At 45.3% G+C, this 576,716-nt stretch overlaps 1 protein-coding gene and 1 long non-coding RNA gene across 2 annotated transcripts; both read right to left on the bottom strand.

Moving 5' to 3' along the window:
- Positions 1–130,384: 130,384 nt before the first annotated feature.
- LOC146347388 (uncharacterized) lies at positions 130,385–148,218 on the bottom strand. The gene is made up of 5 exons (XR_014789870.1): positions 148,173–148,218; positions 144,661–144,739; positions 140,022–140,113; positions 137,556–137,640; positions 130,385–131,019 (listed from the first exon to the last, which is right to left on the bottom strand). It is a non-coding gene; the product is annotated as an uncharacterized LOC146347388 (long non-coding RNA).
- Positions 148,219–205,459: 57,241 nt separating this feature from the next.
- CDH12 (cadherin 12) lies at positions 205,460–515,220 on the bottom strand. The gene is made up of 11 exons (XM_084850557.1): positions 514,928–515,220; positions 422,468–422,762; positions 345,777–345,896; positions 321,084–321,251; positions 278,315–278,502; positions 257,392–257,645; positions 230,808–230,944; positions 226,009–226,130; positions 217,534–217,651; positions 210,796–211,047; positions 205,460–206,623 (listed from the first exon to the last, which is right to left on the bottom strand). The coding sequence occupies exons 1-11, from the start codon at positions 515,156–515,158 to the stop codon at positions 206,124–206,126; spliced, it is 2,385 nt and encodes a 794-aa protein (XP_084706683.1). The 5' UTR covers positions 515,159–515,220; the 3' UTR covers positions 205,460–206,123.
- Between the last annotated feature and the right edge of the window lie 61,496 nt (positions 515,221–576,716).

Here is a 576,716-nt window from a genome sequence, read left to right as displayed (position 1 = left end):
TAGGCCTGTTGTTTTATTGGTTTCCTTGAGGACTGTCATTCATGGCCTCTTGGTAGGGCTGTATGAGACATTCCTTTGAGTTCATTTTTGATCAGGACTTACCAAGTCTGCACCTCCAATCACAGACTCAAACACAATCTGTGGTTAAAATCTGTAGATTTCTGAGTGCGCAGTATGATCCATGGACCCCCAAAATACATCTGACAGCATGTGTACATTTGAAAAATGTGCATTAAAAAAATGTACTTTTGAAAAAGTGTGCACAACCATGCTTTAATCAATGGGAGAAGAATGCGCACATTTTAAAGATGTGCACAAGTGATGCACACATTTGAAAAAATGCGTGCAATTTTCATATGAAAAGAACAAAAACACAAAGATCAGAATTTGATATAGATACAAGATGGAAGAAGTGTCAAAGTGGAATCTGTGGTGCTGTCCTTAAAGATGACTCAGAAACTTCAGCTGATACAAAATGCCAGCGGCTATGTGATGACAGGCATAGTTCAGCCTGTGTGATATCTTGTACTGAAACATCTACAATGGTTCCTAATTTGTTTCTGAGCCTAATTCAATGTGATGTTTTTTGACCTTCAAACCCTAAATAGTCTAGGTCCTGGGTATCTCGGACTCAGAGAGCTATGAAGTGATGCGTTACATGACAAGCTCTTAAATTTGCAGACCACTGCATATTCCTTTTGCATACAAAAAAACAAAACAGAAGCATAAAGGGTGTTCTTATCCCAAACTGGGTTATTATGTTATGAATAATTCATTCACTTTTCCCGGGAACACTTTCTTTTTAATAGAATGCTCTTCCCTTTTCTTGTAAGACTTTTCTTGTAAGGCATTGCTATCTACCGTTCTTCAATGCCAGAAGGTTTTTTTCTACAAAAATATCTCTCTCAGACAAAATGTTAGTACAGGCATTTTATCAATCAATCTATCACCTTTGTAACCCAGCTTTCCTCCAAGGAGTTCAGGGCAGTATCCACCTGGTAGCCCATTTTATTATCCCACTGTGAGGTGGGCTAAGCTGAAAGACCATGGTTGGCCCACAATCACCCACTAAGTTTCATGGCTGAGCTGGGATTTGACCTTGTGATGGACTGGTCAGTTTTTGCCAGCCCATGTAACTTTTGCATGTGTTCATGCCTAAGTCCATTCCATCTTTTTCCCACCTCCATCTGTGTTTTTGTTTGTTTGTTTGTTTTTAACTAAAAATGGGCAAGAATACTCGCATTTCAATTTGCACAGGATACGCATATCGTATTTCCTCTTAAAGGACGCACCTTAAACACATATTTTGTGTCACAAAATTTGGAGAAGTGCAAAATCAGAAGGACAGCTATGTTCCCATCCGCACATTAGTCTGGGAGGTGCAGATCAGCTCAGGTTGTATCAGAAGTCACAGAGGTTGAATTCTTCAAGCATCCTTAATTTGAACCCAGATCACCCCTGTCTAAATCTCACATGCTAACCTCTACATCACACCGACGCTCAAGGCATTCTTAGCTATCTATCTCATGACTCCATAGCCGATGCCGGGGGGTCAGCTGGAAATGAGGGTATTGAACCTCAAGCCCTTGGGCCAAACCCAGCCTTCCTGGGGTCCCAGTCCAGACCTCTGGGGTTCCCAGATGGCCATGCCCCCCTTTCCCCCAGCCAGCAATCATTGGGTGATATCCCAGCTTTAGTCCTTGTTTCCCATTCCAGAAGGTTGAAATACCTCTCCTAAGAATTAATTGGCAGTAAGAACTTTAAGCTAAAAACGTGTTGGCATTTTTGGTATCTTTAGTCCCATCCCTTTTGCCTTTGGCCCCACCCGCCATTGGAATGTGGCCTCTGAGAACTTCTCCAAAATTGGAATTTGGCCCACAGGCCGAAAGAGATTCAGCATCCCTGGTTTAAGTGGCCCACTGATACATCACCAATATGATCTTAGCTTCCACTTTGCTTGGGATCCAGCCAGGCTGCTTCAAACCTAGTTGGCCTCATCCCAAGTGAGAGTGTATCCCAAACTCCCTTGTGCTATCACACGCTGAGGTTCACTCTCTATCCATGCAGGGATCTTCCAGATCACATGAGGTATGGGACCTTGAACCTTTGACATGGCTGGTCCCATTCAAAACATTCACCTTGTCTCTCTCTGCCAAACCTCCTGCTTAAAGAAACCTCCTCCTAGGCTAGCTTATGCATGTTTGAAACAAAAGGAGATTAAAATAAGAAAGTGGCAAGAAAGCTGGTTCTATGTTCAGGGGTTGGATCCGAGGAGAATTTGTAGGTCAAGAAGCAGGAGCTCTATCCAGAATCAGGAACAGTCAGAGATTAATAAAAGAATCCACCAGGTTCTGGCAAAATAGACGTATGGAAACCTCCCAAAGTGATTTCCACAATGGTTAGCTGAAGCTCTCTCTCTCTCATTCACCCTTTGCCCTGGATGCCTCCTCACTTGTTTCTGAACAGCAGATGAGAAGCAGGCTTGGTTTGTATAGAAGTATCTGAAGGCAAAGTGTGTGGGTTCTGTAGCTAAGAGGAAGGTCTTTGTGGTGGAGGAAGCAATTTGGATATCTCCTGTAATTGTTGTTTATTCAGTCAGTCGCTTCCAACTCTTGGTGACTTCATGGACCAGCCCACGCCAGAACTTCCTGTCAGCCATCGCTACCCCCAGCTCCCCCAAGGTCGAGTCTGTCACCTCCAGAATATCATCCATCCATCTTGCCCTTGGTCGGCCCCTCTTCCTTTTGCCTTCCACTTTCCCTAGCATCAGCATCTTCTCCAGGGTATCCTGTCTTCTCATGATGTGGCCAAAGTACTTCAGTTTTGCCTTTAATATCATTCCCTCAAGTGAGCAGTCTGGCTTTATTTCCTGGAGTATGGACTGGTTTGATCTTCTTGCAGTCCAAGGCACTCTCAGAATTTTCCTCCAGCACCACAGTTCAAAAGCATCTATCTTCCTTCACTCAGCCTTCCTTATGGTCCAGCTCTCGCAGCCATAGGTTACTATGGGGAATACTATGCAGACCTTTGTTGTCAGTGTGATGTCTCTGCTCTTCACTATTTTATCAAGATTTGTCATTGCTGTCCTCCCAAGAAGTAAACGTCTTCTGATTTCCTGGCTGCAGTCAGCATCTGCAGTAATCTTTGCGCCTAGAAAGACAAGGTCTGTCACTGCCTCCACGTTTTCTCCCTCTATTTGCCAGTTATCAATCAAGCTGGTTGCCATAATCTTGTTTTTTTTTTGAGGTTTAACTGCAACCCAGCTTTTGCACTTTCTTCTTTCACCTTCATCATGAGATTCCTCAGCTCCTCCTCGCTTTCAGCCATCGAAGTGGTATCATCTGCATATCTGAGATTGTTCATGTTTCTTCCAGTGATTTTAACTCCAGCCTTGGCTTCATCAAGCCCAGCAGGTTGCATGATGTGTTCTGCATATAAGTTGAATAGGTAGGGTGAGAGTATACAACCCTGCCATACTCCTCTCCCAATCTTAAACCACTCCATTGTTCCATGGTCTGTTCTTACCATTGCTACGTGGTCATTATACAGATTCCTCAGGAGGCAGACAAGATGACTTGGTATCCCCATCCCACCAAGAACTTGCCACAATTTGTTATGATCCACACAGTCAAAGGCTTTAGAATAGTCAATAAAACAGAAATAGATGTTTTTCTGAAACTCCCTGGCTTTCTCCATTATCCAACAGATATTGGCAATTTGGTCTCTAGTTCCTCTGCCTTTTCTAAACCCAGCTTGTACATCTGGCAATTCTCGTTCCATGAATTGCTGAAGTCTACCTTACAAGATCTTGAGCATTATCTTACTGGCATGTGAAATAAGTGCCACTGTTCGATAGTTTGAACATTCTTTGGTGCTTCCCTTTTTTGGTATGGGGATATAAGTTGATTTTTTCCAATCTGTTGGCCATTCTTGTGTTTTCCAAATTTGCTGGCATATGGCATGCATCACCTTGACAGCATCATCTTGCAAGATTTTAAACAGTTCAGCTGGGATACCGTCGTCTCCTGCTGCCTTGTTATTAGCAATGCTTCTTATGGCCCATTCCACCTCTCTCTTCAGGATGTCTGGCTCTAGCTCACTGACTACACCATCAAATCTATCCCCGATATTATTATCCTTCCGATACAGATCTTCTGTATATTCTTGCCACCTTTTCTTGATCTCTTCTGCTTCTGTTAGGTCCTTGCCATCTTTGTTTTTGATCATACCCATTTTTGCCTGGAATTTACCTCCGATGTTTCTAATTTTCTGGAAGAGGTCTCTTGTCCTTCCTATTCTCTTCTCTTCTCTTCTTCCGCTTCCGCGCATTGCTTGTTTAAAAATAATTCCTTATCTCTTCTGGCTAACCTCTGGAATTTTGCATTTAATTGGGCATATCTCCCCCTATCACTGTTGCCTTTTGCTTTCCTTCTTTCTTGGGCTGCTTCCAGCGTTGCCCTTATTTTCGCCGTAGTCTACGTAAATCTTTACGTAGACTACAGGGACCAAATAAGGAACGCAAATGGCGGCTCCCTATGGGGGCCGCCATTTGCGTACGCGCTTCCCCCCCCCCAAAGTCACCCGTGATAGGCTACGTGACGATTTACGTAGCCTATCACGGCTGACTTTGGAGATCTAGCCGTGATAGGCTACGTTAATCGTTACATAGCCTATCACGGAGGTGTTTTTTTTTTTTCCCGCGGCTGGGTAGATGGGGCGCTTCTACCCGGCCTGAATTTCACCGGTGAGGGATGGGGTGCCTCCCGCCCGGCCTGAATTTCGGCCAGGCGAGGCGGGGCGCCTCCCCCCCCTCGCATAAACTTCGGGGGGAGAAGCGAAGCGCCTCCACCCCACCGTGAAGCAAGCTTTGAGGACAGGTAAGGGACTTTCGTCCATCCCTACTTTTTCCACCTCTAAGTCTGTTCTAAGCAGTTATTTTTTACAGGAAAAAAAATCCTTGTATATATTTTTGTGTACAATTTTGAAATATACATAGTTGTTTTCTGTTTTTTGCATATCTTAAACATTTTTTTTGAAAACTGTCAAAGTTCCCCTTATGACCTGGACACCCTGAGCAACTCTTGAAGGATAGCTTGCCTCCTTAAGCATCCCACCTTCCTTCTTTTACCTTCCCCTTTCCAATAATGTGGGTTTAGGCTGTAGGCATGGGGTGATTGACACTCTAGACATAGGCAATTCTCGTTCCATGAATTGCTGAAGTCTACCTTACAAGATCTTGAGCATTATCTTACTGGCATGTGAAATAAGTGCCACTGTTCGATAGTTTGAACATTCTTTGGTGCTTCCCTTTTTTGGTATGGGGATATAAGTTGATTTTTTCCAACCTGTTGGCCATTCTTGTGTTTTCCAAATTTGCTGGCATATGGCATGCATCACCTTGACCACATCATCTTGCAAGATTTTAAACAGTTCAGCTGGGATACCGTCATCTCCTGCTGCCTTGTTATTAGCAATGCTTCTTAAGGCCCATTCAACCTCACTCTTCAGGATGTCTGGCTCTAACTCACTGACCACACCATCAAATCTATCCCTGATATTATTATCCTTCCTATACAGATCTTCCGTATATTCTTGCCACCTTTTCTTGATCTCTTCTGCTTCTGTTAGGTCCTTGTCATCTTTGTTTTTGATCATACCCATTTTTGCCTGGAATTTACCTCCGATGTTCCTAATTTTCTGGAAGAGGTCTCTTGTCCTTCCTATTCTCTTTTCTTCTTCTGCTTCCGTGCATTGCTTGTTTAAAAATAATTCCTTATCTCTTCTGGCTAACCTCTGGAATTTTGCATTTAATTGGGCATATCTCCCCTTACCACTGTTGCCTTTTGCTCTCCTTTTTTCTTGGGCTGCTTCCAGTGTCTCAGCAGACAGACATCTTGCCTTCTTGGTGTTCTTTTTCTTTGGGACGTTTTTTGTTGCCGCCTCCTGAACAATGTTGCGAACTTCTGTCCATAGTTCTTCCGGGACCCTATCTACTAAATCTAGTCCCTTAAATCTATTCTTCACCTCCACTGCATATTCATTAGGAATATTAGTGAGCTCATACCTAACTGATCTGTGGGTCTTCCCTATTCTCTTTAGTCTGATTCTAAATTGTGCAATAAGAAGTTTGTGATCTGAACTACAATCAGCTCCAGGTCTTGTTTTTACCAACTGCATAGATGTCCGCCACCTTTGGCTACAAAGGATGCAGTCAATCTGATTTCGGTGTCGACTATCTGGTGAAGTCCATGTATAAAGTCGTCTCTTAGGTTGTTGGAAGAGAGTGTTTGTTATGCCCAGTGAGTTGTCTATCAGCCTATGTCCTGCTTCATTTTGTTCTCCCAGACCATGCTTGCCTGTAATTCCAGGTGTCGTTTGACTACCCACCTTAGCATTCCAGTCTCTTGTAATCAAAGTAACATCTTTTTTTGGCGTACTATCCAGTAGGTGCTGTAGATCCTCATAGAACTGATCTACTTCTGCTTCTTCCGCATCTGTGGTTGGGGCGTATATTTGGATCACTGTGATGTTAAATGGCTTACCCTGAATTCGAATTGAGATCATTCTGTCATTTTTTGGATTGTAATTTTTGGGATTGGATTGATCTCCTGTAATAGCCATTATTTTATAGAAGATGGCTATACATCTGCTATCTCAGCCACATCCAGCACTTACTGGAAATCATAAACTTCTGTCTTGGGAACTAGATCTGTTTGTCTATAGCAGCCCTTCCCAACCTGGTGGTGCCCTTCAGATGTGTTGGGCTAATCCAATGTATCTGGAGGGCACCAGGTTGGCAAGGTCAGGCTTATAGCAATGCTGCCATCACTGGGAGATTATTGGGGCTCCAGACCTCCACCCCTCTGAACAGTGATTGGTCCCTACAATCTCTACAACAAGCACTACAACATGACTCCCTGGACCTTTGGTTGCCCAGCCTTCCCACTCTGCCTCTCTTGGGACCTGTCTTTTCACCCACAACTAACAGCCCTGATATTGTCATCTCAGCTACAGATCTGGCCTGGGAATCAAACTCTCAAAAATGGCCTTATTTTTTTGGTTTTCCATCAAGGCTAACTTTACAATTGAAGTTGGGATGGGCATCTGAAAAGAGACTATCATTGCACCTCCTTAATCACCAAGAGCCAACGGGGGGGGGGGATGGGGACACACACTGGGCTGAATCCAACATTGAACTAGGAGAAGTCCATGGCATGACAGGACTTTCCCCCTCTCTCCTCCCTTGTGCAGCCTTTGGCACCACTGTAAAAACTGCTCCAGAGCCCTCCAAAGAAGATTTTTGAGAGTGCACGGGGAGCTGCATGGGAAGGGAGAATCGTAATTCCCATGGTTTGACTGATAGAACTGCTTGTGCTGGTGGAATGACAGTGTGGGATCCCATCCACTAAGAGCACACCCAAGAGTCTCTGTGAGATGACTGTGGCTGCAAGCCAACAAAAACATGCCATTTTTTAAAACACACACACACACACCTTATAATCTTAGTGATGTTACTAAAGGTGACGTAATTGCAATTCTCCATTCTCCATACCAGGCTTGCTAGTAATAATTTACTATGTATTAATGATTTATTAAGACTATTTCTAAACCACTCTTCATCCTTACAGAGATACCAGGGTGGTGTACTCTGATGTGGAATACACACACAAAAAAATAGACAATAAAAGGCAAGAATCATAAAACAATGCCAAAAGGAGCAAATACAGCAAGGCAGACTAACCCAACTTAAAATACCCAGGCAAACAAAAAGTTTTAACTTGGCACTGGAAAGATTGTAGTGCCAGCACCAGTCAAACGTCTGTGCTATAGAGTCTATAGGGAGGCTGTTTCACAATTGGCATGCCATAGCAAAGAAGGCTCTCTCCCATATTAACAACATAATATGTGGAAGATACTTGGAAAAGAGCCTCCCGTGCAGGTATTAAGACATGGGCAGGCTGGGCTAGGGAGACACATTCCTTCAGATGCTTGGGTCTCAAGATACTTAGAGTTATAAAGGTAATCATCAGCATCTTGAATTGTGCCTAGAAGCAAAGAAGCAGTCAGTGCAGGACATTCAGAATCAGTGTAATGTGATTCCAACTGGTTGCACCAGTTAATATTCTTCTTGCAGCTACATTCTGCACTAGTTGAAGCTTTTGAGTTGTCTTCAAGGGGAGCCCAAATATAAGAGATTACAGTAATCCAATCAGCAGGTTACTGGAGCATGAAGTACTGTGACCAGACTATCCCAATCCAGGAAGAGTAATATAATTACAGAGCGTGACAGGGTCTGTTCCAGGTGTGAGCTCTGCCCTCCAACATCAGTGTCCCCTAAATGGGCTTACCAGTGGTAGGCAACTGAGCAACTTAATTCTCTGTGGCAGTCAGTTTCAAGCAACCCACCATAATTACCTATAATCCCATAGTGTTTCTCAGGGGTATATTGTGGGAAATTTTAAATAGTGGTTTCCCATCACTGCTACTAGGTAAACTGGGGGCCCAGAAGCTGCCAGAGAAGCCACATGCTGATGCCGGGCCTAACTACAATGCCATTTCAACCCTCTTCACTGGGTCCCTGAAGCTTCAAGTTCACTGAATCTTGAGCTGGTCATGTTTCGTAGACTGCTACCCCATGCCAGTGGATTATATGATTTGATGTTGGAGCAAACCAATATCCTTGTCCCACAACTGTCTAACAATAGTGGCATCATAACATCACTCAGTGTTGCTGCCTAGGTAATTCCTTCCAACAAGCTCAGCTATGCTGCTATGGCTTTGGGGTGGGTGGGCAGGAGAACAGGTGAGATGAAGATGAAGAAAGGGTGAAAAGGAGGTGGAGACCTTGAGTTGGATTCAACGTCCTTGTTGTGTCTGTGGAATGGATACCAATAGTGGAACAGGACTTCCACATCTGCTCCTCCTCCATGTAGCCACCCTGGGGAATCTTCAAACCTGCTCTGGAAGGTTGGGGGAACTTCTGGAGGAGAATTGGAGGGTGTGCAGGGGCTGCAGGGGGGAAGAGAGGACACAGAAGTCCTGTTCCACCAGCAGTATCCCTTTCTGGGATGCAATGAGGAATCTGGATCCAAACCACCAGATTTCATTGGCTACTAGAATGCATAGCTCCATTGTTTGTGCCCAATGATGCACCCCCTCCCTTTGGATTTGCTGTAATAAAAGGCAGTTTAGGGCTTCTTGTGGCACATGGAGCAGAGTTCCATGATTCCATGGATGCTGGTTTATGCCTCTTCCCACATGCCTCGGGATAGGCGAATGATCAGTGTCTGAGGTCACTAGGATTCTCTGAACATCATCTCGCAGTTCATCTCATGCCCGATCCCTTTTTGTGGGTTTCAGATCGCTGCTTGCTCTGTGAGAATAGGAATAGGATGTGCCAATCGAGCTGTGATTGAACATGAAATTTGCACAGATTTAATGAGTTGCACAACTTCCCTCCATAGAGTAAAGTCTAAAGTCTGCCGATTCAGTCTACAGGGGAAATTTGTGCAAATTAGGAAAGTTGCACAAATGAAACACGATCACATGTCCGGCAATTTATGAATATTTTCAGCAGACGCATGCTCGCACTTGCAATCATGTTCAGAGCTTTGAACAGGGCATGCCCACATCTTTTTGCAAGCAAATCCAAAATTGTCATGCATCCCTACACATCTCTGAAGAACACGATTTCCCTAATGTGCAGTTGATGACCATTAATTGATAAGGACTGCCCCCATGGGACAGTATTGTATTTCAACGTTTCATTGAAAAGTACTGCATCTGAGGTAATTTGAGGCATATACCTGTGATGGCTCATTCACACATGCAAGTCAACCCTTGATGCTGCAGCCTTCAAGTGCTCGACAAGGGTGTGTGAAACTGCGATGCAAGGAGTTTTTATTTACAACACAGTAGGTTAAACGGTGCCATAGCATCTGGCTCCCTGCGTTATCCTGACTGAATTTCTTTTCAGCTTTTTTTCACAACCTACTGCACATGGGGCAAATAGTGGCTTTTAGTGGTTAATTGTTTACAGCAGGAAAAAAAAGATTTGGGAAAATCTGTATCTTCAGTATGAAGGCATCTCTTGTAGGGAAGGAGGGGGAGAGAGAGAGAGAGGAGAGTCTTGGGGTTGGACTCGATGGTCTTATAGGCCCCCTTCCAACCCTACTATTCTATGATTCTTCAATGATTTGTTAGATTCACTACAATTGCCCTCTTGTGTCACTAGCTATTGGAAATATTTTGGAACTATTTGTTTTTAAACCTCTTCATAAGGAGGAAGCGGGGATGCTTCTGGAGCTTAATGAAAAGTAAAAAACAAAACAAAAACCCTTTTATTCTCTTTTCTTTCTCTCAATGTCAGCTCCTGCTATGGACTTGCTTGAGAGAGCTCCCTATCTGAAAGATGTCACCTGTTGCATTGACAGGCAGCTATTCAGAGGATAGCAGGCAGCCAATAAATCACTCAGTGGCCCTTCCTTGTGCTCCCTGGCATGTCTTACAAAATCTACTCTTTCTTTCTTCAAATGGCATGATTCAATGTCAAGGAGATTATGTTCTGTTTACACTGATGCATTTACTTAAGATCAAAACTGCCTCTGCAAAACAACAACAAACCACCACCACCACCACAAAATCTCTTTCTTTTATATGCATGTTCTGTGGCTAATTGATCCCCCCTCCCTACACACACACACTCTATTTTCAAAACGGGAATACAGGAATCCCAGCACACAGCTGTAAGGAGGTACAAGTGGGTGCCAATCATATGCTACCTCCTTCACTAGTTACCAGACCACCTGAGCATACAAGATTAAGGCAACATCATTCCAATGTAGGGATGTTGAGAAAATCTGCAATGGAACCAAATGAGTTCAGATTTTCATGAATCCAGCCTGTGGATTCCACAGCAGACCAGCTTTTCCCCTTTGGGGCAGATTCTGTGGAGTTATGGACCATTTTTCTAACCTTTGGGAATTTTGCACAAATTTCATCATAGAAAAATATGCATTAAAAAAACAACAGCAAAAACTATGCATTCCCCCCATATGCTAAAGCATGAAAATGCACATTTGGGGGGATTTGCACATTTTGTGGGAATTTGTACATTTCCGCACACGCCAATTTGTGCAAATTCAGAAACTAAAAAATAAAATAAAAATCCAATTCCATTGATGGATGGACGATGGAACCAAAGGCTCCTAGCAACCCATGGAACATGGACAGAACAGACTTTACACAGTCTGTACAGCCCTACTCCACTGCCTAGCAAAATAATTTTACTGAAGTATCTATACAGAGCCATTGATTAGACTTTGAGAGTATATTCCACTCATATGAATATCCATTTTGTGAAAATCCCAAGGGAGGAATCCTCAAGGGATAGAAGCAAGCAAGGGTCCACTGCTACTTTGGGCTAACATGCTTTTTTTTTTTTTTTAAGGGGAAATGGACAAGGACTGTGTGTGGTTAAAGGGTGATTTACATAGGGAAGAGTGGGGAGGCACGGGCAAGAGACAGGGAAGGTGATAACTAACAACTAAGGCTGAACAGCTTCCGCTTCAACTTTCTTGGACATTCATTCCTCACAAAGGTGGTGGGAGGGGAATAGGGATGGCAGAGAATTCCGCCACGGACTCCAATGAGGCCGGATTCTAAAGAATCCAGGCCCCCAGCGTCTGTGGCGGAACAGTACACTTACCTCTGCCTCCCCACAGGATCCTCTTCAGCCAGATCCTCCGGCTCCGGATTTCCAGCGATACGGCCACCATGCTGTATCGCTAGCTGAAAGGACTGACTGCAGATGCAAATGGCATCCAGGACACCATTTGCGGCCATAAAGGCCTTAGTTTAAGGTAAATGCAGCTGTAAATGGCTGCATTTAGCTTAAAGTAAGACCTTTACGGCTGCTAATGGTGTCCTGGACGCCATTTGTGGCCCTGTTTTATCACGCTACACAAATATTTGCTGGCCGAAGAGGATTCCGGGGGGAGGACTGGATCGCCTCCCCCCTGCGGGCGGATTCCCCATGGAGTGGAAGGTAGGGAATCGACCCATCCCTAGAGGGGAAGTCACTGGTGTGTGTGTGTGTGTGTGGGGGGGGATGTTGAGAGAAATTCACCACACTTTAGGGTGGGTGCGGAGACTTACTTTTCCTTCTATGAGGTTGTCCAAGGGGGGCCCAAAGTTTTAAGACTCTTGGAGGCCAGGGGCTGAATGTTCATTTGAGCACCCCACCCCCACTTCCCATCATTTGTTGATGCCATTTATTTCCCTCAGAAAAAAAGAAAAGTGGATATGCATATAATATGTCCAAAACATCATATCTATTTGACAAAAGAAGCAGTATGTTAAGGTTTCATGTCTCTAAATCTAAAAGATCAAAATACATACATACATACATACATACATACTATATTGGATTGATTTACAACATATAGCTTCTTCAGTCTTTCTCTATATGGAATCCTCTTTTCATTTTTCATCAACTAATATAAAAACATCCATGGAGTTACAGGGGGAAAATATTTATGTGTAATGACAAACTTTATTCAAGTTATTGTAAAAGTTATAATGTCTTGTTGTTTCTACTTTTCTTGGCAGAAAATTCAGATATGATATTATCAAAGGTAATTTCTCTCTGAAGATACTATTCATTCCATGGAGAGGAAACAGATAATGATGGTGTTCTTGGCTGCAGTGTTGTTGACAGTAATTTATTTTCGATAAAGGATTATTTGGAGACTGTTCTTTCCCCATCAAAATGTGAAATAGGAAGAGTTAGATAAAGGCAGAAAGCTATAGTAACGTTTGGAGATACTTCAACTATTTCCTTTTGTAAATTATCTTTAAAATATGATATGTAGTATCTCAGAGATCCATCACATCCTTCTGTAGTATCTAAGAAGTGAATGAAATGTTTTAGTTCAGAAGACAGAGACATTTGAAGATCTTTTTTGTGTTAGCTCTCACTAAAGCCTTTCCATCCCCTTCCAGTGTACCCTGATTTGGGCAAGGCAAGAATGATTCTTTCTGTGAAACCACACAAATCCACATCTTTTGAATAAACATAGGAGTACTTCTGCAGTTCCATTTTACTTTTATCTAAGTTACTGTAATTTAACACTCTGAAACTAAACCCACAGGCAGAGGATGGCTAAGGAGAACCCAAGCAGGATCAGAGTCAGTCAGAAGCAACTGATGCCAGAATCGATTTGGAATTTGATGTGGCCTGGCCACTTCACTCCTCCATGCTGTTGGGAATACTGCAACCTCGTCTGCAAGTTTCAGGAAGGGGGCAGTGTTGCAGTTAGTTAATGCATGGGCATAGCTAGCCTTAGGATCTCTATAGCCTACAGTGGTTTCCTGTTCCTCCCCTTCCTTACTCTCTCTCTCTCTCTCTCCCTCTCTCTGTCTTCCTGCTGGTGGGAGTATCTTGATCTCTCACTCCAGCCTGTGTAGAGGAACACAAAATGGACTGAACAAATTCCCTTTGAAACCATACACTGTACCTGCATTTTATGCACAAATACTTGTGAGTCAAGCTGTTTTCTTTCCTTCACTAAAGGAAGTGTCTGGTGTCTTTTTTTTTGCCTTTTGTGTGCATGTGGGACTGGTAAATGCTCATTCTGTTCTGCCTTTTCTTTTTCTCTGCTAACTGCCTTTTTAACAGGAGGTATCAATACCAAATAATTCCATCACAAGTAAGGGCAGAAAGTGTGTGTGTGTGTGTGGGGGGGGGGGTTGCTATTCCTGTTGATGAGTAGCTGCTCCTACTTCTAAAACATTAAGGATTCAATCCTATGCATGTTTAGACGGAACAAAAGTTCTGCAATTCCCAGCATACCCCAGGAAGCTCGTGAATACTGAGAGTTGTATGACTTTCTTCTGTCTAAACATGCATAAGGTTGTACCTTTAATTAACTAACTTAAATCTCATAATGCTACAGCAACTGTTAACTTCTGGTGAGATTATTCATTTACAATTCAATCCTATGCATAGCTACTCAGAAGGAAGCCCCACGGAGTTCAATGGGACTTGCTCCCAGGTACAGGGGTATAGGATTTCAGCTTAATTTAATTCATTCATGGCAAAAGGTCATTACCATTCCAAAGTGGAGTTTGTTTTGTGCTTATTATTCCCATTAAGCTTATGGATCTCAAGACAGTGGGGGGGGGGAATTATTCATAGTAATGTGGCAATGCTTATCTATTAACACTGACTGTCAGTGTTGATGTGGCCTCCTCTGTCTGTGAGACCCAGGCCAATTGTTCCCATTTCCTTCCCCCACCCCACGCCACCCCACCCCACCCCACCCCACCCCACCCCACCCCACTCTCCAAGCTGTCATTCCAAGTAGAATTATTTACGTCATCCTGTTAATCAAGTTTCATCCTGTTAATCAAGTTTGCTTCTCAAGAGAGGATAAAAGACACCCCTTTGGGGAAGAAAAACAACGCATGCCTTAAAATACATCCTTCTATCCTATGTGCCATGTTTCCACAGAAATGGTATTATCTTTTGACTGTAGGGTCTCAATTTCTCATTAGAACATTAATGGGATTCTTGCAGCCAACAAAATTGGCCCAGGGCATGGTCACATTTTTTTTTTTTCCCCTTTGGGAAAGATTCCTTCTACAAACACTTGTCTAACACATTCCCAACTGAGTGAGCAGCTTTCTTTCTTGTCACAGAAAACCTTCACATTAAAATTAAAATGTCATTCTTGTGAAAAGTGTAAAGACATTTGCACAACTTCTTTATAAATAAATGCACCCCGCACATCCTCTGAGGAGCTCAGAGTGGCATTGTACAGTGCAGTGCTATAGATGTCAACTCAAAAGTAAGCCCCATTGACTTCAATGGGGCTTACTCCCAAGTATGTGGACACAAGATTGCAACATTATCCACATAGAAGTCTTGTGAAGTAGGATAGACTTGTGAAGTAGACTAGACAATAGTGGTACCCATGGATGGGTGAATCAGCCATTTCTATACTGCATCACCCAAGGATGGTTGAAATACGGGATGGGTGAATCAGTCTATTTCTATACTGTATTACGTTTGCTCATGCTCACCAGTAAGTCAATTCCAGTTTCCACCTTAATCTGCAATTTAAACAAAACAAACAAACAAATAACCCCCCCCCCAAATCCAACCACATGGAAATTTCCATTTGAATACATTGAAATGTGTCTTTAAACATATTTTCTCTTATTAAAACCCCATTTCTAAATTATTTTCTTACTGGTTTGAGACAAGAACTTTGTCAGAAAATTTGGGAGGTGTGAAAGCCCATAGAAATAAGTTCCCATCTCCACACTAGGCCGACCATGTGGCCTCTTGATCCCTGTCTCTCTTGGTTTGTGAAATCAAATCAAACAGAAATGGGAATGGTAAATGCCTCATTATGGGGGTGGCATTATGCCTGTTGCCTTGAAAGATGTGACAGTGCATCCATTTTTGAAGAGGCCTTCTGGACTCAGAAGTTTTGGATTATTATTGCCCTGCCGCACATATTCCATTGATTTAGATGGGTAGTGTTAAACCAGCTGCAGATGTTCCACGATAAAGTGGGTTGTCTAGACCTATTTCAGTCTGGCTTCGGGCCTGGACACAGCACGGAAACAGCTTTAGTTGCCCTGGTTAATGACTTCCTTAAGGAGAAAGATAAGGGGAGCCCTACCTTGTTGATTCTCCTTGACTTCTTGGTGGTCTTTGATAATGTTGACCATGCATCCTCCTGGAACAGCTCAGTTGGTTGGGAGTAGGAGGTAGGTTTGGCTCCTACCTATAGGGTTGTTACCGGAAAGTAGCACTGGGGCACTTCTAGTTGGCTCCATGACCATTTTGCTGTTAGCCCTGCAAGGTTCCCAGTTCCAGAAATTAGTTAAGATTGCCTGTTTTGGCTGGGGTAGTTTTCCCCCTGATGGAACAGCTATGTAGTCTGGGAGTACTCTTTGATTCAAAACTGTCACTGGAGGCTTAGGCATGGCTGTTCCTGGACCAGGATAACCTGGCAACAGTAGTCCATGCTCTACTAACTTTTGACTGCTTAGCTATTAAAAGTCTGGTTTGAAATCTCTGTGTATTCAACTATGTTTCTGGTGCTGAATTAGGGTTGTCACCCATGGTTTTTCTTTTTCTTAAATAACAATTTTTAATATTTTTTATTTTTTTATCTTTTTATCATGTTACTTTTTAGTGTTCACCACTCTGGAATCTGCTTAGATGTGGAGCAGTATATAAATGTTATAAGTAAGTAAGTAAGTAAGATGTTCTTTATCTTAAACAGTTACATAGCCGGTAAGTAGAATATGGCCTTCTTCATAGGTGGAACAGCTGTACCTATAGAATTTGGCCAATGCAGACAGGGGAGAATTTTATTTGGTTTCTGTTGTGATAAGAGCTTACAAAATTTGAAAATATCTTAATACATGTGATGGAAAGATTTGATATTTAAAAAAAAATGAAAGCAAAACTGACAAATTTTTCCCATCCCTAGAAGAAACTAATAGCTGATTAGTAAGGATGTGCGCCACTTCGGCCTGAAGCCCAAGTTCCGAGTCAATGTGGGCACTTCAGGTCACTTCACGCTGCCTCCAAGATGAGGCAGAGCATGCATGAAGTGTTGTGAAGCAGGTCAGGTCACTCGGAAATGCTTCAGTGCACTTTGGCACAATCTGGAAGCCCAGCCATGCCACCGCCCAGCCCCCAGCTCCTTTCCTGGGTCCTCTGGATGCACACTGGCAGCCTTATAGAATCATAGAATAGTAGGGTTGGAAGGGTCCTACAAGGCCATCAAGTCCAACCCTTCTTGCTGTTCTGTGGGAGAGCCATTTTTAAAATGGCAGCTCCTTGTATTTCTGGAAATAGATCCTGTGGAGTCTGTTTCTGGAAATACAGGGAATTGCCATTTTAAAAATCCTCCCAGGAACAACAAGACAGCTGCTGGCACATGTCCAGAGGGCCCAGGAGCTGGAAGTGATGGCTCCCCCAGTGGTGGTGCCCCCCCAACAAGACATCTGGAAGCTTGTGTACAAGAGCCCAGGTAAGGAGCTGGTGGCTGGGTGGTGCATTCGGGGTGGGGGGAGCAGGATTCAGATGTCTGAATCTTGCTTTGGTTCAGGAGGCTGAAGTGGGTCACCCCTCACCCTGAATCACCCCAAAGTGAATTGGGCCCACCTCAGAAGCCCTGAAGTGTCCTCCAAAGCAGATTGTGGGTCCATGCACAGCCCTACTGATCAGGTTCTTGGTTGCAATGAAGCAATCTGGCTTCATAATTAAATTATGGCCCAGGCATGCCAGCAGCTAAAAGTAGCAGCTTCTGCATTTTCCCTCCTCATTTATCCCACTGTTATGTCTAGCCTTACCAACATGACAGGATATCACCACATTGCAACTTTCCGTGTCTTCACTGTTCATCATTGGATGTCACCTGCAGAAGCAGGGGAATTAATTTTCAATATGATAATGTCACACTATCACACATTTTTAGGACTAGGAATTATGGGTGAAAAGAGCAAAGTGTGATGCCTGGTTATCATCAGATGCAGAAAGAAGATTGGTTTTGGAGTCAGAATGGGGAAATTTCAGGAATTCTTTATTTTCTTTCATTTGACTGAAGGCATTTATTATTCCTTTGCTTTCATTTTGATTGTAGACAGTTTTCTTAAATGAACCCTCTCTTGTTCTTTTATTATTAGTTTTTATTAGCAAAACTGACACCTGAACCTTGAATTGTTTCCAATTTGGCATCAGCTCAGTTATAGAGAAGTCCACTTTTTGCTTCCTATAATCATAAGGAAGTGAAGCCGTTCTGCAGTAAAATGATATAGGAACTGAAATTTAAATGGCCTGAAATGTAAAACGACTCTCCTGTTGTTCAGACGTAGTTTACCGCTACTTAATTTCATCCTGAGTGGAATTTATCACCTTTCTCTTCTAATTGGAGGAACAAGCTATATTCCTTGGGGGGAAATACAGAGGATAAACGTCTGTAATTAGCATTGCCACCACATATCACTGTAGCTGCTCCAGACACCTGGTTGTGACACGCAGAGAGGAGGCAGAAACTTTGAAATAGCAGGGACTGTAATGAATGTTATAGTTTAAAGATATCATATGTCACCACCATGATAATCTTAGGTAGCTCATTCAGAGCAGGACTGCAGCATTTTTATTTATTTATTCTTCTAGTAACAAGAATGTTTTATTTATGGGCACTGTTCTGAAACCCCTTCATGGATCACTGCCTTGTTGTGGCGAAGGGGCTTGCATAACTCAGTGAAGCCATAAGCTATGCCGTGCAGGGCCACCGAAGATGGAGAGGCCGTGGCAGAGAATTCTGACAAAATGTGGTCCACTGGAGAAGGAAATGGCAACCCACTCCAGTATTCTTGCCAAGAAAACCCCATGGAACGTATCACAAGGCTAAAAGAGATGATGCTGGAAGATGAGCCCCTCAGGTCGGAAGGTGTCCAATACACTACTGGGGAAGAGCAGAGGGTATTTCCAAGTAGCTCCAGAAAAAGTGAAGCGGCTGGGCCAAAGCCGAAAGGACACTCAGCTGTGGATGTGTCTGGTGGTGAAAAGAAAATCCGATGCTGTAAAGAACAATATTGTTTAGGAACCTGGAATGTCAGATCAATGAATCAAGGTAAGCTGGAGTTGGTCAAACATGAGATGGCAAGATTGAACATCAACATCTTGGGAATCAGCGAACTGAAATGGACAGGCATGGGCGAATTTAATTCAGATGACCATCATATCTACTACTGTGGACAAGAATCCCTTAGAAGAAATGGAGTAGCACTCATAGTCAAAAAAAGGGTGGGAAAAGCAGTACTGGGGTACAATCTCAAAAATGATAGAATGATCTCAGTACGAATCCAAGGTAAACCATTCAACATCACAGTAATTCAAGTCTATGCCCCAACCATTGAGGCTGAAGAAGCTGAGGTTGATCGGTTCTATGAAGACCTACAACACCTTCTAGAACTCACACCAAAAAAAGATGTCCTCTTCATCATAGGGGATTGGAATGCTAAATTAGGAAGTCCAGAAATCAGGCAAGCATGGCCTTGGTGTACAAAATGAAGCAGGACAAAGGCTAATAGAGTTTTGCCAAGAGAACACGCTGCTCATAGCAAACACTCTTTTCCAACAGCACAAGAGGCGACTCTACACATGGACATCACTAGAAGGTCAATATCGAAATCAGATTGATTATGTCTTTTGCAGCCAAAGATCAGATGGAGAAGCTCCATACAGTCAGTAAAAACAAGACCTGGAGCTGACTGTGGCTCAGATCATGAGCTTCTTGTTGCAAAATTTTGGCTTAAATTGAAGAACATAGGGAAAACCACTAAACCATTCAGGTATGACCTAAATCATATCCCTTATGAATATACAGTGGAGGTGAGGAATAGATTTCAGGGATTAGACCTGATAGAGTGCCTGAGGAACTATGGACGGAGGTCCGTAACATTGTTCAGGAGGCAGCAACGAAATTCATCCCAAAGAAAAAGAAATGCAAGAAAGCAAAGTGGCTGTCTGATGAGGCTTTACAAGTAGCTGAGGAAAGATGGGAAGCGAAAAGCAAGGGAGAAAGGGGAAGATATATCCAACTGAATGCAGAGTTCCAGAGAATAGCAAGGAGAGACAAGAAGGCCTTCTTAAATGAACAATGCAAAGAAATCGAGGAAAACAACAGAATGGGAAAGACTAGAGATCTCTTCAAGAAAATTGGAGATCTCAAGGGAACGTTTTGTGCAAAGACAGGCATGATAAAGGACAAAGAAGGCAGGGACCTAACAGAAGCAGATGAGATTAAGAAGAGGTGGAAAGAATACACAGAAGAACTATACAGGAAAGATCTGAATGTCCCTGATAGCCATGATAGTGCGGTCACTGAACTTGAGCCGGACATCCTGTGTCCACAAGACTGGAAAAGGTCAGTTTACATTCCAATTCCAAAGAAGGGCAATGCCAAAGAGTGTTCAAACTACCGTACGATTGCGCTCATTTCACATGCCAGCAAGGTTATGCTCAAAATCCTACAAGCTAGGCTTCAGCAGTATGCGAACCGAGAACTACCGGAAGTACAAGCTGGGTTTCAAAGAGGCAGAGGAACTAGAGATCAAATCACCAACTTTTGCTGGATCATGGAGAAAGCAAGATAATTCCAGAAAAACATCTATTTCTGCTTCATTGACTACACTAAAGCCTTTGATTGTGTGGATCGCAACAAACTGTGGCAAATTCTTAAAGAGTTGGGAGTACCAGACCACCTTACCTGTCTCCTGAGAAACCTGTACATGGGTCAAGAAGCAACAGTAAGAACCAGACATGGAACAACTGATTGGTTCAACATTGGAAAAGCAGTATGACAAGGCTGCATATTGTCGCCCTGCTTATTTAACTTATATGCAGAGTACATCATGAGAAATGCTGGGTTGGATGAATCACAGGTCAGAATTAAGATTGCCGGGAGAATTATCAACAACCTCAGATACGCAGATGATACCACCGTAATGGCAGAAAGCGAAGAGGATCTCCAGAGCCTCTTGTTGAGGGTGAAAGAGGAGAGTGCAAAAGCTGGTTTGAATCTCAACATTAAAAAAATGAAGATCATGGCATCTGGCCCCATCACTTCCTGGCATATGGAAGGGGAAGAAATGGAAGCAGTGACAGATTTTATTTTCTTGGGTTCCAAGATCACCGCAGACGGTGACTGTAGCCATGAAATTAAAAGACGCTTGCTCCTTGGGAGGAAAGCTATGGCAAACCTAGACAGCAAAGTAAGAAGCAGAGGACGGCAGAGGATGAGATGGCTAGATAGTATCACTGATGCAATGAATATGGACTTGAGCACGCTCCGGGAGAGAGTGCAGGACAGGAAGGCATGGCGTGCTGTGGTCCATGGGGTCACGAAGAGTCGGACATGAATGAACGACTGAAAAACAACTGTTCTGAAAAGCTAAGATGAACATCCAGAATTTGACACTCAGATACATACATCCTGGTGTAATTCTTCTTCTTTAATTTCAAAGTGACATCCTTTGTTTTTTCTTCTTTATCTTATTTATAATAACAAGCAAAACATCTAAGTTCAACAAAGAAAGATATAAAAGAAAATGGAGTAAAATTTAAGGGAAGGGAAACGTAAACAGAGAGATGGAGCTATAATGGAAAGAGGAGAGAGAATAGTGGGTAAAAGGTATCTCTGATTTTAGCAGGTAGGTCTGCTAATAATAGTTATGCTTGAGAGATATCTTTCACAGACTTCCCAATAAATGATAAATACTTTTGTTGTTGTTTATTTGGTCAGTCGCTTCCGACTCATGGACCAGCCCACGCCAGAGCTTCCTGTCAGCCTTCACCACCCCCAGCTCCCCCAAGGTCAAGTCCGTCACCTCCAGAATATAATATATCTTGACCTTGGTCAGCCCCTCTTCCTTTTACCTTCCACTTTCTCTAGTATCAGCATCTTCTTCAAGATATCCTGTCTTCTCATGATGTGGCCAAAGTACTTCAGTTTTGCCTTTAATATCATTCCCTCAAGTGAGCAGTCTGGCTTTATTTCCTGGAGTATGGACTGGTTTGATCTTCTTGCAGTCCAAGGCACTCTCAGAATTTTCCTCCAGCACCACAGTTCAGAAGCATCTATCTATCTTCCAGCTCTCGCAGCCATAGGTTACTATGGGGAATACCATTGCTTTCACTATGTGGACCTTTGTTGTCAGTGTGATGTCTCTGCTCTTCACTATTTTATCAAGATTTGTCATTGCTGTCCTCCCAAGAAGTAAACGTCTTCTGATTTCCTGGCTGCAGTCAGCATCTGCAATAATCTTTGCGCCTAGAAAGACAAAGTCTGTCACTGCCTCCACGTTTTCTCCCTCTATTTGCCAATTATCAATCAAGCTGGTTGCCACTTTTTTTGAGGTTTAACTGCAACCCAGTTAAACCCAGCTTTTGCACTTTCTTCTTTCACCTTCGTCAGAAGGTTCCTCAGCTCCTCCTTGCTTTCAGCCATCAAAGTGGTATCATCTGCATATCTGAGATTGTTCATGTTTCTTCCAGTGATTTTAACTCCAGCCTTGGCTTCATCAAGCCCAGCAGGTTGCATGATGTGTTCTGCATACAAGTTGAATAAGTAGGGTGAGAGTATACAACCCTGCCATACTCCTTTCCCAATCTTAAACCACTCCATTGTTCCATGGTCTGTTCTTACCATTGCTACGTGGTCATTATACAGATTCCTCAGGAGGCAGACAAGATGACTTGGTATCCCCTCCCACCAAGAACATGCCACAATTTGTTATGATCCACACAGTCAAAGGCTTTAGAATAGTCAATAAAACAGAAATAGATGTTTTTCTGAAACTCCCTGGCTTTCTCCATTATCCAACAGATATTGGCACTTTGGTCTCTAGTTCCTCTGCCTTTTCTAAACCCAGCTTGTACATCTGGCAATTCTCGTTCCATGAATTGCTGAAGTCTACCTTACAAGATCTTGAGCATTATCTTACTGGCATGTGAAATAAGTGCCACTGTTCGATAGTTTGAACATTCTTTGGTGCTTCCCTTTTTTGGTATGGGGATATAAGTTGATTTTTTCCAATCTGTTGGCCATTCTTGTGTTTTCCAAATTTGCTGGCATATGGCATGCATCACCTTGACAGCATCATCTTGCAAGATTTTAAACAGTTCAGCTGGGATACCGTCGTCTCCTGCTGCCTTGTTATTAGCAATGCTTCTTATGGCCCATTCCACCTCTCTCTTCAGGATGTCTGGCTCTAGCTCACAGACTACACCATCAAATCTATCCCCGATATTATTATCCTTCCTATACAGATCTTCTGTATATTCTTGCCACCTTTTCTTGATCTCTTCTGCTTCTGTTAGGTCCTTGCCATCTTTGTTTTTGATCTTCCCCATTTTTGCCTGGAATGTTTCTAATTTTCTGGAAGAGGTCTCTTGTCCTTCCTATTCTCTTCTCTTCTCTTCTTCCGCTTCCACGCATTGCTTGTTTAAAAATAATTCCTTATCTCTTCTGGCTAACCTCTGGAATTTTGCATTTAATTGGGCATATCTCCCCCTATCACTGTTGCCTTTTGCTTTCCTTCTTTCTTGGGCTGCTTCCAGCGTTGCCCTTATTTTCGCCGTAGTCTACGTAAATCTTTACGTAGACTACAGGGACCAAATAAGGAACGCAAATGGCGGCTCCCTATGGGGGCCGCCATTTGCGTACGCGCTTCCCCCCCCCCAAAGTCACCCGTGATAGGCTACGTGACGATTTACGTAGCCTATCACGGCTGACTTTGGAGATCTAGCCGTGATAGGCTACGTTAATCGTTACATAGCCTATCACGGAGGTGTTTTTTTTTTTTCCCGCGGCTGGGTAGACGGGGCGCTTCTACCCGGCCTGAATTTCACCAGTGAGGGATGGGGTGCCTCCCGCCCGGCCTGAATTTCGGCCAGGCGAGGCGGGGCGCCTCCCCCCCCTCGCATAAACTTCGGGGGGAGAAGCGAAGTGCCTCCACCCCACCGTGAAGCAAGCTTTGAGGACAGGTAAGGGACTTTCGTCCATCCCTACTTTTTCCACCTCTAAGTCTGTTCTAAGCAGTTATTTTTTACAGGAAAAAAAAAATCCTTATATATATTTTTGTGTACAATTTTGAAATATACACAGTTGTTTTCTGTTTTTTGCATATCTTAAACATTTTTTTTGAAAACTGTCAAAGTTCCCCTTATGACCTGGACACCCTGAGCAACTCTTGAAGGATAGCTTGCCTCCTTAAGCGTCCCACCTTCCTTCTTTTACCTTCCCCTTTCCAATAATGTGGGTTTAGGCTGTAGGCATGGGGTGATTGACACTCTAGACATAGGGTTTAATCACAACAGTTTATTCATAAATTAAAGCAAGCAAATTACACCTGAAGATATTTGCACAATAGAGCTGAGTGATACAAAAGGCGTTAAGAGAAAATAAAAGTTGCAAAACACAAGTTCCTTTACCCTAGCTGTACTTAAGGTTGGTGGAGAATTTCTCCCCGAAACTTCGGGGGGCCGAGCGCCAACGAGTTGGGCCCCCCGAACAAGTTTTGGGGAGAAATTCTCCGCACCCCCCCACCCCTGCACCCCCCCGGGACGGAACGTACCTTTCCCGAATGTCCCTCCCGGCGGCGGGTCCCGGCGGCGGTTTGTCAGGTCTTCGTCAGGGGCAGGGGCGGCAGCCGATCTTTCGACCGGCTGCCGCCGCCGCCATTCCAATAAAACTAAAAAACAAAAACACACCCCCGTGATAGGCTACATGACGATTAACGTAGCCTATCATGGCTAGATTTGCAAAGTCAGCCATGATAGGCTACGTCAATCGTCACGTAGCCTATCACGGGTGACTTAAAAAAAAAAAAAGCGCGTACGGATAATGGGGGCCCCCATAGGGAGCCCCCATTCCCGTTCCTTATTTGGTCGCTGTAGTCTACATAAAGATTTACGTAGACTACAGCGACCAAATAAGGAACGCGAATGGCGGCTCCCTATGGGGGCCGCCATTTGCGTACGCGCTTTTTTTTTTAAGTCACCCGTGATAGGCTACGTGACAATTTACATAGCCTATCACGGCTGACTTTGCAGATCTAGCCGTGATAGGCTACTTTAATCGTCATGTAGCCTATCACGGGGGCGTTTCTTGTTTTTATTTAACTTTTAATTTTGCGGCCGGGCAAGGAGAGGCGCCTCCTCCCCAGCCTGAATTTCGGCCGGGCGAGGCGGGAAGCCTCCCCCCCCGGCCAGAACTTCGGCCGGGCGAGGCAGGAAGCCTCCCCTCCCGGCCTGAACTTCGGGGGGAGAGCAGCGAAGCGCCTACCCCCCACCACGAAAAGCTGCGAGACCAGGTAAGTGGGTTTCGTGCACCCCTAGCTGTACTTGGACTTCCCCAGGCTGCTTCTTTCTGCTCCCTCTTCAGGCTCTGGCTGTCTCTCTCTTACTGGCTCTCTCACTCTCTTTATTTAACCTCCTCCCTCAAAACTGAAAGTACTGCTTCAGACCTGAAGAAATGAAACTTAACTGGGGAAATGAAACTGAAACTTAGCTGGGGAAATGAACCTACTCCTCTCAGGGAAGGCTCCCCCCCCAAGAAAAAACTCCAGGCCTCTAAACCTGACTCCCCCCCCCGCCCTTTCCCCCTGTAGGCCTCAGACCTTCACAAACACATTCTTCTTTCTTCTGTGCATTTGTGCAATGCATTGCAACCCTGGAAATGTATGGATTTCCCACTCCAAATTGTGTCCAGGTCCATGTTAGGTTCTGGGAAGTGTAGATCAGGTAAATCTGTAAAACAAAAAAAAACCTTTGTACTTTACACAACTTTACACAACAGCCTGAGTATGTAACTAAATACAGTAAATAAGAAAAGTTGAAATGGGAGGCAAGCATCCCCAAACAATTATGTGACTTATGTTAGAGAAATTCTACAGAGCCTCAATCGGGATCTTTACTGTATGTACAAGGTAGGGATAGATAAAGCAGTCAATTTCAGTTTCTCACTGTTTCCCATGTTTTCAGTCTTAAGATGGTTTCATCCTGTTTCTGCATAAGTTTGTGATTTTTAGAAGCGCCCCACCCTTCCGGACCATGCTCACCTATGGGGGGTGGGTGGAGTTGTGGAAATGGAGGAGCAGGCACTGGCTGGTGGTATGGTTCAGTTCTGTCAAAAAGAATTGAAGGTCATCCTAACTGCTGCAATGTTTCAAAGCCAAACTAAAACTTGGGGTGGCCTATATAAGGCCTTGTCTCATGTGGCCCGGCCACATGTGGCTTGGCCTCATTCCAGCCAGGTTGGCAGTGCATCTCCCCCACCTTCCCTTGTTATGCAGGATTAGCCCAGGCATCCACTTCCATCACATTTGGGGCTGTGAAGGAAATTTGTCATGCTAACCAGATTGGCAGTGGATTAGCATGGTTTTTTGTTTTATCCTTCCCTGGGTTATTCTCTTAGAAATATGCATTTAATCTAGGAATGGGAGAGAGATTTCCTCAGTTCACATTTTAATGCAAACTTACTTAATTTTTGCACTTTTGAACCACTATGTGAATAGAAACTCAGTTAACCTTTGAAATTTGCACTGTGTGTACACTGAACTGATTAGGGATGGACAGACTCTCACACGCCAGCTTTGCTGGGTGCTTGCCAAGCCGCTGCCACTGGCCACCCCTGCTCATGGCACTGTGCAAGCTTCTAGAAGGCCTGGTGAGCCCCTGCCAAAACGGTGGGGCTGCCCGTCCTCATAGCAAGCCTCCATTGAGTGCAACAATGGTGGCTCTGGAACTTCCATATTTTTAATGTTGTGCAATTGGCAGACGTAATGGGGCCATTTATGTAACATTTAAAATATGGATGTTCTGGAGCCTTGTTGCCTGTCAACCCCTTTTTCTCCCCTCCTTTCATGGAGCAGAGAATGAGGGATTGGTGGGCAACTCCTTGCAAGGAGGGGAGAGTGTGCACTTGGCGGGCAGTGATGGGGACTCCTACAGCTGCCATTTTACCTCAAATGGAAGCATGCGAAGGGACCAGGCAGCTGCCAGACCTTCTCACCAGGCACAGGGCCACCTGGCAAGTGGGTCCTGGTGAGTGCAGAGGCTCAACGAGCAGGTCTTGGGGGCGTGAGCAGGGGGAAGTCTGCCAGGGGGTATGAGCAGGGGGAGAGTCTTCCCTGACTCTCACAACATCCCTACACCTGATAGATGTGAATTGGGGTGGGGTGGAGTGGGTGGGTGGCTGTACTGGACACCTGGGCCAGATCTACACCTCATGCCATATCGTTACTATCCCATCATGGTGATGGTATATCCCTCTTGCACATTTCTACCTTCTAGTGCACACCATGACATCTGTTGCAGTATATTGGATAATATTGAATAAAAAGAGGAAATAATGCTAGAAAAGTGGTATATGTAATGTGTAATGTGCCCCAACAGTTATCAGTGCATTTCAATACCGGGAAAAGCACTACTATCGATAGAGCCCTGGGCTCTATAAACACATTGCATTCCTTATCCTGAAGATGATGAGGCTGAGCATTACTTTTGAAGTGCATGGGCCAAGTGATGGTAAAACACACACAAGGGTTTTATGTTTTTTCTCTTAAATGGAAGGAAACAACAGATAAAAGATTGTTCACTATAAATATGCCTTATTTTTGCAGAATTGAAAGTGGAACATCACAGTGAAAGGCTCTGGGCTCAGAAATTCAAAACAAGACAAAACCCAGAGAACTTTGGCCACTGAAAATCCAGCTGACTTTTTAAAGAAATAGACTCATACAATTAGGGACGGGCAGGTGCTGTGCGCCCAGACCCAGGCTCGAGCTCCCTGCCACTTACTGAGCCTCCCACACTCACCCGGGCAGCCTCGTTGAGCTCTGCTGTTGCCATTTTTTGAAAAATAAAATGACAACCACAAAAATGTCCGTATTTGCATATGCGCTAATATGTGCATTTTCGCAAATGTGCATAATTGCAAATGGCGGTCGTGGAGCTCGACAAGGCTGCCTGGGTGAGTGTGGGTGGCTCGGTGGGCCTGGGCAGAGGGCAAGTGGCAGCAAGGGCTGGGCGAACATGGCTTGGGGGTGTGAGGGGGGGAACCCCACAGTTTCCCAGATGGAATTGGGCACCCGCACCATCCCTATGTACAATATTTCGAAGGATATGGCACATGGTGTTTCTTAATAAAAACAAATTAAGCATGAAATATGCTTTCTAAAGGTGATGGATTTGGTATCTTCTAAGAATGGCTTTGTCGGTTGTGACATCCTTTTTAATTGAGAGGAATTGGCTAATTTCTAGATCATATCCTGATTCTTTGAAGACCTTATTGAATATTGTTGCTGTGTGTGTGTATGATTAACAGTTTATTCATTTTTTAAAAAAATCCAATCCAGTACAAACAGTAAACCCTTTTTCCCTATTCCCTTCTCTTTAGATTTCCCCTTCCCTTCTTCGTATCATCCTGTATTACTGTATTATTCTTAGTTTTTTATAATAGAGGAACATAAGAAACTGCTGTAGGACAGCACAGTATTTTCTGCTCTCACTGGCAGTGGCTTTTGATCAGAGGTCTTTCACATCACCCACTACCTGACCTTTAATAGAAGATGCGAGGATTTGAACCTCAGACCTTCTGAAACCCTCTATGCCCTATCTCCAAAAATTCTGGACTCCTTGTTCTAACAGCAAGGATTCCAGTCCCAATCTAAGTCTTAATAGCCCCCACTCCCATGCCAGGGTCCCAATCCAGATCATCTCCCACTGTGCCTACTGTAGAGTAAAAAAGAAAAAAAAGAAAAGATGTACCTGCTAGACACAGATTTAAATTAAGGTCTGTTTTGAGTTTTGACCCTAATTCAGGAGGTGCTAGGTGAGTCAAATGTCCCAGTCACATGAAGGATTGCAACTGTGATCAGCCAAATGTGATGACAGCATTTCTTCAGACCTTGTGTTTCAGCCTGGGAAGGTCACCAGTGGAGAGGAGAGTCCCACTCCACATGTGTCCCCACGCTCCCCCTATGCTCACAGTTATATAATGCCTGAATAGGGTTAAAGTATTTCATTGTGTGGAACTCTAGTAAACATCCAGTAAAGCTGAGGGCATTTTAGAACCTAAAATGAGTAGGACCCTTTTCATCAGGGAATTTCTAAGATTCAGGCAAATCTGTTGCATCGTTGTGGTCAAATTTTATCATGCTATGCACCAAGGAACAGATTTTATGTTTGCCAATAGTGATAAATCTTGCTGGATGAAAACATCTCTCAGCCTAATGCAATATCAAAAAGGTTCAATATGAAGTCCGTCTCTCTTCTCTCCCAATACACACACAAATCATTTCCTCACACATGTTAAATTTGCAATAAGCAAGCAACTAACTTTATGAATAGGTGTTTTTTGAAGTCTGGAGATGTCAGTTAAAGAACCTGAGATGCTGAACTGTATTTGGCCTGTCCAACCCCACTAAAGTCAGTAAAAAGTGGCCAGATGATTTGGATGGCTTTTGAATTGTATTTCCTTGAGCTTGTTTGCTTGCTACTCTGCTCATGAAATTGCTTTCTCTGCCACACACTGAGAAAGCAGTTCCAATATTTTTTGTATGCTCAGAGTAGCAATAAGCACAACATGGTACTATCCCTATGACAAATGCCCCAGCACCTTCTGAGTACTCATGATGGAAAATCCCACCTGTTGGGAAAACACAGTCGCAGAAAAGATGACATTTTGGTAGCAACAGAGGCACATCCACACATATATATACAGCAATAGAAGACAAAGATCCTGAAAAGATGGCCTCATTTGTAGAAAACCATATAAGGACCAAAATACAAAGATATGTAAATGATTTGCAAGAACAATTCATAGCATAAATAGAACTGTTATTTTCTCCCCACACCTTGGTTCTCTCGTCCTCCCATGATAATATTTCTTAGGTCAGGAATAGGCAAGCTGGTGTCCTCCAGATGTTTTGGACTAGAATTCCCACCAGATTCAGCTAGAATGGCCAGTGGTCAGTGGTTGTGAGAGTTAGAGTCCAAAGTCATCTGGAAGGAATCTGGTCACCAACCCGCCTTAGACAATGGTAGTCTCAAACTATGAAATATTGGGTACACACCTACTGCTGTAATAGCAATGTGAGAGGTGGTTCTGAGTAGATAACACAGGTAACTAAGGACATGTTGTCAGGATTCCCCATATGACCTGGACCCCCTGAGTAACTCCTTCAGGATCTCTTACTTCCTTAAGAGTCCCACCTTCCTTCTTTTAAACATCCCCTTCCTAATAACATGGGGTTTAGGCTGTAGATGTGGAGTGATTCACACTGAAGATACAGGGTTTAGCCACAATAGTTTACTCATAAATTAAAGCAAGCAAATCACAACTGAAGGTATTTACACAATAGAGCTGAGTGTTACAAAAAACATTACGAGAAAACCAAAGTTGCAAAACACAAGTTCCTTTACCCTATCTGTCCTTAGGCTCTTCTAGGCTGCTTCTTCCTGCTCTCTCTTCAGGCTCTGGTCTCCTGACTCTGACCCTTACTGGCTCTCTCACTCTCTTTTTATACTCTCCTCCCTCAAAACCAATAGTACTGTTTCAAACCTGAAGAAATGAAAATTAACTGGGGAAATGAAAATGAAACTTAACTGGGGAAATGAAACTATTCCTCTGGGGGATACCCCTTCCCAACAAAAACTCCAGGCCTCTAAGCTGGACCTCCCCCCCTTTTTTTTGTCTATGTAGGCCTCAAACTTTCACATATGTTTGTTCTGGTCTTAAGCAGCATTAGTAGCCATTCCTTGTCTGTAAAATCTGGAAACTCTATTTATGTGAGAAGCCTGGGGATCTTTAACAGAGAAATCTCAACATCCTTTCCAAACTACAGTTCCCAAGATTCTTTGAGGAAAGTTATAAGCATTAAATGATATAACACCAATAAATGTTTGTAATGTTGAAATGCCTAAGAATTGCCACTCTGTCTGGATCGGTATTTTACCTGCCAACTGCGTTAAAACTAGGGATGTACAGATTTTCTTACATCCATTTTGGCTGTGTTTCACAGAGTGTTAGGTGTCATTAGTCCTGTCATCCGCTGATTAACAAAATGAGATTTAATTTTTTGGGATGTACAAGAGTGTAATTCCTGTTTTTGAATGCACATTTGCACGAATCCCCCCACAAAAAGAAAAAAAATGGTCTGCAAGTCTGGGGAATCCATGTAACTCAGAAAAGACCAGTCTGTTGTGAAATTTGCAGGTCGAATTCATAAAAATCTGAACTGATTTTAATAAGTTGCAGATTTCTCTGACATCTGTAAGTAAAACAGGTAGATAATAGGGATGTCAGAGAATTTCACCATGGACTCCAGTGAGGTCGGATTCTTTACAATCCAGCCCCCCGGAATCAGTGGCGGAATGGCCTCCCCCCACCACCCTGCGGAATCCCCCTGGGACGGAGCTTACCTGGCAGCAGATGCAGTGGCAGCAGCTCCGGCTGGTCTCCCAGCTGGCCACTGCCGGGCTGCTGCGGCCGCATCCTTGCAGTCAGCCGTGATAGGCTATATAAGTATGTACGTCGCCTATCATGGCAAAGAACAGGGATGCAAATGGTGGCTGCTAAGCCATTTGAACCCCTGCTCTTTGCCGTGATAGGCTACATAAGTATTTACGTAGCCTACCACGGTAAAAGCAGCCACGCAAATGGTGTAGTGGCCGCCATTTGCGTCCCTGCTCTTTGCTGTGATAGGCGACGTAAATACTTATATAGCCTATCACGGCTGACTGCAAGGACGCAAATGGTGGCCGCCACGATGGCCGCCATTTGCGGCCACAGCAGCCCGACCGTGGCTGGAACTCTGGCTGCGGCCAGCCCTGGCTGGTGGCTCCACAGAGCCGGCTGGGGAGGATTCTGGGGGGAGGGATGGAGCACCTCACCCCCCCATGGATTGCCCGGCACGGAGCCAGGTAGGGATGTACGAAAGTTCCGGCACAGATCTTGGGGAGGCCGAATGTCAGTGCATTCGGCCCCCTGAAATTGGTGGCGGAACGCCCCCACGCCCCCCCCTGGGATGGGACTTACCTAGGGCGGATCATCCTGGCGGCTGTGGCTCCGGCGGTGGCTCCGGCGGTGGTGTGGCGGCGGTGGCAGCCGGTCTTCCAACCGGCTGCCGCCGCCGCCATTTCCAGTTCAAAACAAACAAACAAACAAGCAAAGTGATAGGCTACGTAAAGATTTACGTAGCTTATCATGGCTAGATTTTAAAAAGCACCATGATAGGCTACATAAATGTTTACGTAGTCTATCACGGCTGACTTAAAAAAAAAAAAAAAGGGCATACACAAATGGCGGCGGCCATGGCCGCCGCCATTTGTGTATGTACGTGCGTTTGTTTGTTTTTTTAAATCAGCCATGATAGGCTATGTAAACATTTACGTAGCCTATCACAGCTGACTGCAGGGACGCAAATGGCAGCGGCTACGGCTGCCGCCATTTGTGTCCCTGCTAGCCAGCGGCCAGATGTCCGGCTGCTGGCGGAGCCGGCCGGCGGCTCTGCAGAATCCCTGCGGAGCGGAGCCAGCCGGCCAGGATTCTGGGGGGGGAGGAAGGGAGCGCTTCCCCCCACCGCAGAAATAGAACGGAACGGAAGGTAAGTGTTCTGTCCATCCCTAGAGCCAGGTAAAGCTTTCGTACATCCCTAATAGATAATGACAATTCACAAGAAGTTCATGAAGGTGATATCTACCTCCTGCCACCCTTAAGCATCTGGTAACGTAAGATATACTTTCTCTGAAATTAGATGCAATTTCAGCATGAGGACACTGGTAGGCTTCAAATCTTACCTGCTCTTTCACTCTTTCCCATGGCCCTGCTGATTTCACATCTGTGGAAACTATGCTTGTTCCACTCCTTGATGTCCAGGTATTTTAACAGAACCTGGCTTGACCTCTACAGTATGCTTAGCGTAATGTTTAATCCAGCCCTGACCAAAGATATAATCTAGCCTCTGCAGACAGTAACCATTTAACAAAAGTAAATTTAAGGTACTTTTGCTGTAAGAAGGAGAGAAAAATCAGTAGCACATTGAAGGGTTGTTGTTGCTGTTAAAAAACTAATATTGGTTCCCCTATAAATAGGTGTATTACTTTAATGTCTGCAGTGCAATAGTGTCTCCTGGTGGCCATGTATTAAATTACTTCATTCAAATGAGCATTCATTATGATAGGTGGTGGTAGAGATAGCCTATATTGCATTTGAAAAGACATCAGAGAAGACCAGTGGGGTTCTCTCATCTATGATTCTGAATCTGTCCCAAACTATTTCCACAGAGCTCTCCGGCGGCGGGGCGGGGGGGTATTAATTAGATGGCTGCTTAACCATCCCTCAGCTATGGGAGCCCCCTTTAAAGTGATCAAGTGTTTGAGAAACTTTATAAACAGATTCATTGGTGACACCCTCCCCCCTTTGCCATTGTTTGAGGATGAAAAAAAAAAAACACCCATGTGAGGAATTTTCATATCGGTCTATTTTTGGTCTGTGTCATTTCTCATAAGTCCATTCTGACAAGCGATGCCACCAAGACTTGAAATTAGTTGTTAGAATCTGTTATGTTCATACTGCCTAACATCGTTTGGTCCCATGGGCATTCCCTGAGGCAGCACTTCAAATATACATGAGATCTCAGAATAATGGAGAAATTTCCCCTCAGGTTGGACGAAGGAATCTATAACTTGACAAGCGAATTGCAATTTATGTTGTGATAAATTCACCAATCACTAATTCGGACCTACTGTATCTCTGCATTGTCATCATCATCATCATTAAAATTCTCACAAAAATGTGCATTTAAATGCACCTTTAAGTATGTATTTTCCCTCGAAATATGCAATGCTAAACACATTTTGATATATTGTTTGAGCCAAGGATGGTGTCACATTTGGGAAGTGCAAAAGCCAATGGATAACCAGGTTCCTATGTACACATTCACCCAGGAGCTGTGGATCAAGCCTGTTCTTATTGGAATTTGCAAAACCCTCCTCTTTCAAATGCCACCATTCCCTTTCCATTAGAAAAAATTGAACCCCTCCTTCTCCTTCAAATTCAGTTTGAATCATTCTTTACTTAATTAAATGTGTATTTAATAAACGTGTCACCAAGGATAAGATCATTATTTGCATTGTGTATCTTGTTCCAACACATTTATTGTAGGGAACATTTGCTGGGGAGGGGGGTTGCTATTTTGATACATTTCAAGTGGCACTTATTTTAAATAGTGAATGAATAAAGCACAATTTCAGTCGTATGTAAAGAATCATGTTTGTCAAGAGGCCTCTTTTTCTTTCAGCTGCTGCTTGCATGCATTTTAAGGAGGGAAGCAGCAACACACACACACACACACACAGCTCAAATACAATACACTCTGTATTTACTCTGGGATCATACTTCATGCTACTTCCCCAAGCAGATTTGTTTACCTGATGATGCCACCAAGGGCAAGTGAAGTCAAGTGAGAGTAAAGATGGGCAATGTGAAAAGGTGAACATTTTTGTGAGGAGTGGCAAACCACCATAAAAACTGGGGGAGGGATTTGTTAAAATTGCACTGCTGCCAAAAATGTTTGCAAAAAAAAAACTCTGAATGCTTTCATCTCAGACCTAGATAATCTCATCATAGATCCATTTATTTTGAATGAGAACACACTAATTCTACACTCTCTGATGGTCATGACTCTAAACTCTATATAAAAAATGTGTGGGGGGGGGAGAAACACCTATAATTGAATTTAAAATTACATTTGGTTCATATTAACCTTTAAGCAATCAATGAGTATACAATTTCAGTAGCAGTTCCTTAAAATAAGAATGATTGAAAAGCCTTATGAGTAGTGATGAACATCATAAAGCAGTATCGATCTGCTGTTCTGGGACATTGACTTAACAGTATAAACAAGTATAATGCTGGGAGAAATGTATTACTAGGATTCGGTTTCCTACATTTCCTTCTTAGGTGCTTTTAAACAAATTCACAGAGTCTGTTTAGTAACTTTTTAAACACCTATGTGGTTACTTGAAACAGAGGTGGAAAGAATGAGGCTTTATATCCCCCCACCCCAGCCCACACGGCTTCTCTTTGAGAAAACAGAGGCACAATGATAGGAATAACTGCTTTGTATCCAATGTGGTGGATTTTCCATTTTAAATGAACACAAACCAAATATCTGTGTAATTTTACATTTGAATCTCCCCCTCCAGTTTATATTGTTCCATAGAATGTTCGCTGTTGATCTTTTGAGCCACATGCAGAAAGTATGTCTAAACAGAGATAAGGACAAATAGGAAGGGATTATGTTTGGAAGTGCTGTGCAAGAGGATTTCCAAGTAATTTATGAATTAAAATATACATATTTATTTCTGGGAGGAAGTATAAATGTAAACAAAGTATGTTTCAACTCAGGATTTGCATGGCAAGCTAATGACCCAAAGGATTGAACAGAAATATATAGGGTGGTTTGTTGAGGCTGGGGTAGCTTACCCACTTTATGGAATTATAGCTTCGGAATTAACATTTCATGCACCTACAAATGATCTACAATGAAATGTTGATATGTATTCTAAACTACTAATAAAAAGTGTGCTTGCTCAGCAAAGCCAGCCCAAGACATTTTGCTGCCTGAGGCAGAATAGCAAATGACCCCCTCCCCCCGGATCAAGTCACAATGTATAAGCCAGTCAAATTACTTTGGCACTTGTAAGGATGTCAGAGGATTCCGCCACGGATCTCAGTGAGGCTGAACGCTAGGGATGGATGGAACACTTACCTTCCATTCCATTCCGTTTCCGCTGTGGGGGGGAGGTGCTCCGTCCCTCCCCCCAGAATCCTCGACGGGGGGGGATCCGGCCCTCCCCCTCGGAAGCCTGCCCGGCCAAGCTGCGGAGCCGCCGGCCAGCTCCGGCCGCCCGCAGCCGGACATCCGGCCGCTGGGCAGCCCTGCAGGGATGCAAATGGTGGCTGTTGTAGCCGCCGCCATTTGTGTCCCTGTATTTAGCCATGATAGGCTACATAAATATTTACATAGCCTATCACAGCAGGGGGGGGAAAACCCAGCGTACGCAAATGGCGGTAGCCACCACCATTTGCATACGCTGGTTCCCCCCCCCCCGTGATAGGCTATGTAAATACTTAAATGGCATCCCTACACAAATGGCATCCCTACGTTAGCTGTGATAGGCTATGTCAGTATTTACATAGCCTATCGTGACTATGAAAAGGAGGAAGCGAATGGCAGCCGCAGGACGGCCAACATTCACAAAGCAGCACAGATGGGAGCAGATAAGTGCTCCGTTTCACGTGCCTTTTGTGGGTTGGGGGGGCGGGGGCTTCTTTCCGCGATGGATTTCAGGGGGCTGAATGCACTGAATGGCATTCGGCCTCACCGAGATCCGTCGTGGAATTCTCTGACATCTCTACTGAATGCCAGTGCATTCGGCCCCCTGAAATCTGTGGTGGAATGAAGCCCCCCTACCCCATGAAAGGCGTGCGAAACGGGACACCTACCTGCTGCCATTCGTGCTGACTTGCAAATGGAGGCTGTGGCCACGGCCGCCATTCACTTCATCACTATAGCTGTCATAGGCTACGTAAATACTTACGTAGCCTATCACAGCTAACACAGGGATGCCATTTGTGTCCCTGCAGAAGCTGTGATAGGCTGCGTAAGTATTTACGTAGCCTATCACGGCAAAAAAAAGGGAATGCAAATGGCAGCAGCTATGGCGGCCACCATTTGCGTTCCCTTTTTTTTTTTTTGCCGTGATAGCCTACGTAAATATTTACATAGGCTATTACGGCAAAAGAGGGGCGCAAATGGCATGGTGGCTGCCATTTGCGTTCCCTTCCCCCCCCCCGCTGTAATAGGCTATGTAAATATTTACGTACCCTATCACAGCAAAAAAAAAAAAGGAACACAAATGGCTGCCGCCGTAGCTGCCGCCATTTGCGTTCGCTGTCTGTTTTTTGGGGTTTTTTTTTGCCATAAATGGCTACGTAAATAGTGCCTGATTATACAGAGGGATGCAAATAGCATACAGGGATGCAAATGACGGTGGCTACAGCAGCCGCCATTTGTGTCCCTGCAGGCTGCCCAGCGGCCGGATGTCTTGCTGCAGGCAGTCCCGGCCGGTGGCTCCGCGGAATCTCCGCAGAGCAGAGCTGACCAGAGAGAATTTCGGGGGGAGCGACAGAGCGTCTCCCCCCCACCGCGAATGTCACCCTTTGAAAGGTAAGTGACTTTCATACATCCCTAGGCACTTGAGGCCAGTTGATAAAACCTTATTATGCTATAATATATCTGTGAGCCTTCAAGCTGCTACAAGACACTTTGTGGCTTTTGAACACACAAGAAGAAGAGCTCTCTATGCCTCTTCACATCTGTTCACCTTTCTCTAGCAAGGGCAAACCCATGCTGTCAAAGAGTACTATGCACCTGCCAGAGCCTGGTCTCATGGATCATGCAACCAGCAGGTGAAGTCAAGAAAGATGCTTTCACAACCAAAGAGATCCAGACACACCCTAGCAAGTCAAGCTAAACCACACTACACACTCATATGTTACCTGGCCCATAGTCCAAACATTGTTGCTCACCTCCGTTTTTGCTCCACTATGACTTCTGCCCCCCTGACCCAGGTTAGGGGCTTGGGCCTGCTTAGAAGAAGCAACAGGTAAGGAAGGCCTCTGGAATGCCATGGGACATGTCAGCAGCCAGTGCACCTACCCTCCCCTTTGACAGGAGCCTCGCTGCCTACAATGGCAGTGTAGGAATTGGCTGGGCGCCCCTCTCTGTATAATCAGGCACTAGTTTACAATGGTATCATTAGGCAATTTGGGATGCTGGATGTAATAGTCTTATAGCCCCCTTTATATTGTAAGATGCATCACTTCTCTTCAAATGGCAAGTCTACCTTCCACATTGCACAGCTGCTACATTCCTGAGCCTAGAGCAATTAGATAGATAGATAGATAGATAGAGATAGATAGATAGATAGATAGATAGATAGATAGATAGATGCCACACATGTGCAGAGTTTCACCTTTTAAACTCACTTGAGGTGCAATCCTACGCATGTTAAGGAAAAAAAAGTCCTACAACTCTCAGCATGCCCCAGCCAGCCATTTATGCCTGTAACCTTGTGTATATTGGCCATTCACAGTGCCATTTTGCAGAAGAAAAAATGTGCGCATATTTGCGCTTGCCATTCCCTCCCCCCCTAAATGGCAGGTGCAGAGGTCACCGAATGGGCCCGAAGTGAGTGTGGGTGACTTGGTGAGCAGAAGGGGGATGGATCTGGGGGGGGGGCATGATTGGGGTAGAGGCTTGGTGGGCACCTGGAGAACCCAGATTGGGGGGGTTAATAATCAATCCCTATTAGGGCTCAGTCCTATTCAGATAGGTGGCTGCCTCTGAACTCGGAAGCGACTGCCTATCCAATGCAGGGCAGGAGAAACACAAAGGGGAACGTTCCCTCTGCGCTTCTCCTGACCTGCATTTGCGGCTAGACAGCCAATTGTAGATGGAAGATGGAGCAGGAAAGGAGGCTGCTGTATGACACATAGGATGTGCCATATAGGCATTTCTGCCCTCCCCGCCTCAGAACACCCCCCAGAACCCCCTTTTCAGCTGCTCCGTGCTCCTCTTTTGAGTGCAGTTCTGTACTCAAAAGAGGACTGTTCTGTTCAAAGGGGCTGTTCTGCGCTGCCTCCGAGGCAGCATGGAAGTGGGGGGAGGTCACTTCTTGAAAGCCAGATATCCTATGGCCATCTAGCTGCTGTCTAGGGGGCATTGCTCCCTTAATGGCTTAACATGATCTAAGGCCTGAGAGGATTCAGCAATATTGCTTGTTCACTCAAATGGGGAAACCGTCTGGGTCACTTTGCAGGAAATCAAAATGTTTATCAGTATGTTTAGCAATGGTTAACACACAAGATCTTGTCTTAAACAATGATTTCACATACAGAGCTTTTCTACATGAGCCATCTATCATTCACTCATCATTTCCTACTCACGGTTGTTTACAGGTTCTTTAGATGACGTCATGACCGTCCAATTCTGCTTCTGATTTTAAGCAGCACTTTGGGTCAATTGTTTGTTTGTTTGTTTGTTTGAGAGCAGGGAAAATTCAGTATTTGTGAAAAAAAAAGAAAATGCTTTCCCCCCTTGTGTAATTCTGCTATTTTGCCACACCACACTGCCACCTATAGGTTATGTAGTGGAAAAGTAGGAAAGGAGACACTTTTTGTGTAGTGTTTGGATTTCAGGGCTGTGATTAGGGATGTACGAAAGTCACCGTTTCGCGGATCTGCTTCGTGGGGGGGGGGAGGCACTATGTCCCTCCCCCCGGAGTCCTGCCCGGCTGGTTCCACTCCACAGGGATTCCACGGAGCCGCTGGCCGGCTCTGCCCGCAGCTGGACATCCAGCCGCTGGGCAGCAGGGACGCAAATGGCAGCTGCCGTAGCCAACGCCGTTTGCGTCTCTGTATTCAACAATGATAGGCTACATAAATATTTACGTAGCCTATCACGTCTGGGTTAAAAAAAAACACGCGTACGCAAATGGTGGCGGCTACAGCGGCCGCCATTTGTGTTCCTTATTTTTTGCCGTCTTAGTCTACGTAAATATTTACGTAGACTATTATGGCGAAAATAAAGGGGAATGCAAATAGCGTAGTGGGTGCTATTTGCGTTCCTTTTTGATTCACTGTTCTAGCCTATGTAAATATTTACGTAGGCTAAAACAGTGAATGAAAAAGGAACGCAAATAGTGCCCACTATGCTATTTGCATTCCCCTTTATTTTTGCAAATGGCAGCGGCGGCAGCCCGTCAGAAGACCAGCCGCTGAAGCCGCCGCTGGAGCCGCTGCCATCCGGAACATCCGCCCCAGGTAAGTCTTGTCCCGGGGGGGACCAGGGGGGGGATGGCGGGCTGTTCCGCCACAGATTTCGGGGGGCTGAATGCCAGTGTATTCGGCCTTACTGAGGTCCGTGGTGGAATTCTTTGCCATCTTTAGCTGTGATGAAGCAGAAAGTAGATACAGTGCATTAACAGTCTCATGTAGAAAAACCCAGAGAAAGCCATTATACTGGAGGAAAGTGTTTGCGAAAATGCATATATTAGAAGAAATGGGCATGAAAATACATACCCATTCTGGAACAGATCTTTTTTATTTAAACAGAAATTTATTATAACACTGCAAATATGCAAAGTAAAAAAAAAATCTTTCCAAAATAAACTCAAATGTATCATTTCATATTAATGAAAAAGGGGAGAATGGACAAAAATTACCTTGAAATTTATCATTCCAGAGTGCAACTAATGTTACCAATTTCTCAACAAACTTGCTTTCCAATAAGTGATTTTCTCTCTTACAAATATATCAGTTTCATCATTGAGGCAATACTTCCAAATTCTAAGAAAAAACAACCCACCAATCTGAGGGGGTGGGTAGGTTCTGCATTTCTTCCCGTGAGCAGTTACTGGCATTTTGTCAGCTGTAAATAAATTAATAAACATTTCTATATCACAATCTTCTATGCAATCTTTAAGGGTGCAATCCTATGTACATTTAGACAGAAAAATGTCCTACAGCTCTCAACATTCGCCTGCCAAACATGCTGGGAGTCGTAGTTTTTTTCTGTCTAAACATGCATAGGATTGTACCCTAAGGTGATTTAACAAAACTCTTAGTGCATCAACTGATATTCTATATCTCATGATTTGCTCAAGATATAGTAAAATACTATGTCTGTATGGCTTGATTTCTTCACAAGGCCAAACATTATGTAAATAATCTGATCTTAACTGTTTATACCTCCAGCACATATCATGTTCTATTTTGCTCTATATCCATTGCTATTCAGGGTGTAATCCTATGGAGATAGTCATCAACCTCTGAACCCGGGGCTGATGACTACCCAGTGCAGGTCAGCCAAAGCACAGAGGCGATCCTTGCCTCCATGCTCTGGTCGCCCTGCATTTTTGTCTAGACATGCAATTTTGCCTGTCTAGCCAGGGAGCTTCGGTGTGGGAGGGCTGAGGCCATGATGCAACACATAGGAAGCTGTGTAATGTGGCTTCCACAGTGTCCTCCCCTCCCCAGACCTGCACCCCCCCTTTCCCGTTCTCTGTCCTCTGTTTCCAGGCACGGAGATGTAGCCAAGGTAGAGAGAACTGTGCTGGCTGCGAGGGGGTGGGGGAGGGGCAGGGAGTATGGTTTCTGGCCTTCGAAGGCAGAGCCCTGGTTTCGATCTGGGATCCCAGAAACTAGGGATGTACGAAAGTCACATACCTTTTCACGGATTGTGTTCGTGGGGGGGAGGCGCTCCGTCCCTCCCCCTGCAATCCTCGATGGGGGGGGTGTGATCCGGTCCTCCCCCCTGGAATCCTGCCCGGCTGGCTCTGCTCCACAGCGGCTCCGCGGAGCAGCCGGCCAGCCAGGGCCATCCGCAGCTGGATTTCCGGCCACGGACTGGCTGGTGCGGACGCAAATAGCAGCCGCCATTTGCGTCCAGCCAGGCAGCCATGATAGGCTACGTAAGAATTTACATAGCTTATCATGGCTAACCCCGCCCAAAACACATAAAAAGGGATACGCAAATGGCGGCGGCTCCGGCGGCCGCCATTTGCGTTTCCTATTTTTCGCCATTCTAGCCTACGTAAATATTTATGTAGGCAATTACAGCAAAAAAAAAAAAGGGAACCGCAAATAGCGTAGTGGGAGCTATTTGCGTTTCTTTTTTTTTCCACTGGAAAAGCCTATGTAAATATTTATGTAGACTACAACGGCGAAAAATAGGGAATGCAAATGGCGGCTACCGTAGCCACTGCCATTTGTGTATGCTGGTTTTTTGGGGGAGGGGGGTTAGCCGTGATAGGCTACGTAAATTCTTACATAGCCTATCATGGCTGCAAAGATGCCAGTGGTGGCTGCAGCAGCCTGGCCATGGCCGGCCAGGAGACCAGCCGTCGCCGGAGCTGCCACCGCCGCCGCCAAATCTGCTGCATCCGCCCAAGGTAAGTGCTGTCCCGGGGGATTCTGCAGGGGGGGGGCAGGAGGCCATTCTGCCACAGATTCTGCTCACTGGAATCCGTGGCGGAATTCTCTGCCACCCCTACCAGAAACTGAAAAATCCTATGTCTTCCAGACACTGTCTAGGGGACATAGGATTGTCCTGTAACTGTCTTCCTGTGTTATCCTCTATCCATTGCCAAACGTCTGCTTACAAAACCATACCTAGATATTTTGCCCATTTTATATATATATACAGTCAGGGCCAGAAATATTGGAACAAGGATAACTGTTTTGGCAGTTGGCCTCCGTATACCACCACATTGAAGTTGAAAGGAAACACACACCAATGGGAGCGAAGTCAGGACTTTCAGCTGTAATGCAAGGGGGTTGACAAAAGTGGGGCACTAACCATTCAGGAAGTACAGCCAGTGGCACCCCCCCACATTATTGGAGACTCATAAGTAATGGAAAAAATCAACATCATTTCAAACTTAAGAATCACCTTTAATACCTGGAGGAAAATCCTTTGAAGTCAATGACTGCCTGAAGTCTGGAACCCATGGACATGGCCAAATGCTGAGCTTCCTCCCTCGAGATGCTTTACCAGGCCTTTACTGCAGCTGCCTTCAGCTGCTGCTTGTTTATGGGTCTTTCCGCCTTCAGTCTTGTCTTCAGGAAGTGAAAAGCATGCTCTATTGGGTGGAGATCAGGTGACTGACTTGGCCGTTGAAGAACATCCCACTTCTTTGCCTGGAGAAACTCTTGGGTAGCTTTTGCTATATGTTTTGGGTCATAATCCATCTGCCATATGAAGTGGTGTCCTATCAGTTTGGCAGCATTCGGCTGGATCTGAGCAGAAAGTATAGCCCTATACACTTCAGAATCCATCCTGCTGCTTTTATCAGCAGTCAGGTCATCAATAAGCACCAGTGACCCGGTTCCATTGGCAGCCATACATGCCCATGCCATAACACTGCCTCCACCATGTTTGACAGATGATGTGGCATGCTTTGGATCATGAGCTGTTCCTTTCCTTCTCCATACTTTTCTTTTCCCATCATTCTGGTACAAGGTAATCTTGGTTTCATCAGTCCAAAGAATCTTATTCCAGAACTGGGCAGGATATTTTAGGTGTTTTCTGGCAAAGGCTACTCTGGCCTGTCTGTTCTTGAGCATTACCGGTGGTTTGCACCTTGTTGTGAAGCCTCTGTATTTACATTCATAAAACTGGCTCTTGACTGTAGATGTTGACAATAGGGATGGGGGAGAATTTCTCCCCGAAACTTCAGGGGGCCGAGCGCCAACGCATTCGGTCCTCCGAAGGTTGTTCGGGGAGAAATTCTCCGCCACCCCCCCCGCCACCCCCAGGATGGGACTTACCTTTCACGAATGTCGCTCCCGGCGGCGGGTCCCGGCGGCGGTTCGGCAGGTCTTCGTCAGGGGCGGGGGCGGCAGCTGGTCTTTCGACCGGCTGCCACCACCGCCATTACAAGAAAAGTAAAAAAAAAACAAAAACGCCCCTGTGAAAGGCTACGTAACGATTAATGTAGCCTATCACGGCTAGATTTGCAAAGTCAGCCGTGATAGGCTACATTAATCGTCACGTAGCCTATCACGGGTGACTTTAAAAAAAAAAAAGCACGTACGCTAATGGCGGCCCCCATAGGGAGCCACCATTCGCGTTCTTTATTTGGTCCCTGTAGTCTACGTAAAGATTTATGTAGACTACGGCAAAAATAAGGGCAACGCAAGCCCCGAGGAGGAGGAAGTGTTTTGGCTGAAAATAATTAGTGCACCTCTCAGGGCAGGGAGAAAAAATACATAAATATCTACGAAAAATAGCCTTTCTTATGGAAGTTATGCAGAATTACGGCTGTCGGTACGGATTTATCTTCGTAATTTTTGGAGCAGAAAAAAAAGAGGAGAATTCAGGGGGCTTGAGAATACGGATGTACAAAAGTGACTTACCTTTCGCGGATTATGTTGATGGTGACGGGGGAGGTGTTCCGTCCCTCCCCCCGGAAGCCTGGCCGGGGGGGAGGCGCTCCGTTTCTCCCCCCGGAATCCTCGAACGGTGCTCCACGGCAGCTCCGCGGAGCAGCCAGCCAGGCCTGGCCAGGCCAGAGCCGGATTTCTGGCCACGGAGGGCTCTGGGTAAAAAACAACAACAGCCACGTACGCAAATGGCGGCGGCTATGGCCGCCGCCATTTGCGTTCCTTCTTTTTGGCCATCTTAATCTACGTAAATATTTACGTAGATTATGACGGCGAAAATCCAGGGGAACGCAAGTAGCGTAGCAGGCACTATTTGCGTCCCTTTTTCATTCACCGTTTTAGCCTACGTAAATCTTTACGTAGGCTAAAACGGCAAATCAAAAGGGGACGCAAATAGTGCCCTCTACACTATTTGCATTCCCCTTGATTTTCGCCATCATAGTCTACGTAAATATTTATGTAGATTAAGACGGTAAAAAGAAGGAACACAAATGGCGGCAGCCGTAGCCGCCGCCATTTGCGTACGCGGTTGTTGTTTTTTTTACCCACCCCCAACCATGATAGGCTATGTAAAGATTTACATAGCCTATCACGTCTTTTTTTTCTTTTTTTTAAAACCTAGCCATGATAGGCTACGTAAATCTTTACGTACCCTATCACGTCTTTTTTTTTTTTTTCACAAGCCTGGAAATGGCAGTGGCGGCAGCCGGTCGGAAGACTGGCCGCCGCCGCCAAGCTGCTGCCAAAGTCGCCACCGAAGCCACCGCTGGAGCCGCCGCCTGCAAGATCCGCCCCAGGTAAGTCTTGTCCCGGGGGGATCCGCAGGGGGGCAGGGGGTGGCAGGCCGTTCTGCCACAGATTTCAGGGGGCCGAATGCACTGGCATTAGGCCTCACCGAGATCCGTGGCGGAATTCTGTGACATCCCCACTTGCAAACGACGGTATGGAGCACTGACCGCAAACTGCGGAAGTCAAGAGGCACGGAAGGTACACAATTCGTACATTCCTAGCTACAGTGGCAAATTTCTATTTCAGACCCTAAATGAATCCACAGAATATTTTTATTGCTCAATCTAACATCGCTGCAAAGTTTTCACTAAAGCTATTTAAGCAGCCTAATAGATTGGTCTTTTACAAAACCTTAATAAATATAAAAAGCCTTGTTTGAAGGTTGACAGGGAGATATATTCCAGCTCCCAATTAAAGATAACCTCATTCATTCTAAACATACGTCTGTGTGCTTCAGTGATACTTAAGAACAAAAGAGTCCCCTGGGAGCATTGTGTCTGGAAATGTGGTGATGGTAAATCAAGGCTTGAAATGCCAAAAGCAGAGAATTTTATCTGTTCAAGGACACCTATTTTATGTTTCACCTTCAAATGAACATTTTTTTTTTTAAAAAAGGACAATAACAGATCCCTGTTGGTTTGTTTTCCAAATATGAAAACAACCTGATGCTATCCAATGATGCTATCAATATGAAAACAACCTGATGCTATCCAAAATAACAGGTCCTATCCACTTATTACTGTGTCTACAAGAGAATTTATTGGGCTTCAGACTTAATTGTATTATTATTATCATTATTATTATTGATACATTTAAGTTAATTTTGTTTTTATAGGTGGAATAAAATGTATTTTGTATAGTGGATTGTTTTTTTCTTTTCTTTTTTTATATACAAGCATCTCATAATAACCCTGTGATCCACAGCACAGTTCAGTGAAGAAATTCATTTTTTAAAAAAAAATATAGCCCACTATTGGACAATCCATTGCAATGCTCTTTCACCACTCTCAGCCACTTCAATGATGCTTGAGCAATAAAATGTTCCAGTGGGTTATGTGGCTAATCGTATGCATATTATTGCGTGTGTGTGGCTCCCACTGAAAGCAGCAGACCTGCATCTCCAGTAACGCAAGACCCATGACATGATACCATTGAACTGAAAGCTTCCTTGTGATTCAATGCATTTCATTGGCTGCCATTTTGAAGGGCCAAGAAACGTACTATGCAAAAACATTACATCACACATTTTTCATTACTAAATAGTGCTGTGGGAAAGAGAGGGGTGTGTGTAAGGCTGCTGCTTTTGGGCAGCAATCATGCACCAAAAAGAATGCAAACTTTCATTTGTGAATACTAAGTGCCCAGTGTGAAGAGAATGGTCTGAGGCCACGTGGCCCATGTCTACTGCAAAAAAACAGAAGGAGGTGAGCGTCCAAAGGAGATCATGAGGAAGAGAAATGGGTTCTCAGGATGCAAGATTGAATTTATTATAAGAAGCCCAACACATTTTGGCTCCCCCCCCACACACACACTTTTTTCTTATTATTTTATGCTTTCTTCAGGGGATAAAGAAAAAAGTCTGCAGAACTTTTCAGGAAACGATTGTCTCCTGTGTCAATCTACTGTCACTGATATATACAAGGTTACAGGCATAAATGACCCATTTAAGATAACGTTTTGGGAATTTTTTGACCAGGGTGGGGGGAGTGGGCTTACCTTATTTATTAGGAAGAGGTGGCTGAGCGTTTTTATTTATTTTCTTTCTTGAACACTTTAAAAGAAAGCCTTGTTGGCTGCTCCTTGCAGCCAGGGAGACTTTCCACTGCAGTTTCCTGCCTCAGATCAAGAAAAAGAAACTAGTGATATCCCTGACGTTCTCTATGGTAGGGATGTATGAAAGTCACTTACCGTTTTGTGGATCTGCTTCGCGGTGGGGGGGGAGGCACTCCGTCCATCCCCCCAGAATCCTCGAGGGGGGGGAGATGCTTTGTCCCTCCCCCCGGAGTCCTGCCTGGCCGGCTCTGCTCCACGGAGATTCCGCAGAGCCGCCAGCCAGCTCCACCCGCAGCTGGACATCCAGCCACTGGGCAGCAGGGATGCAAATGGCGGCAGCCGTAGCCGCCGCCGTTTGCGTCCCTGTACTTAACCGTGATAGGCTATGTAAATATTTACGTAGCCTATCACGGCAAAGTAAAAAGAAAGCGCGTATGGCAATGGCGGCGGCTACGGCGGCCGCCATTTGCGTTCACTATTTTTCGCCGTTCTAGCCTATGTAAATATTTACATAGCGAATGCAAACATTTACATAGCGAACGCATATATTTACATAGCGAATGCATGGCGAAAAATAGCAAATGCAAATGGCAGCCGCCGTAGCTGCCGCCATTTGCGTATGCTGCACCTGCCCGCAGCCGGCCAGGAGACCAGCCCCTGCTGCCGCACCTGCCGCCGCCACACCTGCCACTGCTGCACTCGCCACCTCTGCCCCACTGCTCCCGCCGCTCCCGCCCCTGCCGCCACTGCCACCGCTGCCCCTGCCGCTGCCGCCCCCTTTGCCAAATCCGCCGCCACCCCCACCGCTGCCAAATCTGCCACTGCGCCACTGGAGCTGCTGCTGCATCCACCCCAGGTAAGTGCCATCCCGGGATTCTGCGGGGGGGTGGGGGCAGGAGGCTGTTCCACCACAGATTCCAAGGGGCCAGATTCTACAGAATCCGGCCTCACTGGAATCCATGGTGGAATTCTCCACCATCCCTACTCTATGGTGTTGTATGTGAAGTTCAAACTAAATGTTTTACTAATCACACATAGCAGAGCTATGTGTAATTGTCTTACTTACCTCTATGTAAGCGTGCACAGCCCCAATTCCAATTGAGGGTGGGTAATTTGGGAGTGGGGATTTAAGCTTTCCTCTCCAATTTTGGGCCAAGATTCACCCCCCCATCGGGGGGGATTAAAAAGAGAAAAATCATCTCCATGGATTCCAGTTGTCTCCTGTTAGGGGTATTTCTGAGTGCAGGGAGTGGGATAGCAGTTCAGATTCTGAAGGAGAATCACCAGACATGGGGGAGGTGTTTTCCCAGGCTAGTCCAGATATGAGTAGGCCTGCTTCTCAGGTTACAAACATCCAGATGGCTGAGGATGAGGGTCCCTCCTCACCCCCCCCCCGTGAGAGGCAGCGAACAGGAGGAGGAAGGGTTTGGGGAGTGTGACCTAATAGATGCCAGACGCAGGTGCAGAGCAAGGAGAGAGAAGGCAGGGGCGGAACTTAGATGGTCTACCCAATTGACCTTGCATGAAAAGCTGCACTTAGAGGCCTCACAAGAACAGAGGGATTCCCCCTCTTAAGTTAGGCTAGTCAGACCCCCTCCCTCTTCAAATGGCGGGAAACTCTCATAACTTCCTTTTGATTCCCCTGAAGGCATTCCTATGTAGATGGAGAGTCACTGAGAATTTGCATCTGTATGACCTGTGAAATAATGGATTAAAAGCTGTAGACTGAAGCCTCTTGTCTATGTATGTTTGGGCTTATAACTAAAGTGAGGGCTAAAGGAATCCTGACATTGCCATTGTCACCAATAGGCCACCTTTCCCTAAGCGTGTAGGGAATGTGCATGTAGAGAATCTGGTTTAGATTGGGCCTGCAGCACATGGATAATGATGGGGTTATCATCCCTATGTGTTGCGGTCCAGATACAAATTGGGGCATTTTTACTTCAGTGTTAATTATTTAACATACAACACCACAGAGTTCTAAGTAGGGATGTACGAAAGTCACTCACCTTTTCGAAGGGTGACATTCATGGGGGGGGGAGGTGCTCCGTCCCTCCCCCTAAAATTCTCTCTGGCCGGCTCTGCTCCACGGGGATTCCACAGAGCTGCCAGCTGGGGCCGCCTGCAGCCGGACATCCGGCCGCTGGGCAGCCTGCAGGGACACAAATGGCGGCTGCCATAGCCACCGTCATTTCGTACCTGTATTTTGATGTGATACGCTACATAAATATTTAGGTAGCCTATCACGGCAAAAAAGAAAAAAAACAGCAGACGCAAATGGCGGCGGCTATGGCGGCCGCCATTTGCTTTCCCTTTTTTTTCGCCGTAATAGCCTATGTAAATATTTACATAGGCTATTATGGCAAAAAAAAAGGGAATGCAAATGGAAGCCACCGTAGCCGCCGCCATTTGCATTCCCTTAGTTAAGCCATGATAGGCTACGTAAGTATTTACATAGCCTATCAGGGCTATACGGAAGAAGCGAATGGCGGCCACAGACGTGGCCACCATGCGCAAGTTAGCGCAGACGGCAGCAGGTAAGTGCTCCATTCAAGGCCCATTTTGCAGGGTGGGGGGCTTCGTTCTGCCATGGATTTCGGGGGGCTGAATGCACTAGCATTTGGCCTCACCGAGATCCATGGTGGAATTCTTTGACATCCCTAGTTCTAAGGAAAGAAAATAAAGAAAACCCTCAGCCATCTCATCCTAATGAGTCATATAACCTAAGCATGGATGGACCCCCCGCCCCCTGTCCAGGTCCTCCAGGCACCTGCCAAGCCTGTACCCCTGCTTATGCACCCCTGGACCCACACGCCCAACCCCGCGCTTGTTGAGCTGCCCTCACCTAGCCACTCACCTCCATAAATTTAATAGTGCACACACAGCGGCCTTAAAGACCCCGTCTATGCAATATCACAGGCCTGTATGGCCCATTTACACTTGTAATATTGCATACATGGGGCCTTTACAGCCACTATGCACACAATATTAAATTTAAAGAAGTTCCTAAGTCACCTTTTTTTTTTGCACCAAATGGCAACTGCGGGGACAACAGGTGCTTGCTGACAGCTCAGGGTAGGTGAGAGTGGCTTGGCAAGTGTGTGTGTGGGAGCACAAGCAGGGGCAGCGGGTCAGTGGGTGTGGCCTGGAGGGAGAAATGGGGGGGAGTCCATCAAACTCCCAGACTGAGATGAGTGCCTGCAATATCCATAACATCAGCCCACCTACCACCATCATACTCAACACTGGGGCTTCTCACAAATGTCTCCTGCCCTTTCAAAATGTTTGCTGCCCTTTCAAAAGCCACCCCCTTGGGATGGGGTAGGCTAAAGGACCTGCGAAAACTGACTTTTGGCCCAGCACAAGGTGGGGAGTCTGGACATCCCTCAGTCCAAGAGTGTCATTGGCCATGGTGCACATACTCATTTCTCTTTACAATAGCTTATTTATGTAAGCTATTACGGCGAAAAAAAAGCGCCCACTATGCTATTTGCATTCCCCTTTTTTTTCCACCATAATAGCCTATATAAATATTTATGTAGGCTAAAACGGCGAAAAATAGGGAATGCAAATGGCAGCCTCCGTAGCCGCCGCCATTTGTGTATGCTGTATTTTTTTATTTTTTTTTGCCCTGCCATGATAGGCTACATAAATACTTACATAGCCTATCATGACAGCCTGGCTGGATGCAAATGGTGGCCACTACAGTGGCCGCCATTTGCGTCCGCAGCAGCCCGTCCGTAGCCAGAAGTCCGGCTGCAGACGACCCTGGCCGGCTGCTCCGCCAGCCAGGCAGGATTCCAGGGAGGAGGACCGAATCACCTCCCCCCCGTCGAGGATTCTGGGGGGAGGGACAGAGCACCTCCCCCCGCACCAAGAATCAATTCTGCGAAAAGCTAAGTGACTTTTGTACATCCCTAGATTTTAGGAAAGCTGATTTTAATAAACTCAGAACAATGATCAGTAAGGTCAGTAAACAATGATCAATGAACAATGATCATGACAAGCGACTGTAATGAGAAAAGGAGTCCAAGATGGGTGGGAGCTTTTAAAAAAGGAAATTCTCAAGGCACAATTACAAACAATTCCAACAAGAAGAAAAGGTGGAAGACAGCAGTGGCTTCACAAAAAGCTTAGAGATGAACTGAAAACAACAAAAAAAGGACACATACAGGAAGTGGAAAGAAGGCCAAGCAACAAAGGAAGAACCAATGTGGCTTCACAAAAAGCTTAGAGATGACCTGAAAACAACAAAAAAAGGACTCATACAGGAAGTGGAAAGAAGGCCAAGCAACAAAGGAAGAGTACAGGCAGGTAGCATAGAATTGCAGGGATGGTGTCAGGAAGGCTAAAGCTGAGAATGAGCTGAGGTTAGCGAGGGATGCTAAAAGCAACAAAAAGGCTTTCTTCAGCTACATGCATAGTAAAAGACAGAGGAAATAAATGGTGGTTCAGCTATTAAATAAGGATGGCAAAATGATAACAGATGACAAAGAAAAGGCAGAGGTGCTCAATTCCTACTTTGGCTCAGTCTTCTCCCAAAAGAGGGTCTATGCCTCTCCCCCCAGCAAAGGCGAACTACAAGCTGAAGGGGCAGGATTGCAGTTTGAGAGCGATAAACATATGGTCAAGGAACACCTAATTACTTTGAATGAGTTCAGGTCTCCAGGGCCAGATGAACTGCATCCTAGAGTACTAAAGGAACTGGCAGAAGAACTCTCAGAACCACTGTCTATTCTCTTTGAGAAATCATGGAGGACGGGGGAAGTGCCAGATGACTGGAGGAGGGATAATGTTGTCCCTATCTTCAAAAAGGGGAAAAACGAGGAACCTGGGAACTACAGACCAGTCAGTCTAACATCAATCCCTGGGAATATTCTAGAGCAGATTACAAAGCAATCCATCTGTAAGCACCTTGAAAACAATGCAGTGATTCCTCGAAGCCAACATGGATTTGTCAAGAACAAATCCTGCCAGACTAATCTGATCTCATTTTTTGATCAAATAACCTCCCTTGTGGACTGTGGGAATGGTGTAGAGATAATATACTGCAACTTCAGCAAAGCTTTTGACAAAGTGCCCCATGATATCCTGATGAGCAAACTAGCTCAAAGGAGGGATGTACGAAAGGTACTTACCTTTCCGCGGATTATGCTGATGCTGGGGGGGAGGCGTTCCGTTCCTCCCCCCCGGAATCCTGGCCGGCTGGCTCCGCTCCGCAGGGATTCTGTGGAGCCGCCAGCTGGCTCCGCCAGCGGCCGGACATCCGGTTGCTGGCTACCAGGGACACAAAACGCGGCAGCCGTAGCCGCCACCGTTTGCGTCCCTGCAGTCAGCCGTGATAGGCTACGTAAATGTTTACGTAGCCTATCACGGCTGATTTAAAAAAAAACAAATACATGCATATGCAAATGGCGGCACCCATGGGCGCCGCCATTTGCGTACACGCGCGTGTGTGGTTTTTTTTAATCAGCTGTGATAGGCTACGTAAACATTTACGTAGCCTAGCACGGTGTTTTTAAAAAAACTATCATGTTTCTTTGTTTTTTGATTTTTTTACCTGGAAATGGCGGCGGCCGGAGCCGCCGCCGAACCGCCGCCGGAGCCGCCGCTGCCAGGAAGATCCGCCTAAGGTAAGTCCCACCCTGGGAGGGCAGGGGGCGGGGGGCCATTCCGCCACTGATTTCGGGGAGCTGAATGTGCTGGCATTCGGCCTCCCCGAGATCCGTGGTGGAAATTTCGTACATCCCTAGCTCAAAGTGGGCTAGATAAAACAACAAACCAGTGGATCCACAGTTGGCTACAGAATCGGACTCAAAGAGTGCTTATCAATGTGACCTTCTCAAACTGGGGAGAGGTAATGAGCAGGGTACTGCAGGGCTCAGTCGTGGGCCCAGTGCTCTTCAACATTTTTATTAATTACTTGGATGAGGAGGGGGAGGTGCAGGGAATGCTGATCAAATTTGCAGATGACACAAAATTGGGCGGGATAGCTAATAATTTGGAAGACAGAAACAAAATTAAAAGTGATCTTGATAGACTTGAGCACTCGACAGAAAACAACAAAATGACATTTAATAGGGATAAATGCCAAGTTCTGCACCTAGGAAAAAGAAACCAAATGCACAGTTACAAGATGGGGGATATGTGGCTCAACAACACTACAAGCGAGAAGGATCTTGGAATTGTTGTAGCTCACAAGCTGAATATGAGCCAACAATGTGATGTGGCTGCAAAAAAGGCAAATGCTCTTTTGGGCTGCATGAATAGAAACATAGCTTTCAAATCCTGGGAAGTACTAGTTCCCCTCTACTCAGTATTGGTTAGTCCTCATCTGGAGTACTGTGTCCAGTTCCAGGCACCACATTTCATGAAGGATGCAGAAAAACTGGAGACGGTTCAGAGGAGGGCAACAAAGACGATCAGGGGACTGGAAACAAAGCCCTATGAAGAGAGACTGAAAGAACTGGGCATGTTTAGCCTTGAGATGAGAAGACTGAGGGGAGATTAGGGATGTACGAAAGGGACTTACCTTGTCCCGCAGCTTTTTTCGTGGTGGGGGGGATGCGCTTCGCTTCTCCCCCCGAAGTTCATGCAAGGGGGAGAGGCTTCCCGCCTCGCCCGGCCGAAATTCAGGCTGGGCGGGTGGCGCCCCATCCCTCGCCGCCGAAAGTCAGGCCGGGTAGAAGCGCCCCGTCTACCCAGCCGCAAAAAAAAAAAAAAAAACACCCCCGTGATAGGCTACGTAATGATTAACGTAGCTTATCACGGCTAGATTTGCAAATTCAGCCATGATAGGCTACGTTAATCGTCACATAGCCTATCACGGGTGACTTTGGAAAAAAAAAAAAGCGCGTACGCAAATGGCGGCCCCCATAGGGAGCCGCCATTTATGTTCCTTATTTGGTCCCTGTAGTCTACGTAAAGATTTACGTAGACTACGGCAAAAATAAGGGCAACGAAATAGCGTTCACCAAGGTTGGCCGTAGAATCCCTGTCCAAATGTCTGGAGACGGTGAGTGGCTGGATGGGGAGGAATAAGCTGAAGCTCAACCCTGACAAGACCGAGGTACTTTTGGTGGGAGACAAGAGGAGGCTGGGGGATGTTGACCTGGTGTTGAATGGGGTACGGCTACCCTTGAAAGACCAGGTCCGCAGCCTGGGGGTCATTTTGGACTCCCAGCTGTCCATGGAGGCTCAGGTGTCAGCTGTGAGCCGGACAGCGCTGTATCAACTCCATCTGATACGGCAGCTGCGCCCCTTCCTTCCCGACCATCTGCTCCCATTGGTAGTACATGCCCTGGTCTCCTCTCGTTTAGACTACTGTAATGCGCTCTACGTGGTGTTACCCTTGAAGACGGTTCGCAAGCTGCAGCTGGTACAGAACGCGGCGGCTCGCCTGATTAAAGGCAGCCGCTGGCAAGATCACATCACTCCAGTGCTGAAGGAGTTGCACTGGTTACCAGTTGTTTTCCGGGCCAAATTCAAGGTGTTGGTTTTGACCTTTAAAACCCTATATAGTTCCGGCCCAGCCTATCTTAAGGAGCGCCTCCAGCAGCACCAGAAAGGCCGCTTAACAAGATCAGCCTCGGATGGCCTTCTGTCTGTCCCATCAGCCAGGACAGCTAGACTGGTGGGGATGAGGGAGAGGGCCATTTCTGTGGTTGCCCCCACTCTGTGGAACTCCCTCCCTAGGGAACTCCACCATGCCCCCTCTTTAATGAGCTTCCGTCGTGCATTAAAAACGTGGTTGTTCAGGCAGGCATTTGGGGTGGGTTAGGGTATTTTAGGAAATGTTTTTATTGTAGAATTTTATTGTTTTAAACTGTTTTATTGTATGTTGTACATCGCCCAGAGTGGCTGGGTGACCAGCCAGATGGGCAATTAATAAATTTAATAATAAATAAATAAAATAAAATAAGGTACAGGTATGCACATATTGAAGGAGGTGTTTTCAGTCCCTGGAGACTCACGTTTTCAGTCCCAGGTCTGTACCAGCCATCTAGTTTGGCCAATAGCTATTATGCCAATAATGAAAGGAGTTTGGTCCTGAGTGAACTGCATACACTATTCCTGTATAAAGTACATGGGTTTACCTTTCACTCCTTAAAGGTTTTTAAAAGGCCACCACACCACTCATGTTCAAATGAAGTTATTTTTGCCCAGCACTACTGAACAAAAATAAGTTTCAAGTGCTAATCTTGAATAGGGATGTTGCGGGTGTCCAGCTGGGAGTCAAAGCCTGATGAGAAATCACTGGCTAAGCCCCCCAGATGCCAATCTGTGAATACCCCCAGTCACTCAGCTCTGCGCATGCTGAGCTGGGCAAGCGCGCAGCCACCCGCTTCCTCACTGAATCACCATTTTGTGGAAGAAAGGTGGCTTGTCCTTGTTCATAAATGTTCATCTGCACACATGGTGGCTGTAAAGGGGCCATTCATGCAAGATTACAGGTGTAAATGGACCATTTACACTTAATCTTATGACTATGGTCCCTTTACCACCGCCATTTGAACAGATGGATATTTATGAACAAGGATGATTCGCCATTTTTCTGCAATATGGTGACTTGGCAAGGAAGTGGCCAGCCGTGCACCATGTGCCGGTCACTTACAGACTGCCCGGCTAGGCATGTGGCGCAGTGAACAGGTGGGCAGCTGGCTGGGTTCTGGCAAGGGGTGCACAACCCAGACCCTTGTGAGTTCAACCATCCCTAATCTTGAATGGAACTAATATCATCTAATGATGTACGTAATGACTTGTGTGTAATTCAAAACAACCCCCTGGGCTGGTGCATTGTGAGACATAAGCAAATTTGATAGAAGCAGGATATTGCAGCTATAAGCAAACTGAAGTCATGACTATTGATCAAATTATTAAGCTGAAATATATTGTATTGGTGGTCCTGTTTATTGGCTTTTATTTTTAAAGTACTTTTCATTGTCTGATGATAATGACCAGGTGTAATTATGTTAAGGTCAAACAATTCATATAAATCAGTCACTGATGTGGGGAGCAGCCTAAGGAAATGAATTAAGACCTTGGTTGGTTGGTTTTTATTGGTGATTAGTCATTGTTATGCTCCCCCCCCCCCGGTATTAAACTCTCTCAAGGGCAAGCCCATAAACGTAGTTTGTTCTCACAATTTCCCTCCAAGCTGTATTTTGAATGCAGCTCAGTGTAAAAGTGATTTGACTGGCTCCATCTTCAGAATAAAATTGAAAACCATTGGGTATATGTCCCATCTTCTCATTCACCCAGTACATGTGAAACTGATATGGACTAGAAACAGACTACTCTCCTTAGTCAACACCAGCACTTTGATTTGGGCCCTGAAACAAAATTGGAAGCCAGATTGTTGTGGCGAAGGGGCTTGTGTAACTCAGTGAAGCCATAACCTATGCCGTGCAGGGCCACCCAAGGCGGACAGGTCATGGCAGAAAGTTCTGACAAAATGTGGTCCACTGGAGAAGGAAATGGCAACCCACTCCAGTATTCTTGCCAAGAAAACCCCATGGAACGTATCACAAGGCTAAAAGATATGATGCCGGAAGATGAGCCCCTCAGGTCGGAAGGTGTCCAATATGCTACTGGGGAAGAGCAGAGGGTATTTCCAAGTAGCGCCAGAAAGAGTGAAGCGGCTGGGCCAAAGCCGAAAGGACACTCAGCTGTGGATGTGTCTGGTGGTGAAAAGAAAATCCGATGCTGTAAAGAACAATCTTGTTTAGGAACCTGGAATGTCAGATCAATGAATCAAGGTAAGCTGGAGGTGGTCAAACATGAGATGGCAAGATTGAACATCGACATCTTGGGAATCAGCAAACTCAAATGGACAGGCATGGGCGAATTTAATTCAGGTGACCATCATATCTACTATTGTGGGCAAGAATCCCTTAGAAGAAATGGAGTAGCACTCATAGTCAACAAAACGGTGGGAAAAGCAGTACTGGGGTACAATCTTAAAAATGATAGAATGATCTCAGTACGAATCCAAGGCAAACCATTCAACATCACAGTAATTCAAGTCTATGCCCCAACCACTGAGGCCGAAGAAGCTGAGGTTGATCGGTTCTATGAAGACCTACAACACCTTCTAGAACTAACACCAAAAAAAGATGTCCTCTTCATTATAGGGGATTGGAATGCTAAAGTAGGAAGTCAAGAAATCACCGGGATAACAGGCAGGCATGGCCTTGGTGTACAAAATGAAGCAGGACAAAAGCTAATAGAGTTTTGCCAAGAGAACATGCTGATCATAGCAAACACTCTTTTCCAACAGCACAAGAGGCGACTCTACACATGGACGTCACCAGATGGTCAATATCGAAATCAGATTGATTATGTCCTTTGCAGCCAAAGATGGAGAAGCTCCATACAGTCAGTCAAAACAAGACCTGGAGCTGACTGTGGCTCAGATCATGAGCTGCTTCTTGCAAAATTTCGGCTTAAATTGAAGAACGTCGGGAAAACCACTAAACCGTTCAGGTATGACCTAAATCATATCCCTGATGAATATACAGTGGAGGTGAGGAATAGATTTCAGGGATTAGACCTGATAGACAGAGTGCCTGAGGAACTATGGACGGAGGTCTGTAACATTGTTCAGGAGGCAGCAACGAAATTCATCCCAAAGAAAAAGAAATGCAAGAAAGCCAAGTGGCTGTCTGATGAGGCTTTACAAGTAGCTCACGAAAGAAGGGAAGCGAAAAGCAAGGGAGAAAGGGGAAGATATATCCAACTGAATGCAGAGTTCCAGAGAATAGCAAGGAAAGACAAGAAGGCCTTCTTAAATGAACAATGCAAAGAAATCGAGGAAAACAACAGAATGGGAAAGACTAGAGATCTCTTCAAGAAAATTGGAGATCTCAAGGGAATGTTTTGTGCAAAGACGGGCATGATCAAGGACAAAGAAGGCAGGGACCTAACAGAAGCAGATGAGATTAAGAAGAGGTGGCAAGAATACACAGAAGAACTATACAGGAAAGATCTGAATGTCCCTGATAGCCATAATAGTGCGGTCACTGAACTTGAGCCGGACATCCTAGAGAGTGAAGTCAAGTGGGCCTTAGGAAGCATTAGTAACAACAAAGCTAGCGGAGATGACAGTATTCCAGCCGAGCTATTTAAAATCCTAAAAGATGATGCTGTTAAAGTGCTGCATTCAATATGCCAACAAATCTGGAACACTCAACAGTGGCCACAAGACTGGAAAAGGTCAGTTTACATTCCAATTCCAAAGAAGGGCAACGCCAAAGAGTGTTCAAACTACCACACAATTGCGCTCATTTCACATGCCAGCAAGGTGATGCTCAAAATCCTACAAGCTAGGCTTCAGCAGTATGCGAACCGAGAACTACCGGAAGTACAAGCTGGGTTTCGAAGAGGCAGAGGAACTAGAGATCAAATCACCAACATTCGCTGCATCATGGAAAAAGCAAGAGAATTCCAGAAAAACGTCTATTTCTGCTTCATTGACTACGCTAAAGCCTTTGATTGTGTGGATCACAACAAACTGTGGCAAATTCTTAAAGTGATGGGAGTACCAGACCACCTTACCTGTCTCCTGAGAAACCTGTACGAGGGTCAAGAAGCAACAGTAAGAACCAGACATGGAACAACCGATTGGTTCAAAATTGGGAAAGGAGTACGACAAGGCTGCATATTGTCACCCTGTAGGGGTGAACGAAAGTCACTTACCTTTTCTCGCAGCTTTTTCGCGGTGGGGGGGAGCGCTTCGCTGCTCCCCCCGCGAAGTTCAGGCCAGGGGGGGAGGCTTCCCTTATAGTGTTGCCCTTATTTTCGCCGTAGTCTACGTAAAGATTGACGTAGACTACAGCGACCAAATAAGGAATGAGAATGGCGGCTCCCTATGGGGGCCGCCATTCGCATACGCGCTTTTTTTTTTTTTTAAGTCACCCGTGATAGGCTACGTGACGATTCACGTAGCCTATCACGGCTGACTTTGCAAATCTAGCCGTGATAGGCTACGTGAATCGTCACGTAGCCTATCAGGGGACAGTTGTTTTTTTTTTTCTTTCATTGCAATGGCGGGGGCGGCAGCCGGTCGAAAGACTGGCTGCCGCTCCCGCCCCGCTCGAACACCGGACGAACCGCCAGCCAGACCCACCGCCGGGAGGGACATTCAGGGAAGGTAAGTCCCGTCCCGGGGGGGGGCGGGGGGCGGAGGATTTCTCCCCGAAACTTGGTCGAGGGGCCGAACACGTTGGCGCTCGGCCCCCCGAAGTTTCGGGGAGAAATTCTCCGCCATCCCTACCACCCTGCTTATTTAACTTACATGCAGAGTACATCATGAGAAATGCCGGGTTGGATGAATCAGAGGTCGGAATTAAGATTGCCGGGAGAATTATCAACAACCTCCGATATGCAGACGATACCACCCTAATGGCAGAAAGCGAAGAGGATCTCAAGAGCCTCTTGTTGAGGGTGAAAGAGGACAGTGCAAAAGCTGGTTTGAAACTCAACATTAAAAAAACGAAGATCATGGCATCTGGCCCCATCACTTCCTGGCATATAGAAGGGGAAGAAATGGAAGCAGTGACAGATTTTACTTTCTTGGGCTCCAAGATCACCACAGACGGTGACTGTAGCCATGAAATTAAAAGACGCTTGCTCCTTGGGAGGAAAACTATGGCCAACCTAGACAGGATAGTAAGATGCAGAGACATCATCTTGCCGACAAAGGTCCGTCTAATCAAAGCTATGGTTTTCCCAGTAGTAATGTATGGCTGTGAGAGCTGGACTATAAGGAAGGCTGAGCGCCGAAGAATTGATGCTTTCGAACTGTGGTGCTGGAGAAGACGCTTACGAGTCCCCTGGACTGTAAGGAGGTCAAATCAGTCCATCCTAAAGGAAATCAACCCTGAGTGCTTATTGGAAGGACAGATAATGAAGCTGAAGCTCCAATATTTTGGCCACCTAATGCGAAGAGAAAACTCCCTGGAAAAGTCCCTGATGCTGGGAAAGACTGAAGGCAAAAGGAGAAGGGGACGGCAGAGGATGAGATGGCTAGATAGCATCACGGATGCAATGAATATGAACTTGAGCACACTCCGGGAGAGAGCGCAGGACAGGAAGGCCTGGCGTGCTATGGTCCTTGGGGTCACGAAGAGTCGGACACGACTGAACGACTGAGCAACAATAACAACAGCTGCTACAACAAGGGAGTCACTTTCTCACTCCCAACAGCTGGCTTCTGTGAATTGCCTGAATGCCATTTTGGGGAGCAGCTGTTTTGTAGGCCTGCTCTGTCCCATAATATCAGTCAGTGATTGGAGCTATAGATAAATGTAGGGGTGGACGAAAGTCACTTACCTTTTCTCGCAGCTTGTTCGCGGCGGGGGGGAGCGCTTCGCTGCTCCCCCCGCGAAGTTCAGGCCGGGGGGGGAGGCTTCCCGCCTCGCCCGGCCGAAATTCAGGACGGGGGGGGAGGCTTCCCACCTCGCCCGGCCGAAATTCAGGCCGGGGAGGAGGCTTCCTGCCTCGCCCGGCCACGAACACGAAAGTAAAAAAAACAAAACAAAACGTCCCCTGATAGGCTACGTGACGATTCACGTAGCCTATCATGGCTAGATCTGCAAAGTCAGCCATGATAGGCTACGTGAATCGTCACGTAGCCTATCACGGGTGACTTAAAAAAAAAAAAAGCGCGTACGCGAATGGCGGCCCCCATAGGGAGCCGCCATTCGCGTTCCTTATTTAGCTGCTGTAGTCTATGTCAATGTTTACGTAGACTACGGCGAAAATAAGACTACGGCTTATTTTCGCCGTAGTCTATGTAAACATTGACGTAGACTACAGCGACCAAATAAGGAAGGGGAATGGCGGCTCCCTATGGGGGCCGCCATTATCCGTACACACTTTTTTTTTTTTTTAAGTCACCCGTGATAGGCTACGTGACGATTCACGTAGCCTATCACGGCTGACTTTGCAAATCTAGCCGTGATAGGCCACGTGAATCGTCACGTAGCCTATCAGGGGACGGTTTTTTTTTTTCTTTCATTGCAATGGCAGGGGCGGCAGCCGGTCGAAAAACTGGCTGCCGCTCCCGCCCCGCTCGAACACCGGACGAACCCCCAGCCGGACCCGCCACCGGGAGGGACATTCAGGGAAGGTAAGTCCCGTCCCGGGGGGGGGTGCGGGGTGCGGGGGGGGTGCGGAGGATTTCTCCCCGAAACCTGTTCGGGGGGCCGAACACGTTGGCGCTCAGCCCCCCGAAGTTTCGGGGAGAAATTCTCCGCCATCCCTAGATAAATGCTGGTGAGAATTTGCCAAGTGGTAATGTACCACAGTATGCATTTACTACTTCGTAAGTTGGCTGGCAGTATCATCCCACCAAGTCCTGATGGCAAGCTTACCGTTAGGGTTGTTGGAGAAATCCACAATGGAATCAAATGAGTCTGGATTTCTGTGAATCCAACACTCCTGGATTTAGGGATGGCAGAGAATTCCACCACAGATTCCAATGAGGCCAGATTCTTTAGAATCCGCCCCCCCCAGAATCTGTGGCAGAACGGCCTCCTGCCCCCCACCCTCGCGCGGAATCCCCCAGGATGGAACTTACCTGGGGCAAATGTGGCGGATTCGGTGGCGGTGGCGGCGGATGCAGCAGCGGCGGTGGCTGGTCTCCTGGCCAGCCGCAGCCGGGCTGCTGCAGCCGCCATTACCGTCCTTGCAGCTGTGATAGGCTACATAAGAATTTACGTAGCCTATCACAGCATGCCCCCCCCAAAAAAGGCATACGCAAATGGCGGCAGCCACCATTTGCGTTCCCTATTTTTCGCCGTTCTAGCCTACGTAAATATTTACGTAAGCAATTACGGCAAAAAAAAGGGAACCGCAAATAGCACCCACTATGCCATTTGCATATGCCATTTTGTTTTTTTGGGGGGGGCATGCCGTAATAGGCTATGTAAATTCTTACGTAGCCTATCATGGCAGCCTGGAAGGACGCAAATGGTGGCTGCTACGGCGGCCGCCATTTGCATCCACAGCAGCCCATCTGCAGCCGGAAGTCCGGCTGTGGACTGCCCTGGCCGGCTGCTCCGCGGAGCCGGCACGGAGCAGAGCCGGCTGGGCAGGATTCCAGGGGGGGGGAGGACTGGATCGCCTCCCCCCCCATTGAGGATTCCAGGGGGAGGGATGGAGCACCTCCCCCCCCAGCAAATGCCCCGACTGGAACAGGTAAGGGATTCATACATCCCTACCTGGATTCCACAGCGGACCAGCTTTTCCTGAGTTGCATGGATTCTGTAAGCTTGTGGACTGTTTTGTTTTGTTTTTTAATTTTTGGAAGTTTACAAAAATTTAGTTGAGAGACAGATACAGATATAGATATATTTTTTTTAAAAAAACCCTCCAGCTGAAAATGCATATTTTCCCGATAGGCTAAAGCATGAAAATGCACATTTACCCCATAGGCTAAAGCATGAAAATACACATTTTCCCCATAGGTAATGCATGAAAATGTGCATTTGGGGGTGATTTGTGCATTTGACGTGATCTGTGTATTTGTGGGAATTTGCACATTTTTGCAAGTGCAAATTTGCACAAATTCAGGAAATTGGAAAAAAATCTGATTCACCAATGAGCAGAGAATGAATGAAAGGCACCTGACAATTCACGAACTGCAGCTGGAATGGATTTTACAAAATCCATACATCCCTATTAGGGTTGGCGAAGAATTTCTCCCCGAAACTCCGGGGGGCCGAGTGCCAACGTGTACGGCCCCCCGAACAAGTTTCGGGGAGAAATTCTCCACCCCCCCACCCCCCGCACCCCCCCCCCCGGGACGGGACTTACCTTTCCCGAATGTCCCTCCCGGCGGCGGGTCCCGGCAGCGGTTCGTCGGGTCTTCGTCAGGGGCGGGGGCAGTAGCCGATTTTTCGACCGGCTGCCGCCGCCGCCATTCCAATAAAACTAAAAAAAAAAAAAACGCCCCTGTGATAGGCTACATGATGATTAACGTAGCCTATCACGGCTAGATTTGCAAAGTCGCTATTTGCGTTGCCCTTATTTTCGCCGTAGTCTTCGTAAACATTTACGTAGACTACAGCGACGAAATAAGGAACGCGAATGGCGGCTCCCTATGGGGGCCGCCATTTGCGTACGCGCTTTTTTTTTTCCAAAGTCACCCGTGATAGGCTATGTGACGATTAACGTAGCCTATCACGGCTGACTTTGCAGATCTAGCCATGATAGGCTACGTTAATCGTCACGTAGACTATCACGGGGGCGTTTTTTTTTTTTCCTTTTTATTTCGCGGCCGGGCGAGGCGAGGCGCCTCCTCCCCGGCCTGAATTTCGGCACTCCTAATCCCTATTTACCACTCCTCTGCTTCTCTGCACGAGCCCATAAAAATGACCAAGCTACCTCACAGTGAGCTCCCTTGGAGAAATTCACAGACCTGAGTGAGCAACGCTTGGCCAGTCCACCTTTATATGCTCTGTGTAGGCCCTCAACATCATTCTGTTCAGTTATAGCAGAGGGACACACTTTCTGTTAAATATGCTTTTTAAAAGCAGGCTTGAATAGGCTATTTTAAAGAAAAACAGTGGTGAGGAACATAATTCTCGATTGGGGCCCCACAGTTGCTTCTTCTTAAAAATAGGAGTGGCTAGATTAAACACACTTTTAAAAAAGCACATTTATCATAACAAGTAGGGATGTACAATTATATAAAATCTGTGTTTCATGGATTGTCAGGTACTTTTCATTCCATCATCCACCCATTGACAGAATCTGATTTTTTCTGTTTCTAAATGTGTGCAAATTCACATTTGCGCAAATGCACATTTACACAAAATTGCATGTGCAAAAATGTGCAAATTTTCCCCAAATGCTCATTTTCACACTTCATCTTATGGGGAAATATGCATTTTTATCCCTTTTTTAATGCGTATTTTTCTATGATGAAATTTCTGCAAATTCAGGAAACGTGGAAAACTGGTCTGCAATTTGGCAGAATATGCCCAACAGGGGAAAAGCCAGTCTGCTGTGGAATCTGTGTGTTGGATCCATGAAAATCTGAACACTTCTGGTTCCGTTGTGGATTCCCCAACATCCCCAATAACAAGTAGTTTGGCCCCAAAAGGCAGAGCTGATTTTAAGGTGGACCAATGAACTTTCTATGCCAGTCACTGGCATCAAGTCGATCCAAATGTCTAAGAAAGGGGAAAATGGCAAAGGCAGCAAACAAAACACTCCATTCTCTGGCATCAACAAAACTGAAGGCATTAGAGACACCCAAACCATTAAGATGGGGTTCAGAGCAAAGCCAGGGAGTCATTATAGAACAAATCAAGTCCATTAGTTCTATTTTTATTATTTATTTTGCTTCTGAGGCATGCAGATTTCTGCACTTGTTTGATTCACTCATAGGTGAATCATAACTGGAGTTATTAATACCCAGTTTCAGTACTGCAATGGCTGTCCTCAAATAACCCTGTCACACCAATTTGATTGAAACATTTTTAACCTTTACTGTGCTTGTTGTTCATGAACCCGACGTTACTGAGTAGCTCACCTGAAGGTCTCACACATATGCCAACCCCGCAAGTGACACTTAAAATGTACCTATTCTTTCTGTGAGCATCCCATTTGCCTTTGAAGCCTATAATTCCCTGGCTCATACCTACTTTTAAACAAAGGCCATATTTGAAATGTAGCAACAGCTGAAGGGTCAAGACCATTGACCTTTCCCACTAATTCAACACAGGCAGAGACATCAGGAAAGGGCTCTTTAATCCCCTCACCAGTGTGAACAGCAGTAGAAGCTTTTGTAGGTTTCCCTTTATTCACTTCAGGTACTGACTCCCATTGGCCCGTGTCTGGGCTCGTGCACAAGAAGGTATGAGCCAAGCTATGGTGTATGTGCACAGCTATGGTGCATAAGGGGAAGCCTCTGAGAGAACATCTGTTGCTGCTGAGGGGGGACTTAAAGAACCATCTTCCTATGTCTCCACTCTCAGGGGAGCAAATGGCTGAGATACATAATGAAGAGTCAGGAACTGTGTCTTCCTGGCCTAGAGCTGCTAAAACAGAATTCACTCACAAACACCACTCTACTGAAGGACACCAAATTATTCTGGGGGTTACACACTGGGGCCCTAGGGAATTGTCATTTTTCAACCATTTCCCACCTTTTCTTCCCAACTCAACCATTCCCCCAGTGTGGCAACTGTTAACTTATGGCAAGAGTATTCATTTACAGTGCAATTCTATGCACAGCTACTCTGAAGTAAGCCTCACAGGGTCAATGGACTTGTAAACGGTAAATGGGTAGTGCTATGATGAGCTACCTCCAGTACCAGAGGCAGTAAGCTTATGTACAGCAGTGGCTGGGGAACATGGGTGGGAGCGTGCTGTTGTGCCCATGCCCTGCTTGTGGGTTCCTGGTCAACAAGTGGTTGGCCACTGTGTGAACAGAATGCTGGACTAGATGGACCCTTGGTTTGATCCAGCATGGCTCTTCTTATGCTCTTATGTTTACACAGAAAACAAAATCCTACAGCTCCCAGCATTCCTCAGGAAGCCATGCTGGCTGGGGAATGCTGGAAGTCATAGGACTTTTTTCTATCTAACCATGCATAGGATTGTGCCCTTGCTTTTCTAACTTGAATCCGGTAAAGCCCCAGGGTTTGACTCTATAATCCCTGATTTGTTAAAATCAAACCAGCGTGGTGGACACCCTTACTAGTTTTTGCACAAAAAGTTCCATATTAGTGGAACTGAGTGCATGCCTAATATTTGGAGCAGCAAAGCTATTATGTTGTTGTTGTTGTTCAGTCGTTCAGTCGTGTCCGACTCTTCGTGACCCCATGGACCATAGCACGCCAGGCCTTCCTGTCCTGCGCTCTCTCCCGGAGCGTGCTCAAGTTCATATTCATTGCATCCGTGATGCTATCTAGCCATCTCATCCTCTGCCGTCCCCTTCTCCTTTTGCCTTCAGTCTTTCCCAGCATCAGGGTCTTTTCCAGGGAGTTTTCTCTTCGCATTAGGTGGCCAAAATATTGGAGCTTCAGCTTCATTATCTGTCCTTCCAATGAGCACTCAGGGTTGATTTCCTTTAGGATGGACTGATTTGACCTCCTTGCAGTCCAGGGCACTCGTAAGAGTCTTCTCCAGCACCACAGTTCGAAAGCATCAATTCTTCGGCGCTCAGCCTTCCTTATAGTCCAGCTCTCACAGCCATACATTACTACTGGGAAAACCATAGCTTTGATTAGACGGACCTTTGTCGGCAAGGTGATGTCTCTGCTTCTTACTATGCTGTCTAGGTTGGCCATAGCTTTCCTCCCAAGGAGCAAGCGTCTTTTAATTTCATGGCTACAGTCACCGTCTGCAGTGATCTTGGAACCCAAGAAAGTAAAATCTGTCACTGCTTCCATTTCTTCCCCTTCTATATGCCAGGAAGTGATGGGGCCAGATGCCATGATCTTAGTTTTTTTAATGTTGAGTTTCAAACCAGCTTTTGCACTCTCCTCTTTCACCCTCAACAAGAGGATCTTTAGATCCTCTTCGCTTTCTGCCATTAGGGTGGTATCGTCTGCATATTGGAGGTTGTTGATAATTCTCCCGGCAATCTTAATTCCGACTTCTGATTCATCCAACCCGGCATTTCTCATGATGTACTCTGCATATAAGTTAAATAAGCAGGGTGACAATATGCAGCCTTGTCGTACTCCTTTCCCAATTTTGAACCAATCGGTTGTTCCATGTCTGGTTCTTACTGTTGCTTCTTGACCCTCGTACAGGTTTCTCAGGAGACAGGTAAGGTGGTCTGGTACTCCCATCACTTTAAGAATTTGCCACAGTTTGTTGTGATCCACACAATCAAAGGCTTTAGCGTAGTCAATGAAGCAGAAATAGACGTTTTTCTGGAATTCTCTTGCTTTCTCCATGATGCAGCGAATGTTGGCGATTTGATCTCTAGTTCCTCTGCCTCTTCGAAACCCAGCTTGTACTTCCGGTAGTTCTCGGTTCGCATACTGCTGAAGCCTAGCTTGTAGGATTTTGAGCATCACCTTGCTGGCATGTGAAATGAGCGCAATTGTGTGGTAGTTTGAACACTCTTTGGCGTTGCCCTTCTTTGGAATTGGAATGTAAACTGACCTTTTCCAGTCTTGTGGCCACTGTTGAGTGTTCCAGATTTGTTGGCATATTGAATGCAGCACTTTAACAGCATCATCTTTTAGGATTTTAAATAGCTCGGCTGGAATACTGTCATCTCCGCTAGCTTTGTTGTTACTAATGCTTCCTAAGGCCCACTTGACTTCACTCTCTAGGATGTCCGGCTCAAGTTCAGTGACCGCACTATTATGGCTATCAGGGACATTCAGATCTTTCCTGTATAGTTCTTCTGTGTATTCTTGCCACCTCTTCTTAATCTCATCTGCTTCTGTTAGGTCCCTGCCTTCTTTGTCCTTGATCATGCCCGTCTTTGCACAAAACGTTCCCTTGAGATCTCCAATTTTCTTGAAGAGATCTCTAGTCTTTCCCATTCTGTTGTTTTCCTCGATTTCTTTGCATTGTTCATTTAAGAAGGCCTTCTTGTCTCTCCTTGCTATTCTCTGGAACTCTGCATTCAGTTGGATATATCTTCCCCTTTCTCCCTTGCTTTTCGCTTCCCTTCTTTCGTGAGCTACTTGTAAAGCCTCATCAGACAGCCACTTGGCTTTCTTGCATTTCTTTTTCTTTGGGATGAATTTCGTTGCTGCCTCCTGAACAATGTTACGGACCTCCGTCCATAGTTCCTCAGGCACTCTGTCTATCAGGTCTAATCCCTGAAATCTATTCCTCACCTCCACTGTATATTCATCAGGGATATGATTTAGGTCATACCTGAACGGTTTAGTGGTTTTCCCGACGTTCTTCAATTTAAGCCGAAATTTTGCAAGAAGCAGCTCATGATCTGAGCCACAGTCAGCTCCAGGTCTTGTTTTGACTGACTGTATGGAGCTTCTCCATCTTTGGCTGCAAAGGACATAATCAATCTGATTTCGATATTGACCATCTGGTGACGTCCATGTGTAGAGTCGCCTCTTGTGCTGTTGGAAAAGAGTGTTTGCTATGATCAGCATGTTCTCTTGGCAAAACTCTATTAGCTTTTGTCCTGCTTCATTTTGTACACCAAGGCCATGCCTGCCTGTTATCCCGGTGATTTCTTGACTTCCTACTTTAGCATTCCAATCCCCTATAATGAAGAGGACATCTTTTTTTGGTGTTAGTTCTAGAAGGTGTTGTAGGTCTTCATAGAACCGATCAACCTCAGCTTCTTTGGCCTCAGTGATTGGGGCATAGACTTGAATTACTGTGATGTTGAATGGTTTGCCTTGGATTCGTACTGAGATCATTCTATCATTTTTAAGATTGTACCCCAGTACTGCTTTTCCCACCGTTTTGTTGACTATGAGTGCTACTCCATTTCTTCTAAGGGATTCTTGCCCACAATAGTAGATACGATGGTCACCTGAATTAAATTCGCCCATGCCTGTCCATTTAAGTTCGCTGATTCCCAAGATGTCGATGTTCAATCTTGCCATCTCATGTTTGACCACCTCCAGCTTACCTTGATTCATTGATCTGACATTCCAGGTTCCTAAACAATATTGTTCTTTACAGCATCGGACTTTCTTTTAACCGCCAGACACATCCACAGCTGAGTGTCCTTTCGGGTTTGGCCCAGCCGCTTCACTCTTTCTGGCGCTACTTGGAAATACCCTCTGCTCTTCCCCAGTAGCATATTGGACACCTTCCGACCTGAGGGGCTCATCTTCCGGCGTCATCTCGTTTAGGCTTGTGATACATTCCATGGGGTTTTCTTGGCAAGAATACTGGAGTGGGTTGCCATTTCCTTCTCCAGTGGACCACATTTTGTCAGAACTCTCTGCCATGACCTGTCCGTCTTGGGTGGCCCTTCACGGCATAGCTTATGGCTTCATTGAGTTACGCAAGCCCCTTCGCCACAACAAGGCAGTGATCCATGAAGGGGAAAGCTATTATAGTCCCCAACACACTTAATTCAGCTGCTGACTTAGTCCCAGTGGAATTCCTATGTTCTAAATTAAGTAAAACCTCTATGGACAAACATTTCTTATTTCTCATTAGATGTTGTGTAACCAAATGTACAGCCAAATTTGATGTGGGTGGGAAGGCCACCTCTCATACCCACTCTTTGACGCCAGGGGGTCACTGAGTTCCACTCCCCTAAAATTGGTCTTCTATAAGAATCTCTTTATTGCTCTATGCTGATGATGCTGTGCTGTTTTCATTAGCAGGAATAGGCCTAAACCACTTACAATCTGCTTTGGGGGCCTATTGTACTAAGAATAGCTTAATAAGTCTAAGGTCCTAGTGTTTTCCAAAGACTGTAAAAGGTACAAATGGGTCTTAAATGGTAATGAAACAGAACAATTTACTCATATAAAATACTTAGGTATTCAAATGCAAAATACGGTTTTCTGGTCTGAACAACAAAAGCAGGCAATTGATTCTGCTAATTACTGTCAACAGGCTATCTCAAGGGTGTCTTTGTTTTTTGCTTTTGTATTATTTTTGCACAAGCTGGCTATTTTATACCTTTAGCTATTTAAGCTTATAAAGCCAGTTCTTTGAATCAACTTTCCTCTTATAGTTCCATATAGATTAGTGGCTTCAACTGGAAAGGGACCAGTGTTTGGGGAATGCAGCTATATATCTGGAAGTGGGCATATCCTGCTGAATGTAAAATGTGGGTAACTGTGCTAAAGCAGTGGATATGTTTTTACTTTCTCACTGTCACCTCTACTTACATTCACTCATTGCTTTCCAATTCCTTAGTCAATAAGTGGATATGGGTTATGAAAAACAAAATTCTTACACTTGAGTTTCTCCCCTGAGGAGCTGGCTAATTATGGCCTAAAGAAGGCTGCTCCCTGTTGCCCAGAGGTTAATAGACCTAGATTTACACAACTGAGAATTGCCACCAACAAGTCTTCCTCTCCACTATCCTCTTATGTAATATTTTGAATTATGGAATTGCCAGAGCCTCATATTTGCAGAGACGAACTGTTTACAAGTACAGGAGAGCATTTATGCTTGCTAACTTTGATGCGCTGCACCCTGCTTTGCTAACTGGCTGATGTATTTATATATATATATATATATATATATATACACACACACACACACAAACACACACACACACACACCACCCAATAGCTGAAGCTCTGTGGGCAGTTCACAAATTAACACATTAACAAAATTCCACTCAGTGAGTTGCTTTGACCTTGTGGCATCTTGTTAAATAGAGTCTGTTTGCTATGTTCCTTTATATTGCAATTTATATGGGGAGCCCGGGGAGGGGGAGAGATTCTCCCTTATTAAGAACCCTCCCCAGAAGACCCACTGAAACTCTGATATTTTTCTATTTAAGGGATGGTCCATATTACTGAAAAGGTAGCTAAGTTATCCCCCACCCCCAATACAAATTCTATGCTGTTCCGCTGGGCCTTAGGCTCATAAGGGATGGGCAGAGGAAGCAGACAAACACAGTCTCCCAGTCAGGTCAAGTCAGGCTAAATGAAGTCAAATTAGATCAGGCAAACACTGGTTAGGTCACGCGAAAACAGATGAAGGGGATTCTCTAACCATGACCCAGGGCAGCTCAGAGTGTGTCGTGCTGTCTGAACTCTGGAGAGACATTATCTCAACAGAATGCTGAGCCATCTGAAGCCTTATGTGGGCTGGCAAGGCCTGTAGTGTGATTGGCCCTGCCTCTTTGCAGGAGCTGACTATGCTGTCTTGAAGTCTTCCTGACTGTTAGAGCAATACAACAATGGAACCAATTACCTGGGGAGGTGGTGGGCTCTCCCACACTGGAGGCATTCAAGATGAGACTGGACAGCCATCTGTCAGGGATGCTCTGACTTGGATTCCTGCATTGAGCAGGGGGTTGGACTCTATGGCCTTGTAGGCCCCTTCCAACCCTACTATTCTATGATTCTATGATACTATGAAGTGCCCTTGTCCAAATCTGCAAACACTGGCTTCTAAGGTACAGATGGAATTGAGATATTATTGGGGGCTCATCTTCTGAGTTTGAAGAAGGTGGAAGGGTCATGTCTTCCTCATACTGAAACCAGGCGAAGGTGCTGAATGTCCTCCCCTAAATAAAGTAGCCTGTATTCCTTCCTCATCTGTATCGTCCGTAGGATAGCGTGAGGGGGTGGGTTCAGGGAACATGACATTAGGAAGAATGGACTCCTCTGTGATTTTATTTGTATTCTGATTATGTATTCACTTCATTGTATTAACTTTTATTGCTTGTATTGTATGAACATTTATTTGTCTGGGACAGTGATGAAATCTTAAGAACATAAGAAACGCCATGCAGTCTCAAACCAAGGGTCCATCTAGTCCAGCATTCTGTTCACACAGTGGCCAGCCAGTTGCTCACAGGAAATATACAAGTAGGGCATGAGCGCAACAGCAGCACCATCACACACACCCATGTTCCCTAGCAACTGGTGTACACAGGCTCACTGCCTCTGGTACTGGAGTTAGCTCATAGCCATCAAGACTAGTAGCCATTGATAGCCTTTCCCTCCATGAATTTGTCCAACCCCCTTTTAAAGCCATCCAAATTGGTGGCCATCACTGCATCCTGTGCTAGCAAATTTCATAGTTTTAACTATGTGCTGTCTGACCCTTCCTACAAGGACTTCAAGGCCCTGTACATGATTCATCCCCCACCCATTTCATCCTCACGACAACCTTGTAAAGTACATTAGGCTCACAGATATTGACTGGCCCGGGATCTAGGGATGTGGGAGAAATTCTCTCTATGGAGTTTATTTTATTTTTACAGATTTACCAAATTTGCACTTCCCAGACGTAAACAAAATTTGCAGTAGGAAATACATATATCTCCAAGTTTGCAATGCATTCCTCAAAACAAAACAAAAATGTATTCAACAACATGCATACATTTGGAAATGTGCAAACAAAAATGCTTACATTTCCCAAATGCACACAAGCATGCTTAGTCAATGGGTGCATGCATCCAAAAATGCATACAGTTAAAATGTTCACAAATGCATACATTACAAAAAATGCATATACATTTCTGTACAGATTTTTTTTTCTTAATGAATGCTCATACAGGAATGGGATGGAAAGAACATTCAAAAAAGCAACAATCTTAGTGAGATTGACAGATCTGTCCCTCCCTAGTAAATTCGTGTGTGAGAGGGAATGAGGGGTTACTAGATGTGCCACTGACATTTTCAGTGATAGATCTGTAGCATCACATATAGTTTGGACATTCTAATGATCATTTCCTAACACTGCCAAGTCATCACTACCAGCATGTTCTGAAATTCTGAAGTGCGAGAACTTGGTTCATCATATAAATTATAATTTTAGGTCTTCATTAATTTATAGGTCAAGCCAAGGCATGGCTACTTAAAAGTCCCACTAAATTCAATGAGATGCCAGGAATAGGGGCATATGGTGAAATGCACAAGCTGTCCCTACAAGAGGAGGTCACACATCTCACCACGGGAGGAGGTGGGAAAGATCCACTTCAGATACAGAGAGAAGCACAGAAACAAGAAGTTCAAGGAACATGTGTCTCCTCTCCACACACACCCCAGCCCACCCCATATCTCCCAATACCCAAATATGCTTGTAGAGAACAGGACGTACTGCAACTGCAACCCAACTCCTTGCTTTTTGTCCTAGAAAAACAATCAGCTGGTCAAGGATGAAATATGGAAGAAGATAAGGGCAGAGGCAGGCATTACACCTCTGAAAGTACAGATGAAGGATCTCATTCAATCCAATAGATAGTCCAGCCCTTTAAGTAGCAATGTTACAGTTTTGACTAACTGAAAAATGATTAGCAGAAAGACAATTTTAATTTTATTCTACATGATCTGAGCTCTGCTTTTATTAATACTGTTCCTTTGTGCATTCTGATCAAGTTCAGCAAGGTTGACAGTTTCACAGTCTTCCTACAGCAATAAAAACTCCAGGCCAAAAGCATAGATATAAATATAGCCATTGGAACATAAATGTGTTTTAGTTAAAGTTATGGCCTTATACTCAAAATAGAAAATATAGGAACTCTAAAACTGCATAAATCCATATTTCCCAAAGCTAATAAAAATGTTCAAGGACATAAAGTACTGAAAGCAACATGTATGTCTTCCTTTGTGGCTCTGATATGGCATAATGCCATTAAGATAATCAACTTGCACACATTACAAAAAGCCCTTCTTGAAACTGAAGGCAAAATGCTGTAATTTTTAAAATGTTCCATGCATTCATCATTACTGAATATGGGTCCATTTGTGTCATGATTTGAATGTCAGAAAATTTAAAAATCAAAACTGAGTGTTTCACCTGTTCATTTATTTTTCTTTAAAAAACTAACAAAAAATAGTGAATCGCTTGCATGGGAATAATATTAATTCATGGACTGCAACTAGAATGTAAGAAAGAAAAAATGGTTCATAAAGTAATGGTTTCATGAGATACGGCTCCAACACAGCCTAAGGCACACACTATATCCTTATTCAATTGGCCTCTGTGTTATTTTGATCAGTGCTACTCGTTTATTCTGTCTGTATGACCTGCAACAAATATTGTAGATTTTACCTCTTCCCCCCCCCACTTTTTTTGAGCATTGCATACATTTTTATTCCACCTAGAGCTGTCTGTGCATGTGTGGTCGCTCAAAATTCTCCAGCCTATTTGTGGGCAGAGAAATGGGGGGGTGGATTTCACCGAATTTCTCCAGGGGGAGGAGTCTCAGCAGTTTCTCACAGGTAGCACTCACCATTGAGTTGCAGCACAGCATCCTCTTTTTTTGCATACGGTTTTTGGGAAGGTTTTGTGCTGCTCCTGCAAGTGGCAATAGCATCAACTGTGATGGCAAGCTTGCCCCCATTTTGCATTCTGCCATAATCCAGGTGTAAGAGGGGCAGTGCTGTGTCTAGCTTCAGAGAAGAGGTGAAGCTCTGCTGAACCAACATCTGTCCTTCAATTTCCAGAAGCTTTTCTTCCCTCATGGAAGAGGTTGCGTTGTTCTGTTTCATTCCCAGGGTGTTCTATAATTCATTTTAGTGGTGTTTTTGAACATACCTAATCACTGCGGGGGGGGGGGGTAAGGGGGCTTTGTGTTACACATTTCTCCATTGCTCTGCAGCCTCTCAGGCTGTCTGTGCTTCCTGATCTGAAAAAAGCCCTGTGGGAGGAATTACCTCATGATGTCTTCCTCTGGACTCTAATTGAAGTGTACTAAGCCAAGGAGGCTGCAGGCTGCCAGAGAGAGATTATTGTACAATGAAGGACTGGACACTTGTACACACTCATAAGCCATCTCATAAGTAAGGTAAGCACAAGAAACCCAAAGACAACCTATGAGAATTTCTCTGAATTTTCCTCACCATTGAATTTCTTTTCAAAAGCTATTTCTTTTTTGTCAAATTGAATGAGAATGGTTGGAAGATACGTGGGAGACATTTTCAGCACTGCACTACTCCCACCATCCCTCCAAGTGACTCTTATTAAGGTTTTAGCCTCGAAATGATCCTGTGAGGTAGATTTCTGAGAGTGACTTGCTCAAGGTTTGCCACGAACAGATCGCTGAAGTCCCTATGGTGAAAGGCATACATATACTTGGACTGCAATCCTATGTCCTCTTACCTGGAGCAAGAGTCATTGAACTCAATGAGACTTGCTCCTTTATAGACATTACAGGATTGCGCTGCAAGGGTCTGAACCTGAAAGTTGATGAACTAAGGCATTGGTTCACAGGGTCTCGGCTTTGGCACTGGTACAACTTGTCCACTTGCATCGGCATTTAAGGCTCAGCATTCTGAGATGTTGGAGAATTCTGCCACGGACTCCAGTGAGGCCGGACTCTTTTGAATCCAGCCCCCTTGAGTCCATGGTGGAACAGGGCAATCCCCCCAGGACAGAGCCTACCCGGCGGCGGCGGCTCCGGTGACTCTGGGTGGTCTTCTGGCCACTGCTGGGCTGCGGCCGCTATGCCGGCCGCCATTTGCATCCCTGCCAAGCCGTGATAGGCTACGTAAGTATCTATGTAGCCTATCACGGCTAATGCAGGGACGCCATTTGCGTCCCTGTCTTTTGCCGTGATAGGCTATGTAAATACATACGTAGCCTATCACGGCTAACACAGGGATACAAATGGCAGCTGGAATGGCAGCTGCCATTGTGTCCACAGCCCAGCAGCAGATGGAGGTCCGGCTGTGGGCAGCCCTGACCGGTGGCTTCGCAGAGTCGCTGCGGAGCAGAGCTGGCTGGGGAGGATTACGGGGGGGGCGAGCGCCTCCCCCCACCGCGGATGGCCCCAGTGGAACAAGGTAAGTGTTTCGTAAACCCCTAGTGGGATGCAGGTACAACTTGGTCCTCTCTGTGAGAATAGCTGCACACATTGAATTCCATTTGTCCAGATAGGTGAGAATTTAGTTTCAGTTCACTTTGGATCGGGATTGTTCAAAATTTGTTCACATTTGGGATGGAAAAAAAAACTTGAGGACTAAAAAAATCCAAATGCACGAGAAAGTGAAACTGACAGATGCATCCCTCTCTAGCAGCTTCAACCAACTGCAGGAATCAGTGGAGGCTGGTGGCTCTGATGTTGATGGGGCCGTGTATCCATTCTTGGTTTCACTCAGCACCCACCAGAACTCGAAAGGAGCTATCCAAGGTGGGGGACCCATTTTGGGGACAGGGTTCAGCACTTTAGTCAGTCCCTTTAGAGAGTTCTGGCTGGTTCTGACTGAAACCGAGAATGGATTCACAGCCCCACTGAAATCAGAACCACCATCCTCCACTGGCAGTGGCTGCTTGTGTTTACTGTGCAGAACAGACTACTATAGTTGTCTCAGATGTAGAGACAAGTAAACAGAGAACTGTTGTAGCACGTTTTGCTAAGTGAAAGTGTGATCCAGCAAGTCTTAGCTGCGCTCTCATATAGGCTATGAAACCAGCAGGCTACCGTTTATAATATGGGGATAATGAGAGCTGGGTCCAAAAGGCCTCTCAAAATTCTCCACCCTTTTTGTGGGCAGAGAAACTGCCCATGACTTTGCTGAATTTCCCAAGGGGGACAAAAAAAATAGTTCAACAGTTTCTTACAGATAGGTTTCACTGTTGGCAGGGGCTGTAGCAAGTGGCAACAGCGTCAACTGTGTTGGAAGCCTGGGGCCCATGTTGCATCCTACACAATGTCCTACACCTAGCATTGTTCCAGGGCATGTTGGGACAGGGGAGGGAAGGCAGACGCCACCTAATATAATGCATTTTTGAACAACATTTTCATTAATATACACATTTTTGTGTGTAAGTTTCCCCAATGCACACTTTTTGGTACACACTTTTGATTGGAGAACTCTATTGCAAAGTTCAGAGAAGTGCAGGTTTTAGAAGATCACTGAGCTTTGGTTCACCCACTGGTTCCAAAGTGTGAAATGTGAACTGAATGATTTTTTTCCCTATGCCTACTTCGGGCCACCACAAATGTCTTGGAAACACATGGGGGCTACTTCTGGGTCCACAGACAGGCAGCCCTCATCCAGTGGTGCTGTGCATTCATGAATGTTGCAGGCATGATGACTATGATATCACCAGAGTTGGCCCAAGATCTTTTGCTGCCTGAGTTGGAGCAGCAAATGTTGGTCAGCCCCCCAAGTCAAGGTACATAATAATATCCAAGGCTGGTCACATTATTCTGCCATCTGAGGAAGAAAATCCCACAAGTGCTTCCCTTCCTCCCCCACATTTTTTTAAAAAGACCTACAATAATAATATATTAAATAACTAACAATTTGCTGCCCATTCATGGCACTCAGAATCAGATACCTGAGGTGCCTGCCTCACTCTGCCTAATGACAGGACCAGTCCTCATGTAAGCACTCAATGGCAGCATCCTCAGCTGGATAAGTCTCTTACTGACCTCTGGGTACTGATGAGTATTTAGTATTGGTTGTTTAATATTGCCATCAAACACTATCCTTTGTTTTGTAGCCTCATATCATGTGCAATGCCTAGGCCCCCTGCCGTACACGTTTCACCTCAGCAGACAGCCCAGCTCCACAACAGGATCAAGGCAACTGTACATAGTTTCTCAGAAGGTGTATTGGAAGCTACCTTATACTGAATTAATCCCTTGGTTCATCTAGCCCAGTATTGTTGCCACTGACTGGTAACAGCTCTTCAGGGTGTCATGCAGGAATACTTCCAGCTCTACTTAGAGATGCCAGGGAATGAACCTGAGACCATCTGCATGCAAAGCATGTGCTTTACCAGTGAACCACAGCCTCCCCTGTAAGGCATTTTATAGCTATGATATAGCACAAGCCTCTTTCTTCTTCTTCTTTGCATTGATCCACCTTGATACCTGTCTGTTAGTATCAGGCTTTTTTGCACAGCAAGAGATCAAGCAAGGTTAAGGAGAAGGATTTTGTGTTCCCAAAGTGTCTGCCCTTGTTGTGCTATTTTGGAAACTTCAGAAGTCGAATGTGCTTATCCAGACATGGTAGGTGTGTGGATTTTTCAAACAAACAAACAATAGTCCCCAATGTAGCATTATGGTTATGTGTGGTGTGTGAAATTGTTTACACAAAACTCTCCTATGGGAAGCTGGGCTATAAGTTCTGCCACCAGGACATTTTGAACTTCTCGTCTGAAGTTCATTCTTGAGAAAATGGTGATCACTTTAAATCTATCTTAACATTTCTACTCCAGTGCAGTGGACTGCATTCATTCAGGGTGCAATCCTATGTATGTATGTTCAGACAGAATTGGCAGATGTGGTGGGCATGCCATGCAGGCTTCAGGGGGAAGGAGAGGATGGAGAAGTCCCATTGCATGAGTGGAAGCAGATATCCACTTACGTGACATTTGCTTCCAGCGAGTTTCCCCACTTACTTATGTGTAGACTGACTGACTTGCAGTGCAATCCTTTACATACCTACTCTAATGGAAGCCCCATTGAGTTCAGCAAGATATACTCCCAGTAAATATGAAAAGGACTGCAGCTTTTACGAGTGAGTGGTTTCAAGAGAGGGGGAGTAGGAATTAGCCAAACTCTGCTTCAAATAATGATCATATATAATGCTCAAGATGCTTCAAATGTTAGATTACATTTAAGACACCTTAATTACACTTTTTTAAAAGCCCTGCTTATTTTTCAAGTATTTCTTTTCTTTTTTTTCCATATTCAGGACAAAATTCAGGACAAAATTGCTTCTACTTAGACAATTTAATTGAAAAGTAGAAATACAATGCAATGGAAACACAGCATTTTTGCTGTTTTTGTTTGTTTGTTTGTTTATTTATTCATTTCTATACTGCCCAATAGCTGAAGCTCTCTGGGCGGTTCACAAAAATTAAAACCAAATGGCACACAATGTTTTTTTTGTTCTTGTTGTTATATTCATATGCAATCTTTCTTCCCCTTTCTTGTTTGAAAGAGAAAGTGTGCATCTTGCCACCTCCTGTTGACCCTTTTTTATTTATCCACTTTAAAACTATCACTCTAAAAATTGAAATAATTTCCAATAATAATATTTTGCAAGCTTCACTTACTAATATAATAGAGTGCAAAAATGTTTATAAGAAATATCAAAGCCCTTGTATTTCCATAAAAGGGTTATGGCTGCAAACCTCAGCACACTTATTTTGGAGTAAGTCCCATTGAACTCAATAGGGCATTTCTGAGTAAACATGCTTAGAATTACACTATTGAGCACTTAACTGGGCAGTGGGCAAACGGCTGATGGGAAAAAAATGCTGAAATTTGTAGTGTCTCCTTATAATAGTATGCCAGCCTCCCTCAACCCAGCAACCTACAGAAGATTTGGACTTCATCTACCATCAGCCCAGTCAGTATGGCCAATGGTTGGAATGCTAGGAGTTGTAGTCCAAAGCATCTGGAGGTAGGGATGCTGGAGAAATTCGAGACAGACTAAAATGAGCTTGGATTTCTAAGAATCCAACCTGCTGAATCTGCTGCAGAGCGACTCCCCCCCCCCCCCGCTGCACAGAGTCTGTGGACTTTAGGATTTTTTTTTTAAATTTCCCAACATTAATTTATTTGTAGGAAAATATGCACATTTCTGCTGAGGAAAAGTTGAATAGCATGGGGGACAATACGCTAAATGTTACATACAGAGCTACTTATGTTAATTCATTGAAAATCTCTTATGCAATTATTTGCGCAATTTTTGCATGACAAAAAAAATGCACCTGTCTGTGAGTGGTTGATGGAACAAAAGGTGCCTGTCAATCCATGAAGCACAGATGGAGCAGATTTTACTAGGGATGTATGAAAGTCACTTACCTTTTCAAAGGGTGACATTCGCGGTGCGGGGAGGCGCTCTGTCCCTCCTCCCGAAATTCTCTCTGGCCGGCTCCACTCTGCAGTGATTCTGTGGAGCCACCAGCCGGGGCTGCCCGCAGCCGGACATCCGGCTGCTGGGCAGCCTGCAGGGACACAAATGGCGGCTGCCATAGCTGCCGCCATTTGTGTCCCTGTTTTTTGCCATGATAGGCTACGTAAATATTTATGTAGCCTATCACAGCAAAAAAAAAAACAGCGAATGCAAATGGCGGCAGCTACGGTGGCCGCCATTTGCATTCCTTTTTTTTTTTTTGGCCGTGATAGGCTATGTAAATATTTACGTAGCCTATTATGGCAAAAAGAAATGGGCGCATTTTTCAATTCAAAATGATTGAAAAAGATCTCAATCAAACTCAAACTTTGATTGAGTTTCAAACCAAAGCTGGTTTGAAACTCAACATTAAAAAAACTAAGATCATGGCATCTGGCCCCATCACTTCCTGGCATATAGAAGGGGAAGAAATGGAAGCAGTGAGAGATTTTACTTTCTTGGGCTCCAAGATCACCGCAGACGGTGACTGTAGCCATGAAATTAAAAGACGCTTGCTCCTTGGGAGGAAAGCTATGGCCAACCTAGACAGCATAGTAAGAAGCAGAGACATCACCTTGCTGACAAAGATTCATATAATCAAAGCTATGGTTTTCCCAGTAGAAACGTATGGCTGTGAGAGCTGGACTATAAGGAAGGCTGAGCGCCGAAGAATTGATGCTTTCGAACTGTGGTGCTGGAGAAGACTCTTACCCTGGACTGCAAGGAGGTCAAATCAGTCAATCCTAAAGGGAATCAACCCTGACTGCTCATTGGAAGGACAGATACTGAAACTGAAGCTCAAATATTTTGGCCACCTAATGTGAAGAGAAAACTCCCTGGAAAAGACCCTGATGCTGGAAAAGCTTGAAGGCAAAAGGAGAAGGGGACGGCAGAGGATGAGATGGCTAGATAGCATCACCGATGCAATGAATATGAACTTGAGCACACTCCGGGAGAGAGCGCAGGACAGGAAGGCCTGGCGTGCTATGGTCCATGGGGTCACGAAGAGTCGGATACGACTTATCGACTGAATAACAAATTGTTTTGGATTTTAATTGCTATTAGCTTGTTTAATCGTTTAATATGTTTTTAGCTCTTTAAATTTAAATTTATTGTTTTATACAGTTGAAATTGATTTTATCTGTACGCCACCCTGAGATCTTAATGATATAGGGTGAGATATAACTGTTTTGAATGAATGAATGAATAAATAAATCCAGAGTGCGCCAGGTTGGGGAAGACTGTCCTATGTCTATTTGCAACACCCATCTGAAAAGTATGGATAGACCTGTGCATACGTACTTGCATATGGAAGCTGAGGCCAAAACAGACATTACTTTCAATCTGTTTGCAGCAGCTACACCTCCTCCCACTTCTTTTTTTTCTTCTATAGTAGGTGCTGGGGCTCTGATCTGCACTAGGACCCTAGCATCGGGGCTAGATGATTTTAAAGATCAGGGTAGGGCAACCTGTAGCTACTCTAGAGTAAATATAAGAGTAAAAAGATGTAGAAGCTAGATACAAATTCAAGGTAATGTTTCTTTCGACCCTGAATCTATCTGCTGAGGACACAGTCCTTCATGGAAACATAGGATTATACCAGGTCAGATGATGGATCAATGCAGCTCAGTACTCTGCATCCTCTGGCTAGGATCAGTCTCTGGTGTTTCATGGAGAGGTGTTGTTGTTTTTTTCATTGGCTCCCAATGGATCTTTTTAATTGCAGATACCAAAGATGGAGCCTCAGACTTTCTAAGACAGCCATCACCAATATGGTACCCTCCAGATGTGCTTTACTTCAACTCCCATCAGCTCCAGTCAGCATGGCCAATTGTCAAGAATGCTGATCATCATAGACTGAAGCATCAAGAGGGCACAAGCAAGGTTGGGGAAGGCTGTTCTAAATTTTAGCAAAAATATTAGGGGGACAGATCCAAACTTTCCTGAAACCCTAGTGGTTAGAGCCTACATCCAAGCCTTAGGCCACTGGAAGAGTCTACTGGCAGCTAAAGCTACAGTGCAGGCACCAGTCAGCTGTGAAAAGACTCCAGTGGGTGATAGATGGATGGATGGATGGATGGATGGATGGATGAGCAGAAGTGATTGTCATCTCTTTGGGACACATGATTGCTTGTCATTGGCAGCCAAGAGGCTGAAATGGAACAGCAAAATACACTGAAGGCCCCTACAGAGCAAGCTAGTCCCTTACTTTTGGGTGACGGGAAATATACCCACCCTTCTCAAGTACAAGGAACAGCTGCTATTGCCATCACAATCACCCTGAATGGCAAGGGTGTTTGTATCTGTGGGTTAACTATTAGTATACATAGGATTAGGGATGGGAGAACAAGTGATGTTCAAGCTTGTCAAGGTTCTCCATTTTCCACCTTGTCTCACACCTCATTCTCTTTCCTGAACATGAGCATCTCCCCACCCCTGCCCCCAAACAGGAGAAGTGTGGATTTTCGAATATGAAAAATGCACAATTTTCCAACCATGCACCCCAAATGTGCACTTTCCCTCCATAGGCCTAAGCATGAAAATGTGGGTTTGGGGAGGAAGTATGCAATTCAGACATATGCATTGGCACATAAGCATTTTCGGAAGTGCACCCTTGCGCAAGCATGCATTTTTTAAGGTAAACGCATGCTCAGGAAATGGCGAAACATCCCCAAGAATGATGTTCTTGTCTGTGTTTGGGGTTGCAAACAGGACATATTTGCATAATTTGTGAACAGGAAGAAATTTCTAGTGCTTCCCTATATAGGATGCCCATATTGACTGTAGAGGCAAAAACAGAGCTACCGCTATAGCTTATAACGTTGTCTTCATTCCCCCTTCCCATATGAGAAAGTGTTATTGTTTATTTTCCCCCCCTCAGCAAAATAAAGCAAGAAAGGAAAGATACAGAAATCCCCTTGAGAAAAGCTAGTCAAGTAAACAGGAATTCAGCACTCTCAGACACACACACATCACTGCCTGTGTTTGTTTACACAGCTAGCAATCCTCTGCAAGGCCAGCAGAACTGTAATACAAGAAGGAGACAAGACAGAGAGCCCTGTGGCACCTCAAACCCCAAGGCTGCGATCCTGCACACAGCAAGGCTGCATAAATCCCATCAAACTTTCTGCGATACCAGCCACCCAACTTTGCAAAGGATTGCAGCCCATGGAGCTGAACGAATTTTTCATCTGAGAATCCTTGCCTTGGCCAACATGTGAAATCGGCAGAGCTGGTATAGTTAATGTATTAGGGATGTGCATGGACCTTCTGCTTTGACTTGGACCCCGATTTGGCCCTTTGGAAAATGGGCCACTTCTGCTCAGACCAATTCAAAGTCTGTCTAATGTGACTTGGGCTGAGGTTCAAAAAAACAAGGGTTCTTGCTTCTCATTGACTATCATGGGAAATCCCAAAATGGCAGTACCATTTTTTCTCTTGGTCAGAATTGGGTGATAGTAGGAACAGAAGCCCCTTAAGAGGGGATTATGCCTGTCCAATGTCAGAAAAATGGGTGCAGGGGTTTTGTGCTGTGCTCCTTTCTTTTCTTTTCTTTTTGATGCTTTAAAAGGGGAATTTGCAATACCTTTTCAATTTCATGGCAGATTTGGATGCAATTTGCAGGGGTAGTTGCCCCTTTTTAGCTGATCAAGGCTGCCAAGTTTCAGGCCAATAGCTGCATGGGGGTGTGTGCAAGCCCAGTGTTGACATGTTGAGGGTCTCCAAAGAACATGTGCTTACCTCCCCCCCCCCATGTTCCTTGTGGAGCAATGTTCTGCAAACAGGCAGCCTAGAGGTGTCCCTAAATAATAAGCTTGCAAAGTATCAGAAGGATAGATGCAGCAGATCATGTGGAAGGGAAATATATCAATAGGGATTGATTCACTCCCCCTGCCTATTCAGATATTGTTGGACTTCTATTCCCATCAGGTCCAGCCAGCCTGGCCAGTGATGAAGGATTGTGGGAATAGTAGTTCATCACCAACTGGAGGGTAGGTTACCATGCCCTGCTCTACAATATTTATTTGTTTAATTCATTCACTTACAACATTTATATACCGCTCCACATCTAAACACATTGAGCAATAAAAGATAAAAAGAATAAAACAGTGTATTAAAACATATAAAGAAGAAAACAACGTGCACACACACACACACACACACACACACACACTCAGAGTACCAATAAAAACCATGGCTGGTCAATCAAGGGAGGCTTATTGGAATAAATATGTCTTCAGCATGCACCAAAAACAACCCAGTGTTGGTGCCTGCCTGACCTCCAGAGGCAGGGAGTTCCATAGGAAGGGAGCCACCACACTGAAGGCTCTTTTCTGGTGGACTCCAATCAGACCATAGCTCCATGCAGAATAACCTGAGCATCCCAGCTGATAACCTCCGTGATAGGGCAATTTCCCTCTGGGGCTCTAACGCTCACCTTGTATTTGAGGTGAGCTATTTGAGCGGTAGACTTTTTTTTTTCCTTACCCAAGGAATATTAGACTCGGCACATCATTAGAACCTTCTCAGCTGATGCCAGCCCCCTGTTTTATCAGGCTCGGTGCTCTGTGATATACTCCAGTTCGGCTGCTCCTTTGAGCATCGAGTGCTGGATAAGACTTGCTTTGTGAAGAAGCCACCTAGCATCACAAAACAGCAAACACAGTTGCTGCTATACCCAAAGGTGGCAGCAGGCTCCTGGCTGCATATTCAAAGGCAAGGATCCACTTCACACAGGGCAACGGCAGCTATCTGATACACCACAGAGTTAGAAGATCACTGGGTTCAGTTTGTGCAATGTTCTGTTTGACTGCAGGCAAGCTGGTCGTTAAATCTCAAAGAAATAATTTTGACTGAGGCACAGCAGTATATTTAAAGTGATTTCTTTTACTCCAGTCATGTCACTTCACCGTAAATTATTTTTAGTGGCATTGGTTGCTGCCCATAGGTAATAGACATCCACTGTAAAATTATCTCCAGGGAGTAGAAGAGTGGTTTTGTTTGTTTGTTTGTTTGTTTTGCTGGAGGAAATGTCAAGAAACATATAAATAATGAAGTATTGATACCACAATCCCCTGTTACCTCTCTGTTGCTCACTTAATTTAAGAGTTATAGTACTGACTCCCCTCCCCCCGACCCCCATGTTTGCACATTGCCGGTAAGTATTATATCTATTGCTATTCAACATTTATTTGGGTCCACCAGTGTGGTCTACACTTCAGCCAAGTTCTTACTGCCAATGGCACCAATTGCCCAAGCCTTGTACAAGTGCTTAGACCTTGTACAAACTCAGGGATATCTCCAGGGTTTGCCAGCCCCTTGGAGTAAGAGATTTTAATTCACCCTCCAGGCTAACAGCAGCATTGTGCATAGCTACAAGGGAAAGGGCTGTAGGTCAGTGGAGGAACACCTCCTTTGCATGCAGAAAGTCCCAGGTTTGATCCCCGGCATCTCAAGGTAGGGCTGGAAAAACTCCTGCCTGAAACCCTGGAGAGCCGCTGCCAGCCAGCATCAACAATACTGGACCAGAAAGACCAATGATCCCTATGTATAGTTTTATCATGCCAGTGAGGTCCATTAGAATGATCACAGACAGTAACTTACATAATATTGCCCAGGGAGCTGCATGACCTTGATTTCAAAAGACTATCATATTCTGCACATTTGTACCCTCTGGATCATCTGCATACTGTTGACTGTAGTTTTGCTACAGGAATGTGATGAATGTTAAGGGAAAAAAGAGGTGACCCTGGAGGGATAGTGGGAGTTCTACATGTCCTAAGGAAAATGGGGATACTATCGATCTCCCAGTTCTCCCAATTTCTCCCATTTTTCCCCCTGAGCATTCAATTTGACAGAACAGAAATTGCTTTTGAAAAGAAATTCAGTGGTGAAGAAATTTTGGAGAAATTCTCATGGCTTCAGTTTGGGTTTCTTGCGCTGATCTTAGTTAGGAGGTGTCTGAGGAGTAAGCACACATGTCCTGTTTTTCACTGTACGATCATCTCTCTGGCAGCCTACCCTCCTCAGCTTCCTACACTTCAATTAAAGCCCAGTTTAAGGCAACATGAGGTAATTCCTCCCATAGGGCTTTTCCAGATCAGGAAGTGCAGACAGCCCAGGAGGCTAGCTATGACTAGGGAAGCTCAAAAACACCACAAAAATAAATGATAAAACTTCCTGAATAAGGCGGAACAATGCAAGCCTCTTTCATGGGGGTGGTGGGTGGGGGAGAAAACTTTCAGGAAATTGGAGGACAGATTTTGGCAGAGCACGAACTCCTCCTCATCCCTGGAAGCAGACACAACACTGCCCCCCACCCCCAGTCATACTTGCATTGTGGTGGATGCAAATTGAGGGCCAGACTACCAAGACAATGATGCTGTTGCAGCATGAAAACCCCCAAAACCCTTACCAAAAAAGAAAGAAACTGTGCTACAGGTCTGCTGATGGGGAGCCCTACCTGTGAGAAACTGTTAAGAATTTCTCCACCCGCTGGAGAAATTCAGTGAAATTGTCTCCCAAATTTATCTGCCCACAAATCAGGTGGAGAATTTCAAAAGACCACTTGTGCACAGCTCGAACCAAAACCCAGAATGGAATCACCACCACCCCCAGAACTGGAGTTACCAGCCGCCACTGATTGGAACAGATTCTTCCTTTTCCCTGTTCAGCCTCATGTGACTCCCCTCAAAATCTGCTCCAGAGGGTTAGGGACCCTACAAAGTAGGTTTGCGGGTGGCTGTATTGGTGAGGAGAGCAGGGGAAAGTTCTATTGCATGAGCAGAAGTTCACTCATGCAATGTTGGATGTAACCCTCTAGCAGCCATATCGGGGGTCAGACTAAGTAGTCTCATGCTTCATGTTCTTGCTGAGCTCTTGCTCTCTAAAATATATGTTTGTAAGCTGACAAGACACAGGAATTTCTTATCTTGTCAACAAAGGCTAAGGTCATAGAATTGTATATCATGTTCTCTGCTGTTCTCTGCTGTTCTCTGCTTATCATGGATACCCTATAACCCATTTCTTGTATTATAAACAATGGTGCTAGGAGAAGAAATGTTGAGGACTGCAACCCCACACGGGAGGGAGAGGAGGAGCCATTTCCTATGTGTCACAATGTCTATAAAAACAATTTGCTGATGTAAATCTGGGCTTTTGGCTCTTTGGAAATGATTCCAGCCTTAAGCCCACACGTTAAATAAAAACTCTTTTTCCTTCACTCCGTGGTCTCTCTGACTCTGAGTTCTGCAACAACCCTATGTTCCTATATTTTCCTCAAATAATATTCTCTTTAGTAGCTGCATCTCTTGCTAACCTCCATTTTTTTCCTTCAAACTATTTTGATATGCTTTCACATTTTGATACTTTTTAAATCCTGTAATAATCCAATGGTTACCTTTGCAACTGTGACATTTCATTGGTTTTGAATTAATCGAGCACCACCAGACTGCTTTAACATCCTTCTACCTGCAAAACAGAGAGATAAAAAGTGATCAGATTCTTGTAATAAGCAAAATAAACCAAGGAAAATCAATTCTGGCTTGTATGTGAAATACTTTGTCACTGTTAATCAGAATCGATCCATCAAACTACGTATTCGGAGTGCGCAGAAAATAAAGTTTTGATGATCAACAGCTTAAGGCAGTTTATTTTAAATTGGAAAACAGATAACATCATATACAAAACTTCAAAGTACGCTACATGTGAGCCCAAACATTCTCATCAAGTTTATTGTGTATGTTTTCATCTTCTGCTTTCTCTAGTCTTTACATTTCCCATGTCCCCTGGTAGGAGAACCATAGGAACACTTTTGATGAAATTCAAGCTCACTTGACATTTGCCCCACCTTTCCTGAGACATTGCAAAATTTGTAGCTCAAGAGGGTGTCTTTTTTTGGGGGGGGGGTCACCATTAAAGGTGGTGGCAGCTGAATTGATGGGACTAAAATTCTGGCTGAGTCTCGGCCATAATCTCTGTGAGACTGGTGGAGAAGAGGCAAATTGTTGTTGTTGTTATTGTTCAGTCGTTCAGTCGTGTCCGACCCTCCGTGACCCCATGGACCACAGCACGCCAGGCCCCCCTGTCCTGCACTCTCTCCCGGAGCGTGCTCAAGTTCATATTCATTGCATCGTTGATGCTATCTAGCCATCGCATCCTCTGCCGTCCCCTTCCCCTTTTGCCTTCAGTCTTTCGCAGCATCAGGGTCTTTTCCAGAGAGTTTTCTCTTCGCATTAGGTGGCCAAAATATTTCAGCTTCAGCTTCAGTATCTGTCCTTCCAATGAGCACTCAGGGTTGATTTCCTTTAGGATGGACTGATTTGACCTCCTTGCAGTCCAGGGGACTCATAAGAGTCTTGGCAAATTGTTACTGCACCTCAAATAATATTAAAAACATTTATTATCAGAACCAGAGCTGCATGTGTAGAAAAGGGGTCCCAACAGGGAGTCTATTCAGGCAGGGCTGGCATCAAGGGTAGGCATGGTTGGGCATCTGCTGAGGGCTCACACCCCAGCAGGGGCCCAGTGACAAGAGCCCCCTGGACTTGGTCCTCCTCTTCACCACTGCAACCTGCTTATTCACTCTGTCCCAGACAATGGCGGTGGTGGTAAGGAGGAGCAGTAGAAAGGGGTAGCACAGGTGCCCGACTGGATCTGGTAATCCAGCTGACACCCCCCCTTGCTACACCAAGCCAGGCCCGCCCAACCCCCCTGCCCTGCCTGACTCCCTCCCCCCTCTTGCCGAGCCATCCACCCTCACCCTTGGCCCATCCGACGATCTCTGTGCTTTCCATTTTGCGGGGGGGGGGGAAATGGTTGGTGTGGATATGCATACATTTGCTCTTACACAAAAGGCGCTGTGAATGGCCAATATCTGCAAGGTTATGGGTGTAAATGGGCCATACTTTGCGTATGTCGGCCATTCATAGCACCATTTTGTGGAAGAGCAAATGTGCGCATATCCGCTCCCTCCATTTGGGGGCGAGGGTGGTGGGTATAGAGATCACCAGATAGGCCCAGAGTGAGTGCAGGTGGCCCAGCAAGCACGGAGGGTGGTTTAAGTGCAGGTCCAGGGGTGTGCAAGCAGGGCCAGGGGCTTGGCAGGTGCCCGGAGAACCCGGATGGAGGGGGCATCCATCTATCCCTAGCAGTAGAAACCATGGCATACTTGCTCACTAGCTCTCCGCCTGCCAAGTGACCAAGTGGTAGCAATTATGAGAAAGAGGAGGAAGAACAATTTCAGCTGGTGACAATGGTGGTGAGAAGATAGATGCACTGAGGGAGGGGGGCCATTGAGCATGTCTTGCCCAAGGCCTCTCAAAAAACTGGAGCTGGCACTGCATTGACACCTTCCCCCCTCTTGCTCTCCAGTTGTCAGCTATGTGCTGGAGGCCTGAAGAGGATCAGGACCACTGGCTAACTCCACATGAGGCATAGAAAGGTCTTGTGTTCATGCATGGTAATGATCAGGGTGATTCCAGTGCATCTCACCGAAGGGTGGTGGGGATGGAAAAGCTCTTCCTATTGGATCCTTCAGGGCTAGGTCTAGATCAACAGGCATCCCAGGAAAGGAGCCATTTTGGTGCTTCCCTCCATTTGTCCAACAGTTGAACATCTTATATTTTATTGCATTTCTAGCCCATCTCATGGTCATATTGCATGTATTCAGTGTGGGTACATGAATCTGAGCATAATCATTCATAGGCACACTGTTTGTGGAATGGGCCTAGAAATGCATTTTCCCACAAATCGGTTGTGTGTGGAAAGACAACATTAATACATTATTACTGGCCATGCAGGCAGTGGTGTAGTGAAGGATGAACCTTGGGGCCAAAATCCAAGACCTCACATTGGGGGGGGGGGAGGGCAGGCAGCAGGAGGCAAATGACCACCCAGAAAGTGGCAGGCATCAGGGTAGCTGTCAGGGTTCCCTTTATGACCTGGAGCCCCTGAGCAACTACTTAGGGTTCTCTTGCCTCCTTAAGGGTCCCAGCTTCCTTCTTTTAAACTTCCCCTTCCCAGTATCATAGGGTTTAGGCTGTAGACATGGGGTGATTGGCACATTATACACTTTGGTTTTAACCACAACAGTTTAATGGTAAATTAAAGCAAGCACATCACAACTAAAGGTATTTTCTCAAGAGAGTGTTACAAAAGGCATTAAGGGAAAAATAAAAGTTGAAAAAATGCAAGTTCCTTTACCCTAGCTGCACTTAGACTTCTCCAAGCTGCTTCTTCCTGCTTTCTCTTCCTGCTCTGGTCTTCCTGTGTCTCTTGCCTGGCTCTCTCCCTTTTTATCCCTCAGACCAAAACTACTGTTTCAAATCTGAAGAAATGAAACTTAACATAGGAAAATGAAACTTAACTGGGGAAATCAAACTACTCTTCTCAGGGATACCCCCTCTCACCACAAACAAACAAGCAGGCCTCTAGGCCTGACCTATTTTTCTTTTCCTTGCCTCTGTAGGATTCAAACCTTCACAGCAGTAGACGCAAACTCCATATTCCATTTTGGTGCTCTTATTTATGTGAGCTTAAAATGCACATGCTCAGAAGATTTCTTTTATCAGTGATGGCTAACATTCAGGCATATAAGGAATGCAGAAGCATGGAATGGTAAATGGTGGGGAGAGAAATGTTAGTTATATGTTTCACAACTGAAGTGATGCATAACGCCATCTAAAGGGTAGTCCATAAGATTATGTACTTATCTTAAGTACATAAGAACATAAGAAAAGCCATGCTGCATCAGCTCAAGGCTCCATCTAGTCCAGAATTCTGTTCACACAGTAGCCAACCAGCTGTCAGCCAGAAACCACAAGCAGAACATGAGTGCAACACCACCATCCTGCCCATGCTCCCTAGAAACTGGAGTACATAGATATACCACCTCAGGTGCTGAGGGTAGCACATAGCCATCAAGGCTAGTAGCCATTGATAGACTTCTCCAGGAATTTGTCCCACCCCCTTTTAAAGACATCCAAGTTGGTGGCCACCACTACATCTTGTGGTAGCAAATTCCATCATATAACCATGTGCTGTATGAAGAAGTACTTCCTTCGATCTGTCCTGAATCTCCCACCAATCACCTTCATGGGATGACCTCAGTATTATGTGAGAGGGAGAAAATAAGTGTCCCTATGCACATTCTCCACACCATGCATAATTTTGTACACATCTATCATGTCTCCCCTTAACCTCATTTTTTTCCAAGCTAAACAACCCCAGGTGTTGTAACCCTTCCTCGCTGGGGAGATGCTCCAGACCCTTGACCATTTTAGTTGCCCTTTTAGTTGCACTTTTTCCAGCTCTATGAGATCTTTTTTTAGGTGTGGTGACCAGAACTGTACACAGTATTCCAAGTGTGGTCACACCATAGATTTGTATAAGGGCAGTATGATACTGACAATTTTATTCTCATTTCCTTTTCTAATTATGTCTAACATGGAGTTCGTCTTTTTTACAGTTTCGTACACTGGATTGACATGTTCATTGAGCTGTTCACCACAACCACAAGATCTCTTTCTTGGTCAGTCACCACTAGCTCAGATCCCATCAGGTTATACTTGAAGTTGGGATTTTTTACTCCAGCGTGCTTCGTTTTCCACTTGCTTACATTGAGCCACATTTGCCATTTGGATGCCCATTCTCCCGGTTTGGAGAGCTCCTTTTGGAGCTCTTCAGAATCCATTTTTATTTTAACCACCCTAACTAATTTGGTGTCATTGGCAAACTTGGCCACTTCACTGCTCACTCCTAATTCCAAATCATTTATGAACAAGATGAAAAGCATTGGTCTCAATACAGATCCCTGTGAGACACTACTTTAAGACCTTTAAGTCCAAGGTATAAAATTACCTAGCTCCATCAGTGCAGGCTGGTCAGTGTTGCCAGTTTTATAAATGAAGATGAACAGTTTGGTTTGCTAGCTTAAGCCAGGGGTGGGCAACTTCAGGGTAGCCCAGGGCCAATTTTCATCCCTCAACTCCACCCCCAGGGGCTGCAGTCCTGCTCTTGTCAGCATGGAGGCAGTAAAATAATTGATGGTTTGCAAACAGCAAGGGAGGCTCAAAGGGCCATTTGGCTTGAAAACAAGCTAAGGTTTTAAGTCTCTGTAACGGTTTGCTGCCGAATTTCAGCAGCAAACCACTGTCTTTTGACACAGCAGCAGCCTGTGTCAAATTCCAGCGGCACAGGGGCAGAAGTTGGGGGTGGCGAGGGCTGCACTTCAAGCCAAAATGTTGCCCACCCCTGGCTTAAGCCACTGAGTGCCCTCTAAGCCTGGTGCCCCAGGTAATCACCCAGGTCGTCTATTTCAAAAGCCAACCCTGGGATCCTCTTCTGATGCATTCAACTCTGCATGTACTGTGCTTGTGGGAGGGATGGGGTGGATTGTGTTCCAAGCTCCTTATTAGCCATTGTTATATCCCAACCTTCCTCCCAAGAAGCTCAAGGAGGCATATACTATCATCTCACTACAATTTTCCCCTGGGGAAAAAATACTTCAGGATCATCCTTAGAGAGCGCCGTCTCGCCTGCGTCCCAGTCCGCCACCTAAGGTCCTCTGAGGGGTCTCTGCTGCCACTGCCTAATGTGAGACTGGCAGCCCCACGCAAGAGGACCTTTTCCTTTGCCACCCCTCAGTTGTGGAATGACTTGCTGGTTGAAATGTGCCTGCTGACCTCTTTGAAGGTCTTTAAGCCGGAATTGAAGACTATTATTCCAGCAGGCCTTCCCTTTTTAGAACTCTTCTTCCTTTTGCTGACTTTTATACCCATTTTTAAAGCTCTGTTGTTTTTAAGCTGTGTTGTTTTTATTGTTGGACTTTTTCGTTAAACTGTTTTTAGCTCAAAGTTGTTTTTAGTTATATGTTGTTTGTGTATATTGTCTGTGTGCTTTTATGTAAATAGATTTTAAACTTTGTATGTTTTATTTTAATGTTTTTTAACTTTTGTAAACCACCCAGAGAGCTTCGGCTATGGGGAGGTAGAGAAATGTAATAAATAAATTAAAATCTGGCACTTCATATCTGAGCTGTACAATAAAAAATCTATCATGGTAGGAACAAATACTAAACCAGCAGTGAACCTCTAGTGAAAACAGTTTTTGATGATTATTTAGGAATTGCTGAACATAGAGAACCACTTTCTAAAGCTTTAGTCTCTTATCTTTGCTAAGTGATGGACATGGTTCAGTTTAGCAAACAATGCACTTTACTTCCAAGATTTTGTATTGTGATTAATCCAATTATCTACCCTTCTATAGGAAAAAAAAAGTGATTATACTGGATGGTTTTGTTTCCTCCAGAAAAGTAATTTTCTGCATGACCAACAATAATGTAACAAGGGAAATTTTTATAAGTGGCAATTATATTTAGAATTAAACTTTTATGCAGGACAGATTCTAATAACATGGCAGAGGTGCACCAGAAATGACAAGCCTGCTTTCGAAACTTCTGTTAAGCCTGCAAAGCATTCCTGGATAAATCAGAGCAGTATGTTTAACTTCAGAAGAACTGCCTTGGTTGGCTTCACAATGGCAGTATGGAAATACCACAAATAAATAAATAAATAAAATGGCTGTGCAGTACATATAGGGATGTAAAATCCATTCCAGCTGTGTTTCACGGATGGTCAGGCACCTTTCATTCCATCATCCACCCATTGACGGAATTGGATTTTTTTGGATTCCAAATTTGCAAAAATCCACATACACAAAAATGTGCATTTCTGCAATTTCTTACATGTGAAAACTCCCTGAAATGTGCGTTGTCACGTTTTAGCCTATGGGGGCAATGCACTTTTTTGGACTTTTTTTTTTAAAAAATGTGTATTTTTCTATGATGAAATTTTGCAGAAAATTCAGGAAAACTAGAAATCGGTCTGCAAGTGTGCGGCATCAGCCCAACAGCAGGGAAGCCAGTCTGCTATGGAATCTAGCAGTTGGATCCATTTGGTTCAGTTGTGGATTTCTCTGAAATCCCTAAGCAAGATTGCCTGATATTAAATCCAAGAGAGTCTTGTTTTTTAAAAGAGAGGTCTAATAAAATATAGCTGTGTCAATCGTAGTACAATCAGTATTATATCTGGGAGAGCGTGAAGCCCTTTATAGATTAAGAGACATCAACTGCACACTGTAGATCCACTGCTGACTTGGAAAACTGATAGCCCACTAAAGCAATGATATTGAACCTCGGGCCTAGGGGCCAAATTTGGCCCTCATGGGGTTCTCCAGATGGCTACACCCTCTTCCCCACATCACTAGGTAGCACGTTTTCCTACATCCGCTGATCAATTGGTAGTTTTTAAGCTTTTGCGTGGCTTTTCCTCCATTCTAAAAGATTGAAGTATCTCTGCTGGGGCTTCGTTACTAGCAGGAAGAACTTCTAGCTAAAATATGCTGGTATACTTGGTATTTTGGTCCTGTGCCTTTTGACTTTGACCCCACCCACTCCACTGGAATAATTACCCTGAGGGTGAAATGTGGTAAATGTAAGCAAGTGTAAAGTAATGCATGTTGGGGCAAAAAATCCCAACTTCAAGTATAAACTAGCGGTGATCGACCAGGAAAGAGATCCTGGGGTTGTGGTGGACAGCTCAATGAACATGTCAACCCAGTGTGTGGCCACTGTAAAAAAGGCAAACTCCATATTAGGAATAATTAGAAAAGGAATTGAAAATAAAACTGCCAATATCATACAGCTCCTATACAAATCTATGGTGTGACCACACTTGGAATACTGTGTACAGTTCTGGTCACCACACCTAAAAAGAAGATCTTGTAGAGCTGGAAAAAGTGCAGAAAAGGGCAACTAAAATAATCAAGGGACTGGAGCATCTCCCCTATAAGAGAAGGTTACAACAGCTGGGATTGTTTAGCATGGGAAAAAAGAGGCTAAGGGGAAACATGATGGAGGTATACAAAATTATGCATGGAGTAGAGAATGTGGATAGGGAGATATTTTTATTCTGCTCTCCAAATACTAGAACCCAGGGTCATCCTATGAAACTGATTGGTGGGAGATTCAGGACAGATAAAAGGAAGCAGTTCTTCATACAGCAGATAGTTAAACTATGGAATTCGCTACCACAGGATTTAGTGATGGCCACCAATTTGGATGGCTTTAAAAGGGGGTGGGACAAATTCATGGAGGAAAAATCTATCAATGGCTACTAGCCTTGATGGCTATGTGCTACCTCCAGTAGCAGAGGCAGTGAACCTATGTACACTATTTGCTTGGGAACATGGGTGAGAGGGTGCTGTTGCATTCATGCCCTGCTTGTGGGTTCCTGGTCAGCAGCTGGTTGGCCACTGTGTGAACAGAATGCTGGACTAGATGGACCATTGGTCTAATCCAGCATGGCTCTTCTTATGTTCTTATATTCTTCTCTGAAGTTGAGTTCAGACCTCGGGCTGAAAGAGGTGTGGTTCCTGCAGTAAAGGAACCATTATTGGCACACTAGTCCATCACACTCATCTTCCTGCTTCTAGTAGCCCTTCATATCCCATGCAGACTTTTGCGAATTACAATTTGAATTGAGCTGGTCCACACTTTCCAGAAGTACGTGTTGATAGGAATGAGCAGAGGAATCCTAGGTCAGTAGAAAATGAGATCTGATGCAGAGCAGACCCACTATTGCAACTAGAGACCTACTGGCACACAAGAGGCTAGGGTGGGAGGTGGGGAGGATGTTTTGTACTGGTTTTTCTACTGGTAGTTCTCATTTTGTAAATTGTTATCTTCCCTCCCATTGAAATCAAGATACCTTTGCCTGCCTGATGCTGGTGTACGGAAGTGGCCCAATTCTGGAATGTCATGAGGGAAGCTGGGGGAGATTTGGATCCAGTGGATCCTAAGCCATCTCCACACCTGGAATGGCCCATTTCAGGGCCTACAGTCAATAGTATATTTACATCTGTGGACCTTTCTGTGGGTACAACTGGTTCCTCCAGAGTGGACATCCCCCTGCCACAAACTCCCAGTGGAGCTCTTCTCCACCTGCAGAGGGCTACCTCTATCCCTGTCTTAACCCCCTCTACCCAGCAGTTCTGGGAGTTAGGGCTGTATTCTTAGCTACCCACTGGATTCCAGCCTTTTCTGAATGTTGCAATGCACTTCTCATCTCAAATAATATCAAAATGCTTTTTAGAATGCATACTCTGAAATAAAATAGGTTTGGACTTGGGAAATTTGTATTTTGATGGGGAACCCCTTAAAATATGTATTTAGATGCAAATTTTTGTGCAGGGATTTTTTTAAACAGTAACAGATTAATGCTGAAGCAGGACAGAGCAGAATTATGAGTGAACACAAGTGACATTGACACAGACCAGAAATAAACAGATCTGCCCAGCACTAGGAAAAAGAGACCCTTCTTGACTCAATGAGCCATAACTTACTGCAAAAAGTACAAAATATAGCACATAAAATTAAGCACCTTTAAGTTCCACTGCTTTGAATAGAAGAGTTCCCAAGCTTTTCAGGAGAAAGGTTTCAATAAGATGAGAATTTTTCTTGAGGATGGTGGTGGTTCTGCAGAATAACCCATAATTGTCAGTTATTACATCCTTTGATATCTCAAAAACTAACAACAAGAATTACAACAAAAAACTCTACTGTGTTTTCAGTAATATTCAAAGTTGTTCAAATTTACTCAACTAATCAGTTAAACTTAAAAGAAAGATAATTAAGCCACAAAAAATGCCTTAATTTGTTGACAGCCCTCAGTATTATATATCACTCTAACGAGTTTATCCCAATTAATCTATAGAAATAGAAACAATTCTAATCAAAATAATGCCCTCAAGTAAAGATGCCTACACTAATATTAATTGACTGATTTGGGTCTAAGATTACCTGATAATTTATTAGGGGTGAATAATTAGACTAGCACTATATTTCTGTAGACTGGCATCATTTGCTTCACTTTTATATGTTATCTACCTAAATACTTCATCGATAAGCCCATTTCAAAGCATAATGGAAGTGTTACTCCTAAGTGATAACTTGTGATGGCAGTACACAGACACAAAATGCAGAAATCACTTAATAAGTGTCAAAATATAATTTGTTCCTTCCCTTGTGCATATTTTATCAACTCCACTGATCTTATGTACCACACAGAACAATGTTCAGGTTGGTAGTAGATTAATGAGATATTTGCCACAAAATAAATGAGTATCCTAGCTGATTTGCATTACTGTAAGGCACAAGATGGATTAATATAATTTCCCACTTCTACCATAAATTCAATTCATCAGTGTTTACAGAAGAAAATATATTATCGGGATCATGCTTCAGTGGGACTTTGTATTATGTTCACATTAGGACCATTAGGTCTGGATAACTGGAGGCATTTGTTACCGTGGGCTTTCATGCAATGCAGGCTAAACTGAATGCCATTTAGGACTGGGTTATTTGGGCAGTGCAAAGACTTTGGATCAGTACTGGTCACATCAGAGAATACGAGGTTGGCTGGGGCGCACTGGGAGATGTAGGACTTCTTTCTGTCTAAATGTGCATAGGATTGCACTCCAAGTATGTTTATTTACAAAAGCAGTGATACAATTATTCTAATTTCAAAAAGATTATTGTGAAACAATGACTCAGAGTAGTAGTAGTAGTAGTATTACAATGTATGAGTCACCATATAGATGAAGGGTGGCATACAAAATAAAAGCAAAAAACAATGCAACCAATGCTATTATAACAATTGAAAGCTATACAACTCTAACTTCTAATAATGTTTGGTTAGTATAAATATGAATCAGATCCAAGGCAGTTCTTCTTTGCATGAAAAAAGTCCCAGCATCATCCCTGGCATCTCCAGGTAGGGCTGAGAAAGACCTGTGTCTGAGACTTTACAGAGCCTCTGTCAGTTGCATAGACAATGCTAACTGACAGAGCATTGCTGAGGTAGATGGACCAATGGCCTAACTTGGTATAAGGCAGTTTCCTCTGGCCCTGTGTCTGGGATTTTACCCTGGAACTCCAGGATCACTTACAGAATTAGGCCACAGTTCAGGCCCCTGCAGACAGAGATCAGCATAGGGCCCAATGGAGCCCTTATCCATTCCCCCCACCCCACCCACACCCCTCCCTGGCTGACTCTTGGGGCATGCACAGATGTGTGCATGTTCTGAACAGTGCAACAGTGGAATCTGGTGCCCCTTGAAGCTGGTGGGGTAGAGGGCAGCTAATGGTAAGCAGAGCAAAGGGGTTGCAAAGAGGTCACAAAGAGCCAACTAAATTCATGCCTTTTCTCACCATTCCTCCTCCCTTGCAAAGACCCTAAGGACACTTAAGCAAGGCATTACAATGACACAGCATCCTACTAAACTGAAGAATTGTGTCTTATAACCATGCCCCTACTGGAGGAATCCTCCTCAGAGGAGGAGCTAGAGTTTCCAGAGATGAAGAGCACCCCAGAACAGCCCATAGCAGAAGACCAGATGGAGCCTGGGCTCTTGGGGAAGGTTGCCACAGGTCTATCCCCGCAAGTGGCAGGGGACTCCACCTCTGAGGCAGAGACCAAGCAACCTCCTGGTAGGGATGGATGGAAAACTTACCTTCCATTCCATTCTGTTTCCACTGGGGGGGGGAGGCACTCCGTCCCTCCTCCCGGAATCCTCGATGGGGGGGAAGGCAATCCGGTCCTCCCCCCCCGGAATTCTGCCAGCTTCGGCCACCCACAGCCAGACATCCAGCCACTGGGCAGCCCTGCAGGGACACAAATGGCAGCTGTCGTAGCCACCACCATTTGTGTCCCTGTATTTAGCCGTGATAGGCTACGTAAATATTTATGTAGCCTGTCACAGCAGGGGGAAAAATACCCAGCATACGCAAATGGCAGTAGCAGCCGCCATTTGCATACACTGGGTTTTTTTCCCCCTGCCGTGATAGGCTACATAAATACTTGCGTAGCCTATCACGGCTTCCGCAGGGATGCAAATGGTGTCCCTGCATTAGCCATAATAGGCTACTTAAGTATTTACGTAGCCTATCACGGCTATGAAGAGGAAGTGAGTGGTGGCCGCAGGACGGCCGCCATTTGCAAAGCAGTGCAGATGGGAGCAGGTAAGTGCTCTGTTTCGCGCGCCTTTCATGGGTTGGGGGGGCGGGGGCTTCATTCCGCCACAGATTTCAGGGGGCCAAATGCACTGGCATTCGGCCTCACCGAGATCCGTCGCAGTATTCTCTGACATCCCTACCTCCTGGCCCCAAGACCATTGTTGCCTCAAGACACAAGCCAGTAGGGCTTCTTTGAGAAGGAGTGCTTAATTACAAAGGAGGACTCCTCAAGAAGAAATGACTCCTCATGAGCAGGACTTTTGCCAGAAGGCTTTAACAAACTGCAGTTGAGCCCTGGCTGAGGCTCAGGAAGCTCTGACTCTGTAAGCCTTCAGTTTCAGCCTAGCCAGTGCTAGAATAACATTGTTCTACCAGCCCCAGTACATTGTGTCCCGGACCTTGCCTCATGGTTGAACCTCCATGCTACTGACCCTTGGACTCCTGCTTGATTCTGCTTCTTGGACTGCATATTGTATCTGATTGCTTATCTGTGTTTTGACCTTGGCTGTGCCTCAGACCTCTCTTCTGGAAACCACCTACTTCCCTGGTAAAATTGTGCTTTACCGTTTACCTACTTAACTGATTAGCCTATTGGATTTGTCCTGATATTTGCCTAGCTTAGAGACTTACCCAGCCAGAGCAGGACATCTTGGTTCAGAATAGTAGGGTGATACCACATTTGGTTCTGTGCTAGGAAAAATGGTGTGTGGTCTCCACCACCCATTAGAGGCACCCTGATATTCCAGGTGGCCACACTACTCCCAGAGCTTTTAGAAGTGTACCTTGTCTGGTATTTGAAATGGACATACACTGTCTTCTGTTCATCCCCAGAAACATAATTCTTGTCCCAGTTGTGTGTATGTGTGTTTAAAAATAAAGAAATAAAGATTCTGCCTCACTTCCTGAAGATACTCAGGTTTTGTTTGACCTCTGGCTGTATATGCTGTAATGCTTTTCAAAGCATCCACTGTGCAGACCTCTTAATATGAATCTGGTCAGAAATGACCTATCAATAGTATCACTAAAGGGTCAGTTTTAGCTTGATCATGGCTACAGTGATCATGGAGGCAAGGAGGAAGACGTTCTAAAAGTCAAAGTTAACATTACTTTTGATGTATATTATGCTGATATGTCTGTTCTATTTCCTTAGGCATGAGGGATATGATCTGGATCATGACCTTAGCCTTGGGGCTAGGGAGCATTAACCCTTTCCAAGCTGTGGTCCAGATTGTGGGTCCTGCACTTGCAATTTGCATAAGAAAAAGCCCCCATTTTGCTTGAATTGCATAACATCATCTAGCAACATCATGTATGCATTCTGTAGGGTTGGGGGCAAAATAGAGCTTGGTGGAATATCCTCAGGAAAGGAGCACTAGAAAATATGAGCAACCATCAGTAACAATAAAGATATTCTAATCTTGATGAACAGCAACCACATGATAAAACTGTTCCAGAGCTTTAACACTTTAAAATGCGGGAGGGAATGTTCATCTAACAATAAAATATTGCCATCCATAAATCCTAGGTGTTGGAGAGGAGAGTGAATTAGGGGATGAACTTCCATTTCCAATGTCCTGCTGACTTGCTCTGGCCAGGGTAGGAGGTGGATAGCATTTTTTTCCTTTCCTTTCCTTTTCTTTTCATGTTCTTGTTTTTATTGTTGCAAGATTTTATTGTTTTAATGTGTTGTATACCACCTTGATGGCTTTTTAGCAGGTAAGGTGGTGTATAAACATAAATTAAAAATACATAAATAAATAAGTGCTTTGGCAGGATTTTAAATTCCTGCATGGGTTTCAATGGGAGGGAAATTCACTATGCCAGCTCCCGGCTACCATACTTAACAGACCCAATCATGGGGGCTCTCAGGAGAGCAAGGGGACTTGCTGAATCTGCCCTTGAAATGCCCCATTTTGGGGCCAGTCACCAGCAGAAGCATCACCAGTAGTACTCTTATGACTGCAGAGCTTCCCGAGGGCATACAGTAGACCTCTGACATCCTGCCCCACTCCTCTCTGTAACTAGAGGGGCATTTCCACCACATCCTAAGCTGCCTTTGAGAGCCATCTGAGAGAGTTAGGATTGTTCTGCCCCATATAAAGGATAAGGATAAGGACACTTTTTTCCCCATTTCCTATTTTTGTATATGGAGGGATGTTTCTTTTAATAAGGGGGGACATTCACTTATGGACTTGAGCACGCTCCGGGAGAGAGCAGAGGACAGGAAGGCCTGGCGTGCTATGGTCCATGGGGTCACGAAGAGTCGGACATGACTGAACGACTGAACAACAACAACATTCACTTACGATCTGTAAAGGCACCATCCAGGAACAGTATCTCCTCGCAAGCGGAGATGGGTTAGAGAAGACGCAGACAACAAGCTTGGGTTGAAAATTTGGCCACATTTATTGAAATACCTGCAAAGGGGTAACTAGGATGGGCATCTAACTGTGTCAGCAGCTAGCTGGCACTTTTTGGGTGAAAACACACCCAGCCTGAAGGGTGGCAGTGATCTCGTCATCCCTCCGGACTGCCCCTTCTGGGGGAGGTAGACCTTCCCGTGTCACCCCCAACCCGGGTCCACACAACACCTGGGTGAGTGAGGAGGGTTGGTCTCTCAGGCAACCCTTATCCCCACGCCGAGCTGCACAACCTGTTCAGGGGGCCTCAAGCATCACCTGTCACCATAAGGTGCCTCTGCATGCACACCATCCCTAATCTCTTTCAGATTTTGCCCGTCCTAGCCGCCAGCTGGAATGTGACCAATGATATAGACCGTATTCACTTACAGGACACACTCAACCCCAATAACAGTGTGACGTAGGCAAAAAGACTCACAGTAATAGGCCAATTGAACTGTGAGCCAAAAATTCCTACATGGCTCCCAAAGGGGCAACCGGCAAGAAACCCACACTGCTTAGGGGAGTGTGGGAGGGAGCTGCGTTGAGCCAGAGAGCTGAGATTGGGAGGGGGGCTGAGTTTAAGGCAACTCAGCCTACCCCTCCTTGCATGGTGGTGCCACTAGGGTGCACCAATCAGAGGCCCCTGCATCGTCTCACCCCACCTGTCCGCAATGGCTCCCCCCCTTTCAGCCAGACAAGTTGGCTCTGGGGTTAGGGCACATGCAAGCAGAGATGGGTTAAAGAAGACACAGACAACAAGCTTGGGTTGAAAATTGGGCCACATTTATTGAAATACTTGCAAAGGGGTAACTAGGATGGACATCTAACTGTGTCAGTGGCTAGCTGGCACTTCTTGGGTGAAAACACACCCAGCCTGAGGGGTGGCGGTGATCTCGCCATCCCTCCAGACTGCCCCTTCTGGGGGAGGTAGACCTTCCTGTGTTACCCCCAACTCAATGCCGCACAACACCTGGGTGAGTGAGGAGGGTTGGTCTCCTAGGCAACCCTTATCTAGGGATGGCGGAGAATTCTGCCACGGATTTCAGTGAGGCTGAATGCACTGGCATTCGGCCCCCTGAAATCCGTGGCAGAACAGCCTGCCCCCCCCTGCCCCCCCCGTGGATTCCTCCCAGGACGAAGCTTACCTGGGGCGGATGTTCCAGACGGCAGCGGCTGCGGTGGCAGGTCCAGCGGCAGCGGCTGGTCTTTCGACCAGCTGCCGCGGCCGCCATTGCCATCTGCCATTGCCATCTGCCCTTTGTAAGTATTTACGTAGCCTATCACAGCAAGCCAAGAAAAAAAAAACCCGCATACACAAATGGCAGGGGCTACGGTGGCCACCATTTGCATTCCCTTTTTTTCGCAGTTTTAGCCTACGTAAATATTTACATAAGCTATTACGGCGAAAAAAAGGGCAACACAAATAGCATACTGAGTGCTATTTGCATTACTTTCCCCCCCCACCACCATAATAGCTTACGTAAATATTTACGTAGGCTAGAATGGTGAAAAATAGCAAACGCAAATGGCGGCCACCATAGTCGCTGCCATTTGCATATGCGTCTTTTTTTTTTACTTTGCCGTGATAGGCTACGTAAATATTTACGTAGCCTATCACAGTTAAGTACAGGGACGCAAGCGGTGGCGGCTATGGCCACTGCCATTTGCATCCCTGCTGCCCAGCAGCCGGATGTCTGGCTGTGTGTGGAGCCGGCCGGCAGCTCCGCGGAATCCCCACGGAGCGGATCCGGTCGGGCAGGACTCCGGGGGGAGGGACGGAGCGCCTCCCCCCCCACCGCGAAGCAGATCCGTGAAACAGTAAGTAACTTTCATACATCCCTAAACAAGTGGTCCACAGGTAAGGGCCAAGAGTCCTGTAACTGAAGTCCGCTCCTGAAGGCACAAAACTCCCTACCTGCTCTCTCATAGGCAGCTCTAGTGCTGGGGTCTATAGAATTCAGGATAGCGTGTTCGACTTGAGAACGCCAATCTCCCATAATCCGGCTGGCATGGGGTCTGGTAGCGGACGTGCCCACGGGGCTAATACACAGAACCTGTTGATCTGGTTTTGTGACAAAGCATCGGCAATTGGGTTCCCCAGACCCGGTATGTGGCGGGCGCAGAACCAGATGTTGTGGCATAGGCATTGGAGGGTAAATGCTCTAACTAAAACCATGACCCTCGGGCTTCTGGAGGACAATGTATTAATGACATGCACAACGGCCATGTTGTCGCCCCAAAAGAGGGCAACAGAATTGGCCATCAGGTCCACCCAAATATGCACTGCCACGTAAATGGGGAAGAATTCCAGGAAGGTGAGGTCCTGACAAATACCGGCGGCAGCCCAGCTTTCTGGTCATTGGCCAAGGCACCACCGCTCCTGCCATATTAGACCAAAACCGAAGGTGCAGGCAGCATCCGAATGAATCTGCAGGTCGGCTCGAAGAAGCCACTCACGCCTCCAGAAGGAGACGCCATTAAATTCCTTCAGGAATTTAAGCCATACCTGCAGGTCCATGTGCATGGCGGAGGTGACTCTGGTGCGATGATGCGGGAGTTGAAGACTCCTCATTGCCCGGCAGAGCCATCACAGAAAGGCGCGGCCGGGGGCCACCACCCTACAAGCGAAGTTCAAATGCCCCACTACTTCTTGCAGAACTCTGAGGGAGACTTTACGAAGTTGCATGATGGTCTGGAGCTTACCCCTAAGGACCAGCAGTTTATCATGAGGGAGGCGAGAACACTGTGTGAGGGTATCGAGTTCGATCCCTAAGAATGTCAAAGTAACAGATGGGCCCTCTGTCTTCTTGTGTGCCAAAGGGATGCCTAAGTCCGAGGAAAGGGATACGAATGCACTGATTAAGTCAGAACATTGACTGCCACCTCCAGGTCCTGCAAACAGGAAGTCATCTAAATAATGAATCACATTTCTGGAGCCCATCCTATCCCTTATGGCCCATTCCAGAAAGGTACTGAATATCTCAAACATGGCGCAAGAGATGGAGCATCCCATGGGGAGGGCACGGTTGATGTAAAATTTGTCCTGGAAGCAGAATCCCAACAAATCAAAGTCCACGGGATTGATAGGCAAAATGCGAAAGGTGGATTTGATATCACACTTGCCCATCAATGCCCCACGGCCAAGGTCCCGTATCATGGCCACCGCCTTACCAAAGGAGGTGTAACGCACAGAACATAGATAATCCGGGATCTCATCATTAACAGACCGGCCCTTGGGGAAGGAGAGGTTGTGAATCAACCTGAACACTCTGGAGGATTTCATGGGGACTATTCCCAAAGGGGAAATCTGAAGGTTGGGTATTGGGGGTGTGGAAAAGGGGCCGATTACTCATCCCGCAAGAACTTCCTTGTTGATTTTATCTTGAACCAAGCGCTGCATGATAAGGACAGACTGGTAATAACCAATCAGACACGGCCTACGCAGACCCTTGAAGGGGATCCTAAAACCCAGTGTGAAGCTGCGTTCCAAGTAGATCGCATCCCTCCGGTTCGGGTAATGCCCTAAAAGTTGAAGGAGTGGAAGGATCTTAACTGGGCTGGGGCCTTTTGGGAGGGGGATGATGCCCACTGCCATGTTTTCTGCAACCATGGCTTTCCTTTGGGGGACCCCTCCAACCTCTGGCCCTTGGGCAGGAGGCGCAGGAGTGATGACTGCCGCAAAGGGAGCATTTGTGATGGAAGTGGCATGGGTTTCAGGAGCAGGAACCCTTGGAGCTGAACTCCCAGCACAGCCAGCGGTGTTGAACCCCTGGACCCGCAATAGGCTTGGAGGCCATTGCGGGTGACAGCTTGGCGAGAATGTGGCCACTGTAGGATCTGTCGCTGAAGCCTGGCCTGGAAGGGCTCATAAATTGGAGCCAAAGGTCCTGGTCCTTCAGATCCCAGTGCATGGAAGGATCAATGGTGGCCCTCTGGCGGAAGGCCTCATCATAGGCCATCCATGCGCTCCCTTCATATTCAGTGTAAGCCCTGTATATTTAGGGATGTTAGAATCCCTTACCTGTTCCAGTCGGGGCATCCGCTGGGGGGGAGGAGGCGATCCGTCCCTCCCCCCCAGAATCCTTGACGGGGGGGAGGCGATCCGGTCCTCCCCCCTGGAATCAATCCTGCCCGGCCGGCTCTGCTCCGCGGCAGCTCTGCGGAGCAGCCGGACAGGGCCGTCTGCAACAGAACTTCTGGCTGCGGACAGGCTACTGTGGATGCAAATGGCGGCCGCCATAGCGGCTACTATTTGTGTCCTTCCAGGCTGCCGTGATAGGCTACGTAAGAATTTACATAGCCTATCACGGCTACCCCCCCAAAAAATGGCTTACGCAAATGGCGGTGGCTACGGCGGCCGCCATTTGCGTTCCTTATTTTTCGCTGTTCTAGCCTACATACATATTTACGTAGACAATTACGGCAAAAAAAAGGGAACACAAATGGCCACTGTCATAGCCGCCGCCATTTGCGTACGCCGTTTTTTTTGGAGGGGGTTAGCCATGATAGGCTATGTAAATTCTTATGTAGCCTATCACGGCAGCCTGGAAGGACGGCAATGGCGGCCGCAGAAGCCCAGCCATGGTTGGCCAGGAGACCAGCCACTGCTGCCGCCGAATTCGCCACTGGAACTGCTGCCGCCGGATCTGCCGGATCCGCCCCAGGTAAGTTCCATCCCGGGGGATTTCATGGGGGGGGGAAGGGAGGCAGGAGACTGTTCCGCCATGGATTCCAGGGGGCTGGATTCTTTTCTCACTGGAATCCGTGGTGGAATTCTCTGCCATCCCTATGTATATTATGTCCAGATACTTGGTGAGGACCCAACCCCTCCCGTTGAATTTGTGTTGGAGGATGCCAGCGTAAATTAAGAAACCTGGTAACCAGTTTGCCCAGGTGTGCAGCACCTTATCACCCTTACTCTGATCAGGTTCCCTGTCACGGTTCTTATCCTTGCCATTGGCCTCAGGCTCCTGAAAGAGCAGGGAGAAGACATCTATAAATTCTCCCCACAAAAACTTTTCCCTGGTGGCAACGGTCAGGTGGAAGCCAATAGGGGAAGAAGTAGCACTTGTGGGCATGGCTCCCCTTCTAAGTTAGCGTATGGATCAGCCAAGGGCATCTTTGTGGTGCTGGTAGGAGGGGTGGCAGGGGGGACAAGGGGTCCTGAACTGATCTGGCAGGTCCCTGCTAAATGCTGGCACAAGCGAAATTAAGTGGCTGGGACTGGAGTGGCGGCGTGGGTGTAAGGGAGGCATCTCCCGCAGATGCCAGCAAGGGGGATGAGGTGCCAAGCCCCACTGAAATAGGGGGGTTGGCTACTTGTGCAGTTGAACTGGGAACTGAGACTGGAGCGATGGGCTGAGGAGTACCGGCTGCGGGGGCTGGAGTGACTGGAGGCATTGGGAGAGGGGGGAATGGCCAGCCCTGAGGGATAAACCAAGGCATCCAACCCCAGGGGTTGACATGCTCCATGCCCAGCCAGGTGAATTGAGGTGTCAAGGCAGTCTCACCTGAACCCAGTGTGGCTGTGTTCTGATCCCCAACTGGAAAAGCGGATGTTGTCTCTCGTGCCCTCGGGGAAGAGGAGGCCGCGGGAGGGAGGAGCTCCTCTGGGGGTGGTATGCTATCAAGAAGAGCTGGCGAAGAGGAGGTGGAAGCTTCAACGGCGTCCAGACAAGCTGAAATAGAAAGTAGTAGCGAGTTTTGGGTCTGCTGCCGCATTCGTTTGGGTTGGACTGCGGTGGTTTTCCTAGGCCTGGCCGGGGGAGGGGGAGAGATCCCCGAAGAATGCTCGGCAGCTTCCAGGTGAGCAAGGATTGATGCCAGTACTGGGCCTGCTTCCTCTTCAGACTCGGAATCGGGCCTTGGTATCAGCCTCTTGGGGAGGGGAGGCGGGGCCCTTCCCTTCCCTTTCTTTCCACCCTGGCCCTTCTTGGGGGGCATGATGTAGCAGAGGTGAGTTAGGGTTGGCGCTCACCACCAGATGAGTTTGGCACAGCAGTAGAAAATGAGGAAGCAAGGACCAGGATCCCTGGTCCCAGTCCAGTGCTCAAGCCACTCCACAGGCCAGCCCCAGAGAAGTAAACGTGGCAGGGGTCAGAACCCACTGCAGGAGGTTCCTGTGAGGGCTACTCTGCTGGGCCCCCAGGGCAACAGAGGCAGCACCTCCAGCCCTCAAGATCTGTGGGCCAGAGGTTCAAGGCCGAGGCAGAGCGGCCTGGGAGTGGGAGATAATCGCCCCAGATGGTGGAGTGAAGGCCTGGCCGAGTGTTGAAGCGAGGGTGCCGGCTGGGGCGTGAACACACGGCAGAGCGAGCACACGGTCCCCGGGCAGATACGCTCTGGGGAGCAGTGGGCCACCAGCAAACGGCAAAAGAGGAAGGCGCCGCGTTACCCGCTGGGATCGCCGCCGCCCTGCAGCAGCGAGCATTGTCACTACCGCTGAACAGCAGGGCTGCCCGCCACTGCCGTCGGCGATCCGAGGGGTGAGGAGCAGACAGGTGGGGGGCGCACGCGCCGCTGCCACAAGCACCGGCGCCCCCAGAGGCACGGCAAGTGCCTGCGGTCACAGGAGCCATGCCCGAGTGCACGCGCCGCCGCTACAAGCGCCAGTGCCCCCAAAGGCGTGGTAAGCGCCGGCAGGAAGAAGGAGCTGCGCTTGAGCGCGTGCACCTTCACTGCGACCGCCGGCGCCCCTGGAGAAGCAACAGATTGGGCGCGCTGGCTGCATGCTGAGTCCAGGCGGCTGGGAGCGCCGAAGCCGGTCTCCAGCAGGCCGGTGTCCCTTGTTGCTTCCAGGTCAGTCTCTCCAGCTGCGTTGAGCCAGAGAGCTGGGATTGAGAGGGGGGCTGAGTTTAAGGCAACTCAGCCTGCCCCTCCTTGCATGGTGGCGCCACTGGGGTGCACCAATGAGAGGCCCCTACGTCCTCTCACCCCACCCGCCCGCAATGGCTCCCCCTTTCAGCCAGACAAGCTGGTGCCGGGGTTAGGGTACATCTCTTCATTAAGGCCAGCCCTGTAAACTTTCTGTCAGAAATGAACAAACCCACTGGAAAAGGGCCTCATGTGGACACCTGCCAGTTTTAATGATCATGTTACCAAGAAAACTTTGTGGGCTAATTGGATTCCCTGAGTTTGTACACTGTTTTAACTGTTTTAGTTTTAAAATTGGTATTCACTAGCTTAATTATTTAATATGTTCTTAGCTTTTAAAATTATTTATTGTCTTACACTGTTTAAATTGATTTTATCTGTACACCGCCCTGAGATTCTCGTGATATGGGGTGGGATACAAATGTTTTAAATAAATAATAAAATACACTTGTTTTTTGTTGAAGAAGGGGAGGGGAGGAGGATAGCAGGTACAAAAAGCTGGTAGGTGTGGAGCGTAAGTAACAAAAAAGAATGAATGTTCAAAGGCACCATGTCAAAAAGAGCAGCTGCTATTACAGAGTAAAAATGCTTTCCAAAGGTTATCCAGATGCTAGTTAAGAAATTCTTTGAAGTAGGAAATCTTTGAGGCTATCAAAACCCTTGTAAGTCATCGTCTTTGATTCTAAACTATTCAAAAGCACAGCCCCTTATTCCTTCAGGTTTACCCTTTGCTTCACCTACAAGACAAAGATAATTGAATGGCTGCTATGTGTCTTTGATGGATGCAGATGTAGCCAACTAAATCATGAGCACTCAGGATCATTCTAATAAAGTTGAGGAAGCGAGAACAGGCTCAAGTGTATTTAACAGTGAGGTCCCATCTGTGACAAATTTCAAGAATGACAATTTGAGCTAATGAGGCTGTCTCCCTTGAAATGTTCCACTTAAGAGTAAAGGGAAGAATGGTTTGAGCTTGACCACAGGCAAATTAGACCTGTAGAAGAAGAACATAGTGTGGAGAATGTGAACAGGGAGAAGTTTCTCCCACCATTGTCCTAGTACCTGGGGTCATCTAGCAAATGGTGGGAGATTCAGGACCCATAGAAGGAACCATTATTTCACACAATAAGTAGTTGAACTATGGGATTCACTGCCACAAGTTGTAGTGATGGCCACCAACTTGGATGGCTTTAAAACAGGATTAGACAAATTCATGGAAGAGAAGGCTATCAGTGACTACTAGGCTATATGCTACCTTCAGTATACTGCCTCCAAATACCAGTTGCTGGGGGAACTTGAACAGGATGGTGCTATTTACAATATAAGATGGTGCCACCTTGAGCACCATTTTTTGTGTGTGGAAAGGCATAATGCCTCTAATATTGCATATATTAAGCTTTCCCCTGCCCCCAAACTGTGCATATTTCAATATGCACATCTTTTTTAACTTCCTCTTTGTGCACACAACAAAGGTGGGAAAATGGCGGGCACTCCCTGAATGGGATCACGATGAGTCTGGGCAACAGGCACCCAGAGGACCCAAGCTGGGATGGGTTCTCACATCCCTAGTTCCTGGGGGCAGGAAGGGGAGGGGACAGCAAAAGCACCATTACAATGCTTCCTATGCATTGTCTGGCCTCCCCCACACCACTCCGAGGCACCCTGGCTCAACAGCCAAAATTAGCTGTCTAGCTCTAGCCACAAATGCAGGGTGGCCACAGTGTGGAGGAGAAGATCCTCTCTGCCCTCCACCTGCCCCACATTGCCAGTCATCTCCAAGTTCGGAGGCTGCTGACTATCCCCATAGGATTGTGCCCTAAGGCACGGGTAGGCAGTGTGGTGCAATGCAACTTTCTTGGCACCCACCAAGGTGCCCTACCCCTCTGCCTTAAACCTGGGGCCTCATCCAGCTAGGACCTGCACTAAATGGATTCGGAGGTACCAATATGACTGATGTCCACTTGTGTGAAAGAAGGATATAACGTATTGATAGAAAACGGACACAGATAATAAAAGCAAAGAAACCCTTACACATAACCCTCAATTGGTATATCACAATCCCCTTAATTGGTGTTGCATCAGTTCCCTGGATGCAATGGGTGCCATCCTGGAAAGCTGTTTATCTGAGCAGGTGGTGCAGCTTCCCCCCTCAGACAAGAATAGGTAAGAAGCCAATCTGCCCAGGATTTAATAGGGCTTATGTCACTGGGTTTCAGACTGTCAGAGGACACAAACACACACCTTCCTCCCTTCACCCTAGAGGAGAAAAGGGTAGGGATGGCAGAGAATTTCTCCCCGAAACTTCGGGGGGCCGAGCGCCAACGTGTTCGGCCCCCCGAACAAGTTTCGGGGAGAAATCCTCCACACACACACCCCCGCACTCCCCCCCGGGACGGGACTTACCTTCACCTAATGTCCCTCCTGGCGGCGGGTCCGGCTGGCGGTTTGTCGGGTGTTCGTGCAGGGCGGGAGCGGCAGCTGGTCTTTCAACCGGCTGCCGCTGCCACCATTCCAATGAAAGGAAAAAAAAAAAAGCCCCCTGATAGGCTACGTGACGATTCACGTAGCCTATCATGGCTAGATTTGCAAAGTCAGCCGTGATAGTCTATGTCAATCGTCACGTAGCCTATCACGGGTGACTTTTTTTTTTAAAAAAAGCGTGTACGGATAATGGCGGCCCCCATAGGGAGCTGCCATTCCCATTCCTTATTTGGTCGCTGTAGTCTACGTAAAGGTTTACGTAGACTACGGCGAAAATAAGGGCAACGCAAATAGCGTTGCCCTTATTTTCGCCGTAGTCTACGTAAATCTTTACGTAGACTACAGAGACCAAATAAGGAATGCGAATGGCGGCTCCCTATGTGGGCCGCCATTAGCGTACGTGCTTTTTTTTTTTTAAGTCACCCGTGATAGGCTACGTGACGATTGACGTAGCCTATCACGGCTGACTTTGCAAATCTAGCCGTGATAGGCTACGTTAATCGTCACGTAGCCTATCAGGGGGCGTTTTGTTTTGTTTTTTAAACTTTCGAGTTCGCGGCCAGGCGAGGCAGGAAGCCTTCCCCCCGGCCTGAATTTCGGCCAGGGCAAGGCGGGAAGCCTCCCCCCCCGGCCTGAACTTCGCGGGGGGAGCAGCGAAGCGCCTCCCCCCCACCGCGAACAACCTTCGAGGACAGGTAAGGGACTTTCGTCCACCCCTAGAAAAGGGGGCCTTTATTTCTTGGCAGGAAAGAAAGTTTCTCACAGCAGAGAAAGGAATATTCTCATCAGCTGGAAAGGCATAAATTGTGCAGGATAGCTACTGTGCATTATCTAACTTAGTAGATACATTAGTAGCAAAAAGAGTGCTGATCTTCACTGTACAGAAAATCAACTCTAACTTCATAACAGTTGCCAACTGCTCTACCAAGTAAATCTACATATGCTTCTAGACACTGCATATGACTCTAGCTGAATCGACACATAACAGTTATACCATTATCATACCATTACCATAACCGTTGGTGCCCATTGGTGTCACGTGTACCAATAGTTATGATAACGGTATGATAATGGTATAACACCTATGTGTAGATTCAGCCTGTGTCAGTTCACACCTGACACCATTCTTCCAAAACCAATTCCAATACACTCTCCTACTTTTTTTCACCCTCTCTCTGATAGATTTTCTTACCAGCAGCTGGGACTGTTGTGATATAGACTTCTGTTGCTGCTGAAAACTATGGGTTCAAAGGTGTTGCTTAGTGTGATGGGGCTCAGATTCCACCTCTGCCTTGTTCTCGGTCCTTTGTGTAGGGAGACAGGAGAAATTCATTTGGTTTGTATTTTAATGCGAACTTACCTAATTTCACACTTTTGAATCAATGCACAAACTGAAAGGCAATTATCTTTTGAAATTTTCACACTTCTCTTAATTTTACTGAGGAGTTCTCCAATCAAAAAATCCATACAAACAGTTGCATATTAGGGGAAAGTGCTCACAAAATGCATATATTAGTGAAAATAGCATTCTAAATGAAAAAAAAAGTGTAATATCGGCAAAATTGCATACAAATTCAAATTGGGATGAATGGAATTTAAGAACAGACAAATGAGAAACTTACAGAAACAGAAATGGACAGAGTCTTCCATCCCTAACTGAGACAAGAGGGGAGTACTCTTAATGGGGAAATTTGCTGAACTGGATGGGGATATACAACTTGTTCTGAATGGGGTTACACTCCGCCTAAAGGACCATGTTCACAGCTTCGGGGTTCCCCTGGACTTGCCACTAACTCTTGTACAAGTGCATGCATATTTTTTCCTGATTTTTCCTGACTCCAATGGAGACCTTTTTCTTTTCTTTTCTTTTTTTTTACTTTTACTTTTCCTTTTTTTTTTTTTTTACTCCCCCCCCCCCACACACATGGTGTGTGTGGAATTTTGGGGGAAAATGGGTGGGAAGGAAGATTTAAGCCCCCTCCTGGATTGCTATGGTCCTGATCTGAATTGGGCCCATATGCACTTACATAGGAGTAAGTAAAACTATCATACATAGCAATGCTATGCATGATTATGTCAGGGGTGTTTCTGAGAGCAGGGAGTGGGATAGCAGTTCACATTCTGAAGGAGAACCGTCAGACATGGGGGAGGTGTTTTCCCAGGCTAGTCCAGATGTGAGTAGGCTGGCTTCCCAGATTACAAATGTCCAGCTGGCTGAGGATGAGGGTCCCTCTTCACCCCCCCCCCCGGTGAGAGGCAGCGAACAGGAGGAGGCAGGGTCTGGGGAGTATGACCTAATAGACGCCAGATGCAGGGGCAGAGCAAAGAGAGAGAAGTCCAGGGCAGAACATAGATGGCCTACCCAATTGGCCTTGCATGAAAAACTGTGCTTAGAAGCCTCATGAGAGGGGCAGGACCTCCCCCGGCCTTAAGTTAGGCTAGTTAGTCCACCTCCCTCTTCAAATGGCAGGCAACTCTCGTAACTTCCTTTTGAATCCACTGAAGGCATTCCTTTGTAGACTGAGAGTCACTGAGAATTTGCATCTGTATGACTGTGTGAAGTAATGGATTAAAAGCTGTAGACTGAAGCCCCTCGTCTGTGTATGTTTGGACTTAGAAGTAGGGCTGTACGAAACACTTACCTGGTTTCGTCCAGGGACATCCGCGGTGGGGGGGAGGTGCTCTGTCCCTCCCCCCAAAATCCTCGATCGGGGGGAGGCAATCCATTCCTCCCTCCCAGAATCCTGCCTATACGTAAATATTTACGTTTAATATACGTAAATATTTACGTAGCCTATCATGGGCTACCATAGGGATGCAAATGGCATCCCCTACTCAGGATGCCATTTGTGTCCGCAGCAGCCTGGCAGCAGCTGGACCTGCCGCCGCCTCTGCTGCCACTGGAGCCACTGCCAGAGCCGGAGCTGCAGCCGCCAGTGGAGCCGCCGCCAGGTAGGCTCTGTTCCAGGGGTTTTTCGCGGGGTGGTGGGGTGGGTTGCTCCGTCCCGCCACGGATTCTGGGGGGCTGAATTCACTGGAATTCGGCCCCCCTGGGATCTGTGGCGGAATTCTCTAACATCCCTACTTAGAAGTAAAGTGGGGGCTAAAGGAATCTTGGCAGATTAGGAGAACATTCAATTTGGCCCTTGTACTGCAATTTGTGTAGCCTTTTTTCATTGAAAGGTATACATACTGGCATTTGTAATATAGCTGTAGTTTTGCACCTTCCCCATATTATTACATTTTAGAAAACTTTATATAAATCTACCTGGTCCAGAGTCCTTGTTAAGTTCTATGTGAAATAGTGTACTGTATCATTGTATATTACTATACAGCCCACCTCTTGTCTTACCATGGGACATCTTACCTGGATGTACTTATATAGAACATGCATTTGGGATTTCTGCACAGCTGAGAAGCCCTTCATGCAAAATGTACACATTGGGTAGCAGGGATCCATGGAATCGCTCCCTCTCCTGAGAAATGTGTCTGTTCTTATCAGAACTATTTTGGCTTTCCTCAAAATTCCTCTGCTGCTTTGACCAAGGAAGAACCTCCAAATTCTCTTTGAATTTGATTACTCTTAACAGAATTATTTGGCTTTCCATCAAAATTCCTCAGATGCTTCACTTGAGGAGACCCCCTAACTCCCCCCTCCCAATTACTTTGAATTTCACTTGAGATGGAATTTTGGTGACAACTTTAGTGGAGAGCAATCAAGGTAGCTACAGATGCTGCAAAGAATCCAACCAATAGAGATATTTGACACCAGGGTTGCCCTGGTCAATATGATGCCAGTGCAGGCCATCATTCTTCTACCCTTTAAGGAAACAAAGATGATCTAAGGCTAGAGACTCAGACAATAACCTTTTGAGTATATTTCTTTTTTCAGAGCATTTATTCAATGTTAAAATGGAACGGCTGGGTTCAGCACACCCCACTCTATGTAGATGGAGCTTCAGTGATCTTATAAGGTCTCAGTCTTAAATGGAAATACCATTTTTTCAGAAAGCACTGTCCCCCGCCCCACCCAACACCACTACTTATATTCATAGATTGAAGCAGCTCACAGGGGACAGTGGCTTTTCTTAAGAATGGAAGAACAAAGCTCTACAGGTAAGTGTAGTAATTAGATAGCTACATGGCACCCCTATCCTGGTTTTCCTAGAGTTTCTTGGCTTACTTCTCCAGATCTTTTCACCCTACCTGTCTGTCTCTGGACCACACTTGAGGCCTCTTTGATGAAATACCATGGTGCTCCTGAAACCTATTGGTTCAGAGGATTGTATCCAATGTTAGTCCTACTTAAAGTAGACCTATTGAAATGAATAGGATTTAAGTTAGCTCAGCCTTCCCCAACTTGGTGCTCTTTAGATGTGTTTGACTACAACACCCATCAGCATCCAATGCCCAAGCTGGCTAGTGGATAATGGGAGCTGTGATATATTTGGAGGTCACTGGGTTGTGGAATGCTGAGTTAGTCCAACATAAGAAACAACCCATACAACTCAGATTTCACCCAGATTTAAGTAAATCTTAAAAGACAGCCACTGCAACAATGTCAAATGCAACCTCATTTTATGATCTAATGAACATTCTATGAACCATCATCTTAACAGAAGTGGATTAGCTAATATACCAGGGAACCAATGCCTCCTTTTTTAGAAATATGTGGCTAAAAATAACTGAACCAGCATGCTAATTTTCCCTTAACACAGCCATCCCCATAGGAATGTTAATGAATAAAACTTTGGTGACCAGCTTTAGCCTAAATAATGGTAGTTGGGGAACATTCAGTTTGCTCAATGATGCATAATTGTTTTAAGATAATTACTGCTAATTAAATGAGTTAATGCTAATTTTCTCACACTAACTTTGAGACTGACTGATTTAGCTGGACATCTGTGGGGAAAAAATAGAATTCTATTTTGGCTTCAGTCACTTTCTTCCATGTCTTGAATATCTGATGGTCTCTTTATCCTTTCAGAGCAAGTGGGCATAATTGGAGGAAACCACCCACATTTCTCAGCAAACTACCTCTGGCCAACAGCTAACAGGATTGTTTTTTGCAAAATTTCTCAATGCAGTTTTGCACCCCCTTCTTCTGAGTAAACTTAGGGCCAAATTAAACGTTTGGTTAATAACGCAGAGTGGATATTTTCTTTGAGTCAATGGAGTTTCCATTGATAGTTTCCATTGGAATTGATGGAGAGTTTTTTCTTCTTCTAATGTCCTGCGTGTAGGGGAGGGGGGAATTTTGGGGAAAATGGGTGTGGGGGAGGTATAACACACACACACACACACACACACACACACACCCTGGAGGGCTTCTGATTTGAATCAAGGTCACATGCACTTTCACAAAGGTAAAACAATACCAAGCTATCATGTATAGCCCCACTATGTGTGATTACCCAAACATTTAGTTTGGCCCTCACTTATTTGTAGTTCATGGTTAAACGATCCTGGTGGTGAACATAGTAAGTGCCATTTGCCTTCAGTTTAATTTCATTCCTTTTTCAGGAAACTTTTGCTCTATACCAGGGGTGCACAACTTTTTCAGTTGCGAGGGCTGTATGTGATGCTGGCTTAGGGGTCAGGGACCACATGCATGCATATATGTACATGAACACAGGTGTGCACAGATGCACACTCACACATCCCAGTAATCATGAAACATACTGCTCTTTCCTCACTGCTAGGAGGAGTGAGGAAAGAATCATTTGTATGAGGATCAGTAGAGGGGGGAGTAGAAAACCTTCTCTCCACACCCTCCTACAGGAATCTAGATAGAGATAATTCTTTTCTCAGTGATAGCAGCAGTGGGAAAAGAGAAATCTGTATTGGTATCACTCAGGGATGGACGGACACCCCCCCATCCAAGTTCTCTGGGTGCCCACCCAGCCTCTGCCCCCACTCATGTGCCACAGTCTTGCTTGCACACATCCTGTGCTCACCAAGCCATCTGCACCTACCCTGATCCATTTGCGAGCACCCGTCATTCCTGCGGTTTCCATTCTGTGAAGAAGAAGAAAAAAGTGTCTTGGGAACTTCCATAAATTTAATATTGCGCACATAGAGTCCATAAATGCCCCTATGCAAAGGTCTGTCTATGCAATATTACAGGCATAAATGGCCCAAATGGCTTGGGGGGGGGGGAGTAGGGGCAGCAGTTCAGTGAGGGCAGCCCAGAGGCACAAGCAGTGGAGGGGAGTTCATTGGACCCCTTGACTCAACTGAGCACTCTCACCATCCCTGGTATCACTGGGGGACAGAGCATAATTAAGGCTTGGGATGCCTCATGTGGCCCATGAGCCACTGGTTGTGCACCCCTGTTCTATACTTTTTGCAGCCACTACAGGCAAAAAGACCCAAAGAATTTCTCTTCTTCCCCCCAAAGGGTGCTGAATGACACAGGCTCTCATTGCATGGACTCCGGGTTAATAAGAGAGAGAAAACACTGCAAGGAAGTAAATGAGGCCATCCCCTTGATAACTACTGCTGCTGTGCTGCATTCTTTTTTGTGCCACAGCAGGGATGGCTTGTTTAAACTTGAAGGCTAAAGTTGAAGGCCTGCAAGTCAATTCAGTCATCAGCATCTAGAGGGAATAAAAATGACATCCTTATCTATCCTTTTTGTTGGCCAGCCACAGTATCAGGCAGAGGCTGACAAATGCCACAATAATTCCGGCTGCTAGCAGTAAAGGAGTGAGCAAGGTTGAGTTGGGTTTTTGCTTCTGTTTATACACCAGGAGAACTCTGCCTGACTTCTTGAGCTCTTAATAGTCATGATTCCCACCTCCATAGACTTTTAATCTTCAAGACATAACCTAAGTAGCAACCAATTAATCACTTCAACACCATCCTTTCTCCTCCAGGTAAATGACAGATAAATATTAATGTGTATTTCTCCTCCTGGTAAGTTAGTGACTTGACTCAGACCTAAACTTTGGTCTGAGTATCCTAGCCAAATAAAGGTCAGAACCTAGGGATGGGGGAGAAATCCTCCACAGACCCCAGTGAGGCTGGATTCAAAAGAATCTGGCCTCCTGAGTCCATGGAGGACCAGAAGACTTACCTCCGCCTCCTGGAGGAATCCTCACCATCCAGATCCTCCCTGATGGCTGGCTCTGAAGTGCCAGTGATAGGGCCACCATTGCCATATCACTGGCTGGGCTGATTGACTGCAGATGCAAATGGCATCCACTACGCCATTTGCGGCCATAAAGGTCTTAGTTTAAGGTAAATGCAGCCGTAAATGGCTTGCGTAGCCTATCATGTGAAAAAGCAGGGACACAAATGGTGTCCACTATGAAGGGCATCCATTTATGGCTGCATTTACCTTAAACTAAGACCTTTATGGCCACAAATGGTGTAGTGGATGACATTTGCGTCCACAGTCAATCAGTCCAGCCAGCAATATGGCAATGGCGGCTATATTGCGGGCGCTTCAGAGCCGGCCGGCGGCTCTGTGGAATTGCTGCGGAGTGGAGCTGGCCAGCCAGGATTCTGGGGGGGAGGGACGGATCACCTCCCCCCACTGCAGACACACACCCCCTCGGAACATCAGGTAAGCTGTCCGCCCATCCCTATCAGAACCTTGCTGGGCTGATACTTTTGATCCCCTGAAGAACTAGCAGGAATGACATCATCATCATCATCATCATCATCATCGTCATCAATAATAATAATAATAATAATAATAATAATAATAATTTCTGAGAATCATTACTTGCATTACCTTTACCAATTGCTGTTAAGCTGGTTAATTAATGTGACCAAAGAGGTCTCAAAATCCTATGCTTATGTAATATGCGACATATGTACTGATGTGGAAAGCTATTAAAAGGGGGAAATATGGCATCAGAAAAGTAAATCTGCCCTTAACTGAAATGATCTTCTCTACATAAATAACTCTGACAAATCACTTAGAATTCAGAAAGGCTGTGCACTGCTTTGGTCTGAAGCCTGAATAACAAGTCAAAGCGGGCTGCTTTGGAAGTGCCTCCTAGGGATGTACGAAAGGGACTTACCTTGTCCCGCAGCTTTTTTTGCGTGGGGGGGAGGCGCTTCGCTTCTCCCCCCGAAGTTCATGCAAGGGGGGGGTGTCCTCCCGCCTCGCCCGGCCCATCCCTCGCCGGCGAAAGTCAGGCCGGGTAGAAGCGCCCCATCTCCCCGGCCGCGGAACAAAGTGTAAAAAAACCCAAAACAACCCCATGATAGGCTACGTAACAATTAACGTAGCCTATCAGGGCTGACTTTGGAAATCTAGCTGTGATAGGCTACATTAATCGTTACGTAGCCTATCACGTTTTTTGTTTTTACAGTTTGTAATGGCGGCAGCGGCAGCCGGTCGGAAGACCGGCTGCCGCCCCCGACCCCGACGAAAGGCAGATGAACCGCCGCCGGGACCCGCCGCCGGGAGTTACATTCGCCAAAGGTAAAGTCCCATCCCGGGGGGGCGGAGAATTTCACCGCCGATTTCGGGGGGCCGAATGCGTTGGCGCTCGGCCCCCCAAAGATTCGTGGAGAAATTCTCCGCCATCCCTACTTTTTGCCCATAAGTCTATGTGTGCACATAGATGTATATGCAAAAAGCACTGTGAATCACCCAGGCAGGAGGAGGAAGAGACACAGTGCATGCCCCCGCCACTCACTAGCTGTTAGGGATGGGGGAGAAATCCGCGATGGACTCCAGTGAGGCTGGATTCTTTGGAATCCAGCCCCCAGAGTCCATGGCAGAACGGACTACCCCCCCGCCACCCCCCCAACCCCCCCTCGGGACAGAATCTACCTGATGGCAGCTTGTCCGGGTCGCCGTCTTCATTCCGCTGCCGTGCTGTGGAACAAAATGGTGTCCAGCATAGGGGATGCCATTTGCATCCCTGCCATTGGCCGTGATTGGCTATGTAAATATTTTTGGCCCTGCTGCCCCTACTCCCCCCCCCCAAGCCATTTGGGCCATTTATACCTGTAATATCTCAGCAAAGAGCAGGGATGCAAATGGCGTAGCAAACGCCATTTACATCCCTACTGTTGGCTGTGATTGGCTATATAAATATTTACATAGCCAATCACGGCCAACAGGAGGGATGCAAATGGCGTCCCCCACGCTGGACGCCATTTGCGTCCACAGACCGACTGCAGCTGGAAGTCTGGCAGCGGCCAGAGCCGATGGGTGGCTCCGTGGACTCCCCGTGGAGTGGAGCCAGCTGGGGAGGATTCCGGGGGGAGGACCTCCTCTTTGCGAGCAGGAGATGGCTAGTGGCAGGAGGCATGTGCCCCACCAACTCCTCCTCCTACCTTGGGCCAAGAGGTATGGATCTTTGCTTTGAGAGTTTTTTGTGGGGGGGGAATCAAATTTCAGCTGCATCTATCACAAAAATACTGTGCCAAACTGTCTGAAATTTGGCAGGTGGGATCCCCTCCATGTTGGCAGAGAGGCCTCCAAGTTTCATGTATTTATCCTGAAAACAGAAAACGTTATGGCCAACATTTGTGTTTTCCCATACAAGTCAATGGGAAAAAGCCCAAGTCGAGGGATCCGGATATCTGAATCTCACTTCAGATCCAGAACCAAGCTGAAGTGGAGGGGGTCCGAATCAGTCCGAGTCAAAGAGGCGCTGATTCAGAGGGTCTGAAGCGGCATCCAAAGCAAAGCCAGGGCGCAGAGCCCTAGGTGCAGAGCCCTAGAATTCAGTAGGAAGACATCTCAAATCAACAGGAATGAGCAGCACATACTACCTCCCCCTACGCTCACCATACACATCAACTATTGGCTGAATCACAGGTGAAGCAGAATGAGGTGATAAAATGGAGTATCCCATTTCAGCCTGCAGGTAAGAGACCACATTGTAAAATCTAAGAATAACTTCTTGAAAGAAGAAAGCAAGCATGGCAGAGGGGTTCTTCCCAGCACTCCTCTCTGAAGAAATTTTGGTTATGTTTTTTTGTTTGTTTTGTTTTGTATTTTGCTAGTAGGGATTAAAAAAAAAACAAGGAGGGAAAAAAATGGACCCCCCTGTACCTGCAGTCTGAAGTGGTACAATCTACTTTACCACCATATAGAATCATAGAATAGTAGGGTTGGAAGGGGCCTACAAGGCCATCAAGTCCAACCCCCAGCTCAATTCAGGAATCCAAGTCAGAGCTAGGGATGTCAGAGAATTCCACCACGGATCTCGGTGAGGCCGAATGCACTGGCATCCCCCGAAATCTGTGGCGGAACGACCTGCCACCCCCCGCCCTCCCGTGGATCCCCCCCGGGATGAGACTTACCTGGGGTGGGTAAGTGGCGCTTCCGGGCAGTGCAGGCTCTGGTGGTGGCTCCGGCGGCGGTTTCGGCGGCGGCGGTCAGTCTTCTGACCAGCTGCTGCCGCCGCCATTTCCAGGCTTGTGAAAAAAAGAAAAAAAAAAGACGTGATAGGCTACGTAAATCTTTACGTAGCCTATCATGGTTGGGGGTGGGTTAAAAAAAAAACGTGTACGCAAATGGTGGCGGCTACGACCGCCGCCATTTGCATTCCTTCTTTTTACCGTCTTAAACTACGTAAATATTTATGTAGACTATGACGGTGAAAATCAAGGGGAACGCAAATAGCATAGCGGCTGCTGTTTGCGTCCCCTTTTGATTAGCCATTTTAGCCTACGTAAAGATTTACGTAGGCTAAAATGGTGAATAAAAAAGGGACGCAAATAGCGCCCGCTATGCTATTTGCGTTCCCCCCTTGATTTTCGCTGTCATAGTCTACGTAAATATTTACGTAGATTAAGATGGCCAAAAAGAAGGAACGCAAATGGCGGCGGCCGTAGCTGCCGCCATTTGCATATGCGGTTGTTTGTTTGTTTGTTTGTTTTTACCCAGAGCCCTCCGCGGCCGGAAATCCGGCTGCGGACGGCTCTGGCCTGGCTGGGCCAGGCCTGGCCGGCTGCTCCGCAGAGCTGCTGTGGAGCACAGCTGGCCATTCGAGGATTCTGGGGGGAGGGACGGAACACCTCCCCCCCACCATCAACATAATCCACAAAAGTTAAGTCACTTTCATACATCCCTAGTCAGAGCATCCCTGACAGATGGCTGTCCAGCCTCCTCTTGAACGCTTCAAATGTGGGAGAGCCCACCACCTCCCTAGATAATTGGTTCCATTGTCGTATTGCTCTAATAGTCAGGACATTTGTCCTGATGTTCAGCCGGAATCTGGCTTCCTGTAACTTGAGCCCATTATCCCATGTCCCGCACTCTGGGATGATTGAGAAGAGATCCTGGCCTTCCTCTCTCTGGCAACCTTTCAAGTACTTGAAGAGCACTATCATATCTCCCCTTAGTCTTTTCTTCTCAAGGCTAAACATGCTCAGTTCTTTCAGTCTCTCCTTATAGGGCTTTGTTTCCAGTCCCCTGATCATCTTTGTTGCCCTCCTATGAACCCTCTCCAGCTTGTCTGCATCCTTCTTAAAGTGTGGTGCCCAGAACTGGACACAGTACTCCAGATGAGGCCTAACCAGTGCTGAGTAGAGGGGAACTAGGACTTCCCAGGATTTGGAAGCTATACTTCTATGAATGCAGCGCAAAATAGCATTTGCCTTTTTTGCAGCCACATCACATTGTTGGCTCATATTCAGCTTGTGATCGACAACAATTCCATGATCCTTCTCGCTTGTCGTGTTGTTGAGCCACGTATCCCCCATCTTGTAACTGTGCATTTGGTTTCTTTTTCCTAGGTGCTGAACTTGGCATTTATCCCTATTAAATGCCATTCTGTTGTTTTCTGCCCTGCGCTCCATTCTATTAAGATCACTTTGAATTTTGTTTCTGTCTTCCAAAGTATTAGCTATCCCACCCAATTTTGTGTTATCTGCAAATCTGATCAGCATTCCCTGCACCTCCTCCTCCAAGTCATTAATAAAAATGTTGAAGAGCACTGGGCCCAGGACTGAGCCCTGCGGTACCCCACTCGTTACCTCTCCCCAGTTTGAGAAGATCCCATTGATAAGCACTCTTTGAGTCCGATTCTGTAGCCAACTGTGGATCCACCGGATCGTTGTTTCATCTAGCCCACTTTGAGCTAGTTTGCTCATCAGGATATCATGGGGCACTTTGTCGAAAACTTTGCTGAAGTTGAGGTATATTATGTCCACAGCATTCCCACGGTCCACAAGGGAGGTTACTTGATCAAAAAATGAGATCAGATTCATCTGGCAGGACTTGTTCTTGACAAATCCTGTTTCGAGTAATCACTGCATTGTTTTCAAGGTGCTTCCAGATGGATTGCTTTATCATCTGCTCCAGAATTTTCCCAGGGATTGATGTCAGACTGACTGGTCTGTAGTTCCCAGGTTCCTCCCTTTTACCCTTTTTGAAGATAGGGACAACATTAGCCCTCCTCCAGTCATCTGGCACTTCCCCCATCCTCCAGGATTTCTCAAAAGAGAATAGACAGTGGTTCTGTGGCACAGTTCTTCTGCCAGTTCCTTTATTACTTTAGGATGCAGTTCATCTGGCCCTGGAGACTTGAACTCATTCAAAGTAATTAGGTGTTCCTTGACCATATGCCTATCAATCTCAAGCTGCAATCCTGCCCCTTCAGCGTGTACTTCGCCTTTGCCAGGGGGGTCATAGACCCTCTTTTGGGAGAAGACTGAGCCAAAGTAGGAATTGAGCACCTCTGCCTTTTCTTTGTCATCTGTTATCGTTTTGCCATCCTTATTTAATAGCTGAACCACCATTTATTTCCTCTGCCTTTTACTATGCACATAACTGAAGAAAGCCTTTTTGTTGTTTTTAGATCCCTCGCTAACCTCAGCTCAGTCTCAGCTTTAGCCTTCCTGACGCCATCCCTGAAATTCTGTGCTACCTGCCTGTACTCTTCCTTTGTTACTTGGAATTCTTTCCACTTCCTATATGTGTCCTTTTTTGTTTTCAGGTCATCTCTAAGCTTTTTGTGAAGCCACATTGGTTCTTCTGTTGTCTTCCACCTTTTCTTCTTGTTGGAATTGTTTGTAATTGTGCCTTGAGAATTTCCTTTTTTAAAAGCTCCCACCCATCTTGGACTCCTTTTCTTGTTGGCGTTGCTTGCCATGGGACCTTACTGATCATTGTTCTGAGTTTATGAAAATCAGCTTTCCTAAAATCCAGGGTACGTGTTTGACTACACTCGGCTTTTGCTTCCCTTAGAACCAGGAACTCAAGTACAACATGGTCGCTTTCCCCAAGAGTTCCTGTAACTGCTACTTTATCCACTAAGTCATCTCTGTTGGTTAGGATCAAGTCAAGGATAGCCGATCCTCTAGTTCCTTCCTCTACTTTCTGTAGGAGGAAGTTATCCACCACACAAGTCAGGAATTTCCTGGAGGGCCATGTTTTGCAGAATTTGTCTCCCAACAAATATCGGGGAAATTGTAGTCCCCCATTACTACTACATCATGCTTCCTTAATACATTGGCTATTTGCTTTTCAGAAGTTTCATCATCGTCTTTTCCTTGATTGGGTGGTTGGTAGTAGGCTCCGACCACCAGGTTCCTTTAATTCTTTGTTCCATTTATTTTTAACCAGATGCTCTCGATGGGGCTACCAAGTTCATCCTCCTGTATTTCTGTGCACAGATATGTATTTTTCACATACAGTGCAACCCCACCTCCCTTTCTGTTCCTCCTGTTCTTTTTGAACAAGTTATATCCTTCAATTGCTGTATTCCAGTCATGAGAGTCATCCCACTAGGGATGTTTGAAAGTCACTTACCTTTTTGCAGCTTGGATTCGCGGTGGGGGGGAAGCGCTCTGTCCCTCCCCCCGGAATCCTCCCCGGGCCGGCTCTGCTCTGCAGTGGCTCCTCAGAGCCGCTGGCCAGGGCTGTCCGCAGCCGGAGTTCCGACCACAGCCGGCTGCTGCGGACACAAATGGCAGTCACCATAGCGGCTGCCATTTGCATCCTGCCAGGCTGCCATGATAGTTACGTAGCTGCTACGCCATTTGTGCCACTGCTCATTGCATGATAGGCTACGTAAGTATTTAATTAGCCTAACACGATAAGAGCAGCTATGCAAATGGCGTAGTGGCTGCCATTTGCATGGCTGCCTTTACCGTGATAGGCTACGTAAATACTTATATAGCCTATCACGGACAGAACAGCGGCGCAAACGGTGTAGCAGCTGCCATTTTTGTCCCTGCTCTTTGCCGTGATAGGCTAAGTAAATACTTACGTAGCCTATCACGGCAGCTTGGCTGGATGCAAATGGCAGCTGCAGCAGCCGGCCGAAAGACCAGCCGCCGCCGCTGGAGCCCCAGGTAAGTTTCGTTTCGGGGGGATTCTGTGGGGTGGCGGGGGGTGGGAGGCCGTTCCACCACTGATTTCGGGGAGCTGAATGCCAGTGCATTCGGCCTCACTGAAATCCGTGGCGGAATTCTCCACTATCCCTACATCCCACCAATTCTCAGTTGTACCTATCAAGTCATAATTTCCCTCTTGTATTAAGAGTGCATGTTCATACTGTTTGTTTCCCATACTCTGGGCATTAGTATATAGACATCGAAGACCATGTGCTTCATACTCTGGCTTTCTTCCTACATGTGTCTGAAGACTATTATTGGGTGCTATTAGAGCTGCTCTCTCTGTTGCGGTGCATGAGCCTTTGTCCATTGTTACCCCCAACTAGGGATGGACGAAAGGGACTTACCTCGTCCCGCAGCTTGCTTCACAGTGAGGGGGAGTGGCTTCAGTTCTCCCCCCGAAGTTCAGGCGAGGGAGGGGAGGCGCCCCGCCTTGCCTCACCTGGCTGAAATTCAGGCCGGGGGGAGGCGCCCCATCCCCAGCTGGCGAAATTCAGGCTGGGTAGGAGCGCCCTGTCTACCCGGCAGCGAAAAAAAAGTAAAACACACACACACACACACATGATACGCTACGTAATGATTTACGTAGCCTATCACAGCTAGATTTCCAAAGTCAGCCGTGATAGGCTATGTAAATCGTCACGTAGCCTATCACAGGTGACTTTGAGAAGAAAAAAAAAAGCGCGTACGCAAATGGTGGCTCCCATGGGGACCGCCATTTGCGTTCCTTATTTTGGCACGTCTAGTCTACGTAACAATTTACGTAGACTACGGCGAAAATAAGGGCAACGCAAATAGCATTCCCTTATTTTCGCCGTAGTCTACGTAAATGTTTACGTAGACTAGATGTGCCAAAATAAGGAATGCAAATGGCGGCGCACCATGGGCGCCACCATTTGCATACGCGCTTTTTTTTTTTCAAAGTCACCCGTGATAGGCTACGTGACGATTTACATAGCCTATCACGGCTGACTTTGGAAAACTAGCCGTGATAGGCTACATAAATCGTTACGTAGCCTATCATGGGTATGGTGTTTTTGTTTTTTTTTTACTTTTTTTTGCAATGGCGGCAGCAGTGGCAGCCGGTCGGGAGAGCGGCCGCCGCCCCCGCCCCCGCCGAACCGCTGCTGAACCGCCGCTGGGACCCGCCGCCGAGAGGGACATTCACCGAAGTTAAGTCCCATCCCAGGGGGGGCGGGGGGCCAGCGGAGAATTTCCCCAACACTTTCAGGGGGCCGAATGCGTCGGCACTCGGCCTCCCGAAGATTCGTGGAGAAATTCTCCGCCAACCCTACCCCCAACTTTACATCTCCCTTCCCCTTAGGATTCAGTTTACAGCCCTCCTGATGAAGTTCTTCATGCTGTGGCCAAACACATTCTTCCCATCCTTTGTGAGGTGCAACCCGTCCCTAGCCAACAGCCCATCTTCCAGGAAGTATAGCCCATTGTCCCAGAATCCAAATCTCTCTCGTTGGCACAACCTCCATAGTCAGTCATTCACCCAGAGTATTTTTCGTTCCCTTTCTATCCCTCTTCTAACTACTGGAAGGATGGATGAGAAAACTATCTGGGCCCCAAAGTTCTTGAGTTTCCTTCCCAAAGCTTCAAAGTCTGATGTGATTTTTTCGTAGCTCCACTTGGCGGTATCATTTGTTCCCACATGGATGAGAAGAAAGGGATACCTGTCAGTGGGCTTTATGAGTGCAGGCTTTATGAGTTTCAGTCACGTCTCTAATCCATCCTCCCAGGAGACAACATACCTGGCGAGTCCATGGGTCTTCGCAACATACTTGGGTCTCGATCCCAGACAGCATGGAGTCTCCCACTACTACCACTCTTCTCTTTATGTTGTAGGCCTGGGTTTCATCGCCCTCTGTTTGACTGACCTTCAGCCTCTTGCTCACTCTCATGTGGGTTCCCCTGTGATTCTTCCTCTGCAGGCTGTCCTCCAGTCTCATCCTCAAGTACCTGGAATCAGGTCCACAGCTCCACTGCTTCCACTGGTACAGAGTGGCATCTAGTTCTTCTTCTCCTAACTGTCACCCTTTCCCAAGGAGTATCCTCTACTCCATTTTTCTTCACCTCAACATTTCCCACTTCTGCCTCATCTTGCTTTTGCTCTTCAAGCTTCTGGTCTTCCCTTTGCTGCTGTAGTTCCCCCATTCTGTCCAAGAACTCTTTGTGTTCTTTTATTCCCCGGAGGGTCGACAGTCGCTGCTCCAGTCCACTTACTTTTTCTTCTAGCAGCATGATCAACTTGCACTTGTTGCAGGTGTAGGCCATGTTGTTCTCAGGCAAGAAAACAAACATTGCACACACCTTGCAGGTCACCACCACTGGAGAGATTTGTCCTTCCATGGCCTCTTTTCCCTTTTTGTGTCTAGCTTTGTGATTGTTCTAGACTAGCCTGTGCCTGCTCCTCTACTCAGTAGAGGTTAAAAGCAGAGTCCCTCTGCTGTGGAAGTGTGTGTTACAAGACAAATAAGTGAAAAAAAAGTTAGTTAAAAAAGAAAAAAAAGTTAGGGGCCTCCCCCTTGACCTCCCTTGCTGAACTCCCCTGGCCTGTTTGCTCCCCCTCTTCACTCGCTCTGTTCGCTCGCTCTCTGGGAGCTTGCTTGCTTCTGTAGTCCCTGGACCAGCTGGAGCAGCTTGCTCTGCTCTGCTCTGCTTAGGGATGTACGAAAATCACTTACCTGTTCGCGGATTATGCTGATGGTGGGGGGGGAGGCACTCCGTCCCTCCCCCCGTAATCCTGGATGGGGGGGAGGCGCTCCGTCCCTCCCCCCGGAATCCTGGATGGGGGGGAGGTGCTCCATTCCTCCCCCCCCCCCGGAATCCTTCTTGGCTGGCTCAGCAGCCAGCCAGGCCCAGCCAGGCCAGAGCCGTCTGCAGCCGGATTTCCGGCCGTGGAGGGCTCTGGGGGGGGGGAACACATACGCAAATGGTGGAGGCTATGGTCGCCGCCATTTGCGTTCCTTTTTTTTGACGTCTTAATCTATGTAAATATTTACGTAGACTAAGATGGCAAAAATAAGGGGAACGCAAATAGCGTAGTGGATGCTATTTGCGTTCCCCTTATTTTCGCCGTCTTAGTCTACGTAATTATTTATGTAGACTAAGACGGCCCAAAATAAGGAACGCAAATGGCAGTGGCCGTAGCCGCCGCCATTTGCATATGCCTTTTTTTTTTTTACCCAGACATTTTAGGCTACATAAAACTTACGTAGCCTATCTTGTGGGTGTAAAAAAACCCCAACAACCTGCAAATGGCGGCGGCGGCAGCCGGTCGGAAGACCAGCCGCCACCGCTGGAGCCGCCGCCGCCTGGAAGATCCGCCCCAGGTAAGTCTCATCCCAGGGGGATCCATGGGGGGGGGCAGGGGGGCAGGCCATTCCGCCACAGATTTCGGGGGGCCAATTGCACTGGCATTCGGCCTCCCCGAGATCCATGGCGGAATTCTCTGCCATCCTTAGCTCTGCTCTGCTCTGCTCAGCTGGGAGGTGGGAAACAGACTGAAGCTTCCCGCCCACTCAGCTGCTGGGAGTACTCAGGCCACACACACCCAATTCAGTTGGAGCTCTCAGAAGCACCTGGTGAGCTCACAGCCACTCAGAAGGATAAAGGGCAGCCCCCTGGGCTTCCTGCAGCCCACTTATCTCTTAGCCTCTGTCTCCTTTGTCTCCTTTGTCTCTTCTACCACTGCAACTCCCCTGGCCAACTCCTGTTTGCTCCCCCTGTTTGCTCGCTCTGGTCGCTCGATCTCTGGGAGCTTGCTTGCTTCCTTAGTCCCTGGACCAGCTAGAGCAGCTTGCTCTGCTCTGCTCTGCTCTGCTCTGCTCTGCTCTGCTCTGCTCTGCTCAGCTGGGAGGCGGGAAACAGGCCCAGATATTGGGATATATGCCTAGACCCAGCCTAAAGATGACTAAGAGGAGATTCACATGGTATTTCTAATCTGTTTGTTTGACTTTCTGATGTGGTAACTAGCTCGGTAAATACTCCAATACATCTCCAGAATATATGGAAGACATGGCAAGTCACATACCAGAAAACCTTCAAATAGTCCATCAAGCCATGAAACAATGGTCTGTGATTTCCAACTATGCTGGAAGCTTTATATACCTTACATTACATAAAGGATAATCCAGGAAGATTTTGCTATATCAGAACTGTGCCAATCAACTAACCCCCCCATACTCAACAAAGCACCAGTTCACATGGCAATATAGCCAAGATCAGCGTCCTTGCAATTTCCACCCATTTCCATTCAGGGCAATGCATGACCCAAATGTGAATCCTACAGCAGTAGCAACTTGGCTCCAGTTATGTATGGTCTATAATACAGTGTTAAGGGGGTGTGGGAGGTTCTTCCACTGCACTCCAGTATTAGGGTACAAGGATTTGTGGGTCCAAAATAGGGATGGCGCAGCCACCCAACTCAGTCTGGGAGTCCAATGGACTCCTCCCCCCACTCACACCTCTGGGTGTTGCTCACTGAGCTGCTGCCCCCACTTGCCCCCCCATGCTTTCTGAGCCACCCACATGTATCCTGAGCCATCTGTGAGCATCTGTCATTCCCATGGTCAGCATTTTGCAAAAATGTATGGTGCTTTGGGAACTTCCATAAATCTAATATTGTGCACATAGCGGCCATAAAGCCCCCATCTACACAAAATTACAGGCATAAATGGGTCATTTAGGCCTGTAATATTGCATAGATGGGAACTGTATGGCGACTATGTGAGTGATGTTAGATTTATGGAAGTTCCTGAGGTGCCATTTTTTCTGCAAAATGGTGACCACCGGAACGAGGAGTGCTCAAGGTCAGCGCTGGGTAGGTGAGAGCAGCTCAGCGAGTGCAGGGGTGTGTGTGAGTGGGTCCAGGGGCATGCGAGCAGGGGCACCGGCTTGGCAGGCACCCAGAGGCCTTGGATGGGGGAGGGGCATCCATCTCTAGTCTAAAACCATTACTTTTAATGGACAGTTAGGATTTGTGTGCTGTCTGGAGTAAAGAGCGGTGACTTAATCCAGATGTGTATAGCAGCCATTCAACCTAAAGCAAGATTTTGTGGTGGTATATATAACCCTGTGAAGGAAGTGCTGGCAAGAGGAGTACAAGAGGATAGTCACAGTTATCACCTATGTGTCAGACTATAACATTGTGGTGTCAATAGGTCAGTGGAATGTAGTCACTGAATTGCAGAGGGACTCAAAGAAGTCAAAAGGATTATGCCGCTGAAGATGGATTCTCTTTTGCTTTCCTTTTTAAAAATCAGATTACAGATGAGCCAGGGTCTTTAAAACCGGGACTATTTCCAAACTTGAGCAATTGGAATGTCATTGGTATTTTATGCAGTGGTGGATGCTACACTCGAAGACCAGCTGTTGGTCCTCACTGTTGCCAGAGTGTGATGCTCTTACAGCATCTCGTATTGCCAAACCCCTCTAGTTCCCACTCTGTATATGAATGAGTGCATCCCATGCAGATGGTGGATGTGCCTCAATCATGGGACTGTTGGTTATCCAAACTACAGTCTGCCTCCCAGTGGTGTGAGGCCAGACCTCTGTTTCGCTTACCACCAATGGCCTCAGCAGAAGTGCTGAAGAGGCAGAGATCTACGCAGCCTACAACTGCTGAATTTTGTCCATACTGCAATTAGCCGGAATGGCTTGTGCTGGGTTGGTGATCAGGGATTGCATATAAAATCTCCCCATTATGGTTCTGAGCATCTGGAAGGCACTTTAGGCTGCAGTGCACACTGACCTGGGAGTAAGCCCCACTGCACACAGTGGGACTTCTAAGTAAAACTGCATAGGTCTACACTACTGGAGCCAAAAACAGACATCACATTAAATGAGTGCCTAGCAGGTGCGTCTTTTCATTTTTATTCTAGAGTATTTGCAGGAGCCCCACTCTTAAAAGTGTCCCCCCCCAAACGCTAGGGTCCTGATCTGGATCAGGGCCCTTGCACCTACTCTAGTGTAAAAATGTGTGTTTGTGGGGGGGGGGAGATGTAGCTGCTAGACACACATTTAAAGTAATGTCTGCTTTTTGCCCTTAGCTGCATTTCTGCTACCATCTTGAATATAGCTTTACCTACCTCAGCTTGTCTCATCAGATTTAAGGTAGCACAGCTATGGACTCTAGGCATGGGCAAACTTGTGCAAATTGAGCAGCGATCAAACAGGAGATTCATGCAGATCTCCCCAAATTTATGCAAATCTCCTCCATAGACTAAAAGAGAGCTGATTTGGTCTACTGAGGGAATCTGTGCAAATTAGGGAATCTGTGCAAATCAAACTGGGAATTGGGAATGAGATGAATGCAAGCACTTGCTTGACAATTTGTGAATATTTTTGGTGGGCACATACAAGTTTTGCAAGCAAAATTGAAATTCTCATACATCCCTCACTGATTCTGTTCTAGATTATCCCTTGGCCAGCCTGCGGATTCCCGTTATGTTTTGAAGCATAAGATCCTTTATTATAACCATAAAGGCAGCCAAAATTCAGTTACCTTCTTCCCAGAATTATATCTCTCCTGAGCATGTCAGGAATCAAGATTTTCATTAGCAAAAAAAAGAAAAGAAAGAAGCATTAGTAGTATTTATTTATTTATTAATTATGTATGAACAAAGGGTTGATAGTGCAGTCACAAACCAGCCAATTAAAGACTACAGCTAGTGTAGTATCATAGCTAAGAGACTAGCTGCACACCACAGAAACCTGAGTTCAAAACTCCCCTCTGCCATGAACTCAGTTGGTGACCTTGGAAAACTGTCCTCTCTCGGTTTCCTTTCCCCTTTTAAATGCAATATGTAGATAATACAGATCCAGCTTGTAGGGTTTTTTTTTTCAAGGATTATTGAGGTGAGGACAGACAAATATCAAAGTAGACCCTCTATACGTTCTTCAGCTATGCTGCAAGTACGGCAGTGCTGAAAATTTCTTCCACATGTTTGCCCAACCATAGTTATTCAATTTTCTGGGAAAGAAATGCCCTTTGAACATTTTTCAACAGAGAAAGGAAATTTCAGTGAGATTCTTGTGGGTGGGGTTCTTGTGCTGTGGATCGCAGTGGGAGACTGACTTATCTTTCATTACACATTTCTCTCTTCAGTAGTATGCAGCCTTCCTGGCTTCTGATGCTTCAGTTAAATCCCAGGGGAAGAGATCATGAGGTAATTCCTCCCATAGGGCCTTTTCAGACCAGGAAGTTCAGGCAGCTGAGGAGGCTGCAGAGCAATGGAAAGATGTTTAATCGAAGGAAATCACACACACCCTTGACCACCTCACAAAAAGGGATGTAAGCTCAAATACACCACTAAAACAAATTCTAAAGAAATTCTAAAGCACTCTGAGAACAAAGCAGAAAAACAGAAGCCTCTTGTGTGTGAATGCGCGCGCGCTCATGCACGTGTGAGTGTGCATGCGCGTGCACGTGCGTGCGGGTGATGGTTCTTTTGGGAAATTGGAGCACAGACTTCAGCAGAGCACTAGCTGCAAGCCTAGCTTCACTAGTGAACTGACAGACAAGCTTACCAACTAACCCAAAATATATGGTTGGCCACAGTGTGAACAAAATGCTGGACTAGATTGAAATTTGGTTGGATTCAGCATGGCATGTTCAAACACTTATCAGTCTTGCCCCTCCCTGCCATCTGTGTTCTCGCTCTTTCATTCACTGCTACTGCTGCAATTACTGCTTCCTCCTTGTCAGGACCAGCCCAAGACATTTTGCTGCCTAAGGCAGAGCAGTAAATGGTGTAGGGATGGCAGAGAATTCCACCACAGATCTCGGTGAGGCTGAATGCCAGTGCATTCACCCCCCCCAAACTCCGTGGCAGAATGGCCTGCCCCCCCGCCCCCCCCACGGATCCCCCCCCCCGGGACAAGATTAACCTGGGTGGATCTTCCGGGCGGCGGCGGCGGCTGTGGCGGCCAGTCTTCTGACCGGCTGCCACCGCCGCCATTTCCAGTGTTAAAAAAAAAAAAAAAAGACGTGATAGGCTACGTAAAGGTTTATGTAGCCTATCATGGCTAGGTTAAAAAACACAAAAAAAACAACACGATAGGCTACATAAATCTTTATGTAGCCTATCACATCTGACTTTTTTAAAAAAAACAAACGCACATACGCAAATGGCAGTGGCTACGGCCACCGCCATTTGCGTTCCTTATTCTGCTACGCTACGCTATTTGCTACGCTATTTGCTACGCTATTTATTCTGCTACGCTGTTTGCGTTCCCTTTATTTTCGCTGTCTTAGTCTACGTAAATATTTACGTAGACTAAGACGGCCCAAAATAAGGAATGCAAATTGCAGCGGCCATAGCCACCGCCATTTGCGCACACGCTTCTTTTTAAAGAAAAAGTCAGACGTGATAGGCTACGTAAAGATTTACGTAGCCTATCACAGCTTACTACAGGGATGCAAACGGCGGCGGCTACAGCCACCACCATTTGCGTCCCTGCTAGCCAGCGGCCGGATGTCCAGCTGCTGGTGGAGCCGGCCGACGGCTCTGTGGAATCCCCGCGGAGTGGAGCCGGCTGGCCAGGATTCCGCAGGGGAGGCGCGGAGTGCCTCCCTCCCCGGCGAGGATTCCGGGGGGGAGGGACGGAGCGCTTCCCCCCCCAAGTGGAACCCGGAGGAGCCAGGTAAGGCCAATTTCATACATCCCTAAAATGCCTCATACCCACCCAAGTCAAGGTCATAGTACCCAGAGATAACTGAATTATTTTGGTCCATGTGGCAGAAAATGGCATAAGCATCTTCCTCTTGGCATAAGCATCTCGCTACTGCTTCCATGGCAGTAGAAATGCAGTAACAAGGTAAATAACTAACAATTTGCTGCCCTTTTATGACATCCCAAATTTGCTGCCTGAGATGACTGCCTCACTCTGCCTCATGGTAGGGCTGGCCCTGCTCCTCCTGCATCAGCTGGGGAAAGTTCATTAGCCAGAAGAAGAGGTGATGGCAGCAGCAATCCTACATCATCATCATCATCGGAATAATAATAACAATAACAACAGCAACAACAACAACAACAACAACAAATGGAAAGTTGGATGGGGAGCCTTGTGAGTATGTGAACATGCTGTACCATTCTTCGTATTGCATTTATCTTCATCCTGATATAATATATGTGTACTACTTTGCATATTCAAATGCATTTAAAAGACTGAGGGCCCTGGCTTGTATGTATGGGGACACTCACACATATACACTTGGAGCCATAAGGCTGGCTGGGTGACCCTGGGCCAGTCACACTCTCTCAAGCTAAATGACCTCACAGGGTTGTTGTGGGGATAAAAGTGGGGAAAAGCAAGTATGCTTCCTTTCATTCCTTGGAGTAATGGCAGGATAAATATGAACTAAAGAAATAATATAGATGCTAAAGCTAAATTCTATGCTGTGGGCATCTGCAGGAGAAAACAGTTGACTACTGATTGAATGCAGCCAAACACATCTTTGATATTTTGGAGCTATTTGCACCACTGGGCACATCAGCTACTTTTCAGTTTGTATGTCATCGAAGGAAATGCCAGTCTAGTGAAACAGCTGTAAGAATTTCAAGGGGAGTGAATAGGCCAGGACAACTTCTGGGGGTTGCTGGTGACTGAGTCACACAGCTGTAATATCAGCCCTGTGACTCCAGAGAGGTTTCTCTTTGCTGGCTGTGGATTAGAATATTAATGCAGGATAGTGAGAAGCTGCTGTGTTGACATCTCCTGACTTACAACTATACCACCTGGGGTGTGTGCACTTTTCATGAACCTAGTTTACCAGGCTCCATAGAATCACAGAATTGTAGGGTTGGAAGGGGCCTACAAGACCATCGAGTCCAACCCCCTGTTCAATGCAGGAATCCAATTCAAAGCATCCCTGACAGATGGCTGTCCAGCCTCATCTTGAATGCCTCCAGTGTGGGAGAGCCCACCACCGCCCTAGGTAATTGGTTCCGTTGTTGTATTGCTCTAACAGTCAGGATGTTTTTCCTGATGTTCAGCCGGAATCTGGCTTCCTTTAACTTGAGCCCATTATTCCATGTCCTGCACTCTGGGATGATCGAGAAGAGATCCTGGCCTTCCTCTCTGTGACAACCTCCAGATGTAAGTGACATACTGTAACCCATTGCAGGATATGTTAAAGGTTTATATTGTCCTGCAACACTTAGGGCCGATCTACACTTATGGGTTTTTTCGCTTCCAATGAGGTTTCACCACCCATCTTTCACACTACGCAGTACCCACCTCGAATTGGGACCAGAATTTCCTGCTTCCATGCTCCTGCTTTCAATACCCTGATATCCCAGTATTTCCCCTTAATGTGCTCTGATTTTCTGCCTTTGCTACCATATCTGTTTGTAGTCCCCTCCCCTGCCTGTCCATATACAGCGGTGTTTGTATTTCCCTCCTGTCCAATCACAGCTCTTGATGGCCCCATATCGTCTTCTGGCTACTGATTGCGTAGCTTCCTTAGCACCCAATGTTTCCTCAGCAACAAGCAAAGGGCTGGATGTGCGCATGCTTGTCTGATCTCGGAAGCTAAGCAGGGTCGGCCTTTGCTTGTTGCTGAGGAAACATTGAGTGCTGAGGAAGCTATGCAATCAGTAACTGGAAGACGACATGGGGCCGTCGAGAGCTGTGAGCGTGGTGGGCGTGGAATCAGCAGAAACAGGAAGAGTTTCTGATTATCCAATGAGAGCCTCTGTCTTAAAGAGCAGGAAAACAGCACAGCACTCGAGTGTGAACTGAGCTCGTGCATTCGATGAAGCACCTCAATGGGGAAAATGGGTGAGTGTGGATAATCACGTTTTAATGTGAGAGCGTATAACCAGACAGAACACCAAATTATTTGCGATGACGGGTGCAATGTGGATCGGCCCTTACTTAGAATTTTTCAGCAGAGAATGGTGAGTTATCCCTGGTGAGGGTTGCCAACTTTTGAACACACGTGCAACCACCATCAAAGGTACAAGAACAGGCCAGGCTTTGTCTGTATGTGTGTGTGTTTTCTGGCCAGTTGGCAATTCTCGCAAGTTGTTTACGCTGAGTTGGGATGGCTTGTGCACCTGATTCGGTCTGAGAGTTCAGTGGACTCTGCCCCATCCACATCCCCAAGTCATGTCCACTGAGCCCCTGCCCCCACCCAAGCTCCCCCTCCCCACACTGGCCAAACTGCATGCACTCACCCTGGACCCATCTGCTAGCACCGCAAGGACTACTATGTGAAAGACAAGGGTGATCGCGAATATGTACACATCTGTTGTTGTTGTTGTTCAGTCGTTAAGTCATGTCTGACTCTTTGTGACCCCATGGACCATAGCATGCCAGGCCTTCCTGTCCTCCGCTCTCTCCCGGAGTGTGCTCAAGTTAGGGATGTACGAAAGTCACTTACCTTTCCGCGGATTATGTTCATGGGGGGGGGGAGGCATTCTGTCCCTCCCCCCGGAATCCTTGACGGGTGGGGAGGTGATCTGGTCCTCCCCCCCGGAATCCTGCCCAGCTGGCTGTGCTCCACGGTGGCTCCACAGAGCAGCCAGCCAGGCCGAGACCAGGGCTATCCGCAGCCGGATTTCTGGCCATGGAGGGCTCTGGGTTAAAAAAAAAAAAAAAAAGCGTACACAAATGGCAGCGGCTATGGCCGCCGCCATTTGCGTTCCTTATTTTTTGCCGTCTTAGTCTACATAAATATTTACGTAGACTATTACGGCGAAAATAAAGGGGAACGCAAATAGCATAGTGGGCACTATTTGCGTCCCTTTTTGATTCACCATTTTAGCCAACCTAAATATTTACGTATACTAAGACGGTGAAAAATAAGGAACGCAAATGGCGGCGGCCTTAGCTGCCACCATTTGCATACACATTTTTTTTTTTAACCGGGATGTGATAGGCTACGTAAGTCTTTACATAGCCTATCACGTCTCTGTAAAAAACAACAATAACAAAATGACAAAGACTGCAAATGGCGGTGGTGGCAGCCGGTCGGAAGACCAGCCACCACAGCCACCACCGCCGGAGCCTCCGCCGGAGCCTCCGCCACCCGGAACATCCGCCCCAGGAAAGTCTCATCCCAGGGGGGATCTGCAGGGGGGCAGGGGGTGGCAGGCCGTTCCGCCACAGATTTCGGGGGGCCGAATGCACTGGCATTCGGCCTCACCGAGATCCGTGGCGGAATTCTCTGACATCTCTAGCTCAAGTTCATATTCATTGCATCAGTGATGCTATCTAGCCATCTCATCCTCTGCCGTCCCCTTCTCCTTTTGCCTTGAAGCTTTCACAGCATCAGGGTCTTTTCCAGGGAGTTTTCTCACTGCATTAGGTGGCCAAAATATTTGAGCTTCAGCTTCAGTATCTGTCCTTCCAAAGAGCACTCAGGGTTGATTTCCTTTAGGATGGACTGATTTGACCTCCTTGCAGTCCAGGGGACTTGCAAGCGTCTTCTCCAGCACCACAGTTCGAAAGCATCAATTCTTCAGTGCTCAGCCTTCCTTATAGTCCAGCTCTCACAGCCATACGTTACTATTGGGAAAACCATAGCTTTGATTAGATGTACCTTTGTCGGCAAGGTGATGTCTCTGCTTCTTACTATGCTGTCTAGGTATGCTATGCAATAGCTTTCCTCCCAAGGAGCAAGCATCCTTTAATTTCATGGCTACAGTCACCGTCTGCCGTGATCTTGGAGCCCAAGAAAGTAAAATCTGTCACTGCTTCCATTTCTTCCCCTCCTATATGCCAGGAATTGGTGGGGCCAGATGCCATGATCTTCGTTTTTTTCATGTTGAGTTTCAAACCAGCTTTTGCACTCTCCACTTTCACCCTCAACATGAGCCTCTTTAGATCCTCTTCGCTTTCTGCCATTAGGGTGGTATCGTCTTCATATCAGAGGTTGTTGATAATTCTCCTGGCAATCTTAATTCCGACCTGTGATTCATCCAACCCGGCGTTTCTCATGATGTACTCTGCATATAAATTAAATAAGCAGGGCGACAATATACAGCCTTGTCGTACTCCTTTCCCAATTTTGAACCAATCGGTTGTTCCATGTCTGGTTCTTACTGTTGCTTCTTGATCCTCATACAGGTTTCTCAGAAGGCAGGTAAGGTGGTCTGATACTCCCATCTCTTTAAGAATTTGCCACAGTTTGTTGTGATCCATACAATCAAAGGCTTTAGCTTAGTCAATGAAGCAGAAATAGACATTTTTCTGGAATTCTCTTGCTTTCTCCATATGTACACATCTAGTCTTATGCAAAATGGTGCTGTGAATGGCCGATATATGCAAGATTACAGATGGCAGGATAGGATACGTGCATATTCACACTCACCATTTTCGTTCGCAAAATGGCTCTCATGGTGCTTGCGGACGGGTCCAGGGGAAGTGCAGGTGGATCGGCGAGCAGGGCAGGAGGGAGCTTGAGCACGGGTTCAGGGGCACCAGAGCTGCTTTGGTGGCTTGGTGGGTGCCTGGGGACCCAAACTCTGGGGCATCCGTCCATTCCTAATGCTGACTTATACCATTGGTCCATCTAGTCAGCCTTGTCTATAGTGACTGGCACGGGATCATTGAGATTTTAGACAGGAGTCTTTCACATTCCTGCCTGGAGACTGTCAGGAATTGAACACAGGGCTGTTCACATGCCAAGCATATGCTCTAACACTGAGCTATGCCCCCCCTCCCCAGAGTATCAGAATGTGCTTACAATGTGATCTGTAAATGTCAAGAGTTTGTACCTTGAAAGAATACAACATTTTAACATAAATACCTCTCTTTAGAGTGTGCTCTCTCTCTCTCTGTACATCTGGCTATGACTTGTATTTGACATCATTCTATTTGCATTGCTCAGCAATCTAAAAGTTGAAAAGTTCATATGGTTGAAAGTACACTTGTCACTATGAATGAACTCCAAGGTACATCTGCAAAGAAACACTTTTAATTTCATTTGGCATTTCTGAGTGTGCTGTTAGGTATAGTCATTTCATGAAAGGGACACTGCTGGAACGTGGCAGTATGGAGCCAAGCAGATGATTTAGATCAATTGATCAATCTGTCCACCTTCTCTTTCTTACATACACATTGTAAAAAAAAAAAATGTGTCTCTTAACAGTATTTTTTTTAATGCTCAATGATTGCATGACGAGACGTTTGCTGCTAAATATTTGTAGTCTGGTACACAGTACTCTAAATTCTGTCCCCCCTACACACTTTGGAGAGGTTTGTCTCAATCCATCAGCCTATCATCCCCTAAATCCTGGACTTCTAGCCTGTGATGTCATTCCATGGGCCTAGTCTACACATGCAGTACTATGGAAAATTCTACTACAAGCTGCAGGTGGGTAAATCACACTTTTCATGCTAGGGATGTACAAATCCCACTCACCCAGGCCTGCTGGGAGTCCGTGGGGGGAGCGATCTGTTCCTCCCCCCAGAATCCTCCCCAAGCCGGCTCCACTCCGCGGCGAGTCCGCAGAGCCACCTGCCGGGTCCATCCATTGCTGGATTTCCATCCGCTGCCAGTCTGTGGACGCAAATGCGTGGTGGACGCCATTTGCGTCCCTACTCTTTGCCGAGATAGGCTATGAAATCTTACGTAGCCTATCACGGCAAAGAGCAGAGACGCAAATGGCATCTGCTACACCATTTGTGTCCCTGCTCTTTGCCATGATAGGCTATGTAAAGATTTATGTAGCCTATCACAGCAAAGAGCAGGGATGCAAATGGCGTCCGCTATGCCAGACGCCATTTGCATCTGCAGACTGGGAGCAAATGGCAGCAGATGGACCCGGACCTGGCCGGTGGCAAGTAGGATCTGGCCGGCACGAACTTCGAGGGGTGGCAGAAGTGAGTGGTCCATTCTGCCACAGACTCTGTGGAGGCGGATTCTTAGAATCTGGCCTCATTGGAGTCCGTGGCAGAATTCTCCGCCATCCCTATTTCATGCTCTCTCGGTCAGTCTTCAAGTAAAAAAAATCAATAAGCAGCATAGCATACAAAAGGTTGGGCTACAACATCTCTCACTGATGTGCTTGTTTGTTTTGTGATAGAGATAGAGATATATTCTACAGGGGAGTATTCAAAAGTGATGCCCCCCCCTGTTGTCTGAAGTGGTACAGTCCATTCTCTCCCCCCTCCCGTTGTTCTTCCACAAGTGTGTAGACTAGGGATGGCGGAGAATTTCTCCCCGAATCTTCGGGAGGCCGAGCGCCGAGGCATTTGGCCCCCCGAAAGTGTTGGGGAAATTCTCCGCCGGCCCCCCGCCCCCCCCGGGATGGGACTTACCTTCAGTGAATGTCCCTCTCAGCGGCGGGTCCCGGTGGCAGTTCGGCGACGTTTCGTGGGGGGCGGGGGCGGCGGCCGGTCTCCTGACTGGCTGCCACCGCCGCCATTACAAAATAAAAAAGTAAGTAAAAAAACACACACACACACCCGTGATAGGCTACATGACCATTTACGTAGCCTATCACGGCTAGATTTCCAAAGTCAGCCATGATAGGCTACGTAAATCGTCACGTAGCCTATCATGGGTGACTTTGGGGGGGAAAAAAAGTGCGTACGCAAATGGCGGCGGCCCATGGGCGCCGCCATTTGTGTTCCTTATTTTGGCACGTCTAGTCTACGTAAAGATTTATGTAGACTACGGCGAAAATAAGGGAACGCTATTTGCGTTGCCCTTATTTTCGCCGTAGTCTACGTAAATCTTTACGTAGACTAGACGTGCCAAAATAAGGAATGCAAATGGCGACGCCCATGGGCCGCCGCCATTTGCATAGGTGCTTTTTTTTTTTCCAAAGTCACCCGTGATAGGCTACGTGACGATTAACGTAGCCTATCACGGCTGACTTTGGAAATCTAGCCGTGATAGGCTACGTTAATCGTTACGTAGCCTATCATGGGGTTTTTTTTGTTTGTTTGTTTTTTACTTTTTCTTTCGCGGCTGGGGAGACGGGGCGCTTCTCCCTGACCTGAATTTCGGCCGGGCAAGGCGGGGCGCCTCCCCCCCTGGCCTGAATTTCGGCTGGGCGAGGTGGGACGCCTCCCCCCCCTTGCCTGAACTTCGGGGGGAGAAGCGAAGCACTTCCCCCCCACCGCGAATCACCCCTGCGAAAAGGTAAGTGACTTTCGTACATCCCTAGTGTAGACCCAATTTTAGGCTAGCTGTATACTAATGACGTATGATAAATTTAACAACAACAACAACAACCATTTTCATTTGGTTTTGACCAGATTGTACCTAGTTCACATCTCCAGGAACCGAACTTGGAACCGAATGCGATCTGTGGCTGAAGTCCATACATTTCAGTGGCTGAAGTCCATACATTGCTTCTGGTTAAATTTGAGAAACAAAACAAAAAATCATTAGAAGAATGTGTACATTTAGAAAATGTATATGAAAAAATGCATACTTCATAGGCATGTTTTAATCGATGGGAGAAAATGCAGACATTTCAAAAACAAAGCTCACAATCTGATATGAACATGAGTCAGAACAGTATTTGAGGTGGAATTTGGAGAACTTCTATGAGCTTGTATTTTGCTGATTTGCACATCCCTAGTGTACACATGTGGGAGAATGAGGTGGTAGAACTCTGACATGGAAGGACACACTATACCACTTCAGAGCATAAGAGGGATGTTATGGTTGAATGCCTCCCTATTCAATACATTCCATACAAGCAAAAACTAGCACATATGGTTGTAGGCTTGTAGCCCAGCTTAATCCTTGTGTGCTGGGTTTGTAGTTGCAGACTTAGCATAAGGTGGCTTGTTTGTTTCTTTGTTTACTGTAAAACACACACACACCCTGTAGTTTTTTAAAGCCATCAAATACGTGATTTCTCACCACCACCACCACCACCACAATCAGAAGTGCTTCATTCATTCATTCCATTCTACTATCTCATTCTGCTTAGGGATGTACGAAAGGGACTTACCTTGTCAAGATGTTACACTTTTAAAAGTGACCTAAAAATAATTTTCAATGAGTAAAATATATAAATACTTACATGAACAATCACTCTGCCTATGCACTGCAGAAGGAAAGCTGGGAGTGGAACACATGTTTATTGTGGGTACCCTAAATTCAAATGTTAATAATGGCCAAGCGTCCATGAAAACTTCACCTCACAGCCACCAGAACAGATTTTGAAAATCGGCAAGCTATCATATTGCTTTTATTAGTACCAGGGGCAGGGGGAGGGCGGTGGGGAGAGCTCTTTTAGATTTTACAAGCTTGACAACAGAATGAAGAAATTATCGAAGACATAATGCATTATTTATTTGTGATGTAGGAACACCTCTCAGCTCAAACACTAATCGAGTCCCAACCTGTATGTCTTTTAAAGCATTTTAAACTGGCTTGCAATGTTTTGCACATGCACAGGTTTTTGGTTTTGGTTTTTTGGGGGGAGAATCATACGTCAGGGGTGAGGGAAGGCAGCATATTTTCTAGAAGCATCAAGTGGTCTAGGAAACTTTTCCCACCAAACATACACATATACACACACACAGAGAGAGTGAGAGAGAGAGAGAGAGAGAGAGAGAGAGCGCAGTCATGGCATCCATAAGGGTTCTTTTCATTGACCTCAAGGGAAACAGCTTTGTTGTAGATGTTAAACCACAGTGAGACATGGCACAGATCCACATGGAGGGTTGTATCCAATGTTAGTTTAACTTAAGTCCCACTCATTTCAATTGGTCTGCTCTAACTAGGACTAATATTGGATGCAACCCACTCAGTGACTAGTTCGCGTGATCACAGTGGAGGAAATAAGCCATAGTGGCTTATTATTTCCCCTACCGCACATGAGGGGGGGGGAGGATTTGCCTAATTACCTTCACAGGCATGGCTTATCATGTCATGCAATCTCAGCAAGGGTGGCTCGTTGCCATGGTTAACAAGCTACCCGGAACCCATGGGCTGTTTGAAGGTTCTGGTGTGGCTTGTCATTCCAATGAGCCACCCTCACTGCTTCATAAGACATGGCAAGCTGAGCTCAGAAGGGAAATTATGTAAATCCTCATTACTTATAGGCCTCCTTTGAAGGTAAAAACAAACAAACAATCAAGGCAACTTTCAGAATAAAATACCAACAACAAACTTCAAAACATCAATAAGAACCAGTGTTAATATGATTATTTAAGGGAGGGATTAGCAAAAATCACTCCCCCCACCAGCAAGAGTATGAGCTGATATTCACAGGTGACAATTCAGGAGTCAAGATCCAAGCTGACAGTTTTGCAAAGGCCAGTGGTAAACAGTTAAACTCATTTTATCTGAAGCAGAAGTACATCACATCAATTTAGATAATCAGAATAGACGAGTATGTTGTCTGAGTATGTTCAATATGCAGAGTATGTTCTCTACTCTACAAACATAATGTGGCTACAAGAAGAATGCCCAATGAAATGTATGTAACTGAGAGGTATGAATACATAATAGTTTATCAAAGCTGAGTGGTGTTAGCATGGGAAGTAATCACATTATCACAGCTTTCCCATGTGGTTCCTGTTTTATATGTTATCAAGGCAGCATTGGACCAGAGCATGCAAAAGTTGGGATGGAGGAGAATTATGTTCAGTGTGCATTTCAATAAGAACTTAGCAAGTTTATACCTGAACACAGTTATCCTTCTGTATTCAGCCTTCTCAGAATTTTGTGAAGCAGTTCTCAAGAAAGGGTACAAAAATGAGTAGAAGTGTACACAAAACTGTGTTTATTACTGAAAAATACCTACACAAAAAAGGACTATATCAAGGAAAATTGCTTTAAAATGTGTATATTAGGTAAACTTGCATATTTGCTGCATATTGGGAAAATGCATAAACAATTTCATGCAGACTTTTTTTTTTTTAAAGAAGTCATAAACTAACAGGGAAACAGGATAGACATAACGTAATATGAGGAAAAATGAGAAACTGAGAGGAACTGATACCGACAGATTTGCCCATCACTATGCAGTGGCTGGTGTGCTATTAAGATGAATCAGGTCTAACAAGGAGTTGCCACCAGAATTTCACCCAAGGCAAAATTCAAAGTAACATTGGGACAGGTCTGCCTTAAATGAAACACCAAAGGAATTTTGAGAGAAGCCAAGAAAAGAAGAAATGTGAATGTGACTACCAAAGTTTCCTAGGTGGGTTACATAACATCCTAGTTCACTGGATTTTGCCTAAAGCAACAAGTGAATTTGGGGATTCATCCTCAGGCAAAGACTTTGAGGTGAGTACGCATGAGTTTCAATAAAACCAGCAACATTTCTCAGAGGGTTTACATATCCCTCAGTCTGAGTGTGAGGAAGCCAATAGGTGGAGTGGCTGTTATACTGTAAACTAGGGAAAGAGCTTCATGCACAGAATATGGTGTTATTCTGCCACCTGCCTTCTTTCTGAAGCACTAGAGCCAAGCTGACTAGAAACTGAATCCATTGGAAGAATGCCCTGCAGACATTTTTTTCCTTCTTTCATGCAGAAAGTTCATTTCAAGACCAGATTCTCAGGGGCATTCATGTGCTCAGTGAGGCTGTGTGTAGAGACAAGAGAGGAGTTATGTTATGGAGACAACTAAGTCTCCATTTGGGGAGAAAAAAAGAAAAACATTTCCTGCAGACGTGTTAGACAAACTCTGAACTGGGTTGCCTTACTATAGAACAGAACTATAACCATCCTGAGCATCACAAAAATGGCCATTATTAGGGCATGGAACAAAGCCAAGGTCAGATCATCAGTTCCAAAAATGCCCTATGCCCACTCTTGGCATGTATAGTTGGCATGTGCATGGAGGAACCGTGGCTGAATTGTAGAGTGCATGCTTTGCAGAGAGAGGCTCTTGTTCAGCAGTAGATGGAAAAACTTCTGTCTAAGTCCCTGGACACCTGCAGCTAGGTTAAGCAGAATGTACTGGAATAGATGATCCAATGGTCCAATACAGTATAAGGCAGCTCCTTAGGGGGGCCATGTTTCCTACTTTACTGAGCACAGCCCTCTGTTTGAAGGGCTCTGGTTTAAAAATAAGGACTCATAAGAGGAGAGAGCAGGGGATTGAAGTTGTCCATCGACAGCTTGCACTAAGACTGAACAGGTACACTGGTCACCTAGTCACAGTCTTTCCCATAGTGGTCCTTCTATTTGATTATCTATAGTAATTATTTCTACATTTGTATCTCTTCATAAAAATTTGCATATGCAAATGTTATACAAAGCAGTGTCTTCTTTGTTGGTGATGCTTTTCTCTTCTTTGGCTATGTGTCAGTAGTGATTGGTAGATGTGCAGGTTAATTTCTGCAAACTCACTCCATTTCCCACCTCTAAATCTGTTCTGTGCTGGTTCCATATGGATGTTTGTGTGCGCGCGTGCGCGCGCGTGTGTGTACTGTTTAAAAATGCACATTGTTGTGCCTATTTTTAAAAGTTTTACACATTTTTGTGTGCATCCATCCATTGACTAAAGTTTGTACGCATTTTTGAAATGTAAGCATTTTTCTCTGCACACTTTTCAGATGTGCACATTTTATCAGATACATGTTTCCTGTTCTGCGGAATGCATTGCACATCTTGAAATAAATGGAATGCAAAATGTGTCCAGTCCATGTCTGTTTGCTGGTGATGTCCTGGTGAGAAATCTTGGGGGGAGGGGTGAATTTGACAGAATAAATTTCTCACACATCCCTGTGTGTAAGTGGCCACCCCCTCCTTGTATTCTTTTGTGTTTCTTTGGCTGGTTGGCTGACTCAGCCCAGAGGCAGGCAGCCTGAATAGCTTTCTCTTCAAACTTCAAACTTTAGAATGGCTTAACCATTCCTAATCCTCTTGTTATTTTCAAAATGAGCTCCTTTTATGTTTGACTGTGTGATTAGGGAATGTATAACACTTACAACACTTAAGGGGGGGAAAAAAGTATCTCTTCATTTGAATGTTGATCTCTTCTCAGTGGCTTGGTTCCAAACATTCCTTCTGTGAACAGAAAATAATTCACATTCAGAGAATGGGGCTTTCTGGCCTACTCTTTTGCTTTGCGCCCCCCCACCTCCCAAAGGTTTGCTCCTGATGCTTAGGGAACCCTTGGGGCCCTGTGCGGAGGGTAGCAGATGGAGGGAGGAGTTTGCAGAAATCTCTTCCCCTGATGTAAACAGAGGAACAAAGGCCAATACCTTTAGAAGATTTATCCCACTCACATCTTCTTTCCTACTGTTGCACAGTAAAAGAGTGGGAGAGAACAGGGAGTTTGCCAGAAAACTAAAAACCCAGAGGCCTCAGATTGGGCAAACGAGTCCTATTTTGGACAAATCCCACCTCTTCTTCTGACTGAGGTTTTTGTGGTTGGCAATAAGTGTTGGAGTGTTGAGGAGAGCATACTTACAAGGTAGCAGTGGTGGAATACCTTTTTGAATGTTGTTTCACTGTCCCTGAATGCAACAGCAGAGCTTCTCCCAATGACCACCATGTTTCCCCCACAATGCTCCTTGGAAGAACAATATGTCACCTTATACTGTCAATTCCCAGCACAACATGGAGGTAAATGGTGGTTACCAGTGAAAGAGTATTGTTCTGGGGGGACATTGTGTGTGTGTGTGTATAGTGGGGAGGGGGGACTGCAGACAGCAAGAAATGGAGCCAAGAGTAGGTCTCCTTGCTGTCTCATGTTGCAGTAGAGAAAAAAAAGTGTTTTGTTTATGAAACACACACACACACACACACCACCACCACCACCCAGTAACTGCCCCCCACATACACACAACTTGCAAATAATTCTCCTTTTTGGGGGACAGGGACCCTGAAATACCCCTCCCCAAACTTCACCAGACAATAGGACAGTACATTTTTGCTCAGCCCTGTCATACTGGAGTTTGCATACCTCTAGTGATTTGCAGGGCTACAGGATGTAATCTGTTTCAAAACCACATTAAAAAGCATAGAGCATCTCAGATTTAACAAATCCAATGAAAATAAACTTATCTCAAACAATTAAAGGTGTGATCCTATGCATGTTTAGGCAGAAACAAGGCCCACAACTCCCAGCATGTCCCAGCCAGCACCGGCCAAGCCAACCCGCAGCGGGGCCTCCAGCCGCTGCCGGGCTGGTGAGGATGCAACCTCACCAAGGTTGCAAGGTCACCGCAAGCCCGTGATAGGCTATGTAAATATTTATGTAGCCTATCACGGCTAAAGCAGGGATGCAAATGGCATCCCCTACGCAGGCCCATTTGCGGCTTCAGCAGCCCGGCAGCGTCCAGAGCCACCACTGCTGCTGCCGGAGCTGCAGCCAGGTAGGCTCCATTTCGTGGGGCTTTCGCAGGGTGGTGGGGTGGGGGGCTCCGTACCTCCATGGATTCTGGGGGACTGAATTCACTGGAATTCGCCCCCCCCCGGGATCCGTGGCAGAATTCTCTAACATCCCTAGTTACTTCCAAGCAGACATGCATAGCAGGGATAGGAAACCTATCAGGCTCATGGGCTTGATAAAGCCTGATGGGTTTTCCCATCCCTCCTGGCAGTGTCTTCCCCCTCTGCTATGGGAGAGGTATGCTCTTATTTCTTATCAGCAGCTGATTGGATATTAGTGCTTTCCCCTATTTAGCACTGGAAATAGGGATGTCAGAGAATTCCGTGACAGATCTTGGTGAGGCCGAATGCCAGTGCATTCAGCCCCCCAAAATCCATCGCAGAACAAAGCCCTCGCCCCCCCAACCCAGGAAAGGCACGTGGGATGAAGTCCCCGCCACCCCCAACCCAAAAAGGCATGTGAAACGGAGCACTTACCTGCTCCTATCCACGCTGTTTTGCGAATAGCGGCTGTCCTGCGTCCGCCATTCGCTTCCTCCTCTTCATAGCCACGATAGGCTACGTACACTGGGTTTCCCCCCCCCCCTGCCATGATAGGCTACATAAATATTTACCCAGCATATGCAAATAGCGGTAGCCGCTGCCATTTCGGTATGCTGGGGTTTTTTCTAGGGATGTCAGAGAATTTCTCCACGAATCTCGGGGAGGCCGAATGCCAGCGCATTCGGCCTCCAGAAATTGGTGGAGAAACGGTCTGCCCCCCCCACCCCGGGACAGGACTTACCTTGTTCGAATGTCCCTGGCGGCAGCGGCTCTGGCGGCGGTTCGGCGGTGGTTCGGCGGCGGCATCTGCAGCTGCCAGTCTTCCGACCAGCTGCCGCCGCCGCCGCCATTTCCAAGTAAAAAACAAAAACAAAAAACAAACATGATAGGCTATGTAAAGATTTACATAGCCTATCACGGCTAGATTTTTAAAAAACACCGTGATAGGCTACGTAAATCTTTACGTAGCCTATCACGGCTGACTTTGGGGGAAAAAAAAGCATGTACGCAAATGGCGGCGCCCATGGGTGCCGCCATTTGCATTCCTTATTTTGACACATGTAGTCTACGTAAACATTTACGTAGACTATGGCGAAAATAAGGGGAACGCAAATAGCGTTCCCCTTATTTTCTCCGTAGTCTACGTAAATGTTTACGTAGACTACATGTGCCAAAATAAGGAATGCAAATGGCGGCGCCCATGGGCGCCGCCATTTGCATATGCGTTTTTTTTTTTTTAAGTCAGCCGTGATAGGCTAACGTAAACATTTATATAGCCTATCACGGCTGACTGCAGGGACGCAAACGGCGGTGGCTACTGCTGCCGCCATTTGCGTCCCGGCAGGAGAGGAGGTTTCGTGGCCAGAGGGACGGGGCGCCTCCCCCCCGGCCAGAATTTCGGTGGGGAGGGACAGGGCACCTCCCCCCCGGCTAGAATTTCAGGGGGATGGACAGAGCGCATCCCCCCCACCGCGAAGCAAGCTTCGGGATCAGGTAAGGGACTTTCGTCCATCCCTGGTTTTTTCTCCCTGCCGTGACAGGCTACATAGCCTATCACGGCTACATACAGGGACGCAAATGGCGGCAGCTACGACAGCCACCATTTGCATCCCTGCAGGGCTGCCCAGTGGCTGGATGTCTGGCTGGAGGCGGCTGGAGCCGGAGCGGAGCCGGCCAGGCAGGATTCCGGGGGGGAAGACCAGATCGCCTCCCCCATCGAGGATTCCAGGGGGAGGGACGGAGTACCTCCCCCTCTCTGCAGATTGCCCGGCGCAGAGCCAGGTTGGTGTTTCATACATCCCTAACTGGAAAAGGCTCCCTTTCTCAGTTAGGGATGTCAGAGAATTCCACCACGGACTGAAATGGGATCGACTTCCCTTCAGTCTGTGCCACGGAATCCTCTGCGGAGCGGCACCACGATGTCCTGCGGAGCCAGCAGTCATGCAGCTTTTTTTTTGTCATACGCACAGAGTTGCGAAATTTTCGTAAATAAAAACGCAAGGTAGGATATTTCGATAATAAATACGTAAGTTTTTTTTTCTAAAAAAAGAATTATGCTTACCGCCTTGTTTGTGGGTGTTCTTTTTCAATTGAAATCCTCCCTCTCCGTTTACTTTCAGCCAAAACACTTCCTCCTCCTCGGGGCTTCCCAAAACAAGGCTGCCCTAGGTGTGCCTGAGCGATGCACTCTTTGTTTAAAGCAACGCTGTTGAAAGAAAGAAAGAAAGAAAGAAAGAAAGAAAGAAAGAAAGAAACTTTTAAAATAACCATGCCAGTCTGGAGCCCTGCACGAGTATCGTTCCCCCTGCTAGGCTTTCTATTTCCACATCCAGCCTTTTTGGTGACATGGTGAGGCTAAAATGGAGAAGAGAACCAATTCTGTGCATGTCTACTCAGAAGTAAGTCTTACGGAGTTCAATGCAACTTACTCCTACACATGTCAGCACCCCACTTGCCCCCAGCTCAGCTTTGTATTTCCACATCCAGCTCATGATCAAACCTGTTAGTTATCTCACTGGGTGACTTTGGGCTGGAGTCTAACCACTACACCATACTTCTGTTATGAAACTCATGAAGAAAAAGAGACGGTATAATGGAAAGTTCTTTCTGAAGCAGTCACACTTCACTTGTACAAATGCAGCATGAAGGAAAAGATCAGCAACCTTCTCTTTGTTTGAATAAAAAGCACACTCTGCACATGCTCAGGGAATGGACAAAATGAGGAATAAACGTACCAGGGAATATGAAGAACTATATTCTTCCATTATGTGTGTGTGTGTGTGTGTGTGTGTGTGGGAATCTCCCTCAATCCAGCTGTTCCCTGGAACCCCCCCCCCATTCACCCACGGGTCTTCTGAGATAACCAACAGGAAGTCTGATAATGAACTGGATGTGGAAATACAAAGCTGAGCAGAGAGGCGAACCAACTCTGTGCATGTCTACTCAGAAGTAAGTCTTACTGAGTTCAATGCAACTTACTCCTACACATGTCAGCACCCCACTTGCCCCCAGCTCAGCTTTGTATTTCCACATCCAGCTCATTAGCAAACCTCCTGTCAGTTATCTCACTGGGTGACTTTGTGCTGGACTCTCACCACTACACCATACTTCTGTTATGAAACTCATGAAGAAAAAGAGACAGTACTATAATGGAAAGTTCTTTCTGAAGCAGTCACCAACTCACCCAGAGAGATAACTAAGAGGTTTGCTAATGAGCTGGATGTGGAAATACAAAGCTGAGCTGGGGGAAGTGGGGTGCTGACATGTGCTAGGAGTAAGTTGCATTGAACTCAGTAAGACTTACTTCTAAGTAGACATGCACAGAGTTGGTTCTCCTCTCCATTTTAGCCTCACCATGTCACCAACAAGGCTGGATGTGGAAATAGAAAGCCTAGCAGGGGGAATAATACTCGTGCAGGGCTCCAGACCGGCATGGCCATTTTAAAGGTGTTTTTTTTCTTTTTTCTTTCAACAGTGTTGCTTTAAACAAAGAGTGCATCACTCAGGCACACCTAGGGCAGCCTTGTTTTGGGAAGCCCCGAGAAGAAGGAAGTGTTTTGGCTGAAAATAATTACTGCACATCTCAGGGCAGGGGGAAAAAATACATAAATATCTACGAAAAATAGCCTTTCTTATGGAAGTTATGCAGAATTACGGCTGTCGGTACGGATTTATCTTCGTAATGTTCAGAGCGGAAAAAAAAGAGGAGAATTCCAGGGGTTGCGAACAATGGTATGGAGCACTGGCCACAAACTGCAGAAGTCAAGCGGCACGGAAGGTACACAATCCATACATCCCTATCAATGCTTAGCTGGGAAAAGCAATAAGAGCTTTTCCCTGGTGGGCAGAGGGGAGGAAGCTGCTGAGTGACCCCCCCCAGACACCCACTTGACTAATGCTTCCTTACAGAGGTTCCCATTATTTCCTCCTGAGCTTTGACTTGCAGAGGCTTTCTTTGCTTACTTGTGAGTAGGCTTAAAATCAGGTAGGATCACATTTTGGCCCTGCCCACTTTGTCTTTGGCCCTGCCCACAGATGGGATATCCTTTCCCAGGGCTGATCTACATTGCACCCCCCATTGCAATTAATTCAGTGTCCCATCAGGTTAAATGCTCTCGCATTAAAATGTGATTATTCACACTCACCCATTTTCCCCATTGCAGTGCTTCATCGAATGCGCGAGCTTGGTTCACACTCGAGCGCTGTGCTGTTTCCCTGCTGTTTTCCTGAGCGCACTTGTCTGATCTCGGATGCTAAGCGGGGTCGGCCCCGGTCAGTAGTTGGATGGGCGACTGCCTGGGAATCAGGCTTCCTGCACTGAGCAGGGAGTTGCTCTATCCCTTCAAATGAGATTAAGTTTTATCCCCTCCTAATTTAATTAAAGTGTTACCCTCACAGAATCAGGGCTTCTCCGCGATGTTTTTTTTTTTTTTTCTAATTCAGGCATGATCTTTGAAGATTTGAAGTTGTGAAGCTTCTATGAAACACACAGAAGCAATGATGTGTGTGTGTGGGGGGGTCTTCAACTGCAGAATTTCTGTTTGTGCCTTATCTGTTAATGGAGCAGGACCCCTGTGAGGCAGAAAATAATGTGGCAAATAAGCCATGCTTGGACCCAATTAGAATTTATCTTTTGTTTCTTTGAAGGCTGGGGTGAAATAGTCTACATTTAGGGAACTGTAATGATTTGAGATTTTTCTTGTGTTTGAACTTTGGTACAAAAATTCATTTTAGAATAATAACATCCTTGTTCAGGAGGCTAATCCATTCCAGAATTTTTATAAACCAAGAGAGCATTCTGGGTGGCTTTTTTCTTTGTTGGTTTTAAATGCATCATGAAACTCATTGGAAATTATCGTGCACTTGTTTATCTTGCACTTTTGCAGTCACTCAATAACCGGCAAGTTGGGTTTCATTTATTTTAATTAGATTTTTTAAAATGTGGGGCTTCTGTATTCTGTCTGCCTCTCCTTCCCCATCCCGTATCGATTACCAAAATGTTTTCAGTTGGGACAGGTTTGTCTTCGACCCATTTTTGTGGAGGGAAAAGATCAATGTTCCTTTGACAATTTTAAACCTATCCCTTGCAGTATGTTCCATTAAACGTAAAATTGGACTAACTGCTCCCTAGAACATAGTGCAATTGGGGAAAACAGCCAGCATGTAGCCACTCAGATCTTTTTTGCGCTTCAAAGGCAAAAATCAGTCAACTGCAACAAAAGATAATTACAAATGAGGATGCATCATGGAGCCACATAAAACTGGGGGAAGGAAAGTTGCCTAATATTTTTTTGGGGGGGGCATTTAAAAATATGCCATGCAAGACCAGTGATGCACATCCATTGTTTTTGACAGCTGCTTGATCAGTAAGATATGATACTAAAATAATCAGAGCAACCCTCAAACAGTCTTCTTCAGAGCCAATTAGTACTTGCCCAGGAGTGTGTAAGGTAAACAGGACAAATAGCAGTAGGCTGCCAACAATAATCATTTGGTTCACACAGAGATGCCAAGCAGTCTAGCTGAGATGCTGATGTGGGTATTCAGAAACTGCAGCCCTGATCCTCAGCTAGATGTAAATTGGACTGCTTCTTTCCCCCACTGCCTCTGGCAATACTGGGTCTCATTCATTCAGGATTGCTAAGAATATTCCCTGTGCTGCATGATAGGAAGATGTTGAACAGATACAGCTCTCTTCTGCATGGCATTGTCATGACAGAAAATGCTGCACCTGTCGACTTTCTCCCTATTGTGGAGCCGTGTGTCTCAGCCATCTCTACTTAGGCCAAGGTCTTTCCTTGCTGTGACTCAGTAGAGCAAGCACCATGTACATTGATGATGCTATCTAAATCACTGTGATCATGAACTGTAGGCTTCTTCAAGCCTGACAAAGGTGAGGACAGATATTAGGAAAGTCTGTGTGGAAAGTCCTTCAGTGATATATTTTATTTTAAGAGCTTCCCGACGACATCAAGTGGTCTGTTCTTTTCAAAACTAGTGGAGTGGTAGAAGGCAAGGGGGAATTCATTGATGGGGTATGTAAAGGAGCAAAGATAATGGGAACCTCTGTAAGGAAGCATTAGTCAAGTGGGTGTCTTGGGGGGGGGGGTTCAGCATAGATAGATCTGAATTTTCAAATGACGCAATCATGATTTAAACCAGCAGAATGATTTCCAGAAATCTAGGATGACTCCTATTGGCATGTAATGCTTCAATATACATTTCCGATATAATATATGTGATGGATATAATCTAATGCAATGGTTTGCGTACTTCCATCTCCTCCTAAGCTTCCTTCACATTCTGAGGTAGTGGGGGCAGGGGGTTCTCAACGTAGAATTTGATTTTTTATCACCATATCATGACTCACTATTTTCCTAGTTGGAGTGATATAGTACCTCTGGGCATGTGCCAAGTATCTCACCGCTGAGCAAAATGTGTGCACACATACCCAATGGTTGTGGGCTGGGGAAGGAGTGGGCTGTGGAGAAGATGACATGACTCCCATGAAGGCCTGAACCCAGCTACTGGTTTTTAAAGCACCACCATCATATCTTCTGCCACCATTCCTTACAACTGGTACACAGCACATCCCTTACCACACAGAAATGTACTTCAGTGTTTCCTCTCATCTCATCTCCCTTCCAGCAGTGTGAATATCTGGGGTTGGGGGGTAGAGCCAGCAGTATGTTAGGGGTTGGTTCAGCAGTGCTCTGTGTGAAGAAGCTACTGAGAGAGAGAGCGGGGGTGCAAAACCTTAGGCTTGGGGTCCACATTTGGCCTGCTTGGGGTACCAATCTGGCCCTCTGAGATTTCCAAGATGGCCCCACTCCTTTCCCTGACCACTGCTCATTTGGTGGCTTAGCAGCTTTTGTGCAGTTTCTGCCCCATTCCAAAAGGTTGAAATGCCTCCCCTAAGGCTTAGTTCAGGGGTCCCTAATGCAGCACCCATGGACACCAGTGTGCCCATGGGGGGGGGGCTCTATTGATGCCCTCAGAGCTCTCCACTTCCTTCCCTTATTCCTTTTCTCTACTTTCCTGGCACTTCTCTTGTTCTTCAGGCTTTCTTCACATGGAGCTTTCATCCTGCGATTGAGATGGTTCAATCACGGAAGTTTTCAGGCTCTTTAGATGATGCTGTGACCCTCCAGGGCATCTCCTGCACTAAATGCCCTTTGTTCCATTTTTAAATAGATTGCAGAAAATGAGCTATCAAATCACCCTGTTGTGTTCTGTGTGAGTTCCCTCCATGAAAAGAGGAATAAAGGCAAGAAGAGGAGCAAGATCAATGACAGATTATGGAACACTCAGATATTGGGAGAAGAAAGGGGAAAGGGGAGGGGGGAAAGGATGCCGTGAAAAAGGGACTCATTGTGATCCTGCATTTAGAACAGAAGCAGAAAGTCTCATTTTAAATGCAGGATTTTAGGCTGGTATAGAGATGCCCCCCCCCACACACACACACATGGAGAACACCTTTCCAGGTGAGGGCTCTGCTGGCAGGGGAGGAGAAAGGGGCATCAGGTTGGGAATGGAGTGGCTGAGCCTCAGGTTGAGGTAGGGAAAACCTTTTATTTCCTTTTGAAGCAGTTCCCTTTCCTTTGGTGTCAGGGGAAGGGTTGTGTGCATTTATTTGTGTGGATAGGATGAGCAGAGCAATCCTATGTAGGTCTGCTCAGACATAATTGTCATTGAGATCCATGTAAGCATATATAGGATCTTCAATGGATATTTTGTTGAGTTTCTGTGGGGTGACATATGCATATTGGCTTGGCATTAAGCCCTTGTCTGTTTTTACTCTGTTTCTTGGGTGAATTACTTGTCTTTTTACTAGCCAGGGGCACAGGGCAGCCATTGTGTGACTAGCCACATCCTCTGTGGAAGCCATTTTGTGATGGTGCCCATAGCAGTTCCTCAAATTCCCAGATGTACCCACAGGTCCAAAAAAGTTGGGAACCCCTGGTTTAGTTATTCTCAGTAAGAGCTTCAGTCTAAGATATGCTGCTATTTTTGGCCCTGGTTCTTTTGTCTTTGACCTCCCCCACCACTGGAATGTGGCCTCCAAGAGCTTCTCTGGAGTGGAATTTGGCCCTCTGGCTGAAAGAGATTCAGCATCCTTATTTATTTATTAGATTTATATTCCCCCTTTCTTCCATCATGGAACTCAAGGGGGCTACATGTGGTTCCCAGGTGGTCTCCCCTCCAAGCACTGACCAGACCCAAGCCTGCTTAGCTTCAGCAAAGTGGCTGCCTCAAGTACCTTCAGACTGTGCCCTGAGACCAGGCATCCTTGAGAGAGAGAGCCTTGGTCCTCAGCAAAGAACACTGGGGTACAAATCTCTGCTCAGCCAAGAGCCTTGCTGATTGCCATCAGCCTATTAGCCTAATATTTCTCACAAAAGAATGCCAATTAAGTATTGACTTTATATGTTTAAACTGGATTTTACAAAGGAATCTATGTGCTATGGACTATATTACCACATGGCAGTTGTGCTTGATGCTCACCTCATAATGAACCTTGTCGGCACTTAGTTCAGTAATTAAAACGCATCCATTCAATAAAAATGGAGAAGACTAGACTACCTCTGCTCTCCACATGTCTCTTAGAATTAATTCAAATGAGCAATGCTGCTGATTCAAAGTTTACCGGGGCCTTTGTAATCTTGAGGATTAATTTAAAAAGAAGAAGGTAGATTCTTAGCATATTAGAGAACCACAATATTTTGCACTCTCAGATTTTCTTAACACGAAGGCTGCAAGTGTGGGTCTCTGCATTGTTCTTTTCAAACTCAGCCTGGGTGGTCCTTCGCCTATTGCTTTAGCAATGAATCATGTAGGGAAGGCGGAGAATTCCACCATGGATTCCAGTGAGGCCGGATTCTACAGAATGGCCTCCTGCCCCCTGCCCCCCCCCCCACGGAATACCAGGATGGCACTTACCTGCGGCGGATGCGGCGGATGCGGCGGATTCGGTGGTGGCGGCAGCGGCGGTTGCGGCGGCGGATGCGGCCGCGGCTGGGCAGTCGCGGCCGGGCTGCTGTGGCTGCCACTGCTGTCCCTCCAGGCTGCCGTGATAGGCTACGTAAGAATTTACGTAGCCTATCACAGCTACCCCCCCAAAAAAGGTGTATGCAAATGGCGGTGGCTACGGTGGCCACCATTTGTGTTCCCTATTTTTCGCCGTTCTAGCCTACATAAATATTTTTATTGCATTTGCGTCCACAGCAGCCCTTCCGCTGCTGGAAGTCCGGCTGCGGCCGGACCTGGCCGGCTGCTCCATGGAGCCGCCGCAGAGCAGAGCCAGCCAGGCAGGATTCCGGAGGGGGGGGGACCGGATCACCTCCCCCCCCAGTCGAGAATTCTGGGGGGAGGGATGGAGCGCCTCCCCCCCCAGTGGATGCCCTGACCGAAACAGGTAAGTGATTTGTACATTCCTAGAATCATGGTGGTAGTTTCTCCCTAGGTATGCAGAAAGACTATATTTTGTAAATTAAAATATGCATACACACACATACATATATACATATATATATACCCCCAAATAGCCCAAGAAAGACCTGTGCTTAATGGCTTCCAGAAACTACAGACCATCTGAGAGAGTATGGTGCAGAAAGGAGATGGATTTAGCCTCTTTTAGCCCCTAACAGTACATAACAGGGTTGTGCAAACTCACCTGAGTCCACCCCGCAACCCACCCACTGGATCCCTCCCACTGCTGGACCCAGCTCACCCTGGGACGCGAGCCGGCTGGTGGTTCGCAGAAGCCCAGCATATGCTGTTGCTGCCACCCAAGCAACTGCATCCCTGTCTGCCGAGCACAGGCAGAGAGGGGCACAGTTGCTCTCAGTTGTCTCTCCGAGCACAGGCAGAGAGGGGCACCGCTTCCCTCTCACTTCCCATCCTGCTGTCTCTGCCACTGCCCAGAGCAACTGTGCCCCCTTTTTGCCAAGCACCAGCAGAGAAGGGTGCAGTTGCTCTGGGCGGTGGTGGCACGGCAATGGGAGAGGGACTCTCCTGCTGCCACCCAGAGCAACTGTGCCCCTCTCAGCTGAGCACTGGCAGAAAGGGGTGCAGTTGCTCTCGGCGGCAGGATGGGAAGGCTTCCCATCCTGCCATCACTGCTCAGGAAAGGAGCGGGGGCTGCTGCGCTTGCCTGACTTGGCATGCCCTGAATCGAGCAGGAGCTCATTGACTGGCATCCAGGGGGCCAAACTGGCAGGAACCCACTGAGCTCGAGCCCCCGGATGGACGCTTGTGACAACCCTAGTCCATAATGTCCTGGAGTTAGTGATTAGGGTTGGGCAAATGTGCATTGTTAGGTTAAAAACCATGTTCTTATAGTATAGCAGGACGCTTCAAGGAAGACGTCTAAGTGCAGCTAGGGTCTAAGGACAGCTAGGGTAAAGGAACTTGCATTTTCTTTTCTCTTGATGCCTTTTGTATCACTCAGCTCTATTGTGTAAATATCTTTAGTTATGATTTACTTGCTTTAATTTCCCAGTAAACTGTTGTGGTTAAACCCCATGTCTAGAGTGTCAGTCACCCCATGTCTACAGCTAAACTCCATGCTATTGCAAAGGGGAAGATAAGAGAAGGAAGGTGGGACTCTTAAGGAGGCAAGAGATCCTTACGGAGTTGCTCAGGGTTCCAGGTCATAAGGGGAACCCTAACGCCAGCATATTTAAGCTTATTGTTCTTACTACCAGTAAGTTACTAACCCTTAGGAAAGGCATGGAGGAGAGGACTGAGGAAAAGCTGCGAATCCACCAAATCAGTGGTCAGGGGAAGCGATGTGGTCATCTGGCGATACCCATAGAGCTGGATTGGGACCCCAGGTAGGTCAGATTTGGTCTGTGGCCTTGAGGTTCAACACCCCTGCTATATAGCAAGAAAGTATGACTTGGGGGGAGGGTCACAACAGATACCTTTAAAAACACAAAATAAAACATACAGCCCAAGACACATTGGCACTTCAAGCCCACCCAGATTTCTTGGAAGTGGAAGTGTTTAGTGTAGTTTGACAAGTTACTAATGTCCTATGAAAATGTGACAATGTGGAACAAAATGTGGAGACAGCCATCTGTTTTAGCCCCAAACTGCACCCCGCAGGGCTAGGCTCCTCTTGATTAGCTTCAAGGGGTTGCTGAATTTGGGATATCAAATTTATAAACCCCTCCCCCATGAAAGAAAGGGTGGGGGTAAAATGGTTTGGAAGGAGGGGAGAGGGCTAACGATTCCAGTGTGTGTGTGTGTGTGGAGGTTGGAGGGCTTGTTGCTTTAAAACACACACACATTTTAAAACATTTCTAAAAACTCTGTCTTTGACCGTGGCTGTGTGGCACAACAGCAGCAGCAATGGAGTTCTGACCACCACTGTTCTTCCTTCTCAGGGCCAAACTAAAGGTTCTGCTAAGCATGCATAGCTCTGCCCCTGTGTAAGTGTGCATGGCCCCAGTTCAGTTTGAGACTGTGGTGATTTGGGAGGGGGAATTTAAGCTTTCCCCCTCCTGCTTTGTGCAGAAATGCTACCCCCCATGTGGGTGGTGTGTGTGTGTGGGGGGGGGGGAGGTTAAGAATATCTCAGTTGGGAATCCATGTTTAGCTGTGCCCTAAGAACACTGAGTTTGGCCTTCAGAGTGCCTCTGGGGAGAATACTAGTTGCCTTTTTAGAGCCAGTGGCTTTTAAACAAATCTGTAAAAACAAGAAAGGGGGGGAAAAAAAAGAAAAGGTTGTGAATTAGGCTGTGAATTTTAATATTTTAATATAGAAAAGGGTTTTGAACTTTTGTAATATGGAATGGGATGTTATCCATAAGATATTATTCTTAATGCAAATGTTTTATTTGATTTATAGCTCCTGAAGGAGATATTCTGAAATGTGTAGAGCACAATACATTTTGTTTCTTTGAGCACCACAGCCTGCCTCCCCCTTCTTTGCCATTAGTCCATGGTGCTTCTTCCCTCCTCACTTCAGCATTCATAGCAGCCACAGCTGAGCCCCAACAATTGGCTGGCCGGCCAAGTAGCATCCCCACCCCCAAGGACTAGGAAGGAGGGAAGCAAGCCACCAGTCATGAATAGGAATGGGTGAGAATTTTGTTTCAGTTCACTTTTGATAAGAATTTACCAAAAGGTTCTCCATATTCAGGACAAAGAGAACCTAAGATATTTTTTTTTTAAAGCAAATGTAGGAGAAACCAAAACTAAAATATTTGTCCATCCAGGTCCAAAGCATTAAGAGCTTTAGCCTTCAAAGTCTGGGTTTGAATCCCTGTGTATTCAACCATGTCCCTGCTGAATTAGGGACACATCACCACTTTTTTTCCTGACAGGCTCCTCTTCTTTAACAGCTGTATTGCAGGCTGGTATGTTATGGCCCTCTCCTTGCTAGGAGAAATGGTACCTACTGAATTTGGCTGCTATGATGAGTGAGATTTTCATTTCAGTTCTTTTTTTAAAAAAAAAAATAAGAATTGACCAAATTTCACAAAGTTCTTCATATCTGGGTGAGAAAGAACTTGAGATTTTAAAATTCCAAATGTGGGAGAAAGCTCAACTGACAGATTCACCCATCCCTATTTTCTAGGGTACATAATTTAGCTCAAGAGGGAGATGTGCAGCCTTCTCTCCCTCTCCACCCATTCACCATTCTTCTCCCCCACCTCCTTAATATGATGAAGCAACCCATTGCAGCAAACTAGAGCTGTGCACAGGTGGCTGCTCAAAATTCTACAGCCTATTTGTGGGCAGAGAAATTGCGGGAGGGGGGATTTCACTGAATTTCTCCAGAGGGAGGAGAAATTCTCCAACAGTTTCTCACAGATAGGGCTCACTATTGGCAGGGATTGTAGCACAGGCTCTTTCTTTATTCTTAAAGGTTTGGGGTTTATTGCATTGCTTCTGCAAGTGGCAACAGCATCAGCTGTGTTGAGGCTTGCACTCAATCTTGCACTCTTCTGAAGCAGAATTTTGAATTTCCTCTGGTGGTATTGTTGAGCTTCCCTAATCACTATGAGGTGGCCGAGGGTGCTGTGTGTGTTTTCTCTCTCTATCGCACATCTTTCCATTGCTCTGCAGCCTCCCAGGCCACCTGCACTTCCTGAACTGAAAAAGACCCACAGGGGAAATTGCCTCACAATGTCGTCTTCCTCATGATGGCTTTAGGGCACAATCCTATGCATGTTTAGACAGAAAAAAGTCCTACCATTCCCAGCATGCCGCAGTAAGCATGGCTGGCTGAAGGGATGCTGGGAGTTGTATGATTTTTTTCTGTTTAAACATGCATAGGATTTCAGCCTAAACTGAAGTGTGGGAAGCTGAGGAGGCTACAAGCCATCATAGAGATTATTATACCATGACAGACAGGACACTTATGCACACTCCTCAGATACCTCACAGGTAAGGTAAGCACAACCCCAAACCCAACCCATGAGAATTTCTCTGAAATTTCTCCTCCTTTGAATGTCTTTTCAAAAGCAATTTCCTTTCTATCAAATTGAATGAGAATGGTTGAAAAAAAAAGTTTTTGTTCTTTTTAAAAAAAGAAATCTTCAGTGCAGCACTAGGTAACACATGCAAACCATTACTTTATGAACCAGTCCCACTTGGAAGTCTTCTATTTTCACTTAATGAAGTGCAAACTTCTCCATAGTTGTGACTTAAAAGTGGAGAATTTAAAATTACAATTAAAGGTGTAAACTTGGGAGAAAGTCTTGCTTTATATATGGAAGATTTGGGTGGGGGCAGTGGTGATGGTGAGATGACTACTTATTCCATAGTCATTGTTCCACTCCCCATGGGTACAGCCACCAAGTAGGGATGTAAAAAATAATCCTAGCTCGGTTTTTCTGGGTGCTCACCGAAGCGGCGCCTCTGCTCGCATGCCCCTTGACCCATGCTCGGGCAACCCATGCGCTTGGTGAGTTCCCTGGGCTCACCATGATCCCGTTTGGTGAGCACCACCCACCATTTTTGTGCCTTTGATGGCTATGTAAAACAGGAAGTTAAAAAAATGTGCCTATTTAAATATGCGTAGTCTGGAGCTGGGAAAGCTAAATAACTGCAGTATTAGAGGTATAATCCCTCTAATACTGTGCTTATTTAGCTTTCCCAGCTCCAAACTGTGCATATTTAAATATGCACATTTTTTAACTTCCTATTTTATGTAGCAATCAAAGGCGTGAAAATGGTGGGTGCTCACCGAATGGGATTGCAGTGAGTCCTGGCGGGCGCGAAGGGGCACAAGTGGGCACGAGTGGGGGGCGAGCAAGGACAGCGTCTCAGCGGGCGCAGTTCGGGGTCACAGGCAGGGGGAGCCCGATGAATTCCCAGACCCAGTCAGGCACCTGCGACATCCCTACCACCAAGTGGAACACTTCGAAGAAGTGGCCAAATAATAAATCATGATCATTCATTTTCTTCTGAAGGAAGAGTGAAAGGAAGCAATTGATCACACTGGGAGGAACAGAACAACAATGCCAAAGTTCAAGGGGAGACTGTTATTCTCATCAATTGCTGCAACATAGTGATTTACATTCTGCTGTATAAACATATTGACTGGGCTGCTTGTGCCACACTGAAGTCATTTCCAGATCATTAAACATGAGAAACAAGCCTCATTTTGCTGACAGTACAACCACAGATTGTATGTAGCTACATTTATTCCTCAGATTTTTATAGAATAAGCCAGACAATTTTTAATACTTTAATACTGAATTTGTAATCACTGAATATAAAAAAAACTCAGGTTCTGATGTATGAATGCTGTTCAATCCGTACAATGCATGAATGCAGGGAATTGATCAGCTAGTCAGTTTCATGCTATCCACAAATAAGGGATTGGGTCATTGATTGGTTGTGAGCGTGTTAAGACACCTTGTGGCTACTGCAAGAAGATGGTTGAGTTGCACAAATATGAGAAGGGCACAAAGGTAGGAATGGGTATACAAATCAAATTATTTAAATTAGAGAGCCTCCCAAATATTTTGCTAGTCTTAACTAAACTTTTTTTTCTCTTTCTGTTGTTGCTGCTTTAAATTCCTTGGATATGTTGCCCAAGGAGAAACCTCCACATTTGCTTTAACACACTGCTTTGCATTCATGGCAGCTCCAAAGTGGGCAAAGAAAAGTAACACGGACATGCCATTCAGAATACGATGATGACTGTGGTCAGATTCATGAAGCACATGCTGAAAAAACCTTGCTCTGATTTGGTGGAGCCATTCCTGTGTTTGTATGTCAACAGAACATGTCTCATCATGAATGCTTCACAATCTGATCCAAATATTCTGATGTGCAAATGGAACTCTGCCACTTTTAGGGTGCAATCCTGTGCATGTTTAGACAGAAAAAGTCCTACAACTCCCAGCATTCCACAGCCAGCATGTTTAGATGGAAAAAAAGGACTTTTTTTTCCATCTAAACATGCATAAGATCACAGCCTTAAGAGCTTCAGCAGTTTATTCAACAGACAAAACTGCTCTTTGCACCTATCTGTTGTGTCCTCTGTTGTGATGGAAGTCCATGTATGCAGGAGCTTCCTGTGTGCAACTAGGGTTACCATTGCCAATGTTTGCTTTTTAAAAAAATGCTAGAGCTGAGACATGCCAGGGATGAAAGCCTCTGCTATTCTTTCAAAACAAAACAAAACAAAACAAGGGAGAGTTCTACTGGTGCAATCTTAGGACATAGTACAGCCTTCCCCAACCTGATCTCCTCCAGATGTTTTGAACTACAATTCCCAGCATTCATGACCATTGGCCCTGCTACTGAGCACCTTAGCAGGAGATAGTATGTCCATCCCAGGATCAAGGAGTTGACTATTATTGATAAGGGTTGTTCCATAGAGGCCTGTTTTATGAGATTTCCTCCCTTGAAAAAGGGAAATTAGAATTAGGGTTGGGTGAGAATTTTGTTTCAGTTCAGTTTTTAATACGAATTTACCAAAATTTGCAACATTCTCCATATTCAAGAGAAAAAGGTTTTTTGTTTTTTAAATCAAATGTGGGAGAAACTCAGACTCACAGATTAGTCCATCTAGGCCCTGGGCTTTGAGTAGGGATGTACAGATTGTATAAAATCCACTTGGTCTGTGTTTCATGGATTGTCCAGCACTTTTGTTCCGTCATCTGCTGGTGGATGCAGATTCAAATGGTTGAATCCATTTTGGTGGATTGAAATTCTTTTTTGTTATGTGGAAAAGTATGCAAATAATTCTGTAAGAGGGTTCACAACAGTTTACATATTTTACCTTAGTATGTAATCATTTAGCATATTATCCCCATTCCATTCAACTTTTCCCCTTGTATATTTACCAGTTTCAGCACAAACTTGCATATTTTCCTACAAATAAATATGTGTAAATTTTGGGAAAGTAACAAAAAAATCTGGAAGTCCACAGATTCCTGGCAGCCTGAGGTGGTCAATTCACAGCAGATTCTTGGAAATGAATTCTTGGAAATCTGAGCTCATTTCAGTCTGTCTCAGATTTCTTCAGCATCCCTAGCTTTGAGTGCTTCGCTCTTAAAAGTCTGGCTCTGGGCAGTATCCACTGGTGTTATTTTGCAAATTGAAATAGCAGTAGCGGAACTCCACTGAATCTATCAGTTGTATAAAAGATTGCCCAGTTGCACATAGTCTGGAACCTAGTTTCCACTAGTGCGATGTCATTTGTGCTAATGGAATGACACAGTTAGATACTGCCCTTTAAATCCCTGTGCATCCATCTGTTAGTACTGAATTAGGGTTGCCACCTCTTTTTTCTGACAGGCTCCTCATCTTTAACATCTACATGGCAGGCAGGGGTGTCATGGTCCCTGCCTGCCATTTCCGAATTTGGGAGAAAGTGAAACCGACAGATTTGCCCTTCCCTAGTTGGAATGAATGGCTCTTTTGCCCATCCCATATGCTAAGAGCACAATGTCAGTTCTTCAACTATGCTGGTTAATTCTGAATCCTAGATGGGCCAGAGGCTCAGACCTTTTCTTTGCAAATGCTGAAATAAGGTATCCAAGTCATATGGGTTAACCTGGGACAATAAAAGCAGACCTGTTATATCATTGCTTTTGTAATAAGGACTACATATTATATTGTAGTCTATATCAAGTGTTCATAAGCTATTTATTTGCAAATATTCATAAGGCAGTAATGTGTGTCATGCAGATTTACTATGCAATCAGAAATACATAAAACACAACTAAGTACAAAATAAATGGTGTGCCATCTAAACAAAATTAAACAGAATACCAACACCAGACTGGTCATTAAAGCTCAGAGAGAATTCTATCCAAAGTTATAGCTGTAATAGATAAAGTCCATGTGATATATTTCTGAAGCTCTATGAATGTCTGTATCTGCTAGTCTAGAAGGCATGTAACAAATGTAATTTCATATTAGGGTGGAATGGAGGAGAAAATATTAGCCATAATCCTAAAGTGAAAATCCATATGTGTCATTTTTTAAAGCTCAGAATCATTACAGCCCAGCATCAGTACACCACAAAACTACTTCCATACCCATTTGCACAGTTTATAACCTATCGTCTGGAGCGACACACTTGCAACTTTGGTTCAAAGGTGTTCTAATCAAGCAGTTTGGTTTGGTTTGTTTCTAAATTACTACCAACTTCGGGGCAGCAGATTTTAATTTTCATAAATGGAGACAAAAACATACATTTTAAAAAATGTCTTGGCTGACTGATCCTAATGCAAAGATGGTGGGTTGGATCCAGGGACTGCCTTCTGCAACTGGAAGGGCTCTGTTCACAGAAGGTTCCTCCACCATTTGGGGGGGGGATCCCCCCACCACTCCCCACAAAGCTCACCCAACAATCAAGATCTCCCGACTCTTTGTGTAGCATTTTCAGGGGGCTGGAGGGGCTGCCATGGGAAGGAAGGGATGGAGAAGTCCACTTTCACCAGCACAGTTAATCCAGTGTAAATCTGGAGCCAATCTGATATCATTAAGGAGGTATCCTCAGTGAATCATAGAGGCCATAATCGGCCTAAATAAATAAGCAAGCAAGCCATGTAGGGATTTTTTGTACAGGGTTCTATCAAGCACCTTGAACTGTACCCAGAAAAAAATGGAGGGGGGGTCAGTGGTTTGTATGTACTCATAAGATGGTTTCCCATTTCACGGCTCTGGAGGGAGAAGATCTTCAGTTTCAACCTTGCCCACCACTCCCATTTCAATACACCCCCTTGTATTGAAATGAATGGGAATGCCCTTGTGGGTAGAAAAACCTCATAGATGTATTGGAGCCCACTTGCTGGGTACTGCATTCACATAATGAAGCAAGGTCAGGATCATGCTGCTGGCCCTGTCCTCAATATTGTGTCCCCAGGCTAACCCCACTCTAAACATTTGCACATTGTGTGGGGGTGTCTGCAAAGGAACCCCTATGCATAAAGCACTGCTCACACATGGGGGCTCCACACTGTCAGGACACCCAGTTGTGCAGCCATCTCAATAGCATTGAAGCCCTGTCCATGACCACTGATCATGCATATGAGAAAGCAACTGTAAAACAATTGTATCTATTATTCTTTACAAAAGGGCCTTTTCCTGTTTTGATGAAGGAAGCGGGGGGGAGAAAACTATATATAGATAATTGCTGTGCTTTTATAAAGAAAATGTTCAACTTAAGAAATAAAGACAGGCAGACATTCTATTACTATTTTGTTATGTTGTAAAAAGTACAATGTGATACTAAAGCTGTAAAAATGCTAAAAGTGAGCTGACATCTTCAAACTTGGCAGTTAAAACTATATAGTGCAATTCAGTGGTTTAGAAAGGTTTTATTTGAGAGTTGCTTACAAAATATTGGCACACACTACTATTCGGGTGGACTATAACAATAGTAAATCATGTGCTTTGGAGGTGAAGAATAGATTTCAGGGATTAGACCTGATAGACAGAGTGCCTGGGGACGGAGGTCTGTAACATTGTTCAGGAGGCAGCAACGAAATCCATCCCAAAGAAAAAGAAATGCAAGAAAGCAAAGTGGCTGTCTGATGAAACTTTACAAGTAGCTGAGGAAAGAAGGGAAGCGAAAAGCAAGGGAGAAAGGGGAAGATATATCCAACTGAATGCAGAGTTCCAGCGAATAGCAAGGAGAGACAAGAAGGCCTTCTTAAATGAACAATGCAAAGAAATTGAAGAAAACAACAGAATGGGAAAGACTAGAGATCTCTTCAAGAAAATCGGAGATCTCAAGGGAACGTTTTGTGCAAAGACGGGCATGATAAAGGACAAAGAAGGCAGGGACCTAACAGAAGCAGATGAGATTAAGAAGAGGTGGCAAGGATACACAGAAGAACGATACAGGAAAGATCTGAATGTCCCTGATAGCCATGATAGTGTGGTCACTGAACTTGAGCTGGACATCCTAGAGCTTGAAGTCAAGTGGGCCTTAGGAAGCATTACTAACAACAAAGCTAGCGGAGATGACAGTATTCCAGATGAGCTATTTAAGATCCTAAAAGATGATGCTGTTAAAGTGCTGCACTCAATATGCCAACAAATTTAGAACACTCAACAGTGGCCACGAGACTGGAAAAGGTCAGTTTACATTCCAATTCCAAAGAAGGGCAATGCCAAAGAGTGTTCAAACTACCGCACAATTGCGCTCATTTCACATGCCAGCAAGGTGATGCTCAAAATCCTACAAGCTAGGCTTCAGCAGTATGTGAACCGAGAATTACCGGAAGTACAAGCTGGGTTTTGAAGAGGCAGAGGAACTAGAGATCAAATCACCAACTTTCGCTGGGTCATGGAGAAAGCGAGAGAATTCCAGAAAAACGTCTATTTCTGCTTCATTGACTACGCTAAAGCTTTTGATTGTGTGGATCACAACAAACTCTGGCAAATTCTGAAAGAGATGGGGGTACCAGACCACCTTACCTGTCTCCTGAGAAACCTGTATGAGGGTCAAGAAGCAACAGTAAGAACTGGACATGGAACAACCGATTGGTTCAAAATTGGGAAAGGAGTACAACAAGGCTGCATATTGTCACCCTGCTTATTTAACTTATATGCAGAGTACATCATGAGAAATTCCAGGTTGGATGAATCACAGGTTGGAATTAAGATTGCCAGGAGAATTATCAACAACCTCAGATACGCAGATGATACCACCCTAATGGCAGAAAGCGAAGAGGATCTAAAGAGCCTCTTGTTGAGGGTGAAAGAGGAGAGTGCCAAAGCTGGTTTGAAACTCAACATTAAAAAAAAGAAGATCATGGCATCTGGCCCCATCACTTCCTGGCATATAGAAGGGGAAGAAATGGAAGCAGTGACAGATTTTATTTTCTTGGGCTCCAAGATCACCACAGACGGTGACTGTAGCCATGAAATTAAAAGACGCTTGCTCCTTGGGAGGAAAGCTATGGCAAACCTAGACAGCCTAGTAAGAAGCAGAGACATCACCTTACCGACAAAGGTCCGTCTAATCAAAGCTATGGTTTTCCCAGTAGCAACGTATGGCTGTGGGAGCTGGACTATAAGGAAGGCTGAGCACCGAAGAATTGATGCTTTCGAACTGTGGTGCTGGAGAAGACTCTTACGAGTCCCCTGGACTGCAAGGAGGTCAAATCACTCAGTCCTAAAGGAAAGCAACCCTGAGTGCTCATTGGAAGGACAGATGCTGAAGCTGAAGCTCAAATACTTTGGCCACCTAATGCGAAGAGAAAACTCTCTGGGAAAGACCCTGATGCTGGGAAAGACTGAGGGCAAAAGGAGAAGGAGACGGCAGAGGATGAGATGGCTAGATAGCATCACTGATGCAATGAATATGCACGCTCCGGGAGAGAGTGCAGGACAGGAAGGCCTGGCATGCTATGGTCCATGGGGTCACGAAGAGTCGGACACGACTGAACAACAACAGTTTCAATAACATCAGGGTGCACTCAGTTCTCCAAATGGGGAACTGGAAGTAGGGATGGATGGACTGGGTTGTCTGGGTTGTCTGGTGGCTTGATGAGCTACTGCCCCCACCCATTCGTCGAGCTTCCGTGCTCGCTCCGCTCCCATATTTAGAGCCATATGACCCATCCATTCTCTGTGTGAGTCACCATTATATGTAAAAATGGTCACTCACTCTTTGCCATAAATTAAATCTTGCACACAATCTCACTGGCACTTTACACAAGATTTAATTTATGAAAAACAGCAAGACGCCATTTCTACCTATAATGGAGACTCGCACAGAGGAGGGGTGGCTGCTGGCACATGGCTAGGTGCATGGGGGTGATGCTCCTTTCTCGCCCTCCCACCCCATCTACCGTGAAGGCAGCGCCTTGACAGGATGAAGGCAAGAGGGCCTTCCCTCTCATCCTCCTCCTGTCAAGGTGCTGCCATAATGGTAGCTGGGATGGGAGGGCGAGAAAGGAGCATCGCCCCACCCACTGAGCTGTGAGCCCCTAACCACCCCTCCAATTTTTGACAAGGACTCCAGCAGTCAAGCCCTTGTGCACATAAAGCCCACAAGGGCTTTCTGCGCACAAGAGCTTGACAGCTGCAGTTGTTGTCACTGTGAACATGCCAACTGCTCTCACCATCTCCTCCTTCAAGGAGGAGATGGCAAGAATGGTTGGTGTGCATGTGGTGATGAGGACTCAAGGCTGCTCCTGGCTGCTCACCCAGTCCCGGGGTGCTCAGCGACTGGATCCATCAATGTCCCATGGCTTGGAGAGCAGAGGTTGGCGGGTTGGGTGCAGGGGAATCCACTGGCCTCCTGGATCCAACCAGTCACTTGTGACATCCCTAGCTGGAAGTCAGGATGGGTGAGTATTTTGTTTCAGTTTGGTTTAAGAAGAATTTACCCAAAAAATCACAAACTTCTCCATATTCAGGACAAAAAGAAATTGGATTAAAAAAATGAATGTGGAAGAAACTGAAATTGGCAGATTTATCCATCCAGGTCCAGGGCTCTGGGTGTTTCACTCTCAAATGTCTGGGTCTGAATCCCTGCATATTCAGCCATGTTACTGCTGAATTAGGATTGCTGCCACCTCTTTTTTTTCTGATAAGCTGCTCCTCATCTTTAATAGCTATGTGGCAGGCAGGGACATCATGTTCCTTTCGATGCCAGGAATAGCTGTAAACTACTAAATTTGACTGAGGCAGTTGCATGAGACTTTCATTTGAATTCATTTTTGATAAGAAATTACCAAATTAATAAAGTTCACATTCAGAAGAGAAGGAACTTGATTGAATACACACACACACACACACAACATAACATAACATAGCAGGAGGAAAGGAAACTGACAGATTTGGCCAATAATCTAGTTTCCCTAACTAGAAGAGATCCACTCCATAATAAACCTGAGCTCACTGTTGCACTAAGGGCTGCACAGTTATGGAACAGATGGGCATACCATCATATTCAAATAGTTAAAAGGGCTGAGGCTAAAATGGGGGGAGGGCATTTTGATGATTTTGGAATGGGGGAATCAAACTGATGTAACTATTTTGGATGGAGAAGCATTTACTGGCAGCTTCCTCCCTCTTTTTCTCTTTACAATTCAAAATATAGATTGTGTAAAATCCATTCTGTCTGTATTTCACGCATTGTCAGGTGCCTTTTGTTCCATCATCCACCCATCCACAGAATCAGATTTTTTGTTTGTTTTTGAATGTGCACAAAATTGCATTTGCGTAAATTTGCAAGTGTGAAAATGCGCAAATCCTCAAAAATGTGCATTTTCATGCTTAACGCAAGGGGTTTTTTGTTAGGTCTTTTTATTTTGCTTATTTTTCTATGATGAAATTTGTGGAAAAAAATTGGGAAAGTTAGAAGAATGGCTAATCAGCCCAACAGGAGGAAAGTCGGTCCACTGCAGAATCCATGGGTCAGATTCCTGTCAATCCAAACTTATTTGGTTCCATTGTGGACTTTATCCCTATTCAAAACCCCCATCTGCCTCAGTGGTGGCAGCCCCCCCCCCCCTTACTTATTGTTTTAAAAATCACTAGTGAATCCATGTCACCCTCTCAAATGCCACCAGAGCGATACATTTGGGAGAGGGCATGGCAGCTGGAGCTCTGCTGTGCCCCCCATTGCTACAGGAAGCAGCATTCAATCAACAGAAAGAAAAATAAAGGAAAATGAAAATGGGGAAAAAAAACATGTGAAAGATGCAACCACATGGCTCTTTCTCTACTTCTCTGTGCCTGCAGTCTTTTGAGGGGTCTGTGTGGTTGTGTCAGACACAGAGAGCAAAGTACCAATAAGGGAAACTGCTATTGCCCAACTTACTATATTTTGTGGCATGTCCAATTATTAGGATCCAATTATTTTACTCAGTAATTGTCCAGATACATAGATAGGGTTTCTCTATTTTTCTGAGTAATATATTTGCAGAAAGAGTTTGGAGTATCTCCCCAATCTAAACTCCACCTCAGGGACACTTAGTATAAGCTATTAGAAGTTTATGTCAGTCAATGCCCCCCCCCCAAAAAAAACCCCTGACACCCTCAACCTTCCCTAGGACCTAGGTTCCAGAAGCTCACAGATCCTTCTTAGCGCCCTTTTATGTGGTGGTGGTGGGTAAACTAGTACATTTCAGCATACCTACAGAATCCTGTGTGCATGTCGAAACTAATTTCCTTAATTTTTAGGTGGCCCTGTTTCACTTCCAAACTGACAAGCACTTGACCACCTTGACCAAGTTCAGTATTGGAAGGAATAATGATAGTACTAGATTCCTAAGGTGGTTATCTGGAGCTAGAAACAAAGGGATTTTCCCAGCGAAGAATTTTGCAGCTTTTCAAATTAGGGATGGGCAAACTCACCTGAGTCCACTCCACACCCTGTTCGGTGGACCCCCTGGCCGCCCCTGTTCTCACTGGGCAGCGAGCCACATGAAGATCCATGGGCACCCAATGAGTGGCCACCCATTTTCCCTGACAAGCCACCATTGTGCACAAAAAGGCAGCTCATTGAGGCGGTGGAGGCAGCAGGATGGAAAAAGGGGAAACAGGTAGAGGGGGACATGCAGTAAAGTCCAATTTCATGTAAATGGTGACTGCACTGCCATTTATATAAAATCAACCTTTACAAAAACAGGCCAAGCCACCAGTTGAGCAAGGAGTGGGGACCATCATGTCAGGCAAGCACAGGATCTGCAGACTGGCATCTGGGGAGCTGAACTGGCAGGAACCCACTGAGCTCAAGTCCCCAAATGGACACTTGTGATAACAACCCTATTTTCAATACTAAAGGACATAAACCAGTTAACCTTTAAGATGCTACAAGACTCTTTCTTCTATCTGCTGCAAGAGGTGAACATTTCTCTACCTCTTTTAACTCATTTAATTTTATTTTTAGTGATGTCTCTCAAAGAAACATTCCTAAATATTGCTGTTTGAAGAATGGGCACTTGTAGCCACTATGATTCATGTTTGGTTAGAGGATCTTCCGGAAGAGAGATTAACCTAATAAAAGAGTTCAGATTCCTAATGGTAGGAAACAAATGGTTTATTTGGGTCCCTCACTTGGGATTACTGGGAGATACATCTTCTATCCATTATTCTGTCTGTGTATGTGTGTGCTAATTTGAATTATTAACCTTGCATGTAAGGAGTATTACCTCTGGAGAAATACAGAAATTGGAAGTTTACCTAAACACAAAGTAGCATAGATTTGAACTATCCTACAATTTTGCTCAAAATGCATTTTCTATTTGTTCTCAGATTATTTAGTTCAGGACCTCAATTCTCCCAGTTTATTCTATAAATTATTGTAAACAGCCTTAGAACACAATTGTGAGAGAAATTACGATGAGAAGGGGAAATGTGGTTGGAAATGGAGAGGGAAAAAAAGTAAGCTTTCCTCCTTCATTGTTTTCTGTGGAAACAAATCCATGTATTATCAACCTGTTTCTCACCAAAATAGCTCATGTCGTCAGGAAAGCTGTAATGTGGTTCTCTCATAAAGACTTGGTGGGAAAAATCCCAGGTCCTAAGCATTAAAACTGTCTTAACTAGCTCTTGGAGACTTACTTATCTTCACTACTAGAGATGCTCTGATTTTTATTGCTCTGTTTATACTTCAGGAGGCTCATCTTTTGGGTAGTTTGGGAACTCTAAAAACTGATACAGAAACATCCTGGTTCCTGTGAAGAGTCTATCAGCCTCCCTCTTGTCCCTGATTTCAGTAGCACCAGCTTCTGTGGCATTATTGGCCACAGAATATATTGGGCCTATATTTGAAGCTTGCACCCAGATTTTATGAGCCCTGTCTTCATCAGTGACAAAGCAAAGGGATTTGTGCACCAGTACTTCAGTGCAACTAGGTCAAAATCTGTCCTTTTTGGTTTCTCTGTCATTTTTCCAATCTCAAATTCAGTTTGCCCCAGGCCTAACTTTAAGAATTTTCCCAGTCTTGAATTTGGTTCCTCCCAAAGTTTGACATGAAAATTCTTCATGTTTGCATGAAAATTCCTATTTTTGTGTGCATTGCTCCTAATTAAACCATTTTGTATACAATTTTGACTCATATACATACTTTTGAAAGCACTTTTCCTAATATAATGTATATATTATATGCCTAATATATGCCTAATATATACATTTATGCATGTGTTTTTTGACTGTAGAACTCCACCACAAAATTCCAAAGAGTGCGAATTTTGAAGGATAACTTTCAGTTCTCATATTCTTGTTTGAAAGTGCATAACTGGGAAAGTTTGCAAAAAAACGCAAACTGAACACATTTCTTCCCAATCCCAAATTGCAACATTGTACAGATAGTGTGAGCCAAAACAGGATGCTGCAGTGGTGGTAAGGATTGGCTGAAACATGTATTATTTTTCTCAGTTTATTTTTATTTTATTGCATTTATATCCCACCTGTTTTCCTCTTGCAAGGAACCCAAGGTGGCTTACATTATCCTCCTCCTTTCCATTTTATCCTCACAACAACAACCCTGTAAGGTAGGTTGGGCCGAGAGTCTGTGACTGGCCCAAAGATACCCAGTGAGCTTCCATGGCTTAGTGGGGACTAGAACCCAGATCTCCTGGCTCTCAGCCCAACACTCTCACCACTATACCACTCTAAAACCAGTCCAGAGCCAATTTTCTAAGCTGTAATGTCATCTGGTTATAAAGATATTATTTGAGGTTTCATTTATATTAACCTGATGATGGTGTTTTTCCTCATGACTAATCATAATTTACATATATCTGCGGATGTGGAAAGCCCCCCTGAAAAAAAATGTTACTAATTTGACTGATACTCTTTCAGCTTCCCTTGGATTTTTTTTATACTATGTCTGGACAAGAAACTTCAAATTCAACTTGAATCTTGGTTTTAGGTAAATTTCAGCAGCAACCCAAGAAAGTGTGACCTCTCTTTGAAATTTCCCTGGTATTATATGAACTTTCTTTTAGTCCCCTCAAATATGTCAGGTTATTTGCCCAAGCAAGAATCTACTAATTGTCACTAGCAATTCTGGGGCATTTCTTTCTGATGTCTTTGTGACGTAAGGCGCAATCTTGTGGCCCCTAGACAGTGTCCAAGGGGCCATAGGATAGTTCAGATTCCCAGCTCTGAGATTAGAGGCAGCACTCCGAACTCAGAGGGGGGAATTGGAGCTCTGACACCCCTCCCCCTTGTAGCCGATGCAAAAAGAACCACTCCAGCAGCCCTCAAACGTCAGAAAAGCAACCTCGGAGTGGGGGGAAAGGGGGTATTTCAGAGGGTGGGGAGGGGAGGAGACTGGAGATGCCAGGATTTGAACAAGCCTCCTTCCATCCCACTCTGAAACGGCTTGGCTGGAGTCTGGACAGGCAAAAAAGCCTGTCTAATGAAAAATACAGGGTGGAAGGTTGGGGAGGCAAAGATCACCTCTGCTGCTCTTTCTGCCCTGCATAGGATGCTCATAAGACTCTGAGTTCAGGGCCTTATGAACACTGAGGGTGCAACCCATAGGATTGGACCTTTACTTTTAAATAACTAAGGATCTGATGACCTGTGATTTTTATTTATATATATATATATATATATATATAGAGAGAGAGAGAGAGAGAGAGAGAGAATTTTGTACCGAATGAGTGTGTTTTCCCTCACTCATTCTGCTGGCCTACCTCGTAAAACCTTTATTTATTTATTTATTTATTTTAAAGATGTTTATAGGGAGGTTTTTGTGAACTGCCCAGAGAGCTTCGGCTATTGGGTGGTATAAAATGTAATAAATAAATACATACATACAATACATACGTACACACATACATACAAACATATTGCTACAGATCAGCTACACTGAGGGTAAGACAAGGCTTGTAGGATATACTTTTTCCTAGAACACAGTTATCTTCCAAAATTTGCACTGGTCTGAAATTTGCAGTGAAGTTCTCCGATCAAAACATGCATTCAAAAATGTGTATATTACAGAAAAAAAACTTTAAAATGCATTCTATAAAGAAAAATGCTTGCAAAAATGTATATAGCAGACAAGCATGCATACAAAAAATGCACACATTAGGAGAAATGTGCACAAAAACATTTATGAATTTCCATGCAAACTTTAAAAATCTCGACGTTCAGACCAAACTGAACTTAAGACTGGACAAACAAGACACTGAGAGAAACCAAAACTGGCATTCATCCATCCCTAGTTCAAAGTAAGACTGTGCTGAAAATGTTCAAGAGAGAAGTTTTTTATGAAAGCAGTTTGTCCTTCTTTAGAAAGCAGTTTGTCCTTCTTTAGAAAGCAGTTTGTCCTTCTTTTGTTATGTTTGTTTTACTTTACCACAACCTGCTGCCAGTCCCCCACCCCAAGGATGCCCTGGTCATGATGTCATTCCAGGGCATTTTAGGAAAAGAATGACAGATGATAACAGCCAAGAAATGCACTGCCGCTGCAAGCAACAGTGCTAATATGACATCCTCTCCCAAGGAAAAGAACCACCATACCCCCCACCCCCCAAATCTTCAGAATACATTCCCTCCCTGAATGGGGGGTTGAACTGTGTCTGTGTGTGGGGGGGGGGAGTTTCACTCAGCCCTATTATGACAATACAGATGGTTTGGCAGTCACAAGAAGGATATCCTGAGAAGCTGTAATATTTGTTTTAAGCATGATTTATCTGCTTATTCCATGAAAGCTTGGTGGATTTCAGAATTAATTCTTTGGAATGGGATTATGAAGTGAATGACTTACAACATTGTTTCTGAATTTCAGCTTATATGATTTTGACAGCAAATAAAAACAACAAAAAAATTACCCATGCTGGTCCATGAGAAAAATTGGCTTCAATTTACTCTTTTTTCCTTTTCTTTAACCTATTATACCACCAAAAATTAATCTCCATCTTTGCTAATATAGTTGTCATGTTTCTCTTTACTTCTGATCTCTGGATAGCCAGGAACAACTCACTCATAACAAGAGACAGGTCTGAGCTACAGCTGGCCTTTATGTTTTCAGAAATGAGGACCAGCCATTGTTTCTTTTTCCCAAAGTGCTAAGTGTAATCTGATACCTGCAACACCTTCCAATGATTAATTCATTTCGCAATCTCCATTTTGAAGATGGGTCTAAACTAGGGGTATATGGATTCCCCACTGTCTGTTCTGGTGAGGAATCTGTGGGGCAGGGGAGGCGATCCATTCCTCCCCTCCAAATCCTCTGGAGTGGCTCCAGCTCTGCGAGGATTCTGCGGAGCCACACCAACTATAGGGCCACTTACTTTGCCAGCCAGAACCGTTCGCCTCCTCCGTGCTGATCACCATTTCTTTCTTCTCCTTTTTTTTTAAAGACAATCGGCAGGATGTGCCCAAAGACTTATATACGGAAATAGAGCCATGAATCTTGCGTATAAGTCTATGTGTCCATAGATTTATATGCAAGATTCACGGCTGTATTTTGTGTATAAGTCTATGGGCACATCCTGCTAATCGCCATTTTTTTTTTCTTTTTTCTTTTAAGAAATGGTGATCGGCGCGGAGGAGGCGAATAGCTCCAGTGGAAGAAGCAGCCGAGTACCATTCCACTTCCAATCCTCCTGGAGCGGAGGTAAGTGGTGCCGATCTGCCTCGGATTCCTGACACCAGATTCCAAAGAATCCAACCTTATTTGAATCCGCAGCAGATTTCTCTAACATCCCTAGTCTAAACTGCAGGTCACATGTCCACAACATGTGGCCTTTTCTGTTCTTCCCCCATCCCACGTTTTTTGTACCACCCAGGCTAATGAACTTGAAAGCTCGCACAATCTTTTGTGGCATTTTGTTTGCTCCTAATAAACAAAGTTGGTATTGCCCAACTGTGGATAATGGATTTGATAGCAAATGTAAATCTAACAGAATAATAGAAACTGCCCCCTTTATTTCTTGCATATAATGCATCCACAATACCATGATTCTTTAAAATATTTTTATAATAGTTGCCTTGGGCTCAACTTGTTCTTGCCTTGCAGGCATCTATAATTATTGTTCTATAGATGAATATGAATTCACTACTTTGTGATGATATTATAGGCCTTTAGTTAGCTTCATCATGTTATGTGTCAGTGTGTGAATGGGGGAGAGAGGATAGGAGAAAGAGAAACAGAGGAAGACTGGGAGGGAGACTATTCATAGACAGTGAAATAGGCCATTTGCCAAATATTCCCCAGGGAAGCAGTGAAATTCTCCAGCGGTTCAGAGGGAGCTCAAAAGGGGTGGAGGGATTAGTGATAGGCAAACTTACCCCATGTGAATTAATTATTTCCTTGGAAAATACCAAATTCACCCATGTTAGCTGGGACAAGAGACTCCTTTATTACCAACTTTCATTCTGTGTATACACATTTTTGCATTTGCACAGTGCATCTTGGGAGCTGAAATTTGGAAATGTGTAGTGCATCATGATGCCATGCAACCCCATGTTATGTACCCCCTTTCTGACTGGTTGTTTTAATGTGGGCTTTCTATGTGATGTGTATTTGCTTTTGCTGTGTCTTGCCCATCATAGAGGAGAGTCGGGAAATGGAGAAAAGGGACGTGTATACACCTATCTGGCTGTTTCTTTGAATGTGATTGATTGTGGTTAAAGTGACCCCATCACACCTGAAGCAAGAAAAGGGTTAAATCCAACCAACTGAGCACATGCACAGAAATGGCGTTTAGATACTGACTGCTCATGCTCCAAACCTCGCAATCAATTCCAAACTTAATCACAATTTTGTAAAACACCGATCCAGGCTCATTACAAAGGTAAGCATTACGAATGGATAAATTTCCACTAGTGTGCTGACTAATTACAAAATTTGGTGGCATCACTAGAAAAAAATCAAATATTTATCACAAATTTCTCTTCTGAGAAATTTCAGCCCAGCTCTAATAGCACAATTAGTCATTATGTCTGTGGATGAGTGTATTTCTCCTCCTTCTTCTCCTTTATTTGCACATGGTTTTGCTTTGGCATGCATTCCAGAATTCTGGTTCAACTAGGCAAATTTCTAAATTTCTAATGCTGGAACTGGGGCATGCATAGTTCGCAGTAGCTTCCTATTCCTTCAATTATTTTGTGTTCTTCCCTTCCCTTCCCTTCCCTTCCCTTCCCTTCCCTTCCCACCCCACTATTATTAAGATGTATATAGCAACTGCTAAAACAGTGCCAGAAAAGAAAGAGAAGAAAACCATCTTGATGTGATTGTAGATATGAGTGCATCAAGATTTTTGTGCAGTGGGTTACTGATGTGCACATGTAGTCCTGTTCAGGGGTATCGCCAGGCCAAGGCTCATGGAAGCTCAGACTCAAATCTGTTTCCTAGATCCTGAATCTATTCCCCAAAGCCTGGAGTGTCCATTGGTTCAAATGGAAGCTTTTCTCTTAGCTTAATTGTCATGCGGGGGATGGGGGGGGATTTTCAATAAGGAAATGAAGCTGGAGAGGGAAGGGTTAACTCTCCTCTACCAACAGGCTGCAATCTCTCCCTCCCTTTAAATCTCTCCCTGCATGGCAATTATGCAGGGGGGGGGACACATTGGTTTGGGATAACCTGGGACAGGGTGAACATTAATTGTCAAATTTGTTCCATTTGATATTGGGTGAGAAATTAATTAGCTGGCTTTACCTCTTCTGAAATTTAAATAAATCTTAGTCATTTCTACATTTGCATGAATAGAGAGAAATTAAGATATGCAAATATTATGCAGAATTGTGTCATATGGGCCTGTGCCCATAAGGGCCTAGAAATTCCCATGCACCTGTGCATGGGTGGAACCCCACACAATAACAGTATTGATGCATCTGAACTTGCAATCCTATCACGATTGTTATTTCTTGCAGTCTTTTTATCTATGTACATCTGCATTGTTAATACAGAGGGAGGGAAAGAACATGAGTAACAGATGGCACAGCACTTAGTTCGGAAGTCAGACATTATTTAATAGAACTATGGAGGAAGATTCCTATGGCATCAGTTCCACTTTGTGAAACAAGCTCAGGTGTTTTGGATCTTCCAAATATGGGGACAAATTTGGATGAGAATTTCAGAACAATCTCTGATATATCAAAATGATTGCTTCCATAGCATATTTCCCCCTGAAAAACCAAGAAAACCTTAAATGTGTGTTACATGATGATGGTCTAAATTGCTGAACCTATAATTAGTGATCTATTAAGAAGCAATTAAAATAACTTCCCGCACAATGGGAAAACATCTGCAAATGTTGAAATTCCTCCAGAAGAACTGATGTCACAAAGATAGTCTTGGAACACCAGGTTCCTTTGTATCAAACGGATTTCATTATGAGCTCAGATGTGCCAAAGCACAGTGTGGGCATTTCTGTAATGACTCGCTTGACTGAGTCATTGGCAAGAAGGCAAATGTTAAAACTTGGCAGCCTGGTTTCATTCTTTCTATGTGCTGAGGGCTGCTCCTGGGACAAAACACTGCTTTTAAGATGCCTCTCTTTCTATCTGCTTTTTTGGAGACCTTCTCCATCTATTTTCATCATGAAGCAGCATGACGGCTGAAAGAAAGGCAGGAAAAAAAGCTGGGGTGTATTACTATAATAAAACGTCTTCTTGTAATGACCTCCCACATGAGTGGATTTTTTTTAAAAAAAATCTTTAATCAAGATAGGAAGGTGGGTAACATTCAGAGCCAGCCCTACCATTCAGCAGGGTGAAAAGAGTAGACCCGATTCAGACAACAGCATGGAAGAGGGAGGGGCAGAAATGTGTGCAGCAAGACTTCTTAAAGTGTTAGCCCCAGCAGAGGGAGTCCCATTTGGACACTGCCTCGGGCGGGCAACAAAATGACTTCACCTGGCTGGCACTAGCTGCATTCGTCATTATGCCCCCTCAGTTAAGCTAAATGCAGGTTGAGATTTTCCTTAGGATATATGCAACCCTGTCCTATGCATGTCTACTCATAGGTAGGTCTGACTGAATTTGGTGGGATGCTCTCTTGAATAAGCATGCATCGGATTGCCTTCAACAACATTCTGGCCACAGTCTGAGGACGGAGGTCCAATAGTGCAGGGGATCCAGTTTGTGCAGCTGGAGGCTATAGTACTAGGCCAAGTTCAGGAACACTGTGTACAGGTCTGGCCACACACCTAAAAAAAGATATTTTGGAGCTGGGGAAAAAAAGTGCAGAAAAGGGCAACTAAAATGATCAAGGGGCTGGAGCATCTCCCCTATGAGAGAAGGTTACAACAGCTGGGATTGTTTAGCTTGGAAAAAAGGAGGGTAAGGGAAGACATGACAGAGGTGTAAGAAATTATGTATGGTGTGGAGAATGTGGATAGGGAGGCATTTTTTTTCTCCCTCTCTCACAATACTAGAACCTGGGGTCATCCTATGAAGCTGATTTGTGGGAGATTCAAGACAGATAAAAGGAAGGACTTCTTTCCACAGCACATAGTTAAACTATGGAATTCACTACCACAGGTTGTAGTGATGGCCACCAATTTGGATGGCTTTAAAAGGGGGTTAGACAAATTCCTGGAGGAAAAGGCTATCAATGGCTACTAGTCTTGTTGGCTATGTGCTACCTCCAGTACCAGAGGCAGTGAGCCTATGTACACCAGTTGCTGGGGAACATGGGTGGGAGGGTGCTGTTGTGCTCATGCCCTGCTTGTGGTTTCCTGGTCGACAGCTGTGTGGCCACTGTGTGAACAGAATGCTGGACTAGATGGACCCTTGGTTTGATCCAGCATGACTCTTCTTATGTTCTTATGAGGCTTCATCAAATGAAGCCAGGAAAGAGCATTGGGCCCAGTTGCTCTTCCCTAACTAGCCCCTCTTCTCCCCTTGTGCACCATGTTGGGGCTCAGTTTCTGGCTTGTACTAAGGCAGAATTCTTCATTATGTTGTAACCAGGGAACTTCTGGCTTAATGTTAGTTGAGAAGCCAGGATGAGATCCCATTCAGATGTATCAGGGAACTCTGGCTTACTGCTAGCCAGAAACTAAACTCCAGAGCATTGTATGTGTGTGGGTGATGGTTGTTGTGGCGGCTATGGAGGAGTTCTTGGTCCTGACACTCTTTCCTGGCTTCATAATTCATGGTTTATTATCATCTGAACCAGTCCATAGCCTTCTCTATGGAAGAGTTTAGAGCACTGTGACTCATCTCCACAAAATGCAAACTAGGGAGGAAATCAGCACCCAGATCCCTCAGAAATTGGAACTTCCCTTCGTAAACAGGAAACTTTGGCACATATATTTTCCATCAAAATTCTGCTTGTTCCCTGAAGCTCATCTTAAATCCCCCCCCATCACCTGGTTTCCTTTTGTTACCTAATGCTCTTGAGCTCCAGTGGACCCATTATTGGTGCTGTTTGATTTTCATTTTGTGCATCTCTCTCCCATTTTTTATTTCCTGCCCACTGGCTCTTTTGGCTGGTGGGCATTGAAAACAAATAAATAATAGAAGTCAGGAAGGAGGAGAGGTTGATATCCTCTGATTTTTAACTATTTTCTTTGGATGAAGGAACACAAGAGTTAAGAGTTCAGGTCTCGCCAAGCCTCCTGTGAGTCCTCAGCTTGGGAAGATGCAAAGATTGTTTGGTACAGGCTACAGACTTCACAGTCAATCAGACTTATGTCTTGCAGTACAAAATCTGCTGAACATACCTCTCCCAACTCATGCTAGCAAAAACCTCAGTCCAGTTATTATTTTTTTCTTATTAGAAAATAGCTTTCTTCCTAACACTGCTATTTTCCTAGCCTGCCTCAGTCTTGGGGAGGTGAGGGGGCAGATGGCAGGAAAACACTACAACAGCACCCCCAACCCAATTTGTCCATGAGCTTGTATGACACATAAAATTACAATTTTACTCCATCAGCAATTCAGCCTGTATGTTTCTCCTGGCAGCAATTTTAAAGCAGTCGTGTTGTAGTGCAGAAAATGACACACTACAGGATCAGCCTTCCCATATGTAGATATTTACTGTCTGTCTGTATGATTGAATGTTGTGTGCATACAGAAACATTAATAGCTTTCCACAAAAGATTATAACTGACTGTGGTAGAGTTGCCACCACTTTTCTTTTTTCTTTTTTGCCTGAAATGAAATTTTGAGGCAAATGTGGAGTCTGTGGTGGAACGGACTACCACCCCCCGCCACCCCCTGCAATCCACCCCAGAACGGACCTACCTGGTGGCGGTGGAGGCTCTGGTGGCGGCTCCAGGTCGTCTTCTGGCCGCTGCCAGGCTGCTGCAGCCGCAAATGGCGGCTGTCATAGCGGCCGCCATTTGCGTCCCTGCCAAGCCATGATAGGCTACGTAGATACTTATGTGCGTAGCCTATCACAGCTTGGCAGGGACACAAATGGCGGCCGGCATAGCCTGGCTGTGGCTGGAAATCTGGCTGTGGCTGGCCTTGCTGCGGAGCAGAGCCAGCCAAGAAGGATTCCGAGGGTGGAGGGCCAGATCGCCTCCCCCCCCCATAGACCCCAGCGCACTGGAGTGGATTCCCTCCCACCCACGGACCTCAGTGGACAGAGGTAAGTGGGGTTTTGTACACCCCTACAATAGATAGCTCAGCTAGTAGCACTGTGCATTGCTAAACCTTCTGTCAAAAGTTCAGGTTTCTCTGTGACCCCCACAAGAGCTCAGTCTGTTTTATCTTGACCTGCACTTAAATTTGCTGATGAACCATTCAGTGACAAATAATTAAAAACAGAATCTGTTTGAGGCAGGTGTAGACATAGGAGCCTTCTCTGTGATGGTACCCCACTTGTAAAATGTTCTCCTCAGGGAGCCTCACCTACTACCTTGTCTGATATTTTTTCAGAACCAGGTGAATATCTTTTTCTTTCCCCATCTCTTTTTAACTCTCAGTTCTACCTGTGATGTCTTATCCTGCTTGTATCTGCCAGTTTTTAAAATGTCATAAATGTTAAATTTTAAAATGTCATAATTTTTAGCATATGAATGGCAGTGTATTTTTCTTTAATAAATACATTTTGTGCTGTTGTTTGGACTTTTTGTGTTCAGAAAATATGCATGATAAAAGTCTGAACTCTGCATGGAAGCTTACAGTATCATCAAAGAGCTTCTGATTTAAAATATTCATAAAAGCTCTTAACGTTTGGGTCAGTTAGAATGGCAATAGACCTGTGGCTTTGAAAAAGCACTTTCTTTCATTTCATAGGTGGCAAATGGGGCATAGATTTTCTGCCAAGATGAGCTAATAAGATCTTTGGCAAGCGTCTTTGATAAAGCTACTCCTCCACCCGCTGAGACCCAGCTTTAATGTAGTTCGTATTTTTATCAGAGCAAATAGAGGAGACGAGTTCCTGGCAAAGAGCAAACTTCAGGTGTAGATATATGGGGTCCATTTAAAGAAACCTCATTTTAGAACAACAACAACTACAAAAATCTGATCGCTGGCAAGCTTGTGATAGGATGGCAGGATAAAGATGGTAGCTCTTGTCCTGGCAGGAAGGAAGGACACATTACAAATCTTTAATGGTGCGCTGCATTTATAACATCAGTAGTGTGGAAGGTGTGTGTGTGTGTGTGTGCACGCACACACACACACAGGACAGCTACTGCCAGAACACACATATCTAGTGCCAGGGAAACAAGCTGCCTTCCTGGAACCTCAAACCTAAACAGGTTTATGCAATAGCAAGGCTATGAGAAATTGCTGATTGTCTGATTAGCAAACTTCAGGAACAGGACGTATCAACAATGGTCACTTAAGGCTTATCAAAAGGTAATTAATAAGTTCTGATATTACCTGAGGGGCTCAGGGAACTGCTGAAGCATGGCTCCTTCCTAGCTGAAGCTTTGGATCACCTGGGAAGAGCCCATGATGGCCTCTCTTCTCTATGCCACCATCAGCCCTCCCCAAACTGGGCCAAAGCTTGTGTGGGAAGGAACTGTGTCCTAGGCTTTTTCCATATAGTCCAGGACCTGTGATATCACTTGAAGAGCATGGGAAGGAAAGCTGCTTGGCCAACAGGGCCGGCCCTGCCATTAGGCCAAGTGAGGCGATGGCAGCCTCCTGGCAGTTTCTTGTAAACCTTCCAGAAGTTTCTCCACTGTTTGGCAACATAGCTTTCTATGCCACACAACTGTCCTGGGCCGCCTAAACTAGCCTGATGCCCCAGGTGTGCTAGAAGGCTGACGTTCAAGGACTGGGGAGGGGGGCACCATCTTCACCTCAGGCAGCAAAATATTTTGGGCTGGGCCTGTCAGGCAAGACCTGAAAAGGTCCTCAGTTGCTAGGTGTCTTGACATTTGAGGTTCAAGTGAGAGCCTATAACGTATAACCTTGCTTGCTAACTTTCCTGAGAAATGAAGATATAAATGCAGAGATCCATGCCATGGACTAAGTGTTGTTGCTTTGATATACATCATGTAAACCAAGCAAAGCTCCTTCACCTCTGGATCTATAAGAAGAGGAAGAATCCTAAATGAAATATCTGGGGGGGGGGGATGGCAGAATAGTTTGCCTATCCAAAATACAATATGATGGCCTCTGCCTTCTCTTAGAACAGAAACAGTCATAAATCTCAGCAGTCTGACTTTTCCTGTCAGGGTTAGTGCTTGGGCAAAGTATAAAGCCCAGTGATATTCATCACTACCATGGTGGGGCAGAAACAGCCACCGAAGATTTTGCTATCTTCAGGGGTTGGGCAAAATCAAATACTAATATCTTTTCAGGTGTTGGGTGTTCTGCCACTCTAGAGATGACACAGCAGAGAGATGCAGTCAGTGGGGCTGCTGGCTCCAATTTTGGTGGGGCTGTCATTCCATTCCGGGTTTCAGTCAGAACTAGCCAGAACTCTAAAGGAGCTATCCAAGGTGTTGAACTCTATCCTGCAAATAGGTTCAGAACCTTGGATGCAGTCTTTCTTTTACAGAAAAACAAGTTTGCTGCATCTTCAAGTAACAGTGGGACTGCAATAAGTAGCAGCCTGAGGCAGTACTCATTGCTAGGGATGGATGCCCCCCCCCATCTGGCTTCTCTGGGTGCTGCCGAGACCCTGCCCCTGCTCACGTGCTCCCAGACCCATGCTCACACACACCCCATGTCTGTAATCTTGCATATATAGGCCATTCACAGCACCATTTTGCATAAGACTAGATGTGTGCATATTTCACGATTGCTGGGTTTTTTTGCAAATGCCACTCATGGTGTTCGAGGATGGGTCCCAGGTAAGTGCAGGTGGCTTGGTGAGTGCGTGTGTGTGTGTGGGCGGGGGTCAAGCAGGGGATTAACAGGTGCAGCTTGGGGACACGAGCAGGGGGAGTCCACAGGATTCCTGGACCCAATCAGCCACCCACACTATCCCTACTCCTTGCAAACACTATGGCCCAATGGGAATAACACTGCATCATGTCATAGCATCAGTCCCCAGGGGCATGGTATATTTATATGGGTGTGTTGGCTGTCCCCATTGGCCAGTCTCTAAAAGTACCCCCCTTTGATGAGAGACAAATGCCCCCACAAAAGTGGGAGGGGGCCTTTTCAGCACAGCATTAGTCAGAATTCAATTTATGTCTCTAGGAACTATTCTGACCAATCAAGACCCAAGGCTGAGGCTAAACCGGCATCCTATTCTTTCACCATCTTTAACTCAATTTTTCCAGAAAAGTGTGTTTTTCCTCCATTTGGCTTCCCAATTCAGAAGGGAAATCATCTGCTACAGAACACCCAAGACCTGCTTCTTGATTCAGTTTAATCCTATTCATGAGAATAGGATTAATCTGGCCTTTAGCATCACACTCGCAGTATATAAGGGCATATTTAACTTATCTAAACAAATATCCTGATTTGGCAAGACTTCATGAGGAAATACAGTTCTGTAATTGTGAGGCAGAATTCATAGCTACGATTATCTAAAGGGAGTAATCTCAGTGTGTAAGTTGTGAGAGCCAGTGTAGTGTAATGGTTGGAGTGTTGGACTGGAATTCAGGAAATCCAGGTTTTAGTCCCCACTTTGCTCACAGTAATTAGGCCAATTACTGTCTCTCAGCCTAACCTACCTCAAAGGGTTGTTGTGAGGATAAAATGGAAAGAAGGAAGATCATGTATGCCGCCTTGGGCTCCTTGGAGGAACAGCAGGGTGTAAATGTAACACATAAATAGATAATTTCCTTAACCGTACATGGTAGTCTGAATGAAGGAAAGCTTGCCTTAGAGAGCATTTATGAAGGCAGGGGATCACAGTTCCCACTACACGCATTAAATATTGTAAAAATGTTTGTTTGTTTGTTTGTTTGTTTTTGAAGGAGACATGACCCAACAATTCACACTACCATTTTTTGATAGTAACATTCATTCTGAATGCAGTTGTGCCTGAAGCATGGTCCTGCCAAGGCCTTTCAGACACGATATAAACATGATTTTCTCAGCAGTCATTCTCAGAACATGTTACATCTATTTTATCAGAAGATAAACAGAAAATACCATTGGAGTCCAAAGCACAAAGGAAAAACAACAACCAGGGTTTGGCTTTAGGCTACTATCATTGTAATTGTTGACACAAACAGACATAGAAAGATGCAAGAATATATCAATATGAACTAGAGTGGCACTAAATGTTTACCAGCTTTGCTTTTATGCACAAAAGTAGTACTCTTGGAGGTGGGGGATGACCCCCCCCCCCGGTTGAATCAAAATTGGGCTCAACAAACACAGGTTTCCCCCCTGATCCTGGCAATCAGAAAATAGCTTAGTCAATCATGAGCCCAACTCCAAGCCCAGTCTGGAGTCCATAATGATTATAATGTCATCACTGAGAGCAAGAAGGTCTGAATTTCCTCCCAACTCCCATCAGCTACCCAAACTCTTTTACCTGGCTCCTGTGGCAGCAGAATTGCTGGTGGCTGGAGCAATGCCCATGTCAAGAGGGACAGAGTTCTTTCTGTCTCCCCCTCTTCCCTTCTTCCCCAGCACTTAGAAGGTAAAATGCTGCCATGGCAGCTTTCCAGTTGCCTGGGATGTTGGGAAATGTATTTTTCTCGGGCACACAGAAAGGGCTACATTTATGAGCAAGCCTGGTGTCTGGCAAGGTAGTGTTTTGAAAGCCAGGAAAGGAGTGTGTGTGTGTGTGTGTGGGGGGGGTAATATATCTGTAGTAACAATGGCAGAGTAAACCTCCGGACAGATTTAGAACCCTCTTCCTCAAAGGTCAGAAACTGGGGAAACTACATGGTTTGCAGTCATGGCAACTTGTGAGCAAAAAAGAGAGACCTCCCTCCCTCTTTAACCATCAGCAGGAGCAACCATCGTCAAACTATGGAATTCACTACCACAAGATGTAGTGATGGTGATGGCCACCAATTTGGATGGCTTTAAAAGGGAGTTAGACAAATTCCTGGAGGAGAGGGCTATCAATGGCTACTAGTCCTGATGCCTCCGGTATCAGAGGCAGTAAGCCTATGTACATCAGTTGCTGGGGAACATAGGTGGGAGGGTGCTGCTGCTCTCATAACTTGTTTGTGGGTTCCCGCTGACAGCTGGTCAGCCACTATGTGAACAGAATGCTGGACTGGATGGACCCTTGGTCTAATCCAGCAAGGCTCTTCTTATGTTCTTATGTAACCCCATAAGCATTCCACACCAGCTGAAGTTCCCAAACCATGTTCAAAGGCAGCCCCATGTAAAATGAGTTACAGTAGTCTACTCTGTCTGAATGTAAATGGGGCATGAAAAGACCTGGCTTACAGCCACAGATGCCCTGGTTACATTCAGATTAGATGATTGTACTTGGAGACTATTTTGCCGGCCAAGTAGTTGGAGCATATAGGACCTACTCTGTACCAGCTACACTCATTGCCAGTGTGCTTCTGGGCTCAGTTCAAAGTGCATTACACACAAATATGGAAATAAACAAATAAACATAAACAAGCAGTAAACCCAATTTAGAAGTGGATGGATTTGTTAATTTAATACAAATGCATAATTCTGCCCAGATTGCATCCACAGCATTACATTAAGTTTTATTTATTCATAAAAATAAAATTTCCCAGCTGTGTCCCAGATTATCATCATCATCATCCATCATTATCATTATTTTAATTCAGTGTAGGCAGAAGTCAGATAATAGTGTGTTTCATCAAACTGATGAATGTTCAAATGATGTGATACACTTTCCTATTCTTAACATCTACATGGGTTTTTTTCATTGGCAAAGCCATAGATGAGGATTGTTTCTATATTACTTTTTCCTGGACATTAATATCACATAGCACTTATAAATGTTACCCTCACAATATGCTTAGTAGTTTTCTTTTCTTTACTGTTCTTTTTTTTTTTCTTTTTTTGTCAGCAGCTTTCCTGTTTGACACCCTTGGAATGGAACTGCCTGGGTCATTTTTGGAATATGTTTGATTAATCACTGTAGCAAGAACATAACACATCCCCACAGTCAAATTAATAACCACAGTCTGAAGGTTAGCTTGTAAATGGGATCAGGACTTCTGCTCTGCAGCTATACATCTTGAAGCCTCTACAGTGTTCATTCACAACCCCATATCTTTGGAAAGCCTATTTATTTCTACTGGAGATGAACGAACCTTACTTTTATTATCGAGAATAATTGAGTACTCGATTCCTCATTTTTCTTCAGTTTTAAACACTTGGTCGTGGGCTGTTAGTTAAGCAAACATCCGATTATCTTCATCCAAGGTGTTAAGAGCCAAGGCAGTAAATTGACTAATGATTTGCTTGAACATAAAGCAGAACAGAATATAAATACCCTCTGAAGATACCCACATCCATTTCACGCAATATTTTATCACTTGGTCCTTCATGTGTCTCTACATTTCTTGTTAAATATAAATTATTTGGAGTTAATTAGATACCAGATCAGAAACAGAATGGGGGCTATCAGTGATTTATTATAAATTATGTATTGTGTTCACTCACAATAGTAAACAATGTCATACATCACTATGGACAAGTGGGTTCCAGCCGCGTCCTTACAGCATGATACATAATCTAGAGAAACCAATGCATTTGGCTCTCCCTCCCCTCCATACACACCATGATTCTTTTGCATAAGAATGCTGTTTCCTCCCTAGTAATGGGCTTTGGGATACCAGGTTATATTCAGTTGGTGTTTTTCCACAGATGGAAGGTTCTTTGTTTCAGTGATGGCTTTTATTAGTGGAACCGGGAGGGAGGTGATTTTGGGGAATGCACCCTCCCCCCTGCAGCCTCTCCCATATCCCTCATATCCCTCAAATCTGTTCCAGGGTGTTGAGGGACCCTCTGCATGCTTAGAAGGACATGGGGAATGGTGAAGGAGGATGCAGTGGGGAAGCGGAATTACCAGAAAATCCTCTCCTTCCCCATGGCCATGCTGAAAACCTCAGTTGGATCAAAGAGCATTTTGTCCTTGGAGGGACACCAGCTGGATAACAACCAACTCTTGGTGATTATTTGTTGATTTATTTATTTATTTTCTATCCAAGGACTCACCTCATTGAGCTAAGGCGGACCTCCCCAACCTGGTGGCCTCCAAATGTTTTGGACATCAACTCCCAAAAGCCCCAGCAGGCATGGCCACTGGTAAGGGATTCTGGGAGGTGTAGTCCAACACATCTGGGGGACACAGGTTGGAGAAGGCTGAGCTAAGAAGATCCATGCACTTAAGCAAGCTTTAACATGTGTATCACTTGCCTGACTGAGAACAGTAGGCACAGTAGGACATTCAGAGTGAATCCAGGTGAATCTGCCATCTATTCACATGACATTTCTTTGAACAGGGCATGCATTCCAATGTGCATCATCATCACCCACCTTTTTGCAGGCCTAACTTCACAATGATACCTTGCTTAGCCATGACTAGAGCTGGATCAGGGCATGTGAATTTAACAATATTAAATTCTATATGCCACCCTGAGATCCTAATGACATAGGACAAGGTACAAACATTTTAAATAAATAAAATAAAATAAATATTTTCTCCTCAAAATATGGAGAAATATAAACCGCCATGTTAACAACTCCCCTCCCTGCTCTTGCTCGTTGGCATATCCCCAGACATTAAAACACAGGCAAATGAAAAGATATACCGTTTGAAAAGAGTACTCTCTTAGTTGATCTTTATCATGGGTCAAAGATCACGTGGCTGGCAGACCTGTCTTAGGACAGGCATGAAGGATATAATGCACCAATTTTGTTCCTTGCTCTACTTTAATGTTTCTAAAACTAACCTAAATCTGGTTCCTTGGGGGGCTTTATTTTTATGGGTTTCCTTGGGACCATCTCAGTACGCTTTCTCCCCCAAAAGACTGACTCTGCTCAGGCATCAGTGGGGAAAGGGTAGAAACTAAGGACTGTAAATGCTACTGTTGAAAATTATTCCCCATCCCTCACCAAAGTCACCATGTTCCTGCAGGTCGAAGCCAATGACTTATCTGCAGTATCACTACATATTGCTCCAGGTGATGTCAAGGAGGGAAAGGCACTCACAAACAGATAACACAATGGCTGGGCAGGGGGGATTAGTTTAGTACATTGCTCTTGTGAATTCGTTTATGCAAATATCGAACCCCAAGGCATAAGCTAATAGGACATAAAACCCCTCATCTGTGGAAATTATTCTCTTTTATTGGTGATGTTATTGCTATTAATAATACACTTTCATTTCTTTGAGGACCTTTTTGATCTTCCCATCTTATGGAGATTGAGAGCAAATCACCCCCCCCCCCGAAGATTCATGTTCAAAAGAGCACTGTTTGGGGGCTCTGGGTTTCCACCCCCTGCCTTGAATCAAAGCTGCCCCCTCAGCCAGTTTTGGAAGAGTACTTCATACCTGCCGCTGGCAGGCTTTGAGGGGGGGAGAAAAACCCAAGCTTCTGAGCAACCATTCAGGTTGAGACAGAATTCAGTGAGTTGCCAGGAATCTTGAACCACTTGGCCCCTGAAATGGTTACTCCCTGAGGCAGCACAACAAGCTAGGGAATTACATTTGATGTACCACCATCTTCTTGCTGTAGATGCCGTCACTATCTCAGCTGCAGTCTGTACAAGTGGGGAGATCCAATCAGCTGACCCAATTATAGCCAATCACCTTGCACTCAAACATCTCACTGGCTAATTCTCTAAGGGTCAAACTACACTCTACATTAATAGTGTAGCATGTAGTTGAAACTTACCTTTTTATTATTATTCTAGAGGAAACATGTGCATCCATCATTGGGATTGGGGCCACTGTGATCAGGAAACGAGTATTAAACTCCCTTAGATAAGGGGGTTAAAATGTCTTCATTGGGGTCAATGGAGGCTCCCCTCCCCTTTTTAACACCATATATGTGTGTGGGGAGGGAAATTTCAGGAAGGAAATGGTGTGGGAAGGTTTAATCCTCCCCTCGTGTTGTGCAGTGGTGTCAAACTAAATTGTGGACATGCACACTTACTCTAGAGTAAAAATAAAAAATAAATAAGTCTCAGCTACATGTTACACAATGTAACATGTAATTTGCCCCTGAGCAAATTCTTATAGACCCTGAGAGCTTTGACCACACCTTCTAAACTTCCTTACACCAAGCCCACTCAACCTGCAACCCACCAAGTCAAACACAGTCCATCAGTTGTAATGGTGACCCCAAGATACTTCATGGACTGCCTTATCTTGTATGTCCCTGCCCATTCACTGCAGATGCTCTCTCTGTCTACTCCATGGTTCCCTGGGATAGGACATTTACTGTTGTAGTATCTGATTTGTGGAATTCCCACCAGGCAAGCAGTGCTGATTTCTAGACACTTGCTTAAGGCCCATCTACTTAGACAAGCTTTCCCCTAAGGAAGACTCTTGCTATATATCTTTTTTTTTTATCTAGATGGTGCTTGTATATCAAACTTTGATATTATTTCACAGTTTATTGTGTCTTATGCTGTCCACTACTTGGTCATTTTTTAAAATGTAAAGTGGTATCTAAATTTGGGGGGTCCGGGAGTTAATGAGGTGGTTGATACACCTATCTGTGTTGCCTGCCTGGGTCTGCACAACTTGGGGTGGAGGGTAGGTTACAATACATGATTGGCTTTGGCTTTATAGTTTACAAGTTGCATAGGCCTGCCTTAAATACTGCTTCTGTTCCACTTAGGGTTAGAAGCTTGCAAGACAGAGAAGTGAGAGAACCTACTTCAACAAGTCTACAGCAAAAGGCGACGCAGCTTCAGTTCCTGTGCTCCAGTCCCTTCCCCCACTATCCCTTTGACCACCCAAGTGTGACAACAGAGGATCCCAGTTGTGATCACAGTTTTATTTCATATACACAATTCATTCTGCATTGTTGGGGGGGCAGGGGGGAGGAATAGCTGGGAGTGTTCCTCAAGGCCCAAGACTCTGATTCAGTCAGGGGTAGGGATGCTGGAAAAATTTGATACCGACTAAAATAAGCTTGGATTTCTAAGACTCCAATGTGTGGAATCTGCTGTGGAGTGACCCCTTCAGGCTGCATGGAGTCCGTGGACTTTCGGATGATTTTTTTTTTTTTTTACTTTCCCAAAATTCACACATATTTATTCATAGAAAAATATGCAAGTTTCTGCTGAGGAAAAGTTGAATGGAATGGGAGACAATACACCAAATGTTACATAGTCAGGTAAACTATGTAAATTCTGACAAAAACTCATACGTAATTATTTGCATATTTTTCCGCACAATGGAAAATAATGGAAAAATAATAATCTGCATCTGTCTGTGAGCAGTCAATGGAACAAAAGGCTCCTGACAATCCACGAAACACAGATGGAGAGGATTTTACACACTTCAGAAATTCCTAGTCAGGGGGCAAAGCCCACAGAAGATGCACTGCTCACATAAGGTATATAGCAGGGACACTGAGCCTCCTTCAGCCTGAGGCGCAAATTCAATTTTTGGAGAAGTTCCGAGAAGCTGCATTCCAATGGTGAGTGGGACTGAAGAGAAAGTGGGGCAGGACCAGAGGGCCAAAGGCATGGGGCCAAAACACATAAAAAATACCAACCTATTTTAGCCCTTACCTCCAGAAACTAAGCCTTAGGAGAGGCATTTCAACCTTTCAGATTGGGAGAAAAACTGCAGAAATGCCAGGAAACCACACATTGATTGGTGGTTGAGAGAAAGGGGGTGGGGGCCTGAGAAGAGGGCTGGACATCTGGGGAACCACAGAGGGAAAGACTGGGATGCCACACAAACTGGATTTGGCCAGTGGACCTGAGGTTCTACATCCCCGCTGTGTAGCTATAGCATGTGCATGGAAGTCCTCCACCACCAAGTAATTCAACCTGAACATCAGGCTGGCACAGAATTACCTAATATAATCCCATTTATGACTGTAGTCACACGCACTCAAAGTCCTTGCCGATCAAATGAGCAGGAGAGACCAGCAGTGGGCAACAGGTCATGTCACAAGTAGGGATGGATGCACCCACCCCCATCCAATATCAGCAGGCACCCGCTGAAGCACTGCCCTTGATCAATCCCCACCACCACCGGACCCAGGCTGAAGCCCCCACGAGCTTGCTGAGCCACCTGGACTCACCCCGGATCCCATCCATGAGCATATTTTTACAGGAAAAATGTGCATACTTAAATAGCTGGGAAAGCTCGATATACACAATATTAGAGGAGTAAATGGGCCATTTATGCCTTTAATATTGTGTAGATCAGCCTTTCCCAGCCCAAATTTGAGTGTATTTAAATATGTGCATTTTTAATTTCTAATTTCCTCCTTTTTAAGTAAAAACAAGCTCAGCAAAATGCTCAGCAGGCACTTGTGGACGGGTCCAGGAGAGTGTGGGGAACATCCTAGAGGGCACAAGCAGGGGTAAGCAAGGCCAGAGACTCGGGGGCATCATCTGGGGTGCAGGAAGGGGGGAACCTGACAGATCCCCAGACCCAGTCAGGCATCTGCCCCATCCCTAGCCACAAGCATAACATTCACATACGCAGCATATTAAGGAATACAATGTTCAAAGACACTCTAGGAAACATTGACTCATTATACAGATGGAGAATGCTGAGGCTAGTTCCCCAAACAATCAGGGAATCCAAGAAAACTCAAATAACATGCAGAGCATACCATTCGAGAACAGGAGTGAAACCATGGATTACCGACCAAGTTGCACACACAAAGAATATGGCACGTAGAAGACATTTCGGAAAATGCAAGAGCAGCTGGAGCCTTCATTGTATATGTGTTTCATCATCGGGAAGTTCCGTTGCCTCCTCCCTGTACTGAAGCTGGGTAGTGAAATAGTGTTTGGGATTATGATGTGAATCAGTGGAGGCTGGAGGATCTGATTTCGGTAGGCTGTGTGAATCCATTCTGGGTTTCAGTCAGAACCATCCAGAACTAGAAAGGAGCTATCAAAACAAGCCCCAAGATGGTTTCAGCACCTTGGATAGCTCCTTTAGAGTTCTGACTGGTTCTGACTGAAACCCAGAATGGATTCGCAGCCCCACCACAATTGGAGCCACCAGCCTCGACAGATGTGAATTGAGCTTTAAATGGTGTTTCTAAGTTACTTTATATTGTTTTATCAATACGTATGTTCCCTGCACTGGAACGGTAAGGTGAAGGGCAGGTTACACATTTCAATAATAAATAAGCCTGCAACAATATGGTACAGTGCAGAAAGGTTCCTATTCAGTGTCTTCCTCCAGCAAGATCCGGTCCCTCCCCCACACACAGTCAGATAGCATCCCATGGCCATAGAGCATACTCAGTTCTCATTGTGCTGTTTTTGCAGCCCCCCCCATTGTTGTTGTTTTTCTATTTTCCTAAAAATATGTTTTGTACTTCTGAGAACATTGGGGTCCCTCAAGCCTGCTGATACCTGACTGTGCATGGGTGGTGCCATTTTGGCTACATACACAACAACATTTGCAGCCTGATCATTGGAAATCTAGGGATGGCAGAGAATTCCACCACGGATTTCATTGAGGCCGAATGCACTGGCATTCGGCCCCCCGAAATCCGTGGCAGAATGGCCTGCTCCTGCCCCCCCCCTGCGGATTACCCCCGGGACGAGGCTTACCTGGGGCGGATGTTCCGGGCGGTGTCGTCGTGGCGGCGGCTCCGGTGGCGGCGGCTGGTCTTTCAACCGGCTGCCGTGACCGCCATTTTCATCCTGGTCTTTGCTGTAATAGGCTACGTAAGTATTTACGTAGCCTATCACAGCAAGCCAAGCAAAAAAAAACAAAACAAAAAATGGCGTACACAAATGGCGGCAGCTACGGTGGCCGCCATTTGCGTTCCCTATATTTCACCATTTTAGTCTACGTAAATCTTTATGTAGGCTATTATGGCGGGGGGGAGGGAAGGAACACAAATAGTGCCTACTACGCTATTTGCGCTCCCCTTTTTTTCGCCATAACAGCCTACATAAATATTTACATAGACTAAAATGGTGAAAAATAGGGAACGCCATAGCCGCCATTTGTGTACGCTGTTTTTTTTTGGGGGGGGGTTGCCATGACAGGCTACATCAATACTTACATAGCCTATCATGGCAGCCTGGCTGGATGCAAATGGCAGCCACTACGGCGGCCGCCATTTGCGTCTGCAGCAGCTCGTCCGCGGCCAGAAATCTGGCTGCAGACGGCCCTGGCCGTCTGCTCCACGGAGCCACTGCGGAGCGGAGCCAGCTGGACAGGATTCCAGGGGGGGGAGGACCGGATCACCACCCCCCCATCGAGGATTCCAGGGGGAGGGATGGAGTGCCTCCCCCTCACCACGAAAAATTCCGCAAAAAGGTAAGTGAGTTTCGTACATCCCTATGAAATCACAGGGATTCTAGAAAACATTAATTAGTCCCAAGGGTAAGTCAGTGAATCCATGGCACAGAACTGAGATACTAACATAAGTGTTCTTTATCACTATTATTATTAGTCCCTTTTTATGGCAGGGGCTCAACACTAATGTAATCCAGAAGTCTCATACTGCATAACAGGGATGCTGGAGAAATCTGCCGTGGACTCAAGAACAAATCCTGCCAGATGAATCTGATCTCATTTTTTTGATCAAGTAACCTCCCTTGTGGACCGTGGGAATGCTGTAGACATAATATACCTCAACTTCAGCAAAGCTTTTGACAAAGTGCCCCATGATATCCTGATGAGCAAACTAGATCAAAGTGGGCTAGATGAAGCAAGGATCAGGTGGATCCACAGTTGGCTACAGAATCGGACTCAAAGAGGGCTTATCAATGGGACCTTCTCAAACTGGGGAGAGGTAACGAGTGGGGTACCGCAGGGCTCAGTCCTGGGCCCAGTGCTCTTCAACATTTTTATTAATGACTTGGAGGAGGAGGTGCAGGGAATGCTGATCAGATTTACAGATGACACAAAATTGGGTGGGATAGCTAATACTTTGGAAGACAGAAACAAAATTCAAAGTGATCTGGAGAGACTGGAGCGCTGGGCAGAAAACAACAGAATGACATTTAATAGGGACAAATGCCAAGTTCTGCACCTAGGAAAAAGAAACCAAATGCACAGTTACAAGATGGGGGAACGTGGCTCAACCACACTACAAGCAAGAAGGATCTTGGAATTGTTGTTGATCACAAGCTGAATACGAGCCAACAATGTGATGTGGCTGCAAAAAAGGCAAATGCTATTTTGGGCAGCATTAATAGAAGCATAGCTCCCAGGTAGTACTAGTCCCCTCTACTCAGCTCTGGTTAGGCCTCATCTGGAGTACTGTGTGCAGTTCTGGGCACCACCACACTTTAAGAAGGATGCAGACAAGCTGGAGAGGGGACTGGAAATGAAGCCCTATGAAGAGAGACTGAAAGAAATGGGCATGTTTAGCCTTGAGAAGAGAAGACTGAAGGGAGATATGATAGTCTCTCCAAGTACTTGAAAGGTTGTCACAGAGAGGAAGGCCAGGATCTCTTTCCTATCATCCCAGAGTGCAGGACAGGGAATCATGGGCTCAAGTTACAGGAAGCCAGATTCTGACTGAACATCAGGAAAAACTTCCTGACTGTTAGAGCAATAGAACAATGGAACCAATTACCTGGGCAGGTCCTGGGCATTCCCACACTGGAGGCATTCAAGACGAGGCTGGGCAACCATCTGTCAGGGATGCTTTGACTTGGATTCCTGCATTGAGCAGGGGGTTGGACTCGATGTTCTTGTAGGCCCCTTCCAATCCTATGATTCTATGATGTCAGATTCCAAAGAATCCTATCTCAGGAGTCCATAGCAGACTGGCTGCACTCACCTCCACATCTGCAAGAGTTCCCACAGGGCAGCTCTCCAGCTTTCTAAAACATGCAATACGCTAATGGTGGCTGCCATTATCTTATCTCAGGAAAATTACAGCTGTAAATGGCATATTGTATGCCATTTGCAGCCATAAAGCACTTGCTTTTACATAAATACAGCCATAAATAGCTGCAATTTATGTAAAAGTAAATGCTTTATGACTGCAAATGGAGTAAAATATGCCATTTACAGCTGTAATTTGTCCACGATAGGCTAATGGCAGCTGCCATTAGCCTATCATGTGTTTTTGAAAGCTGGAGAGCCACTCCGCCAACTCCGGTGGATGTGGCAAGGCTCTGGAGAAATCCAGGGGGCCCCAAACAACCTGAATTGCCCCGCAGTGCCTACCCCCCCGAACCGGACATAGGGTGATTCGCCCATCCCTACCACACACACTTTCTGACCCCACATCAGAAAGCCCATGTCACCCATAAGACACACATAAATGAAAATATGTGCTTTAAACACAAAGAAAATACATTTAAATTATAAAGAACGATGCATTGTAATAACATGCGTTATGGCTGATTTTACACATTCAAATATTGACATTATCCCCTTGATCTAAAACAAACTTCCTTCCCTAAATGGTGAAGATGATGCTTATGATGATGATAGCATTAATATTATGGCGTTTCAGTTTGGACACAGACGGTATGACACATATGAATAAAGATGACTTGGGGAAAATGGGCAGCTGTTTTCTCCCTCTTGAAATGCTAACATCCCAACCCTATGCATATTCACTCAGACACAACTCCCATTAAGTTCAGCGAGGGTTTGACTTCTAAATAAATGTTCATAGGATTATAGCAAAAAGCTCTACCATTGCAAATGTACTTCGGCATAACGCACTTTGGAAGCAGTGGGACCTACCCCTGAGTAAATTTGCATAGAATCAGGCTGTAAGGGTTTAAGTGCTCCTAATTTACAGGAATATATAATAGTCCACCTGGAATGAAAGCCAGAACAGGCTGCTCAAAGTTGCCTGATCCTTTGTTGGATTGAAAACAATGCTGCTCCTTCAGCCTAACCCAAGCCTGGGGTGCATTTGCAGCCAGCCAGGGATGGGGTGGGGACAGGGCACATGTGGGAGGCATACATTCCATCCCCACACTGGTACCCCTGTCTCAGCACTGAACCCCCACCCCAAAGTTAGAGGTTAAGACACATGGGCCAAGTAGGATTGAAAGTTGAACAAGGACTTGTCGTCGTCGTCAGCGACATTCTTGAAAGGACTTTTGACACTAACAACAAACCCAAACCCCAAATGCCTTGCTCAGCTTTCAGGCACTCAGCAGACAGCAGCTCCAGAAAGCCCCAAGGGAGGAAGTCCCGGTTAAGTCCTCTAGGGGGCTTTCCAGCAAGCTCGGGGCAACAGGAGAGGCTGCAAGGGCAGAACAGGGGTAAAAATGGTAAAATACAAACTGCAAACGTACACACCCCTTGGCCACCTCTTTACAGTGAAGTAAGCAGTGAAGCCCTGCACCCTGAGAAATTCCTTCAAAACACTCACCCTTTCCCACAATTTTCAGGTGCAATCTCGTTTTGCCCCTCCTTTCAACAAACAGTCAAAAATACAGAGATAGAAACATTATTTGGCGCAGTGCTACTTTCCATACTTGTCTAGCAGCCCATAATATCAGGACACACAGCAGGGTAATAAGGGCAGCTACGACATCTGGATCTTGCCATTTTTTCTCCTAAACAGCATGGCAGCTCAGGTCCCACTCACCTAAGACGATGTTTGCTCATTAAGCAAGCTTTTTTTCTTTTCTTTTTTTCCCTATGTACCTTGAATGTAGGCTTTGATCCAATATATCATAATTTGGGGAGTGCTTCAGTATATGTGTATTTTACCGTTTTCTATGCTTCCATGGGGGCACTGCACCACTGAGTTTGGCCATATCTTGGCAGCTTGACTGCAGGAGATAACTACTGATATGGTGGCGCTCTATCAAATGAGACTGGATGAACTGCGGAACAGCATGTTGTTTGGCTTTGCTCCGAGATTAAAGCTGTGCACAAACGGCCTCTCAAAATCCTCCACTCTATTTGTGGGCTTATAAATTGGGGAGACCATTTCACTGAATTTCTCCAGGGGTAGGAGAATTTCTCCAACAGTTTCTCAGGAGTGGGGCTCACCATTAGCAGTGGCAATAGCACTGTTTCTTTTCTCTCTCTCTTTTTTTTTTACTTTGGGTCGGTGCATACATGTAGGGATGGGCAAACTCAGCATTTCTCGCCCCGTGTGCCAGACCCCGACTGGCTGCACGGCGAGCCCCTGGGTGGTCCACGGGCATCCAGCAAGCAGCACGCTGCTGCCCGCTCTCTCACTGAGCTGCCATGTTGCATCAAAATGGTGGCTCAGGCTTTTTCATAAATAACCATTTATGTAAATGGCAGCTGTAAAGCGACCATTTATGCAACACTATAGGCATAAATGGTCAATTTCCAGGCAAAGTAGTGGCTCAGTGAGGGTGGCTGTGCACTTGCCTATCTTGGCCCACACTGAGTCAGGCAACAAGGTGATCCATGGACTAGTCCCTGGGGAGGGGGGGGGCGAGCCGGCAAGAAATTGCCAAGTTTCAAGCCCGAACCAGACATCCACACCATCTCTACATGCATGCACGCGCATATAAACACATGCATATGCACACCAAACAAAGAAGCTGATCTGGCATCTTCATCCTAGTGATCATGTAATAGATCAGATCATGGACTCATTTCAGGGAAACATTTATGATTGTCCTGCTTTATACTATCATGTTATGGTACACGTGGGAACATAGGCCCCAGGCAAAATGCCCCAAATAGTAAAAAGCAGTAAAAAAATAAAATGATTCCTCCTGCCTGTACTTTTGACAGTCTTATGAACCACAGAAGAGCTCAGGTCTAAAGTGTCATCAGTTGCATAACAGATTTCACACCACTATGCTGAAAATTAGGGGTGGGGAAGAATTTTGTTGGGTTCACACTTCAATGCAAATTTACCCAATTATGCACTTTCAAACCGTTATGTGAACCAAAACTCAGTTGTCCTTTGAAACGCTTACTTCTCTGAATTTTGAAATGGAATTTTCCAATTAAAAATGCATTCAAAATGTGCATATTAGGGAAATAGGCATATAAAAATGCATATAGTAGTGAATGTAACATTCAAAAATGTATTATACTAGGAAAATTGTTTGCAAAGAATGTATAAGTTAGGCAAAATTCTGTACAAAAATGCATGTATTGGGAGAAATGTACACAAAAATGCCTATGAATTTTCATGAGAACTTAAAAATATTATCAAAGGTCAGGATGAACCATACTTCAGTTAGGAAAAATGAGAAACAGAGAGAAATAAAAATAATCAAATTCATCTATCCCTGCTGAAAATATACGTTGAGAAATCAAATATGTATACAATCACTTTGAGACATTATCCAAATTTGGCAAAACCTGTTCAAGTGTAAAATATTAGGTTTTACACCCAATACTAATGAGATATTAATTTACACACTTGTTAACTGGTGAGTATGGTATTATAATAAAGACTTATCCTGAAAACACTGAGCAAACATATCTTCCTAATGATGTCACAAGAACATGGATGCTTCTGAAATCTGGACTTTATCAAAACCCCCAATAGTCTGCTCTAACACTATTTATCAAATTGCCAAGGAACTGTTTCTATGTCGTTGTCTTTATTCCATCCTTCCCTTCCTCCAAGGAGCTCAAGACAGAATATGTTTCTCCCCTTCTATCATTTTATCCTCACAACAATCTGTTTAGGTTGAGAGTAAGGTCAACCCAGCGAGCTTCATAGCTGAGTGGGGATTTGAACCCATGTCTCCCCAGTCAAAGTCCAACACTCTAACCACTGTACCAAATCTGATGGAAAATCAACATGTTCAGTAAATGGACCTCAAACAGCAATCAAAGGGCTATATCATTACAGTGGAAATCAAAGAACTGAATACCTCCATAGTGAAAACAGATAAATACCCCCCTGAATGTGGAAATCTAGCATTTCAAGCAGGAGGAGCCCTGGAAGATAACATATGGGGCTAGGGGGAGCATTTTGATGATGTACAATTTCATTCTTCCATACGATTCACTTATCAGCTGCTGTTTTCTGTTTCTTTTGCTACTGAAAGAAAATATTCCTGGTTATCCGGATGGCATTCCAAGCCTAAGGAGGTGATCTTTCGAATTAAAATATGATAGATGAGAACAAAAACCATTATGAATATCATATCATTGGTAGACAAACATAATATGAAGCTGATATTTCTTAGAATGCACACACATAGACAAACAAGCATATGTAGGCTGGCTTAATCACTGTGAATGATTGCTCAGGACATTGACAAAAGAACATTAATGTTTCTTACAGTGCAATCCCAAACATATCTACTCAGAAGCAAGCAGCATTGGGTTCAATGGGACCAGGTAAGTCTGTATAGGATTGTAGACTTAAGGACTGTGGATATTGCACAAATGGGCAATTCACCTGCAGGGACAGGGTAGAGACTAGAGCTGTGCGCAAATGGCCCCTCAAAATTCTCCAGCCTATTTGTGGGCAGAGAACTTGGGGTGACAATTTCAGCAAATTTCCCCTAGGGGAGGAGAAATTCTCCAACAGTTTCTCACAGGTAGGGCTCACTATTGGCAGGGGTTGTAGCTCAGGTCCTTTCTTTTTTCCTAAGGGTTTTTGGTTTATTGCACTGTTTCTGTAAGTGGCAACAGCTAAGCATGGCAGAGAATTCCGCCATGGATCTCAGTGAGGCCGAATGCCAGCACATTCGGCCCCCCAAAATCCATGGTGGAACGAAACCCCACCCCACCCTGCGAAATAGGCCCGGAATGGAGCACCTACCTGCTGCCATCTGCGGCCGCCATTTGCTTCTTCCATATAGCCGTGATAGGCTACATAAATACTTACGTAGCCTATCATGGCTAATGCAGGGATGCCATTTGCGTCCCTGCGGAAGCCGTGATAGGCTATCAAAGTATTTACATAGCCTATCATGGCAAAACTAAGGGAATGCAAATGGCGGCAGCTACGGTGGCCGCCATTTGCGTTCCCTTTTTTTCCTGCCGTGATAGGCTACGTAAATATTTACGTAGCCTATCACAGCAAAACAGAGGGGCACAAATGGTGTAGTGGCCGCCATTTGCGCCCCTCTGTTTAGCCGTGATAGGCTATTTAAATATTTAAGTAGCCTATCACGGCAGAAAAAAAAGGGAATGCAAATGGCGGCTGCCGTAGCCACCGCCATTTGCGTTCCCTTTTTTTTTTTTGCCGTGATAGGCTACATAAATATTTACGTAGCCTATCACAGCTTCTGCAGGGACACAAATGGCGTAGGGGCTTCCCTGCTTTAGCCATGATAGGCTACATAAATATTTACATAGCCTATCATGGGCTGGCGTAGGGACGCAAATGGTGTCCCCTACACAGGCCATTTGCGTCCGCCCCAGCCCAGCAGCGGCTGGAGGCCCCGCTGCGGGTTGGCCCGGCCAGCAGCTCCGCAGCCTGGCCGCGGAGCGGAGCCAACCGGGCAGGATTGCAGGGGGGAGGAACGGATCACCTCTCCCCCTTTGAGGATTCCGGGGGGAGGAATGGATCACCTCCCCCCACCTACGGAACCCGGCGGAGCCAGGTAAGTGGGGTTTCGTACACCCCTAGCAACAGCATCGACTGTGTTGTGGCTTTCACTTTTCTGAGGCAGAATTTTTGATTTCTTTTGGTGGTATTTTTGAGCTTCCCTAATCACTGCAAGGTGGCTGAGGGTGCTGTATGTGTTTTCTTTCTCTATCACACATCTTTCCATTGCTCTTCAGCCTTCCAGGACACCTGTACTTTCTGAACTGAAAAAGCCCCATGGGAGGAATTTCCTCATGATGTCCTCCTCATGCTGGCTTTAACTGAAGTACAGGAAGCCAAGGAGGCTACTGCATGATGACAGGCAAGACACTCATGCACACCTCCTGAGCCACCTCACAAGTAAGGTAAGCACAAGAACCCAGAACCTAACCCATGAGAATTCCTCTGAAACTTCTCCTTTGAATTTATTTTCAAAAGCCATTTCTTTTCTATCAAATTGATTGAGAATGACTGAAAAAATGTGGGAGATTTTTTTTTTTTTGGCACAGTACTAGTAGAGACCAGTGCCCAATATGTGCATGTCTAAGAAATAAACTGCAGTTTATTTGAGAGATACAAAGATCTGAAAGTTTTTATCTGGAGTTAGCTAAAAACATGGGTGCACAGGCAGATGGGGCTGCCCAAGTCGCTCCCTGGAACTCTGAAGTAGGTTGTCCTATCTGCTTATGCTTTATGATGTGCTTCTTCTACCATATACTATGAAGGGAGACACCATAAGTCTCCAGTGCTCTTCTGAACCAAAGGGAATTAAACTCCACAGTCCTCCTCCTTGAACTTTATACTGCATCTCCCCCTCCTCCTCTTCCTCCTCCTCTTCATCTGTATAGGACTTTCAAGAGTTCAAAGTACTTTGTATACATTATCTAGTTGCAATCCTTACAACATCCCTGTAAGATAAGTCACTGTTATTCTCCACCCATACTGCATATGAGGGGGACTGAGTCTGAGAGAGTGACTTGTCTATAACACAGGCAAGTTCACTGCAGAGATGAGATTCCAATCAAGGATTTCCTAATTTGCATTTCAGGCTCTTAGACAGAACACTACACCTTAACTGTAACTACCCTTTTCAAATCTGTGCATATGCTGTATAAGTGTAGAACATAAGGATCTATGATTTAGTTGAATCTACTGCTGTGAAAGCTTTGGTGATGTCAGTTATTGTTGGCATTGAATATCTTCTGGAATGATTGAAGTTATAGACAAATCCATATAAGTTACATCTATTGATAGCTATTATGCAGGGTAGATTAATGGAACCCCTATGTATAGGTGGAGTACACCAGTTGGTGGAGGCCATTATCTCCATGCCTTGCTTGTGCGCTCCCATAAGTATCTTGCTGCTTGCTGTTCAAGACAGAATGTTGGGCTAGATGGACCTTCTTCTAATTCTGTAAGGCACTTCTGACCAGGGATGGATGAACCCACCACTGTCTGGTATCAGTGGGCACCCGCTGAAGTGCTGCCCCTGCTTGAGCCCCCACAAGAAGCTCGCCAAGCCACCCGCACTCACCCTGGATCCCATCTGTGAGCGTCCACCATTTTGCTGAGCTTATTTTTCATGGAAAAAGGGAGGTCATTAAAATGTGCATATTTAAATATTCACAAATTCAGGCTGGAAAAGGTTGATATACACAATATTACAGGCATAAATGGAACATGGATGCCTCTAATATTGCATACATCCAGCCCGAATTTACACATATTTAAATATGCACATTTTTAATAACCCTCTTTTTTTGGTTTAAAAAAACAACAACCCCTCAGCAAAATGGTGGCACTTATGGATGGGTCTGGGTGAGTACGGGGAGGGTGCAAGTGGGGCTGAGTGAGGCCAGAGGCTCAGTGGGCACAATCCGGGGGCATGGGTGGGTGAGGAGTCCAACAGACTCCCGGATGCAGTCGGGCATCCACACCATTCCTATTTCTGATGTCCTAAAGAAGCCTATCCCAACCATAGGGCCCCAGAAGTTATTGGACTACAACTCCCATCATCCCTTACCATTGGCTATGCTGACTAGGGATAAAAGGAGTTGTGTACTTCAGCAACACCTTGGGACCCAAGCTTGGAGAAGGCTGCTCTAAAGGCTTGCCATTGGTGGACTATCTCTAGAGGGACAAGGTGTTGCTTCAGCTCCAAGTTGTAGTAACCCAGTCATCTGTACCTTGCAGCAGTTATAGAAAGGAAAGAGTTTCTATGAAAACTCTCCTTACTTCTTCACCTTCCCTGTCCCTCTCACTATCCATCCCATGTCTGCTACTACCTTTTCAATTATAGTGGTCAGACAAACAGCATGGCTGCACCCCAGTCCAAATCTAGTCACTTTCGGAAGGTATTTATGCTGCACCAGAATGTGGAGGAGAACGTGCCCTTGAACACTCTTCCTATTGAAAGCAACGCAGTGTGGATAGACAACATCTACACCCTGATGCATAGAAGCCAATGTGTGCATATGTTTGCCTACACATGAGGATCTCCTGAGATAGATCGGGGCATTAGTCTTGAAGCAATCAGTGCCCACAAGGGCCAAATTCTGATGGTGAAATGCCATCTGGAATATCCCACTTGATTTCTGGTGGATTGATGTTGGGGGCTAAATTGCATGTGAAGGGCTCTACTGGGGCCAAAAATAACATATTTGGATAAAAAAGAATTTTGGCTAACTATTGAGATATAATGGCTTTACTGAACCTGCAGCATAGAGTTGCCATTTAAAAAAAAAAAAAAAAAATCTGGCAAATTATAGGCAGTCCAGCCATTCACTGCACCAATGGAGAACAAACAAAACAAAACAAGGACAATATCAAGGGGCTTATTATTATGTCCAATAGCTTTGGGCATGCACTAACATAATTTCATGTTCATTACATCAGTTATTGGAAAATAAACTCCTAGTAGTCATTAAGGGCACAATCCTATGGCTGCTAGACAGCAGCTAGACGGCCATAGGATTGTTCAGTTCCTGGAAAACCACCTCACTGCTCCCTCCCCCATCACCTTGAAGGTGGTGCAAAGCATCTCTGGGCTCCATGTTCAGATGACCAGTGCAGAGCAGGGCAAAAGGGGGCATTCCCAGGGGCAGGAAGGGGCGGGGAGTGCAGAAGTGTGGGTACGATGCTTCCTATGCATCATCTATGCATCAGATATTCTGGATCTAAGCCATTTAGGGCTTGATACGTAAGCACAGCACCTTGAATTGTGCCTGAACACAGTCAGTGCAGCTGATATGAGACCAGTGTAATGTGGTCAACGAAGTGTGCACCAGAATGCAATCTGGCCACTGTGTTTTTCACTAGCTCCAGTTTCCCCTGCTCCAAAGTCCCACGGCTAGACAGTTGAAATCAGCCATCTAGCCATTGTTCACCCTGTGAACACAGGGTGGCTGAATCATGGAGAAGATCCCCTCCATGGTCCACCCACCCTGCATTGGATAGGTGGTTGCCTCCGAGTTTGGAGGCGGCCACCTCTCCACATAGGATTGCTCCCTAAATTTTTGAATTATCCCTACACAACCATTTCTGTTTTACAACTTCATATTTCTGAAATGGAAAGCAGTGACTGAGTTTTGTCCAAGCATACCATGATGATAATACATTTCATGATGTCTTATGGAAAGAGCTCTGGAAATATGGATAGCCATTAGTCAATCAAATCTATGAACAGGTGGCAACTCTGGTAGCTTACCAACACACAATAGGTGAAAATAAGCTAGGATGAAAAATGAAACAAAAGTGTAACAACCTTTTCATTTGTTTGTTTATAAAAGGAGACTCAGAGAATCCACTCCATCTGACCAAACCCTCCAAAAACACCAGCAACCTCCTCTGAATCATCCAAATGAGAAATTTGTATTCCTTCATCTCTGTCTCTGTCTCTGTCTCTGTCCCTCTGTCTCTCTCTCTCTCTCTCTCTCTCTCTCTGTCTCTCTTTAATTATTGAAAAAGTGTAACATTGTTATGAACATTTTAAATATTCATTGATTTTAGTTTAAGACTGTGGGCTTTACAACTTCAATTGGAACAACAGGTTTTTATTTTTATTTTATTTCTGTGTGAAGTGTAGGCATAAGAAATGTGTTGTCCTGGCAGACAATTTGTTTCCCTGGTTAAAAAACAAAAACAAAACAAAACCCAGAACCAAACAGAACACAAATTGCAGTTACTGGACAGACAGATTCCAGCCATTGTTCTACACTTTTGTTTTAAAAGAATCAGATGTCTGCATGTGGCTATTGCTTCTCGGCATAAAAGCGAATATTATCCTCCCTTTTATGTCTCTTTTCCTTAGCTCCGTCGCTGCAGTCATTTCCACTTTAAATGGTAAGAGTTTCAATAGGCACTTCAGTGGAATTAAGAAAAATCTACCACTCTTCCACCATGATGCCGGAAAGCTATCCTTCTTTCTGTGTTGTTGTACCGATAAATTGTAGCTAATAGGCCTGAGATTGTCTCCGTGTGTCTCCAAAGGAATAATAAAAAATAAAAATCAACCAACAACAACAACAAAAAGTCAGTCAAGGATGATCCTTCCCTGACAAATAGGTAAACCAAGATTGACGGTATGATAAATATAGCAACTGACTAGAAACAGCTGCTGTCTCTTATAATCAAAGGAATCTTGTCCTATAAAGCTTGTTTATTTTAAAATTTGTTGTAGGTTTACTTTTCCTCCCCCACCCCAGCTAAGTGACTTTATCAGGGTTATAACTTTCTTCTTCTCCAAACATCTCTGCTAAGACTTTAAAGCGGGGTCCCCAGTCACTCAGATAGTCGTAATCCTGGTCTGCCTCGGTTGCAAGCGAATCTATAGAGCTGAGAGACTCAGCCACAGATCCATTTCCTTCATAAGCGTACGTCGCTAGTGAGTCATACGGGGGAGCTGAGGGATCCCCATCGTTTTCTCTCAGCCTTTGATTTATGAAATCTCTGATATTTGTGTTGTCCTCTGTGGGCGGTCTTGGCCGAGGTAAGCAGAGAGCATCTGGCTTTATATCCCTCCGTATTTTGTTATCCTCAATTGCTTTTGGATTCCTCAGGGCACCAATGTCGAAAGCCTGCGTGTCCTCTTCACCACCTCCTTCATCATCATAATGGATGACATTGTCTCGGATGTCTTCCTTAGATGTCATGAGGGTGTCTTTTTTCTTCTGCCGTCTCAGTGCTACATACAAAACCACGATGACTAAGAGAAGAGGAGAATGGTAAGTGAAATATGGAAAGAGCCCTGCTTTTTGCCAATAAAACACTGCATCATTTTCTGCTAAAATATTATAAGCTGCATAAATCCATCAACGAAAAATAACATTAACAGAACCCCCTACTTGGGATGGAGTAGAAACTGTGGTTGAATAACTGGCACTTTCTAAACCCTGCTGGCTCACTCCAGCCAGGGCAGAAGATGCAAGGGGCATTTTTACCTTTTTTTCTTTGTTTCACTCCCACTTATTTATTGACATTATCTATTTATACATTTAAAGTCACCTTTCAGACCAAATATGGCCCCCCAAGGCAGTTTAAAATTAAAGCTGAAAACAATTTAAAAATGTTAAGGAATGATTTTAAAACTTAATGTTTAAAAAACCAATTAAGAAACCTGAAAGCACCACCACCCAAAGCAGAATTTAGAGCAGGAGAGAATCTTAAAAACAGAGTGCGGAGCGAATACATTTAACATGCCAAAAAGCCATGTGGAACAAAAAACTGTTGAACAGTGCACCTAAAACTGAACAAAGACGGGGCCAGTTTAACCTCTCTTGAAAGAGAATTCCACAGAGCGCTACCACAAGGAAGGCCCTGTCCCATGTTCCCACCAGTCTAGCTTCTCTTGGTGGTGGGATACATAGAAAGGCATCTCAAAAGGATCTTAAACTAAGTGAAGGTTCATATGGAAGGAGCCTTTCAGATATCCTGGATCTAAGCCATTTAGGGCTTGATACATAAGCACAGCACCTTGAATTGTGCCTGGACACAGTCAGTGCAGCTGATATGAGACCAGTGTAATGTGGTCAACTAAGTGTGCACCAGAATGCAATCTGGCCACTACGTTTTTCACTAGCTCCAGTTTCCAAACACCCTTCAAGGGCAGCCACATGGAGAGTGCATTGCAATCATCTCAATGGGAAGTGATTAAAGCATGGATCACTGTGGGTCATTGACACCAATAGGAGGGATATTAGTATGCCAGGTCCAGAGCTAGTGCAGTTCCTGGAAAATTTCTTCATAATCAGGATGAAAATAATTTGAGGTTAAAATGGGAGAAACTGAAACAGAAAGGTTTGTCCATCCAGGTCAGAGGTCTTTGAGCACTTAGCTCTTAAAATCTGAATTTATTTAAATCCCTCCATATTCAATCATGTATGTAGTGCTGAATTAAGCTACCACTTTTTTTCTGACAAGCTCCTCATCTCTAACAGCTACATGGAATGTAGCCAATGTGGTCCTTTCTGGGCTAGGGATAGCTGTACCTATTGAATTTGGTGCACATGGGTGAGAATTTTGTTTCAGTTTTGATAAGAATTTGCCAAAATTCACAAATGTCTTCAGGCTCGGATGGCCTTCTCTCTGTCCCATCAGCCAGGACAGCTAGACTGGTGGGGATTAGGGAAAGGGCCTTTTCTGTGGTGGCCCCCACTCTGTGGAACTCCCTCCCTAGGGAACTCTGTCATGCCCCCTCTTTAATGAGCTTCCGTCATGCATTAAAAACGTGGCTGTTCAAGCAGGCATTTGGGGTGGGTTAGTGTACTTTAGAAAATGTTTTTATTGTAGAATTTTATTGTTTTAAACTGTTTTTATTGTATGTTGTACATCGCCCAGAGTGGCTGGGTGAACAGCCAGATGGGCGATTAATAAATTTAATAATAAATAAATAAATATTCAGGATGGAAAAACTTGAGGTGTGTGTGTGTGTGTGTGTGTGTGTGTGTGTTTTAAATGAATGTGTTGGACAAAAAAAAAAAACGGACAGATTTGTCCATCCTAGTTCCTGGCCCTTGTTCTGGGCATTTGGGGGAAACAAGGGGGAATAGGATCTTGTGAATCCATGCCCTCCCCTGACACACCCAGAATGCCCCAGTTCTGGCCCCACCATCATTGCCCTGTTTCTGGCCTTCTACCATCCACCATGTTGGAGTAGTCTTTGCCCGCAGACCTTGCTCTCCTTGGGCAAATTCCACAGCAACCTATGGCTGATGACTTTGTGGCCTCCCACCCAGGTAATGACCTGCCCTGCACCTGCTTAATTTCTCATTCAGTGCATTCCTGTACATATCTATTCAGAATGACATCCCACTGAGTTCAAAGGGGCTTGCTTCCCGGTAAGTGGTTATGGGATTGCAGCATTAGCCATTATGCTATACTAGCTCTCACATGTACTAACAAGCAATATCAGTGATCAAATATAGCACCAAGCCTGCCAGTTTTTAATTATCAGTTGTTTCTAGGGATGTCAGAGAATTCTGCAACGGATCTCAGTGAGGCTGAATGCCAGTGCATTTGGCCCCCCAAAATCCATCGCAGAACAAAGCCCCTGCCCCCCCCACAAAAGGCACGTGGGACAAAGTCCCCGCTGCCCCCACCCCACGAAAGGTGCACGAAATGGAGCACTTACCTGCTCCCGTCCGCGCTACTTTGCGAATGGCGGCCATCCTGGCCGCCATTCGCTTCCTCCTCTTCCTAGCCGTGATAGGCTACATAAATACTTACATAGCCTATCACGTCTAATGCAAGGATGCCATTTGCGTCCCTGTGGAGGCCATGATAGGCTATATAAGTATTTACATAGCCTATCATGGCAGGGGGAAAAAACACCCAGCGTACGCAAATGGTGGCAGCTACCACCATCTGCATACGCTGGGGTTTTTCCCCCTGCCGTGATAGTCTGCATAAATATTTACATAGCCTATCATGGCTCAATACAGGGACGCAAATGGCGGTGGCTACGACAGCCACCATTTGCGTCCCTGCAGAGCTGCCCAATGGCCGGATATCCGTTTGTGGGCGGCCAGAGCCGGCTGGTGGCTCCGCGGCTTGGCCACGGAGTGGAGCTGGCTAGGCAGGATTCTGGGGGGGGGGACTGGATTGCCTCCCCCCCGTTGAGGATTCCAGGGGGAGGGACGGAGTGCCTCCCCCCAACCGCGGATTGCCCGGTGCAGAGCCAGGTAGGTGTTTCGTACATCCCTAGATGTTTCTCAGACATCAGCCTTTGTGTCACATCAATTTGACATAATGCTTCAGACTGACATCCACAAGCAGTGATTCAGGTGTGGGCATTTGTGTTATGTTCAGCCATAAAGCCTGATGCAAAGAATTCACTCAGTGTCTCTGACATTTATCTGTATTCCTCTGCTACTCCTTTTCTATCTGTGTAATGTAATGGCTCTCCTTAATTTGTTTTTGCATCTGAAGATAACCATCAGAGGATCATCATCAGCTGGACATAGATAGTGATATACTGCAATATACACAGAACAACTAATGGGTTTTCAAGTGATTATTGCTCATTTCTTACCTACACTCACTTTTAATTACATTCAGCATTTAGCACATTACCCCCTTTTATGTCACAGTGAGCAAAACCAGTCCCTAAAACTCTACAACATAGCCTCCTCTGCTCTTCTGGGAATGGATTTTTGTAAAATGTCTGGAGGAATCCAGTGGACACTGACAGAATCTATCCGAGAGCATACAAGCACATCTGGTATTTGAGGATCCCTTCTGAGCCTAGCCTATATGGCTGTCCTCAGGAAAACTCCTTGAACCCAAGGATGTGCTCATTGACTTTCTCCAAATTCCACCTCTACACTCACGCTGACTCATGTCTGTATCTGATTGTAAGCTGGGGGGGTGGGGGGAGTTGCATTAAAATTCGTATATATTCTGTGCAATTTCCCCCCCCCATGCAAACACCAGTTGTGCATGTTTTTGAAATGTACACATTATCTCTCATTCATTAACATGTTTTGTATACATTTCCCAAAAGTACACGGCTTTTCACGTGCATTTTTCAAACATAATATTTTGTTTGTTTCACAGATTGCTTCGCAAGCTCAAAAATGTATGGACTTCAACCACAGGTTGCATTCGGGTCTGTATTCGGTAGCAGCCAGGTGGTGTGGACTGGGTAAATCCTGGTCAAAAACAAACGACAACATATTTCTCATGCATCCCTACCTGAAACCAGCTTACAGGGCCTGACTTCTCAGCACAACCAGAGGGCATCTGAGTCAGCCTCCCTTTATGTGTCTCATGTAACCTCTCTCCAATGTGACATCTTGTCACTTGTTCCATTTGGGAGGGACTGGCACCAAATATGTTTTGTCAGTGAGATGCATTTTATGTAAAAGGGGAGACACCAACCTAGGAGGATAACAATGCACAGCAAGATTGCAATCAAGGCTCCCGTGCTGAGTCCCACTGGCAGAAAGATGGCTTCAACATTGCAAGAGAGGATGGTGCCATCAGAGTCACATCGGCACACCCGGATCGTCATTGTGCTCGTACTGCTTTGTATGGGGTAACTGCTGTCTTCTATCACAACTGGAAGGAAATAGAGTTCTTGCTGCCGACGGCTGTACCCACTTTTTCTGGCCACAATTCCAGCGGTGTTGTCTGAAAGAAAAGAACATTCAGGGTAAGACTGTTGCTCTGTTCCTAAGCTTCATGATTCAGAAATGGTAAACACTGTCTTGAGCACTGTTTGTAGTGGAGAGGCTGGATATCAATGTAATAAATAAATAAAAGGCTGGGAAACTCTGGCTTGACTTGAACATTGCAGCTTCTGTGTAGCTGCCACTGAAAACAGCAGGCCCGCATCTCCTCTCCCCCCCAGTAGCATCAGCTAATACAAAATGTGTGTGATGTCATCACATTGTGAGTTTCTCCACCTGCCCAGGCAGAAGCTAGTAAGGTGGAATGGAGCAGGGGAAATTTGCCATCACACCACATATTCTGTATTACCAGACATTAGATGGGAAAGAAGAACAGGAGATACAGAGCTTCGAGTTGCAACCTTACATCCCTTTTAAATCCGAAGTTCTCGCCTCTGTCAATATCCAGAATCACTGGGACACTTTCCTTGTTCCATCTTTACTGAAGCATTACCATTCAAATCAGATGTGGCCCCTTTGCCCTTCCCTGGGCAAATGGTAATTATCATGGCTCTTGCAACTACAAACCAATTCAGTTTGGCAGTAAGCTTGTCAGAGCAGGCAAAAGTGTGGCAGGGGAAGAAAAAGACGAGAGGCATCACATTAGCAGGGGATATTCTCTCTTCCATATCTCTGCTTTTGTGTTTTTCCTCGGGTCTGCTTGGATGCCCTCCAACTGCTGTGATTTTTTCATGCCGTTCTCCAGTGGGAAGAGAAACATGGCTTTCTTGTTTTTCCAGTTTCCACTAGAGGCACCTTTAAAAAGGCAGGAAATCTTCCCCAACCCTGCACCTGTTCAGAAGAGATGATTAAGAAATGTCCCACCAGAAATCACACTAGACACTTGATACCATTAGTACGTTTGCCAGTATGTATCTGAGTAAGGTGAGTGCAGGCCTCCATGTGTGGTGTTTTGCCACTTTCCCCAATAGGAGCTGGGTTATCGCAGCTTTTCCCTGAATCAAAGAAACCCATTGAGGAAGAAAACTGATGTAAAGATTAAAAGGATTAAGCAGGAAGCGAGATTAGAAACCAATTTGCTGGCAGGTCTGATTGGGATTGCCTGTGGCGCTCTCTCCTGCTCTATTATCTCTCCAACACTCTCTAGTTCACAGCATCTCCCACAATATTACATGTCTGTCTCTACTGGATGTTTGAGGATTTATTTATTTATTTATTTTGCTTCCCTCTTTGAATGTTGCTGCAAAAGCATTGAAAGATGAAGCAATACACCTTATTTCCTTGCAGATAGGTCTAGTTCTCACTGGAATCATCAGTTGCCGAGTACCTGATGACAAACTTTTTTGAGGGGGGTGGAACCCAGTGGTAGATGTTATGACATGATATGCTAGTCTTCTACGGTTTGCAAACCAGTTAGGCTAGTGTACATGCGTGTTAAGTAGTGATGGGTGAGAAATTTGTTCCTTCAAGGTGTTTTGTTCTTTACAGATTTATCCAGTTTGTACTAACTGAGACTTGAAGCACAGAGGCAGAGTTATGAGCTGAAATCCACATTTTTGTGAGCTTTGTGATGCAGCTTGTCTTGGGGAAAATGCACTCAAAAATATGTGCATTTGGGAAAGGTGCATACAAAATGCACATATTTGAGAAACCTGTGCACAGAATTGCCTCTCAGAAATGTGAAATACTCAGGGAAAGTGTGTACATTTAAAAAAAAATATGCACAAAAATGTGTACGTTAGGAAAAATATGCACTGAAAAAGGACAAATTTCCATACAGATAGATAGATCTCAAATTTATGCAGAAATGGGATGAAATGAGCTTGATTTTAAAAATCTGACAATCTCAGTGAGACCAAGATTGATGGATCTATTCATCACTACAAAGGAGCCTGTCTAGAATGGACTCTGGGGTTTCACATTCCTTAAATTAGCTTTTCATCCCCCTCCAGTCAAACTTCATTCCCATGATGATGATGATGTGTTATAATCTCAGTGGCAAGTGGTTGTATGGTGCTCATTAATTATCAGACAGAACCATTTTCTCTTGGTTTGTTCATTCATTTGAGACATTTTTACCCTGCTCTTCAGCTGAAAAGGCACACAGACTAGCTTACAGAACAATAATAATAATAAAAAACAAGCCAGTCCCCATGGCTTACAATCTAAAAGGCATAACAAAAAAGGAAGGAGGAATGGGGAGGGAGGAGGAAAAAAGCAATCTCATGCATCTGTTCTCAAAGTTCAGTTCTTATCTCAACCAGCTGCCCTGGAATGGAAACAGTTCCAGTAGCATGATGGCTACTGCTAGGTGACCGATGAAGGAGAAAAAGATCCAAAGGCAACTGATTTATCTGCAGAGACAATGGAATAGCCCTACTTCTCCTCTCTCCCTCTTTCTGCAGTCTGATGAAATGGCCACAGGCATTGCCACAAGAGTTAGGATGAAATATTTGATTATGTTTAGACAGAAAAAAAAATGGTCCAACAAATCCCATGGATGGCTAAGGAATCCTGGGAGTTCTAGGGCTTTTTTCTGTCTAAACATGCATAGGATTGCATCCTAAAATTCTTGGTTGGTAACAGCTTTTGCTTATCTCATTCAGCTTCATTATTTTGATGATGAAATGATGGCTCTTAACCTGACAGAGACTGGCTCAGGGAGTTTATAACTGTAGTTGTTTTGAATGTGTGACCATGAGACCCTGATACTCTATTGCAAACATGTCCAACCACGTAAGCTAAACTTCAGTTGACCAGCACGCCAGTCATGCATGGTGGCCTGCCTACCTCTCCCAATATAGTGAGAGGCCAGTAGAGATGCTTGGCAAATCTGATATTTGCAAATTCTGATATGAATGAATTGACCTGATCCACCTCCTGCACTAATGTGCAGATCAAAATGTAGCTGTTCATCAGTCTCATGTTTATCTGAATCTTGCAAGGCAGTTCTTGACACACGCACCCCCCAAAAAAAATCAAAATGTATTTAAAAGTAGGTATTTTGATATAAAATATGTTTAAAATAAATATTTAGATTTGCATTTAAATGTGAATTCCATGCACAAGTTTTAAAACATTTGTTGGTTAATGCAGAAGCAGGATGGAACACAAGTGACCAGAAACAGAGTAATTTGTCCATCCATACAGGTCCATGGCTATGACTAGTGTGTTTAGCTGAGAGTGTTGCACAACATGCAGGTCTGCTCTGTTGGCCAAACCACATTCTTTTTACTGTGAAAAAGTGCTCTGGCTAATTGTGCACCTTTCTGATAGGTGCCATATAACCAAACTGTTCTGACATTACATTTAGTCTTAAGTATAAATATTGAGATTGTGAAGCCACAGGATAGATTAACTTGACATGATTCTGCAGGACCCTAACCATCCTTTCTATGATCTTCCTCTATGCCAGGAGTGGGCAACTTGTGGCCCTCTAGATGTTTTGGCCTATACCTCCACAATCCCTCACCATTGTCTATGCTGACTAAGGTTGATGGGAGTAGTAGGTCAAAACATTTGGAGGGCCACAAGTTTCCCACCCCTGATTTTTGCCCCTCCCTCCCTCCCTCCCTCCCTCCCTCCCTCCCTCCCTCCCTCCCTCCCTCCTATATGTTTAGTAAATGTCACAAAACCAACTATGGCTAAGGAAGCTACTTGAGGGCTCAGGAAAAATTCCATAAATCTGAACAATTTTCCATCGATTAATCCAAAACTGCGGTGGTTGTTTAGGCAGGAATAGTTACCAACATCTTCACCTGTATTATATCTCCCCTACTCCCTTGAATTGGAAGGCTTCTCAATAATGCTACAGCCACCACTGGGGGAACTCAGCATTTCTATGTGTATACATCAGTGAACCCTAGCATTTCTTTTCTGTCAAACACAGCTCTCACCCCTCTTGCCCAGCATCTGAGAAACAGTGACACAATGAAACAATTCTAGGGTTGTCAGATAATTCTGCCACGGACTCCAGTGAGGTCGGATTAGGGATGGCGGAGAATTTCTCCCCGAAACTTCGGGGGGCCGAGCGCCAACGTGTTCGGCCCCCCGAACAAGTTTCGGGGAGAAATCCTCCACCCCCCCGCCCCCCGCCCCCCCCCGGGACGGGACTTACCTTCCCTGAATGTCCCTCCCGGTGGTGGGTCCGGCTGGCGGTTAGTCCGGTGTTCGAGCGGGGTGGGAGCGGCAGCCGGTCTTTCGATCGGCTGCCGCCCCCGCCATTGCAATGAAAGAAAAAAAAAAAACACGTCCCCTGATAGGCTACGTGACGATTCACGTAGCCTATCACGGCAAGATTTGCAAAGTCAGCCGTGATAGGCTACGTGAATCGTCACGTAGCCTATCACGGGTGACTTTAAAAAAAAAAAAAAAGTGTGTACGGATAATGGCGGCCCCCATAGGGAGCCGCCATTCGCGTTCCTTATTTGGTCGCTGTAGTCTACGTCAATGTTTACATAGACTACGGCGAAAATAAGGGCAATGCTATTTGCGTTGCCCTTATTTTCACCGTAGTCTACGTAAACATTGACGTAGACTACAGCAACTAAATAAGGAACGCGAATGGCGGCTCCCTATGGGGGCCGCCATTCGCGTACGCGCTTTTTTTTTTTAAGTCACCCGTGATAGGCTACGTGACGATTCACGTAGCCTATCACGGCTGACTTTCCAGATCTAGCCGTGATAGGCTACGTGAATCGTCACGTAGCCTATCAGGGGACTTTTTTTTTTTTTACTTTCGTGTTCGCGGCCGGGGGAGGCGGGAAGCCTCCTCCCCGGCCTGAATTTCGGCCAGGCGAGGCGGGAAGCCTCCCCCCCCGGCCTGAATTTCGGCCGGGCAAGGCGGGAAGCCTCCCCCCCCGGCCTGAACTTCGCGGGGGGAGCAGCGAAGCGCTCCCCCCCACCGCGAAAAAGCTGCGAGAAAAGGTAAGTGACTTTCGTTCACCCCTAGGTCGGATTCTTTAGAATCCGCCCCCTGCACTCCATGGCGGAACGGCCTCCCGCCCCCCCCACAGAATCCCCCCAGGATGGAGCTTACCTGGGGTGGATGCAGTAGCAGCAGCTCCGGTGGCGTCGGCTCTGGCGGCAGCTCCGGCTGGTCTCCCGGCCAGCCGCTGCTGGGCTGCTGCAGCTGCAAATGGCAGGCATAGCAGCTGCCATTTGCATGCTTGCAGGCAGCCATGATAGGCTATGTAAGTATTTATGTAGCCTATCACGGCAAAGAGCAGGGACACAAATGCGGCCGCTACGCCATTTGTGCCCCTGCTCTTTGCCGTGATAGGCTACTAAGTATTTACGTGGCCTATCACGGTAAAGGAGGCCACGGAAATGGTGTAGCAGCTGCCATTTGCATTGCTGCCTTTACTGTGATAGGCTATGTAAATACTTACGTAGCCTATCACGGCAAATAGCAGGGGCGCAAATGGCATAACAGCTGCCATTTGCGTCCCTGCTTTAGCCATGATAGGCTACGTAAATATTTAGGTAGCCCATCACGCGCTACCATAGGGATGCAAATGGCATCCCCTACACAGGACACCATTTGCATCTGCACCAGCCTGGCAGCAGCTGGATGCCCTGCTGCAGATCGGCCCAGCTGGCAGCTCTGTGGCATGGCCATGGAGTGGAGCTGGCCAGGCAGGATTGTGGGGGGGAGGACCGGATTGCCTTACCCCCCTTCAAGGTTTCCAGGGGGAGGAACTGATCACCTCCCCACCCCAGTAGATGCCCCGACCGGAACCTGGTAAGGGATTTGTACATCCCTAAACAATTCTCTTTCTCTCTCTTGTTCACATTCTCAGGATTGGATCATCATTCCCCTTCACAATCAACACCACAAAGATACAAAGCTTCAGGCTAATATGACTTTATTTTGCTAGAGACTAGCATATCTACAAATGCAGATTCAAGGAAGCTCTCAGACTACTTTAGGCCCTAAACAACTAATCTGTGATTTCTAATCAGAGGAGACAAACCAGAGAGTAGTGAAGTTGCTGACAATTTGCCCGTGAACCTCGCAGCCAACCTTGCTTCACTGTGATGCCCCTCCTCAGGGTAGCTCCTTCCCACATTGGCTTCTAAGAGTGGCTATCTTGGCATAGCGTCTGAGCCCTGTGCCCCTGTCCCTAACTTTTCCCGCTTTGCTTTGTGACATGCCCTAGCATCTCTCAAGTCACATCCCTCTTCCTCCTCCTTCCCAGGAACTTGAGTTCTCACAGTGGAGGGAGGGGGTAGCGTCTCAGCCTGGGCCATCTGTTTGTCAAGGTCTTTGAAGGAATCTCTCCCTGCATCTTGGGGAACTAGGAAAGGTCCCTCCCATAGGCTCTGATCTAGCTGTTCCAACTCTTGATTCAGAATTGGAGCTGTCAGACATCTCAAGGGGCTTGGACTCATCCCTGACACACTTCTGAAGGCATGAGAGTTTCAGCACAAAATAATTGGCACCACCATCTCCTGAAGTAGGAAAACAAGCAAACAAAAATCTTACTTCTGAAATCGTGGACTGTGAAATTTGGTTTTGTAGAAACCTCAGGTGACAGTCGAAAGGAGAACCTTTGCCCAGCAGGTGACAAATCCTTGTCTGTTGCCCCAACAATCTGAATTACCTAAAACCACAATGGAATAAAATTTGAGCATACTGCTCTCACTGAAAAGATAAAAGTTTAATATGATCATCAAATGACACAATAGAAGTAGACAGTGTTGAGTTACACAACACACAGTGGGATATGTGCCATGCCTACTGGGACTTCATTTTTTAACAAGAAATTGCAATAAGGCAAAAATGCACATTAGTTAAAACAAATAAACAAGCATGGGAAGTGGCACAGTTCCTTGGCTTTTGATCTGACTATCTATCCATCCATCTGCTACATAAAAAACCAGCTTTGGTTTGTTTGTTTTATTATGACATGAGACATCAAATTAAAGCACAGACTGGCAGAAATGTTCGTAATTTTGCTAGCATGTCTCCCAAAGCAGCTAAACCCCCAAAAGAGAGAGAGAAACCTAAAGACAACATGGTGTGTAGTCTTTGAAACCTCTGCAGCTATTGGGACATATGGAATTCACTATCACAAGATGTGACCAACTTAAATGGCTTTAAAAGAGGATTAGACAAATTCATGAAGGATAAGGCTATGAATGGCTACTGGTTATGATGGCTACATATTTCCTCCATTTCCTACATATTATGCCTCTGTATACCAGTTGCTGGGGAACGTAAGTGGGAGATGGTATTACACTCATGTCCTCCTTGTGGATTTTCCTTAAGCATCTTGTAGGCCACTGTGGGAACAGAATGCTGGACAAGCATGGCTTTTCTTTTATTCTTCATTGGGCTTCATTTGATTGAAATGAGCATTCACTAGCTATTGGCTCAGCTACTCAGATGTTATGGAATGTTCGTGAACATCCAGCTGCTTGGAATTTTAAAACAACTGTCAGCTCAAAGTGCCTAGGGATAGATGGAGCTATGTGTTGTTTATACAAAGAGAAGTGGCAGAAATGGAAGTAGATAAGACTAGTAAAACGTTGGTCAGCTGTTGGCTGTGTCTGTGGGAATATTGAGCGTGTATGAGTGATATGTGAATGGTGTTTATGATATGTGACTATATGGATTTGAGTACTGCATTTATGAGTAGTGTAAATGGGTGTGGTGGAGAGTGAAAAGGGAATACAAGCAGAAAAGGTATTACAAGCACACACATCCTTGATTCTTTGACACTCTGTACTTGTCCAGATATATTTATGCTTTATAGGAAGTTCAAGATTTGCATGCTGAATTTCCTTAACACCACTGTGCTATTCTGCCTTTGAAAGCCCCATCTGTGGCTGCTTTTAATAAGGTTTAAAAACTATCTGTTTTAACTGAAAACATTTGTGTTATTCACTGATGATGAATATTTGGAAATTTTATTTTGTTGAAACTAGTTTTATTTAAAAATTGTTCATATTATTTTGTTAATATGTTTTATGCTGTAATATAGCATGAGCAGTATGATCCTGAAAGGTGCTTAAGAAATGGATTAAATACCTACCTGCATACATGCATGCACCTCCTAGATGTGCTATGGCCTGAGAAAGTCCACCCTGCCTCCTCTTACAATCTATCTGAGCACTCATCTTCAGGCTTAGAGTCTTTCTCACACGTTGATACTTGGGACAGCAGGTTCAAGTATATGTGGACAACATTACATTGATGTATTTGTTTAAACCCCACTTTTCTAAGAAACAGCTTTGCAAATCAATACATCTTTTAACACAGTTTCTTATTCCTCTGCTTTCTCCTATGTAGGTGAAGGGTTGCCACTCGCTCTTATGGGAAGAATAAAATAAAATGTTGCACTATGGGATAATTGTGGTGGTGGGGCAAACCTGTACAGCACCACCTGACATAAGATGCCCTGGCCTTCAGTGGCTGGTGCCTCATTCTGGTGTGCAATATGTGTCTGTGCATACAAAGACCCCAGATATCCCCACAAAACACACTGAGACCAAGAAATGGAGAGGGAGAAAATGAGAGAAAAGGAGAGAGACAGAGAGAATGAGTCCAGGAAACAAAATTGCCATTGTTTCCCTTACCAACTCCTTGAGTTGGACCCTTGCAGGGCAGTGTCATGCCCCGACTGGAGGAATCCTCCTCAGAGGAGGAGCTAGAGGCCCCAGAAGACCAGGGCACCCCAGACCAGGGACTGCCACCCACAGGAGCCTGAATCCTTGGGGGAAGTGGTTGCAGGGCCATCCGTGTCAGGAGAAAGGGACTCTGCCTCTGAGGCAGAGGTTGAGCCACCCCCTGATCCTTGGGAGTGTTGTTGCCTCAATTGGCAGGCTAGTAGGGCTCCTGTGTGAAGGAGTGCTTGCTTCCAGAGAAGTTCTCCTCAGGAGAAAGGGACTCCTCAGGGGTAGGCTCTGGAAAGGGAGCTCTGATTGCTGCAGTTGAGCTCTGGGTGAGGCCCAGCTGGCTTTGGTCTTAAAAGCCTATTCTAGAAATCCAGCCAGTGGTGGAACAACTTGGTTCATTCAGTCTCTGCTGTATACCTTTCCTCTTGGACTGTGCCCTGTGATTGATGCTCTGTTTACTGATCTTCTGGACTGGCTAATGACCCTGCCTCTGGACTGTGTGATGTACCTGACTGAGTTACTGTGTTTGACCTCCTGCTTGTTACCTTGACTACTCCTGCTGCTGCCTGATCCTTATTGCCTGCCTGACTGTGTTTTGACCTCTGCCTGGATTTTGACCACTCTTGCCTTAGCCTGAACTTCTTTGGACTGAAACCCGTGTACTTGACCATTTGCTTGCCAACTTGACTGATCTATGGCATCATTGTAAGTTTGTTTGCTTACAAACAGCCAAGACTTGATCTAGAGCAGGACAGGCAGGGGTATTGAACCTCTTTCAGCCTGAGAGCCGAATTCAATTTTGGTGGTGGTTGGGGCAAAAAAAACAAAACAGGGTGGGACCAAAGCAAAGGGAACAGGAGCAACATACCGAAACCACCAGCATATTGTAGCTTAAAGCTCTTAGTGCCCAGAACTAAGTTTCAGGAGAGGCACTTCAAGCTTTTAGAATGGGGGAAAAAATGCACAAAAGCTGAGAAACCATGAAATAAACGGTAGCTGGGGGAGAGTGGATGGAGCCAGAGGATGGGGTGTGGCCATCTCGGGAACGCTGGAGGTCCATATCCCAGGTGTGTCAGAATTGACCCATTGGCCTGAGGTTCTACATTCCAGCTGTATCTCTTTGTATGTAGCACAGTGCATTTGCTGTAACATATCTATGTATTAAGTGTCTCACAGAAACAAATGTTGTAAAGGGGGCAAATGTCATATAAGAAGATTCCATGGGCAATTTTTTTTAAGAAACCAGTTACTGTCTATGCAGAGGAGATGGATATATATATATATTCATTTGCCATAGGTATATTTACTAAACTCACAGAAATGTTGAGGCTGCAAATCCCATCTCCTTTGGGCCATCATTTGGAATGAGCTACCAACAACAACAAAAATGTTATGCCTGGGGCCTTGGAACTCTCCATTTGATTCTGCAGAGTTTATAAAAAACAACTATATAGTAGAGTATAACAGGCCAGATTTTGTTGCCTTTATTACCACTGAGCGGCAGCTCATGAACTGTAGTGCTCGGGGGAACTGTTAATGAGGAAGGGAGAAAATGTGCAAGACAAGGTAGTGAGGGTTAGCAGATTTTATACCTGTCGTATATTGTGTGTTTATATTTCAGTCTGCTAACATTTCACCCATCCTGGCAAGGAAATTGCTGTCTTTTATGAGTTGTGTTCCCAGATAAGGAACTTGCGATCATACTGCCTAACTTCAGTGGATTCCCAGAGGCCAAGTGTACTGGTGGCTGAATGTATTTTTTTGAGAGTCATGGTTAATTTGCAGAACATTCACTTCACTGTCCATTAAGGTGTCCACTGTATAAGAAATACAGTTAATACGAGATAGACTTTCCACCCACCAAGCCAAATGTGCCTACCACCCATATATTACAGCCAGCCAGGTGCTTGACATATGCTCTGTTTTGGCAGGCAGCTAAAACAGGAGGTTTACTGATCCTTTGATAGGGTGCCGTGCATAGACAGCAGGCCTGTGTTTGGCTTGGAGGGTCACAACATATGCATGCCTGATTTTTTTTAAAAAAATGCAGGTGAGTATTGTTGTGGTACTATGGATAATGATGGGAGTTGTGAGATAGGATGTGGACAAGATGCTTGGAGGAGCAAGGCCAGCCACTTCTTCATCAGACCTGCATCTATCTTGGCTGATAAGAGCTGCTAGACGAGGGCTGGCCCACTGAGTGGTGGAGGGTGTAAACACTTCTTGAAAAGAGGGTTATGTTTCAACTCCTCTGAAAGAAACTGCTGTAAAACCTCCAGAAGCCTTCCTTGGATTCTGCCACCCTCAATAATTATAGACCAGTTTCTAATTTTCCTTTTAAAAGAGAGGAGGTGGCACAGCTCCAGGCTTTCTTCGATGAAGTTGATTATTTGGATCCTTTCCAATCTGGGTTCAGGTCTGGTTTGGAGATAGAAATAGCCTTGGACATCTTTGTGGATAACTAGGGATGTACGAAAGCCACTTACCTTTTCGCAGGGGTGCTTTGCGGTGGGGGGGAGGCGCTTCGCTTCTCCCCCCGAAGTTCAGGCGTGCGGGGGGAGCCGTCCTGTCTCACCTGGCCAAAATTCAGGCTGGGGGGGAGGCTTCCCGCCTCGCCCGGCCAAAATTCAGGCCGGGGAGAAGCGCCCCGTCTCCCCAGCCGCGAAACAAAGTCTAAAAACAAACAAACAAACCCCGTGATAGGCTATGTAACGATTTACGTAGCCCATCACGGCTAGATTTCCAAAGTCAGCCGTGATAGGCTACGTAAATCGTTATGTAGCCTATCACGGGTGACTTTGGGGGGAAAAAAAAAAGCGCGTACGCAAATGGCGGCGGCCTATGGGTGCCGCCATTTGCGTTCCTTATTTGGTCCCGGGTAGTCTACGTAAAATCTTTATGTAGACTACCGGGACCAAATAAGGAACGCAAATGGCAGCGCCCATAGGCCGCCGCCATTTGTGTATGCGCTTTTCTTTTTTTTCGCCGAAGTCACCCGTGATAGGCTACATAACGATTTACGTAGCCTGTGACGGCTGACTTTGGAAATCTAGCCGTGATAGGCTACGTAAATCGTTACGTAGCCTATCACGGGTTGTTTTTTTTTGTTTTTATTACACTTTGTAATGGCGGCGGCGGCGGCAGCCGGTCGGAAGACCGGCTGCCGCCCCCGGCGAAAGGCCGACGAACCGCCGCCGGGACCCACCGCCAGGAGGAATATTCGCCAACAGTAAGTCCCATTCCGGGGGGGCGGAGAATTTCACCGCTGATTTCGGGGGGCCGAATGCATTGGCGCTTGGCCCCCCGAAGATTCGGGGAGAAATTCTCCGCCATCCATATGAATGACCTACGTTGGGAACTGGACATGGAAAGTGCATCCCTGTTGGTTCTGCTGAAAATCCCAGTGACAATCAATACCCTTGCATTGTTCTGGGATATTTGCTTGACATTTGACATGAGGTTTTGCAAACTATGAGACTGAATGATCCCAGAAGTTGGTACTAGAGGATTATTCAGCCACACAGCTGCTGGGTTATAGGGTTATTTGGTTCTCCATTTTGAGCTTACAGGGTTTCTCAAGTCTCTATTTTGTTCCCTATGATTTTTAACATCTACATCAGGGGTGGGCAACTTGTGGTCCTCCAGATGTTTTGTCTACAACTCCCATGAACCCTAGCCAGTCTAGCCAATGGTGAGGGATAGAGGGAGTTCCAGGCCAAAACTTCTCATCACTATGTTGATAACACCAAACTCTATTTCTCCTTTTCAACTTATACTAAGGACTCTGTGGAAGTCCTGAACCATTGTATGGACACAGTGGATGAACCAAGTGAGGGACTGGACATGGGTGAACAAACTGAGGCTAAATCCGGTAGGGATGGCAGAGAATTTCTCCACGAATCTCTGGGAGGCCGAATGCCAATGCATTCGGCCCCCCGAAATTGGTGGTGAAATTCTCTGACACCCCCCCGCTCCCCTGGGATGGGACTTACCTCCTTCGAATGTCCCTCTCGGCAGCGGGTCCTGGCGGCATTTCGGCGGCGTTTCGGCGGGGGCGGCAGCCAGTCTTCCGACCGGCTGTTGCCGCCGCCATTTCCTCGTAAAGTTAAAAAAAACAACAACACGTGATAGGCTACGTAATTATTTACGTAGCCTATCACGGCTATATTTTCAAAGTCAGCCATGATAGGCTATGTAATGCTTTATATAGCCTATCACAGCTGACTTTTTTGGGGGGGAAAGCGCGTACGCAAATGGCGGCACCCATGGGTGCCGCCATTTGCGTTCCTTATTTGGGAAGGGGTAGTCTACGTAAAGATTTACATAGACTACGGCAAAAATAAGGGCAATGCTATTTGCATTGCCCTTATTTTTGCCGTAGTCTACGTAAATCTTTACGTAGACTACCCCTGCCCAAACAAGGAACACAAATGGCGGCGCCCATGGGCGCCGCCATTTGTGTACATGCTTTTTTTTTTCAAAGTCAGCCGTGATAGGCTACGTAAATCATTACGTAGCCTATCATGTTTTTTTTTTAATTTACTTTTTTATTTCGCGGCCGGGGAGACGGGGCACTCCCACCCAGCCTGAATTTCGGCGGCGAGGGATGGGGCGCCTCCCCCCGGGCCTAAATTTCAGGGGGAGAAACGGAGCGCCTCCCCCCCCCACCGAACACAGTTGCGGGACCAGGTAAGGGACTTTCGTCCATCCTTAAAATCCAGACGAGATGGAAATTTGTTGGTCAGCAGACAAACCAATTCAGGATTGAAGATACAACCTGTTCTGGATGTCCTCTGATGGATAAGGTTCACAGCTTGGAAGTGCTCTTGGAATGTTCCATTCATCAGTTACCTCTCATTTAGACTGCTATAACACACTTTATGGGGGTTGCCCTTGAAGTGGTCAGAAGCAGCAGCCAGCACAAAATGTGGCAGCCAGACCATTGTCTGGCATGTGATTTATATGCCATACAATACGAGCCTTGAATCAACTACACTGTCTTCTAGGGATGGACAGGCATCCCCCCATCTGGGTGTCCAGGTGCCTGCTGAGCCCCTGCCCCCACTACTGTGCCCCTAGACCTGCACTTGAGTTCCCTGCTGCTTGCCAAGCTGCCCACACTCACTTAGGATCCATCTGCAAGGGCCATTTTGTGGGAAAAAATAGTGATCACAAATATGCCCACATCTAGTCTTACGCACAATGTTGCTGTGAATGGCCCATATACACAAGATTGCAGGTGTAAATGGGCCATTTACACCTATAATGTTGAATATATGGGCCATTCATGGTGCCATTTTGCATAACTCTAGATGTGCGCATATTTGCGATTGTGTTTGTGGCACCTGAGAACAGGTCCCGAGGAGTGCCGGTGGCTTAACAAGTGCAGGAGGATGGTCGAGCAGGGGCAGGGGCTCACCGGGCATGGCTCAGGGGTGCAGGCAGGGGGGAGTCCACTGGCCTCCCGAACCCAATTGGGTGCTCACATCATCCCTGCTGTCTTCCAATTTGTTTATCAGCCCAATTCAAGGTACTGTTTTCGACCTATAAATCTCCAAATGGTTTGGGGCCAGGATATCTAAAAGGTGCCCTTCTCCTGCTCATACTTTGCAATCTTCAACAAAGGCCCTGTTGTGTGTCCCACCACCCATATTGGCTAGGTTGGTTAGTAGGTGCATGAGGCAGGGCTTTTTCTGTAGCAGCACTCGTGACTGTGGAATTCCCACTCAAGGAAAGTCAGGTTGGCTCCCTTCTTACCAAGTTTTAGATAGGAAGTAAAAACTGCACTGTTTTGCCAGGCCTTTGATGGATTTAAAAGTTGTTCTCCAAAAGGGTTTCTTTCTGCTTTTATTCTGTTGTTGTGATTTTTTTATATTATTATAATGTTGTTTTAAAGTGTACATCATTTTGATGGCCCTTGTGGGCGGAAAAGCAATTTATAAATACTTTGAATGAATGAATGAATGAATGAATATGTTGTTGGTTCCTCTGGCCACAAACCCACTACATAATCTTAGAGTAATTACTATTCTCTCAGTCTCAGCTACCAGTGTGCAACATGGAGATTATAATAGTGACCTACCTTTCAGGGTTGTTGTAAGCATTGCTCCGATAAGCATTATTCTTATTGTGAGTTGCCTTGATGATACTTCTCTCTTTAGAAAGGTGACCAATACACGCAAATGATATGTACAATAATTTTTAAAAATGGTGCTCAAGGAGTATCACACAAAAATTATTCTTTAATTAGTTTTTGTGGTTTGTTAACCCTCGTACTTGATTGCATGTTCACAGCTCTGAATACTGAATGCACATCTCATATTAAAAAGGAGTAATATACCTGTCCTGGCCTTGCATTTTCACACACATACGACTCATAGGGCACTGCAATTTCAGGAGGAAACTCATTGACATCTAGGACATTTATGACAACATTGACCTTGCTGGTTAATAGCGGATTGCCTATTAGGGAAAAATAAATAAATAAATAAATAAATAAGAAGTAAGCTATGAAATGCTGGTAGTATCCCAAGCAACATTACAGATCTAGCATAAAACAGTGAAAGTTGTAACTACTAATCTTTTGTGACATGTCCTTTTGTAGGACTCTGGTAACCCACTCATGCAAGACGGGTTGTGTCTTGCACTGATGTAAAGGTTGGACAGAGGACATAGCTCTATAATTTGGGCATACTTATGTAGAAGCATCCAGCACTTTTTCTTTTCTTTTCCTTTTTGCTACAGTGCAAAACCTGAAGTGCAAGAAGAAGGACGTGGAAAAATAGATAAAAATACATAAAAAACAATAAACAAGTTTGTGCGTGCGCATGCGCGCACACACACACACCTCCGTTCCCTGTGTAGAACACCACATGTAAACAGGAATCTATGTTTGGACAATTGATGAATTCAGTCCCTTAATCTTGTTTTGTGGCTAATGAATTGTGCACATGCCCTGGTTCACATACAATTTTCCCCAAATGGAAGAGGTTACATACTCAAGACTTCCATCATGTGTACAGCCTACCTATATGCTAGGTTTTGCAATATGTTGACCTGATATTAATTCTAAAAATGAATGATGTCCTGCTGGAACTTTGATCTGCAATCTTGATATGGTTTTGGCCTAGTGTTCATTGAAGTAATAACTTTTGTCTGGGCTGTACCACTCGAGACACACAGGCTAGAACTCAAGTGAGTGATGCTCTGCCATACAAAATACTGTATGGCACATTGAAAACTGGCTGTTAAGAGGAAGTCTAGGCTACAATCCCCCTCCCTGACATCTAGTTGTCTATGTGGGCAGATAATTATTTTTTTTTAATAAAACAGCATTCAAATATGTGAACCCTCATCTACTATCTAAAGTGGTATAGCCCAGATACAGGTTTGTAGTATAGCCCAGATACAGGTTTGTAGTATAGCCCAGACACTTCCATTTGGCTGTGATAGAAAACATAGAAAATAGAAGGAAAAAAAGTCCCAAACAAATGGAACTCTGGATGGAACAATTCAGTAAAAAATCAAACAAACCCTATAAACAGAATTTCCTATTCCTGGAATGGTTTTGGTTTTAAAGCTATATAACAGAGTGTTCTGATTTTTATAATTCTATTATATGAGACAGCCAGCCAGATCTTGCTAAAGAAAAACTAATCATTCATCATCAATAGCTTCATTCCTATATCCCCACCATTGTTTATATCAGTGTAAACTGCACAGCATTTAGTATGCCAGTAGCAGAAAGCCAACTTGATCTCTTGAGACTTAATGGGATTGCAAATCACTCCTAGTAAAGATTTTTGCTTTGAGAGAGCAGAGAGATAAGCATCACCATTGATTTTTAAATACTGCCCCATCTCAAAGCCACAGATGCTCTTTAGAAAACAACTGTCAGAGTGCCCCGGGATGAGACAGACACCTGCTCTTGACCTTCAGCTAATTCTCCATGAGAAGTGGCAAAGTCCCATTTCATTTGCAGTTTCTGAGAGCTGACAGGAGTCCAGCTGGTGGAGTTTATTTATATCTAGAAATGGGAAGATGATCTTGCCATTTGACCATACTTGGGGGAAAAGTTTTCAAATTCACATAGCAAGCTATGATTTGGAAAAGCTGAGAAGCCAGTTTAATTCCATAATAATCCTTTATTTTCATGTAAAACACAAAGCCCAGAGTAAAATGTCGCGATCAGGTGTTATAGGCCTTTCAGTATTAAATAGATAGATTTACAAGCACTTGGTGGAAGTCTGTGATGCTTTCACAGGACACACAGCCCAGGAGAGAATAAGTGGAAGCATGGTTCATGTGAACACTGCCTCCATGTGGGGGCTATTCATGTGAGCTCTGTGGCTTGCTCAACTGTGGCAACTTGGGGAAAAAAAATGCTGCCATAATAAGCAGCTCTATAAGCAATATCCAGATGCTGCAGGAACACATGATCTCATTTCAGGTAATAGGCAGATTGCAGTGCATTGATCATGATGCAGCCAAAGAAAAGTTCAAGACTCCATTGAAACCTATGGTAATCCATCCTTTGTGCACAGCTTCACACACAGGAGGGAATATTGTAAACAGGACTATTGGTATAGCTTATTCCCATTTACACTTTTGCTGTCTTTTAAGTGAACTGAAATTGTTGAATTGTTAATGGTATATTGTGATGTATTATAGTAATAGTTTATAGTAGAGCTGTGTGCAAACGGCCTCTCAAAATTCTCCAGCCTATTTATGGGCAGAGAAATTGGGGGTATAATTCCACCGAATTTCTCCAAGGGGAGGAGAAATTCTCCAACAGTTTCTCACAGATAGGGCTCACTATTGGCAGGGGTTGTAGCACAGCTTCTTTCTTTTTTCCCTAAGGGTTTTTGGTTTGTTGCACTGCTTTGCTTCTATAGGTGGCAACAGCATCAGCTGTGTTGAGGCTTCCATTTTTTTGAGGAAGAATTTTTAATTTCTTTTGGTGGTATTTTTGAGCTTACCTAATGACGGTGAGGTGGCCGAGGGTGCTCTCTCTCTCTCTCTCTCTCTCACTCACACACACACACACACACACACACACACTTCCATTACTCTGCAGCCTCCCAAGCTACCTGCACTTTCTGAACTGAAAAAGCCCCATGGGAGGAATTTCCTCATGATGTCTTTCTCATAATGGCTTTAACTGAACTGCGGGAAGCCAAGGAGGCTACAGGCTGCCACAAAGATTACTGTATGATGACAGACAGGACACTCATGCATACTCCTCAGCCACCCCATAAGTAAGGTAAGCCTAAGAACCCCACAACCAATCCATGAGAATTTCTCCAAAACTTCTCCTCTTTTGAATTTCTTTTTGAAAGCAATTTCTTTTCTATCAAATTGAGTGAGAATGGTTGAAAAACATGTGGGAGAAATTTCTAGCACAGCTCTAGTTTATAGTATTCAAATCGTCTACTCCAGCCTTCCCTGACCTGATGTACTTCAGACGTGTTAGAGTACAACTCACATAATTCTTAGATAGCATGACCATGGGAGTTGTAGTCCAACACATCTGAAGGACACTAGTGTATTCTGTGAGCTGCTTTGAGCACAATGCATTCGTAAGAAATGCAGTATACAAATAAATTGACTATGACTATGAATGGATCACAATCTTATTTCTTTCTCAGTGATGTGTTTGTGGCTGATTCACATAGCCTTTTGGTGGCTTATTGCAAAACCAGATTGACTTTTCTGTGGGTCATTGATGGGAATTATATCTAGGAACACGAGGCCAGTCACTAATAGGGATGTACAAATCCCCTACCTGCCAGTCTGGGGGGGGGTCTGTGGGGGGGGCGATCTATTCCTCCCCCTGGAATCCTCGCCAGCCGCCTCCACTCTGTGGTGATTCCACAGAGCCACCGGCCGGCTCCGAAGAGCCAGCGATACAGCCGCCATGTAGTATTGCTGGCTGAAGGGGACTTGACCGACTGTGGATGCAAATGGCTTCCAGGTAAGGATGGACGAAAGTCCCTTACCTGGTCCCGCAGCTGTTTTCGGTGGGGGGGGGAGGCGCTCCATTTCTCCCCCCAAAATTCTTGGCGGGGGGGAGGCGCCCCGCCCCTCCCGGCCGAAATTCAGGCCGGGGGGTGGCGCCCCATCTCCCCGGCCGCGAAATAAAAAAGTAAATTGTAAAAAAAAAAAAAAGTGATAGGCTACGTAACGATTTACGTAGCCTATCACGGCTAGATTTTCAAAGTCAGCCGTGATAGGCTACGTAAATCTTTACGTAGCCTATCACGGCTGACTTTGAAAATCTAGCCGTGATAGGCTACGTAAATCGTTACGTAGCCTATCACTTTTTTTTTTTTTACAATTTACTTTACTGGGAAATGGCAGCAGCAGCAGCCAGTCGGAAGACCGGCCACTGTCCCCGCTGCCGCCGAAACGCCGCCGGGACTTGCTGCCGAGAGGGACATTCGACAGAGGTAAGTCCCATCCCGGGGGGGGCGGGGGGGTGTTGGAGAATTTCCCCACCAATTTCAGAGGGCCGAATGCATTGGCATTCGGCCTCCCGGAGATTCGTGGAGAAATTCTCCGACATCCCTACTTCTGGGAAGCCATTTGCGTCCATACAGGCCTTAGTTTAAGGTAAATGCAGACATAAATGGCTGCATTTACCTTAAACTGAGGCCTTTACGGCTGCAAATGGCATCCTGGACGCTATTTGCATCTGCAGTCAGTCCCCTTCAGCCAGTGATACGGCATGGTGGCCATATCACTGGCAATCCAGAGCCGGAGGATCCGGCCAAGGAGGATTCCGCAGGGAGGCAGAGGTAAGTCTTCCGTTCCGCCACAGACTCCGGGGGGCCAGTTTCTTTATAATCCGGCCTCATTGGAGTCCGTGACAGAATTCTCCGCTATCCCTAATCACTAACTTAAACTAGATTGACAAAATAAGAACTCTAAAGATTGAAACAAGCCCTCAAAAACATATGATTATCTCCTCTGTTTGATGAATATAAGTGTCATGACACACTCCCTTCAACAAGGAAAAACAATATAGCAAGGTATTTTACAAATAAATGAGCCAAAAATGATCTAATGAGCAAACATTACAGCAAAGAGAATTCTGGGAACTGTTTCTATCACATGTGATTGTGCTCCTGCTATACTTACTAACTTTACTTGCAGTTATTGAAAAATTGTACTGTGCAGTGCTCTCTCTGTCCAGTAATTCATTTGTGGCAATAGTTCCTTCCATTCCATCTATAGCGAAGTAGCTGTCCACATCGCTCTTCCAGTCTATGAAGTACCTGCAGATGCGGTAGTGGCAGCGAGAGAAAAACAAAATGGAAATTGACAACATCTAGCTATTTATCATAATAGTAGCTGGCACAGCCTAATGAGTTTTGTTATTCTGCTCTCAGGAGTTATTTCCGTACATTGTAATAAATAAGCAATGATTGCTTTAATGTCATGTCAGAAGGCTAAATGGGGAATAGTGAAAGATGGACTTGAGAAAAAGTTCACAGAGAATATGTAAACATCGTTGACTATCTTTCCAGTAAGGTCATTCAAATTTGTATTAGGTATAATTCTAGAGCCTTCACTCTCCCCAAAGTCCATCAAAGTTTGGCATAAACTTGTAAGTAGGTACATTCATTGCTGCTGCTCATAAACAAATTTAATTAATTATATTTTTTAAAAAAACCTTTCAGTTTAACAAGTTGTGTTAAGGGCCTTCCATGTTCACTCAGCCTCCAGAATTCTGAGAAATTATGGGCATCTCTACACCAGCCTAAAATCCTGCATTTAAAAGGGGGCTTTCTGCTTCTGTTTTAAATGCAGAGTTACAAAGACTCCCTTTTTCACCCGCTTCCTTTCCCCCTTCCCTTTTCCCCTCCTTCTCCCCGTATCTGAGTCTTCTATTATCTATCTGAGTCTTCTATGATCTGTCATTGATCTCACTCCTCTTCTTGCTGTTATTCCTCTTTTCATGGAGGGAACTCAAGCGGAACATGGCAGGGTAATTTGGTAGCCCATTTTCTGCAATCTATTTAAAAATGGAACAAAGGGCATTTAGTGCAGGAGATGCCCTGGAGGGTCACAGCGTCATGTAAAGAGCCCACAAACTTTCATGAAGGAGCCATCTCAATCGCAGGATAAAAGCTCCATGTGAAGAAAGCCTATAGCTGTTCAGGGCCACTCCTTTAACAGATGCATTATTTAGGCAACATGGACATGGTATGATATTCTATACTGTGGATAGTTCCAGCTTCACCACTACCTTGAAGCCTTCTACCTCAAAATTACCTTTCTACCTTAAAAACAGCAAGGACCCTCCTCAAACTCACCTCTCCTACACTGCCAAGTTACAGATCAGTCTGTTGAGCCAATTTCTCAGTGTAAGACATAGAATATACTCCCCCAACCCCCTGATTTCTGGTAATAAATAATGGCTGAATGTGATTGTCACTAACTTAGCAAGCATGCTTCAGTTTACAATACACTTCCATTATTTAGTTGCAGTGTTATCATTATTTTATAGATTTTAAGCTGCCTTAATCTATTTTATTGAATGTAAGCCACCTCTTATAGGCAGTGTTAAAACGCTAGAAATAAACATAAAGGAGATAAATCAGTATGGCATATGAATCTCATCCTCAGATTCTATAATATTCAGAAATTCGAGGGTCAGCATAGGCTGTATTCTTTCAACAACGAATCATCAGGTCCAAATGTCAGTAAGCGAACAGATGAACTTGAGCAAGCGGGCCACTTTTAAATTACTAGGGAGGCCATGAATATCCATGATTTTCCATTCCTGATGCGAAAAGAACATAGTTGATGTTTCTGATAACTGTTCAACACAGGCAGGAATTGAGAGATAAGTGCTCCAAACTGGTTGTAGAGAAGTGCTCTAGACAGGCACCGTGAGAATATTATTATTGAAACATCAGCAGGGGAACAAGGAATGATTATTGGATGATCCCTGGGTGGCTTTGGTAAGCCACTGTCTCTCAACTGCTGCTCTCATGGCATTTGGGAGTTCATCAAGGAAAGAAAATTAATGATCACAGAAGTGATGCCATGTGAAGGGCAGCTCCACAGAACATTACAGAGAGGGGACACAAAAGTTTCTGCCTTAATGCCTTAAAATCTGGCACAACCTGTTTTCTTGGGTGTGGCACTATTCACCATTGTGCTTGGACAGCACTTTGGTAGGACCCATACATGGTATGAGATCCACAGAAATACGCCCAAGTGATGCAGTCTGAATTAGGAATGGGCGAATGACCAATATTCAAGCTTGCCAAGATTCTCTGAGGATCAGCTAGTTGCTTGTCTTTCCTCAATTTGAACTGGTTGTTATGATCATTGTTTGTTCCTGTGAATGGGAAACATCACAAAATGAACAGTGATCAAATGTGGAAATTGTGCTAAAATCCAAATTTGCACAAATTTCCCCATAGACTAAAATATACCTATCATTCTACTTGCACTAATTCACAGTTGTGCAAATGCACTAATCCACATTAGTTAATGTGGGTAAACATTAATGCATATTAACTAATGTGGATTGGCACATTTTTGAAACTTGCACAAAATCAACTGGGGACATTTGCACAAATCAAACACAAGCACTCCCCCCCCCCGAATTTGCAGATGTTGTGGCCCAGCTCCAGTGCTGCAGTGTGCCTTCCAGTTTATAGCCAGAATCTGATCAGACGTAATCCAGAAGGGTTGGAATGTGAGAATGAGCTTATCTCTGTCAGTGATCTCAGAGGAAAAATTCTAGAAATGTTTTAGATTTAATTCTGCTAAATCCAACACAAGCCATTTGCCACTTTCCATGTTGCCTTATCCATCTCAGTTCTCAAACTGTGGATTAAACAACTGCACACAATCATTTATTTATGTATTTATGTATGTATGTATGTATGTATTTATTTATTTATTTTTGTACGTACGTACATACGTACGTACTTATTATCTATACTGCCCAGTAGCTGAAGCAATCTAGGCAGTTCCCAAAAATTAAAACCATGAAGTTCAACATAAAACAATACAAAATATGAAAGCTTAAAACTACAGTATAAAAGTACAACCAGAATAAAACATAGCAGCAATCAACACATTTAAAATACAGTTTTAAAACAGCAGACCCAAAAGACCAGAGTGCTAAAATGCTAGAAAAATAAATAAGGTATTCACCTGGCGCCTAAAGGAGTGTAATGTAGGTGCCAGGCAAACCTCTCTAGTGAGCTCATTCCACAGCTGGGATGCCACAGCAGAAAAGGCCCTCTTTCTGTAGCCTCCCACCTCGCTTCCTTTGGCAGGGCCTTCCAGAGAAGGACCCCTGAAGATGATCTTAGGGTATAGGCAGGCATATATGGGAGGAGGCAATCCTTCAGATAACCTGGCCCCAAGCTGTTTAGGGCTTTCAATGATATTTATAGTAGGGATGTATGATGAATTCATTTCAGTTCATTTTTTTAATTGGGATTTACCTAGTTCACACCTTCCAGACTTCATTCAAAAATGATTTCTCAGTTCTTATAATTGGTAGTTTGACTCCTAAGCATTTTGTTTGCCAGGGCATTCCTGATATGATTGGGTCCAACTTAAGCTAATAAATTTTGACAGACGTTTTGTAGCCAACTTCAATGGGGCTGATTGTATGGTTGTGTGATGAAGTTTAGATTCTATACAGCTGTCAAGGTTCTATTTATGACCTGGACCCCCTGAGCAACTCCTTAAGGATCTCTTCCCTCCTTAAGAGTCCCACCTAGGGGTGGACGAAAGTCACTTACCTGTCCTCGAAGGACGTTCGCGGTGGGGGGGAGGCGCTTCGCTGGTCCCCCCGCGAAGTTCAGGCCGGGGGGGGAGGCTTCCCGCCTCGCCCCGGCCGAAATTCAGGCCGGGGGGGAGGCTTCCCGCCTCGCCCCGGCCGAAATTCAGGTCGGGGAGGAGGCTTCACGTCTCACCCGGCCGCGAACGCGAAAGTTAAAAAAAAAAACGCCCCCTGATAGGCTACGTGACGATTCACGTAGCCTATCACGGTTAGATCTGCGAAGTCAGCCATGATAGGCTACGTGAATCGTCACGTAGCCTATCACGGGTGACTTTAAAAAAAAAAAGTGCGTACGCTAATGGCGGCCCCCATAGGGAGCCACCATTCGCATTCCTTATTTAGTCACTGTAGTCTACGTAAATATTTACGTAGACTACGGCGAAAATAAGGGCAACACAAATAGCGTTGCCCTTATTTTCGCTGTAGTCTACGTAAAGATTTACGTAGACTACAGCGACCAAATAAGGAAGGGGAATGGCGGCTCCCTATGGGGGCCGCCATTATCCGTACACACTTTTTTTTTTTTAAAGTCACCCGTGATAGGCTACGTGACGATTCACGTAGCCTATCACGGCTGACTTTGCAAATCTAGCCATGATAGGCTACGTGAATCGTCACGTAGCCTATCAGGGGACGTGTTTTTTTTTTTCTTTCATTGCAATGGCGGCGGTGGCAGCCGGTCAAAAGACCGGCTGCTGCTCCCGCCTCGCTCCAACATCCGCCGAACCGCCGGCCGGGCCAGCCACCGGGAGGGACATTCGGTGAAGGTAAGTCCTGTCCCGGGGGGGTGCGAGGGGCGGGGGGGTGCGGAGGATTTCTCCCCGAAACTTGTTCGGGGGGCCGAACACATTGGCCCTCGGCCCCCCGAAGTTTCGGGGAGAAATTCTCCGCCATCCCTAGTCCCACCTTCCTTCTTTTAAACTTTCCCTTCCCAGTAACATGGGGTTTAGGCTGTAGACGTCGGGTGACTGACACTGTAGACACAGGGTTTAACCACAACAGTTTATTCATAGATTTAAAGCAAACAAATTACAACTAATGGCATTTACACAATAGAACTGAGTGATACAAAAGGCATTAAAAGAAAATAAAAGCAAAACACAAGTTCCTTTAGCCTAACTGTTCTTAGACTCCTCTAGGCTGCTTCTTCCTGCTCTGTCTTCAGACTCTGCTCTCACTTCAGGCTCTGGCTGTCTCTCTGACTTGCTCTTGTTCTGGCTGCAGCCTGGTGTTTCTGACTCTTACTGGATCTCTCCCTCTCTTTATATATCCTCCTCCCTCAAAACCAAAAGTACTGCTCCAAATCTGAAGAAATGAAACTCAGGTGGAGAAATGAAACTGACACTTAACCAGAGAAATAAACTGCCCCTCTCAGGGTTATTCCCTCCCAACAGAAAACTCCAGGCCTCTAAGCCTAACCTTCCCCCCTTTTACCTGCATAGGCTTCAAACCTTCACAACAACCCAGTCCTATGAAGATTAATTTAGAAGTCCCTTCTGAGTTCAATGGAGGTTGCTTACAAGTAAATGTGCATATAGCTGGAGTCTTAGGTCCCAGCATGAACACTTGCAGCCAAATAAATAGTTAGGAAGAGGTATTCTACTATGCCTGGGGATGTACAGACTGTGTAAAATCTGCTCCATCTGTGTTTCATGGATTGTCAGGCACCTTTTGTTCCATTGTCCACTCACAGATGGATGTATTTTTTTCATCATACAGAAAAACATGCAAATGATTATGTAAGAGGTTTCGTAACAATTTACATAATTTACCTTGGTATATAACATTTAGCATACTGTCCCGCATTCAATTCAATGTTTCTTCAGCAGAAAATTATGTATTTTTCTACAAATAAATATGTGTAAATTTCAGGAAAGAAAAAAAAAACCCTGTAAGTAAGTCCATGGAGTCCGGGCAGCCTGAGGAGGGTCACTCCACAGCAGATTCCACAAGTTGGATTCTTACAAATCCAAACTCATTTTAGTCCATCTCGAATTTCTCCAGCATCTAGGGATGGCAGAGAATTTCTCCACGAATCTCTGGGAGATTCACCTGAAATTTGTGGTGAAATTCTCCGCCGGCCCCCCGCCTCCCCCCCACAGGATGGGATTTACCTTGTGTGAATGTCCCTCTTGGCAGCGGGTCCCAGCAGCGTTTCGGCAGCGTGTCGGTGGGGGCGGCGGCGGTGGCTGGTCTTCTGACTGGCTGCTGCCGCCGCTGCCATTGCAAAATAAAAAAGGAAAGTAAAAAAAACCCACACCCATGATAGGCTATGTAATGATTTACGTAGTCTATCACGGCTAGATTTCCAAAGTCAGCCATGATAGACTACGTAAATCGTCACGTAGCCTATCACGGGTGACTTTGAAAAAAAAAAGCGCATACGCAAATGGCGGCGCACATGGGGCACCGCCATTTGCGTTCCTTAGTTTGGCACGTCTAGTCTACGTAAAGATTTACGTAGACTATGGCGAAAATAAGGGCAATGCAAATAGCGTTCTCGTATTTTCACCATAGTCTATGTAAATCTTTACGTCGACTAGACGTGCCAAACTAAGGAATGCAAATGGCAGTGCCCCATTTGCGTACGTGCTTTTTTTTTTTCAAAGTCACCCGTGATAGGCTACATGACGATTTACATAGCCTATCATGGCTGACTTTGGAAATCTAGCCATGATAGGCTACGTAAATCGTTACGTAGCCTATCACGGGTGTTTGGTTTTTTTTACTTTACTTTTTTTTTCACGGCCGGGTAGATGGGGCGCTCCTCCCCGGCCTGAATTTCGGTGGTGAGGGATGGGGCGCCTCCCCCCCAGCCTGAATTTCAGCTGGGCGAGGCGGGGCGCCTCCCCCCCGGCCTGAACTTCGGGGGGAGAACCTAAGCGCCTCCCCCCCACCGCGAAGCAAGCTGCGGGACCAGGTAAGTCCCTTTCGTCCATCCCTACCAGCATCCCTAAATATGATAGTGCAAAGTCATGAATTGCAATCTTGTGCTGGTGCTGGTGTGTTAACTCAGTGTTGTCTTTAGATAGGTTGACCTAATGTTGCAGTCAGGATGTTATGCATGGATGAGAGAATCAATTAATTTTCATCTCAAAGCTTGGTTCAACTCATTTCTGTTTCCGATTGCAACATTTTGTTGTTGTTGTTGTTCAAATGGGGAACATGGACATTTGAGTGCACATTTTTATGTGTTCACCCAAAGGCACCCCCTCCCCCATTGACTGAAGCATGAAAATGTGCATTTCCCCCCAGATGTGCATTTTTAAAAGGGTACATTGTTCTAATGGACACATTTTTCAAACATGAATGAAAGCTTGGGGATAACTGATCATTTCCTGTTAAATGTCTTTGTGTTTGGGAGTGCGAACGGGGCAAACATTGGTCCAAAATGTATCAAAACAAAATTCTCATACATCCCTAGTGATAGGTCAATGAATGACCACGTGAGGGCTAGCTGATGAGTGATCAAGCAAGGGAAGTCCTGGTGTGCACCAGTGTTCTGCCACCAGTAGGCTATGAAGGAATAGAAGAATGGAACAGAAAGGAACAGAAAAGCTCCTGTGCTGCACAAGCCCACACATGGCATCGATAAAGCCTTCCCAAACAAAACCTCCTGAAGGAGCTAGGAAACTAAACACAGCCTGTAGATCACAACTTCTTAAGAGAAGGGAAATTTCAAAAAATGTGATAGCGTGTAATAGACCAAAAGTAGTGATGCTCCCTGTGTCAGCAGCTCGGGGATGGTGTGGGGCGGGGGGAGCACAGGAGAGGCAACTGATGACACACAGACCTAAGTGGGTTAAACAAACTGACCACAGCATGTATTTGTTACAGCTTAAGTAGCTTTCGCAGGGGATGTATCCAGTCATCTAGCTGCCTGACTGCTGGCAAACAGCACTGACCCAGCCTGCATGCAGGGTGATGTGTGTGATGGGAGGCAGGGATGTTTTGCCCACTATATCACGAACTGAACACATGAGGTATTCCTGTGCCACTGGATGTATGGCAGGTATTCCAGTACTTGTGCTGGGCTGGGCCTACAATCCCCCCCACACACACACACACACTGAGATCCCTTATGGGAATCCCCACCATGGGGAGCAGGAGCCTAATCCTGCTAACCCTTATAATGGATCCAGCCCAATGCCTCCAGCACTTGCCTTGAAAAGCTGTGACAAAAACTGAGAAGAAACAAACAAACTTGCTACGAGGATGGCAACCCCCCCACACTGCTGACCAATTGCATACATTGGCAAAATTCTTTCCCAACCCCATCAACTTGTTGCTAATGTCTGTCACAGTGTAAGGATTTTTCTTGGGCCTTTGGGGACAATATGGGGTACAGGGAGTTTAGAGTTTAAAGGATAAGAGATGGGGCTTATAAGTGGGGTTGGCGCTAATGGATAACAGGACAAGCAGGGGAGCAAGATCCATTGTATTAGAAGTTTGCTTGACACCATATATAAACTGATAAGAGAGGGCTTAAGAACCTTCCAACTGTCTCTTTCTTATAAGGGAACTGCATAATAGGTGCAGGGGGGTCACAGAAAAGAACACATTGTGGTTTGGATTTCCTTGCCTGGAAATAAAGGGAAGAAAGGAAAGGAAAGGAAAGGAAAGGAAAGGAAAGGAAAGGAAAGGAAAGGAAAGGAGGAGTGGTTGACCACATAAAAGGAGAATTAAGGCTCAGAAAGGAGTGAACACCTTATACCAAGGAGGGAGGTGATTTGGGGAACAAAAAGTTGGACTTTCTGGGAATAGGATGACCTATAATGTGACGTGGACCAATAGATTTCAGAATATGTATTAGAAAGGAGGTTACCGACCTGGGAAGGGATTTAAGTTGATACACAGAAAAGATCTGGGTCTGTCTTTCTTCTTTCACCCTGTACCTGAGACATTACTCTGAGCCTATCACTTAGGCCTCAGTGACTCTGCTGTCATGCTTGGAGAAGGAGATATTCCCATTACCCTTGTAGGTAAAGTACAGGTGTGAGTAGTAGGCATACAGCTGCAGGATGTATGAGTATGCCTTAGTAACGCTGAGTGAATGTGAGCACTCTATCTCACTCCCCAAAGGAACCTCACCTACAACATCAGGGCCAAGTTGAGGCTGTTTAAAATAAGTGTGCCTAAGTATCCAAATACCAGTGCCCTGAAATTTTAGCCTCCAGGTTCCCTTGCAATAGCAAGGCAGAAGCTTGAACTAAGGCAAGGGTGGTGATGTCAGACACAGCAGTAGAGTGGGCCTTCTATTTATGGCCCAGGAGTAGACCAGAGGAAGAATGTTCCATTTCAAGCCTGCCCCAAGGCTATGCCCCCTAGAACCAACCAGGATACCTGATTTGCTCCCAGAGGGTGAGTCCCAGAAGCCTGCTGCTAGACTTTATTGCACCATGGCCACTGGCCAAAGAACTTCACCACACCAGCTCCAATCCTGCAACCACATGCCAGCACTAAGAGGGGGCTCTCCAGTAATTTGGGAGCTGTAGCTCGTATTTATGTGAAGTATACAACTAAAGCCTAACGATGTTTAAAGAAGATATACAGAGCATGGAAAGTATTTCTAAGAACTATATTGCACTGGGCATAAAACAAAGGATATTCTAGACCACTACACATCCACTGTAGCTATGATACTCAATGCAGATATATTCTTAAAATGTTCTTATATCATTGAAATTATAATGGGCATACACTGTGGAGAATAAAAGACAGTAAAGCAAGAAGCCAGAAAAAAAGACAACATGACTAATTGGCTCAAGCAAGTGTGGAAAATCCTGAGTTTGCATCTACAAAACAAATGTGGTGATACTTTATCTTAGAAATATGGATTGTAAAAAGTGAACTGTAATTGAAAAAGAACTATAATTTAACCACCCCCATCCCCACCCCAACACCAACTTCGGCTATGCTAAAACTAACTGCAAATGCCAGGAAAAGTGTCTGTTTGCACCTTTTTCATGGTGGATCAATATTGCTTCAAATCATCATTCCTTGACTGAAAGGGTGTGTGTGTGTGAGAGAGAGAGAGAGAGAGAGAGAGAGAGAGAATTATATCCCATCCTTCATTTCACTGAGTTCCCAGGGTAGCTTACAAACATGCATAAATACAATTAAAATTCCAACCAACTAGGAAATCAAAACTTGGTGCATGCATTGTTTGTCTACATACTCCTATTGTGTTTTTATACAGGACTGGAGCACATGCAGGAAAATGTCCCAATGAGTCGTGCCCACATCACAGTTCTCAGTAACAACCCTATGCCTCAAAGACTACTTTTCATTGAACATAGAGGTCAGTTCATATCAAAATTCACAAATGTCAAATTCCTCAACCCATCCCAATTTGTGACACAGTATGCTGGATACAGTCAACCAGATATGTTTGGTCTCCATCAGGGGATCAATTAACCTGTCATTGCTTGGCAGAGTTGTCTGCAGGGATGGGGGAGAAATCTGTTCAATTTGCTTTTTATTGCAAATTTTAGACTTTCAACCCTTATGTAAATCAAAACTCAGTTTTCCTTTGAAATTCACATTTCTCTGAATTTTGCAGTGGACTTCTCCGATAATAAAAAAAGCATCTGAAAATGTATATATTAGGAGAAACAAAGTAAAGTTAAAGATAATGGACAGTATCCAATTGTGACATTCCATTAGTGCAAATGATGTAGCGCTCATGGAAACTCAGTTCTGACTATGCTCAAGAGAAGAATCCAATGGAAGTTCTGCTTGTGCAAGCGCAGTTATGCAAGCACAGTTGTGCAAGTGGTTGCGCATTATGCTTTGGCAACCTGTTGTGCAACCAGTTGCTCATAACTCCTGTGCAACCCATTGTATAACCTGTTTTGCAACCAGTTGTACAACCAGTTGCACAAGCATAATGGGCAACTGCTTGCACTATTTGTGTTGGCGGAATGACCCCATTGGATACTGCCCTATGTTAGGAAAATTGCTTGCAAAGGAGTGTACAGTAGGCAAAATGCATACAAAAATCCATATATTCGGAGAAACATGCACAGTCAGGCTTTTCAATGTTCATTATTTATTTATTTATTTCATTTATTTCATTTCTATACCTCCCAATAGCCGAAGCTCTCTGGGCGGTTCACAAAAATTAAAACCTGTTCATGTGAACTTTCAAAAACAAATTTCTCAATGTTTGGGAGGAACCAAACTAGTAGGGGTGCACGAAAGTCACTTACCTGGTCTTGCAGCTTTTCGCGGTGGGGGGGAGGCGCTTCGCTGCTCTCCCCCCGAAGTTCAGGCTGGGGGGGGGAGGCTTCCCGCCTCACCCGGCCAAAATTCAGGCCGGGGGAGGAGGCTTCCCGCCTCGCCCGGCCGAAATTCAGGCCGGGGAGGAAGCGCCTCGCCTCGCCCGGCCGCGAAATTAAAAGTTTTTTTTAAAAAAAATGACCCCGTGATAGGCTACGTGACGATTAACGTAGCCTATCATGGCTAGATCTGCAAAGTGAGCTGTGATAGGCTACATAAATCATCACGTAGCCTATCACAGGTGACTTCAAAAAAAAAAAAGCGCGTACGCAAATGGCGGCCCCCATAGGGAGCCACCATTCGCGTTCCTTAGTTGGTCTAAGTAGTTAGACTACAGCGACCAAATAAGGAACAGGAATGGCGGCTCCCTATGTGGGCCGCCATTATCCGTACGTGCTTTTTTTTTTTTTTAAGTCACCCGTGATAGGCTACGTGACGATTTACGTAGCCTATCATGGCTGACTTTGCAAATCTAGCCGTGATAGGCTACGTTAATCGTCACGTAGCCTATCATGGGGGCGGGGTTTTTTTAATTTACTTTATTGGAATGGCGGCGGCAGCAGCCGGTCGAAAGATCGGCTGCCGCCCCCGCCCCTGACGAAGACCCGACGAACCGCCGCCGGGACCCGCCGCCGGGAGGGACATTCGGTAAAGGTAAGTCCCATCCCGGGGGGGGTGCGGGGGGTGGGGGGGTGCGGAGAATTTCTCCCCGAAACTTTTTCGGGGGGCCGAACACGTTGGCGCTCGGCCCCCCGAAGTTTTGGGGAAAAATTCTCCGCCAACCCTACAAACTAGAGAAATTCTCAACATTCAAGATGAACTAGGGATGTCAGAGAATTCCGTGATGGATCTTGGTGAGGCCGAATGCCAGTGCATTCGGCCCCCCAAAATCCATCGCGGAACGGCCTGCCACCCCCCCCGCGGATCCCCCCTGGGACGAGACTTACCTGGGGCAGATGTTCTGGATGGCGGTGGCTCCAGCGGCGGGTTCGGCAGTGGCTGGTCTTCCGAACGGCTGCCGCCGCCGCCATTTGCAGGCTGTGTCTCCCCCCCCCCCATAGATGTGATAGGCTATGCAAAGACTTACGTAGCCTATCACGTGTGGGTTTTATTTTTAAAGCATATGCAAATGGCGGCGGCTATGGCTGCTGCCATTTGCATTCCTTATTTTTCCTTATTTTTCCTTATTTTTCCTTATTTTTCACCATCTTAGTCTATGTCAATATTTACATAGACTAAGAAGAAGAAAAGAAAGGGGAATGCAAATAGAGAACAATACACTCCACTTTACAATTTTAGCAAATTTATCTGTATAAGACAGAGAATAAAAACTGCTGCCCTCCAATTATCAGTACATGCTAACTGCTGCCTGAAAGTTCCATCACTCTTCATCATGCCATTCTATGACATGCTGTGCATTTCCTTAACAAATGCTCCTGACAGATCCTTTGTCAGCTTTTCATTTCTCAAGATGAGCTAAACAGCTTATCAAGAACTGTCGATCTTTAAAAATGCTGATTCAGTTCTAATTATCCACAGACTGCTGGGTAGGGATGTCAGAGAATTCCGCCATGGATCTCGGTGAGCATTCGGCCCCCTGAAAACTGTGGTGGAACGAAGCCCAAACGCCCCCCCACCCCGCAAAATGGGCCCGGAACGGAGCACCTACCTGCTGCCATCTGTGCTGACTTGCGAATGGCAGCCGTGTGTGCGGCCGCCATTTGCTTCTTCCATATAGCCGTGATAGGCTATGTAAGTATTTACGTAGCCTATCATGACAAAACTAAGGGAATGCAAATGGCAGCCGCCATAGCCGCTGCCATTTGCGTTTGCTGTTGTTTTTTTTTTCCCCGTGATAGGCTACATAAATATTTACATAGCCTATCATGGCAAAATACAGGGATGCAAATGACGGTGGCTATGGCAGCTGCTATTTGCATCCCTGCAGACTGTCCAGTGGCCGGATGTCCGGCTGTGGGCAGCCCCGGCTGGCGGCTCCATGGAATCTCCGCAGAGCACAGCCAGCCAGAGAGAATTTCAGGGGGAGGGACGGAGCGCCTCCCCCCCACCGCGAATGTCACCCTTCGAAAAGGTAAGTGACTTTCGTACATCCCTACTGCTGGGTCACTTTGGTAGTGATGCCTAGGGATGGATAGATTTGCATGCACCCACCGAGTGCAGGTGCTTGCCAGTTGCCGCCCACTCCTGCAAGCTGGGCTGCACGAGCCCTAGAGGGCACAGCGATCAGTCCAGGACACTCTCGTCCCTGCTACAGCGGCAGCGATGGGGACAGGTTGGTCATTTTATGTAAGTCACTTACTCTTACGTAAAATGACCGGCCTGTCTCTGCCGCCATTGTAGTAGGTGTGGGGGGAGGAGGAGATGAAAAGAGCTCCATTCTCCCCCTCATGTCCCTGCTAGCACAGTGGCAGCAACAGGCGGCTTGCTGAAGGACCGGGTGCCCCCCTGCTTGCCCATCTCAGCACATGCCAAATCAGGCAAGTGCTGGGGTCCATGGACTGGCATCTGGGGGGGCCAAGCTGGCTATTTCTCACCAGGCTTCAAGTCTCAACTTGATGCCCATGCCATCACTTGTGATGCCTGCCTCAAAAAGAGGGGGAGAGAGAGAAAGAGTTGTGCCCTCTACTTCAATAATGTCACTGATGTTTTGGTAAGGTTTTTGGTCAGTGATACAGCGATCTGTATCTAACTGTCTTTAGCAAGTGCCAGCTGTATAATGAATGGCAATAAAGATAGTTCCCATCCCATCTCCAGATTAAGAGTCAGATGCACCTGGAAAGCAGCTTGCTTTTCCATGCAGTCCTATCCATCCATGCAGGTTCACATAGAAAAATATATCATGTGTACAGTAGTAGATAACATCACTCTGCCATGTTATTTGCAGTTGTGGCATCACTTTTTGGCATTCACAGGTCCTACATGTACAGCCAGACTGTGCACACAAAGACCCTTTTAGGATGCAATGGCAACTATGATTTAGTGCTGGATGGGCAGCATGTGGCCCATGGGCCATATGCAGCCCACCAAGACCATTTGTGCGCACACACCCCGTTGCTGCTGTGCTGCTGGAAATTGTTGATGTTATGTCACCCAAAGTCACCAAGGTGGGAGAGAATAAGGTAACAGAGATGGATGGATGGATGGATGGACAGGAATGGATGGATAACTAAAGAATATATAGGAGTAAAACATATTAAAAGTGGCCTGCGTGTTGTAGGTTAAGTATGGATTCTGAATATGCAGCAGTTGAAAACCACTGCTCTAAATCCTGAAAATCTGAAGTGACCCTGCCTGATTCCTCTCTATGGCTACATCTACACCTTGTGTCATATCATTACAATCCCATAATGGTATTGCTATATCCCTCTATGCATTTATCCCTCGTAGGAGACACATTGTTATTTGTTGCAGTATATTAGATAATGTGGAATAAAAAGCAGGAAATCACACCAGAAAAGCAGTATATGGAATGTCGAATGTGCCCCAACAGTTATCAGTGCACTTCAATTCTGATATAAAGCAATAGTGTAGATATAGCCTATGGCTAGGGATGGCGGAGAATTCCACCACAGATTTCAGTGAGTCCAAATGCTTTGGCATTCGGCCCCCCAAAATCTGTCATGGAACAGCCTGCCACCCCCCCCACCCCCCACGGATTCCCCACGGATTCCCCCCGGGACGAAGCTTACCTGAGGCAGATGTTCTGGACGGTGGCGGCTCCGGCGGCAGCTTCAGTGATGGCGACGACGGCTGGTCTTTCAACCGGCTGCCACAGCCACCATTTGCATTCTGGTCTTTGCCGTGATAGGCTACGTAAGTATTTACATAGCCTATCATGGCAAGCCAAGAAAAAAAAATGGCGTACGCAAATGGTGGCGGCTACAGCGGCTGCCATTTGCGTTCCCTATTTTTCGCCGTTTTATCCTACCTAAATATTTACGTAGGCAATTACGGCGGAAAAAAAAGGGAACTGCAAATAGCGTAGTGGGCGCTATTTGCATTCTTTTTTTCCCCGCCATTTTATCCTACATAAATATTTACATAGGCTTTTACGGCGAAAAGAGGAAAGAAACACAAATAGTGCCCACTATTTGCGGTTCCCTTTTTTTTCGCCGTAAAAGCCTAGGTAAATATTTACATTGGAGAAAATGGCGAAAAATAGGGAACGCAAATGGCGGCTGCCGTAGCCGCCACCATTTGCGTACGCCATTTTTTTGGGGGGGGCATGCCATGATAGGCTATATAAATACTTACATAGCCTATCACAGCAGCCTGGAAAGACACAAATTTGAGTCCACAGCAGCCCATCTGCGGCCGGAAGTCCGGCTGCAGATGGCCCTGGTCAGCTGCTCCGCGGAGCCACCGTGGAGCAGAGCAGGGCAGGATTCCGTGGAGGGAGGACTGGATCGCCTCCCCCCCGTCGAGGATTCCACGGGGAGGGATGGAGCACTTCCCCCCGCAGCAGATGCCCCAACCGGAACCAGGTAAGGGATTCGTACATCCCTACCTATGGCACATCCTCTACACCTTTATCCATTTCTTCTTCATTCAATGTTTGTCTCTCTATTTCCCCATTCCTGACAACTCCTGGTTTCTCAGAAACTCCAGCCGCTTTGATTCTATCCAAACAAGAAAAATAGATCCCGGCATTCTCAATGACTTTCTGCAAAGCATTTTTTCCTCTTTGTTCTTTAAATAAGTGGATTTCCATTCTGCTATCATTTAGCTATTATTTTCCAATCCCCATATGTCAAACCCAACAGATTTGAAAGAGTTTTTGCCTGATAAAGTGTTATAAATTGCCACAACTTGTGCTACTTTTGCTAATGTGAGCTGTTTTGGATGGCTTTGTTCTCTGGAGTTGTGCTGTCTGCCACATAAAGAATAGATCTGTCTTTTGTTGCCCCTCTCCATTGTTTTGCAGATTACAGATTTCTGTAATGGGCATTGTGATGCCTAAAACTGTGCCTGGAAAACATCTCAGAGAAAATGAATTAATTTGCAATGAAACTGTACTGCACAGCACATTATATTGGCTATTGCATATGAGAATGCTGATTGTCTTCCCATGTCTTCCAAACGACCTATTCTTCCCCCCTCCCTGCTCTGCATTATGCTTTGCAAATTCTTCCTTTATAATATTATGAAACTGACATAGGCCATTATTTACCCTGACAAAGCAAACTAGGTTTTAAAAAGCTAACACAGCATAATGGTTGTAAGACACTCTCGGAAGTTGTAATCACACACAACTGTTTGTAACTAATTTATGCTTTTCCTAACTTCTGTTCATTGACTTTTAGTTTCAATTAGAGGATATAAACCTTATGGAGTACTGAAGCCTAATACATCAGTAACTAACAACTGCATATATTTCCTTTCCTTCAGTTAGGCCAATAGCTAAATAAGCACAAACAACTTAATATACTGTCATTTATTTTTTTCATTCTTGACAACTGTCTTTTTTTTCAGCGCTCATACAATACAAGTAGGGATGTGTGGACTGTGTAAAATCTGCTCCGTCTGTGTTTCACAGATTGTCAGATTTTGTTTCATCGTCTGCTCACAGGCGGATGCAATTATTTTGTCCATCATGCGGAAAAATACGCCAATAATTACCTAAGAGGTTTCATAAGAATTTACATAATTTACCATAGTACGTAACATTTAGCGTATTGTCCCCCATTCTATTCAACTTCTCTTCAGCAGAAACGTCTGTATTTTCCTATGAATAAATATGCATAACTTTCGGGAAAGTAAAATAATAATAATCCAAAAGTCCGCAGAGTCTGCACGGCTTGAGGGGTTCAGTCCGCAGTGCATTCTGCAGGTCTGATCCTTAGAAATCTGAGCTCATTCTAGTCCAGCTCAAATTTCTCCAGCATCCCTACATTCAAGAGTGGTATTGTAGAACTGTAGGGCAGGAGTGCAGAATCTTAGGCCCAGGATCCCAATCCGGCCCTCCTGGGGTCCCAATCTGGCCCTCCAGAGTTCCCCCAAAGGCCAATCTCCTTCCCCTGAGCCCACCTGCTTTCCCCCTGTTTCCCAGAAACAAACTGCTGATTGTTTCTGGGTTTCCTGTCTTTTGTGCAGTTATTCCCCTATTCTAAAAGGTCAAAATGTGTCTCCTAAATGGCAATAAGAGCTTTAATTAGTGGCAGTAAGAACTTTAAATTAAAATATGCTGGCATTTTGGCCCTACTCTTTTGCCTTTGGCCCCACCCACCACTGGGATGTGGCCACACCCCAAAACCTTCTCCAAAATGGAATTCAGACCTTAGGCCAAAAGAGGTTCTGCACCCATAATGTAGGGGTACAACCTACAACCCACAGGCCACGTAAAACCTCAAGGTCCATTATGTGGATCAAGGCCTCTTGCCATTATCCTGAGAAAAATCAGCTTCCATTAAACATGCAAGATTGTGCCCTCATGGTTGCAATGATGGTCATCTGAAACTGGATGGTGGAAAGAATGTGTGAGTGAAAAAGGCAGTTAGTGGTCTTATTCAACGAAGAACCATCTTCTCTCCACCAGCAAATTAAATAGTGTTGCTTTTTAGCAAGTTTCAAATCCAAACTCCTTGCACACAGTCAAGCACTACATTCCAGGGGAAACTCTCAACCTAGTATTAGTTCTGGTGGATGGTCATGCTTTTGCACTCTGGTAAGAAAATAACAAATGAACTGAGCAGGTTTATTTGATCATATAATCTCTGTGGCTACTGATTTTGAATCTCTATTCTTTCCAGGGACAGATTAGGGAGATGCTGCATCTGAATAAATGTGCTCTATCTGAGTCCACTTCTTCCTTTCTCCCCACAGCGAGAGATCACAGTATCTCTGGAACATAATGCCTGAACAGTCCTCCCATAACAACAGAAATCAATTATTCCTCCACATAGTCACACTTCCAAACCAATTGTAGGGTTCACCAGAAAACTACGGCCCAGGATTTGGGTAGTTAGCTCAAATCCATATGGGCCCAGCTCCATGGCTTCCTGGATCCCTCTCCTCCTTGGATTATGACCCTTTGGAAGAGCAAACACTTCTCTGGAGGATGCTGGAAAAATAATTGCTTTACTCCAAGATAAGTTCAACATGTTTCCACATTGGATAATAGCCTGCAGCAATCTCTGGTCAATGTATCTCATAAATTCAAAGACTGGCCAGTCATTTATGAGCAACATCTACCAGAGATCTCTGCAGTCTGTTTTAATATCTGACCCAAAGAAGGCCTCAAACAAAACAAGGCCAAAATGCTGGGCTTATCTTGGTATAAAGCAATTATTTATTTTTCCAGTATCCTGAGATTTGTCCTTTCTTTTGTTGTGGGCTTGTAGCGGATGATCTCCAGTTTTTACATCCATCCCTTCTCCTACCAAACTCTCTGTTTGGTCCACTCCTTTTCCACCACCAACACAGAGCATCTACTGCGCTCTATGCATGTTTCCCCCTTCCAATGAACTACATTTCTTCTTAGCTTCTCTTTCAACAACTCCACTCTCTTTCATCCAGCCTTCAAATCCAGGCTTCTCAGTTCTATTGTGTCCTCCTTTCCTCATCCACCATGACTCCTGGGGATCATACCTCTTAGCTCCCTGGCCTGCTGGGGCATCTTTCCAATGAATTTTTTATTCCTCGTCTTTGCTTGCTGTCAATCCCCTGCTCTCCAAACAGTACCTAGCCCCTCCTAGTCCCGTGGATGAACTTATTTTTCTTCCTAAATTGTACAAGTAATGTTTTCTTGCAGCAGTTCCACTCTTTACCAATATTGTACTGTGTGGCTGAACCTCGTTTTTATCCATTAGAATGGTCAGGAACATCCCATGACATCAGAACAGATCAGCCACTGCCTTGGGGTGTGAGTGGGCAACTATATTAACAAAGCTGTGGTTATCAAAGTAAGGCAAAAGCGTCCTTACATAAATCCATCTACAGCTAAGACTGATGATCAAATCCTCCTGAAATTAGAATGTTGGTCACTTTTCTCAGCCTCTTCTAGTATGCACAGAGAAGGAAACCGCTGGCACTTCTCTTAATAATCTTTCAGTGCATGTCTGCTGTATTGACACTAAAATATCTGATTTTTTGAAATTAACATAGGATGCTTTACTAGAATGAACCAAATTAAATGTGCCATAAGCCAATTTACTAAAGCAGTAATTGAGAATTGCCTTACTTTGATCAAAAACAAGTGGATAGTTCTCTGTTGGACAGCTCATTATTTAATTTTGGAGGAGGCACAGTATCTTAACCCATTTACTGTTCATTTTTATAAAATAAGTGTTAAATGCTGACAATGAGCCAAGGCATGTAAAACCAATAAGGAAAGGAAAGGTTCCTCCTGTGCAAGCACTGGGTCATTACTGACCCCTAGAGGGACACCGCTTGGTCTGGCATTTTCATGGCAGACTATAGTGGGGTGGTTTGCCATTGCCTTCCCCAGTCATGACTACCTTTCCCCCAGCAAGCTGGGTACTCATTTTACTGACCTCGGAAGGATGGAGGGCTGAGTCAACCTGAGCCGGCTACCCGAGACTCGGCTCCCGCTGGGATCGAACTCAGGGCATGGGTTGTTACAATACTGCCACCTACCACTCTGTGCCACACAAGGCTCTGAAAACCAATAACCCAGCCTTAAATTATATTATTCCCTGGAGTCCAGATTTATTATAAATATTTTCATGTGGATTTAGTAGCCATTCACATGGCATTTATAAGCATTCTAATTTTACTTTGAATTATATTTATGCTGAAGATATACTTACTATAACTCCACATGGCCTTTTAAAGAATAACAAAAGCAAAAACAAACGAACACCAAGATGTGTCCCTTGCTCTATGGAGTTCACAAGGTAAATTTCTATTGCAGAAAATGGAGGAAAGTGGGAGGAAAGGGTAAGAGAGGAAGATGGTGCACAAACATTGGCTCCATTTTATAAAGTAACAGATGCAGCTTTACATAGGAGATTTGGGAGGGAACTGGAACTATTTAAGAGAAAGTCCCATTGAGAGAAGGTGGTAGAATGGGAAGAGTGTACAGATGGTCAGGGATTTGATACAATGGGCAAAATATTCTGGCAACCAGATATACTACATCTTGGCTCTTGAACATAAGGGACACTTTCACTGCAATCCTATTCACATTTAGCTGGGTGAATGTCTCAGTAGACTTGCCTGGGTAGACACCTATAGGGTTGGGCTGTTAATTGTTGCTTGCAGTGCAGCCATTTGGGAGTCAGAAAAGCTTCGAGGGTATTTGCAAACAGGTAACTGTTTTTATGTATGTTGTTGCTGTAAGCTGCCTTGGGAGGGCTTCTGCCCTGAAAGGCAGCCAAGAAATGTTGTAAATAAACAAATAAATGTGTGTTGCTGTTTACAAATTCTGAAATATGGTGGTGCTGGGAGTAAACATTTCCATTTATGCTTCTTTTAAATAATATGAATCATACTAACATCTAAAATTATGCGTCGCAAGACTTGAAGATAATATGATACAGTCATCACTGCTAGGTTTGGTAGAATTGTTGAAGTAACTCAAAGTAACATAAAGACTGCAACACACTCAATACACACACACACACACACACACAACACACATGTGCACCCCCCCAACACACACGCGCATACACATGCACCCTGAAAGACAGGAACAGACACATCAGAAGGAACACCAACTTTCATGGAGGCATTGCCATTGACCCCTCAACCCTGGGTGCATTGCTGCTCTGGGAGAGACTGAAGATCCAATAGGAGATACCAGAAAGACCAGAAAAAGATAGCTGTACCCTGTTGGTTTTGTCAGAGGCGGCTATGTTTTGTATTCCACCACAGTCTAAGGTAGGGATGGCGGAGAATTTCTCCCCGAATCTTCGGGGAGCCGAACGCCAACGCATTCGGCCCCCCAAAATCGGTGGTGAAATTCTCTGCCAGCCCCCCGCCGCCCCCGGGATGGGACTTACCTTTAGCGAATGTCCCTCCTGGTGGCGGGTCCCGGCGGCGGTTCGTCGGCCTTTCGGCGGGGGCGGGGGCGGCAGCCGGTCTTCCAACCGGCTGCCGCCGCCGCCATTACAAAGTGTGAAAAAACAACAACAAAACCCATGATAGGCTACGTGACGATTAACGTTAGGGGTGAACGAAAGTCACTTACATTTTCTCGCAGCTTTTTCGCGGTGGGGGGGAGCGCTTCGCTACTCCCCCCGCGAAGTTCAGGCCGGGGGGGGGAGGCTTCCCGCCTCGCCCAGCCGAAATTCAGGCCGGGGGGGGAGGCTTCCCGCCTCGCCCGGCCGCGAACACGAAAGTAAAACAAAAAAAAAAACCCGTCCCCTGATAGGCTACGTGACGATTCACGTAGCCTATCACGGCTAGATCTGGAAAGTCAGCCGTGATAGACTACATGAATCGTCACGTGCTTTTGCGTACGTGCTTTTTGCGTACGTGCTTTTTGCGTACGTACGTACCGGCTGCCGCCCCCGCCATTGCAATGAAAGAAAAAAAAAAAACACGTCCCCTGATAGGCTACGTGACGATTCACGTAGCCTATCACGGCAAGATTTGCAAAGTCAGCCGTGATAGGCTACGTGAATCGTCACGTAGCCTATCACGGGTGACTTTAAAAAAAAAAAAAAAAAGCGCGTACGCGAATGGCGGCCCCCATAGGGAGCCGCCATTCGCGTTCCTTATTTAGTTGCTGTAGTCTACGTCAATGTTTACGTAGACTACGGCGAAAATAAGGGCAACGCAAATAGCGTTGCCCTTATTTTCGCCGTAGTCTATGTAAACATTGACGTAGACTACAGCGACCAAATAAGGAAGGGGAATGGCGGCTCCCTATGGGGGCCGCCATTATCCGTACACACTTTTTTTTTTTTTTTAAAGTCACCCGTGATAGGCTACGTGACGATTCACGTAGCCTATCACGGCTGACTTTGCAAATCTTGCCGTGATAGGCTACGTGAATCGTCACGTAGCCTATCAGGGGACGTTTTTTTTTTTTTTCTTTCATTGCAATGGCGGGGGCGGCAGCCGGTCGAAAGACCGGCTGCCGCTCCCGCCCCGCTCGAACACCGGACGAACCGCCAGCCGGACCCGCCGCCGGGAGGGACATTCAGGGAAGGTAAGTCCCGTCCTGGGGGGGGGCGGGGGGGCGGAGGATTTCTCCACGAAACTTGTTCGGGGGGCCGAACACATTGGCGCTCGGCCCCCCGAAGTTTCGGGGAGAAATTCTCCGCCATCCCTAATTAACGTAGCCTATCACGGCTAGATTTCCAAAGTCAGCCGTGATAGGCTACGTAAATCGTTACGTAGCCTATCACGGGTGACTTTGGGGAAAAAAAAAAAAGCACGTACGCAAATGGCGGCGCCCATAGGGCGCCGCCATTTGCGTTCCTTATTTGGTCCCAGTAGTCTGCATAAAGATTTACATAGACTACGCTGTAGTCTACGTAAATCTTTACATAGACTACCGGGACCAAATAAGGAACGCAAATGGCGGCGCCCATAGGCCGCCGCCATTTGCATACGTGCTTTTTTTTTCCCCAAAGTCACCCGTGATAGGGTACGTATCTATTAACATAGCCTATCACGGCTGACTTTGGAAATCTAGCCATGATAGGCTACGTTAATCGTTACATAGCCTATCACAGGGTTGTTTGTTTGTTTGTTTTTTACACTTTGTTTCGCGGCCGGGGAGACGGGGCGCTTCTCCCCGGCCTGAATTTTGGCCGGGCGAGGCGGGACGGCTGCCCCCCTCACCTGAACTTCGAGGGGAGAAGCGAAGCACCTCCCCCCCACCGCGAAGCACCCCTGCGAAAAGGTAAGTGACTTTCATACATCCCTAGTCTAAGGTTAAATTGGTGGGTTCACAGGACAGGTCCTTCTTGATGTTAGTAGCTCTGGAACTCCCTCCCCCAGGAGGCCTCCTGGCACTTTCCCTTTAACTTAAAATAAAGACTGTGGGGGGGGGACCCTGCCCCTTTAAGATGAGCCTATAATGATTTCTTCCTTGATTGGAGTTTTTTAGTTTTTGTATTTATTTCTTTATTTATTACATTTGTATCCCCAAAAAAACAAGATTATGGCAACCAGCTTGATTGATAACTGGCAAATAGAGGGAGAAAATGTGGAGGCAGTGACAGACTTTGTCTTTCTAGGCTCAAAGATTACTGCAGACGCTGACTGCAGCCAGGAAATCAGAAGATATTTACTTCTTGGGAGGACAGCAATGACAAATCTTGATAAAATAGTGAAGAGCAGAGACATCACACTGACAACAAAGGTCTGCATAGTTAAAGCAATGGTATTCCCCATAGTAACCTATGGCTGCGAGAGCTGAACCATAAGGAAGGCTGAGCGAAGGAAGATAGATGCTTTTGAACTGCAGTGTTGGAGGAACATGCTGCGAGTGCCTTGGACTGCAAGAAGATCAAACCAGTCCATACTCCAGGAAATAAAGCCAGTAGGGATGGGGGAGAATTTCTCCCCGAAACTTCGGGGGGCCGAGTGCCAATGTGTTCGGCCCCCCGAAGTAGTTTCGGGGAGAAATTCTCTGCACCCCCCTGCACCCCGCACCCCCCCCTGGGATGGGACTTACCTTTCCTGAATTTCCCTCCCGGCGGCGGGTCCCGGTGGCGGTTCGTCAGGTCTTCGACAGGGGCAGAGGCGGCAGCTGGTCTTTCGACTGGCTGCCGCCGCGGCCATTCCAATAAAAGTAAAAAAAAAAAAAATGCCCCCGTGATAGGCTACGTGACGATTAACGTAGCCTATCACGGCTAGATTTGCAAAGTCAGCCGTGATAGGCTACGTAAATCGTCACGTAGCCTATCACGGGTGACTTAAAAAAAAAAAAAGCGCGTACAGCTAATGGCGGCCCCCATAGGGAGCCGCCATTCACGTTCCTTATTTGGTTGCTGTAGTCTACGTAAAGATTATGTAGACTACAGTGAAAATAAGGGCAACACTATTTGCGTTGCCCTTATTTTCGCCATAGTCTACGTAAATCTTTAAGTAGACTACAGCGACCAAATAAGGAACGTGAATGGCGGCTCCCTATGGGGGCCGCCATTTGCGTACGCACTTTTTTTTTTTTTAAAGTCACCCGTGATAGGCTACATGACGATTAACATATCCTATCACAGCTGACTTTGCAGATCTAGCCATGATAGGCTACATTAATCGTCACGTAGCCTATCACGGGGGTGTTTTTTTTTAACTTTTTATTTCGCAGCCGGGTGAGGCGAGGCGCCTCCTCCCTGGCCTGAATTTCGGCCGGGTGAGGTGGGAAGCCTCCCCCCCGGCCTGAATTTCGGCCAGGCGAGGCGGGAAGCCTCCCCCCCAGCCTGAACTTCGGGGGGAGCAGCGAAGCGCCACCCCCCCACCGCGAAGCAAGCTGCGAGACCAGGTAAGTGGCTTTCGTGCACCCCTAAAAGCCAGACTGCTTACTTGAGGGAGTGATATTAAAGGCAAAACTGAAGTACTCTGGCCACATCATGAGAAGACAGGATACCCTGGAGAAGATGCTGATGCTAGGGAAAGTGAAAGGCAAAAGGAAGAGGGGCCGACCAAGGGCAAGATGGATTGATAATATTCTGGAGTTGACGGACTCGACCTTGGGGGAGCTGGGGGTGGCAACGGCCAACAGGAAGCTCTGGCGTGGGCTGGTCCATGAAGTCACAAAGAGTCGGAAACAACTGACCGAATAAACAACAACAAAATCCCACCCTATATCATGAAGATCTCATGCAGCGTACAGATACAATCAATTTAAACAGTATGAAACAATGAATAATTTAAACAGTTAAAAACATAGCTGTTATGTTTTTAAAACATAAAAACCATTAAACAAGCTAATACTAATTAGAAAATCTAAAACAATAAAACAGTTAAAACAATGCGCAGCTTTAAGGGAATTTAATTAGCCCTCAAAGGCTTTGGTGAAAAGCTATGTTTTAACTTGGCGATGAAATGAAACTACCATCTGCACCAATCAGGCCTCCGAGGGGAGGGCATTTCACAACCGGGGTGCCACAGCAGAGGGGACCCACTCCCACATCCCACCATCATGTATATCTCACACCAATTTGGTGGTGCTGTTTATTTTCCAGGTGATGGTTTTATGGTATTGTATTTTACTGTTTTATAAGTCATTTGAGGGGCTTTTTCTGGCCAAAATGTGGCATAGGAATGGTAATGTAAACAAAACAAAACTAGTAATCTGGAAGGAGCAACCTTTCAAATTCAAGATGGATGCAAAGATTACACAGAATAGAGGCATGGCCACCAGCATCATTTTGAAGTCATTTCAAAGGCGAGGTCTTCACCTCAAATATTGTACCCAATATGAGACCATCATCTTCCATTTTAGTCGCTCAAATCACAATTAATGGAGCCAAATTTTGAGACAGTTTTGGAATAGGGTTCCTACCAAAATCCAGGGGGAGAGAGGAGGGGGGAAGATATCAGAAGGTCTGGCCAGGCAAATGCCACTGTGGATCTTCATTCCCTGAAATATATTGCTGAGCATATCTTTATACCATAATAATGATTCTGCACCTTACTTCAACAAAATTATCTTGATAGACATCAGAATGATGTTGTGTTAATTCTGTTCTCAAATGGTCCAGTAAATCATAAAAAGAGGTAACATATAGGGATGTCATGGAAGTCTGAGAGGGGGGTGGAGTCTGGTGGACTTCCCCCTTCTCCCCCACCCCCAGACCCCACTCACCAAGCTGCCGTCACTTTACAGACCTGTTCACCTGTGATGTTGCATAAATGGACCATTTACACCTCTACTTTTATGGAGAAAACCCAGCTGCCATTTTTATGCAAAATGATGGCTCGCTGAGGGGATGTCCAGCCCGGCCCCGCAGCACTTGCTGGGCACTCACCAAGTCATCCAGGGGTTTGCGTGGTGCAGCAAGTGGGTGCGGGTGGCAGTGGCTCAGAAGTGCCCAGCAATGACAGATGGAGGTGAGTCCATCCGTCCCAAGTAGCATACCATTGGAACTGAAGTCTTATACATTCCTTGCTCCACAGTACCTATGGGCCTCACACAACCTGACAAAAGGCTTGTGCCAATGCCTAGAGCAGGGACGGGGAACTGTGGCCCTCCAGATGTTGCTGGACTGCAATGCTCATCAACCCTCACCATTGGCCATGATGGCTAGGTCTGATGGGAGTTGCAGTCCAACAACATTTGGAGGGCCTGCTTTTGACCCAGAGGTTCAGCTGCCTCCAGCTGTTCCTATGGAATTGAGGGTTTGGTTCATTCTGCAGTTGCAACTCATATGGAGAACCCAGATGTGACAGTGATTGCAAGGAGCATGCAAGGTCATGTGTGCTGCACATTAGAAACCTAGCAGATTGTGGAAAGTAATCCAAATGTAGGATCCAGAAGATTCTACCAGATTAAAAATGCTCTAGCTCTACCAGATTTCTTTTTCCTTGGAGGAGAAGCAATTTGCTGATCCCTTATTTGGAATACTGAATTAATTGCTCTGTCTTGTCTTCTTGGTGAAATATTTCATCATTATTACATTTTTTTTTCTGGCCCAATGTCACTGAGAACATTGACTTAGTCAGACCTAGTCAGCACTTCCTTACCTGACAGCACTGCTGCCAACATCAAGGTCCTGGGCAGTGACAGCTCCTATAATGGTTCCAACTGGGGTATCTTCATAAACCTCCATGGTATAAAAGGGTTTGCTGAAAACTGGAGGTTCATCCATGTCCATTACATTAATCTTCACTGTTGCAGTATCCTTGAATGGGCCCACAGAATGGAAACGATGATCAAGATGGACATTCGAGGCCTCAACTTTAAAAGTGTATGCCTTCTTCATCTCAAAGTCCAATGGCTATCATAAAGACAGACACATGCAAATGCAATGTCAGATCAGGCAGTAAAAATATAGAGATTCTGAAATCATTTGGGGGAGGGGGTGGGAGGTCAGAGGAAACTCATGTCAGAATTAAAATATACTTAATAGAAAAACTCCCTTCATCTGTTGAGAGAAGGAGAGGGAGAGGGAGGGAGGTTGGTGTAAAGTGGCAAAACAAGGAGGCGACCCTTGATCCACTGTGGGTGCAGTCAGTCTGAACGTAAAAGATATAAGGAAGATAGAAAGAGCAACAACAGTGTGTGTGTGTGTGTGTGTGTGTGTGTACACACACACGTACATATACATACACACGCACTAAACTTTTTGGCTTCTGCCTTCATCAGTAGCTGTGCTCCCTTAAAGTTATGACTAGACAACCCTATACATAAAACCTTAGATTGCTGACCCTATATTGCATTACCCTCTGCCTAAAGACTCCATAAGGATTGTCTGTGTGTCTTATACTGCCTGCGGCTGATATGTATGACAGGATGTCTAAGTATACCATGGATCAACCAGTCCCACCGTTCAGCATGAGAGAAGGTAAATTACCAGTAACGTTTGCGGCATTTCTGATTCAAGTCTTCCCATGCTTGTGGAGCTGTAGCCAAAGCAGTGCCACCCACACACAAGAGGGGGTGGTATCTCTGCAGGCTTGGGGTAACTCAGAGCTCTGCAGAAAACAGCCCTGTAACAACTCAATAGCATGGTATGCTAATGGGAGGAGGGGACTGCTAACCAGGTGGGAGGTGGTATGGAATGGAGTATCTGGAAAGGAAAGAAGGATAAAGGGACACATAGATATAAAAATGTAGAACGAATCCTCTCATTGTCTGGATAGTTCATTTACTGCCTCACACTGAGGACATCTTAAAATCTCCCGAAACATGGAGGTGAGAGCTGCTCATAGGCATCAATGGAGATATCAAATATTTTAATGCGGCTGGGATTGGGTACCACAAAATCAAACCAAACAAAAAACAAAATGGAGAATAAACCCCCCCAAAATCAGACCCAATGGGCACAGAATGCTGACTGAATGTGCGAGGGGAGAAAGAGGAAAAAGGAGGTTGGAATGGAGTGGTTCCACCCTGCAACATTTTCTTGTAGAGGCCAACTTGTAGTGTTGCCTAAATCTGAGCAGCCTCCATGTGTAAATCACTTCCTAATTATGCAAATAATGTGGTGTGTTGGGAAAGGGTTAACCAATGCCCGCTCAGCTAATTTCCCATTCCAAATCCCTCCTTTCAAAGTGGCTTCATAGATAGGAAACAGAAGGTTGGGTTTACTTAGATTAGATATTTAGATATCTGAACCCTCAAAGGCTAAACAAAATTGAAGAGAATTATACATTTTAAGAAATCTAAGGCTGAAATCTCATGCATACTTTCCTGAGAGTAAGCCACATTGAACACACTGTTAGTTCCTTCCGAGTTACTAAACTTCATGCAAACTTTCCCCTAGCCCAGGGATGGGGAATGTGTGGCCCCTCCAGGTGTTCTTGGACTGTGGCTCTCATAATCCCTCAGCACTGCCATAATCCTTCAACACTGCTGGCAAAGGCTGATGGGAGTTCTTGGCCAAAACATCTGGAGGTCCACCAGTTACCCACCTGATTTAGAACATAACCGCATAGCAGTTTTGAAGGAAACCATGTGTAATTCCAGTACACACATTTGTGAACAGGAGGAGGGAGGTGGAAAGTGTGGGGCTTGCAACCATAGGCTCATCTTGGGCATCTGAAAGGCTGGGCTAATTTGGAAACTCACAAGAAGGATCTCTCCCTGACCTCCTTGAAGAACATGGTCTCTGGAAAAGAAGCCTAGCTTCTTCTAAGTCCAAATAAAAAGCCTTGCCAAAAGACTAGGCTACATATTTATATTCCTGTGAATCTTAATTTAAACAAAATGAGTTTTCTGCAACCATTCAAGTGTGCAGTAGAAAAACTAAACTCAAATTTTCAACACATTCATGACTGGTTAAAAGCTGTTTTTTTATTATTCTTACCACTGGTAAACATTTTGGATGTTTGCAAATCACTCACATATTCCTACCACAACATTTTCCATCCCCTGCTATATGGCCCATTACATGTCCAAAGAATCTCAGTTGCCTTTTTCTTATGACATGTATAAGGTATCTACACTATTGACCTTCTGATACCTAATAAAAAAGAAACAGAAACTCTCCTACCTGTAGGGATTTAACTGAATTGGGCCTCTGACTTCTAGTCTCTCTGTGACTCTGTCTCTGAGTCTGTCTCTGTCTGCTCTGGATGCTTAGCTAACAGTGACCTCTAGTGGTGAACCTTAATACCAACACACACCTTTTTTTGTTTCACAATGTTACTATGTTACAATGAACATGGGCACTAGAAAGGAATTCAGATTATAGTCTTTCAGCATAGACAGATGGATGCTTCTTCTTTTAATTTTGATCATAATTAGTCATTTTCTACAAACATCATATCTAACAGATGCAAACTATGCTTTTTATGGCATCTATTTACAGATAGCAAGACAATGTTTATTATGAAATTGCAAGCAATTAATATTCACTCTAACAAAGCAATGAAAACAAGCTTGAATTGGAATGCAGTTGGATAATGATTTTCAACAGGGCTGTGTGAAGTCATTTTGGGAAATGTTGTTAGCCTTATTGAATTTCTCTCTCTCTCTCTCTCTCTCTCAAAGTTCATAAGAGATACATTGCCTGAGCAGGATCATCCAAGTTTGCCCCCAAATTTTGCTTGAAGCCTGAGCAATATTAGCAAATAAAACAAAACAAAACCCCACAAAAAAACAAAAACAAAACACCAACCCCCACAAAAAACTCTTCTGGCTTTCTGCAAAATGTTGTTGATGTTTCCATCTATCAGAACCCTCCACATTCTATTTGGATTTTTTCCATAGGATAAATTTGGTGGTAATTCAAGATACCAGGTAATTCTAGATACATTCAAAACCAATGTCTGCAAGCTTCTGTTCATTATGACCACTGTTTTTCTTTGTGCATGCAGGAATTCGCCTTGTGGTGTATTTGTAGTGGTAGTAGTATTTATTACATTTATATCCTACCTTTTTTCCTCCTTAAGGAACCCAAGGCAGTATACATAATCCTCCTCCACCTCTCCCTTTTATCCTCGCAACAACAACCCTGTGAGGTAGGTTGGGCTGAGAGTCTGTGACAGGCCCAAAGTCACCCAGTGAGCTTCCATGGCTGAGAGGGGACTAGAACCCGGATCTCCTGACTCCCAGTCCAACACTCTAGCCACTGCACCACACTGGCTCTCAGTGTGGTGTAAGTCTTCTGACTTATTCACTATAAACAGAAGCTGCCGCATCAGATTCAATTAGGGATGGGGAGAAATTAGTTTGGTTCCCATTTTAATACAAAGCAACCTAATTTGCACTCCCCAAACTAATATGAGACCAGGAATGTGATTTCCCTTCAGTTTTTTGCACTTCTCTGAATTTTGAGATGCAGTTCTCCAATTATAAAACGTTTACAAAAATGCATGCCAAATTTTGTTTGGACATTCTACCAAAACATTTCTTAAACATACACAGAAATGGAACGGAATGAAATTCAAATTGTGCTTCAAAAGTTCTAGAGCTTTAGAAGCCAAAACAGACAGATTCATCCATCCCTGGAGTCAGTTGCAAACTGGCTCACCAGAGGCATTGCTTGGGTCTTAAAAGATCCAGGGCACAGGCCCATAGGACGTACACACACACACACACACACACACGTCTAAGCACACGTCTAATATATGTGTGTGTGGGGGGGTGCGTGCATGCAGTGTGCTTGTGTGTGTGTATAGATTGCATACATACATGCAATACATACATGCAATACATACATACATGCTTCTTATACATACATAAGAAGTGTGCACTGATCCCCCACCCCACTTCAACTCAGACCCCGATTCAGCATTTTGGAAAACATCCCGCTTCTGCTCTGGCCAATTTGTAGTCGGACCACTTCAGTTCAGCACCAAACCTGAGTCAAGGTTTGGAAAAATGAGTATGTTTCCTGTTGACTACCATGGGAAATTAGAAAAAAAAACACCTGTAACTTTTTTCTCTTGGTCAGAACTGGATGATAATTTCAGGCACAGTAGCCCCCGAGAAAGGGATTTATCCTGCCCAATGTCAGAAAAATAGGTGCAGGGTTTATATTTTGATTTTCTTTTAAAGGGAACTGCCAATAACATTTTAATTCCTTGGAAGAATTGAATAAACATTTCAGGATTCAATGCCCCATCAGAGGAGATCCTGTTTGCCAAATTTCAGAATGTTAGCCACAAGGGTTTTCGTGCAAGGGTGGCCTTGACATTTTGAGGTCTCCAAAAGAGGACATACTTATCTCCCTATGTTCCTTGTGGACCATTGTTCTGAAAGTTACAGACAGCCTACAGTTGTCCCCAAGCAAGAAACCTGCAAAGTTTCAGAAGGATAGGTGCAGCAGTTCATGTGGAAGGGGAGTTCTTCAGTTTGGGGGAGGGAGTGATTTGCTTTCCCTTCCATTCACCCCTTCCCCAATAGTTTTTGGGTAAATTTGTATGAAAATGCACAGGTTATTAGAGGTGTCCCCCAAGCAAGAAACCTGCAAAGTTTCTGAAGGATATACATGCATTCTAATTTAGAATTACTAGAATTTATTTACATTTCACAAATGTTAGCAGAAGGGGAACATGGGTGGGAAGGTGCTATTGCATTCATGTCCTGCTTGTGGGTTTCCAGTTGGCATCTGGTTGGCCACTGTGTGAACAGAATGCTGGACTAGGTGGACCTTGGTCTGATGCAGCACGGCTCTTCTTATGTTCTTAAATAGAGAGTGCCTCTGAGCATGTGCAGAATGCTTTTCTTTCACCACTGAGCACTTACATTCTCCCCCTACCAATTCTATTCCCCTCCATGCAACCATCCCTCCTCATCCCTCCAGCAACTCTTCATAAAAACAGATGTCTTGTTTTGTGCAACTCCTCTCTACCTCCTCCTTGTTATTCACAAGCTCTCATTGTATCTTCCTCCCCATAAGTTCATTTGTGCCAAGACTTCACCAGGATTCAGCCAATGAGTCTGTTTTCAAAACTAGGGCTAAGTTATGGAGAAACTCTGAGCATGCACTAGGTGCCTTTCCCTCACCACTGAAACTAGAGTTCATGCCAAAAAAAACCCCAAACCCACACATGACAAAACATGCATAGGACTGAGCTGAAAGGGTAGTAAATTCATTAGACAGAATTGGGTAGGCACTGTATTAAGCCTGTGGTACCATGCTCACAACTCAGGACTTATTTCTGAGTAAACATGCAGAACATCAAGGTGCAAACTTCCCTGCAAATGTAACTTGTGCTGGAATCCTATCACATTTTCCTGAGGGTAAGCTTCACTAAACATAATAGGACTTCTCAGTAGGCATACATAGGATTGCATAAATTAGCAGTATTTATCTCCCCTCCACTTAAAAAACAAACCAAAAACTCCTTTTTTTCTTAAAGGTTTCTGTTCAGAGGAACATAGGAAGCTGCCTTGTAGTGAGTCACACCCTGGGTCCATCTAGCCCAATACTACCGACACTGACTGGCAGCAGTGGCTCTCCAGGGTTTCAGGCAGGATTCTTTCCTAGCCCTACCTGGAGATGCCAGGGATTTGAACCCGGGACCTTCTGCATGCCAAGCATGTGCTCTGCCACTGAGCTGCAGCCCTTCCTATTGCTGCATAATGGCAACTGACAAACAAAACACTTTTGTTTCTCTGCAACCATGTGACCCCACTTTTCCCAAAGGCTTGAGTGAGGAGAAGGAGAAAAACCAACCCTCTTGTCTGTTTGTATAAAGTCAAATACAGTTCATAACTTCTCTTGCCCAACAAAGAGAATTCTCTTTAAGAATTCCCCAAGATATGCTCTGGGGGGGGGGATAAAGAAGAGAGAGACAGAAAGAACAGGATAGGGGAGGGAAGAAGAAAAGAAGAATGGTGATTGGAAATGTGTGCAGGGTGGGGAGTAGAGAGAATTCCTGAAGCCAAGTGGCTCCTTTCAGAGAGGCAGTACTTCCGGGGAATTTAGGAGGCTGTGGAGGGTTTGTAAGGATTGCAAGATCTCCACTGACTTGTCCCATTCTGGAAGTGGTACTTTGGGGTATTTTCCAGTTGTGCCAGCAAGCGCTACTTTCACATTGCACCAGTGGTAGTACTGCATACTAAGCATAAACTCTGACCAAGGGCAGTCTTAAATAGCAGGTGAATCTACTGGCTAATTTTTGTCAGAAGGAACACCTTAGTATTAATTTTACTAAAACTAAAATGGTTGTATCTGGTAAGCAATTCCCTATATTTAACTGGTCAATTTCTACTAACCTCATTCACCAGGTTAAATCGTTTTTTTGGGTGGGGGGGGGTGCAGCCAATTCCTCTTGGAAGGCCCAATAGGATGCTGTTAAAGCAATGCTATTGTAGAAACCATCTTGAAGTTCCTCTACACAAAGGGTGAGCAATTAGTTGCCCGGCCCTTAAAATCTTTTTGGCTAAAGTTGTTCCTTCTATGTAATATGATGCAGAGCTTTGGGGTTTTAGCTGATCATTACTTCAGGAGCTGGAGAAAATCCAAAATTATTATCTTAAAAGAAAGTAACAGCTTTACCGGTTCACACCCCTTGCCACTCATATCTGTACAGAAATGGTTTGGCTGTCTGTTTGGGCTAGAATACAACTATGCCTTCTAAATGTTCTTAATACAATGTTAATTCCAACATTTTCATGTTTGGTTTCCCTCTTAAATACTTCAAGGAGATAAACTGCATTACAGGCAGGGTATAAATGCAATAAAATAAATAAATAAAAATAAATTCAAAATCTTGATGGTCAACTGACTAAGATGCAGTCAATATCCAAATCTCAGTTAAGGCATTTTGTGTTTGGAAAAGACCTTCTGACTAATACATGTTAAGCATTCTAGAGTCTTATATTTTTTCTAGATTCTAGCTATGTATCATGCTGGAACATCAGAAAGCCAGTTATTTGATTCTTATTTGTTTAGTGTCATGTAGGAATGCTTTTACAGAATTAAGATTTAATGTTATGCCCTTTTTTAGAAGGCCCTTATAAGAAATTACCATTGGAACAGTATCCTTATGTGTTTGGTAAAACTGTCATATTGTCCAGTATGTTGCCCAGGGTCCTCTTTCTAAGGATTTACATGAAATGTATTTGCCTGAGTTTAGGCTAAGCAAGATTTTTTTTTTTTTTTACATCTATCGAATTTGTATGTTTTCTGTTGTTTAATAATGAAAAAAAAAAAGTTACCTTGCATGTCTCCTTATTTGCGCTGGTGACAAGGAAATTGAGAGCTAAATTTGTTCCTTGACTTCTTGTGTTCCTTCTGTTTTTTGTTTTGTTTTGTTATGGCTTAGCACTAAACATAAAATTACTACTACACATTATCCAGAGCAAAGAACATGCATGAACAGACCTGCATGATGCTAACTGAACGCAACACACTAAATATTGAAAATGAAATTCAGTCAGATAGGCCTGATTTATTAGTCTACTACTTCATATTGGAGTTTAAGGACAACATGTGAATATTCATCATAAGCCCTCTGCAGCCAGTCCCAAAGATCTGTGCATCGTGATTTTTTTTCTTTTTGGTATACAGACTGCAGTGATAGGGTGCACATTGGGACCTATGCAAATGCTTTGAACTTGTATGCCAGCCTATCCCTAAACTGCCATCTAATGTTACCTAAAGTGACATCTGGAGATGAGTTTAAAGATTCCTCCTTGGCGAAACATCTGAGGAATTTGGGGAGAAGTAAAAAGAGCTTAATCAAACACAATCCAGATCCTGTACTATCCATCCATAGAGTTGGATCCACAATCTGCCTTCTGCGAGAAGAAGGGCTCTGCTTGTGGGAGGTCTCTCTGCCCATTTTGGGGTGATCACCCTCCCAAACCATAGCTCATCCCATTCAGTACGATCTCCTGACTCTCTGTGTATCATTTTCAGGGGGCTGGAGGGGCTGCTGTGGGAAGGATGAGATAGGGAAGTCCACTACCATCAGTTAGGAATGGATGAAAGTCCCTTGCCTGGCCCTGCAGCTTTTTTTTGGGGGGGAGGCGCTCCGTTTCTCCCCCCGTAATTCTTGGTGGGTGGGGAGGCATCCCGCCCCTCCCTGCCGAAATTCTGGCCGGGGGGGAGGCACCCCATCCCTCCCCACCGAAATTCTGGCTGGGGGGGAGCGCCCCATCTCCCCAGCCGCGAAAGAAAAAAAAAGTAAAGAAAAAAAAGTGATAGGCTACGTAAAGATTTACGGAGCCTATCACAGCTAGATTTTCAAAGTCAGCCGTGATTGGCTACGTAAATCTTTACGTAGCCTATCATGGCTGACTTTGAAAAAAAAAAACGCGTATGCAAATGGCGGCCCCCATGGGAGCCGCCATTTGCGTTCCTTATTTGGGCACGGGTAGTCTACGTAAAGATTTACGTAGACTACGGCGAAAATAAGGGCAATGCAATAAGGGCGTTGCCCTTATTTTTGCCGTAGTCCATGTAAATCTTTATGTAGACTACCCATGCCCAAATAAGGAACGCAAATGGCGGTTCCCATGGGCGCCACCATTTGCATACGTGCTTTTTTTTTTTCAAAGTCAGCCATGATAGGCTACGTAAAGATTTACGTAGCCTATCACGTTTTTTTTTTTTACTTTACTTGGAAATGGCAGCGGCGGCAGCCGGTCGGAAGACCAGCCGCCGCCGCCGAACTGCCGCCAAACCACCGCCAGGACCTGCCGCCCAGAGGGACATTCGACAGAGGTAAGTCCCATCCCGGGGGGGGGGGTGTCAGAGAATTTCCCCACCAATTTCGGGGGGCTGAATGTGTTGGCATTCGGCCTCCCGGAGATTCGTGGAGAAATTCTCCGACATCCCTACCATCAGTGCAGTTGATTCAGTGATTCAGTAAATCTGGATCCAACCCATGGTGAATGTCTTAATGGGGCAACTGGTTCTGTAAACAATTAAGGAGGTTTATATATCAAGGTCTGCATGCATGCGTCTGTTCACGCTGAGTTGATGACTTTACTACATCAGGATGTGTAGGATGTGTGTGCAATGACAGAGAAAGCATCATGAACAATGTTTTAAATATACTTCTCCCCCACACACATTTCAGACTTGAATGGATCCTTTTGCAATCTTGCCCCCTTCCCAATCTCTTTGCATCCTGCCAAAACCTAAACATGGAATTGCTGGATTTTACTCCATTTTGTTTGAATGACCCCACTTTGAGGCAAATGATACTGCAAAATATGCCATGCTTTCATAGGAATTCAGGAAACAGAAAAGTAGAGCAGAAATGTTCTGTCCAAAATTTCAAAACAAAACCACATTTTCAAGTAAAGTATACAATGTAGGCTGGAAAAGACTGGATACACTGTAGTGGTAAACAGGCTGTTAATATGAAGAACAGAGCCTTTCTCTTCATTCACAGTCCTCGCACAGCGGCAGGAGGCACGCAGTGCTGTCTGCTAGCTGTGAAGACTTGCACAGCTAAACAGTTTCTATATTTATCCTCAGAACACGCCATGCATGAATAGGAATAGCAAGGCATTTCCCTATGGGCATTATCAATGTTCCTCAGCCCTGGTGTGTAGAAACATGTTTCTATATGCTCTCCTTTGTTCAGGCCTGCTCAACTTGTGACCCACCAAGCCAAAAACAATCCACCATATATTGCAGCTTGTCAGGTGTTTGACAACCCCTTCCCTGCTTTTTGCAGTCTCAGGAAGGCAAAAAAAGAAGAAGAAAGGATTGTTGTTGTTATTTGCATTTCTATATCACTCCATCACCAAAGCTCTCTGGGAAGTTTACAGAAGTTAAATACAATATAAAAAGTTTAAAAGCCATTTACGAAAAAAGCACATGAAAACACACTGACAATTTACACAAACAACATATAACTAAAAACAGCATTGAACTATCAATCATCACTAAAGACAGATCCAGGACCAATTAAAAACTCATCATATGCTGCCAATGCCTAGGAAAAGAGAGAGGTCTTAATCTGGTGCTGAAAAGATAATAATGTTGGTGCCAGGCAGACCTCCTCAGGGAGCTTGTTCCACAGATGGAGGGCCACCACTGAGAAGGCCCTCTCTCCCTCATTGCTGCCTTCCAAGCTTCCCTTGGAGGAGGCACTCGGAGAAGGGCCTTAGATGCTGAAAGTAACATATGGGTAGGTTCATTTCAGGAGAGGCGTGCCATCAGGTATTGCAGTTCCAAGCCATGTTGGGCTTTATAGGTTAAAACCAGCACCTTGAATTGAGCTCGGAGGCATATAGGCAGCCAGTGCAAGCGGGCCAGAGTCGGTCTTATATGTTTGGACCTTGTGGCCCCTGTTCGCAATCTGGCCACTGCATTTTGCATGAGCTGCAGCTTCCAAACCATCTTCAAAGGCATCCCCACATAGAGTACATTGCAGTAATCTAACCTGAAGTTTACCACAGCATAGTCAACTGAAGCCAGGTTATCTCTGACTAGGTAGGGGCATAGCTGGCCCACCAACTGAAATTGGTAGAAGGCATTCCATGCCACTGAGGCTGCCTGAGCCTCAAGTGCAAAGATGGTTCAAGGAGGACCCCCAAGCTATGGACCTGCTCCATCAGGGGGAGTGCAACCCCATCCAGAACAGGATGAACACCCTCCATCCAGGCAGCAGAACCACCCACCAACAGCATCTTAGTCTTGTCTGGATTGAGTTTCAGTTTATTAGCTTTCATCTAGTCCACTGTCGCAGCCAAGCACTGATTCAGCACATCCACAGCCTCACTTGAAGAAGATGAAAAGGAGAAATAGAACTGCATGTCATCAGCATACCAATGACAACACACTCTAAAACTCCAGATGACCACATGCAACAGTTTCATGTAGATGTTGAACAGCATGGGGAACAAAACTGACCCCTGTGGAACTCCATATTGGAGAATCCACAGGACTGAGCAGTGTTCCCCAAGCACCACCTTCTGGAGCTTACCCTCCAATTAGGAGCAAAACCACTGCAATGCAGTGCCTCCCACTCCCAGCTCAGAGAGCTGACCCAGAAGGATACCATGGTTGATGGTATCAAAAGCCACTGAAAGATCAAGGAGAATCAATAGGGTCACACTCCCCCTGACTTTCTCCCAATATAGGTCATCATACAGGGCGACCAAGGTTGTTTCTGTGCCAAAACTAGGAGTGCACGAAAGCCACTTACCTGGTCTCACAGCTTGTTCGCGGTGGGGGGGAGGCGCTTCGCTGCTCTCCCCCTGAAGTTCAGGCCGGGGGGGAGGCTTCCTGCCTCCCCCGGCCGAAATTCAGGCCGGGGAGGAGGCGCCTCGCCTCGCCCAGCCGCGAAATTAAAAGTTTTTTTTTAAAAAAAAATGACTCCGTGATAGGCTACGTGACGATTAACGTAGCCTATCACGGCTAGATCTGCAAAGTCAGCCATGATAGGCTACGTAAATCTTCACGTAGCCTATCACGGCTGACTTTAAAAAAAAAAAAGCGCGTACGCAAATGGCGGCCCCCATAGGGGGCCAAACACAATCGCATTCCTTATTTGGTCGCTGTAGTCTACATAAATCTTTACGTAGACTACGGCGAAAATAAGGGCAATGCAAATAGCGTTGCCCTTATTTTTGCCGTAGTCTACGTAATCTTTACGTAGACTACAGCGACCAAATAAGGAACATGAATGGCGGCTCCCTATGGGGGCCGCCATTAGCCATACGCGCTTTTTGTTTTTTTTTTTAAAGTCACCCGTGATAGGCTACGTGACGATTTACGTAGCCTATCACGGCTGACTTTGCAAATCTAGCCGTGATAGGCTACGTTAATCGTCACGTAGCCTATCACGGGGGCATTTTTTTTTTTTTTTACTTTTCTTGGAATGGTGGCAGCGGCAGCCGGTCAAAAGACCAGCTGCTGCCCCCGCCCCTGACGAAGACCTGCCAAACTGCCGCCGGGACCCGCTGCCGGGAGGGACATTCGGGAAAGGTAAGTCCCGTCCCAGGGGCGGGGGCGGGGGATGGGGGGGTGCGGAGAATTTCTCCCCGAAACTTCTTCGGGGGGCCGAACACGTTGGCGCTCGGCCCCCCGAAGTTTCGGGGAGAAATTCTCCACCATCCCTAGCCAAAACCTGGCCTGAACCCTGATTGAAATGGATCCTGATAATCAGTCTCATCCAAGAGTGACTGGAGCTGGCTGGCAGCAATCACTCACTCAAGGACATTGCCCAGGAATGGAACATTTGCAACTGGCCTATAATTATTAAGGTTTTCCAGGTCTAGGGAGGATTTCTTCAGGTGTGGTTTCACCACTGCCTCTTTCAGGCATTAATACCCCAGCCAGCTGTTCCCTCCCTGCTAGCTTTTATTAGCCAAGAAGGGCAAGGATCCAATATGAAAGTGGTTGAACAAACCTGTCCAAGCACCTTGTCCACATCTTCAAACTGTACCAACTGAAACTCATCCAAGAAAATTGGACAAGACTATGCTCTGGATACCTCACCAGATTCACCTGCAGTAATACTGGAGTCTAAGTCCTGGCGGATGCAAGAGATTTTACTCTGGGAGTGCCTAGCTAGTGTATTACAGCGGGCCTCAGATGGTTCCATAATGCCCTTAGGGCCAGAATGTAAAAGGCCACGGACAACCCTAAAAAGCTCTCCTGGGTGGATGATTGAACAGAGGCAGTGACTTTTTTTCCCTTGCTGCTCTCACTGCCTTTGAATATATCTGGCCAGGGTTTGATTGCATCCATTAGAAGCTTTTCTCCACCTGCACCTCCAGTCCATCAGTCCTGGGCCCAGTGCTGTTCAACATTTTTATTAATGACTTGGAGGAGGAGGTGCAGGGAATGCTGATCAAATTTGCAGATGACACAAAATTGGGTGGGATAGCCAATACTTTGGAAGACAGAAACAAAATTCAAAGTGATCTGGATAGACTGGAGCGCTGGGCAGAACAGAATGACACTTAATAGGGATAAATGCCAAGTTCTGCACCTAGGAAAAAGAAACCAAATGCAGTTACAAGATGGGGGATACGTGGCTCAACAACACTACAAGCGAGAAAGATCCTGGAATTGTTGTCGATTACAAGCTGAATATGAGCCAACAATGTGATGTGGCTGCAAAAAAGGCAAATGCTATTTTGCGCTGCATTAATAGAAGCATAGCTTCCAAATCCCAGGAAGTCCTAGTTCCCCTCTACTCAGCTCTGGTTAGGCCTCATCTGGAGTACTGTGTCCAGTTCTGGGCACCACACTTTAAGAAGGATGCAGACAAACTGGAGAGGGTTCAGAGGAGGGCAACAAAGATGATCAGGGGACTGGAAACAAAGCCCAATGAAGAGAGATTGAAAGAACTGGGCATGTTTAGCCTTGAGAAGAGAAGACTGAGGGGAGATATGATAGCACTCTTCAAGTACTTGAAAGGTTGTCACGGAGAGGAGGGCCAGGATCTCTTCTTGATCATCCCAGAGTGCAGGACACGGAATAATGGACTCAAGTTACAGGAAGCCAGATTCCGGCTGAACATCAGGACAAACTTCCTGACTGTTAGAGCAATATGACAATGGAACCAATTACCTAGGGAGGTGGTGGGCTCTCCCACACTGGAGGCATTCAAGACAAGGCTGGACGGCCATCTGTCAGGGATGCTCTGACTTGGATTCCTGCATTGAGCAGGGGATTGGATTCGATGGCCTTGTAGGCCCCTTCCAACCCTACTATTCTATGATTCTATGCACTCAAGCTGTCTCCTATTTTGTTTCATCACTCTCAGCTCCAGGGTATATCACAGAGCCAAATGAGCTCTGTTTTGGAGAGGGTGCCCAGGAGCAATTGTGTCAACTGCCTGGGTCATTTCTGCATTCCACAGGTTGACCAGGGCTTCAACAGGAGCACCAGCCATATCAGCTGGACCCCCCACCCCACCCCACGTCCTCTGGAAACCATCCGGATCCATTAGCCTCAGGGGGTGGACCATCTTAACAGGTCCCCCACCCTTGCAGAGGGGAAAAGCTGCTTTAAGTATAAACCTCAGCAGGCACTGATCTGACCATGACAAAGGGACCGATACAAGGTCCCCCACCTTCAGATCACCATCTCCATGTCCAGTTGAGAAAGCCAAGTCTAGAGTATGCCCTGCTACATGTGTTGGGCCAGTGACATGTTGGGACAGTCCCATAGCATGGAGACCATGAAATCTTGAGCCGCCCCAGTCAAGGTGACCTCAGCATGAATGTTGACATTCCCCAGACCCAACAGTCTGGGGGATCTCAGCATCACAACCTAGACCACCTCCATCAGCTCACCTAGTGAGTCTGTTGAGCAGTGGGGTGGGTGGTACACCAACAGAATCCCTAATCTGTCCCGCTGACCCAACATAAGGTGCAAACACTCCAGACCAGTAGTCACATGGACAGGAAGAGATGGAATTCCTATAGGCAACATCCCCTCCCCAGCCTTCAAGCCTTCCCTGATGCTGGACCAAGTACCCTGGTGGGCATAGCTGGGAGAGACTGACTCCTGCTCACACACCCAGGGCTCGGTTATACATGCCAGATTGGCTACCTCATCCACTATTAAGTCATGGATAGTGGGGGGTATTCTGAACTGATCTCTCTTTTAAAAGCAGCATCTGGAGACCAGAAGGCAGGCTGATAGGGCAACTACCAAACCTGTGGGTGCAGGGAGGACTGGAACATGGCACAGCCATTAACTGTCTGGGCCACATTCCCCTTACCTGGCAAGTCCTCCTCACAACTCCTCACTACACTGATTGCCCCCCCTCAGGTCCCCCCAGTTGGCCCAACATCCTTCAGGCCACCAGAAAGCTAGGCAGAGGAACAGGGTCCATGTCCTGTAGGGCTCACAGAGGACCAGAAGCATGGATGGTGAGCTGTGTTTGCCTCAGTGTGCCACAACTTGGGCAGGACTTTCAGTTACTTCAGTTTCTATCTTGCTCCATTCATACAGCTCAAGGTGGGAAACAGCAGTGTTCTACTGCACGTTCACCATACTAAAACCAGAATATATATCCAGTTAAAAATATGACATCAAAAATGCTTAGAATTACCCCAGTCCTGCTTAACCTTAGTTCAGGGATGAAGAACCTGTAGCCTTCCAGATGTTGTTGGACTGCAACTCTCATCAGCCTCAGCCAACATGGCTTATGGGAGTTGTAGTTATGGATGTAGTTAGGCACTGTCAATTTCAGTTTCAATCCGTTTCACATTTTTCCAATCTTAAGTTCAACTCATCTTGAACTTTGAGAATTTTTCCGGTTTTAAGTTCCATTCATCCCAAAATTTGAGAATTGCTTTAAAGTTTGCATGAGAATTCATAAGCTACATTTCTCCTAATGCATGAAATTTTGTATGCATTTTGGCAAATATACATATTTTCGCAAACACATTTCTTAATATAATGTACTCTTGAATTTTATAGTCCCTAATATGCACATTTTTGTACGTGTTTTTAGTTAGATAACTACATTGCAAAATTTGGATAAGTATGAATTTCAAAGGATAACAGTTTTGGCATGCATAGTGGTGTGAACTGAATAGGGGTGTGCAAATTTTGTTAGAACCGTTCATGGATTGTCAGAAACCTTTCATTTCATTGTCTGCTCATTGATGGAATCCGATTCTTTTTAATGGGATGTACAAGAACTTCTTTCCAGCTTGTAAATGTGCATTAGTACAAATGCACACTTCTGTTGATGTGCCTTAGCACAAATGTGCATTTCCACAAATCCTCCCCCCCTCACAGTTAAAAACACCCCCCCCCAAAAAAAAAAACAGGCTGCAAGTCTGTGGAATCCATGGAACTCAGAAAAGCCCAAAATCTGCTGGCCGGATTAATAGAAATCCAAACTCATTTGAATCCATTGTAGATGTCTTTGACATCTCTAGAACTACATGAGTCCCTAGTTATAGTCCGAAAACATCTGGACAACATGTTCCCCATGCCTGACTTGGCTGTATTAGTGCTCTGTTAACAGCCAGCTCAAACAAAATAGTCTTACTCTTCCTCCAGTAGGCAATCAGGATCAATCCTTTATGTATCTCTAGGGAAAAAATGTCCCCCACCTGTCTAGAATGCCTTGTTATATTTTCTTGCTGTGCAGACTTGGTGAATATAGATAGGGTCGTAAGGGCCAAAGCAGGGTGGCTGCTGATTGAAAATGGCTTCCCATTGTCCAGTTCTCTCCCTGTAGATTTACCCATGTCATGACATCATCATGTCTCACTGTTGCCTGTCCCCCTCCACATCATTAGGTGTGAGATGTTTTTAGACAGAGATAGATAGAATTAGACAGCGTCTAGACAGCCATAGGATTTTTTGGTTTCTGGGAACCGAGTTTGGAGCCAGTGCTCCGAGCTTGGTTCCCAGAAATCTGACTCCCTGCCTCATAGGTGGTGCAGGTCATCCCTGGCTCTGCACTTGGAAATGCAGTGTGGAGCAGCTGAAAAGGATGTGTTCCTGGGGGTGGGGAGGGGATCACGGAAGCAACAGTACAATGCTTCCTATGTTCCATCTGCCCTCCCCTGCCCCCTAGCTACAAGAAGCCCAGGTTAGACAGCCGAAATCAGCTGTCTAGCCACAAATGCAGGGTGGCTGGAGTGCAGAGGTGAGGATCCCCTCCACGCTCTGCCTGCCCTGCATTGGATAGTCAGCTGCCGCCAAGTTCGGAGGGGTTCGGCTATCTCCATAGGACTGTGCCCTTAGAGAAGGGTGTTTTTAGCATGCTGAAAACACAGAACTCCAAACCTCTTTATGACCCCACTCAGAAGTCTCATGAGGCCCCTTGACATGGGACACTGGGAAGCATGTGTTTTCCCATATGGGATATACTATATGACATAAGGATCCGTATTTATTTCTGAGTTTCCTGTAGAGTCTACATCATCTTTGTTTCAAATAATGTTTGTTGTTAGATAAATTAGTGCTGTGTTGAAAATTTCTCCCACATTTTATTCAACCATTCTCATTCATTTTGATAGAAAATCAATTGTTTGCAAAAAGACATTCGAAGGAGGAGAAATTTTTGGAGACATTCTCATAGGTTGGGTTTGGGTTTCTTGGCCTTACCTTGCTTATGAGGTGGCTGAGGAGTGTGCATGTGTGTCCTAACTGTCATTGAACTATAATCTCTGGGGCAGCCTGTCGCCTCCTTGGCCTCCCACACTTCAGTTAAAGCCATCATAAGGAAGACATCACGGGAAAAAGCCCCAATTCCTCCCATGGGGCTTTTTCAGTTCAGGAAGTGCAAGTGGCCTGGGAGGCTGCAGAGTAATGAAAAGATGTGAAATAGAGAGGGAAAACACACACAGCACTCTTGGCCACCTCTCAGTGATTACGTAAGCTCAAAAATACCACCAAAAGAAATTCAAAATTCTGCCTCAGCAAAGTGGAAGCCCTCAGCACAGTTGATGCTGTTGTCACTTACAGAAGCAATGCAGGAAACCAAAAGTCCTTGGGAAAAAATAAAGAACTTGAATGACAACCTCTGTCTAGGGATGTATGGACTGTGTAAAATCCTCTCCGTCTGTGTTTCATGGATTGTCAGGTGCGTGTTATTCCATCATTTGTCCACAGAGAGATGTGATTTTTTTTTCCGCCATGCAAAAAATATGCAAATAATTATGTAAGTATTTACTTAAGTATTTACATAATTTACCTTAGTACATAACATTGAGCATATTGTCCCCCATTCCATTCAATGTTTCCTCAGCAGAAACTTACGTATTTTCCTAGGAATTTTCTGGACTCTGCACAGCCTGAGGGGGTCACTCGGCAGCAGGTTCTGCAGGATTCTTAGAAATCCAAGCTAATTTTAGTCCATCTCAAATTTCTCCAGCATCCCTTCCACTGTCAATTGTGAGCCCTATCTGTGAGAAACTGTTGGAGAATGCCCCCCCCCCGCCGGAGAAATTCAGTGAAATCCCCCCCCCCCTTTCTCTGCCCACAAATAGGCTGGAGAATTTTGAGAGGCCATTTGTGCACAGCTCTAAGATAAATGTTACATGTTTAGCATGAGCCACACAAGTACACACTCATAAAAGTAAATCAATGTTTAGTTGGTTCCACCAAAATGGTTCCTATTTTCCACCACCATATAATGAGAGTAGATAACAATTGAGGCTCTGTGTTGTGTTATCCTGCGGCTCTCCCTGATGCTTTTTGAACTCAGTGGCAATATTCCAGAGTGGGCCAGTGTGCACACGGAGGCCTGCATGAGCAGAGGTTGTCTCAGAGAAGTTCCACCAACCACACATTCAACCACATGGAAGCGAATGAGCCATCCATTCCATGTGCATAGCTTGCTGTGCATCATGGACAGCCTGAAGATGGGCTACTGGCTAGAAATAACTATTTATACCCTTCATGCATGCTTTTGTTGTTGTTTGTTTAACTTGCTGCATTTCAGATGACAGTCTTTGAACCGGTGCTGCTTTATTTGATATGTAATGACTTATTGGACTTTTATGTCCTACGTGTTGGCTTCCCATAGGCAGCTGGTTGGCCACTGTGTGAACAGAACAGAACTGTGTGAACAAGATAGCCCTTTGGTCTGTTTCAGTATGCTCTTCTTATGCTTTGATGTGGACCTGCAAAATAAACCTACCCAACCTGTAGCCTGCCCAACTGTGAATGCAGCCCAGCAGAAATATATGGGACCTTGCCAGATACATGATGAGGCAGAAAACACACACACACACCAAGAGACTTATAAAATCCCTGGTGAACCATAAAATCCCCAGTGATCCATCACTTCTGGTAGGCTGTGTTTGGTTCACCAGGTCACAGACCTAATGTATGTAACATATGAGAGCCAGCATTAATTTTGTGAAGCATATGTGTCTATTAGAGATCCTGAAAGCCCTATTGATTGTGATGCTAATAAGGCAGTAAAACTTGCTTCCTTTGATTCCATTTGGCTGCAGTTTCAATGCCAAACACTATGTGGCACTAGAAGACATAAGATACTTGGAATGAACAGGTACTTTATGGTTCCTAGGAGATAACAGGGCCTGCACTCAGACTCAAAGCTCAAAGTCAAATAGCCAGCAATCACATTATGACTGAGATTTAAGATGAACTACACACACATACACACACACACACACACCTCGCCCTGGGCGGTATTGGATTACAACAGGTATTGAAAATAAAGAGGGAAAGAGTCTGGCATGTAATTTTCTCCAGCCAATTCTGTTTTCTTTACCAGCAGATATAGATATATAGGCTGGTAAAAAACAGGATTCATATATATACATACATACATACATATGAAGAACTGTGCCCAGTTTGTTTGTGCAATTAAAAAATGGTCTGACATGCATTAAATGTAGGCATGCATTTGTAAAATGCCTAAACATTTTTTGGACAGGATGGTGGTTATTTCACTAGGAAAGAAAGAAGTGCATGGTATTGGATTTTCTTTCTAATGGCACTGAAAAAGAAAGCCAACATTTGACAACATTCATGCATTCGGAACTGTTCATTTCAAATTCAGAAAAAAAGGCAAATGACCTCAGATCAAGTTAAACTCTCATGCCTAGATGAAATATTTATGTTCAACCTTCAGTACTTGAATTTGGCCTAATGCATCTCAAAATCTCCATATTGGAAATCTGTGCCAAAATTCAAAACAAAATTATTATTTGAACCATATTTCTGAATTGTTTCAGCTATTTTGCAATTATTACTTAGATGATGAATTTGATGGCTGCTATAGTTCTAAAGATTATTATAGTCTCCTTCTGGAATTTCAATACTTACTCTGATGCAAATACGCAGATATTGGTAATCATCACAGATTAGGATCGAATTCAAACAAATGGAACACTAGACATATTTCCTATGAGGAAATTAGTCTCATAAACAGTAATCCAAAGCACCTATTCCAGCTCCATCATCTACAGCAGGATTGGGCAAGTTGTGGCCCTCCAGATATTTTGGTTTACAACTGTTGGTTTACCATTAGCCCTAGGCAGGAGCTCCACTGTCCTGCCCTGTTTCTGCTCATTTCTGATGGCTTCAGGCAGTGCTTAGGGATGTCCATCACTGGGAAATCCAGCCTTTTTGGGCTCGCCGGACTTCCGTGGCATGCTCAACTTGGTTTGCTGTTGCAGTTGCTATGAGTTCCAGGGGCTTTTAACCACTTTGGGGGTCAGCCATAATTTGCACAGAGATTTGTGCAAATTTTGGCCACAAATTGCACAACTTCGTATAATTTGCACAGATTATGTCTGTGATTTCCACAAATTGTGTAAATTTGCACAGATTATAGCCAAATTTTGCTCAAATGTTCTTTTGCCAAAAAAAGAAGAAAAGAAGAAGAAAAAAGATGGAAATTCTGCCAGCTGGCCCAGCTCATTGCATACCGAGTCAGACCAGATGGTAGAAGACAGAATGGAGTCCAGGGGGATGAACATATGTTTGTTACAGGGGGATGTAACAAACATATGTTACAGGTGCAATTTCTCATCCAAATGCATATATCAAGTCTGATTTCACATCATTTAATCAGATGTATTGATTTTGAGTCCGACTACTAGTTAGCTTATATCTCTGCTAAATACCTTTTTCAACTTGATGACCCCTTCTTGTGTATGCCCATCTGTGCTGATATCAAACAAGTTTCCTCCATCTCCTGGAACAATAGTATATTCAATTTCTGCATTTTTCCCAAAGTCAGGATCCACTGCTCTGATTCTTCCAATGGCTGAGCCAACAAGAGAAGACTCAGGTACTTTCAGGTGGAAGATACCTATGATAAATAATCAGTTGTTCAGATGAGCTCTTGACAGAAAGTTTATCATGGAGAAAATGTAACAAGTTATTCCCATTAGTATAGTACATTAACCTATACTGTATACTCAAACCTAAGCTACATTGAGTTCAGTTGGGCTTGCTCCTAGGTAACTAGGTATAGGATTGCAGCCTAGGGTGCTATACAATCCTTGTATTACTAGTCACAATGGTATTACTTTCCCCTTTGTACTAGATTTAAAATGAATACATCCAAATATTTAAAATTAACCAAAATTTCCAGCTTCAGTATTCAAATTTTGAATGTAAATTTTCAAGGTTGGAATTCAGTTTTCAACTTTAAAGTCCTTAAAGACCTTTAAAGAAATAAGACCGGAAAAATCTGACATTTAAGTACTTTAGTTTTTTAGGCATCTCAGGGTTGTTTCAACTTGGACACACCTACCATGAATTGTCATATACTAATACCATTACGTATATCAAATGCTGTCACATACTGAAATACATTACATGCCATTTATTGTTTATTTCTATTGTCAATATCAAAAAAAGTATGGCAATAAAGCTATCAAATACCTTAAGCTACCAAAAATCAAATACTGAAATTAAATATCAACTATCAAATATAGATATCAAATATTCAGACAAAGTTTTTCACATATTCAAGCATTCAATAAATATCTGTACAGTATTCGATATATAAATGTGTGAGATAATTTTGAGGGAAGAAAATACATTTTAGCACAGCTGTTGACCTCCCATGATGAAAAATTGAGTAAATATGCTTCGTGCAAGTTCACCTAAGATGGAAATTGGATTTATGATCAAGCCTTTCCAGCTTAAATCAGTCTTAAACATTGTGCAATATAAAAAGGCCATGTTAAAACATCGCCTGCATGTTTATGTGAGTATCCTTGCTTGTTACTCTGCAGGAACTCTTTTTTCTTCAGGTATGGACAGAGGCCCGTGAAATACCTCCTTAAGCAAAAGCACTATCCTCATTAGCTATAAGTAGTGTAATAACAATTAGGTATCCACATAAAGTCTGCTCCCTCAGTACGGTTAAGGATGGGTGAACTTGCAGGCTGCTGTCCCTTCAGGGATAGTGGACTCATTCCAAAGGATTTTCTTTCGCAGCTTCAGTAAACCCATTTTCAAGAAAGCCATACTGGGTTTATTTGGGGGCTGTGCACCGCGTCAAGTCCAGAGCTGAATTCTGAGCCAATGTGGGGTGCTCTGGGCTGCACTTGAAGCAGGTCAGGATCGGCTAGGGATGTACAAAAGTCACTTACCTTTTCGCGGAATTGATTCGCGGTGGGGGGGAGGTGCTCCGTCCCTCCTCCTGGAATCCTCAACGGGGGGGAGGCAATCCGGTCCTCCCCCCTGGAATCCCGCCTGGCTGGCTCCACTCCGCGGCGGCTCTGCGGAGCAGCCGGCCAGGGCTGTCCGCAGCCGGACTTCCGGCCGTAGCAGCCGACATTTGCATCCAGCCAGGCTGCCGTGATAGGCTACGTAAGTATTTACGTAGCCTATCACAGCTGGGCAAAACAAAACAAAAAAAACCCCAGTGTACACAAATGGCAGTGGCTACGGCGGCCGCCATTTGTGTTCCCTATTTTTTACTGTTTTATCTTACATAAATATTTACGTAGGCTATTACGGCGAAAAACAGGGGAACGCAAATAGCGTAGTGGGCGCCATTTGCATCCTTTTTTTTTCGCCCTAATAGCTTACGTAAATATTTACATAGGCTGAAATGGCAAAAAATGGGGAACGCAAATGGCAGTCGCCGTAGCCACCGCCATTTGCGTACGCCTTTTTTTTTTTTTTTTGCTTCGCTTGCTGTGATAGGCTACATAAATACTTATATAGCCTATCACGGCAAAGACCAGGATGCAAATGGTGGCCGCGGCAGCCGGTCAAAAGACCAGCCGCCACCGCCGCTGCCAGAGCCACCACCGGAGCCGCCGCCATCCGGAACATCCGCCCCAGGTAAGCTTCGTCTCGGGGGGAATCCGTGGGGGGGCAGGGGGGGCAGACCATTCCACCACAGATTTCGGGGCGCCGAACGCCAGTGCATTTGGCTTCACTGAAATCTGTGGCAGAATTCTCCGCCATCCTTGGATCGGCCTGAAGAACCCAAAGTGGGTCAGGTCACTCTGAAGCACTTCGGCACTCTTCAGGATGTTGCAGAAGCCCAGCTGCCCCTCCGCCCAGCTACACCCCCTGCCACCCAGCCGCACAAGGCCCCTGCTCTGTACCTGGACCCTCAGGATGCATGCCGGCAGCCATCGGCCACACAGCACAGCGGGGGTGTCTGGAGGGAGAGCCCACTTCAGTCCTAGAGACTGAAGTGGGTTGGATTGGATCCGAAGTGGGTTGGGCCCACTTCAGAAGTCCCAAAGTGGCCTCTGAGGTGGGTCAGGGGGTCCCTGCACAGCCTACAGTTTATTTCCCCTTGGACCTGGACCTGGGTCACTCCTAAGATCTCTCTTCCCACTTGCTGCCCAATGCACCCCTTACAGGGGCTTTAGTTGTAGGTAGAAGTTGCTACGTCCTGACAGTCCCATTCCATAACTTCTAGTCTGACTTTCTTTACAACCCATAAGATTATGAGAATAATAGGTGATGGTGGTACCACAGCACCATTCTTACCACAGGATGTCATAGCATTCCCTCCATGGCACGTTCACTAGACAATAGCCCTATCCAGTTGTTTTAAAGTGTGTACCCCCTACATGTGAGGAGAGGGAGTTGGGATGAGCACAGTAGCCCCATCCCTGCACCCTCATCATTCTCATCCCCCTCCATGTGCAGATGGCAACTGTCTGCAGCAGAGAGACTATTGGGGGAGGCTCTCCATGCAACTTAGAACCCTGATATTCCACCATTCTACATCACACTGAGAGTCTCCACAAGCAGGGACAGTCACCCCCTACATGCTTTAAGATAACTGAATAGAGCTATCATTAAGCCAGCTAGTTTAAAACAAAGCTACCTGGCATTTTACTGCTGCAAGTCCCCAATGTCTGTAGAAAGCACTTTAACAAGTTCATAATTTTAACAAAATGGCCCCCACTGCTACAACATGCTCCTCTCCTACTGAGGAAGATGGATACCTTTAACATGTTGTTAATAATTCCAGAGGAGTTTCAATTTTGACATTCCATCAAAGCCAGAAGTCAGGGTTTTTGTGCTAATCAATTTTAGCGAAGTCATTTCTCTCTCTCTCTCTCTCTCTCTCTCTCTCTCTCTCTCTCTCTCTCTCTCTCCTGCACTTTGAAAGTGTTCCTTAAGGCAGAAACAAAATGGTCCCAGTGAGTTTGGATTCTCTAGGATTGAGTCATGCTGCGACTTTGGGCTCCTAGTTTGTTAGGCCTGTTTTCACTCATAGCTCAAGAGAAGAACTTCCAAACTAAGTAAATACATTTAGGGCACAATCCTATGTATGTTTAGACAGGAAAAAAGTCCCACAACTCCCAGCATTCCTCAGCCAGCATGGTTGGCAGGAGAATTCTGGGAGTTGTAAGGCTTTTTTTCTGACTAAACACGTATAAGATTGTGCCCTTAATCTATTTAGTTCAGATTTGATCTCCAAGGCTACTGACATTTTAGTGAAGGTAGACATGAACTAAAATAAGTCACACATGTGAGTATTTTGATACCTATATAGAGATCTGCCCACAAAGCAGTTGCCCAAGTTGCTTTAGGTCAGAGAATGCACAGTGCCTGCATGAGCCGAGCACCATGTGTGTGCTGGAGCCATTTGAAGCTTTGCACTATGCACATGATGGCATCCCTTTAGTGTTTTATCTGCTATACCCCTTGACATTGTACCCAAACTGATTAAAATGGGCCCCCATCGATTAAGCAATTAAAGTTTTACTTAATTAAGCTACCAATTAAACCAACTAACAGCACAATTCTATGCATGTTGACTCGGAAATGGGCCCCATACAGTTCAAATGGGCTCTCTAGTCAGTGTGTGCTTAAGATTTCATCTCCTAAAGCTGTAATCCCACATGCTTAACCTGAGAGTAAATCCCATTAGACATAGTGGGACTTACCTCAGAGCAAAGATGCATAACATCATCTCGCACAGCTTGTAACCCTAGTAAAAAGTAATATTGAATGTGATCCACAGTATTTGGAGGAACTACACTTCTAAGGATTACTATGAATTTCTATCCTGAAAGAATGTTTTGAATCACTGTCCGCAACTTAACAGAAGGTTTCACACACTGCATTTCAGGGTAACTCCAACCTGCCCCCAATCATTTCTTTCTTAGAACAGCAGGTACAGCTTCTCAGAACTGTTGGTTTTTGTAAAATGATGTACACTCGGAAAGGTGGAGAAATTCGTTTGATTCATATTTTAATGTGAATTTAAATAATTGTGCACCTTCAAACAAATATGCGAACTAAAACTCAGAGGAGTCTGAGGGCCAAACAAAACATTCTTCTAATCACATACAGTGGAGCAAAACATAATAGGTTTCTTTACTCCAGTGTAAGTGCATGCGGCCCCTATTCAGATTGGGGCTGCATGCTGGGATGGGGGAGGGGGGTTAAACCTTCTTCTCCTACCCAGTTTTTTCCCCAGAATTCCACCCTTCGGGGGGGGGGTTTCTAACAAAAGAATAAAATCTAGAGTCAGCAGAGGCTTTTCTTTTCTTTTCTGTTTAATACCCCACCCCGAACACACACGGGTGTGTGTGTGTGTGTGTGTGTATGTGAAATTTTGGGGGGAAATTGGTGGAAGGAGAAGGTTTAACCCCCTGCTGGAATGCCATGCTCCTGATCTTATTTCACCATGCATGAATCCCACACTGGAGGCCTTCAAGACGAGGCTGGACAGCCATTTGTCAGGGATGCTCTGACTTGGATTCCTGCATTGAGCAGGGGGTTGGACGCGATGGCCTTATAGGCCCCTTCCAACCCTACTATTCTATCATTCTAGAATCATGCACACTTACACTTGGGTAAAGAAACTCTGAAAGATACATGCACCATTCACAGCTTTTTGTACCCAAGTTTAAACAGGTAAATCTGCCTTTGGAATGTAGACGTGTTTTACTCATCCGTAAATCAAGCTTGTGAACTGTGTGACCAGTCCTGTAATTTGGGCTGCCAACTTCTTGACTACCACCCATGTTTTGACTACTAATGCTCAGTCTATATACTAATGCCTGGAGAATGAGAAACAAACAGAACAAATTTGAACTCTTAATACAGGAGGGAAATTATGACTTGATAGGTGTAACTAAGACTTGGTGGGATGTCACCCATGACTGGAATAGAGCAATTGAAGGATACAACTTTCTGAACAGAAGGAACAGAAAGGGAGGTGGAGTTGCACTGTATGTTAAAAATGCATATCTCTGCACAGAAATACAGGAAGATGAGCTTTGTAGCCCCATCGAGAGCATCTGGATTAAAATCAATGGAGCAAAGAATAAAAGGAACATGGTGGTTAGAGTCTACTACAGGCCACCCAGTCCAGGAGAAAACGCGGAGGAAACTTTTGAAAAGCAAATTGCCAAAGTTTCAAGGAAGCAAGATGTAGTAGTAGTGGAGGACTTCAATTTCCCCAATATTTGTTCGGAGACAAATTCTACAAAACATGGCCCCTCCAAGAAATTCCTGACTTGTGTGGCGGATAACTTCCTCCTACAGAAAGTGGAGGAAGGAACTAGAGGATTGGCTATCCTTCACCTGATCCTAACCAACAGAGATGACTTAGTGGATAAAGTAGCAGTTCTGGGAACTCTGGGAGAAGGCAACCATGTTAGACTTGAGTTGTTGGTTCTAAAAGAAGCAAAAGCGGAGTGTAGCCAAACACATACCCTGGATTTTAGGAAAGCTAATTTTAATAAACCCAGAACAATGATAAGAAAGGTCCCATGGCAAGCAACTCTAACGAGAAGTAATCCAAGATGGGTGGGAGTTTTTAAAAAAGGAAATTCTCAAGGCACAATTACAAACAATTCCAACAAGAAATTGAAAAGAAAAGGTCCCATGGCAAGTGACTCTAATGAGAAAAGGAGTGCAAGATGGGTGGGAGTTTTTAAATAGGGATGGCGGAGAATTTCTCCCCGAAACTTCGGGGGGCCGAGCGCCAACGTGTTCAGCCCCCCGAACAAGTTTCGGTGAGAAATTCTCCACACCCCCCCGCCCCCCCCCGGGACGGGACTTACCTTTGGCGAATGTCCCTCCCGGCGGCAGGTCCAGCCGGCGGTTCGTCGGGTCTTCGTCCGGGGCGGGAGCAGCAGCCAGTCTTTCGACCGGCTGCCGCCGCCGCCATTCCAATGAAAGAAAAAAAAAAACGCCTCCTGATAGGCTATGTGACGATTAACGTAGCCTATCACGGCTAGATTTGCAAAGTCAGCCGTGATAGGCTACGTAAATCGTCACGTAGCCTATCACGGGTGACTTTAAAAAAAAAAAAAAGCACGTACGGATAATGGTGGCCCCCATAGGGAGCCGCCATTCACGTTCTTTATTTGGTTGCTGTAGTCTACGTAAAGATTACGTAGACTACAGTGAAAATAAGGGCAATGCTATTTGCGTTGCCCTTATTTTCGCCGTAGTCTACGTAAAGATTTACGTAGACTACAGCGACCAAATAAGGGACGCGAATGGTGGCTCCCTATGGGGGCTGCCATTTGTGTACGCGCTTTTTTTTTTTTTTAAAGTCACCCGTGATAGGCTACGTGACGATTTACATAGCCTATCATGGCTGACTTTGCAGATCTAGCTGTGATAGGCTACGTTAATCGTCGCGTAGCCTATCACGGGGGTGTTTTTTTTTTAACTTTTAATTTCGCGGCCGGGCGAGGCGAGGCGCCTCCTCCCTGGCCTGAATTTTGGCCGGGCGAGGCGGAAAGCCTCCCCCCCAGCCTGAATTTCGGCCAGGTGAGGCGGGAAGCCTCCCCCCCGGCCTGAACTTCGTGGGGGGAGCAGCAAAGCGCCTCCCCCCAACCGCAAAAAGCTGTGAGACCAGGTAAGTGACTTTTGTGCACCCCTATTTTTTAAAAAAGGAAATTCTTAGGGATGGCAGAGAATTCCGCCACGGATTCCAGTGAGGCCAGATTCTAAAGAATCACGGATTCTAACGTCCTCCTGCCCCCCGCCCCCCCATGGAATCCCCCAGGATGGAACTTACCTGGGCGGATGCGGTGGATTTGTCGGCAGCAGCGGCGGTTCCAGTGGCGGATGTGGCGGTGGTGGGGGCAGCCGCGGCTGGCCAGCCGCAGCCGGGCTGCTGCGGCCACCATTGCCGCCCCTCCAGGATGCCATGATAGGCTATGTAAGAATTTACATAGCCTATCACAACTAACCCCCCCAAAAACAGCGTATGCAAATGGCGGCGGCTATGGCAGCTGCCATTTGCGTTCTCTATTTTTCGCCATTCTAGCCTACGTAAATATTTACGTAGGCAATTATGGCGAAAAAAAGGGAACCACAAATAGATCCCACTATGCTATTTGCAGTTCCCCTTTTTTCACCATAATTGCCTGCGTAAATATTTACCTAGGCTAGAATGGCGAAAAATAGGGAACGCAAATGGCGGCCGCCGTAGCTGCTGCCATTTGCGTACACCTTTTTTTTGGGGGGGTAGCCATGATAGGCTACATAAATTCTTACATATCCTATCACAGCAGCCTGAAAGGATGCAAATGGTGGCCACTATGGCAGCCTCCATTTGCGTCCACAGCAGCCCGGCCGCGGATGGAAGTCCAGCTGCAGACGGACCTGGCCGGCTGCTCCGCGGAGCTGCCGTGGAGCAGAGCTGGCCAGGCAGGATTCCGGGGGGGGAGGACCGGATCACCTCCCCCCCATCAAGGATTCCTGGGGGAGGGACGGAGCACCTCCCCCCACCAGCGGATGCCCCGACCGGAGAAGGAAATTGATTCGTACATCCCTAGAAATTCTCAAGGCACAATTACAAACAATTCCAACAAGAAAAAAAAGGTGGAAGACAACAGAAGAAGCCAGTGTGTCTTCACAAAAAGCTTAGAGATGACCTGAAAAAACAAGGACATATATAGGAGGTGGAAGGAAGGCCAAGCTACAATGGAACAGTACAGGCAGGTAGCACAGAATTGCAGGGATGGCGTCAGGAAGGCTACAGGCACAGCTGAGAACGAGCTGAAGTTAACGAGGGATGCGAAAAGCAACAAAAAGGCTTTCTTCAGATACGTGCATAGTAAAAGACAGAGGAAAGAAATAGTGGTTCAACTATTAGTAAGGATGGCAAATTGATAACAGATGGCAACAAAAAGGCAGAAGTGCTCAATTCCTACTTTGGCTCAGCCTTCTCCCAAAAGAGGGTCTATGACCCCCCTGGACCAGCATGGTCATTTTAAAAGGTTTTTTTTCTTTCTTTAAAACAGTGTTGCTTTAAACAAAGAGTTTATTGCTCAGGGACACCTAAGACAGCCTTCTTTTGAGAAGCCCCTAGGAAGAGGAAGTGTTTTGGCTGAAAGTAAATGGAGATGGAGGATTTCAATTTAAAAAGAAGACCCACAAACAAGGCAGTGAGCACAATTAATTTCTTTTAAAAAAAAACCTTATGTATTTATTATCGGAATATACTACACTGCATTTTTATTTATGAAAATTTTGCGACTCTTTGCAGACGACGAAAAAAAGCCGCATGACTGCTGGATCCTCAGGACCTCGCGGTGCTGTTCCGCAGAGGATTCCATGGCATGGACTGAAGGGAATTTGATCCCATTTCAGTCCGTGGCGGAATTCTCTGACATCCCTCAGAACCTAGGAACTACAAACCAGTCAGTCTGACATCAATCTCTGGGGAAATTCTGGAGCAGACTATAAAGTGATCAGTCCATAAGCACCTTGAAAACAATGCAGTGATTATTTAAAGCCAACATGGATTTGTCAAGAACAAATCCTGCCAGACTAATCTGATCTCTCTCTCTTTTTTTTTTTGGTGGATCAGGTAACCTCCGTTATGGACTGTGGGAATGCTGTGGACATATTGTATCTCAAATTCAGCAAAGCTTTCGACAAAGTGCCCCATGATATCCTGATTAGCAAACTGGCTAAAAGTGGGCTAGATGAAAAAACTTTCAGGTAGATCCACAGATGGCTACAGAATCGGACTCAAAGAGTGCTTATCAATGGGATCTTCTCAAACTGGGGAGAGTTAAAAAGTGGGGTACCACAGGGCTCATTCCTGGGCCCAGCACTCTTCAACATTTTTATTAATGACTTGGGGGAGGAGGTGCAGGGAATGCTGATCACAATTGCAGATGACACAAAATTGGGTGGGATAGCTAATACTTTGGAAGACAGAAACAAACTTCAAAGTGATCTGGGTAGACTAGAGCGCTGGGCAGAAAACAACAGAATGACATTTAATGGGGAGAAATGCCAAGTTTTGCACCTAGGGAAAAGAAACCAAATGCATGTGGGATACGTGGCTCAACAACACTATAATCGAGAAGGATCTTGGAATTGTTGTAGATCACAAGCTGAATATGAGCCAACAATGTGATGTGGCTGCAAAAAAGGCAAATGCTATTTGGGGCTGCATTAATAGAAGCATAGCTTCCAAATCCCAGGAAGTCCTAGTTCCCCTCCACTCAGCACTGGTTAGGCCTCATCTGGAGTACTGTGTCTAGTTTTTGGCACCACACTTTAAGAAGGATTGAGACAAACTGGAGAGGGTTCAGAGAAGGGCAATAAAGATGATCAGGGGACTGGAAACAAAGCCCTATGTGGAGAGACTGAAAGGGAGGTTGTGGGCTCTCCCACAGTGGAGGCATTCAAGATGAAGCTGGACAGCCATCTGTCAGGGATGCTTTGACCTGGATTCCTGCATTGAGCAGGGAGTTGGACTCGATGGTCTTATAGGCCCCTTCCAACCCTACAAGTCTATGATTCTATTATTCCTGAGTTAAAGAACATGGTGGCACTACATCAAATAAGTCAGTCAAATAAGTTGCATATTACTTATTTAAAATTGTTTAGGCTGCAATGGTGAATTTCCAGCAACTTGGCACTCCATTGTTTTCCAGAAATTCAGAAGCAGTAAAAGCTGGATCATTTGGATTAATCTGACACTCTGAAGGATTCTTCGACTTCTGCCAAATTCAGATTTCTGATTATGTGCTGGGCAATTACGCTGACATCATCCTTCAATAATAGTACCTCAGTAGCACATGGAACATCTTAATGGATCTTACCTTGGCAGCATATTGTTAAAGAAAATAATGCAAACGAGCAATGTGCATTTTCATCCAACTGAGGGGCAAAATGTTACATGCACTTTGCCATTTCCTTTGACTAAGAATGGGGAAAGGAGATTGTAAGAGAAGAATGAATTAACAAACATGTCAGGGCCTTATGCAACCATCCATCTTCTTTTATTCATAGTTATTTTGTTGGATCCAGACTTAGTCATACATATAGAAGACAGATTGGAAACTTTGGGACTTAAGTTACTCTAAGTATGACTAAGGGTGCAATCCTATGCTTGTTTAGACAGAAAAACGTCCTACAACTCCCAGCATTCCCCAGCCAACACAGCTGCCTGGGGAATGCTGGGAGTTGTAGGACGTTTTTCTGTCTAAACAAGCATAGGATTGTGCCCTAAAAGTACACTCTTATACATGCCTACTCAGAAGTAAGCCTCACTGAGTTAGTTGGGCCTTAATCCCAGGTAAGTGCTGTGCATAGGAATGAAACCCACATCTGGAAGCAACCCATTGTCAGTTCTGTCTGTCTGCTTCCATTAGTCTTGTTGACCAGGATATGAAGGCCATTGGGGACAATTAAAATTGGTGTGAGGAGAATACGGGCTCCTCAGCACATTGTAGATAGGGCATATGACCTCCTCACATCTACTTTGTTCACAGCACAGACCACATGTCTATCCCACCTAGGATGTGCGGAACCTTCCTGCAAAAGTTTATTGAAGCAAGCTTTGTTTCCTCCCCTTTTCTTTTCTTTTCTTTTCCCAGTTTGCTGGATTTTTCTCTTGATCAGGGACCATTAAATTTACCTCAGATTTTGTTGAAGTTCACTGGCATCTCTAATTTTCCCCCTTGCTGTGAGAGGCTTCCCTCTCTGAGCAACCCTGCAGTGTAGTTCAAGCTTAGGGAAACTGACTTGCTCAGGGCAATTCAATATGGTTCATAGCTCATGTGGGATATGAATAGGGATGGCAGAGAATTCCGCCACGGATCTCAGTGAGGCCAAATGCCAGTGCATTCGGCCCCCCGAAATCTGTGGTGGAACGACTTGCCACCCCCCCACCCCCTCACGGGATGAGACTTACCTGGGGCGGATCTTCCAGGCGGCGGCGACGACTGGTCTTCTGACCGGCTGCCGCCGCCGCCATTTGCAGTCTTGTCGCTTTGTTTTGTTTTTTGTTTTTACAAGACGTGATAGGCTGTGTAAAGACTTACGTAGCCTATCACGTCTGGTTTTTAAAAAAAACATGCATATGCAAATGGCGGCAGCTACGGCCGCCGCCATTTGTGTTCCTTATTTTTGGCCATCTTAGTCTACGTAAATATTTACGTAGACTAAGACGGCGAAAATAAGGGGAACGCAAATAGCGTAGTGGACGCTATTTGCATTCCCCCTTATTTTCGCCGTCTTAGTCTACATAAATATTTATGTAGACTAAGATGGCCAAAAACAAGGAATGCAAATGGCGGCGGCCGTAGCTGCTGCCATTTGCGTATGTGCGTTTTTTTGTTTTTAAGCCAGACGTGATAGGCTATGTAAGTCTTTATGTAGCCTATCACGGCTGACTACAGGGACGCAAACGGTGGCGGCTAAGGCTGCCACCATTTGCGGCCCTGCTAGCCAGCAGCCGGATGTCTGGCTGCTGGAGGAGCCGGCCGGCGGCTAGGAATGGGGGAGAATTTCTCCCTGAAACTTCGGGGGGATGAGTGCCAACGCATTCGGTCCTCCGAAGGTTGTTCGGGAAGAAATTCTCCGCCCCCCTGCCCCCCGCCCCCCCCGGGATAGGACTTACCTTTCATGAATGTAGCTCCTGGCGGCGGGTCCCGGCGGCAGTTCAGCAGGTCTTCGTCAGGGGCGGGGGCGGCAGCCAGTCTTTCGACCGGCTGCCACCGCCGCCATTACAAGAAAAGTTAAAAAAAAATAACGCCCCTGTGATAGGCTACGTAACGATTTACATAGCCTATCACGGCTAGATCTGCAAAGTCAGCCATGATAGGCTACGTTAAACGTCACGTAGCCTATCACGGGTGACTTTAAAAAAAAAAAGCGCGTATGCTAATGGCGGCCCCCATAGGGAGCCACCATTCGCGTTCCTTATTTGGTCCCTGTAGTCTACGTAAAGATTTACGTAGACTACAGGGACCAAATAAGGAATGCGAATGGCGGCTCCCTATGGGGGCCGCCATTTGCGTATGCGCTTTTTTTTTTTAAGTCACCCGTGATAGGCTACGTGACGATTAACGTAGCCTATCATGGCTGACTTTGCAGATCTAGCCGTGATAGGCTACCTAAATAATTACGTAGCCTATCACGGGGCTTTTTTTTTTTTTTTTACTTTTCTTTTGAAGTTCGTGGCCGGGGAGACGGGGCGCTTCTCCCCGGCCTGAATTTCGGCCAGGCGAGGCGGGAAGCCTCCCCCCCTGGCCTGAATTTTGGCCGGGCGAGGCGGGAAGCCTCCCCCCCAGCCTGAACTTCGGGGGGAGAAGCAAAGCAAGCTGCGAGACCAGGTAAGCGACTTTCGTACATCCCTACCGGCGGCTCCCTGGAATCCCCGCGGAGCAGAGCCAGCCGGCAAGGATTCCGGGGGGAGGGATGGACCACCCCCCCCCAGCGGAACCCGGCGGAGCCAGGTAAAGGGACTTTCGTACATCCCTAGATATGAACCCAGCTCTCCATTGTCCAGATCTCTCCAGCATACTATGTTGGCTGTGAGCAAGCTCTGCAATGGCACCATAAATTTAGAACAAATTGTAATAAGAGTGTGTGATGAAGCAACCTTGCAACTGTTTCACTATGAGCTGAATTAGGCATGAATCTATTCATTCTACATTCTTCTCAGAATTCACATAGGAAATGGCCCTTTGTAAGCATTTACAACATTATATAGGACATTTGGAAATGCCTCCCCCCCCGCCCCATCACCCGTCACAAAGCAATATTGCCTTAAGAAATGCTATATGAAGAACATGTTCAACAGCAGGCCTGCACAATTTCTTACCCACCAAGCTGAAGGCTTCCCATCAGCCATGGGTAGTGTAGTGACCAGTTAGGTATTTGACAACCCACCCTGCTTTTGCAGTCCTAGGCATGAGCCACCATACATGGCTAGTGGGCTGTGTTCAGCTCAGTGTGCAGGCCTTACCTCAACAAGTATTAGTTTCAACACATGGTTATCTGGCCTATAAAGAACAGGAAAGAGAACGTAAGGGCTCAATCCTATTGGGATAGGCGGTCGCCTCTGAACTCGGACATGACCATCTATTGAATGCAGGGCAGGAGAAGATCGGAGTGGATCATCCCCTCCATGCTTCAGCTGCCCTGCATTTGTGGGGAGACAGCTGATTTCGGCTGTCTAGCTGTGGGAAGTTGGAGCGGGGAGGGGGACGGACACCAGACGATGCATAGGCAGCGTTGGAATGGCACTGGAGTCCATAGCAGATTTCTCTGCCATCCCTACTGTGGACTCATGAGGCACTGAGGGTGCTTGAAGACAGATGGCATGGCAGTTCTCCCACCCCACCTTACCCTGAAAGGGACAATTAACTGATAAGCAGACATTAACAACGAATGGAGGAAATTGGTCAGTGGCTTCTGATTCTTTGCTTTGGCCTATTATCCCTTCCAGCATTCTCTGGCCATTTTCTGGGGAGCTTCAGGAATCTAACAGTCAAAATCTGGTTGATACATGATTATTGTTGTCTATGCACAGGCAAACGAGCAATGTCTGAGATTGCTAGGATACTCTGAACATCATCTCACCATTCATCTTGTGCCCAATCCCTGTTCAGGATCATGATCGCTGCTTGCTCTGCGTGAAAAGGAAAATTGCACAAACCAAATAAGATTGAATATAACACTTGCAGAAATTATCCCAAATTTGCAAAATGTCCTCGAATTTGGACACATTTCCTCCAATTTGCACAGTTGTCCTCAAATTTGCACAGTATTCTTCCATAGACTAAAATGGGGCTTTCAGTCTGCAAGGGGAAAGTTGTGCAAATTTGAAAATCTGAGCAAAACCAAACTGGGAAAGTTGTGCAAATCAAACATGAGCACATGTCCGGCAATTTGTGAACATTTTTGGCAGAGATGGGTTCGCACCAGCTATCATGTTCAGGGCTTTGGACAGGGCACACTTGCATGTTTTGTGAGCAAAAACAACATTCTCATCCATCCCTACTTTTGTCATGATAAATTCAATATTTGGTGGGCTGTGAGCTTTTTCTAGATCAGGGTGGAGAACCTCTTTTAGCCTGAGGGCCAAATTCCATTTCAGAGAAGCTCATGGGGGCCACATTCCGGTGGTGGGAAGGACAAAAGGAACAATGTTACTGGGTCAAAATAGAGAAAATACGAGCACACTTTCCCTTAAAACTTTTACTGCCAGTAACTCAGGTTAGGGGAGGTATTTCAAACTGTACAAAAGCTAGGAGAAACCATCAAATGAACAGTGGTTGGGGGAAAGGGGGCATGGACTTGTAGGTAATCAAGAGGGCCAGATTGGGACCCCAGGCAGGAGAAATGTGGCCTGTGGGCCTATGGTTCCCCATGTCTGTTCTAGATATTATGAAGACATAAAGGGTAGGGATGGAGAGATCACTCTGTTTCTGGTCTGTGTCACCTTTGCATGTGTTCACCTATTATGTCTGTTCCGTTATATTTCTATTTAAAAAATCCACATGGAAATTAACATTTAAATAGATATTTTTAAACATATTTGGTCTTAAAATGCTCATTATGTATTTTGTCTCAAAATATGCATTTAGGGTGCAATCCTGTGGGGATAGTCGGCCACCTCCAAACTTGGAGGCGACCAACTATCGAATTCAAGGTGGGTGGAGCATGGAGGGAATCTTCTCCTCCACATTCCAGCCCACCTTGCATTTACAGCTAGCTGGCCAAATTTGGTTGTCTATCCAGGGTGCCTCACAGTGCTGGTGGGGAGGCTGGATAGCGCATAGGAAGCATAATAACGGAGCTTCCTCTGTTCCCTCCCAGGGTCCAGGAACACCCCTTTTGCCCCTGCTCCATGCTGCTCTTACATAGGGATGTCAGAGAATTCTGCCACGGATCTCAGTGAGGCAAAATGCCAGTGCATTTGGCCCCCCAAAATCCGTGGCGGAACGAAGCCCCCCACCCCACAAAAGGCGTGCAAAACAGGACACTTACGTGATGCGATTCGTTTTGCTTTACAAATGGCGTCTGCGGCCGCCATTCGCTTCCCTATTTTTGCCATGATAGACTACGTGAATACTGTAGGGATGGCGGAGAATTTCTCCCCGAAACTTCGGGGGGCCGAGCGCCAACGTGTTCGGCCCCCCGAACAAGTTTCGGGGAGAAATCCTCCGCCCCCCCGCCCCCCGCCCCCCCCAGGACGGGACTTACCTTCCCTGAATGTCCCTCCCGGCGGCGGGTCCGGCTGGCGGTTCGTCCGGTGTTCAAGCGGGGCGGGAGCGGCAGCCGGTCTTTCGACCGGCTGCCGTGCCGCCCCCGCCATTGCAATGAAAGAAAAAAAAAAAAACACGTCCCCTGATAGGCTACGTGACGATTCATGTAGCCTATCACGGCTGACTTTCCAGATCTAGCCGTGATAGGCTACGTGAATCGTCACGTAGCCTATCAGGGGACGGTTTTTTTGTTTTTTTTTTACTTTCGTGTTCACGGCCGGGCGAGGCGGGAAGCCTCCTCCCCGGCCTGAATTTCGGCCGGGCGAGGCGGGAAGCCTCCCCCCCCGGCCTGAATTTTGGCCGGGCGAGGCGGGAAGCCTCCCCCCCCCGGCCTGAACTTCGCGGGGGGAGCAGCGAAGCGCTCCCCCCCACCGCGAAAAAGCTGCGAGAAAAGGTAAGTGACTTTCGTTCACCCCTAGAATACTGTCAGGGTGGACACTGAGCCCATAGAATCCCAGAGTAGTTCTGATTCGGAGGAAGAGCAGCTGCACCTGGGAGAGGAGCACGCCCCTTTTTCCCAGGGCCCGCAGCTGACAGAGATTCCTCCCACCAACATTCCTAGAAAGCAGTCCAGGGAGTGACCCAGCACCGATAGCAGACTGGGTGGATGCGCGGTGCAGACACAGAGAGCGGCGCCAAATGGAGAGCGCGGAAAGGAGGCGTAGCGCCCGGTTGGCGCTCAAAGAACGGTTGCGCCCAGAGGATCCAAGGGAAAAGGGGAGGGATTCTCCCTAGTCCTTATATTCAGGGGTCTGCCAGTAATTGCCTTTCAAACAGGGACCAACTGTTCCAACTTAGGGCATAGGGATGCTGCTGCTCAGATCTAGTTGCTACCTGTAGAGTTATTAAGTTATAAAAGAAGAATAAATCTTTGAAAAGAATCCCTTTGTCTGTGTCTGGACTTGGCTACTGGATTAGACTGAGAGAGCCCTCCAAGGAGCCCTTGACAGCTTGGTCCCTGTTTGAAAGGCAATTACTGGCAGACCCCTGAATATAAGGACTAGGGAGAATCCCTCCCCTTTTCCCTTGGATCCTCTGGGCGCAACCGTTCTTTGAGTGCCAACTGGGCGCTATGCCTCCTTTCCGCGCTCTCCATTTGGCGCCGCTCTCTGCGTCTGCGCCGTGCATCCACCCAGTCTGCTATCGGTGCTGGGTCACTCCCTGGACTGCTTTCTAATCTAGGAATGTTGGTGGGAGGAATCTCTGTCAGCTGCGGGCCCTGGGAAAAAGGGGCATGCTCCTGTCCCAGGAGCGACTGCTCTTCCTCCGAATCAGAACTACTCTGGGATTCTATGGGCTCAGTGTCCACCCTGACAAATACTTAAGTAGCCTATCATGGCAAAAAAAAGGAATGCAAATGGTGGCCGCCATAGCCACCGCCATTTGTGTTCCCTCTTTTTGCCGTGATAGGCTACGTAAATATTTACATAGCTTATCACGGCGCAAGACAGGGGCGCAGATGGTGTAGCAGCCACCATTTGCGCCCCTGTTTTTTTGCCGTGATAGGCTTCGTAAATTTTTATGTAGCCTATCACAGCCAAAACTCCTTCATGGATCACTGCCTTGTTGTGGCAAAGGGGCTTGCGTAACTCAGTGAAGCCATAAGCTATGCCATGCAGGGCCACACAAGATGGACAGGTCATGAAGGAGAGTTCTGACAAAATGTGGTCCACTGGAGAAGAAAATGGCAACCCGCTTCAGTATTCTTGCCAATAAAACCCCATGGAACTAGGGATGTCAGAGAATTCTGGAATGGAACTCGGTGAGGCCGAATGCCAGTGCATTCGGCCACCCAAAATCCATAGCGAAATGAAGCCCCCACCCCCCCAACCCACAAAAGGCGTGCAGGATGAAGCCCCCGCCACCCCTACCCCATGAAAGGTGTGCAAAATGGAGCACTTACCTGCTCCCGTCCACACTGCTTTGCAAATGGCGGCAGTCCTGCGGCCGCCATTCACTTTCTCCTCTTCATAGCTGTGATAGGCTATGTAAATACTTACATAGCCTATCAAGGCTAATGCAGGGACACCATTTGCATCCCTGCAGAGGCCGTGATAGGCTACGTAAGTATTTACATAGCCTATCACGGCGGGGGGGGGGGGAACCCAGCGTACGCAAATGGCGGCAGCTACCGCCATTTGCGTACGCTGGGGTTATTCCCACTGCCATGACAGGCTACATAAATATTTACATAGCCTATCATGGCTCAATACAGGGACGCAAATGGTGGCGGCTACAACAGCCACCATTTGCATCCCTGCAGGGCTGCTAGGGGTGTCAGAGAATTTCTCACCGAAACTTCGGGGGGCCGAGTGCCAACGTATTCGGCCCCCCGAAGTAGTTTTGGGGAGAAATTCTCCGCACCCGCCCGCCCCCCGCACCCCCCCCAGGATGGGACTTACCTTTCCCGAATGTCGCTCCCGGTGGCGGGTTGCAGCGGTGGTTCGGCAGGGCTTTGACAGGGGCGGGGGCGGCAGCTGGTCTTTTGACCGGCTGCCGCCGCTGCCATTACAAGAAAAGTAAAAAAAAAAAATGCCCCCGTGATAGGCTATGTGATGATTAACGTAGCCTATCATGGCTAGATTTGCAAAGTCAGCCGTGATAGGCTACGTAAATCGTCACGTAGCCTATCACGGGTGACTTAAAAAAAAAAAGCATGTACGGCTAATGGCGGCCCCCATAGGGAGCCGCCATTTGCGTTCCTTATTTGGTCGCTGTAGTCTATGTAAAGATTATGTAGACTACGGCGAAAATAAGGGCAACGCTATTTGCGTTGCCCTTATTTTCGCCGTCGTATATGTAAAGATTTACATAGACTACAGCGACCAAATAAGGAACGCGAATGGCGGCTCCCTAAGGGGGCCGCCATTTGCGTACGTGCTTTTTTTGTTTTTTTTTAAGTCACCCGTGATAGGCTACGTGATGATTTATGTAGCCTATCTCGGCTGACTTTGCAGATCTAGCTGTGATAGGCTGCGTTAATTGTCACGTAGCCTACCACGGGGGTGTTTTTTTTTTAACTTTTTATTTCACGGCCAGGCGAGGCGAGGCGCCTCCTCCCCGGCCTGAATTTCGGCCGGGCGAGGCAGGAAGCCTCCACCCTGGCCTAAACTTCGGGGGGAGCAGCGAAGCGCCTCCCCCCCACCGCGAAGCAAGCTGCGAGACCAGGTAAGTGACTTTCGTACACTCCTAAGGGCTGCCCAGTGGCCGGATGTCCGGCTGCGGCCGGCCCGAGCCAGCTGGCGGCTCCGTGGCTTGGCCACGGAGCAGAGCTTGCCAGGCAGGATTCCAGGGGGAGGGATGGAGCGCCTCCTCCATGTCGAGGATTCCGGGGGGAGGGATGGAGCGCCTCCCCCCCCCCACGGATGCCCCTGCACGGAGCCAGGTAAGGGATTCTTACATCCCTACATGGAACATATCACAAGGCTAAAAGATATGACACCAGAAGATGAGCCCCTCAGGTCGGAAGGTGTCCAATATACTACTGGGGAAGAGCAGAGGAAATTTCCAAGTAGCGCCAGAAAGAGTGAAGCAGCTGGGCCAAAGCCGAAAGGACACTGAGCTGTGGATGTGTCTGGTGGTGAAAAGAAAGTCCGTCCGATGCTGTAAAGAACAATATTGTTTAGGAACCTGGAATGTAAGATCAATGAGTCAAGGTAAGCTGGAGGTGGTCAAACATGAGATGGCAAGACTGAACATCGACATCTTGGGAATCAGCAAACTCAAATGGACAGGCATGGGCGAATTTAATTCAGGTGACCATCATATCTACTATTGTGGGCAAGAATCCCTTAGAAGAAATGGAGTAGCACTCATAGTCAACAAAAGGGTGGGAAAAGCAGTACTGGGGTACAATCTTAAAAATGATAGAATGATCTCAGTACGAATCCAAGGTAAACCATTCAACATCACAGTAATTCAAGTCTATGCCCCAACCACTGAGGCCGAAGAAGCTGAGGTTGATCGGTTCTGTGAAGACCTACAACACCTTCTAGAACTCACACCAAAAAAAGAGGTCCTTTTCATCATAGGGGATTGGAATGCTAAAGTAGGAAGTCAAGAAATCACTGGGATAACAGGCAAGCATGGCCTTGGTGTACAAAATGAAGCAGGACAAAGGATAATAGAGTTTTGCCAAGAGAACACGCTGATCATAGCAAACACTCTTTTCCAACAGCACAAGAGGCGACTCTACACATGGAGATTACCAGATGGTCAATATCGAAATCAGATTGATTATGTCCTTTGCAGCCAAAGATGGAGAAGCTCTATACAGTCAGTAAAAACAAGACCTGGAGCTTCATGCAGATCAGGAGCTTCTTGCAAAATTCCAGCTTAAATTGAAGAACGTAGGGAAAACCATTAAACCATTCAGGTATGACCTAAATCATATCCCTTATGAATATACAGTGGAGGTGAGGAATAGATTTCAGGGATTAGACCTGATAGACAGAGTGCCTGAGGGACTATGGACGGAGGTCCGTACCATTGTTCAGGAGGCAGCAACTCAATCCATCCCAAAGAAGAAGAAATGCAAGAAAGCAAAGTGGCTGTCTGATGAGGCTTTACAAGTAGCTGAGGAAAGAAGGGAAGCAAAAAACAAGGGAGAAATGGGAAGATATATCCAACTGAATGCAGAGTTCCAGAGAATAGCAAGGACAGACAAGAAGGCCTTCTTAAATGAACAATGCAAAGAAATCGAAGAAAACAACAGAATGGGAAAGACTAGAGATCTCATTAGGGGTGTACGAAAGTCACTTACCTGGTCTCGCAGCTTTTCGCGGTGGGGGGGAGGTGCTTCGCTGCTCCCCCCGTGAAGTTCAGGCCGGGGGGGGTGGCTTCCCGCCTCGCCCGGTCGAAATTCAGGCCGGGGGGGAGGCTTCCCGCCTCGCCCAGCTGAAATTCAGTCCGGGGAGGAGCCGCCTCGACTCGCCCGGCCGCAAAATTAAAAGTTAAAAAAAAAAAGCTCCCCCGTGATAGGCTACGTGACGATCAACGTAGCCTATCACGGCTAGATCTGCAAAGTCAGCCATGATAGGCTACGTAAATCGTCACGTAGTCTATCAAGGGTGACTTTAAAAAAAAAAAGCGTGTACGCAAATGGCGGCCCCCATAGGGAGCCACCATTCGCATTCCTTATTTGGTCGCTGTAGTCTACGTAAATCTTTACGTAGACTACGGCGAAAATAAGGGCAACGCAAATAGCGTTGCCCTTATTTTCGCCGTAGTCTATGTAATCTTTACATAGACTACAGCGACCAACTAAGGAACGTGAATGGCGGCTCCCTATGGGGGCCGCCATTATCCGTACGCGCTTTTTTTTTTTTAAAGTCACCCGTGATAGGCTACGTGACGATTTACGTAGCCTATCCCGCCAACTTTGCAAATCTAGCCATGATAGGCTACGTTAATCGTCACGTAGCCTATCACGGGGGCGTTTTTCTTTTCTTTTATTGGAATGGCGGCGACGGCAGCCGGTCGAAAGACCAGCTGCCGCTCCCGCCCCGGATGAAGACCCGACGAACCGCCGGCTGGACCCACCGCCGGGAGGGACATTCGCCAAAGGTAAGTCCCGTCCCGGGTGGGGTGCAGGGGGTGGGGGGGTGGAGAATTTCTCTCCGAAACTTCTTCGGGGGGCCGAACACGTTGGCGTTCGGCCCCCCGAAGATTCGGGGAGAAATTCTCCGCCATCCATAGATCTCTTCAAGAAAATCGGAGATATCAAGGGAACATTTTGTGCAAAGATGGGCATGATAAAGGACAAAGAAGGCAGGGACCTAACAGATGCAGATGAGATTATGGAGAGGTGGAAAGAATACACCGAAGAACTATACAGGAAAGATCTGAATGTCCCTGATAGCCATGACAGTGCAGTCACTGAACTTGAGCCGGACATCCTAGAGAGTGAAGTCAAGTGGGCCTTAGGAAGCATTACTAACAACAAAGCTAGCGGAGATGACAGTCTTCCAGCTGAGCTATTTAAAATCCTAAAAGATGATGCTGTTAAAGTGCTGCACCCAATATGCCAACAAATTTGGAACACTCAACAGTGGCCACAAGACTGGAAAAGGTCAGTTTACATTCCAATGCCAAAGAAGGGCAATGCCAAAGAGTGTTCAAATTACCATACAATTGCGCTCATTTCACATACCAGCAAGGTTCTGCTCAAAATCCTACAAGCTAGGCTTCAGCAGTATGTGAACCGAGAGCTACCGGAAGTACAAGGTGGGTTCCGAAGAGGCAGGGGAACTAGAGATCAAATCGCCAACATTCGCTGCATCATGGAGAAAGCAAGAGAGTTCCAGAAAAGTGTCTATTTCTGCTTCATTGACTACATTAAAGCCTTTGATTGTGTGGATCACAACAAACTGTGGCAAATACTTAACGAGATGGGAGTACCAGACCACCTTACCTGTCTCCTGAGAAACCTGTATGAGGGTCAAGAAGCAACAGTAAGAACCGGACATGGAACAACCGATTGGTTCAAAATTTGGGAAATGAGTATGACAAGGCTGTATATTGTCACCCTGCTTATTTAATTTATATGCAGAGTGCATCATGAGAAACGCCGGGTTGGATGAATCACAGGTTGGAATTAAGATTGCCGGGAGAATTATCAACAACCTCCAATATGCAGATGATACCACCCTAATGACAGAAAGTGAAGAAGATCTAAAGAGCCTCTTGTTGAGGGTGAAAGTGGAGAGTGCAAAAGCTGGTTTGAAGCTCAACATTAAAAAGACGAGGATCTAGGGGTGCACGAAAGTCACTTACCTGGTCTCGCAGCTTTTCGTGGTGGGGGGGAGGCACTTCGCTGCTCTCCCCGTGAAGTTCAGGCCGGGGGGGGAGGCTTCCCGCCTCACCCGGCTGAAATTCAGGCCAGGGGGGAGGCTTCCCGCCTCGCCCGGCCGAAATTCAGGCCAGGGAGGAGGCGCCTCGCCTCTCCCGGCCGCGAAATTAAAAGTTAAAAAAAAAACGCCCCCGTGATAGGCTACGTGACGATTAACGTAGCCTATCACGGCTAGATCTGCAAAGTCAGCCGTGATAGGCTACGTAAATCGTCACGTAGCCTATCACGGGTGACTTAAAAAAAAAAAAAGCACGTACGCAAATGGCAGCCCCCTTAGGGAGCCGCCATTCGCGTTCCTTATTTAGTCGCTGTAGTCTACGTAAATCTTTACGTAGACTACGGTGAAAATAAGGGTAACGCAAATAGCGTTGCCCTTATTTTCGCTGTAGTCTACATAATCTTTACGTAGAGTACAGCGACCAAATAAGGAACGTGAATGGCGGCTCCCTATGGGGGCCGCCATTATCCCTACGTGCTTTTTTTTTTTTTAAATTCACCCGTGATAGGCTACGTGACGATTTACGTAGCCTATCACGGCTGACTTTGCAAATCTAGCCGTGACAGTCTACGTTAATCATCACGTAGCCTATCAGGGGGGCGTTTTTTTTTCTTTTATTGGAATGGTGGCGGTGGCAGCCGGTCGAATGACCGGCTGCCGCTCCCGCCCCGGACGAAGACCCGACGAACCGCCGGCCGGACCCGCCGCCAGGAGGGACATTCGGAAAAGGTAAGTCCCATCCCAGGGGGGGTGCGGGGTGCGGGGGGGTGCGGAGAATTTCTCCCCGAAACGTGCTCGGGGGGCCGAACGCGTTGGCGCTCGGCCCCCCTAAGTTTCAGGGAGAAATTCTCCACCATCCCTACGAAGATCATGGCATCTGGCCCCATCGCTTCCTGGCATATAGAAGGGGAAGAAATGGAAGCAGAGACAGATTTTATTTTCTTGGGCTCCAAGATGATGGCAGACGGTGACTGTAGCCATGAAATTGAAAGACGCTTGCTCCTTGGGAGGAAAGCTATGGCAAACCTAGACAGCCGAGTAAGAAGCAGAGACATCACCTTGTCGACAAAAGTCCATATAATCAAAGCTATGCTTTTCCCAGTAGTAATGTATGGTTGTGAGAGTTGGACTATAAGGAAGGCTGAACGACGAAGAATTGATGCTTTTGAACTGTGGTGCTGGAGTAGACTCTTATGAGTAGGGATGGCGGAGAATTCCACCATGGATTTCAGTGAGGCCGAATGCACTGCCATTCAGCCCCCCAAAATCCGTGGCAGAATGGCCTGCCAGCGCTCACCCCCACCCCGCAGATTCCCCCTGGGACAAAGCTTACCTGGGGTGGATGTTCCGGACAGCAGCGGCTCTGGTGGCGGCGGCTGGTCTTTAGACCAGCTGCCGCGGCTGCCATTTGCATCCTGATCTTTGCCATGATAGGCTACATAAGTACTTACGTGGCCTATCACGGCAAGCCAACCAAAAAATAAAGGCGTACACAAATGGCAGCGGCTATGGCGGCTGCCATTTGTGTTCCCTACTTTTCGCCGTTTTAGCCTCCATAAATATTTACATAGGCTATTACGGCGAAAAAAAGGGGAACGCAAATAGCATAGTGGGCGCTATTTGGTTTCCTTCTTCCCCGCCATTTTAGCCTATGTAAATATTTCCATAAGCTATTATGGCGAAAAAAAGGAATGCAAATAGCTCCCACTGCACTATTTGCAGTACTCTTTTTTTCGCCGTAATAGCCTATGTAAATATTTATGTAGGCTAAAACCATGAAAAATAGGGAATGCAAATGGCAGCCCCCATAGCCGGCACCATTTCCGTATGCCTTTTTTTTTGCCTGCCGTGATAGGCTACGTAAATACTCATATAGCCTATCATGGCAGCCTGGATGGATGCAAATGGCAGCCACTACGGTAGCCGCCGCCATTTGCGGTGGCTACTGTAAATGCCATAGCTGCTGCCATTTGCGTCCGCAGGCTCCAAATGGCACCTGTGAATGCACCCGGCTGGCGGCTCTGTGGAGTTGCCATGAAGCAGAGTTGGCCGAGTTAGGATTTCGGGGGGAGGTGCGGAGCACTTCCCCCCCACTGCGAATCACCCCATTGAAAAGGTAAGTGACTTTCGTACATCCCTACTCTTACAACATGGAGCTGGTGGTGAACCACGCCGCCTACGAGGGGGGAGGGAGTCTATTTTCTGGAAACTGAAAAATCCTATGGCCGCTGTGTAGCAGACATAGGATTGTGCCCTTTTTAATATACATCTGATCTGAGAACTGTGTCACAACACTTGGAGAAATGCAAAATCTGATAGATAGTTACGTTTCAATCTACACATCCATCTGGGAGGTGCAGATCAGGTAGGTTTGCATAGGAATTTGCAAAGATCAAATTCCTCAAGCATTCCTAATAGAGGCTTGCTTCACAGAGGAATTTTTGTTGAGAATGAGAATGTAATCTTCACTCAGATGTTGTGATACAGTGTGCCCAGCCATGTGGATGGGGTTGCAAAAATGGGTGCAGTAGGAGATACATTTTCATCACAGCACTTGAGCTGATGACAGCTGGTTTCTGTTGCCAATTGAACTTTAGTTGTTGTTGTTTTGGTTTTAAATAGGGTAACTGCTTTGGCTAGTGTTCCTTCTAAGCCAGGCTGGCACACCTTGTGACTCACCATGCCAAATACAGCCTGACAGGCATGTATTATGGGCTGCATCTTACTTGCAACACTGCCTAGAAAGCTTCCGCTATTGGCTGGTATAGCAACCAACGACAAAGAAACAAACACGTAGGAAGGGATGGGTGAATCTGTCAACCTCAATCTCATCAAGGTTTTTCCACCACTGAGTTCATTCCACCCTGGTTCCATGCAACTTTTTTTTTCTTCCACATTTTTTTTTAAAACATGTGCATGTTTCAAATGTTTGCATTTTTGTAAACCATTTTTGTAAACCTAGCTATGCTGGCTAGGGAATGCTCAGAATTGTAGGACCTTTGGAGGCCTCCTATTGGAGCGCCTCCCCCCCACCGCGAATGTCACCCTTCGAAAAGGTAAGTGACTTTCGTACATCCCTAGTTAATTTAAGGAAATGCTCCTAGAACTAAACATAGGGTGTAATCCTATGTAGATAGACATCAGCCTCCAAACTTGGAGGCTGACACCTATCCAATGCAGGACAGCTGAAGCATGGAGGGGATCCTCTTTTTTGTGCTCCAGCTGCCTGCATTTTTGGTAGACGTGTGGTTTCAAATGTCTAGCTGGGGACTTCAGAGCAGGGGGAAGGAGGCCACGCAGCACATAGGAAGCCTTGTAAAGCAGCTTCCGCAGTCTCCTCCCCTTCCTGCTCCCAGGACCACCCCCTTTTTGCCATCTCTGCGCTTCATTCTGAGCACAGAGACAAGAAAGAACCATGCCACCTATGAGAGGGAGGGGGAGGGGAGCACAGTTTCTGGGAACTGAGCTCAAGCCAGGACTATGACCTCAGTTACCATAAACTGAAAAATCCTATGGACATCTAGTGGCCATAGGATTGCTCCCTTAGAATGTTTTAAAGTGTGTTTTGGTTTCAATCATTTTGTATCTTGGTGTGTTTAATGCTCTTATATCATGAAATGTAAAAACTCTAAAACTGCTTGACATTTTGAAGATAAAAAGACATGCCTGATATCAGAGACTTCTGTTTAAAACAAAAACAAACAAACAAACAAAAATACCTTTGTGTATTGATACCAGGATTCTTGTAAACCTACAGATTCCTTGGTAACACTTTGTCCAGGAATATAACATAGGGTATGTTAACTGCTGATCAGTGATCAGCTAAATGCAAAAATCCCATATCGTAATATCCCCAGGTAAGGACAAATCTGTCGCAGTGTCTTTGTGGGTGGCAGCAGGATTTGGATGACTAGAGTAATCTCATCATCCAGGTTAGAGGTCAATTCACCTGGGAGTAGGGATGGATGAGAAATTTGCTCCATTGCAGTTTTGTTTTACTGATTTACCCAATTCTAGGGATGTCAGAGAATTCCGCCATGGACTGAAACGGGATTGAATTCCCTTCAGTCCATGCCACCGAATCCTCTGCAGAACGGCACCATGAGGTCCTGCAGAGCCAGCAGTCATGTGGCTTTTTCGTCGTCCTCAAAGAGTCACGAAATTTTCATAAATAAAAACACAGTGTAGTATATTCTGATAATAAATACGTGCATTTTTTTTAAATGAATTATGCTCACCACCTTGTTTATGGGTGTTCTTTTTAAATTGAAATCCTCCATCTCCGTTTCTTTCTTTCAGCCAAAACACTTCCTCTTCCTAGGGGCTTCCCAAAAGAAGGCTGGCTTAGGTGTGCCTGAGCAATAAACTATTTGTTGAAAGCAATGTTGTTTTAAAGAAAGAAAAAAACTTTTAAAATGACCATGCCACTCCAGGACTGGCATGGTCATTTTAAAAGTTTTTTTTTCTTTAAAACAGCGTTGCTTTAAACAAATAGTTTCTCTCTCAGGCACACCTAAGACAGCCTTATTTTGGGAAGCCCCTAGGAAGAGGAAGTGTTTTGGCTGGAAGTAAACAGAGACGGAGGATTTCCATTAAAAAAAAAAATGTTAATATTTACGAAAAATAGTCATTCTTATGGACATTATGCAGACTCATGGAGACAGCTGAGCACAGGAATTATTGTTGTCCATACGGATTTATCTTCGTAATTTTTGGAGCGAAAAAAAAGAGGAGAATTCTAGGGGTTGTGAATGGCAGAAGGGAGCACTGGCCGCAAACCGCGGAAGTCAAACGGCATGGAGGGTAAACAATTGGTACATCCCTACCCAATTCACACATCCCAAGCCTTTAAGTGAGCTGAGACAGAGTCGCTCACTGAAATCTAGAGAAGACAGAGAATTCCGCCACGGATCCCAGTGAGGCTGAATGCCAGCACATTTGGCCCCCCAGAATCCATGGTGGAGCAAAGGCCACCCACCCCAACCCTGCGAAATGCATGTGAAACAGATCCTACCTGGCTGTGGCTCCAGCTCTTGCGGCGGCGGCTCTGGCCCCTGCCGGGCTGCTGCGGCCACAAATGGCCGGCCTAAAGCAGGGACGCAAATGGCATCCCCTACACCATTTGTGTCCCTGCTTTAGCTGTGATAGACTACGTAAATATTTACGTAGCCTATCATGGGCTTGCATAGGGATGCAAATGGCATCCCCTATGCAGGATGCCATTTGTGTCTGCAGCAGCCCGGCAGTGGCTGGAAGCCCCGCTGCGGGTTGGCCTGGCTGGCAGCTCTGCGGCCTGGCCACGGAGCAGAGCCGGCCAGGCAGGATTCTGGGGGGGAGAAACGGATCGCCCTTCCCCATCGAGGATTCCGGGGGGAGGAACAGATCGCCTCCCCCCACCTGCGGAACCTGGCAGAGCCAGGTAAGTGGGGTTTCGTACACCCCTACGAAATCCAAAGTTTTGTAAGCTTTGCAAGGCATCTCAGGAAAAATGCACAAAAAATGTGCATTTTAGGGAAATGTGTGCACAACACTGTATTCAATAGCATCAAGTACTTGCAAAAAAATGCATACATTTTTTTTATGCCCTAAAATAGTACACATTTCCATATGGATTTTAAAAGATCTAGAAATCATAAACTTAAGCAGAAATGGGACAGAACAAGCTTAACCTTAAAAACAGGGATGTACGAATCCGTTACCTGGGTCCACGCAGGGACATCCGTGGGGGGGGAGGCACTCCATCCCTACCCCTGGAATCCTCAATGGGGGGGAGGTGCTCCGTCCCTCCCCCCGGAATCCTGCCCAGCCGGCTCCGCTCCGCAGCCAAGCCACAGGGCCGCTGGCCAGCTCCGGCTGCCCGCAGCCGGACATCCGTCTGCTGGGCAGCCCTGCAGGGACGCAAATGGCGGCTGTCGTAGCCGCCGTCATTTGCGTCCCTTTCTTTTGCCATGATAGGCTATGTATATATTTACGTAGCCTATCACGGCAGGAGGGAAAAAAACCCAGCGTACGCAAATGGTGGTAGCCGCCGCCATTTGCGTACACTGGGGTTCCCCCCCCCCCGTGATAGGCTACATAAATACTTATGTAGCCTATCATGGCCTCTGCAGGGATGCAAATGGCGTCTCTTCGTTAGCCATGATAGGCTACCTAAGTATTTACATAGCCTATCATGGCCAGGAATTGGAGGAAGCGAATGGCGGCCAGGATGGCCGCCATTCGCAAAGCAGCGCGAATGGAAGCAGGTAAGTGCTCCATTTCGTGCACCTTTCATTGGGTGGGGGCCGCGGGGACTTCGTCCCACGTGCCTTTCGTGGGGCGGGGGGGTGGGGGCTTCATTCCGCAATGGATGTCGGGGGGCCGAATGCACTGACGTTCGGCCTCACCCAGATCCATCGTGGAATTCTCTGACATCCCTACTTAAAAATCCACCAAATCACATTGGTGAGACCAAGAATGACTGATCCATCCATCCCTACCTGAAGAGGGAGCCGAGGAAGAACAGGCTGGCCAAGAAATTGGAAGAATGAGTGAAGAGAAAAGAGAAGTAGTGGTGGTCAAGTAACATAACATTTTGCATTTAGAATGCACTTTACAGCATTCCAAGCTGATATGTGTTATCGCAGTAACTCTTACAATAGCCCCCAAAGGCATGCCAATGTTATTATCTCCATAATATTTGGTGGCAGGGGGTGGCTGAAGTAGAGACATTATGGCTTTTCAGCAAAAGGATTAATGGTTGCTGCAGCTAGATTTGAAACAGGGACTTTCTGACTTGACACTTCCACAGTGTTAATCGTTATGCTGGCTTTCTTTGCTATGCTGCATGCAAGAACCATTGGTACTGGGAAGGACTCTGGAACCTCCCCAGTACAAAGAATGGAAAGTATTTGTACTAGAGTTGTGTACAAATGGCCTCTTGAAAGTCTCCACCTTACTTGTGGGCAGAGAAATTTGGAAGACAATTTCAATGAATTTCTCCAGGGAGAAGAGAAATTCTTAACTGTTTCTCCCAGGTAGGGCTCCCATTGGCAGGGCTTGGAGCACAGCTTCTTTCTTTCTCCCAAGGGTTTTGGGTGTTTTTGTGCTGCAACAGCATCAACTGTCTTGCCAGGCTGGCCCCCAGTTTGCATCCACCACAATGCAGTTGTGGGAAGTGTTGTGTCTAGCTCCAGGGATGAGGTGGAGATAGTGCTCTGCCAAAATCTGTCCTCTAATTTCCTTCCCCCATGAAAGAGGCTTCCATTGTTCTGCCCCATTTAGGATGTTTTATAGTTTATTTTTGTGGTGTTTTTGAGCTTACTTAATCACAGCTAGCCTTGCAGGCTGCCTGCACATTCTGATTTGAAAAAGCCCTATGGGAGGAATTACCGCATGTTACCTTTCTTGGGCTTTAATTGAAGTGTAGAGAGCCGAGAAGGGTACAGGTGCCAGACAGATGATTGTACAATGAAAAACAGGATGCTTGTGCTCACTCCTCAGCCACCTCCTAAGTAAGGTAAGCCCAAGAAACCCAAACCCAAGCCTAGGGATGTCAGAGAATTCTGCCACGGACTCCGGAATCCCCCCAGAATCCCCCCGGAATCCCCTGGGAATCCGTGGTGGAATGGCCTCCCCACCACCACCCTGCAGAATCCCCCCGGGACGGAGCTTACCTGGAAGCAGCTGCGGCGGTTCCGATGGTGGCAGCTCCAGCTGGTCTCCCGGCCAGCCACTGCTGGGCTGCTGCAGCCGCAAATGGCGGCTGTCATAGCGGACGTCATTTGCGTCCTTGCAGTCAGCCATGATAGACTACGTAAGTATTTACGTAGCCTAACATGGTAAAGGCAGCCACGCAAATGGCGGCCGCTACGCCATTTGCGTGGCTGCCTTTACCATGATAGGATACGTAAATACTTACGTAGTCTATCATGGCTGACTGCAAGGATGCAAATGGCAGCCACTACGATGGCTGCCATTTGCGCCCGCAGCAGCCCGGCCACTGCCGAATCTCCAGCTGTGGCCAGCCCCTGCCAACGGCTCCATGGAGGCACCACAGAGCAGAGCCGGCCGGGGAGGATTCCCGGGGGAGGGACAGAGCACCTCTCCCCCACCACGGATTGCCCAGTGCAGAGCCAGAGAAGACTTTCATACATCCCTACCCAAGCCATGAGAATTTCTCTGAAATTTCTTCACTATTGAATTTCTTTTCGAAAGCAATTTCTCATCTATCAAAATTGAATGAGAATGGTAAATATATATATATATATATATATATATATATGTGAAATTTTTGACAAAGACTACTAATTTGTATGTGTCTCTGAAGCTGTTTCACATTAGACTTACCCTCTAACAGCTAACCTGAAAACAACTTCCTGCACTCTTGACTGATTTCAGCATCACCAGTACAACTGTCTTTTTGAGGTTGTGTGTGTATTTTGGTAGTGCCAATATAGGTTGAACTGGCCACAGCCAGTCGGAAGACCTGCCGCCGCCTCCGCCGCCGCACCGCTGCCAGAGCCACCGCCGCTAGGAAGATCCGCCCAAGGTAAGTCCCATCCCGGGGGGGTGGGGGGGTAGCAGACCGTTCCGCCACCGATTTTGGGAGGCCAAATGCACTGGCATTCGGCCTCCCCAAGATCCGTGGCGGAATTCTCTGACATCCCTAATTTTATCACAGTGGTAATCTATTGTAGGGATGGACCAATGTCAGTTTTGCTTCCTCCCACATTACCCCCCCCCCAAATCTCACGTTCGTTCCATCATGTTTATGAAGGAATTTGCAAATTTTGGTAAGTTCTTATCAAACACTGAACAAAATTAAATGCTTATCCATATTCACGAGCCAAATTCATAGTCAAATTCCCAGTAAGGAGGATTTTATCCTGCCTGCTGCATAGCTGTTAAAGATGAGAAGCATGTCAGAAAAAAAAATGAGGGTGTTAGGGTTCCCCTTATGACCTGGACCTTTGAGCAACCCCTTAAGGATCTTTTGGCTCCTTAAAAGTCCCACCTTCCTTCTTTTAAACTTCCCCTTCCCAATAATGTGGGGTTTAGGCTGGAGATGTGGGGTGCATGACACTCTAGACACTTGGGGTTTAACCACAATAGTTTGCTGGTAATTAAAGCAAGCAGTCACAACTGAAGGAATTTACATGATAGAGCTGGGTGATACAAAAGGCATTAAGAGAAAATGAAAGTTGAAAAATTCAAGTTCCTTTACCCTAGCTGTACTTAGACTGCTTCTTCCTGTTCCCTCTTCAGGCTCTAGTCTCCCCATAAGAACTCTGATTCTTATTGGCACCCTTGCTCTCTTTATATACCCGCCTCCCTCAAAACTGGAAGTACTATTTCAAACCTGAAGAAATGAAACTTAACTGGGGAAATGAAACAGAAACTTAACTGAGGATGTGAAACTACTCCTCTCAAGGATAGCCCTCCCAACAAAAAAGCCCAGGCCTCTCAGCCTGACCTTTTTCCCCTTTGTCTCTGTAGGCCTCAAGCCTTCACAGACGGCAACCCTAATTCAGCCCCACAAACATGGCTGAATAGAAAGGGAATCAAACACAGATTTTTACGAGCTAAGCACTCAAAGCCCACTGCCTAGATAGATGAATCTATCCCTTTTGCTTCCTCCCACATTCAAAGTTTTGTTTTGTTTTGTTTAATCTCAAGTTCTTTCTGTTCCATTTATGGAGAAATTTGCAAATGTCTGTAAGTTCTTATCAAGAAAATGAACCTAACGAAATTCTCACTCATTGTTAATCTTTTTTTTTTTTTTGTACCTACAGAAATGTCCCACCCTTATTATCTTTCAGAGTTACACATTCTCCCACCTGTCAAATGACTGATTATTTTGGGTCCTTGTCAGATCCTCAAGTGCTTTTTCAGATCCCACGTCACCTTGAAAAGGTGAAACAATGTGGGATGAGTAGATGACTTGGTTACTTCTCATGCCAAGTGTGGAAGGCTCCATGGAGATGTGATTTATTTATGCATCACACTTGTATCCTATTCTTCCTCCAAGCAGCTCAGGGAGAATATGAGATTCATTCCCGTACTGTCCTGGAAAGTAACCATGTCATCTGCTCATTTCATGTGGCTTCACCCATTTCAAACCATGCTGGCCTATTTTAGGACCTAACTAAGCTGATTTATTGGATGTATTGCAACCACCCTGAGGAATTTTGCAGGATTCCGATAGATATAGATATATAGATATATATGTATGTATATGTGTGTGTGTGTGTGTGTGTGTGTGTATATATATATATATGTGTGTGTGTGTATGTGTGTGTTTTAAAATGCTTAATGATCTGTGTGTGTGTGTGTTTGTGTGTGCACGCTAGGGATGTACGAAAGTCACTTACCTGGTCTCGCAGCTTGCTTGGCGGTGGGGGGGAGGCGCTTCGCTTCTCCCCCCGAAGTTCAGGCTGTGGGGGGAGGCTTCCCGCCTTGCCCGGCCGAAATTCAGGCCGGGGGGGGATGCTTCCCACCTCGCCCGGCCGAAATTCAGGCCGGGGAGAAGCGCCCCATCTCCCCGGCCGCGAACTTCAAAAGAAAAGTAAAAAAAAAAAAAAAGCCCCTTGATAGGCTACGTAACGATTTACGTAGCCTATCACGGCTAGATCTGCAAAGTCAGCCGTGATAGGCTACGTTAATCGTCACGTAGCCTATCACGGGTGACTTAAAAAAAAAAAAGCACATACACAAATGGCGGCCCCCATAGGGAGCCGCCATTCCCGTTCCTTATTTGGTCCCTGTAGTCTATGTAAAGATTTACGTAGACTACGGCGAAAATAAGGGCAACGCTATTTGCAAATCTTTATGTAGACTACAGGGACCAAATAAGGAACGTGAATGGCGGCTCCCTATGGGGGCCGCCATTAGCGTACGCGCTTTTTTTTTTTTTAAGTCACCCGTGATAGGCTACGTGACGATTAACGTAGCCTATCACGGCTGACTTTGCAAATCTAGCCGTGATAGGCTACGTTAATCGTTACGTAGCGTATCACAGGGGCGTTTTTTTTTTTTTTACTTTTCTTGTAATGGCGGCGGTGGCAGCCGGTTGAAAGACCGGCTGCCTCCCCCGCCCCTGACGAAGACCTGCCGAACCGCTGCCGGGACCCGCCGCCGGGAGCGACATTCGTGAAAGGTAAGTCCCATCCCGGGGGTGGTGGCGGGGGGTGGCGGAGAATTTCTCCCCGAACCTTCAGAGGACCGAATGCGTTCGGAGGACCGAGTGCATCCCTAGTGCACGCATGTGCATGCACGTGTTTCAAGAGTAGGGATGTCAGAGAATTCTACCACAGATCTTGGTGAGATACCCCGAACTCTGTGGCGGAATGGCCTGCCACCTCCCGTCCCCCCATGGATCCCCTCGGGACAAGACTTAACTAGGGTGGATCTTCCGGGCAGCAGCGGCGAAGGTGGCAGCGGAGGCGGTGGCGAAAGCGAATGCGAAGGCGAAGGCGAAGGCGAAGGCCGGTCTTCTGCCCAGCTGCCGCCTCTGCCATTTCCAGGGTTGGGGGGGGGGAGACGTGATAGGCTACGTAAATCTTTACGTAGCCTATCATGGTTGGGGGTGGGTTTAAAAAAAAAACACGTATGCAAATGGCGGCAGCTATGGCTGCCATTTGTGTTCCTTCTTTTTGGCTATCTTAATCTACGTGAATATTTACGTAGACAATGATGGTGAAAATCAAGGGGAATGTAAATAGTGTAGCGGGCACTATTTGCGTCCCTTTTTCATTTACCGTTTTAGCCTACGTAAATCTTTATGTAGGCTAAAACGGGGAATCAAAAGGGGACGCAAATGGTGCCCGCTACGCTATTTGCGTTCCCCTTGATTTTCGCCGTCATAGTCTACGTAAATATTTACGTAGATTAAGATGATAAAAAGAAGGAACGCAAATGGCGGTGGCCGTAGCCACCGCCATTTGCATACACGTTGTTTTTTTGTTTTTTGTTTTTTACCCAGAGCCCTCCGCGGCCAGAAATCTGGCTGCGGACAGCTCTGGCCTGGCTGGGCTGGGCCTGGCCAGCTGCTCCACAGAACTGCCACGGAGCACAGCCAGCCGTTCGAGGATTCCGGGGGGGAGGAACAGAGCGCCTCCCCGCCCACCATCAACATAATCTGCGAAAGGTAAGTCACTTTCGTACATCCCTATCAAGAGTCAGTGCATCTGTAAAGGCCCATGTAGTCCTATTCAGTCTAAGGCATCTTCATAACCATTCATTTAAATCTGTCCTTGTTTTAGAGGGGAAAAAAAGTCTGACGAAATAGTTTCAAATATTTGTTTCCAAATATTCATTGTCTTCTCCTGAAAGGAAATGACAATCATTTAGAATGACAGCCTTGTAGGAAGAGTTGTCAAAAGAGACATGAAAATCCTTTATACAAACAAGTTTCTACAGATAGAAACTTTGAAAGCTGTGTGTTGTTATTAAAATCCTTCTGTCATGGATGTCTTAGTTTCCCCAGATACGTGTCAAAATACACCCAAAGGTCAAAGAGTTTGATCACAGATTTATAATAATCAGAGGTTTCTTTCTCCCATGGTTCTCCCTTATGAAGAAAGTTACATGCAGTAGGATCTCTCTCTCTCTGTCTCTCTCTGCTTTAAATAGGGATATCAGAGAATTCCGCCATGGATCTCAGTGAGGCCGGATGCACTGGCATTCGGCCTCATCGAGATCCGTGGCAGAACGAAGCCCCGCCACCCCCCTGCCCCGCGAAATGGGCCCGGAACGGAGCACCTACCTGCTGCCATCTATGCTGACTTGCAAATGGCGGCCCCATCTGCAGCCGCCATTTGCTTCTTCCATATAGCCATGATAGGCTATGTAAATATTTATGTAGCCTATCACGGCTAATGCAGGGACGCAATTTGCATCCCTGTGGAAGCCATGATAGGCTACGTAAGTATTTGTGTAGCCTATCATGGCAAAACTAAGGGAACGCAAATGGCGGCGGCTACGGCGGCCACCATTTGTGTTCCCTTTTTTTTGCCATTTTAGCCTACGTAAATATTTGCGTAGGCTATTATGGAAAAAAAAGAAGGGGAACACAAACGGCAGCCGCCATAGCCGCCGCCATTTGCATTCGCTGTTTTTTGTGGGTTTTTTGCCGTGATAGGCTACATGAATATTTCTGTAGCCTATCATGGCAAAATACAGGGATGCAAATGGCGGCAGCTACAGCAGCCGCCATTTGTGTCCCTGCAGGCTGCCCAGTGCCTGGATGTCTGGCTGCAGGCGGCCCTGGCCGGTGGCTCCATGGAATTTCTGTGGAGCGGAGCCAGTCAGAGAGAATTTTGGGGGGAGGGATGGAGCGTCTCCCCCCCCACCGCGAATGTCACCCTTCGAAAAGGTAAGTGACTTTCGTACATCCCTACTTTTACAACATCATGTTTAGCAAGACAGCTGAGTGATCTTTCTTTCCTAATCATAGTCTTGTTCCTTTTCTAAACCCACTTCCCTCTTTAAAAAAAGAAAGAAATGAACCATGATCCTCAGATAAAATTGCTGTATCTAAAAGTATGAGTATGTATTTTCAAATTCCTAGATATATTCCAGATGAGCAAAGCCCCAGCTCTCTAAATTTTTCTCAGTGTTTTTCTCAACATGAGTTAAAATTTTGCTTTAGGTGAAATAAGGTGGCAACTTTAGGGGAAAAGAGCAAACTTTTAATGGAATATCTCAGACAGGTTCTGTGCATCCATCCTTGTGAAACGTCATTATATCTTCCAAAAGATGTGCAGACCCTGTCTTCTAAAAGATGTGCACAGCCTGTCTGAGAAATTCCATGGATAGCTCTTTTGCCCTAGAATCTAGTTTCAAGAATTTCATTGTTTGCCCCTACTCTCTTTAGCAATTGGGTAATTCCATGTAAAATCCTGTCCAACTATTGAAATTCTTCAGGATTAAGTTGCATTTCATTGATCGGTAATACCCCAGAGAGGGAGAGAGAGAGCTCAAAATGTTTTAGTCCAAGATGCATGGGTTTTACTCCAAACCCCAGATTTACTCATGGTGCTTACTGTTGTTATGTATTGAAGGAAATGCACTTTGTACATAGTCAGATGTTCTAGATCTAGTGCTGACATTTCTCTGTGCTCTGCTGCTGTTTCCCTAGTTCAGGGGTGGGCAGAAGGTAGCTATCCAGATATTTTGGACTTCAGCTCCCAGAAGCCCCTACTGGTATGGCCAATGGTCAGAGAAGCTGGGAAATGAAGTCCAAAACATCTGGAGATCTACTTGCTGCCCACCCTCTTAAAGTCTGGTCTCCTGACCCCAGTCCCTCCAAGCCAACTTGTATCTTCTCCGTGGAATGGGGTGGTGTGAGGAAAAAATCTTGAAGGGGTTAAAAATGTTGCCATTACATTTAAAGCATAAAAGGTTTAAAAGCCCTAAATGGCTTGGTACCTGGTCAAACATCTGCTGACCCTTCTTGAATTATTTATTTATTTAATACACTTGTATGTTGCTGAACATATTTAAAAAGATGTTATTGTAGCAGAACTGCAGTGGAAGGATTGAAATTCACAACACTTGGAAGAAGAAAATAAAGTTTGGTAGTACCATCATTTTTATGACAACCATTTCACTCAGCCACAACGGATGCAGCAATTTCCACAAAATCAGTTCTCTTTTTTCTTTTCTTAAATAAAGGATCTACATTGCTCTTTTTTTCAAGACTTTTGAAATTAGTAGTCCCAGATTTAAAGCAAGAGTGCTTCAAAGATAGATGAGACAACTCTTGGAACTTCTTAATTTTCTCTAGGGGGAAAGTAAGATAAATTAATTCTGATTTTTTATAATTAATTTCTAATCTAGCCACATGCTCAGACTTGGTTAATGTATTTTTATGTTCAGTGAGGGCCTCCCACTGGTTTGATAAGAATGGCAGAAGTCATCTGCAAACAGGTTAATCATATGAATTGTACTATTAATTTAAACTCCTGTAATTTCTAAGTTACAGGGTTGAATCAACTCTGCTAGTGTTTCAAGGGCTAAGACACAAGTGGGCATCCCTGCTTTGTGCACCTGAATAGGAAGATTGGGTATTGGTGCTTTAAGACTCTGTGGCTGGATAGCTTTTTGTGAGTTTCTTAAAGAAAGAAACTGGGATTTTCCTTTCTCCATTCTGGTTCTCTTTACTACAGTGCTCACTGTATGAAATTGCTCCACATTCCTCTAGGATCTCCACTCATGTTCAAGATTTACCAGAGGCTGCAGCATTAAATTAAATGAACCTCCCCCAATGCAGGTGGCACAAATAAATAGCTGACATTCTGGAAAGGAAACATTAAACCTAAGAAACAATAGTAATGAAAGACAGATTTCCACAGAAGAGGAGCCCGGTTATAGGGTCACACACACACATACACACACACAAGGGTTGTAACCTGGGGAGAAGAAAAGGGGGCAGTATCATGAGAGATAATAATAAAAACAATGTGGCCTAATCTACCTTGCAGCCAGGCTAAGTTGGGTCAATTGTTAGACCTAGAATGTAGAATAGGAGATGTTGGTACAAAAGATAAAGAAAGGAACCTATCAGTTATAAAGTGGGTATAATTGTGATAGTGCAATATAAGTATAGCGTGTTTGTTATAAGACAATAATTACAATTGTTGTAGTTGTTGGACCAGTTATTATTTGTTATATCTTGGGACATGGGCAAATTATAATATACACTACATAAGATGAGCTGCAATGGGTGAAAGATCTTGATCTATAGTTGTTTTTTATCAAATGGATTACAGAATAAGAGATGTTGTCATACAAATGCTTGCAAATAGGTTCCTTGATGAATTGAACTTAAAATTCATTCATGTCTGTTAAGTCTGCCTGGAGAACTAGAGACCGAGAATTGAGGAGGAGTTGTTATTGTTGTTCTCCTCCTCCTCCTCCTCCTCCTCCAGGTGAATGAAGAAGTGATAAATATTCTGTCTGATAATACTCTAGTGCAGGGATAGGCAGAAGGTAGATCTTCAGATGTTTTCATCTTCAACTCCCAGCATTCTTGAGAATTTGCCACAGTGGCAGGGGCATCTGAGAGTTGAGGCCCAAAACAGTTGGAGATCTACCTTCCTTCGGCCCACTCCTGGCCTAGTCTACTCAATCCTTGTTTTTTTCTTCTGTCTCCTTAAGCCACTTCTTCTTTCTCTTTGTGCCCGAGGTGGCTCACCATCTCATCTAAATGCTCTGTTGACTGTGGCACTTCTGTATCTAAGGCCTCTAAAAACACATCAACTTGTCACTTTGTTGCTATCAATAGAAACTTTCCTTTATGCTTTACTAGAAGCTTGAAGGGGAAACCCCATCAGTAGGACACATCCACCTTACAGAGTTGTTCTGCAAATTGTTTAAAAGACTGGTGTCTGCAGAATTTCTGCACATACGTATATCCTGACCAATTTGAATTTTCTGCTTTGTACTCTAGAGAACATGGATTACCAAGAGTGCAAAGTGTTCCCTCTGTGCAGGAGCAAATTTTAAACATATTATTATGTCTCTCTCAGCATGGCTTTCATTTGAATGCTTGAATCCAACATAATGAGCCTTTTCAATGTTGTCTTCTATTATGCCTGCATTGAGGAGGGGGTTGGACTCGATGGCCTTCTAGGCCCCTTCCAACCCTACTATTCTATGACTACTATTCTATGCCTAAATTGGGTCATACATCATTTAGCCAATTAGTAATAAAGTTTCTAATTTCTCCCCCTTCTTCACATTCTACTGTCCCACAGACACGTATATTTAATCTGCCACTCCAGTTCTCAAGTTCTTCCATCTTGAACTGGAGTTGCCTAATTGTTGTGGCTACCCACTCTATTTTTTTTATGTTGCTTTAGATTCATTTCTTTAGCAACATCTGTCATAGGGGTGTGCACATCAGCAAAACTTGAGCTTGCTGATGTTCTCTGAATTCCATCTCAAAGCTCATTCCAAATCAAGTCCATATCAGATTGCGAGCTTTTTTCTTTTTGCATGAAAATCTGCACATTTTTTCATGCATATTTTCCAGCTGTAGGCATCAGATGTACACATCTTTGAAATATACGTATGCATTCATCTCCCATTGATTAAAGTGTATTTGTCTGCATTTTTCAAAAGTGCACATTTTTCAAATGTATGCATTCTGTTGAACACACTTTTTTTGATTTGTGAGTCACATTGCAAGCTCAGAAATGTAGATTGTGTCCAAAACCATGGTCAGTCTGTTCAGTCTAGAAGGTGCTAACTGGGTAAATCTTGATAAAAAATGAACGGAAATGAATTTTTTATACATCCCAAATCTGTCAATTTTAGAGAGAATTAATTGAGCTTATGTTCAGAAGGTTGCAGTGTGGCTGACCAATCTGTTGATAAATCCTGTCTCAATTGCTTAAATTCTATGATAAAATATTTCTTGGCCAGCTTATCTGATATTTTGGCACCTTTTGATATTTTCACCAAACCCTGAGTCAGACTGGAACACTCCTCACTCCTTGAACACTCTGGGGTGCTCAGATGATCTTATGATGCAAAGTAAGAGTTTAAATTTCATTCACATTTCTGTGATGAAGTGTATTTCCTTACCATAGATTAGATTTAGCTTAGAGATGTATGGTTTTTCCCTGCTATTTTTGAAGCAAATTTACATGTGAGCTGAAGTTATGTGTATATCTTGCTTACTATCAAGTCACACCCCAATATCCGATATGCGTTACATTTCTTTCTTTCTTTTTTCAAAATAAGTGTAAGCTAGGCCCCAGTGTTAGATAACCGACACCAGGTTAATTTATGTAATAGAGGCATCAGTGAATCCCATGCCTACAAATACATGGTTACTCGGACCCAAAACAAAGACTGTCTACAAATATATATTGGTGAGGATCCAAGAAAGGACCATGCAGATGGTGAAGAGTAGCTAGCTGTTTTCATCAGAGCAATTCCCACTGGTGAAGTGACAAGTCATTGTACCATTTGAAAAGTGTCAGTGCTTGACTCTTCGGTAAAGGGAACCACTACAAGGGAAAACAGCCAGCAATTTGGAAGGATTTTGGTCAATATCTTAATAGACTCTAGCAAAAAAATATTTAAACAAACTGGAGATTAGGGATGTCATGGGCATTGGGCTGGGGCTCGAGGTCTGGTGAGAAATTGCCAGCTTGGCACCCCAGACACTAGTCTGTGGATCCCCACACTTCTCTGACCCAGCACAGGCTGAACTGAGCAACCATGGGGTTCCCTGATCTCTCACTGAGCCACAAAATGGTGGCTCAGCCTTTTTCGTAAAGGCCAATTCTACAAAAGTGGCGGCCATCAAGTGACCATTTACACAACAGTACAGCTGTAAATGGCTGCTTTATAGCCCCCATTTGCATAAAATTGGCCTTTATGAAAAAGGCCGAACTGCCATTTTTATGCAAAATGGCGGCTCTTCAACAGATCAGGCATTCGCGCACTGGTCGCCAGGCACTTGTGGACCACCAGCAACTTGCTGTGCCTGGTGAGCAGGGGCAGGCTCCCAGTAGGTGTGTGGCAAATGGCGCACAACCCAGACCATGGAGAGTTTACCCTACTGGAGATGAAACTAATTTTGAATCCACTGATAAAGACAAGCAATACAATTCTATTCACACCTTTCAGAGTATTAAAAAGTTCAGTGCTAAGGTTTGGCTCACTGTGTAACATATCTGACAACTCTGGTATGGATGAAGTTTGTCCTTATTTGCAGAGCTCTTCCAGTTCAGCTGCAGCAGACACTGTTGTTTATGGGCTATCAGTTTTGTGGATGAAATAGCAATCAGTACCCTGTTTTCCATTAAAGTGCCTCCTCTGATTAAGCACTCCACAGTTCAGTTAAGCATTCTATTACATGATTGCCATGGGCTATGTTAATTTTTAGTTTAATAACATTACTTCCTTGTGCCAGCCTGTACCTCACTGCATATTTTTCTTCTTTATTCCCACAAAGGGGGGAAAGTTGGCTTTTGTGACATTCGATATGACAGAGGCGAAAGGAGTGAGCAGGACAGGCTAGAAGTGTTGGCTTTTTGATGGCAAAAACATAGCCAATGTGGAAATAGAGCTATATTCAAAGCACAAACCTATAGAAGTCATTCCCCTGGAAGTGTAAAGAACGAAACCCATGACATCTCTGTTGAACAAAAAAAATCCCTGAAAGCTTGACATGTGCATTGCTAGAACTCTTTCCTCTTCTCACCTGGAAATGCTTGAGTCTATTAAGCCACTATCTCTGTTACAAAGCAATATTCAGCCCCCAGTTTAAGCAGTAGCAGGAGCAGTCAAAAGCACTGCTAGAGAAAAAGCTATATGAAAACAGGCATCTGGAAAAATGCAGACCTCTGCCTCTATTGTCTCGTGAGGTCAGGTGTTGTACAGAATACCTTGAAAGCTTGTACTGAAGAGAAAGAAAAGCAATGGTTTGGGGTTTATGGGAGGGGGATTTTACGTCATCAGGGACACAGAACATTTTTACTCCCCTGATGACTACATATATATATTGCTGGTGTATTTTTTATGAATTGCAGTAAACCGCCCAGAGCGCTTTGGCTATTGGGTAGTATATAAATAAATAAATAAATAAATAAATAAAGGGAGCTTAACTACAGCCAGTTTTGAGGAATCTCTAACAGGGATTTTAGAGATCACCTAGAGACATTCGCCTCACAGAGTTCTGCATCCTGGTGATGAGCTTCACACACCTAGCTGTATTGTTTAGAACTCACTGTTTGCATTGGGGCCATGATGTCATGGGTTTGCCCTCCCCTGCTGGTGAATGCCACTTGTCTGGTTTTGGAAAATATACAATGTGACAGCCCCAACTTACACAGTGCGTTGTTCCAAACTATATGACCAGTGGTCAAGGAACTCAATACATGGGGTAGAATCCAACGAAAGTCCTACTTAGAGCAGGCCACTTAAAATGAATGGGACTTAAGTTAGTCAACCCACTTGGTATCTTGCCCCCTACAGGGCAAGTCCTTTACACATTCATCACATTGATATAATGAACACTGCCAAGTTCACTTTGAATGGTACTTATATGTGATAGAACTTACTCTTGGGAAATCTTGGTGGATTGTCATTGACATCGGTGAGAGTAATGTTCACAGTAGTAGTTCCAGCCAATCCGCCAAGCTGCCCTCCCATGTCCTTGGCTTGAATGAGAACTTGATATTGTTCTTTGACTTCTCTGTCCATGTTTGGCAAGGCTGTTCTTATAACACCTTTTATAAGAAACAAAATATATTTTTCTTTATAAAACATATGCACATTTATGAGACAGCATAGATTATGAGATATGGTTTAACATGTGTCCCTATAGCATCAAGTTATCAGTACCATTTGGCATCCAACAGTATCCACAGAAAGTAAACTTTACTCCAACAAAACAAACTCTACATGTATACCACTGTACTATACAATTAACATTTAACTATACAACTGACATTCCTCCTCCCCCCCCCAACTGCCATTCCATGCTTTACAACGGCTTCTACATTCCTGATGTACTAGAACAACAACAACAAACTGTTTGCTAATGCTGATATTAAAATCATCATCATCATCAAAGCATGTGCAGTTTTTCATTTTAAACTCACTTATATCATAGCACCCTCATGACTACAGGAATAAAATTGAATTTGCTTCTGCTTCCCTGGCATCTTCATCACCTGCCACTCTCTGGGTGCTCTTTTAGTGTCCCCTCCCCACCCGGGTTGTGGGGCCCTGGACTTTGGCCCAGTGTCCAACCCTAGTTGCACAACTGCTTGGGCTGGTGTAGTTTTTGGCTCTGTTTGGAGGTATGTTGGGGGAATGACAGGGCCTAGGATCTTGCAGATATTTAGGTGCTCCTGACATACCCCCAAACTGCCCCATTTTAGGCTCCTCTGCTGAAGAGGCATTGTCAGTGGAGCAGCAACAGGAATGGAAAGCTCCATTGCTATCTAGGGAGATTCTCAGTCAAGGGAGATCCTAGTACACTCTCATGGACCATAGCATTGTTTCCAAAAGTGAAAGACAGATCATGAGGGGGTGTGTTTTTTTAGTAATAGTTTTTGGGGTAAGGATGCATGAGAATTTTTTCTTTCTCACAAAACATGTGCACATGCCACTTCCAGCTGGGACTGATGTTGCTCTGGCAGCTTCCCACAGATCTCTGTGGGAGCTTTCTCAAACAGCTTTTTAAAAGGTTGAAAAACCTTTTCATCTCCCCCCTGGAATTGAAAGGGGGGCAAGGCATGCTCTGGACAACATCTTGGAGAAATTTAACCCCCACGAGATAGTGGGGGGGGGGGCTGGATTACAGGATTATCTTTCCAGAGCTTTACCAATGCAAAAAGCTGTACTGGGACTCCTATTTTATAGGAGAAAACAGGGCTGACGTGTTCCATAATAATATATGCATTAAGAAATTTCAACAACCTCTGAGGGATAATTTAAGAAATGTTAACAATATTTGAGAACACCTGAGGACCTGTAAGATCTGTTTGAGAGAAACATGTCTGTGCCGAGGAGAAGAAGGGAGCTGGCATCTACTCCCCCAGCATCCTCTGTGTCAAAAGTGTCAAAAACAGAAGATATAGGGGAATTATTTATGCTGATAAAGACTTTATCTTTGCAATTTATGGAACAAGTCAAAAGGTTCAATTTAATCCAAAATTCCATCACCGCCCTGCAAGGAACTGTAGATTTAATTAATGCATCACAGCAAAGAATGGCGACAAAAATTAATGAGCCTGAAGACTGAGTGGCAGAAAATGAAACTACGACTCAAATTTGTTTTAAAAATATCTATGATAGGATCCCTCAACTGGAGGCCTTCATGAAAAGATCCAATGTACGTATTATTGGGATTAAAAATCTGCCTAATGATGTAAAATTGCCTATTTTTGTGGAAAAACTTTTGCACTCCCTATTCCATCTGATTATTTAATTGATATTGAACAGGCATTTTGTGTGCCAAATGCTAAAGGGACTGATTGATCATAGCTCAATTTGCAAAAGTCTCCACAAAGAATTATATCCTGCATTTGGCAAGGGAGGCTGGAAGCCTTTCCTGGAAACAAGATAACATTATGTTATTTCCAGATTACATCAAAGAGGTGGAGAATAAAAGAAGGCAATTTATCAAAGCAAGGAATATGGCAAAACAAATGAACTTACAATATTACTTAAAATATCGTGCTACAGTTTGTATTGTGTCTGAAGGTCAGATGAAGAAGTTTCTAAATCATGAAATGGCAGAGGCATGGCTTAACGTAAAAATGTGTGAGAATTCTGTTACAACTCCATGAACTGAAATCTTTAAACAAGCTTTGTTAACTGTTCATGTTTAGTCTACATGTTATGATCCAGGCTAATTCAGAAGATAAATGATTATATTTATATTGGTTTACTCTCTTTCATCTTTTATTTTTTCTTGCTTTTCTTAATATTTTTTTATTTTAAAATAGATAATATATCTAGTATAAAATATATTACTGATGGTTGAAGGTTTATATTAAGTTTTTTATATATATATATATATATATATATAGGCTTTCGGGAATGAATTGTTGACCTGTTGCTTTGATATAAGATTGATGATATGATATAGAAATGTAAGGTTGTTTATTAAACTGTAAGATTGTTAAGCTTATAGATATAGTTTTTAAAATAGAATGGCATCGGAGGCTGGGGGGTGTTGGAGTTTTAACTCAATTCTTTAAGGGGGAGGGAGAGGGGGAGGGAAGGGGAGGGAATTTTTTTTTTCGCTTCCTTTCCTCCACCCTTTCCCCTTTTTTCTTTTCTCTTTTTTCTTCTGTCTTTGTTATTATGGCGTCCTCATCAGAATATTGTACTGTTGGGAAATGGAAGTATTGATTGGGTTGTTGGTAATTTTGGTATTGTTTATTTCATTTATAAAAATAAAATAAATAAAAATACATTAAAAAAAACAACATGTGCACATGCCCTGTTCACAATTCCAAATGTGATCACCAGCCCACTGGAAATCTTTGTAAATTGCTGAACATGTGCATATGGTCAACTTGTCCAACTTTCCCTGTTTTATTTGCACAGATTTGCTAATTTGCACACATTTTGCCTATAGACTGAATTAACCCCCCTTTAGTCTATGGAGGCTTTATGTGCAAATTTGGGGGAACATTGTGCAAATTTTACATTTAACCATGTGACACCAGTAATTGCATTTTGTGTTACATTTGATTGTATGTGTTCTAATGTATGTATCAGCGTTTGTGTGTCCATAGTTTATGTTAGATTTTAGGTGAATGGGTTCCTGCAGTATGAATGTTGATGTCTTCTAGCAAGGCCATGAGCTATGGAGTACTAGGGGTTTCAGAAACCATGCCGTAAGTACTTCTGAAAATTGGGTGAAGAGGCCCTCACAGTCTGAGATCAGCAAGTGTCATGTCAGCATTTACAGCATCCTGTAGAACAACAGCTTGAAATAGCCCTCGCAACACAGTGTGGAATAACAGGTAGGCCTGTGGGCAGCTCAACCTGGAGCACTGCACCCTCAGCAATAACAACATCTTTTGACTTGTTAGTCAGAGGTCAAATGTCTGTGAGAGGCTGCAGTGACTGTGGATTGATAGATGTCAGTCAACAGCCAAACTGGTAATGCCAGGACAGTCAATGGCCATGTGGCTACTGTAGACTGATGGATATAAAAGTGGTCTTAAGCTCAGCTAGGGATGGTGCAGGCTCCTGATTTCATCGAAGAATCTGGCCCAACCCCCCCTGCCCGTACCCCCAAGCCCTGCTTGCCAAACCCATCCCCGCTTGCCCCCTGCCTGTGCTCAACGAGCAGCCCACACTCACCCCGGTGGCCTTGTCGAGTGCCACGGCCACCATTTTTTGAAAAATAAAATGGTGATCACAAAAATGTGCATATTTGCATATGTGCAAAAATGTGCATTTTGCGAGAATGCACATTTCCGCGCATGCACAAATATGCACATTTTCAAAATATGCATTTTTGCGCATATGAAAATATATGCACTGTTGTGATTGCCATTTTATTTTATTTTATTTAAAAAAATGGCAACTGCGGAGCTCAACAAGCCCATGGGGGTGAGTGTGGGCTGCTTGCCGAGCGTGAGAGGGGCTTGAGCATGGTCCAGGGTCCAGCGAGTGGGGGCAGGGGCTGGGCGGGCACCTGGAGAACCTGGACAGGAGTGAGTTTGCCCATCCCTAAGCTCAGCCCAATTCAGAATTCTTGTAACATCAGGAAGGTGCACACCTTGAGACCCCATAATCTCCAGAGCAAAGTCTCACTGAGTGGGGTTTGTCTCCCATTGTAGTGACTGGTGAGTATGATCAGATAGGGACCAAATCCTATTAATAGGATATCTGATATCTGTAATTTGAAGTTCAAATTCTCTATATGCAATTGGTGTAATCAATATTGGTGTATATCAATATCAATGTCACATTGGAAGAGCTCTTGTGTGCAGCTTGATTAATCCAACTCTTTTTCAATCCCAGGTCTGACTGAGACTGGTCACCCCAGATCAGACAGATTTGGGTCACAATCACTGCTTGATTTGTGCAATCTTCCCATTTTTACAGAGCAAGCAACGATTGCAAATGCCAGTAGTAATCAGGCATGAGATGAGTGGTGAGCTAATGTTTGGAGGATTCTGACAACCTTGAACGTTGCTTCTTCACCCATCCCTAGCCTAGAGAGGGGCACTATGACTATATCCTCATTTTTCAGACCCCATGATTATTCTTCAGGAACACGTCTCTCTTTCTGTCAGATTCCAGATAGTTGCAAATGTGAAGTCAAGTGGGCCTTAGGAAGCATTACTAGCAACAAAGCTAGTGGAGATGACAGTATTCCAGCTGAGCTATTTAAAATCCTAAAAGATGATGCTGTTAAAGTGCTGCATTCAATATGCCAACAAATTTGGAACACTCAACAATGGCCGCAAGACTGGAAAAGGTCAGTTTACATTCCAATTCCAAAGAAGGGCAACGCCAAAGAGTGTTCAAACTACTGCACAACTGCGCTCATTTCACATGCCAGCAAGGTGATGCTCAAAATCCTACAAGCTAGGCTTCAGCAGTATGCGAACCGAGAGCTACTGGAAGTACAAGCTGGGTTTTGAAGAGGCAGAGGAACTAGAGATCAAATCGCCAACATTCGCTGCATCATGGAGAAAGCAAGAGAATTCCAGAAAAACGTCTATTTCTGCTTCATTGACTACGCTAAAGCCTTAGATTGTGTGGATCACAACAAACTGTGGCAAATTCTTAAAGTGATGGGAGTACCAGACCACCTTACCTGTCTCCTGAGAAACCTGTACGAGGGTCAAGAAGCAACAGTAAGAATCAGACATGGAACAACCGAGTGGTTCAAAATTGGGAAAGGAGTACGGCAAGGCTGCATATTGTCACCCTGCTTATTTAACTTATATGCAGAGTAAATCATGAGAAATGCTGGGTTGGATGAATCAGAGGTCGGAATTAAGATTGCCGGGAGAATTATCAACAACCTCTGATATGCAGACGATACCACCCTAATGGCAGAAAGTGAAGAGGATCGAAAGAGCCTCTTGTTGAGGGTGAAAGAGGAGAGTGCAAAAGCTGGTTTGAAACTCAATGTTAAAAAAACTACGATCATGGCATCTGGCCCTATCACTTCCTGGCATATAGAAGGGGAAGAAATGGAAGCAGTGACAGATTTTACTTTCTTGGGCTCCAAGATCACCGCAGATGGTGACTGTAGCCATGAAATTAAAAGATGCTTGCTCCTTGGGAGGAAAGCTATGGCCAACCTAGACAGCTTAGTAAGAAGCAGAGACATCACCTTGCCGACAAAGGTCCGTCTAATCAAAGCTATGGTTTTCCCAGTAGTAATGTATGGCTGTGAGAGCTGGACTATAAGAAAGGCTGAGCGCCGAAGAATTGATGCTTTCGAACTGCGGTGCTGGAGAAGACTCTTACGAGTCCCCTGGACTGCAAGGAGGTCAAATCAGTCCATCCTAAAGGAAATCAACCCTGAGTGCTCATTGGAAGGACAGATACTGAAGCTGAAGCTGAAATATTTTGGCCACCTAATGCAAAGAGAAAACTCTCTGGAAAAGACCCTGATGCTGGGAAAGACTGAGGGCAAAAGGGGAAGGGGACGGCAGAGGATGAGATGGCTAGATAGCATCACCGATGCAATATATATGAACTTGAGCACACTACAGGAGAGAGCGCAGGACAGGAAGGCCTGGCGTGCTATGGTCCATGGGGTCACGAAGAGTCGGACACGACTGAACAACAACAACAACCAAGCATGTATGCCAAAGGCATATCCCTTTGATTTTGAAAAAGTGATTGTTTGCCCTGTGTTGAAAACACTAGCGTAGTTATTATGAGGCACATAAAAAAGAAAAATTGAGTCGTGAATATATTAAACCTTGCTTAGAACCCTGGGCCTTCCCAGTGAAATACTTCTGTCCCACTCCAATGAAATGGTGCCCACACCAGATATACATATCTGGAAAAAAAAAAATTTGCCTTGGCATATTCTAACAGATGTTGGTTCTGTTCACTACATTAATGGAGGCCTATGTGCAGCTGTAATGACCTCCAATTCTTCTGCCAGAAAATATATACAGCCATCCAGCCTTTATCATTCATTGTGCTTATAGCAAGGAGAGAGACTGCTGCCTTGATGCAACTAATCTGGCAAGCCCCTCTCACAACCCCAAGCAAAAGGATGCCCAGGAGATCTATGCATGTACTCCCCATTTGCACTGGAAGGGGCAGCTGCCATCTCTAAAGGAGCTTCTTGTGTGCTGCTTGAGATATAGGCAGAATTAATTCCTTAGCATATTTGCATATAGTGCTGCCTCAAATTCACATTTCAGTTTGATAGGGATGCACCACAGCTACTTCAACCAGTGGGAGGGGGGAGGAGAACCCAAGCTGCCTGGGGTGGGTCAAACCTTGCAGCAAGAATGGGCTTTTGTTAACATAGACACAGACCTGACCATTCTGGTGAAGAATATTTCCCAAGTGAGTACAGCAGCATAGATATATTTATGTACTGTATCGAAAAATATCATCAGGTACTTTTAAATCTGGTCAGAATCTTCCTAATCATCCTCTGTGCATGAGCAACTGGCTGTCATTCCAACGCAGAAGTACCTAATTGAACAATGCGTTTTCCTGTGTCAGTGTCCAAAGGCTTGCTCGAATTTTTATTATGTAACAGATCTCAGTCTTTGGTAAAACAACAACAACAACAACAACAACAACAACAACAATAATAATAATAATAATAATAATAAATAAAATCAATGAGAATAATTGCCATGTCTACAAGAGCTCATGAGCAATATTTCCTTCCTTCTCTCACCTTCTATTAAAAGACTCAGTAAAAGTGAAAAACAGACCCTTCAAAAGCAGGTGTTCATGTGCTGAGCCATAAGCACTTAACCAGAACAAATAACTGTGCAAAGTTAACTCCCAAGAAAAAAAAAAAATAAGAAAGAAAAAAGAACACTTCAAGCTTCATTATTTACCTCCACCTTGCCAAAGCACTTAGGAAATCTATATCGTGGCTTCATCCATATAACTTGCCACTTCTAGACCAGCAAAATCTGAACCTTGACATTTTACAGTGAACAGACTCATAGATAATGGGGGGAATGATAGAAGTTGAATGTTTGTGGAGGGGGGTGGAGCAAGAAAATTAGGCTGTAATCCAAATGTATATGTAATTGTAATTAGGGACGGTCAAATCAATGTTCTCATTTTTCCACCAAGCTCATTTTGCTCCAGTTTCACATTAGTTTATTTTCCCTCCACACAAAAAATCCTGTTTGTGTCTATTATTTTTAAAATGCACATTGTTGGTGCACATTTTTCAAATGTATACATTTTTGTACACTTCCACCCATTGACTAAAGTATGTTTGCACACATCTTACAAATGTACAGAAAGTGTCACAAACTCTGAAATGTATGGATTTCCAACTGCAAATTGCATTTGGGTCCCTGTTAGGGATGGCGGAGAATTCCGCCACGGATTTCAGTGAGGCCGAATGCACTGGCATTCAGCCCCCTGAAATCCATGGCGGAACGGCCTTCCACCCCCCGCCACCCCATGGAATCCCCCCGGAATAAAACTAGGGATGTACGGAAGGTACTTACCTTTCGCGAATTATGTTTATGTTTTGGGGGGGGAGGCGTTCTGTCCCTTCCCCCAGAATCCTCACCAGGGGGGGAGGTGCTCCGTTCCTCCCCCCCCCCCGGAATCCTGGCCAGCCGGCTGTGCTCCGCAGCAATTCTGCGGAGCCACCGGCCGGCTCCGCCAGCAGCCGGACATCCAGCCGCTGGCTAGCAGGGACGCAAATGGCGGCGGCTGTAGCCACCGCCGTTTGCGTCCCTGCAGTCAGCTGTGATAGGCTATGTAAATGTTTACGTAGCCTATCATGGCTGACTTAAAAACAAAACAAAACAACGCGCGTCCGCAAATGGTGGTGGCCACGGCCGCCGCCATTTGCATTCCTTATTTTGGCATGTCTTAGTCTATGTAAACATTTATGTAGACTAAGATGGCAAAAATAAGGGGAACGCAAATAGCTTTTTTTGTTTGTTTGTTTTTAAACTGGAAATGGTGGCGGTGGCAGCCGGTGGCCGCCACCGCCGCCACCGAACTGCTGCTGGAGCCACCGCTGGAGCCGCCGCCACCAGGAAGATCCGCCCAAGGTAAGTCTCGTCCTGGGGGGGGCGGGCCGTTCCGCCACCGATTTCGGGTGGCCGAATGCACTGGCATTCGGCCTTCCCGAGATCCGTGGCGGAACTTTCATACATCCCTAATTATAAAACTTACCTGGGGCTCTGGCTGTGGCGGTGGCTGGTCTTTTGTGCCAGCTGCCACGATAGGCTACGTAAGTGTTTACGTAGCCTATCATGGCAAAGAGCAGGGATGCAAACGGCGGCTACTATGCTGTTTGTGCCGTTGCTCTCTCCGTGATAGGCTACGTAAATATTTATGTAGCCTATCACGCTAAAGGCAGCCACGCAAATGGCGGCCACTATGCCATTTGTGTAGCTGCCTTTACCGTGTTAGGCTACGTAAGCATTTACGTAGCCTATCACGGAAAGAGCAATGGCGCAAATGGTGTAGCGGCAACCATTTGTGCCCCTGCTCTTTGCCGTGATAGGCTACATAAATACTTACGTAGCCTATCACAGCAGCGTGGCAGGACACAAATGGCGGCCGCTACAGCGGCCGCCATTTGCTTCCACAGCAGCCGGCCGTGGCCGGAACTCTGGCTGCAGATGTCCCTGGCTGGTGGCTCTGTGGAGCCACTGCAGAGCAGAGCCGTCCCAGGGAGGATTCTGGGGGAGGGATGGAGCGCCTCCCCCCCACCGCGAATCCAAGCTGTGAAAAGGTAAGTGACTTTCATACATCCCTAATCCCTGTTCACTTCTGGGAGCTGTGAATTGGGTAATCTTGCATAACAATGTGAACCCAACAAATTTCTCAGCCATCCCTATATGAGATTCCTCACAAGAAATCTTCCCTTTGCCCCATCCACCACTGGAATGAGGCCCCCGAGAGCTTCTCCAAACCTGAATTTAGCCCTTGGACTGAACGAGCTTCTGAACCCCTGCTTTAGACTTTGTGAACCACAATGCAGCACCCTTTTGCATATGTGGTTCCTCATCCATCTAGTGATACACCCAAAGATGCCTGTTTTGACCTATTATGCTGCTAGCTGTATCTTGGTGATTCTTAATCTTTATCAAAGCACTGGGGCAAACATTTCTAAGGCCATGATTCTACAAAGGTAGATGAGGAATCAGAGGCTGGAAATGAAGGGAAACCATGCCCCAAGAATACTATGCATGTGGCACCCTTCACCAAATTCTGAAGTGTCTATGACCCTGTGTCAAAGTATTTATAACAAGGCCACTTTCTGCCCAGGAAAGATGGAGCTCTTACTCAAAACAGTGCTGAAGATATTACATTCAATCCATCCTAGCATTCTTCCCTCTAACCCCAAAGTACAAGAAGTTTAGCTGAGTCTGTTGGTATCCAGCTGGATGTTTCAAGTCTACAGAACTCTTTCACTCATTTCTCCATGAAACCACTGTCTTTCACAAAGTTGACAAGCAGTAAGGAAAACAAGGTCCAAACAAGCAGAAAGGGGGAGATGGTGATGGGCAGTCAGCCAGAAGAAACAAGGGGGTCATGGATATGCAGAGTGGGGAAACTGGTGGGCGAGGAGGTGAAAAGATCAAGGCAGTCTATTACAGACAGACAGTGGCACAAGATGGGCTTGAAGAGATGAGAAACAAGTGTGAGAAGGTCATCAGACACCAGTTATCTATAACGTAACATCCTATGTATAACATCTGTATGTAGAATCTCCATACAGGCAATAACAGAACAACCAGTGAGACCATACAGTCAGACCATACTGTATGTAGAATCTCCATACAGGCAATAACAGAACAACCAGTGAGACAGTTGGGATGGGAGAATCAGTGAGGCTTGAGCTTATTGAGGTTGTCCGCATTCCATCTTGAACCTTGATCCACCCCGTTTCCATTCCTGAATGTGAGCCTTTTGTTGCTGTTGTTCAAACTGGAAATATACACCTTTAAGTGCACATTTTTAAAGTGTGCACCCAAATGCATATCTTCCCCGATTGACAAAAGCATGAAAATGCTTCTTCCCCCTCCACCCCACCCAACAAATGCACATTTTTTCAGATGCACACATTTTGTGAACATGATGGCAAGCTTGGGAATATGAAAGTGTGTTTGCATTCGGGGGATGCAAACGGGGAAAATTCAGATGTTAAACGAACTGAAAGGAAATTCTCATACATCCCTACTAAACCCATAAGGGGGTGGTGGTGGCATGAAGTCTAAATGGTTTTTTTCTTCTAATCCTAGTGTAAACTGACAATTAAAACAAAGAGAATGAAGTTGAGTTGAGGCACAGCCAAGATGAATGATCATCCTGGGAAAACAGCAGCTCTTGATTTTCTTCTGCCAAAACTCATCTACTGGCAGGGAAATTAATCTGCCTCAAAAAGGGGAGGGGGAGATCTTTTTATGCTATATGCTTCTTTTTCCATGTTCCAAATATCCTTAGGCATGTTCCCCATTTTGCTTATGCATTATCACGCCTAGGTTTTATTATGCTTAGGCCTTTATGTGTTCTGTATTGCTCAATCAGAATTGTCATCAAAATGTGGTCCACTGGAGAAGGAAATGGCAACCCACTCCAGTATTCTTGCCAAGAAAACCCCATGGAACGTATCACAAGGCTAAAAGAGATGACGCCGGAAGATGAGCCCCTCAGGTCAGAAGGTGTCCAATATGCTACTGGGGAAGAGCAGAGGAAATTTCCAAGTAGCGCCAGAAAGAGTGAAGCGGCTGGGCCAAAGCCGAAAGGACACTGAGCTGTGGATGTGTCTGGTGGTGAAAAGAAAATCCGATGCTGTAAAGAACAATATTGTTTAGGAACCCGGAATGTCAGATCAATGAATCAAGGTAAGCTGGAGGTGGTCAAACATGAGATGGCAAGATTGAACATCGACATCTTGGGAATCAGCGAACTCAAATGGACAGGCATGGGTGAATTTAATTCAGGTGACCATCATATCTACTATTGTGGGCAAGAATCCCTTAGAAGAAATGGAGTAGCACTCATAGTCAACAAAAGGGTGGGAAAAGCAGTACTGGGGTACAATCTTAAAAATGATAGAATGATCTCAGTACGAATCCAAGGCAAACCATTCAACATCACAGTAATTCAAGTCTATGCCCCAACCACTGAGGCCGAAGAAGCTGAGGTTGATCGGTTCTATGAAGACCTACAACACCTTCTAGAACTAACACCAAAAAAAGATGTCCTCTTCATCATAGGGGATTGGAATGCTAAAGTAGGAAGTCAAGAAATCACCGGGATAACAGGCAAGCATGGCCTTGGTGTACAAAATGAAGCAGGACAAAAGCTAATAGAGTTTTGCCAAGAGAACACGCTGATCATAGCAAACACTCTTTTCCAACAACACAAGAGGCGACTCTACACATGGACATCACCAGATGGTCAATATCGAAATCAGATTGATTATGTCCTTTGCAACCAAAGATGGAGAAGATCCATACAGTCAGTAAAAACAAGACCTGGAGCTGACTGTGGCTCAGATCATGAGCTGCTTCTTGCAAAATTTCAGCTTAAATTGAAGAACGTCGGGAAAACCACTAAACTGTTCAGGTATGACCTAAATCATATCCCTGATGAATATACAGTGGAGGTGAGGAATAGATTTCAGGGATTAGACCTGATAGACAGAGTGCCTGAGGAACTATGGACGGAGGTCCGTAACATTGTTCAGGAGGCAGCAACGAAATCCATCCCAAAGAAGAAGAAATGCAAGAAAGCAAAGTGGCTCTCTGATGAGGCTTTACAAGTAGCTCACGAAAGAAGGGAAGTGAAAAGCAAGGGAGAAAGGGGAAGATATACCCAACTGAATGCAGAGTTCCAGAGAATAGCAAGGCGAGACAAGAAGGCCTTCTTAAATGAACAATGCAAAGAAATCGAGGAAAACAACAGAATGGGAAAGACTAGAGATCTCTTCAAGAAAATTGGAGATCTCAAGGGAACGTTTTGTGCAAAGACGGGCATGATAAAGGACAAAGAAGGCAGGGACCTCACAGAAGCAGATGAGATTAAGAAGAGGTGGCAAGAATACACAGAAGAACTATACAGGAAAGATCTGAATGTCCCTGATAGCCATGATAGTGCGGTCACTGAACTTGAGCCGGACCTCCTAGAGAGTGAAGTCAAGTGGGCCTTAGGAAGCATTAGTAACAACAAAGCTAGCGGAGATGACAGTATTCCAGCCGAGCTATTTAAAATCCTAAAAGATGATGCTGTTAAAGTGCTGCATTCAATATGCCAACAAATCTGGAACACTCAACAGTGGCCACAAGACTGGAAAAGGTCAGTTTACATTCCAATTCCAAAGAAGGGCAACGCCAAAGAGTGTTCAAACTACCGCACAATTGCGCTCGTTTCACATGCCAGCAAGGTGATGCTCAAAATCCTACAAGCTAGGCTTCAGCAGTATGCGAACCGAGAACTACCGGAAGTACAAGCTGGGTTTCGAAGAGGCAGAGGAACTAGAGATCAAATCGCCAACATTCGCTGCATCATGGAGAAAGCAAGAGAATTCCAGAAAAACGTCTATTTCTGCTTCATTGACTACGCTAAAGCCTTTGATTGTGTGGATCACAACAAACTGTGGCAAATTCTTAAAGTGATGGGAGTACCAGACCACCTTACCTGTCTCCTGAGAAACCTGTACGAGGGTCAAGAAGCAACAGTCAGAACCAGACATGGAACAACCGATTGGTTCAAAATTGGGAAAGGAGTACGACAAGGCTGCATATTGTCACCCTGCTTATTTAACTTATATGCAGAGTACATCATGAGAAATGCCGGGTTGGATGAATCACAGGTCGGAATTAAGATTGCTGGGAGAATTATCAACAACCTCCGATATGCAGACGATACCACCCTAATGGCAGAAAGCGAAGAGGATCTCAAGAGCCTCTTGTTGAGGGTGAAAGAGGAGAGTGCAAAAGCTGGTTTGAAACTCAACATTAAAAAAACGAAGATCATGGCATCTGGCCCCATCACTTCCTGGCATATAGAAGGGGAAGAAATGGAAGCAGTGACAGATTTTACTTTCTTGGGCTCCAAGATCACCGCAGACGGTGACTGTAGCCATGAAATTAAAAGATGCTTGCTCCTTGGGAGGAAAGCTATGGCCAACCTAGACAGCATAGTAAGAAGCAGAGACATCACCTTGCCGACAAAGGTCTGTCTAATCAAAGCTATGGTTTTCCCAGTAGTAATGTATGGCTGTGAGAGCTGGACTATAAGGAAGACTGAGCGCCGAAGAATTGATGCTTTCGAACTGTGGTGCTGGAGAAGACTCTTACGAGTCCCCTGGACTGCAAGGAGGTCAAATCAGTCCATCCTAAAGGAAATCAACCCTGAGTGCTCATTGGAAGGACAGATAATGAAGCTGAAGCTCCAATATTTTGGCCACCTAATGCGAAGAGAAAACTCCCTGGAAAAGGCCCTGATGCTGGGAAAGACTGAAGGCCAAAGGAGAAGGGGATGGCAGAGGATGAGATGGCTAGATAGCATCACGGATGCAATGAATATGAACTTGAGCACGCTCCGGGAGAGAGCGCAGGACAGGAAGGCCTGGCGTGCTATGGTCCATGGGGTCACGAAGAGTCGGACACGACTGAACGACTGAACAACAACAACAGAGAATATATATTAGTCTGAGAAATGCAAATGCTCACCTTAATCCATTTCAATGCTGTTATATGATCTGTAATGCTAATATGATCCTTTGCCAGTTGTGTCAGGAACAGGGGGGGGGAAGTAATCCCCCCCACCCCTTCCCTGGCACTGAAGCTGCTTAAAAGAGGAAAGAATTTTGGCCTGTTCTATGGTGAAGGGGAGAAGCCCCTATTATTGAAAGGATGAGATCTAGCAGGGCCTGGGGTAACAGAAGGAGGAAGCCCCTACACCTTATCCCTATCTATGCAAGGAGGCTTGGATAAGGCCCTCTATTCTGAGACCAGAGTATTAAATTGGAGCAACAACCAGGTAACCACCTACAATAAAGTTCTGACTGTTTTCCCAGTTCCCCAGGGGTTGGTCCAGAAGAAGGGATGCTGGAACTGTCCTCAGAACATTCAGGAACTATATAGATCTTCTATCATTATGATTACCAATACAAGGCCAAACCTGTTGTTTTCTCTGAACACCAAGCACCAGCAAAATGGAAATAAATCCTGAAGAATAGCATTAGGCCATAGAAGTGTACATGGGTTTTGCAGTGTAGTTTGGTGGACTAATGAGCTGCTTGCTTTCCATTTCCCCACCAAGAAATTCAGGGGCTTGGCCAGCTGGAAAGGATCCTGGAACTGTTCTATAAAGACCTGGACAACTCTCTGTCTCCCAACTCCATGGTTCAGAGTCTAAAACCAGGAAGATAACAGACAGGGACTAGACTTGTGCATGTGGCATAATTGGCAGAGACAGAGAGTCTTTACTAGGATGAGTAAGATTTTTGTTTCAGTTCAGTTTTGAAGAATTTACTAAATTTTAAAAAGTTTGTCATATTCAAGAGAAAAACAAAAACTTGAGATTTGTTTATTTATTAAGTCAAATGTGGGAGGAAGTGACAGATTTGCTCCGAAGTTTTGTCTGGTCCTAGTCTTTACCCTAGGAAGGTGCAGTTTTCTGGCACTATTTCCCTACAGTCCCTCATGCATTTCTTCAACATGCAGGAGGGGGGGAAGTGTCAACCAAGAGTAAATTCTGTTTTTCCTTTCTGTTAGCTACTAAGGAAACTCATGTTTGAGATGGCTACCAACCGACATGGTATTCAGAGGCAGTGAATAACTATTCCTGGGTTTGTTTTCAAACTTAAACTTAGATGAGAGGGGGGAAAAGAAGGGAACCCTGAGGATCTGCACTAGTATGTGCAAGTAGAACACTGTGGGATTACTAAACTGAAAGTGAAATAGACCCTGTTTACCTTTTAATCAAACCTAGCAGGAGATGCCAAACAAGTTCAGTGACAAAGAAGAAAATGGTACAAAACAGAGAACCTACTTAGGGTTTGGGGGAGGATAAAATTGGAGAGAAGGATAATATATGCTATCCTGAGCTTCTTAGGGTGCAAACCTATGCCTGCCTTGCTGGCTGGGGAATGCTGGGAGTTGTAGGACTTTTCTCCATCTAAACATACATAGGATTCTGCTGTTAATGGGATATAAAAGGAATGAATGTAATGAATAAACAAGCAAGGAACAAGTGAGAATGGACCAGCCTTATGAGTCCACTCCATTCTGTGCACCCCACCTCTCCCACCACCTGAAGAGTGTAACTCCTTAAAGGCCCAACCCCCTAGCCTAAAGGAGAGTGCTTCTCCTTTTGGTGAGATCCTCCCTGGAATGCTCCCTGCACTGTCAGGAAGGTGCAGTGGAGTGGGGAAGATAACTGACTCATCAGACTCAGGTTCCGCAGGCTCATGACCTCTAGCATCAAGTTCCATATCAGGAACCTGGACCAGTTCCTCAGCCCATGGTGCAGCAGCTCCAAGGACTCAGCTGGATCATCCTCCTCTGTCTCTGAGGTTTAAGACAGTGCCATGATGACAAAATGTACATTCACAAAGGAACAGGAAAGGACAGTGGTCAGTCATTTGCGGAGAGGTGCTGTAAGACAAATTGCTGGTAAAATTAGGAATGTGCAGATCAGCAAAACTCGAGCTTGCCAAAGTTCTCCAAATTCCATCTCAAAGCTCGTTCCAACCTGATTCTGTCTCAGATTGCGAGCTAAGTTTCTTTCTTTTCGCATGAAAATCCATGTGTAGTGTTGTGTGTATTTTTTTTCAAATGTGTGCGTCAATTCTGCACATCTTTGAAATGTACACTGTTCTCCCATTAATTAAAGCCTATTTGTGTAGATTTTTCAAAAGTACACAATTTCTATGTGCATTTTTCAGATAAATGCATCTGTTGAACACATTTGTTTCGGTCCATAAATCACACTGAAAGCTCAGAAATGTGTGGACTTTGACTGCATATTGCATCCAAGTCTGTATTTGGCTTGGAAGGTGCAAACTGGGTAAATCTGGATCAAAAATGAATGGAAACAAATTTATCATGCATTCCTAGGTAAAACTACTTGGGCCCCAGAAAGAGGATAACAGTTTCAACAGGGTGGTTGTAGTTTAAGGACCAAGTTCTCGTGAGTTGATTCTTCCCATGGCCAATGACCCTGATGTCTTTACAATGCAAATTTTTTTAAAAAAACCAAACCTATGGCCACCTGCTCCTGCTTCTGAGAGTCCTTTGAATGTAATTAATGAAGGTGGCATTGAGCACACAAGCAGAAAAAGCAGAAGAGGGGATCCTGGGGAAATCTTTGTTATCATCATTCATCTCATCCAGAAATATTGCATAATATGCAGCCTGGATTTTAACATTTCTATACTGCCAGCACATTCTAATTAAGGACAAACATTAAAAGCAGGTGATTTTTGTCCCCTGGAGTCTGGGAAGGGGTAACCATCCTCATCCTAATTTCAAAAATAAAGACACTGATTCATATTTGTGAAACAATATTTTGTTAAAATAGGGTATATTTGACAGAGGACATGACCTCCGGAGAGCCAGTGCTGACAGCGTTATGCTGTTTCCACCTCCAGTCATTGATTAGCCAGGAAACCAGGGTCTTTAATACTCCATCTGACATTCAAGGAGAGATTCACTGGGAAAAGAAATTCCATTTGCGGATAGGGGGCAGACAGGCAGTTCTTCCTGCATTGCATTGAAGGCACACAATTGGCAGCATTTAGTGTGGAACATTTTGGTTAAGTCATTGAATTATTAAATACAGAAGCAGGAATGACATTTCAGAATACAGGACGAGATATGCAATTAACCATCCGCCTGTCCCATGAGCATTTCTGCCTGTTTATGCATCATTTTCCCCCTGCTACTCATACATCCAGTGACCTCCAAACAACAGTCTGACATTAACGTCCAGTGCCCATCCTCCAATCCAACCACCTGCCAAAAGCATGCAGATGGGGAAAAAAGGGCAGGTTTCTCAGTGAACAACATCAATGTTCATTAAAAGTCCAGTTTATTCCAGCTTAAAATATAATTCTGCATGTTATCCTAGCAGCACAGCACATGCAGAAAAGACCCTGGCTAACATGAATGCATGTTGTATGGTTCAGAATATGGCCCAATGGCTACTGATTGGAAATCTGGCTAAAGACAAAATTATACCAGTATAATAGGGAAAGTAGCATACTACTATGCATTGAGTTTTCATAGGTGGGCTGCACACTGGAGTTATATTAAACACTTCGGTTGCAAATGCAATTGGTCTGACAAGCAGCATAAACAGCAGAGAAACACAAGATGAATCTCTTGGAAAAGTGGAAGTCTACTTCAAATTGCAGGTGGGGAATTACACACTGAAGCACTCCCTTGCATGAAACCACACAGCACGTAGAAAAGCTAGCATGTCAGATGGAGAGATTCTAGGACTAGGGATGTTGTGAGCATCCATGTAGGGGATGGAGTCTGAGTCTGATGGAGTCCACCTGCTCGGCCCCCAAAATGTGGCTCACCGAGCCCCACCTTCCAAGCTCCACAAGCCCCAGGACTTACCGATCCCACCCATGAGTGCCTGCAGCTGTCTGTCCTCTGTGCAAGTCACTATTATATGTAAATAATGGTGACTTACTATTTTCCATAAATTAAATCTTGCACACAATGGCTGGAACTTTCCAGCTGGCCATTGTGGGCAAGATTTAATTTACAAAAAATAATGAATTGCCATTTCTATGTATAATGGCTACTCACACAGATGGGCGGCTGTAGGTGCACGGCTCCATGGGGGGGATCCTTTCTTCCTTTCTCATCCCAGCTATTGTGAATGTGAAGGCAGCAGCTTGACGGGAGGAAGACAAGAAGGAAGCCCCTCTCATTGTCCTCCTCCTGTCAAGCCACTGCCCTGATGGTGGCTGGCCCAAGATGTGAGGGGGGGGAAAGGATCTATACTTTCTCCCACTCCCAACCCAGCTACCACAAAGGCAGCTCTCTCTTCCTCCTCTGGTCAAGGCACTGCCTTCACTTTAGCTGGGATGGGAGGAGGAGGAGAAAGCACCGATCCTTTCAGGCCACTGCTGTGCACAACAGTCAATATACAAAAATACGCAGCCCCTTTTTATGCAAGACGGGGCTCTATATTTTCCTGTATTTATTGTTGTGCACAATGGTGGCTGGAAAGGGCCATTTCCACAACATTAGATGCCTCTAATGTTGTGGAAATGGCCCTTTCCAGCCACTGTTGTGCACAGCAATAAATGTACTAAAAGATAGAGCCCCGTCTTGTGTAAAAGATGGCGGCTCGCATGGAGGAGCGGGCTGCTGCGGTGTGCTCCTGGACAGGTTCCCGAGCCCTCCAGAGGCTTGCACAGCCTGACTCGCATAGGCAAGTGGCGGCAGCGGCTGCTCAAGTGGACTCCAGGGTGTCCCTCCATCCCTATCTAGGACACCCTCTTTCCTAACAGGCTAGTTTTCTGTGTCCAGGGACAGGGCATGTTTAAATATATATTTAGGCCTCATTCAGGTGTTATAAAATCCTAAGCCTGGAAGGGATATGGGGGGACACACTCTGTCCAGACCATCCCCAACTCCTCTGTGGTGACAGGGAAGGCCTAATGAAAAACTGTACATGGTTACAGTGCTCCAGGTCATTAGGTGAACCCTGTGCAATCCTGATTGCACAGAGCACTGCAAACACTCCCAGCTGAACAGTCACAGCTTCCCTTAGGATTTCATAGGCTGCTCTATAGAGAACCATTTAAACATGTGCTCCTCTACTTTTTCATCTTCTGGAAGTGGTGCAATTCAGCTAGGGAGCTATTTATTTTATTTATTTATTATTTATTTATTTCATTTCTGTACCGCCCAATAGCCGAAGCTCTCTGGGCGGTTCACAAAAACTAAAACCAAACAACACACAATAAAACAATTTAAAATATATAGAACATTAAAACCACAATATAACAATACAACCACAATAAAACCTAGCAGCAGTACAGGAGTTTAAAATACAGATTTAAAACAGCAAAGATAAAAATTTAGAAAGCTAAAATGCCTGGGAAAATAAAAAGGTCTCCACCTGGCGCCGAAAGGAGTACAATGTAGGCGCCAGGCGAACCTCACTAGGGAGCTCATTCCAGAGCCAGGGTGCCACAACAGAAAAAGCCCTCCTCCTAGTAGCCACCCGCCTCACTTCCTTTGTCAGGGGCTCACGGAGAAGGGCCGCTGATGATGATCTTAAGGTCCGGGCAGGCACATATGGGAGGAGGCGATCCTTCAGGTAATCTGGCCCCAAGCCGTTAAGGGCTTTGAATGTTAACACCAGCACTTTGAATCGGGCCCGGAAATGGACTGGCAGCCAGTGCAGCTGGAAAAGTACTGGCGTAATATGAGCTCGCAGGCCAGTCCCTGTTAACAATCTTGCTGCCCTATTTTGGACCAGCTGAAGTTTCCGGACCGTTTTCAAAGGCAGCCCCACGTATAACGCATTGCAGTAATCCAGACGAGAAGTTATCAGAGCATGGATAACTGTAGCTAGGCTATCTCTGTCCAGATAAGGGCGTAGTTGGTATACCAGCCTAAGCTGATAAAAAGTGCTCCGTGCCACTGAGTTCACCTGTGCCTCAAGTGACAGTTCTGGATCCAAGAGCACCCCCAAACTACGAACCTGATCCTTTAGGGGGAGTGCAACCCCCTCCAGAACAGGTTGAATATCACCTAGCCGGGCAGACGAACCACCCACTAACAGTACCTCCGTCTTGTCTGGATTGAGTTTCAGTTTATTAGCCCTCATCCAGTCCATTACCGTGCCCAGGCACTGGTTCAGAACAGCCACTGCCTCACCTGGTTTTGATGAGAAAGAGAGGTAGAGCTGGGTGTCATCCGCATATTGATGGCACCTCAGCCCACACCTCCGGATAACCTCCCCCAGCGGTTTCATGTAGATGTTAAACAGCATGGGGGATAAAATAGAGCCCTGTGGAACCCCATGGCACAATTGCCATGGCACAGAGCAATAATCCCCCAGCACCACCTTCTGGAATCGGCCATCCAAGTAGGAGCGGAACCACTGTAGTGCAGTGCCTCCAACTCCCAACCCAGACAACCTATCCAGAAGGATACCATGGTCGATGGTATCGAAAGCCACTGAGAGGTCCAGGAGAATCAACAGGGTTGCACTCCCCCTGTCCCTCTCCCAGCAGAGGTCATCCCACAGGGCAACCAAGGCAGTTTCCGTTCCAAAACCAGGCCTGAAGCCCGATTGAAATGGATCTAGATAATCCGTTTCATTCAAGAGTGCCTGGAGCTGTCCTACAACCACACGCTCAAGCACCTTGCCCAGGAAGGGCTATGAGAGATTTGTTTCAGTTCGCTTTAGCATTGATCCAGTTAACACCTCCCAGACTTGAATGTGGACTCAAATGCAATCTGCGTCTCCCATTTCCGAGCTTGAGGTACGACTCGGAGACCAAAGAGAAGTGCATTCGAAAATGCATACTTTGAAAAAATACCCGTGAAAAATTATGTCCTTTTTGAAAATGTGCATAAACACACTTTAATCAATGAGAGAAAAAAATGTGTATTTTTGGAAAAACCCACACAATGGATGCATAAGTTTGGAAAATTATTCACCCAAATTAGGTGAATATTTCCACCAAAATTAGGGATGTCATGAGTTCCAGGCAGGGTCCGGGAGTCTGGCAGACTCCCCCACATCTGGCCCATGGACCCCTGCTTGCCAAGCTGTGGGGCACTGATGGACCAAGTTGCCAAGCGCCCTGGGGCTTGGGAAGCATCTAAGAGCGGCCCACCCTTGTGGTGAAGTGCCACAATTGTGTGCAAAATGGCAGCTCAACCTCTTCTGGGAAGAGCCCACCCAAGTCCCCATTATTGTGCACAATGGCCGCTCGAAGGCAGATTGCCCTGCAGCTTCATTGGGCGCTCATCCAGAAGCTTGTGCAGCACCACAAACAGGGGTGGGTGGAGGCTTGGTGAGTGCCCAACAAATCTGGGCATGGGTGAGTCCAATCATCCCTAACCAAAATATGCATGGACATTGTGCACAGAACAACAAAGGCTCATAATATGATGCAGACATGAGTCAGCACGAGCTTTGAAGTGGAATTCGGAGGACCTTGATGAGCTCAGGTTTTGCTGATTCACAAATCCCAACATTCAGCAAGGTAAGCATCTTGTGATTCTGAGGGCACTTTAACTCAGATTGAGGCTAGAATCATGGGATTCCTAGTCCTATATTTGCTACCTAACTTGTATTTATGGGTGGGGTAGGAGGAGTTCAGAGGGAAGAAAGAGCAATTAGGAGGACAGTACTTAGCTCTTCCCCACCAGAACTCTTACCAAGTATCAAAGTTTAAGGCTGCAACTTATTTACAATTATTATTATTATTATTATTATTATTATTATTATTATTTCTTATATTTATATCCCACCTTTCCTCCATCATGGAACTCAAGGTGGCTAAATGTAGTCCCCAGGTGGCCTCCCCTCCAAACACTGACCAGACCCAGACCTGCTTAGCTTCAGTGATGTGGCTGCCCCATGTGCCTTCAGACCATGCCCTGGGACCTATGATAAACAGCTGCTATCTGTTATTTGATCTAAAGTAGGGATGGCGGAGAATTTCTGAGAATTTCTCCACGAATCTCAGTGAGGCCGAATGCCAACGCATTCGGCCCCCCGAAATTGGCGGTGAAACTCTCCGCCACCCCCCCGCCACCCCACCGGGATGGGACTTACCTTTCACGAATGTCCCTCCCGGTGGCGGGTCCCGGCAGCGGTTCGTTGGGTCTTTGTCAGGGGCGACAGCCGGTCTTTCGACCGGCTGCCGCCGCCACCATTACAAGTGCAGTAAAAAAGAAAAACCGTGATAGGCTACGTAACGATTAACGTAGCCTATCACGGCTAGATCTCCAAAGTCAGCCGTGATAAGCTACGTTAATCATCACGTAGCCTATCACGGGTGACTTTGGAAAAAAAAAAAGTGCGTACGCTAATGGTGGCCCCCATAGGGAACCGCCATTCCCATTCCTTATTTGGTCGCTGTAGTCTACGTAAAGATTTACGTAGACTAAGGCGAAAATAAGGGCAACACTATTTGCGTTGCCCTTATTTTCGCCATAGACTACGTAAATCTTTACGTAGACTACAGGGACCAAATAAGGAACGTAAATGGCAGCTCCCTATGGGGGCCGCCATTTGCGTACGCGCTTTTTTTTCCCCCAAAGTCACCCGTGATAGGCTACGTGACGATTAACGTAGCCTATGACAGCTGACTTTTGAAATCTAGCTGTGATAGGCCACGTTAATCGTTACGTAGCCTATAACGAGGGTGGGGGTTTTTTGTGTTTTTTTTTCGCGGCCGGGTAGACAGGGCGCTTCTACCCGGCCTGAATTTCGCCGGCGAGGGATGGGGTGCCTCCCGCCCGGCCTGAATTTTGGCCAGGCGAGGCGAGGCGGGGCACCTCCCCCCCCTCGCATGAACTTCGGGGGGAGAAGCGAAGCGCCTCCCCCCCACCGCGAAGCAAGCTTCGAGGACAGGTAAGGGACTTTCGTCCATCCCTAATCTAAAGTGGCCGTCTATAGTAAGCAATAGGACCAAGTTAATACATTCAATTTGTAGCATAACAGTGGCTTAAAATCAGAATTGCATGGGTAGTTATTTGTGTGATATGACATTCACATGGTTGTGGCAATTTGGACCATTCCAACAACCACCTCCACCCCATGCTTTTCCTTGGAACATTCATGAGCCAGGTAAAAAATAGTACAAATACACCACAATCACTGCTGTGCTCCTTCTAGGGTTGGGCAGATCACTTACCCCATTCTGGAAGGGGGGTCCGCAGACAGGGGGAGGCGATCCATCCCTCCCCCCGGAATCCGTCCAGGCCGGCTCCACTCCGCTTGATCCTGCGGAGCCGTCCTCCTGTTCCGCATTGCTGGTGAATGTCGATACGGCCAGCAGCCATTGCCGTGCCGTATCGCTGTGCTAACTTTCCGGATGCAAATGGCATAGTGGGCTCCATTTGCAGCCGTAAAGCTCGTAGATTAGCCTAAATGCAGCCGTAAATGGCTGCATTTAGGCTAATCTACCAGCTTTATGGCCACAGATGGCACCCACTGTGCCATTTGCGTCTGGAGAGTTAGCACAGCGATACGGCATGGCAATGGCTGCCAGCCGTATCACCAGAGATGTGGAGCAGGCAGCCAGCTCTACAGGATCAATGCAGACACAGATCCGACCCGGATGGATTCTGGGAGGAGGCAGAGATGAGTGCTCTGTTCCGCCACGGGCCCCAATGGGGCTGGATTCTTGGAATCCGGCCTCACTGGGGTCCATGGCAGAATTCTCCCCCATCCCTAGCTCCTTCCCTGGATTTCCCATATGGAATAGTGCCTATATGGTAGGGATGTTGGAGAAATCTGCTGCAGATTCTTTTGAATCCAGTCTCAGGAATCCGCAGTGGATCGGCACCACTTACCTTCGCTCCAGGGGGATTGGAGGTAGAATGGCACTCAGCTGCTTCTTGCTGGCCAGAGCAGTTCGCCTCCTCCCTGCCAATCACCATTTCTTTTTTTAAAAAAAGAAATGGTGATTGGCAGGGAGAAGGTGAATGGCTCTGGCTGGCAGGTGGCAAGGTAAGTAGCCCCCAAGCCGGGCTCCTCCCCCCCAGAATCCTCATGGAGCGGAGCAGCTCCAGAGGATTCCGGGGGGGGGGAGGAATGGATCGCCTCCCCCTCCCCATGGATTTCCCAACAGAATGGATGGTGGGGAATCCGTACATCCCTACTGTATGGTTCTTTGGTGGACCTTGATTTGATCCAGGTAGGGAATTCTTATGTTCACCAAATTCAGAAAACACTATGGAAAAGGGGGGGGGGATCTGCTGCTTTTCCATGCACAAGCCTTGCATTCATAATGTTGCTTTTCCTTCATCTGAAATCAGATAAAGACTGTCCAGGTGGGCATCTAATAAGTTGTGATACTTGAATGGGAGAACCAACAGTATTCCCACTTATAAAATGTTCATTACCTGTCTTGGGATCAATCGAGAAATATGGCTGTCCCTGCAGAATACTGTACACCACTCTGGCACTGTTTCCGTATGTCGGGTCATCAGCATCTGTTGCTTTGACCTGCAGCACATATGCCCCTAAGAGAAGAATAGAACACACATTAAAAAAAACCCAGTTTAATGAAGTAAAATAAATTAAGTAAATTAATTAAGTAATTTAATTAAGTAAATTAATTAAGTAAAATGGTTCCACTCCAGTGGGTCTAGTTTTGGGGATGCACTAAGATTTATTGATTTATTGATTATATTCATATCCTGCATTTCTTTTTTGACCAAAGAATGTAAGATGGTAAATATGAGTTTTAATAAAAATGGGTGAAAGAAAGTCAACAGGCTTGCTGGATCTCCTCCTCTTTCTGTTAAGCTGTAGAACAGCTGGCTACTGATGGATATGAGAGGAGGAGGGGCATGCAGGCTAATAGAAGGGGGCTCACTGCCTCTCATTCATCTGGCCCATCTGCTATAGCAGCTGTTCCCAACTTGGTACCCTCCAGATGTGTTGGACTACAGTTTCTAGAATCCCCAGCTATGGATATGAGCAGGAACCCGGATGATGCAAACACAAGAGCTTTCAGACCTTCCCTCTCAACATGAGTATGTTGCATCCATGCCCATACTCCCTCTCCACTTTTAGCCATTACATGAGCCAGTAGAATACCTGCATGGGGCTTATGCCAATCAAGAAAAAAACAAACATGGAAAGCCCTAGAAACAAATAAACAACACCACAGTAAATAAACAAACCATGATGCATAATGCTTATTTATTTTATTTATTTATTTATTAAATTTATTAATCGCCCATCTGACTGGTCACCCAGCCACTCTGGGCGATGTACAACCCACCATAAACAATTTAAAACAATAAAATTTTACCATAATTTTTTTTTTAAAAAAATACCCTAACCCACCCCAAATGCCTGCCTGAACAACCACGTTTTTAATGCACGACGGAAGCTCATTAAAGAGGGGGCATGATGGAGTTCCCTAGGGAGGGAGTTCCACAGAGTGGGGGCCACCACAGAGAAGGCCCTCTCCCTCGTCCCCACCAGTCTAGCTGTCCTGGCTGATGGGACAGAGAGAAGGCCATCCGAGGCTGATCTTGTTAAGCGGCCTGTCTGGTGCTGCTGGAGGCGCTCCTTAAGATAGGCTGGGCCGGAACCATATAGGGTTTTAAAGGTCAAAACCAAAACCAGTGCAACTCCTTCAGCACTGGAGTGATGTGATCTCGCCGGCGGTTGCTTATAAATAAATCTCGCTGCTTATAAATAAATAATGCTTATTTTCTTTTACCAGCAGAATCACCATACCTTTAAAACATGGGTGGGGAACTTCTTTTGGTTTCAGGGCATCCACCCAGACTGATTTGATGGACCAGAAAGGGACAGGATCCCGTCCCCAAAGCCCTTCCACTGACATCATCCCCTGACCCATCCATTTCCCATTTCTCTGTTCAAGGAGCTCTGTGCTCCTCTGCACGTATAAAAAGAACTCAGTCCATGCTTGGAGGGGTGGCTCCTCCATAGGGATGGGCGGACACACCCATGTCCACCAAGTGCGGCCGCTTGCCAAGTCGCTGCTGCCACTTGCCCCTGCTCACTGGGCCGCATGATTAGGGATGGCGGAGAATTTCTCCCCGAAACTTCGGGGGGCCAAGCGCCGTGTTCGGTCCCCCAAACAAGTTTCGGGGAGAAATCCTCCGCACCCCCCCACCCCCCGCCCCCCCCGGGACGAGACTTACCTTCACCGAATGTCCCTCCCGGTGGCTGGTCTGGCCGGCGGTTCGGCGGGTGTTCGAGCGAGGCGGGAGCGGCACCTGGTCTTTCGACCAGCTGCCGCCGCCGCCATTGCAATGAAAGAAAAAAAAAATGCCCCCTGATAGGCTACGTGACGATTAACGTAGCCTATCACGGCTAGATTTGCAAAGTCAGCCATGATAGGTTACGTCAATCGTCACGTAGCCTATCACGGGTGACTTAAAAAAAAAAAGTGTGTACGGATAATGGCGGCCCCCATAGGGAGCCAACATTCCCCTTCCTTATTTGGTCGCTGTAGTCTACGTAAAGATTTACGTAGACTACGGCGACTAAATAAGGAACGCGAATGGCGGCTCCCTATGGGGGCCGCCATTAGCGTATGCGCTTTGTTTTTTTTTTAAGTCACCCGTGATAGGCTACGTGACGATTGACGTAGCCTATCATGGCTGACTTTGCAGATCTAACTGTGATAGGCTACGTGAATCGTCACGTAGCCTATCAGGGGGCGTTTTTTTTTTTTAACTTTCGCGTTCGCGGCCGGGCGAGGCGAGGCGCCTCCTCCCCGGCCTGAATTTCAGCCGGGTGAGGCGGGAAGCCTGCCCCCCGGCCTGAATTTCGGCCGGGGCGAGGCGGGAAGCCTCCCCCCCCGGCCTGAACTTCGCGGGGGGACCAGCGAAGCGCCTCCCCCCCACCGCGAACGTCCTTCGAGGACAGGTAAGTGACTTTCGTCAACCCCTACGCATGATCCGTGGGGAGTGGTCTGGGAATTCTGTGCAGCCACCCTCTCCTCGCTGCAAGCCACAATTTTTAAGCAAGGTGGGGGCTCCGTAATTTCCATGTATTTAATGTCATGCAGAATGGTGGCCATACAGGGCCATCTCCACAATATTAGAGGCGTATAGGGAAAGCATGCACATGAGCGCCCCATGGCTCGGCAAGTAGGGCCCAAAGGGCCAGGTGTGGGGGAGGTCGCCAGACTCTTGGACCCAGTCAGACACTCACAACATCCCTACTCTCCCAAGCACCTGTTGAGTCCCTTTCTCAGTGCATGGTACATAATGGGACTTGTCCGATGTTTGGAAAAGCAGCTCCTTTAAGCACCAGCTGAGTTATTTGTGTGCCACTCATCACAGGATTGTGCTGGCAGAAGTTCTGCCAGGAAAAACCCTTATTCTACTGCTGAACTGGGACCTTGATTTTCTTCTTTCTGTTGCTGTACATAAAATGAGCTTATTTGCTGGATGAATAGCTTCCCCTCTGCTCCCAAGCAGCTAAGGAATGCTATGTTTAAAACCTTAGTGCGCTGTGGCTTCAGGGCTAGAGGTAGGCATGGTCAGGCACCTGCCAAGGACTTCCACCTCTGCTGGGGCCCACTGACAACAGGACCTTGGAATTGTTCCTCTTCTTCACTATCACCATTATATTTGAATGTCGTACCTCAGGCATGTCAGGTGAATTGTCAGGTGAATTATTAGGCTCATGCCTGTTCCCTGCATGAGCCTAATAATTTCTTAGCAGTAGTAGTGTGGCTGCTTCTATGTGAGAATGGCCTCCTGCTTTTGCTTAAACAAACAAACAAACAAACAAACAAACAAACCAACTTCAAAACTGCTAGGTCTCAGTACTGCTGTTTGGCTTTTACTACTCTCCAGTTTTGTACCTCATAAGCAGCTACACTACTATTGCTAAGAGCTGAGGCCTGTGCAGGGAACAGGCTGAGACACCATTCAAGCATAATACTTGTCCATATTTTCAGGACATTTCTCCTTGGGGGGGGGGGTGCAAGGAAGTTTCAGCAGCCCTGACAGAAGCACATCTCAGCTATTTCCAGGGCTAAAGACAAAAAGGGTAGGGGCATGACCAGCCACTGTTCTCCCCACCCCCACACACCCTTCTCCATGTAGTTGCTCCTTTTTTAAAAGGGGTAGACAAACAAAATTAATGTATGCATTAAAATAACAATTTTGGAGGATAATTAATGTTTTACATACTATTTGTACTGACACTGAAATAGCCCTGGCATGGGGCAACAAGTATTTTTCACTGAACAACTTTTTTCACAGCATCTACCCATGCTTTCAGCCAATTCTTTTCCAAAGGAACTCACACATTTTTGTTTGTTTGTTCCGTGTGCTTTCCATTTGCACCATCTGAATTTTGTAAAATCATAGTTGTTTTCAGTAGGGATGAATGAAAGTCACTTACCTTTTTGAAGGGTGACATTCACGGTGGGGGGAGGCGCTCCGTCTCTCCCCCCGAAATTCTCTCTGGCTGGCTCCACTCCATGGAGATTCCGCGGAGCTGCTGGCTGGGGCCACCCGCAGCTGGACATCCGGCCACTGGGCAGCCTGCAGGGACGCAAATGGCAGCGGCTGTAGCCGCCACCATTTGCGTCCCTGTATTTTGCCATGATAGGCTACGTAAATATTTACGTAGCCTATAACGGAAAAACAAAACAGCGAATGCAAATGGCGTAGTGGCCGCCATTTGCGTTCCCCCTTTTTTTTTTGCTGTAATAGCTTATGTAAATATTAATGTAGGCTAAAACAGCAAAAAAAAAGGGAACGCAAATGGCGGCCGCCAGAGCCGCCGCCATTTGCGTTCTCTTAGTTTTGCTGTGATAGGCTACATAAATACTTACGTAGCCTATCGCAGCTTCCACAGGGAAGCAAATGGCATCCCTGCATTAGCTGTGATAGGCTACGTAAGTATTTAGCCTATCACGGCTATATGGAAGAAGCGAATGGCAGCCGCAGACGCGGCCGCTATTCGCAAGTCAGCACGGACGGCAGCAGGTAGGTAGGCGGGGTGGGGGGCGGGGGGGCTTTGTTCCGCCATGGATTTTGGGGGGCCAAATGTACTGGCATTCGGCCTCACTGAGATCCATGGTGGAATTCTCCACCATGCCTAGAGAATGGTCAAAAAACATATGGGAGAAATTTTCTGCATGGAACTAGTTTAGCTGGTTAGGTAACAAGTTGTGTGGGTTAAGCCATTGTCCACTGATGATCTGGCTGTTGAAGGAGTAAAATACCCCCCCCAATATTTGTCCCATTATGTGTATATTAGGAAAACATTCATACAAAAATGCATGTACTAAGAGAAATGTGCATAAAAATGGTAGACCAGACGTAGACTGGAATCTTTACTTCGTACATAAATCTGCACTGAATGCAGGGCTGTCAAATTTTTGTGAAGCATGTTTCTGTTCCTTTAACCTCTGTATATAAGGCAGAAATTTGGCTGGTGAAGCTTTCTATATCACTGTACCTCTCTGATGCAACAAGGATCAGCAGTTACCATTACTGCCTGTCATGCAGTTGTTAAAGCCACAGAAGTAGTAGCTTGAAATCTTAATTTGAAAAAGTGGGATTTATTAACAATGTGAGCATTAATATTTTTCCCAAAGTGCCTAATGTTGCATCCCAAAGGCTGGAAGGACACAAACGTGATCAACCATTTCCCATTCATGCACTAAACAAAAAACCTTAGACTGCATGCACATCACTTGATCATGGGCAGCTGAATATCTGTTCTGACTCCACTGAAAAGTATTGCCTTTGAACTGAAATTGGGTAATATTAAACTTTTGTCTGGGGAGATTCATCTGTGTTCCCTCATTCACACTTACAAATCACTGCTTGGCACTGAAGTCAATGAGCGAGTGATCAGCTTGCATGTGTGAGCCAGCCCTTTGTCATATCTTTGAAGAAAGCTATCAACCTACTCCAGACAACTGGCTGTAACCTCAAGGCTACTAAACACTGGTTATCTATAAGGAAGGAATCTTTATGTAATTTTAGGTATGTATTTATCTGTTTGTTTATTACATTTATATCGCACTTTTTTCCCTCTCATAAGGAACTCAAGGTGGCTTACATGGTCCCCCTCCTCTCCATTTTATCCTCACAACAACTCTGTGAGGAAGGTTAGGCTGAGAGTCAGTGACTGGCCCAAAGCCACTCAGTGAGCTTCATGGCTGAGTTGGGACTACAGCCCTGATCTCCCAAGTCCCAGTCCAACACTCTAACCATTATACCACACTGGTTCTCCCTGTAAATTACAAGGTGCCTGTCAAGAATGATGGCCTGTTTCCCACCATAAGATCAGGCCTGGATGTCACGCCCCAGGCATCCACCTGGGAAGGTGTGTTACCTGCCAGCTCCTTGGCCCTGTTGCTCAAGGGCATCACTAATTGGGAAACAGGTAACAGCTGGCCTTGGTGGAAAGCTCCTACCTCTTCTGGATGAAGTTGGTCCCTTTGGGGCTGAGCTGGTGAATGGCTAAGATAAATCTGCCCTGGGTTTCTGGGGCTGGGCATGGCGTCTCCATTTGTCATGGTGGTTTTGGACCTGCTGTTGGCTAGATGCTATTCTTTGAGGCCCATATCTAGGTATGTGAAAAGATAGGCTAGCTAGTTTGGTTATTTTGCTTGGGGGTGCAGTATAAAGGCTCTCTGTGTATGTTTTGGTTTCTTTGCAAACTTTCCACTTTGTGTGACCTCTGTACAACCTACGACCTCTAACTCTCCCCTTCCCTCTACCCATTCCCTATAATAAACAGTTAACCAACTCCAAGTTGGCATGATCCTTTCTGTTCGACCTCAGTGTTAAAGTCACTGCCTCTTGGCAGGAGAGGGCAGTTACTGGGTGTCTTTGGGGGCTCGAGGCCCGATTTGGCCTGACCTACTTTGCAGGGATGTTGGCGTTAGCTCCAGCACTCCTTCACAGTGCCCTTCCTTGACAGGGGTAGGCAAGCTGGGGCCATCCAGATGTTTAGGACTAAAATGCCCATCAACCCCAGTGAACATGGGCAATGCTCAGAGATTATTGGCACTGTAGCCCAAAACATCCAGTGTAGGGATGTACGAATCCCTTACCTGGTTCCGTTCAGGGTATCCACTGGGGGGGGGAGGCGATCCGGTCCTCCCCCCCGGAATCCTGCCTGGCTGGCTCTGCTCCACGGTGGCTCTGCAGAGCAGCCGGACAGGGCCATCCGCAGCTGGACTTCCGGCTGCGGACAGGCTGCTGTGGACACAAATGGCCGCCATTTGTGTCCTTCCAGGCTGCCGTGATAGGCTACATAAGTATTTATGTAGCCTATCATGGCATGCCTCCCCCAAAAAATCCAGAATAATACGGCGTACGCAAATGGCGGTGGCAACGGCAGCTGGCATTTGCGTTCCCTATTCTTTCCGTTTTATCCTACGGAAATATTTGCATAGGCAATTATGGCGGAAAAAAGGGGAACCGCAAATAGCGTAGTGGGTGCTATTTGCGTGTTGTTGTTGTTTTGCCGTAAAAGCCTATGTAAATATTTTCATAGGATAAAATGGCGGGGGGGGGGAAATAATGCAAATAGCGCCCACTACGCTATTTGCGGTTCCCTTTTTTTCGCCCTAATTGCCCATGTAAATATTTACGTTGGATAAAACGGCAAGTCAGCGCAGATGGCAGCAGGTAGGTGCTCCTTTCCGGGCCCTTTTTGTGGGGTGGGGGGGCGGGGGGCTTCGTTCTGCCACGGATTTCAGGGGGCCGAATGCACTGGCATTCGGCCTCACCGAGATCCGTGGCAGAATTTTCTGACATCCCTAGTTTTCAGTCATATTGTTACTGGAAACTTCAGTCCCCATGCTCACCGACAAGGCCTCAAAGCAGGAGGCGTTTGTGATGTCACAGCTCTGGCTGCTCTCTGTTTTGAGGGACATGGCCAATTGGAAGTTTCAACCTTGATTTCAGCTGTGTTTGAGTAGTTTTCAGCAAAAAGAAAGAAAAAAGAAAGAATACTGGGTTAATTATCATTTGGGATGTTGGAGGAATCAATCTGGGGGCAGGGAGCTTGACAAGCTTTCCTTGGTTTGGACCACTGGACTTCAGCCCATTTTCCCGTTCTCCGGAGAGCTGGGTCAGTTTGCGGATTTTCTGTGGGGGTGTGTGTGTGCAGAAATTACAACTGATTTTTGTGCAAATTTACATAATTTGCACAAAAGTGTACACATTCCATCCACAATTTGTGAAAATTATGCAAATTTCAGCCACAATTCACACAAATTTGGGGCATAATTTGTGCGAATTTCTATTTGTGCAAATTGCAGCTCACTCCCCCCCACACACACACACACACATGCAGAACATTCTGGGAGCTCGAGGGAAAAGCCCCAGCTCCGCCTGCAAATGCAAACTGAGTTGGGCATGCCATGGAATTCCATCGAGCCCAAAAAGAAACGAATTTTCCAGCGATGGACACCCCTAATTATAATTGCTTTCTGGAGAGAATGGAACTTTTCTTTTTATTTTTAAAGACGAAATCCCTCTTCATCTCCATAGGTTGCCACCAACTTCATACCCCCCTTCATCTGCTATGCACCTCCACACCTTTGGTGGGTGGATGGGTTGGGTACTTGAGAGGGATATCCTTGGACAAGATGATAAAGGTTCCCAGTTGCACTATGGCAAGCCTCTGTGAGGTAGGGTTAAGGAGAGAGGAAGTGAAAGTCATTCAGGGATCATCTCAGCTGAGTGGATATTTGAACCCCGTCCTGCTCTATCCACTACATGATCACACTGCTAACAGATAGGGGAAGCTCTGTGCTCCAGGCATCCTTGAAGTCCCTTCAGGTGCTTTGCTTGTAACAAGAGAAGCTCATGCTCTAGAACACAGTATACATGCACATTTCTGGCATTTATGAGCTGTGCAATAGTATAACATCAGGGCAACTCGAAAGTGGTTTTGCTTTCCAGATTGGAAGATCTGTCTTTCATATGGTTGCTCTAAAAATGTAACACTTGCAATGGTAATATTGCCAAATATAGCAGCCTGTCATGTAAAAAGAACGGCCCATCCTTATTTCTCTATTCCAGCAAAATCAATCAACATCCATCTGCCTTGTTCTCACACTCCCCCCCTTTTTCTCTCTCTCTCAAAAGAACTGCAAAGGAGAATTAGGATTTGCTATATTGCAATTCAGATCAGGAAGGCCTGGGAGATGCCAAATGCATTTTCCTGACCTGTCATTGACAGTTTTAACAAAGCTTACTACTGTGGAAGTATATCGAGCATCTGTAAAAAGAGAACTGCTGACACTGCCTACTGTTCTTGTTTTTTTTAAGAGGGGAGTGGGAAAAATTATCAACAATGTATCATGAAGAAGCTGATTCCTACATGAGTAATGTGAGGAAGAAATATTAGACCTATAGAGGACCCCTTTACTAAGTTGCTATATCTGTGCCTGGATTGCCCCTGATAATAATATAAGCTTGTGAGCTCCATCAATATCACAAATACTAGAGAAAGAGAGACATCCTCATCTCCTGCTATGCATTCCTGAAAACACTACATCTATCTATCTCTATCGCTCTATCTATCCTCTCTTTTTCTCATTTTCTGCTGTCAGATGTAATGGCCTTCACATAAGCAGTGCAGCCATTCCTCATTATAATTGATGAAGAATGGCGGGTCAGGATATTACCTATACATGTCTGATACAAGTTAAAGAAAAATACTGGAGAGGGGGGAAAAAAAGGAGCCCTGTTTTGCACAGGCCCACTGAGCACTAAAATGGACATTCTGAAGCCCCAAAAGGCAATGCACTTTTGAATGTCATATCACCATTCAAGGTTATGAATGAGATATTTTGAAACAAAAATTAGATCTGCATTATATATATGTGGGGATCTCTCAATCATTTCCATTTTCAAATCAGGGCTTATAACTGTCAAAAGTTAAATTCTAATTGCTATTATATGCTATCTATTACATGTTATCTAAAATGCCATAAAATTCACACACACACACACAACATTCACACTCAAATTCTTGTTAATGTTAATACATACTAATGCATGCCGACCATTAGAAATGGTCAAATATCCCATATCAATAATTTTCAAACAATTTTAGGCTACTTTCTGGGAAAAAATGGGATCTGTAGAGGCTTATCACAGGGTTTCTCAGTGACAGCAGCTAAAAGACCCATTACAACTCGCTACTGATTTTCCTCTGCAACGCACAGTCAATAGTCAGAGGATATCCAGATAACTAGAGATTAGGAAAGGCTGTCACAGGAAATCCGGGCCTTTTTAGGCTTGCCGGATTTGGGGGAGAATTTCTCCCTGAAACTTCGGGGGGCCGAGTGCCAACGCATTCGGCCCCCCAAAATCGGCGGTGAAATTCTCCGCCACCACCCCGCCACCCACCCCCCGGGATGGGACTTACCTTTCACGAATGTCCCTCCCGGCGGCGGGTCCCGGCGGTGGTTCGTCGGGTCTTCGTCAGGGGCGGGGGCGGCAGCCGGTCTTTCGACCGGCTGCCACCGCCGCCATTACAAGTGCAGTAAAAAGAAAAAAACCTGTGATAGCCTACGTAATGATTAACGTAGCCTATCACGGCTAGATCTCCAAAGTCAGCCATGATAAGCTATGTTAATCGTCACGTAGCCTATCACAGGTGATTTTTTTGGGGAAAAAAAAAAGCGCGTACACAAATGGTGGCCCCCATAGGGAGCCGCCATTTGCGTTCCTTATTTGGTCCCTGTAGTCTACATAAAGATTTACGTAGACTATGGCGAAAATATGGCTTATTTTCGCCGTAGTCTACGTAAATCTTTACGTAGACTACAGGGACCAAATAAGGAACGCAAATGGCGGCTCCCTATGGGGGCCGCCATTTGCGTACGTGCTTTTTTTTTCCCCCCAAAGTCACCCATGATAGGCTACGTGACGATTTACATAGCCTATCATGGCTGACTTTGGAAATCTAGCCATGATAGGCTAAGTTAATCGTTACGTAGCCTATCATGGGGGGGTGTGTTTTTTTCGTGGCCGGGTAGACGGGGCACTTCTACCCGGCCTGAATTTCGCCAGCGAGGGATGGGGCACCTCCCGTCCAGCCTGAATTTCGGCTGGGTGAGGCGGGGCGCCTCCCCCCCACCGCGAAGCAAGCTTCAAGGACAGGTAAGGGACTTTCGTCCATCCCTACCATGGAACCCTCAGCTTGGCTTGCATTTGCAAGCTCAGCCATAGGCTTTTTCTGAAATCTAGGAACTCTTCTTGGTTCCCCCTCCTTTAATCAACATAATTTGTGCAAATTTCAGCCAGAATTTGCTTAATTTGTAGCCATAATATACTTAATTTGAGTGAATTGCACCGGCTCAAATTAAGAGTTTCATGACCTCAAAGCAAATTACGGCCAGAATGTGCACAATTGAGCAAACTGCAACTGCAATTTACGTAAATGTTGATTTAAGAAAAAAAAAATCTGCAAGCTCGCCTGACTTGATCTGCATTTTGTCAGACCAGCTCGTGGGTAAGTAAGCTGAAGTCAGGGGAGGGGGGAGCTGATGACAGCTTGGCGAACTTCACCCACTGGCCAGATGACTCCAACATCCCTAATAGAGATTATCTGGAGAATATTTGGTGAAGATCATACTAAAGGTATCAGCTTCTGTCTCTGGCATTACTAGATAGTGCTAGGAAAGACCTCTTGTTGAATGCCTGGGCAGCTGCTGCCAGTTAATTGAGACAACACTGACCTAGATGGACTGATAGGGATGGCATGGGTGCCCGACTGGGTCTAGAAGTCCACCGGGATCCCCCCTGCCCACGCCCCCGGACTGTGCCAACTGAGCCTCTGGCCCCCTTTCCCCTGCTTGCACCCTCCTGGATGTTCCCCACACTCATCCAGACCCATCTGCTAGTGCCCACCATTTTCCAAGCTTGTTTTTACAGAAAAGGAGGTCTTTAAAAATGTGCATATTTAAATATGCAGAAATTAGGCCTGGGAAAGGCTGATCTATGGCCCATTTACACCTCTAATATTGCATATATCAACCTTTCCCAGGCCTAATTTCCGCATGTTAAATATGGACCTTTTTAAAGACCTCCTTTCTCATAAAAACAAGCTCAGAAAAATGGTGGACACTGACGGCTCGAATCCAGGGTGAGTGTGGGTGGCTTGGCGAGCTCATGGTGGCTCAGGCATGGGTTGGGGGGCTTGAGTGGGCCAGTGCTTCAGCGGGCACCTGCCAAAACTGGACAGAGGTGGATCCATCCATTCCCATGGACCAATGATCTGGTTCAGCATAAAGTAGCTTCCTAGAGTAGCCAACTGGCCAGAAAAACACACACACCACCTGACCTGCTTCTGTTCCTTTAATGGAGGTTGTACATGTGTTCAAAAGTTGGCAACCCTCATCAGGGATAATTCAACTGTCTTCACTGAGAAATTCTAAATCAGTGTTTCAGAACAATATAAACCTTTACCATGACATGTGATCTGACTCAGTATAAGGGGGTCTCTTCCTATATTTCCTAATCTTCAACATCACAAAGGAGCATTTTCAAGAACAAATCCATTTAAAATCTGCTTAACATCCCGTATGATCGTATGGAGGTCTACGTAGAAGTTCAATGGGACTTAGTTCCAGTTAAGTGTGTATATAGGATTTAAACCTTAGTCTAGTCCCTAATGTTATCTTATCAAACAGTATTTGATACTTATTCCTCACTCAGCCTCAGTTCAAAACCTGTTTTCTCAGGCTGTGGCTTTGGGGCACATTTAAACTACAAAGGCAATCTGTGTTTGAAGTGGTGTAACAACGATCACTATCATGATTCAGATATGTATTTATTTGTACTACTGTCTGTGCTTTTGAACAGTAAAGAAAATTGGTGCACATGATGCTTAAGAATAATTCAGATCTACACTACTGTATGTGCATTTGCACGAGGAACACAATGAACAATTCAGCTTAAAGGAAAACCTCAAAGTAGTCCACTAATCAGGGGCAGCCCAAGACATTTTGCTGCATCAGGCAAAGGACGAGATGGCACCCGCTCCCATTGCATGTACAAAAGCCAACTGGACTGGACTCTTCCTTCAGCATTGGCTGAATCGACACACAGCGGTTTTACTATTAGCATACTCCAATGATAACTACTGTTGTCATACTCCAATCTTTGTAAATAACCACAGAGCTTTGGTTATTGGGCAGTATAGAGATGATGATGATGATAATATAGCTATTGGTGCCCACTGATGTCGTGTGCACCAATAGTTATCATTGCAGTATGATAAGGGTAAAACTGCATCTAAGGCAGCAGGCTAACTTAGGAAGCACCTAGCAGGCTGCATGACACACAGATCTTTCCTCCAACACCTTGCTGCCATGTCCCAGCATCTCCTGCCTGAGGCAACTGCTTCATTCTGCCTAATGGTAGGACCGGCCCTGCCATTAATCTTACTAAAATCCACTTAACATTCCTCAAAATTCTTCAGAGGATATGTCCAAGGCGGAACCTCTACATTTGCCTTGAAATGTAGCTTTTGGTGGAATTTGGTGGCCACTCTAATAGGAATTCCCTTGAGGTAGTCAGGTGGCAAACCTCCCCCCCCCACACACACACACACAGATGAACTCTCAGGATACAAAATTTTTGAACGATGGGTGGCACCCATTCTACATGTTAAAAAAGGAAAAGAAAACTGCATATTGTATCCCTACTGTGCCTCTGTCCAGGGAGTATGTGCTCTAGGTGCTGCCTCTTGGTCATTTCTCCATCTCTGTCTCCTGTTGCTCTCCACAGGCCACTCCCCCACAGGTACAGGGTCCATTCCCCACCCTCCTCCATGCAGACAAGAAGGGGAGGCCAATTCCATGACCAGCATCAGTACCCATGATGCTCTCCAGTGTTCCTCCCTGGGGTTGTTAACTTACTTGTTCAAGGCAGGCTCTTCTACCTTTGAAAGCTCCATTGGAGATAGTAGTTATGCAACAGATTGAATTCCTACCATGGAGCTGATGCCATAAGGGAAGCCTCACCTGCTCTCCTCCTATCTGCCCCAGTTACAGGAGCCCTGCTGAGATGACCAGTTGGCAACCACAGGTGCCTTTCCCTTTCAGGACCCCCTCCAGCTTGGACACTGATCAATAAAGACCATGAGCTTTCTACATGCGTTGTTTCTTTGTTGCTTGGGAGTGCCAGATATGGATCCCCCCCCTAAGAAGTGGCTTCAGCTGGCTTGAAGATGAGATGTTGAGGGGGTGGGTGGGCAGAGAGTTTGATGGGCTCAGAGGTAGCAATCCCTCCACTGTCTGCTCACGTATGTTCCTGAACTGTGAATGGACGGGCCTCAGGCAAAATAACTGGGGTGGAGGGAGGGTAGTTTGGGCATATGGGCAGTCATAGGGAGGGATGGGCCAAAAAGGGCTGGTGTGTGTGTGTGTGTGTGTTTTCTCCCTATTTTTCTAGTGTGGAGTTATACACTGGATTCAAACCTGGGCTCCCCTCAATGCAAAATATAAGATGTTCCTCCTGGCTAGGGCTCCTCCCGTTTCCCCTGTGCATTAGGATGAGCATGTTAACATGCAGTGCACCAAGGATTCATATTGGGATTTATTCCTATAATATTTGGAACTTTTCTATTCGGACCTCTCACTATGACTTCCTTGGCACTGTTCTGGTGGCAGCTGGTCTTTGTTTGTTTGTTTGTTTTCCCTGTTGGACTTTTGCTGTGCTGCATTTTGGGCATCCTGGTTTACTGCCATTATAGATGGAACAATAAAAAGCAGAGAAGCTCTATGTAGGCACAGCCCAAGTCTGCATCTAATTTCAAGGCACACAATGTTAACAGGACTATACTTGGGTCTTCAATCAGAAAAAGGCCTCGAGGAGTCTTTTTTTTAATTTGTCCCTCCCCCTGACCCCAAATGCAGCATCAGCTTCAAAGCTTCCAAAAATGCTCCTAAGCATAGCAGTGGCAGGACTGTCACACTTAGTCTGAGGGGTGGGAACAGAAATAGATGGATGCTCACCATTTGAACATTAATGCAGCTAGGCAGCTGTAATACCATTCAGAACATGAGGCATTCATAAACATCAGCTGCTCACCTTTCAAAATTGGTGCCATCATCTGAACACCAGGCAGAACAAGAGTACAGCTATGTGAAACATTAAATGCACACACACACACACACCCTAATTTGCATATCAACACATGTTCCTGAACTGTTACATTGCCTTCAGAAAGCCAGGTGTGTGATAAAGAGATCTCTGCGCAGTGTAACAAATGGCTCTGAAACGTCAGTCATGACATGATTGCTCAGGGCAAAGCTTGCCATAAAGCCAGGATCACTACTTTTTCATATGCAAAGCTTCCGACATGCTGCATTTCTTGTACATCAGCCCTACACATGTTGGAGAAATTACAAGACTCAGCAGAAGCTTTGCCACAGGCTTTAACATAGGCCAGAAGGAAACAGAGGTGTGAAGGGAATGGGATCCCTTTCTGAATGAACCACACAAATCAGGAAAGGTGACACCTTTTATTGCTCTCATTGACTGCTGGTGTGAGAATTCCAAGCATGGTATAAAGTGCAAAAAAGTTTCTAATAAGAGTTGTTGCAGAAAATGAGCCTAAACAGGCCATCTAAAGCAAAGCCAGAGTGGCTGGGTGTTTGAGAATTTGGTTTGGTCTGCATTTTTAAGCAAATTGATATGATTCTCACTTGCTGGACCAATACACAGAACATAACCAGTGGCACAGTGGTAAATCTGGAAGTGTAGGAACTACTCATGACAGTCCCCATAGCCATGCTCCCAAGGAAAGTCCAAAGATTCAGGCAATGGTATCGATCCATATCAACAAGCCAGTTCTAGCAGTTTTCATCCACCAGGAGCAGGTCTTTTGTAAAGCTGATGGGTCCTCATTGCCCATTCAGGACCACGCTACCCCAAAATACTTTGCATTAAAAAGGGAACACTTTATTGTTGCTGAGAAAATTTATTTTCCCTTCGCCACTGTGAGGATTGAAGCTAAGCTCAGAGGAGTGATGGTGGCAGACGAAGTCAGTGTCCCAGCTAATAAAAGTGTCAGTGCTTCAATCAGACTCTGGTTCTGAAGTAAGATTCGGCCATCCAAATCAGGCCACCGAGCCACACCAGCTGCTCACCGAGCCACAGCAGGCTCCTGGACTGAACCTGTCATGAGCACCTGCAGCCATCACCCTCTTTAAGGGTGTTACCAGTTATTTTAAAATGGGCCATTTACACCTGCAATGTTGCATACATGACAGCCTTACAACCACTATTTGCATAAGATTTGATTTCCTGGAAAAGACAAGCCACCATTTTAAAAGAAAATGGTGACTCCCTTAAAGAGGGTGACAGCTGCAGGCACATGTGATGGGTCCAGGTAAAGAGCAGGGGGCTTGTGTAGCTTGGCAGGTGCATTGGGGGGGCATGGGAAAGGATTCAGAAGGTCTGGATCAGTTCAAAGCGATCTGAAGCAGTTTGGATCGATCCAACCCACTTTAGATGATTTCAGACCAATCTGGACCTGTTCTGGATCCAGACTGATTCAGTCCAAATTCACTTCGGCTCAGAATTTGGATCTGGATCCAAAGTGGTGCACAGCCCTATAAAACCATGGGTTTTTTTTTTTTTTTTGCTTAAAATGGATACAAAACTGTGTATTTTAGGGTAAAGTGAATTCAAAAATATATATTTTGTGTAAAAAAAGTTAAAAATATGACAAATGTGCAGACTGATGCAAAAATGGGGCAGACTTATGCATCAATACATGCAAATAGATGGACTAGAAATATACTGGTCCATCCTTCCTCAGTGTTGAATGCCTGCCTGAGGATTTTTTTTGGGGGGGTGCTTTTCCATTTAAAACTGGCTTGCATGTTCAGTGGGGTAATGGGTTGCAGCAAAAACATCTGCTTGCACACACGTACACACTCCACCCCCATCCACATGCACATACAACTCACTCACAGATTTGCCTAGGAGTCCAACCACAGTCTTCGTCATCTCTCTTCCACAAAACAACAGTTCCTTGTGTAACCCACTGGTAAAATTTTCTTTAAGAATTCTGAGTGGGAGCATTCTTGAACATCCTCTGTAAAGGAGTGAGATAGGGAGTGGCCACTGTTTTAAGCAGTTACCAAATGCAGTGTGGATGAAGCTTGCTTTTTTCCCCTCCGTAAGACCCTGAAACCTTGAGACAGGTTAGTAGGGAAATAAGGAGCATAATTCTATTCAAGGCATCTAGAATTTCCTGAGAAAAGGGGAAGTTTTCTAAAGTAAGGAATGCCAACAGGAATGTTTGCATACTCTCGTAACTCTCCACATCACATAGACCAGTGCTGGAATGCCTGCCCAAGCTCCCTGTTTGACTCATCTGCAAAGTCTGGTATCTGGCCTGATCTTGAATCTATCCAGCCCCACAGTGAGCTGTCCTTGGTCCTGCTCATGTTCTGCCTGCCTTGTATCTTTGCAGTGTCTCTTCTAGCCAGAACACCTCTGTGGACTCCAGTCTGAAACAGGAACATGCCTGCCAAAATTACCTCTTTTACCCAACTAGTCAAAGCCTTCTTTCCATCTGAATGCCTGGTGTTCAGTGTCTTCTCTACAGTCATATAAACAAAATTACACGACCCCCCTCTTCATCATGTGTTTTGTTTGTGTCCCTACCCATGAAACCCTCAGTATATAGTCTATTTATTATTTAATAACGATTGCCCCTTTCCAAATCCCACTTGGAATTAGATAAATGAGCTTCTCATATGTACACAGGATAATAAAGAGTGAAAATGTATTGAGCCACAAGACATCTAATCCACTAACAACACTATGGGTTTTATCCTCATTTTCAGAGTGTTATCAAGGATATCAAGCCCTGCTTTTCCTCAGATTGTGAGAATTGTGGTCCTGCTATTAGTATCCATTTAATTTAATACATGAAAAAGGGACTTCCCATCACATAAATCATACAGTTTCCTACCTTCTCAAACTCCACATGAAACCAATGCAATTTTCAGAAGTTTATTTCATCAGCCGTGCCTTCTGTCACCAGATGGTGCTATTTTCCTTGCAGGACTAAGAACTCTAGTTACAAGTGGACTTTAGTTCTTCCTCACTAGAGCTAAGCTGAAATTACTCAGAAGACATTTTTCTAAGGAAAACTCTGAGACTTCTCACCCTCCTAGAACAAGAAGGCTCTCAAAGGCTACCAGTCATGGCTATCCATTACCGCTAGTATCAAAAGAACTATGCCTGTGTTCACCAGTTGCTGCAGAACAAGACTGGGAGGGTGCTATTACAATCATGTCCTCCTTGCAGGCTTCCATTAGCAGCTGGTTGAGCACCGTGGGAACAGAATGTTGGACTAGATAGGCCTTTGGTCTGATCCAGCACAGTTTTTCTTATATTCTTATGCAGAATTTTCCTGAATATTCTCCACTACTGTTTTATGTCCGTCCCCCCCAACATACAATGCCTCAGAATGAAGTTAGGTTCAGGGCATTGTGGAGGATGAAATATGATTGGCTGCCAACACACTTGCTGCTTTTGTTGCTTTTTGCTTTTGTTTTAGTAGCAACTAAAAACAGCAATAGCAAAAGCCTTAGGGGAAAAAAATTAAGAAGTTGTGTACTCCTTCCTCTAATGGCCAGGCCCACCTCCCAGAAACTGTTGGCAAATTTCTCCACCCCCTGGAGAACTTCAGAGAATTTTATCTGGCTACAACTAGGGTGGAGAATTTCAAGAGTCCATTTGCACACAGCTGTATTTTTTTTTTTTTTTAGGAGGGGCCCTCACTGAACAGCACTTTGCCAAGGGCTCTCATCTCCTTCTGAACAGGCTCCCTTGAATTTGCCCATGAAGCATATCTGGCAAGCCTACTTATATTGTAAATAAACCCCAGTTCAGCTCCATGTGACCAAATTGAACATTAACCTGTGTATTTTTTAAGGGATTTATTTAACTTATTTTCTTGTCTTATGTCCTTTATAACCACTTACAAACAAAATGGGGCACAGTAAGTACTCATGTTTAAACAGTCAATCTAAGAGTGTGTTTGATATTTTGATTTAAAAGGACAAAGGGAGCAGCAGAGGACTGACTCAGGTTTGGTAATTAAATTCAGGGAGAAGTGTCAATCAAGAATCCTTGCCTGTTGAGTTTTGTTTTTGTTTTAATCCCAGTATATTGAAAATGAATTATATTTCTTTTCTTTTAATTTAAAAGGAGGACCTGCCAGCATTATGTCAGTCTCCTTCTTGGCTTTCAACTCTGAGCCAAGAAAAAGAAGGCGTTTATGATTATAAGTTTTAGATTCTTATCATATAAATCCCCTTTGTCTTCCTTCATTGCTCACACAGAATTTATAATATTTATTAGCCAAAATTCTGATTTGTTAACAAATCCACTTGGATCTCTAATAAATAGTGAATCCTTTAAAAAAAATCCTTAGGAACTTCCTATGGAAGGACTGACAGTGTCAACTAAAAGGTTTAAGTAGGAAAACGAAATGAATAGTATCTCATTCACATTTGGTGCACTTCATAACCTAAAAAATCTGACTTTGTGTTGCTTTAAGAAAAAAGCTGAGACACTATGCTTCATTGTACTTGATTTAATTTAGCCTGCAATGGATCTGAAATTCACATATTCCCAGCACACAGCTACACAGTTACAAATATAAAATTGCATTGTTTTTTAGAGATGATACATATCTAACCTGCTAATGAGGAAACATGTGTAAATCAGTCCACCTGCTCACCTGTATTAGCCTCCAGATAAAAAGTTCTAAAATCCCCACCCTGATAGCCAAGACAGGCAACATTGGTGAAAGATCTGTCTGCTGTGTTTTTGATCTAGGTTAATACTGGAAAGGCCTGTAGAGAACTGGACTACAAGCAAATTCTTTGCTTTCATACTTTATTTCATGTAGTCTGCCAGGGACCCATGACCACAGTTGGGTTTCTTCCAAGCCATTTCAAAAAAAATTAGGCTTTGATGCTAGGGACTGTGCCAAGTGAAAACCGAAGAGTTTACCCACATTACAGAGGCAGCATTAACAGTCTCGGAAACATCCAAGAAAACAACAGAGGTATAACAAAGACTTTATCACCAGGACCAAAGAAAAAGTGATCTGACTCAAAGTTCCTTGAAACCACAACACAACACAGAAGATAACTTTCTCTTCTTAGAAGCCTCTGGATCATTTTAATCTAAAGCCTTGGATTCCTTGGAAGTGATGGTGGCAGCCTCAAATACAAGGAGGTGGAGAACAGGTTTCCACCAGGAAGGGAGCTACAGGGATGCAGCTTCAGGGATGGACACTGAGGCTGCATCCACCAAGTAAATGGACAGGCCTTCGCATGTCCTGGCTTAGTCTCTTTCCCTCTCACTGCCACCACCATATGCTAATGCAGGACCCTTTTATCTCTCCTGGACATAGCAGTCCCTCCCTACTGCCTCTTGCTGCCAGCTGTGGCTATTCCTTAATGAGCTCTCAGCTGCATAGTGGCAACCTGAGATACTGGTTTCTATTGGGTGGGAAGAGTTGGCAAACTCAGGAGTGTCTTAGAGTCACCTTCCCTAGTAGGCAAGATAAGCTGGAGGGGCTGGGCTAAAGGTAGGGATGTGTGAATCAGCAAATCCTGAGCTCACCAAGGTTTTCCGAATTCTGCCTTGAAGCTCCTTCCTACTTGAGTCTGTATCAGATTGAGAGCTTTCTTTTTCCCCCCTTTTCACATGAAAATCTTGTCCATATTTTTGTGCATACTTTTCCAAATGTACGCATCAATTGTGCACATCTTTGAAATGTACGGATTCTTCTTCCATTGATTAAAAACACATTTGTGTGCATTTTTCAAAAGTACTCATTTTTTCATGCAAATTTTTCAAATGTATGCACTGTCGAGCACATTTTTTTGGCCCACAAATCACATTACAAGCCTGAAAATGTATGGACTTGGACAGTAGATTGTGCCCAATGCCACATTTGCTCTAGAAGGTATGAACTGCATAAATCCTGATCAAAAACAAACTGGAACTAATTTCTCATTCATCCCTAGCTAAAGGGGGGAAAGGGGCTCGTCAACCCTCCTCACTATCAAATCCATTCCCCTTCTCATCTGTTTTTTGGGTAACCACTTTTCCCTGAATGACATGGCTAGGCTCTTCTGCTTAGGGATGTACAAAACACTTACCTGGTTTCATCCAGGGACATCTGCGGTGGGGGGGGAGGTGCTCTGTCCCTCCCCCTGAAATTCTCCCCGGCCGGCTCCGCTCCACAGCAACTCTGCGGAGCCACCGGCTGGGGCCGCCCGCAGCCGGACATCCGGCTGCTGGGCTGCGCAGGGATGCAAATGGCGGCCGCCGTAACTGCTGCCATTTGTGTCCCTGTCTTTCGCCATGATAGGCTACGTATATATTTACGTAGCCTATCACAGCAAAAAAAAGGGAACGCAAATGGCGGTGGCTATGGCGGCCACCATTTGCGTTCCCTTTTTTGCCATGATAGGATACATAAATATTTATGTAGCCTACCACGGCCTCCGCAGGGACACAAATGATGTCCCTGTGTTAGCTGTGATAGGCTACCTAAGTATTTACATAGCCTATCACGGCAATAATGAAGAAGCAACTGGCAGCTGCAGATGCGGCCGCCATTCGCAAAGCAGCGTGAACGGCACCAGGTAAGTGCTCTGTTTCACGTGCCTTTCGCGGGGTGGTGGGGTGGGGGGCTTTGTTCCACCATGGATTTTGGGGGGCCGAATGCCCTGGCATTCGGCCTCACTGAGATCCGTGGCGGAATTCTCCAACTTCCCTACTTCTGCTACCTCAGTTTTTTTCTGCCCATTTGCTAAGTGGGAAGCAACTGAAGGGGAAGAAATCAGGAAGCACAATCAGCATCCAAATGAAGTGAGCCAAGATGGAAGCCCTAAAAAAGAGAAAGTGGTGATGTGGGGGAGAGGTCTGTATTTGCAGAGGATGCCGGGCTCCTTTCAGATCTCTCCCATTTTGGACTGAATCTGGGCCAATTCCCACACAGAGAGTAGCAGAGTATGGATAAGATGACCTTGGCCTGGAAGTAGGGCTCTGTGGTTAACCATAGAAGAGAATGGAAGCATCCTCCCACATACAAACACCACATACATTTTAGGCATAATGCCTCTAATATTGCACCTATTAAGCTTTCCCAGCCCCAAACTGTGCATATTTAAATCTGCGTATTTTCAGAACTCCCTTTTTTGCACATAAAAAAAGGCAAGAAAATGGTGGGTGCTGCTCACCGGATGGGATCACGGTGAGTCTGGGAGGGCACAAGCAGGCATGAGCGGGGGGCGAACGAGGACAGCAGCTCGGGGGTCACAGTCTATGCAACACATAGGGGTTGCAGGGGGAGCAATGGACTCCTGGACCCACAACATCCCTAAACTCAGGCTTCAGCTCTTTCCTCCAAAGGCTGTTCCAGGAGTCTTCCACTCCCCGCTTGCAGACTTTCTTTAGCTTCTGCCTCACATACTCTAAGGTCAGCCCCCCAATCTTGTAATTGCTCTTCCTCCTGGCTAATGACTCCCTCAGACTCCCCAGCCTCTCACTTCCTCAGGCAAACCTCTAATCAGATTCCTCTGACAGACTCCTCTGTCAGACTCTCCCCACAACAGATTCTTCATGGCTCCTTATAATTGTTCTAGTCAGAACCCTCCAGTCAATCAGGCTTGGGGTGGCCAACATTCATCTCTGTGTAAACCTTTGACCAACGGGCACCTTTAGAATGTTCAGTTTTTCCCCAGTCAGGTTATACCAAATTCAAATCCTACCTTCCCATACAAATAGATAGAATCTGGCTTTATTTTTACTGCCTAGTGGTAACAGTTACTGCCAATTTGCCAGCACACCATATTTACAATGTAACTCCCCTTAGGCACAAGTCTCCAGTAAAAGACATACATTTTTTCTTCTGCTGATGACCCCTTCAGACCTTCAGTAGTTCAAATAAAATATAACAGTTAAACTTTTACCTAGGGATGGACAGAGTCACCTGAACCCACTGAGTGCAGGCACTCGCTGAGTTGCCGCTGCTGCCTGCTCTTGCTCGCTTTTCCGCGTGAGCCCTGGAGGGCTCAGTGAGCGGGCCAGAAGTGCCCCGCAGCCTCCTGCTTCTTGCTGTGAGCCACTATGTTTATGTAAGAAGAGGGCTGCATAATGTTCATGTATTTAATGTTGCACAAAATGGCGGCCACACAGGACCATCTCTGCAACGTTAGAGGCATTAAGGGCCCCTGCAGGTGGCTGTAGGGTACCTCCAGATTGCATGCCACTTGAAGAACATGCATGCAAGCACCCCATCGCTCAGCAAGCAGGGTCTAGGGGTGGGTCCAGCATGGGGGAGTCCACTGGACTCCCGGACCCAGTTGGGTGCTTGCAACATCCTTACTTTTACTTTAGTTTTACTTCAGTTTCTTCACAGTTGCACAAAGACCCTACACCTAATTCACTGCTATTTGGCAGGACTCCTCCCCTCAGAAGAGGTGACCATACCTGCAGATTTCATCCATTTCTGCCCAAATAATAATAGTAATAATAATAATGGTGTTTATTTACCCATTATAGTCAATGGTGAGAAACCCAAAGCTTTGAAAACCAAATTGAGACTTAGACCCGAAGTAAAGTGGATCTTGTCTGAAGCAGTCCCCCATGCACAGAAGTGGGTTCCAAAGCATTTTTCCCACTGGGCACACCCCTAGACAGAGGCAAAACACATTGTAATAATATATGTGCCTTGCCCTTGATACATATCTGAAGAAATATTATAATGGGCTCTGGTGTGAAATGTTGGGATATAATTCTACACTTCAAGCTCAAACAACAGCTTGAGCTTAACACCCATTTTCAAACAGGCCTAGAATAATATACAGCACATTGAATGCAAAATCTTCCCTTGCACATTGAGATGTTGTAGAACTAAAAAAAAAATGATATTGTAGACCATGAAAAGGTACAGAAAAGGGCAACTAAAATGATCAAGGGGTTGGAGCAACTCCCCTACAAGGGAAGGTTACAGCAGGTGGGATTGTTTAACTTGGAAAAAAAAAGATAGTAAGGGGAGACATGATAGAGGTATACAAAATTATGCTTGGTGTGGAGAATGTGGATAGGGAGACGTTTTTCGAGGACTGTGCACTTCTTTGGCTGGAAGCCCAAGCAGCAGTGGCAGCTCTGCCACCCCAGAACAAGATGGCTGGTGGAATGCCAGAGGGCCCAGATAAGGAGCTAGGGGCTGGGTGGCACATCAGTCAGGGGGAGAAGCAGGATTCAGATGTCCGAATCAGCCCGAAGCAAATCAAGCCTGCCTTGAAAGCCCTGAAGCGGCCTCTGAGGTGGATCAGGAGGTCCATGCACAGCCCTAGATTTTTCTCCCTCTCTCAAAATACTAGAAGCTAGGGTCATCTCATGAAGCTAATCAGTAGGAGATTCAGGACAGATAAAAGAAAGCACTTCTTCACTCAGTGCATAGTTTAACTATGGAATTTGCTACCTCAATGCATAGTACTAGTGATGGCCACCAATTTGGGTGGCTTTTAAAGGGGGCTAGATAAATACCTGAAGGAGAAGGCTATCAATGTCTACTAGTCCTGATGGCTCTGTGCTACCCCCAGTACCAGAGGCAGTAAGCTTATGTATACCAGTTGCTGGGGAACATGGATGGGAGGGTGCTGTTGCACTTGTGTCCTGCTTGTGGGTTCCTGGTCAACAGCCAGTTGGCTACTGTGTGAACAGAATGCAGACTTGATGGACCCTTGGTCTGATCCAGCATGGTTCTTCTTATGTTCTCATGAGATATCACAAAGATTTGATGTATTAGTTTATGGCAGTATTCTCAATTTGAAGTCCAGACATGATCTCAACCCCCATACAAATTTTATGGAGGAGTGAGTGGGAGAGAGATACAAAATTCATTGTAAAGTGATATTTGAAGTGAGGCCTCTTGAATGCTCTGCTTTTCTATTTGTATATATCATAAATCACTGATTTATTGTGTTGGGTTTTCAATATGTATAATGTAGTTGTTTGTATTAATGGATTTTTGCCTTTATGTCTGAAGATTTTTTAAAGGAAAATTGTGAAAATTTGAAAATCAATCTTTGCTAATTCACTGATTAATGGGCACGTCCCACTGTGCTGTCATCCCCTGACACACACACACACACACACACACACACACATTTTAAACTCTTTAAATGAAATGTTTCTGTTTCCAGAAGTACTTGCATATACTGCAACATACTATGGCATCAACAATTGAATGATGCATGATTTCATTCTAACTTCTAAAAATAAATAAAGCATATTCTTCATACTTGCAACAAGTTTAATTATTTTCAGTAAGCTTGCTTTGAAGGCTGAAGACATTACTTTGAATAACAGCAGTGGAATTAAACTTTCATTTACCAAAAAAAAAAAACCACCCCACCACAACCAACAACAAAACCACTCGTTAATAAAAATGCAAATAATCTTTTTAGTTAAATATGTCAACAGTGGTGGAGTTTCTCTTTATAAACATTATTTTCAATTAGTGGAGTCATTACAGTCAACATTAAAATGACAACGTAACTGGAAGGTGATACATGAACTAATTTTCTAATCAGCTAGAAATATGGATCAGAATACAGCACAACACCACAAACCTTAAAGGCTGCTGCCCAGGTCCAAAGATGGATGTGTGCAGCAGTGGGCTTGCTGCTACTGGGGAAGATCTCTCCATGCATAGTAGATGGGAAAGACTGTGAGATTGCACAGTGTCGAATCATTTATTCTTGAGTGGGGGAATAGGGGAGACCCACAATCTGTCCCTTCACCAAACACAGATGCAAGGAAAGCTTAATAAATTTCCTTTCATTTTGGATGAGGCGATGAGCATCTCCTATACAAAGACCCAAAGGCCTCAGCCCTCCATCAAGATCTTAGCCTTGAATCAGGATCCACCATTTACTACTCCAGATTGTAATTTGCATGACGTAGATTAGAACACCAGGGGCCAGTTGCAGTAGGTAACAAAACAAGCTGTCTTATACCAGGTCAGAGTATTTGCCATCTAACCCAGTATTGTCTACTCTGACTGGCTGTGGCTTTCAAGAATCTCAGACAGAGATCTTTCCAATCACCTTCTACCTTAACTGGAGATACCAGGGATTGAAGCTGGCATCTTCTGCATGCAAAGAATACACTGAGCTCTGGTTCTCCCCCAACATTTTAAAGCAGGGCATGTATGTCCTTCGGATCCACAGTACCAAAGGCAGTCAAAATCATTATCCTTTCTGCTTACTTTCAAAATACATGTTTAAAGGATGGACCAAGTTAATAATAAAAGGTGACACTGGACATCTCTATAGATTGAAGTGGAATTACAATACAATGGTTTTTGTCAGCCACACTGCATGGATTTGGTGGAGGTCTTCTTGGGAGGATTTTACATATTCAAGATGTACTCCTCAGACATTTTCAGTGTACATCAAACAATGTAATGTGTCTGAGATAGGCAACCTGGTGCTTTTTAGATGTTTTGAATGACAACTCCTATAGTTTCTGACCATTGGCATGCTGGCTAGGGTTGATGAAAACTGCCGTCTGAAACATCTGGAGGGCACCAAGCAGTGGAGGCTGGTGGCTCCAATTTCAGTGGGGCTCTGGGTTTCATTCAGAACTATAAAGGAGCAATCCAAGGTGCTGAACCCAATCACCAAAATGTTCTGATGGGTTCAGACTGAAAACCCAGAGTGGATTCACAGCCCCACTGAAATCGGAGCCACCAACCTCCACCGGCACCAGATTGGCTACCCTTGTAATACGTGAGACGGCCTTTGAGTTGCATGGCTTGTGGCTAAAGCTGCCTGGTTTGTGGCTAAAGATGGGGAAGACAGGAGAAAGTTATGCACTGCATTGAAAAATGGCTATAATATCTGGATACCCGGAATTCAACATGAATGAGTATCCTACTTGGAAAAATGAAAAAAAGAAGAAGCATGATTTGTTCCTGGTTTTGTTCTGTGTCTCTAGTCTAAGCAAAAGAAAAAAAGTGAAATATGACAGTGGTAGAAGCATGGTGCAGAAGAGCAACAGAGAGCCTGGAGGTACTTTTCCTCCATGTACACAGTGCACACCCAGCTGGGTGCACAGCTGCTTGGTGGCTGCCATCTGGGTGTGTCTAATTAGAAACTGCCTTGAATAGGCTCTCACAAATGCTATTAAGAAGACGTTCAGTAGCAGATGCAGCTCTCGTCCCCCAGGCTGAAAGATAAGGCAGCCAGAACCAGGAGATCACCGAGCAATCAGGATATTGTTATCACATCTCCTGGTGCTTTTCTTCAATGAAATACTCATAAAACGGCCAAGCGTCACTTCTGCTTGGAATTGACATGACACCCAACAGAGACTGATGAGGGAACAGGAAGTAGAACAGCAGAGAAATACGGTACGCCAAATTATTATACACAATGTACTCTGTCTCATGCTGATCATGCTGGCATGCCATAGCCCTCCCCTCCCCCCTTGTCATTTTGCACCCTGCTTCTTGTCTCATTCATTTCTGCTCACTTTATCTGAAACTCAACATGTAATTCAATGCCTCAGGCTGTCATTCCAAATATGTACCCTTCAGTGTATTTCCCACATGGGTGCCACCACAGTTTCTCTAGGCATTAGAATGGCAGACTGACCTCCAAACACTGCTGACTGAACAGATACAACAAAGTTAAGAAGATTTCCAATGCAAATTCTTCTCAGTTCAGCTTCAAGAAAAAAATGAATACCGTTTCCCTTCAGATTCTGCATGTTGTAAATGTCCTGAATGGTGATGAGCAAAGCCAGTTGGAAGTAAAATAAGATGGCAATGAAATCGGTTATATTAATCTGGACATTATGTGTAGATGTAATGGCACCTTGAGAGTATTCCACTAGCCCTAACAGCATTTTGCAAGCCAAGTGCTGTCAGCCCAGCACAATGTCAATATAATTTTTTGCTACCCTAGATTGTATACAATTCCAGAGATGTATATTAGACAATTAGCTTTATAGTGGCAGAACTACCTTTAACATGTGAAGACCTGTTACAATTTACAAATGCATTAAAAAAACTCCTGTGCCCATACTCTGTTCATTCTTTTACATGCAGCCATGTTTGCACTCATATTCCATCCTTTTTCACACTACTGAGCATGGCATTCAAATATCAATGTCACAAACATACAACATTCATAGTCTAAGTCTAACACTTGATTACCATTCTGAGAGTGCTATTATTTCCCTTGACTACAATGCTTCCTGATAACAGACCCTTTTATTTCCTAGGATAATGCTGACATGTTATACACACAAACACACACACAGACACACACACTTTCAGAGCTGGAATATTTATGAACATTCCATATTCGTAACTAATTCCAGTTGAGAGTCAATGGGCAGAGGAATCACCATATTTTGCCTAAAGTGACATTTAAAGTGAATTTGGGAAGTCCCTCCTCATATGAATCTGAGGGAAGTCAAAATAGTTGGTGTAGGGCTAGGAAAATTTCTCAAGAGGGCCCCACTAGGCTAGATGGAAATTTGGCCTGATCAAGCATAAGAAGTGCTTAAATATTTAATGATTTCTGATATTCATAAACTCCAATTAGTGAATTCCAGTGATGTTGGATCATTTTATATTATCACATTAATCATAGAATCATAGAATAGTAGGGTTGGAAGGGGCCTACAAGGCCATCGAGTCCAACCCCCTGCTCAATGCAGGAATCCAAGTCAGAGCATCCCTGACAAATGGCTGTCCAGCCTCGTCTTAAAGGCCTCCAGTGTGGGAGAGCCCACCACCTCCCCAGGTAATTGGTTCCATTGCCGTATTGCTCTGACACTCAGGAAGTTTTTCCTGATGTTCAGCCGGAATCTGGCTTCCTGTAACTTGAGCCCATGATTCCGTGTCCTGCACTCTGGGATGATCAAGAAGAGATCCTGGCCTTCTTCTCTGTGACAACCTTTCAAGTACTTGAAGAGTGCTATCATATCTCCCCTCAGTCTTCTCTTCTCAAGGCTAAACATGCCCAGTTCTTTCAGTCTCTCTTCATAGGGCTTTGTTTCCAGTCCCCTGATCATCTTTGTTGCCCTCCTTTGAACCCTCTCCAGTTTGTCTGCATCCTTCTTAAAGTGTGGTGCCCAGAACTGGACACAGTACTCCAGATGAGGCCTAACCAGTGCTGAGTAGAGGGGAACTAGTACTTCCCGGGATTTGGAAGCGATGCTTCTATTAATGCAGCCCAAAATAGCATTTGCCTTTTTTGCAGCCACATCACATTGTTGGCTCATATTCAGCTTGTGATCGACGACAATTCCAAGATCCTTCTCGCTCGTAGTGTGGTTGAGCCACGTATCCCCCATCTTGTAACTGTGCATTTGGTTTCTTTTTCCTAGGTGCAGAACTTGGCATTTGTCCCTATTAAATGCCATTCTGTTGTTTTCTGCCCAGCACTCCAGTCTATCCAGATCACTTTGAATTTTGTTTCTGTCTTCCAAAGTATTAGCTATCCCTCCCAATTTTGTGTCATCTGCAAATTTGATCAGCATTCCCTGCACCTCCTCCTCCAAGTCATTAATAAAAATGTTGAAGAGCACTGGGCCCAGGACTGAGCCCTGCGGTACCCCACTCGTTACCTCTCCCCAGCTTGAGAAGGTCCCATTGATAAGCACTCTTTGAGTCCGATTCTGTAGCCAACTGTGGATCCACATGATCGTTGTTTCATCTAGCCCACTTCGAGCAAGTTTGCTCATCAGGATATCATGGGGCACTTTGTCGAAAGCTTTGCTGAAGTCGAGGTATATGATGTCTACAGCATTCCCACGGTCTACAAGGGAGGTGACTTGATCAAAAAATGAGATCAGATTTGTCTGGCAGGACTTGTTTTTGACAAATCCATGTTGGCTTCGAGTAATCACGGCATTGTTGTCAAGGTGCTTCCAGATGGATTGCTTTATGATCTGCTCCAGAATTTTCCCAGGGATTGATGTCAGACTGACTGGTCTGTAGTTCCCAGGTTCCTCCTTTTTACCCTTTTTGAAGATAGGGACAACGTTAGCCCTCCTCCAGTCATCTGGCACTTCCCCGGTCCTCCATGATTTCTCAAAGAGAATAGACAGCGGTTCTGAGAGTTCTTCTGCCAGTTCCTTTATTACTCTAGGATGCAGTTCATCTGGCCCTGGAGATTTGAACTCATTCAAAGTAATGAGGTGTTCCATGACCATATGCCTGTCGATCTCAAGCTGCAATCCTGCCCCTTCAGCCTGTACTTCGCCTTTGCCAGGGGGGTCATAGACCCTCTTTTGGGAGAAGACTGAGCCAAAGTAGGAATTGAGCACCTCTGCCTTTTCTTTGTCATCTGTTATCATTTTGCCATCCTTATTTAATAGCTGAACAACCATTTCTTTCCTCTGCCTTTTACTATGCACGTAGCTGAAGAAAGCCTTTTTGTTGCTTTTAGCATCCCTCGCTAACCTCACCTCGTTCTCCGCTTTAGCCTTCCTGACGCCATCCCTGCAATTCTGTGCTACCTGCCTGTACTCTTCCTTTGTTACTTGGCCTTCTTTCCACTTCCTATATGTGTCCTTTTTTGTTTTCAGGTCATCCCTAAGCTTTTTGTGAAGCCACATTGGCTTCTTCTGTTGTCTTCCACCTTTTCTTCTTGTTGGAATTGTTTGTGATTGTGCCTTGAGAATTTCCTTTTTTAAAAGCTCCCACCCATCTTGGACTCCTTTTCTCGCTAGCATCGCTTGCCATGGGGCCTTACTGATCATTGTTCTGAGTTTATTAAAATCAGCTTTCCTAAAATCCAGGGTACGCGTTTGAGTACACTCGGCTTTTGCTTCCCTTAGAACCAAGAACTCAAGTACAACATGGTCGCTTTCCCCCAGAGTTCCTGTAACTGCTACTTTATCCACTAAGTCATCTCTGTTGGTTAGGATCAAGTCAAGGATAGCCGATCCTCTAGTTCCTTCCTCTACTTTCTGTAGGAGGAAGTTATCCACCACACAAGTCAGGAATTTCCTGGAGGGGCCATGTTTTGCAGAATTTGTCTCCCAACAAATATTGGGGAAATTGAAGTCCCCCATTACTACTACATCATGCTTCCTTAAAACATTGGCTATTTGCTTTTCAAAAGTTTCATCCTTGGCTTCTCCTTGACTGGGTGGCCGGTAGTAGACTCCGACCACCAGGTTCCTTTTATTCTTTGCTCCATTTATTTCAACCCAGATGCTCTCGATGGGGCTACCAAGCTCCTCCTCCTGTATTTCTGTGCAGAGATATGTATTTTTCACATACAGTGCAACCCCGCCTCCCTTTCTGTTCCTCCTGTTCTTTTTGAACAAGTTATATCCTTCAACTGCTGTATTCCAGTCATGAGAGTCATCCCACCAAGTCTCAGTTATACCTATCAAGTCATAATTTCCCTCCTGTATTAAGAGTTCAAGTTCGTTCTGTTTGTTTCCCATACTCTGGGCATTAGTATATAGACATCGAAGACCATGTGCTTCATAGTCTGGCTTTCTTCCTACATGTGTCTGAAGACTATTATTGGGCGCTATCAGCGCTGTTCTCTCCATTGCAGTGCATGCGCCTACGTCCATTGTTACCCCCAACATTACATCTCCCTTCCCCGTAGGATTCAGTTTAAAGCCCTCCTGATGAAGTTCTTCATGCTGTGGCCAAACACATTCTTCCCAGCCTTTGTGAGGTGCAACCCATCCCTAGCCAACAGCCCATCTTCCAGGAAGTATAGCCCGTGGTCCCAGAATCCAAATCTCTCTCGTCGGCACCACCTTCGTAGCCAGTCATTCACCCGGAGTATTTTTCGTTCCCTTTCTATCCCTCTTCTAACTACTGGAAGGATGGATGAGAAAACTATCTGGGCCCCAAAGTTCTTGAGTTTCCTTCCCAAAGCTTCAAAGTCTGACGTGATCTCTTCGTAGCTCCGCTTGGCGGTATCATTTGTTCCCACATGGATGAGAAGAAAGGGATACCTGTCAGTGGGCTTTATGAGTGCAGGCAACCTTTCAGTCATGTCTCTAATCTGTCCTCCCGGGAGACAACATACCTGGCGAGTCCACGGGTCTTTGCGACATACTTGGGTCTCGATCCCACGCAGCAAGGAGTCTCCCACTACTACCACTCTTCTCTTCTTCTTCTTGTAGGCCTGGGTTTCATCGCCTCTGTTTGACTGACCTTTAGCCTCTTGCTCACTCTCATGCAGGTTCCCCTGTGATTCTTCCTCTGCAGGCTGTCCTCCAGTCTCATCTGCAAGTACCTGGAATCGGTTCCACAGCTCCACCGCTTCCACTGGTGCAGAGTGGCTTCTAGTTCTTCTTCTCCTAACTGTCACCGTTTTCCAAGGAGTATCCTCTACTCCATTTTTCTTCTCCTCAGCATTTCCCACTTCTGCCTCATCTTGCTGTTGCTCTTCAAGCTTCTGGTCTGCCCTTTGCTGCTGTAGTTCCCCCATTCTGTCCAAGAACTCTTCGTGTTCTCTTATTCCCCGGAGGGTTGACAGTCGCCGCTCCAGTCCACTTACTTTTTCCTCCAGCAGCGTGATCAACTTGCACTTGTTGCAGGTGTAGGCCATGTTGTTCTCAGGCAAGAAAACAAACATGGCACACACCTTGCAGGTCACCACCACTGGAGAGTCTTGTCCTTCCATAGCCCCTTTTCCCTTTTTGTGTCTAGCTTTGTGATTGTTCTAGACTAGCCTGTGCCTGCTCCTCTACTCAGTAGAGGTTAAAAGCAGAGTCCCACTGGTGTGGAAGTGTGTGTTACAAGACAATTAAATGGGAAAAAGTTAGTTAAAAAAAAATGTTAGGGGCCTCCCCCTTGACCTCCCCTGCCGAACTCCCCTGGCCAACTCCTGTTTGCTCCCCCTGTTCGCTCCCCCTGTTCGCTCGCTCTCTGGGAGCTTGCCTGCTTCTGTAGTCCCTGGACCAGCTGGAGCAGCTTGCTCTGCTCTGCTCTGCTCAGCTGGGAGGCGGGAAACAGACTGAAGCTTCCCGCCCAGTCAGCTGCTGGGAGTACTCAGGCCACACCCCTCCAATTCAGTTGGAGCTCTCAGAAGCTCCTGGTGAGCTCACAGCCAGTCAGAAGGATAAAGGGCAGCGCCCTGGGCTTCCTGCAACCCACTTACCTCTTAGCCTCTGTCTCCTTTGTCTCCTTTGTCTCTTCAACCACTGCAACTCCCCTGGCCAACTCCTGTTTGCTCCCCCTGTTCGCTCGCTCTGTTCGCTCGCTCTCTGGGAGCTTGCCTGCTTCTGTAGTCCCTGGACCAGCTGGAGCAGCTTGCTCTGCTCTGCTCTGCTCAGCTGGGAGGCGGGAAACAAATTTCAAACATTTGTTATTTCAAACATTGAAATAACAAATTTATATTGGGCCTGTTCAGACCCTAAGCCATGATGGTTAGGAGTTTCGAGCTAACCATGTTGGCTTAGCATGATGTCTGAACAGGTGTCTGTCTGTTTTGTCTGAATGAATTTCATATTGTTCAGATTTTGATAACTCACTAAATTTGCATTTCACAAACCCAACATAGTTATTCTTTGATATTCAAACTCTTCCAAATGTTGTGATGCAGATCTCCAAATAAAAATGGATAAATTAGGGGAAAGTGAAAATGTTATATTAGTGGGGAAAATATATAAACAGAAATTATTTAAAGGAAAACAACTTGCAAATATGCATATATTGGAAAATGTGTGTGCAAACATATATATATTACAAGACATACGCATGAGAACGCATATGGATTTCCATGCTGTCTATTTTAAAAACAACAACAACAACTCACAAAGTGATGTGGAAACTGGATGGAACAAACTGAAGACCGGAAAAATGAGACACTGAGAGAAACAAACATTGTCTGATTCTCCATCCCGAGGCCTAAAAGTGTGGGGGTTTATGCCCACAAGGAAAACCTGAAGAGCTCAATCTTCTGCTATACTTCCCAGTAAGAAAGCTTGGTAGTTGCAGTTTGTTTGCAGTTTTTTAAAAAAGTTCTTGTAATACACATCATTTTCCTAAATGATTCTACTGAAGTGTGTATTGGCACTATCTGCCTCAGAAATATCTTCCCATTGGTTTTTATAGCTACTGGCCTCAAAAAGGAAGGAAAGGGCGGCGGGGAGTGAGTCAAGTTCATGGCCATTTGTAACAACCATCAACATGCTCATACCAGGGATACTCTCTGCGGTAAATGAGAGATGTCAGAATAAATACAGTCCAACAAGCACAAGAACTCTGAGGAAAATAAAGAGAAATGTAATGCCAGGAATGGACATATGAAGGATCACCCACATGGGGAAAGTCTGACCAATTTCCAGTCAAAGTTTAAAGCAATCACTCTGAAGAACATGCCAAACATGAAAGGGAATCTTCAGAGATGGAGTAATAACTATGCTATGAATCTTACAGCAGCCTTACAGTCCACAAGAGTTCTGACTAGCCCACACACTTTAAATTAGCCTGCTTGCCAAAGCATGCTTATGTTAGACAGTGAGCATTGCACACACGCACGGATGCACTCACTCACACACATATCTTGAATGAAGAAAAGAACCATCCGTCTTCCAGTTTAGAATATATCCTATGGCTGATCACCTGTAAGGAATTCCTACTCACCACAGGTAGCTAGGAAAGAGGCTCTTTGCTGGCTGCAATTATAGAATGAAATACCTGAGAGACCAACTCTTTATATATATGAACATGTCTCTATGAGAAAAAATCCAGATTCCTTTTTCCTCCTCTTGAATATGATGACTATATGAGCATCTTTAAATGTGTGCACCTCCCAGCATGATGATCAAAATGATCACTATCTTGATATTATGAGATTTCCGCTGTGTGATGGATGAAATACAGCAGGGACGCCTATCTTCTGTATTACTGGGGTGTTCTAATCTCCAGATGGTAATCTAGGGGCCAGGCCACAATCTAACCTCTTCATGGGTAGTCAGGTTCTATGGTAAAGAAAATGCCCCTTGTATCAAAGCCTTCATACTTGAGGAGCACAAGTGCTCAACCATAGTCAGGGCTTAGCAAGCTAAATCCAAGGAGAAATATAACTGAAGTGTGGAATCTTTCCTCCCACACTCAACTTCTGAAAATAATTTGATCAGGGAAAATGTGGGCAAATGTTGAAATCTCACCTTGATTAAAATTGGGTAGAGCCACTGGGACCTAGATAAAATGGTTTTGTGGGTCAGATCAAGCCTGCAGACTACTAGGAGGAGATCTCTAAGATTCAGAAAGGGTATTTCCTGCTGTCCTCATTCACTATTTACACATGTCAGCTAATGCAAAGAAGAAGAAGAAAAATGAGAGAGATGTGTTAGAAAAGATGTGGGATCAATCTAGCACCCTTGTCAGCTTAATATGTGAGGTGAGCTTTTGCTCTGGTCTGAAGCGTTTAAAAACTCACCAGCTTGACTTAGATTTACAGGAGATAGATAGATAGATAGATAGATAGATAGATAGATAGATAGATAGATAGACATAGACATAGACATAGACATAGACATAGACATAGACATAGAGATATATTGACCAGTCATTGGCCTGGTTGTATAACCTTCATGAGCTTTTCTAGGGCTTCTCACATAAATCCAAATAAGAATGAGAGAACAGTCCAGTTGTCTACAAATCATAGTGGGATGGTAGAAGGGCTCCACACATCAAGCTGAAGGAATAAAATAAAATGTGGTTCTTGGGTCCTCAGAAAGAACCATCCTAGTCAAGGTATTCAAATAGTCAGAAGGCCTTTGCTTTGCATTAGGGCTGTGCAGGGACCTCCTGATCCCACTTGGACGCCGCTTCATGGCTTCAGAGGTGGGCCCGATTTGGCTCGGGCTGATTTGGGGGGGCCCTGACCCAACTCCAAACCTGAAGCGGGATTCAGATACTGAACCCCACTTTGGGTCCTCCCCTGATGCCCCCGCACAAACCCCCAGCTCCTTACCTGGGCTGCCATAGCCTCCTCCTCTTTCTACCCTGCTTCCACCATTCTCCACTGCTGCCGCCTTCTCCACTGCATTCTCCTCGCCACCACCTTCTCTGCCACCACTGCTGCATTCTCCTCACTACTGCCTTCTCTGCTGCTGTCGCCACGTTCTCCTCGCTGCCACCACAGCCTTCTCCGCTGCTGCCCACTGCCGCCGTCAGCTCCTGAGGCCTGGACGTGTGGTGACTCTATTTTATTTTATCTTCTTTCTTTCTTTCTTTCTTTCTTTCTTTCTTTCTTTCTATCTATACCACCCAATAGCAGAAGCTCTCTGGGCAGTTCACAAAAATTCTTGCAGAGAGTAGCCATTTTTAAAATGAGACTTCCAGGAGGTTGCCATTTTAACAATGGTGATTCCCTGCAAGAAGAGTTGCCATGCGTCCTGGCCTCAGGAGGTGGCAGCAGCAGTAGCAGGCAGCAATGAAGAAGGCAGTGGCAGCGAGGAGAAGGTAGCAGTGGTGGCAGCATGGCAGCGGCATGGAGAAGGCGGCAGCGAGGATAAGGCAGTGGCGGCAGTGGCAGTGCGGTGGTGACGGCGTAGAGAAGGCAGCGTGGAGTAGGTGGAAGTGGTCGAGAAGGCAGCAGAGAAGGTGGTGGAGGCAGAGAAGGCGGCTCAGGTAAGGAGCTGGAGGCACCGGCACAGATGGGCTATGGGGCCGGGCCAGGGGGATCAGGCTGTGGGGGGCAAATCTCCAAAGCACACCAAGTGCTTCAGAGATCCCGCAACCTGCTCCGGGTCACTTTGTGCCCCCTCCGCTTCACCTTGGAAGGTGTTCAGTGTGACCCAAAGCAGCCCGCTTCGACTTGGGGTATGGGCCTCAGGCCGAAGCAGTGCTCAGCCCTACTTTGCATATCGACAGGATATCGAAGAGAAAAAGACAAGAAAATCCAAATAGAAATATTATATCATGCAAAACCAAAGTCCAAAGCCCACATGTAGAACATGGAGGTCCTGCACATGGAAGATAGAAAGCTAGCCTAGCAAGAGGTGAATGACAAGCCAGAGGAAGGCATGAGGAGGACATGGCTTAGATGGTTTCTCCTCTGTTCTCCTATGTCTTTCACCATCCAGTCATGATGCCTGATGGGTATGCTCCTTCCCTGGATGCATATAGGAATCCAGGTTTCCATACACAAATACCTCATATCAGAAAAAGGAGTTGCTCTTTGTGGGGACTTGGGTGAGTACATGTGGCCAGAAAAGGAGATTCATGCGCATTATGTGCCATGAGTGAACAGGACAGGAAGGGGAGACTTGTTACGGTGAAGGAATAAACTGGGTCAGCCAGTCACCTTACTCCTTGCCCCATCCTCTTGTTCATCACTCACTCCTCACTGCCAGCTTCCTCACCTCTATCTTCCATGAACAAAGGGGATGGATTGCGCTAGAAAAACAATACACAGAAATGTTTTTGTATAGCCTAGGGATTGATCTGTTATTTTTCAAAGCCTCTCCTACAATGGACCTAGCCATGTGTAAAAGTAGAGCCACTTAAATCAATGGGACTTGCTTTAATGTAGACATGTCTAAATTAAGTGACACTGATTTCAGTGTCTGGATCCAACCCATTATGTCTTTTCATTCTAAATCCTGCCTAAACATTTGTGAGAAACCCCTTAAAATTAAGGACATGCTTTGTAAATTCTAAGCATGATTTTAAGGGAGTTGCCATCTTAGGTATGCTGTAAACTCCCAAAGTACAACTAGGGATGGCAGAGAATTTCTCCACGAATCTCCGGGAGGCCGAATGCCAACACATTTGGCCCCCCGAAATTGGCGGTGAAATTCTCCGCTGGCCCCCTGCCCCCCCCCGGGATGGGACTTACCTCCTGCGAATGTCCCTCCCGGCGGCGGGTCCCGGTGGCGTTTCGGCGGTGTTTCAGCGGGGGCAGCGGCGGCGGCCGATCTTCTGACTGGCTGCCGCCACCGCCATTGCAAAATAAAAAAGGAAAGTAAAAAAAACAACAACACACACCCATGATAGGCTACGTAACGATTTACGTAGCCTATCACGGCTAGATTTCCAAAGTCAGCCATGATAGGCTATGTAAATCATCACGTAGCCTATCACGGGTGACTTTGAAAAAAAAAAGCGCGTATGCATGGGCGCTGCCATTTGTGTTCCTTAGTTTGGCACGTCTAGTCTACGTAAAGATTTACGCAGACTACGGCGAAAATAAGGGCAACGCAAATAGCATTCCCTTATTTTCGCCGTAGTCTACATAAATCTTTACGTAGACTAGACATGCCAAACTAAGGAACGCAAATGGCGGCGCCCCATGGGCGCCGCCATTTGCATACGCGCTTTTTTTTTTTTCAAAGTCACCCGTGATAGGCTACGTGATGATTTACATAGCCTATCACGGCTGACTTTGAAAATCTAGCCGTGATAGGCTACGTAATGATTGTTTGTTTTTTTACTTTACTTCCCGGGTGTGTGTTTGTTTGTTTTTTTACTTTACTTTTTTTTTTGCGGCCGGGTAGACAGGGCGCTCCTCCCCGGCCTGAATTTCAGCCGGGCGAGGCGGGGTGCCTACCCCCCTCACCTGAACTTCGGGGGGAGAAGCGAAGCGCCTCCCCCCCACCGTGAAGCAAGCTGCGGGACCAGGTAAGTCCCTTTCGTCCATCCCTAAGTACAACTAGGGATGGGAGAATCTGTCAGCTTTGCTTTCTCCCCCATTCAGTCTTTTAAAATCTCAAGTTCTTTCTCTACTGAATATGAACTTTGCAAATTTTGGTAAATTCTTACCAAAAAAAAACAAAAACAAAAACAGACTCACCCATCTGTAGCAGCCAAATTCAATGGGTATAGACATAGAGCTATTCCTAGCATGGAGGGGGCCATGACATACTTGCCTGACATACAGCTGTTAAAGAAGAGGAGAAAAAGAGATGTAGTGACTAGGGATGGACAGACTCACCGAAGTCCGTACTCAGCAGGCTGTCAAGGAGCCACTGCTGCTGCTCACCTGCACAAGTCCCTGGAGGGCTCAGCGAGTGGTCCTGGAATTCCCACAGCGAACTGCTGCTCCATGTGACCTGCCCTTGTTATGGGAGATGGGGGCTCTGAATCTTCGTATATCTAATGTTGTGCACAACGGTGGCCATAAAGGACAATTTTTGCAACATTAGATATACGAAAATGGCCCTTTATGGCCACTATTGTGTGCAACATTAGATATACAAAAATTTACAGCCCCCATCTTCCCTAAAAATGGGGGCTCGCATGGAGGATGGGCAGCTCCTGGGAGCGAGTGAATGGGTCTAGTAAGTCCTGGCTGCTCCCACGGCTCGATGGGCAGGGGCGGCAGCTTGTTGAACGAGGTGGGGGTGGGGGTGGGGTGGGGGAGTCTGATGGACTCCCAGACTCACTCGGGCACCTGCATCATTCCTTAAGCACTAACACGTATGAGTACACAGGGATTCATACACAGACATTTAAGAGCTAAGCCCTCAAAGCCCTGGACCTGGATAGATAAATTGGTCAGTTTCAGTTCCTCCCATATTTTTTTCAATCTCAACTTCTTTTTTGTTCCACACATGGAGAACTTTGACATTTTTGGTAAATTCTTATCAAAATCCAACAGAAACAAAATTCTCATCCGTCCCTAAGCACAGCTCCTATGCCCGAGATAGGGATGTACGAAAGTCACTTAACTTTCCGTGGATTATGTTCATGGTGGGGGGAGGCGTTCCATCCCTCCCCCCAGAATCCTCGACGGGGGGGGAGGCGATCCGTTCCTCCCCCCCGGAATCCTCAATGGCTGGCTGTGCTCCGCGGCAGCTCCGCAGAGCAGCCGGCCAGGCCCAGGCCAGAGCTGTCCGCAGCCAGATTTCTGGCCACGGAGGGCTCTGGGTAAAATAAATAAATAAATAAATAAATAAATAAATATTTACATAGGCTAAAATGCCGAATCAAAAAGGGACGTGAATAGCACCAGCTACGCTATTTGCGTTCCCCTTTATTTTCGCCGTCATAGTCTACGTAAATATTTACATAGACTAAGACAGCCAAAAATAAGGAATGTAACTGGAAACCCATAGCCACCATTTGCGTATGCTTTTTTTTTTTTTTTAACCCAGCCGTGATAGGCTACATAAATCTTTACGTAGTCTATCACACCTCTGTAAAAAAAAAAACAACAACAACAACCTCCAGACTGCAAATGGTGGTGGCAGCAGCCAGTCGGAAGACCAGCTGCCTCCACCGCCGCCGCCGCTGGACCCGCCGCCTCCCGGAACATCCGCCCCAGGTAAGTCTCATCCCAGGGGGGATCCACGAAAGGGCGAGGGGGTGGCAGGCCATTCCGCCACAGATTTTGGGGGGCTGAATGCACTGGCATTCAGCCTCACTGAGATCTATGGCGGAATTCTCTGACATCCCTAACCTGAGAGCAGCAACAGGGAGACAAACTCTCAAAGTTATCTTGAGAGGAACCAGAAGGAAAATATTCAATCAGAAGAGTTGATATTTAATACTAATGTGTGGTAAACTAATGAGAATTTTCATATTATTGTTAAAACTGAAGATGTATGAGAATTTCATGTCTGCTTACAAAACGTGCAAGCATGGCCTGTTCGCAACCTTGAACACAAGCGCAAGCAGGGGAACGTGTTTTCTGTAGGGATGGCAGAGAATTCTGCTACGGATTTCAGGGAGGCCGAATGCAGTGGCATTCGGCCCCCTGAAATCCGTGGCGGAACGGCCTCCCACCCCCCCCACCCCACGGAATCCCCCTGGAACAAAACTTACCTGGGGCTCCGGCAGCGGCGACAGCTCTGGTGGCAGCGGTGGCAGCGGCTGACCTTTTGGCTGGCTGCTGCGGCTGCCATTTGCATCCTGCCAAGCAGCCGTGATAGGCTATGTAAGTATTTACTTTTACATAGCCTGTCACGGCAAAGAGCAGGGACGCAAATAGGGATGTCAGAGAATTCCATGATGGATCTCGGTGAGGCTGAATGCACTGGCAAAAATCTGTCACAGAACAAAGCCCCCGCCCCCCCAACCCATGAAAGGCATACGAAATGGAGCACTTACCTGCTCCCATCCGCACTGCTTTGCGAATGGTGGCCGTCCTGCGGCCGCTATTCGCTTCCTCCTCTTCATAGCGGTGTTAGGATATGTAAATACTTATGTAGCCTATCACAGCTAACACAGCGACGCCATTTGCATCACTGCAGAGGCCATGATAGGCTACACAAGTATTTACATAGCCTATCATGGCAGGGGGGGGAAACCAGTGTACGCAAATGGTGGCAGCTACCGCCATTTGTGTACGCTGGGTTTTTTCCCCTCTGCCGTGATAGGCTACGTAAGTATTTATGTAGCATATCACAGCAGGGGGGAAAAAACCCAGCATACGCAAATGGCGGTGGCTACCACCATTTGCGTATGCTGGGGTTTTCCCCCCTGCTGTGATAGGCTATGTAAATATTTATTTTTACGTAGCCTAATGTACAAAAGGATGTACGAAAGGATGTACAAAAGTTATTTACCTTATCACAGCTTGGATTCGTGGGGGGGGCACTCCATCCCTCCCCCTGGAATCCTCCCTGGGCTGGCTCTGCTCTGCGGCAGCTCCGCAGAGCTGCTAGCAAGGGTTGTCCGCAGCCGGAGTTCCGGCCACGGCTGGCTGCTGTGGACGCAAATGGTGGCCTCCATAGCAGCCACCATTTGCATCCTGCCAGGCTGCCGTGACAGGCTACTTAAGTATTTACGTAGCCTATCACAGCGGGGGGGGGGGGAAACCCAGCATACGCAAATGGCGGCAGCTACCACTATTTGCGTATGCTGGGGTTTTTCCCCCTGCCGTGATAGCCTACGAAAATATTTATATAGCCTATCACGGCTCAATACAGGGATGCAAATGGCGGCGGCTACAAGAGCTGCCATTTGCATCCCTGCAGGGCTGCCCAGTGGCCGGATGTCCCTCCAGGGGGGAGGACTGGATCGCCTCCCCCCCATCAAGGATTCTGGGGGGAAGGACAGAGTGCCTCCCCCCCACCATGGATTGCCTGGCATGGAGCCAGATAGGTGTTTTGTACATCCCTGGACACAAACGGCAGCCACTATGCCATTTGTGTAGCTGCCTTTACCGTGTTAGGCTATGTAAATACTTACGTAGCCTATCACGGAGACAGCAGCGGCGCAAACGGTATAGCGGCCGTCATTTGCGCCCCTGCTCTTTGCCATGATAGGCTACTTAAATACTTATGTAGCCTATGATGGCAGCCTGGCAGGATGCAAATGGCAGCCGCTATGGAGGCCACCATTTGCATCCGCAGCAGCCAGCCATGGCCGGAAACTCCGGCTGCGGACGGCCCTGGCTCTGCTGAGCCACTGCAGAGCAGAGCCAGCCCAGGGAGGATTCCTGGGGGAGGGACAGAGCGCCTCCCCCCCCACGAATTCAAGCTGCGATAAGTTAAGTGACTTTCATACATCCCTAGTTTTCTGAAGATGTTCGCAAATTCTCAAACATCTGCTCATCTTTGAAAAATACCCAAATTTTGACAAGAAAGAAGTTCACAATTGAGCAATTCACTATTTCACGCTTTAGCCTATGGGAGAAATATGCACAACTTTGGAAAGTTGCACAACTTTGAGATTTCTTTTACACAGCTTTCACATTCGACCATGTTTATTTTGCACAATTTTCTCATTTCTGCGAAACAAACAGAGATCCCAAATGTGAGTGCAAATTGAGGAGAGATGAGCAGTGAGCCAATATTTGGGGGAATCTGGGTGAACGCAAACTTCACTTGTCCGCACATCTCTTGTTGAAACCGGTTTTGCTTCCCTCAAAATTTACTAAACCTCCACATTTTTCATGAAATTTCATTTTTCATTAAACTTGGTAGCAATCTTTAGGAATGGGGAAAATGTCTGAGGAATTTTGCTAGTCTTCCAGAAATTCCTTTCACTTTACACAAAATCCCTAGGATATTTTGTGTGATCAGAAATATCATCATTTGCCTTGCCTTGAAATTTAACCTGGCAAAATTCAGAGGGAACTTTAATGCTGCATAAATGTGGACTTATCACAGAAACATAGAGCGGAGTGTATAAAAGATCACCTTGTCCAGCCTCTAGCCTGATAAAATAAACAAAAAAGGGCTATCTAGTCCAGCATTCTGTTCTCACAGTGGCCAACCAGTTGTCTGTGGGAAGCCCACAAATAGGACATGAGTGCAGTAGCACTTCCCACCTGCTTATGTTCCCCAGCAATGGTATAGAGAGAGGCATACTGCCTCTGATACTGGAGGTAATATATAACCATAATGATTAGAAGCCATTGATAGCCATGGTCCTCCAGGAATTTGTCTAATCCCCCATTTAAAGCCATCCAATTTGGTGACAATAATTACATTTTGGTAGCTATTTCCATGGGTTCACTATGTGCTATGTGAGGAAGTAGGATTTTATCAGTCCTATATCTCCTACAATTCATCTTCATGTGATGACCCCAGGTTCTAGTTATCCACTGTCTCCACACTGTGTATATGTTTACACTTTTATTATAGGGGTGGACGAAAGGCACTTACCTTTCGTCGAAGCTTGTTCGCGGTGGGGGGGAGGCGCTTTGCGGCTACCCCCGCGAAGTTCAGGCCGTGGGGGGAGGCTTCCCGCCTCGCCCCAGCCGAAATTCAGGCCGGGGGGGAGGCTTCCCGCCTCGCCCGGCCGCGAATGCCATTGTTTAAAAAAGAAAAAAAATGCCCCCGTGATAGGCTACGTGACGATTAACGTAGCCTATCACGGCTAGATCTGCAAAATCAGCCGTGATAGGCTACGTTAATCGTCACGTAGCCTATCACGGGCGACTTAAAAAAAAAAAGCGCGTACGGATAATGGCGGCCCCCATAGGGAGCCGCCATTCGCGTTCCTTATTTAGTCGCTGTAGTCTACGTAAATGTTTACATAGACTACGGCGAAAATAAGGGCAACGCAAATAGCGTTGCCCTTATGTTCGCCGTAGTCTATGTAAATCTTTACGTAGACTACAGCGACCAAATAAGGAACGGGAATGGCGGCTCCCTATGGGGGCCCCCATTATCCGTACGCGCTTTTTTTTTTTTTAAAGTCGCCCGTGATAGGCTACGTGACGATTGACGTAGCCTATCACGCCTGACTTTGCAAATCTAGCCATGATAGGCTATGTTAATCGTCACGTAGCCTATCAGGGGATGTTTTTTTTTCTTTCTTTTATTGGAATGGCGGTGGCGGCAGCCGGTCGAAAGACCAGCTGCCGCTCCCGCCCCGCTCGAACACCCGCCGAACCGCCGGCTGGACCCGCCGCCGGGAGGGACATTCGGTGAAGGTAAGTCCCGTCCTGGGGGGGTGCGGGGGGCAGGGGGGTTCAGAGGATTTCTCCCCGAAACTTGTTCGGGGGGCTGAACATGTTGGCGCTCAGCCCCCCGAAGTTTCGGGGAGAAATTCTCCGCCATCCCTAAAACTAGCTCAAAGTGGGCTAGATGAAACAACGATCCGGTGGATCCACAGTTGGCTACAGAATCGGACTCAAAGAGTGCTTATCAATGGGACCTTCTCAAACTGGGGAGTGGTAACGAGTGGGGTACCACAGGGCTCAGTCCTGGGCCCAGTGCTCTTCAACATTTTTATTAATGACTTGGAGGAGGAGGTGCAGGGAATGCTGATCAAATTTGCAGATGACACAAAATTGGGCAGGATAGCTAATACTTTGGAAGACAGAAACAAAATTCAAAGTGATCTGGATAGACTGGAGCGCTGGGCAGAAAACAACAGAATGACATTTAATAGGTACAAATGCCAAGTTCTGCACCTAGGAAAAAGAAACCAAATGCACAGTTACAAGATGGGGGATACATGGCTCAACCACACTACAAGCGAGAAGGATCTTGGAATTGTTGTCCATCACAAGCTGAATATGAGCCAACAATGTGATGTGGCTGCAAAAAAGGCAAATGCTATTTTGGGCTGCATTCACAGAATCATAGCTTCCAAATCCTGGGAAGTCCTAGTTCCCCTCTACTCAGTATTGGTTAGGCCTCATCTGGAGTACTGTGTCCAGTTCTGGGTACCACACTTTAAGAAGGATGCAGACAAACTGGAGAGGGTTCAGAGGAGGGCAACAAAGATGATCAGGGGACTGGAAACAAAGCCCTATGAAGAGAGACTGAAAGAACTGGGCATGTTTAGCCTTGAGAAGAGAAGACTGAAGGGAGATATGATAGTCTCTCCAAGTACTTGAAAGGTTGTCACAGAGAGGAAGGCCAGGATCTCTTTCCAATCATCCCAGAGTGCAGGACAGGGAATCATGGGCTCAAGTTACAGGAAGCCAGATTCCGGCTGAATATCAGGAAAAACTTCCTGACTGTAAGAGCAATACGACAATGGAACCAATTACCTGGGGAGGTGGTGGGCTCTCCCACACTGGAGGCCTTCAAGATGAGGCTGGACAGCCATTTGTCAGGGATGCTCTGACTTGGATTCCTGCATTGAGCAGGGGGTTGGACTCGATGGCCTTGTAGGCCCCTTCCAACCCTACTATTCTATGATTCTATGATTCTCTGCTTTCTGTTATTCAACCACGTACTGATCCAGAAGACCTCTTCTCTTATCCCATGACTACTAAGATTGCTTAAGAGTCTTTGGTGAGGGATTTTGTCAAAAGCCTTCTGGAAGCTCCAAAACACACGGTTTACCATATCTCCCCTGTTATATGTTTATTGACACTCTCCAAGAACACTAAAATACTAGTGAGACAGGATATACCCTTGTGAAAGCCATGTTGATTCTTTTTCAATAGGACTTGTCCTTCTATATGCTTGATAATTTTATATTTAATAATTCTTTCCCCAAAATTACCTAGAACTGATGTTAAGCTAACTGGCCTGTAATTTACCAGATCTCTCAGATACCATTTTTTTTACATTGGTCAACCTCCAGTCCTCTGCTATAGTGGCTGATATTAGGGACACATTACATATTTTTGTTAGAAGAACAAGTTTTTGTTAGATGTTCACATTTGAATTCTTTAAGAACTCTAGGATGGATACAATTTGGCCTCAATAATTTGTTAATTTTAAGTGTTAACAAATTATTTTAAAGAGCTTCAGCTATTGGGCAGTATAAAAATGTAATAAATAAATAAATAAAACATGTACATAAGGTCTAAAAATACATCTTTTGTCACCAGTATTTGCCTCAGTTCTTCACTTCCTGAAAACACCAATCCAGGCATCCGTATCTGCCCTGTGTCTTCCGCAGTGAAGACAGACAAAAATCTCTTTATCCTCTTTAATATGTCTTCTATTCAGTTGTCATCCAACAGTCTCCCTGGCTGGTTTTGGGGTCTGATATATTTAAAGATTTTCTATTATTATTATTATTATTATTATTATTATTATTATTATTATTGGCTTTAATATTATTAGTGATATGTGCCTTAAAATTAGGGCTGTGCATGGACCCCCTGATCTGACTTGGAAGCCACTTTGGGCCCTCCGAGGTGGGCCTGATTAGTCTCAGGCTGATTCAGGGGGCCCCCAACACACCTCGGCCTATGAAGCCGAAGTGGGATTCGGACATCCAAATCCTTCTTTGGCCCCCACCAGATGCTGCCCAGCCCCTAGCTCCTTATCTGGGCCTTTGTTCCGGGGGCACCACCACCAGGGGAGCCACCTCTCCCACTGTTGCTGGTGCTTCTGGGGAGCCACTGCTGGTGTTGCTGGAAAAGCCACTGCCGAGGAAGGCACTGCCTGTTGCAGCCCAACCACCAACAGGCATAAGGGCAGGAGTTGCCCTCCAACTGCACTCACTCTGTTCCTTGGAGGGAGGTTAGAGGCCAACTCCTGCCTCTGTTCAAGCCTTCATGGGTTCCTTGCTTCTGAGCAGCCCATGAAGGCTTGAGTGAGGCCAGCAGCAGCTGCTTACACTAATGGCAGGCTGCCACCACTGCTGCCACCAGGTCCTAGGCCCTCTGGGCATGTGCCATCAGCCATCTTGTTCCATGGAATGGGGGGAGCCATTTCCCCCTGCTTTTGTATTGTTGATGTGCCAGCAAGTGGCAGATCCATAATTTTTCTGGTTCAGTCCATGGAGGCAGATGTGCTCTGTGATTTGATGGTGGTTTTGTGGGTCCCCCTTTTAAGAATCATATGAAATCATGAGGGTCCCTCTTTGATTTTATGGATCCACATTTTACCCAGTCCCTATAGCACAGACTTTCTTCTTGGCTTCATTCTGCCAAAGGAGACAGGGAAGGGTTAAGCCTTCCTCTGCTATTCCTGGCAGAGACTGGGGCAGTTGCTCCCAGTGACTGCAGCAGAGGCAGAATAGGACTGGAGCAGAGAGAGAAATGTCATGGAACTTCCCTTTCAGCTCCAATCTAGGGATGTACGAAAGTCACCTTTTCACAGATTGTGTTCGCGGTGGGGGGGGAGGCGTTCCGTCCCTCCCCCCAGAATTCTTGATGGGGGGGAGATGATCCGGTCCTCCCCCCTGGAATCCTGCCCGGCCGGCTCTGCTCTGCGGTGGCTCCATGGAGCAGCCGACCAGCCAGGGCTGTCCACAGCTGGATTTCCAGCCGCAGACTGGGTGGTGTGGACGCAAATGGCAGCCGCTGTAGCGGCTGCCATTTGCTTCCATCCAGGCAGCCATGATAGGCTACATAAGTCTTTACGTAGCCTATCATGGCTGGGCAAAAAACCCACAAAAAACGGCGCACGCAAATGGCGGCAGCTATTGTGGTCGCCATTTGCGTTCCCTATTTTTCGCCGTTCTAGCCTACCTAAAAATTTACGTAGGCAATTACAGAGAAAAAAAATGTCCCTCGAATGTCCCTCTCGGCGGCGGGTCCCGGCGGCGGTTCGGTGGCGTTTCGTCGGGGGTGGGGGCGGCGGCTGGTCTTCCGACCGGCTGCCACCGCTGCCATTACAAAATAAAGTAAAAAAAAAACACCACACCCGTGATAGGCTACGTAACGATGAACGTAGCCTATCACGGCTAGATACCTCGACAGCATAGTAAGAAGCAGAGACATCACCTTGCCGATAAAGGTCCGTCTAATCAAAGCTATGGTTTTCCCAGTAGTAACATATGGCTGTGAGAGCTGGACTATAAGGAAGGCTGAGTGCGGAAGAATTGATGCTTTCAAACTGTGGTGCTGAAGAAGACTCTTACGAGTCCCCTGGACTGCAAGGAGGTCAAATCAGTCAATGCTAAAGGAAATCAACCCTGACTGCTCATTGGAAGGACAGATATAGAAGCTTAAGCTCAAATACTTTGGCCACTTAATGTGAAGAGAAAACTCCCTGGATAAATCCCTGATGCTGGGAAAGACTGAAGGCAAAGGGAGAAGGGAATGGAAGAGGATGAGATGGCTAGATAGCATCACCGATGCAATCAATATGAACTTGAGCACACTCTGGGAGAGAGCGGAGGACAGGAAGGCCTGGCATGCTATGGTCCATGGGGTCACGAAGAGTAGAACATGACTTATCGACTGAACAACAACAAATTGGAGTAATTAGAAACTGACCACAGTGCTATCAAATTCTGTTTTTATGTAGGGATGGCCGTGAATTTCTCCAAGAATCTCAGGGAGGCCAAATGCCAACTCATTCGCCCCCCCAAAATTGTTGGTGAAATTCTCCGCCCCCCACCCCGCCCCGGGATGGGACTTACCTCCCTCGAATGTCCCCCTCGGCGGCAGGTCCCGGCGGCGTTTCGGTGGCGTTTCGGCGGGGGCGGGGGGCGGCGGCCGGTCTTCCGACCAGCTGCTGCCGCCACCATTACAAAATAAAGTAAAAAAAAAACCACACACCTGTGATAGGCTACGTAACGATTAACGTAGCCTATCACGGCTAGATTTCCAAAGTCAGCTGTGATAGGCTACGTTAATCGTTATGTAGCCTATCACAGGTGACTTTGAGAAAAAAAAAAGCGTGTATGCAAATGGCGGCACCCATGGGAGCCGCCATTTGCGTTCCTTATTTGGGCCCGGGTAGTCTACGTAAAGATTTACATAGACTACGGTGAAAATAAGGGCAACACAAATAGCCTTACCTTGGGTGAATCTCCCTGGTGGCGGCAGCAGCTCCGGCGGCAGTTCGGTGGTGGTTCAGCAGCGGCAGCTGCGGTGGCTGGTCTTCCGACCAGCTGCCGCCGCTGCCATTTCCAAGTTAAAAAAAAAAAAATGTGATAGGCTACGTAAAGATTTATGTAGCCTATCACGGCTAGATTTTTAAAAAATACTGTGATAGGCTACGTAAATCTTTACGTAGCCTATCACGGCTGAGTTAAAAAAACAACAACCATGCGTATGCAAATGGCGGCGCCCATGGGCGCAGCCATTTGCATTCCGTATTTTGGCACGTCTAGTCTACGTAAACATTTACATAGACAACGGTGAAAATAAGGGGAACACAAGTAGCGTAGCATCTAACGTTTACATAGCCTATCACGGCTGACTGCGGGGAAGCAAACGGCTGTGGCTACAGCCGTCGCCATTTGCGCACCTGGCCGGCCAGGATTTGGGTGGGGGAGGGACGGAGCGCCTCCCCCCCACCGCGAATCAAATTTCATTAAAGGTAAGTGACTTTCGTACATCCCTACTAAAAAGAAAAAAAAGTACATAATATTACATGTGTGATAATCCCATATCCTGTCTTCTATCCAATAGGTTTTGCATAGTGCTTGAGGCTATGTGCACGCATCCCAGTAAAAAACAAACAAACAAATCTAAAATCCCACTAATCAACAGTTGATGAAGAAAAGGGACTGGGGCAGGGGAGCTCCCTCCTTCAGAACAGCTGGCTGTTAGGATTCCAGCTTTGTTTACTGCACTGTCTGTACGCGACATGGCTGTTGGATTAGCTGTGCACACCTAGGGATGTACAAAAGTCCCTCACCTTTTGACGAAATGTGATTCAAGGTGGGGGGGAGGTGCTCCGTCCCTCCCCCCAAAATTCTGGCCGGGGGGGAGGCGCTCCGTCCCTCCCCCTCTGAAATTCTGGCCGGCCGGGTGCGCAAATGGCGACGGCTGTAGCCACCGCTGTTTGCGTCCCCGCTGTCAGCTGTGATTGGCTATGTAAATGTTAGACACTACGCTACTTGCGTTCCCCATATTTTCGCCGTAGTCTACGTAAATGTTTATGTAAACTAGACGTGCCAAAATAAGGAATGCAAATGGCGGCGCCCATGGGCACCGCCATTTGCGTACGCATGGTTGTTTTTTTTATTTTACTCAGCCGTGATAGGCAACGTAAACATTTACGTAGCCTATCACAGTATTTTTTAAATATCTAGCTGTGATAGGCTATGTAAATCTTTACGTAGCCTATCACGTGTTTTTTTTTTTTTTTTACTGGAAATCGCAGCGGCGGCAGCCGGTCGGAAGACCGGCCGCTGCAGCCGCCACCACCGAACCACCGCTGAACCACCGCCGCCACCGCCGCCGCCAGGAGGATTCACCCCAGGTAAGTTCCGTCCTGGGGGGGTGGCGGGGGGTGGCAGACTGTTTTGCCACCGATTTCGGGGGGCCGAATATGCTGGCATTCTACCTCCCAGAGATTCGTGGTGAAATTCTCTGACATCCCTAAGCACACCCATTGTTTTGAACATGTAACTCACCATTCAGCCAAGGCTATGTGAGTAGAAGCCTTTTTTTATGCTCCTACCTGGACAATGACACCTTACTAGGAATGTCAGAGAATTTCTCCACGAATCTCCGGGAGGCCGAATGCCAACGCATTCAGCCCCCCAAAATTGGTGGAGAAACAGTCCGCCACCCCCTTGCCACTCCCGGGATGGGACTTACCTTGGTTGAATGTCCCTGGCGGCGGCAGGTCCCGGTGGTGGTTCGGCGGCGGTTCGGCGGCGGCAGCGGCGGCCGGTCTTCCGACCAGCTCCCGCCGCCGCCACCATTTCCAAGTGTAAAAAGAAAACAAAAAAAAACAAACGTGATAGGCTACATAAATCTTTATGTAGCCTATCACGGCTAGATTTTAAAAAAACACCGTGATAGGCTATGTAAATGTTTACGTAGCCTATGACGGCTGACTTTGGGGGGGGGAAGTGTGTACGCAAATGGCGGCGCCCATGGGCGCCGCCATTTGCATTCCTTATTTGGGCACATGTAGTCTACGTAAACATTTACATAGACTACAGCGAAAATAAGGGCAACGCTATTTGCATTGCCCTTCTTTTCGCCATAGTCTACGTAAATGTCTACGTAGACTACACGTGCCCAAATAAGGAACGCAAATGGCGGCGCCCATGGGCGCCGCCATTTGCGTACGTGCTTTTTTTTTTTCCAAAAGTCAGCCGTGATAGGCTACGTAAGGATTTACGTAGCCTATCATGGCTGACTGCAGGGACGCAAACGGCGGCGGCTACGGCAGCTGACATTTGCGACCCGGCAGGAGCAGAGGATTCATGGCTGGAGGGATGGGGCGCCTCCCCCCCGGCCAGAATTTCGGCCGGAGGGACGGGGCGCCTCCCCCCGGCCAGAATTTTGGTGGGGAGGGATGGGGCGCCTCCCCCCTGCCCAGAATTTCAGGGGGAGGAACTGAGCGCCTCCCCCCCACCGCAAAGCAAGCTGTGGGACCAGGTAAGGGACTTTCGTCCATCCCTACACCTTAATAGTAATGCCTTACCTACAGTCAAGCATTTTATTCACAAAGGAGGTTTAAAAACAGAACGGTATTTAAGCTCTATTTCAGGTTACTGGCGCCTACCCCATGTGAACAAGGGAAGAATAAAACGTTATTAACTTTTCATAGTACCTGTGCAAATCTAATTATTTCAGTATTTGTACTCCATGTCATCTCTACTTTTAAAGCTTTCTAAATAGGGGTGAAAAACAACCATTTACTCTCCTTATTGTAAAAATTATGTTACACAGATAACCCTTTGTTATTGACCCCTCCCCCCTCAGTGCTTTAACTGCTATGGCAATTATGTACTGCACCGTCATTCTACTTTACAGATCTCCTTCTATTTTTTGTGTTTCCTCCAGCACTTGGATTTTCTCTCATGGCAGGACAGTGGAGAATACGGATCAGGCTATTACAAAATAATGCTTAAATTGCAATGTGAGAAGGATATATTTTTACCCACAGAGTTTGGATGGCATCGAGGCTCCACTGTGATTTCACACTCCCTTGAACTTGCTAATAATTTTATATTAGTGATTCGTCGTCTTAAACCAAAAGAGCTCATTCAGTCTGCAGAATGTATATGCAAATGTGTCCATAAAAATAAATCTAAGGGTACATATCAAAGGTGTATGCATATGGAGAGAGAATGAGCAAAATAACTTGCAAGAGGTGGGGAAGGCATGGAGATTCTGTATTATAGTTGCTCACTTTCGTTTTTTCCCACGCTTGCCAAGTGTGGCAATATTTGCCCCTTTCCTCAGTGTTTGGCATTTTTATGCTTGCCATGAGAACTAGGATGCTGATGGGGATTGGTGATGGGCTGGCTCATGTCTCAAAAAAGGTACTACTGATAGCTCCAGTGGAGGCTGGTGGCTCTGGTCCCAGTTGGGCTGTGAATCTATTCTAGGTTTTAGTCAGAACCAGCCAGAACTCTAAAAGGAGCTATCCAAGGTGACAAACCTATTTTGGGGGAGGGGTTAAGCACCTTAGATAGATCCTTTAGGGTTCTAGCAGGTTCTGACTAAAACCCAGAATAGATTCACAGCCCCACTGAAATTGGAGCCACCAGCCTCCAGTGGATGGACCCCCATAAGCAGAAGAAAGCAGTAACATCCCCTTCTGCCAGTCTTTCCCAACCTGGTGCCCTCCAGATGTTTTGGATTTCAATTCCCAGCCCAGCCAGCATGACCAATGGTCAAGAATCCAGGGAGATGTTGTCCAAAACATCTGGAAGGTGCCGCCTGGGGGAAAGCTACCCTATGCCATTCCAAGGAAGAAGGGGCATTTGAGAAACTCTCTCTTCACAGAAAGGCTACAGGGTCAATAAACACAGTTTATCACCTTCCTAACCTTTCAGATAGCTGACACTGCTCCCTCCTGCCCATGTATCGTCATCGTCAGCCAACCAAGCAAAGGTTGAGAGACAATACAGTTCATGTGACATTGGGTAGGGAAGAGTGACCTACATCTGTCCATCATATTCAGTATATTGTACAGATATTATGGCATAGTGGCCATGTAGCATGACAAGGTCATCATCACAATTTTGGGACACAGGCCAAGGAAGATGGAAAAATCAATACCAGTTTTCAATAGGTGACAATAACAGCCTCCATGCAGTTCAAGCTATTTTGTGTCATGCCGAAACATTCAAGTGCTCTCAGCTCAACTGTTTCTGGCAAGGTTACAACAAATGCATCTGGTTTTTAATTGCCACAGTGAAAATGAAGAATAATAAAACAAACAAACAAAAATCTTCTTGAAAATATCAGTATGAAGAGAAAGTCAGTGAAGAAAGCAAACTGAACACATATTGTGGACACAAATCCTTAAGAACAGGTGTTTATTTTTCAAACCAAAGTTGTCACCTGCCCAATGATGGACATATAATTTGCTGTAGAAAAGAAATGAACAGAGGGGACAAAGTAGTTCTCCAGAGACAGCAATTTATGTCTAAAAGAATCTGATGGGAAGAAACTACTTGCCAGCTAAAAGGTAATGGCTTTGAATATCTAGCAAAGTACTTTTTTTCAGCCAGAAATGCCTACTGCAACAGCCTCCCCCAAACTGGTGCCCTCCAGATGTTTTGAACTAGAACTCCCAGCATTCCTGACCACTGGCCATGTTGGCTAGAGGCTGATGGGAGCTGAAGTCCAAAACATCTGGAAAGCAACAGGTTGGGGAAGGGGGGAAGCTGAGGTACACAATTAACTAACCCCACAAAGCAGTTAATTAAGCTGGATATGCTGATGAATACAGTCTGATCCTAAAGGTTACAGAGCTCATGTCTGTTTAGGATAAGGTACTAGAAGAGTTATGCCAGCACAGGGACACTGCAACAGCACAACTGGTAAGAGATACAGGCACAAATATTAAAAATCAGTGACACCTCTGATTAAATAAATGGGATTAAGATTCCCCCTCCCCCCATTTTTCCATTGTTTAGTTACATTGCATTTTATACTGTTTTTACTCTTGTATTTCGGTTTACCGTTTTATCTGTATATTATCTTATGATTTTTACGGTATTCTATTTAGCTTATTGTCATATTTGTATTTTATTTTATTTTAAATATATCAAATTGTGATAGCTTATCGCTTTTAGCAATAAAGACTATTCATTCAGTTCAGTTTAATTATATTATTGTGTGCATGTGTGTGTGCGTGCACGCACGCACACACACATATATATATCTCAACATCAAAGAACAAAACTAATGAAGAACAATGAATAAGTGCATGCATTCCATTGGGTAGCATTTAATGTTAATCCTACATAGAGTAGACCCATTGAAATGAATGGGACTTCATTTAGTTCTAACGTATGTCTATTTCAATGGGTCTACTCTATGTAGGACTAACATGGGATACTACCCATTGCAGCCACTTTACGAATTATTTATTTATTTCATTTCATTTCTATACCGCCCAATAGCTGAAGCTCTCTGGGCTGTTCACAAAAAAAAAAAAAGAATTACACTAAACCTGCACAACTTGTGATCTGCTAAGCCAAGGATGGGGAACCTCAGATGGGGGAGGGATCCAGACCTCCTGGGGATCCCAGTCCAACCCTCCAGGATTCCTCAGATGGCCACATCCCCTTGCCCTCCACCCTCTTTCCCCCCATCCATCGATTATTTAGTGGTTTCCTGGCTTTTGTACACCCCCCCCCCCGGAATGCCTCTCCTATGGCTTAGTTACAGGCATTAAGAGTTTGAAGCTACAATATGCTGGTCTTTATTTGTATGTTGGCCCCAGCCCTTTTGCCACTGCTCCCACCCAATCCTGGAATTAAGGATGTACGAAAGTCACTTACCTTTTCGAAGGGTGACATTCGCGGTAGGGGGGGGCGCTCCGTCCCTCCCCCTTAAATTCTCTCCAGCCGTCTCTGCTCCGCAGAGATTCTGTGGAGCCACCGGCCGGGGCTGCCCGCAGCCGGACATCCGGCCGCTGGGCAGCCTGGAGGGACGCAAATGGCGGCTGCCAAAGCCGCCGCCATTTGGGTCCCTGCATTTTGCCATGATAGGCTATGTTAATATTTTGGTAGCCTATCACGACAGAAAACTAACAAAAAACCAGCGAACGCAAATGGCGGCAAAAACGCTATTACGGCAACAACAACAAAAAAGGAACGCAAATGGCGTAGTGGCTGCCATTTGTGTTCCCTATTTTTTTTTTTTTTGCCATAATAGCCTACGTAAATATTTGTGTAGGCTAAAACAGCAAAAAAAAGGGGAACGGAAATGGCGGCCGCCGTAGCCGCCGTGATTTGCGTTCGCTGTTGTTGTTGTTTTTGCTGTGATAGGCTACGTAAATACTTACGCAGCCTATCATGGCCTCCACCGGGACACAAATGGCGTCCCTGCGTTAGCCATGATAGGCTACATAATTATTTACGTAGCCTATTACAGCTGTAATGAAGAAGCGAATGGCGGCCGCAGATGCGGCCGCCATTCACAAAGCAACACGAATGGCAGCAGGTAAGTGCTCCATTTCGTGCGCCTTTTGTGGGGTGGGGGGGTGGGGGGCTTCATTCTGCCACGGATTTCGGGGGGCCGAATGCACTGACAATTGGCCTCACCGAGATCCATGGCAGAATTTTCTGACATCCCTACCTGGAATGCAGCCCCTGTGAGCTTCTCCAAAACTGAATTCAGCCCTTAGGCTGGAAGAGGTTTCACACCCCTGCACTAAGCCAAACTAGGGATGTACAAAAGGCACTTACCTGGTCCCGCAGCTTGCTTCGTGGTGGGGGGGAGGCGCTTCGGTTCTCCCGCCGAAGTTCAGGCCGGGGGGGAGGCGCCCCGCTTCGCCCAGCCGAAATTCAGGCTGGGGCAGCCGAAATTCAAGCCGGGGAGAATCGCCCCATCTCCCCGGCCGCGAAATAAAAAAGTGGAAAAAAACCAAAAACACCCGTGATAGGCTACGTAATGATTTACATAGCCTATCACAGCTAGATTTCCAAAGTCAGCCATGATAGGCTACGTAAATCGTTACGTAGCCTATCACGGGTGACTTTGGGGGGAAAAAAGCGCGTACGCAAATGGCGGCGCCCATTTGCGTTCCTTATTTGGTCCCGGTAGTCTACGTAAAGTCTACGGCTTTAAAGTCTACGTAGAGCAGTCTATGATATATGAGCTGATAGGCTCATCTGGCAGCCTATCAGTGGCATGATAAACCTCCTGTTTTGATGTGTACTTGGAGCTGCATTAAGTGGAAGGCTGCCAATACCTGGCTGGCAAGTTAGGTTTCGGTTAGAGCGATGTGCAAATGGCCTCTCAAAATTCTCCAGCCTCTTTGTGGCCAGAGAAATGGGGGGGGGGCAATTTCACCAAATTTCTCTGAGGGGAGGAGAAATTCTCCAAGAGTTTCTTGCAGATAGGGCTCACTATCGGCAGGGCTTGTAGCACAGGTTCTTTCTTTTTTCCTAAGCATTTTTGGTTTATTGCACTGCTCCTGCAAGTGGCAACAGCAATCTTCTGGTTTTTGAGCTTGCCTAATCACTGAGAGGTGGCCGAGGGTGCTGTGTGTGTTTTCTGTCTCTATTACACATCTTTCCATTGCTCTGTTGCCTCCCAGGCCACCTGCACTTCCTGAACTGAAAAAGCGCCATGGGAGAAATTTCCTCATGATGCCTTCCTCATGATGACTTTAACTGAAGTGCTGGAAAGCAAGGAGGCTACCAGCTGCCACAGAGATTATTATACAATGAAAGACAGGACAATCACACATACCCCATGGCCACCTTACAAATAAATTAAACAAAAGAACCCCAAACCCAACCTATGAGAATTTCTCTGGAATGTCTCCTCCTTTGAATTCATTTTTGAAAGCAATTTATTTTCTATCAAATTGAATGAGAATGGTAGGGGTGTATGAAACCCCACCTATCTGGCTCCGCCGGGTTCCACAGGTGGGGGGAGGTGATCCATTCCTCCCCCCGGAATCCTCGACGGGGGGGAGGCGATCTGTTCCTCCCCCCCCCGAATCCTGCCCGGCTGGCTTCGCTCCATGGCCAGGCCGCAGAGCCGCTGGTTGGGCCAACCCATGGCGGGGCCTCCAGCCGCTGCCGGGCTGGTGCAGACGCAAATGGCATCCTGTGTAGGGGACGCCATTTGCATCCCCTATGCCATTTGCATTCCCACTTTAGCCGTGATAGGCTACGTAAATATTTATGTAACCTATCACGGCAAAAAAAAGGGAACGCAAATGGCGGCGGCTACAGTGGCCACCCTTTGCGTTCCCTTTTTTAGCTATGAAAAAAGGTAAAGGTAAAGGTGTCCCCAACAGTCGTGTCCGACTCTAGGGTGCGGTGCTCATCCCCGTTTCTAAGCCGAAGAGCCAGTGCTGTCTGAAGATGCTTCCGTGGTCATGTGGCCGGCATGACTGAACACCGAGGTGCACGGAACGCTGTTACCTTTCCCGCCAAGGCGGTACCTATTTATCTACTTGCAATTTCTTGCTTTCGAACTGCTAGGTTGGCAGAAGCTGGGACTGAAGACAGGAGCTCACTCTGTCACGCAGCACTCGGGTCTCGAACTGCTGACCTGGCGACCTTCCAGTCTGCAGTTCAGCGTCTTAACCACTAAGCCACCGCAGCCCCTTTAGCTATGATAGGCTACGTAAATATTTATGTAGCCTATGACAGCTAAAAAAGGGAATGCAAATGGCTGCCGCCGTAGCCGCCGCCATTTGCGTTCCCTTAGTTTTGCCATGATAGGCTCTGTAAATACTTACGTAGCCTATCATGGCTTCCGCAGGGATGCAAATGGCGTCCCTGGGTTAGCCGCGATAGGCTACGTAAGTATTTACGTAGCCTATCATGGCTATATGGAAAAAGCGAATGGCGGCCGCAGACACGGCTGCCATTCGCAAGTCAGCGCAGAGGGCAGAAGGTAGGTGCTCCATTCCGGGCCCATTTTGCGGGGGGGGGCTTGCATTCAGCATTCGGCCTCACCGAGATCCATGGTGGAATTCTCCGCCATGCCTAGAGAATGGTCAAAAAACATGTAGGAGAAATTTTCTGCATGGCGCTAGTTTAGCTGGTTAGGTAACACGTTGTGTGGGTTAAGCCATTGTCCACTGGTGATCTGGCTGTTGAAGGAGTAAAATACCCCCCCCCAATATTTGTCCCATTATGTGTATATTAGGAAAACATTCATACAAAAATGCATGTACTAAGAGAAATGTGCATAAAAATGGTAGACCAGACGTAGACTGGAATCTTTACTTCATACATAAATCTGCACTGAATGCAGGGCTGTCAAATTTTTGTGAAGCATGTTTCTGTTCCTTTAACCTCTGTATATAAGGCAGAAATTTGGCTGGTGAAGCTTTCTATGTCACTGTACCTCTCTGATGCAACAAGGATCAGCAGTTACCATTACTGCCTGTCATGCAGTTGTTAAAGCCACAGGAGTAGTAGCTTGAAATCTTAATTTGAAAAAGTGGGATTTATTAACAACATGAGCGTTATTATTTTTCCCAAAGTGCCTAATGTTGCATCCCAAAGGTTGGAAGGACACAAACATGATCAACCATTTCCCATTCATGTACTAAACAAAAAACCTTAGACTGCATGCACATCACTTGATCACGGGCAGCTGAATATCTGTACTGTCTCCACTGAAAAGTATTGCCTTTGAACTGAAATTGGGTAATATTAAACTTTTGTCTGGGGAGATTCATCTGTGTTCCCTCATTCACACTTACAAATCACTGCTTGGCACTGAAGTCAATGAGCGAGTGATCAGCTTGCATGTGTGAGCCAGCCCTTTGTCATATCTTTGAAGAAAGCTATCAACCTACTCCAGACAACTGGCTGTCACCTCAAGGCTATTAAACACTGGTTATCTATAAGGAAGGAATCTTTATGTAATTTTAGGTATGTATTTATCTGTTTGTTTATTACATTTATATCACACTTTTTTCCCTCTCATAAGGAACTCAAGGTGGCTTACATGGTCCCCATCCTCTCCATTTTATCCTCACAACAACTCTGTGAGGAAGGTTAGGCTGAGAGTCAGTGACTGACCCAAAGCCACTCAGTGAGCTTCATGGCTGAGTTGGGACTACAGCCCTGATCTCCCAAGTCCCAGTCCAACACTCTAACTATTATACCACACTGGTTCTCCCTGTGAATTACAAGGTGCCTGTCAAGAAGGATGGCCTGTTTCCCACCATAAGATCAGGCCTGGATGTCATGCCCCAGGCATCCACCTGGGAAGGTGTGTTACCTGCCAGCTCCTTGGCCCTGTTGCTCAAGGCCATCACTAATTGGGAAACAGGTAACAGCTGGCCTTGGTGGGAAGCTCCTACCTCTTCTGGATGAAGTTGGTCCCTTTGGGGCTGAGCTGGTGAATGGCTAAGATAAATCTGCCCTGGGTTTCTGGGGCTGGGCCTTAAAAGGAAGTCAAGGTAGAGGCATGGCATCTCCATTTGTCATGGTGGTTTTGGACCTGCTGTTGGCTAGATGCTATTCTGTGAGGCCCACACCTAGGTATGTGAAAGGAAAGGATAGGCTAGCTAGTTTGGTTATTTTGCTTGTGGGTGCAGTATAAAGGCTCTCTGTGTATGTTTTGGTTTCTCTGCAAACTTTCCACTTTGTGACCCTCTGTACAACCTACCACCTCTAACTCTCCCCTTCCCTTTACCCCTTCCGTATAATAAACAGTTATCCAACTCCAAGTTGGCATGATCCTTTCTGTTCGACCTCAGTGTTAAAGTCACTGCCTCTTGGCAGGAGAGGGCAGTTACTTGGTGTTTTGGGAGGCTTGAGTCCTGATTTGGCCTGACCTACCTTGCAGGGATGTTGGTGTTAGCTCCAGGCCTCCAGCACTCCTTCACAGTGCCCTTCCTTGACAGGGGTAGGCAAGCTGGGGCCATCCAGATGTTTAGGACTAAAACTCCCATCAGCCCAAGTGAACATGGGTAATGCTCAGAGATTATTGGCACTGTAGCCCAAAACATCCAGTGGGCATCAGTTTGCTACCCCTGATCTAGGGTTTATCAGGTCACAAATGCAACATTTAAAAACATAAGAGCCATACTGGATCAGAAGAAGGGTCCATATAGTCCAGCATTTGGTTCACACAGTGGCCAACAAGCTGCTGACCAGGAACCCACAAGCAGAGCATGAGTGCAACACCATCCTCCCACCCAAGTTCCCCAGCAACTGGTGTGCATAGGCTCTCTACCTCTGGTACTGGAGGTAGCACATAGCCATCAAGACTACTAGCTACGGTTGTGCGAACTCACTTGAGTCCATGCTGTGACCCACTCGCTGGAACCCTGCCAGCCCAACTGCCAGACCCGGCTCGCATTGGGACGTGAGCCAGCTGGTGGTTCACACAGGGCCCAGTGAGTGCTGTTGCTGCCGCTGCCACAAGCAACTGTGTCCCTCTCTGCTGAGCACTGGCAGAGAGAGGAGCAGTTGCTCTTGGTGGCAGGATGGGAAGGCTTCCCATCCTGCTGTCACTGCTCAGGCAAGGTGCAGGGGCCACTGTGCTTGCCTGACTCAGCACGTGCCAAGTGAGGCAAGAGCAGGAAGTCATGGACTGGCATCCAGGGGGCTGAACTGGCAGGAACCAGCCGAGCTCGAGCCCTCAAATGGATGTTCATGACATCCCTACTAGTAGCCATTGACAGCCTTTTCCTCCAGGAATTTATCTACCTCCCCCCTTTTAAAGCCATCCAAACTGGTGGCCATCACGACTTCCTGTGGTAGTGAATTCCATAGTTTAACTATGCGCTGTGTGAAGAAGTACTTCCTTTTAAGGAATTTAGAACCCCCCATGCGTGTCATCCATCCCTGTCCCCAGCCTATGGGGAAGCACATATGAAGTCCTGTTCCTTACATTAGTGAGGGGAGAGTGTGGATGACAAGACCAGGTGAAAATGGGGTTAGGGGGAGGAACTATAGTTGCTGAGGCATGAAAAGAATTAAAGCAACAGGGAAGATTTACAGCTTGCAACCTAGCAACCAACTTTAGGTACATGAAGACAAATACTTAGACAATTCCAGTTGTCCATCAGCTGACTCTGCATCTGAAGATGTTATTTGTGATCCCAGGACCAGTGCGTGGTGCAAGATGGCTTAGCTGCCACTGTGAGACAAACTTCAGTATACCTTTCTTATGACCCTAGTAATTAGAATTGTATTGCATCTGAAAAACAGACATTTCTATAAATTACCCCCGCTGCCAATGCATAATTACATTTTTCCAGTACCAGATGGTCAGGATTTACCATTTTATCATCTTAAACGTATTTTCTCAACTTGATTTGGAAGAGCTTTTAAAAAAAAAATGTAGAAGGGAATGTTCCTCCTGCTGCTTTAATAGCGGCAGCTGGGTGAACAGCAAGATCATCTATTATTTGAACAGCAAGGTGTTTTGTCTCACTGGATTATGTGTTCAGTGATTATTGTTGGTTCAGGACTAAAAACCTGTGAACACAGGATTTTTTGAGCACTACATGCAAGAGCTATGACAGAGCATCTGCCGAAAACTGTCTGGTTTGCTTGCAGGCTTGAGGGGATGTGGAGTGGAAAGCACAAGGGAAAACTCATGACTCTGGAGGCACTGAACCAAAGTGGATGTAAGGAAGTCGACTAATTCAAGCTACAGTGTCTTTAACACCACTCGAAAGACTAGGCACTGGAAAACCAAGAATCTCCAGACTGCCTTTTTCATTTATTTCCAAGCCTAAGAATCAGCAATAGGCATTTTCAAAAGTGCAGGATCTTCATATGAGGAAAGGTTAGGAGGCAACTGAATTACCATGAAGGTAATAAGAGGAGAAAGAATGGATCTATCCTCATTTGGAGAGGAACAGAACAGAAGGCAGAACTAGGGATGTACTGATTTTGTTAAATCCATTCCATCTGCATTTCACAGATTGTCAAGCACCTTTCATTCAACTGTCTGCTCATTGATGGAATCAGATTTTTGTCTGTTTCCCAAATTTGCATTCGTGTGCACTTACACAAATGTGCACTTCTCAAAATGCATCCCCCCACAACCATGAATTCTCATGCTTTACCCTATGGTGGGAGATTTGCATTTGCAGTCAGGGTTTTTTTTCAGTCATATTTTTCTGCGACTAAACTTGTGCAAAATTTCAGGAAGTTAAAAACTAGTCCCGTGACTCGGAAAAAGCCATTCTGCCACAGAATCTGCCAATCAGATTCATAGAAATCTGAACTCATTTAAATCCATTGCAGATTTATCTGGCATCCCTAGGCAGAACTACGATCATAGCCAGGCCCATTCAAAGATATCACATGTTCCCGCCACTGATTTTCCTTCCTAGGCCTATTTGAACTCAAACTCCATGGTCTGCTGAGGATAGGGGAGATAATTTTGTTTGGTCTACATTTTTAACCAAACTAACCTAATTCACACTTTCCAGACTCATATGTGGACTGGAACAGAATGATCCTTTGGACTGCACACTTTTCCAAATTTTGTGATTGCAGTTTTGAACTCAAAAATGTCATACAATGGGCCAAACTATACATTCTAGTAATCTTGTCAGTATGCCTGAGGCCGCTATTGCTCTTACTCTTATGTAAGTATGGGTGGTTGTGTTGATTTGGGGTTCTGATTCTGTCAGAGGGCTCAGTCAACAATAGATTCTTTTAGATTCTGCAAGTGGCCAAGCCACCCACAGAATCTTTACTTGCTCCTTTGCGATGCCAGGTCAGTCTGGAATAAGATCAAAACTATCTGTGATTTAACCTTGGATGAAAAGGCTGACCTGGTATGCATTATGGAGACTTGACTGGGGGAGATAAGTGCGCCTGTATGGACATAGCTTCTCTGGGTCGGGTACTCCATGGTAGAGCAGGTAAGGAGAAGCTAACAGAGAGGTGGCATAGCAGTGGTCCACAAAGATAACATCCCCCTGACCAGACTTACTATGGAGGAACTGGCTCACATCGACTATTTATACCTCAGCCTCAGGACTAGGGACAGACTGGGGATTCTGTTGGTGTACTGGCCTGCTACCTGACAGAATCCCTAACTGAGGTCATAGAACTGGTCTCAGAGCTGGTGTTGGAGTTGCTCAGGCTCCAGCTTGCCAGGTGCAGCTCAGGAGTTCATGACAACCATGGGCCTGCCCCAGGTGGTCAAGGGGCTGATACATGAAGCTGGTCACATGCTTGATTTGATCTTTTGCTCCAGTCAGGAGAATGACCCATGGGTGGAGGTTTTATCTGTCTCCACGTTGTCATGGATGGATCACTGCCTGGTCAGGGCTGGTATCACAGCTACTACATGCCTCTGCAGGGATGGAGGAGCAATTAAGATAGTCCTCCCACAAAGGCTGATGGATCCATTGCAATTCCAAAATGCCTTGGGGGGTTTCTTGGCTGGTGCCACCACCGACCATGTTGAGTCCCTGGTCCCTGTGTGGAATGAAGATCTGACCAGGGTTATTGACAAAGTTGCTCCTAGACGACCTCTCCTACCCGCTGGTTTACAGAAGAACTGAGCTAAAGTGGCAAGGATGATGACTAGAGTGTCAATGGTGGAAAACGTGACTTGAATCTGACAGGACACATCATAGGGATCATTTGAAGTCCTATGAGGTGGCGGCATGTGCAGTGAAGAGAGCTTTCTACTGTACATGTATCGTGTCCGCAAACTCATGCCCAGATGGTTCAGAGTGGTTAGGGAGCTGAGACACCACACACACACACACAGAATCTGATCTTAGAGCCTTTAGTAGCTCGCTGTGATGCCTTTAATGAGATTTTCATGGATAAAATCTCTTGGATATGAGCTGACTTGGATGCTGTCCTGGGGACAGAAATCAACAGTGGGGTGTCCAGCAACTCTGCTTGCATGATTAAACTAGATCATTTTCAGCTTTCGACTGCTTATGATGTGGACAAGCTGCTTGACTTGGTCAAAAAGACAACTTGCCATCTTGATCCCTGCCCATCCTGGCTTGTAGTCCAGGGAGGGGAGATGGTAAAGCAATACTTGCTGAATATTATTAATGCCTTCCTAAGGGAAGGTAATTTCCCATTGTGTCTGAAAGAAGCAATTGTCGGACCACTTCTGAAAAAGCCTTCCCTTGGCCCCCTAGACTTCAAATATAGGTCAGTAAGTAATTTACCATTTGGGCAAGGTAATTAAGAAGGCGGTGTCTACTCAACTCCAAGCAGTCTTCGATGAAACTGATTACCTGCCCTGGATCCATTTCAAACTGACTTCAGAGCAGGATATGGAGTTGATACTGCCATGGTCACCTTGGGGGATGATCTTTGCCAAAGAATCAATAGGGAGAGTGCATCCCTGTTGATGCTTTTGGATCTCTCAGTGGCATTTGATATCATTGACCACAGTATCCTTCTGGATTGCCTGAGAGAGTTGGGGGCACTGCTCTGCATTGGTTCTGCTCCTTTCTCTCAGGGCAGTTTCAGATGGTGTCACTCTGGGATAGTTGTTCCTTGAAAAAGGAGCTATTATGGGGAGTCCCTCAGAGCTCCATTCTATCCCCAATGCTGTTCGACATCTACATTAAGCTACTGGGAGGGATCATCAGGAAGTTGTGGGCTGAGTGTTATCAGTATGCTGATGACACCCAAATCTATTTCTCCTTAACATTTTTATCCAAGGAAGGTATGACTCCTCTGAATGAGGGAGAACAAGCTGAAGTTGAATCCAGGCAAGACAGCAGTGCTCATCATGAAGGGTCCTAATTAAGTTATGTCAACCATTTCTGGATGGGGTTGCACATCCCCTGAAGGAGCAAGTTTGTAGCTTGGGAGTGCTTCTTGACCCAACCCTGCTCCTGGCACCCCAGGTGGAGGCAATGGTGAGAAGTGTCTGTTCTCAACTTCAGCTGATAAGCCAGCTGCACCTATTCCTGGAACATGTGGGCCTGGTAACGGTGGTGCACATGCTGGTAACTGAGCAAGGCTTGATTTCTGCAATGCGCTGTACTTGGGGCTGCCTGTATATTTAGCTTGGAAACATCAACTGGTACAAAATATGGGAGCCAGGTTGGTTTCTGGGACAGCCTGTGGAGACCATATTACACTGGTTTTAAAATCTTTACACTGGCAGCCAATTTGTTTCTGAGCAAATTATAAACTTTAAAAGTAAAGTTCTTACCTTTAAAGCCTTACACAGTCTAGGTCCAAGGTACCTCAGGGAGCGCCTTCTCCCCTATGCCCCAGTCTGCCACCTAAGGTCCTCTGAAGGCTCTCTGCTGTGTCTGCCTAATGTGAGATTGGCAGCCACACGCAAGAGGATCTTTTCCTTTGCTGCCCCTCAGTTGTGGAAAGACCTGCTGGTTGAAATGCACCTGCTGACCTCTTTGAAGTTTTTTTAAACAGGCATTAAAGACTCTATTATTCTGGCAGGCCTTCCCTTTTTAGAAGTCATTCCTTTTGCTGACTTTTGTATACTGTTTTTAAGCTGTGTTGTTTTATTGTTGGATTTTTTAAAATGTTTTTAGTTCAAAGCTGTTTTTAGTTATATGTTGTTTGTATATACTGTCCAAATGCTTTTATGCAAATGGTTTTTAAATTTTGCATATTGTATTTTAATGTTTTAATGAAAATCCTCAGGGAGCTTCAGCATAGGGTGCAGTATAGAAATGTAATCAATAATAATAATAATAATAATAATAAAGATTAAGTGAAGCCACTTATGCAAAAAGATGACAGGTTATTGAAAGAAAATGGATGCCGAATACACACACACACACATACACACACACACAAAGTTCACACCTCCCCTAAGTAGATAAAGCAGGCACCCTTGTCACAAGCTGGTATGTCTGAGTCTCCAAGACAGATGGGGAAGCCATTCCTGGGGCCAAAGATTCTTTAAGCCGGTAATGCATATGTCTCATTGAAGCAAGACCAAAGCATGAAGCCTGTGGATTGGATCTTATAAGCTTTTCTCCTAGGTGCCTACCCTTCGCTCATGAACTGACAGGAAGCACCTATCTCCCTCAGCACACACACACTGAAGAGACTGGGAGGCTTCCTTCTCTTGAGGTGCTCAAAAGCATCCTAGCCTGGGAAACTAATTGCCTTTCCAGAGAGAGAGAGAGAGAGAGAGAGAGAGAGAGAGAGAGAGAGAGAGACGGAGGGGGGGGGAGTGGAAGCCTCCCCCGGATCATGGCAGTGATAGGATACCACTCTCTATGAGAAAAGGGTGAGGTAACCAGGCCTAGGTCCTGGTGTGAAATGGCCTTTCTTTTAACCATTAAGCTGTCAGTTAAGCCAAATCACACAGGTTTATTATCAACATGCAGGAATTCTGTGCAGTCCATGTTTTTGCACACTAACCAGTTCACTGCAGTGATCCTGACATTCCTGAACTTCCACCCCCCTCTGTGTGTGAGTGTGTGTATGTGTGGAGGTGGGATGTTAAAAAAGCCTCCATTACAGGCATTCATGAACAGCCATTTGAGTGGTAAATGGTGGTTGATGAGGGAGTGGATGCCTGCACAGTTGCCCAGCTCAGTGCACACTGACCCTGGCAAGCACTGGGGTCCGTGGACTGGCATTTGGGGGGGGGGGTGAGCCAGTGATTTCTTACCAGCTTTCAAACCCCAACTGGGTACCCATGCCATCCCTACTTCTGACTAAGAGTCATTTGCTGGTACAGCAGCCAGTTCTGGATCTAATCCCCAAAACAGACCTGCTGTGTTCAGACCACTCCTTATTTGGGAATTGGAGTAGTGTCCTAAGGTTATGACTAGGGATGCTGGAGAATTCCACCACAGACTAAAATGAGGCCAGATTCTAAAGAATCCAACCTCCGGAGTCCACAGTGGAGTGGCTGCACTTACCTCTGGGTATGGAAGAGTTCCTGCAGGTTGGCTCTCTGGCTCCCTATAAGATGTGATACGCTAATGACAGCTGCCATTAGCTTATTGCAGGAAGGTTACAGCCATAAATGGCAGATTGTATTCCTTTTGTGGCTGTAAAGCACTTACTTTGACCTAAATACAGCAGAAAACAGCTGCAATTTAGGTCAAAGTCCATGCTTTACAGCCGCAAATGAAATACAATACACCATTTACGACTGTATTTTTCCTGTGATTGACTAATGGCAGCTGTCATTAGCGTATCACATCATATAGGGAGATGGAGAGCTGCTCTGCCAAGTCCAGCAGACGCAGCTGGGCTCTGGATTCCTCGGGGCTCTGAGTGGCCTGAATTGCCCCTCCACGGACACCCCTCAGACCAGACAGTGGGGGGTTTGTACACCCCTAGTTACCACACTCAGCTGAGGACACCCCCGTCTGCCCAGTATCTCTAGCTTATAATAACACTTGCGAATCCAGCTGGTTTTGTCAAAGAGGCAGAGGCAACATCCCAGCAACACAATGCCCTACAGTAAGCAAAGAAACAAAAACATGTGACAACTGACAACCTAGAAAACTCCAGCCTCAAAGGTAATATCTGTGATCAGTGACTTCCCCCTCTCCTCATTCATTAATCAAGCTCCTAATGATCACTTTGTTATCACTCTGATTCTTCCTCAGGTCTGGTGCTATCTGCCCTGCTGCAAATATCTCTGTACCTAGAATTAAGGTCGTTAATCATGTTTGGTTTACTGATTCCCATTTGCTTAGTATCCTTAAGTCTTTGCTGCCACCTGCTTTTCTCCCTCCAAGGCTGTTGATCCCTTGACTGACTCCTGCAATCCATCAGTGTCTGGTCTTTGGGAATCAGCTTTCCCTGTAGCGCAGGACACCAAATGCCCCTCCTCACTCACTGCAGAAATAATACACTCCATAGCCGGAAAGAGAGGAGGGGGGAACAGAGCGCTTTCAGACAAAGCAGCCAGCGTATGTGCCCAATACCCATTATACTCCGTTTAAGTCTCAGCTTGCTCTCATTATTTCCAATGTCTTTATGAGAGTTCGATGACTGGGACATTATTGGTTGTCATAAAGCAAGAACTGCCTCGATAATGGTGGCCTCTGCTTACTTTCTGATGTGAGAAATATAAATAGATCCAAGCTATTAGGAAAAGAAATAGCTCAGCAGCTGGAAAAGGAAAATGATGCTCAAAGCCACTCAGCCAGTACCTGGAAAAAACTGATATATATATATATATATAGAAGATATATATAAAATATAGTTAATGTTTACAGTCATTTGGGCAGCTAGGAAGAGCTATCCATTTAAAAATACTCTTCAGGTTTAGATCCACTTAGCTGCCCAGAGAGTTACTCTCACTGAAATCAAAGATTTCACCGAGAATCCTCAACAGAGTCAGGCTGTTCAAATTTCATTAAAGTCCATGTGATTAAAGCAGTTCCACTGTGTAAGTGATTCCAACCTCACAATCCAATCCTAAACATGTTTACTCAGAATTAATTCCCACTGGACTGACATTCTGGCAGGCATGCTTGGAGTTAAAGACATGCAGCACAGTCCTATGCATATTTACTTGGAAGTATTTATTATTATTTATTTATTGTATGTTTATCTCGTTCCTCTCAGCCAAAAAAGGCTCCCGGAGCAGCTTACAATCAATGAACAAAGAAGACAGTCCCTGCCTACAGGCTTACAATCTAAAAAAGACATGACACAGAAGGAAAAGGCAATGGGGAGGGGAGAAAAAAGAATCAGGTAAACTGTCTGCAGGGCTGGTGGAATGGCCCTGTTCCCCCCTCTCATCTCCCAAAGGAGGGGCAGTCCAACTGGAGCAGGCCCTGATGTTCCCTTTGCCTGCTCCCTTGCTCCTTCTTCTTCCCCACAGGGCCATGGATGTCAGTTAGCCCTGGGGGGGGCAGGGGGAGTCCAACTGGAGCAGGCCCTGATGTTCCCTTTGCCTGCTCCCTCACTCCTACTTCACCACAGGGAATAAATGCCAATTTTAAGTGGGGGGGAATCCACGAGCTGGCTCAACTGAGAGATTGAGTCAGGCCAGCTCACAGATAAGCAAGCTGGAGTCCAGGGGGCTGAGCTGCTGAAAGCTCAGAGAACTTGACCCCCCAGATGGATTCTGCTGACATCCCTTCTGCTACTGCTAAGGAGAATATAACCAGCACCTCAAAGTGATCTTGGAAGTAAACCAGAAGCCAGTGCAAGTGGATCAGGATTGGTGCAATATATATAATGCATAAGAAATGTGAGCATGCAACTTCTAGTAACAGAATTCATACCACATGTGTATATTGTTTTGCTTGTTTACTCTTCTATTACACAAATTCAGCTTCATCAGATTTGATGATGAAAACAGAAATGAAGTAGAAAAGAGCAGATACTGAATTTTGCCTAAAGTCAAAATTCAAGGTGATTTGAGGCTTCTCCTGAGAGTAAACATCTACATAATCCCAAGAGGAGGAGGAGGAGGAGGAAGAAGAAGAAGAAGAATAGGAAAAGGAAGAGGAAGAGGAAGAGGAAGAGGAAGAAGAAGAAGAAGAAGAAGAAGAAGAAGAAGAAGAAGAAGAAGAAGAACAACAACAACAACAACAACAACAACAACTTTGATAACACCACTGAAATTTCTTGGGGGTGGATGCACATACCCCAACTAGTAGATTAATGCATGCTGTTGCTAGTTATGGTGTCATTGGCCTCTCACAAGCAGTGATTCTCTTATTGTGAAGTCCAGACTAGTGAAGAAGACATCCATGCAGTGATCAAACATCATATATGGTCATGATAGGTATATATTTCCTCCAGTATCCAAGGCATCATGCTTCTTGATACTAGTTGCTGGGAAACGTAAGCAGGAGGGTGCTACTGTCATCATGTCCTGCTTGTGAGCTTCCCATAGGCATCTGATAAGAATGCTGGACTAGATACGCCTCTGGTTTGATCCAGCACAGGCACAGCTCATCTTATGTTCTTGAGATATAACTTAGGAGGAGGATACCCAGCCAAATTCCATGACAAATGTGGAGATTTTTGCTCGGAAGAATCATCCAAGGAATTTTCAGAGAAACAAAAGGAGCTTGCATAAAACTTCTGAAATGTCTTCCAGTTCTCCCTGTATTTTTGTTTATCTAAGAAACAATTTAAAACATTTTAACATTGACGTACCTTGATTTCAATCATTCTAGGATATGTTTGCACATTCCTGTGCACAATCTTATTCTGAATGCCATTTCCTTTGTCAGTGCTCCAGTTCAGGAACAGATACGTTCCACCAGTGTGTGGACAAGCAACTGTTATAACCAGTTGGTCACATTTTCATCCATGTACCCTTCCTTCTGATGGGTTTCTCTTTGGAAAATTCCATATTTGGGGGTGAAGGATGTGCCATCCATTTTAATAACTCCAGTGTATACTACTCTATTAATAAACAGTTGTAATATATAACAAAAACCAAACTGCAAGCCATCATCTACAAAAAGCTGGTAGAATCACAGAGTGACAACATCTTCAACTTCAGACAACAACAACTCAATCAGTGATGAGGAAGTAGAATTTACAGCGACAAAGCAGCCTAGAAGGTGCATTAACCAAATGCTTTGTAGATCATATACTGCATTTGGCTCTTAAAAAGCCATTACAGCTCTGACAGGACAAATTGCCAACTAGCTTCTTGATTCAATTTATTGAAGTACATTCTGATGCTTGCAACCTGCTTGAGCTCTTTTGAACAAAACAGATGTTCTGATATACACACAGAGGCCACACTTGTTAAGCATAAGTATGGAAAGAATGGCACTTTTCCAGGGACTCCTGTTTTCTTTCCAGCTTAATCATGGAGGATGAATAGAAAAGACTCAGAGAAATCAGATTTGTAACTATAAAAAAAATGTAGTCAATGTGAAACAACATGAAATCATTCTTTTTAAATTTGCACAGAGCACAATCCAGTCCCTTTAGACACAGAGGGCAGGGCATGGAAGCCAGGAATACAGACAGTTCATGGAAAAGGCAAAGTGGGAAGGACAGACCAGACTAATTCATCCTCTCCCCTGCATCCTTCTCCTCTCTTCTGCTACACTGTGGTATTAGGGATGTGAGAGAAATTCACTCTGTCAAGGTTATTTTAAATGGATTTATCAAGGTTTTTTTTTAATGGATGTTCCCAGTGTGCACCTCCTGGACCCAAACACAATATGTGGCTGGAAATCTGTATGTTTCTGAGCTTGCAATGCATTCCAGCAACCAAGTAAAAAATTAAAAAAATGCACACCTTTGAAAAATGCACGAAGAAAATGTGTACATTTCCAAAATGCCCACAAACACACTTTATCAATGGATGCATGGGTTCCAAAATGACTCCATTTAAAAATGCACCCAGAAATGTGCACATTGGTGCATACATACATTATGAGAAGTGCACGCACATTTCTGTAAAGATTTTAAAAACAAAAACACTGCAAGTGTTTGCAGAGCCAGGATGGAACGAGCTTGACGTCCCCAAACCCGACAGTCTTGGTGAGACCAAGATTAACTGATCTGTCCATGGTACTGAAAGTGTGCACATTCAATACTGTATAGCCCCTGCTTGCTGCCCCCCCCCCCCGGCTGCACTTGAGCCCCCCTCCATGTTCGGTAAGCAGCCCGCAACTTACCCAGGCCTGTCCACCTCTGTCTTGATTGCTTTTTTATGTTTTTAATAAGCATGTGATCAGCAGCCCATGCCCATAGAATTATATGGAAAATAGTGCTGTGAATCTAGAGTATATGGGCGATGCACAGTGCTTTTTGCATATAAGTGTGCCCACAGATCTGTGTCCACAGATACTTATATGCAAAAAAGTGATGTGAATCACCCATATAGTCTAGATTCACAGTGCTATTTTTGGTATAATTCTATAGGCATGGGCTGCTGATCACCATGTTTTTTTTAGGGATGTATGGAAGTCACTTACCTTTTCGAAGGGTGATATTTCATATTTGTGGTGGGGGGAGGTGCTCTGTCCCTCCCCCCAAAATTCTCTCCAGCCAGCTCCACTCCGCGACGATTCCACGGAGCTGCCAGCCGGGGCTGCTCGCAGCCGGACATCCAGCTGCTGGGCAGCCTGCACAGGGATGCAAATGGCGGCTGCTGTAGCCGCCATTTGCATCCCTGCATTTTGCCATGATAGGCTACATAAATATTTACATAGCCTATCACAGCAAAAAACTCACAAAAATCAGCGAGCGCAAATGGCGGCAGCTACGGCGGCTGCCATTTGCGTTCCCTTTTTTTTTTTTGGCCGTGATAGGCTATGTAAATATTACGTAGCCTATCATGGCCCCCCAAAAAAGGGAATGAAAATAGTGGCTGCCGTAGCTGCCGCCATTTGCGTTCCCTTTTTTTTTTTGCCATGATAGGCTATGTAAATATTTAGGCAGCCTGGCTTCCACAAGGACTCAAATGGCATCCCTGCATTCGCCATGATAGGCTACATAAGTATTTACGTAGCCAATCACTGCTATAATGAAGAAGTGAATGGCGGCCACCATTTGATGTGGGCACCATTTGCAAAGCAGCGCGAACGGCAGCAGGTAGGTGTCCTGTTTCACGTGCCTTTTGTGGGGTGGGGGGCAGGGGGGCTTGGTTCCGCCATGGATTTTGGGGGGCCAAATGCACTGGCATTCAGCCTCAGCAAAATCCATGGCAGAATTCTCTGACATCCCTAGTTTTTTTTAAAAAAACATGGTGATCGGGACAGAGATGGATGGGCCCGGGTAAGTTGCAGGCTGTTTACCGAATGTGGGAGGGCAGTCTGGGGACTGGTGAGCAGGGTGGAACGCTTGGCGGGTGCAGCTCAGGGGGCACAGGCACTGGTGGTCTGACAGATTTGTGGACCAAAACAGGTGCCCACACCATCCCTACCATACGCCTATATTCAGAACTACCTCTACTCTTGGTATGAGTTGCCTATGAGCAGGGGCTTGGGTTGCTAGATGCAGCCAGGGAAGGAGTAAGCTGTGAGTGCCATTGTAGAGTTGCAAGAGAGAGGAGAGGTGGAACAGATGAAGGACAATGAGCTGGAGTTAGTTGCAGTAGAGTGGCAGGGCACGTGTTGTGTATCTACCAGGTCCAAACTTCAATCCCTGGCAACTCCAGTTAAAAGGATGAGGCAGAAGCAGCTGGAACTCTGAAGGAGCTATCCCAGGTGCTGACCCCACTTTGGGGATGGGATTCAGCACTTTGGATAGCTCATTTAGAGTTCTGGCTGCTTCTGATTGAAACCCATAATGGAATTATAACCCCACTAAAATCAGAGCCATCAGTCTCCACTGGTAACAGGTGACTTCTGGCTAAGACCCTGGAGAGCCACTCCCAGTTAGAATAGCATAGACATCACTGGGCAAGATGGACAAATTGTCTGACCTGGTATGAGGCAGTTCCTATGTTCCCATGGCTAGCCTGTCTCCTTCCCTTGTCCCTCACTTGTCTCCTGCATTCTCGATTCTCCACTCTCTACAACTTGAGAGGTTTGACAGTGGCTGCTGTGAATAATCCCTTGAGAATGTATCAGGAAGGAAGACACTCCATAAACCTTCATTAACCAAATATGGAGTGCAGACCAGAGCAACTTGCTAACCAAAGAAGGATACAGAAGCTACAGAAGCATCGGAGCACATATAGAAAGAGGGCCTTAGACCTATTGCATAAGCTACTGTACACCCAAGCTGGAGCAAAACCAGCTCTTATGACATTGTGCGCTAGCAACAAGTAAGTTCTGCCATTGATATTGTTTAAACTGAAAAGTTGCTCACTGACGGGCTAGATCTGGACCACTTCTTCAAGAAAACCCAAAGTACCTGTGCATCTACTCTCCAGTATGATACGGGCCTCTGATATATCAAGCAGCTCCCACACAGGTCAGCTTCTTTTGGTAGCTACTGCATGGTAGTAATTCAGTTCTCAAAAACTGAAACTAAGGAAGCTATCTATTGCAACACTGACATAATACCTACATGTAGTTGTATAATGTGGCTCAATGCAGACTGAAATACAGGTTTTGCAAAGGAAGCTGACATAGAAAGAGGTCTACATCCTTTTAACGCTATTTATGACACAATGAAAGGCAGGAAGAGGAAATCTTAGCCCAAAGTAAAAGTTCTATTTTGATTATGTAAATTATAGATGGTTTTTCAGACCTTACCAAAATTATTGGTTTCAGCTAAGGAGTGAAAAATTATTTTTGAAACATTAATCTATTGGAATGCTAAATATTGGAGAGCAAAATCTTGCATTAACAGAAACATTGGGGTTTGTTGCTTGGAAATGTTTGGTACTTAATTTAGCAGGTTAAGGGTGCAATTCTATGCATGTTTAGACAGAGAAAAGGCCTACAACTCCCAGAATGGTCAAAATAAAATAGATAGAAAAAATCACCACACTGCTAAGTAGGGACAGCTGTCATGGGGGCATGATTTGCAGTAAAAACTCGCACATTCCTGAGCTTGTGATATTCATTTGCAAAATGCATAATTTAGAAAAATGCACACTTTAAATATTTGGATTTTGGAAAAATGTCAATGGGGGAAAGTATGCATTTGGGTTTTCACTTAAAAAAAAAAAAAAAGCACACCAAAATGCATACTTTTCCCATTTGAAAGAAAGAAAAGCTTGCAATCAGGAACATAAACAAGGTGGGTTGAGCTTTGAGATGTGGAACTCCAAGGAAATTAGTTAAATAGCCTGCCTCAAATACATGATCCCAAATGGAATAGCCCCTCTCCTGGCTTTCAAAGCATAGCAATATATTACAGTTCCCCTGCTGTCATGTCTAATATGCTCCTCATTTGGTGTTTCTGCAGTAAACTAAGCCAAAAGTTTGGGAAGCGGGGAAAAAGAAAGAAAAGTTCCATGCTGAGGAATCTGCACAGGTGCAATCCCAGACTGCAACTTCCTGCTGGGCTGATGGAGTGACCGATGTTGGCCTTGACATTTTTACTATCTGCACAATGAGCTGGTGAAATCACATAGGCATGAGGACTGTGTGGTGCTGGATCAATCCCTCTTCAAAACTTTAATGGGGATGCAGCCTTGCATTTCCTCCATGACATCTATCTACCCATGACAAAATTGATGCTCCAAATGTTACTCAGAGCAATTGCCACTGGCAACCCCACTGACATGTAATCCATATCATAACTGCATGTGGAGATAAACGTGGGACCTCCAGGGCCAGGCCAAACTAAACATTCTTCTAATTATGCATAGTGAAGCTATATGTGATAGGTTTCTTTACTCCACTGTAAAGGGGTCATGGGAGGGGGCTGTAGCTCAGTGGCATAGCACAGGCGTCACATGCAGGAGGTCCCTGGTTCAATCCCTGGCATGACCTCTCCAGGTAGGGATGTAAAATCTACATGGATCTACATGGAGATGGCAGGTCAACAAAAATTAGGGATGGCGGAGAATTCCGCCATGGATTTCAGTGAGGCCGAATGTACTGGTATTCAGCCCACCAAAATCCGTGGCGGAACGGCCTGCCCCCCCCCACCCCCCATGGATTCCCCCCGGAACGAAGCTTATCTGGGGCGGATGTTCCGGACGGCAGCGGCTCCAGAGGAAGCGGCGGCAGCTGGTCTTTCGACTGACTGCCGTGGCTGCCATTTGCATCCTGGTCTTTGCTGCGATAGGCTACGTAACTATTTACGTAGCCTATCACGGCAAGCCAAGCAAAAGAAAAAGAAGGCATACGCAAATGGCGGCTATGGAGGCCACCATTTGCGTTCCCTATTTTTCACCTTTTTAGCCTACGTAAGTATTTCTGTAGGCTATTACGATGAAAAAAAGGGGAATGCAAATAGCGTAATGGGCGCTACTTGCGTTTTTTTTTCCGCCGTTTTAGCCTACGTAAATATTTACGTAGGCTAAAACCTAAATATTTACGTTATATAACGTAAATATATTTTATGTTATATAAATATATTTATATATTATGTTTATATTTACGTAAATATTTATGTAAGATAAATCAGCGAAATATGGGGAACGCAAATGGCTGCTGCCGTAGCCGCCATTTGCATATGCTTGGGTTTTTTTTGGGGGGGTAGCTGTGATAGGCTACGTAAATTCTTACATAGCCTATCATGGATGCCTGGCTGGATGCAAATGGCGGCCGCTATGGTGGCCGCCATTTGCGTCCGCAGCAGCCTGTCCATGGCTAGAAATCCAGCTGCAGACAGCCCGGACCCGGCCGTCGAGGATTCCAGGGGGGAGGACTGGATCACCTCCCCACCCATTCAGGATTCCAGGGGGAGAGACGGAGCACCTCCCCCCCCCACTGTGAAAGATTCCACAAAAAGGTAAGTGACTTTCGTACATCCCTACGTAATAGCCTACGTAAATATTTACATAGGCTAAAATGGCGAAAAATTAGGGAATGCAAATGGCAGCTGCCGTAGCCGCCGCCATTTGCGTGTGCCTTTTTTTTTTGCCTGCCGTGATAGGCTATGTAAATACATACGTAGACTATCATGGCAGCCTGGCTGGATGTAAATGGCAGCCGCTACAGCGGCCGCCATTTGTGTCCGCACCAGCCGGTCTGCAGCCAGAACTCTGGCTGCGGACGGCCCTGGCCGGCTGCTCTGTGGAGCCGCAGCGGAGCAGAGCTGGCTGGACAGGATTCCAGGGGGGAGGATTGGATCGCCTCCCCCCATCGAGGATTCCAGGGGGAGGGATGGAGCGCCTCCCCCCCACCACGAATCAATCCATGAAAAGGTAAGTGACTTTTGTACAACCCTAACAAAAATGGAGTCTCTATACAAGCCTGGTCTGGCATAGCAACCATGCTCTTTGAGCAATTGTGTTGGGAACACTACCATGCGTGAACTGGTGCTATCTATTCCTCAACAACATCACAGATAGCACTATTTTTTCTCCCAGATTCCCCCTTTTTATTTCCACCACAAATGAAACAGGATTTCATGAAGTTAAAGGATTTAGGTGATAAGAGCACTTACAAATCTTACTTACCTACTGGAGACATTTCAGGAACACTGGCAACATAAGGCCCATCTAGGAATTTTGGCTCATTATCATTAATGTCCTGCACTTTGATGATGAACTCTGATTCAGGCTCCAGTGGCTTCCTCGTATCTATGTCCACTGCTTGAGCACGTAGGGTGTAGAAAGGCTTCTCTTCACGATCAAGGCTCCTTATGGCATGAATGTCCCCTGTGGTCTCGTCAATGGTAAATACTGTCCCAGCTCCATCTCCTGATAATGTATACTTAACACTTCCCACTCCCTTGTCCAAGTCAGAATGAAGCTTAACAGCAGAAAAAGAGAAAGGCAAAATAATTAATAGAGCAATTCATGGATGGAAGAACAGCACCTTTTTGCTAAAGTATTAGTAATGTGGCCCACATGTTGATGGCATCCAAAAATCACCTTGATGTCTAACAACATCAAGTGGGAAAGTGTAATTCATAGTATGCTGAAAAAGTATTGTGTAGTCTCATTTGTATCCTAACAGTGCAATCCTATACATGTCTACTCAGAAGCAAGTTCCACTGAGTACAATGGGGTTACTCCCACGTATGTGGGTGTAGGATACACTGTACCTCAGTGTACCTTTAGTGTACCTCAGCCTACCCATTTATAGAAATGATTACAATTAATAGTACTTATTAGCATACTATTCTTATCACAGAGATACCGACTTGCCCAAAGCCATCCAATCAGAGCATTTTTGGATGCTAATGGTATGTGATAATTCAGGAAGTGTCAGTAAGCTGCACTTTTGGTGTTCATAGCTTGTTGTGGGAGGCACCTGAGCCTCAGTTTGAAGTTAATGAAACAGGCCAATACAGGAAGTCCAGCTTAATAACACTTCAGTTCTTTGATTTCAAATTGGCATGTGTTTCCTCTAAAGGGGAAATCCATGAAGTGTCAAGAGCACGCGTTTCTAATGTGCAGGATATGTACAAACACCGGAAGCAAGCACAACACAGCTGAGCTTCCTCCATTTATTCAGATGTATCATTAATTCCCCACACCACTCTTGATTCCATGGCTGAGCAGGTTTTTGAACCTGGGCATCCTGTGTCCAGCTCCAGTACTGTAACCACTACAACACATCAGCTTTTTAATTTATGTACTTAGGGTTTTTTTTTCCTACCCTATGTCAAAGCTGGAGGGTCATACTTTACAACTCTCATGGGAAATAGCCTGGGGCACATGAGAGATTTGCCCAAGGCTATCCCAGTGAGCTTCTGGATTATACCACAGACGTATAGCTGCAGACTTACAGTTCCCCATACAGTTATTCCAGCATTTAAAACTGTAAAAGCAGCAGCAGTGACAACAAGACAACAACTTGTGACCCATCAAGATGAATGCAGCTCATCAGCCTTGCACAATGGCCCATTATATTTCCTGGTTTGGCTGTCTGTCCAAGACCACAGAAATGGGGATGGGGGTGTCGAATCCCTGGCAGGTCACAGTGCAGGATTTGGGGGCTGCATTTGGCTTTGGGGGAAGACCATCACAAGTCATGTACACCTGATCTGAAGTCTATCTGATAGACTTCAGTTTCCATTCCTTGTCAGATAGTCAGATAGTCTATGCCTCACATACTTCACCAAGGCATGCTGATGTGTAAGATACAGGCATGAAGCAGTTTACAACAGAGCAAATGAAACATGACCCCCCCCCCCAAAAAAAAAGTTTTGGGAGTAAAACATCAACAATAATCATTGCTATTTGTAACCTTTGATAATTAAATTATGATGATACTAGTATAAGAACAGAAAACAGAGGAGTAGAAGCCCCACATAATGTATACATTGGTGGCTTGTACCATTTCCCATGCAGATGGGGCAAATGCTTGAATCTCACCCCCAAAACTTCACACACACACAACTAGCACATCAGAGGAAAGTCTAACCTAGAACCTGCTCTCTGTTAGTTTTGTCTCTGTTTATGTAGGTGAACATTCAATATGACATGGTATGTCCTGGTAAGAGGTACATCATAAAGGGCTGGTGTTTTACTTTTTATTTGAGTGATTAAATTGTATATACTGTCTAGCATTAAAAAAACCCAAATTCCTGAGCATGCCAAGGTATGGTGCATATGTGGAAGCTTCCACATAAACATTCACTATTCGCTGAACTGCAGACCGGAAGGTCGGCAGGACAGCAGTTCGAGACCCGAGTGCTGTGTGACGGAGTGAGCTCCCGTCTTCAGTCCCAGCTCCTGCCAACCTAGCAGTTCGAAAGCAAGAAATTGCAAGTAGATAAATAGGTACCACTTCGGCGGGAAAGGTAGCAGCATTCCGTGCACCTCAGTGTTCAGTCATGCCAGCCACATGACCACGGAAGCATCTTCGGACAGCGCTGGCTCTTCAGCTTAGAAACGGGGATGAGCACCGCACCCTAGAGTCGGACACGACTGGTTGGGGACACATTTACCTTTACCTTATTCTACTCTGCCTTTTGAACCAATGATCTCCAAGGTGTTTTACAGCAGATTCAAACAATGCAAGACCTGTGGCTCAAGACAGAATGCAGCTCCCAGCTCATCTCTCTGCAATATGGTGACTAAGCACCCCAACAATCATTACTCTAAATCCATATCTAGCAGCTATGATTTCCCCCAGTTTTTACTCTAGAGGCAGCTCTAGAGCAGGGGTGGGCAGGAAGTAGGATCTCCCGATGTTTTCAACTTCATGGCATGGGCTTCTGGGAATTGAAGTCCCAAACATCTGGAGATCTTCCATCTGCCCACCCTTGCTCTAGAGTAAACTCCTTTTCAAGCTCCTGAACTTCATCCCAAGTTGCACTCTTGCGAGTTCAGCATTAGTTATATTCAGTTTTTCTTCTATAACTTGTTTTAGAATGATAAGAGATGGCTTGATTAGGAATGGGATGCTAGAATATGGGTACAGGGCTTTTAGCTCCGGATCAGGTCCCCTCTAGAGCAAAAAATGAAAAGAATAAAGAGAGATGTCATTGCTAGATACAGGTTTAAAACAATGTCTGAACTGGCCCTTAGAGAGACACTGTAGGGTTGTGACACCAACGGTGAGATGCTGGTTTGAAAACTAGCCATCTCTAGCTTTCATGCATCTTCATGTAGTTCCTATGGCTGGACTGGGAACTGTGAGAGCAGCCTTGATCAAGACAGTTGGCACTAGAACTCCAGAAATGCCCAACCACACATTCAAGAGTTGATGGGACTGAATTCAGTAGACTTTCTCCTTCAAACAGGTGACTGGTGCTATGAGACCTCACAGTGTGAAACTTTTGAATCAGTGCTTCCAATGACTAGGCTATATAGCTAAATCAAGGCAGTGTTCTATAGATCTCTCATTAGGATTTACATATCCTTCTTCCCTGCCCACGTATGTCATGTGTTGCTGCTGCTCCACCTATCTGCCTTTATAAGTGGATTCTAAAATGGATTCTAAAATGATCTCACCTGTTTAGCATAAAGTGATCTTTCACACATGTGCCAGATTAATTACAATTAGAAGGAAAGGCACCACCGCTCCCGCCCTGCATCTAATTTTTCAGTATCTGTGGAACAAAAGATAATAGCTCCAGCACAGAGATAATTTCATTCTCTCTCTCTCCCTCCCTCTCTCTCTCTCTCTCTCTCTCTCTCTCTCTCTCTTCCTGGCTAGTGTAATTTAAATTACTCAGATGCATTGGCTGAACCATTAGACCATAGCCTGGTAGACCAAACTCTTTCCCCATTTATCTTTAAATACATGTTTACAAGGCAGATAAGGAAAGGCAGAGTTAAAAAGAAGCTGCAGTTAACACCTGCACACGCTTTTCTTTTTTAAAAGCATCTCTGATGGAATTTGGATTCACATAAATGCTTTTTACCCTTCCTAAGGTGACTCCCACTCCAATCTCCCTTAATAAGACCTACATGGAACTAGGTCCTGTGGAAGTGCCCAATACAGCCAACACAGAGATGACGAACCTGAAGGTCAAGTAAGGTAGTGGCAGCGCATATCTGGATAGCTGATGGGCTGCTTATGCAGCCCACCATGTAGAATTAGGGAAGAATGAGCAGCTGAAATGAATCCACCTTTAGGCTAATGTTTAGCACATGCAGGTTGATATACAGGTTGAGCAGGGTGGAGGGTTGAGCTGAAAGGAGGGGGCACATTTTCAACAAAAGCTTTTAGGCCAGTCATGTACCCCCAAAAGTTGACACAAGCCTAGTTTTTTTTGTACATCACTTGATCACTCAGCACTTGAGGACTGGCAGCTGAATGTGAATAATAATAAGAATAAGAATAAGAATAGGAGGAAGAAGATCCACATACTAGTCACATCCATCTGGACTACTGTAATGTGCTATACATGGGGCTGCCTTTGAAGATGGTTCAGAAACTCCAGCTTGTGCAGAATGCGGCTGCTCGAGAATTGGTGGGGGCGAGGTGATTTGATCACATAATGCCTATACTGCGCTAGCTGCACTCGTTACCAGTGTGTTTCTGAGCCCAATTCAAAGGAAAGGGAAGCACAAACTCTTGCAAGTTGTCATCTGCATCACATTCATGGCATCCCTGTACGCTATGCAGTACGCAGGCTTTTTAGATGATGTGTTAACATAATGGCTGTCAAAAACATATCCTTTGTGCTGGGTTAATGCAAAAGCAGTGGGCACCTTCGGCTGGATGAACAATTATATCTTGATCAATTTTCAGTGCTTTTCTGCTAAATTAATCCAGCAGGAGCATTAGTTCATATATAACTGGTTCACTCCATAATTTTGCTGCTATCTAGTAACAGGCTGGGTCTTTGGTCCCTCTTTTAAGCCAGTGATGTAAGAGGTGTGTGGGTGTGTGTGTGGGGGGGGACACTTGCTTAAACTGTTGGTCTTGTAGCCTTACTCCATTTCCTTCACCCATTCCCACTTGATACCCTTCCCATCCATGGTTATGCCACCTTTAAAAAACAAACTATAAAGAAATACTACATAATAAACAGAAGTACCTCTGAGCATGTGCTGAATGTGTCTGCCCTACCACTTACCTACTGCAGCCTGTTGCTGCACACTTAGAATTAAGGATCGTGGCTGCCTTCCAGGGCACATGGCAAGTCTGAGCCCCAGTATCGTAATACTAGAGATGTACGAACTGTGTAAAATCTGCTCTGTCTGTGTTTTGTGGATTGTCAGGTGCCTTTTGTAACGTTGTCATGTCATGCAGAAAAATATGCAAATAATTCCATAACAGATTTCCTAACAATTTACATAACTTACATAACATTTAGTGTATTGTCCCCCCAATCCATTCAAGTGAAGTGGCCAAGTTTGGGGATGACACCAAATTGTTAGGGGTGCTTAAAACAAAAAGGGATTGTGAAGCGCTCCAAAAAGATCTCTCCAAACTGGGAGAATGGGCATATAAATGGCCAATGCAGTTCACTGTAAGCAAGTGTGAAGTGATGCATGTTGGGGCAAAAAATCCCAACTTCAAGTATAACCTGATGGGATCTGAGGCTGAGCTAGCAGTGACTGACCAGAAAAGAGATCTTGGGGTTGTGGTGGACAGCCCTATGAAAATGTTAATGCAGTGTGCGGCTGCTGGAAAAAAAGGCAAACTCCATGTTAGGCATAATTAGGAAAGCAATTGAGAATAAAACTGCCAGTATCATACTGCTCAAATCTGTGGGCAGATTATACAAACCTAAGTGTACAATTCTGGTCACTGCACCTAAAAAAAAAAAATTGTAGAGCTGGAAAAAGTGCAGAAAAGAGCAACTAAGATGATCAAAGGGCTGAAGCACCTCCCCTATCAGAGAAGGGTTCAACAGCTGGGATTGTTTAGCTTGGAAAAAAGGAGGTTGAGGGGAGACATGATAGAGGTCTACAAATTATACATGGTGTAGAGAACGTGGATAGGGAGACATTTTTTCTCCCTGTCTCAAAATACTAGAACCCGGGGTCATCCTATGAAGCTGATCAGTGGGAGATTCAGGACAGATCAAAGGAAGTACTTTTTCACAAAGTGCATAAACTATGGAATTCACTACCACAGGAAGTAGTGATGGCCACCAATTTGGATGGCTTTAAAGGGGGATTGGACAAATTTCTGGAGGAAAAGACTATCAATGGCTGCTAGTCTTGATGCTTCTCCAGAAGCTCTATACAGTCAGTAAAAACAAGACCTGGAGCTAGGGATATACAAAAGTTCCACCACGGATCTTGGGGAGGCCGAATGCGGAACGGCCCGCCCCCCCGGGATGGGACTTACCTTGGGCGGATCTTCTGTCTAATAAAGGTCCATCTAATCAAAGCTATGGTTTTCCCAGTAGTAACGTATGGCTGTGAGAGCTGGACTATAAGGAAGGCTGAGCGCCAAAGAATTGATGCTTTCGAACTGTGGTGCTGGAGAAGAGTCTTATGAGTCCCCTGGACTGCAAGGAGGTCAGATCAGTCAATCCTAAAGGAAATCAACCCTGACTGCTCATTGGAAGGACAGATACCAAAGCTGAAGCTCAAATATTTTGGCCACCTAATGAGTAGGGATGTACAAAAGTCACTCACCTGTTCGTGGATTATGTTGTTGGTGGTGGGGAGGCATTCCGTCCCTCCCCCCGAAATCCTCGACGGGAGGGAGGCATTCCGCACCTCCCCCCCGGAATCCTGGCCAGCTGGCTCCGCTCTGCCGGGATTCTGCAGAGCTGCCGGCCAGCTCCACCAGCAGCCGGACCTCCGGCCGCTGGCTAGCAGGGATGCAAATGGCGGCGGCCATAGCCGCCGCCGTTTGCATCCCTGCAGTCAGCCATGATAGGCTACGTAAATGTTTACATAGCCTATCATGTCTGACTTAAAGAACAACAACAACAACAAAAAAGCTCGTACGCAAATGGCGGTGGCCATGGCCGCCACCATTTGCGTTCCTTATTTTGGCACGTCTTAGTCTACGTCAAGATTTATGTAGACTAAGACGGCAAAAATAGGCGGAACGCAAATAGCGTAGCGGACGCTACGCTATTTGCGTTCCCCTTCCCCTTATTTTCACTGTCTTAGTCTATGTAAATCTTGACATAGACTAAGACGTGCCAAAATAAGGAATGCAAATGGCGGTGGTCATAGCCGCCACCATTTGCGGACGCGCAGTTTTTTTTTAAAAAAAAAGTCAGACGTGATAGGCTACGTAAACTTTTACGTAGCCTATCACGTTTTTTTTTTTTTAAACCTAGCCGTGATAGGCTACGTAAATCTTTACGTAGCCTATCACGTCTTTTTTTTTTTAACTGGAAATGGTGGCGGCAGCAGCTGGTCGGAAGACCGGCCGCCGCAGCCGCTGCTGGACCGCCGCTGGAGCTGCCGCCAGAGCCGCCTCCACCGCCCGCAAGAGTCTCGTCCCGGGGTAAGTCTCTGCCGCCGCCTGAGGTAAGTCTCATCCCAGGGGGGCGGGGGGGCAGGCCGTTCCACCACCGATTTCGGGGGGCCGAATGCACTGGCATTCGGCCTCCCGAGATCCGTGGTGGAATTCTCTGACATCCCTACTAATGCAAAGAGAAAACTCTCTGGAAAAGACCCTGATGCTGGGAAAGACTGAAGGCAAAATGAGAAGGGGATGGGATGGCAGAGGATGAGATGGTTAGATAGCATCACTGATGCAATGAATATGGACTTGTTGAGCATGCTCCGGGAGAGAGTGCAGGACAGGAAGGACTGGTGTGCTATGGTCCATGGGGTCACAAAGAGTCGGACAGGACTGAACAACTGAACAACAAAGTCTTGATGCCTATGTGCTACCTCCAGTACCAAAGGCAGTGAGCCTATGTACACCAGTTTCTGGGGAACATGGATGGGAGGGCACTGTTGTGCTCATGCCCTGCTTGTGGGTTTAGGGTCAACAGCTGGTTGGCCACTGTGTAAACAGAATTCTGGACTAGATGGACCTTTGGTCTGATCCAGCATGGCTCTTCTTATGTTCTTATATTCTTAACTTCTCTTCAGCAGAAACTTCCATATTTTCTGACAAATAAATATGCATACATTCTTGAAAAGTTAAAAAAAAATCCCACAGTCCATGGACTCCACACGACCTGAGAGGATTGCTCGGCAGCAGATTCTGCAGGTCAGATTGTTAGATATTGGAGCTCATTTTAGTCCATCTCAAATTTCTCCAGCTTCCCTACTTAATACTGCTCCTACACCTAGGGATGCTGGAGAAATTCGAGACGGTTTAAAATGAGCTTGGATTTCTAAGGATCCGACCTGCAGAATCCACTGCAGAGCGACCCCCTCTAGCTGTGCAGTGTCCGTGGAATTTCAGATGATTTTTTTTTTCTTTCCCGAAATTTACACATATAAATCCGAAGAGAAATACGGACGTTTCTGCTGAGGAAACATTGAATGGAATAGGGGACAATACGCTAAATGTTATGCACTGAGGTAAATTATGTAAATATTTACGTAATTATTTTCGTATTTTTCCACACAATGAAAAAAAAATGGGTGGATGACGGAACGAAAGGCACCTGACAATCCACAAAGCACAGACGGAGCAGATTTTACACAGTCCATACATCCCTATCTACACCTTGAAAGCATTAGGACAGCAGAAAATGGTTTAAAACATACAGCTTATTATGGCACTCCTGTAACTTCTGTAGACCTTTAGCAGGTCCTCCAAAACTGCTCACTTTCACCACATTGAGACATGCGTATTATGTTGTACTGTGTGGAACTGACTCTCCTCATGACCACCACTGAAGTCACTCTATATTGCATTACTACAACAAAGACCGCTTTCTGTAGAAGTGAGTTCTATGGAAGTAAAAGATGAAGCAGCCAGCTGTACCTGCTCCGTTCTAATTTCACCCTCTGACAGAGCTCCAGATTAATTTCAGTTTGGGGGATGGGTGGGATACATTGAGAAACAGACGTGTATAGATCTGCAGCCTCCAAGGCATCTGTTTGGTGGCCCTGCTATTGTTGACATTCCCTGACTTGATCAGATGGTAGGCAAAAAATAAAATAAAATCAGATGCCAGGAGAAGCAAAGCATCTGCAGCAGGCTTTCTCAAGCGTTCCTTCTTGACTTTTTGTTGCCTCCAACTTGAAGGCAAGTGGCTGCTGCTTTGATTCCAATGTATGCATTATAAAATCCACAAATCATTGTGGTGAACAGGCCAGGCATTTGTTTTGGAATGGGAAAGCATGTCTGAAAATTCATGGGCCTTTTTAATCTGCAGCAGAGGGCGTATCTGCACTATGGACCTAAAACTAATTTAGTTGCCATCCCTTTTCCTCAGAGAACCTTGGGAGGTATAATTCTGTGAATGGGGAAAAGGATTTCTAAGTAAATTCTTGGCACCCTACTATGCTGAAGCTTTTGGGGGGAAGCCATTGCAGTTAAACTCCCATAAACTGTATAAAAGTAAGGAGCATAGATGTGCCCCCAAAGGCACTCTTCTACACAGCAGAGCAATTATTTTGTTCTTTCAGCTTAATCTTTTTTTCCTCATTGTTGTTTGTTTGTTTGTTTATGGTTCAGATGTTTTGCTCACCCTATCCTAAAACACGTTCAAGAACCAGGATGAAAATAAAACCCTAAATGAAAATATGCAGCATTTCCAATGTATCAAGTTTACAGCAAAAGAGAAGAACAACAAGACCAGGATTCTTAGCAGAAAATGTTATTGCCCTCCCAATTATTCCATCTGTCATGTCCGAGAAACTAGGGATGTTGGAGAAATCCTCAATGCACTGAAAGAACATCGATTTTCTAAGAATCTGACCTGTGTAATCTGCACTGGCACTGTGTAATCTGTTGGCACTGGCAGGGAGAGAGGGACAGTTATGTAGGGATGTTGCAGTCACTCATTTTGGTCCACAAATTTAATGGACCACTGGCGCCCACACCCACTGAACTGTACCCGCCGAACTCCCCCTGCTCGCTGGCCCTCCAGGCTGCAGTTGAGCAACCCCTCCATGCTCGATGAGCAGCCCGCAACTTACCCCAGGCCTGTTCATCTCTGTGCTGATCGCCATGTTTTTTTTTAAAAAAAATAGTGATTGGCAGCACTTGCCCATAGAACTATACGCAAACTAGCTCTGTGAACTAGAGTCTATGGGCAATTCACAGCACTTTTTGCATATAAGTCTATGTGGGCACATCGAGCACGGAGAGCCAGCAAGCAGGGGGAAAGCTCAGGGGAGCCCAGACATGAACTGGGATGTGGTCTCACATCCCAGTTCTGTGCGGCTTGCAGGTTTCGGTTTTACTTTTGTCTCTAAAAATGGAAAGTTACGCAGCCACAATTTATACATAACTAAGCACTTCATGGCCGCAATTGGTGCAAATTATGGCTGCAATTTGCCCAAGATGTTGCCATTTTTAGAGAAAAAAATAAAGTCGAAAGCTGCAAGCCAAGCTGGGGGCTCTGAGGAAATCCATTGAGCCCCAGAGGGCTGGATTTCCCCACAAGGGACATCCCTCAGACTGGATAGAGGTGGATTCATACATCCCTACAAGAAACGCAGAGATCTGAGTGACTAATAGAGGGGTTACTGTTCAGTCCCACTCCATATCCTCCAGTGCACCCACGATTGGTTCCACATTAGGCAGGCTCCATGATAGTTGATTTTTCTCTATCCCACCAGATCCTGGTGACACTTATACCTCCTTCTCAACACATAGAGTTCCTTTTTCCTTTCAAATCAAAGCTACACCCCAACTCTCTACCATACACACACACACACACACACACACACACACTATCCTATTGTGATACAACAGGGAGCTAGTGGTTCTTAAAAGAATCAGAAACACTCATTTCCAGAATGGGGCAGGTCAGGAGAACTTGCAGAAGGAAACTCTGCTGACCTATCCTGAACTAGAGATTAGTGTTTCTGCTCATGTCTGGGGCAACTTTAGGAAGCACTAACTCCCCATTGCACTAGTGGTTAGTCCCACTGGCGCAATGGCATGAGCAGAAGTGGAGCAGCAGTATTGGATAATGCTTTTAACACACGCACAACCTCATACATATGTACAGATGCAGACATACCATCTTTTAGCCCAAAACATACCTTTTCCATTTGCTAAAGGAAAGCATGAAGTAAGAGGAGGTGACCAGGGACTGCTGGAAGATTTGGGACACACAATTGTCTTTCAGCAAGAACTGCTTAGGAACTGAGAGGAAACTGGAATGGGTTTTCATGAATAGGTTTGAAATGGTGAGAGAAGGCCAGATGCTACATCCCTGAATAGGTATAAGCGGTAACCCCAGGTAAGAGCTGGGGAAATGGGCATAGGAGACAAGCATTAAGAGATGCAGCAGGGGTGCCCTTTTAATGAATTAACTGACTGCATTTCTATACCACCCAAGAGCCAAAGCTATCAGAGGATGGAAACCTGAGGATGGAAACCTAAGGGTGTGGTCAGGTTTCTGCCTAGAGCAGGGGCAGGCAACTTGGTACCCTCCAGATGCTTTGGATGACAACTTTGATAATCCCCGACTATTAGCCATGCTGTCTGAGGTTATGTGAGGTGTAGTCCAAGAGATCTGAAGGGCCCCAGATACCATACCCTTCCACTAGAGTGTTCATCAAGCAATACTTTTCCATCCCAAAATGTGTATTTTGAGGTGAAAATGGTGGATATTCAGCTCAACCCTATTTCTCTCTCTGTTTGTGATAGCAAATAAAAACATTTGATTCACAAATGGAAATTTGCAGCTTCTTATTTAAGTACAACACTCAAACCCACTACAAAGCAGTGCACTAACAGAGGATGCCTGCTGTTAAATAAAATCTCCCTTCATGAAACTGTTTACTAAATTCTTTGTCTAAACTGACCTGAAAATGTTTATCATCTGTTATTTTGCCTACCATGGTACTCCATTTATTTAAGTAAAAAAGGAGTGCCGTAGTCTTCTTTATGGGCTTTGCCAAAGCAAAATGTTCTTAGTCCATCCGATCAAACCCATAATAGCTGTGATCTTCTGGATGATCACTGAATAAAGATGGATACTAACAGTCTTGAAGCAACAGCAAAGCAAATACTTTCCCTATTCTACGAAAGAAAACCATAGTGTCTAAATCAGAGCTGTAGACTTGTCCATTTTTTCCCCCTCAAGTCAGGTGTTCCAACTACATTTTGGACCCTGATCTAGATGCCTGAGTACATCTGTACTGACTCAATTTTAAGGAGTTCCAGGATGTATAATTAGTGCTGTGCAAAAAATGTCTCCCACTTTTCTTCCCCGTTCTCATTCAATTTGATAGAAAAGAAATGGCTTTGATAATTTAATAACAAATTCAGTGTTGAAGAACATTCCAGATACATCCTCATGGGTTGAGTTTGGGGTACTTGTGCTTACTTTACTTAGGAGGTGGCCAAGCTGTGTGTGAATGTCCTGTTTTTTTATTGTACAATCATTAGGGATAAAAAAGAATTTAACTTTTTCACGCAAAACATGAGAGCATGCCCCATTTGAAGCTCAGAACATGAGCACATGTCCACCAAAATATTCACAAATTGCCCAACACATGCTCGCATTCGTCTCATTCCTGACTCCCAGTTCAATTTGTGCAAATTTCCTAAATCAGCCCCGCTTTAGTCCATTTAGTTTATGGAGCAAATTTGAGGAGATTTATGCAAATCTCCCACTGCTCGATTTGTGCAAGTTCCCCATTTGCGCAAAGTGAGCAGCGATCACAAATGTGAACAAGAATCAGGCATGAGATGAGGAGCAAGATGATGTTTGAAGACTCCTAGCTATCTTGAACATTGCGCATTCACCCATCCCTAAGCAGCCTGTAGCCTCCTCAACTTCCCGTAATTCCATTAAAGCCCAGGGGAAGACATCACAAGGTAATCCCTCCCATAGGGATTATTCAGATCAGGAAGCACAGGCAGCCTGGGAGGTTGCAGTACAATGGAGAGACATGTAATAAAAAGAAAACACACCCACAGCACCTTCAGCTGCCTTGCAGTGATTAGGTAAGCTCAAAAACACCACAAAAATAAATTATAAAACACTAGAGCTGTGCACAAATGGCCTCTCAAATTCTCCAGCCTATATGAGTGCAGAGAAATGGGGGGGGGGTAATTTCAGCAAATTTCTCCTACGGGAGGAGACGTTCTCCAACAGTTTCTCACAGATAGGGCTCACTATTGGCAGGGGTTGTAGCACAGGTTCTTTCTTTTTTTTCTGAAGCAGTTTTGGTTTATTGCACTGCTCCTGCAAGTGGCAACAGCATCAACTGTTCTGAGGCTTCCACTTCTCTGAGGCAAAATTTTAAATTTCTTTCAGTTTTTGAGCTTACCTAATCACTGTGAGGTGGCTGGGGGTGATGTGTGTGTTTTCTCTCTCTGTTTCACATCTTTCCATTGCTCTGCAGCCTCCCAGGCCACCTGCCATCCCTGAACTGAAAACCCCACATGGGAGGAATTACCTCATGATGTCTTCCTCATGATGACTTTATCTGAAGTGCAGGAAGCTGAGGAGGCTATAGGTGCCCGAGAGATGACTGTACAATGCACCTCTGTACACTCCATGGCCACCTCACAAGTAAATTAAGCTCCATGGCCACCTCATAAGTAAAGTAAGCACAAGAACTCCAGACTCAACCCATGAGAGTTTCTCCAAAATTTCTTTTCCTTTGAATTTCTTTTCGAAAGCAATTTCTTTTCTATCAAATTGAATGAGAATGGATGACAAAAATGTGGTGGAATTCTTTGGCACAGCACTATAAAACATCCTGAAAATGAGACAGAACAACAGAAGCCTCTCTCATGGGGAAAGAAAACTTTCAGGAAATTGGAGTACAGATTTAGGTGCAATACCACCCCCACCTTTTCCCTGGAGCTGGATACAACATTGCCCCTCTCACACCTGCATTGTGGTGGATGCAAAGTGGCAGCCAGCCTACCAACACAGTTGATGCTGTTGCTACTTGCAGTGGCAGCACAACCCCCCCAACCCTTACTAAAAAAGAAAGAAGCTGTGCTACAACCCCTGCCAATGGTGAGCCCTGCCTATAAGAAACTGTTGAGCATTTTTCCTTCTCCCGGGGGTAAATTTTGTGAAATTCTGTCCACAATTTGAATTTATCTGCCAACAAATAGGGTGGAGAATTTTGAGAGGCCATTTTTGCACCGCTGTATGTGTAATTACCTCCTCCTTTAAAATACATACAAGTGCTGACTGGAAAAGAGTTTGGTCCATTCTTCTGTACTTTTTCATAGACTTTATGTCTTTTTTTGGAAGTGTGAACACATATTATTCCGTGAATAGTTTAGGCTGCAACCCTAAACATACTTCCCTGGAAGTAAATTCTATTGAACTCAATATGACTTACTTCTCAGTGGCCATGAATAGGATTGTGCTGTAAATAATTCTACCATTTCAAATAAACTCTGTACTTGATTGATTTATGGGAAAACTAGATTGCTGGTCCTGTTTGTTCAAAATAATGAATCTTAAAATCAATTGTTCTCTCGTGTGTGTGTGTGTGTGTGTGTGTGTATATATATATATATATATATATATATATGTTTGTCATTGTGCTTTGACAGTGTCTGAAGAGACTTTTGGGACTTTATATAGTTAATACTTTTCTACTAACTTTATATAATTAGCATTTGACAAGTCCCAATTCAGTTCAATTACATTTGACACAGTATGTTTGTTTGTTTTTTCCAGTGCAGAGAAATATTATTTGTGTGTGTGTGTACACACACATAGAATAAAGACATAGGGTTTGATTCAGTAAATTGTGAAAAGTTAGTCATGAATAAGGGAGCAATCCTGTCCTCTCTGAGAAGGCTGCTGAGGGGCAGAAGATGCTTCAGACCTCCCTCTCCGTGGGCAGAGAGGGAGGTCAATGGGTGGAGGCCTCCTGGGTGAAGCAGTGGAAACCTCTGCCACTGACGTCCCCACATTATTCCACCAGCAGTAGGGACCAGAATGGAGCCTTTAGGGAACATATCAGGGGTGTGGCAGGGGAGGCTGTGGACCCACAGAAACCTAACCCCCTGACATGCCCCCAAATAGGCCCCCAAACTATGCAGCCCTGGAGCTGAATTAATTCCATCTGGGAATGAAAAGTTTGTTGTTTTGTTTCATTAAAAAAAAAAAGTTGGCAAAAAAATAAATCCCTACCTCCTACCCTAAGTCACCGTGAGCCAGCAAGGCTCTGAATGTGGTGGTGGCTCTGCCACCGATCTCTCACCCCAGGTACTTAGGAGTACAGTGTAAGGTAGGGAAGTCCAGCTGATTTCAACAAGAACGAAATTCAGTTAACTTACTCTGGATCCAACTGTCCTTCTTCTCAAAGGTTGTTCCTGTGTATTTTAAAGAAGGAAGTGACAATGTACACAAGCACCCTTCACAGTTGACATGGTATGGGTATATTGGCAAACTCTATGCATTTGCCCTATTTACAAAATGTCCTTGCCACAGAATGGGTTGCACACATCCTATTGTGTAGAATTTAGGGTCACAACCAACATTACTTTACATCTATATCTAACAGCTACATCTTTTCTTGGTCCCCCCCCCTTCTAGAGTAGGAGCAGGGGGGTGATCCAGATCTTAAAAACTCACCCTGCCCTGAAGCTAGGGTTCCAATCCAGACTGACCGCCCTGTGCCTACTCTAAACTAAATATGCAGAGGGAGTGGAGGAGAGGTAGCTGCTAGATACAGATATAAGTGATCTCTGTTTTGGCCCACAGTCAACACTGGCAGACCACCCTTAAGTAGGACACAAATGTTGATGGGTTGTGTTCTGTTTTTCAGGTGATGGAGCAGATTAAGAACTGGATGTCCTATCAATTAATTTGCACTGTAATACTGGTGTGTGCATTGGTGTATTGGCATTTTTAGCCACCTCATCAAAAAAACCCACAAATGGCATCTTATATCACTCATATATCAAGTAAAACTGCTGATCCAGTAAAGGGATGTTATTTTCCAGGGAAATTATATATATACTAGAAGGATTTACAGCTTGATTTCCATGCTAATAATATGATGAGATTGATAAATGCATGTTATAATCTCACCCTATCAAACAGTATAGTACATGATAGCATATATATATATATATATATATAAAAAAATATAGTTAGTCTTTCTACATGATAGAAAGACTAACAACAGAGTATTAAATATATTTTAAGCTTAATGTTTCAGCTTCCGCCCTCATTAAGTGTCCTACTTAAGGGTGGTCTGCCAGTGTTGACTGTGGGCCAAAACAGAGATCACTTATATCTGTATCTAGCAGCTACCTCTCCTCCACTCCCTCTGCATATTTAGTTTAGAGTAGGCACAGGGAGGTCAGTCTGGATTGGAACCCTAGCTTCAGGGCAGGGTGAGTTTTTAAGATCTGGATCACCCCCCTGCTCCTACTCTAGAAGGGGGGGGGACCAAGAAAAGATGTAGCTGCCCATTGACCTCATCAGTAGCTGTGTTGTTAACTGGGTATCAGGGGTGGCAGTTTGGAATGCCTGGAGATGAAAGTTCCTTAGGAGAAAAAACAGAGGTATGATAAATTACAATGGAGTTAATAACAAGATTCCATGACCATAAATCTGTGATTCTAGCCAAAAAAACTGGAATAGCCTGTTACAAGACATTTCAACTCTCCTACACATAGTCTCTCAGATTTAGAGTTGGTTCCAACAAAACAAACAAAAGACTCTGATATGCTTGACCAAAGAGAAAATATCTTAGGGATGTGCGAACTCACCCCCATTCGGTTCTCCGGACGCCCGCCCAGCCCCTGCCCCCACTCGCCAGTCCCCAGATCGCACTCGAGCCCCTCCCACACTCGACGAGGAGTCTGCACTCACCCCAGCAGCCTCATCGAGCTCCACAGTTGCCATTTAAAAAAAATTGTGATCACAAAAATGTGCATGTTTTTGTATACACAAAAATGCGCATTTTTGCAAATGCACATATTCTCAGGTGTGAGATGCCCATTTTTGCGAAGGCACTCAGTGTGTGTGCAAAAATGTACATTTTTGGAAAATATGCAAATATGCATACGCAAATATGCGCCTTTGCAAAAATGCACATTTCCCCATGTGCACAAATTTGCACATTTTTGCAATCGCCATTTTATTTCTCAAAAATGGCAACCGCGAAGCTCGACAAGGCTGCTGGGGTATAGGGATGTACGAAAGTCACTTACCTTCTTGATGGGGTGACTTTTAGTGAGGGGGAGGCGCTCTGCACGTCCCCCCAAAATCCTGACCTGGCCGGCTCCACTCCGCAGAGATTCTGCAGAGCCGCCAGCCGGGGCTGCCCGCAGGCAGACATCCGGCCACTGGGCAGCCTTCCGGGGGGGGGGGAACACGTACACAAATGGCGGCTATGGCAGCCACCATTTTTTCCCTTTTTTTCGCAGTTTTAGCCTACGTAAATATTTACGTAAGTTATTACGGCGAAAAAAAGGGGAATGCAAATAGCGTAGTGGGCGCCATTTGCGTTCCTTTTTTTTCTTCTCCATTTTAGCCTACATAAATATTTATGTAAGCTATTACAGTGAAAAAAAAAGGAATGTAAATAGCGCCCACTACGCTATTTGCGTCCCTCTTTTTTTTGTCGTAATAGCTTACGTAAATATTTACGTAGGCTAAAACTGCAAAAAAAAAGGGAACGCAAATGGCGGCTGCTGTAGCCGCTGCCATTTGCGTACGCGGCTTTTTTTTTTTTTTGCCTGCCGGGATAGGCTACGTAAGTATTTATGTAGCCTATCATGGCAAAGGCAGCTATGCAAATGGCATGGTGGCCACCATTTGAGTCCTCAGCAGCTGGCCGAGATACCAGCTGCCGCTGCTGCTGTGGGGTGAGTGCAGGCCATTTGCTGAGCATGAGCAGGGATTGCTGGGGCAAGGGCTTGGCGAGCAGGGCTCGGGGGTGTGGGCAGGAGAGGGTCCGTTGGATTCCCAGACTGAATCAGGCACCCGTGCCATTCCTAATCTGTATATAATACATAGACTCAGAAGTCTTAGTCCCAATGGCCTTAATCTGGAGGACAATTTGGAAGCATTACACCAATCATACCTCTGTTTTTTCTCCTAAGGAATTTTCACCTCCAGGCATTCCAAACTGCCATTCCTGATACCCATTTAACAGCACAGCTACTGATGAGGGCGGAAGCCAAGACGTGTAGCTTAAAGTATATATTCTTATACATGTTACCTTAAGAATGACTCATCCACAGTAGATTCAGAGCCTCCTTGTTGCTTTGCTGCGGTGCTACTTTACACCCACCCCTTCCTCTCCCTCCCTCCCTCCCTCCCTCTCTCTCTCTCTCTCTCTCACTCCTTCATGCAATAATAATCTGATTCATAAATAGAAGGATAAAATTGGTTTCATTTAATAATATTGCTCAGGATATGCACAAGACCTTTTTTTAAGTATTATTTTAAGGACGTTTTTAAGACTGTTTTAAAATGTTAAATAGAATGTATATCCATTTTGTTGGTCAGGCAATTAAACACAGTAACTGAGCCTGAAAGTGAAATTAATTTGACAATACATTCATCTCCCCTACAAAAATAGGGTGAACTCTATCAAGATATTGGCTTCACATGTAACTGATGCCATTTTAATGCATTAGGGATGATCCTTCCTAGAATTAATGCAGTGCCTGTTCACACAGTGACCTCCATGAGGCTCAACAGCCTGTCACCTTCTCTCTCAATGCATATGCAGGGATTGGTGAGAATTTTGTTTCGATAAGAACTTAGCATAATTCACAGATGTCTTCATATTGAGAATGGAAATAACTTGAGATTAAAACAATGTGAATGTGGAAGAAACCAAAACTGACAGATTCATCCACCCATCCAGACCCAGAGCCCTGAGCTTAGCTCTTAAAAATCTGGGTTTGCATCCCTGAGTATTCATCCAAGTTTGCAGTACTGAATCAAGGTTGCCACCTCTTTTTTCTGACAGGCTACTCAACTTTTAACAGCTATATGGATTGGAAGGCAGGTCCAACATGGTTCTCTCCAGGGACCTTTTCAATTTGGCCAGTGCAGATGGGTGAGAATTTAATGTTGGTTCATTTTTTTATAAGAATTTGCCAAAATTTGCAAATTTCTTCATGTTTGAGATTAAATAATTTAAGATTTAAAAAAATCCAATCCATCAGAAAGTGAAACTGACAGGTTCATCTATCCCTATGCATATGCACATGCACAGATCATTATAGAAAACAGATGTCTGCTTTTCATATCTTCATTCAAGCAATTTTTTAAATTTTTTTTTTTACAGACTGCAGATTACTCATTTTTCCAAATGGCAGAGCAGAGAAATAGCATCTATAGATCCATTCAGGGATCACCACAGCTACACTAGAAAGGATTCTGGCATTACTGAGTTTTGAAATTAATTAATAGATTATGATTTATTTATTTATTTATTTATTTATATACCACCTGATAACTGAAGCTCACTGGGCAGTTCACAGCAATTAAATAGATAAGGGTGGGGAAAACTGACAACTTTGTGGGGGGTTATTTATAAAAGATACCACTGCCAAATTCATTTTAAACTTCTATCATTTGTTTCAGTCTTACTCATTGTTATTACATGCTCAATCATGTAGAAATAAAATGGTTGTTAGAACCCCAATTAAGGGTTCTTGTGTATCAGCAGGTCCTCAGTTCAGGATACAGTCTGAGTAGATGCAGTGACATCATATTTATATTACATCAATCTCAACTGAATGTAAGTGGTTGCTTAATGTTAAGCATAAATGCTGTCAAAGATTCTCTCCTCTCTCACTTCCATTGGTAGAAAAGCTGAAGGAGATCCTGTTTCCAAGGCCAGCACTACCATTAGGCAGAGTGGTGGCTAGCTCAGGCAGCAGATGTGTGGGGGCAGTAGGGACAGCCTCCTGGTGGTTCCTCATGAACACTCTGGATGTTCCCCTCTATTGGATGACATAACTTTGTATGCCACACAATCTTTCCTGGGCCTCCCAAACTAGTCTACTGCCTTAAGTGTGGGAGAGGACATTATTCCATTACCAGTTTTGAAGTAAGATTCAACTGTCAGTCCAGTCATGTGCATGGACTGGGGAGAGGAGCACGCCATCTTGTCCTTCATCTCAGACAGCAAAATGGCCCAGCCTATTGGACATGAGTAATCTCTAGTCATTCATCTGTCACTGCTCAGAATGGCTACGACAAACATTTCTGGAAATTACAGAGTAGCCCTTTTCTATTTATTGGGGAAAGACAAAACTATATAGAAAGAGTCACACACTATTAAAAAACAAAACAAAGAAAAGCCTGTGTCAGATGCACACAAAATACATAGACTTATAAACACTGGCCAAGGCATCATTAAGGACTTTTAGGTCCTGCTGATTACAATGGAAGAGAATTAAACATGTGCCAAAGACACGCTCAACCATTTCCCTTTGAAATCAATGAGACTTAAAAGTGATTTAACATTGGCTGAACTGGGCCCATTTGTACTTTGTCATACCCAATGAAGTTGATTGGATGGCTCACATGATGCTTAATTACCTTATGGAAGTCACTATCCATAGTGACTATTCCACTATTCCAATATCCATATATATACCACTATTCCAATATCCATATATACTCAAAAGTTGGTATATTTATTTTTGGCAAGTACAAGTGCTTCTGTTTTTGATTTCTAAAATTAATTTTAGAAATGTTTTGAGTTAAACTGAAAGAGTGAAAAACATGGGCCAAAGTGAAAACACAAGAGAGCAGGAACAGAATGCAAGAAGATGGGATAAATCTACTCAACTCTAACTGCAATGTAAGGTGCTCTTTTCAAGCTAAGAATTCTATTCTCTTAGTAATTCTATTAGTTCTGGATTTCTCCCATTTAGTGGTACACTTGTCATATCAACCAATAATTAGATTTCATGTAGAACAATACATGGTATTGGTATCTATTTTTAGAAGAGGTTCTGACCTGGTTTATTTCTGTACAATGTGCACGCTCCTCCCATTTTACAATTACTCGCTCTATGCCTGGCATCAGAGAAGATGTGTCTGTCTTCAACCCATTGTAAAAAACAGTTAGTGTTCCTGGGTCTAAAACAGCTTAATCTAACTAATTAATGAGACCAAACAGTTGGAAATGTACATATTTGTCCTAAACCGTTTGTGCTTTTGATTAACCTCCAGAGCAACACTTTTCTGCCGTTACTTGCACCTGATCAGGCAGTGTGTGATGGAAGGAAATGGTGGATCTGGAAGTGGCATTTATATACAACCTTTGATAAGTCAGCTTTAAGCATCTCATTCTAGGAGCACCATTTACTGTAGGACATCCACCATCACATTTTAGACCACATATGATTCTTCCTAAGGAATCAGATGCTTGAGGAATTTGACCTTTATGAATCCTTATATTATCTGATCCACCACTCTTGGACTAATCTGTGGATAAGATCTTAGCTATCTACCAGACTGCATGTTTCTCTCAGTATTGCAGAAGAGTTTAGAAAGGTATCGAAATGCATTTACATATTTTGAGAAAAATACACATTTAAATATGTATTTTGAGAGGGTTTATTTATTTATTGCATTTATATCCCATCTTTTTTATTGCTGTGCCAAAAAATTCTGTTACATTTTTTCGACCATTCTCATTCAATTTGATAGAAAATAAATTGCTTTCGAAAAGAAAGTGAAAATAGAAGAAATTTCAGAGAAATTCTCATGGGTTGAGTTTGGGGTTCTTGAGCTTACTTTAGTTGTGAGGTGGCCATGGATTGTACAGAGATTCATTGTACAATAATCTCTGTGGCAGCCTGTAGCCTCCTCCGCTGCCCACACTTCAGTTAAAGCCATCATAAAGAAGACATCATGAGGTAATTCTTCCCATGGGGCTTTTCCAGTTCAGGAATGACAGGTGGCCTGGGAGACTGCAGAGCAATGGAAAGACGTGTAATAGAGAGAGAGAACACATGCCACATCCTCGGCCACCTTGCAGTGATTAGGTAAGCTCAAAAACCAAAAGGAATTCAAAATCCTGCCTCAGAAAAGTGGGAACCTCAACATAGTTGATGCTGTTGCCACTTGCAGAAGCAGTGCAGTAAACCAAAACCCCTTAGGAAAAAAGAATCTGTGCTACAACCCCTGCCAATAGTGATCCCTATCTGTGAGAAGCTGCTGGAGATCTGCTCCTCCCCCAGGAGAAATTCGGTGAAATTATCCCAATTACTCTGCCCACAAATAAGCTAGAGAATTTTGAGAGGCCATTTGTGCACAGCTCTACTTTTTTTTCCTCCTTAAGGAACCCAAGGTGACATACATAATCCTCCTCTCCCTTTTATCCTCACAACAACAACCCTGTGAGGTAGGTTGGGCTGAGAGTCTGTGACAGGCCCAATGTCACCCAATGACGTCCATGGCTAAGTGGGGGACTAGAACCTTGATCTCCCAACTCCCAATCCAACATTCCCAATCCAACACTCGGGCTCTCAGTGGGTTAAAAATAATTTACAACTTAACAATTTTGCTCACTGCATGAAGAGTTTCTTTTTCATTCTCCCACTGTATCCATGTTTTCTGTTATTCTCAGTGGGGAATGTGTGGAACCACTCCAAGAAATTTTGCTACTCATACTAAAACTCAGCTTACTTCTCTTGATATGCCTCATATATTTGGCATGAGCAGGAACCTCTAAATTCATGTCAGACACTCTGTGGCTTATGAATCAATGATGTATTTGAAACAGTAGGAAAAGGCATTCTTCAGAAAATCAAGTGAGTAGAGCCAATTAGAGAAGTGAATGGGACATGGAGGAAATTATTGTCCACTGTCTCCATTGCAATGTTTTTAATACGACTGACAAAATGTCTCTGGAGAGAAGGGTTAAAATAACAACTAGTAAATAATAACTACCTATCTAAAGTAACTACCAGTAGATATTAATAATCAGCATTGGTGCAACTTACTTCACTAATTTTACTAGTTGCCTTTTGTTCTTCCCACTGAGGCTGGAAATAATATCTGTGAATTGTAAATATTACTGGATTTTGTTTTCTCTATTATTACTTTTTAAAACAACAGAAATTACTTCACCACTGCTGCTATTATTTTAAGCATGCTCGTGCTGCAACAGACAGAGGAAAGATGAAAGGACATAAACAAGACCTTTGTAAGAAAAATTAAATGCTACTTTCAGAGTTTGTGTATTTTCATGATTTCCAAGAACATTTCTATATAATTATAGATACATAAGTAGATAATATAGAGATGCTGGTGATGATAGATAGGCAGGCAGGCAGGCAGATAGAACATTGCTGCTCAATAACAAGGACCACAGTAGTCTAAACTAGGGCTGTGCACCAGTTCGGCCTGAGGCCCGAACCCCGAGTGGAAGCAGGCTGCTTCGGGTCACTTTGAACCCCTTTCGAGGTGAATCGGAGGGGGCACACAGCAACCTGGAGCAGGTCGGGGGCTCTCCAAAGCACTCAGTGTGCTTTGGAGCTTTCGCACCACTGGCCCAGCTGTGCTAGGTCCTTACCTGCACTGCCACCACGGCTTCCGCCATCATCACTGCCACCATCGCCATCCTTGCCGCCATCTTCACCACCTTCTCTGCTGCTGCCCTCACTGCCACCAACATTTTTTAAAATGGTGACTCCCTGCAGTAAGAGTTGGCGTGCGCATCCAGGCATCAGGAGTTGGAGGTGGTGAGGACGGTGGCAGAGAAGGCGGAGAGGGCAGCGGCAATGGAAGCAATGGTGGCAAGGGCAGTGGCAGCGAGGGCAGTGGCAGCAAGGGCAGCAATGGCTGCAGCGGAGAGGACAGCGCTGAGGACAATGGCAGCAGCAGTGGTGGTAGCGAGAGCAGTGGCGGCAAGGTAAGGGGGTTTGCATGGGGTTATCAGGGGAGAGGACCCAAAGCGGGGTTCGACATCTGAATCCCATCTCGGGTTCAGGGCCAAGCTGGGTTGCCCCCCCCAAATCTGCCCGAGCCGAATTGGGCCCACCTCTGAAAACACACAGTGGCTTCCAAGTTGGATCGGGGGGTCCTTGCACAGTCCTGTAACCCTAAACGGAGTTTCTAGGCACATCTGTTTCATTCTGTGTAATTTGGAAGAGAATAAACAAAAATTACAGAATTCGTTTCTTTCTAGTATATGTGAAGGTGAACCACTTTCTGCAGTGTTCATAATGCCAAACAGCCTGATTTGTAATACCCACCAAACCTCCTGCTTTTTAAACCACCGTTAAAGATAGAGGCAGGAGCTTTGTCCTCTTTTGCATTTGGTCGCTCTAGCCTAATGTATGCTATAACCCTGCAGTTTGGAAGAAAGCAAAGAAGAAGATACATGAATATAAAACAGGGGCAGGGGAGAAACAGGCCCAGTTCATACTAGGGATGGAATTGTTCTATTCACATTTTGACACAAACCTACCTAATTCACACTAGCTGAACGAATACACAAACTGACACATCGTTATCCGATACCTGCACTTCTCTGAATTTTGCTAAACAGATTAGGAACACAACAGATGCTTTGTGTATGTACTGAGACACACTGCAGGGAACACATGGTGCCAATTTTAAAACAGCAGCATTTGGAGGCTATCTTGAGGCTCTGTGATTCCCTGTTGAAGTATTCTGCTGCTACGTTGTTGCTATGGGGAACTTGGGGGGTCATTTTTATTGTTTCTTAAGTAGTTTATGTCTTGCGTTTTGTCTTTGGTTACATTGGGCAGTATCCAACACTGATGCACCACTTCCACTGTTGACATACCTCTAGCATAACCAACCTCTGGTGGTATGCCAATAGCATAACCTGGCATGAAGAGTTTCTCTAGAAAACTCGTGCCAGCTTGCGTTATTGACATACCACTAGATGCCACTTATGCTAACACTATGTCAATAGTGTAAGTGGAGCGGCAGTTTTGGATACTGCCTACTAGCTGTCTTGAGGGGTCTAGGTCCAAAAGGCAGGATATAAATGTTTTAAATAAATAGATTATGCACATCAGCCATATTCTCCCAAGAATATGGGCAAAGACGAAATGTTGAACAGTAACAGCACAATCCCTGTGAGTTCTCCTTTTATTATGTACCCGAGCAACCCACTCCCATCTGCAAGCCAATACACAGGACAGGGAAGTGAGCAGCTGAGTGGTCAAAAGGAAAGATTCTCTCAAAGGGTTGGTTGTTGTTCACATTAGAAAAGGACTGACAGCCCCTTTCTTTGTGTCTCAGTTGGCCGAGTCAGTGGATGAAGTCAATGTTGCTGGCCTCCCATCCACTGTTTAGTGGAAAATAGGGATTTGCATCAGATTCAGCCAAAACCAAAGTTTTTTGGCAGTTCACTTTTTTTTTTTTTAATAAAGGTGCAGAGCACAAAAAACCCTGCATCTATTTTTTTTTAAAAAAAAAAATGCCAGGAGTATTCCCCTCCTAAGGCGCTACTATGCCTGTAAATTTCATCCAGTTCTGACCAAGGAAAAATAGTTACAACTAACTATTGGCCAACTAACCAATGCAGGGGCAGGCAGAGCATGCCTCCTCTGTGCTCCGGCCACCCTGCATTTGTGGCTAGACAAACGATTTTGGCTGTCTAGCTGGGGATGTTGGAGCAGGAGCAGAGGAGGCTGGACAGTGCATAGGAAGTGTAGTAATGATGCTTCCACAGTCTCCTCCCCTCCCCACCCCCAGGAATGCCCCCTTTTTGCCTGCTTTGCATTGCAGTTGCAAGCATGGAAATGGGGAAGAACCATGCTCCCTATGAGGTGGCAGGGGAGGTTGCAGGGAGCGCGGTTTCTGGGAGCCAAGCTCAGAGCCCTGGCTCCAAGCTGAGTTCCCAGAAACTGGGTGGGGGGCTATGGTTATCTAGACACTGCCTAGTGGTCATAGGATTGGTCTCCCCATCAATGTTTAACATGCCACAGTCTTTTCTCTCATGAAAATTTGCAACCGAAAAGAAATCACATTGTGCTGTGAATGCTGATAATAGCACTTTATAAAGGAAAAGAGTCTCTGCAGCTTCATTTTGTGTTTCAGTGGAAAAAAATTAGATCCAGCAACAAAGAGACAGGGGGTGGGAAAACTCTCTTATTAAGGGTTGTCGAGGCAGTTACTAAGGAAGGAACTGTCTGAGGAAGTAGATAAAACGATCTTGCCAAGAATAAGATAAAATGAACCTCTGTCACAAGGTTAACAACTCAAGCTCCATCGTTGAAGGCCAAGTCAATCCAGTAGTGGGAATACATGCAAAGTGGAGAAAAAGGGTGAATACAGATGTAAAGGCTTGGAAGCATGCTGAGAGAATATGCCTATTTGAGTTGAAGCCCCATTTAACTGAAATTCAAAATCCAACAACATTTCAAAATCTTAATTTGCCCTTTGAAACTTCAAAGCTTCGCCAAGTTTCACAAATTTGAGTTTGTGGTGTCATCTTGTTGATGAATTTTAAAGGAGTCATATTAAATATTGACTTGTCAAAGTAAAAGTTAGGAAAAACAGAAACTGCTGTATACCAAGTCAGACCATTGGTCAGTACTGTCTATCAGGGCACCTTGTGCAAGTGCACACTTATGCAAGTCTGCCTGTCTGCTACTTCATTTAGCCCAGCAGAGCCATATTCTGTACTTGTCAATGAAATTGCTAATTCCATTCTCCACTTTCAACCTTTCTGAAACTCCCACTCCCCTTCACTTGGGAAGCGCCAAAGTGGAGGATGAAACTGACAAGTTCTTTGACAAGTATGGAATATGCCCGGCTAAAGGAAGTAAGTGTGGTGAGGATGAAACTGACCAGGACATTTACAGTGGGAATATGCCCCTGTGAAGCTACTTAGTAGACAGATTTGCACAAATGCATACTTGCGCAAGACCCCCAAGGTAGGGAGGGAGGGAGGGAGGGAGGGAGGGAGGGAGGGAGGTAGATAGAGATAGATAGATAGATAGATAGATAGATAGATAGATAGATAGATAATTACAACCCCGTGTGCACAAATTTAAAGACCCAAAGTGGAGGGGGAGATCCCATTTGCACAAATTGCCTCCGCCATAAAAAATAAAAACAAAAATCCAAAATCCACATATTGGATCAACTTGCAACAGATTGAGTTGATGCCAGAGGTGGGAAATGGAGCAAAATCTGGCAGAACCAAAACCAGCAAAAGCCATCAAGTGTTCACTCCAAAATGGAATTCTCATTAGGGATGGCAGAGAATTCCGCCACGGATTCCAGTGAGGCCGGATTCAAAAGAATCCAGCCTCACTGGAATTCATGGTGGAATTCTCTGCCCCCCCACCCTGCCTCCTGCCCCCCCACCCCCCATGGAATCCCCCCGGGACAGCGCTTACCTGCGGCAGATTCAGCGGCGGCGGCAGTGCTTCTGGCGGTGGCTCCAGCGGCGGCAGCGGCTCCGGCGGCTGGTCTCCTGGCTGACTGCAGCCGGGCTGCCGCCGCCACCATTGCCATCCTTGCAGCTGTGATAGGGTACATAAGAATTTACATAGCCTATCATGGCTGGGTAAAAAACAAAAATAAAACCCGCAGCGTATGCAAATGGCAGCGGCTACAGTGGCCGCCATTTGCATTCCCTATTTTTCGCCGATTTATCTTACGTAAATATTTACATAAGATAAATAGGGATGTCAGAGAATTCCGCCACGGATCTCGGACAGGCCGAATGCCAGTGCATTCGGCCCCCCAAAATCGGTGGCAGAACTGTCTGCCACCCCCCCGGGATGGGACTTACCTTGGGCGGATCTTCCTGGTGGCGGCGGCGGCTCTGGCGGCAGTGTGGTGGCGGCGCTCTGGCGGCCGGTCTTCCGACTGGCTGCCACCACCACCATTTCCAGTTTAAAAAAAAAAAATGTGATAGGCTATGTAAAGATTTATGTAGCCTATCACGGCTAGATTTTTTAAAAACACCGTGATAGGCTACGTAAATGTTTAAATGCTGATTTAAAAGAAAAAAAACAACGCGCGTATGCAAATGGAGGTGCCCATGGGCGCTGCCATTTGCATTCCTTATTTCGGCACGTCTTAGTCTACGTAAACATTTACATAGACTAAGATGGTGAAAATAAGGGGAACACAAATAGCGTAGATGCTACACTATTTGCGTCCCCCTTATTTTCGCCATCTTAGGCTACATAAATGTTTACATAGACTAAGATGTGCCAAAATAAGGAATGCAAATGGCTGCGCCCATGGGCGCCGCCATTTGCATACACGCTTTTTTTTCCCTTTTAAATCAGCCGTGATAGGCTACGTAAACATTTACATAGCCTATCACGTCTGACTGCAGGGATGCAAACGACGGTGGCTACGGCCGCCGCCATTTGCTTCCCTGCTAGCCAGTGGCCAGATGTCCGGCCGCTGGCGGAGCCGGCCGGCGGCTCCGCAGAATCCCTGTGGAGCGAAGTCGGCTGGCCAGGATTCTGGGGGAGAGGAACGAGGCGCCTCCCCCCCCGCCCAGAATTTCAGAGGGAGGGACAGAGCGCCTCCCCCCCATCGTGAATGTCACCCTTCGAAAAGGTAAGTGACTTTCGTACATCCCTAATAAAACAGCGAAAAAAAGGGGGACGCAAATAGCGTAGTGGGCGCTATTTGCGTTCCTTTATTTTTTGCCATTCTAGCCTAAATAAATATTTACGTACGCTAGAACAGTGAAAAATAAAGGAACGCAAATAGCGCCCACTACGCTATTTGCATTCCCCCTTTTTTTGCCGTAATAGCCTACATAAATATTTACGTAGGCTTGAACGGCGAAAAATAGGGAACGCAAATGATGGCTGCCATAGCCATTTGCATATGCTGCGTGTGTTTTTTTGTTTTTTGTTTTACCCAGCTGTGATAGGCTAAGTAAATTCTTATGTACCCTATCATGGCTGCAAGGACGGCAATGGCGGCAGTAGCAGCCCAGCCGTGGCCGGCCAGGAGACCAGCCACTGGAGCCGCCGCCACCGGAGCTACCGCCGGAGCCACCGGAACTGCCACTGAATCCACCGGCCGTTGAGGATTCCGGGGGGGGAGGACCGGATCACCTCCGCCCCCATCGAGGATTCCAGGGGGAGGGACAGAGTGCCTCCCCCCCACACCGCAAAAGATTCCATGAAAAAAGGTCAGTTTCATACATCCTTAATTCTCATACATCCCTACCTAACACTGTGTGGCTTTTCTAGGGGTACTACTGCAGATATTAATTAGTGGTGAAAATATTTTGAAGAAAATCCTATGCATAAACACGCGTTTCATGCACACTGAAACTCTTCTTCAGTTTCACGCGACATCTAGGCCTGATACAATGCTTCCACCATGCTCCTCCTATTCATTCATTCATTCATTCATTCATTCATGTCATTTCTATATCACCCAATAGCCAAAGCTCTCTGGGCAGTTCACAAAAATTAAAACCAAAGAGCACACAATAAAGCAATACAAAATATATAAAACATTAAAACCACAGTAAACAACAGAACCAGAATAAAACCAGAATAAAACCTAGCAGCAGCAGTGCAGGGATTTTTCTTACCCCTCCCTCTTACCATCACATCTCTTATCTCCTTCCTCTTGTGTTCTCTCCAGTTGCTGAAATTCAGTCCATTACTTATTTTGGCCTGTTCCTTTATCCACCTTGCCTTTGGGCTATCTCTTCTCTAGCTTTCTGATGCTATGTGCCAGTATGTGGATTCTGGCTTCATACCCTCCCTATGAAGAAGAATCTGGTAGTTGCTTTATTTGCTTCTTACAGTCCTCCCCCTGCACATAGCAGGTCCAGCAATCCACCCCAAAATTGTTTCATTATGCTTGGGAGTTTGGCTAGGGACTTTCCCCTCCCCTCCCATGGACAGAGGAGATGCTTTTCCTTACATTTTTTGCCAGGAAGTAAGTCTTGTTGCCATGCAACAGCTTTCATTCTGCTTCCCTGGCTCCACCTATTTTTCAACCTTCCATTTGGCCAGTTTAACCCTGGTCATGTTCTATTTAGGATTGTGCATCCTGATGGGAGGAATGCTGCCCCATGCTTCTCCTTCCAACCAGGGCTTGACATGGCACCCAATCTAGGGATATTGTGAGAGTCTGCAGGGTGTGTGTGGATTGCGATGGGCTCCCCCTCGCCCTCCCTCCCAGAACCCACTTGCTGAACTGTGGGGTGTTTGCAGACCTGCTCAGAAAGTGCCCGACAGCTCGGCAAGCACCCGGCAGATGCCCTGTCCTCCTAATGAGCCATCACTGTGTGCAACAATGGCAGCTCAGGTGCTTCCAGGTAGGCAATGTTGCATAAAAGGGCCCACTTACACAACATTACAGTTGTGAATGGAGCATTCATGCCTGTAATGCTGTGTAAATGGGCCCTTTACAGCTGACCATTATGCAATGTTACCTACACAATGGAGGCTTGCTGGGAGGATGGGCAGCCCTGCAGCTTTGTTGGGCTCTCACCAGGCCATGATGAAGTTCACACAGTGCCCCGAGCAGGGGTGGACAGGAGCAGCAGCTCGGTGAGCCCCCGACAAAGCCGGGCACAGGTGGGTCTGTCCATCCCTAACCCAATCTAATTGCTGTTGGTGTTCTTGTTTCCATCACAGTGCTGATTGCTAGCCTTGGATTCAACAACTAACTAGAATGGAGGGGGAGGTGCCATTCATAAGGACAAGGCTATACCATGCGAAGTTGTTGTCATAATATGCTCATTTGTATGCTGCCTTTCAGCACACAGACCTTACAAGGTTGCTCACATTGTAAAACATGTAAATATAAGTCGCACTATAAAACGTCAGGATCCCACAAACAAATTAACAACTGCACAGAATTAATCAAGGATACAAATTTCTTTGCCACAGGCAAATATTTAACTATACAGACCAGTTTTAAATGAAAAAGAAAAGAAAATAACATAATACAAGAATGCAAAACAGTGGCAAAAGTTAAAGACACCCACAGCAGATACAAGGGAAAGCAAAGTGATATTTATAGGACATTCTCTTTCCCCTAGTTCTCTACATGAAGGGAGAGTCCTAGAAATCACAGCACAGCATATATCATAATTATATCTCCCACAGAACCCCCCACTCTGCACATGTTACCTGTGTGAAGTGGACACCACACGGTTACTGTGGAGAGGGGCCACACACTTCGCCCCATGTCCAGTTGTCCACACTTCTACCATGTTCACCTAAGCAGAGGTGGGCAACATGCCCCCCTCCTAGCCTTTTGTGTGGCCACCACCATTACCACCAAAATTGCTGCTCTGGCAGCAGCTGCAAACCCCCCTGTGATTTTGCTGTACAACAAGGGATATGGGGAATGAGCACCCCGTTCTAATGCAAAATTGTATTCATGGTGAGATCCTCCCAGGAGCATGATTTTGCTTTCCTTGTTTTGCAGTGGAAACACAGGGGGGGGGGGGTTTGCTGAATGTCAGTGGCAAATTGCGGGAAAGGTGATAGCTCAGTGGTAGAGCACCTGCTTTGTATGCAGGTCCTAGGTTCGATCCCCAGCATCTCCAGGTAGGGCTAGGATAGGAAAGAGTCCTGCGACTCCTGCCTGAAACCCTGGAGAGCCCTTGCTGCCAGTCACTGTGTTGATACTGTTCTCGATGGACTTATGGTCTGACTCAGTACAAGGCAGCTTCCTATGTTCCTCAGTTCAGAGGCACAGTTGTGTCCCCCCCATGGATTCCAGAGTGTGTTTGGGTGGGATTAACCCCCAGACCCCTGGATGTTGCCTAAGTAGATTTACAGTGAAGTGTGTGTGTTTGTGTAGTTCCTGTTCAATCCAGCTGGGTGTGTGAATGTTTCTGTTGGAGGGAGATGGGGGAGATATAATGAAGGAGCTTAAGGAAGGCTAACGGGTAATGTTGTGGCACTAAGGGAGGGTGCAAGGGGGCTGTTTAAATGAGAAGGGATCTGTCCATGAGGGCTGAGTTGAGCGGGCAAAGCTTCCATAGAGTAACATATTTTGAAAACCTATGAAGTTTGTGCGTGAGTGAGTGAGTGAAAAATATTGTAATACCCCTGCATTTTTTCTCAGACGTCCAGTTGAAATACCACCGCCTTACTCTCAGCTGCACTGTTGTTGGATCCCAGTTGAAGGCTGTGTATCTTACAAGGTTGAAGACTAGAAGGGTGTGAAGGGGGGCGTGGCTCTGATTGTCATAAAGGGTCCCTGCACTTCCGAATTTGCCACTACACTGAAGAAGCCTATTTGCGAGCCAGTGCATGTGTGTAGGCATCTTTAAAGCAGATGACCCCATGTCCATGCTAACATGTAGATGTCACGTACCTAATGTATTAAGGTGGCTAGAGTCACATACATGATGAACAGAGAGAGCTTCAGCTATTGGGCAATATAGAAATGAAATAAATAAATGAGTAAATGAGTAAGTGAGTGAGTAAGTAAGTAAGTAAGTAAATAAATATAAACATTGTCCACCCCTGCCTTAGAATAACAATGTACAGTTTTGTCTAAACTAGGACAGGTCCCTGCAGACTTAAACACAGTCCGGAAAGGTCACATCTCTACAACATCTCATGGCACAGGGCACTTAATGCATATAAACAAACAGCAAGCAAGGAGAGTGGGGGGTGGGAGGAGTTTCCTTTAACTTGATAGCAAAAGGCAAACAACAGACACAACCTGTTATGCACTTCGTCTTTCAGGAAATGTAATGATGGCTGCAGGCACTGAAAGAAAATTGATTCAAATCCACTGCATGTCTTGAGGTCAAGATTTTAAAGGGTTCATAAAAGTGAGTGCTTCCTTTGACAGTGATGGAGACCTTTGGCAGCAAATTCATTGCCTGTTGATTTGTGTGTGTGTGTGTGTGGGGGGGGTATTTTCCAAAGGCTGTTAGATTTTCTGAACATTATATAGGAATCTGACATGGAATGGAAGCCTTTTGAATTATTGTGGTGAAGATTACAATTTATAACATTTTGATTCTTGAATTACATGGGTCATGTAGTACTAGTTTTGTCAGTTTCTGCATAAGACATTTAATGTGGGACTAAGATGGTCAACAAACTCAATCTTTGCCATTCACTCGAAAATATTATATAATTATATAGACAGACACTTCATTGACTGACTGATGAAGTATTCAGATCATTAATGAGGTACTTCGCAATGAGCTAGAGTTCATCAGATTTGGCACAGATCACATGCAATTCAATACACCTCAATTGGCTAGAAAGAGCCGAAAATAAGGGGAAGTGTGGTGTAATGGTCAACCTAGCATTGGACTAGGACAGGAGAGAACTAAGTTCAAAACTCACTCAGCCATGAAGCTCATCAGGTAATCTTGTGTCAGTCCCTATCTCTCATCCTAACCTACCTCTCAGGGGAGGTGGAAGAACCAAGTTTGCCACTTATTAACAGTATGTTAATAAGTGTTGCAGCAGCAACATGAGTATCCCCCTCAAAACAGGGTTACGATACTTCCCCCAAAGCTGAAATGATTAGCATAATATACAACACCCAAGACATTCTGATTACTTGGCAAGTCTGAAAAGGAGGCCTTTGCAAGGCTCTCCCTAGAAATGAAGGGTGTGATCATAAATGGTCAAGCTCTTCCCTCACTTGCTGGGAGGCTAAGATTTGGTACAAATGCAGCCTAAGCCACCCTGATCATTAGAAATGTGTGAAGAGAGGACATTTCTAATTCTCTCCCTCAAAACAGGAAAGTGGGGGGTGGGGGCAGGGTGAAGTATACCTAAAAAGTATTAAGCTACTTCATCCTGCACTAACTAGGGGGATGCAATTTAGTATTAACATAGCACTGTAACGTTCTGAAAAATGGAAATTTTAAAACCTAAGATTTAAAACTCAGGACCTGAACTTAACACATACGATTAAACTCACTGATTAGGACAAAGCAAATAAAATCACACCAGGGATTGAATGTTGTACTGTGGTGGTCTGAGGCCACTTCGCATATTTGAATCAGCCAGGTTCTCTTCACACCTGGCATTTTATCCCACTACAAAGTGGTCCTTTTGATTTCGGATCCTTTCCAAGATTTAGACTGGCCCTGGATACAGGCATCTCTCATAGAGCTTCCCTCTGCTCTATACCATTTTATGGCTGGGCGGAGGTGCACAGAGAAATCAGAACACAAGGGGGCTGCTGGCTCCGTGTCCCCTCCCCTGATCATTGGTTCCTGTAACATGATTGATCACTCCACCTGTCCCTCCACTCCTCCACAGTGGGAGGGAAGTTGGAAGCCCTTGTAGTGACCGGGATAGCGGGCTATGAGAACTGGTCCCCTGCCTCCCTCCTTCCTCTGACTTTGTGGTGAGAGAGAGGGAATCTTCTTGGTGGCTTACCCCAAGACTGCTGGCACTGCTGGTCATTCTCTGCTAAATATGTCAGTGTGTGATGGAATTAAATGCAGTATATTACTTGCACTACTGAGTTTGAAGGGTATACTGATTTCTGGGTTCTAGGGATGTACGAATCCCTTACCTGGCTCTGCGCAGGGGCATCCGCGGTGGGGGGGAGGCGCTCCATCCCTCCCCCCAGATTCCTCCTTGGCCGGCTTTGCGGAGCTGCTGGCCAGGGCCGTCTGCAGCCGGAGTTCCAGCAGTGGCCAGGCTGCTGCAGCTGCAAATGGAGGCTGTCGTAGCAGCCGCCATTTGCATCCTTGCAAGCAGCCGTGATAGGCTATGTAAGTATTTACCGCCATTTGCGCCCCTGCTCTTTGCCGTGATAGGCTATGTAAATACTTACGTAGCCTATCACAGCTGCTTGCAAGGACACAAATGGTGGCCACAGCAGCCCGGCTGTGGCCGGCTGGGAGACCAACCGTCGCTGCTGGAGCCGCCGCCGGAGCCGCCGCTGCATCCGCCCCAGGTAAGTTCCGTCGTGGGGGGATTTTGCCGGGGGGTGGGGGGCGGGAGGCCGTTCCACCATGGATTCCGGGGGGCTGGATTCTAATGAATCCAGCCTCACTGGAATCAGTGGCAGAATTCTCTGACATCCCTACTGGGTTCCCAACTACAGAAGAAATCCACAAATGGACTTGTATACAGTCAGTGCACCAAGGCATCCCTAGCAGCTGCCCCCCGCACCCGCCAGGCGACCACTTCACAGGGACACCTTCTTCATTATACCCAGCTTGCTCCCCCCCACATGTGCTGTTATTGCTCTTCCCCCTTATTCTTGCTTCCCAACGACCCTGCAAAGTGGGCTAGGAGAAGCGATAGTGGTTGGCTTTCTCTCCCCCCATCCAGCACTTTTGTTGCTCTCCCCCCTTATTCTAGCTTCCCAACGACCCTCCAAGGTGGGCTTGAAGAAGACATTGTGGATGGATGGCTTCCCAATCATGTGGATGTTTTCACAGGCATGAGTGCAAGTCCATTCAATGGCTGTATGAAAAAAGCAAAACGTGAGCAAAAGGAAAAGGAAGCAGTCAGTGAAGTCAATGGGAGGGAGAGGTTCCAAGTACATGCATTGAAGGGGATGGGACACCTTAAGACTGCTAGTCTAAGTAGACTTTCAGTGCACTCCTAGGCATGCCTGCTCAGAAGCAAGCCACACAGATTAAAGTGGCACTCATTCCCAGGAAAGGAAAGCCTTACAGCCAATGAGTTTACTCAGAAGTAAACATTGCTGTGTTCAGGGGTATCTTGGAGAAGTGTTTGGGATGATTAACAGTACTTTACAGTTCAAGTGCCCATAGTGGAATGGGAGAGAGGCAGAAATGGTCACTGAAAGTGTGGTCAGTGACCTGCCCCCCCAATTTGTTGTCATGACAATGTTGCTCAACACTGCCCAGCAACATTCCCAGCACATGCCCACACAAAGCAGGACAACATGCTAAAGTGGAAATACACGGGGGAAATGTAGGGATGTCAGAGAATTCCACCACGGATCTCAGATCTTCAGATCCCCTGAAATCTGTGGCAGAACGGCCTGCCACCCCCCCACGGATCCCCCCCGGGACGAGACTTACCTGGGGCGGATGTTCCGGGCGGCGGCAGCTCCAGCGGCGGCAGCGGCTGGTCTTCCGATCGGCTGCCGCCGCTGCCATCTGCAGTCTGGTCGCCTGTTTTTTTTTTTTTTACCAGAGACGTGATAAGCTACGTAAAGATTTACGTAGTCTATCACAACACGGTTTAAAAAAAACACGGCGTACACAAATGGCAGTGGCTACAGCCGCCGCCATTTGTGTTCCTCATTTTTCGCCGTCTTAGTCTACGTAAATATTTACATAGACTATTACGGCGAAAAGAAAGGGGAACGCAAATAGCGTAGTGGGCGCTATTTGCATCCCTTTTTGAGTCGCCATTTTAGCCTACGTAAATATTTACGTAGGCTAAAACAGCAAATCAAAAAGGGACGCAAATAGCATCCACTATGCTATTTGCATTCCCCTTTCTTTTTGCCGTAATAGTCTACATAAATATTTATGTAGACTAAGACAGCGAAAAATAAGGAAAACAAATGGCGGTGGCCGTAGCTGCTGCCATTTGCGTATGCGTTTTTGTTGTTGTTGTTACCCACAGCCCTCCGCAGCCGGAAATCCAACTGCAGATGGCCCTGGCCTGGGCCTGGGCCTGGCCAGCGGCTCCGCGGAGCTGCCACGGAGCACAGCTGCCCGTCGAGGATTCCGGGGGGAGGGATGGAACGCCTCCCCCCACACCATAAACATAATCCACAGAAAGGTAAGTGACTTTCGTACATCCCTAGGGAAATTGGCAATTCCAATCGCAAGCACAGAAGATGCTGGGTTTTCCCTGTTCTCAGATAACACGGGAAGAGGAACGGGAATTTGTGAGACAGCAGCAGGGGATTAGCTGCATTGTTTAAAGCTCCCACAAAAAAACAGTGATTAAAGAAGAACCATCCTGCTTAAAAAAAAAAAAAAAAAAACAATGTGTGAAGGTGGCCTCAGGCTTTTGGTTCTAAAGTGAATGAGGAGAGAGAAAGAGAGAGAGAGATGGAGAGCGAGAGATTTCTCTTCTCATTAGAAATGTTTGTCCATTCTTTCAAAATGCAACGTAATATACTGGAGTATTATATTTTTATATGCACGCATATAAGCATACATCTCTGGATTTATATATACACTCTTTCACATACATACACACACATGCACACACACATGCACAGACACAAACATACACTGTGTGTGTGTATGTGTGCGCGCGTGTGTGTGTGTGTAGGTGAGGCTATCAAATCTACTACACATGCAAACACTTAGATAATTAGCATTCTCAAAGTGATTCAGTATTTTGTTGTTCCTCGTGCTGTCAACACCACAAACATCAACATATGTTAATCATTCTTCCTTTTAAAACATTGTCCTTTGGAGTGCCAGACTCTGGGCTGAAAATTACCTATCACAGAGAGAACAACAGAGGGAAAAGCTTCTGCTTCAACCTGCCTGCCTTTGCTTGACAGCACCTAGTATCATAAGCAATTTGGCTGCCAGGCCAGCAGTTTCGAGGAAACAGAAGCTGTTTTAACACTGATCACAATATAGCAAACAACAACAGCAACAACAACAGCTTTTCTGCCTGTTGAATGCTAATGAGAGAGAAGTTGAAACACTTTGGGATATTAAGAAAAAGTGGGGTGGGGGGACATTGCTACCAGGAGAGAAGCACCACAAAGATCTCTAGGGAAGCATTTGACTTAGCCAGTCTTTCCCAACCTGGTGCCATCTGTGCATTTTGGACTATAACCATCATCATCCCCAGTCAGCAAAGCAATGATCAGGAATGATGGGAGTTGTGATGCAAAACACATGGAAGGCACCCAGTTGGGGAATGCTGGACTAAGCTCTTTCCAGATGGCTGAAATCCAGTGACAATGATGAGTGGAAGGGAAAGGGAGCATGCCCACTGTCTCTGCCCCAACCTCCATGCATTGGCTATTGATTTGTAAGCCATGCCTATATGTGCACAAATTGTCAGGATTCCCAATCCCTCAAGCACACACACTCAGGCAATCTGACACCAAATACCCAAATCAGTGAGCCTTCTTCAGTCAGTGTAAGAAATCCCATGGCCAATGCTTAAAGGTTACACTGTTTTGAAATCATATAGCTGATGGTCAGTAGCTATAGGCTCTAAGTAATTCTGGAACAGTCTAAAGCTAAATACTATCACTGTGACTGAGATCCTCATCAATGTGGTTTCTCCACCACCATTTCCACAGCAATGAATTAACACAAGGGAAGGGACTTGGGATTTCTGGTGCATCCAACCCAGGGAATCCATACACAAGATTACAAACCCCATCCTCACAGAAGGAATGGGAATGATTCCTGGAATGATCCCTCCCAGGCAATCAAAGGGGTAGATCGTAGGAAGACCTAAACAGACCCACACCCACACCCACAGAGAATTTGACCCACTTCGAATCTTTTGTTGGAAATTCCAGGCTACAAGGTCAAGGCCTATCAAATCCAAGGGTAAATCCAACAAGCAAAGAGTTCCATGCCATAGCTTGTGCCTTGGTAGTTCCACACTGCATGAGTCCAGACAGAGAACAGTCCAAGAGTCAAGATCAAACCCAGCCTGATGGTACTCTGAGCCGACCACAAGGAAGACAGACAATCCACAGCAAACAAGAGTTCAACGTCTATGAAAAGCATCATGGTACTTTTCAGGGCAAGTCCTTAGAGATCCAAAGTTCCAATTCAAAAGAGAGTCCATGTGCAGAATGCCTCCAAATGCTCAGTTTATGGTTATTCCAAACAGAGAGGGTTTCAGCAAAGAAACAGAGATTCTCCTACTGAAGCCTCCTTGCCTTTGGATCAGCTTAACAGGGGACAGCGTGTCTGTAAGACACCTCCACTGGACCCCTTGACAGACAAAGGCTTTTGGCCTTTCAGCAAGGCCCCTGTCCGAACAGGGCATCTCTGCTCAGCCCTCCAGCATTGATGCTTCAACCCAGGTGACCCTTCTGCAAGCCCTACCCCACCTCTGTCAGGTTCTCAGAGACAGCTTCCATCCTCCCTGCCTGCCAAGGCCAGACCAGCAGGTAGACAGGAAGCTGGGAGACTCCCCCCGGCTCTGCTCTGAGAACACTGACAGAGATAAGTTCACAATGGTTCCGACATTCTGGAGGCTGAATAGGCCCAAGCCCTTCCAGGCTTGGCTATAAACTAAAAGGCCCACTGCAGTCCTGAAGCTGGGCCCTCACACAAATTCTAGGTGTGCAGGCTCTGTTCACCTGGAATTCATCAATCAATGTGACTTGGGGGAAGGGAAAGTGGGTATGATCCCCATCCTATGGACTGAGTGGCCCCAAATTCCCACCATCTGAAGAGAATTCTAAACATGTGTTAATCTGTGTTATGCATTTCATATTTCATATTATCTGCCTAATTATATGCACCAAACCTGTTTCACCAGAGTACATTGAATCAGACCTCAAGGTCCTGACATTGAATGAGGCTCTAATTGGTTTCCCTGCATCAAGGCTGAGACCCAATCCAAACCTAGCCCCAGCTCCTACAGAGCATGAGCCACCAGTAGGGATCTACGGACTGTGTAAAATCTGCTCCGTCTGTTTTTCGTGGATTGTCAGGTACCTTGTCCACCATTGTCTGCCCACAGACAGATGTGAATTTTTTTTTTCCATCGTGTGGAAAAATACACAAGTAATTACGTAAGTATTTACATAATTTACCTTAGTATGTAATATTTAGCATATTGTCCCCATTCCATTCAATGTTTCCTCAGCAGAAACTTCCATATTTTCCTATGAATTTATATGTGTAAATTTCGGGAAAGTAAAAAAAAAAATAGTTCGTAAGTCCACAGACTCCACGCTGCCTGAGGGGGTCCCTCTACAGTGAATTCTGTAGGTTGAATTCTTAGAAATCTCTGAGCTCACTTTAGTCTGTCTCAAATTTCTCCAGCATCCCTATCCACCAGTACCATAGAACTAGTGTTCTCCACTGCTATATCCTCCTATGTGGGCCTATTGGAGCCACAGAGATTGATACAGTTGTGTGGCCATCTCAAAAAAGAAAGAAAAAAAGAATAATGGACTGGAGAGTGGCCAAAATGATCTGAGATACTGTGGTACCTAAGGCAGAAAATCCTAATCACGCTCATCCCATTGTAATAATAATTTATATATAATCTAAACCATAATATTATATAATAAATGATATAATCAACATTTTGTTGTCCTTGAATGTCCATAATCAGTTACCTGAAGCAGGATGCTTCACCTTTCCTAATGGGATGCCCAGCCCTGGAGAGAGTTTGCTTGGCAGGTATACAAAGCCACACTTTATATTCTCCTTTGACAGGAAATGGTGGAAGAACAAAGAACCTTCATTAGAGGATAGCTCCTCCACGCATCACCTTGGGCAGGGAAGCACTTATTGCACCCTTTACCCTCCCAGCTGGAAGGGTGAATGGCATGCTAAGGAAAGGGAATCCTCCCTGTTATCTCTGATAGTGATATTGATAAATTATCTCTGATATCTCCTACTGTGGGGATTCTTTTCCCACCTTTGGCAGCCTCTAGGGAATGGGGGTGGGATATGGTAGGGGCCTGCAGAGAGAGCCCAAGGCTCTGCGGGTTGGTTGGGGAAACTCTATGGGCTGGATTAGGCCCACAAACCAGAGGTTCCCCATTCTTTCAGTATAGGAATTCAATATTAATAGTAAGAAATGTATGCATGCGTTGTTTTTAATTTTGACAATATTGCCTAAGAAGATATTCATATTTATTGTCATTCGTATTTATTTATATTATAAAAGCTTCTCTAATTTGTACCTTAAAAAAAAAACTGAATAACTAACTGCTTCTATAAGGCAGCCTTCCCCAACATGATGCCCTCCACATGTTTTAGGCTACAACTACTGTTGACCCAGCCAACATTGGCAATGGAGATAGTCCAAAGCATCTGGAGGACATTAGGTTGGGGAAGATTGCTTTAAGGGAGGGCTTCAGGGTTACACCTTTTTTAAAATTATTATTATTTTATTTTTATTTATTTATTTTGGCCACCAAATGTTTGACAGTCTCTTTTTCTTCTACACAACCATTAAAGGAACAAGAACCCTGGCCTCTTTGGAGCATATCCAGTTATAAAGTGTTATTGGCTACATATCCTAGTCTGATACAGGAACATTCACACCCGTAATGTTGCATAAAAGGGGCCTTTATGGCTCCCAAGTATGCGACATTACTGACCCAGAAGAGCCCAAGCTGCCATTGTCGCACACAATAGTGGTTCACCATGGAGAACGAAGCTCATGTTTCAAAGCCCACAACTAGGGGAAGGTGGACAGCAGCAGTTAGGGATGTATGGAGTTTATAAATTCTGCTCCATCTGTGTTTCGCAGATGGTCAGGCACCTTTTGCTCCATCATCCGTTCATAGACGGATTTGATTTTTTTCCCGTTATGTAGAAAATTATGTAAATAATTCCGTAAGAGGGTTCACAACAATTTACATAATTTACCTTTGTACGCAACATTTAGTGTATTATTCCCCATTCCATTCCCTTTCCACTTTTCCCCATGTATATTTACCTGTCTAAGCAGAAACTTGTGTATTTTGTTAAAAATACCTTTGCATAAATTTTGGGAAAGTCCCCCCCAAAAAAGATCCAAAAGTCCATGGACTCTACACAGCCTGAAGAGGTCAGAGTCCACAGTGGATTCCACAGGTCAGATTCTTAGAAATCCGAGCTCATTTTAGTCTCTCTCGGATTTCTTCAGCATCCCTAGCAGCAGTGGTAGGGATGGGCGGATTCCCTGCCTGCTGGTCTGGGTGGGAATCTGCTCATGGGGGGAGGTGATCCATCTCTCCCTCCGGAATCCTCAGGAGCTGGCTCCGCTCCACGATGATCCCATGGAGCCAGCTGCCGGCTCCGCATTGCTGGTGATATGACCGGCCATCATTGCCGTGCCGTATTGCTGGCTGAGTGAGGGCTAACTCTGGCCGCAAATGGCATAGTGGATGCCAATTGCAGCCGTAAAGCTATTAGATTAACCTAAATGCAGCCATTATGGCTGCATTTAGGTTAATCCAACAGCTTTACGGCTGCAAATAGCGTCCACTATGCCATTTATGTCTGTTTTTTCACGTGCTAGGCTAAATGGCTGCATTTAGGTTAATCTAACAGCTTTATGGCCACAAATGGCGTCAACTATACCATTTGCGTCCAGAGTTAGCCTTCACTCAGCCGGTGATACGGCACGGCAATGGCGGCCAGCCGTATCACCAGTGATGTGGAGCTGGCGGCCAGCGCTACGGGATCGCCATGTGGAGGAGCCAACTCACACCAGATTCCAGAGGGAGGCAGAGGTAAGTGCTCCATTCCACCACAGACTCTGGAGGCCAGATTCTTTGGAATCTGGCCTCATTGGGGTCCATGGTGGAATTCTCCATGATCCATAAGCAGTAGCTCAGTGAGTACCTGGCAAAGCAGGTGAGTCTGTCCATTCCTACCATCTCGCCATTTCCAGTGTGCCACCAGCCAGTTTCTGTGGCCAAAGTCAAGAACCGTAACTACGAATATTCACATCCAGCTGGTTCTAGCCTCCTTTATGGGTGAATTGTGTGAAGGCCAGGGCATCATCTATAGCAAGAGCCTGTGGGGCCACCTCTATAGTCAAGCCTTTGAGGTAACTCAGGATTCCAGAAGGCATAGAAGTCTCCATGTATAGGCTTTTCCCTGCAGATGTCCACACCTAATGCAGAAGCCCAAGCAAATTCTGGGCCTTGTATTCAGATCTTCTTCTTCCTTTCTCAACACAGCAGTTTAGCCTTGCTGAAAACTTAATTCCATCTGCCTGCCCACAACCCAGGTTCAATCCAGGCTACTGCCACCCAGAATCGAAATGTCCAGAGATTTTTTAAATTTATTTTTTAAATGGGGAAAACAGCATAGCCAGTAACTTATATTCAACAACACTCATTCCCGCTCTTAGTTGGAGAATCAATATAGTTGGAGAATATATATCAATATCAATATATATCAATATCAATATCAATATATATCAATATAGTTGAAGAATCAACATAGCCAGCAACTTATAATCAACAACACTAATTCCCGCTCTTAGTTGGAGAATCAATTAGCACTCATCAAGCTTTTTATCAGAGATAATTTCTTCCAGCACTAAAGCATTCCATGGGAACTGGCCAGAACCATTTTGTAGTGAGACAGATAGGATGTGAAAAGCAAATCTACACTATGTTGAAAAAAAGAAAAGAATATACCATACGTACCCCATATGGTGAGAAATATTTCTTGCAAGAGATATTTCCATAAAAGGAGTACCATCATGACTGATAACTTAAGATGAAAAAGGTACAGAAAATAAATCTATAATAAGGTGGAGCTATGTTAAGCAGCTAACCTTGCCTAGTTTGCAGTTCTATCTCCTGAAACACTGAAAGAGGTTTGTGGAATTTTGCAAGCACAAAAAACTGCACATCTGCTGGGGAACATCAATTAGTTTGCCTTCTGAACAGAGAACAGCTAATGCCATTGGTGCATGTAAGGTGCTGAAAATATTGAATGTTATTGAGTAACCCTCATGACTAACCCTCATGATTTGTAAAAGCACATCACATTTTAAGGTACGCTCATTGTACATGTAAGCTCCACTAAGCAACTTACTCCCAGGTAAATGTGCGTAGGATTCTACCTGGAGAGGGGGGAAAAATCAAACAAACTATTTTTCACTGATCCACCCAACACTTTATTTCTTCCCTTACATTTACTCCCCCCCTCCCGGCACTTCGGGAAAAAAAAATGTGCTGCTTCATGAAATGTCGGTAAAAATAAATAAAAACCTTCTGTAAGACCATACATGAGTAACAAAATTATTATTTCTCTGCTGGAATTATTTCTACAGCTATGTTCTTATCCAAGATTTACTTTTGGCTGGAGTCGCTATCAAATTCTGACTAAAGCAGGAAAAAGAAAAAGCATCTGAGGAATTTAAAATAGTTTTGCTAAGAGGAGCAGGAGGAAGTGTAAGTATCCTCCCTTTGGGTCATCTAAGGCACTCATGAAAAACTAGCAGAATCCGGACAGGGATGGGCGAATTAGGAGGGATGTCAGAGAATTCCGCGACGGATCTTGGTGAGGCTGAATGCCAGTGCATTCGGCCCCCGAAACCCGTTGTGGAACGAAGCCCCCACCCCCCAACCCATGAAAGGCACGCAGGACGAAGTGCCCGCCGCCCCCACCCTATGAAAGGCATGCGAAACGGAGCACTTACCTGCTCCCGTCTGCGCTGCTGTGAGAATGGCAGCTGTCCTGCGGCCGCCATTCGCTTGCTCATCTTCAGACATGATAGGCTATGTAAATACTTATGTAGCCTATCACGGCTAACTCAGGGACGCCATTTGCATAACTAGCTGCCGCCATTTGCGTACATGGTAGCTGCTGCCATTTGTGTACACTGGGTTTTTTTCCCCCCTGCCGTGATAGGCTACATAGGTATTTACGTAGCCTATCACGGCAGGGGGGAAAAAAACCCAGCGTACGCAAATGGCGGCAGCTACCGCCATTTGCGTATGCTCAGGTTTCCCCCCTGCTGTGATAGACTATGTAAATTTTTACGTAGCCTATCACAGCAAAAGAAAGGGATGCAAATGACCGCGGCTACAACAGCCACCATTTGCGTCCCTGCAGGGCTGCCAGGTGGCCGGATGTCCAGCTGCGGGCGGCCGGAGCTGGGCGGCGGCTCTGCGGCTTGGCCGTGGAGCGGAGCCAGCCGGCCAGGATTCCGGGGGGAGGGACGGAGCGCCTCCCTCCCCCAGCAGAACCTGGCGGAGCCAGGTAAATGGGGTTTCGTACACCCCTACGAATTAGTGATTTTCAAGATTGCTAGAATTCTCCATTGTCTCACTGCTTGTCTTGTGCCTGATTCTTGTTCATGACCACTTATCGCTCTGCATGAACTTGAGCTTTGCACAAAGCAAGCAGTGATCAAACAGGAGATTTGTGCAAATCCCACTAAATTTGTGCAGATTTCCTCCATAAACGAAAGCAGGGCTGATTCAGTCTGCTGAGGGAATTTGCACCAACTGGGGAATTTGCACAAATCAAACTGGGAATTATGAATGAGACAAATGCAAGCACGTGTTTGACAATCTGCGGAAAAAAATGGCAGACGCATACACATGGTCGTGTTTGGGGCTTCGAACGGGGCATGCGCATAGATTTTGCCATCAAAAATGAAATTCTCATACATCCCTAGATCTGGACTACTTCCAGACCTCCATGTGGATTTGGGCAGCCTCCACTCCACCTCACCCTATTCAAGAGGTATGTTGATGAATGGGGAGGCAATCCTAACAGCAGTGCTGCCATTGGTTGGGCAATGTACCACTCTAGGGCCTCCCTTGCTTGCTGATTCCCTCTGCCCAATGCTGAGTCCCTCCAACGTTACAGAGGCTTCTTACATGCCCTCTTATTTCACACAGGGTGCACACCAGGTAAGGAGCAGCACCTCATGCACAGAAACATAGGAAACAACTTTCTATCAGGGGTAGTTCATCCCTCTCCCCTTAAATCCCTTTTCTGCCATAGAGTCTTCCCTTCTATTATACTGCCAAGCAGACAATGAACATAGATCCCAACTTTTTCAGGAATACACAAGAGGATGCTTCCTCCCCTTGGTTCTATCCTGTCTGACAATGACCAAAGAGGAGAGGATTCCATTTCACACCACTTGCACCGCATCATTGAGCTGTGTTGGCAAGTGCCAAATGTCAAATTCCCCTGTCCGTATGTACTAGTCTTCAGGTATGCCAAGGATAGTTGGCTCTCCCAATTGGTTGGCACCCTTCCTTCTTAGACAACTCTGTTCCTGAATCCCTGCAGGCTGGGGCTAAAAATGAACGAGGACCCCCATGTCTTTCTCTCCATCTCCATTTGCCTTGCCTGAAGTGTAACTCAGGATTGGGTCCATTGTGGTTCCTTGATTTCTACTTCGAAGATCATTCCAACTTGTGTCTTTGTCAGATTGTGAGCTTTGTTTTGTTTTGTTTTTCTGCATGAAAATTTGTGCATATTTTCATGCAGTTTTCCAAATGTACAAATCAACTGCACATATTTTTGAAACATACACATTTTTCTCCCATTGACTAAAGCATGCTTGTGCATATTTTTGAAATGTATGCATTTTCATGCACATTTTCCAAATGTATACATCCTTGAACACATTTTTATTGTGAAAATCACATCAGAAACAATTGTACAGACTTCCAAGCACAGACTGGGTCTGGATCGCACCTTGAAGCTGTTATCTGGACAAAAACAACTGACACTCATTTCTCACCCACCCCTACTGGAGAGTAAGGGAAAATAAAGGGTAGTATCTCAACGTATTTAACTGGAGATCTTAGGAATTGAACCTGGACCTTCTGCATGCAAAATATGTGCTCTACCCATTGGGTTATGCTGGTGGACAAAAAACAAAAAGCAGCTAGCTTTGCAGTATTGACTCAGTGCCTTCACAGGTAGGGGTGTGTGTGTGTGTGTGTGTGTGTGTGTGTGTATACATATGTATACATATGGCTACTGCAATTTGTGCAATCATATCAGCTATGTCCACCTCACTAAAGATGCACTAGTTCATATTTGATTTGTACAATCCCAGAAGCCAGTAATGAGACAGATGGCAGCAGATGCAGAGAACATATTCTTGCATTCACCTCTCTCCCTGTTACCACTTGGCCTGGAATTGAAGAACTACAGACAGGCTTTGGATGCAGCAAGGAATCACTTCCCATACTTGGTTTTTCTCATGGAGAGATCTGACTGTTCCTCATTCCCTTTGCTTTGTTACTGCCCAATACCTGCTCCTTCTTTAACTGCCTACAGCAGGCCACCAGACTCTCAGCTGAAATTGCTCAGGTGAATTTGAAGCCTGGTTGATAAAAAATCAGATAAATTTCAAGGATTTGGTAAGAGGTTTGGTAAGATCAGGCCATTTCAGAAGTGCTTTGGGGTATCCTTTGGATGCTGTCCAATATCACCAAAGGCAAAATGAGAGGTAAACAAGTGGGTCCTGCAACAAAAAGCAGCAGTGTGGAGTGGTCCTGTTCATTGCTCCAGTCAATCAGCCAAGCGACAATACTCGATTCCATTCCTCCTCTGGCTCCGTTTACCAATTACCCCCCCCCCCAGTCTGTGTTAGCATTCTGTGTCCACTGAACATCCTCAGTCCTCACTGGACTGTTTTTGGGATCACCCCACCTTAGGGCTTTTTTTCTAAAGGGTTTTTGTACATCTGCAAAGCTTAGAGTTCCTCCAATTTTGCTGATACTTTCCTCTTGTGTGTGGATGGTGCTGTTTTGAATACACAGTGGTCCGCATTCACTTCTGAACCTCAGAAATGAAGGCAGTGATTTAAATTTCCTTTCTCCTTCAAATTGTTGGTGAAGTCCTGAGCATTACTTTGCTTCAGCTCCAGTTCCACATCAAATCCTGACACTCTACAGATTCAGCTGTGATTTTCTCAACACAGAAGAAGAAGAATGGGCCTGATTTGCCCTCTTCAGAGTTTCCAGTAAATCTAAATTTGATTGGCTAATAAGGCCCCACAGTTGTATCTCCCCCCCCCTTTTTTTTCTTTTTTTGATCAATGGAGTTAATGGTATGAAAAAGTATGGTTCTCACTTTTATAGCCCACGTGTAAACTTTGGGTGAGGAGTCATCACTCATTGGCCTCCAGTTGGCCTTGTTTAGAATAATGTAAAATATGGTTGGGGAAAAGCATCTTGAAAAATATGTAAGAAAAATGAGCTTTTGTCTGCCTTAAAAGTGCAGATTTTTCATTTTAATGTTACATCTACAGGAAGCTTATATTGGTGTTGTGGGATGCCAAATACCTGCCATCGTCATGGAATTAAATTTGGTGCTATTAAATTATGACTAAATTTTGCTCCTGTACAGCATCACCCTTATGAGAGATGGTGCTTTATGTTATTACAGAGAGGGGGTGAGTTCCATACTTTCCGCCCAATGCATGATTAGAATGCAAAGATTTGTCAACACAGCAGTCACTCAGTCTTCAATCTATTAATTAATACATAATTAATTGTCTTGCAGGTTGACAGAAGCCACGTTGTCTGTCTGTACTACTTGATGCCTTTGAGAAAGCCAAGTTTAAAATTATTGCAACTAGAGATCAAATGTAAGGAAATATATTTGAACTTACGGTAAAATATAACTTTCATGAGGATGAAATAATGTGCTAGGGCTGCCATTGGGAAGTTGGTCCTCTCAGAAAAAGATGACAATGGAGTAAAGCAAAATTTACCTTTCTCATGATACCATGCCCCAATCATATATGTTAGCATAATACTGTAGCTCCTCCATCTTTCATCCTAATGATCTATGGAGAATCAGGCCTGTTAATTTATTTATTTATTTATTTATTTATTGCATTTATACCCCGCCTTTCTCCCTCTCGCAAGGAACTCAAGGCGGCTTACATTATCCTCCTCCTCACCGTTGTATCCTCACAACAACAACCCTGTGAGGTAGGTTGGGCTGAGAGTCTGTGACTGGCCCAAAGTCACCCAGTGAGCTTCCATGGCCAAGTGGGGACTAGAACCCGGATCTCCCGGCTCCCAGTCCGTCACTCTCACCACTACACTACACTGGCTCTCTCTGGTTAAGGCACAACACTGTTAGCAAGTCTCAGCAAGTTGCACAACATCTTCTTAAGAACAGCCGGGCTTCAGACCCTATAAAAGAGCATCCTTAATTCATTAAGATCTCTTGCTGTTCACCTTCCAGTGGTAACCTGGAGGTCCTCAAATGGATTAAAAAAAGGATGCTGAGATCAAAAGGACTGTGCCAACGGCATGAAGCCAAGATCCTCCTTTTTCTCCATATGCATTTCTATCAGCTATGCCACACAACTCTGCAGAGTGTGTGGTTCAAGTAGTACTCCTAGTTTTACTGACCACAAACTATGCTGTGATTACAGATAGAAAGAAGCATGAACTGATAGCAATGCAAGGTATCTGTGTCACTCTCCTTCCTGTTCTGCTCCGGAAGACCTAAGTTTCCTCCCTCCGCATGGTTCCAGCAAAGGTTGTGAGCAAGACAGATCTGTTGGGCAAGCCATTCTGGTTGCAACTTGCAAGCCACTTTCCTTGGGGGATAGAAGGTGGAGGTCCTCCTCTGTTTCCCCTCTCCTCCCCACTGGTCCTGTCTTGGCAGGAGTGGATAGGGCACTAAAGCTGAAGAATGTCCCAGAAATCTATGCACCACCAAAGAGGACCTCAGGACTAATTCTCACTCTACCTGTCTGCAGCAGTGTGAAAATTCTTTCTCATGTAGCCTTCCATTTAGCTGGTGCCACTGCTCTGCAAGTAGCTGGAATGTGCCCTGAATTCCTGTGTAATGACTTCGAACATTGCATTGGAGTAATGACTTCCAACAGCATTTGCTCACACTCATCCCTTGTTATCCATGCTTTGCTTTTGCCTACCTTCCCTTCTTTCCCTTTGTTAAGGTATAAGCAGTCCTGGATTCAAATCACAGACAAGTCCATGGAACCTGACAAAGAGGAGGCGCGCCTTTGGGAGGGGATGCACCTCAGTGGTAGAGCCCATGCTTTGTATGCAAAATGTCCCAAGTTCAATCCCTGGCATCTCCAGGTAGATTTGGGAAAGACTCCTGTTTGAAACCCTAGAAGTCAACTCCAAGTCAATATAGCCACGGAGTCTCATGGAGTGTGGTGCCCACCAGGCTTCCTCCTGCCCCTCCTGATCTGTATTTTATTTCTTAGGATGTGTTTACACCTTTCGTTTAATCTTGAGATTTGTTTAATTACACTTTGCATGCTGCAAAGTGCAGTCCTGCCATCCAGCACCATCTTTATTTGCATTCAAAAGAGCGATTTTGTGTTTTGGAGCTCAGTCCCCACCATTGCTATTTACTTAGGCTCTTGGGCCTAAGTTCCTTTACTTTTAGTCTCACCGATTTGCTTTCTGGGAAATGACTATTTTGTAACCAGCCATGCACACCATGGCAAGCATTTTATGAACAGGTAAGCCACTCCCTTGGTGGCCATTTTGTGAGAGCAGACGCAATGCTCTCTCCAAATTCCAACTGCACCCATCAGCCCCCAAAGGTTGAGGGTATAGACAATACAGAGCTCAACCAACCAACAAAGCAGCTTTCTATATTGGCTTCCCTACAGCTAAAATTTAAATTATACACATCTCAGTCCAGAGACCTATGTATCTTTCTTTCTTTTTTTAATTTTTTTGGCTGATGTTATCCTGAACAGTTCTGCCGACAAACAGTAGCAATAACAACAACAACATTTACTACTACTACTATTACACATTACGTATGGGTATAAAGTAAAGGACCAATTCCAGGAGAAATGGAGCAAAGGTTGTTCAGGACAATTTGAGCACTCAAGGGCGAGACTAAATTTAATGTTTGTTAAAACACACACAGTGGAGCTGTGTGTGTTAGGTTACTCTACTCTACTGTAAGTGCCCATGGCCCCAATTTGGAATGGGAGCAATAATGGTGAAAAAGTAAACAAAATGATCCCTGGGGAATGCAAGATGAAGGTGGGAGGGGGAGGGGGAAAAGCTAACCCAATGAAAGAATTCTACCCATCTCTAACATAACATATTGTATCATTATTGAAATACCATTGTGACTATTTCACGGCAGTCAGGTTAAGAGAAAAATCAGACTACTATCAAACATGTGTAAGACCAATTTTGGAAGTTACGCATCAGCAGCCAATTTTTCTGTGCATGCAGTGCCTGTCGGCAACATGACTAAAAAGGCAAATGGATTTTACATGGGGTGGGGGTGGGATGCCATGTATTTCAATAGTACAGAGAAAGGTAAGCAGATAGAATCTGAACTGGAGTCAGAGTACACGAATTTTCTAACATGGTTTGTGAATAATACATGCATCCCTTATCTGTTGCTTTTATCTATCTGTATAAAAATGTAAGAAGCAGAGCCCTTTCAACATTAAAATGAGTCACTTTTGGTGAACACATTTTCATTTTCAGAGGAAACTATTAACATTTAAGAATAAGTGCACTTTAAAGATCTTGTAGGTTGCGCTTAGGTTTAGTGCAATTTTAATTATTTGCATCTCATTGTACGCTAATTGTCCCAGAGCACATACATTAACAAGGGACCATCTCTACTATTTCCTGCCATGGCCTTTGGTTATGTCTTTGGTTCAGCAAAGCTCTTTTGCTTTCCAAGCTCATTTCATCATTGTATCTAAAAAGAAAAACAAAAATCTATCTTGCAACAATTTCCCCCATACTGATTTTTTTTAGGTTTGCCAGCTCAAATAATTTCCTAGAGTGAGGCATGATCCAGTGTCTTCCTTGTGGGAAATCTCCCCATTATTCAGGTCATATCCCTTTCTCACACCAAGTACTGCCTGGTATGATCTTCATCCATAGTGGCAAGGGAATTCCGGTATGCTGGGTGGGAACTATCATATTTGAGCAGAGTTACAGGCTGGTGTGTGTGCGCGTGTGAGTGTACTTGTGGACAACCCTTTTAAGCCTTCTGGACTTTAAAACATTCCAATAAATCATTGCAGAGGGGTGAGGTATAGAGCACAGATCTACTCCAGAGGGTCCCCCAACCTTACAGAGCAGACTGTGAGGGTGTGCATGGGGCTGCAGGAGGAGGGGGAATCACCCCCTCCTGGTTCTGCTAACAGCACCCGCTCCAACTTTACTGGATTCCACCCCAAATCTGAGCATTTGAGGGGTAAGATAAACATGATGCAGAAGATTCTGAACACATTGCTGCTTTTTTTTTTTTTTTTTTAGGTAAATAGCAGCTGTCTGAACTTCCAGTTCAGACTGAGAGTGTGAGGTGGGGAAGAAGGATAAACCCTTTTCTTTTACACCTTCTTCCCAATTAAAACTGACCCGTTCTAGTTGATATTTGCCCTGTGAAGGCAACTCTCCCAGCCTAGGGGTGTCATCATACAGGGCTTTTACCCTGTGATTGAGATTGGTCACTCTTGGAAGTTTGCGGGTCCTGTACATGATGTTGTCAACCTCCAGTACCTCTCTCATCCTTTCCCAGCAATTTTGTGGGTTAATTTGAAATGGAAATGAACTAGTAATCAACAGATACTTTTTGATTTTTTCCATGAAAAAAAAAAGAAGAGAAGACGAGCTAGTCCAGAGCACCATTCTTGTGGCTGCATAAATGAAACATACAGAAATATATAGAACTCCTGAATAAGGGGAGAAAAGGGAGGGGGGAATGGAGTGCATCATGATCCTGTGAAGGAAACGGAGGCAGAAAGTCCTGGTCCAGTCATGGGATTTCTGCATCATGTGATGACACCCTAAATCTACAATAATGCCCTACCCCCACCTCTGACTTGCCTGGCCATGGGGGGGGGCATTGTGAGAGGGTGGGGCGAGCAGATGTGGCAGGCTGCCATTGGCAGAACCCCATGGCGCCACTGGGGAGGTGAGGGGTTGGAGAGGCCTTTTACTCTCCGCGCCCCTCCCAACTGCTTCTTGCTTGTGTGGCTGGAGGAAGCATGGCTACCACACGCTCTCGGCCTGAAGAGGAGTGGCAGCGGGAGCAGTGAAGGACTGATTGGCGGTGGCGGCACAATCAGTGGCGGCAGTGGCGCATCCCCTCTTCAGCCAGGATTGGCCGGGGTTCCTGCCGCCGCCATGGCAGCATGCTGCGATCAGCAGCAGCTTTCGTGTGCCGGCAGGCAGCCATTCCTTCGTTAGGAGCAACGGCTCCTTCACGCTCCACCAGGGGTCAAGTGGGCCACTATCTGCAGAGGTGGCCCCATTCTTCCTGGGGCCGGGTTGGATAGGAAGCCCTGGGCTTTCTCACATTCAGCAGCACTTTTAGCCTTTTCTGTAGTTTACGGTTATGGTCATGGCTCCATTCCTAGGTAGGGATGTCAGAGAATTCCGCCATGGATTCCAGTGAGGCCAGATTCATTAGAATCCGTCCCCCACCCCCGAATCCATGGCGGAACGGCCTCCTGCTCCCTGCCACCCCGCAAAATCCCCCCGCAATGCAACTTACCTGGGGCGGCTCCGGCAGCAGCGGATGGCCTCCCGGCCGGCTGCAGCCAAGCTGATGCAGCTGCCATTTGCACCCTTGCAGCCGTGATAGGCTATGTAAGTATTTATGTAGCCTATCACGGCAAAGAGCAGGGATGCAAATGGTGGCCACTACGCCATTTGCGCCCCTGATGTTTGCCGTGATAGGCTATGAAAGTATTTACATAGCCTATCACTGTAAAGGCAGCCACGCAAATGGCGGCCACTACTCCATTTGTGTGGCTGCCTTTACCGTGATAGACTATGTAAATACTTACGTAGCCTATCATGGCAAAGAGCAGGGGTGCAAATGGCGTAGCGGCCGCCATTTACGTCCCTGCTCTTTGCCGTGATATGTAACATAAATACTTACATAGCCTATCACGGCTCCTTGCAAGGATGCAAATGGTGGCTGTTGCGAAGGCTGCCATTTGCAGCCGCAGCAGCCCAGCTGCAGCCGGAACTCCGTCTGTGGACAGCCCTGGCTCTGCGGAGCTGCCAGGAGCGAAGCCGGCCAGGGAGGATTCTAGAGATGTACGAACCTCACTTACCTTTTTGCAGAAACTTTCATGGTGGGGGGGAGGCGCTCTGTCCCTCCCCCCGGAATCCTTGACGGGTGGGGGAGGCGATCCGCTCCTCCCCACTGGAATCCTCGATGGCCGGCTCCACTCTGCGGCCAGGCCGTGCAGCAGCCAGCCAGGGCCATCCGCAGCCGGATTTCTGGCCGCGGACGGGCTGATGTGGACACAAATGGCGGCCGCCGTAGCGGCCGCCATTTGCGTCCACCCAGGCAGCCGTGATAGGCTACGTAAGAATTTATGTAGCCTATCACAGCTACCCCCCCAAAAAAAACAGCATATGCAAATAGCGGCGGCTATGGCGGACAGATTTGCGTTCCCTATTTTTCGCTGATTTATCTTATGTAAATATTTACGTAAGATAAAACGGCAAATAAAAGGGGAACACAAATAGTGTTGTGGGTGCTATTTGCGTTCCTTTGTTTTTTGCCATTCTAGTCTACATATATAAATATTTAGTTTTACAGCTAGAACAGTGAAAAATAAAGGAATGAAAATAGCGTCCACTACGCTATTTGCATTCCCCTTTTTATCGCCGTTTTATCTTACGTAAATATTTATGTAAGATATATCAGTGAAAAATAGGGAATGCAAATGGCAGGTGCCATAGCCACTGCCATTTGCATACGCTGAATTGGCGGGGGGTTAGCCGTAATAGGCTATGTAAATTCTTACATAGCCTATCACGGCTGCAGGGATGGCAATGGCGGTGGCAGCAGCCCAGCCGTGGCCGACCAGGGGACCAGCCATCGGAGCCGCTGCCACCGGAGCCACTGCTGCCGCCGCTGGAACCACTGCCACCACCGAATCCTCCGCATCTGCCCCAGGTAAGTGCCATCCCAGGGGTATCCCACGGGGGAGCAGGGGGGCAGGAGACCATTCCGCCATGGATTCCAGGGGACTGGATTCTAAAGAATCCGGCCTCACTGGAATCCGTGGCAGAATTCTCTGCCATCCCTAGAGGATTCCGGGAGGAGGGATGGAGCACCTCCCCACCACCACGGATGCCCCTGCGTGGAGCCAGGTAAGGGATTCATACATCCCTATTCCTAGGGTGTGGGACTTCACTGATCAGAAGGGATGGCGGAGGATTCCGCCATGGACCCCCATGAGGCCAGATTCCAAAGAATCCAGCCTCCAGAGTACATGGAAGAATGGGGCACTCACCTCCGCCTCCCTCCTGAATCCATCTGGGCTGGCTCCTCCATGCAGCGATCCTGGGGAGCCGGCCACCGGGTCCGCATTGCTGGCGATATGGCCAGCCACCACTGCCGTGCCATATTGCTGGGCTAACTCTGGATGCAAATGGCATCCACTACGCCATTTGCAGCTGTAAAGGCTTTAGGTTAACCTAAATGCAACCATTTACGGTACTGGGGCAGCTCCTACAGCTGCGTCTCTGGGTTTTTACACTGGCTCAAGTGAAGACGGGGGCAGGAGGCACCCCAGGCCTTCAGGACTTACATGTGGGCTTTTCCTTGATGCCAGGGAATATAGCCTCTCCTTTTCTGTTACTTACTGTTCTCCTGTATCTCCTTTAGATCAATAGAATGGATGTGAACCCTTGCGGGTGCTCATGTGGTCACAGCATGGTGTTCGGGGATGGTCGGACGTTTTAGGTCAAGCTGTGGATCCCAGCTTGGACTGCCCCAGTGTGCCTGTGTTTGGGGGCTTGGCAGACGTGGTATGCAGTGAGAGTGCCCTCCCCACTCCATTCCATCAATGTGAGGTTTTGGTGCTGCATCTAGGGGGGAATGACCTGGTTGTGTGAAGGCAAGGACCTCTTTGCAGGCCTTGGCCAATTCCAAGTTACCCAGCACCATGAGCCAGGGATAACTAGGGGTGTACGAAACCCCGCTTACCTGGCTCCACCGGGTTCCGCAGGTGGGGGGAGGCGCTCCGTCCCTCCCCCCGGAATCCTCGTCGGGGGAGGGGAGGTGCTCCATGCCTCCCCCTGGAATCCTGGCTGGCCGGCTTTGCTCCGCGGCCAAGCTGCGGAGCCACCGGCCAGCTCCGGCCGCCCTCAGCCGGACATCTGGCTGCTGGGCAGCCCTGCAGGGATGCAAATGGTGCCTGTTGTAGCCGCCATCATTTGCGTCCCTGTACCTGTAGTGAGCCGTGATAGGCTACGTAAATGGGCTGGGGTTATTTTCCCCTTGCCATGATAGGCTACATAAATATTTACGTAGCCTATCATGGCAGAGGGGGAAAAAAACGAGCGTATGCAAATGGCGGCGGCTACCGCCATTTACGTATGCTGTGTTTCCCCCCCCCCTGCTGTGATAGGCTATGTAAATACTTAGGTAGCCTATCACGGCCTCCACAGGGACACAAATGGTGTCCCTGCATTAGCCGTGATAAGCTACGTAAGTATTTACGTAGCCTATCATGGCTGAAGAAGGAGGAAGCGAATGGTGGCTGCAGGACGGCCGCCATTCACACAGCAGCACGGACGAGAACAGGTAAGTGCTCCATTTCGCACACTTGTCATGGGGTGGGGGCAGCGGGTGCTTCATCCCCCTCACCTTTCGTGGGTTGGGGGGGTGGGGGCTTCGTTCCGCGATGGTTTTCGGGGGGCTGAATGAATGCACTGGCATTCGGGCTCACCGAGATCTGTCATGGAATTCTCTGACATCCCTAGGGATAACTATAATTTGGTCTTGTGTGTTCACAAGAATGAAGTGCAGAATGTTCTGACCCCGAAGGCCATGGAAAGGGCCCATCAGAAAGTGGACTGGGAAATAGCCTTGGGGCTATACAAGCACAACAGTGATGGGATCATCACTCACCAGGACATCATCTGGACAAAGAGGGAGTTTTACAGACAGGATGGTGTGCACCTGTCTGATGCTGGGAACAACATCTTTTTGTCGGATCTGCAACGGGGCCTGCGAGAAGTTCTTCAGCGGAGGTGGGGTGAGTTTGACAAGCAATAGGGTTGTCACTCCCAGTGGCAGCCAGGATGGGGAAGGGGGAATGAGCTTAGGGATGGTGAACATTCAGAGGCACTGTTATGGTGACAGGTGACGCCTGAGGCCTCCCAAACACGTTTTGTGGCTCGGCGGGGGGGATAAGGGTTGCCTGTGAGACCAACTCATCTCACTCACCCAGGAGCTTTGCAGCCTGGGAGGGGGTGACAGGGGAAGGTCTACCTCCCCCATAAAGGGTAGTCCTGAGGGGCGGTGATGCTGCCATGCCACTCCTCAGGCTGTGTATGTTTTCACCCATTGAAGGGCCAGCTAGCAGCTGGCACAAACCAGTGCCCATCCTGGGTTTTCCCCTTTGCAGATATTTCAATAAATGTGGTGCAATTTCAATCCAAGCACTTGCGTCCATCTCTTTATTACCCCTCTCTGCTCGCAACTGCTTTACAGCGGTATTGAAGTGCACTGATAACTGTTGGGGCACGTTACACATTCAATATACTGCTTTTGTAGTGTTATTTCCTACTTTTTATTCCACATTATCCAATATACCACAACAAATGTCATTGTGTGTCCTACAAGGTACAAATGCACACAAGCGATACAGTATTACCATGATGGGATCATACTGATATGACACAAGGTGTAGATCTGGCCCCAGTGTCGCTTCTTGTTTGGCCCTTAGTTATATGCTTTCCCGCCCCCATCATATGCAGAAGAAAATTGTCCATCTGACTTGATGGGGACAGTACAGCACTGCTGTCGTGTACTTAGCGACAGCGTGCCCTTGTAGACTGTTAGTGATGGTAATGATAATGCAGTGAAAGTGGTCACCTTTGTATGGAAACTGGTATATCTGGCAAATAAACTTTCAATCAACAGAACCAGTGAAATCATTATTGATACTTCAATATTTTGTTCTCTAGCTCTGGGAAGTGGCAAAATCAACTACACGCATGAAAGCTGAAGCAGAGCAATATACATTAGGTGTTCTGTGGTTTTGGAGGGGGAAAGCTGGGTTCTCACATTCTAAAATGAGATGCAGTGTGGTGTAGTGGCGAGAGTGTTGGACTGGGAGCCAGGAGATCTGGGTTCTAGTCCTCACTTGGCCATGGAAGCTCACTGGGTGACTTTGGTCCAGTCACTGACTCAGCCCAACCTACCTCACAGGGTTGTTGTTGTGAGGATAAAATGGAGAGGAGGAGGATTATGTACACCACCTTAGGTTCCTCCAGAAGGAAAAAAGGTGGGATATAAATATAATAAATGAATGAATGAATGAATGAATGAAACAATTTAAAAATAGTGCACAATACCCTCAGATAGTTCATAGATCAGAAATCTGGGGACACCAGAAGTCATTTGGGTTGGAGTTACTTTAAAACAAAATTCCAGTAACCCAGGAGTGTGGCATTCTTATTTTTCATTTTAAGAACTGAAAATGGAGTGCTATCTGTGGAAATGCAGATGTGTTGTGTATGTCTTTCATTATTAGACCAAATTATTGTGCCTGCCTGGAGGACAGACCTCTGAAAATGTGTTCAATGGAACAAATTCAATCTAGTTTGATTCAGTAACGTACTTGATTTCAGAGTCTAGGGGGAAAAAAATTCAATTACATGGGTTTCAAATAAATTATTTTGTTGGATTTAGAAAGTCTGTAGCAAAACCAGATTTTGATTTTGATTTTTAAAAAAAGACTGTGAAATAAGGCAGACATTATAATGCCCCATTTCCAGTGCAAGGCACTGATTTTGTACTGAATGGGTAGCTGAAGATATCTGGCACAATTTGTTTTGCTGTTCCATAACTGAGAGTTATTGCAACAAGTTTCTTCTTCGGCTATTAAAGATTCACAACCCCTGGTCAAATTTGCAGAAAGGCTGATTTCTTGATGGCAAATAAGTAGGAAAGACAAAAATGTTTATGAAGAATTGATGGTGCTTTTTTAAAGTGTTATATTTTGATTTTGTAATTTGATTGTATTAAATTTTAATAAAATTTATTTATTAAATTTATTAATCGCCCATCTGGCTGGTCACCCAGCCACTCTTTAAAATATAATATTAATATAAAATATAAAAATATAATGATATTTTTGCCACTGTTTATGGCTGAAACAAATCAACCCAAGCTGTATGAAGAAATGTAGCACTGGAATTATCAGTCCTTTCAAGCTTCTCAACACCGAAACCAACATGGTTGGGTCCAGTAAGAGGTTACTCAACCCATAGCTTACACTGCATGTCATATGGCTTCTTCTAGTTCTTCTGGTTTCAAATGACAAGAGTGAACTTCTAAATAAATTCTGAACATCAATACTAAATTACAATAAGGGATTGTTTCCCTTAGCGTAAACAAAATAGCCTTATTCATAGCCTTGTTTCTAATATAATCACCCTGCAGCTCTAGAGATGAGGGAGAAATACAATCTGGCTCCAGCCATCAGCCAGAGAACCAAAGTTTGCTGGAAGGTGGCACCCACTTTCTCCCAGCAAGAACACCTGCACAGATTTAACTGGTTGTAAAACAAACGAACAAACAAACACCCCTTTATTAATTACTGGAAAATAGAATGTGAGGCATATACGTATAAGTTCATATGAAAACTATGATATTTTGTAAAATATTTTTTTTCAGTATCTTTTGTTTTGTTCATGTATTCTGGAAATCACCATCTCTTCTAGAAGTAATAATATATTAGGGTCCTATTTCTTGCTCAGCAGTTCAGTGCACCAAAACACAGAACTGCCCCAATCATGTAGAAAAAAGGACTGAGGTCTGATATTAACAGGAACATGGGGAGTGCAAGGCCTCTCCCACTAGCTTATCTGAGGAGGCCTTTTCTCCTCAGTCAAGCAGTACTAGAAATAGCATTTATGTATGTCTTTATTACATGGATATCCAGCCTTTCCTTCAAGGAACTCAAGGTGGTATATATGACTTCCTCCTACCCAGTTTGATCCACACTACAATGTTGTGAAGTAGGTTCGGTTGAGTGACAGACTGACAGTAACTGTTACAAGATCATCCATCCAGTGAGTTTCATAGCTGAGTGGGGACTAGAACCTGGGTCTTTCCACTCCTAGTTCAACTCTTTAGCTTCTATACCATACTGACCATCAAAAACAACTTGGAAAGAAAAGTTGTGGGTCTAGAGAGTTAAGCAATGGGCAGGACACTCAACATTCTGCATCCGTGCACATCTGTTGTTAAAATCTGTTCCCCATCCCTCTTTCTACGTGATTCGAATGGGGAGTTCTATGGCTGCCTTCTTGTCTAGTTTGCTCTTTGGATTGTATATAGGGATGGGGTAAGCTCTCCATTCTGCTTTCTCCCACATTCATTTAAAAAAAAAAAAAATCTCAACGTCTTTTTGTCCAGAATATGGACAAATATGGAGACAAATAAGAATATGGAGAACTTAGTGAACTTTGGTGAATTCTTATCAAAATTCCTGAATTCTTATCAAAATTCTTATCAAAATCAAACTGGAACAAAATCCTCATTCATCCCTAATTGTAAGTCTAGGGCCACTGCCTGCATCTTTATCGTTATTTTTTTAATGAACAGTACTGACCTACTTACTATAGGGACTCTAAAAAAGAATACATAGTGGATCTGTATCTTGCTCATAGGGTTGATGTTAGCCTTTTTCATTGCCTGAAGCCATGTCAATGCTAATTCCAAAACCCATTTGTGGAATTCTACTCTTCACATTAACAGTTGAACTAAGAAAATTGTGTGCAGACTTGGTGGTATTTTTGAGGATCTTCCCCCCCCCCACAGAATTAAACACAGACACACTTACTTGTTTAAAAGCCAAATAATATCAATAACCCTTAATGGTGCCCAAGACCACTGTCTGAGACAGCTGCCTGACACTGCCTCATGATAAGGCCACATCTCTTTGCTTAACAAATGCTACCTGTACAACTCAAATGCATCGGTACAACTCAAATACTGGGTGGTAGAGGTGAAGATTTTTAGAAAAGAAAAGAAGACTAGAAGGTTCAATTAAGATTTAAGCCAAGAGCAGCAAAATCCAAACATGTCAATGCTCGGGCAGCATTTTAAGTCAATCAGTTTAATTCCTTCCGTCTTGACTTTGTTTAACTGGCAAGCGGTATTAGCTGACTTCTGTGTGCCAGAACCGTCAAAGGTGTCCAAGATGATCAAATAGCTTTATTTCTTATTCTGTTCCCTCATCTCCTTAGAAAAAGGAAGAGTGCAGTTTTGCCAGCAACAGTCTGAACACAGTTACTAAGCAGATAAGTGACTATCACTCCAAATTACCCACGTAACTAAAACTCTTGTAACTTTGCATTAAGCAGTGATCTATATATGTACAACTGACAATTAACAAAATGATTGCTAAGCTATCATGGAATGAAACAGAACAATGGGAAACACAGAAAAAATAGGCTTTTATCTACTTAACACTGATTCTGCAAAATGCATTTTCATTAATAAACCTGTCAACATGTCTAGAATATTGACAGCATTTAAACAAATGTCACTATTATCTCTTGCATTAGCTGTTCTTCAAGGTCATGTTCTTTCTACCCCATTGGCATATACCATGTTGAGCATATAAATAGCTTTCAGGGTGCAATTCTACATGGATACCTGGCAGCCTCCAAACTCAGATGCCACCAAGTATCCAATTCAGGACAGGAGGACAGTGGAGGCAATCTTTGCCTCTGAGCTCCAGCCAGCCTGCATTTCTGCGAGACAGGTGATTTTGCCCATCTAGCCATGGCACCTCAGGGTGGGGGGAGGCTGGGGCAGACATAGTGTAGATCGTAGCACAGCCATCACAGATTCCTCCCTCCCTGTCCCCAGGAACACCCCCTTTTCCCCATCTCAACACTCCATTTTTGGAGCATGGAGAGGTAGCCGGCACAGTTCTCTCCATGCTGGCTATAAGGGGGAGAGGAATGGGTGGGGAGCATAGTTCCTGGCTCCAAAGTCAGAGCCCTGTCTCCAACCTCAGAGCCAACAGCCAAGAAACCGAACTATCCTATGCCCCCACCCCCAACTCTGTCTGGGGCACATAGGATTGCTCCCTCAGTTGTTTAATGATGTAGGGCAGGGGTGTTGAACCAAATCCAGCCTGTCTGGAACCCCAATCCAGCTCTTCAGGGTTCCTCAGATGACCAATCCCCTTCCCCTGCCCCCACCTTTTCCCCCATCGCCAATCATTTGGTGGTTTCCCACTTTTTGTGTGTTTTTCACCCCACCCCGGAATATTTATGTTTACTGATTATTATGTATTTCTTTAATTTATATCTTCCCTAGGGATATACAAGAATTTCATTTTACTTTGTTAAGCATCAGAACCCCGAACACAAGTGGGAGCACATTTGTCTGCAAAAACTTGTGCATTCCTAGGAATGTCATGAGAGTCTGAGACAGGGGTGGAGTCCGGCAGACTCCCACCCCCTTTCCTGGCCTCCCAGACCCCACTCACCAAGCTGCCACTGACTTACGTTACTGGGTCATTTGTCGAGCACCACGCAGTCAGCAAGCTGCCCGTCCCCTTGAAGAACCACTGTTTTGTGAAAAAATGGCGGCTCGGGGTTTTCCGTAAAAGTAATATTGCATAAATGGTGGCCATAAAGGGGCCATTTATGCAAAGTTACAGGCTCACACAGTGCAGTGAGCAGGGGCAGATGGAGGCTGTGGTTTGGTGAGCGCACAGAGGGAGAGGACGGAGGAGAGTCCATCCATCCCTACATATTCCTGAGTTTGCAATCACATTTGAGCACTACATTTGCTAAAAAAAATGTGCACATTAAAGCATCTGCATTTTGAAGAAATACACACACAGAGACACTTTCATGTTTTAGTCTATGGGGGAAGGACACATTTGGGTGCTCACTTAAAAAAAAAAAAAAGCACACCCAAATGCATACTTTTCTCATTTAAAAAAAAAAAAAAAGACAGAAAACAAGGGCTCATGTTTGGGAATGGGAACCAAACTTCGAGCTGGAAATCAGAGAACCTCAACAAGGTCAACCCACGCCAGTTCTCCCAACCCTAATCACACCTATCTGCCAAAAAATAAACGCTGCTCAGGGTAGCTAGCAATAAAATATGGATTAAAAACAAATTCATAATTATTCCATTAATGATTTGGCCAAATGACACCCCCTCACCTGCACCACCACCACCACTTGATTATACAGGGTTCTCTGTCTTCAGAGGTTTGCCCTTCAGCTCACTGAAGGCTGCAAACAAGGGGAAGCTACTGCACCAGAGAGGCTGGGGTTTGCCTGCAAGCCCCACCACCATCACTCTCCCTCACTCAATTTTAATCAAAGGAAGAAAACAGACACCCACATAGGGCTTTTATTTGAGCTGCATGAACTGAATCAGGGGAGAGACTCCCCACTACTGATACCATTGCCAATTTCTGAATTCCAATGAAAACCCAAATTGTGCTGCAGGTCAGCACAGGGTTCACAGAACGGGCCATTCTCTGAAATCCTCCTGAGCTATCTCCAAATTCCCCAGGTGAAGGACACATTACTTCTACAGTCTCACTCAGTGCCTAGATAGAAGTAGATGGAACATGCCAGTAAGCATAATCTAATCTTAACAAATTTTGCAAGGCCCCTGCATAATTTTCAATACCCCCCCCCCCACACACACACACACTCTTTTCTTTAGCTTACTCCTGCTGCTTGAGCTGTGTTTCCAGAAATTTACACTGGAGACTCCCTGACTACAAAAGCAAATAATGTGTGCATATTCATCCAGCATTGTGCTAACATACCAACTGGCTGTTAGTAATAGACATAAAAATAAAAACTGACATGCAGAAGTGGAAGGGATGGGTATTATTTCCTGCTTGGTGGATTATGTGCTGCTAATTGGTAATTACTTCTTTATTCCATATAAAAAGAACCAGTCCATCAGATTTGTATCACACTCTCTACTTAGGGTATACGTCCCCACTACCCAAGCCAATATGAAGACAAAACAAAGACATTCAAAATATTATAAACTTTGGCCTGAAAAACATGCTAGATTCAGGCAAGTGCAAGAAACCCTCAGTGGCCCTTTCTTCTGAGGAAACCTCATTTTAGGAGGGCATACATGAAGGTCTGCACATATAAGACCGACTCTGGCCAGCTTGCACTGACTGCCTATATGCTTCTGAGCACGGTTCAAGGTGCTGGTTTTAACCTATAACGCCCTACACAGCTTGGGACCACAATACCTGATGGCATACCTCTCCCGAAATGAACCTACCCATACTCTTTGTTCAGCATCTAAGGTCCTCCTCCAAGTGCCTCCTCCAAGGGAAGCTCGGAAGGCAGCAACGAGGTAGAGGGCCTTCTCAGTAGTGGCCCTTCTCAGTAGTGGCCCCCCATCTGTGGAACAAGCTCCCTGATGAGGTCTGCCTTATGCTGACATTGTTATCTTTTTGGTGCCGGGTTAAGACCTATCTCTTTTCCCAGGCACCTGGCAGCACACAATGAGTTTTAATTGGTCCTACGTGTGTCTTTAGTTATGACTGACTGTTTGAAGTTGTTTTTAGTTATGTGTTGTTTGTATATATTGTCTGTGTGCTTTTATGTAAATGGTTTTTAAACTTTGCATATTGTATTTCAATGTTTTGACTTCTGTAAGCTGCCCAGAGAGCTTCAGTTATGGGATGGTATAGAAATGTAATAAATAATACATAATAAATAAGAAGAATGTGGAATGGAGAATCTAGGAGGGGGGAGCTGCTCCACATTTGCTCCATAGTCCCCCTCCGCTCCCAGGCATCTCCACTCACTGGGGCTTAAAGTGCATATTTGCACTTACAAAGAAGGGTTTGGAACCCTGTGGGGAGAAAAGCCGTTAGAATGTGAAGAAGAAAAGTGGTTCTACTTCTAGATCTCTGGGTTTTGGTTTTGACCTTTTTTTCCGTGTTGTTATTGTTGTTAAAGGTTTATACGGTTTAGCTATCTTGACATTTGGACTCTTTGCTTTAAACAGACTCTGTCTGTTTTTGAACTGTGATTTCATGGTTTAATATGGCTGAAAGTCGCCTTGAGGGGACTGTATCCAGAAAGGCAGCCTAAAAATTCTTCAAATAAAATAAATTCAGGTAGACGGTGAGGAAAGGGGTAAACACAAACATACACACCCCTACTGGATGCCAAAATAGCCCACTCTCTCTCAGAGCAGATTTTCTTTCGGAGAGGGTGTGGTGGTGAGGGTTTTAATCTGTCCTTGGTTTCTTGAAAAAGACACTTGGAAAATAATGCCTGGATGGTATTAACCTCAATGTAACCTCAATGTAATGAGGTTACATTGTTTAGGGAGTTTGCCCTTTCTCATATCCACAGCAAATTTTAACAAAAGACATTCACCATTGCTAGAGTTATTTCACATCCTCTGGGGAGATAAAGCACTTGGTATAAAATGCTACAAAATCATTTCTTCAGGGTTGATGATCTGTGTGATGCAGGTAAGTAAAAGCATCAGGATGATCTACAGAATGCTGGAGTTAAAGCAGAGGCAGGGAACAAGTGGGCCTTACGAATTTTAATAGCACACACTGCTTTCGGCTGCCTGTTTCCCCCCCCCCCTTATGGCTTAAACAGAGAGGCTCAGAGTGATGCCCCATGCCTGTCAACTTGTAAGAGATGACAACTTTCCCTTCTGCTTCCCTCCCCACTTCTCCAGGTCCCCTTGCAGCTATAAAATTTGCTCACCTTGCAGCTGTAAAATTCAAAGTGTTCATGTCAATTTGCCTGGCTTAGAAGTAGAAAACACAGTCTAACAAGAGCTGCAATTAGGTGAAGCAAAATCTCATCAATGAACTTTTTCCTCCCCTGCCCCAACCTCTTTTTTAAAGCTAGGACCTACTGATGTTCTACATCTGCAGAGAACTCATCTCTGTTTCATAAGGCTCTGATCAGGATAGCATTCACTGATTACAGAGCACTCCACTTATATTGTACATGTGGGCAGAGTGGGCAACCATATGTTCAGTTAAAAGTAGTAAAACAAAAACAAAAACAAATCAGTGACGAAGGGCTACCATACTGGGCTTATTCTAATCTGTATGGCCATATCCACTTGTTAGCTTCTTGTCTATTTTGGAGCTGGGAGGCTTAGGGATATGCAAATCAGCAAAACTTGAGCTTCTTGATGTTCTTCGAATTCCACTTTGGAACTCGTTCCAATTCTTGTCCATATCAGATTATGAGCTTTTTTTTTTTCCTTTTCTTTTCACATGAAAATCCATGCGAGTTTCAGGCGCATTTTTCCAAATGTATGGATCAATTGTGTGCATCTTTGAAATGTACTCATTCTTCTCACATTGAGTAAAACACATTTGTACATATCTTTTTTTTCAAAACTATGAACTTTTCAAATGTATGCATGCTGTCAAACTCCTCTTTTTTGTGGGGGGGGACCATGAACTCGGAAATGTATGGATTTCGATCACAGATTGCATCTGAATCCATGTTCGATCCAGAAGGTGTGAACTTGGTGTGAACCTGATCAAAAATGAACTGAAATGAATTTCTCATACATTCCATTCCTGATTGCTCAGACCAAGCCTATATCCATAGAGCTGTAGGCACTGTTCAAACCTTCAGGTGAATGACTGGAGGTTCATTTCAGAAGCAAGTACATTGGATGTAATCCCATGCACACATGCATTCATTAAACATTTTGACACTGTGCTCTAGAGATAATATGCAGATGAGGGAGAAGAAATATGAACAGCGGAGACCCAGGCAAGAGCTGCTAAAGTAGAAGTACCAAAGGAGACATGGGGGATAGATTATGGTAAAGGAAAGCTTATACAGAAAGATAGCAATGGGAATGGAAGAGTTCTGGAGTAAAGTTGAAAGGGGCATTCACAGACTCCATAAAGTACACACAGCAGATGATCCCATCAGCTGTAGCTTCCCACCAATATCTAGACACACCTGAAAGGTTCATTAGAACTAAAGAACATGTTGCTCTTGCTCCAGGGTAGGGATGTATGAGAAATTTATTTCAGTTTGGTTTTGATCAGGATTTACCAGGTCGTACCTTCCAGACTGAACATGGACTAGGACACAAGCTGTGGTTGAAGTCCATGCATTTCCAAGCTTGCAATATGACTCATGGACCCCCCCCCCCAAATGCATTTGACAGCATGTATACATTTGAAAAATACACCTGAAAAAATGGGTGCATTTGAAAACATAAATACAATTTAATAAATGGGAGAAAAATGTGTACATTTCACAGATGTGCACAATTGATGTGTGCATCTGGAAAGATATGCATGGAAAGCTGTATGTATTTTCATGCAATAAATAAATAAATAAATAAATAAATAAAATCAAAGCAATCTGATAAAGACTCAAGTTGGAACTAGCTTTGAGATGGAATCTGGAGAACTTCGACAAGCTCAAGTTTTGCTGATTCACACATCCCTGCTCCAGGAATGCTGTCAAAAATGTCCTCCCTGTGGGGAATCATTTCTCTATCCCATTTCAATGTGTAGGAGTACTCAGCATCACACAGATTGGGACCACCATACTGTGTGTCTCCACACCCTTCCAAGAAGCTGCCAGAGATGTGGAATGGGACCACAGTATGAAGAAATACTTTATTTTGTCTCTCCTGAATCTATCACTGGGTTGCACAGACCGCTGTGTCCCTATCAATTCTCTGAAATGATTTCACAGGAAAGGGATGCTTCTACAGAAGGTTTTTTATCATCTTATCACCATACCTCATTCACATAACCTTACTGGGGGGGGGGGAGTCCAGATGAAGTCATCTTCCACATGTAACCCTTCCATTTTTTCCTGTATTTTTGATACAAAAGAAAATCCAATAAGGACAAAAAGATGGAACAGCTGCATAATGCCTTTGAATGTGTAGTGCCATGAGCCCTCCATCTGGAAGCACCCAGTGAGAGGCAAATCCCCCCATTTTCCCTTTATGTTTCCTTCTATTCATTGTGCTCTCAGAATCCAAGATACCTGTTTCTGCATTTCATGAAGCACCCCTGTCCAAACCTAGAGAAAATAGCACCTTCCTCTCTAGACAGAGAATAGACAAGAATTCAGGGATATCCTTTCATGGCATCACTGAATACAATCCCCATTGGGAGGAATGTGCATCTCTAAGAAGGCATGCATTAGGGGTGGGCAACTTGTGGCCCTCCAGATGTTCTGGACTACAACTCCCATCAGCTCTAGCCAGCATAACTAATGGTGAGGCATGAAGGGAGTTGTTGTAGGCCAAAACATCTGGAGGGCCACATCTTCTCAGAAAGGTACTTCTTTGCTTTGTTTCCTTTGCTTATTTGAACAGAGGAATTGTTTTCAGTCCCCCCTTTCATTCCTACTTGGCAGTAAGTGGGAGGAGGGATCTTGTCATATATTGTATGAGGGCTTGTGAAGAAACTCCCCCCCACCCAATGTTGCAAATAATTTTACTGAAATGTTAAATTCTGAGAAAGTTTCACCTGAACAAGAAGAACCTCTAATTTTGCTGTGAAACTATACACTAGGCAAACTTCATTTGCAACTTTATTTGTACAGCACCTCAGTAAGAAGAAAGGTTATGTCACAAGATGGCCAGAGGCTGACACCACTCCAAAGCCTGTGCTTTTGAAAGCAAAGTGATGACAAAAGCAATCACTCCAATCTGCTATTTAATTCAATAACATTAATTATCTGTTGACCTAGGAAAGTGCTGTTTCATGCCTAGAAATCTTGGAAGACAGCCTATACAATACAAGAGATCCTTGATTGTGAATTAAAGTGAAATGTAGGGTGGTGGTGGAAGGGACTCTTTAAGGAAACAAACCGGTCACTGTTTCAGTTTTATGACAGCTGTTAAGCCATACTTGTTAAGCTGGCTGCCAGTTTTCATTAGGATTTAGTATAAATTTCCTTCTGGATCCTCAGACACTCACACTCATGGATTGATTTTACATTTCTTTCAGTTGCATCAATTAGGCTTAAACTAGAAGCTGTTACCTGCTGTTGGATTGAAACAGCTGGTGTTGACAAGAGAGGACCATTAATTGACTTTTAGTTTAAAACAAAACAAAAAAGGCGGGGGGGGGGCACACAACTTTGCAAATGTTTATGTTATTGTTACCCTGATCACAGAAATACAGATTTTGTTGGTGTGCATATGTTTGATAGCACACTCTGAATGTTTTCCTGAATAGATTTCAAGCAAAGTAAGAGTGGCTTCAAATGTTATTGAAGAACCTCCACCAGCCAAAGGCTGAGGAAACTTATTTTAATGATCAAAATGGAACTTGGGAATCTCCTCTCCCAAAGTCAAGCTCATCCTCTACTGTGTGATCAAAGAAGTTACTAACGTTAAGAAAAAGGTGGCCGGGGGATGCTGGGAGGTCTGTTCCAACACATCTGGAGGGCACCAGGTTGGGAAGGCTGCCCAAGAGGATTAGCTGTCTATGCCACAGTAATCTGCCAGGTTAGATTTCCAAAGTGGATATTATAAGTTCCAGTGGAGAAGAGTAGGGATGTTGCATTCATCTACTTGGGGCCTGAAGCTCAGTGATTGTTTGCCAGCTCACTCCCCCCCCCCCGGATGCTGGTCCCCACTGCTCCACTGAGCCGCCATTTTGCAGAAAATGGTGGCTTGTCCTTTTATGTGAAGGGTCCTCTTGCACAATTGGTGGCTGTAAATAAGGCCATTTACACAAAATTACAGTTGTTTTAGGCCTGTAATTTTGTGTCTGTAATTTTGCATAAATGGGCCTTCTTACAGCTGCCATTTGCACAAAACAGCCCTTTATATAAAAGGACAGGCTGCCATTTTCTGCAAAATGGTGGCTTGGCAGAGCAGCAGGATGCTGTGTGTCATTTGCTGGGTGCCTGCGGACCACTCAGAGGGTCACCACACATGATGAACAGGGTGGGGCAGCCAGCAGGGGACCAGCAAGCAGCACATGGCACAGGCAGGGGTGACTTGGGCCATCCCTAGAGAAGAAAATTAAACCCAAACCACCTTCTGTCAGATTCTATCCTGGGGGGGGGCACACTAACAGCAGCTGGATGCACAAACACTTGCATAAGCTGGCCATGGTTTAAAGATTGGTGAAGTGAATTCAAATGTCAATGCAACTGATACCAAAGGACAGTATTCACAACTGGATGCATCTGACTAATGACTACAGTCCCTGAAAGCAAGGATATCACACTGTGGAGTTCCCAGGGATGGAAAACTTTATGGCAACAATGAGAGAGGTTTTGCACATCTCTGGTTTTCTGTTCATTACCGGGACAAAAACACGTGGTTAAGTGGATAATTGCATAAATCAGGCATAACCTGTAGCCCAAGAAGCCAAATGCAGACCATCAGCTATGCACTGAGCTCTGTCAAGCCATAATCCTAGGCTAGAAGCAAAACCAGGAATCGTACAGAGCAGTTGAGGTCTACCATACATGGCTACTAAGCTGTGTTCAGTATGGTAAGCCACATGTTGTGCAGGCCTGGTATAAAATGTTAATGAAAGGAGGTTGCTATGCAAAGGACTGGAAACTCTTTGAGATGTGAGTCATCAAAATGTTTTTCAGACTTGAGCATGGCCCTCCATGGGGCTGGAATATCTGTGTGTGTGGGGGGGGGGGTAGGGAAAGGAAGTAAATGAAGAACAGAATGGTTCTCCTGAACCAATGAGATACTACCTTATATGGTGTCAGACCACTCGTCTATCTAGTCCAGTATGGTCTAATCTGACAGGTAATGACTCTTCATGTTCTCAGGTTCAGAGATCTTTTCCAGCCCAGATAACTGAGATACTTTTAACTAGAGCTACCAAGAACTGAATCTGGAAGACTGCATGCACATCATGTGCTCCATCACTGAGTTTTTGTCCTTTCCCTTCCCTTTTCTCTCTAATTCCTCTCTACCTGGTATCAATAGATTACACTAAAAATAAACCAGAAGGACAAGATAGTTCTCACACTTATTGTTCTGGCCAATATGCTTTAACAATAGAACTGCAGCAAGAATATTAATCACAGACCAAAGTTAACAGAAGTTTTCATAGAATAGAGGGGAACCATAAATAAATCATTAGCATAATGAAGCACACAAGATTAAAGCAGGATACACTGCAAGAATCCAAATGCTGTTTTAACCTTAAAATAGGCCATCTCCCTTGTAGCAAATCATGTATTTCTGAATGAACATTTCCCCCCTGAAGTTGCAGTAATCAGCACAAAACTTGCCACTCAGTTTGCTTCCCCCCAGCAAAAAAAGACACACTTCTCCCTGCCACTTAAAAATAACTCTATGATATGGACATGCAAGCCAAAATGAAATCTTGTTTAGGGCAGACTCCAGTGGTTCTCTTTTGATAGGGCAACTTTCCCCATCCTGGTGCTGCCCAAATGTTTGGGATTGCAACTCCCAACATCCTTGATCCTTGGCTATGCTGGGTGGGACTAATGGAAGTTGAAGTCCAAAACATGTGAAAGACACCAGGTTGGGAAAGGCTGTGACAGAGCATTAGAAGAGAGCTTGAACTCTGATCTCTTCAGTCCTCAGGCCCCTTTTGATGATACCTTGTCCAATACAGCTCTTTCCTGCACTAAGTAGGCAATGCCATAAGCCCCGGGCCACAAAGGAGAAGCCCATTCTTCAAGTCCTCCCAGAAACTTGCATCCACAGAACAGGAACAACAAAAACACTCCGAAGAAAAATATACATAAGTATCCTAAATTAGTATCAGTAATGCAAGAGCATTCCCACAAAGTGGAGCAACTACACCCTGCAATGGCTCTGATGCTGTGCCTGTGAAGGTAAGAAGAGAACAGTTCTCCTGGGTTCTGCCTTGGAAGGTGTGTCACTTGCTGTAAGGTGCAACCATGTGGATGGAAGTTTCAAATGTTCTTGGAGTGATGTGAGATCACCAATTGAGCAATGTCATCCCCTTGTCAGGAGCTTCCCCTTTACAGCATGTAACACCTTTGCTGAGGGACCTGCACTGGTTTCCTATTCGCTACCAGGGCAGGTTTAAGGTTTTAGTACTAGTGTTCAAAGCCCTAAACAACTTGGGACCAGGATACCTGAGAGAGCTCCTTCTCCCTTACCAGCCTACCCAGTCACTGAGGTCATTAGAGGGCATGTTCCTGGTGGTTCCACATGGACCTATGGCCTGAGTGGATTCCACCAGGAGAAGAGCCTTCAGTGTGGTGGGCCCCTTTCTTTGGAATTCCCTGCCACTGGAGGTCAGGCAGGCACCAACACTGTGCTGTTTCCAGTACCTCCTGAAACCAAGAGGCACTCCTTAATTGACCAGTCATAGTTTCTGTTGGTATTCTGTTTTTAAAATAGCATAATTTTAATCTGGTGTTTTAATCTTTTTATCCTTTTACTGTTTTATCTCTTGTGTTCACTGCTCTGAAATCTGTTCTAGATATGGAGCAGTATACAAATATTGTAAATCAATCAATCAATCAATCAATCAATAACCACTGGACTCAGGGCACATGTACCCAGAAGTAAGTACCATTGAGTTGAATGGGACTTACTCCCAGGTAAGTGTGTATAGGACTACAGCCTAAATCATATACTCTAGAATCATAGAATAGTAGGGTTGGAAGGGGCCTACAAGGCCATCGAGTCCAACTCCCTGTTCAATGCAGGAATCCAAGTCAGAGCTAGGGATGTACGAAAATCACTTACCTTTCAGGAATTATGCTGATGGTGGGGGGGGAGGCGTTCTGTCCCTCCCCCCGGAATCCTCGCCGGGGGGGGAGGTGCTCCATTCCTCCCCCCCCAGAATCCTGGCCAGCTGGCTGTGCTCCGCAGTGATTCTGCGGAGCCACCGGCCGGCTCCGCCAGCAGCCGGACATCCGGCCGCTGGCTAGCAGGGACGCAAATGGCAGTGGCCGTAGCTGCCGCCATTTGTGTCCCTGCAGTCAGCCGTGATAGGCTTCGTAAATGTTTATGTAGCCTATCACGGCTGATTAAAAAAAAAACAACAACGCACGTATGCAAATGGCGGCGGCCATAGCCGCCGCCATTTCCGTTCCTTATTTTGGCACGCCTTAGTCTACGTAAACATTTACATAGACTAAGACGGCAAAAATAAGGGGAACGCAAATAGTGTACCATCTACGCTATTTGCGTTCCCCTTATTTTTGCTGTCTTAGTCTACGTAAATGTTTACATAGACTAAGACGTGCCAAAATAAAGAACGAAAATGGCGGCGGCCATGGCCGCCGCCATTTGCGTACGCGCGTGGTTTTTTTTTTAAAACCAGCCATGATAGGCTATGTAAACATTTACGTAGCCTATGATGGTGTCTTTTTTAAAATCTAGCCATGATAGGCGATGTAAATCTTTATGTCGCCTATCACGTTTTTTTGTTGTTGTTATTTTTTTAACCTGGAAATGGCGGCAGCGGCAGCCGGTCAGAAGACCAGCCGCCGCCGCCGCACCACCGCCGGAGCCGCCGCCGGAGCCGCCGCCAGGAAGATCCGCCCAAGGTAAGTCCCGACCCGGGGGTGGCGGGGGGTGGCGGGCCGTTCCACCACCGATTTCGGGGGGCTGAATGTGGTGGCATTCGGCCTCCCCGAGATCCATGGCAGAATTTTTGTACATCCCTAGTCAGAGCATCCCTGACAGATGGCTGTCCAGCCTCGTCTTGAATGCCTCCAGTGTGGGAGAGCCCACCACCTCCCTAGGTAATTGGTTCCATTGTCGTATTGCTCTAACAGTCAGGAAGTTTTTCCTGATGTTCAGCCAGAATCTGGCTTCCTGTAACTTGAGCCCATTATTCTGTGTCCTGCACTCTGGGATGATCAAGAAGAGATCCTGGCCTTCTTCTCTGTGACAACCTTTCAAGTACTTGAAGAGTGCTATCATATCTCACCTCAGTCTTCTCTTCTCAAGGCTAAACATGCCCAGTTCTTTCAGTCTCTCTTCATAGGGCTTTGTTTAATACAGAGTTTAATACTGTGATGTATTAAACTCTGTTTAGTACATCACAGTGGCTTTCCAGTGGGATGGTGGGGGAGGGCAGTATACATTAGGGATGTATGAGAATTTCTAATTAGGCATGTATGAGAATTTATTTTTTCTTGCAAAACATGCAGGCATGCCCTGTTCAAAGACCTGAATGCAATCATGAGCACGAGCATATGGCCGTCAAAATTATGCGTGAATTGGTGGACACATGTTCACATTCAATTTGTGCAAATTTCCTAATTTGCACACATTTCCCTGTAGGCTGAATCAGCCCCACTTTAGTCTATGGAGGGAAGTTGCACAAATTTGGAAATCTGCACAGATTTCTTGTTCGATCGCTGCTCAATTTGTGCAATTTTCCTATTTGTGCAGAGTGAGCAGAGATCACAAACACAAACAGGAATTGGGTACAAGATGAGTGGCAAGAGGATGCTTGGAGAATCCCAGCAATCTCAAGCTTTGCTTGCTCATCCATCACCCAGTATGGTACACTCTACCAGGCCTGAGAGATCCAGGGGTGGGGATCTGCTGGAGTGCAACACCATTACCATGTGGATGGAGGAAAGTTCAGGCTAAATTGGAAAGTTTACTTGATTTGAGATTATTTATGGCACTTATTTCCTGGTATCTAAGTACCTATTGTCCAGATCTTTTGAAATTTGCTTGAGCCAAACAGAATCAGGGTTAGAACAGAACAAGCTCCATTGTGAATAGTAAGTTGCTGGTGCAAGCCCTTTGCTAGAACAGAGGGAGCCGTTATTCCACTGAACAGCTAAACATTATCAATAAAAGGAAGCAATTATATATTCCTTCCTTGTCTGGGTCCCTCTAGATGTTCTGGATTACAACTCCCATAACCCCCAGCCAGCATAGCCAATGGCCATGGATGATGTGAGTCACAGACAAAAATATCTGGAGACAGCTAGGTTGGGGAAGGCTGAACTAAAGCAACTGGGGTTTCATAGTTCAGAAAGTAGTGAAACCAGCAGCAAGAGAGGAGACATGGGGATGTCCATCGCTGCTCAATCCAGCCCTTTTAGGGCCTGACAGACTCCCCCCCACCCCGCCTCAGCTTGCCTTTGCGAGTCAAGCCAGGGGTCTATTCCTGAAATCTGGGAACTTTGGTGAGTCTTCCCCCCCAGTGTAAACTCCTCTGTAAAGCCTTTACGCTGTAATCTTGAGACATTACCCCTTTAAGGCAGCCATAGACTCAAGTTTAAGAAGGGATGTTTGAGTAAACGGAGCTGCAATTGTACACACCATCATGGTTCGGTAAAAGGGACGGATGCCCCTGCAGTCCATCCCTACCTCCGCCATCCCTAGGAAGACATGGCAGAGTTATACACATAATTATGCATGGTGAGGAGGGATTTTTCTTCTCTTTCCCTCATGACACTAGAACTTGGTTGGGTCAGGTCATCCAATGAATCTGAATGACAGGAGATCTGAGACAGGTAAAAGAAAGTACTTCACACAGTGCATAACTACCCTGGGGAATTTGCTGCCACAAATAGGGGTTACAAACCCTGAGACTTCCAGTCGGGCGGGAGGGGTGCAGAGAGGAAATCCAGACCACTTGGGGCCACAAGGATTTCCTAGAGCCTTACCTGTCCATTGGATTCCACAGGATGGCTCTCCTCCTGGCCACACAGTGACCTTTCTTCCCCATGCTGGCTGTTAAGGAAGCCCTTGACAGCCAATGCAGGGAGGAAGGGCCTTGGTGGCATCCCAGTGCTCTCTCCCTGATCTTCTCGAGAGGAGGCCACGGCAAGTGCGCTGGGGGCATGTTGTGCCAGGACCCTTCGTCCCTGCACTGGCTGTTAAGGAATCCCTTGACAGCTAGTGCAGGGAGGAACAGCTTTGGTGGCACCAACAGCACCAGAGAGCCGCCCCATGGGAAATCTGATGGACCCAGAGGTGAGTGGGGTCAGTCCACTGTGAACTTTGCAGGTTGGATTCTTGAGAATCTGGACTGAATTGAATCTGCAGCAGATTTCTCTGCCATCCCTAGCCACAAGACATGGTGGTTTGGATGGGTGTTTTAAAAGGACTAGACAAATTCATGGAGTATAAGTCTACCAATGGCTGTTAGCCATGCTCCTACATGCCCACAGGCAGTATGCCTAAGAACATCAGTTGCTGGGAGGCAAGCAGCAGGGGAGAGCAGTTGTCTACCTGCCCTGGGAGCTCCCAAGAACCATCTGATTGGCCAATGGTGGAAACAGGAGGAACTTTAGTCTAATCCAACAGGGCTCTTCTTATACACTCTTGCTTATGCACATGTAGAAGGTGGAGCAGTTTGAATCAGGCAGGCCTGTAGGCATGCAGTGTTGGTCTTAAAGCAGCATCAGTCCCCCAAATGCAACACCAGTTTATTGCATCTCATGCCCCCAACAGCCTGCTTATGTTTCCAAACCAGCGCCAAAACTAAAGACTCCTTCTCTCTCACTCGAGCCATATTCAAAACTGTTTCTTACAGTCCTCTCTTCCTCACTGGTTATAGCCTACAGCAGGTGGGATGACCATCGTTCAAGTTTCTAGAAGCATCACCTAGCCATTAATTCAGCACCTCTAGCTATGAAGATGTATAGTGGCTAAAGGCATTGCCATCATTTCACTTTGCAGTACAATGAGTATGTCCCACAAAACAAGGAAGAACAAAGAACAGTCCCCCCCACTACAATTTCTCACCATTTTCTTTCCTTTTTTTTTTTTTTTAACCATCTACCATTCCTATCACCTGTATCCCCAGACCACCCACCAAACGTGATGTAACCATAATAAAAGAGTGGTGAACTGGCTCAGAACTGTAAAGACAATTTTCTTTCTATATCTTTCTCTGCTTCCTCATCTCTCTTATATTGCCCTTTTTATTTTACCTTTGAAAAGCTACCATTGTAGCACATACAGACTCTTAAAAACAACAATACCCAAACAAAACAGTGAGATTTGTGAGCACTTTATTCTGCTGAGGTTGAGTGCCCTAAATGTTTACAACCTCTTGCTGAGGAAGCCATCTCCTATTCTCAGAAGTTTCACCCTTAAGGTCAACTGTTTGATTATAATTGTACAACACCGGAGAGGAAGCTCAGAGATATAATGGAGGAGGAAACTATACAGCTAGATCCACAACCCCGCTTAGAATTACTTGGGATTCAAACTGAGCTCTTTAAAAACCAGTACGATTAACAGTGCAATCCTATGCATGCTTACTCTGAAGTAAGCGTCCCTGCTTTCAATGGTGCTTATTCCTAGGAAAGTCAGCACAGGATTAACCTGTTTAAAAACAGGAACCCCAGTTTAAATGAATGATGGTTTGGGCTGTTAAGTATCCCAGGAGACAACCACCACAAAAAAACAACAACAACTAGATACTAAAGACAAGATTCATGATTTTACTAGGCTTTTTGTAAAGATGTATTCCCATGAACCATGCAATTCCTCCCCCTACCATTATTTTATTTTATCTCTGCCATGTGTATATCAACATTATTAACATTCTGGGAGGATGCAAATGGGGAGAGGAATTAATCCCAGGTATTTGATGCATGACACATACACTGCTGAGACAAGATTCTGAATGTCAATTCTATTTCCTCATCTGGATCATCTGAAGTTAGATGTTGGAATGGGTGCCAGTGGGTGGGGTGGGATTTGCAGGAAGGAACAGCCAGAGAACTCTTGTGTCCCCGTTTTTTCAGGAACACATCCAGATGTATCTGAAGATGGACAAATCACTATTTCTTCTTCATGTCACTTTCGCATTTGTTCATCCTAAACCTATTCCAGCCCATTTCTGCATTAATCCATGGTTGTCATTTGAAAGCCACAGAAACAATTACATTTAATATTTAAATGGTGTCAGGATTGAGCCCAGGCCCTCTGTTTTGGTTTCAGACTCTGATTCAAATTCGGAGATGGAGTTAGAAGCCCCTCAGAGACAGGGTGCAGTGGAGAAAATTCCCCAAGACTCATTAGGAGCCAGTGAAGAACTTTCCCAGGGGCTTATCAAGGAGGTGGGCCAGACCTCAGCCACATATAATTATCCTTCAGATCAGATTTCACATTTCTCAGAATCTGCTGATGCAGTTCTCAGCTCAAAAAACATAGCAATGGTTATTTTAAAATATATATTAAAATGCATTAAAATGCATACGTTGAGACAAGAACAAGAGAGCTTCGGCTATTGGGCGGTATAGAAATAAATAAATAAATAAATAAACAAACAAGATACATTTACAAATGTGAATTGTGTAAAAAAATGCTCAGAAATAGATCCATATATTTTTATTCATTAATCTGTTCTGCCCTCTTTCCACATTACTTTGTGATTATTTTTTTTTTAAAGTCACAAAATTTTGTATTTAAGTATAAGGTTCTCTGAGGATTTTTTTTTAAATCACAAAGTAATGTGGAAACAATATGGAATGGATTTGCAAATGAAAACACAGATTTTTTTTTAAAAAAAATCACAAACTAATTAGACATGGACAAATCTCTCAGTTTCACCTTCTCATGCATTTCCATATTTTATATCTTACGTTCTTTCCATTTGAAATATCAAGCAATTAGAGGATTTGGGTAACTTCTTATGAAAAACGAACAGAAACAAGATTCTCAGCCATCTGTGCTGGCCAAATTCAGTAGGTCTATGGAGAGAATATAGCTGTTGTATGGCTGTTAAAGATGTGTAAGCTGTCAGACAAAAATAGGTGGCAACCCTAATTTAGTACCACAAACATGGTTGAATGCATAGGATTCAAAACCAGACTTCTAAGAGCTAAGCACTCAAAGGCCTGGGCTTGGTTGGATGAATCATTCAGTGCCAGTTTCTCCCACATTCAGATTTTTAAAATCTCAAGTTCTTCCCATCCTGAATGTAAAGCAATTTGCAAATTCAGGTCAATTCTTATCATAAAACCCAGCTGAAATGAAATTCTCACCCATCCTTAAAATTAATGTGGAGACACAGAATGGAAAGGATTTACAAATGAACACAAGTCACAGACCAGGAACAGACTGATCCCTCCCTCCCTAGCAGTCAGAGGGAAAAGCTTGCATAACCACTTCTTCTTCTCAACTCAAAATCACCCTGCAAAACTGATTTTACCCTAGGAAAAGAAGCTACAAGGCTTTCCACACATAATGTGTAGCTTGGCCTATTCTATTTCAGAGCCACTATAATTCCATTAACATAATTTTGTGCACATCTGTCAGTCTTATTCTATATATTATGTACTGTGTAAGCCACTGAACACCAAGCTTCCATAATCCCCTAATAGAGATCTGTAAAGCCAAATGCTCCAAGCATTGTGCTTTGAACAGAGGCTAAGTAATATACCATGTTGGATTCTTGAAGTTACTACAGACTACAGAAGTTACTATTGCTGTAAGGCACCTTGGGAGGGCTTCTGCTCTGAAAGGCGGCCAAGAAATATTTTAAATAAATAAATACAGAAAAAATCCCACTATAACCTTTTTTAATTTATCTCCTCTTTTGGCATATCTGGAATTTTATGAGTGCACTGGGCACTCTCAAAAAATGAGGGATTATCTATTCCTAAAATGGCTGCCATGGTCCTTGGTGGGTGGAGAGGCTAACATCAAAGGGTTGGACATTTCCACCAGTTTCATCCCGCCTGTTAAAGACTGCTGCCTGAAGGAAGATAAATGCTGGAGAGAGTGCTTGGTGGAGACAGACTAAGTACTGTCAAAACCTTGAGTGCACGTGGGGCTTGAAGGATTAGTGGCAATCTTTACCTGCACAGGTGAGAGATGAGGAAGGGAATGTGAGAAGAGACCCTCATGGGAGCTGAGAGGAAGGCTGCCTCCTGTGAGAGGTGTGGCTGCCACCCAGTGTTTGTAGGCTAACTGTGGAGAAATCCATGTTCCTTTTGTGGAATGGTGATTCATTTATCCTTGTAAGGAATGGGTATGTGTGTGTGTGTATTACTGTTCTATTAGAATATGAGAATATGCATTCTGAGAAGATTCAACTTTGGGGGGGGAGTTATACAATAAATTAAGGAAGTATTAGACTACGAACTGTCAACAAATTTAATGGTTTCACTTCAGAATTATCTGAAGGACAGAACTAAAACAGTGATGTAGCCTTTCTGACAAACATGTTATGCTCTACAAGAATTGTAGAAAAGTGGAAGGATAGTGAAGCCTCTACTATACTGAATGTCTTGTGAAAAGAAACAAACCAAGGGACTGCAGAAATAGAAAAGCTAATTAGCTTTATTAGAATGAAAAATGAACAGCAGCAGGAAGACAAATTCTTTGAAAAATGAATAGTAATTCAGTATACAAATAACAACAAATAACAGCAATAATGATCCAAGTTCAACCTTTTTCTTTGTTCTCTTTAGTGTAGAGAACAATGACCATCAGCCACTGTAGCCTATCCTTTGGGGATTATTTTCTCTCAAAAATAAAAAAGTGAACTTCCCATACTCTGTGCTCCATTTCTCCTTGTCTAAACCACAGTTGCACCCCTCCCTGCCCCAATGGCAATGATATATCCATTTCTTTGAGAGATTTTTACCCCGCTCATCAGGTGGTAAGCTCCCAGAGCAGCTAACAAATATAAAACAAACACAACAATATATAAAAGGCAATAAAAGCAAGATCTGAAAATACCATAAAACATTAGCAGCAGAAGGAATGAATTAAAAAATAAATAAAAATATGGATGCTCAACATCTACAAGGTCTGGCTAAAGGACAAAGGTCTTCATCTGTCATTAAAACACACATCAGGCTAAGCTGCAAGTGAGCCTCCTCAGGGATAGTGTTGCAAAGTCAGGGGAACAAAGCTAAAAAGGCCTTATCATGGCTTAGCACCACCCCACAATTCTGAAGGTGAAGGGACCCAACGAAGGGTGTCATAGATCAGTAATGCCTCATTCCATGAGTGTACGTGAAAACTAGGGATGGACAAATCTGTGAATTTCAGTTTCTCTCCATTGAAAACAGGAAAGGAGTGTGCCAGCATTCCTTTTTGCCCTTCCCTTTCTTTTCTGATGCCACCAGGTGGCAATCTTTATTTCTCTGGCTACCTCCACCAAACCAGCCTTAAACCTCTCTCGGGCTCAGATAGCCACTTCAGGTAGCGTGCGCCGTGCGGGTTGGCTGTGAGATGTGGGATACTTCAAATAACAAAGTTAAAAAATTTACTGGAGAAAAATGTGAATAGGAATATGTTTTAAACTCTGGCTGGATATAGATGCACAATGCACAAAATAATATTTGAGCAATAATGAAACAACCAGGGATAAACACATCCAGCTAAAATAACTAGACAATTTTATCCAGGACTACTATCTAAGCAATTTCTTACTGTCATCAGTCCAGCTCTCAGAATCATTTCTCCACTTCCATCAGTTCTGACTCTTTGTTTCCTCTAAAACTCTGGGTTTCCTTCCTTCCTTCCTTCCTTCCTTCCTTCCTTCCTTCCTTCCTCTTCTTCCTGCTTCTCTGCCCTTCTGCCTTTGGTTTTATGTCTTAAAATTAGTGTGTGGGAGGGTTCTCTCTCTCCCCAATTCTGACCTATCAGGGTGGTAGTTTCTTGTTCATTTCTGCAAAGTAAGTTTCTATTTCCTGAGTTAATACCTCTCCCCCCCCGCCACATTCTCCCCTCCAACCTTCTACTGGTCTTTATAATTGCCTGGCTTCCTCAGCAAACTTCCAGACTTCTACATTCTAATTAAACCTTTGACCTCAAAACTGTACATTTGGCCGAAACTGACTAGCAAGTTTTAATCCCATAATATCTAAAACCAAACCTCAGAGGAAGACCTTACTAGAACAATAGATTCATATGGGAGAAAGTGGTCTTCAGTTTCAGGAGCAGTGGTGAACACTCTCATCACAACACAACTGCCTCTTAATACACAAACATTATATGAAATGTGTGTGTACAATATGGATCCCTGGAGATGAAGTATGGAAACTAGAGATGCTGTAACCTTCACCCACTGTAGTTAGTTCTGTAACAGGGTATAGATACAAAGGAGTTTCTTCTGCTGCAAAGTTGTATTGACTCAGATATAGGATTAGGTGATAATTTAGTTCAGTTTGGGGGGGTGTTTATAATAACTTACAAAGGTTTCTTCATATACAGGACAGAAAAAACCTCAGATTAAAAAAAAAATCTGAATGTAGAAGAAAGTGCTTAATTAGTGATGTTACATAGAAATGTTGGCCAGCCCATACTATAGTGACAAATGTGCATTTTCTGCCTAGACACTGGGACTTAAGAATAGTGATCAGCAAGACTGATGGGTTCCAAAACACTTAGGGACTGTGCTAAGCCTTCCCTCGCATATATGGAGGACTCTGCAACATGTTCATTTATTTATAAGAAGTTTTATGTCCCTCATTTCTGCTATAGGGTGGTCAGTCCAGCTCACAAGATCAGACAAAGAAAAATAGTCCATTGAATATAATATAATAATCAAATAAAAGCAAAACTAAAAATTAGAAGGAGGCAGAGGCAGCAGGAAAAAAAAATCCAAGAATATCAGAAAATAATCAGCTAACCAAGTGAAATGTCCACTTAAACTAAAAGGTCTTCATTAAGGAGATTAAAGCATAACATAGTGGGGACCGGACAGATTTCTTGGGCCAAGGAACTCCACAGCTTAGGTGCTGCCCATTCCTGTGTTCCTACCAGAAACACTCAGATATACTTTCTTAAGCCCTAAGCAGGTGTTCCCTTCAACAACAGAAGTAGGGCCAAAGCAGGGATGGGATGTATGCAAATACGCATGGCATACCCCCCAAGCACCCCTGTGCCCCAGGTTATATCAGATCTTCAAGCGTTCATCTCATGTGCATTTGGCTGAACATGTTACAAAGCACCCATGATTGGGAACCCTTCTCAAGTCTTTGTGCTGAATGCATGAAGATCTACAATCCTTCTTGTTTACAGTGAACACCTGCATAGGGCTAAGACAGCATCAGAGATCAGGCAAACTCATATGGGAGGAGGCAGCCCTTTTAAGTATTTTGATCCCAAGCTTTTTGAGGCTTCCAAGGTGATCTATCGTGTGGCTCTCTGATGCCATTGATCTTCATTGCCAATTGATGTATTAGAAGCTTCTGCAAAGCCTAACTGTCAGTCCCTAATGAACATTTTGAAATTCTCTGGACTTCAACTTGGATGTAGAAATTTCAGCTATCTCTGCATGTGGAACTGTGGGTCCACTGAAACCTCTCCAGAGTAGAACCAGAGAGGATTTCACCTGTCTCTCATATTGATTCAGCTTATAGTACTAAAACAATTGCTCATTAGACATAATTGGCAATGTTCAGTCCACAGTCAATAAGTGAACAATGTAATGTCCTTCTCAAAGGAGTGATAAAACATATGTTTCAAGCAATAGCCCATGCGACATCATCTGTTCTATATCCTTGAAACTGACTGGCATCATGGATATGAGTAATGGGAACACCAGAAGGCTATTTTCTGTTTCTTTCAGAAGCAGCTGTTATCAAGTTGTGTCTAGAGCCAAGCGGGATAAACCATAGAGGAGCATTAACAGTAGAAGACTAACATTAATAGAGCTGTGTACCATGTGCCAATAGTACATATGTTGCAATCAGAATAAATTATGAAAACTAAGTACATATCTGTTCCTTTAAAATAATACTGGCATGTAGCTTTCCCCAGCATGGCTGGGCTATCAGTTGAAAACAAAACTGTACCCACTGTATTAATGTCTCTTCCATTCAGCTATTATTGATATACAGCCTCTGTTAGGACAAAAACATTGCAACCCTATGTTCCTTCTCTTTATGTCACCTAAGGAATGTTATACCCAAAGTAGTTCCTGACAGTTTAGGACATAGAAAGACAAACTTTAACCACTGGTAATGCTATTCAAGATACACTGTACCCCTTGAAGACTCCATCCATTGGAATCTCCCCTCCTTAGGGCCCCACACCTCCTGTGTTGTGCACTTGTTACAAATTCATGGAGGGCAGGGCTATCATGAGGCTTCGAGGCAGCATTCCTCTGAATACCCCTCCCTGGAGGACAAAAATGGGAGAGAACACTATTTCACTCACGTGCTGCAGTGCTTCTGAGTATTCTATTGGCATCTGGCCACTGTGGGGAACCAGTAGAGATTGGGAAGAATTTTGTTGAATCCCACCAAAGGGGTTTTCATCTGACCATTCAAATGTGTAATGGAAAACAATTGTTTCCACTCTGTTTTCCATTATGCATTTGAATGGTTGGAGGGGGAAAAAATTGGTGGGATTAAGGATCTACAAGATTTTTAAAGACAATGTCTGTACCTTAGCCAAGTTAACTATTTATTAGGATTGTGTTCGGTTCATTTTTTTATTAGAACTTACTAAAATTTGCAAATTTCTTCCTAAACCCTGCCTTACCAGGGTCCATGATCACAGAGAGAATTCTACTCAAATTCAAGTGAAGGTGAGTATAACTCCCTTTCAGACCTTGCTGGTTCAACATAGCAAGATCTGAACTAAGGGTGGGGGGTGGAGCTGGCTTGCACGGGGCCCATCTGAGTACCAACTCTGAGCCCTCACACATTCTTTTGAACACCTGAATAGGGCTAATATATTAATTAGGATTTCTTACTTGCTGAGTAAGTTTGTATATAATCGTACTGTACACATTTTACCACTCTCTGCTTTAGTTGGTTGCTTTGGAGACTTCCAATTATGTGCTACATACAGTTTTTGCCTCTGTATACAATTACTTAAGGACGTCTTTTCACAAAACCCAGCATGAACCCACTCCTTAACTCTGAAATGTACAGAGATGTGCAAATCCTGCCTGAGGAAATTTGCCAGTCTTGTCAAACTCAAATGTTTCACCTGAGGAGAAAGCTCTCAAATTCATTGCAAAATGGTGCTTGCATTGAAATGTTGATGACACAACCCTGTTTTTCCGGTCCAGACTATGGACTGAGCGATGTGTGTATTTGCTGACTCTTAGTGATTCAGAAAATATAGGTTATTGCAGCCTCTCCTCAACTTGGCACTCTCCAGATGTGTTGGATGACAACTCCTAGCAGCAGAGCTGGCTGGGGGACACTGGGAGTTGTAGTCCAACACATCTTAAGGGTGCTAGGTTGCAGAAGGCTGGGTTACTGACATCCATCAGAGTGGCCCAGTTCGCATGTCACCATCACCCAGGGTTTAAGAAACCTTGGGTGGTTGTGATGTGTGAACTGGGCTAGTGCTTGAGTTCTATGCTCTGTTAACTATAGCAAGAAAGAATGCTAGCAGAAAGCAGAAAATTAGCCTAGATCAGCTCTTGCCCAAGTTGGCTGTCTGCTTCTGGCCTGTAAAGCTGAAATATTTCCTTCACGATCCCATATTATGATATAATACACAGACAGAAGATGCTTTGATTTACAGCTTGGGTTACAATGGTCCAAGCACACTGACATCAGGATTTTTTAGTGATGAGTTTGAAAGTCAGCCTCAAGCACTATTTCAGGCTCTCTAACCATGAACTTTCCTAATCCCCATCAGTTTCTGCAACCCGACACTTTTTACGATACTCTCCTGGGGGGTGAAAAAGGCAACATAAAATGGATTGAGAGTTTTGGCTGATAGCATCTGACATGACTGCTGTAAATCTCTTCAGTGCTCTTCCAGGTGGCTTCCAAAATTAACTAGTCATACCAAAATGTTTAGCAAAATTGGCAGCTGATTTAATAGGCCCATTAAGGCCCTATTTATACATTAGTGATATTGTTAGTGCTGTGGTTCTATAATAAGTAATGGAACCATCACTGCACCTGTCAGAATAGCAAGCTGCAATAGCCTGATCGGGGGGGGGGGGGGGAAGCTTTTCTTACAAAAAATAAACTACCAATCATTGAAAAGTATAAATTCTGGGCAATTAAATGAATACAGTGCATCTGAAATATAATGGTCAGATTGTAAGTGTGAAATCAGCCTCCCACAGAGGTCAATGACAAAGCTTCCATAGATTTTAATGGAGTTGCTTTGCACCTTAATTTCTTTCCAGCCAAATGCATTTTGCTTCACTTATAGGCATGCAGTATTTTCAGAACTAAGAAGGAAGGTAATGGGTAAAAAAAATTCCATGATTTTTATTGGGCAGAATTTTTATAAAGGACTTTCATCCTGTTTCCATATGAACTGCTATTTCAACAACAGCAATATTCCATATGGAAATGTGCACATTATCCCTAGGGATGGCCTGGGTGCCTGATTGGGTCCGGGAGTCCAGTGGACCAGCCCCAAACCCGCCTGCGTCCCCGAGCCATGTCCCATGCCCCCGAGCCATGCCCACTGAGCCCCTGCCCCCATTCAATCCCGGTACTTGCCGAGCAGCCCACACTCATCAATGAGCCATTATCCCTGCAATCTTGTGTATATGGCCTATTCACAGTGCCATTTTGTGTAAGACTAGATGTGCACATATTTGCAATTGCCATTTTCTTCTGCAAAATGGCACTCGTGGCACTTGCGGCTGGCTCCTGGGTGAGTGTGTGTGGCTTGGCAAGTGGGGGGAGGTCTCAAGTGTGGGTCTGGGAGCACACAAGCAGGAGCAGGGGCCCAGAGAATATGGGGGGTGCCTGTCCATCCTTATTTATCCACAAATCTATGCATTTATGTTTGCTTTTGCTGTCATTCTGTGAATATTTCCCCTTAATATGCACATGTTCTTTGTGCACATATTCCCGCAAGCTGATCTACACCAGAAAGCTCGTGGATTTTGAAATGCAAATCTGTCTCAGCTCAGGACAGGAGGTGCAAATTGGGTAAAAACAAGCTCGACACCGCAATTTCTCATCTGGCGCTACTGCCTATGTTTTGCATGAGAATTAAAAATCTGGCCAAAATCCAGCCTCCTGTTCTCACAGTAGCCCCAGACACAACTAAGTCAGTTTATGGCTTAGGATGGGGCTACACTGCCAGGGACATTACACTAATCCAGGAACACCAGCCCCCACTTCTCCACTGAAAAATGGGAGGGGGAGCAGTTTGCAACAGAGAAACCATGGGCAGGAGGGGTTGCACGAGCATTCCTCTGTCTCACACTTTTCCTGGGAAACATAGCAGCCACTTTTCTGCTGGCTGTCCTGGCTTGGCTTGGGTTGGGTCTGGGGAAGTAGCTAGTCCATCAGGCACTCAAGGATAGGGATGTCAGAGAATTCTGCCACTGACCCCAATGAGGCCGGATTCCAAGAATCCGGCCCCATTGGGGTCCTTGGCAGAATGGAGCACTCACCTCCGTGCCCCTCCGGAATCCATCCAGGCCAGCTCCTCCATGTGGTGATGCTGCGGAGTCAGTCACCAGCTCTGCAGCGCCGGTGATACGGCCGGCCCCCATTGCCGTATCGTTGTGCTAAGTCTGGACACAAATGGCTTCCACTATGCCATTTGCATCTCTGTTTTTTCATGTGATAGGCTATGCAAATATCTACATAAATATAATTTGCATAGCCTATCTCATGAAAACAGGGATGCAAATGGCATAGTGGATGCCATTTGCATCCGGACTTAGCACAGTGATACGGCACGGCAATGGCGGCTGGCCGTATCACCAGCGCTGCGGAGCCGGCAGCTGGCTCCGCAGGATCACCACAGAGCGGAGACAGCATGGGCGGATTCCAGGGGGAGGGAGGGATTGCCTCCCCCCCCCGCGGACCCCTCCACCCAGAACAGGGCAAGTGATCCACCCATCCCTATTCAAGGAGGCTCTAGTAGCAGGAAGCTGTGACTGGTGAGACAAGTCATAGTCAGTCAGCAGTATGCCAGGTAAACACCATGATGGCAGAGGCTAGACTATTAGCATCTTGGACAGTGCTCTGCAGGAGCTACTGGGCTGGGATAGTTCCTCATGAAAGTGTCTGGTGTTCTAGCAAGGGACTAGCAGCAAGGGAAGACTTAAGGAAGATGGTTAGATCAGGTCCCTCAAAAGTTGCACCACCTCCCATTGGGTACTGACTGCAACCTTAAAGTGTCCTTAGGTCCGGGGGATGCATCATGAGTTCCTGAAGATGCTCACTGGAGTGGGGTGACCTGGATCTCACTGGGCTCAGAGACAGCTGTGGGGTGACACCAGTCTTTCAGATAGCAGGCCTATCTTGGATGAATGCAGAACCAGCAAGTGGAAACGTCTGGCAGGGGAAGGGTTAAGCACCACCTACCAATCATTCACTTTACTACTACAAATGTCCCTCACTCTGACACTTCATAGTCAGGAAGCATCAATCAGAGTTCCCAGCCCCATGTCTCCCATAATCAGTGTAGTTTTCCCTTATTCAACAACAGATACCATGTGTGTGTGTGTGTGTGTGTGTGTGTGTTAAAAAGGTGGTTTAATTCTATTACTAGCCATCTCTCTTCTTCTGTCACATAATACAAAATACAGCTGTAGAAGTTCATTGCAGAGTGCAAAACGTGTTGATGTTTAACAGCAGCCATAGTGCAAATGTAAGAACAAAAGCACTCTATATGATTGGGCTACTTATTTGCATATATATTGCTGTAGTTCAGAACAACAAACTGTAATTTATTTAAGGAAATCAAGCAGATAAATAATTACCAAAAAGGAAAACAAAAACCTACATTCATTTGACCTTAAGAGCTGGATCCGACTAAGAATTTCTTCTACCAGTATAAATCCTGCCTTGATGAAGTCAGCTATAAATGTCAGATCAGTACCTGTTCAAGAAACACAGTTTTTGTGCTCATAGGCTGTGCTTCCTGCCTTCTTGTTAACAAGGTATTTGTTATGCAGTCATTATTTCATATTCTATCATCCAGATCCCCTCATATTTTATTTTTATCATCTAGGTACAAGTGGCACACTAGGGACACATTTGCTTAAAAGTGTAGGCTTAGTGCTCAAGGATGCATCAATATTACTTATCTTAAAAGTGAAATTATACCCATGCTGCGTGTGTGGCAAAGAACACTCTCTTCATCATTATGGCTTCGCCTTCCCCCCAATCAAATGTCTAAGTAACAATTAGGCGATGTTAATCTGAGGTCTAATATAGCTGGTCCTCATGCATTTGCTCCCACCTGTTTAACTGGTTAGAGGCACGCAAAGCATTCATGGTTATAAGTATGCAGCAGCTAGGGTGCTCACTGGGACACCTAGCTCTGTTCACCTAACACCTGTGTTAAAAAAAAACTGCATTGGCTGCCTGTTAGCTACTGAAACATGTACAAGCCATTATGTTATTATTATATAAAGCCCCAAACAACTTGGTACCAGGATATCTAGCAGACCGCCTTCCTTCGTATATACCCAGGCGACATCTAAGATAATTCCAAAACAAAAGAAATGTTGCCATGAAGAACCCTGACACCGGGCCTTCTCTGTAGCATCACCCACCCTCTAGAAAACCCTCCCCTGTGCAGTTGGGGAGGCAGAAAATGTGGCATTTTTCAAGAACCTCCTAGAAATGCAACTTTTCACCTAGGCTTTCCCTGGGTTCTAATTGCTGCTGGGTTTTACCTTGGTTTTACATGCTGCTTTTAAACATTTGAAGTCTTATATTAAGTTTTATCATGTTGCATGTTATGGCTTTAATTGTTGTGAAATGCCCAGAGAGCCTCAGCTGTTGGACAGTATATAAATGTGATAGACAGACAGACAGACAGACAGACGCTTTACATGAGGCTGCCATCTTTGCTGGAGTCTAGAACTGGTCACAAAAATATCTTAGGATGTTTCAGTATAATGAGCTATACAGGTAACCAAGTCAAAATGAGCCGTAAGAGCCTCCCCCGTCCCGCCCTCCTGGGTCAGCCCAAATATCCATTTAATACAGCATTCTGGAATGTCAGCTAAGAACTTAGGTTTATGATAATAGATGGCTTCAGCTGAAACCTAACAGTCTCTCCCCAAACTCACACTGACATTATTATATCTCCCATGGAGCCTCTGAGCTCTTGTCACCATAAAGCCAGACCAAAATGTTTCTTAGGAGCAAAGTACACATTATTGCAAACATAGGGCTACTACAGAAAATGGCCTCCCATGTCCTGTTCTCCCCTCTCTCCCTAGCAACATGTACTTTACTTGCTCTGTGATGGAACATTCTCTCATGGCATGTTTCCTCCAGCTACCTGTCACATTGGCAGCCAATGATGTAGAGCAGGGGGGAAGTGGGGAGAGGGGAAATGTATAACAGTGAAAGCCAGTGTGGTGTTGTGGCTAGAGTGTTGGACTGGGAGCTGAGAGATCTGAGTTCTAGTCTTGGACAAGGAAGCTCACTGGGTGACTTTGGGCCAGTCACAGACTCTCAGCCCAACCCACCTCACAGGGTTGTTGTTGTGAGGATAAAATGGAGGAGGAGGAGGACTGTGTACGCCATCTTGGGTTCCTTAAGGAGGAAAAAAGGTGGGATAGAAATGCAGTAAATAAATAAATAAACCTAACAATGCTTATCCTGAGAAAAGTGAAGCTGTATGGTACAAAAAGAGAGGGGATAATATGACATGCATCTTCTGTTTTGGCGGCAGTCCCATGTCTATAATCATGTCTAATTTGACCTTTACCCTCTCTTCCATTGGGGGTGTCAAGGGTTAGTTGTCAGCAAGGGAGAGCCAATGAAAACACATCATTTTTTGAGGATGGGGTGGGAAACCACTGGCGTCCATTTCAGCTCCCATCATCCCTGATCATTGGTTATGTTGGCTGATGGGAAATAGAGTCCAACAACATCTGGTGGACCACAGGATTTCCATCCCTGTGTGAGGAGTACGTTATTGCTTTGCTTAGACACACGTAGAGTTTTTTACATGTTGCACAGGACATCGTGTTGAATATATATCTGCATAGGATCCACTTACACACACATTAAGATTAGTGTACAATTAGCTCAGTGTACAATTTGATCTTTTGTAACTAGGTATTAATGTAAATCATAGAATATACAGTTTGCCTGTGACTGGTCAAATGTCTGTAAGGATGTAACAAAAAATCAAAGATGTGGATGTGATGCAAAGAGTAACACAGAAATGCTACTGCAGGGTACTGCATGGGTGGGACAGAAATGTATTGCCTCCCCCACCTCCATGCTAATTGATTCTTGGATTGTGGAAGAGGTAATATCCCTCTCAAGGGCCATTCCTTAGTTATGGGAATCAGTTATACATTCCCTACTTCCTCCCTCACTAGAATCTATTTCCTTGTATGTGTGTGTGTATCTGAAACATGACACTGGAAACTGCCTCTGGATATCATATGGGAGTCATATGAAAGCTACATTAGCATATGTGAAACTGCAGATATCTTTCCTGTGACACAAATAGACATGTGTACCAGCTCTCAAGGATACCTAGATGAAATGATTTATAAACTAGGAAAGCAGTCACAGTGAATGTTTCTCTCTCGTTCGTACATTACCTAAATAAACGAACACACCCATGAGAACAGATTCTGTCAGGTCAAACTTCCGAGATTATTTAGCGCAGTGGAAAAGTCAGAAAAAAAGACCAACAACAAAGCAAATACAACTGTTATTCCACAATTAGATGTCTTTTGCAGTTATAGAGATTAAAGCCTTTTCTTTCTGGACACATCATTTTGGGCAGCTCACAAAGCTATAGAAATTAGGCTGGAGAGAGATTTTTTTTTTTTTTTTTTTGAGAGAGAGAGAGAGAGAGAGAGTCGAAAGTGACATGAGGGAGGCATCCTTGGTGTATCCCCACACCTTTATTTTATCCCATTGTTGCCTTTTGTCAAACAGATTTTACAGGGTGTTGAAACAATAGGAAACTACTTTACCAGAGGCGATAGTGGGATGCTTTATGGATGTTACCACATTCAACACTCTGAACCCCATCCCCACCCTGCAATCAACCTGAGGGGACTAATATGGTTCTTTAATTTTCCTTTATATGCGACATGGCTAACTGCATGCCACTGCCAATGAATTATAGGTTTAAATTGGAACTTTGAATCTGAAATCACGACTGTTTTTCACTAAATGCTTAAAAAATGGATTTGCACCCACAAGTAATTCATCTAGTTGGCTCCCAGTCAGATCCATGAATTGCCTTACCACTTAAAGAATGTGGCAGATGGTTCTCCTGACACAAGAAGTCATGTATTATATACCCAGAAAGATGTGGCAACGTGCTCACGGAGTCATCTCAGGTCATTAAAATGAGGATGTGAAAAGTGGTTGTCACAAGTCAAGTCAATATCAAAGTGTAATAGACTTGCTATTTATGAGAAAAGCAGGAGTTGCAGGGGGAAAACCACTGAAATATAAAATGGTGACTAAGGAAATAAACTCCATAAGGGGGAGGGGGGAAATCACATGAATTTTCTACAGCAACATGTTCTAAGAACAATTTTGAGAACTGTTTGTTGTATGAAATGGCAAAAATCTGAAGCCTACTAAAATATTTTATACCACTTACAGCACAACACTATACATGTCTACCAAGAAGAAAGTTCCATGGATTTCAGAGGGGCTTCATCCCAGATAAATGAGTATGGAATTGCAGCCTCATTCTGTGAGTAAAGAATTGCAGCCTGTATAGGATTGCCTTGTTAGAATTTATTTCTTCAAGTGGAAAACTCACTATTGTACAGTTTGAAGACTCATCCTTCAAAGATTGCTAACTATATCCTCTGTTATTGTAAACACCTTCTCTTTTGAGCAACAAAGAATCAATGGTTGTGTTAACATATAATGGTTATAAGTTTTAAAGACACGGTTTCATAATATTAGGCCATCAAATAAAAATAATGATAATAACAAAATAGTTCAGGGAAACTCAAGTAAAGGTAGGAAAGATTAATTGATTTAAAACATATATATTTCTGGTATTTAACACAATTCATGTAAGGTGCCATCCCACACAGTTACTGGGGAGTAAGCCCCATTGAAAACAATGGAGCTTACTTCTGAGTAGAACTGTAGAAGATTACACTGTCAGCCAGAGGAGCTTTTTAGAAGATGAAACATTTACCTTTCCCACGTACTGGGGTTCGGAGCCCATATATTCTTCCAGCACAAAGAACTGATTCCAGACCCAGCCTCGCTTGACCCGGATGGCGGGTGTCCTCCTCTCGGGTGCTGTGACAACATTTCCCCTTGGCTCCACTTCTAAAGTCTGTTGTGATCGTGGATGAAGTGGTGTTAAGAGACCTCCATCGAACAGGACCCAGAGAAGCAGGGGCAAGCAGTTCCTTGTAAGCATTGGCAATGGTTTAACTACAGCAAGTAATTAAAAACTCCAACACTGAATGCCGAGCTTGAAGAATCCAGGTTTGAGGCTGTCCGTGGGCCTCCACCACTTAGCTTCAGAATTTATTTTTTTATTTTTTTATTGCCGAAATGCTAATGCAGACATTAATCCTTCTGGTGACAAGGTTTCTGCCGCATTAAATTCCATCTAAAGGGACCTATAAAAGAGATTTACATTGTAACATGAAATTATATAAAATTACACTGAAGTATTCATCCAAATACTATCTTTCACACCTAGTTAGTTTCTACAGACAGTGAACAAGAGTGAAGCAAGAAACAGAGCTTGAAGTTCTATTGGTATTTAATGCTGTTGCATTGAGTTGCAACAGAACACTGCACAGTAACTATAGGAATGCTTCATTCTGCCTCTGTTGTATTATTCTGTTGTATTATTCTAGTGTCTGGCTGAAGAGAAGCACGCAACCTGCCCTTTATGGCCCAGTTATAAAATAAAGCCATTACGCATCAGTGAATTCAGATATTATTTACTCAGGATTCACATGGGAAAAGAAGAGAAAAGAACAAACACTCAGGGCAAGAGGAGACCAACCTATCAATAGGCATGGTAGTGTCGTTACTTGCAACACACAACATAAATATAAAAATAAGTTGACTGGCTTTTTTGAAATCTGAAATATGCAGAGATGGTTTTGGAAAAATGTTGCCTTTTTTTTTTTTTCATGTGTGCAAATTCCTCCAGTGGAACTAGAGACAGTGAGCATAGGGAAGCTGCTCACACTGGCAAAGCTGTGTCAAAAAAGGATGGGTGAGAATTTTGTTCAGTTCATTATTTTTTGTTTGTAATAAGAACTTACCCAAATTAGCTTTTTTTTTTTTTTTCCATAAATGGGACAGAAAAACTTTCCCCCCTCCCCCTGCAGCAGCCAATAATGTGGAGTGGGGGCAGGAAACTCACAATGTTATGCCATAATGTCCAGAGAGCTTCGGCTATTGGGCGGTATAGAAATAAATAAATAAATAAATAAATAAATAAAACACATTTCCATGACTAAACATTATGAGAAAAGGAGAAACTTGGTATATCTAGTTCTGCTTTCAGACAAATTCAGAGCCAAAGGGTTTTGGTGTACCCAGAACTGTAGTCACATTATCTTTGTTGCATGATTGTTTCTACTCTCTTTCTAGTCCCTTAGGGCTTTACTGAACTCACCAGAGAGAGAAGCATTCTGGGAGAAGGAAACATGGCAGAGGGAGGTCTATTCCTGCTGCTCCAGCCCCACAGCAGGCTGTTAACTAGATTGATGTTGTTGTTAAACACGAGAGAGAGAGAGAGAGAGAGAGAGAGAGAGAGAGAAACAGCTGCCTCAACCATGACCATAGTGAGTCCCTCTCTTCCCCCAAATCTTCATGAAAGGGTTTGGGGGCCAAGCAGTGGGCAAGAGAAAACATGCCTTTCTTTATACAGTCACTCCATATGATGTATTCTGTTAAGATCTTAGGAGTAGCCCAAATGTATATGGGCTCTAGCCCATGAAAGCTAATGATGACACACTAAATTTGTGTGGCCAGCACAGCCAATGGTGAGTGCCAATGAGAGTTGTGGGCCAAAACATTTGGAAGCCACAAGTTGCCCACCTCTCCCTTATCTAGATCCATTTCAATTGGGCTTCAGGCCTGATTATGGAATGGCAACTGCCTTGGTCGCCCTGTGGTATGACCTTTGCCAGGAGAGGGACAGGGGGAGTGTGACCCTGGTGATTCTCTTGGACTTCTCAGCAGATTTTTGATACTATCAACCATGGTATCCTTCTGGGTAGGTTGTTTGGGCTGGGAGTTGGATGCACTGTGCTTCAGTGGTTCAACTCCTGCTCAGATGGCCAATTTCAGAAGGTGGTGCTGGGGGATTATTGCTCTGTGCCTTAGCAACTTTGCCATGGGGTTCCACAGGGCTCTATTTTAACCTCTATGCTATTCAACATCTACATGAAACTGCTAGGTGAGGTTATCTGGAGGTGTGGGCTGAGGTGTCATCAATGCATGCATATATAATACAGCTCTACCTGTCAGGGGTGTTTCTGAGCACAGGGAGTGGGATAGCAGTTCAGATTCTGAAGGAGAACCATCAGACATGGGAGAGGTGTTTTCCCAGATTAGTCCAGATATGAGTAGGCCTGCTTCTTGGGTTACAAACATCCAGATGGCTGTGGATGAGGGTCCCTCCTCCCCCCCCCCCGTGACAGTCAGCGAACAGGAGGAAGCAGGGTTTGGGGAGTATGACCTAATAGATGCCAGACGCAGGTGCAGAGCAAAGAGAGAGAAGGCAGGGGCAGAACTTAGATGGTCTACCCAATTGACCTTGCATCAAAAGCTGCGCTTAGAGGCCTCACGAGAAGAGAGGGACCCCCCCCCCAAGTTAGGCTAGCCAGACCACCTCCCTCTTCGAATGGCAGCAACTCTTGTAAATTCCATTTGAATCCCCTGAAGGCATTCCTTTGTAGATGGAGAGTCTCTGAGAATTTGCATCTGTATGACCCTGTGAAATAATGGATTAAAAGCTATAGACTGAAACCTCTTGTCTGTGTATGTTTGGGCACTGAAGTAAAGTAGGGGCTAAGTGAATCCTGACACTACCTCTCTTTTTCATCAAATCCAGGTGAGGCAGTGCTGTTCTGAATCAGTGCCTGCGCATAGTAATGGACTGGATGAGGGCCAATAAAGTGAGACTCAATCCAGACAAGATGGAGGTACTGTTAGTGGGTGGTTCATCTGCATGGTTCAACCTGTTCTGGAGGGTATTGCACTCCCTGCTAAAGGAGCAGATTCATAGTTTTGGGGGTGCTCTTGGACCCAGAACTGTCACTTGCGGCACAAGTGGACTTGGTGGCATGGAGGACCTTTTATCAGGTTAGGCTGATATACCAACTATGCCCTTATCTGGATAGAGATAGCCCAGCTACAGTTATCCATGCTCTGATAACCTCACATCTGATCTGGATTACTGCTGCCTCTGAAAACAATCCAGAAAATTCAGCTGGTCCAAAACAGGGCAATGAGATTGTCAACAGGGGCTGGCCAACATGATCGTATCATGCCAGTACTTTCCAGCTGCCCTGGCTGCCAGTCCATGTGCAGGCCCAATTCAAAGTGCTGCTTTAACATTCAATGCCCTAAATGGCTTGTGGCCAGGTTTTCTGGAAGATTGTCTCCTCCCATATGTACCTGCCTGGACCTAAAGATCATCTTCAGGGGTCCTTCTCTGGGAGCCCCTGCCAAAGAAAGTGAGGTGGGTGGCTATCAGGAAGAGGGCCTTTTCTGCTGTGGCACCCCAACTGTGGAATGAGCTCTCTAGAGAGGTTCACCTGGCACCTACGTTGTGCTCATTCTGGCACCAGGTGAAGACTTTTTGATTTTCTCATCATTTTAGCATTCTAGTCTTTTAGCTTTGGTATTTTAAACCTATTACTGTATTTTAAATCTCTGCATTGTAGCTAGGTTTATTCTGGTTGTATTTTTATACTGTAGTTTTAACCTTTAATAATTTATCTTGTTTTTATGCTGTACTTCGTGGCTTTAATTTTTGTGAACCGCCCAGAGACCTTTGGCTATTGGGTGGTATAGAAATGTAATAAATAAATAAGTAAGTAAGTAAGAAGATTTGGGATATTAACCTAATCTCCCCATTCTGAACATTAGTGCTAGCATGGCCATCTGCTTTAACAATGTCTGAATAACATGGTTTGTGATACTTCAGGGGTTAGTACACCTCATCTAAAATACCTTTGGGTGTATAGAACCTTAAGAACTGAACAACTGGGGCAGATTCATTTGTATGGATATCACTTGGTTTCTTTACACTTGAGTAGTATGCACATCTTCAAATCTCATTCACTGAACATATGGAGGGAGGAGGGGGATTGCCCCGACATCCATACTATGGGAACATCCACAGTGAAAAGGCTGAATAGAGATCTGTGCATGCACAGCTGTAAGCCCATAGGAATAGGATCTGTGCATGTGATTAGGAGTGCAGGGCTTCTGATTGTGCTAAAGAGTCTCTGTGTGTATAGTTCTAGTAGAACTCAATCAACACCTTCTGCTGAATGCATGGAGATTGGCTGCAGGAGGGGAAGCAGGCATAATCCCACGCTCCTCCACATGATGAGGGAATGGGTCTTGAAGGTAGGAATAGGGATAAGATGGCTGATAACTGAGTGTGTGGGTTGATTTCATAAAAACATCTGTGTTTCAGGTGATGCACATTTCAAGTGATGAATGTGCATATGTGACCAAGTACTTAGAGCTGCAAATGCCCCAAGTTAAGTATATGTTATAGAAATGATATTTGTTTTGTTTATTAAAAAATCAAAACATGGATTATGAATGCTTATTGGATTTGTGATGCCCATTCAGATGTTGAAACCCATGTTCAGCCATAAAATAATCTGGATGTTTTGAGCAAGTAAGCATCTCCCAAATTTGCATTAGTTTATGTGCCACCTTCTTATCAAAATCCCCAAAGTACCTGATAGTATAAATATAGTCATTACAATACTTGTAAAACATAAAGCAATAAAGAATAAAGTCATAAAAATGGGACACAGCTTTTGCAACACAATTCCCAACAATTCATAGATATTCCTGCTAGCAAAGAGACTTTCACAACCTGACTTAAACATTACAGTACAGATCTGGTGTTTTCTTTCCATTAGGAAGGAATTCCACAAATGTGGGGGTGTCCAGTAATTAAGCACTATTACCTGTGGTCACCAGTCCCCCCTCAGACTAGGGGTGGGTGAACATGCAATGTTCAAGTTTGTTGAGATTCTCCAAGTTCACCCCCCTGCCCCAACACACACCTGATCAGGATAAATGCACATTTTAATTTGGGGGAAAGGCACATTTTCAAGAAAGTACAATTTTTCCCAATTGAAAAAATTAAAATACACAATTTTAAAAATGCGAAGTTTTCCTGATTAAAAATATGCATTTCCCCCCATAGGCTAAAGCATGAAAATGCAGATTTTGATGGAATTTGCACAAATGTGCATTTTCACAAGAAGTGCATATTTGCAAAAGTGCACACTTCTGAACAGAAATAGAAGCTCGGGAAATTGCAACAAATCCCTGAAAATTGTGTTCCCACTTGCATTTGGGTTGCAAAGGGGGGCTGTTTGCATGAGATGCAAACAGGAATTAAACTCTTGTACATCCCTAACCCAGACTGTGGTGGCAAAAAGGCAAAATGCGGGAAAAGATGTCTGCACAGTAATTCTGGACCCAGGCCATATAGGGCTTCAAGGGATAACATCAGCACCTTGAATTAAAACTGGGAAAAACTGACCAGCAACCAGTGACTTGTAATACAGATGTAATAGGTTCTGTGCACTTTGCCCTGGATAAAAGCCTTTTATGAGGATAACTTGAGAATGTTAACAAATCAGGCAAAGTGAATCCCTTTCAAGTTCCATACAGCAGGGATATTAGGTTCATCCCTAAATTTCTTGCATTGAAATCAATGAAACTCACTTACCTTTCTCAGTTTGTGCATTTGTTTGTTTATATGGGGACTTCTACCCCATCTTCTCACTTCTAAGAAATGCCCAAGGCAGCTAACAATCAAAATGAAAGGGGGGAAACAATTAAAAAAAAAAAGTTATGCGGGGGAGGGGGCTAAAAGAAGCAGGGCAGAAAATTAAAAATAATCCAAAACCAAACTGGAATAATAAACCAGTCAGGCAGAATGGCTGCTGAAATGATGGTGATGATGATGATGAAACCTTAAGGACACAGCAACATAATAAAAGAGGGAAGTCAGGTTGAACTCCCATGGCAAGGAGTACTACAACCAACATGGACGCCACCAAAGAAAAGGCTCCCTCATGCATCTTGTCCAAATTAGGGATGGACGAAAGGGATTTACCTCGTCCCGCAGCTTGCTTCGTGGTGGGGGGCAGGCGCTTCGCTTCTCCCCCCAAAGTTCAGGTGGGGGGGGAGGCGCCTCGCCTCGCCCGGCCGAAATTCAGGCCGGGGAGAAGCGCCCCGTCTCCCCGGCCACGAAACAAAAAGTGAAAAAAAAAACAAAAAACCCGTACCCTTATTTTCACCGTGCCAAAATAAGGAACGCAAATGGCGGTGCCCATGGGCTGCTGCCATTTGCGTACGCGCTTTTTCCCCCCCAAAGTCAGCCGTGATAGGCTACGTGACGATTTACGTAGCCTATCACGGCTGACTTTGGAAATCTAGCCGTGATAGGCTACGTAAATCGTCACATAGCCTATCACGGGTGGTTTCTGTGTTTTTTTTACTGTACTTCTTTATTTTGTAATGGCGGTGGCGGCAGCCGGTCAGGAGACCGGCCGCCGCCCCCGCCCCCGCCAAACCACCACCAAACCGCTGCCGGGACCCACCGCCAAGAGGGACATTCGCCGAAGGTAAGTCCCATCCCGGGGGGGGGGCGGGGGGCCGGCAGAGAATTTCCCCAACACTTTCGGGGGGCCGAATGCGTCGGCACTCGGCCTCCCAAAGATTCGTGGAGAAATTCTCCGCCAACCCTAGTCCAAATATATTTTATATAAAGGCAAATTGTACAGAAGACACTCCACAGCTGATATTTAAAAAGTAGGCAGGAACATAAGGGATGAGATGGCCCATTAGGTTTTGTGGTCCTAAACCATTTAGAGTTTGAAAGGTATTGCTAACAACTAGCACTTTGAATCAAGCCCCAGAACAGACTAGTAGCCAGTGCAACTGGAGCAATGAAGGAGCTATTACATGCTCCACTTTGACTGAATCATACCCTGAAATGTTCAGCCAAAGGCTTTCTTCACATGGAACTTTTATCTTGTGATTGAGATTGCTCCTTCGCAGAAGTCTGCAGGCTCTTTACATGACGCTGTGACCCTCCAGGGCATCTCCTGCGGCTGCACTAAATGCCCTTTGTTCCGTTTTTAAATAGATCACAGATGATGAGCTATCAAATTACCCCGTTGTGTTCACTTGAGTTCCCACCATGAAAAGAGGGAAAGCGGCAAGAGGAGATCAATGAAAGATAATGGAAGACTCAGATATGGGGAGAAGGAGGAGGAAAGGGGAGAGGGAAAAAGAAGAGGGTGAAAAACAGAGTCATTGTGATACTGCATTTAAAACAGAAGCAGAAAGGCCCGTTTTAAATGCAGGATTTTAGGCTGGTGTAGAGATGCCAAAAGTCCGTAATGAGTTGACATGAAATATCTAAAAAACTAGCCTATCGTTAAATAGGGTCTAAACTGTTCTGTAAACAAAACATATTTTTGCATGAACAAGAGAAGTCATCCAATTTCTGCACTTTCTGACATTTAGTAGATCAGTGAGATGTGAAGAGCTTGGGGGAAAGGGGGGCATGTTTCCCCCTCATTTTTTTCTGGCCCTTCACATCTCTAGTGAGTGATCATATTTTATAATTTTAGAGCACAATACACTGGGAAGTTTCCCCACACACGTTCAATTGAAGTGAATGGGAGCTGCACAAGAGCACCTCCTGTTGCAAAGCTCCCTTGGTGGCATGCTCTTGCAATTTACTGAGTAATGGAATGAGTAACATGTGTCATCCATATTGGCAGGGAAAAGTTGTGCTTTCCAACTGCACTCTATAATTAGAGATGGTTTTCCCCATGCCATTTATGAATCTCTCTGCATAATAGTAGCTATTTAATAAATTGATAACATTAAAAGGATGCAATTAAGCATTTCCACTAATAAACAGTGGAAATGAAAAAGTGGCAAATAGAACAAATTGCTCTTAATTTGGGGCTTGAATTAATGAGCACAGGAAACATGGAATCTTTTAGTTAATTCAGGGTGCGGTAAGTGGTAGTTAAGGATAAAAAGGTGTTTACTGTTGTTGTTATTTCTACTGGTAGTACAGGACATACATGCTAAGCACAGCATATGATTAAAATCATAATTAAAAGCAGGACAGGACATATCAACAGATGCCAAATTGCAAAGACAAGATACGAAAAGGCAGGGAACTGGAATTCAGGTGGGGGGAGAGATCCATTTGGGTGAAGATCAAAGAGGTTAAGCTAGATGTACAGCTTTGGTGGGACAACTAACCAGTCAGTCATCCCTGCCACATGATCACTTGCTAGTAGGTCACTAGAGCAAGGCATGTGGAACACCCATGCCAAACTTTCCTTTCAGGCTACTCAGTGTCAAGGACAGGGAGTGATTTTATTCCCCACTGCAAAGTAATCCCCAGAGCAGCATTTGGGTTTCCTCATAGAAGTAAATGGCATCTGTCCATTTAATATGGGAAAGTGTCCAAGACACAATGAGGGCGGACAGGGAATAAACATGCTTGATATCCTTATAACCCCACTTTCTTAAGGAGATTCAGACTTCCCACAATGTCAGGAGGCCCTAGCCAGCCTCTTTCAGTCTACTCCAGTAGCCAACTCCAGACACAGACGAAGGATTCTTTTCAAGGCTTTATTCCTTTTACAACTTAATAACTCTATCACCAGTGACTAAGCTATGAACAGGAGAGTAACCTATGCCCTGGGTTGGAAACAGTTGGTCCCCGTTTGAACAAGAATCACTTGAAGACCCTGAACTTATGGGCTAGGGAGAGTCCCTCCCCTTTTCCCTTGGGTCCTCTGGACGCGACTGTTGCTTGCGCACCAAATGGGCACTACACCTCCTTTCTGCGCCCTCCATAGCTCATCGCTCTCTGCGTCTGCATCGAGCATCCCGCCAGTCCTCCTCCTGCGCTTTTTCACTCCCAGGACTGCTATCTATGTCTGGAATGCCAGTAGGAGGAATCTCTGCCAGATGCAGGGCCTGGGAGGGAAGTGCGCGCTCCTCTCCCATGGATGGCTGTTCCTCCTCAGAATCAGAACTGCTCTGAGGTTCTATGGGCTCAGTGTCCACTCTGACACAGAAGTTACTGGAATACCACAGGGAGCAGCCATGTTGAATTGTCTTCCACAGTGGAGATGTATATTATGCACTGTGCCTATTTCTGGATTCAACCATGGGCCATGGGCGCCGCCATTTGCGTACGCGCTTTTTTTTTTTCTTCAAAGTCACCCGTGATAGGCTACGTAACGATTTATGTAGCCTATCACGGCTGACTTTGAAAATCTAGCCGTGATAGGCTACGTAAATCGTTACATAGCCTATCACGTCTGTGTGTTTTATTTTTTAACATTCACTCTGTAATGGCGGCGGCGGCAGCCGGTCGGAAGACCGGCCTCCACCCCCGCCGAAATGCCGCCGAAACGCCACCAGGACCCGCCGCCAAGAGGGATGTTAGAGGGAGGTAAGTCCCATCCCGGGGGGGGGGGGCGGAGAATTTCACCACCAATTTTGGGGGGCTGAATGCCTTGGCATTCGGCCTCCCCAAGATTCGTGGAGAAATTCTCCGCCATCCCTAATATATACACATACATACATACATACATACATGGGCCGCGGTGGCTTAGTGGTTAAGATGCTGAACTGCAGACCAGAAGGTCGGCAGGACAGCAGTTCGAGACCCGAGTGCTGCGTGACGGAGTGAGCTCCCGTCTTCAATCCCAGCTCCTGCCAACCTAGCAGTTCGAAGGAAAGAAATTGCAAGTAGATAAATAGGTACCACTTTGATGGGAAAGGTAACAGCATTCCGTGCACCTCGGTGTTCAGTCATGCCGGCCACATGACCATGGAAGCATCTTCGGACAGCGCCGGCTCTTCGGCTTAGAAATGGAGATGAGCACCACACCCTAGAGTTGGACACGACTGGTTGGGGACACCTTTACCATTTATATATATACACACACACACACACACGTATGTATGTATGTATATGTATATATATATCTCCCCTTCATGGATCACTGCCTTGTTGTGGCGAAGGGGCTTGTGTAACTCAGTGAAGCCATAAGCTATGCCGTGCAGGGCCACCCAAGACGGACAGGTCATGGCAGCGAGTTCTGACAAAATGTGGTCCACTGGAGAAGGAAATGGCAACCCACTCCAGTATTCTTGCCAAGAAAATCCCATGGAATGTATCACAAGGCTAAAAGATATGATGCCGGAAGGAAGATGAGCCCCTCAGGTCAGAAGGTGTCCAATATACTACTGGGGAAGAGCAGAGGGAATTTCCATGTAGCACCAGAAAGAGTGAAGCGGCTGGGCCAAAGCCCAAAGGACACTGAGCTGTGGATGTTTCTGGTGGTGAAAAGAAAGTCCGATGCTGTAAAGAACAATATTGTTTAGGAACCTGGAATGTCAGATCAATGAATCAAGGTAAGCTGGAGGTGGTCAAACATGAGATGGCAAGACTGAACATCGACACCTTGGGAATCAGCGAACTCAAATGGACAAGCATGGGCGAATTTAATTCAGGTTACCATCATATCTACTACTGTGGGCAAGAATCCCGTAGAAGAAATCGAGTAGCTCTCATAGTCAACAAAAGGGTGGGAAAAGCAGTACTGGGGTACAATCTCAAAAATGACAGAATGATCTCAGTAAAAATCCAAGGCAAACCATTCAACATCACAGTAATTCAAGTCTATGCCCCTGATCATAACAAACACTCTTTTCCAACAGCACAAGAGGTGACTCTACACATGGACATCACCAGATGGTCAATATCAAAATCAGATTGATTATGTACTTTGCAGCCAAAGATGGAGAAGCTCTATACAGTCAGTAAAAACAAGACCTGGAGCTGACGGTGGCTCAGATCATGAGCTTCTTCTTGCAAAATTTCAGCTTAAATTGAAGAACATAGGGAAAACCACTAAACCATTCAGGTATGACATAAATCATATCCCTTATGAATATACAGTGGAGGTGAGGAATAGATTTCAGGGATTAGACCTGATAGAGCGAGTGCCTGTGGAACTATGGACAGAGGTCCGTAACATTGTTCAGGAGGCAGCTACTCAATCCATCCCAAAGAAAAAGAAATGCAAGAAAGCAAAGTGGCAGTCTGAGAAGGCTTTACAAGTAGCTGAGGAAAGAAGGGAAGTGAAGAGCAAGAGAGAAAGGGGAAGATATATCCAACTGAATGCAGATTTCCAGAAAATAGCAAGGAGAGACAAGAAGGCCTTCTTAAATGAACAACGCAAAGAAATTGAGGAAAACAATAGAATGGGAAAGACTAGATATTTCTTCAAGAAAATCAGAGATCTCAAGGGAACGTTTTGTGCAAAGATGGGCATGATAAAGGACAAAGAAGGCAGGGACCTAACAGAAGCAGATGAAATTAAGAAGAGGTGGCAAGAATACACAGAAGAACTATACAGGAAAGAGCTTAATGTCCCTGATAGCCATGATAGTGCAGTCACTGAACTTGAGCCAGACATCCTAGAGAGTGAAGTCAAGTGGGCCTTAGGAAGCATTACTAACAACAAAGCTAGCAGAGATGACAGTATTCCAGCTGAGCTATTTAAGATCCTAAAAGATGATGCTGTTAAAGTGCTGCATTCAATATGCCAACAAATTTGGAACACTCAGCAGTGGCCACAAGACTGGAAAAGGTCAGTTTACATTCCAATTCCAAAGAAGGGCAATGCCAAAGAGTGTTCAAACTACTGTACAATTGCACTCATTTCACATGCCAGCAAGGTTATGCTCGAAATCCTACAAGCTAGACTTCAGCAGTATGTGAACCGAGAACTACCGGAAGTACAAGTTGGGTTCTGAAGAGGCAGAGGAACTAGAGATCAACTCGCCAACATTCGCTGCATCATGGAGAAAGCAAGAGAATTCCAGAAAAACGTCTATTTCTGCTTCACTGACTATGCTAAAGCCTTTGATTGTGTGGATCACAACAAACTGTGGCAAATTTGTAAAGTGATGGGAGTACCAGACCACCTTACCTGTCTCCTGAGAAACCTGTACGAGGGACAAGAAGCAACACAAAGAACCAGACATGGAACAACCGATTGGTTCAAAATGGGGAAAGGAGTACGACAAGGCTGTATATTGCTGCCCTGCTTATTTAATTTATATGCAGAGTATATCATGAGAAACGCCAGGTTGGATGAATCACAGGTTGGAATTAAGATTGCTGGGAGAATTATCAACAACCTCCGATATGCAGACGGTACCACCCTAATGGCAGAAAGCAAAGAGGATCGAAAGAGCCTCTTGTTGAGGGTGAAAGTGGAGAGTGCAAAAGCTGGTTTGAAACTCAACATTAAAAAAACGAAGATCATGGCATCTGGCCCCATCACTTCCTGGCATATAGAAGGGGAAGAAATGGAAGCAGTGACAGATTTTATTTTCTTGGGCTCCAAGATCACCGCAGACGGTGACTGCAGCCATGAAATTAAAAGACGCTTGCTCCTTGGGGAGGAAAGCTATGGCAAACCTAGACAGCATAGTAAGAACCAGAGACAGCACCTTGCCGAAAAAGATTCGTATAATCAAACCTATGGTTTTCCCAGTAGCAACGTATGCCTGTGAGAGCTGGACTATAAGGAAGACTGAGCGCCAAAGAATTGATGCTTTCGAACTGTGGTGCTGGAGAAGACTCTTATGAGTTCCCTGGACTGCAAGGAGGTCAAATCAGTCCATCCTAAAGGAAATCAACCCTGAGTGCTCATTGGAAGGACAGATACTGAAGCTGAAGCTCAAATATTTTGGCCACCTAATGTGAAGAGAAAACTCCCTGGAAAAGACCCTGATGCTGGGAAAGACTGAAGGCAAAAGGAGAAGGGGACGGCAGAGGATGAGATGGCTAGATAGCATCACCGATGCAATGAATATGAATTTGAGCACACTCCGGGAGAGAGCGGAGGACAGGAAGGCCTGGCGTGCTATGATCGATGGGGTCACGAAGAGTCGGATCATGAATGACTTAACGACTGAACAACTATATATATATATATATATATATATATATATATATATTCAGAAGTTCTGTTTTCCTTCCTAATTATACCATCCTTATCAGCAATAATTATACAAATATTATTTGCTACAACAGTCTGACTCTTTTTATTATCAAGGATATATAATTGGGAATTTGGGGAAATCTAAGTTCTGAGAAGGGTAGAAAGAAAGAGGAAAGAAACCTAATCTACAATGCCGTTTATTTCCCCCCAAAAGAGGAGAATTGTTTTAATTCAAACACAAAATAGTCCAGTTGATTTTCTTCCCCTAAAACCAGGTTGTTTCAAGATCTAAAAGACAAACAGAAGCACATGCAAGAAGGAAAAAGACAAAGAGAGATTAAAGGGCAGTGGAAATGTGCTTAGTTAAAGTGACTGGCTGATCCTTGTTTTCAGAAAGGATTAAAATGAGGTATTTGCAGCAGTGAAGAAACTGCATGCATCTACTTCATAAAGTTTAGATTTCATGCAAAGACTTTCTCAACATTTTCACAAGGCATTCCTCCCACGAGCTGATTCTTCGTTGGGTCATACTTGGGCCAAAGCATGAATAATACACAAACACATATCCTTTTGTTATTTGGTTTTCTGCCATTAATGGCAGGCATGTAAGCAAGGAACCCATTATATTTTGGCCTGGTAAAAGTGCTTCAGTTTAGTACAGGGGAAATGCATTTCTTTTAACCACTTTATTTATTTAACAGATAACAGGGCTTTCATGCTTCTTCCTTTGTAATACCATATAGTGTATGTGTGCATTAAATCAGATGGTGCTCATCAATAATGCAATTTCCAGGTCTGGTGGATTAACAGGGCCCCTTTAGCTCTGTGGCTGCCACTATCTACCTAATTTGGATAGCAAAATGTCAACAGCAGCCATAGCCAGCCAGCTGCCTTCCCCATTTTCCTTTATTCAGATTACAGCTGAAAACAGTCATGGGAAAAATAATCTCCACAGTAGCCTTTCATGACTCCATGGTCTCCCCTAAACCATTCTCTATTCAATTTAGCAGCAACTCCCAGAGAGGTTCAACTCAATACATAATGTTTCTCTCAGTAGATCTCAGCCTCCGGCCATGTCTGTCAGCCAGGGGAGCTTTTAAAGTATTAGATAGAGAACCAAAAGCAATGTAAAGAGATTGATGGACTCCAGTGAATGTGGGACTATCTCCCCCTGAGGCTTAGAGGTAGCCTTCAAGAACAAATATAAATCACTTTTAATCCATTCTCTGTTGCACATGTTCTCTTCTCAGATGAAAACAAAAGGTTTTCTTAAGCGAAGGGGCACTGGGCTTCATAGAATGGCAGAGCTCACTATGCCCTTTCTGTGACCTTCAGGCCTAGTCTATATAAACAACCAAACATCTTGCAAAATGTATCCTCAACTATACCACCTCAGATGGCAAGTCCGAAAGCTTCCCCGCTGGGGGCTGGGAGGATGGGTAAGGAATGAGTGGCTGTTCATAGCCAAAATAGCACGTCCGAGAAAAGGCAAGGCTAAAATTCTTTCCACTGGCACAAAGTTTTCCACTTGCAGGCATGTATTTCTTTTCCAATATGGGGAGCATGCAGTCTTCAGTCAGAAGGAGTCCAAACCAGGATCATTTGTCCATGTGATCTGTTTGTGTAGGCCAGGCCTCATTCCCATTTAATGAAATGTTGATATCAGTATTGTATGTTTCCCGTGAAAGAGCAGAATAAAGACAGGATCAGGAAACATGACGCCTTTATTTAAGATGAATGCTTCTAAACCATCTAGACATTAAAAAAAATGCTCTAAGTGGTTCAAGGTTGTTTATAACATGAAAGCTAAGCTAACCAAACAGCCAAACCCTAGTTAAAACAGTAGAGAACCATAAAAGCAGCTAACGTATGTAACAACCAATATTTGGGAAGGGTTTTTGTTTGTTTTTTGGAAGAGCACACTGAACCCAAATACAACATGCTATACCAGGTGATATAATAGATATAGCAAAATAAACATGACAGAGGGCCCAAGGACCATAGGTCTTCTTAGGAACTGGAACAATGTTGTCATGGGAAGAAGCTGTGGCATGAGCTACTCCCCCCATGACCTCAGGGGTCCAGCAATTAGGGATGTATGAATCCCTTACCTGGCTCTGTGCCAGGGCATCCATGGTGGGGGATCCCTCCCCCCCGGAATCCTCCCCGGCCAGCTCTGCTCCATGGCAGCTCCACAGAGCCGCCGGCCAGGGCTGGCCACAGCCGGAGTTCTGGCTGCGGCTGCTGTAGCCGCAAATGGCAGCTGTCATAGCGGCTGCCATTTGCGTCCTTGCAAGCAGCCGTGATAGGCTATGTAAGTATTTACATAGCCTATCACGGCAAAGAGCAGGGATGCAAATGGCGGCTGCTATGCCATTTGCGCCCCTGCTCTTTGCTGTGATAGGCTATGTAAGTATTTACATAACCTATCACAGTAAAGGCAGCCACACAAATGGAGTAGCGGCTGCCATTTTCATGGCTTCCTTTACCATGATAGGCTATGTAAATACTTACGTAGCCTATCAGGGCAAAGAGCAGGGGCACAAATGGCGTAGCGGCCACCATTTGCATCCCTGCTCTTTGCCGTGATAGGCTACGTAAATACTTACGTAGCCTATCACGGCTGCCAGAACACAAATGGCAGCCGCAGCAGCCCGGCCGCAGCCGGCCGGGAGACCAGCCGGAGCTGCCACTGGAGCTGCCACTGGAGCCACCACCGCTGCATCCACCCCAGGTAAGTTCCATCCCGAGGGGATTCTGCAGGGTGGCGGGGGGTGGGAGGCCATTCTGCCACGGATTCTGGGGGGCCGAATCCGGCCTCACTGGAATCCATGGTGGAATTCTCTGACATCCCTACCAGCAATACCAAGAGAGATGGGGATGAACCATCCCACAGTGCATCCATCACATTTGTAGGAAATGTCAGAAGGGTCCCAGTTAGCCTGCCAGTGCCATCTCAAGCTCTATGGAGTCATTGCTGGTGGGTCTCTTTAGTAAGAGAGTTCCAAAGCTGCAGTAACTCTACAGGAAACAATGAGCTGGTACAGAGCCCCTAGAATATCCACTCTAAAAGATTGCCTTGGCAAAGTGAAATGTGCAAACAACAGAGCTAGTCCTGCAGTTGTGGAAAACCTGAAGAGTTTGCAGAGGCAAATATATAATATGAACGAAACAGTCTCACCCATGGCAGTCAGAAGAGCTATAATAAAATATAGCCATAAAATGCAGAGGGGGGAAAAAACAGTGTTTCTGGGAGATTTCAAAGCCCCAAATGCTGTAATGTGAAGGCTCCTGCAAATCTTCACAATGGGGACTACATGGGAAATCTGATCAAGGCAGAGAAGCTGCAAAAGCCCTACTAAGGGCACAATCCTATGCATGTTTAGAAAGAAAGAAGTAGGGATGTACGAAAGTGACTTACCTTTCGCGGATTATGTTGATGGTGAGGGGGGGAGGCATTCCGTCCCTCCCCCTGGAATCCTCGATGGGGGGCAGGCGATCCGTTCCTCCCCCCTGGAATCCTCGATGGCCGGCTGTGCTCCGTGGCAGCTCCGTGGAGCAGCTGGCCAGGCCCAGCCCAGCCCAGAGCTGTCCGCAGCCGGATTTCCGGCCGCGGAGGGCTCTGGGGGGGGGGAAGTGTATGCAAATGGCAGAAGCTATGGCCACCGCCATTTGCGTTCCTTATTTTTGGCCATCTGAATCTACATAAATATTTACGTAGACTATGACAGCGAAAATAAAGGGGAACGCAAATAACGTAGCGGGCGCTATTTGCGCCCCTTTTTGATTCACCATTTTAGCCTACGTAATTCTTTAATTATGTAATTCTTCGTAATTACATAGGCTAAAACGGCGAATCAAAAAGGGACACAAATAGCACCCGCTACGCTATTTACGTTCCCCTTTATTTTCGCCGTCACAGTCTACGTAAATATTTACGTAGATTCAGTCGGCCAAAAATAAGGAACGCAAATGGTGGTGGCTGTAGTCGCCACCATTTGCATACACAGTTGTTGTTTTTTTTAACCCAGCCATGATAGGCTACATAAATCTTTACGTAGCCTATCACATCGTTGTTGTTTTTTTACAAGACAAATGGCGGCAGTGGTAGCCGGTCGGAAGACCAGCCGCCTCAGCCGCCGCAGCCGCCGCTGCCCGGAAGATCCGCCCCAGGTAAGTCTCATCCCGGTGGGATCAGCGGGGGCAGGGGGGGCAGGCCGTTCCACCACAGATTTCGGGGGCCTGAATGCACTGGCATTCGGCCTCACCAAGATCCATGGCGGAATTATCTGACATCCCTAGAAAGAAGTCCTACCACTCCCAGCATCCCCCAGCCAGCATGGCTAGCTTATCATGCTGGGAGTTGTAGGACATTTTTGTGTCTAAACATGCATAGGATTGTGCCCTAAATGAATGAGAATTGCAGAAAAAATGTGTGTTTCAAAGACTTCCAGAGACTAGTTAGTGACTGAATCTGTGTTGGTTGCTTGCATGGTATGGATAAGAGGTGCCACCAAATTGCTTAAAGAAAATATTGAGGCAAATTTGGAGGATCCCATTCAGAGAGCGGGAGAGAGAGAGAGAGAGAGAGAGAGAGATTAGAGATTAAAAAATTAGCGTTTTTTTCTTTTTAGTTTTATTGGAATGGCGGCGGTGGCAGCCGGTCGAAAGATCGGCTGCCGCCCCCGCCCCTGACGAAGACCCGACGAACTGTCGCCGGGACCCGCTGCCGGGAGGGACATTCAGGAAAGGTAAGTCCCGTCCCGGGGGGGGTGTGCGGGGGGTGGGGGTGTGCGGAGAATTTCTCCCTGAAACTTCTTCGGGGGGCCGAACACATTGGCGCTCAGCCCCCCGAAGTTTCGGGGAGAAATTCTCCGCCAACCCTACTGCCAGGTTACATTGGTCACATTTCATTTCAGGTAGGCTGGTAGGAGTGGGCACTGTTAGTTTGAATAGTTATGGTGAGCATTCTGAGGCACCGTTTCGGTGCCTGACTGAGTCCTCCCATTCAGGATGTTGTGGCCCCAGTTGGGGGGGATAAGGATTGCCTGTGAGGCCAACTCACCTCACTTACCTGATGTTTTGCAGCATGGAACGGGGAGGTGACAGGGGAAGGCCTCCCTTCCACAAATAGAGTATTCCTGAAGGGTGGCAATCTTACAGACGCCACAGATAATCTTACAGATATCTAGGAATTTTGAGCAGTGTGAATCATGCCATATTTTTGAAGTAAGTGATCACATATCTCTAGCAGGATAAACTTAAATCAGCACAGCAGACCCAGTGCATATCATTAGAATGTTGCAAGCCAATGTCATAACTCCCATATCAGATGTTCTAATGCTCACCGCTATAAACACTGTTGACTCTCCTTGAAAGTCTTGTATGATGAATTACTTACTGAAGTATCAGAAGCATGTTGAGGAAACTGATTACTTTTCCTAGGCTGTCCATGTCCTCTCAACACACAGGCTTTTAATTCCTGTTCAGATCACCACATGAACCTGCCAAAATGCCAAACACCAAAGCTATGGTGCCAGTTTGTAAACTGTAATATTCTAACTCAATTTGAAATATCTGTAGGAAGTGCAGTTGCCAGTTAATCATTTCTTTTAAAAGAATGCCTTATTCCAGCATGTCCCTTTTCCTGTTTTAATGAAGATCGTCAAGTGATTACATTATACTTCCACTCACCTTTTTTTGTTCAGCATTACATCAGTGTGTGGGGAATGCTGCCATCTTATTTCCAAAGTACAAACTTAGTGAAGGAAATCTATATCACTTTGCTCGTTGGTGTAAAGCAACAAAACAACAAGGAGGCTCAGGATCCAGTGTGGATGCAGTCAGTTTTAAGGTAAATTTAGGGATGTATGAAAGTCACTTACCGTTTCGTGGATCTGCTTCGCGGTGGGGGGGAGGTGCTCCATCCCTCCCCCCCGGAATCCTCAATGGGGGGGAGGCATTCCATCCCTCCCCCCGGAGTCCTGCCCGGCTGGCTCCACTCCATGGGGATTCTGCGGAGCCGCCGGCCATCTCCGCCCACAGCTGGACATCCGGCCGCTGGGCAGCAGGGACGCAAATGGCAGCCGCTACGGCAGCCGCCATTTGCGTTCGCTATTTTTCGCTGTTCTAGCCTATGTAAATATTTGCGGCCGCACCCGCCGCCGAATCCACCGCCGCGCCACCGGAGCCACCACCACCGCTGCATCTGCCCCTGGTAAGTGCCATCCTGGGGGATTCCACAGGGGGGGGTCGGGGGGCCGGATTCTGTAGAATCCAGCCTCACTGGAATACGTGGTGGAATTCTCCACCATCCCTAGGTAAATTATATGAGAAAGATAGAAATAACAGCAGAGTAGTCAAAAATCATATTTAAGCTAAATGTTTTGGCTTCCACCCTCATCAGTAGCTGTGCTGTTAACAAACAGGGGGCTTCTTCACACAGAGCTTTTATCCTGCTATTGAGATCGATCACTTACAGAAGTTTGCGGGCCCTTTAGATGACATCGTTAATCTTCAGGGCATCTCCCATGCTAAATGACCTATATTCCATTTTTAAATACATCAGAGATAATGATCTATCAAACTACCCCACTTGTGTTCTGCTTGAGTTCCCTCCGTGAAAAAGGAAAAGCCTCAAGAAGAGGAGCAAGTTCAATGAAACATATGGAAGACTCAGATACAGGGAGAAGGGGGGGGAAGGAGAGGGGGGAAAGGAAGCATGTGTAGAGGGCGTCTGTTGTTGTGATCCTGCATTTAAAATAGAAGCCGAAAGCCCCGTTTAAAATTCAGGATTTGAGGCTGGTGTAGAGATGCTCGGGGTATCAGGAGTGGCAGTATGGAATGCTTGGAGATGAAAGTTCCTTAGGAGAAAAAAATAGAGGTTTGAGTGGACTAATAGTTCTCAGTCTGCAGAGCCAGAAATTTCCCCTTTTATCAAGCATGTCATTGTCTTTTGTTTGTCCTACTGGAATAGAACATGCATGCATGATTCCACTGGGAGGGAAATTTATCAGTGTCGACATCTGAGAATGGACATTCAGGAAACCATCATTCATTCAACTTACCTAGAAGTGATATATGTGTGTGTGTGTGTGTGTGTGTGTGAGGGGGGGGGGTATAACCCAAAGACAGACTTGCCCAGCATTCTAAGGAAGAATATTAATTCACAATAACAGGAAGATTTCTGATTGTGACTGCAATGTGTCCTTCAATATATAAATGCACATGGCTTCTGATATGAAAGTGAAACTGTTTTTAAGCTTGTTATCCATCTTGTTAATTTGAGCTATACTCTGTGACTCATTAATTGCTTATCAGGCTGTCATGAACTTGGATAGAATAATTTTCAAATGAGCCCACAAACACTGGAAGTTTATCAGCTAGCTAGCAAAATGCCAATCATTGCTATGAGGAGGGCAGACAGGGCCTGGATACGACAAGGACCCTGGGTGGCTGCAGTGTGTATCTATGCATTCTCCAAACAGAAGCACATTACACATTCAGGTGTAGGGAGGGGAGATAATTTCATTTCAGTTTGTTTTTGATAAGAAGTTACCAAAAAATTGCTAATTTCTTCATATTCGGGATAGGGATGGCGGAGAATTCCACCACGGATTCCATTCCATTCTTTAGAATCCGGCCCCCCAGAATCTGTGGTGGAACGGCCTCCTGTCCCCTGCCACCCTGAGGAATCCCCCCAGGACGAAACTTACCTGGGGCGGATGCGGCGGCAGCAGTGGCTCCGGCGGCGGCAGTGGTGGCTGGTCTCCTGGCTGGCTGCAGCCAGGCTGCTGCAGCTGCCATTTGTGACCTTGCAGCCGTGATAGGCTACATAAGTATTTACGTAGCCTATCATGGCAAAGATCAGGGACGCAAATGGTGGCCAGTATGCCATTTGCGCCCCTGCTCTTTGCCATGATAGGCTACGTAAGTATTTATGTAGCCTATCACGGTAAAGGCAGCCACGCAAATGGCGTAGCGGCTGCCATTTATGCCCCTGCTCTTTGCCGTGATAGGCTACATAAATACTTACGTAGCCTATCATGGCTGCTAGCAAGGACACAAATGGCAGCTGCTATGACAGCCACCATTGGCGGCCGCAGCAGCCCGGCCGCGGCTGGAACTCCAGTTCTGGCCGGCCCCGGCCGGCAGCTCCGTGGAGCTGCCGCAGAGTGGAGCTGGCCGGGGGGGATTCCGGGGGGAAGGATGGAGCACCTCCCCCTCACCGTGTATCCCCCTGCGTGGAGCCAGGTAAGGGATTCACACATCCCTAATTTGGGATGACAAGAACTTGAGATTTTAACATTTTGAATGCGAGACAAACCAAAGCGGACAAATTTACCCACTGAGGCCCAGCGCTTTGAATGCTTTGCTCTTAAAAGTCTGGGCTTATATCCCTGTGTATTCAAAAATGTTAGTGCTGAATTAGGGTTGCCACATCTTTATTTTCTGACAGATTCACCTTTAACAGTTACACAGCAGGGAGGTACAACAAGTCCAGCTCTACCTCTCTTTTACATCAAAACCAGGTGAGGCAGTGACTGTTCTGAATCAGTGCCTGGGCACGGTAATGGACTGGATGAGGGCTAATAAACTGAAACTCAATCCAGACAAGACGGAGGTACTGTTAGTGGGTGGTTCGTCTGCTCGGCTAGGTGATATTCAACCTGTTCTGGAGGGGGTTGCACGCCCCCTAAAGGATCAGGTTCGTAGTTTGGGGGTGCTTTTGGATCCAGAACTGTCACTTCAGGCACAGGTGAACTCAGTGGCACGGAGCACTTTTTATCAGCTTAGGCTGGTATACCAACTACGTCCTTATCTGGACAGAGATAGCCTAGCTACAGTTATCCATGCTCTGATAACTTCTCGTCTGGATTACTGCAATGCATTATATGTGGGGCTGCCTTTGAAAATGGTCTGGAAACTTCAGCTGGTCCAAAATAGGGCAGCAAGATTGTTAACAGGGACTGGCCTGCGAGCTCATATTACACCAGTACTTTTCCAGCTGCACTGGCTGCCAGTCCATTTTAGGGATGGGGGAGAATTTCTCCCCGAAACTTCGGGGGGCCGAGTGCCAATGCATTCGGTTCTCTGAAGGTTGTTGGGGGGGGAATTCTCCGCGCCCCCCGCCCCACCCCCCGGGATGGGACTTACCTTTCACGAATGTCCCTCCCGGCGGCAGGTCCCAGCGGCGGTTGGGCAGGTCTTCGTCAGGGGCGGGGGCGGCAGCTGGTCTTTCGACCGGCTGCCGCCGCCGCCATTACAAGAAAAGTAAAAAAAAAAAAAAAAACGCCCCCGTGACAGGCTACGTGACGATTAACGTAGCCTATCACGGCTAGATTTGCAAAGTCAGCTGTGATAGGCTACGTTAATCGTCACATAGCCTATCACGGGTGACTTTTTTTTAAAAAAAAGGCGCGTACGGCTAATGGCGGCCCCCATAGGGAGCCGCCATTCGCGTTCCTTATTTGGTCCCTGTAGTCTACGTAAAGATTTACGTAGACTACGGCGAAAATAAGGACAACGCAAATAGCGTTGCCCTTATTTTCGCCGTAGTCTACGTAAATCTGTATTTTAAACTCCTGCACTGCTGCTAGGTTTTATTTTGGTTGTATTGTTATATTGTGGTTTTAATGTTCTGTGTATTTTAAATTGTTTTATTGTGTGTTGCTTGGATTTAATTTTTGTGAACCGCCCAGAGAGCTTCAGCTATTGGGCAGTATAGAAATGAAATAAATAAATAAATACATACATACATACATACAGCTATTCGGAGGATGGAAAGGGAAAGCCTGCCATAGACCTGTTAAAGATGAGGATCCTATTAGAAAATAAAGAGGTGGCAACTTTAATTCAGCACCATAAACATGGCTTAATGTGGAAGGATTCAAACCCAGACATTGAGCTAAGCACTCAAAACCCTGGGCCTGGGTGAATAATTGCGAGCAGAGATGGGTTAAAGAAGATGTAGACAACAAGTTTGGGTTGAAAATTGGGCCACATTTATTGAAATTATCTGCAAAGGGGTACCTAGGACAGGCAGCTGACTGTGTCAGCGACTAGCTGGCACTTCTTGGGCGAAAACACACCCAGCCTGAGGGGTGGCGGTGATCTCGCCACCCCTCCAGACTGCCCCTTCTGGGGGAGGTAGACCTTCCCCTGTCACCCCCTCCAGGTGCCACCAAACACCTGCGTGAGTGAGGAGGGTTGGTCTCCCAGGCAACCCTTACCCCCCCGCTGAGCCGCACAACCTGTTTGGGGGGCCTCAGGTGTCACCTGTCACCATAAGGTGCCTCTGCATGCACACCATCCCTAATTTCTTTCTGCTTTTGCTCATCCTAGCCACCACAGGAGTCACGAGCCTAATGCTTGTGAAACTCCCCCCACCTGCGAAGAAGAATTTCCCGCAGGCCCCTTTGCAGATCAGACAGAAATATGTCGTTCCCTGCGTTGGACAGGTGGACATCATCCTGCCTGTAAAGCTCCCTCCTTGTCCACAGAATTTCCTGATGGGCGATGAACCCATCACCATGTTCCAATAGCCCCCATGGCACTTCTCTGTTCGCCTTCCAACATGCCTGTTCAATGGCAGCGTTACTCTGTGCCCACCAATTGATTCTCGAAGCATCGAGGACCACACCATGGCTACTTCCGGCCAATGCTGCCAGACCACCTGCAAATCGACCAACGCCTGCTTAATCAGTCCCTTTCCTGGCTTGGAGCCCAAGTCGTCCCCTATGCAGTGCAGCACCAGGACCTGCGGAGGAAGACTAACCAAAACTTGATGAAACCGGGTGGGAAGGAGGGGTCCCACTGCATAACTCATCTGCTGAGCCACTATATTGGACGAGCCCTTCCATACCTTGGTCAGAACATTCTGCACTTGTTTCTTGTGAATACACAAGAACAACCACAGTTATTCCCAGTAGACGGTGCCAGTAATCTCAAAATTGGACCAAGGCCTACACTGAGTTCCTCGTCTTTGCATGGTCAGGTCATACCCCCATAGATGCGGTGCCAGACCTACAGGGCAACCTGAACGTCAAGTTGATGGAGTGGAGTGGAGAAAAAACTCTAACTGCATACCATGTCTGCCAGACCCCTGAAGGGATGTACAAAAGTCCTGCCATGGATCTCGGGGAGGCCGAATACCAGCGCATTTGGCCCCCCGAAATCGGTGGTGGAATGTCCCCCTGCCCCCCACCCCTCCCCAGGATGGGACTTACCTTAGGCAGATCTTCCTGGCAGCGTCGGCTCTGGCAGCGGTTCGGCATCGGCGGCTGCAGCGGCCGGTCTTCCGACCAGCTGCCGCCGCCACTATTTCCAGATAAAAAAAAAAGTGATAGGCTACTTTTGTGATAGCGTTGCCCTTATTTTCGCCGTAGTCTACGTGACGATTTATGTAGAGTACAGCGACCAAATAAGGAATGGGAATGGCGGCTCCCTATGGGGGCCGCCATTATCCGTACGCGCTTTTTTTTAAAAAAAAAAAAAGTCACCCGTGATAGGCTACGTGACAATTTACGTAGCCTATCACGGCTGACTTTGCAAATCTAGCCATGATAGGCTACATTAATCATCACGTAGCCTATCACGGGGGCGTTTTTGTTTTTTTTTCTTTCATTGCAATGGTGGCGGCGGCAGCTGGTTGAAAGACCAGCTGCCGCTCCCGCCCCACACGAACACCCGCCGAACCACCAGCCGGACCCGCCGCCGGGGGGGACATTCGGCAAAGGTAAGTCCTGTCCCGGGGGGGTGCGGGGGGTGGGGGTGCGGAGAATTTCTCCCCAAAACTTGTTCGGGGGGCCGAACACGTTGGCGCTCGGCCCCCCAAAGTTTCGGGGAGAAATTCTCCGCCATCCCTACCCCTCCAGGAAATTCCTGACTTGTGTGGCAGATAACTTCCTCCTACAGAAAGTAGAGGAAGGAACTAGAGGATTGTCTATCCTTGACTTGATCCGAACCAACAGAGATGACTTAGTGGGTGACCAGCCAGATGGGCAATTAATAAATTAAATAATAAATAAATAAATAAAGTAGCAGTTCCAAGGACTCTGGGGGAAAGCGACCATGTTGTACTTGAGTTCTTGGTTCTAAGGGAAGCAAAAGCCAAGTGTAGTCAAACGCATACCCTGGATTTTAGGAAAGCTGATTTTAATAAACTCAGAACAAAGATTAGTAAGGCCCATGGCAAGTGACTCTAACGAGAAAAGGAGTCCAAGATGGGTGGGAGCTTTTAAAAAAGGAAATTCTCAAGGCACAATTACAAACAATTTGAACAAGAAGAAAAGGTGGAAGACAACAGAAGAAGCCAAAGTGGCTTCACAAAAAGCTTAGAGATGACCTGAAAACAAAAAAAAGGACACATATAGGAAGTGGAAAGAAGGCCAAGCAACAAAGGAAGAGTACAGGCAGGTAGGACAGAATTGCAGGAATGGCGTCAGGAACGCTAAAGCTGAAAATGAGCTGAGGCTAGTGTAGGGATGGCGGAGAATTCCGCCATGGATTTCAGTGAGGCCAAATGCACTGGCATTCAGCCCCCCGAAACCCGTGGCGGAACAGCCTCCCCCCCCCACTACCCCATGGAATCCCCCCTGGGACGAAGTTTACCTGGGTGCAGGCTCCGGCAGCTGAGGCTCTGGTGGCGGCTCCAGTGGCGGCGGCGGTGGCTGGTCTCTCGGCCGGCTGCTGTGGCTGCCATTTGCATCCTGCCAGGCTGCCATGATAGGCTACATAAGTATTTACGTAGCCTATCACGGCAAAGAGCAGGGGCGCAAACGGCAGCCGCTATGCTGTTTGTGCCGCTGCTCTTTCCGTGATAGGCTACGTAAGTATTTATGTAGCCTATCACGGTAAAGGCAGCCACGCAAATGGCGGCCACTATGCCATTTGCGTAGCTGCCTTTACCGTGATAGGCTACATAGATACTTACATAGCCTATCACAGAAAGAACGGCGGCGCAAACAGCATAGCGGCCGCCGTTTGCGCCCCTGCTCTTTGCCGTGAAAAGCTACGTAAATACTTAAGTAGCCTATCACGGCAGCCTGGCAGGATGCAAATGGCGGCTGCTATGGCGGCCGTCATTTGCTGCCACAGCAGCCGGCCATGGCCAGAACTACGGCTGCAGACGGCCCTGGCCGGCAGCTCCATGGAGCCGCAGTGGAGCAGAGCTGACCTGGGAGGATTCCGGGGGGAGGGACAGAGTGCCTCCCCCCCCCACGAATCAAACCTGCAAAAAAGGGAAGTGACTTTCATACATCCCTAGGTTAGTGAGGGATGCTAAAAGCAACGAAAAGGCATTCTTCAGCTACGTGCATAGTAAAAGACAGAGGAAGGAAAAGGTGGTTCAGCTATTCAATAAGGATGGCAAAATGATAACAGATGACAAAGAAAAGGCAGAGGTGCTCAATTCCTACTTTGGCTCAGTCTTCTCCCAAAAGAGGGTCTATGACCCCCCTGGCAAAGGTGAAGTACAGGCTGAAGGGGCAGGATTGCAGCTTGAGATTGAGAGGCATATAGTCAAGGAACACCTCATTACTTTGAATGAGTTCAAAACTCCAGGGCCAGATGAACTAGAGTAATAAAGGAACTGGCAGAAGAATTCTCAGAACCACTGTCTATTCTCTTTGAGAAATCATGGAGGACAGGTGAAGTACCAGATGACTGGAGGAGGGCTAATGTTGTCCCTGTCTTCAAAAAGGGTAAAAAGGAGGAACCTGGGAACTACAGACCAGTCAGTCTGACATCAATCCCTGGGAAAATTCTGGAGCAGATTATAAAGCAATCCATCGTAAGCACCTTGAAAACAATGCAGTGATTACTCGAAGCCAACATGGATTTGGCAAGAACAAATCCTGCCAGACGAATCTGATCTCACTTTTTGATCAAGTAACCTCCCTTGTGGACTGCTGTGGACATAATATACCTCGACTTCAGCAAAGCTTTCGACAAAGTGCCCCATGATATCCTGATGAGCAAACTAGCTCAAAGTGGGCTAGATGTAACAACAATCCAGTGGATCCACCATTGGCTACAGAATCGGACTCAAAGAGTGCTTATCAATGGGACCTTCTCAAACTGGGAAGAGGTAATGAGTGGGGTACTGCAGGGCTCAATCCTGGGCCCAGTGCTCTTCAACATTTTTATGAATGACTTGGAGGAGGAGGTGCAGGGAATGCTGATCAGATTTGCAGATGACACAAAAAATTGGGTGGGATAGCTAATACTTCAGAAGACAGAAACAAAATTCAAAGTGATCTTGATAGACTAAAGCACTGGGCAGGAAACAACAGAATGACATTTAATGGGGAGAAATGCCAAGTTCTGCACCTAGGAAAAAGAAACCAAATGCACAGTTATAAGATGGGAGATACATGGCTCAACAACACTACAAATGAGAAGGATGTTGGAATTGTTGTAGATCACAAGCTAAATATGAGCCAAAAATGTGATGTGGCTGCAAAAAAGGCAAATGCTCTTTTGGGCTGCATTAATACAAGCATAACTTCCAAATCCTGGGAAGTACTAGTTACCCTCTGCTCAGCACTGGTTAGGCCTCATCTGGAGCACTGTGTCCAGTTCTGGGCACCACATTTTAAGAAGGATGAAGACAAGCTGGAGAGGGTTCAAAGGAGGGCAACAAAGATGATCAGGGGACTGGAAACAAAGCCCTATGAAGAGAGACTGAAAGAACTGGGCATGTTTAGCCTTGAGAAGAGAAGACTGAGGGGAGATATGGTAGTGCTCTTCAAGTACTTGAAAGGTTGTCACAGAGAGGAAGGCCAGGATCTCTTCTCGATCATCCCAGAGTGCAGGACACGGAATAATGGGCTCAAGTTACAGGAAGCCAGATTCTGTCTGAACATCAGGAGAAACCTCCTGACTGTTGGAGCAATACGGCAATGGAACCAATTACCTAGGGAGATGGTGAGCTCTCCCACACTGGAGGCATTCAAGACGAGGCTGGACTAGGGATGGCAGAGAATTCCACCACAGATCCCGGTGAGGCCGAATGCACTGGCATTCCAAATCTGTGGCGGAACGGCCTGCCCCCCGCCCCCCGTGGATCCCCCCTGGGATGAGACTTACCTGGGGCGGATCTTCTGGGCGGCGGCTCTGGTGGCAGCGGTGGCGGCAGATGGTCTTCCAATCAGCTGCCACCGCCATTTACAGTCTTGTCGCTTTGTGTGTGTGTGTTTTTTTTTACAAGACATGATAGGCTACGTAAAGACTTACATAGCCTATCACGTCTGTTTTTGTTTAAAAAAAAAAACGCGTACGCAAATGGCGGTGGCTATGGCAGCTGCCATTTGCGTTCCTTATTTTTGGCTGTCTTAGTCTATATAAATATTTACGTAGACGAAGACGGCGAAAATAAGGGGAACGCAAATAGCATAGCGGACAAAAATTTGCATACACACGTTTTTGTGTGTGTGTGTGTTTAAGCCAGATGTGATAGGCTATGTAAGTCTTTACGTAGCCTTTCACGGCTGACTACAGGGACGCAAACGGTGGAGGCTATGGCCGCTGCCATTTGCATCCCTGCTAGCCAGCAGCCGGATGTCCAGCTGCTGGCAGAGCTCCGTGGCAGCTCCGTGGAATCCCCGCGGAGCGGAGCCGGCTGGCCAAAATTCTGGGGGGGAGGCGCAGAGCACCTCCCCCCCCAGCAAGGATTCTGGGGGGAGGGACAGAGCGCCTCCCCCCCAGTGGTACCCAGTGGAGCCAGGTAAGGGGACTTTCGTACATCCCTAGGCTGGACAGCCATCCATCAGGGATGCTCTCACTTGGATTCTTGCATTGCGCAGCGGGTTGGACTCGATGGACTTGTAGGCCCCTTCCAACCCTACTATTCTATGATTCTATGATTCTGCACTTTTTACAATTCACACTTATTTTCATACTCAATTTAACATACATGTATTTTAATTTTTAATTTCTTTATTTATTACATTTCTATACTGCCTAATAGCTCTCTGCACAGCTCACAACAATCAAAACCACAAAGTCCAGAATAAGAACAGTATATAATATAAAAGCTATTGTACACATCTTTCCCCAATATATACATTTTTGTATGCAACATTTTAATGCAACATTTGAACTGAAAACTGTATTGCAATATTCCAGTAAGTGTAGTTTCTGAAGGGTAATTGTGCTCCAGACCACACATTAGTCTGGGAAGTGCACATTCCTTTGGTTCCATTAAAAATGTGAACCAAAGCTCTTCAGCCCCCCTACTATCCCATGGAAAAGAGCCCTGCTGGATCAGATTAAATTCCTACCTGGTTTAGCACCCTGCCAACAAGGGCCAGCCATGAAGGCAACTGCTCTCCCACATTGTTTCCTCCCCAGCAAATGAGTTTAAGAGCCATACTTCCTCTGAGACTGGAGGTGCCATTAGCTCTCATTTATTTATTATTTATTTAATATCTATATACTATCCTCCCTTACCAAATTCCAGGCTGGCTAACAGCCCCTCCATTAATTTGTCTAATCTCCTTCTAAAGTCATCTAAGCTAGTTTCTATCACCACATCTCATGCCAGAAAATTGCAGAAGTTGATTACCATTTATGTGAAGAAGTACTTTATGACCCAGATTTCTATTGTTGTGAGAGGAGGAGAAAAAACAACAACATTAAAACACCTCTCTGTCCACTTTCATAATCCCCTATCACAGTCTTCCCTAACACAGTGCAATCTAGATGTTTGGGACTAAAATTCCCAGCACTCCTGACTACTGGCCATGCTGGCTTGGGCTGACAGAAGTCAAAGTCCAAAACTTCTGGTGGACACCACATTGAGAAAGGGTGCTCTATCATGCCCCCCGCCTTTAGGCATTTTCCTCCTAAAGACAACTTCAATGGAACTGAAAGAATTATTAAAAGCAGATAATCCAGTCCACTCTCAGTCAATTCCCAAGGAGTTATGAGGGGTGTGTGTGTGTTATATATTATTTTTTTCTAACAGAGATACAACACCTGTGCTTTGGAATATACTGGAGCAGTGTTGGAACAGCTCAATCATCCCCTCAGAACTTTCCTAGGGGACCACTCCAATATTTATAAGTCAGACATACTGATGAAACTTTTTGGTGTGTTCTTTAAAAAAGAAAAAGAAAAGCTAACTCCCAAAGATAAGACAAGAAATTTGCTTGGCCTACATGATTAGAAACCCTCAAGTGTCTCTAGTGTGCACTCTGCACATTTCCCAGACTCATGACTAATGAGCTGAGTAATTTTACAACAGATGTTGAGTTGGCTTTCAGCACTCAAGGGCCTTGGCAAGCTTGAACCATAGAGGCAGCATCTCATACAGATTCATGCTGTACCTTGGTTTTGGGAATGAATGAACGTTGCTTTTACAAAATGGTATTTTCACACAGGGATCCTGTAGACTAGCCACAAGATCACTGGCAAGAAAAGATGCTCAGGACATCATTTCCTGCCAAATGAGAGGCCCAGCACTGGAGCAGAGGGCACGGTGGGTTGTCAGCAGATATGTGGTGTTTGCTGTGCCTACTTTGATCTCTTCACAATAATTCAAGAAGAGGCTTTTGCATAGTTGTGGACTCCTGTGTTGGCCATTGGCCTTATCCACAGAAGAAGTTTGACCATTGCGTAGGAAATAAATGTCCTATACAGCAGGTGAAGAACTTTCAGCACATGGGTATCTGGGGGGGGGGAGTGGGAAGTCTCCCCCCTTGAATAAGACCCAATCCCCAGATCTCCTGCTTTTATTATGTTAAAAACAACAACACCACACAAAACCCTATCCCTTGTAAAACCCAGAACAGAAGGCACAACGTGCAAGCATGATTCTGCCTATTCATTTTGTGAGTAACTAGGCTACTTCCATGTTGCTAATCACTCACCAGCTCTACCAGAATTGTTAAACTGACTCTATTTATCATGGCTTTAAAAAATGTGCAATGAGACACAAAATGTGTAGTTCAGGGAAATATATGCAGTTCAAGTCGTCCAAAATTATGTATTATGTTAGCTGATATAAAACAGGACCAATAACAATGTAAAATTAAATGGAGTAGTCCAGGCTCCTGGGAAACCCGAAACCCTGAATCATTTTTTTCCCCTCCTCATGCCAAAGACACTCCCCACAGACTGCAGTACTAGTCTCTACCAAAGATTCATCAGTGTTTCCAAGATGAAAGAAATCATTATGGAACATGGGGACGCTTTTCCTGCCAAGTCACATGGAGTTGTTAATAATGTCGGTGATGCCAGAAAATATGGCATTCTTAACAGGGATCACCGTACTGCATCTGTACATCTCTTCCTCCCCTCTTGTTCTTAGCTATTGTTTTCAAGTCTTAGCAACAAAACAGGTGCACATACACACTCACGGAAAATGTAAAGGTCTAGAAGGACACACTCTACACACAAATTACAATCACATACCATTGTGTAGTTATATCTTTTTCCCCTTTAAAAAGCCCTGCTAGTCATGCATGTGTATACTTTGCCCACCCCTGGAACAATTTATGTGAATGCTTCAGCAACAAGTAATGTTGGTGGGGGGGTCCTTGGGCAGTAATCCTTGACGTGAGAACAGAGATATTACAAGTCATTTGTCATTTCATCTGTGAAATTAAAATGTTCACTATTTGCGTTGCTCTCTTTCTTACTACATATGCCTAAGTAGTAAGAAAGAACTTGGATGGGAGGGTGCTGTTGCACTCATGTCCTGCCTGTGGGTTTCCCATGGGCAGCTGGTTGGCCATCGTGTGAACAGAATGCTGGACTAGCTGGACTGATCCAGCAGGGCTCTTCTTATGTTCTTATGTTCTTACGTACCACTCAACTGACTTCATTTACCTTCAGTGATATTGGTACCTAATAAAACCAGATCTCACTAGCTATGTAGCATCATTGTACTCATGACATGATCCTTAATTGGTGGGAATTACCATGTGACAGGAAGCAGCAGAAGAAGCATTTTGGGCAGGGATGGACAACTTGTAGTCCTCCAAAAGTTTTGGCCTACAACTCCCATGATCCTTACCCAAAATAGCCTGTGGTGAGGGATGAAGGGAGTTGTGGACCAAAATATCTGAAGGGCCATAAGTTGTCCATCCCTGATCTGGAGGGAAACATAATGCTGAAGCATTAACATCCTGGGGAAACAACAGTGCCTGAACATGAGTGGGGGAAATGGTGAATATTCATACAGTGTTTTACAGGGAATATTTCTATCCTACCAATATTGGTATCTTAGTCTGAAAATATATTTGGCATAGCATTGGTTACAGCTAAAAGAAAGTCATTTGTTTTACTATAAAGCTGTCTTAAATTTGATAAATGCAGCTGCAATCAATAGATTTAATACAATGCACATTGTATCCAGCCTTTGAAGATAAGCGTAAATTTGTCTACCCATTCTAGCTTGCCAACATGTGGTTTAGATACAAAATCAATGCTACATTTGTAAAGTTAAGCTTCCCTGAAGCCATGCATTGACATGGTCCCTGATGAAAGAATATCTCTGCAAAACTCACCAACAATAAATGGCATTATAGTGAGAGATAATGCCACTATGTTCAGTAGATTGCCAAGCTATTCTCTGAAGAGCAAGTGCACCATGCATCTTCTATACTTAGAAAGAAAACTCTAATGAATTCAAATAAAAAAGGAGTGGACAGGAAAGGAGAAACCTTATACTGAATGATCCACCAAGCTAAGTAGATGGAGAGAGCAATCCTATGACCACTGTCCCAGAAACTGAGCTCTCTGCCCCGTCCCTTGCCCCCATATAGCTGGCACAGTTCTTTCTGTGCCACCACCGTGTCTGTACCTGTAAATGGAGTGCAGAGAGGGCAAAAAGGGGACAGTCCTGGAAGCAGGGCGGAAACATTGGAAGCTGCTTTAGGCAGATTTAGGCAGATTAGGCAGATGTCTTTTGCGATAGGATTGTGCCCTAAATCTATAAGAGAAAGTATGCTGGGAAGCAACAAGAGCCATCTTTTGCAGCTGAACAACACATGCAGATAAATCATATGGCACAGAGCTCTTGGGACCGTAGCATTTCAGACTGCTGTTGGGGGATTGCACATTTCAATCTATGAGTGCCTCCACATTTAAAAAAAGAAAAACAACAAAAGCCAACCTGGATGCAAAAATATAATAAGATAAAATATGGTGCATCAAGGAGAAAGTTAGGATTAGAATTTTGATGTGATAGATATTCATGGACAAGCGACATTTTGAGAAATTCAGAGACTGAGTGGGGGATGTTGCATCATGTTAAAATGTGAGAGATTGGCACTCAGGGAATGAGTTCAGCATTAGCAGGTTTAACAGAAACAAAAACTGATGCTGCCAGTGCCAAAGGGATATTCCAAACATGGCTGGAAACCCTAAACATCATTCTTGTTCACACTTTCTACCTATCTCTGTTTCTTCCTTGAGAGATTCCAAGCGACTGTACCAATTGTGTAACTTCACTTTCACTTAAGCAGGACTTGATTTCTCCTGTTCTGTTCTTTTATTATTCTGGAAGCGCACTCTGCACTACATTCCACTCCTCCCAGATTCTGGATTAACTAGATAAATTTCTAACATTAATTTTGTAATTGAAGCATTGATTAATTCAGTTCATTTGCATATTTATCCCACATTAGGGGATACTGCGCACACACAGAGAAAAATGCATCTTCATGTGGTTGTATGTACGATTGCATCAAAATGTATTTTGTTGTGTTATTTTACCAATGCATATGTGTGTACATGGATAAACAGACTGCAAAATGCAATCATAATGCACCAAGTGCTCTGTACAAAACTGGGAGCAGGAAAATAAAGCAATGGAGGATTTGTATGGTATGTCAGGTTCCTTGGTCCTCTCTCTCTTCACAATCAACGCACTCCAAGTTACCAGGCTTCAAGCTCACTACTTTATTAGTTAATGACCAGCTTCATTACAAATGCAAATTCTAGGAAACTCTCAGGCTACAAAGGAAACAGTTACTCCACACAATTACGAATACCAATAGAGGAGCCAAAGTGGAAGTTAGAGAATTTGTCGGCAGTTTGAACGAGAACTTCCTGGCCAGACTAGCTTGGGGGGGTTCCCCTCCCTTACAGTTGCTCCTCCCTATGTAGGCTATCATGCATAGCCAACCTGGAGGAGTGTCTGACCTCCACCTCTAACTTTTCCTGCTTCACTCTGTGGCGGAACCTAGAATCTCTCAAGTCACAACCCTGACTCTCCTCCTACCCTGAGACCTGGGTTCTCATGGAGGAGGAAAGGGGGGCATTCAGGTCGAGCCATCTGTGCGCCAAAGTCTTGAGAAGAACGCCTTGCCATATCTGAGCTCACTAGAGAGAGAGAGAGCCTCCCCCAGTTCTGGCTGTTCCCATTCTGAGTCTCCTAACTATATCCACACATGCTCAGATTCATTCCTGACACAGTATAGGTTCCACTTGAGAGACAAGACCTGGTAATACTAATTTGGAACTTCAAAATACAGGGAGAAATCTGGAAGAGAAAACCTCTTCTCAGTGTGTCTATCTATTTGTCCCCATCTGTATATGCATATCTGCATATATGGAATATTCTTGCATGTATTCATCCAGGTGCTAAAGGTTATCTTATGGATCAACAATTCTTTGAATCACTGGCATCATGGAGACAAAATATTGGATGTAATTGTACGACTTAAATGTCTCCCTAACACTTGGCTCTTCCTTCCTTCCTTCCTTCCTTCCTTCCTTCCTTCCTTCATTCCACCCCCCCTTTTTTTGTAGGGTAGGTGTGAACTTGCTGTCATGATCCTGCCAGTCCTAGTATTTTTTTCCCCTTAGAATGCTGATTATGATTTACTTCCTATAGTCAATGTATACAACACCCCAAGTTGGAGGAGAGAGGAGGAGAATCAGAAATTTACTGAAATTCTTTGTGTCAGATTTTAACATTTACATTTTCTTTGAAATGAGAGACACATAATTATTTTAAGGAAAAGGGGAGGAAATAATATATATCCTAGCCACTCCAGAATTTCAATAAGATGGCAGGAATTTTCACAGTATTCACTCCAGCAACATATTAAGCCTCAAACCCTTTTTTTCCTTGATTGATCCCCTCCCTCTTTATGTTAAAGATTTCTGAAGTAATATGGCTAATTTCTATAGCTGATTTTTGATACTGAAGTTTGGAAAGTAAAGGCTGCTTACATTAGGCAAGTATACTAGAGTAAGTTAATGAGAGTTATCTGCAAACAGGATGGTCTCCAGGCTGCAGGGGGTGGGGACTCCTCCATTATGTGTGAAGGGCTTGCAGTAAGATGGTACAAAAAATATTTTATTAGCTAGTTTGCAGCTGGGAGGCGGTCACTTTGATACATGATTGAACATGGATTTTGATAAATGTCTTTTGATTCCATCAGCCAGGATCAAAACAACAGATATGCCAATAGGTGATTCTTCTCAGCTACTAAAGTAAATTGGCTCCATCCTGTTGATTCCCATGAAATGTGTTTGTTCCTTAAGACAATAGATTATTTCTTTCCCCATTTTCTGAGATAGCTTCCTTTGAAGGAATTGTTTTTGGAGGAAGGTGTTTTCGATTCTTTTTCAGCACAGCCTGTCCCTTTACATGCTTAATAATTTTATCTTTAATAACGCTTTCCCTCAACTGGCCTCTAATTTCCTGAAACACTGCCCCACCCCAGAGCCTAGCATTATATTGGACATTCTCCAGTTCTCTGATACAGAAGCTGATCTTAGGGACATGTTACATATTTTTGATAGACGATCAGCATTTTCATCTTTGAGTTCTTTAAGATCTCAATATAAGCAAAGAACTAGCTGGATCCAAAATTATATTCAGACTGATAGCATACCGTTGAAAATCCATTAAGAGTTACATTAGTCCCCCCGCCTCCCAATAGCTCCCATTTGGGGAAGGGACATACCTTAGTGGTAAACCACATGCCTGGCAACAAAAGGTCCCAGGTTCAATTCTTGGCATCTCTAGCTCTAAAGATCAGGTAACAGATTACAGGAAAAACTTTACCTAAGACACCAGAGAACCGGACAACAGTCTGACTCCATAAAAGGTATATAGGTTTATGTGTATGGCTTTCTATGGGATCTCTCCTCTCCCACTCAACTGAGCATGGGAAAGACAAGCATCTTTTTCCTTCATGATTTGTTCCAATAGCAAAGCTTGTACCTGTTCATGCAACTCTTAAATCTGGCAGCTCTAACTTGGTCATGTACTTTAGCTCAACTTTTTGATTTTTTTTCTTTTCTTCTTGGGCTATGATGTTGCTTTTTTGATCCCTCAAATAAACAATCCCTGTGGTTAAAATATTATCTGCTGTTTGCTGTAATCAACATACAGGTTGATGGACCTACAGGCTGTAACTGGCCAGGGCATGCAATCTAGTTTAACCCTACATGGGATTAGAGATTCATGTGGCATTCAAGTAGAGACCCACAGCTAGACTTGCTTATATGTACTAACTAATGCTGATGTAATTCTCAGTTTCCCTGCCAACTGAGGGAAATTAAATTGGTGAGAGGTGGCAAGAATTGGTTTAGTTAAACAGTGTGGGAACACAGTAATTGGGAAAGCAACACACAGGCCTTTCTATACTTCATCTTCGTCACAGTAAGAAGATTAAGGATGTTGGAGAATTCCACCACCGACTCCAGTGAGGCCAGATTCTTTGGAATCCAGCCCCCCATTGTCCATGGCAGGATGGACTACCCCCCCATGAACCCCTGAAATCCCCCCCAGAATGGACTTACCTGGTGGTGGCAGCGGCTCCGGTGGCGGCTCCAGCAGCGGCGGCAGCTCCGGGTCATCTTCCAGCCACTGCCGGGCTGCTGCGGCTGCAAATGGCGGCTGTCGTAGCGGCCGCCATTTGCGTCCCTGCATTAGGCCATGATAGGCTACGTAAATACTTACGTAGCCTATCACTGCAAAGAGCAGGGGCGCAAATGGTGGCCGCTACGCCATTTGCGCCCCTGCTCTTTGCCGTAATAGGCTATGTAAGTATTTATGTAGTCTATCACAGCAAAAGGCAGGGACGTAAATGGCGTAGCAGCCACCATTTGCGTCCCTGCCTTTTGCCATGATAGGCTACATAAATACTTATGTAGCCTATCATGGCTAACGCAGGGACGCAAATGGCGGCCGCTATGCCAGACGCCATTTGAGTCCGGAGCCCGGCAGCGGCCAGAAGTCCAGCTGCGACCGGCCCCGGCCGGTGGCTCTGCAGCCTTGCCATGGAGCGGAGCCAGCTGGGGATGATTCCAGGGGGGAGGGACAGATTGCCTCCCCACCCCCAGTGGACCCAGGCAGCAGACTGGTAAATGGCATTCGTACATCCCTAAAGAAGATTCCAAGCACAACTTAATCTCCATGCTAGAATAAAGCATCTCCTTCCAAAATGTATGGAAGGCTTCACAAGTGTGCAGCTACAAGCATCAGGAAGCCAGTCCACACAGCAATTTCTGATGCAAGTACCAGAAGGAAAGGAAGCACACACATACACTCACATATACACTGATCACACATTAATCTCAATGTTCAGGAACAAAGTATTAATGAAAGTTGGCTAAGAGCAATCATACATTTGTATGTAGGGGTGGGTGGATCACTTACCCCATTCCAGCTGGTGGGTCCACGGGGAGGGGGGAGGTGATCCCTCCCTCCCCCCAGGATCCATCCAGGCTGGCTCCGCTCTGCATAGGGATGTTAGAGTATTCCACCACAGACTCCAATGAGGCCAGATTCTTTAGAATCCACCCCCCACCGAGTCCATGGCAGAACGTAGCACTCCCCTCTGCCACCCCATGAAATTTTCCCAAGACAGATCCTACCTGGCGTCGGCCGGTCTGGTCCATCTGCTGCCCCAGTCTGCAGCTGCCACTTGCCTCCCTACTTTTGACATGATAGGCTACATAAATATCTATGTAGCCTATCATGGCTAATGCAGGGACGCAAATGGTGGCCGCTATGCTGGACGCCATTTGAGGCCGGAGCCCGGCAGTGGACAGAAGTGGGACTCGCTGCAGAGCAGAGCTGGCCTGGGAGTATTCCGGGGGGAGGAATGGATCACCTCCCTTCCCCCAGCGGATGCTCCCACCCAGAACAGGGTAAGTAATCCGCCCATCCCTAGCTCTGTGTCCCTGATTTTTCACGCAATAGGCTATGCAAATATCTATGTAAATATAATTTGCATAGCCTATCGCATGAAAACATGGACACAAATGGCGTAGTGGATACCATTTGTGTCCAGACATAGCACAGCGATACGGCACGGCAATGGCGGCTGGCTGTATTGCCAATGCTGCAGAGCTGGCGGCTGGCTCCACAGGATCACCACGTGGAGGAGCCAGCCTGGACGGATTCCGGAGGGGCACGGAAGTGAGTGCTCCGTTCTGCCACGAACCCCAATGGGGTTGGATTCTTGGAATCTGGCCTCATTGGGGTCCATGGTAGCGACGGCAGAGAATTCCACCACGGATCACAGTGAGGCCGAATGCCAGTGCATTCCGCCCCCCGAAATCTGTGGCGGAATGGCCTGCTACCCCCCGCCCCCCCACGGATCCCCCCGGGACGAAACTTACCTGGGGCGGATCTTCCGGGTGGCGGCGGCTCCGGCGGCGGCAGTTGGTCTTCCGACCAGCTGCCACCACCGCCATTGGCAGGGTTTTTTTTTTTTTTTTACAGAGATGTGATAGGCTACGTAAGATTTAAAAAAAAAAACTTAAAAAAAATGGCGTCCGCTATGCTATTTGCATTCCCCTTATTTTCGCCGTCTTAGTCTACGTAAATATTTATGTAGACTAAGACGGCCCAAACTAAGGAATGCAAATGGCGGCGGCTGTAGCCGCCGCCATTTGCGTACGTGGTTTTGTTTTTTGTTTTTCCCAGATCCCTCCGCGGCCGGAAATCCGGCTGCGGATGGCTCTGGCTTGGCTGGGCCTGGCCGGCTGCTCTGCGGAGCTGCTGCAGAGCACAGCTGGCCGCGGAGGATTCCGGGGGGGAGGAATGGATCGCCTCCCCCCCGGTGAGGATTCCAGGGGGAGGGACAGAATGCCTCCCCCCCCCATCAACATAATCCACAAAAGGTAAGTGACTTTCGTACATCCCTACTTCATCCATGGCGGAATTTTCCAAAATCCCTATTTGTATGTGTGCAATGTGTTTGTCTGAACGATTAAATGCATTTCATTGCTCTGTTACGGGATGTAGAATGAAATGACATGGTTGCAACTTTAAAATATGATTGCACTAACTATTCTTTAATTTCAATATTGGCTAATCATATTCAAAGCAGCAATATTGGGTTAATATATTCAAAGCTATGGATATGCAAATCAGTAAAACTCAAGCTCATTGAGGTTCTCCAATTTCCATTTCAAACCTTGTTCTCAGTTAAGTCTGTGGGGTTCATCATACAAGGATAAAAATCCTGAAATTTACTGTGGCTTCTGTTTCCGGAATCTTTGTGGGATTAGATTGGGTCCTTTTCACATGGCTTAAAAAACAACTACTAAACTAAACTTCTATGTTTTTCATTACAAAGCCACTAGGTGGTACTGTTGTTTTATTTTCAATAAAAGCAACTTTAATCAGTATACCCTCATTTATATCGACTCCATGGTGGGAGGAGGGAAAATGCTGGATTTTCGTAGTCATGGAAAACAATGCCATAGAGCTCGCAAAGAGTGGGAGGTTCCCTGGAGGAGGGATGTGTTGTGTACAGGACCTGCAAACTTCTGTGAGTAAGCAATCTCCATAGCAAGATAAAAGCCCCATGTGAAGAAGCCTTTTATTAGGGTGCGAGCTTTATTATTTCACCACTCCAAAATGTGTGCATATTTTGTTGCACATTTTTCAAAATGTACATATTTGTGTATATTTTGCACAGTGTATTTGTTTGTTTCATTTCTATACTGCCCAATAGCTGAAGCTCTCTGAGCTGTTCTCAAAAAATTAAAACCACAGAGTACAACATAAAACAATATAAAATATGAAAGCTGAAAATTACAATATAAGAGTACAACCAGAATAATACCTAGTAGCAATGCAGAGATTTAAAATACAGACTTAAAACAGCATTGCTAAAAGACTGGAGTGCTAAAATGCTGGGGGGGGGGGTTCACCTGATGCCAGAAGGAGTACAATGTAGGTACCAGGTGAACCTCTTTAGGGAGCTCATTCCTCAGCTGGAGTGCCATAGCAGAAAAGGCCCTCTTCCTAGTAACCACCCGCTTCACTTCCTTTGGCATCTGTATGCATTTTTCTCCCATTGATTAAAGCGTGTGTGTGTGCGTGCGTGCACATTTTTAAAGTGTATGCACTTTTTCTTAGCATTTTTCACACACGTGCACCTTTCAAACACACCCTTTTGTGGCCTGAATCACATTGCAAGCTCGACTTGCAACAGCAAATTGCATTCAAATCTGCATTTGGTTCTGGGAGGTGCAAATCTGATATGTTCTGGTCAAAAATGAACTGAACAAAATTTCTTCCCCAGGAAATAAAGAAATACTTCATAGAATATTCACATTGTTTCAACATCGCTCAGCATCCTTTATGCCTTTGGGCCTTCTTCTGAAAGCAATTTTCTACATTTTTTCATTTTCCCTCTCCTCAACCTCATTTGCCCTTATAGCCATCTCTTTGGATGCTTGTTTACTGCATGTGTGACAACATCATGTTGACCAAATCATGTGGGTTGGGACAGTGATTGGACAGCAGCGAGGCCAAAAGAAACTGAGGATAGTGAGTGTAAAGAAGAGGAAGAAAAGTGGCACTGAGCAGAAGCATCGGTGCATGTAAGAAAGGTGCAATGAAAGTTATTGAAACATAATAAATATGGTTGCCATGACAGTTGAAATATCAACAAAAATGGGAGGGGCTTTTCAACATTCACAAAAATGAACAAGAAATTAAAGTTAAGCCAAAGTATCTCTAAGTGCTACTTTGATGAAGGCATGAAGTGCCCATCTAAAATCTTTCCTCTAGCCTACCTAAAGTTCAGTTCTCTTGTGGCTGTTCAGAAGAGCCACAAGCCAGAAGGCTACTTCACTATCTTTCCTGAGGTTCCCAGTACAGCATTAGAAGATAGGGAGCATCACACAGTTGCCTAGGCCTTCCTGCCTTTCTGTGCTGTACTGCAAGCAGTACACCATGCTGGAAGATAAAAGGAGTCCCTGTGTTTGTTCTCCCACCTACCCAGCAGGCAAACTTTTCCCACGTTCAGCCACCCCACCCCCAAAACGTTTGGTTAAAGAGGCCCATCACTGTAGCCTGTGAAAAGGGCTATGAAGGTAGGGCTGATGTTTCAGCTTAGCCCTACATGAAGCTAGGGAAGGAATTTCAGGTCAGCCCTATTCAAAAGCTTGGTATGTGATGACTCTTCTGCCATCTAGGTAGAACTAGGGATGTCAGAGAATTCCACCACGGATCTCAGTGAGGCCGAATGCCAGTGCATTCGGCTCCCCGAACTCTGTGGCGGAACGGCCTGCCACCCCCCTGCCCCTCCGCGGATCCCCCCCAGGACGAGACTTACCTGGGGTGGATGTTCCAGATGGCGGAGGCTCCAGCGGCGGCTTCGGTGGAGGCAGCTGGTCTTCCGAACAGCCACTGCCGCTGCCACCATTTGCAGTCTTCCCCCCCCCATTCGTGATAGGCTACGTAAAGACTTACGTAGCCTATCTCATCTGGCTTAAAAAAAAAAAAACCCGTACGCAAATGGCCGCGGCTATGGCTGCCGCCATTTGCATTCCTTATTTTGGGCCATCTTAGTCTATGTCACATAGACTAAGACAGAGAGAATAAGGGGAACGCAAATAGTGTAGTGGACGCTATTTGCATTCCTCCTTATTTTCGCCATCTTAGTCTACGTAAATATTTATGTAGACTAAGACGGCCAAAAATAGGGAATGCAAATGGCGGCGGCCGTAGCCGCCGCCATTTATGTACGCGTTGTTGTTGTTTTTAAGCCAGACGTGATAGGCTACGTAAGTCTTTATGTAGCCTATTACGGCTAACTACAGGGACGCAAACGGCAGTGGCTATGGCCGCTGCCATTTGCATCCCTGCTAGCCAGCGGCTGGATGTCTGGCTGCTGGCGGAGCCGGCCGGCGGCTCTGCGGAATCCCTGTGGAGTGGAGCCGGCCGGCCGGCCGGCCAGGATTCCGGGGGGCAGGCGCTCCATGCCTCCCCCCCCCGGTGAGGATTCCAGGGGGAGGGACGGAGCGCCTCCCCCCCCAGCGTAACCTGGCAGAGCCAGGTAAGGGGGATTTTGTACATCCCTAGGTAGAACTCCATGTGTACTTTCCAACCACAGTTATGTATAGGGTGGTCACTGATTTCTATAGTTCCTTGGCTTGGAATGTGAGACTATGTAACTCTTTAAAATGAAGGTAAGCATTATGAACTTCAAGTTCTTTTCCCAAAAGGACTTTCATCCAAGCCAAAGAAGAACTTACAGTATATCTCCTTCACCTACCAACAATGGCAACATCAGAAGACAACAGTAGTAGCAGAGAGGTCAACCAGCCTCTCTCTCTCTCTCTCTCTCTCTCTCTCTCTCTCTCTCATTCTTTCTCTCATATCCAACAATCTAAGAATATTCACTCAAAAATATATGTGGCAAGCTATATAAAGAGAACTAGGAAGACCCTGACTGCTCTTTGGAAGGACAGATAATGAAGCTGAAGCTCCAATATTTTGGCCACCTAATGCGAAGAGAAAACTCCCTGGAAAAGACCCTGATGCTGGGAAAGACTGAAGGCAAAAGGAGAAGGGGACGGCAGAGGATGAGATGGCTAGATAGCATCACGGATGCAATGAATATGAACTTGAGCACGCTCTGGGAGAGAGCGCAGGACAGGAAGGCCTGGCGTGCTATGGTCCATGGGGTCACAAAGAGTTGGACACGACTGAACAACAACAACAACAAGGAAGAGCTTTAAAACAGCAACAGAAATTCTGCTATATTTTGCCAATATTATGAGAAAATAAAATAGTTTTGACTCGTTGCTCAAATAATAGTTTTCTTTTCTTTCCTTGAAATTCCTTGGATGGGTTGCCCAAAGAGAAACCCCCAAATCTGTGTTTCAGTAGAACCTCTATTGCTGCAAGGGTTTGCCTCAGAGCTACCTTACTACTGCATGCAGCAGTATAGAGATACCAGTTTAACATGTATAGGATCTCAGTGTTTTCAAACTTGAACATACACACTTTGCACTGGTAGTAGCTCTTTTGAAGGAACATTATGAGCAATGCTATTCAAGACAGCAGGAGTCATAAGTAGTTATGGGGAAAAGATATCCTCTTGTTGATGGCAAAGTCACTTTTCATTGCCTTGTGATAGTTTTCTTAAGATGCCATCAGTAAGAAAGTTCACCCTACATAACTCCAAGTATTTTCTTTTCTGGGTTGTCAGAAAGGTGTAAAAGACAATCAAGGGTATGAAAGACAATGAAAGCCTACCTCTTTAAAGGGATTTCAACTCAAATAGCTTTTGTTACTTTGCCAGGCTCTAACTAAAGGTTCCTCTGATGTTGGAGCTTTTGATATTCCTGGGAGGGTTTCCTCCCCTAGAGGAACCATATTTTCCATTTCAAAAGGGACTAAAACAAGTCTTTGTTTTATACTCCATTTTGATGCAGACAGGCACACGGGCACACAAACAAACACTTAGGTATGGCTTGTTGCCTTCAGGAGTATTAAAAATCTAAAAGCTGCTTCACAGAAACAGAGTAAAGTTTTGAGGTTATATCTGTATGGTTTTACTATCCCTTTGGTTCAACACAAATTGAGCCATTGAATTCATGCACTGAATTAATATTTTATATGAATATAAAGTGTTTTAGTATATTGTTTACCACACATTTGCTCCTTCCTGTCTATTAGCTAGCTCGAGGGTGGCTGTGTGGGCTGGAATTGATAGGAATTGTACACCAAACCATCTGGAGGACCACAAGTTGTCCACCCCTGAGCTAGCTACAGAGATGGGCAAAGCTCCTTGGTTCTACCCTGGCAATGTTCAGAGCAACCCGGTTTTTTGATTGGGAACCTGCGAAACCTCTGAACTGGATTTTGGAATGAATTATATTCTAGAATGACCGTTCTGGGTTCTCAAAGCCTTACTCTGGATGGACAGAGACCTCCGGTGCTTCTCATGCATGGGTGATGTTCTTGATCCATGCTACTACATAATATATATGAGGAGTGGTCTAGGACATTCAAAATCCAATAGATCCTCTCACATTCTGGCACATCAAGCCCTGTTCTGTTGTTAGGGCTAGGGATGGTGGAGAATTCCGCCACGGACCCCAATGAGGCCGGATTCAAAAGAATCCGGCCTCCAGAGACCATGGTGGAATGGAGCACTTACCTCCACCTCCCTGCGGAATCCTCTTTGGCTGGATCCTCCCCGGCCAGATCCGTATCACCAGCAATATGGCTGCCATTGCCATGCCGCAGTGCTGGCTGAGGGCTCACTCCGGACATAAATGGCACAGCAGACACCATTTACAGCTGTAAAGCTCTTAGATTAAGCTAAATGCAGCTGTAAATGTCTGCATTTAGCTTAAACTAAGGGCTTTACAGCCGCAAATGGCGTCTGCTACGCCAGCACGTTGTTTAGAATCCGCCCCCCCCGGCGGATTCTACGTTCTTTAGAATCCGCCCCCTGCTACGTTCTTTAGAATTCTGCTACGTTCTTTAGAATCCGCCCCCCCCGGAATCCGTGGCAGAACGGCCTCCTGCCCCCCCCACCCCCCGCGGAATCCCCCCGGGATGGAACTTATGGCGGCGGCTCCGGCAACTGGTCTCCTGGCCATAGGGATGTACGAAACTCACTCACCTTTTCGCAGAATCTTTCACAGTGTGGGGGGAGGTGCTCCATCCCTCCCCCTGGAATCCTCCATGGGGGGGAGGTGATCCAGTCCTCCCCCCCGGAATCCTCGACGGCCGGCATTTCCGGGCTGCTGCTGCCACCATTGCCGTCTTGGCTTGCAGCCGTGATAGGGTACATAACAATTTATGTACCCTATCATGGCTGGGTAAAAAAACAACAACCAGCGTACACAAATGGCGGTGGCTACGGCGGCCGCCATTTGCATTCCCTATTTTTCGCCGATTTATCTTACGTAAATATTTACGTAAGATAAAACAGCGAAAAAAAGGGGAACGCAAATAGCGTAGTGGGCACTATTTGCGTTGCTTTTTTTCGCTGTTATAGCCTACGTAAATATTTACGTAGGCTAGAACAGTGAAAAATAGGGAATGCAAATGGCAGCCACTGTAGCTGCTGCCATTTGCGTACACCGGGGTTTTTTTTTGGGGGGGGGTTGCCGTGATAGGCTATGTAAATACTTACATAGCCTATAACGGCAGCCTGGCTGGACACAAATGGCAGCCGCTACGGTGGCCTCCATTTGCGTCCGCAGCAGCCCATCTGCGGCCGGAAATCTGGCTGTGGCCGGCCCTGGCTAGCTGCTCTGCGGAGCTGCCGTGGTACGCAGCCGTCCAAGCAGGATTCTGGGGGGGAGAACCAGATCGCCTCCCACTCCATTAAGGATTCCGGGGGGAGGGACGGAGTGCCTCCCTCCCCACTGCGAAAAATTCCGCGAAAAGGTAGGTGGCTTTCGTACATCCCTAGTTTGTGATTTTTCCCATGCTAGGCTAGCCTATCGCAGGAAAAACCACAGATGCAAATGGCATCGCGGACACCATTTGTGTCCGGACTCAGCCCTTAACTGCAATGGCAGCTGGCCATATCTCTGGCGATAGGGAGCCGGCAGCCAGCTCTGCAGAATCGCTGTGCAATGGCACCGTCCAAAGAGGATTCTGGGGGGAGGGACGGATCCCGCCCATGGACTCCCCCCCCAGAACTGAAGGTAGTGGTTCCGCACATCCCTAGTTAGGGCTCCTTTCCATGAAAAGAATGAATGCTCAGCTGGTGGGCAGTGGCAAGCTCCACCCCCTGTGTCAGCGTTCCCCTTATGACCTGGACCACCTGAGCAACCCCTTAAGTATCTCTTGCCTCCTTAAGAATCACAGCTTCCTTCTTTTAAAGTTCCCCTTCCCAGTAATGTGAGGTTTAGGCTGCAGACATGGGGTGACTGACACTCTAGATGCAGGCTTTAACCACAACAGTTTACTAGTAGACTTAAAGCTAGCAAATCCCAACAAAAGGTATTTACACAATAGGGCTGAGTGATACCCAAGGCATTAAAAGGGGGGGGGGAGAGTCACAAAACCCGAGTTCCCATACCCTAGCTGTCCTTAGACTCCTCTAGGCTGCTCCTTCCTCCTCTGGTCTTCAGAGTCTGCTCTCACTTCAGGCTCTGGCTGTGTGTCTCTACTCTTACTGGCTATCTCCCTCTCTTTATATACACCCTCCTCCCTCAAAACCAAAAGTACTCTTTCAAACCTGAAGAAATGAAACTGACACTTAACTAGGGATGGGGGAGAATTCCGCCATGGACCCCAATGAGGCCAGATTCCAAGAATCCAGCCCCACTGGGGCCCATGGCGGAACAGAGCACTCACCGCCACCTCCCCACAGAATCCATCCAGGTTGGATCCATCACTGCCTAGATCCTGTGGAGCCGGCCACCTGCTCCGCATCCCTGGCAAATGTTGATATGGCTGGCTGCCATTGCCATGCCATATCGCTGAAAGTAAGTCTCCAGATGCAAATGGAGTAGCCATTTGCGGCTGTAAAGCTGGTAGATTAGCCTAAATGCAGCCATTTACAGCTGCATTTAGGTTACTCTACCAGCTTTACAGCCGCAAATGGCATCCAGTACGCCATTTGCGTCCGGAGACTTACTAACAGCAATACGGCATGGCAATGGCTGCCGGCCATATCGACATTCACCAGAGAAGAGGAGCTGGCGGCCGGCTCCACAGGATCGAGGCAGAGTGGAGCCGGCCTGGATGGATTCCGGGCGGGGGGGGGGAGGAATGAAGCGCCTCCCCCCCGCCCACAGACACCATCGCAGAACAGATGGTGAATGATCCGCACACCCCTACACTTAACTGGAGAAATGAGACTACTCCTCTCAGTGTGACCACCTCCCAAAAGAAAACTCCATGCCTCTAAGCCTGATTTTTTTTTCTCTTTGCCTCTGTAGGCCTCAGACTTTCACCCTCTGTCCTCCACCCATTGAAGTATTACCTGCAGCACATGTCTATGCATTGAATGAAAGATTTAAACAGCATACAAGCATAAGCACAGTCAGCTCCCCACTATCAGGAGCCCTGTTTTACTTTTTTACAACCCTGTCAACTGTCTACACGTCAATGCTTATTCTTTTTCAAAAAACCCATGACACATAAGTACATTCACATATGCAAATATTAATATTCCACATATGCTGCTTCTCTTTCTCATATACAGATACTTGCAGGAGGAGAGCAAGTGGCTTAGGAGGCAGGGTGCTTTGCTTCGGGGCGGGGGGGGAAGCAAAACTTAGTGGTAGGTGAGTGGCTTGTGTGGCAGGAAGGTACAGGGCCCATCAGCATCACTATGCCGACGACGTAGGGATGGATGAAAGTCACTTACCTGATCCCGAAGCTTGCTTCGCGGTGAGGGGGGAGGCGCTCCATCCCTCCCCCCAAAATTCTGGCCGGGGGGAAGGCACCCCATCCCTCCCCGCCGAAATTATGGCTGGGGGGGAGGTGCCCCGTCCCTCCCCGCTGAAATTCTGGCCGTGGGGGAGGCTGTGAAACCTGCATCCCTCCGGCCGCAAAACCTCGTCTCCTGCCAGGACGCAAATGGCAGCGGCCGTAGCCACCGCCATTTGTGTCTCTGCAGTCAGCCATGATAGGCTACGTAAATGTTTACACAGCCTATCACGGCTGACTTTGAAAAAAAAAAAAAGCGCGTATGCAAATGGCAGTGCCCAAGGGCACCGCCATTTGCGTTCCTTATTTTGGCACATGTAGTCTACGTAAACATTTACGTAGACTACGGCAAAAATAAGGGGAACGCTATTTGTGTTGCCCTTATTTTCGCCATGGTCTACATAAATGTTTACGTAGACTACATGTGCCAAAATAAGGAACGCAAATGGCAGCGCCCATGGGGGCCGCCATTTGCGTACGCATTTTTTTTTTCAAAGTCAGCCGTGATAGGCTACATAAAGATTTACGTAGCCTATCACAGTGTTTTTTTAAAAATCTAGCTGTGATAGGCTACGTAAATCTTTACGTAGCCTATCAAATTTGTTCGTTTTTTAACTTGGAAACGGCGGCGGCGGCAGCCGGTCGGAAGACCGGCCGCCGCTGCCGCCGCCGCCGCACCACTGCCGAACCACCACCGAACCGCCGCCGCCAGGGACATTCGAGCAAGGTAAGTCCCGTCCCGGGGGGGGGGGGCAGACCATTTCTCCATCAATTTCAGGGGGCCGATTGCACTGGCATTCAGCCTCCCTGAGATTCATGGAGAAATTCTCTGACATCCCTACGACGATGGCCCAGTGGAATCTGGTGCTGGCCCTGGATCCACCACCTGCATTATGAAACAGTACAACCCAGAAAAGATACATTGCATGGGGCATCTGTTTGCCAGTCTCCACATGTACCTGCCCATACACTAAGTTCTTCAGCAGACAGCCTTCTCCAGGTGCTCTTCATAGTCTGAGGAGTTATGGATAGCTACCAGGATATATTCTGGATCCATTATTTATATTTATTATCGCATTTATATCCTGCCTTTTTTTCCTCCTTAAGGAACCCAAGGCAGCATACATAATCCTCCTCCTCCTCAATTTTATCCTCACAACAACAGCCCTGTGAGGTAGGCTGGGCTGAGAGTCTGTGACTGGCCCAAAGTCACCCAGTGAGCTTCCATAGCCGAGTGGAGACTAGAACCCAGATCTCCCGAGTACAATTTTGTTCTTGTTTTCAATATGCACATTGGACAACTCCAAGTTACCCTAAAAAGGACTCCTGTGTGTATTAATTTCAGCACTCCATATATATATGAGAGAGAGAGAGAGAGAGAGAGAGAGAGAATATTTTACCCATGCATATTCTCCACTATCCAACTTGCTAAACTGGCAAGAAGCATCCACAATTGATGTAAATTAAAATAAAACAAACAAACAAACAAACAGTGCATGCTAGAAAAACTATAAGAATACAGAAATGATAACTAATATTTAACGGGATGAAAAATAAGGTGAGGAGAATGCTTAGCTAAAGTGTCCTTTGGGAAATAGGCAAAAAACCCAAAAAGTCAATGATGAATCATGCAGAATCACTGAACGGCTGTTTCCTACTAATGTGTATGCAACAGAAGAAGTCAGCCAATCAAGTCCAAATTATTTGCACGCTGGATCATTACTTGGAAATATATTGGGAAAAAATGAATATGCAGATACAAAATGGTTACTCAGATTACAAGTATTTGCATATTTTAATGTTTCTTAAATTTACCTGGAGAGCAATTAGGAAACTGAAACCCACAAAAAATGTCTGGAGAATTGCCTGACTGGAGGATGAACTTTCACTTATATGTCCATACCAGTTCAGCATCCTGGTTTTTCAGATAAATGAGATATATAAATATATATTTACATAGACTATATAATAATATATATATATAAATATATTAATATTTACAATATTTACATAGTGTAACAAAATGTCTTAAAATTACCACAGGTAACATTGAACATTTCACAAGTTGACTTCTACTCTTGTGCAACAGGATTTCCCCTTCCCATCCCCTTCTGTGTGCCCCAATCTGTTTTGGAGGGTCCCCCAATCCTCCAAAGCAGATTTGGGGGATGTGTGGAGGCATCAGGGGAGAGGGGAATCCATTCCACCAATGAGGTCTCTTCTGTTGCTGGATGGGCATCATTGGATTTCACCTAGGGATGGATGGACCCACCCCCATCCAGTTTCGGCAGGCACGCACTGAAGTGCTGCCCCCATTCAAGCCCTCCACCAGACTTGTGTTCAGGTTCCCACAAGCCCCCACAAGCTTGCCGAGCCTCCCACACCCACCCTGGATCCCATCCACAAGTGCCCACCATTTTCCCAAGCTTGTTTTTACGGGAAAAATGAGGTTTTAAAAATGTGCATATTTAAATATACACAAATTTGGGCTGGGAAAGGTGGATATACTCAAGATTGGAGGTATAAATGGGCTATGCATGCCTCTAATATTGCATAGTTCAGCCTTTGCTAGCACAAATTTGGGCATATTTAAATATGCACATTTTTAAGACTGCCTTTTTCATAAAAACAAGCTTTGGAAAATGGCGGGTGCTCACAGACGGGTCCAGGTGAGTGTGGGGAGTGTCCGGGAGGGCACGAGTGGGGGTGAGTCCAGAGGCTTGGTGGGTGTGGTCCGGGGGTGCAGGCAGGTGATCCTGGCGGACTCCCAGACCCAGTCAGGTGCCTGCGCCATCCCTAATTTCACCCCAATATATTTCCTGAGAAGAAAATCAAAATGGGGGCAGGACAATGCATATAAGAACAGGCTTATGGATAGTCTACAGGCTATAGCTAAGTTAGGTTGTACATGGCAAACTAAATAAACTGCAGCATGCAAGGATATGAACATAGGAAGCTACTATATACCAAATCAGAACAATGGTCCATTTAGCTTAATAATATTGCCTACATGCACAAGCAGTGGCTCTCCAGGTAACCCTGGGATATAGACGGGAGTATATCCCAGAGTTACCTGGAGATACCAAACAGGGTACAGGCATCATTTTTGGGTACCAGAACAAACGTATACCATGGGCCTCCCACAATTCCACATCATACATAAAATCTCATGGGTCATGAAAAAAAGGAGTTGTTTTTATTTTTGTTTGTTTAAAATTATATATATATATATGTATATATACACACACACACATACACACACACACTTTTTTTCTCTTTTTTTGGCCATGTTTTGCTTGTTGTCTATATTGTAACTTTTTGGTTTGCCTTAATAAAGTTAATAATCTTGTCAGTGTTTTAACTTTAAAAAAAAAAGGGCAGTGTGGCCACAATTGTTTCACAAATAGATCAATTCATGTGAAAACTTTATTTTTCTGGCCTTTTTCACTGGAAAACCATGAATTAGCTGTTATTTTTTAAAGTCATAAGTCTGGGCCTTGGGGCAGGGGGGGGATTGTGCAGTTGGTTTGGTTTTGTAAAATTTCTAAATATGCTAGTGCTAATGGTGATATTACCTTTTGAAAATCTTTTGAAAGCAATAGCCTGGAATTGCATGGTGCATCTGACACCTTTTTTTCTACGTAAGTTGCTACCACAGATAGTCTCTATATTTATTTTGTTGTTGCTGTTGTTGTTCATCTGCTTCCCTAGTTACTGTATTGTCTGTCTGAACCAGACTGCAGAAAGGCCAGGTTGGTTTTGAAACACTGGGGGATTTATTGGTATCCTTTCCTTTCTCTTAGCTTCCTTTATTGAACCTCCTTGCATTTATGGCTGCCTGACTTGGATTTATAGCAAGATACAGTAGTATGGTGTGTGCGTGCACACGTGCATGAAGTAGACGTTTACTCACTTTTTCGTCTTTAAATCCTGTAAGCAGTACAGGCTCCTGCTATCCTTGGAGCTATCCTTCCCTCCTGCACAAGGCATTCTGGGATTGGTAGTTCTTGAGAGAGCATGTCACATAGGGAAACACAAAATGCTATGGCTCTCAAACTACAGGTCCTAGTTTATCTGCACAAGCACGCTCTCTCCAGGCCATGCCAGTAACTCCCTGTGGAGAACATTGCTTGTTTTGTTCGAACACAGCACCTGATTGTCTCCAGCAAATCTCACAAGATCTGGACAACAGGTACCTAGATACAAGGGCAGAACCAATGGGGCACTCACACCCCTGCCAGTTCTCTTACACCTGGCCAATTCCATTGCATGGCAACTTAGCACTTCTGGGGCAACCTGAAATGAGCAAAAAAACTTCTTCCTGGAAGAAGGCAGGTCGGCGGGTCTTGCATAACGGAGCTCAACCAACCTGTCTCCTTTCAGAAATGAGCATTTCTGTTTGTTTTGGGGCTTCCCCTAGGAAGTGCTAAATTTCCCTTGCATAAGTGGTGGGTCCCATTCGGGCAACAGAATTTGTGGGATCCATCACTTGCAGAAGGCAAAGCACCCCATTGGATTCTGCCCAAGGAAATAAATGTCCATGAATATCCCTACTCATAATCTACAGTGTGTGCAAAGACACTTTAGTCCATGGGTGCATGCATACAAAATGTATACAGTCAAAAAATATGCATGAAAAATGTGTACATTTATGTACCTTTCTTTGCTTTTGTTTTTCCCCGGGGCGAGGGGACTTATATGAAACTGGAGAGTGATCTTCACAGTGGAAAAATGAGAGCCGCAATGAGCTTGAGCTAGACAGATCCCACCCCTGCCCAATGATAGTAGCCAGAACAGAGAGCTAAACTCCTTCCTTAAATACCTTCAGCATCCCCCAGTGTTGCATAATTCTATCAAGGAGACAGAGGGAGCAATCCTATGGCCACTAGACACTGTCTAGAGAGCCATAGGATACGCTATTTTCTGGGAACCAACCTCGGAGGTCGGTTTTTCCCAGAAAACCGACCTCCACCCACATCTGCACTGCCTCAGAGGCAGCACGGAGAAGCCCCATACTCCATGCTCGGAAGAGGAGTGCAGAGGGACTGAAAAGGGGCATTCCAGGGGGGTCATTCTGGGGCAGGGAGAGCAGAGCTGCGTGTATGACACATCCAATGTGTCGTACAGCAGCCTCCTCTCCTGGTCAGCCCCCCTGTGGCTAGACAGCCGAAAATGGATGTCTAGCGGAAAATAGCAGGGCAGGAGAGAACGTTCCCCCCGTGCCTCTCCTGCCTTGCTTTGGATAGGCGGTCTCTTCTGAGTTCGAAGGTGGCCACCTATCTTGATAGGATTGCTCCCTAAACCATCCTGTGTTGCCCCTTAAAAAATATTGGCATGCCTGTGTGCTGACCAGCATTGATCCTTGAAACTGTTTCACACTAGGGATGTGACTGTGTGAAATCCTCCCTGTCTGTGTTTTGCAGATTGCCAGGTGCCTTTTGTTCCATCATCCGCTCACAGATGGATGCAAATTTTTTTTTTCGTCATGTGGAAAAACATGCAAATACCTACGTTAATAATTCTGTAAGTATTTACATAATTTACCTTAGTACATTACATTTAGCGTATTGTCCCCATTGCATCCAATGTTCCTCATAGGAAACGTACTATTTTCCTACGACTTTATATGAGTAAATTTCAGGAAAGTAAAAAAATCATCTAAAAGTCCACGGACTTCGCACAACCTGTGGGGGTCACTCCACAGTGGATTCTGCAGGTCGGATTCTTAGAAATATGAGCTCATTTTAGTCTGTCTCAAATTTATCCAGCATCCCTATTTCACACATCACCAGCTCATTGAACAGCACAAGAGAAGTTCAAATAACTATATAGACCAGTGATCTGACCTGGTATAATGCAGTCCCTTATATCCTATCCTATTAGTTAGTTGTAGGAAATATTATTTACTTCACTACTCAGTGATTCCATACACCAACTAATTGGCTCTGTTTTCTGCACCATCAGATAACATTCTCAAACATTTCTTTTTTCTTATGGTTTTTATTCCAAAACACATTGAGCTGATATTTTCATGGAACTCTGCATATTCATTCTGCATTTTTGAATGCTAGGAGCTGATAGCTTTCCATCAAACATTGTGTGTGTTTTTCAATCATTTTGCTAGTGTTAATCACTTGCACTGAGCTATCTGTCATTTTGTACCTTATTTTTCCAATGCTGCAAGATCCTTCTGAAACACATACTCTGTTTATTTATGGCATGATCTTAAATAGTTTGTGCCTCCAAATACCGTGTCCATTCTGTGTTTGTGTTGCTTTCCCAGTAATCAATGAATATATGTAGTACTAGTAGATTTCTCAGCAAAAATCTTTGAGGGTCACACTGCTTGTTTATTCTTTTAGCTTTGAAAAGTGACCATTTAGGAATATCCTATGTTTCCTAATTGCCAGTTGCTAATCAATTATTTCCATTATGCCTTCATTTCCTTAAAAGCTTTTTGTGAGCAGTATTGTCAAGGACAATTCAAGACCTAGACTTGACCCCAAAAACCTGTTGGCTGTCTGTCTTCTACAAGGACCCTTTCCGGAATCATGGCATCCATTGGTACATTGTCAAAAAAAATTCAGATAAAGCAAGATTCAAAGCAAGTTTCCTGCCCAGGAAAAATATCTGAATGTTTGAAGGGAAGCCAAAGCAGTTTTCAGAAGACTTACCACATTTCTCAGAGAGGTGCCACATATCTCTAAGGTGCCATCACATTCTGCCTAAAATAAGATTCAAGGTGAAATTGGACATTCCTGCTTAAGCAAACTACCTGGAGACTTTGAAAGAAAGGTAAGAGCTTCAAGGAATACCAAGTTTTCTCAGGGGAGAAGTGCACATAACTATTCTGAATTGCTGTCTAGCTGCTCATAGTACCAGGCCATAAAATGTTACAAGTAGGACCATGCGATTTTGGGTTCAGTACACAGAAATTATTTCAGTATGCCACATTATCTGTTGAATTTATCATGATCATTTTTTAAAATCATCAGAATGGAGAAAAGTAATAAATAAAACAGACAAACTCTTTAAAAAAAATAAACACTGTGGTCTGTTTTTGTTGCAAACTCTACTAGCACAGGAAAATGGGCTACATTTTAATGGCTTTGAGTTTTTGCCTTAACATTTTAATTCTTCTTCTTGTTAAGATGAAACAAAGCAATCACACTGGGGGGAGGGGGAAATTAAAGAATAGGGAAAAATCAAAAATTCTGTCTGTCTTTTAAAGGCCTATTTATCACATGCTGGCTGCTGGAAATTACAGACACAGTATGGAGTCCTATCCCTTACACTGACCTTTGTACCAATGTTATGTTAGTGTTACAAAGGTGTTAGCTGATTAAGCCAGCCAATTATTAATAGAAGGCAGGCAGGCAGGCAGGCATGGAGGGAGAGAGGGAGGAGGATAAAACTAGGAAGTAATATATCATTGTTGGAATGCCAGTAGGAGAATCTGTAAGACTCCTTTTTTCCCCTATTAGAACACATTGTTAGAACTATTTACCCCCTAGGGAAAGGGGGGATTTTAGGCTCTTTTGGGGGTGTGGGCAAATTTCTCTGGTGTTTGGGGTGGATCACCTTAGTTTAAGTCAACAAGGTAGTTTGGTTCTCTGTGCCTTCCCCAGAATGCAGTGGGAATTATGCTAAGTACTGTGCTGACGTCTCCATGGCATTGTGGTCCAAGAATCATGGCGGGGGAGGATGCAGAGAACCTCACAGTCAGCATGGCCAGTTGCCTAACATAAGCCAACCCGCCCCCTCCCCACCACCACCACCACCACCAACAACAACAAAAACCCATAAAGGAAATTCAGCCATTCCAGTGTTCAGGACTGTTTTATTTTCAACCTTTCCTCCCATAAATGGCCAAAAGGTTCAGCTCAACTCTTCTGCTTGTCACTTGAGCAATGTGACAGGTTCAAACAATTATGGAAAGTGAATGGAGAGAAGCAGGCTTCTTTGACCACAGGAAATTTTGGGGAGAAAAATAATCAACAGGGCTATGCTTCTCAGGAAAGTAACCTTGGCTAGTAGAGAATGACACTAGCAGGTTGCAAAAATTAAGCTCCTACCCTTGATTTTTAAGTGAATAAGGCAGACACACAAATACAAAAATGTGGCTGCCCCCCATATCACACCTAGTTTGCATATCATGTTCCATAGTGTCTGTCCACTGAAAAACTAGGCCTAAGAGCCAGGCTATTTTTCAGCAAGCCCAATGAAGTTATGACCCTTAAAAGAGGGAGGCATAGGGAACGCCATGAATATCTGTGCTTTTTCATACACACACACACACACACACGGTTTGAGAATATCATAATCAGATTTGAGGGTGGAGTGGGGGGAGCATGATGGAGCATTCAAATTGATGCACAATTAAGCCAACTGCAGATTCTGTTACTCATGCATTGCATTGCACAATGGTGATTCAGATCTGTTATATATATATTGCTTATTTAGACAGATGTCTAACCCTTTGACTAGAGGAACATGTGTGTGATTAAACCAATTTGTAAATAATAATATGGATAAGATACATGACACAGATTTGGGTCTATATTCCCCAAACTGCATATCCATTTTTTGATGCCAATATGAAAAGTGGCAGAAATACCAATGGAAATTAAGAAATAGGTTTCCCATATCCCTAGGTAGGTTGCCTGCTGTGTTTTTCCACAGGAGGGATGTTGTCAAGGTTCTGGTGAAAATGTCCAACCCTCTTAAAATCGGGGAATCCTGGAATTTTACTGAAATATATGATCATCAGAAAGAATCTGTAAAAGCAGCTTTCAGACAGCACTGAATTAGCAGTGGAAAAAATGAGATATATATTTAAAGAACACCGTATGACATTTCCAAGGTATTAGCGATGTAGCTAAGAGAAGCAACACTTCTATATCATGCCTTTCAAATGCCTTTTAATTTGTGAGAAATGGCAAACTTTTATCGCCAAGGACTGAGATTATTGTCAAGACAGGACCATTCCATTACGCAAAGATAAATGTTGATTTTCTGCAAGCAAAGCCAAAGCTAAGTATTACAAATTCTCCTTCCACTCTCTTATTGATTATCCTTGTGCTCCTAGGAAATCAAGGAGAAAAAGCTGCAACTTTGTTGAGAATTGAATCACTCGTGGCAGTTCATGTTTCAGAATCACATCCCTCCTTCCATTCCTTCCCCCCTCCACCCCATTCTCAAACTGTTTTCTAATAACTGCAGCTAGGATTTTCTCTTTGCCAGCCGCTCCTTGTAAATACTATTTGGGGGATTTTGTCTCTTAAAAGAGAGGATAGGAAGCAGATAATTAAGCACTGACTCTCAACGTTGGGACTGACTGAGCAAATAAAAGACAACAGTGACTGCCTTTTTACAACTATACAAAGTCTCAATGTGGTTAGGGATGTGCAATTCACAACTACAGAGAGTCTAACTTCGGTTAGGGATATGTGAATCTGTCTGTTTCTGGTCGGTATCACTTTCTCATGTGTTTACCCATAATTCAGTTCTGTTTCCAGTGAGCTGCATTTTTTAAAAAGAATATGTCCTCTCAAAATACATATTTAAATGAGTTGTTGTTGTTGTTCAGTCGTTCAGTCGTGTCCGACTCTTCGTGACCCCATGGACCATAGCACGCCAGGCCCTCCTGTCCTGCGCTCTCTCCCGGAGCGTGCTCAAGTTCATATTCATTGCATCCGTGATGCTATCTAGCCATCTCATCCTCTGCCGTCCCCTTCTCCTTTTGCCTTCAGTCTTTCCCAGCATCAGGGTCTTTTCCAGGGAGGTTTCTCTTCGCATTAGGTGGCCAAAATATTGGAGCTTCAGCTTCATTATCTGTCCTTCCAATGAGCACTCAGGGTTGATTTCCTTTAGGATGGACTGATTTGACCTCCTTGCAGTCCAGGGGACTCGTAAGAGTCTTCTCCAGCACCACAGTTCGAAAGCATCAATTCTTCGGCGCTCAACCTTCCTTATAGTCCAGCTCTCACAGCCATACATTACTACTGGGAAAACCATAGCTTTGATTAGACGGACCTTTGTCGGCAAGGTGATGTCTCTGCTTCTTACTATGCTGTCTAGGTTGGCCATAGCTTTCCTCCCAAGGAGCAAGCGTCTTTTAATTTCATGGCTACAGTCACCGTCTGCGGTGATCTTGGAGCCCAAGAAAGTAAAATCTGTCACTGCTTCCATTTCTTCCCCTTCTATATGCCAGGAAGTGATGGGGCCAGATGCCAAGATCTTCGTTTTTTTAATGTTGAGTTTCAAACCAGCTTTTGCACTCTCCACTTTCACCCTCAACAAGAGGATCTTTAGATCCTCTTCGCTTTCTGCCATTAGGGTGGTATCATCTGCATATCGGAGGTTGTTGATAATTCTCCCAGCAATCTTAATTCCGACCTCTGATTCATCCAACCCGGCATTTCTCATGATGTACTCTGCATATAAGTTAAATAAGCAGGGTGACAATATGCAGCCTTGTCGTACTCCTTTCCCAATTTTGAACCAATCCGTTGTTCCATGTCTGGTTCTTACTGTTGCTTCTTGACCCTCGTACAGGTTTCTGAGGAGACAGGTAAGGTGGTCTGGTACTCCCATCACTTTAAGAATTTGCCACAGTTTGTTGTGATCCACACAATCAAAGGCTTTAGCGTAGTCAATGAAGCAGAAATAGACATTTTTCTGGAATTCTCTTGCTTTCTCCATGATGCAGCGAATGTTGGCGATTTGATCTCTAGTTCCTCTGCCTCTTCTAAACCCAGCTTGCACTTCCGGTAGTTCTCGGTTCACATACTGCTGAAGCCTAGCTTGTAGGATTTTGAGCATCGCCTTGCTGGCATGTGAAATGAGCGCAATTGTGCGGTAGTTTGAACACTCTTTGGCGTTGCCCTTCTTTGGAATTGGAATGTAAACTGACCTTTTCCAGTCTTGTGGCCACTGTTGAGTGTTCCAGATTTGTTGGCATATTGAATGCAGCACTTTAACAGCATCATCTTTTAGGATTTTAAAGAGCTCGGCTGGAATACTGTCATCTCCGCTAGCTTTGTTGTTACTAATGCTTCCTAAGGCCCACTTGACTTCACTCTCGAGGATGTCCGGCTCAAGTTCAGTGACCGCACTATCATGGCTATCAGGGACATTCAGATCTTTCCTGTATAGTTCTTCTGTGTATTCTTGCCACCTCTTCTTAATCTCATCTGCTTCTGTTAGGTCCCTGCCTTCTTTGTCCTTTATCATGCCCGTCTTTGCACAAAACGTTCCCTTGAGATCTCCAATTTTCTTGAAGAGATCTCTAGTCTTTCCCATTCTGTTGTTTTCCTCCATTTCTTTGCATTGTTCATTTAAGAAGGCCTTCTTGTCTCTCCTTGCTATTCTCTGGAACTCTGCATTCAGTTGGGTATATCTTCCCCTTTCTCCCTTGCTTTTCGCTTCCCTTCTTTCGTGAGCTACTTGTAAAGCCTCATCAGACAGCCACTTGGCTTTCTTGCATTTCTTTTTCTTTGGGATGGATTTCGTTGCTGCCTCCTGAACAATGTTACGGACCTCCGTCCATAGTTCCTCAGGCACTCTGTCTATCAGGTCTAATCCCTGAAATCTATTCCTCACCTCCACTGTATACACATCAGGGATATGATTTAGGTCATACCTGAGTGGTTTAGTGGTTTTCCCGACATTCTTCCATTTAAGCCGAAATTTTGCAAGAAGCAGCTCATGATCTGAGCCACAGTCAGCTCCAGGTCTTGTTTTTACTGACTGTATGGAGCTTCTCCATCTTTGGCTGCAAAGGACATAATCAATCTGATTTCGATATTGACCATCTGGTGACGTCCATGTGTAGAGTTGCCTCTTGTGCTGTTGGAAAAGAGTGTTTGCTATGATCAGCATGTTCTCTTGCCAAAACTCTATTAGCTTTTGTCTTGCTTCATTTTGTACACCAAGGCCATGCCTGCCTGTTATCCCGGTGATTTCTTGACTTCCTACTTTAGCATTCCAGTCTCCTATGATGAAGAGGACATCTTTTTTTGGTGTTAGTTCTAGAAGGTGTTGTAGGTCTTCATAGAACCGATCAACCTCAGCTTCTTTGGCCTCAGTGGTTGGGGCATAGACTTGAATTACTGTGATGTTGAATGGTTTGCCTTGGATTCGTACTGAGATCATTCTATCATTTTTAAGACTGTACCCCAGTACTGCTTTTCCCACCGTTTTGTTGACTATGAGTGCTACTCCATTTCTTCTAAGGAATTCTTGCCCACAATAGTAGATATGATGGTCACCTGAATTAAATTCGCCCATGCCTGTCCATTTTAGTTCACTGATTCCCAAGATGTCGATGTTCAATCTTGCCATCTCATGTTTGACCACCTCCAGCTTACCTTGATTCATTGATCTGACATTCCAGGTTCCTAAACAATATTGTTCTTTACAGCATCGGATTTTCTTTTCACCACCAAACACATCCACAGCTGAGTGTCCTTTCGGGTTTGGCCCAGCCGCTTCACTCTTTCTGGCTCTACTTGGAAATACCCTCTGCTCTTCCCCAGTAGCATATTGGACACCTTCCGACCTGAGGGGCTCATCTTCCGGCGTCATATCTTTTAGCCTTGTGATACGTTCCATGGGGTTTTCTTGGCAAGAATACTGGAGTGGGTTGCCATTTCCTTCTCCAGGGGACCACATTTTGTCAGAACTCTCTGCAATGACCTGTCCGTCTTGGGTGGCCCTGCACGGCATAGCTTATGGCTTCACTGAGTTACGCAAGCCCCTTCGCCACAACAAGGCAGTGATCCATGAAGGGGATTTAAATGAGTATGTTCTATCAAAATATTACTTATATGTGTATTTTGAAATTTTGTGTTTTGACTGCCAAGAACTGTGTCACAACAGGCAGAGAAATCAGAAATGTAAAACCTGGTTCATAAGTAAGTTCCTATCTGCACATTGGTCCAAGAGGTGTAGATCAGGCAATTACATAAAGGAGTGGTGGGCAAGCTGGTGTCCTCCACCTGTTTTGGACTACAACTCCCACCAACCCCTGCCAGAATGGCCAATGGCGATGGATTATGGGAGTTGTCATTTAAAATATCTGGAGAGTACCAGGTTACCTACACTTGACATAAGGGAAGTTGGAAAGACTAAAATCCTGAAGCACTCCTATCCACTGAGGAATGTTTGCTAGCCTTATCAAACCTCTGCTGGCTTCTTTCAAAATTCCTCAGTTTGCCTGAGGAAGAAAATCCAGATTCACTCTGCGCTTTACTCTAGGCAAAATATTGGGCCAGCTCTACATATGATATATTAGGTCATGGATGGACAAGTCTATCAATTTCCATTTATCTCAGTCTCAATTAGATTCATTTCATTTCTGCATCAGTTTGAGATTTTTTAAAAAATCACATGAACTTTTGTACAAATTTTGGTGCACATTTCTCCCAATTTGTGCATTTTTAATGTGATTTTGCCTAAAATAGACATTCTGGCAAGCAATTTTACTTAATACAATGCATTTTATGTTATTTTGACTAATATATGCTCCCCCGCTTTTTTTTAAATTGCAGAACTGCTTTGCAAAATTCAGAGACCTGCAAATTTCAAAGGATGACAGCTTTTTGGTTTACGTATTGGTTTGGAAGTGTGAGATTAGTTAAGTTCCATTACAGTGTGAACCAAACAAATTTATCCCCCATCTCTAGTTAGATCAGAGTGTGGCTGAAATCTACATAATTATACATCAAGAGCTTATTCTGGTCTCACCCAGGGTGTTCAACCTGCCCTGGAGCAGGTCGCACCCCCCTGGAAAGATCAGGCACACAGCTTGGGGCTGCTCTGGGATTCATCACTGTCGCCGTTCAGTGGCCAGCCAGGAGTACCTTTTATCAGCATAGGTTGATATACCAGCTGCAACCCTATCTAGACAGAGATACCTGAACAACAGTTATCCATGCTCTGGCAATTCATTGTCCATGGGGCTACCTTTGAAGATGGTTCAGAAACTTCAGTTAGTTCAAAATGGAGCTGCTAGGTTACTAACCAGGACTGGCTGAATTGACCAC

This window comes from Heloderma suspectum, chromosome 4, assembly GCF_057233095.1.
Source record: "Heloderma suspectum isolate Gila_16-S chromosome 4, 16-S_ref, whole genome shotgun sequence".
Classification (NCBI taxonomy): Eukaryota; Metazoa; Chordata; class Lepidosauria; order Squamata; family Helodermatidae; genus Heloderma; species Heloderma suspectum.
This window is presented reverse-complemented; position numbering and strand designations above follow the sequence as displayed.

What these genes read in the sequence shown, in the direction of transcription:
- CDH12 (XM_084850557.1), bottom strand. Translation starts at nt 515,158, where the DNA reads ATGCTTACAAGGAACTGCTTGCCCCTGCTTCTCTGGGTCCTGTTCGAT. An exon ending in TCCTGAAATGTCTCCAGTAG is followed by an intron (nt 345,897 to 422,467) that starts GTAAGTAAGATT and finishes TTCTTCTCTTAG; the next exon opens with GGGCATATGTGCTGCAGGTC. An exon ending in AAAATGCAAGGCCAGGACAG is followed by an intron (nt 217,652 to 226,008) that starts GTATATTACTCC and finishes TTGTGGTTTTAG; the next exon opens with GTAATTCAGATTGTTGGGGC.